Source organism: Tachypleus tridentatus, chromosome 7, assembly GCF_004210375.1.
Source record: "Tachypleus tridentatus isolate NWPU-2018 chromosome 7, ASM421037v1, whole genome shotgun sequence".
Lineage (NCBI taxonomy): Eukaryota > Metazoa > Arthropoda > Merostomata > Xiphosura > Limulidae > Tachypleus > Tachypleus tridentatus.
This window is the reverse complement of record NC_134831.1, coordinates 128,150,625-128,681,394: the sequence shown is the minus strand read 5'-3', so window position 1 is coordinate 128,681,394 and position 530,770 is coordinate 128,150,625. Positions and strand designations below refer to the sequence as shown.

At 33.6% G+C, this 530,770-nt stretch overlaps 11 protein-coding genes and 1 long non-coding RNA gene across 27 annotated transcripts; 7 read left to right on the top strand and 5 right to left on the bottom strand.

The window, feature by feature from the left end:
• The first annotated feature begins 90,777 nt into the window (after positions 1 to 90,777).
• Positions 90,778 to 108,439, top strand: LOC143256584 (tRNA (guanine(6)-N(2))-methyltransferase THUMP3-like). Its single transcript, XM_076513971.1, has 7 exons — positions 90,778 to 91,016; positions 92,496 to 93,031; positions 95,982 to 96,051; positions 101,915 to 102,030; positions 103,254 to 103,341; positions 104,783 to 104,920; positions 108,212 to 108,439. Exons 1-7 carry the CDS (start codon positions 90,837 to 90,839, stop codon positions 108,320 to 108,322), a joined length of 1,239 nt encoding a protein of 412 aa, XP_076370086.1. The 5' UTR covers positions 90,778 to 90,836; the 3' UTR covers positions 108,323 to 108,439.
• A 6,038-nt stretch (positions 108,440 to 114,477) lies between these two features.
• On the top strand, positions 114,478 to 126,896 carry LOC143256580 (transmembrane protein 53-like). 3 transcript variants are annotated; one of them, XM_076513960.1, is made up of 3 exons: positions 114,478 to 114,799; positions 116,814 to 116,960; positions 120,775 to 126,896. In XM_076513960.1, the coding sequence occupies exons 2-3, from the start codon at positions 116,844 to 116,846 to the stop codon at positions 121,573 to 121,575; spliced, it is 918 nt and encodes a 305-aa protein (XP_076370075.1). In that variant the 5' UTR covers positions 114,478 to 114,799; positions 116,814 to 116,843; the 3' UTR covers positions 121,576 to 126,896. The 3 variants fall into 3 exon arrangements, with proteins under 3 accessions (XP_076370075.1, XP_076370077.1, XP_076370078.1); XM_076513962.1 differs by lacking the exon at positions 114,478 to 114,799 and adding an exon at positions 114,816 to 115,006; XM_076513963.1 differs by lacking the exon at positions 114,478 to 114,799 and adding an exon at positions 115,252 to 115,501.
• Positions 126,897 to 132,418: 5,522 nt separating this feature from the next.
• Positions 132,419 to 167,830, top strand: LOC143256583 (nucleobindin-2-like). 5 transcript variants are annotated; one of them, XM_076513966.1, is made up of 15 exons: positions 132,612 to 132,714; positions 132,972 to 133,159; positions 141,016 to 141,144; positions 142,713 to 142,814; positions 144,120 to 144,339; positions 147,392 to 147,486; positions 147,913 to 148,098; positions 150,665 to 150,755; positions 151,231 to 151,289; positions 153,073 to 153,165; positions 159,560 to 159,649; positions 160,918 to 161,025; positions 163,188 to 163,370; positions 164,695 to 165,246; positions 165,800 to 167,830. In XM_076513966.1, the coding sequence occupies exons 3-15, from the start codon at positions 141,022 to 141,024 to the stop codon at positions 165,860 to 165,862; spliced, it is 1,965 nt and encodes a 654-aa protein (XP_076370081.1). In that variant the 5' UTR covers positions 132,612 to 132,714; positions 132,972 to 133,159; positions 141,016 to 141,021; the 3' UTR covers positions 165,863 to 167,830. The 5 variants fall into 5 exon arrangements, with proteins under 5 accessions (XP_076370083.1, XP_076370080.1, XP_076370082.1 ...); XM_076513968.1 differs by lacking the exon at positions 132,972 to 133,159 and having other exon boundaries at positions 132,419 to 132,714; positions 164,695 to 165,198; XM_076513965.1 differs by lacking the exon at positions 132,972 to 133,159 and having other exon boundaries at positions 132,419 to 132,714.
• A 4,330-nt stretch (positions 167,831 to 172,160) lies between these two features.
• On the top strand, positions 172,161 to 174,628 carry LOC143256582 (uncharacterized). The gene is made up of 2 exons (XR_013031417.1): positions 172,161 to 172,247; positions 174,397 to 174,628. It is a non-coding gene; the product is annotated as an uncharacterized LOC143256582 (long non-coding RNA).
• Positions 174,293 to 178,167, bottom strand: LOC143256581 (uncharacterized). Its single transcript, XM_076513964.1, has 4 exons — positions 178,009 to 178,167; positions 176,289 to 176,349; positions 175,900 to 176,038; positions 174,293 to 175,148 (listed from the first exon to the last, which is right to left on the bottom strand). The coding sequence occupies exons 1-4, from the start codon at positions 178,032 to 178,034 to the stop codon at positions 174,997 to 174,999; spliced, it is 378 nt and encodes a 125-aa protein (XP_076370079.1). The 5' UTR covers positions 178,035 to 178,167; the 3' UTR covers positions 174,293 to 174,996.
• Positions 178,168 to 185,765: 7,598 nt separating this feature from the next.
• Sf3b2 (splicing factor 3b subunit 2) lies at positions 185,766 to 237,495 on the top strand. Its single transcript, XM_076513958.1, is given in 23 exon segments — positions 185,766 to 186,049; positions 188,097 to 188,152; positions 189,264 to 189,350; positions 189,467 to 189,709; positions 193,628 to 193,748; positions 198,979 to 199,530; positions 212,861 to 213,008; positions 216,429 to 216,538; positions 217,178 to 217,243; positions 217,246 to 217,313; positions 221,122 to 221,179; positions 221,181 to 221,339; positions 222,593 to 222,673; positions 224,305 to 224,379; positions 224,513 to 224,665; positions 226,146 to 226,295; positions 227,586 to 227,675; positions 228,457 to 228,564; positions 230,299 to 230,406; positions 233,036 to 233,277; positions 235,751 to 235,850; positions 236,609 to 236,815; positions 237,050 to 237,495. Coding segments are annotated over 18 exon segments (2,433 nt in total). The 5' UTR covers positions 185,766 to 186,049; positions 188,097 to 188,152; positions 189,264 to 189,350; positions 189,467 to 189,709; positions 193,628 to 193,748; positions 198,979 to 199,089; the 3' UTR covers positions 237,119 to 237,495.
• Positions 237,496 to 238,580: 1,085 nt separating this feature from the next.
• Positions 238,581 to 289,090, bottom strand: LOC143256579 (acyl-CoA synthetase short-chain family member 3, mitochondrial). Its single transcript, XM_076513959.1, is given in 17 exon segments — positions 238,581 to 238,819; positions 240,917 to 241,092; positions 242,122 to 242,221; positions 242,671 to 242,793; positions 243,564 to 243,645; positions 244,588 to 244,654; positions 246,603 to 246,698; positions 247,301 to 247,404; positions 248,311 to 248,351; positions 256,039 to 256,149; positions 257,645 to 257,680; positions 257,682 to 257,822; positions 259,059 to 259,199; positions 266,400 to 266,534; positions 267,259 to 267,447; positions 270,688 to 270,832; positions 288,700 to 289,090. Coding segments are annotated over 17 exon segments (2,109 nt in total). The 5' UTR covers positions 289,035 to 289,090; the 3' UTR covers positions 238,581 to 238,732.
• Positions 289,091 to 295,736: 6,646 nt separating this feature from the next.
• On the top strand, positions 295,737 to 324,534 carry LOC143256574 (uncharacterized). 3 transcript variants are annotated; one of them, XR_013031415.1, is made up of 10 exons: positions 295,737 to 295,892; positions 303,299 to 303,373; positions 305,235 to 305,295; positions 305,767 to 306,183; positions 306,790 to 307,046; positions 311,711 to 311,812; positions 312,778 to 312,939; positions 316,001 to 316,105; positions 322,992 to 323,183; positions 323,964 to 324,534. XR_013031415.1 is itself a non-coding variant. In XM_076513956.1 (9 exons), the coding sequence occupies exons 1-9, from the start codon at positions 295,854 to 295,856 to the stop codon at positions 323,106 to 323,108; spliced, it is 1,335 nt and encodes a 444-aa protein (XP_076370071.1). In that variant the 5' UTR covers positions 295,737 to 295,853; the 3' UTR covers positions 323,109 to 324,143. The 3 variants fall into 3 exon arrangements, 1 of the variants encoding a protein (XP_076370071.1); XR_013031416.1 differs by having other exon boundaries at positions 324,054 to 324,143; XM_076513956.1 differs by having other exon boundaries at positions 322,992 to 324,143.
• Positions 324,535 to 329,277: 4,743 nt separating this feature from the next.
• Taf11 (TATA-box binding protein associated factor 11) lies at positions 329,278 to 342,072 on the bottom strand. The gene is made up of 4 exons (XM_076513957.1): positions 341,156 to 342,072; positions 340,800 to 340,887; positions 334,016 to 334,112; positions 329,278 to 330,707 (listed from the first exon to the last, which is right to left on the bottom strand). Exons 1-4 carry the CDS (start codon positions 341,527 to 341,529, stop codon positions 330,601 to 330,603), a joined length of 666 nt encoding a protein of 221 aa, XP_076370072.1. The 5' UTR covers positions 341,530 to 342,072; the 3' UTR covers positions 329,278 to 330,600.
• A 3,779-nt stretch (positions 342,073 to 345,851) lies between these two features.
• LOC143256573 (serine/threonine-protein kinase tricornered-like) lies at positions 345,852 to 408,454 on the top strand. Of its 6 annotated transcripts, XM_076513951.1 has the most exons (13): positions 345,852 to 345,893; positions 349,511 to 349,589; positions 375,530 to 375,675; positions 386,293 to 386,344; positions 387,905 to 388,111; positions 390,530 to 390,653; positions 394,370 to 394,524; positions 396,316 to 396,418; positions 398,266 to 398,327; positions 403,935 to 404,052; positions 404,944 to 405,166; positions 405,477 to 405,565; positions 405,924 to 408,454. In XM_076513951.1, exons 2-13 carry the CDS (start codon positions 349,581 to 349,583, stop codon positions 406,043 to 406,045), a joined length of 1,410 nt encoding a protein of 469 aa, XP_076370066.1. In that variant the 5' UTR covers positions 345,852 to 345,893; positions 349,511 to 349,580; the 3' UTR covers positions 406,046 to 408,454. The 6 variants fall into 6 exon arrangements, with proteins under 6 accessions (XP_076370066.1, XP_076370070.1, XP_076370065.1 ...); XM_076513955.1 differs by lacking the exon at positions 349,511 to 349,589 and having other exon boundaries at positions 345,873 to 345,893; XM_076513950.1 differs by lacking the exon at positions 345,852 to 345,893 and having other exon boundaries at positions 349,470 to 349,589.
• Positions 408,455 to 412,809: 4,355 nt separating this feature from the next.
• LOC143257808 (uncharacterized) lies at positions 412,810 to 426,881 on the bottom strand (the record flags this gene model as incomplete). The annotated part of the gene is made up of 7 exons (XM_076516837.1): positions 412,810 to 412,945; positions 415,168 to 415,307; positions 418,240 to 418,353; positions 421,586 to 421,654; positions 423,840 to 423,940; positions 426,208 to 426,259; positions 426,856 to 426,881. Coding segments are annotated over 6 exons (471 nt in total), but the record flags the coding sequence as incomplete, so codon positions are not given.
• Positions 426,882 to 433,366: 6,485 nt separating this feature from the next.
• LOC143256572 (myelin regulatory factor-like) lies at positions 433,367 to 468,913 on the bottom strand. 3 transcript variants are annotated; one of them, XM_076513947.1, is made up of 18 exons: positions 468,781 to 468,913; positions 468,205 to 468,363; positions 467,068 to 467,263; positions 462,617 to 462,693; positions 461,467 to 461,668; positions 454,099 to 454,179; positions 450,446 to 450,565; positions 449,947 to 450,171; positions 448,879 to 449,042; positions 446,204 to 446,338; positions 445,596 to 445,679; positions 442,016 to 442,098; positions 441,040 to 441,318; positions 440,090 to 440,482; positions 439,094 to 439,262; positions 438,077 to 438,182; positions 437,505 to 437,594; positions 433,367 to 434,504 (listed from the first exon to the last, which is right to left on the bottom strand). In XM_076513947.1, the coding sequence occupies exons 2-18, from the start codon at positions 468,294 to 468,296 to the stop codon at positions 434,424 to 434,426; spliced, it is 2,577 nt and encodes an 858-aa protein (XP_076370062.1). In that variant the 5' UTR covers positions 468,297 to 468,363; positions 468,781 to 468,913; the 3' UTR covers positions 433,367 to 434,423. The 3 variants fall into 3 exon arrangements, with proteins under 3 accessions (XP_076370062.1, XP_076370063.1, XP_076370064.1); XM_076513948.1 differs by having other exon boundaries at positions 439,094 to 439,259; XM_076513949.1 differs by having other exon boundaries at positions 433,866 to 434,504; positions 437,505 to 437,589.
• Positions 468,914 to 530,770: the final 61,857 nt, after the last annotated feature.

The window sequence follows — 530,770 nt, the reverse complement described above, 5'->3', positions numbered from 1 at the left end:
AGCTTCCCATAACTGATTGAATTTATATTGTCTGCGCCTCGTTGACCTTGTTACGGTTGGGTCTCCCGCTGATACATCGGTAAGGGGTTCGATTCCACTCGGTAGACTCAGCAGATAGCCCGATGTGGCTTTGCTATAAGGAAACACACACACATGAGTTATGGTTGGTTTGGTTCTTATTGAAGTATCAGTTAACGAAAATTGTAAGTCAACTTAGGGTGGCCCAAAATTATCTTTCCTACTTTAACATTTAATGATTAACTAGTTAAGGAAAGATAGCCATGCAATTTTCCACATCTTATAGCCTAATTCAAACAGTTTTTATTGACATGCCATTTGACATCTACGTGTGCACCATCATTGACTCTCAGCACCCCTAACCAATATTCGCTTTCAGTACACGTTAGCTGCAGCATGTTTACAGTTGCAGTGGTGATGGGGACCGTTATCTGTGATGTTTGCTGTGGGTGTCCGACACACGATATCCTTAACACACCCCCATACTTCTATCCAGCACTGGCATATGTACTTCCGCTGCACTACAGTCACTGATTTGGTCCATGCAAGCGACACGACGCATTTCAGAAAGTAACAGTAATTACTGGAGTGAAAGGAACACATGATAATAAAAATTGCTTGAGTTGGTCTACGAGATGTTAAGAACTGTATGGTTGTATTTCCTTATTAAATTAAATCTTCAAACAGGAAATATATACGCTCCAAAATTTAAATCTAATCTAAAGTCTGGAAAATAAATGTGGGAGAGCACTCTACGTATCATGATTATTAGGATCGAACGTGTATTATATTGATTTCTGTATTACAATTATTTTTTATCAATGTTTACCTTTTAGTAAAGATGATTTGACGAGATACTCTATTATATGTACTAGAAAAAACGCCACCCATAGGCGGCTGCTTGTACTGACCATAATATACCTCGCAATACCTCATTGAAAAAAATTTAGAAGAAGTGAGCATTTTCTGCTAAACTGATTTTTTTTTTCTGAAAAGTACTGCACAAGAAAACTGTTCGAATTCTACTCTTTAGTCATACATAACTCATTGCATCAAAATGGTTCAATATACAGAGTACAAAATATTAATAAAATTTAGTGTATAAACTATAATGTTTTATGTATTAAAAGTGGTACTGTTTATTGAAAAATGAATAGTTTTCAAAAGCTCCGTTTTCTTAGTACTACGTTTAAAAAATGGATCAATAAAGATGTAATCACACCGTCACGTGAAGTCCTAGTGAAAGCTGTGTTCTTGTTATAAAGAGAGTACCTATTATTTAAAACTGTCTTCTATTGTAAAGAAATGGTTGTTGCATATATCACAGTTATTTTTATAGTTGTCTGAATTGTGGATGCTCAAAGTCTGAATTTTATGACTTTTTGTGTCTGATATCATTCAATAGATGGCGCAGGTGTTTTGGTTGCATACATAGGTATTTACATACACACTATGTTCATTATAGTAAGATTACTACTTCTAAGAAATAGTATCATGGGTAATTTCTGCCATTTTTGACATTTCTTTTAATCTTACGTTTTGAGGAACTGTCGTGATTTTTGTTGTTGTTTTTATCACCTTTGTGACAAAATTATAAATACATTTTTCTCTTCAACGTGCTTTCATTTTTGTTGTTTTTTGCTTGTAATTATTCCTAAAGAAAATCTAATAGTTATCTTTATTCTTCAATTTCAAATGATGTAGTTGTATCGCAGTATCTTAAAATATTTATATTTTTACATTATTGTAATCTATTCCGGTGTAAGTTCAAAAATTGTGTCATTTCACTCTAAATTAGGCGACCTTTTGTTTTAATAAGTTTAATTTTTATATGCTTTCTATATATCTTCCCTAATAACAGACAAAATTTGAAGGTTTGTTTTGGATAGTTGCGCAAAGCTATCCAAGGGCTATCCGCGCTAGCTATTCTTAATTATGAACTGATAAATTGGATAGAAAGTAGTGTTCAACAGTACCCACTGTCACTACTCGGGCTGTGTGAGGGATTAGTTGGATTCAACCGGCACTCTTGTAGTGTTCCTACGATCTCAAAGTAAGGAATACAGTTTTGTGAAAACTGGGCAGCGCCGTGAGCCCTCTGGTTCACAACTCATCACGCTAACCACTAGGCCTACAGACAAATATGAAGGTATTCATACAAAAATAATCAATATGAGTGAAGCTGGTTGACACCATAAAACAAGACAAAGAATTCTCTAAATGAATTTTTACGATTTTTAAATTCATACAACCAAATGATTGTTGTTGTTGTTTTGAATGAAGCACAAAGCTACACAATGGGCTATCTGTATTCTGCCCACCACGGGTATCGAAACGCGTTTTTTAGCGTTGTAGGTCCGCAGACATACCGCTGAGCCACTGGGGGACACACCCAAATGAAAGGCAGCTTAAAATAACATATATTACATTTAAGTGCAGACACTAATTATTTGCCGTACGCAAAAAAAAACTTGTTTTTCCTCAAAGAAATAATTACAATCGCTTACCAATGTAAAGCAGTGCTTATGAAAGTTTAAATGTTTCATATTTCTTTAACGCCTTTCTTTGCGTATACACACCAGAAAGTTATTTAGATTTTTTTTTTTTAACTGATGTACTTTCCATTTGGAAACAAAATATACTGAACTTAGGAAATCATGATTAATACTTGTTATAGGCTGTCATCGATTCTTTATATAACAAAAAACAAAACAAATAAAGTTAGACTTTTCGTTGCACAATGTAATAAATGAAATATCAAATTCAACTTGGAATTCTTTGGTGATATTTTTATATATGCCTCCTAGTGGCTCAGCGGTATGTGTGCGGACTTACGACGCTAAAAACCGGGTTTCGATACCCGTGGTAGACAGAGCACAGGTAGCCCATTGTGCAGCTTTGTGCTTATTTCTAAACAACCAAACTACGACAATTTTTATATATTCTCGCAACACACACACGCACACAAAAAGTGGATCCTTACAATGGTCCTGGAAAAAAAAACAACCTGTAATAACCCCAATAAACCTGAACGTAACACTTCTTTGAATTTTAAATTCTAGTTCTGTATTTTGTTATTTATCTTGGATATTTTATTGACGTTGCGTATTTACTCCATGCGGCTCTTGAAGACCTGAAACAACCACATTCCATCAGGTCAAAAAGCCGAGACGACTTTCTCTCCCTGGGTGATGTTGTTATCAGTGCAAACATCCAGCGCTGTCAGAGTTATTGCTTAACTGAAACAGGTTCTTGAAAAGTTGATCAAGTAACCAAATGTTTGTTTAATCTTCTTGGGCTGAATTCTGTGTTTCTGAGTACGAGGCTACTTTGTCGATACACTTTTACACTGAACGAAGAACTTCAGAAGTGGGCGGAAAGAGGACTGAGATTTCTGTACGTTTGTAGAGGACCTTGGAAAATCTTTAATGTTGTTAATGTTGTTTGTTAGACACCCAAGGAAAGATAAATTATTGTATTGTGACATGTGGAGAACATTAACAGTGGACCTGCGATACGTATGTATTTATATACGAAACAACATGCAAGGTTTGGCCCAAAGCAGTGTTTTTTAAATACTGAATCTTGGGATTTCACGAAAGTAAAAACTGGAAGAATATTTACATGTAAATCGTAATTGTTTATCGCTGTATTCAAATTTTCGTGATTTGGGGAGAGCCTGGTATAAAACAAAATTGAGAAGTGCTGGCTTAAAGCATTTTTCCTTTTTTTGTTATAATCTCTTTATATGCAACATAGGCTATGAACTAGGGTTAGGGTTAACTTAATTTGTATAGACTGAGTAAAAAGTATACCTCTATTAAATTTTTCAGGCCTGGCATGGCCAAGTGTGTTAAGGCGTTCGACTCGTAATCCGAGGGTCACGGGTTTGAATCCCGGTCGCACCAAACATGCTTGCCCTTTCAGCCGTGGGGGCATTATAATGTGACGGTCAATCCCACTATACATTGGTAAAAGAGTAGCCCAAGAGTTGGCGGTGGGTGGCGATGACTAGCTGCCTTACCCCTAGTCTTACACTGCTAAATTAGGGACGGTTAGCGTAGATAGCTCTCGTGTAGCTTTGCACGAAAAAATAAAATAACTAACTTTTTGAAATTGACTTTCAAAAGGTGGTGTACTGAATTTTGAATTTTAAAATGAGTCAAAAACTGAAAAATTCTGTAAATTTTGCATTTAATATCATCATTAATTAAGTTATATATACTGATTTTTTTTCTTTTTTGCCCTTAAAACAAATCATTATTTTCTCTTTCTCTCCGTCTGTATATATATATATATATACATGCATATAAAATTTTTCCTCTTCAACAGCTGTATATTCTATATAACATTCTTTATTGCTCTTCATCTGCACCAAGTATCCTCAGACAAGCCCCACCCCTTCCAGTAGCACAGCGTTATGTCTGTGAACTCACAACGGTAGAATCCAGCTTTCATACCCGGACAGAGCACAGATAGCCTATGTGTAGCTTTGTGTTTAATTACAAACAAAATCTTCAGACAACTGCACAATTAACTTTGTCTTTGTATTAAGTAATATACATGAAGTATCATTATGTGTTTTTTTTAATTAATATGCTCAATTATCTGAGCCGAAAGCTTGTGCATCAATTTAAAAAAATGTTAATAATTCCAATAAACTACTTAATACAAATATGAGTATTCACGTTAACAGCCCGAGAAATTCCCTGTTTATTTAGCAATACCATCCACATACTGAAAACAGATGTTTACCACATACCACCCTGTATTTAAAATAACAGAATACCTTACAGCTCTTTATTTCTCAACAATAAATCAGTAGGCGTCTAACATAAAACCTAGCTTTACAGTTTCAACCACGGATACAGTAACAGTAAAGATCTGAGTCGGACGTTTCGGCTTCGCCTGTTTCACTGACAGTGGTTACGGAGAAACGAAGGATTTAGTTTTTGTCATTTAGTTTTGTCTGTGTTTATAACCCGTTGTGTATAATTAAAGTTTTAACCATATTTCACATAGTCAGTAGATTTTAATTAATAAACAAAATAAGCAGTTATTAAAGGCAACATCCCACAAACCTTTCTGCCGTTTATCATATGGTGTTTACTGTTTAAAATGTTTGTCCGTTACATTTAATCTTGTTTGTCCTTATAGCAAGGGTATTAGTAATAGCCATATATGAACTTCCCGCTCTGTATCTAATATAATGTATATGTCATAAAGTGTTTTAAATAGCTGCACACTGTCTTTCATCTTGTTTATTCCTATAGCATATCATGAGATATTAGTAACAACCATATATATCCACTCTTTAGCTGTTACCTAAAATTATATTCTGTATATATATTTACTTCGATTCATCGTGTTTTAAGGCAAATCACTTGCTTACATAAAGCGAGAGGTCTTAAATAAAAACCACACTATTTTTTAGATAGAAATCATTGGTCATGTGTGCTTGTGTTTTGTTTTTATAGCAAAGCCACGTCAGGCTATCTTCTGTGTCGAACACCTAATTTTATGTTGTAAATCTGAAGACTTACATTTGTCCCATCTGAGGGAACTTCAATAACATTTACAAAGTGATTAGAATAGACTGAGTGCGTATGATATGACCTACTAAATACAGAATGACTGAGTGTGTATGATATGACCTACTAAATACAGAATGACTGAGTGTGTATAATATGACCTACTAAATACAGAATGACTGAGTGTGTATAATATGACCTACTAAATACAGAATGACTGAGTGTGTATAATATGACCTACTAAATACAGAATGACTGAGTGTGTATAATATGACCTACTAAATACAGAATAGACTGAGTGTGTATAATATGACCTACTAAATACAGAATAGACTGAGTGTGTATAATATGACCTACTAAACACAGAATGACTGAGTGTGTATAATATGACCTACTAAATACAGAATGACTGAGTGTGTATAATATGACCTACTAAATACAAAATAGACTGAGTGTGTATAATATGACCTACTAAATACCGAATGACTGAGTGTGTATAATATGACCTACTAAATACAGAATGACTGAGTGTGTATAATATGACCTACTAAATACAGAATGACTGAGTGTGTATAATATGACCTACTAAATACAGAATGACTGAGTGTGTATAATATGACCTACTAAATACAGAATGACTGAGTGTGTATAATATGACCTACTAAATACAGAATAGACTGAGTGCATATGATATGACCTACTAACTACAGAATGACTGAGTGTGTATAATATGACCTACTAAATACAGAATAGACTGAGTGTGTATAATATGACCTACTAAATACAGAATAGACTGAGTGTGTATAATATGACCTACTAAATACAGAATAGACTGAGTGTGTATAATATGACCTACTAAATACAGAATAGACTGAGTGTGTATAATATGACCTACTAAATACAGAATAAAAGGTTCTTGTTTTTATACTAAACACAGACAGAAGGAAACGAATTAATTTTGTACAGCAACGACAGGAAGGAATTTCATTTTCTGATACATACTGTGATTTACTTTTGTGGCTTTTATCTCAATTTTGGTTTAACCATTTCGGTACTGTAATTGAATTTGAAACTTCTACAAATAAAAGTATCTAGGAAGATACATTGATCTTTACTAACAATTAACAGTTTTTGTTGTTACTTGTTCTATGTTTCTGATACCATTGTAGTGCAATCCTACTATTCGTTGGTAAAAGAATAGCCCAAGAGTTGGCGGTGGGTGGTGATGACTAGCTGCCTTTCCTGTAGTCTTACACTGCAAAATTAAGGACGGCTAGCGCAGATAGTCCTTGTGTAGCTTTGTGCGTAATTCAAAATAAATAAAAACCAAAACCAAACCATTGTGGTGACTATCTCTCTTTTCTTACTTTATGTTAGATTAAAGAAAGGGATTATATCTAGAAAGGAGTCAGAATAGAAGTCATATTCACTTCATTATTAATACTCTTCGAAGCTATACATTCTATATTTAGCTTTGGTTATCTCCACCTTCTAGAATCGGGCTCGGCATGGGCAGGTGGTTAACGCACTCGACTCGTAATCCGAGGGTCGTGGGTTTGAATTCCCGTCACACCAAACATGCTCGCCCTTTCAGCCGTGGGGTCAATCCCACTATTCGTTGGTAAAAAGTGGCCCAAGAGTTGGCGGTGGGTGGTGATGACTAGCTGTCTTCCTTCTAGTCTTACACTGCTAAATTAGGGGCGGCTAGCGCAGATAGCCCTCATGTAGCTTTGCGCGAGATTCAAAAACAAACCAAACCTTGTAGAATCACGATTACAGGTAGTCCCATATACATACTGTACTCGCACTCTTTGAATCTAACACTAAAATGTTTTGTTTTATTAAACTGACTAAACATTTGAATAAGTACTTGTCTATTGTTCTGCCTTCTTAAACAGTACTATTTCAGAAAATAATCTGTATTTTTTTCGCTTAGTCTCCAATGTGTAAATATGGGACATCACCTCTTGGCAAACTAATGGGCGTACTGCATGTGTCCATTTACGTGTTAACTCTACAGTTAGAAAAGCTGTCTTGAAGGAGGTTAGCTACGGAAACTGGCGTTTGTGAAAAATAGATCACACAGAGAAAGCTGTTCGGCTGACAAGTGACATAGAGTTCACTGCACTGTTGCCCGATCTATTTAATAACTGTTAAATTATGGGTTTTGAGATGGCGTTGATTATTATGGGTTAGAGGACCCGTACAATGTTTACTGCTCTTTCTGATAGTTTTGGAGAGCGCTTGTAAGTTTCGTAGGTTAGCTTCTCCTTTTCATTATTATAAGTGCGCCAGTCAGCCTCGTAGAAGGTTAGCTTTTGCTTCTGATGATTATAGAAAAGCGAATAACCATAAAACTCTAAGTGCTTACAACAATAGATCCAAGATGTCTCAAATAAAGTGTTATTCTATATAAGTGAGTCAGAAGGTTCTATTTAAAGACTACAGAAATTGTGCAACTGAATGATAAAGCTCAAACTATTTTTTAAATTAATACCGATGTCAGGAGCAACTTTACGTGAAGCATGATATTGCAAATGGAACATCAGTTTTCGTTGCACATTTATACATGAGGCTAATGCTTTAATTTTCACATAGTGACCTTGTTGTGCTCAATAAACCGGTTAGGTTACGACAAATATAGCAGTGGTCAAGGCGCTGCTTGTTTGTTTGTTTTGAATTTGGCGCAAAACTACACGAGGGCTATCTGCGCTAGCAGTCCCTAATTTAGCAGTGTAAGACTAGAGGGAAGGCAGCTAGTCATCACTACCCACCGCCGACTCTTGGGCTACTCTTTTACCAACGAATAGTGAGATTAACCGTCACATTATAACGACCCCATGGCGGAAAGGGCGAGCATGTTTGTTGAGATAGGGATTGAATACCGCGATGCCCAGACTGGGAGTCAAGTGCCTTAACCAACTGGCAATGGCATTATTTTGTATATTCGTGATAACAATACAGTAGCGTGAAATATCACATGAACACAATTCGTAAACGGAAAAAAAATTAATTAAAACTTAGTTTCATGTGAAACTCGGTTTTTCTTTACAATAGCTGACAGCGTTTTAAAAGCATCTTAAGCCTTTTTCGTGACACTATAAACCAATGTGACTATAAACAGACTGCAAACTTTCCAAACCCTGTGGGCCCGGCATGGCCAAGCGTGTTAAGGCGTTCGACTCGTAATCCGAGGGTAGCGGGTTCGAATCCCTATCGGACCAAACATGCTCGCCTTTTCAGCCGTGGTGACGCTATAAAGTGACGGTCAATCGCACTATTCGTTGGTAAAGGAGTAGCCCAAGAGTTGGCGGTTGGTGGTGATGACGAGCTGCCTTTCCTCTAGTTTTACACTGCTAAATTAGGGACGGCTAGCGCAGATATCCCTCGACTAGCTTTGCGCGAAATTCAAAACAAACATCCCGATACTGGATTTCTTACTTGTTTTTTTTTTAAAAATATTCTTCTTTTTCTACTTATCGCCGAAAGAGGGCTAGATCCAAACCGTTGATTTATGACATTAAAAATCTAAATATTGCGGAAACAGGGTTAAATACAAATCATTTATTAACAACATTAAATATAAATATATTTCATGACTGAAAAAGGTGAGTTTATTTTTGGAATTACCGGGTTTTTTTATTACAAAATAATAATAGCTAGAGAGCTCAGTTGTATTGAAACGTATTTTGCGTGACATACGTTTTACAAGCTAATAAAGTTGCCTACGTTCACATATTAAATCAGTAAGTGAGGCAATTGTGATATTCTCCGTAAAGAACGAATATCCACAAAGACGTTATACATACACGCATCCATTTTGAATAAAACATTCGTGACTAGTAATGTCTTGCCTCAATTTTGCTTGATTTGTTAACAATATAAAGCTCACGTGGACCTCGTTCCTGGCTCTTCTGGTTTAATTATAACCTTTTTCCTGTTCTCAGAGTCGAAACTTCGTGTTCGATAAAAAAGAACTTCGCGTGCTCGACGACTCCTGCTCTCGCAGTACATGGAGAAAAAAATAACAATATCCAACTACCGCTAATACGGTCCAACGGTCAATCAGTTCTTCACTACCTATTGATTTGTGTCCAGTCAATAATAAACGATCTTAGCTAACTGCCTTCAGTTAAAGGAAAGTAGTTTATCTTCGTAAGAAACACGGCCACCCTCGTGATTGGGTTATTTCTAAAAGAAATATATATATATATATAGAGATGTGGTATTTGGTGTAATTAAACGCAAGAAATTTACTAACAACAAATTGAAGAAGCATTTGACAGTTAATCATCCAGGAAATTCCGATTTCCGATTCCGTTCCTACCAACGTTTTGTAAAACTGTCAATGTTGATTGATGTTTAGAAACGTAAATAACTAAAATACATTAGATATTTGTTGTACAATCGATAAATGTATTTTTATTCAGTTATCTTTGATTTGTCGATCTTTGTTATATGTGATTCGAAACAAGGAGCATAGTTTAGTTGAGTTTCACGAACTGGAGACACAGGCAGGAATCAATAAAGGTTTGTTTGTTTTGAATTTCACACAAAGCTACACGAGGGCTATCTGCGCTAGCCGTCCCTAATTTAGCAGTGTAAGACCAGAGGGAAGGCAGCTAGTCATCACCACCCAACGCCAACTCTTGGGCTACTATTTTACCAACGAGTAGTGGGATTGACCGTAACGTTATAACGCCAACACGGCTGAAAGGGCGAGAATGTTTGGTGTGACGGGGATTCGAACCCGCGACCCTCAGGTTACGAGTCGAGTGCCTTATCCACCTGGCCATGCCGTGTCATATCTATAAAGGGGAGGAAAAGGGAAATGAGTGACAAAGACATACTGTGTGGGGGACATGACCCCTCGAAAAAAATGTTGTAATTATTACTGAAAAGTGTACATTTTGATGATGTTATACACCATTTAATTATGTTTTATAGATATATAGGTACAAATTAAATTAATGACAATTTTTTTTTAGTTTCTTTGTCATTCGGTAAAAACCATAACATCAAACTTTAGGGTTTATTGCTTTATGAAAACAGTATGCCCGCAACAGATAGAAACGTCTACGTTTTGACAAATAAAAATTCACCACTTTGTGAAAAAGGGAAATATTTGAAAATCTGCAACCAAAAACAAGGTATTTTATAATCGCTTAAAATATACGTGTTAACCCTAATTATGATACTGTTGTCGGAACTCAGTAACTGTACACATCTGAATTGAAAAGTAATTATAATAATATGTACATTGCTTTTAAAGCACCTAGGAATGATTATCAATTGATATTTATAATACCTAAAATAAAAATACGTGTATAAACAATCATAATTTTGCAATCGTGCACATCCAACTTCACAAATTTATGGGTGTTTACAAATATCGCTGAAATTCTTCTTACAAAGTAGATACAAAGTTTGCAAGGATCAGTCTTTAGTTGCGTAGTTATCGCTAGTTGTTGGTTGTCTCTTTGCTCGAGGGGCCGGTATTTTAACAAAGTGAGGAACGTAAGGTACTGCCGCCTGGCTAACAACCCCAGAAGACAACAGCAGCCCCGTTTAGTGGATAAAATAACAGTCTTGAAATGTTTATAATCCAGAACTGAACTTTATTCATGCAAACTATAACACAGATTTTGTTTAAAATTTGTATGTGGAGGTAAAGGGAATCCTTAAAGCTAGAAGTGCTCTGAACAAATGGAGTAGAATAATTAGAACTCTTTTTTTTCTTAATTACCAATCACACCTTATTTTAATTTGCCTGAATGTGTGCTACTTTCCCAGCCCGCTTGAGGGCGCAGTAGAGCAGTAATACTTTCCTTCTTTGTATATTATCTTCAGTGGCAAAAAATAAAATAATGTTTTTGTTCTTTTGTTGATGTTTTCGAACTTTTTATCGGGATCTGTATAAGCAAAAAATGAAGAAAAGAAACACACGTTTAGCTTGTAGACTGTCAATAATTTAATTAGTTTTATCAGTAAGCTGAAAGTATTTTCTTTATGGAAATAACCTAGAACAGTGGCCTGTAATTCGAAAATAAAATAAAAAGTATTTTGCTGTAAATGCTGCAAATGGCACTCGTGAGTTTTATATTACGAATCATATATTTTTCGAGAAGAAAACACAAACATTATATTGTTTAGTTGCAAACAAATGTGTCTCCTTCTTTCTTGGGCCTCGGGATGGCCAGGTGGTTAGGGGCGCTAGATTCGCAATCTGAGTGTCGCGGGTTCGAATCTCTGTCTCCTGAACATGCTTGTGAAGGTGTTATAATATGATAGACAATCTTACTATTCGTTGGTAAAAGAGTATCCCTAGAGTTGGCAGTGGGTGGTGATGACTAGCTACCCTTTCTCTAGTCTTACACTGATAAATTAGGAACGGCTCGCTCAGATAGCCCTCGTGTAGCTTTGTTCGAAATTTAAAAACAAACAAACAAATATAATTTCAGGACAATGGGAAAGCGTGATTCTTCTTATAAAGACAAAGCCTTCTGTTCCATAATAGTAAGAACAATACTGAGAGATTAAGTAAACAATATACGACAAGTTTTCCATTCGGAAGTCTGTGTAGAACAAGTAAAGCTTGTGTTTCACAGTGTTTAGACTTTACAAACGTAGTAACAATAATAATGCGATGTTTGATAACATTTAAAATATTCTTGTTTTATAAGTTTCTGAGGACACATAAGTATGTTTTTCATCAAACACCTCCTAAAGACAACATACGGTGTGCAGGTCCAGAAAGCAAATCGCTTGTTTGCGCATGTCATCTTGTTAACCGTGTTCAAGACTCGCAAGTGCTGTCCAAGTTATTTTTATTTCCCAGCCTCACTCTGTGCACAGCAGGGTGTTTCAGATTTACGAATCGCATTACATCATGTCATCCAGATAAAAGAAAAACTGGAATTCTCCAGACATCGTGCGAGTGTTCTCTTCTAGAAGGTCACTCGACAAGTGAATTAATCGAGTGTTAGGAAAGACTGGATACAGTTAAAGAAAGTTATTAACACGGTAAAAGACAGGTAAGATAATACCACGTGGTTTACATTTCTTTTAACTAAAGACGCTATAGAAATCATTTTAACCATCTTTTAGAAGGTTTTACATAAAGATTTGTTAGATAATGCATTATTAAGTCACAGTAATTCCTTATACATATATATAGTATATAATACAAAACAAGCCTTAAGAAAAACGTATCACAAACAAAACAAAGTAATGTGAGGTATGTATCCTTGTTTGTGGAGGTGACTGAAGAGGTAGAGCCCACATCAGTTTTAATCTACATTCGTAAAACCTCACATGGAAAAGAGAAAATATATTAAAATAATAAAAGAATAACATTAGAGATAAAGTTGAGGGTGCTCAAGCACATAACGGTTCACACATTCCTGTATAACCTTCACTGCTTTCGAACAGGGGTGGGAAAGTGACTGCTCTCAGAAGAAAAGAATTGAGAAAGAAAAAATGATACTATAGTAAGTGGTGGGTAAGAAGTCCTTACTTCCTGGATTTTACATTCCTGCCCCCATTATGGTAGTAAAAGCTCATAGTAACAAGCTAATATCAGTAGCAAAGAGAATATATGTGTGTGTATGTGTGCGCGCGCACGTGTTTCAGTTGGCATAGACGTTCGTCATCCAACAAGTTAAGTTATAACAAACTTCTAAAAAAAAAGAATAAAGATATATGATAGGCCAACTGAAGTGTTTGTTTAGCGTTTAATAAACCATATTTCTCAGCACACGTGTAGTCAGCGGGTTTATACAGCAAAGTTAACACATACAAAAAAACAACTTCCACTAGAATCTGTGATGTTACAAGAGATTCTTATCCACAGACAGAAAGCAGTGACATTCTTGACTTGAGGAGGAACAGTTGTCGAGAAATGATCATGCCAGAGAAAAGGTAATAATATAATTCTCCTGTCGACTTTTATTTATAATGAATGAGGTTAATTAATATACTAATAATGAAAAATTGTTGTTCAGATAAATAAATAAATTGATAAAGCACATATAATATTTGTATATCGAAGGGGATATACTGGCTATCACGTAAATGTAGTTCTTGAGTGGAGTTTATCTGCTAAAGTATACTTAGGGCCCGCCAAACGAGATACATTAACTATTCTATGTCTTCACCTTAGCTCATCTAACCGCAGAAGTGGAAAGCACACGTAGATTTAAACTGTCTGTTGTAGCGAATGGGAAAAACTGAGCACCACAGAAAAAACAAAATAAACAGGACTGCATGCCAAAAGGACGTATTTTCACCCAAGCTATTTCCATTTACCCCCTAGTGGCACAGCGGCATGTCTGCGGACTTATAACGCTACAAACCGGGTTTCGATACGAGTGGTGACTACAGCACATTATGTAGCTTTATGCTTAGCAACAACAACAAAAAAAACAAAACCAGATGTAAAACGTTGAAATCTTAGGTATGTTTAGCCTTTACAAATAATGAAATCGATTCTGTTATAACAAACCCGGCATCTCCAGGTAGTTAGGATGCTCGACTCGTAATCTGAGGGTCCCGGGTTCGAATCCCCGTCACACCAAACATGCCCGCCCTTTTATCCGGGGGGGGCATTATAATGTGATGGTCAATTCAACTATTTGTTGATAAAAGAGTAGCCCAAGAGTTGGTGGTGGGTGGTGATGACTAGCTGCCTTCCCTCTAGTTTTACACTGCTAAATTAGGGACGGCTAGCGCAGATATCCCTCGACTAGCTTTGCGCGAAATTCAAAACAAACATCCCGATACTGGATTTCTTACTTGTTTTGTTTTTTTTTAATATTCTTCTTTTTCTACTTATCGCCGAAAGAGGGCTAGATCCAAACCGTTGATTTATGACATTAAAAATCTAAATATTGCGGAAACAGGGTTAAATACAAATCATTTATTAACAACATTAAATATAAATATATTTCATGACTGAAAAAGGTGAGTTTATTTTTGGAATTACCGGGTTTTTTTTATTACAAAATAATAATAGCTAGAGAGCTCAGTTGTATTGAAACGTATTTTGCGTGACATACGTTTTACAAGCTAATAAAGTTGCCTACGTTCACATATTAAATCAGTAAGTGAGGCAATTGTGATATTCTCCGTAAAGAACGAATATCCACAAAGACGTTATACATACACGCATCCATTTTGAATAAAACATTCGTGACTAGTAATGTCTTGCCTCAATTTTGCTTGATTTGTTAACAATATAAAGCTCACGTGGACCTCGTTCCTGGCTCTTCTGGTTTAATTATAACCTTTTTCCTGTTCTCAGAGTCGAAACTTCGTGTTCGATAAAAAAGAACTTCGCGTGCTCGACGACTCGTGCTCTCGCAGTACATGGAGAAAAAAATAACAATATCCAACTACCGCTAATACGGTCCAACGGTCAATCAGTTCTTCACTACCTATTGATTTGTGTCCAGTCAATAATAAACGATCTTAGCTAACTGCCTTCAGTTAAAGGAAAGTAGTTTATCTTCGTAAGAAACACGGCCACTCTCGTGATTGGGTTATTTCTAAAAGAAATATATATATATATAGAGAGAGATGTGGTATTTGGTGTAATTAAACGCAAGAAATTTACTAACAACAAATTGAAGGAGCATTTGACAGTTAATCATCCAGGGAATTCCGATTTCCGATTCCGTTCCTACCAACGTTTTGTAAAACTGTCAATGTTGATTGATGTTTAGAAACGTAAATAACTAAAATACATTAGATATTTGTTGTACAATCGATAAATGTATTTTTATTCAGTTATCTTTGATTTGTCGATCTTTGTTATATGTGATTCGAAACAACGAGCATAGTTTAGTTGAGTTTCACGAAGTGGAGACACAGGCAGGAATCAATAAAGGTTTGTTTGTTTTGAATTTCACACAAAGCTACACGAGGGCTATCTGCGCTAGCCGTCCCTAATTTAGCAGTGTAAGACCAGAGGGAAGGCAGCTAGTCATCACCACCCACCGCCAACTCTTGGGCTACTATTTTACCAATGAGTAGTGGGATTGACTGTAACGTTATAACGCCAACACGGCTGAAAGGGCGAGAATGTTTGGTGTGACGGGGATTCGAACCTGCGACCCTCAGGTTACGAGTCGAGTACCTTATCCACCTGGCCATGCCGTGTTATATCTATAAAGGGGAGGAAAAGGGAAATGAGTGACAAAGACATACTGTGTGGGGGACATGACCCCTCGAAAAAATGTTGTAATTATTACTGAAAAGTGTACATTTTGATGATGTTATACACCATTTAATGTTTTATAGATATATAGGTACAAATTAAATTAATGACAATTTTTTTTAGTTTCTTTGTCATTCTGTAAAAACCATAACATTAAACTTTAGGGTTTATTGCTTTATGAAAACAGTATGCCCGCAACAGATAGAAACGTCTACGTTTTGACAAATAAAAATTCACCACTTTGTGAAAAATCGAAATATTTGAAAATCTGCAACCAAAAACAAGGTATTTTATAATCGCTTAAAATATACGTGTTAACCCTAATTATGATACTGTTGTCGGAACTCAGTAACTGTACACATCTGAATTGAAAAGTAATTATAATAATATGTACATTGCTTTTAAAGCACCTAGGAATGATTATCAATTGATATTTATAATACCTAAAATAAAAATACATGTATAAACAATCATAATTTTGCAATCGTGCACATCCAACTTCACAAATTTATGGGTGTTTACAAATATCGCTGAAATTCTTCTTACAAAGTAGGTACAAAGTTTGCAAGGATCAGTCTTTAGTTGCGTAGTTATCGCTAGTTGTTGGTTGTCTCTTTGCTCGAGGGGCCGGTATTTTAACAAAGTGAGGAACGTAAGGTACTGCCGCCTGGCTAACAACCCCAGAAGACAACAGCAGCCCCGTTTAGTGGATAAAATAACAGTCTTGAAATGTTTATAATCCAGAACTGAACTTTATTCATGCAAACTATAACACAGATTTTGTTTAAAATGCGTATGTGGAGGTAAAGGGAATCCTTAAAGCTAGAAGTGCTCTGAACAAATGGAGTAGAATAATTAGAACTCTTTTTTTTTTCTTAATTACCAATCACACCTTATTTTAATTTGCCTGAATGTGTGCTACTTTCCCAGCCCGCTTGAGGGCGCAGTAGAGCAGTAATACTTTCCTTCTTTGTATATTATCTTCAGTGGCAAAAAATAAAATAATGTTTTGTTCTTTGTTGATGTTTTCGAACTTTTTATCGGGATCTGTATAAGCAAAAAATGAAGAAAAGAAATACACGTTTAGCTTGTAGACTGTCAATAATTTAATTAGTTTTATCAGTAAGCTGAAAACATTTTTTTTATGGAAATAACTTAGAACAGTGGCCTGTAATTCGAAAATAAAAAAAAAAGTATTTTGCTGTAAATACTGCAAATGGCACTCGTGAGTTTTATATTACGAATCATATATTTTTCGAGAAGAAAACACAACCATTATATTCTTTAGTTGCAAACCAATGTGTCTTCTTCTTTCTTGGGCCTCGGGATGGCCAGGTGGTTAGAGCGCTAGATTCGCAATCTGAGTGTCGCGGGTTCGAATCTCTGTCTCCTGAACATGCTTGTGAAGACGTTATAATATGATGGACAATCTTACTATTCGTTGGCAAAAGAGTATCCCTAGAGTTGGCAGTGGGTGGTGATGACTAGCTACCCTTTCTCTAGTCTTACACTGATAAATTAGGAACGGCTCGCTCAGATAGCCCTCGTGTAGCTTTGTTCGAAATTTAAAAACAAACAAACAAATATAATTTCAGGACAATGGGAAAGCGTGATTCTTCTTATAAAGACAAAGCCTTCTGTTCCATAATAGTAAGAACAATACTGAGAGATTAAGTAAACAATATACGACAAGTTTTCCATTCGGAAGTCTGTGTAGAACGAGTAAAGCTTGTGTTTCACAGTGTTTAGACTTTACAAACGTAGTAACAATAATAATGCGATGTTTGATAACATTTAAAATATTCTTGTTTTATAAGTTTCTGAGGACACATAAGTATGTTTTCATCAAACACCTCCTAAAGACAACATACGGTGTGCAGGTCCAGAAAGCAAATCGCTTGTTTGCGCATGTCATCTTGTTAACCGTGTTCAAGACTCGCAAGTGCTGTCCAAGTTATTTTTATTTCCCAGCCTCACTCTGTGCACAGCAGGGTGTTTCAGATTTACGAATCGCATTACATCATGTCATCCAGATAAAAGAAAAACTGGAATTCTCCAGACATCGTGCGAGTGTTCTCTTCTAGAAGGTCACTCGACAAGTGAATTAATCGAGTGTTAGGAAAGACTGGATACAGTTAAAGAAAGTTATTAACACGGTAAAAGACAGGTAAGATAATACCACGTGGTTTACATTTCTTTTAACTAAAGACGCTATAGAAATCATTTTAACCATCTTTTAGAAGGTTTTACATAAAGATTTGTTAGATAATGCATTATTAAGTCACAGTAATTCCTTATACATATATATAGTATATAATACAAAACAAGCCTTAAGAAAAACGTATCACAAACAAAACAAAGTAATGTGAGGTATCTATCCTTGTTTGTGGAGGTGACTGAAGAGGTAGAGCCCACATCAGTTTTAATCTACATTCGTAAAACCTCACATGGAAGAGAGAAAATATATTAAAATAATAAAAGAATAACATTAGAGATAAAGTTGAGGGTGCTCAAGCACATAACGGTTCACACATTCCTGTATAACCTTCACTGCTTTCGAACAGGGGTGGGAAAATGACTGCTCTCAGAAGAAAAGAATTGAGAAAGAAAAAATGATACCATAGTAAGTGGTGGGTAAGAAGTCCTTACTTCCTGGATTTTACATTCCTGCCCCCATTATGGTAGTAAAAGCTCATAGTAACAAGCTAATATCAGTAGCAAAGAGAATATATGTGTGTGTATGTGTGCGCGCGCACGTGTTTCAGTTGGCATAGACGTTCGTCATCCAACAAGTTAAGTTATAACAAACTTCTAAAAAAAAAGAATAAAGATATATGATAGGCCAACTGAAGTGTTTGTTTAGCGTTTAATAAACCATATTTCTCAGCACACGTGTAGTCAGCGGGTTTATACAGCAAAGTTAACACATACAAAAAAACAACTTCCACTAGAATCTGTGATGTTACAAGAGATTCTTATCCACAGACAGAAAGCAGTGACATTCTTGACTTGAGGAGGAACAGTTGTCGAGAAATGATCATGCCAGAGAAAAGGTAATAATGTAATTTTCCTGTCGACTTTTATTTATAATGAATGAGGTTAATTAATATACTAATAATGAAAAATTGTTGTTCAGATAAATAAATAAATTGATAAAGCACATATAATATTTGTATATCGAAGGGGATATACTGGCTATCACGTAAATGTAGTTCTTGAGTGGAGTTTATCTGCTAAAGTATACTTAGGGCCCGCCAAACGAGATACATTAACTATTCTATGTCTTCACCTTAGCTCATCTAACCGCAGAAGTGGAAAGCACACGTAGATTTAAACTGTCTGTTGTAGCGAATGGGAAAAACTGAGCACCACAGAAAAAACAAAATAAACAGGACTGCATGCCAAAAGGACGTATTTTCACCCAAGCTATTTCCATTTACCCCCTAGTGGCACAGCGGCATGTCTGCGGACTTATAATGCTACAAACCGGGTTTCGATGCAAGTGGTGACTACAGCACATTATGTAGCTTTATGCTTAGCAACAACAACAAAAAAACAAAAACCAGATGTAAAACGTTGAAATCTTAGGTATGTTTAGCCTTTACAAATAATGAAATCGATTCTGTTATAACAAACCCGGCATCTCCAGGTAGTTAGGATGCTCGACTCGTAATCTGAGGGTCCCGGGTTCGAATCCCCGTCACACCAAACATGCCCGCCCTTTTATCCGGGGGGGGGGGGCATTATAATGTGATGGTCAATTCAACTATTTGTTGATAAAAGAGTAGCCCAAGAGTTGGTGGTGGGTGGTGATGACTAGCTGCCTTCCCTCTAGCCTTGCACTGCTAAATTAGGGATGGTTAGCGCAGATAACCATCGAGTAGCTTTGAGCGAAATTCAAACAAACGAAATTCTAGCTGTTTCTACAGAACAACACAAATAAATTTGAATTCTTTTGCGTTTAAGAACACATAAGTGATTACGTTAATGATATACTGCTATAAAGAAATGATCAGGTTTTTGTTGTTAATTTAACAACCAGTTTCATTTCCGAATAGGTTAAAATCTGTATTTTTTATGCTCTTCTTCAAATGATACTGTTAGAAACTTTTTTACAGTTATTTAAAACTAATTTTGGTCTACGAATTAACTGCCATTAGCTACACGGTTACGAAAATAATATTTATAAAACAATCCAAGAGAAAACAGAAATCAAATCAGACGTGCTTCCAAAAACTACGTCAATCAAAACTGTTTGTAAATACAGTAAAAAGGATCCATATAGGAAATTATACTTAAAATTATTAGCTAGAAAAACCTTGTCTTGACAGGAGAATATCCTCTTTTTACATACTTTAATGGACTGAGGAACGCAATAATCTATCACATAGTGTGTGTCCAAGAAACAAATATACTGTCGTATATCTACAATTTAATATCTTTCTTATATGTTTCCACATTTCTTGATTAATCAGTAACAAACTTGACACAGTGATGTAGGATGACGTGAGGAATGTGATGAAAAGGGTGGACGTTGGACCATCCATCTTATATATAAGTAAACCTCAATATGTGTGATACGTGATGACACGAGGAAGATAATCTGGGGCTTGATCCACCATCTAATTTGGTAACGACAGAATTAATGAAAGCGGTATATTTTTCTTTTCCACTATTGGTACCTTTATGTATTATTATTGTACTTTTAATGTTTATTGTGTGAAGAATAAAAATTAGAAACACAATTTCTTTTCTTTTATTACAATGAAGTTTTTATTTCACCCGTTCAACGCACGGGTACTCCAGCGAGTAAAGATATATATTCTTCTCAGTGTGTAATCCTTAACAATATAATATTCCTCTTTATATAGTAAACAAAAGTAGATACCACATCAAAGTATAATTTATTATTTCAACAATCAGTTGTTAACATTGTTATTAATGAAGTACAGATGTTGCATAACCTTATAATGCTCATTTAAACTGTTCGTTAAAATTTATTAAAATTCACCCAGAAAGTTTACCAACTCTTTCTACCAGTCTCTATAACCTCGCTAGTCTTTTCTGTTTCCAATTAATGTGTAATAAGAGCAAAAACTTACCTAATTAACTGTTTTTAATTTGGCTGTTCACTTAATTCACAATAACAAAGTACGGGGTTTTGATAGGGGCGATTCCTCTGTTTAAGAAGTGAAATTTATCTGAAGAAGTTGAATGAACCACGGTAACTTAATGATGATGTGGTCAGCTTCAAGTGAACCTTTATTGTATTGATTGTTTGGTTTTTGAATTTCGCGCAAAGCTACTCGAGGGCTATCTGCGCTAGTCACCCCTAATTTAACAGTGTAAGACTACAGGGAAAGCAGCTAGTCATCATCATCCACCGCTAACTCTTGGGCTACTTTTTTACCAACGAATAGTGGGATTGACCGTAACATTATAACGCCCCCACGGCTGAAAGGGCGAGCATGTTTGGCGCGACGTGGATGCGAACCCGCGACCCTCAGATTACGAGCCGCATGTCCTAACCCACCTGGCCATGCTGGGCCTTATTGTATTGAGTTCGATAAAGATTGCTTTAAAACGAATACATGGAGACGTTCATCGAACGTAGTGATGCTGCCAAAAATTAAAATTTGATAAGTAAATCAAATCATGTCTTTTATGTGAACTTTGTCTTGTAGAAAGCATTCTGGAAATCTGTACTGTAGGACCGGTAGAGAAAGATCCGTTAAAAATTAAAATGCGACCAAAACGTATGTAGCTACGAATTAAGAGCAAACTTCACGCAACTTTTCGTTGTGAGGTGGAGTTGATCCTTGCACGCACATCCGATCTGACAGTATTGTATTAGCGAATGAGAAACTACTGACGTGATCAAGTAACTAATAACAATGCTGCATTGAAAGTAACGGAAATGGTGCTTGGTTCTGGTGTGCAGAGACTTCAGACAGCATTATCTTGAACCTGACTGTTCAATTAAACATCTTAAGGAAGAATATAGCTAAGATTTTAAACTCTCTGTGTTTGCAGTTCAAGTTGAACTAACACTTACGTTTGATACACGTTTTGGAACTAAATAATACAACTTAATGGACAAAATTATGTGGATAGAATTCTTCTCCGCCATTGCTGGATAACTGAAAATGTATCTGAAAAAGCTATACTGAATATAAACCAGCCTTGAATTAATGTATTTAGTTATTCTAATACAGTGTTGTTGATTTTGAATTAAGCATAGATCTATACAAAGGACAATCTGTGCTCTGCCCACCACGGATATCGAGTCCCGGTTTCTTGTGTTGTAAGTTCGCAGACATACTGTAAGTTCGCAGACATACTGCTGTTCCACTGGGAGGCTTTAATACATGGTTTGTGTAAAATTCATCTATGTCTTCGAACATCAAATTAATACTATTCGTTATAGAACAATCGCTTTTTTGTGGATATATCATCCAAATTATGAGGACACAAATCAGTAGTTAAGGAGAATATGGCCGTCAGTTGGCGCTATCTGCTCAGTATAAGCACAGTTTGTGTCAACGATGACCTTTATCCTTGGGATAGTGTGATAGACAGCAGAACGAAGCTGTCCAATATTCAACATGACATAAAGCTGTCTGGTGGCCCTCTTGATTTATGACTATAAGAACATCTAAAGTCAGTTGTGTATCGTGGAACGCCTAGTACGTTAAAGGACTTGACAGGTGCTATCAGAAAGCATGTAATTAAAAGTGAAAAGCCACATTTGTCCCAACAAAGAGATCTCAGCAAGATAAAAAAAACAAACAGTCACCTTTGTGTTTCCTGGATGCCGTGTAAATATTACTGACGGGTATTTCGACGTGTTCTCATAAAGAAACTGCACGAGATTAAAAATGGTTTGTTTTCAGGATGTCGTGACAGAATGCAATAAAGTCCTAGATTAATACTCAGAACTCCACCGAATTATTAAGATATTTTTCTCGGAATAGGTGGCGCATCAGTTTAAATGTGCAAAGTATGCATTTTGCCACAATTTGTTGTATCAAGGGTGTCGAATTGCAGAGGTCGGAGGAAGACAAGTCCTGTAAGTCATTTAGTTTTGAACTGAGGAACAACACACTTGTCTGCCTATTATTTTAAAAGTTCAAACACTTTGGCAAAACTTCAACTTTTTATTAAACAGCACTGCTCATAAAAGAGCAAGAGTTTAAGCAGTCTTGGTTAGCTTGAACTTAAGACTCAAAGTGTAAACGGAAGTTAAAAACGTTTGGGAGGATAAAAGTACAAAGTTCATCGAAAGAACTTCATAGGTATGTGGTCTAATAATATTGATATGTGGTTCCAGTTTATTCGACCGTCTTTCTCTTAAAAACATCTACTGTTTATAACGTATAGCGGAAACTTGTGAACTTTGACTTGTGAGCCTTCGTGAACTTCAAGTCTTGTTAACTGTGCCAGAATTTGTTCGGAAGGTTCACTGTCGTAACATTAGTCTTAACTTAACAGATGAGGTCGTTATTATGGATTGATTTGAGACGTAGCTTCGGTGCCGTTTAACAATATACCAATCCGAATATTCTGCTCGTAAAGAACTGCATTAAACTCTTCAGTAACTTGCAGTGTTGCAGTATCGAACCATTGAGGAGTCGACTTAAACCAGATCTATAAGTGTTAAACCCACCTCTCGTGATACAACGGCTTGTATCTGCGGGAAATCACTATATAATAAACGGTTTGTCCAGTATATCAGAATGTATATAATAGATTCATCTAAAGTACAGCCACACATAATACACTTTTTTGTTATTTAAGATATTGTATTATATGTGTGATAAATGTATGGAATATCGCTGTTCGAAGGCAACCTGGGGGGTTCGCCTGTTTAACCATTCGCACCATTATACAGTAGTGTGTTGTATTTCGTGATGACAAGAAACCCTCTTCAAGTAAAAAATTATCTCAAGACGGCTGGTATGGGTATTAAATCTTTTATCAAAATAAAATAAAGAACAACATTCGACCTTCTTAGGTCATCTTTAGGTTAACAAAGAGAGTCTGTGTTGTCTGTAAGTCAGTCAGTGTACACTAAAATGGCGTCAGAAATGATGTCAGAAAATCGTTCGCATGCCATGGATCACGAGAAGAATTATGCACTCTGTAAGTTACAACGCAGCATGACATATGAAGTTCAAAAGCAAGAAATAAAACATTTATTACTCTTAATTTTGGTTTTACTTACTCTTGAAGTAGAACGCTTGCGGGGACTCTGAAGTAGTAGATACGTGTGTACTTTATATTACCGTCTATATAACACGTCTGTGTATCAGTGAAGTAACCACAGGGGAGTCTGAACGGCCAATGACTCGCTTGCGTAGGAATATTTCAGACGTAACCTTTTTTCTTTTTTTTAGCTTTCTGTAACTTGTCTCCAAGGGCTTATATACCTCCTGCCCATATTCCAGAGGTCTAGCGTGATCTGGTGGTTATGGAACTCGTTCAGCAACGTGATGGTCACAGGTTCAAAACTCGTCACCGAATACTCTCGCCCTTTTCAGCTGTGGGGTCGTTATAACTACGTGTTAGCAAAAGAGATAGCAGCTGGTGATGTTGACCAGTCTGGGCAGATAGACATCGGGCAGCTTTACAAATCGTTCAACGTAATTCCAGGCTCAATCAAACTTTCTTCTATGACCACATTACTGCTGTGTACAGAACATCGTTGTTTAATTTGCGTATTTGGACGTCCGGCATGACCTGGTGGTTAGGGCACTCGACTCGTAATCTGAGGCTCGTGAGTTCGAATCCCCGTTATACCAAACATACTCGCCCTATTAACCGTGGAGGCGTTGTAATGTGACGGTTAATCCTACTATTCGTTGGTAAAAGAGAAGCCCAAGAGTTGGCGATGGGTGGTGATGACTAATTGCCTTCCCTCTAGTCTTACACTGCTAAATTAGGGACTTTGCGCAAAATTCAAGAAAAACAACAAGCATATTTGAGCTTGATGGCAACTTCTAAGTAATACAGTTCGTTTCAATTTGTTTCCCGCTGGTACAGCGGTAAGTCTACGGATTTACAACGCTAAAACCAGGCGTTCGATTCCCCTCGTGGTCTCAGTCGATAGCCCGAATGGGCTTGGCTATAAAAAAACGCACGTATCAATTTGTTCACCTGTAAAATATTGTAAATGGTACCCAACAATGATGTTTCTTTCTATCATATCATAATATATGTATCTTGCCGTATTCATGAGAAAATCAAACAGTTTTGTGTTTCACCTGCCGTATCATGATAACACGCAAGTAAGGTGAACAAGTGACCAACTTCGAAATATGGAGTAACATATCAATATAAAACATCGTATATCATAGAATAATTTCAGATTACCAAACTGTTTGAGTGGATAAGTATGAATATTTTTTAAACAAGACTTTACTAATTGTATGTAAGGATGAAGACGCTTAAATAAACCCGTTTAAATCTTTTGCTGTTAGAAATTACGTAAGGTTATAGCTGGAGTTTTATTGGTTGAGCTACTGAAAACGTGATTTAGTTGATAAAACGTATATATTGTTTTTACTCTACAGTGTGGATTTGGTTTTCATATTTTCATTTCTAACTTAATTCGTCATTTTCTGAAACAGACAATTTCTTGGCATGCACGTTGTTTTTATTTTGGCCAGAATTATATAAAATCACTATATTAGATCTTCGTCTATATTTTCAAAATATGTTTAAATAGATATTAATTAATATTTTCATTCACATTTCAAGAATCTTAAAGCTTCTTGTTCCCAAGGTCTAAAAGATTACGAAAAAGAATTTTCTTTCATAAAAATTCCATGAAAAACAACGTTTAACTACACCATATATGGTTCTGCGTTCTGTGTTTTTTAGCCTGAAATCCTAATCCTAGTTGCTTACCTGTCATCTTGTACCTCCTACATTGACCAGTAATTAAGGAGAACAGCGGGAAACCGCACGTCTCCTGGTTTTCAATTTTCATGCAGTTCAGTCCCCCCCCCCTCTTAGTTGTGTTAAAACAAGAGGAAGTTGTTTTCTTCTGACAGGAACAAAAATGCTTGTTGTTTCTACAGATTAAATCATGCCTCGAATGGAGACTATTTGACAAGTCTCTTTCTTTCTCTGTTTTTCGTGTTTTTTTTCGAACAAAACACCCAGAAGACTGTGAGTAAAACATGAGTTGTGGTAAAACGTAGCCTTTAAATGGAAGCCCCCTTTTTTTTTTTTGTCAACATTAAATCAGCGTTTAACACGTGCAAGGTAAAGATTTTGATGCCACGTCTAGACGCTGGTTAATATTGCATATCGTTGTTTTTCTTAGTGTTAACTTTACGTGAGTAACGGTGCTCGTACCGCTGACCCAAGAAATAGATCAGTTCAACAAAGGTTGATATACAATTATCAGTCCAGACAAGGAGTGGCTAAACAGCTGTTTAATATGTACTAAAGGGACTTAACTGCATTTATAATGCAAAAGTAAGTTAGAACATTGAATAGTACAAATGAAAATCGACAACAACGATTTCAATAAAAATATATGAGTAAAAAAAATCATGAAAAACGTAACTCAATAAAAAGAAAATAAATCCTGTATGTCAGTGTACGCCATAATATATCATACAGGTTTATACGTCATAAATATTTCTTACTATCAATGCGTCGGTTAATAGATCAAGTCCTTCTTCATTCCTCCAGTTTGATCAAAATATATTTTTACTTTCAAATGTCGTTTATTTGAACATTTGTCCGATGCCTAACAGAGCTAGTTTGTTTTGTAATTTCTCGCAAAGCTACACGAGGATTAGCTGCTCTAAACCGTCCTAGTTTAGCAATGTAAGGCTATCGGGAAAGCAGCTAGTCATCACTACGCACTGCCAACTTTTGGGTCTACTCTTTTACCAACGAAGAGTAGGATTGACCGTCACATTATAACGCCACCACAGCCGTGGGCGAGCATGCTTGGTGTGACGGGGATTCGAACCCACAAAGTACGAGTGGAGTGCCTTATCCACCTGGTCATGCCGGGTCTACGTGTAATCGATTCATTGGTTGAGTCGTTCACTAGTAACTTGCTTGAGATTTGTACTGATCTGCATAGTTTTACGCATGATTCTTTTGATTTGCAATCGGATTCCACTCAATACATAATAAACATCAGTTGGTATACATTTATGTACGTTAAAGTGCTTCGTACTCACGAATGCGGGGCGACCTCTGATGTACAAGACTGCAACAACTTCAGATCGACATTCTCTGTGTAAATCTAATTCAGAATGTGTATACAGGTTTTACTGAGTAAGTAGTAAACAAGCTCTTTTTCGGCTGTGGTTTTTGTCATACGTTTAATCGTCTTTCTTAAAATATCTTTAAAAAAATCAAAGGTACAAAATAATATTCGTTCACTACAACTTCCAGAACTCGGTATCTTATACATCTATACTCCCCCCCCCTGATATCTCAATGATAAGTCTGAGAAGTTTGTAACACTCAAAACAGGGGTTCGATACCAGCACATATCCTATTACATAGCTTTACGCTTAAAAACAAATCAACAGATATAGAACTTAAACATTCTTCTTACTGTAACATAACATGCTTTTTTTAACCATGATAATTAATTTGATTACATTGTAACAAGGACATAAAATCTCAGACCAATCAACGCATCCGTGCGATGCAAGATGAGAATTTAATGAAAGATATATCTCAATAATATTTTATTCTTTATTTTAACTTTCCATTTCAAAAGGTAATAAGCAACACGTGATCTCATTTAACATAAGTGTATCTGTCTTCAAATTATGTATACATAATGTGTGAAAAGAAAGTCCACCAACTGATTGGTGAGATTTGAATACAAAATGGAATTGTAGAACTAACGTTCTTCTGGTTATTAATATAACCAGTGTTTCTGTTTTTATTCTAAGTATGTCACTACTGGTTGAAAGTTTTGACTGTGTGTATACCCCAAGTAATGAAAGAGGAAACCGGAGAGGTCCCATCTGTTCCCCTAGTGGTCACCCAACTAACTGAACTATATTTAACTAGTATTTTAGCCATAAAATCTGTTTATTTTAAAAGAAAAATAACTTCCTGACACATTCCGAATGATTCCCAGTTGATTAAACTATATTTGACAAGTTCAGATGCAAAAGTCCAGGAGGAGTTAGAAGACAGACGAACATCTGACAAGTTATAGTAGAATTTCTCATATTAAATCCGCTAGAGTATAAGCGCAAACTAAGGCACAATGCAGTCCTAATTTCCTGGTGGCAGCTGTAGAGTTGACAGTCTTACTAGTAGTACCTGATGATGACGAAATCCTCTAGACTTATTGCTTTTGGCTTCACGAGTAAAACTCAGTTTCTGTCTTCGTCAAGCAGAGAATGGTTGTGTGTGATTCGCTGAGTTGGATCTGTGTACTAGCACAGTCGGTTTATTTGTTTCTTTGTAATTAAACACAAAACTATACAGTGAACTGTCTGTGCTATGCCCAACACGAGTATCTAAACTCGGTTTCCAGCGTTGTAAATCCGCAGACGTACCGCTGAGCCAATGGGAGAAGCATAATCTGACTCAAACTAGATTCACAGTGGTCATTCTCTCTAATTAGACAGTTATAAGCAGAAACAATGGTTAGGTGGAATACCAAATAAGTAGAGTTATTTAAACTCCATCTGAGTAAGACTTCGACAGAACGTGTTGTATACTATTCTGGGACATTTATCAGGAAGATTATGACACGTATTTCTCGTTAGTTAATCAAAGTAATAATAACTTGGACATGTGTATCATCGTTAGCTGACTTTAGGCGAAAGGAAGTTTATCAGCACTTTATTGAAATGTTCTGATCATCCAAAGATATACAGAACAGACTGTGCCTACTCGCCATGCCTCTTAGAAAACTTCGAAATTAAAAATTAGCTATCTTTGTTCAAAATTTAATTATCCTATAACAGCGGTTCCTAAACTCTGGGTCGCAACTCTGTGTCGTATCACGATGTTAGCCGATGGAGTTACGAGAATAAGATTATATTTTTGCCCTAATTTAGTTCTGGAGAACTTCGAAAGTCGTCTTATGTTACTTGCAATGGTTCTTTTGTTCCTATGTTGTATTCGGTGCTGTCTCTTGTCTTGAAAAGGTTTGCCTAAAAATGAGATCATGTGTAGAAAAGGTTTGGGAAGCGCTGTGGTATAATATTATTTCTCTATTTCTTGCTTTCCGGTTCATTAACGAATTTTGTAGTTGATGGTGCCTAGTCCACCTTCACTTTAACCGCTAAACATAACTACCTTAATCACTAACACTATGCAGTCTCTTCATGAATAGTGCACTCTACCTTCACAAAAATCTTTAACAGTACAGTGGTGTCTCAGAAACATAGCGACGTGCTAAATAATATGTCTACGGGCATGGAGTCCACGTGGAAGGGGACACTTGCCTTCTTGAAAATGGGAAACATAATTGTTTTTGTATTCATTCAGCACATGTATATGATTTCTTATTTGATTCACAATGTTACACTACTTTGTCCTTTCCCTGGAAATATTTCTGAGGGCGCCCATGTCTACGGCATCATTTTAGAGGGATTTGTTTGTTTGTTTTTGGATTTCGCGTAAAGCTACACGAGGGATATCTGCGCTAGCCATCCCTGACTTAGCAGTGTAAGACTAGAGGGAAGGCAGCTAGTCATCACCACCCACTGCCAACTCCTGGGTTACTCTTTTACCAACGATTAATGGGATTGACCGTCACATTATGTCGCCTTCACGACTAAGAGGGCGAGCATGTTTGGTGTGACAAGGATTCGAATCCGCAACCCTCAGATTACGAGTTGAACTCCTTATCCACCTGACCATGCCGGGCCCTTTTCGGATGAATTGTGGTCCATGCGTCACCAGCTGTTATATTCATCATTTAGTAATTTCATCTCACCAATGCTATACATTAATTCTGGATTACAGGAATTAAAGCTTATACATTATAATATCCTGAATGAGAAAGAAACATTACTCAGAATATTTTTTTTATATTATATTACCTTTACATAAATCTATATTACTTCAGATATCCATACAATTTTTAGCGTTTTAAAATTTTATGATGATTCTGGAAACGTTTAAATTGCGTGAATATTATTTTTATTCCAGCACGAACTGTAATGTCAATTTTAAATTTTCGAAATAATACTTTTAAACGTATTTTCTCCACATCAAATAATTCGTTAAATCATACATGCTACTAAAGACATTTAAACGTTTCAAAAACGGACTAACGTGTTTCAAAAACCGTTATAAATTTTTAAAAAGAAGCATGTATCAGTTCCAGGCTGCACAGATCCATCAAGTGGGTTAAGGGGTACGACTCCTAATCTGAGGGTCGCGGGTTCGGATCCCCGTTGCACCATACGTGCTCGCCCTTTTAGCCGTAGGAGGATTTTATGTGACGGTCAATCCCGCTATTCGTTGGTAAAAGAGTAGCCCAAGAGTGGTTGGTTGGTAAGAATGACTAGCTGCCTTCCCTCTTGTCTTACAACACTAAATTAGGGACGGCTAGCGAAGATAGCCCTTGTGTAGCTTTGCGCGAAATTAAAACACAAACAAACAATCCAACTTAAAAAATAAATCTAGAATAATGGGAAGAAGATCGATAACAAAGGATAGAAATGCAATCAAGGGTTGAATTAACTTCTAACCAACTAAAAAACAAAAAGAAGTAGGCTTAACTCAGAATGTGAGCTAACAGAGTCAAGGGAACGGGGAAGAGGTTAGTGGGTGAGGTCAAGAACTCTGTTCAGTTATCCTTCTAAGGAGGATCGCAATTTTACTAATAGTTTCGTAATAATTCGTTTGAATTGTTTAAATAGCTATAGCAACTTTTATTCAATAATTTTACAGCGCCATCTCGTGATTATAAAAATAAATAAGATTTTTAGATGCTACGAAATGATGGAAATGGATCTCATTTATATTGCTGTTATTGTCGTTGTTGTCTCAATGCAAAGCTACAGAATGAATTAAGTTTTATCACACTTATCTACTCAGTTGCTTCTCAAATTTGACACCCGCTTTCCCGTAGTTGGCACTTTTATCACAATCGTGATGGAATAATCGATGCTACATATCTATATACCAGCTATCTCTGTATCACCCAAAATGAATTACAGAAACAATATTAGTAGATGAAATTACAGCATTTTGATTAATTTTTTCTAACAATAGCAACACAGATTTTTCCACTTGGGACTAGAAACATACTCATCTGTTAAACTTACATATCATGGAAATGCCAGATAATAATTTCTTTGTCAAATGGCAACAGTCTTACAAATCGGGTTATCTTTGAAGATAGTAATTAATGTCATTCGAAGCTCGTTTTCCATGGAGGAAAATAAGTTAATTAAAAGTTTAATTGAAATTACGACAATTAATGAAATATATTTATAAGTAATAAAATGCTAAATATATGTTTGGATATGAAATTAACTATTTAGTTTGGTTTTAAATCGACATGGAAACAATAAAGTGTAGTAAAAATATTTTGTCTCCTTACTGAAAATTTGTAAGTAACAAAAAAGAAAAAAATTCTTTTTTAAAAAGAAATAATCTATGAATGACGTAGAGGTCTAATCTAGTCTTTGATTCGTTGTTTCCAATTTGCACCAAACCCTCATATATTTTTATCTGCAAATCGTGGATTCGAATCACCGTCACTGAACATATTTTTTCTTACCTGCCGATATCTTAGAAACAGCTTGGTTTTCCTTATTATTCGTTGGCTCTCTGAGGCAAGCTGTGATTTCCTTATCTCTTGTTCGTCTGGAAAAGACTTCGTTTTCTTTATTTGTTGATTTTCCACAGCGAGCTGTGTCTTTTTTTTTATATATTTGTTGGTTCTCACGAGAAAGCCGTGAGTTCCTTACCTGTTGTTTTCTTAGAAAGACTTATTTTTATTATCTGATGGTTCGTTGAATCAAGCTGTGTTTTCTTTGTTTGTTGGTTCTTTAGGACAAGTTGTAGCTTCTTTATATGTTGGTTCTATAAATGAAGTTGTCTGTTGCTTTTCTAAGTTAAGCTGTGTTTTTTTATCTATTAATTCCTTGAACAAGTTGTATCTTCTTTATATGCTGTTTTTAGGACAGTATGTGAGTTTCTTATCCACTGGTTCTTTGAAAACAAAAAGTATCTTTTTGTCTGTTGGTTCTGTAAAACATGATTTCTAACATTTTTGTTTTGTGCTTCCCTAGCAGAAGCTGTGTGTACGGTATGCTGGGACAATTGTTGTCTTTTTCATTTGTTCGTTTGGTGAGATCGGCTAGGGAAAGATGCTTTATCTTTACGTGTTGATTTGCTAGTTTAAATTGAGCATTGTACACAATACATCTATTACACAAATCAAAGTGTGGGTCCGAGAAAAAACACATCGTCATGTGTCTATAATTTTATATCTGTTCCTTATATGTTTCCATATTTCTTGATTAATCAGTAACAAACTTGACGCAGTGATATAAGATGACATGAAGAAGGTCACGTTGGACCATCCATCTTCGATACAAATGAACGTCAGTGTGTGTAATACATGATTACATGAGGAAGGTAATCTGCGGCTGGAACTCCCCATCTAATTTGATACTAATAGAATTCTTGAAAACAGTGTATCTCTCTTTTTAGTACTAGTACCTTCATGTATTTGTATTGCACTTTTATGTTTATTATGTCAAGAAAGAAAATAAAAGCACAATTTACTGTCCTTTGTTAGAAACCTGTTTTTATTTCACCTGTCCAATGGAAGGGTACTTCTTTATTTCACCTGTCCAATGGAAGGGTACTCCTTTATTTCGTCTGTCCAATGGAAGGGTACTCCTTTATTTCACCTGTCCAATGGAAGGGTACTCCTTTATTTCGTCTGTCCAATGGAAGGGTACTACTTTATTTCACCTGTCCAATGAAAGGGTACTCCTTTATTCCACCTGTCCAATAGAAGGGTACGTCTTTATTTCACCTGTCCAATGGAAGTGTACTCATTTATTTCACCTGTCCAATGGAAGGGTACTCCTTTATTTCACCTGTCCAATGGAAGGGTACTCCTTTATTTCACCTGTCCAATGGAAGGGTACTTCTTTATTTCACCTGTCCAATGGAAGGGTACTCCTTTATTTCACCTGTCCAATGGAAGGGTACTCCTTTATTTCACCTGTCCAATGGAAGGGTACTCCTTTATTTTATCTGTCCAATGGAAGGGTACTCCTTTATTTCACCTGTCCAATGGAAGGATACTCCTTTATTTTATCTGTCCAATGGAAGGGTACTCCTTTATTTCACCTGTCCAATGGAAGGGTACTCCAGCTTGTATATTTATGTATATGTATTATTCATTAGTTCCATGGAAACTAAAACAAAATTCTTAGTTATTTCATTTTGTTTCATCACTTCAACTCAGTCGTTTTACCAATCGTTACCTTTCCAAGGACAAGGATATGTTGTTGTTGTTGTTGAATTAAGCACATAACTACACAATGGGCAATCGGTGCTTTGACCACCACGGGTATCGAAACCTGGTTTTAGCGTTGTAAGTCCGCAGACATACCGCTAAGACACTGGAGGGGGTCGACAAGGACATGCCTAGGACAACGTATATGAGCTTTCCTACTTTTCGATTTTCTTGGAAAGTCCGCACAATACATGTATTACTATCCACGTATTTCCTAGAATAAGCTAGGAAAAAATATGCCTTGTTTATAAACTGATTTTTACTGGTAGTATGACTCATGTCATAACCAATTTATTTCTTGATCTAAGTTACAATAAGTATTATTCTTCGGTAATCTTTTCTAAGATTTGTCTTCCTCACTTGTTAGTCTTTTAAGACAATTCAGGCTAGAATTAGCTTCGTATTGTTTACTTACTGTTTCACAAGGTAAGCTAATACAAGACGTCTCGTTCTTATCACTTGACTGTTCAAGATGAACTGGTTGTGCATTACCTTTCTGCTTATTCACTAGGGGTCGCCAACCTGCGGCTCTTTAAAAAGATTTGTTTGGCAATCAGACTTTTACTTGTACTTTGTTCTTAGGTTAGGCCATATTACGACGTTTTCGTTTTAAACTGTTCTTTTTTAAAGGGTTTCCGATCATAATACACAATGACTCGCTTAACATTAGACTTTCTAAGATAAACTGGCTATGCCTTACATATCTGTTTATTCGCCATGATATCTAATACAAAACGACTAATTCTTAACACTAGACTTTCTAAAATAAACTGGCTATCTTTTACATATCTATTTATTCATTATAATACCTAATATAAGATGACTATTAAAACTTGTCTTCTAAAATAAATTGGATATGCCTTACATATTTGTTGATAGGATAAGCTATGGTTAGGAGGCATGGTGATTTTATCGTAAATCTTGACAGTTATTATAAATATTATGGTTCGTTTTCCTTTTTTTTCTCTCATCAGTTCTTCTGCTTTACTGAATCAAAATTTTTGTCAGATGACGCTGAAAGCGACATAAAATGACCCTGTACGATTTTTGCCTTTAGTTAAGACAGCGACCTCTATAAAACTGCCTATATATATATATATATCCTACACACTTCATGCTCGAAATATTTGTGGTTGTTTTTAAATACGTTAAGAGTAATGTTTTAATCCTGAAAAATTATGGTAAAAATCAATCCTTGAAGAACTGTTATAAAATATAAAAGTACAAGTGATGTTTTTATATTAAAAACTTTTTGTAGAAATATTTAGCAGTTTCTCTTTTGCTTTTTAAAGATGAGTGGCTTTCGTTCAATGACGAATATTCGTAGTTGTTATTTTTAAAAATCAAACACATAAACTTTAACATATGCCTTTTATTTAAAATACATTGTCTCTTCGTTCGTAAATACAAAGTTGAGTTTAGAAGTTGAGTTCAACAAGTGCCTATAAGTTCGATCCAAACCTTTTCTATTTTTCACTGTTTTCAACCACACAAAAGTCAATAATGATGTTAAAAACATCACTAGGCAACATGTAATATCCTTTCTGTATACGTATATATACATGTTCATGTATATCGTTAACGTATTCTAGCACAAGGATGTACTGTGAGTGAGTTTGCGATTTTCCGCATTCATGTGCCTGTTCTGTTTCAACTCCGCCGTCGGAGTGAAGGTTACAGATACATGCAAATCTTTTTTAAAATTAACGTGAGGATGGCATGCAGTTTGAATTTTCCGCATTCATGTGCCTGTTCTGTTTCAACACCGCCGTCGGAGTGAAGGTTACAGATACATGCAAATCTTTTTTAAAATTAACGTGAGGATGGCATGCAGTTTGAATTTTCCGCATTCATGTGCCCGTTTTCTTTCAACAGCGCCGTCGGAGTGAAGGTTACAGATACATGCAAATCTTTTTTAAAATTAACATGAGGATGGCATGCAGTTTGAATTTTCCGCATTCATGTGCCCGTTCTGTTTCAACAGCGCCGTCGGAGTGAAGGTTACAGATACATGCAAATCTTTTTTAAAATTAACGTGAGGATGGCATGCAGTTTGAATTTTCCGCATTCATGTGCCCGTTCTGTTTCAACAGCGCCGTCGGAGTGAAGGTTACAGATACATGCAAATCTTTTTAAAATTAACGTGAGGATGGCATGCAGTTTGAATTTTCCGCATTCATGTGCCCGTTCTGTTTCAACAGCGCCGTCGGAGTGAAGGTTACAGATACATGCAAATCTTTTTTTAAATTAACGTGAGGATAATTAACAAGACTTGGGAATGTTCACAGTAAAACCGTTCACTCCGTTTTTATATTACCAACTCAGCATGCCCCTTTCTTCAGTTTTGCGAACTTATGACACTAGAAATTGAGTTTCGATACATGTGGTGGGAAGAGTACCACTGTATAACTTGAAAACTTATTAATCGCATAGGCCTCAGCATAGTCAAGTTGTTAAGGTCACTCACCTCGTAACACGAGCATGACAGGTTGGAATCCTCATTACACCAAACTTGCTCGTCCTTTTAGCCGTGGGAGCGTTGTAGCCCAAGAGTTGGCGGTGGTTAGGGATGACACGTTGTCTTCCCTCTAATCCTAAACTACTAAATTAGGGACAGCTAGCGCAGATAGCCCACGAGTAGCTTTGCGCCAAATTCTAAACAAACAATCGTATATAAGACGCTTACTGTCACTATTTCCTCTTTATATATTGTCTGTTGTATTTCTTTCTTGATTATTACACCATATGGGCTATTATCATTAATTTTAAGTGACATATGTTTCACAGGTAGATTGTTTACAAACTTTGCAAGATAAAGACTATCTACCTAGAGTCATTCTTGATTTGAACTGAGAATCCACGACAAGCATGTACAGCTTTTTAAAAGTGGCCCGGCATGGCCAAGCGTGTTAAGGCGTTTGACTCGTAATCCGAGGGTCGTGGGTTCGAATCCCGGACGCACCAAACATGCTCGCCTTTCCAGCCGTGAGGGTGTTATATGTGACGGTCAATCCCACTATTCGTTGGTAAAAGAGTAGCCCAAGAATTGGCGGTGGGTGGTGATGACTAGCTGCCTTCTCTCTAGTCTTACACTGCTAAATTAGAGACGGCTAGCGCAGATAGCCCTCGAGTAGCTTCGCGTGAAATTAAAAAAACAAAACAAACTTTTTAAAAGTACACGCGAGCCAGCTGTGTGAAGTAAATAGAAAATTTTAAAACGCTGATAATTCCTTAACGAAGAAGATAGCTCCAATCACAGCTGACAGGCCCCTCAGCGGTATGTCTGCGGACTCATACCGCTAAAAACTGAGTTTCGATACCCGTGTTTGATAGTGCATGGCTAGTCCATTGGGTAGCTTTGTGCTTCACTCTAAACAAGCAAACATAGCTGCCAGCGCTGCTGCTTATATGCGTTCACGACCAATTCCAGCGCGATCTCGACCTTTCTGTCAGCTGATCATTACACCACGGTCGTACAGGCACATGGGGCAGCGCCGATTAAGTATGCCGGACGTTACCATGTGTGACTAATGGAATAATTCAAATAAATATGAGTTTATTATTTATTAATTATAAATTTCACTTGTTAATTGTATGAGTAAGAAGGCACTCGTAGAATGATTTTTCTCTTTAATGAAAAATAAATGTATAAGTTCGAGAGCGTCTGGCGGGGTTGATTCATTCATAGTTGAGAAATCCTCATGAGTCTGATAAAACCAGATCGGATGTAAAATTCGCCTTGGGATATACACACATGTGCCTGGAATAGAGGAGAGGCACCTACTCATTAGCACCCACCGTTAACCCTTGTCAGACCCAATAGTACGATTAGCACACCGAGGGGAATCGAACCCTTGACTTTAGCGTTGTAAATCCGTAGACTTACCGCTGTACTAGCGGGGGACGATAACAAATGAATGGTCGAGAAAGAATAGGAAATTGGTTAGTTATCACTTCAGATGGTCCACTTTTGACATTTACGTTTAACACTCAGTTCTCAGAAACTTTATAATAAAAAATAATTTGCAATTTACATATATAGTTATATTTACTAGTGTATAGTACATCATAAACGACGGTGCAAGTAATATCACACCCTATTCATAATATACCCTAGCCTCATCTTTCAAAGCTAACTTTGTCGGTCAAACTTGAGCCAATCAAATGCCGATAATTTTTTGCTAGCCAATCAAAATTAAGATCGTTCATAGAATAATTATCGGTAAAAATCAGTTAGATTACCAACTTTCAATCTATAGTGATGCCAGTATGTTCAAACAATGGCTTTCATGTTACGTTGTTCAGCAACACAAAAATATAACCTAATACTGTTATTACTCTATTAACAAATATGCCCCTAGTGGCACATCGTTATGTTTACGGACTTATACTGCTAGAAACAGGGTTTCAACACTCGTGGGAGCAGAGCATAGATAGCACTTTGTGTGACTTTAGGCTTAATAATGAACAACAATAAATCACGAAAGAACATTCTAATATCAAACAGTTATGTATATTAACCCTGAAGAAGTAGCAAAGGCGAAATATTGGTTTAAATAAAAATATGTTTATCTGAAGGTATATTTTTTCTTAAATTTTATTCTATGTACTGAAAATATAAAATGAAATGGACAACAAAACTCGAAAAATATTTTCATTTTCAGTTTACTTTCTAATAAAGTATATTTTATTACAATTCACAGCTTCTAGAACACGATTTGTCTTAAGAACAGGTAAGACGTTTCTATCACTTGTACACTTGATAATGATCACCTAGTGATCGGAACGTCTTACCTCTTCTAAAAAAATAATCTTACTTACTGTAAAAGCTCTAAATTGTAATGGAAAGACATCTATTGATTTCTTAATTTAGAATCTCTTGTTGATTACAGAGGTTTATTGTTTTGTTGTAGCAGAAAACAGCTTAATTCAGAAACGGTTTAAGTTTTTACTTTTATGATAAATTTTAAGCACTTTGCTCTACGCTAAGTGATTCCACGCTACGTCTTTACTTCAGGTTCTTTATATCAATACTCGCAACACTTAAAAGGTTTCACGACCCCCTTGCGCCCTCCGTCACTCAATTCGTAATGAACAGACAGTAACCTAACTACTCTATTTAGATAAATGCAATTTACCTTTTGTGGCTCCCCCTATTTCGAGAAATTAAGCGTGATGTAACGTGGCACACACACTGGGTTTTAAAAAGGTTAGATTATATATAAACTCTTCGAAATCTTAAGAATCTAGACAAACGTAGAGCATAGATAGCTCATTGTGTAGCTCTGTGCTTAATTCTAAAACAAACAAGAGTTATATGAATTTGCTAGTTTCTATCGGTGAGTTCGTGAATTAGTAATTAGTCAATTTTGATGCGAAGAAAAAAATTGTTAACTTTATAAATGACGCATTTATTTGTTTAATATATACATAATATAGGTAAGAACTAGGTTTTTGTAGTCTTGAGTTGTGCAATAATTATTGTTCTTGTGCAAATTCTTGTTTGTTTTAGAAATTTTTAAAGGCAGTGAATATACTGAAGCTAAAGTACCGCTTAGGTTTTCAAATATACGAAAAACAAATAATTAAAAGGCATAGCTCGTAATAGTTATCAAAGGTTACCCCAGATAGAAATAATTTAGGCTTACGTTTTACTCTAAAATAATAACTTAAATTTATTCCTAAAGGTCACACACATGTATTACTACTAACCGTCGCCCCCCAGTGGCTCAGCATGGTGGGCAGAGCACAGATAGCCCATTGTGTAGCTTTGTGCTTTATTGAAAACAACAACAACTTACTGTAATAAAACGTCGTGCATCTTTTATCGAAGTCTTAAAATCAAATTTAAATTAGTTTAAATATGCAGAAACGAAAGAAGTTAATATCTGTGAAAAATGAAAAATAAGACCTAAAGGAAATTCATTTTAACCGTTAGAAATTCCAGAAATCCAAACATCCAGAGGAGTTAGAATTTATAAAGAAATACTGATTGCACAGATATATAAAGAAAGATGATATGAAAAAAAAAAACTCTTTTGTTGTTGTTATAACAAAATATATATTGTTTTTGTCACCAGAGGACGTCTTGACTAAGCTAATCAGGCTTGAGGTTTTAATTTAATACAACAACTTAAAATTCACATAAAACCACAAAACACGTAATATTTATACAAAGTTTATTAAACTAACCCTTTTAATACACACACTGCAGTTTTATTTTCTATACCTTTGTATTTCGTTCAACTTAAGTATTTATTCTATGCAACCACTGTTGACAAAAAACAAAGTATTTGAATATGATGTGAAAATAAAGAGATTGAAATGTAACAGCAGAATCTTTCACCCAATATTTGAAAATATGTTTACGCTTGTTACCCACGTGAAAATGTCGAAACGTAAACTTGGTGTCATTCTATTGTTTTAGACTCAAACCTTATTTTTGTTTTGGAACAACGTGTTTGGTAAACGATTGAAAACAACGGATAAAACTATTACGAAAAGTAATAATCCGGAAATCTGGAACACAAATTTCCCAAACATCTGCAGTTAACTGAATATAAACTTCATTCCCTGTGGTGTTCAAAGACCCTTTTCTGTCCAGGAGACGTGACGTGTTTTGAATTATTTTTTCATTGAGAGCTGCATACGCACTGATTGGACAACGGATACAATGCAACCCTGCACTTCATTTTAAAACATGGTTTCTGTATATGCCAGTATACGGCAGTTCAGTCAGTAGGGGATCTAAAATATGATCCGTGTTTTCATTGCGTGAAGCTGACAACAGTCAACCGCGTGAATTCAAGCTTTCCTCACGTTCATGTTGTGTTATAATGATTAGTAGCAGACGAGTCACGAAAAGAATAGTCCAATCAATAACCGCTAGTCGGTAAAATCTGTCTCCGTGTGTGTGTCTGTTTTAAACACACACACACATGTTTCTGTCTAAAACTGAATAATCAATACATTTCCGACAAAGTTATTTTAATACTAATTTAAATTATCGTTATCCAACGATACGAAAGTGTGTATCCACTAGTTGATAAAGTTTTATGTTGTGTGTAGCTAAGCACGAAACTACACTATGGACTATCTGTGCTGTGTTCATCACGAGTATTGAGACCCGGTTTTAGTCTTATAAGTCCGCCGAACCGCTAGAGGGCCTAGTTGATAAAGAACAACATATCTAATTTATTTATGTAACTTCTGCAGTTTTGGCTAGCTACAAAAATCATGCAAACGCAACTTATAACTTACGAAGTTGCTATGGGAACGGTAAATTGCAACTGAAAGGTTTAATGACACTATAAGATGTGTCACCACTCATTACATCACGTGACGTAGTTTACAGCTTCGGGATCACATGTGCAGATCATTTTATAATTATTAGCATAAAATATTCTTACCCGAGAACTCTCATTTATCGACGTGGTTTTACAGAAAATAAATAAATAAAAATAAATGACTATACATACCAGAAGTAGGACGCATAAAAATTAACGTAGATAGCTTTGTAGTTTATATTAAAACACAACCTGTTCACAATACACTTCTGATTAAATATATATAAGATGCCTTCTTCATCGCGATATCTCACATTGTTTTAGTTGTAGAATAATTACGGCCTAGTAGTGTAGTGATATGTCTGCAGACTTATACTGCTAGAACTTGGGTTTCGATTCCCATGATGGATAGAGCACAGACAGCCCTTTCTGTAGCTTTGTGCTTAACAATAACAATGGGCAAACGTTTGCTTTGATTAAAGAAATACTAAGTATTATGTTTGCCGTCTGAACAACACGTTACACAAGATGTAATAGTGACTAAAGATTCACTTAAGATGGCCAGTGATTACAATATGACCAGTACTTTGGGTTTTATCTGATGTATTTCCATGATTGCGTTGTCTGTTTTTCTGCTTGTTTTCTACAATTAATTTATCTTATCTTTCTCCATATTTTCTCGCTGCCTGTTTTTCATTTAGCGATCTCTGTCATGGTTTTAATGAGTTAAAAGACGATACCTGTAGTGGTAACGTGTATTTTATGTGAAGCTTCATGAAAAGTCTTTCTTTGATAAAGTAATTAAATAAAGGAAATCTTTTCTGTACCCGAAACGTCGGGGGAAGAGGATGGAGATATAGAAGTAATTTAATTTCAGAGTCAGTTATCCAATGACATGTTTTAACTCTTAGTTATCCCCCCGAGAGTTAAACACATAACATAAAAATATACAGTAAACGAACACAGCATGGAGGAAACGTGCCGTTAACTTATTCGACAGACTATAAGGGCGAGTTATCTCTGGTAAATGTTTAATGTGGTGGAAATATTACGGTGGAACGAAAGGAAGAAATATTTAAAGCAATCAGGGAATTATTTCTGCTCGTATTTGAAAAGCTAAACTCAGAGGAATGACAGTGTAATTTAATTATGTCATGGGAAGATTTAAAATCATAGGTTTCAAACGAAGGGTGTCAGTAAATTATCAAATGTTTGATTAGTTTTAATAATAATCAAAAATAAATAAATAACATACAGAGACATGAAAAGTAAGCTAGTGGATTTACTTGTAGTTAGTAACAGAATGAGCTGAGCCAAATAAATATATTAAAACTCACATTATTTGTAAGGATACAGAGACATGAAAAGTTAGTTAGTGGATTTACTTGTAGTTAGTAAAAGAATGAGCTGAGCCAAATAAATATATTAAAACTCACATTATTTGTAAGGATACAGAGACATGAAAAGTTAGTTAGTGGATTTACTTGTAGTTAGTAACAGAATGAGCTGAGCCAAATAAATATATTATAACTCTCATTGTTTGTAAGGATACAGAGACATGAAAAGTTAGTTAGTGGATTTACTTGTAGTTAGTAACAGAATGAGCTGAGCCAAATAAATATATTATAACTCTCATTGTTTGTAAGGATACAGAGACATGAAAAGTTAGTTAGTGGATTTACTTGTAGTTAGTAAAAGAATGAGCTGAGCCAAATAAATATATTATAACTCTCATTGTTTGTAAGGATACAGAGACATGAAAAGTTAGTTAGTGGATTTACTTGTAGTTAGTGACAGAATGAGCTGAGCCAAATAAATATATTATAACTCTCATTGTTTGTAAGGATACAGAGACATGAAAAGTTAGTTAGTGGATTTACTTGTAGTTAGTAACAGAATGAGCTGAGCCAAATAAATATATTATAACTCTCATTATTTGTAAGGATACAGAAACATGAAAAGTTAGCTAGTGGATTTACTTGTAGTTAGTGACAGAATGAGCTGAGCCAAATAAATATATTATAACTCTCATTGTTTGTAAGGATACAGAGACATGAAAAGTTAGTTAGTGGATTTACTTGTAGTTAGTGACAGAATGAGCTGAGCCAAATAAATATATTATAACTATCATTGTTTGTAAGGATACAGAGACATGAAAAGTTAGTTAGTGGATTTACTTGTAGTTAGTGACAGAATGAGCTGAGCCAAATAAATATATTAAAACTCTCATTGTTTGTAAGGATACAGAGACATGAAAAGTTAGTTAGTGGATTTACTTGTAGTTAGTGACAGAATGAGCTGAGCCAAATAAATATATTAAAACTCGCATTGTTTGTAAGGATACAGAGACATGAAAAGTTAGTTAGTGGATTTACTCGTAGTTAGTGACAGAATGAGCTGAGCCAAATAAATATATTATAACTATCATTATTTGTAAGGATACAGAGACATTAAAAGTTAGTTAGTGGATGTACTTGTAGTTAGTAACAGAATGAGCTGAGCCGAATAAATATATTATAACTATCATTATTTGTAAGGATACAGAGACATTAAAAGTTAGTTAGTGGATGTACTTGTAGTTAGTAACAGAATGAGCTGAGCCAAATAAATATATTATAACTATCATTATTTGTAAGGATACAGAGACATGAAAAGTTAGTTAGTGGATTTACTTGTAGTTAGTGACAGAATGAGCTGAGCCAAATAAATATATTATAACTCTCATTGTTTGTAAGGATACAGAGACATGAAAAGTTAGTTAGTGGATTTACTTGTAGTTAGTGACAGAATGAGCTGAGCCGAATAAATATATTATAACTATCATTATTTGTAAGGATACCGAGACATGAAAAATTAGTTAGTGGATTTACTTGTAGTTAGTGACAGAATGAGCTGAGCCAAATAAATATATTATAACTCTCATTATTTGTAAGGATACAGAGACATGAAAAGTTAGTTAGTGGATTTACTTGTAGTTAGTGACAGAATGAGCTGAGCCAAATAAATATATTAAAACTCGCATTGTTTGTAAGGATACAGAAACATGAAAAGTTAGCTGATGGATTTACTTGTAGTTAGTGACAGAATGAGCTGAGCCAAATAAATATATTATAACTATCATTATTTGTAAGGATACAGAGACATTAAAAGTTAGTTAGTGGATGTACTTGTAGTTAGTAACAGAATGAGCTGAGCCGAATAAATATATTATAACTATCATTATTTGTAAGGATACAGAGACATTAAAAGTTAGTTAGTGGATGTACTTGTAGTTAGTAACAGAATGAGCTGAGCCAAATAAATATATTATAACTCTCATTGTTTGTAAGGATACAGAGACATGAAAAGTTAGTTAGTGGATTTACTTGTAGTTAGTAACAGAATGAGCTGAGCCAAATAAATATATTAAAACTCACATTATTTGTAAGGATACAGAGACATGAAAAGTTAGTTAGTGGATTTACTTGTAGTTAGTGACAGAATCAGCTGAGCCGAATAAATATATTAAAACTCATATTATTTGTAAATAAATTGAAGACACTGCATCCAGCATCTTTCTTATACTTCCACATGTCCATCCTTCTATTTATTTGTTTACTATTTTTACATCTCTGTGTCTGTTTATATTAATTTCATGTTACCTGATACTAGATAAATATGTAGCCCCTACAGATGAGGGAAATGCTGGTTTGTTGTTAAGCGCAAAACTACACAATAAGCTTTCTGTGCTCCATTATCCACTGGTATCGAAACGTAATGTTTAGCGTTATAGGCACGCAGTTTTACCGTTGAAGTAATTGGAGGCTGATAACAGCAAGATATCCAATATTTTTATTATTTTATTTGCTTCTTTTAGCCACTAAAATTTTGAAAATTCAATTGACAAATTATGAACTTGCTATAGTAACTGGAGAGTGTTACAACTAAGATGTGAGTGATGTTGTGTAAGTGACAACAGCCTTCGTTACATCCCACAATGTAATTCACACTTGCTGTTTTAATAAAAGCATCCATTGTTGCTAAGTATATACGTATATACATACATGTTAGTGAAATTAAGTTATTTATATCTGAATGAAGCTAAATGAATAAACAAAATCATGAGTAAGGAATGCGTTAAAAACAGAAAATTCCAATCTCTGATTAATTATATTATAACCATAAAATATTCAAGCTATAAACCAGAACACATTAACATGAAATTTAATTTTTCATTAAATACGTTGCACTTTTTTTTAAGAAAAAAGGATCCTAGGGTACAAGCTACAACGTGGGATTATAAAATATATCCTAAGTTTTGGAGGTGACTGAAGAAGTAGGACCCACATTGTGGTGGGGATACACTGTGTGTCAGTGCTTGAAGACAGTAGCCACTGTTTATATGCTCCAGAAATAAGGTGTGTTAATTTTGAGCATTGGTTGTCATGTTTAGTATATTCAATGTCATTATATTTCATTTTGATTTGTATTATTATTATATTCTTTATTGTAGAGAGTGCTTTGCATTTTTGGCTTAATACATGTATAGCTACCCTAAATCTCTTTAGTCTATTTAGCCTCGTGAGGCGCTATTGGAATTGTTGAAGAAAAGTCGTTATCAGAGAGGGTACCCGAATTGTGAAATAATGCATTTCAATCTTTATAAGAACGTAAGAAAATTATAATTAATTAACTATACTCATTACCAGGTCGTTTTTTAGGTTCACACTAAGTAGGTAGTCTGCTCTGATCAGAACTTGGTATTAAGTGTATACAGTTGAACCCCTCTAAGCGGCCACCCCTCAGATTCGGTCACCCCTTGAAAGCGGTCATTCAATCACAGTCCCTTTTTTATGTTTACATAATATCTAATTATGTACAGTGGAACCCCTCTAATCAGGCCAGTTTGTCTCAGTTCCTAAGGTGGCTGCTTTAGAGGGGTTCCACTGTAATTGTTCGCCTAAGGTGTACCTCTTTCTTACTTCGAAAACTATTAGAAAATAGATTAGTACAAACATATTGCTTGTATTCAACGATTAAATATGTGATAAGCTGTTAGTTATGATTTTTACCTTTACAAAGTAACATTTGGCCTGGTTATCAGTTAACTATATCTCCGTTATCCATACTACCAATGTCCTTCCCCATTTTATCTTCGATATCATTAAGCGGCCCTTGGCAACAATAATGGGAGACCAGCGTTCTAAGTCGAGAAATTAATAAAAATAATTTTCCTAAGTAGCAAACGTACTCCCACTGACACTCCAATGGCTCAGAAGTGAGTGTGAGAGCTTATAATGCTAAATTCGAGATTTGACACCCGTGGTGGACGTAGCCAAGATATCCCATTGAGTTGTAGCTTTGTTCTTAACAACCAATAACCAAAACAAACATAATACTTCTTCAGAAATCAAAACGTAATTATTAGAGTAAAGAAGTGAGATTATGGAAATTCATAATTGTGTTGGGGTTTAAAATCTTTTATAGAAAGTTTATATGCAACTTATAAAAAAACGTGCTCAGCACATTAAAATAATGACAAGCTAAAGTGACAATTGTACTAGAAATCATTAAAATAATAACAAGCTAAAGTGACAATTGTACTAGAAATCATTAAAATAATGACAAGCTAAAGTGACAATTGTACTAGAAATCATTAAAATAATGACAAGTTAAAGTGACAATTGTACTAGAAATCATTAAAATAATGACAAGCTAAAGTGACAATTGTACTAGAAATCATTAAAATAATGACAAGCTAAAGTGACAATTGTACTAGAAATCATTAAAATAATGACAAGCTAAAGTGACAATTGTACTAGAAATCATTAAAATAATGACAAGCTAAAGTGACAATTGTACTAGAAATCATTAAAATAATGACAAGCTAAAGTGACAATTGTACTAGAAATCATTAAAATAATGACAAGCTAAAGTGACAATTATACTAGAAATCATTAAAATAATGACAAGCTAAAGTGACAATTGTACCAGAAATCATTAAAATAATGACAAGCTAAAGTGACAATTGTACCAGAAATCATTAAAATAATGACAAGCTAAAGTGACAATTGTACCAGAAATCATTAAAATAATGACAAGCTAAAGTGACAATTGTACTAGAAATCATTAAAATAATGACAAGCTAAAGTGACAATTGTACTAGAAATCATTAAAATAATGACAAGCTAAAGTGACAATTGTACTAGAAATCATTAAAATAATGACAAGCTAAAGTGACAATTGTACTAGAAATCATTAAAATAATGACAAGCTAAAGTGACAATTGTACTAGAAATCATTAAAATAATGACAAGCTAAAGTGACAATTGTACTAGAAATCATTAAAATAATGACAAGCTAAAGTGACAATTGTACCAGAAATCATTAAAATAATGACAAGCTAAAGTGACAATTGTACTAGAAATCATTAAAATAATGACAAGCTAAAGTGACAATTGTACTAGAAATCATTAAAATAATGACAAGCTAAAGTGACAATTGTACTAGAAATCATTAAAATAATGACAAGCTAAAGTGACAATTGTACTAGAAATCATTAAAATAATGACAAGCTAAAGTGACAATTGTACTAGAAATCATTAAAATAATGACAAGCTAAAGTGACAATTGTACTAGAAATCATTAAAATAATGACAAGCTAAAGTGACAATTATACTAGAAATCATTAAAATAATGACAAGCTAAAGTGACAATTGTACTAGAAATCATTAAAATAATGACAAGCTAAAGTGACAATTGTACCAGAAATCATTAAAATAATGACAAGCTAAAGTGACAATTATACTAGAAATTGACAGCGACACACTAGAAGGTGAGTGATGTATATAGATTTAAGAGCGTTCGTTAAACAAGAATTAATTAACGATTCTGTATAACATAGTGTAAGATAAACATGGAAAGGGTGTTCAAATTAATATTTTAAAGACCTCTCACTTATGTAAGTTTTACAAAGATTTATTATACTACTGGTATCTCAGTTTTGTCTGCTTAACATAAAGAGTACTTGGATTTATTAAAGTTTAAGTCCAATTTTCCACGACAGTGTTAACCTTTAAAAGACAACTACTACTAGAAGATAAACCGTTTCTGACACCAAAAGTTATCTTGTGGATAATTCCAAAGAGTGTACAGAATCAACACGACAATTATTATGAAACATTCAGAGACATCCGGGACACTAAGTAGGCAAGCAGGCGGATAGCTAGAAATTCTCTTCTTGCTTGGCACTAATTCAGTCTTTAAAGAAACGTTTTTTATATACCAACTGTTCTACCTACAAACTAAGAGGCAGAATGGCAAAATACATTACTTGCAATAACTTATGAGATAACATAAAATAAATAGCTGAAAACAGTGGTAAAGTCAGGTGAGGATGACGGATGGCGGGTACCACCTAAACATCTCTCCTCATCACTGACTCCCTCCCTCACATTTCAATTAAAAACTTCAACTCACAGAGTATCAGGTCGTCAGGAACTAAACAATTGTTAGCACTAAAATCTCTCTCACATACACACCTTCCAAAAAAAAACATTATCCAATCACTGATTAGTCTCGTTACCTGTACAACTAATCAGAGTGAGAAATGAGAATGCGTGAAAATTACATATTGTGAATAGCTTTGGTAATTTTAAATTTAGTAAAACTCAAAAAACAAATGAAACATTGTGCAGTGAGAATAAACCTATTTAGGGCTTCTTCTCAGAATCCTGTAGCTATCACAGTCTGAATATATACAGTAGTGTAAATAATTAAAGAAACACAGAAGTTATAAACATACATGAGTCACAAAAAACGGGTAGTTGCACTTAAACAGATAATTCATCATCAGTCCAACACATTATTATAAAAATATAGGAAACAAACGTAAGTTGTACGATTGTTTGTTTGTTTTTTGAATTTCGCGCAAAGCTACACGAGGGCTATCTGCGCTAGTCGTCCCTAATTTAACAGTGTTAAACTAGAGGGAAGGCAGTTAGTCATCACCACCCACCGCCAACTGTTGGGCTACTCTTTTACCAAAGAATAGTGAGATTGACCGTCACATTATAATGTCCCCACGGCTGAAAGGGCGAGCATGTTTGGTGCGACCGGGATTCAATCCCGCGACCTTCAGATCAGGAGTCGAACGCCTTAACACACCTTGCCATGCCGGGCAAGTTGTACGATGCACTATTTTGTGTATGGTTTAATCAGAACATTACACTTTGTCTTTTATACTATAGTAAGCTAATATACATTTATATAGTATTAGTATACACGTTTACACATTCTACTTAGTTCAACTATGAAAATATTCCATCAGTTCGATTGTTGCTGGTATTAGTGTTCAATAGAGACTTACTGCACATGTTAACACAACATCTACTAAAGAAACTATAGAGATTAAAATTCGTGGTCATATTATTTACTCGATCCTAAGAATATCTCGATTTTTGTGAGAGCAGACGCCGGCACTGCTTGGAGAAATTCGACACACATTGTTATATGAAGCAAAACTAAAGAACTGCAGAATTTTTATACGGTCACTCTCTGAGGTCTCAAATCTCTCCATGGTTATTACAGACAAGTCTGTCAAAACTTCACCTCTTTGTGTTTCAGTGAACATGTCCTAGTTTTATTTCTAAGCCTCTTTACTTATCAACTGGAATATCGTTTGGAGAATGTCAACCACAGACTCAAATGTATGGTCAAATACCAAAGCATCATTTGTAAAAGCCATTTCCTTCAATGTAAGCTCCATTAGCCCCTCAAAAGTGACAAGCATTTTACATAGGGCAATTAAGATAACACATAATTCATAAAAAGATTTCATATTCTAAATACAGTCTTAAGCATGATTTTCTTATCCAGCTCAACCTTTCAGTACAGTATCTGGATGCCATGCCAACGTTAATGTTGAACCAACGATAATCTTGTAATGAATCTAGACATTCGTCTGTTTATGATAAAATAAAATTGGAATCTAGGGCTTGACCAACCATACTAAATACACTGATTCCATGAGAGACATGATGTCTCTCAGACCTGCATGGTGCCACGTTCTTTGCTTAGTATCCCCTCATTGAATGTATCAATGAGGATATCAGCATTTGGTCACTGTTTTGATATGCTCAATCTTGTTACTCTTTTCATTTTTAATCAGAGAAAAGTATTGATAGTTATCCCAGCTACGGCATGTTTAAGATATATACTATAAACCTTCTTTTATAATCAAAGAGCTTACGTGTGTATCTGTGTAAAGAACTTCAATGAAACCTTTTAAATCGTACGTGTAAGCAGCCACATTTTCGTTATGCCATCGTCTTTGACCTTTGAACTTTACTGTGGGTTGTTCTGTTCTCTACCTAGTTTAGTCTTTCAAACTACTCATTGACAGCTTTGTCCTAGAGCTTAAATATTTCTTGTCTAACTGCTTTAAGTCATTAAATTCGAGGTCAGATTCTAAGCACAAGATGTCACACCACCGGTTCATGAATCCATCTGTTCCAAGTACTCTTTTATTGTTCTCTTAAACATTGATTATTCTCCCTATTTTACACCATCTCCATAATTAAATGGTGGAGCTGACAGGGACCTGCTACCAAATTCTCAACCATTGCATGGCTGAGAAGCTGTGGAAGATTGAGAAAGACCTCGTCTTTTCCTAAAAGTCTGAAAATGTGTACATTCTCAGAACTATGACATCTTTGAGCTACAATCATTATGGAATAGCACTGTCATCATCTTCGTCATATTTAAGAATTAATAACTACACCGCTTCGTCATATTTGAGTATTAATAACTACACTGCTTCGTCATATTTAAGTATTAATAACTACACTGCTTTGTCATATTTGAGTATTAATAACTACACTGCTTCGTCATATTTGAGTATTAATAACTACACTGCTTCGTCATATTTGAGTATTAATAAATACACTGCTTCGTCATATTTAAGTATTAATAACTACACTGCTTCGTCATATTTGAGTATTAATAACTACACTGCTTCGTCATATTTGAGTATTAATAACTACACTGCTTCGTCATATTTGAGTATTAATAACTACACTGCTTCGTCATATTTGAGTATTAATAAATACACTGCTTTGTCATATTTGAGTATTAATAACTACACTGCTTCGTCATATTTGAGTATTAATAACTACACTGCTTCGTCATATTTGAGTATTAATAACTACACTGCTTCGTCATATTTGAGTATTAATAACTACACTGCTTCGTCATATTTGAGTATTAATAACTACACTGCTTCGTCATATTTGAGTATTAATAACTACACTGCTTCGTCATATTTGAGTATTAATAACTACACTGCTTCGTCATATTTGAGTATTAATAACTACACTGCTTCGTCATATTTGAGTATTAATAACTACACTGCTTCGTCATATTTGAGTATTAATAACTACACTGCTTCGTCATATTTGAGTATTAATAACTACACTGCTTCGTCATATTTGAGTATTAATAACTACACTGCTTCGTCATATTTGAGTATTAATAACTACACTGCTTCGTCATATTTGAGTATTAATAACTACACTGCTTCGTCACTGCTTCGTCATATTTGAGTATTAATAACTACACTGCTTCGTCAGTATTTGAGTATTAATAACTACACTGCTTCGTCATATTTCGTCATATTTGAGTATTAATAACTACACTGCTTCGTCATATTTGAGTATTAATAACTACACTGCTTCGTCATATTTGAGTATTAATAACTACACTGCTTCGTCATATTTGAGTATTAATAACTACACTGCTTCGTCATATTTGAGTATTAATAACTACACTGCTTCGTCATATTTGAGTATTAATAACTACACTGCTTCGTCATATTTGAGTATTAATAACTACACTGCTTCGTCATATTTGAGTATTAATAACTACACTGCTTCGTCATATTTGAGTATTAATAACTACACTGCTTCGTCATATTTGAGTATTAATAACTACACTGCTTCGTCATATTTGAGTATTAATAACTACACTGCTTCGTCATATTTGAGTATTAATTACACTGCTTCGTCATATTTGAGTATTAATAACTACACTGCTTCGTCATACACTGCTTCGTCATAAGTATTAATAACTACACTGCTTCGTCATATTTGAGTATTAATAAATACACTGCTTTGTCATATTTGAGTATTAATAAATACACTGCTTCGTCATATTTAAGTATTAATAACTACACTGCTTCGTCATATTTGAGTATTAATAACTACACTGCTTCGTCATATTTGAGTATTAATAACTACACTGCTTCGTCATATTTGAGTATTAATAACTACACTGCTTCGTCATATTTGAGTATTAATAACTACACTGCTTCGTCATATTTGAGTATTAATAACTACACTGCTTCGTCATATTTGAGTACTGCTTCGTCATAATAAACTACACTGCTTCGTCATATTTGAGTATTAATAACTACACTGCTTCGTCATATTTGAGTATTAATAACTACACTGCTTCGTCATATTTGAGTATTAATAACTACACTGCTTCGTCATATTTGAGTATTAATAACTACACTGCTTCGTCATATTTGAGTATTAATAACTACACTGCTTCGTCATATTTGAGTATTAATAACTACACTGCTTCGTCATATTTGAGTATTAATAACTACACTGCTTCGTCATATTTGAGTATTAATAACTACACTGCTTCGTCATATTTGAGTATTAATAACTACACTGCTTCGTCATATTTGAGTATTAATAACTACACTGCTTCGTCATATTTGAGTATTAATAAACTACACTGCTTCGTCATATTTGAGTATTAATAACTACACTGCTTCGTCATATTTGAGTATTAATAACTACACTGCTTCGTCATATTTGAGTATTAATAACTACACTGCTTCGTCATTTGAGTATTAATAACTACACTGCTTCGTCATATTTGAGTATTAATAACTACACTGCTTCGTCATATTTGAGTATTAATAACTACACTGCTTCGTCATATTTGAGTATTAATAACTACACTGCTTCGTCATATTTGAGTATTAATAACTACACTGCTTCGTCATATTTGAGTATTAATAACTACACTGCTTCGTCATATTTGAGTATTATTAATAACTACACTGCTTCGTCATATTTGAGTATTAATAACTACACTGCTTCGTCATATTTGAGTATTAATAACTACACTGCTTCGTCATATTTGAGTATTAATAAATACACTGCTTCGTCATATTTGAGTATTAATAACTACACTGCTTCGTCATATTTGAGTATTAATAACTACACTGCTTCGTCATATTTGAGTATTAATAAATACACTGCTTTGTCATATTTGAGTATTAATAACTATTTCATAGTATTAATAACTACACTGCTTCGTCATATTTGAGTATTAATAACTACAGTCATATTAATAACTACACTGCTTCGTCATATTTGAGTATTAATAACTACACTGCTTCGTCATATTTGAGTATTAATAACTACACTGCTTCGTCATATTTGAGTATTAATAACTACACTGCTTCGTCATATTTGAGTATTAATAACTACACTGCTTCGTCATATTTGAGTATTAATAACTACACTGCTTCGTCATATTTGAGTATTAATAATACACTTTCGTCATAGTATTAATAATACACTGCTTCGTCTACACTGCTTCGTCATATTTGAGTATTAATAACTACACTGCTTCGTCATATTTAAGTATTAATAACTACACTGCTTCGTCATATTTGAGTATTAATAACTACACTGCTTCGTCATATTTGAGTATTAATAAATACACTGCTTCGTCATATTTGAGTATTAATAACTACACTGCTTCGTCATATTTGAGTATTAATAACTACACTGCTTCGTCATATTTGAGTATTAATAACTACACTGCTTCGTCATATTTAAGTATTAATAACTACACTGCTTCGTCATATTTGAGTATTAATAACTACACTGCTTCGTCATATTTGAGTATTAATAACTACACTGCTTCGTCATATTTGAGTATTAATAACTACACTGCTTCGTCATATTTGAGTATTAATAACTACACTGCTTCGTCATATTTGAGTATTAATAACTACACTGCTTCGTCATATTTGAGTATTAATAACTACACTGCTTCGTCATATTTGAGTATTAATAACTACACTGCTTCGTCATAACTATTTGAGTATTAATAACTACACTGCTTCGTCATATTTGAGTATTAATAACTACACTGCTTCGTCATTTATAATTACACTGCTTCGTATTAATAACTACACTGCTTCGTCATATTTGAGTATTAATAACTACACTGCTTCGTCATATTTGAGTATTAATAACTACACTGCTTCGTCATATTTGAGTATTAATAACTACACTGCTTCGTCATATTTGAGTATTAATAACTACACTGCTTCGTCATATTTGAGTATTAATAACTACACTGCTTCGTCATATTTGAGTATTAATAACTACACTGCTTCGTCATATTTAATAAGTATTAATAACTACACTGCTTCGTCATATTTGAGTATTAATAACTACACTGCTTCGTCTTCGTCATATTTGAGTATTAATAACTACACTGCTTCGTCATATTTGAGTATTAATAACTACACTACACTGCTTCGTCATATTTGAGTATTAATAACTACACTGCTTCGTCATATTTGAGTATTAATAACTACACTGCTTCGTCATATTTGAGTATTAATAACTACACTGCTTCGTCATATTTGAGTATTAATAACTACACTGCTTCGTCATATTTGAGTATTAATAACTACACTGCTTCGTCATATTTGAGTATTAATAACTACACTGCTTCGTCATATTTGAGTATTAATAACTACACTGCTTCGTCATATTTGAGTATTAATAACTACACTGCTTCGTCATATTTGAGTATTAATAACTACACTGCTTCGTCATATTTGAGTATTAATAACTACACTGCTTCGTCATATTTGAGTATTAATAACTACACTGCTTCGTCATATTTGAGTATTAATAAGTACATTAATAAATACACTGCTTCGTCATATTTGAGTATTAATAACTACACTGCTTCGTCATATTTGAGTATTAATAACTACACTGCTTCGTCATATTTGAGTATTAATAACTACACTGCTTCGTCATATTTGAGTATTAATAACTACACTGCTTCGTCATATTTGAGTATTAATAACTACACTGCTTCGTCATATTTGAGTATTAATAACTACACTGCTTCGTCATATTTGAGTATTAATAACTACACTGCTTCGTCATATTTGAGTATTAATAACTACACTGCTTCGTCATATTTGAGTATTAATAACTACACTGCTTCGTCATATTTGAGTATTAATAACTACACATATTTGCTTCGTCATATTTGAGTATTAATAACTACACTGCTTCGTCATATTTGAGTATTAATAACTACACTGCTTCGTCATATTTGAGTATTAATAATACACTGCTTCGTCATATTTGAGTATTAATAACTACACTGCTTCGTCATATTTGAGTATTAATAACTACACTGCTTCGTCATATTTGAGTATTAATAACTACACTGCTTCGTCATATTTGAGTATTAATAACTACACTGCTTCGTCAGTATTAATTACACTGCTTCGTCATATTTGAGTATTAATAACTACACTGCTTCGTCATATTTGAGTATTAATAACTACACTGCTTCGTCATATTTGAGTATTAATAACTACACTGCTTCGTCATATTTGAGTATTAATAACTACACTTCGCTTCGTCATATTTGAGTATTAATAACTACACTGCTTCGTCATATTTGAGTATTAATAACTACACTGCTTCGTATTTGAGTATTAATAACTACACTGCTTCGTCATATTTAAGTATTAATAACTACACTGCTTCGTCATATTTCATAGTATTAATAACTACACTGCTTCGTCATATTTGAGTATTAATAACTACACTGCTTCGTCAGTATTAATTCATATTTGAGTATTAATAACTACACTGCTTCGTCATATTTGAGTATTAATAACTACACTGCTTCGTCATATTTCATAGTATTAATAACTACACTGCTTCGTCATATTTACAGTATTAATAACTACACTGCTTCGTCATATTTGAGTATTAATAACTACACTGCTTCGTCATATTTGAGTATTAATAACTACACTGCTTCGTCATATTTGAGTATTAATAACTACACTGCTTCGTCATATTTGAGTATTAATAACTACACTGCTTCGTCATATTTACAGTATTTGAGTATTAATAACTACACTGCTTCGTCATATTTAAGTATTAATAACTACACTGCTTTCGTCATATTTGAGTATTAATAACTACACTGCTTCGTCATATTTGAGTATTAATAACTACACTGCTTCGTCATATTTGAGTATTAATAACTACACTGCTTCGTCATATTTGAGTATTAATAACTACACTGCTTCGTCATATTTGAGTATTAATAACTACACATATTTGCTTGCTTCGTCATATTTGAGTATTAATAACTACACTGCTTCGTCATATTTAAGTATTAATAACTACACTGCTTCGTCATATTTGAGTATTAATAACTACACTGCTTCGTCATATTTGAGTATTAATAACTACACTGCTTCGTCATATTTGAGTATTAATAACTACATATTTGCTTCGTCATATTTGAGTATTAATAACTACACTGCTTCGTCATATTTGAGTATTAATAACTACACTGCTTCGTCATATTTGAGTATTAATAACTACACACTGCTTCGTCATATTTGAGTATTAATAACTACACTGCTTCGTCATATTTGAGTATTAATAACTACACTGCTTCGTCATATTTGAGTATTAATAACTACACTGCTTCGTCATATTTGTATTAAGTATTAATAACTACACTGCTTCGTCATATTTGAGTATTAATAACTACACTGCTTCGTCATATTAATTACAGTATTAATAACTACACTGCTTCGTCATATTTGCTTCGTCATATTTATTAATAACTACACTGCTTCGTCATATTTGAGTATTAATAACTACACTGCTTCGTCATATTTGAGTATTAATAACTACACTGCTTCGTCATATTTGAGTATTAATAACTACACTGCTTCGTCATATTTGAGTATTAATAACTACACTGCTTCGTCATATTTGAGTATTAATAACTACACTGCTTCGTCATATTTGAGTATTAATAACTACACTGCTTCGTCATATTTGAGTATTAATAACTACACTGCTTCGTCATATTTGAGTATTAATAACTACATATTTGCTTCGTCATATTTGAGTATTAATAACTACACTGCTTCGTCATATTTAAGTATTAATAACTACACTGCTTCGTCATATTTGAGTATTAATAACTACACTGCTTCGTCATATTTGAGTATTAATAACTACACTGCTTCGTCATATTTATTTGAGTATTAAGTATTAATAACTACACTGCTTCGTCATATTTGAGTATTAATAACTACACTGCTTCGTCATATTTGAGTATTAATAACTACACTGCTTCGTCATATTTAAGTATTAATAACTACACTGCTTCGTCATATTTGAGTATTAATAACTACACTGCTTCGTCATATTTGAGTATTAATAACTACACTGCTTCGTCATATTTGAGTATTAATAACTACACTGCTTCGTCATATTTGAGTATTAATAACTACACACTGCTTCGTCATATTTGAGTATTAATAACTACACATATTTGAGTATTAATAACTACACTGCTTCGTCATATTTGCTGCTTCGTCATATTTACAGTAGTATAATAACTACACTGCTTCGTCATATTTAAGTATTAATAACTACACTGCTTCGTCATATTTGAGTATTAATAACTACACACTGCTTCGTCATATTCGTCATAAGTATTAATAACTACACTGCTTCGTCATATTTGAGTATTAATAACTACACTGCTTCGTCATATTTGAGTATTAATAACTACACTGCTTCGTCATATTTGAGTATTAATAACATATTTGAGTATTAATAACTACACTGCTTCGTCATATTTGAGTATTAATAACTACACTGCTTCGTCATATTTGAGTATTAATAACTACACTGCTTCGTCATATTTGAGTATTAATAACTACACTGCTTCGTCATATTTACAGTATTAATAACTACACTGCTTCGTCATATTTGAGTATTAATAACTACACTGCTTCGTCATATTTGAGTATTAGTATTAATAACTACACTGCTTCGTCGTCATATTTAAGTATTAATAACTACATATTTGAGTATTAATAACTACACTGCTTCGTCATATTTGAGTATTAATAACTACACTGCTTCGTCATATTTGAGTATTAATAACTACACTGCTTCGTCATATTTGAGTATTAATAACTACACTGCTTCGTCATATTTAAGTATTAATAACTACACTGCTTCGTCATATTTGAGTATTAATAACTACACTGCTTCGTCATATTTAAGTATTAATAACTACACTGCTTCGTCATATTTGAGTATTAATAACTACACTGCTTCGTCATATTTGAGTATTGAGATGGACCGTCACATCATAACGCCCCACGGCTGAAAGGGCGAGCATGCTTTGTCATATTTGGGGATTAAAAACTACACCCTCAGTCATATTTCGTACGCCTTAACACACTTGCTTCGTCATATTTATGTATTAATAACTACACTGCTTCGTCATATTTAAGATATTTATGTATCTGCGTAAAGAGCCTTACAGAAACCTCTTTTAAGTTAAAACAGAAAGCAATTCCGGTGTCATCTTTAACTGCGAAATCAGTATTTTTAAATACAAACATTGTTTTTATCAATAAAAAGTCGAAATTAACGTTTTAAATAAAGATGATTTAGAAATAGTTTACATGTACCTGTTAGAAAAACTAAAGAACTAGGAAAACTACACTTTGAGCTGAATTTAGCTAATTTTATATATAAACTGTTGTTTTGGTTTTCAGTCATGTTAACATCACCTGTTGATTTACAATATTTGGTGTTTTTGCACCTAACATGAAATCAGCTGTCCCTGTTGTTATACCTTCATCACTAGAGTGAAGTAATAACCAATTTTACTTGCAAGGTCATATTTATGTGTTCCTCTCTTCTTCTTGTATTGCTGTTTGTTCTGTTCATGTTTGGATACTGGTTCCTACATCATTTCTTGCGCTTTGTGAGTTCTCAGTCTTAAATTATTAATATGATATTCATTCATTTGTTTTGTAGCTTTGTATTTATTACTGTGACCTTCTTTCCCTAAAAAAGTCACATACAAATCATTTCCTTACCAGGGACACCTAGGTCATCTTCCCCAAGTTCTTGCAGCAGTACCATGTGTTACATGCTGGTCCTTTGGCACGCCACCTAACATTCGATGTCTGTGATTTTATTTTTAAATCATGTAACATTTGAATTTCTTTTCTTACATAATGTGGCACCTCGTCTTTCAGAACCCTAACCTACGTTATTATGTTTTCCAGCAATGCTAAGTTGCACTTGTATCATCTTTATTATCTTCCCAGCCTTACGGCCTATATTCTTTTTCTGGGCAGAACACACCCGTCCTAAGATCCTCAGAAGATCTAACTATTTCATTTTTTATTTAATACGATAATACTAGTTTGATTATAGTTTGGTTTTCTTATAAAATTATTGAATTTTAATTTCTGTGCCTCAGTGGTACTAACCATATATTTCTTTCCGCTGACAGTGTTATGTGTCCCATACTAACTCTTCACACCTCATGTAAGAATCTCATGTCTTTGATTAACATTATCTAGTGTATTTTGTTTGAGGACTTTACGTACATAGTTTGTCTTTCCGGTTACTGTTATTATATTACTAACTTTATGAACTTTATTCTTCAACAGAACTACAATTTTACCATTGGGAACATCTTCATTCATCTCACTCCTTTAATATCACGTCCTACATTCTTATCAGTTTCTATAATATCACTTCCTACATTCATCTCAGTTCCTATAATATCATTTCCTACATTCTTATCAGTTCCTATAATATCACGTCCTACATTCACCTCAGTTCCTATTATATCACTTCCTACATTCTTATCAGTTTCTATAATATCGTCTCCTTCATTCACTTCAGTTCCTATGATTTAATCTCCTACATTCTTATCAGTTTCTATAATATCGTCTCCTTCATTCACTTCAGTTCCTATGATTTAATCTCCTACAAGCTCACTCGTTAAAAATTCGTCTACCTCGTGATTCACTTTTTCAACAGAGTCGCCCCTTTTGTGTTTTATACTTCGTGAGTTTGAAGTACTTGCTCATTTCTAACAGCAGTGTTTAAGGTGTGAGTTTGAAGTACTTGTTCATTTCTAACAGCAGTGTTTAAGGTGTGAGTTTGAAGTACTTGTTCATTTCTAACAGCAGTGTTTAAGGTGTGAGTTTGAAGTACTTGCTCATTTCTAACAGCAGTGTTTAAGGTGTGAGTTTGAAGTACTTGCTCATTTCTAACAGCAGTGTTTAAGGTGTGAGTCTGAAGTACTTGTTCATTTCTAACAGCAGTGTTTAAGGTGTGAGTTTGAAGTACTTGCTCATTTCTAACAGCAGTGTTTAAGGTGTGAGTTTGAAGTACTTGCTCATTTCTAACAGCAGTGTTTAAGGTGTGAGTTTGAAGTACTTGCTCATTTCTAACAGCAGTGTTTAAGGTAAAATGTTTGTTTTTTTCACAACGCCATATAGAATATTATTTCTATAATTAACAGCGAATTGTTCCCGTCACGTTTTCCTTTAAATCATCTTTAAAGATGTTTGGTTTTGAATAATTCTACCCCAGAATGTTTTCATCTTTCTGATTACATAAACTATATGTTTTGTATCGTTTTCAGGGTCTTCTAGTTAATTCTATGACCACCTGATTCTTTTCTTCTGTAGCGTCTTCATGTTTTCCTTCTGTTACATGGCCCGTAATGGCTATGTGATTAGGGCGCTCGACTCGCAATGTGAAAGGGCGTGAATTCGAATCCAACCAAATTTGCTTACCCTTTAGCCGTGGGGCGTTAAAATGTTTCGGTCAATCCCATTATTCGTTAGAAACATATACTAGAGAAGTGGATGAATAATATCTATCCATCCTTCAAGAAATGGTATATACTTAGTGTGAAAGCCGTACCAATAATTGTTAGCTGTAAAAAAATATTAATAATAAGGTTTAGTTTGAATTTCGCGCAGAGCTACACGAGGGCTATCCGCGCTACCCGTCCCTAATATAGCAGTGTAAGACTAGAGGGAAGACACCTAGTCATCACCACCCACCATCAACTCTTGGGCTACCATTTTACCAACGAATAGTGGGATTGACCTTCACATTATAACGCCCCCACGGCTGACAAGGGCGGGCATGTTTGGTGTGACGGGATTCGAACCCACGGCCCTCAGATTGCGAGTTGAGTGTCTTAACCATCTGGCCATACCGGGCCGAAAAGTAAGGTATTGTAATTGAAATTATCTAAAGCTCAATGTATTTTGTCATTGAAACATGTATTAATCTTACTTGAACACAAGTTTCTAAAATACTTTATGTTTGTACCAAACAATCTGAAGAGAGAAAGAAATAATTACCACATTTGCCAGGATAAAACTACTTAAAACTTGTTGTGACGTCACGGGTGTCCACTGAAGTGACCGAAAAATATAAGTTTTCAAAAGCGCTTTGTTCTTCAGTCTGAGGTGAATATTGTTTATTTGCGGCTCGAATCCGTGGGATATATTTTTAAATGCCCTATCGTGCAGTTTTTGGATTTCGATATCCGTGGTGGACCTAGCACATATAGCCCACTGTACTGCTTTGTGCTTAACTTTAAAGAAACAAACCTTACAGTTTTATGTGTTATCTTGGAGTCACTTGCCGTTTTATAAATAATCGTCAGGTGTTTAAGAATTAAGGACTGTGAAAAGTCAGAGTACATAATAGTTCATTTTCTTATGTCGGGATGTGATCTCCGGTTTTCACTGGTACATCGGTAAGTTTACGGATTTACAACGCTAAAATCAGGGGTTCAATTCACCTCGTTGGACTCAGCAGATAGCCCGATGTGTCTTTGCTATACGAAAAATTACACAAAACACATGTGATCTCCGGATATACTTAGTATACTTGTTATCCAAAGTTTGAATTTGAATACATTGTTTTTAGGCATATCTTCCCCCATTGGCTCAGTCGTAAGTCTGAAGGGTTATAACGCAAAAAAATGGACGTTAAGAACTCGTGGTGGGCACGGCACCAACAGCTTACACATTGTGTTGTTTTGTGCTTAACAACAACAAACAAACATGTTAAAATCTGTAAATTGTACATAATATTCTAAAAAAATGTAATTTCTCAATATTTTTTACCCATGTTAACCCTAAAGAAAAAGTTCAGTCTTAAAGAAAACACTCATGCGTTGTAAGAATAAACGACAGAAAGAACGAAAGCAACATTTGATAATTGTCCCCAGTAATTTCTTCTTGACCTAAACACTGATGACGGAAGAACAAAACCATTATTAATATTTTAATAACAAAAACTCACCTCAACTCACAGAACTTCATAAACTCATTGAATAGCAGTGTGGTGTGTTTCGTGATACTTATTGCACAATCACATATTACAATCTTTAACGTAATTTCCTATGAATATCTCTGAATAAGTTTGTACGTTTAGAACCTTAAAAGAGACCGAAGTGATCAAAGATAAGAAAAATAGATTCGTAAGTACTGGGTATCACGTCATATCACAAATTAACTATATACGTTCAAATTTTGTTTATTTGTTTTTGAATTTCGCGCAAAGCTACTCCATGGCTATCTGCGCTAGCCGTCCCTAATTTAGCAATGTAAGACTAGAGGAAAGGCACTAGTCATCACCACCCACCGCCAACTCTTGGGTTGCTCTTTTACCAAGGAATAGTGGGATTGACTGTCACATTATAACGCCCCCCCCCCCCACGTGTGAAAAGGCGAACATGTTTGGTGCAAGAATCCGCGACCCTCAGACTACGAGTCGCACGCCATAACCCGCCTAGCCATGCCGGGTCTACGTTTAAATTAAAGGCAGAATTTGATTTCAGACACTTCAGAAATTACAAGAGAAATGAATAACACGAACTCAGTTTCACTGATACTAACTTTCTTGTTCATGCATTTACCGAAGATACAGAATTTACCAGTTTCATCCTCCCAGACAGTGACCTTTGACAGGTCCACTTACTTCCCTCCCTTCCTTTTTCCCTCACGTTCAGTTTTCTCTAGAAATGAATCAAAAGATGTGGTTTGCGTGTTTTCTTGTAGCAAAGCCATTTCGGATTCTCTGCTGGATCCACCGAGGGGAATCCAACCCCTGGTGACTTACCGCTGTTCAGAAGAAGAAAAGAAAGTGAATCTGTGTCGGATCTTCTTCTGAGTACGAGTCTTTGTGACGTGTTTTATCGGGTTTTTTTAAATAATGTTTATTACTGATATGAATTAATATTCTTAATAATATTAATTAATTATTAATATTAATAATCTTAAAAATGTTTTCTGTTGCATGATTTTTGAAAGCGGTATTTTATCATAACAAAGCCATTGGCACTCGTGTTTATGGAAAATGTAATTATACTTTCCCGAAAACAATATTTTGATAGCAAAATTTGTTTCTTTTAAAGTAAAACTATAGCCTCACAGTGGTACAACGGTATATCTGCCGACTCACACCGCTAGAAACTGGGTTTTGATACCCATGATGAACAGAGCACAAATAGGCCATTGTGTAGCTTTGTGCTTAATTCCAAACACGTAAGCAAAACTATACTGTGCTAACTGCTGTGTCCAATAATGGGAATCGAACCTCGAATTTTAACATTAGAATGGTAATGTATGAACAATGAAGAAACTCCCATTGAAAATGGTTAATCGTAGTAGTAACTACCCTTCGATAAAACAGCAGTAACTTTACGGAATTACAACTCTCAAATCTGGTGTTCAATTCCCGCAGTGGATACGGGAGATTGCCTAATGTTGACTTGCTCTAAAATAAATAAAGTTAACTACAAACATTTTCTCCTTCGGAAAGTATTCTTACATCTTTTCCGGGCATGAATGCCCAGGGCTTTGTCCAAAAGTGACGCCCATATCCTCATAGTTGGATGTGATTACGAAAGTAAATCCTCATATTTAACAATCCATTGCAGTGGAGCTTAATATATTTTGTCATGTTGTTTAAATAAGTACTTGGTCCAAACATCCACTGATGCACTATTGAAAACAAGGAATGAATGCGTCAACAAATAGGCTTTCTGTAATTCCTATTTCTTAGGCCTTTTTCCTCGTAAGAACATCAGTTTATTTTGAGCTGTTACATATTCTTGTTACAGTAGAAATTATAGTGTCGGGTAATGGTAAAATATTATAGCCACAAAACTAAGTACAATCGATGATTAGGGAAGTAATAATTCCGGGTACAATAGGTGTCATACAATTCATGTCATGCGATTTAATACATTTGCACTTGGTCATGTGGTTAGGGAACTCGACTCACAATCTGGGTTTCATGGGTTCGAATCCCCGTCACTCTGAACGTGTTCGCCCTTTCAACCGTGGGGGTATTATATAGTAATGGCCAATCGCACTATTCGTTAATGAAAAAAAATAGCCCAAGAGTTGGCGGTGCGTGGCGATGACTAGCTGCCTTCCTTCGGTTTCCATATAAAGAATAAGCCCGTGAGGCTTGTAACTTCTATAGAAAACAAAAGTTAGGGTTAGTGGCTTCCATATAAATCATAACTCATTAAGGCTTGGGTCTTCCACACAAAAAGGCCTGCTACTATTCATGTAACAAAAAGTGAACTGACACTAGTTTAAATTTGTTCATAAACTCTCTTACAACGACTATTTTGATAATACAAGTAATATACTTAGAACTAACCGAGTAAATAGATATCTACGCGCTGTTTACAGCTGTCTTTTAATCCAAAGGACCAGTCTTTTGAGGTTGATAACTTTATTTTTTGTTGATATAAGTACATTTTAAGATTCATCTATTGAACCATAAAGAGACTCGTTTTTACCACAAAACACTCCCTTCCTACGCGTTACCAGTTTTTGTTAAATATCCCCTGACAAGATCGCGCCTGGATTTCGTCAGAGCATTGACAGATACGGTGAAAAGATGATACATACCATCTCAAGAGGTTGAACTGTGTTTTTCAAACAGCTGAAAAGCAGCTCTCAGGAGAGAGAGAGCTATCAAATGAAACAGATCTATTTTGGCAAGACTCAATTTCGAATTTATTTAAAGAACTGGAGGAAGACAGAAAATGCTCTGTATTTAACATTACACATCCGAAGTTGTCATGGTGTTTTAAACGTTTGAAGTGTATTAAGTTAAAAGTTACACAGGCTCACTTTGTTCATCTAGTCTGTCTGTCTTTTTCTGTCTAAGAAATATTTATTCACTTTTTAGGTTTATTTGGTTGCTGAATTTGGCGTAGAGCTACACGAGGGCTATCTGTGCTAACCGTCACTAATTTAGCAGTGTAAGACTAAAGGGAAGGCAGTTGGTCATCACCATCCACCGCTAACTCTTGGGCTACTCTTTTACCAACGAATAGGAGGATTGACCGTAACATTATAACGCCCCCACACCTGAAAAGGCGAGCATATTTGGTGCGAACGGGATTCGAACCCGCGACCCTCGGATTACGAATCGAACGCCTTAACCCCCCTGGCCATTACTTTTTAGAAATATTTCTTCTAATGTGTAATTTATAATATACTCATTCTTACCATTGGTTCAGTTATTTATTATAAAATTTAATATTAAGATAGTTTTGAACCGTTAGCTTTGTATACGGACCTAGAATTACTGATATTACGGACAAGAGTATTTATAACAACGAGGGTAACAAAATAATAACTTGTTGGTTTTTAGTCATTTCAAGTTTACCAGTTCTACGACATTGTATTTTCGTAGTTAGATTGGTATATTAAATCAACTACGTTATTTAGTAGACTAAATTTAATTTTAGTTTTGATCTATGTAGACAACTTGTTGAATCTGCGAATCAAAATTGCATATAAGATATTAGATTTGTGGATCTTGCTCAGTGAAGTAAATCTATATCTTATCACATTTGTTCGAGAAATATCGTACGAACTCAGTTGTTAATCCACACCAATGGTTTAGCAAACAAGGAATTAATCAAATAAATAATTCATAACGTTTGTTTACCATCTGACAGACGAAGCAAGTGAATATTATCACGTCGATAATTTGACATACAGCGACTGCAGCAAATCAATGGCTTATCAGGCCTAGCGAATAAAGAAACGCTTATTTGAATAGATAAAAAAGTGAGGGAAGTATGGTTGGCTGCCTTTTCAAAATAGATATTTAAGATAATTAAGGTTTTACCCCATAAAATTAAAGTTTTCCCCCACGCATTTACTTCTACTCTGATGAATACATTAGAAAAGTTTTAGGCTTAACAGAGAGAGAGAGCCTATTATCACACGCGAAGGAAGCATCGTTACTGTTATGCACAGGGTTGTTTAAGTTTGTTTGCGTTATGTTAATAATAAAATCTGTTACTGGCTGGCAACCATTCTGCTTCTCAGGGGAGAGGAAACAGAGGTCGGACAAAAGACCTGAGGAAAAGTAAGTTAAAGAAATGAAACGTGTCGGACACGAGCGTTCTGTTAACTATGATGTATTCTGTTTTCTTAGGAAAAAGTTAATAACTTGATTGTAAGTACTGAATAAATATACCATCCTGGTAGTTTAAATTTAAAAAAAAGAAATAAATGAGTTGCGTAATTTTTCTTTAGGTTGGCTGAAGGAAGGACATACAAATATTCTGTAGGGACAGCTGAATGTCACGAACCTGAAACTTTATTGGAGCTCTCTCATAATTATAACTTTTACGAAAAAACAACATCCATGATATGTGTTTGTTTGTGTTTGTTTTATAGCAAAGCCACATCGGGCTATCTGCTGAACCCACCGAGGGGAATCGAACTACTGATTTTAGCCTTGTAAATTCGTAGACTCACCGCTGTACTAGCTGGGTATAACATTTATTAATGAAAAGACGTAGCAACAATCTTTCATACTTACAGCCGTTCATAGAGATACGTGGACGTATTTACTCTGTAATTAGTGCCTTTCAGATACTCATTGGTATCTTAATGGTACATTTTAAATGATGGTATTGTTGGTGCTTTTAGAGTAAAGCTGCACAGTGAGCTATGCGCGCTGTCTACCGCCGGGAAGTAAACTACAAATTTTTGTTTTGTAAGTTCGCAAAATAAACGCGGACCTATCTGAAAACTTTTTTGTTCTAATGATTGTTGGAAAGTTATCGAAAAATATAGTACGAATTTCTAGTGCCCACATTTTATCCCAACAACATATATTTAGTTACGTAAAAACAAATGTATTTTATCATTTATGTATTATTGAATGAAGTAAGTTTGGTACTGTTTTGGAACGAATTATGTACGATAATCACAGTATTGATAGTACACATATTTATATATATATTGGAGTTGGCAAACGAAACACAGTTTTACACTCTCATGTTATTGGTGTGGTATTTATGTGTGTGTATATAGCTAAAATATTAGAAATAAGTATGGAAACAGCAAAAAAAAACAACAGAAATATTGTGGGATTTCTCCCACACTAACGTATGAAAATAAGTTACACCAGAATACAGTTACGTGTTGGCATTTTACTCTGTGATTGGCTTTCATTCAATCAATCAGAATGTGCCACACCAGTATAATGCCTATAAATTACATCAGTCACACTTACGATCATCAGGACAGCAGGAATGTTACATAACAAATGTTTTGTATATATCAAAGCCTTTGGCTGGTAAGTGCTAGTCGATGCAGCAGATTGAGGGGGAGTTTTGTGTTTCAGTAAGAGTTATATGAAAGCTCTGAAGAGACTACATAAATCTAATACTTTTAATTAAAATAAACGACTAAAGTAAAGAATCTTCAAAAGTGATGTCAACCAATTAAGATTGTGCTCTTAGAGGGATAAGCAAGAATCCAAAGATATAATGTCAGCAGTTAGCTGTCAGTACAGGTGTGAATGTTACCTTCAGAACAGTAAGATACGTGTTTGTACATGAAGGCTTCAATGGCGGTGTATCTGTTAAAGACTTATTTAGGAGAGACAACCAAACCAAAAGAATGAAGTGGCCACCAGACTTTGAACTATGGGATGAGTTCAGCTGTAGTAATGTTACCATTAGAGATGAATCCAAATTCGAATTATTTAGAAACAACCAGTGAAATTTCTTTAGATGGTAGAAAGGTTAATGGTGTCACGGTTAACGTAAAACAAAGAAGTGGGGGGAATACAAATGTGGGCTGCATCTTTATTAGTGGGGGAAATACAAATGCGGGCTGCATCTTTATTAGTGGGGGGAATACAAATGCGGGCTGCATCTTTATTAGTGAGGGGAATACAAATGCGAGCTGCATCTTTACCAGTGGGGGAATACAAATGCGGGCTGTGTCTTTACCAGTGGGGGGAATACAAATGCGGGCTGCATCTTTACCAGTGGGGGAATACAAATGCGGGCTGCATCTTTACCAGTGGGGGAATACAAATGAGGGCTGCATAGCCCCACGGGTTGGCTAGTATTATTCTTGTAACAGATTTACTGCTATACATTTATTTTCATATCTGCGTTTGTTTCAGTTTAATGCATATAATGTATATTGTTAAATGTGTATTGTGCAAGTCCCGCCTGTTCTCCAAATTTGTAGAAGATTTTAGAGTGCAAGAACCAATAAAATATGTTTTACGAAAGCACTAGCCTGTATTCTCGAATATTGTTGAACTTTTGAGAATCTTGCCTGATGATTATAAAAGGTAGTCATTGCAATACTTGGGAGATAATAGAATATTATTGGCCAGCTACAGTCAGTATACTATAACCTCGGAAGCTATAACTGTGATTAACACTTATTAATCGAAAAACTACAGAATATGACCAGGAACACTTATAGATTTCAAACATTATAAGCCATTCAACTTTTCAAACATTATAAACCATTCAACTTCCAGTAAATGAACTACGAGTGCATTAGATATCTTCCTTGGTAAAAAGTGAGCTTATAAACCGCGAGAGGTCAACCAAGGATAGAGCTAGCTAGCTTTTCCATCAAGAGAAGTATAACAATATTAACTCAAAATTACTTCGCTCGTCGTGGACCTGGACCTTCGATAAATTATTTAGTTCCAGACCAAATAGAATACTGAATATTGTTTGCAAGTTTTTAAATTTTTTGTATATAAATTATTATAAATTGTATTGTTGTTTTTTTGTATATTAAACTATATTTGTGTTAAGAAAGAAAACTGTTTGCAAATATCATAAATTCCATAAATATTGATATTCAATTAACTTTTAAATTCAAATTCACGGCTATTTGAAATCGTAATACCTAATATATGTAACATTATAAATCAGAGACTCATCCAAGAGAAATTATAATACATAATATTTTAAAATACAGCTATTAGCGAGTTTAAGTTCATCTTGTTTGTTTGTTTGTTTTGAATTTCGCGCAAAGCTACACGAGGGCTATCTGTGCTAGCTGTCCCTAATTTAGCAGTGTAAGACTAGTGGGAAGGCAGTTGGTCATCACCACCCACCCACCGCCAACTCTTGGGCTACTCTTTTACCAATTAATAGTAGGATTGACCATCATATTATAACGCACCCACAGCTGAAAGGGCGAGCATGTTTGGTGCGACGGAGATTCGAACCCACGACCCTCGGAATACGAGTAGAGTCCCTTAACCACCTGGCCATGCTGGGCATTAAGTATTTGAAATTTATTCTATTCTTTTAGGTGTCAAATAGTTTTTGTTCGTAAATTTGGAAATTTGAAAGTGCTTGTTATTAGTATTCAAATATTTTATACACTAATACGTTTTAGACAAATTAAATTATGGATTTTAGTTGTCATAATAAGGAAGTTACTAAAAACGACATTTAGACTGCAAATAAATATATTTTTATTTAACCCAAAGTTTCGTCTTTACGGCTTCTTCGTGGTTAACATACACAACTGTTCAATATTTGAAAATTCTCTAAATTATGAAACTGCTTGTGATGTTCCATTTCTCGAATATCTCGTAACCTGCGTCTAACGATGTATAGATTATTATTCTTGTTTCATTATTTTTTTCAAATAGTCCTTAGTATCGGTTAAGTTGATGGAACTTATCTGAGATATGCTTAAACAGTTAATCAAGTAATTTGGATGTGGTTTCTGTTGCATAGCCATACGTTGAAATTAAGAGTCTTAAAGGTAAATTTTGTTTATGAACTCCTATAGTTCAGGTATACGGCTGTAGGAGGTTTTTAATTCTGTTACTATTTTTTACAACAAAATACTTTCTTCATTTAGATGTTTAGTATCTGTTTATGACTTCTTCTTCGACTTTATTTGCTGGATGTTTGTTTAACGTAGCATAAGTGGAAGTGTCTTGAAGATTTTCCTCTGTTTTGCCTTGGTAAATTTTTTTGGTTAAAACTACGAAACCTTTCCCTTTGTTTGTTTTATTTATGATTAGATTGTCGTTCGTCCGAACCTCTTTTATAGCTACATTTTATGCTAGTTAGATATTTTTATTGATGTGTTTCATGTGTAGTTAGGATACGTGTTATATGGTGCCGTAGGAAGAAGTTATTCTTGTTCTGTGGCTGTTGACGTTTTTGACTGTTAATACGTCTGTGAGTCAAATGGGTGATTAATAGGTGATTCTGATTATCTTCCAGGTGATTTGTATTTCCTACCGGGTGTTGGTTGGTAGAAGATAGACGAACGTCGCCTGGGGTATCGTCGGATATTTCACCTGTGTTTTTTATTATTTTTTGTGTCGAGTTTTTAAGCATGTTTAATTTTTCTTTAGTTTCATTATGTTTAAAGCAGTCATTATACATAGCTTTTTTATGTAATGTTAGAATCTCTAGACGGTTGTTGTCTGTAAGTTTCTACTTAAAGCAGAGTTTGGACCTTTTGCCCAAGTTTTGTACCATTTACTGTTATGACCGTTTTTTGGAACACTACTGCCTTCTTGTAATTGTGTTTTATGTTTTTAAGCGCAAGTAAAGTTGATGTGTATGTTTTTTTCCTATACCAAAGCCACATAGGATTATCTGCTGAGTCCACCGAGGGGAATCGATCCCCTAATTTTAGCATTGTAGATCCGTAGACTTACTGCTGTACCAGCGGGGGAAGATAGAGTTGATAGCTAACGTTTATAACGTGTTTTACAGGCGTCAATTTCCTTTAATTGGGTCTTTGACGAAACGGATTTATGCCAGTTTTGGAGCTGTAGGTTTGTTATTTGTTGAATAATAATATTACTTTTCTCATAGTAACAGTTACAGGAAGACAAACAAAAGTTCAGTTCTTGAAGCTGAAGAAGTGATTTACTAAAAGTAAGACATGAATATAAACACATTGTGTTATACACGAACTTATCTGAACTGTAATCGTATTATTCATAGGTCAGTGGGACCATCCCATAAACAGAACTTAAAACAGCATTAATCAAAAATGCGTTATCGAAAACACGCGCTGTCCTGACAAGTACATCGATAAAACAATCATTGTGACGACAACAAAGGATATAATCTGATGACATGGTAAGATATGGGAGTTGATTAATGCTGCTAAGTTATTGTATTCAGAAGGAAATTCTGTTTGTTTGTTTTTACCCGATGATTTTATTTTGGAAACTTTCATGATGTAGAAAATTAAAACAGATTCATAATGATGTGGATGTAATGTTAAAAAATATATATAAATCATAAGTGTATCGAGTACGAATGTTTGTCTGTTTTGAATTTCGCACAAAGCTATACGAGGACTATCTGCGCTAGCCGTCCCTAATTTAACAGTCTAAGACTAGAGGGAAAGCAGATAGTCATCACCACCCACCGCCAACTCTTGTTAAAAAAAACAAAGCACAAAGAGTAAAGAAAGCGACACTGAGCAAGAACAGTTTTTATAGCTGGAAAACAGATGTGGGAACACTAATCTACACGAATTGTTATCACTGGATATATGGAGATCCTCTTCTGAACTTCTGGCAAGAAAAGACTTATAATAATCGTGTATTCAGAACACACACATGTAAATATAACTGTGTAACATCAGTAAGAAAGATCAAAGGCGTACATGTAAGAACGTACGGATGTTCCAGTTATTCAAACATAAATTACATGCGTTAGACTACACATTAACATCATACTATATATAATACAATACAACGTTATAAACAAACATCATTATAGTTGTTAAAGGTGTGGTTTGTTTTGAATTTCGCGCAAAGCTACACGAGGGCTATCTGCGCCAACCATCCATAATTTAGCAGTAAAAGACTAAAGGGAAGACAGCTAGTCTTCACCACCGGCCGTCAACTTCTGAGTTACTTTTTCACCAAGGAATACTAGGATTGATCGTTACATTATAACGCCCCTACAGCATGTTTGGTAGGACAGGGACTCGAATCCGCGACCTTCAGATTGCGAGTCGAGCGTCATAATCACCTGGCTTTGCGGGGCCAGTTTTGTAGATCTGAAAATTCACTAAAGTAAGATATGTTTGTATTCTGGCAAAGATATATATTTCATAAACTACAATGTTTCCTCTTCATTAACGTGAAGCATAGAAATTCAGCAAATTTACCATGCTTATAAAATATTTTAAAACAAAACAAACTATCAGAGACCGTAAAGATATACTTCATAATATTGTTCCAGGTCTTGGTTGCCCTCTGTCGTTGATTAATCTTAGCCTGATGACCATAATTAACCACTTACGTCTGATATCACAGTTTCCACAATATTAAGCTTCTGCGAGAAACAGCAGCATCACTTTAAGAAAGCAAGTATTGATAAACTGTTTTTAGAAGTTGGCTTCCAAAACCATTCTGAGAAGAACAATGGGCACAAAAATTCACTGGAACCAAACAAAAACCGAATGGAACCAAACAGAAACCGAATGGAGCTGCTGTGGTTTCTCTTTATTCGGCCATCTTTTCTCTTAAAACGACCATTTGTTTTGTTTCTGAGCCTTTGTCTGCCTATAAACTACTTCTATATTCTTGTAAAGGGAATTAGGTGACACTTTCACCCTCAACTTAATAACTTTTTTGAATTATAGGGTTCTCTTTCGTAATCATACATAAAGGTGTTGCTCAAAACTGCTTGGGACGTGGTTTTGAAATCTATTTGTATCCGAAAAGCGAATTTTAAAATTTTGATAGAATATACTGGACGTTTCCTTTTTTCTGAATATTTTGACCCTTGGGTATAAATTACTTATCCTTATTTCTGTTCAAGTGATTATCTTTTTTCTGACATAATCTCCCAGTTAACCAGTAATGGTATTGCACTGTCAAGGGGTCTGGAATAGGCCACAAACGTGTGTGTATATATATAAACGCTACACAGGTTGTGCGTCGGATTATAACCCTTATCTTGGTCGACAAGCCACTGTATTAGCATGCACAAACCGTTTAACCTTTAAATTATTTTTGTAATTATATGCATTCATTAGTCGGTGTTCAAGGATCCAAAAAATCTGTGTTTTTATATATCCCAAGGCTACAACTATATATTTCATCTTCTATATAGTTTAGTTGTAACGATATATAAACATTACAGTCTTAATTTGAAGTTTGGTTTGAACTTCGCGCAAAGCTACATGAGGGCTATCTGCGCTAGCCGTTCCTAATTTAGCAGTGTAAGACTAGAAGGAAGGCAGCTGGTCATTACCACCCACCGCCAACTCTTGGGCTACTCTTTTACCAACGAATAGTTGGATTGACCATCACATTATAACGCCCCTGCAGCTGAAAGGGCGAGGATGTTTGGTGTGACCGGGATTCGAACCTACGACCCTCGGAATAAGAGGGTCCAGGCATGGCCAGGTCCTTAATTTAAAGATCAAGAAAGCAAGGTTCCAGGTAATCCGAGGTATTCGTCAACATTTAACTGTATTTAACATATTTACCTGTATTTAACATTTAACTGTAATTAACATATTTACCTGTATTTAACATTTAACTGTATTTAACATATTTACCTGTATTTAACATATTTAACTGTATTTAACATTTAGCTGTATTTAACATATTTAACTGTATTTAACATTTAGCTGTTTTTAACATACTTAACTGTATTTAACATTTAACTGTATTTAACATATTTAACTGTATTTAACATTTAACTGTATTTAACATATTTAACTGTATTTAACATATTTAACTGTATTTAACATATTTTTTGTACCAAGAAAGCAGACTATTTTTAAGTTTCTACGGATGTTTGTCAATGTTTAATTGTTTTACTTTAATTTTAATATAATTTGTAACACTAACAAATTCATTTTATTCAGAACATTGTCTAGAAACAAAAACACTTAAATATTGACGAATAAGATTAGAATTATGTAAAATAAAAAATAGTTTAATTTCCCAAAACAAAATTGTTTTTGTTTATTGCCCTATTACAACTATTTTGTTTCTAATAACGTGGTTAAAAATGTTTCATTTAATTTTCCAGAGTTTCACGGCTTTTAAAATCCACAACAGATTAATGAAATGTTTAGTGTAAACCTAACAACTTATGTAAACATTAGGAATAAATATTTTCCCTAGTCTCAGTAGGGCAGTTTTAACGTGGAATCATCAGAATCGACCACATCTAAGCCCATATGTCGTTTAACCATAAATCTACGCTGTCTTTGTTAACTTATTTCCCGTTTTAACGGGACCCTTCATTCTAATGACTCATTCAGATATTTCTCCAGACTGGTCTTTTTCAATGTACCCACACCGCTCAGTCCTTTTTCAGTCACCCCTCTCTCTAGTTTAATTGTGCACGACCCTTTAGCCTGATTTCCTTTGGTTTAAAGGTTTAACAAAACATTGAAGGGTGTGGCAAACAATGGTGTAAGTAAAACACACATGTTATCCACAAAGATCAAGAAATATATATTGAAAGTGTTTATTGTATAGAGTGGCGGGAGAAAAGAACGAACCAGCTAGCAGATGACGCTGACAACAGCTGAACTTAAAATCAAGAGGTAAATTAAATATACATAAGAAAAAATGAAATTAAAACAAATGTCATGTTTCGTCTTGAAGGTTTGTCAGTTTTTCTTTCTCGAACAAGATATTCTAATCAGGTATAATTATTCTGACAATATTTTTCTCATACTCGGAAAGATGTTAGGTAAGCATTAAAATCGTTACTACCAGTAATATGTATATATATATAAACAAAGTAAAGACCTTTCCGATGAAACAATAGTGTCAACCCCCTATTGGCAACTAATTCTTGGAACTTTTTAAAATATAAACGAAGTTTCTTTTGCAGTTTTCAGTTGTTACTATCCGAGACACGAAGTATTTTACGAACCTATAAAAAATGTTCAAATCAAATCTACGCACACACACACGGTACACAAACAACTGACATCATAATACACGTATAATTACTTTTTCGGGCACTTTCACACGTCACGCGCATGCTACACTTTGCATTGGTTGCTATAACTATGTCAAGATGTAGGTCAGAAAATATTAAGATGACCTGTGACTCCTGATATATGAAAGACGTGTGGGTGTGGCCCTGACGCTAGTGTGCTCGGACTGTGAATCCGAGCAAAAATTTGCTTCGTACATGGAAATCTCGTAACATCTCTCCATTAGACTCAGTGATGCATATATATTTCTCCATTAGACTGTTTGACTGGGCCCGGCATTGTAATCCGAGGATCGCGGGTTCGGCACAACATGCAGCCGCAATGTGAGCTATCTGTGCATCTGTGATCTAGCTGCCTTCCCACTACATGTATCGAACAGATAGCCCTGTTTTAAGCATTGTAAGTCCGCAAGAGCTACATAACCGCTCGAACAAGTCCGCAGGGAATAAGTGGGGGCTCAATTCGACAAAAGTTTTGAGTTGCTTAAAGTTTGCTGTAGGTACTGTTGACTAGCTGCTTTCTTTCTATCTATCAAGCCGATAGCCCTTCTATAGCTTTAAGCGGAATTCATAAACGAACTACTGTGGAATACAGGAAGATCTAAAGCCACATGATATTTACTTAGCATCTAAGGAACACCTCCATGGCCCGGCATGGCCAAGCGTGTTAAGGCGTGCGACTCGTAATCTGAGGGTCGTGGGTTCGCATCCCTGTCGCACCAAACATGCTTGCCCTTTCAGCCGTGGGGGCGTTATAATGTGACGGTCAATCCCACTATTCGTTGGTAAAATGGTAGCCTAAGCGTTGGCGGTAGGTGGTGATGACTGGCTGCCTTCCCTCTAGTCTTACACTGCTAAATTAGGGACGGCTAGCGCAGATAGCCCTCGAGTAGCTTTGTGCGAAATTCAAAACAAACAAACAAACACCTCCATTAGATATTTTCAAATACGAATTTTAAAAATATTGATTTTTTTTTCAAATACCTTTGCATTAAATACCTTCGATTCCCCTCGGTGGACTCAGCAGATAGCCCGATGTGACTTTGCTATAAGAAAAAAAACACACACGAGCATTAACTATCATATGAAATATAGTGTTCTAATGTTTGCACAAACTACTCAAACTAGAAATCCCTATATTGGCTCCGTACTGTTGCCTAGAATTACATTTGGTGGAGTCACAATAGGGATTTGTTATTGGAGTAAATAATAATTGTTCTAAGGTATCACCAGTCTTGTTTCCTTTTTCCAGATGTTTCCAGGTGTCTAAATTTCCAATGTTTTATATTTATCCAGTTTGCTGGATTTTTCTACGCTTAACTATGAGCAAAGGATTACGTGATATAATACCTAACGCTATGCAAAATAATGGTAATAAACGTTGCTAGTATATAGCTGATATAGTTCGTTATGATTTAATGTAGCTATTAACTATTTGATCACATTAGTTTGAATCTAAAGTGTTGAGCTGCAGCTGATGAAGATTGTCATGGAGATTTGTTTGAAAATATAGTAAACATTTAACGTTTCGGTGTAACTAAATTATCTAAATATAATGTATAGCAATGGGCAAACATATAACCGGGCTAACACACAACAGCCACTTTCAATAAATCATCCCACTGATTTCTTTTTTACTTCTTTATTTCATACATAATACAAAGGATGGCTTCTTATAGACGCCGATTGTATAGTGTACCAAACCTTGATTATCTACCTGTTACAGGTATTTGATATTCATCTGGATAGTAGTCCCTGTTTCACCTTGTACTTAAGCTTTTTAAAGGAACACTAGATGCTTTTAAAAAAGCTTACTTCAAGGAGTGGTGATAAAATCCTTTACATTAAATGTTTTTTATCTTATATAGGAGAAACAAATAAACTTTTCAATACCCCTACTGCTTTCGCACTTCTTTAGTTAGTGTTCTACAAAAGCTGTGGGTGCAAAATACCTAGTCCATTTTGTTTTAGATGCCCAGCATGGCCAAGTCATTAAGGCACTCGACTCATAATCTAAGGGTCGAGGAATCGAATCCTCGTCACACCAAACATGCTCGCCCTTTCAGCCGTGGGGGCATCATAAAGTTCGGTCAATCTTACCATTCGTTGGTAAAAGAGTAGGCCTAGAGTTGGCGATGGGTGGTGTAGCCGCCTTCCCTCTAGTTCTACACTTCTAAACTAGAAACGGTTAGAACAGATAGCCCTCGAGTAGCTTTGCGCGAAATTCAAAATAAACCAAACCAACATGTTGTAGGCTGGCAAGGAAATAATAAAAATAAGAATTATTTTTTGAGCGGATTTTCTTTTCTTTACGTTTTTGTTATTCCGCCACACTCTAAAAACGTGTCATTATATACCTTAACAACACAAGGGTTTCTCTCAGATGTGTTCAGCATTATCATTTCAAAATTGAGCATAAATACTTCACATAAAAAAGGGGACTTGTGAGCACCATTGCTAAATCTTTGATGTGTACAAGAGAATTATTTCCTACCTTAAAATAAGTACTTGACACACACTCGTAAGTAAGATTTAAAGTTTGTTTTTCCGGTAGCAGAGGAAACTTCTTATGCTGAACAACCTATTTTCCAAGCATTCCAAAAACTTCGGTAAAAACAAACACGAAAGATTTTTCGTTTTGAATTTGCAAAGCTACGCGAACATTTGAATATTCTTTTACCAACGAATAGTGGGATTGATCATCACATTATGATAAATTTCGATAAAGCTTTATAAATTAATTCTATGTTTATTCCCGAGATTTTGTTGACAAAACCACATGGTGTGGAGTTCAGCATGAAAACGATGTTTCAAAGTCACACCAAACATGCTCACCCTTTCATGTGACGGTCAATCCCACTATAAGTTGGCGGTGGGTAGTGATGATCTGCCTTCCCTCTATACACTTTTAATTCGATCGGGTTTACGAAAGTTTCTTTGAAACGAACATTTGCGACAAATAAATTTCGATAAAGCATATTTTTAGTGTGGAAGGAAAACGATGAGGCTTCATTATAATTAAAAGAATATTTTAATTCGATCGGGTTTACGTGAAAGATACAAAATTAAAGGTGAAGCTATATTTCTCATATGTGTCCGCCAAACGGGACAATAGACGACTCCCAACTTATGTTCATAGAAAATGTGTATGTTATGTTTTATTTTAGCAAAACCATATACGAACCATCTGCTGTACCAGCCGAAGGGAATCGAACCCCTAATTTTAACGTTATAAATCCGAAAACTTACAGCTGTCCCACCAGGGAACTTCATTGAAACACAACAGATCGTGTCACCCGTAGATACAAAAACTATTGCATCTACCTTTTGCACCTCAGGCCTTAAAAATATACAATAAAGTCTGTGATGTGAAAGCAAAGTTAAATTAGTTAAACATATAGCCAGAGATAGAAGATATACGCTCAAAATGATTGTCATGTTGCATCATAAACATAGCAAAAAATTAATAATGTTAATACGAACAAAGTTAGAGAGAAAATCTAAAAACAGACAACATCTAAGTGTGTTTACCATATGTCCAAGATCTCGCTAAAATAATATGAAATGTAACGAAAAAACTCTGGCATCGGACCTGTAGGTCCCAGCCTCATTCTGAAAAGAGCCGTTTATCCAGTCACAGGGTATCAAATCAATCATAGTAAATTTTAAAAATCAATTTGCCAGCTGCCAGTGTACTCCGTCCTCGAGCCAAGGTCTGGCTCACTTCACTTTCGCTGCTCTCGTCCAGTTCTCCCGTCCTTCCTCTCACTCACAAATACACCACTCCATTTTTTGAAATATTAAAAATAAAGTAAAAATTCCATGGATATTTTAAAAAATTTCTCATGTAAGGGGACGAAGAGGAACTACAACGTTCCTGAACACCCCAGTTGGAGAGAGAACTCTCCTGATTTCTCTCTCTCTAAACTAAACCCCTGCCACGTTAGTTTGCGTTTGCGTTTACCGTTACTTTTGAGGATGGTGTCAGAGGATACCAAAGTGTATTTAATTTTTTTCTCTTAAGGGGTAAGATTCTGTTTTTAATAACTATTTTTGTGAAATAATTTTAACGTTGTATTTCTTTTAATCGTAAATATCCTTTATTATTATTATTATTCTCGCTGACCTTCGGCTTGCGGTTCTTCAAGGATCTATGAACATGTTCTGTGACGTTCATCAAATATTGAAAAAGGCACAAGGCGAAACGTCGGGTTCAATAATACATTGAAATAAAAGAAAAATATTTATCGGAAGTTGTCTGTCGTCTTCACTACAAAATAATTAGATTTCTTGTATCTGATAAGACTTATTATCATATATCTGTCAGACATGTTGAAAAACGGAAGCCACCTTGGGACCAAACTCAGTAACTAAACTGTAGCATAGAGTTAACACGAATCAAATACAATGTTGGTTTAGTTACTTCCCGATACTTCCTTCTTGTGTGAGTGACATCCGGTTCATGGAAGTGCCAGACTGGTGTTCAGATTCACCGATTTCCAGACAAAAACTGGAATTAAACACAAAGCTACAGAGAGGACTATCTGTGCTCTGCCTACTACAGGTATCGAAACCCAGTTTCTAGTGGTGTGAGTGTCCAAACATACCGCTGTGCCAATGGGGAGCACCAGGGAACGTCAGGCAGCCTAGAATATGACAGATCGAGTAATACAGGTCCTACTTGTATAATTCAATCCATAAACAACAACTGTGATAGTATGAACTAGTTTACATAAGAGAACTATGAATATTATAAATTTTATTTTAATTATTTTAAATGCGAATTACGATAATGATTAATTACATAATATTATTTATTTATTTTTGAAACCAGAAATCTGTTTTACCTTAATTTAATATCATTCAGAACAAATAGTAACCAACAAATCGATATTCTTAGTAAGCAAAGTGGATCGTGCAACTTTCGAGAATATTAACATAATATTAACCTATAGATAATAACATATATCAACCACACTGAACCTAGTTGATAATATATATCAACCACACTGTGCATAAATAATGTATATCAACTACACTGAACCTAAATGATAATATATATCAACCACCCTGAGCATAGATGATAATATATATCAACCACACTGAACCTAGTTGATAATATATATCAACCACACTGAACCTAGTTGATAATATATATCAACCACACTGAACATAGACGATAATATATGTCAACCACATTGCGCATAAATGATAATAAAAAACATACTTATCAAAGCTTGGTTATTTAACTTTAAGGGCAAAGCTAGATTGTTCTTTCTGTTTTCTACACCGCGGGGAATCGAATCCTGGATTTTAGCATTATAAGTCCGTAAGCATACCGCTGTACCTCCAGGGAACTTCAAAAACATATTCAGATTTATATGAGTTATTCTTTTAGTTTTTATAGGTTTTAAATGCAGCATGCGTAAAGATAAACTCGTATTATATACAATACATGTGTGTCACTCGTTCATGAATAACTTATAATACATATACATTTACCAAAGTTAAGAAGTGGCATTTTCACCTGGAGATGAGTCACAGGTTTTTATTTGTTTGTAGCAAAGCACAAAGCTATACAATAGGCTAACTGTGCTGTGCCTATCACGGGTATCGAAACCCGATTTTTAAAGTTATAAGTCTGCAGACTTACCGTTGAACCACTGGATAACACTGAATCATGGGAAAAATTCGTGCACCAAAACTGAGGAAAATATAAGTAAGTGTTTCATTCTTCATTTCTATATTTATATCCAGTCAAGTTGTTGTTTTTTTTTCTTATTGTATTGGTTTTCATTGTTTGGTTCGAAAATGTTTACGAAACTCTGTGTTAAGAGAAAATTAAGCAGGTGTTTACGAACACTGGTTTGTCAGGTAATAAAGAAAAAGAAAAATATATTTAAGTCTGTATTCGAAATGAAAATGACGTATGGTAGGCAATGACCGAACCTCCCTCGCCCCTCTCGGTATTCCCTGAAATAAATTTTTAACATCAACAAATTAGTTTTCTTCCCGTGTCTCTCTGAATTGCTAAAACAGAAGAACATCCACTGTGCGATACTGAAAACTCGCGGCGTTATATACATCTGTTGTGGTTTGCGCCGGATGTCGCCTTTCGTGATTTTTTTTTTTTTTTTTTTTTTTAAGTGCCTTTGATGGTTGATAAAAATAATTAAATTATTATAGTTTGGAAGTATTTTAGGTAGAAATGTTTTGTTACGTGTTTCAAATTGAAAATCCACATTATTTTGCACGCAAAGACATTGAATTCCGCTCCGATGACACAACGGCACGTTTGAGGACTTACGGTATCAGCATTCAAGTTTTGATAACCGTGGTGGGGAGAGCACACATTGTGTATCTTTTTGCATAATTTCTAGCACACATTATATGCAAGATTTTGTTATGTATATATATATATTTATTTTTAACCATTGTTTTCAGCCACATTAATAACGATTATTGAAACGTTTACATATTAATACAATAAATGAATTACTTTTCTCCATCTGGTTAAGAAAATACAGCAAGTTCATCAATATCTCGATTTTTGTGCATTCGAAGCTTGAATTTACACACAAAGAATTCATAAAAACAAACACAGTTGTATCGATTCTAAGGATGTTACAGAGCATTAATAGCCCGGCATGGCCAGGTGGTTAAGATTTTCGACTCGTAATATGAGGGTCGCAGGTTCGAATCCCCGTCATACCAAAACATGCCCGCCCTTTCAACCATGGGGGCATTATAATGTGACGGTCACTCCTACTATTCGTTGGTAAAAGAGTAGCCCAAGAGTTGGCCGTGGGTGGTGATGACTAGCTGCCTTCCATCTAGTCTTACACTGCTAAATTAGGGACGACTAGTGCAGATAGCCCTCGTGCAGCTTTGCGCAAAATTCAAAAACAACCAACCAAATAAACAAAATTCGTTTTCAGAGTGAGTTGGGAGCTTCATGGAAAACGTAAAATAATTCGAATGAAATATTACAAGATTCTCAATAAGTTTCTCCTGTTTGTTCGGAAGACAAATGGATTTCAAATCTATGAGTAATTCACATTTCTCTCTCTTTCTCTTTTTGTTGGTAAAAGCAGTTTTATCGACAAACCGAAAAAAGAAGAAATTACGAGCACGGTTTGTTGCATAACTTTGTCCACACTCTTTATTTAAAAGAACGTTTAAAAGACGCTAAAAATATTGAACTGAATTGTCCATAAAGAGTGCCTATAAAGTGACTATCACAGTAAAATGGTCTGTAAAAAATATAGCTTAAACAATTTAAATAACTTGCACATGAATAAGCGACAATTTTAAAAATATTTCTTTCAACAGGTTATCGTAAAATAGAATGATTACACCTTTAAAATGTAAGTATAATATTACTCAAGGCTGCTAAAATCACACTCACACACTAAATACATAAAAGTTTGTTTATTTATTGTTGTTTTATTTTAATTTCGCGCAAAGCTACTCGAGGGCTATCTGCGCTAGCTGTCCCTAATTTGGCAGTGTGATACTAGAGGGAAGGCAGCTAGTCATCACCACCCAACTCTTGGACTAGTCTTTCACCAACGACTAAAGAAATTGACTGCACATTATAACGTCCCCACGGCTGAAAGGGTGAAAACGTTTGGTGTGACGGGGATTCGAATCCGCGACCCTCAAATTACGAGTAGAGAACCTTAACCGCCTGGCCGCTATGCCGAACCAAATACCTAAAAGATGTGGCTCAGATATCGAGACGATAATGTGATAAAATATGAAACTTTGTCCTCTATTTCGCATTTAATGTTAATTTAAGAAACGAACTTTGATTTATAAAATGAAAACAGGGAAAGTTAATTCTACTTAAATAACTATAACCTTAGATATAAACAATGACAAAAAAAGAACCAGTGAAGTCTGATATAATTACACAAGCTCACTCTGAAAAGGAAAGAGCTAATATGAGTAATCCACGACTTAAAATTGTTGTGTTTAAATTTGAGAAAGTAAGGTCACATTACTGAACTCTGATACAACACTGACGTATCTCAGTCTGAAAAGGTATTTATAAACAACTGAGTGAAATGCTACATAATCTACACGTGCTAGCACCACTCATATTTCACAAATGAAACAAGAATACAATATATAATTTGTTTTAATTTGCAATCCAACGTTTATTACATTCAGGGTTTGATTTAATCAGCATTAAAAAAGTCCACCAGCATCACGAATTTTCATTATGTCCCAATCCACCCCTGTATATGTTAATGAACTCTATTAAAAATTAAAAACCTTAACCTAAAAACAGAGTGAATATAAATACATGGCGTAAGAAAAAATGTGTAATATATCAGTACAAAAAAGAGAGAGAGAATAAGCCTATCAAATGTTTGAAAAACGTAAAGTTTTTAGATGTAAATAACTAAGCCTACATCAGTATCATTTGATAAAAATCAGAAAAAAAAAATTATCATAACTCTAAGGTGCATAAAAAATGTAAAACTTACATGCTGAACTTACCACAGTACAGCTCTCTACACATTGTTAATAAAGATATCAGAACACAATAACATATATTAATATAAAACTCTCAAAAACTTGTTTTGAAAAACAAGTATATATCACAGATATTTATTTTTCATTTAGTGTTGTTTTTTTGTTATTACCGTTATCGAAAAGAAACATTTATGAAAGACTTCTATATCTACTCATGTTTTATTTAATGGAGAAATTAAAAACGTTCTTAAAATAGAGAAAGCTGAAATAATAGCAGTAGAATTTAAAATAAAAATAGTGAGAAAAGAAAATGTAATGACATCTAAATTTTAATAAAATAACACACCTTAAGAAAGAACACGCGATGAATCGTGCATATACGAAAATGCTATTACAATCTTAAACGAATCCGGCACTGTAAAATTTGACTAAAGGTTTCAATGGAAAGAGATTATACCTTATAAACCTTATTATGAAAACATCACACAATAACAGTCAAGCTGATCTCATTTTAGTGCCATCTATTAGACAAATAAAAACTACATTTGACAGAATCGTTATCACCTTTATTTGTTTTGAACAATTTCAAGGATCAATAAAAAACACAAAGTTAAAAATGCAGTAAGTTTTATTTTAAGGCAAATATAATTTACCATAACCGCACTTTGCTAACTAGAAGTTTTCACACTGTAACTAAACTTATCCATTTTTAATAAACCATGGTGTTTATTAATTGTATCCAAAATGGACAAAAGTTGTTTCTCACAATCGTGTCTCTTGGGCGCACCAAACATGCTCACCCTTTCAGCCTTGGGAGCGTTATAATGTAATGGTCAATCCCACTATTCTTTGGTAAAAGAGTAGCCCAAGTGTTGGCGTTTGGTGGTGATGACTAGCTGCCTTCCCTCTAGTCTTACACTGCTAAATTAGGGACGGCTAGCGCAGATAGCCCTCGTGTGGCTTTGCAAAATTAAAAAACAAACAAACCTCTTGGGGGAGAGGCGGAATTGCTCTGAAATAGTAAATATTATGAATATATTTACCACCATCACTGATTTGATAATCTCTTGTACTGTATTTGTATTATTAAAAGACAAAGACCTAAAATTTAGTACTAAAATTATTTTAATAAAAGCTGAAAGGCAATTAAAAACATTGTAGGTTGTACTCGCCATCAAAACAAAAAATAATTATTTCAATCATAGAATGAATACTGTTATTTATCAAGTTACAAATTGACAAAATTATTTATTTATGTGCAAATAGTTTCGACGTCCTCAACAAAGAAGCAAGATGAGGAACAAAGGTCCGGCATGGCCAGGTGGTTAAGGCACTCGTCTCGTAATCCGACGAGTGCAGGCTCGAATCCCGATCACACCAAACATGCTCGCCCTTTCAGCCGTGGAGGCGTTATAATGTTATAGTCAATCTCACTATTCATTGGTAAAAGAGTAGCCGAAGAGTTGGCGGTGGGTGGTAATGATTGAATGCCTTCTCTATAGTCTTACACTGCTGAATTAGGGACGGCAATAAAAACAACAAACAAACAAACAGGAGGGACAACGCTTTAAGTTGAATTCTTCTTTAATAATACTACTATGGAAATATGGAAAATTGTCTTATCTGTTGGTGAGGTATTGATTTTCTTATTTTTCGTCTGTTTTTGTTTATCGTTTATATGATCTTCTTTCAGCTATATTATAACTGCAGTGAAAACGCTCCTTCACCAGCTAATTAGTGTATATTAAATCTACGCAATTAAAAGAAAAATATGCCTGTATGCGTGCTAGCTCACATGGGGACCCAATATTCCCACTAACTAATTTTAAAATGGCTTGTAAATAGCACAATAATATGACATCTTTATTTTAGGAATTTTATTCCAAATGTGTTAAATATACTTACTCTATTAATGGAAATTGACAGGCATGCGAGACCTGAGTCTTACGTTTAGCAGCGCCAGGTGGCAGCAGACAAGACAGCTGGTGGGTGATGCTAGAAGCGCCAATTTGTTCTAAGGAGAGATAGAATTGTTTCTAACTTAGTTTGCACTAACTAAGAATTTTTAAATTGTTCATTCTTAAGAAAACCCCTATCTAATATGGATAAATGACTGGAAAAATATGCATCCATCACACAAGAAAATCTCAAGTGATGTGCAAATGCAGCTTATTTCTAGTGAAACTGATGTTAGTGAAAATAATAGGCCTAATTATAAACGTTTAAGTGATGTGCAACTTGGTATCAAAGAAAAGAAAACAAAGACCTTTTGGACTCGACAGTACTGTGATGAATATTTGAATTATGTTTTTTAAGTGGTGGTAGTAATAGTGACTTGCCACTATGTGTTCTTTGTTGTTCAACATTATCAAATGAGAACATGAAACCATCGAAACTGAAACATCACTTGAGTACCAGACATCCAGAATACTCGAGTAATCCAATAAATTTTGTTTTCATATATAGTTTGTTGTTTTTGTGTTTTTTTCAAACAAATAATTTCACACACTTTTTGCATGAGGCCTTTCAATGAAGATTTGGTTATGGCCTCATATGAAATTTCAAAACTAATAGCAGAGACAGTTTATCTGCATACTATTGATGAAACATTAATACTTCCTGCAGTAAAAATAGTTACATTTCATGTTTATAAAAACAAGAAAATCAATTGAATTTACTGTCCCTATCTGATGATACAGTAAAGGGTAGAATTGTGGATATGGCGAAAATACTGAAAAAAAGAAACTCTTATACGTCGAGTTCACTGAAGTCAGTTTTTTTATTACAAATGGATGAAAGCACAGATATAACAGATAGTGCCACTTTAATGTACTTTGTAAAATATGATTATAAGAACACAATTCATAAAGATTTATTGTTTTATAAAACACTTTCAACAAGAACCATAGCTGACAAAATTTTTAATTTAATCAATAATTTTATAATTCAGAAAAAAAATGTGTTGGATTGAGTACAGATGGTGCTCGCTCAGTGGCATATTCCAAAATCGGAGTTTTCCAGAAGATCTGAGCAGTGACACCAGACTGTGAATGGATGTACTGTATCATTCACAGAGAGGCGTGAACTGTGAAGAAAGTGTCCTTACTTTTGAAACCAACTCTGCAAAGAATGTGTTAAATTCATAAACTATATAAAATCTCATTTGTTGAATTCCAGAATCTTTTCTCTTTGTGCAAAGAATTAGGAAGTGAACACGAACATCTCCTGTTACATTGTGAAGTTCGGTGATTACCAAAAGGAAATGTCTTTAAAAGGCTTATCAAAATGAAGAGCGACGTTATCTTGTTTTCAGAACAACATCTTTTATCAGCAAAGGATGCAATATTTGAACTTAGAGACAGGTTTCATAATTTGCGTTGGTTAATTAAGATGGCATATTTATGTAATATTTTTTTGGCTTCGTAAATGCGTTCAGTCCAAATTTACAAGGTGCTAGCATAAATATTTTTAAAGTCCAGGAAAAGATAGAAGCAGCTATAGAAAAATTTACTTACGGGTACATCGAATTGAGAAGAAAAATTATAAGTATTTCTCTACTTTAACAGAATTATAAAAACAAGATGAAGAAGGTAATATTCCAGATGAGATTTCCTCATCAATCAAAGAACATATTTTATGGTTAAAATCACACTTGAAGGAATATTTTCCTCCAACTGACAGCAGTAAAATGTTAATCAAAAATTCATTTACTTTTGATACGGAAAATGAGAAGGATTACAACTCACTAGCCCCCCGCTAGTACAGCGGTATGTCTCCGGATTTACAACGCTAAATTCAGGGGTTTGATTCCCCTCGGTGGGCTGAGCAGATAGCCCTTTGTGGCTTTGCTATACGAAAACACACACACACACACATACAACTCACTAAATCGGAAATTGATTCTATTATAGAACAGTCCTGTGACACTGCACTGAAAGACTGTTTTCGTCAATTTGGTTAATTAATTGTTGACTGAGCTGTCACGCTGAATATCTAAATTTATCAGAAAAAAAAAAAAACCAGTGAGATTTATCATGCCCTTTGTCACGACTTATTAATGCGAATCGGGCTTCTCAACGTTGGTTTTCTTAAAACACAAGTAGAGAACACATTAGATGTCGAGCCAGTTTTGAGGATCAAACTGACATCTTTTCGTCCTGATCTGGGCCCGGCATGGCCAAGCGTGTTAAGGCGTCCGACTCGTAATCTGAGGGTCGTGGGTTCGCATCCCCGTCGCGCCAAACATGCTCGCCCTTTCAGCCGTGGGGCGTTATATAGTGACGGTCAATCCCACTATTCGTTGGTAAAAGAGTAGCCCAAGAGTTGGCGGTGGGTGGTGATGACTAGCTGCCTTCCCTCTAGTTTTATACTGCTAAATTAGGGATGGCTAGCGCAGATAGCCCTCGAGTAGCTTTGTGCGAAATTAAAAAAAGCAAAAACAAAAACATCCTCCTGATCTGAAGTTGCTGTGTGATGAAAAACACCATCATCCTTTTCATTAAGTACGTTTATTACTTAAAAGAGCATTAATAAATATACAGTTTATGTAAAGATTAAATAGTTGGTTGATTGGTTTTTGGAATTTCGCACAAAGCTACTCGAGGGCTATCTGTGCTAGCCGTCCCTAATTTAGCAGTGTAAGACTAGAGGGAAGGCAGCTAGTCATCACCACCCACCGCCAACTCTTGGGCTACTCTTTTACCAACGAATAGTGGGATTGACCGTCACATTATAACGCCCCACGGCTGGGAGGGCGAGCATGTTTGGCGCGACTCGGGCGTGAACCCGCGACCCTCAGATTACGAAGAGCACGCCTTAACGCGCTAGGCCATGTAAAGATTAAATAACAATGACGTATAATTTATTTTTACACAATAGAACTATAAAACACCTGTATATTTTATAATCGTTGATGTATTGATAGAATTATTGCTTCTAGCATGATGTTAAGACCTAGCCATGTCTTAGCGGGTCATATAATTAGGTATTTCAGGAGACCACGCCTCATGAAAAATTACAAAAATAAACCGGTTCCTGGTTAGAAAAATTTGGGAATTGTTTGTTTGTTTTTGGAATTTTGCGAAAAACTACACGAGGGCTACCTGCGCTAGCCGTCCCTAATTTAACAGTGTAAGACTAGAGCGAAAGCAGCTAATTATCACCACTCACCGCCAACTCTTGGGCTACTCTTTTACCAACGAATAGTGGGATTGAACGTCACATTATAACGCTCCCACGGCTGAAAGGGCGAGCATGTTTGGTGTGACGGGGATTTGAACCCGCGCCCGTCAGATTATGAGTCGAACGCTTTAACCCACGTGGCCATGCCGGGCAGAAGTTTGGGAAATTATGTTATAAAGGAATGATTGTTACATGTGATGTACTTATTTTCCTAATTGTCTGAATCTTGTGCCCTAAGTGCCCTAAGTGTGAAATGTTTATGAATTTTTGTTTGTGGTGCCATTCCGTCGATAGCGCAGGAGTTTTGGTTACAAATATAGATACTGACGTACATGCTACGTCCATTATAATAAGATGTCTTTTATTTTCAAGACAGCTAGTATGGATATGAGCACTTTAAAATAAAGTACAGAACAACGTTTCGACCTTTTAATGTCATCTTCAGGTTAACAAAGCGAGTTTGCTCTTTTTGTTAACCTGACGATGACCTATGAAAGTCGAAACGTTGTTCTATACATTATTTTAATTAAACTTCCGATACCTATACCAGCCGTCTTGAGAATACATTTTTACTACAAGTGGGTTTCTCGTCATCACAAATAAGATACCTTGTACACGAAATGTTAAGTTCATACCCTCAAATTATGAAGTTTACACAATGTTCCCCTAGCGGTAACGTTCAGATATTGATTAATAGTATTTTCGATCAGAACAATTAGGTTATGAATATAAGAAATTAAAATTACTTTAATTGCCTTCTTCCTTTTAGAAATTAGAATGTGTTGTTTATAACTTGAGTACCTTCGTTGTTAACAATATTTTATTTCCTAAACCCTTGAATGATGAAGTAAAAAAACAACAACTAATCTGTTAGTCATGTTGAATATGCAATTGGGCCTGGCATGGCCTAGCGCGTTAAGGCGTGCGCTTCGTAATCTGAGGGTCGCGGGTTCGCGCCCGAGTCGCGACAAACATGCTCGCCCTCCCAGCCGTGGGAGCGTTATAATGTGACGGTCAATCCCACTATTCGTTGGTAAAAGAGTAGCCCAAGAGTTGGCGGTGGGTGGTGATGACTAGCTGCCTTCCCTCTAGTCTTACACTGCTAAATTAGGGACGGCTAGCACAGATAGCCCTCGAGTAGCTTTGTGCAAAATTCCAAAACAAGCAAGCAAGAATATGCAATTACATTTTTTGGCGCGGAAATAAAAATGTCATATGCTCTGAAAACAAGTGAGATTTGTGAAAACATGTGATTGTTAGTTGTTTTATAGAAAGGCTACATAATGAGCTATCTGCACTCTTCCCATGCGGGTAATCGAACTCCGTATTTTTACATTGTAAATATAGAAACCTAGCGAGAGATAGATGATACATGAGAGGTGTTTGTTGATAATTTAAAATTTTCGATAATAAAATTAGAAGAAATGTTTTTACTCATTCTCCGATTTTACTTAGACTGAGAAATTGATGTGGAGGAATGTGAAACATTATTTGATGTTGTTTAGAAATAAGCACAAAGCTACACAAGTAGCTAGCTCTGCTTTGCTTCACTACGGTTATCGAAGCCCGGTTTTTAGTGGTGTGAGTATGCAGACATACAGCTGTACCACTGGAGAGCTCTTTGAAGTTACAATACAAAATGACAAATTGACTTAACTCTTACTTTTGAGCTTACACAGTATCTAGATACTAAAACGACATCTGGCTACACGACTTATTTTGAATTCCGAATAAGTAATATTATTTTAACGATTGAATTTATTTTTCCAAGCGTATTCTTTGTCAATTTTCTGTAATATTTTAAATTAGACTAACATTATAAAGTTCCAGAAAAGTTTGGTTTAATCAGTTTCTGTTAACCGAAATACATTTTTTAAAGAAACCCACTGGCAAAACTTTTCACATGTACTAAGAAAACTATCCAAGTATTTTTGAACTACAAAATGGCAAACTATCTTTTTTTTATTTAAAAGGTTGTCACAGTAAAACATTTACTAAATTATTTTCCTTTCCTTTATAACAAATAAGATTGTTGTCTGGATTTTAATCATCAATTATAACTCCATTTTTTTATGTTGTATAATGCTCACATAGAACGCACGTGGTCAACACATGTTACAGGCTAAATGAAGAATAATAAAGAAATAAACGACGATGTTGGTAATTCATTTTGCACTGTTGAGGCAACAGTTGTAACAGGATTTGAACTAATTGCAAAGGAAGAGTGCGAAGAAAAGCTTGGAGTTAGTGCACGTACAGAAAGAGGTCGGATATTCTTTGATATAGAATGTAAGAGAGTGAAAGAGGTATGTCTATTTTGCTGTACTTCAACAACGAGCATGTTCGATAGGCCTAGTTAACTCTAGTAATATAGTAGTGGTAGCATTAACTAAGCCTACTAATAGTATTACTAGTACTTGTGTTAGTATAGTTTAATATAGTAGCACTAATACTGAAGGTAGAGGTTAGTGCAATAATGGTGCTGCCCGTAATCCGGTAGTCTGTAAAAATTACCACCCCCCCTTTAAAAGAACAACAAAAACTTCAGGAAACCTGTCTGTGCTACGTGGGCTCGTGTGACAAGTTTTGTCCCTCAGAAGAAAAAAATAATCCCCTAGAATTCCTCAGGTGATAGGAACACAAAATTCAGTGGCAAGATACGAGTTCAGCGGACCTATTCCTAAATCCTGTCATGTTTGGGTGACTTTCTGGACATGTTTTTAATTTTAGCCCCACTTGGTAACAGGACTTTACCTTATACCATAGGATGATGGTGTACTATAGATATACATTGAAGTTAAACATGCAAGTCCAGAGGCTCTTTCTAAACCTGTTTGGTTTAAACCTTTTTACCATGTGGAGTGACAAGATACCAATATTTCTGACTCTACTGGCCCCAGATCTTCTTTGAGGCTTGAAAGATGTCAAACCTAAATTACTGCCATGGATTGGATACTTTAGATATACAAGGGCATCCCAAGTGCACCTGCATATGTTTGGTTCTGCAAGTTTCAAAGCTGTGGAAGGAGTTTTTAAACAAATTGACAAACACACAAAATGAATTGTTATAGGATAATTTAAACATTTTTCTACCTATCTATATGTGTTACATTAATGATAGAACACATTGAGTTTAACACTTTTTACAGTTGTTTTTGTTAAAACATTTACACAGCTTTTGTTAAAATGTGTTGAAATAGAGAAACTAAATAGTGAAACTGACATTAGTTTGATTTGTTAAACCAATACGTTCTTAATTCTAATACCAGTTGTGCATGTAATCACTTTAATTGATTTAGTTGAGAGAGTAATTGTAGATACAGATACTTCTAGTGTGGTTACCAATGTTACAGTTGTGCCTTTTTAATGACATAAAGAAAAACAGTGGGCATTTTATAGTGAGGACATTGAAAAAAAATCTATTGCTATTTATAGGTTTAAGGACAGTGTTAAAATGTAATTTTAATTTTTTTAAAGTTTACAGACAGTTGGCAACCCTGACTCGTAGGTATAGATACAAGAAAACATAGACATACAAACCTATCAAGTCTACCTGAAAACTAGAGGAATTTTTTATTTTATGTGAATATGTGGTTTTCTTTCCTTCTTTTTGTGTTTCTGATATTTTTATATAAAAAAAATTGGTTGAGATAAGTTTCATTTTTTTCATTACCTTGTATCTTTAGATGAAAACTATTTGTACTTACTTAGATCATCTTCTATGCTCACATTTATGTACGTGTTTAGTAAAATATTTCATAATCCCATTTTCTCTTTCTTTGCAGGTTTCACATCTTCGTGGAATTGATCACATCTACTTGGTCGTGCACCGAGTAAATAATTTCGGTTTTCCTCAAGAAAAGGAAAATCTTAAAGATAAATTAGAAAAACTAGCAGAAGAAATTTATTGGACAAAAGGGCTCATAGTTTGGTCATATTTTACTGGGTTTGAAAAGTTGTCTGTGAAAGAACTGATAAATTATCACCCAGCTCCTAATGAATCTTCGGTATCTACAAATCACACGTCTGAACAGGAAGGATCTGGAGAGCATATCCCAAAATTTCGAGTCACCTGTTATCGGACAGGGCAAAACCATAATTTTACTTCAATGGATGCAGCAGCATATTTTGGGGGTGGTATTAATGATTGCTTTCACTGGAAAGTTGATATGAAAAACCATGACATTGAAATTATTCTAAACATAGAAAATGATCATCTTTATGTATGTATTGCTTTGACAAAGACTAGCTTACACAAAAGAAACCTTCAGCACTTTGGACCAACTTGTCTCAGAGCAACAGTTGCTCATAATATTTTATGGTATATTATTCTTGAATCTGATAGCTTAACCTAGTTAACTATAATATATTATCAAACCTTCATCAATACTGATCAGTATAGTTTGTTTATTTTTTGATTTGTGCTCAGAGTCAATTAAGTTTGGAAATTCTGTTTATAAATAGTTGGTAAGACAATAGGGGTAAAAACAGGGTACATGTATTTTATCAGTATGCATATTGGACAAGCTTGGTGATAAATTTTTGAACTCTTAAGGAGTATGTAAATATTTTATAATGTTGTGGTATATCTTTATTGAAAATGATATGAACCTGTAGGGCTATTTCGGATAGGCTAGATAACAGGAACTTTTTCTCAAGATATTAAATATGAAGTATTTTTGAATCTCTTACTAACTGGTAGAAGTAAAATGAAGTAAAAAGATTGGATACGAAAATGTTTTTTCAACACTTAACATGCAGCATGTGTACCTTCTGTTACTTAAATGGGATAATTGCTTTCACTAGACTACAGAACTGACTACTGAAGACATTTCAAATAACACTACTCACATGATGACCAGAATATCTAAATCAAAGTTTATCTCAGAACAGCTGGTATGGGTATTAACACTTTCATTGATTAGGAGAGAGCAAAGTTTCAACCCTCCTAGGTCACCTTCAGGTTATCCTTTTAATACCCATATCAGCTGTTCTGAGATATATTTTTATTTCAAATGGGTTTCTCCTCATCAAGAGTCCTTAATTTATAGAAATCTTGTATTTACCCAGGGCAACTTATGATACCCATGTGACTGGTCTTTCTCCTTATATTATTGGTAGGGCTATAACCTCAAGAAAACTTCTGAACAACTGTTTAAAAACATTGCTGTCAACAACATTCTGTATTATTATCCTTGGGTGGTAACAGGTTTTATTTCTGAGAACAACAAAGAAACGTGTGATACACTTTAATATCACAATAGAAGGATTGCAGTTCAAGGCTTTACAAACATCATATATTAATTTCCTATCTAGATTTGAAGTTGTGGGTTTCTGTTTTACTGGAAGTATCAGGACTTTATTTGTTGACAGTTTATTTTACAAGTGGCATTTATCAGTTGTGGACGAAACCTAGACAGAATCACCTATCAGTTGACCAAAGTATCTTTTGTGTGCTATTTTACTAAAAGCTTAAACTTGAAATGGTATTAATATTTGCCATTAGCTTCTACTGATTTTTATTAAAACTTCATTAATATTTAAACTTAAAAAATAATGAACACTAATAAATATGTTACTTTCTCTGAAGACAGAACTAAACTTTAGTTAATGTAAGTTTTCTGCTTGGTATGTATCATATCGACTTAAGACTCGTTATTGGGAGGTCTTAGATACAAAACATATACAGTAATATCTGATAAGTAAACATTCAGAATACTTATTACACCAGTCATCTGCAAATTAATTATTTTAAGTGCTTTTTATTTTATATATTGTATGTTGTTCAGTTTGTGACATTCTAGAATCCAAGAACCATATGTGGTGAAAGGCTTTTGTCACTTATGATTATTTTCACGTGTATTATGCCTAAACATTCATTGTTTATGAAGAATTACAAAAGAAGTAAACACACTTCTTTTAAAACATTAGCTTGTTCTTCCTGACAAATTTGATGGTTTATGTGCTGGATAACATTGTAGTTTTACTTGTAATGGAAATAACTGCAAGACAGTTTTAATATACGTAAAGTTTGGTTTAGCTTATGTTGAAGTTAAGCCTTTCACAGCAAATAGTCTAATGTTGTAAATCAATTATTACAATAAGAATATACGTTAATATCAAACTTTGATATTTTATTGTATTTTGGATTTTTTAAAATAGTTTTGTGGTTTATGAAACTGTTTGTCACTTCATTTAAACATTTCTGGAACTTGACTTCTTTGTAATATACTTAAATAAAGGCATTGAAATGAACTTGTATTACATTGTTAGATCAGATTGAGAAAACCAGTAACAATTAAATTAGCCAGTGATTTTTGGGAGAGTTGGGGAAACTTTAGGCACTTGTACTGGTGTTACTGTATCATAAAAAAAAAAATTCCCATAGTAATTGAGCCCATCAGCTAATATTTGTAAGTTTCCTAATTAATTATTTTTTTATTGGTAAATTGATGAACAGAAATAATTACTCTTTCATAACACCTAAGTTTGTTACTTTTTATTATTGTGCTTCCATTGTAGACATAGATTGTTTTTTGTTTTAGTTTAATATATGTATTTAAGACTAATCTAAATCCTTAAACTGGCCAAAGTGCATGAGAAGTTATTGAAGTTAGCTGAAAATGACATTATACCCTCTAGTTTTTATGAAAATGAACATAAGAAAAGGTAGTTAATTACCTGTAGTTATTACGGGGTTGGGTTTTAGTTTTGTTTCTAGTAGGTTACGTTTTCTTACCAGAATTTAATATTAAATAAATAAACTAAAACTCATTTCTTATTATTTCTTCCTCAATTTTTTATGTTTTAACCATAATTTTTATAACCCATTAAATGCTGATTCACCATACAGGGTATGGTTTGCCCCTGACAGTTGAACACAAGTGTGTTGTATACAGTGGATGACTCGCAAACATTCGTGTTTAAAGCGGCCACAGTTAAAGGGAGATATATAAATACATTTTGAATAATTTTCTGTTATTTGTTTCTTGTATTGCTAGCCTTACTCAAGATAATATTTTAACTCCATATAAAATCTGATTTTCTAACTAAATTTACTATTTAAAACACAATTTTTGTTATTTATAAGTAACCTGATATACAAAATACTAACAGTTCACTTTTTTTTGTTACTAGTATGAAATATTTTAACAAGGTATAGAAAAATAAACTGAAGAAACAAATAATTAAGTAAGTTTAAATTTATATGACCTCATTTATTTATATATTTCTGTTGTTTTTTTTTTCTCTTCTCCCTTATCTTTGCATAGGTTATGTGGAGTTAAGCCAGGTGATATTGTCTGTGATCCGATGTGTGGGGGAGGATCTTTACCTATTGAGGTATAGTTGGTTTGTTTACTGTTTTGAATGTTTACAAAATGTAATGAAAAACTCATAATAAATATTGTAAAAAATTGTTTATCCATTTAAAATATCTTACCACTTTCTACCTGTGAAACAAACATATATAGCCAGTTATTTGTCATATCCTTACATAGTCCTGTCTGTTCCCCTAGAAGTGGATTTCTGTACGTGGTGAGGGTACCTCTCAGGGAAGGCTCTGTATTTTCAGTTTACCTCCTCTGGGATCTAAACATCCACTCACGTTTTCCATGCATAGTGACCCATATAGGGGAGGAGAGGATCCTGGTGATTGAGGAGTCTAACCCCAGAACACCACTTTGGTCTTGAATTCCTGTAGACAGCCTGCCTTAGGATGACCCCCACAGGGTCAAGTGGCTGATTCACTTGGGCTAGGGTCAACCAAATACCAGTATTGCACGTTCTCGGTGGATGTTGTGAACATTGTGTCTGATGCTGGTGTTTGGATATAGTACTCACAAGTTTATATGCAAAAACGGCTCATTTGGGTTGAGAAAATATTTTACATAGAAGGTCGAAACGTTGTTCGCTCTTCTATGTAAAATATTTTCTCAACCCAAACGAGCCGTTTTTGCATATAAATTTCTCAACAAGTGGGTTTCTCGACATCACTCATTAGTGCTCACAAGACCCTGGTGTTGCTGCAGTGTCTTTGTTTGGCATTGTAGTGTGTCCCTCATGGGGCTCCATGGTGGGTAGGGTCAGTATTGCCTGTATTATGGATACTCCCATTCCTGAAGGAATAAATAAAAATTGAAGAAAAACAGATTATCAGAAAATGGCCACATATAGTTGACTGTTGTAAAGTCGTCATCACAGTCAAATTGTGTACCTCAATTTCTAATTATGCTTTCCTTATCAGAGAAATCCTCAGGGAAGATGTCTCTTCTTTTTTTTTTTTTTTAATTCTGAAGATATTTTGTTGGCTCTCCCAAGTCAGTGAAGAAGTTACACACTGGAGACATTTTGGTGGAAACATCTTTGCCACAACATACCAAACTCCTCTTGAAATCAAAGACCATTGGGTTACTCCCCATGCAACTTTGAATTCTTCCAGGGGAGTTATAGTTGAAAGATTTAAGAACATTCCTGAGTCAGGGATTTTAACTGGTTTCTCCAACCAAAGCATTTCTACGGTATGCCAAATCTCCACTCCCAAAGACGGAATTATGATGTCTACTAGTGTTATGATACTGATGCTTACATCACCACATCCTCCTGCTACAGTCAAAGCAGGTTATCTGAACTGTAAGGTACAGCCATACATTTCCAACCTTCTTGGATGTTTCCAGTATCAATGGTTTGGTCACTTGAAGACATCATGCTGTGGTTTTTTAACATGTGCTTGTTGTAATGGCAAAGACAATGATGCTTAAGAGTGCAAACTGGAACCACACTGTATTACCTGTAGTGGTTAACACCCCTCTCACTCTAGTTCTTGCCCTAAGTGGGTGGAGAGGAAAGAGGTGCAATGCTTGAAGACTGTAAACAATATCTCCTACCCTGAGGCTCGGAAGTTATTGTCCCTCACTCCATCTAAGACGTATGCTGCTGCACTTCATTCCACTGCCACAGTGAGAGTGCAGATAGATCTCTCTGTGTCTCTAGCAGAGTCATTTGCAAAACATCTGTAGAGTCTTTTGCTCTCCATGCTTGAAAGAGCTGATGAATCTACATCTACTTCCATCTCTATCCCTGCCACTCTTTCCAGTGGCTTCCTGGGTCCACTTCCTTTGGCTTTGGGTTCAGGTGTTTCCTTTGGTCTGTTCTTTTTTGCAGCCCTGAGATGCAAAATGATTATTTGTTCATGACTTCAGTCGTTGGAATCTTTGTCTACAAACAGAGACCTGCCTATTTGATCCAGGGCAGGGTCCATAGAGGTCAGTAGACCTCCATCCAATAAAGAAAAAAACATGAGCATAAACAGAAGGGATCCCCATTTCATTCTCCTCCACATAAATAAAAATGGCTACTTTGATACAGTGGAAATGTCGGGGTTTTCATTCAAATACAGATTACGTTAAAGATTTGATTGATTCTAACCATTCTGTGTGTCTCTCCTTGCAAGAAACATTTTTAAAACCTGCTGATGCAGTCACCCTTTGGTAGTTTTTCTTTGTACAGCAATGACAAGTTGTATGATGGATGAGTGCATGGAGGGGTGACACTGCTGGTGGATCAGCATGTGCCCACCATCTTTGCCACTCGATACACCCTTGGAGACTTTGGCTGTCCGTGTTTCCTTGGATTGTACCATCACTATTTGTTCTCCCTACCTGACTCCTGAAGAGGCCTATGATCAGTCAGACCTTGATACCCTTGTCGACCAGTTACCAAAGAGCATCTGGTCTCGGATCACAACCTTTCTCTCTTCAATACTGGTTCTTATACTTATTTTCATGCACCTAGTCAATCTTTTACTGCTACTGATCTCTCTGTTTGCTTCCTTTCACTTTTTCTTACTTTTCTTTTGAAGTTGACAATAACCTATAGGGCAGTGATCATTTTCCTATCATTTTGAGAAAGACTGGCCACCGTTAATGCCACCCACCCTACATGCTTTGATGGAAGCTGGGCCAAGCCAACTTGCCCTCTTTCACAGATTCCTTGAAACATGATCTTGCTTTGTCTGTACACCATCGATAGATGACTGTGTGGTAGCAGTGAGTGACTGTATTGTCCAGGCAGCTGCTCAGTGTATTCCCAAAAACCTCAACACAGTTTTCACAATATCCTTGTCTGTGGTGGAATCCTGATTACCAAATAGCACAGAAGGCTCAAAAATGGGCCTGGGACACCTACAAAAGATATCCCACACTTTTAAACTGCATTGCTTTTCAGCAGGTCAGATGTCAGAGCCAGAAGGAATCTTGAATTAAATACACATCTCTCATTTCTTCTACCACCAGTTTCAAAGTCATATGGGACAAGATTTGAAAGGTCAGTGGACAATATACTTCTGCCCCCCTTTTGATCTTGTTCTGTGATGGTCAGGAAGTTGCTGATTACCAGAGCATAGCCAATACTCTCAGTGAAAGCTTTTCTCATGCATCTAGCACTTCTGCTTCATCCCCACCTTCTCAGCCATCAAGACACTGGCAGAGTTATCACCTCTTTCCTTTCAGGCTGATCGTCTCTATGACTACAATCTCCCCTTTACCTTGGTAAAACTCGAGCTTGCTCTTCATTGGTCTAGCAATACATCAGTTGGACCCAATGATATTCATTACGAGATGCTGCACCATCTCTCTCCTGCCCATCTTTCTCTTGCTACTCTTCTTGTTTTTAACCAGATCTGACAGAAGAATGTTTTTCCTGATTCTTATTGCAATGCTATTGTCCTCCCTTTTTCTAAGCCTGGGAAGGATCCCAAGATTCCTTCAAACTACTATCCAATTGCTTTGACAAGCTGTCTCTGTAAGATCTTGGAGAGGATGGTTAATGCTAGTCTTGTTTGTTCCCTCAAATCAGACAACCTACTCTTGCATACCCAGTGTAGGTTCTGATGACAGCATACCACCATGGACCACCTGATTTGACTTGAAACATGAATGACGGAAGCCTGACTAGACTATGAGTTGGTTAGAGTTTTATAACTCATCATTTTCTTTTATCTGGGACTGATGCACCAATGTGTGGTCTGTATGACACTCAAGTCACAATAGTCCACATTTTACTGTTGTGCTATTGTTAGAACCATGAGTGACAACTCCATTTTAGATATATTTTTATCGTGGGTTCACCCTTGACATTGGACAGTGTCATTGGCAATAGTGGCACTGTCCACCTCAGTTGTGTTTTTAATTTTTAAGAGCCATTGGCTTTTTTTAACTCTATTTAAGTGTTTGATTAGAAAATTGGACTTTGTTTTGTTTTAACATGATTCCTTTTATGTATTTTAATAATTTTACTTTTATTTTTACTATTTGACTAGTTTGGCACAGGTAGTCTAGTTGCTTTGTGCCAATAAATGCCAAACAACCAACCACATCCTGTCTGTATATATGTAAACAAAGGTTCAGCTTTTGTATCTAGTACCATGTGTGTTATGTGCAGAATTGTATTTTAGCTTTTCACTGGTCTTAAGCCTATCACTCAATGCTGCTCAAAGTCAAGGTTAGAAAGAACTCATACCTGTGATTTTCATGAGTTTGCCTGATTTGACCAAAAAAGCTTTTTTTTTATAAAAGTGTCCATGAAGGGTTAAATATTGCCATCAGCAGAAAGTTATTAGTACGAGTGACTGAGAACTTTCATCAGCAGAAAGTTATTAGTAGCAGTGACTGAGAACTTTCATCAGCAGAATGTTATTAGTACGAGTGACTGAGAACTTTCAATTTTATTGTTCATCAGACGTGAGTACTGGAAAAGAGTACAAATCTTCTTTCTTTTATCTTAATTTCAAAATGTATGTAAAGAGTAAACATTTTCTGTAATCTTTGGGAAAGTAAAAATATTGTAACATTGAATAATTCCATGAGAAAGATACACTGTCAAGAATTTAATGAAAAAAACTTGTTATTAAAATGCACTTTGTTAAGCCTTACATCCAAAGGGTAATAGGAATTTCAAGTATTATGTTGATTTTGTTTTAATGAAATTAGCCTCCAAGCATATTGTCATAATATGCTAAAACATATCTGTCATATAATTTGTTATGATTGAAAAGCCCCATGACCTTTTCATTCAATATTCAAATTTTTTTTCATGTATTATATAGTAAAGTAAATATAAGGTTTTCTGCATAAAAACCAACATTATGTTAAATTTAAATTCACATAAATGTAATAATTTGTAGGGGGACAGTTAAAACATAAACTTGACAAATGAATTTTGCATTATTCAAATACAAAAAAAAGTTTAACATTTCTGTTGTTTACTGCTGATGAGATTCATTTTTGTATGCATTCTTAAAATATAAAAAAAAGTTACAAATTTCATTATAAAACCATTATTTTTCATGGTAATTAAAGAAGTCTCAATAGATCTAATTCAACATATTAACTAGAGACTGGTGATTAGTGATGGTTGCTCAGTTGTTGGGCTCGTTGACTGGTTTACATTCAGTTAGTTGATTATTCTCTTTTGAGACCAGTCTTCCTATTTTCAGCAACTTGTTTTGGGTTCTTTTAAGTAGTTTTTTCAGACTATTATGTTTGCTACAGACATCTTTAAATACAACATATTAGGACTAAGTTACTTTTTAACCCAAAACTGTTTGAAATGAAAATGTATATCATTCACATAATGTAGTACAAAAGCCAGTAATAAACTGAAAACATCTTTAGTACCATTCTGTGGATTTCTACTTACAATGTTACACAAGACTACTGAAACTAAATAAACTAATTATTTGTTAACAGTATTCATCCTTATATTTCATGTTATAAAACTAGCAGACAGTCTTGTCACAGCATGTAATAGGTAATATATATTTCAGGTAAAACAAATTCAGGCTAATCATAGAAAAACAGCGTGCAACATTTACTACTTGGCTTAAAAATTATAATAATAAATAAGTTTTTTCAGAGAATAAAATTATTCATCAGACGAAAATATATGTATAATAATTTAAAAAAAAACATATATCAGAATTGCTGTAATATGAAAAATAAACTTTAATTGCAGACAATCTTTGTTTTCTTGTAATTCCAGCTTCAGTGTTGAAATGTTTGAAAATAACTTGAACTGTAAAAAAATAAACAGTGCTTTTAAAAGTTCCTGATGTGGATAAGAATTTATAAAGCATTTATTAAAATCATTAATATGTTTATGATACAAGCAGAAGGAAGTAGTGCTTTTATTATTATTATTGTTTCAGGGTGTGTTGAGCTGGCCCGAGGCTCACCACATCTGTGGAGATAATCATGATTTGGCTACTCCAAGAACTAAACAAAATCTTGAGTCTGTGAATCAAGAAATGAAAGAAATGGGAAAGTAAGAAAAATCTATTTATTTTAAATAAAGTTTAGCAATGTTATTATTGATTTTCTTTGTGGTTCCTAGCAGTAGGACCTTTAGTTTTCTCTGATATTTGATCAGGCAGTGCATATGACTGATTTATCATCGTCCATTGTCTCTTTTCAAACATTACGCAATTCCACAGTCACTGATACAGATATTGACCTTCTGTATTTCTGTTGCTTTTGAAAACCTGTGGATAAGCTAAGCCAATGAACCTTTAGATGTAACATTAATGTGTAGAAGATTGTTAATTTTCTCACTGTTAAAAATACAACAGTCTTGGGACTTGTAAGAGTTGTCGCATTTTTCTTCAGACATTTGGATTGTTTTGTATCAAGTTGTTAGTTACTTAATTGTTTATTGGACTGTAACACATTTTATTTTTTTGATTATGTATATCATAATTTAATAAATATATTCTCACTTAACATTTTTTGAAAGCACCAAATATTTTGCTGAACATTTCTGTATCTGAGTCAGGTTAATCAAGGATGTGTTTTAGGCCTTCCAGTAGTTGAAAAACTCAAGTGTAACTGAAGAAATGAATTAGATACAGTTATCTTCAGAATTTACCATAGTTGTTAAATTTTCTCATGTTTCAATATATTTTATCATTTATGTATTCTTTATGAAAAGTTGAATTAGAAAAGTAAAATATTAAAGTCTAAAAGACGAGATGAAATTTGACAACTTTTAAAAACTAGCAGCTTCTAAAATATTGTGTTTATTAGGTGGCATTTTAGTAGTATGTATTAAGTTAACTTATTTTTTTTAATATAACACTGATTTATTTAATTAGGCCTAAACCCTTTCTTTTACTTTGTCAACTTTACAAAACCCAAAACTGTAGTTTTAATAGCAACAGAATTGTTTGTTCTTATGATAGTCTGTATCAGGCATTTTCTCCAGTGTTTACCTAAAGTCATCATTTGAGCTACAGCTAAGTAAATTTACTTTTAATTGTAAATTAAAATCAGACCTGTTTCATATCTTCTGTTTTTAATAATAATGTTTATTAGTATAAACATTCCAAGGTTTAGTTGTCTTTATTTTTCTGGTTTTCTCATTTGATATCTTAAAAATCATTCATCCATTCTCCACTAAAGTGTTTCGGATTTTTAATAACAAATATAGTTAATGTTTTCTTTCTTTAAGAAAGATTACTGATATTAAAATTTATTTTTGATTTCTTGTAGAGGAAGTCGGGTAGTTGATATCATGAAGTGGGATGCCACACAGCTTCCTATTAGAGACCATGTTGTTGATGTTTTTGTCACAGATTTGGCAAGTCTTATGCTGTTTTTCATTTTCTACAGAACATATTTTCTTTCAGGATAAAAACTGCTTCATTTAGTGATTGCTAAGAAGAAATACAATTGTGTAAAAATATATTTTCTTCAAGACACTGTTTTCATTTCAACTGTATGTATCCCTTTATTCCCTCCACATACTCTTCCTTGACTTGTTGAGTTCCTAAACCCTTCATTCAAATAGTACCCTTATAAAATTTCTTGGTACTAAGCCATATTTTTTCTGCACATTTTGTACTTCCAAACCTTTTGTATTGCAATAATAATAAGCTAACAAATTAAAGAACTTCTTATATAAAATTTATTTTTATCTGAAGCATAATAAAAGTGAATTACATTTAATAAACTTAATCTACAGAGACTTGACCTTATCACATCTGAAACAGATAATTTTTGTTGTTTATTGTTTTAATATTTCAACAGTTAACCTGATGATGGCTTTGATATAGGGTTTAAAGTTTGTTAATAAAACTTTGACCAAAAAGAATACTTCGTCTTTGCTGTATTGTGTATGAAGAGGTGAATTGGAAAGAAAAATTTTAATGTGTAAAAGCCAAGATAAAATTTTGGAACCTTTAAAGACTAGAACAGTTACAAAATGTTGTGTTAGTTAGGTGGTATATTATTTGTGTATGTGTATAGTGAAAGCTCTGTAAACAACATGTAAACATAAAGTATGTTTTATTTGTAAATATTTAATAGATGGATGCAGAAGCTACAACATATGTTTGTAAAATTATACATTGGAGTTTGATCAGTAATACATGTAATGTTGTGTCCATGTTTATTTTACACATATAATAATTAGAACAACATTGTATTTTCTAAAGATCTATTTTGTAAAGAAACTTTTAAACTATATTGAAACTGATAGCTTTAATTTATAAATTTTAATATCCTTAAACCATTATTATTATTTATTTTTTGCTTACAGAAATCTCTACCTCCATATAAATTCCCAGTTTATTCACTTTTAAGAAGATATATTGACAAGATAAACCAGTTACATCCATTAATAAACATACTATGAAATCATTTTCCAGTCTAGTATTATGAAGCTAGTGCATTATGATTGTGAAAAATTGAAATACAGTAGTGATGAAAGTATTTTGAAACTTTTATCAGGGTTTTTGTTGTTATTATGTTACAGCTTAATTTTCCTTCTTTGGTAAATAAATAAACTATAATATCTATAAATAACTTGGTTGAGAATCAAAAAATGCATTAGTGTTATTTTGTTAAAAAAAAAAGGCTTAAATGAGTCTTGCATCATGCAGACAAGTGCATGTAATAGAAAATAAAACCTAATAGTGGGAATGATATATAATAATGCCACACACAATTTTATCAAAATGTGAAAAAATATTAACATTAAGCTTTTGTTGTTTTCTGACTAGTTTAACTTTTCTGTATAGCCATTTGGGAAGAGGCTTGGCTCTAAAGCAGACAACAGAGTTTTATATCCAAGAATACTGGAACAAATGGCTCGAGCTTCTAAACTGGAAATGGGAAGGGCTGTTTTACTAACTCATGATAAAGTTTCTTTGACAAAGGTATGTTTTGACAAAGTTTGCAACCCAGTTTATTAGACTTGTTTGAATTAAGATTGAAGTTTATGTCTGTAATGCATGTACATTTGTGAAATATGCTGCTAAAAATTAAAGATTACTTCTTCCTTGTCAAAATTTTAAAATATCTCAATTGCTTACTGTAAAGTCAGTAATACAAAGCGCTGAGTGTATTATATCAAGACAAACTCAAATACACAATTATCAAGTTACATGTTAACCACAGCTGATGTAAAGCTGTAGTGGAATGACATACATTAGAATTATATTTTGAAATTCTTTAGCATTTCATGGGTAGTGTGATGCCACTTAAAAATTATTTCTTTTGGGAAATGATACATCTCAAATTATTTCATACACTGAGATAATAAAGATTAGTTCACGTCATGGACTTACTGTTTTTTTTTTTTTTATGGCATTTGAAAGAAATAGGAATGTGAATCAGTTCGTGGTACCAATAAATCACACCCCAACTATAGTAAGCAAAGTGCAGAATTTTGTAACAGGTGAGAATTCACAAATACAAGGGTCAATCACAAAAGCAGCCTTCATCACCCAGACAATGATACACAACGTGATCAAGAAGGACCTCCATCTCAGAAGGTGACATAAGTCACATGTATTGTTGCTTCCATGATGTGTCCATTGAACCATTGCATACCTTAAGTAGCTGGAGAACAAAATCAGTTATTTTGCTATTTTATTTAAAAACTAACTGGTCAAATCTTCAGATACACCACACCTTTGGTTTCAGTGTGATCAAAATATTGAAATGAGTACCATGAAACTATGGACAGATTGTGAAAAGCATACAGAGGTTAATAGTGTGCTTGGGCACGAAAACCTCGCATCAGAACCTTATGCTGTAGTGCAACCGTCAGGATTTTTGGTTGCTAGAAAAAGCATGGTGTGACATGTCCAGAAGGACTGTAATGACATTTTAATTCTCCAGTATCTTTCAACATTATCTACTCAACAACCTCTTTTCACATAAAAGTATCAAAACTAAAATAACAATACAAGGATAAACTGATAAATTAAACTAAATTACACATCTTTACTGAAGACTGAGTAAGAAATTTAATTCAATGATATTTGACTCTAAATATCCCAAGCTCTGGTATCAACTTTTCTCATACGGTTTAAAATTGCTCAATGTATAATTATGTTTTTAACACTTTCAACTTATGACTTTTCAGTAAATTATAGTAAATTTCTATCATGTTTAAAAAAGTATACAGGTTTAACATTGTCGCTACAGGTTCATTATAATATACACAAGTTCGACTACATATTTAGACATTAAGTATTTGTACTATAAGTTTTGAGACAGTATATGTATGTATCTCCACAAAATTTGATATACTTTTAGTAAATATTACAAATATTTTTTATGCAAATAATTAGATTTTTAATGATATAATTGTTCTAAATATTTGTTTGAAAATAGTCTTTTGTTACTAGTCTGAGGGCAAAGTGAGTTCATGTTATGATTAAAAAAAACTAATATTCATCTCAAAAATATCTTATATTACTTGTGTAATTTCTAGAACATACTAAATACATTAAAAACGTTTATTTTCTATACTCTAACGATGTGGAGTTTGTCACTTAACCAACCTCACAACCATTATAAAAAAATTGGGAAGCAAATATAAATTATGCTTTTTTTTTTTAAATCCTAGAATGACTATATATTATAACATGAAAATACAAATGTTTAGTCTAAGTAGCTTGAGTCTCATAATGCTATATATTTCTTATTTCTTAGTATATTGACCTTTCATTCATGCCCAGCTAACATTACATAACTTGCTTTCAAATGATGCACATGCACTCCTTGTGTATTCAGTAATATAAAATTAATCTTTTGTCTTCCATGTCTTGATTGTGTTTTAGTGGACTATTATTTTGTAATATACAGTCACATTTCAATTATTATACATTGTATATATCTATATAGATTATTAAACCTATTTTTCTTAAAATATAGAACAATAAATCTCGTTATGACCTTTGTACTCGGTTGCTGCTGGACACATATTGCTAAGCATTTTAAAATTTTGCATGTTGAGGATATCAAACAAAAATTTCTTTAAGGTTTACATATGCAGTTTAATAACCCAGAAAATCATAACTGTACTGACACCATAGAATGCTGCTATAATTTATTGAGCTCAGTAACTAAATGTATTTAGATTTTTTTAAAGATTAGACACTACAAGCAACCTAAAGACACACCTACCTCCTTGAAACTTTCCACTGTTATATGAAAGTAACTGATCTTTTTTTTATAATTGTCTGTGAAGCCTTTTGTTGAAATTTCAGAAATTGATCATTTTTTAGTAAATATAATGTTTCTAGAATATACTATTAATATGTTTAATCAATTTCATAGCTGTGTTACTTTATACTGTAAGATTAACTTTTCAAAATGGCAAGATATTTCTTGTGTGTTTTATAAAAGCTTTTTGTATTCTAAAGGTGGCTGGTATAAGTATTAGAACTTTAATTAAAATATAGAACAACGTTTTAACCTTCTTAAGTCATCTTCAGGTTAACAAAAAAGAGCTTTTTATTTCAGAAATTTCTTATGATAATATCTCTGTAGTTGCATAGTGCATTTTTCTAATGACCTGATTATTGAAAATACCATTCCAAATATAAAATTTGATGTTAAAATGCTTTTATATTTTTCTAACTTCTTAACAACTAATTTGAAAAATTATAGAAAATAAAATGATAAAATATTGACCTTTCTGGACAATCATAAATACTTTATTAATGAAAATCAATTCTGCTTCAAGTTGCTTGTAATAGCTCTATGTGGTGCCATTTAAAGTTGTTTTAAAAACTTTATTGTGAGGTCTAATCATTAGTTTAATTACAATAATTATTTTGTCTTTTACTTGACATCAATAAGTGTACTGACCAATTAAAAATGTTTTTACTAAAATGATCTCTTTCTCTCTCTCTCTTCTTCTTTCTTTCTTTCATATTTTTTACAGTGTTGAATATTCGAAACCTCTTAATACCATAATCATATTGTATGGAATAACAAAAAGAAATTAAAAAAATATTAGTTATTATAATGTTAAAATTTATCACAAACTACAGGAGTGATTTTTGTACGTGATTGTTGATATCTAGTACTTCCAGAACACAGTAGTTTTGTCTCATTTACTATTTAATCAAATTTAAAAAAAAAGAAATTAAATTTAAAGAAGTAACTTTAATGTTTTAACTGAAGACTAACAGAAGTCCATTTTCTGTCAGGCAATTTTTCGACATAGAAGACTTTGGCATCAGACAAGAGTCATTGGTGTGAACATTGGTGGCCTTGCAGCTGCTGTGTTTATCCTGAAACGTACATCAAACTTAATTTAATGGTTGATAGAAGTTCTTTATTTAAAAAAAAAGTATTTTTGTTTTATGAAGCATATCAAAAATTCATTTTGTTATTGTTTTCTCATGAAATAGGATATTAAAGTGTTGGATTCCTAAGTCTCAGTTCATAATTTGATCACACTTCCATGTGTATGTAAATTCATGTCACCTGAAAGATTAGTTAATGCTCAAACTACTTGTTAAGTTTCCCAATTTAGAAAGTGAAAAATTTAGATTGTACACACTGTCCTTAAGAGTATGAGTGCCTATGGTAAAGGAAAGCACAGCACTGAATTTTGTAATTGTTATATTATGTGCCTTGGAAGCTGTGGTCTATAGAATATCTACATATGATTCATATTGCTTATGAGATAATATTATGCAAAAATATGTATAGTACCCACAGTGGCCAGAATTTTTGCTTTTCATCTGTTTTCAGGTTTCAGCTATCCTAGAATTCAATCCATGGGACATTACTTTACAAGAATTTAGGAATCCAAAAATAATTGAGGATTTGGTGGCAGTGTTATAGCTGTTGTGTCTCTGTAAATATTCCTTTATTTTGGTGCATATAGTTCATTGTTGTTAAATAATGAAATTTATGTATTGTTGGAAAAGTGTTCATTGAGGTAAAGTGATAAGATTTCTGCATTTTGGGGATAAATAGTGTTAATCATTCAGGTACTACTAATAAAACAATTCTGAAAATTAAAGATAAAGTATAGTTTAATTTACATGTAACGTCTTATTAAGATGGTTCATTTTCTTACAAATTCTTTTGATAGACATTCAAAAAATAGACTTGTAGGATTATTTTATTTATAATTTTTTTAACTTGTGTAAATCCTAAAAGGTGAGGTGTGAAGATGAGTGAAAAGCTACATGAAGATAAACCAGTAAATGTGATTTGTAATAAATTTCCTATTTCATGACAAAAAAACTGCGATGTAAAATTATCTCAATATGTTTTCACTGTTTGAAGAAAATCTTACAGTTGAAGACAGTCAGATAAAATCTGTTATTGTTGTACAAGTATCCTTATTGGAAGCTTTGTGTGTATAGCAAAACAGATTATAAACTGTATTATTTAAACAAATCTTTGAAACATAGAATAAATATCACTGATGACGATGAGTTGTTCAGTAAAACATGTATCTATGTGCATACAAATTTAAAAAAAAAAAAAAACAATTTTGTTACAGATATACCTGTTTAGAGAATACCAGCTCCATTTGTGCCTAGCACACGATGGGAAGTTTGAAGTACCATGACAAAACAAGTCTTAATGTACTCAAGTGTAACTAAACAACCATCATTTAGCATATTAGAATTACACAATTATGAAATTAGAAAGTACTTTGATTCTTTATGCTAGTGTGAGATGTGATTTTACACCAAAATGATATTCACAAGGACTATGAGTTCTTGATAAGAAAAGAAACTAAAATCATACCCAAGTGTTGTTCATATTTTTCTTTTAAAAAATACTAAAATGTGTGTGTCCTTAAATGTGGATGACAGACCATTTTTAGCAGGACAATGTGGAATAATATTCTACACCAAGTTTCATCAAAATTTGATCATTTTTTGACAGAGTTATAGAGCAAAAATAGTGTGAAAAATCAGTCTCCATGTTAATAGATAACGGTTTTCTTTACCTTGACACTTTAAAAACCAATCTCTGCTAAGTTGAGCTATAGTCCAAATGTATACCAACTTTCATTAAAATTTATTCAGTCGTTTCAGAGAAATCTTACCGATAAACACAGGGGTGGAAATAACCTCCATCCACCTTTGATAGTGAAGGTAATAAAAGTGCTAGTCATCGTCATTTATCGAGAGGTCATGAACTCCAATTAACCCTCAATCAAGCTTCAAAAAACAGCTGAATATATGTTGGTATGACATAATGAGGTAAAGATTACCACCAAAAATAAGGAGGATAATGTAAATATGAATTTGCATTACGGCTGTTGGAGACGTTAAGATTATAATAACATGACTTCGACAAATGTGGTGGGATATGTAGAAGTCTGCCTGATACGAGGAACTGGAAACATATTCGATTTAGTTGTACGTCAAAATGAATAATATAATTAAGAAATTTTACAAGAGCCATTTATGTGGTTAAACAAGAAGACAATACTTGTGAGAAATAGATGGAGTGAATTACGAAATACAGGAAATTGAATATTGTACTTGTTTAATCTGAAAAATTCAAGAAATATTATTGAAAGACTCAAGAAACGTAAAAGTTTAATATATGAAAACGTATATGGCCAGGGGGGTTAAAGCGTTCGCGAGGGTTGCGGGCTCGAATCCCGGTCGCACCAAACATGCTCGCCCTTTCAGACGTGGGGGCGTTATAATGTGACGGTGAATCCCACTATTCGTTGGTAAAATAGTAGCCCAAGAGTTGGCGATGTGTGGTGATGACTAGCTGCCTTCCCTCTAGTTTTGCACTGCTAAATTAGGGACGGCTAGCACAGATAGTCTTCGTGTAGCTTTGTGTGAAATTCAAAACAAAAGAGGCTGCAGGAAATAAGTAACAGTGGTTCAGAAGTGATTGTTGAGGATGTATTGAAAATAACTTTTATGTATATGATCTCTGATCGAAACGAATAGTAAAGAATCTTAACCACGAAAGAGCCAGTCCAAAATAGACAATTTCAAACACGCGAATTTATTTCCTTTCAAAGTTCAATTTAGATGGTGTAATCTTTAGTACGACTGAAAATTAATTTGACAGTAAACAAACTAATCAAAAGCCGAGATTTCAGTATTCCCACTTTCAAATTCAACTATGCTAATTATATGTATAATTTTGAAAATATCTACAAAATATGAAATTTCCATAATTCACAAATACAAATAATAGGGATAATAATACACAAAATCCGTGTACAACGTTTGACAAAAGGCATCTTAGAGAGTAAAGATGCAGTCTGAACAATACTTAAAAACTTTTATTATTTATTGCTAAAGCTGTACGCATATAAAAAGCACGCGTGTTAAACATACAAGGAAAAGATACAAAAATTACTAGGCTATCTTGCATCTCCAATGACGCATGCAATCGGGAGATGTTGATCCCCCGCTAGTACAGCGGTAAGTCTACGGACTTACAACACTAAAATCAGGGGTTCGATTCCCCTTGGTGAGCTCAGAAGATAGCATGATGTGGCTTTGCTATCAGAAACACACACACTTGAGGTGGTGCCACTGTCGAAGTTAATTGAGATTGTATGACTGCTAACCTTTGATGTATGGGTAATAAATCTCTTAAATCATTATCTGTCAGCCTTACTAAATGAGCCTAAAAAAAAGACTTTGCGAATGGAATAGAGTAAATAGTATGCTTAGTGTGTAGCTTTGCTTTAAAACATACAATTATATATTGGAGAACAAATAATATTTGTTTTAGAAATGCAAAATTTTCGAATAATATGTTTTAGATTATTTAAATATTACACACTATTGTTGAAAATCATCCTTAAAGTAGAGTAATAAAACTCATATGCATCTAATCTTCAGACGTCAGTTAGGACTTGGGCCCGGCATGGCCAAGCGTGTTAAGGCGTTCGACTCGTAATCCGTGGGTTCGAATCCCCGTCACACCAAACATGCTCGCCCTCCCAGCCGTGGGGGCGTTATAATGTTACGGTCAATTCCACTATTCGTTGGTACAAGAGTTGGCGGTGGGTGGTGATGACTAGCTGTCTTCCCTCTAGTCTTACACTGCTAAATTAGGGACGGCTTGGTGCAGTGGGCGAACAACCAACTCACTTAAATACTTGTTGAAGAATCCGCAAGCGATTGCGGCCCTATGTTCCTAGATGGAATCTAATGGTGATAACTAACAGTTAGGACTTAAGTATCAAGTCAAAAGACCATTATATAGTGATATATATATTATTATGCAGAAAACAGTTTTTGGAACAATTAAATATGTCATATACCGAATTGTATAAATATTATCGAACGTAATATCACGTAAACAAAAACTTAGCAAGAAGTTTTATACATTTCAAAACTATTTTCTTTTTGGGCAAAACTTGTATTTAAAATAACATAATAGGTTTTTTATTATTTGTACCACAAAATGCCGTGTAATTCTAACTTCTCATTTGTTTTTGTTTTGCATATTCAAATGCGTATTATGTTGAATATTCGAAAGTATATAACAAATAAGCATGATTGATTTTGTAAAATACAATGTTTTTAACTTCTTTGTTTCGAATTTCGCGCAAAGCTACTCGAGGGATATCTGCGCTAGCCATCCCTAATTTAGCAGTGTAAGACTAGAGGGAAAGCAGCTAGTCATCATCCCCCACCACCAACTCTTGGGCTACTTATTTACCAACGAATAGTGGGATTGACCGTCACATTATAACGCCCCCACGATGGAAAGGACGAGCATGTTTGGCGTGACGGGGATTCGAACCCACGGATTACGAGTCGAACGTCTTAACACGCTTGGCCTTGCCGGGCCCATGTTTCTAACATTGTTAATGATTTATTAATGATATGCATATTGAGCAAAAAAAAATTCAGATATATTTAATTTTAATTCTCTTTTTAACATTTGTTGATAACTTATTTCATGCCTATACTCCAAAACTAATCATTTTTTAATAAATTGATTGTAAAATTTTACTTTTTTGTCAGTACGAACAAGTGTAATGTATATATGTCACTGTTAGATATAAACATTTATTTCATTCAAAGTTAATACAAGCGTTATGATTTAACAGTTAAAAAGCGCTAATGTTACATTCGGTATTTTTAGAAATGAAAATTTATCGCAGTTTCGCTTTACTGTGTAATTAATTCTATTGCTGTTAATTGACCTCACATTATTTGAGCCTTCGGAATTTTCTCATTGTTTTAACTGTGTATTGTATCTTAAAGTCTCGTAGTTTGTAAAATGTTCAAGGCTTCAGACAGGAAATATTTGCATATAGGCGAAAAGGTTAGTACAAGTTACCGAAAGTAAAAATGAAGTTTGACTGCGTGTGAGTTTAGCTGTAATGGGCAGTTTCTAAAATGAGTTTCACAGCTTGTATTGTGACAGAAGAAATAAAGAATAATCTGTCAGTCGAATTCCAAAGTAACTGAACCTGTCTCTGTGTATTTTGACGAAAGGGAGACAGTTATATAAAGGTCTGGATACAACTTTGTTAACCAACAATTATGACGGGAATTTTAAAGTGAGAATTACATCGTTGAACTGTGATAATAGAGTAGAGGAAAATAATTTGTCTTGTCAAAAGGTGTTCCAAAGTAATTTAATCCGCCTGTGTGGACTTTGATTTTAAAAAAAGTGACAATTATTAAACCTCTAAACACAACTGTGATAACCAACAGTGTAACGAAATTTTGTGCATACATTTTTTAATACGTTATTTTCAAACAACTGGATTATGTGTTTTGCGTTTACTGTTGAACTTTATCGGAACAGGTCACAGACCTCTACCGTAAAGAATCGCGGCCCTATAAAACCTGACAGCCAGGTTCTGACTGTTCCGTTTTGTCAATATGATACGAATTTTGTATGTAAGTCACGATGAATTCGTAGACTGGTAATATGGCAATAATTTTATATTTTGGTGTAGGAATTATGACTTGCCATTGTATTGACAAATTGGCTAAAACGTTATTGTTACTGTTTGGATTATTATTGTATAATAAAGTGACTTGGCTGACGGCTTTCCAAGGCGACACTCAATATTTCCAAGAAAGCGCGTGAGGATATAATGCGTTACGATGAGTACAAGTGAAAATAGTTGCCCAGCACACAAAAAATAGTTAATCAGTAGACAATATATCTAATGATAAATTCACTAACTACAAGGGAAAATATTGGAACAAAGTAAAAAATAATGGGTAAAGGAAATGTACAAATTAAAGGTATAAATAGTACAGTAAAGGTCATAGTTTAAAGCAATTCAACAGTTCGAAAGGATTTTCCGGTATTTTTCATTGTAGCAATGCAAAATATAATGATAATTAATAAATAGAACAAAAAATAAATACAAGACTAAAGAGGGACATATTCGTAACTGAAAAAAATACAAGATAAATCAATAGGAAGTCCAGCGTTATGTAAAAATAAAGTGTATTGTAATACGTATTAAAAAAGAATATATAAATTTTTAAATTTCATTAGCTTTTTTTCTGTTCATTGTTTCTAAATAATTTATGTTAAGCTTTAACTCAATATATGTAGAAGAGAAGTTATGATCAAAGTTATTTTTGAAGACAGACATATCACTATTTAATATAAGCAGAGAGACATGGCAGTTCTGGGGCGTTGGCAGCTCCGAAATGTCAACTTCATGGCATACTCTTGGACCACTTCTTGTATCAAGTCTTCATAGCATATCAGTCATGTTTGATTCATGTTTCTCTTAAAGTGTTTAAGCGACCTCTATTAGCAGACAACAGAGATTATTAAAGATATCAAATAAAGGGCATGTAAGTAATTAACTAGAATAAATGAAATGTTTCTTCATTTGAAATAACACATTAAATTACGGTTTAAATAATGTAGCTCCGATACAGGTACTATATTGGGGTTCGATGAATATTTGAAAAAAGTGCATGGTTATATCATACACAAAAGAGTGATTAAACGTGAATGCGATGATCTCTAAAGGAGGTTGAAAAAGAATCTAATTACAGGTATATTCCAAAGAGGTTTTTACGTTAAAATTGTTATTACGGGATTTCTAAAAGCTTTCACAAAATATATTGGTACGTTTCAGAAAACTTCAAAAGATTATATTATGAATGTAAATTATATATGTCGAGTTAACTTCGTATGACACATACTACATTATTGAACTCAAGTTTTATAAATTATTGGCTTAGTTATGTATACTACTAGTATTACTACGTATTTTTTTCTTTTAATTAGCCAAAGTACGCGTTGCAATATTTCAATTAACTTCGGCCATTGGTAACTATACTGAAGACTTTAAGTACAATATTTCATAAAGTAATATAATTTTGTGAAAGTCTCACTAATTAAGGTATTTTATATAGTCACTGAAACAGTTTAAAATTTATAAAATTAGCAAGCAGTATTAACGTTAATAATATAGTATATGCAATTATTATATTTTAACATGTTAATACACCTGTATCTGAGAGTGACATTTAATTAAAAGTTGAACAGTAAGTGGTGCACTGTTTGATACTCAATAGTAATACTGTATGGCTTATAAATAATTTATCAACATTCATATAGTATTAATGAACTCTTTACTGATAACTAAAACAAATATTTTCATTGACATTTAAAATTATAAGTTAATCTAATAATGTTAAAAGTTTGATTACATTATTAGCAACATTAACAAATATAAATAATGTTAGTAATCATTATATTATATAAATTTATGGCTAAGAATTTAAATTTGGAGAAGATAATGGTGCATGTTAATCTTGTTTCATTATATGTCTCCTCAATTCCTCAGAAATTTTAATAATCAAGTTTTCACATTACCCGAATATTATTTTTTTTTGTGTTATTGTAACTTGAGTTTGATTTATGGTGATATAGGTCAGTGATAATGTGATTAATTAGTTGCACACTTCAAAGGATATTTCAATTGTGAGTTACCAAACTAGTGGTAACATGAGATAAAAGGTAGCAGAGAAATTGCTTGGCATTTGTGGTTGTTGTTTTTTTCTCAATGTTATTGTATTTTCATTATGCCATGGCTTTTCACATTGTATACTCATTAACTTGGAGAGCTGTAGTGATAATATTTTAGTTACTTGAATTGCTGAAATAATAAACAATCTTGATAAACTGAAACTAATTTCAGATGATTGTTTTTTGTCAGTCATGACACTAAGCAATTAAGTTAAGCAAACTTGAATTAATTGAGAAAAGGAGAAATTGCAATGACGGTAATACTTCAGTTACTGGATAGTTTTTATGATTGAAAACAGTAAGAATCTGGAACACAAATTTCAAATAGTTTATAATTTTTATGGCATTAATTGATTTAATCTTAATTTCATTTACTACATAGTTAGAATAATCATAACCACTAACTTAATATTCTTGTTAAGTTAATCAGACATAAGTTGAATTAATAAATTACTTTATATGACACTAATTGATGTAATTGATGCTCATAAGTAATCGATAAGTCAACATAATGCCCATTTCCGTGAAAGTGATTTGAAGTTGTAAACTATTTTTGTATATGTAACATTTTTTTTAAGTTCAAAGATTTATAAAGTTCTCCTTATATTAATGAAAGTAAGTGAATATTTAGTAGCCTTATCAAAGAGAATGAGTAATTTATAATAATGTGTGAAATAATGTATTTTTTTAATAGTCTGTGTATATTTAGGTTTTCATTTTTAACATAAAACATAGTACTTATATAATCATTGTGAAAACAGTAATAAACTGTGTTGCATGGTTAATAAATGTCTTCTGAGAAATATTTTCGTTGTTTTCTGTTTATAGCAAACACCTAAACCATCCAAAGAAATAAGAATGAAGCTAATTCAGATTTATCGTCAAGCTTCAACTTTCTTTAACACATGCAAATCAGAAGGAAGAAAATGGAGTCAGAAATTTAATAGTATTGGTAGCAATCCACAAATGAGAAAAGTAAATTGTGCCTTTTATCTATTGCATAAATAATTTAATCATAATTAGTTTTTGTAATGCTTAATATATGATTATGGTTTCAAAACACTTATGAAGTTGGTACTTAATTTGTTGCTCTCAGCATATGAAATTCACTTCTTACAATTATCACAAAGTTGTTTTCAGCTTTTGGATAATAGTATTTGAGGTCTTTAATATTAGGAATTTGTTTTCAGGTAAACCATGAACGAAACATTACTATAATATATGAAAAAAAGCTTTGATTGCACCTTAAAATTCATTAATGTTAAAAACATTTTTAAGCACTACCTTCTGAATCTAGTCCTTTGGGTTTTTTCAAGAATTATAAGAGTGTATAATTATAGTGTTTTGATACAGTACTTACTACTGCAGGTCTGACATGGCCAAGTGTGTTAAGGCGTTCGACTCATAATTCGAGGGTCGCGGGTTTGAATCCCGGTCACACCAAATATGCTCACCCTTTCAGCCGTGGGGGCATTATAATGTGACAGTCAATTCCACTATTGGTTGGTAAAAGAGTAGCCCAAAAGATGGCAGTGGGTAGTATTGACTAGCTGCCTTTCCTCTAGTCTTACACTGCTAAATTAGGGAAGGCTAGCGCAGATTGCCCTTGAGTAGCTTTGCACGAAATTCAAAACAAAAAAACAAACATACTACTGCTCACAAGATTAGCTATTCTTGTTCAGTGCTGTCCTCTGTATGCAGACTTTTTCTTTACACATGAAACAAGCTTTTTGCACACTCACACACCCATTGGAATTGTTGTATTCCAACATGTTTCTTATGCAAATCATCATGTGTCAGTTCCTAACGAGTAGCTGCAGGATACACTCGCATGATGTGACTCTTTCTACATTTGGCAGTATTTTACTTTGGACATGTTATTTTGTTGACTTAATGCTTCATTTTTCTTCATAAAGTGGGGTTTTTTCTAGTCACTTTATTTCTGCACTTAAATTTGTGAACCTTTTCTGTTCAATGAATTTTGAAGTTAACATTACCACTCTGGGGGTTACAATAGAGACCATTCCTTCCCATTCCCAATCTGAGGTATCTTCTAGGCCTAATTCAGTCTTTTAGGATTTTGTGTCTCAGGTTTGTGATGTTTTATCCTTTTCATTTATTTCTTATTCACCTTTTCCTTCCTTATCACATGAACAATCTTTCCAAACCTTTTTGTTTTCCTCCCTCCCTTGATATCCAACTTAATGGTGATCAATTTGCCTCTCAATTGAGTGAGGGGTTTAGCATGCTAAATAAGTCCCAGAGGACTTATGATTAATTTCTCTTTCTTACATCAGGTGTACTATCCATTTTTAGATCAGCAGTTCTTAGGTTCCTTGTTACAGCCATGTTGACTCATGCCTTATTTTCCATGGTTTTGCACACTCACTGTGAAGATAAGGTGTTCCACAAGATTACTTGATGGTGAATAACTTGCTTCATAAACATGCCTATCCCAGACCATATCTGGGTACAGTTTCCATGAACTAGCCACTTTACATCCAGGTTCACATACTTATTTACCCACTTTTCACTTGTGGGATTAAGTTACAATATCTTTCTTTAGTTATGATCACATCCCTACCACATCATTTCCTGTTCGGATGTTCTTTTCTCATTTTTTGCCCTTATATCTTTCACATGTACTTTACCTGGCTTAAAAGTGGTGCAGTTCTCTTCTAAGATGCTTTTGGGAGGTGCTTCTGTCTTTCCCTTGCACTGGTCCTTCCTCTTTCTCAGTGTGGGATTCTAGCTAATCTTGTGAGTGCAAGTAAGTACCAAATTGAAAGTTATAATTTTCCTATAATAATATATACGTACCCTTTTCACACTTCCTGTTCTTCCTTCACACTTTTCTCCAGTGCTGACATCTGCTAAACTTTCAAAGTGATAGTTCAGTAGAGGAGTGTAGAAGGGTCACATACATCACATGAGAATATCATGATCTTATTAGTTAGGTGGTAACACATGATGATTTGCATGAGAGACATTTTGGAATATACCAAGTCCAACAGATAGGGAGAACAGAAGGCTTATGGTACACATAAATGAAAAAAAGTTTGCAAGTAGAGGATAGCAGTAAATGAGAACATCTAATCTTTTGAGGGAGGTAAGTACCTATCAGAAATGTATTTTAAGTATAGGAAAATTATATCTTCCAACCACACTATGTTAGTCATATCCATTTATGATGATACAAGAAATACTATAGTAGTCAGAACACTATATGTATAAGCTATTGTTACAACAACAGTTTTATGGTATGTATGCTTTTTACATGTCAGTGAAGAATGAATACAATTATACTTATCATAAGACATTAGTATTAGGTCTTTTAAAAACTGCATTCTCAATCCATTTTTTAGGTATTTTTAAGAATTAGAATATTGTATGAATTTTTTTCTGGCCTATTATGAATTAGAATATTGTATGAATTTTTTTCTGGCCTTTGAAGAAAAAAATGCAAAGAAAAATATATTACATTACCCATGGATCTGCCCATCCCTCAGCTGAATCTTTCTTTTTTTTTTATTCATATTGTGAACAAACCCCATCCCAACGAAATATAGTGATACTTCCTCTCTGCAGTAATATGTGAGTCTCCCTTGGATTTGTTATGAAAATCTTCACTTTTAAATTATAATACATTCACTCGGACATCAAGTTGACAGTTGATTTTGGAAAGGATGACGTTGGTTTAAGTATTTTTTTGTATTATGTTCTTTGGGATAGTCAACTTGCAGCTTTTTCCTGGCATGTCTCTTAATTTAATCCTGTCATTCATATTTAATAGCTTGATTTTGGTCGGTTCTTCATTTCTTGTAATTCTGGAAGATGACATGAATTATTTACTTGGGGGTTAATAAAGTTTCAGATGAAAGTCAGCTGAATAAGATAAATAGTGTGGTGTTTTCATTTCTGAACATTGAAAATAAGTGATGTCCATAAGTTTTCCCATGAAACTGGTATAATAAGTTTCATCAGACTTATTCTGTTTCTGAAAGTGGGCCTTTCCATTTCCTTATCATGTTTCAGTGCCTCTAAACTTTTATATGCAAATAAAAATTATAGGTACATGTACACCGATAATTGTTAACTCTTCATTTTTCAAGAGAAAACAATTTAAGATATTTCATCCTCTCCATGTATGACAGCCCCTCCATCTCAGGCACCATTCTAGTAATCCTTCTCTGAATCCTTTCCAATAGTTCAATGTATTTCCTATGAGAAGTAGCCCAAAATTGGACACAATATTCCAAATCTGGCCTATCCATTGACCTGTACCTGGAAATTATAACCTCTTTAGACTTATATTCAGTGTTTCTGTCGATATATCCTCAAATCTTTTTTTGCTCTGGCACTACCAAGAGCACACTGTTCCAATGGCTTTAGAGACTGATTGACTTTTATACCAAGATCTCTTTCCTTCATAACACTGTTAAGATTATTCCCATCCAAATTTTACTTGATGATGACCGAAAAAGGTCGAAACGTTGTTCGCTCCTCTATGTAAAAAATTTTCTCAACCCAAACGAGCCGTTTTTACATGTATATTTGACTGTACACAATCCTGTTTTGGGCATGGCTGATATATCAGATGGCATTTTACACATACATGCATATATGTAACAGTTATGGTTTTCTTGGTCATACAAAAGTGAAATGACTGATTTTTAATATGATATTCATATAGGGATTCAAGTTGAAACTTATGTATAGAGATTAAAATTTTGTATACAATTTTAACTAGTAGCTTGTTTACAGTTTGTCTTTTTTTTTTTTTTAACAGATGCTGTTGCCATGTTTTATATTTCACAATATGGCGCAAGTCCACACAGACACCGTCAGCAAACACATTAAGATTACAAGAAATGACCATTCAGATGAATCCAATCCACCATTAGTTGTGCTCATTGCCTGGATGTTGGCCAGGGATCACCACATTGAAAAATACAGCAATATTTACTTAGAGAGAGGGTTTGATATTCTCACAGTAAAAATTTCTCCATTCAATCTCTTATTCCCAGTCTATGGCTGTCACGTCGATGTTCAATCCCTGTTAGATTTTCTGGAAGAACAAGAACAATATCAGAAGATTGTGGTGCATGGTTTTTCTGTAGGAGCCTATATTTTTGGAGAGTTTCTACGAAAGTTGAAAGAAAAACGTGATTACCTAAGCCTGGTTCGTCGATTTAAAGGGCAAATATTTGATAGTGCTGTTGATTATGAAGGAATTCTGAAAGGTTTTCCTCGTGCTATTACAAATAATCCGCTACTAGTCAAGCTTGTAGAGTTTTATACTCTGAGTCACCTCAGTATATTTTACAATGTAGCAACTAAACATTACTTGGAATCATCCAGAGCATTTCATAACACATTGTTGAGGTGTCCTTCATTAATGTTAGTCTCAAAAGATGATCTGGTTGGAAACCCAGAGGCCAATGAAAAGGTGATGAACAGTTGGAAGTCTCTAGGATTGGACGTGTCATGGAAATGTTGGGACAAATCTGGACATGTCAGTCATTTGTACCACCACAAAAACCAGTATATTGATGAAGTTGATAAATTTCTTAAGAAAATTCAGCTTTAAGAGCATTTGGGAATCTCATATTATTTTGAAAGTTTAATATCTTGGTCTGGATTTCAATTTTCTTATTATTAAGAATTTTGGTAACTGATGGAAAAAACTGGAAATTTTATTTGATAAAAATAATTCATTTATTAAGAGTAAACATTTAATGTACTTTTAAAACTTAGTAAAAATGTATTGGATGTTCATATTAACTTCCTTTTTCTCAGATTTAAATAGGTGTAATTTTTGTTCATGGGTCAAATTAATTGTCTTATATCTTTTAAGTAATTTTGTGAATTTTTAATATGCTTAGTGTGTAAAAAAAAAAGCTTCATTTCGCCACCAAGTTACATTCAAATAATCCAATTCAAGGATTAATTTTGAAGACTGTGTCTTTAAGAATGTGACTAAAAGATTATTTTTTTACTTCATTACTTGGCAATACAGTTAGTAGCTTACATTCAAAGAATGTTAAACTAGTGAATATCTGAAACACCTTTGGTTTACCAATTTGACCCATATATGTGTATACACACGCATGCAATATATCATCAAATCTATCATTGTTTTTTTTTACCAGTATTTATGGACATTGATTACTAGAGTCTAGTTACATTATTGTCACATTTGATGATTTGTTGCAACATGAATGTTATAACGGTATTTATTATCGTACTTTATCATGTTAACACTCCTACAAAAAGACGTTTCTAGTCCTGATTTCTCCAAGCCCGTTCCCCTGGCTGTGATTTCGCTAGATAGTAGATAGGGACAGTGGGAATCTTGTTAATCCATTCATTAATGGATTTAAATGGCAATTTCATTTAAATACAAAATTATTAGCCTAATATTAATAACCTTTCAAGTTGCTCTGGGGCCTATTAGGCCCCACTTTTCGTAGGAGTGTTAATAAAGTACACTATATTGATTTCGAATTTTTCGAACCTTGCTCATAATTAACAACTTTTTCATTATATTGTCTTGAGATACACCAGTGGTGTCTTGTCATTACATGGACATGGAGAAGGCTCTTCTCTCTCTAATTAGTTTAAGGACCAATTTAGTATTAAACTATTGTAACAACTTATTTCCAAACCTTCCGTACAAGAGTAGGTAATACTTCATTAGATATTTAATTTAGTGGAAGCCCAAAGACTTTGTAAGTCTTTTTGTAATGTTATATATATCGCAAACTTTTTCCCAAACCATGATTTCATTAGCTACCAGTAAGTAAGTAATCATATTTTAATTATGTGTTCTAAAGATGGTTGGTTTGGGTGTTGAAACTTTAATTTGGAATAAAGTACAGAACAATCTTTCAACCTTCTCAGGTCATCTTCATGTTAACAAAAAGTTAAAAGTCAGGGGTGTGTGCAAATTACATTTTTTCTTTGTGAAAACAATGAATGACGTACAGGTTCAGAGAACTTAATGTTTGTAGTTAGTGTAGTTTCAAAATGATAATGGCATGTTCATACTGAGTTCAACATGTACATTGTTGGTGATTTCATTGTTAGCTGTTTTAGCTTTACTTCAGAATTAAGTTCTTTGAAATTCTTTCATAGGCTAGTATATTTTAATGTAAATATTTAGTTATTTGTTTTGTTATTTTATTCTATTTTTAATTTTTTTACATTGAGTGTCTTTGGTGTAAAATTATTTCTCTTATATTAATGACTGTCTCAAAAGTTTTGGTATTGTATCAGCCCATCAGATTTAAGAATAATTTGCTTAAGCATTTTATGCAAGGAAATGAAAATCTTGTGAACAAGGTATGTGAATTATTATGAAAGAGAAATGAAAAACCACTTGGTAAAGCAATTCATACAAATCAAAATGTTACACACGGTGTTATTAGTAAAATTATCATTTGTTGTACTCCATTATGTCAAACTAATTTCATTCCATCAGTCATGTTATGCTTTTACCTGTAATTTGATGTGTAAGATTTATATACAGACTCAAGTTTTTTAGAGAGTAGAGTGATCTGAAAAGCAAATCACAGAAAAGACACTTAAAGATAGTCACTGCAGCTAATGCATTCTACTTTTAGCTAATAGTGGTTATAAAATAACTGAATTTTCCAATTCCATTGTATGAGTGTTTTATTTTAGTAGTGTTATACAACTACTTATGTGTAGGATATCTCATGTATAGCTATGTTTACGAGTCATTCAGTATTAAGAGATGCATTTCACACAGTTTTCACATTCACTTTGATAAAAATGGTTACCAGCCTTTACACCACACTTCACAGTGTAGTATTACTTCCAATTAAATTTAGTGTTCCATGGGAGAGAAAAATGTCTTTCAACCTGGTATATTACGTTACGGAATGTTAGCAAGAAAATCTTTGTCTTGTTATCCTTCCCTCTACTCTTCTACATATTGTTAGTCTGACTTCTCTCCACCCCTCTACGTATTGTTAGTCTGACTTCCCTCCACCCATCTACGTATTGTTAGTCTGACTTCCCATTAGATTAGGTGCAAACAAAAATGTTGTACAGAATGATTAATTTCTGTTAAATAATTTTTTTTTTTTCATTTTATTAACCTTGATAGAAAAGCAAAAGAACAATCCAGTTATTTCTCACATATGATCTAAAATAATCTTTGTATGTTATTAACAGGTATTATTACTTACTTATTAAATAAGAAAAACAGTGAAGTTCTGATGTTTTTAAGAGCATAAAAACTGGTTAATCATGAACTGTCACAAAGTATTGTGAATTTTCGTTATTTTATTTCTATAAATATTTTATTTGTAAAACAATAGAAAAGTCTTTCAGAATAATACTAATGAAAATACTGACAGGTCATGGCTTGTTGAAGTTATAATTAGATAAGTAGTCATGAACCTTTGAAGTTAAAGTAATGATTGGCATTATAATGAGAATGTTCCTTGTTCTGGGCTAAGCTGGTTATGTTCAATGGTTGTGGGTTTGTTGGTTTTTTTTTTTAAAGAAATGTGTAATATTATGAAAATACTCAGCAGTATATTTATTGTTTTATGGTTATGTGATTGAGTAATTCAGTTGTTGTTATTATAAATGTCACTGAAAGCTTAACAAGTCTAAAGAGATTACAAAGTCATTGTTTAATCATTAATAAAGACACATTTGGAGTACTGTATTAAGTTTTCAGCTCCTTACATTATAAAGGACACTGAATTGTTGGAAATGGTTCAGAGAAGAGTTTCTTTCATACAGAGGTAGTCAAAACTTGTTCTTTCATGGATAAAGAAGAGCTGGAGGATCTCATTGAAGTGTTTAAGAGTGGTAAGAGAATTAATAATGTTGATGCATCATCCATTTAAGTATTTACTGGTGAGAACTCTAGGACTAGGAGATATGAGTGCAAATTTTGGCAAGGTAGAAATAATTTTTAGCTAACACAATTTTATTTTCTAACATGATGGTCTTTGGAATGGTTGCCTTTGCTTTTATTAGATACTGTTAGTGTAATAGAAAGGTTGGTAAATATTTGAATGATCAGTACCTTTGAGTTTGTTTTGTGTTTGGTTTAATATAGTGGATAAGATGGCCTAGATGGACCAAAAAGTTCCTTATTGTCCTTTAATGTTAAGATTATGTACATCAAAGAAAATAATATGGCATACCTAATTTCAGTTCTAATGTAACTTCAGTTATTGTAAAGTTTGTTAAGGTTAACAGAAAGATCATGAGAATGACACTAATGTAAATTCTTAAGTTATACAAAAACAGTTTAATTTTCACATTTTGTGCTAAATTTCTTTAAAAATGTTATTTTTTTTTATTTAGCTGTTGGTAATAATTTAATTTTTGGTTGTTATTGTTTTTATTGTGTTTAAACCTTAAAATATATGTTAGTATTTTTTTAAATGTTGGTTCTGTATTGTTTAGGTTTAATAATCTTTGTACAGAAGTGTATAATATTTCACTCATTTTAACCCTGTAAATGAAACGTTTTAGGACTGCTTGACAGCTTACAACATTTTTGTACTCTGATTGCAGAAGAAGTACTGTAGAAATAGTAATAATTTTGTTGTGATCCATAAAATGTGCTAATTTGTTTTGTTTTTTACCTTTATATTTAAAATTGTAAAACCTCCTCTTCAAAAGTATTCAATCACCTTATGCTAATGCATACATTATATGAAATATTACCTTGATGTAATAATTCTCAGAATATATAGAATACAACTGTCATACTATATAGTATTGTGATATATGCTGGAAATTTATATATTCACTTATCGCAGGAAACTTGTTAGAAAAGAACTATTGTTTGATCACAGATAATTGTTGCTTGTATTTCTAAGTAACTCAGTTGGTAAAGTTACATGTTTCTCACTAGTCGTTTGTATAATGGGGTTAGTGCTCCGAGATGCTGAATCTGAAAATAATACTTCAAAACCTGTTCCTGAAAAAGTACACGCCACAGTTTGTAGACATGAATGTACCAGTGGAGTGATATTCAAATCCCTCCATTCAGTTAAACAAGAGTTGGTGATTGGGTGCTGTTGGTTAGCTGTCTTCCATCTAGTCTATCAGCTCAAAGTTGGGGATGGATATATGCAGGTAGCCCTTTGTGTAGCTATGTGCTTAGATTATGAAACAATTCATTAAGAAATGGAGGTTACTTAACAGCAACAGATTTTTAGTAATTACTTTTCACTATAAAATTAGCTAGTATTGTTCGCTTAATTGGTTTGGAAACCAGTGATGATTTTACATAATTAATATGGTGGTTACATTTTTATTTTTATTTTTTTTTTAGAAATACCTAAATGTGTATTATTTTAAAATAATTTTCAGAGTTGTATTTTTTCAAGATGATTGTTTCAAAAAATATTTATCTCTGTATGTAATAATTTTGTGACAGATAACTTTATGTCCTCAGCAAAAACTGATATAACCAGGTGAAAACTTAGTGAGTCATGTTTTTACTTGACTGGGTTTTTACGTTTATAGCCAAATATATTCATCAAAGACAGTATAAATAATTTACATTCACAGTTATATGTTTAAATAAATATAATACAAAATATGCAATTTTTTTATATTGATTGCAAAATTTGTACCAAAGAAGCTTTAAAGTATTTATATTTCCAATTAGAATAATGTGATTTTGACCAATTCTGTTAGAGCAGTATTTAATGTATATTTGGTTTATAATTTCTGTGATTTGTTAAATTTACAAACTGTAAGTTAATTTTTATCGTTTTTTATAGTGTTTCTGGAATATCATTGTTGCATGGGTTGTGCTAATAAAACTGCCAATGTAATGGCAGCAAAACTGTTCATTTTAATAGCATTTACCATTTTTTCTTTCCATAAATGATTAAAATAGTATGTAATTTCAGTTGTTGTTGTTTGTTATTTTCAGTTTTAATTTCTCTGACTTTTAAAAAGAGATTTAAAACACATTTAATAAATTTTCAAGCATTTCCAAACATAATCATTCATATGCTAAAATACAAGACTTTCTAATTTTTCACTTTTTTGAATGTCTATTAACAGTTTTGTTTAAGGCCTAGCATGGCTAAGTGGATAAGGCACTCGAGACATAATCTGAGGGTCACGGGTTCGAATCCCTGTCACACTAAACATGGTTGCCCTTTCAGCTGTGGGGGCATTATAATGTGATAGTCAATCCCACTATTTGTTGGTAAAAGAGTATCCCGAGAATTAGTGGTGGGTGGTAATGACTAGCTGCCTTCCCCCTAGTTTTACACTGTAAAATTAGGGATGGCTAGCTTAGATAGCTCTCATGTAGCTTTGCATGAAATTCAAAAACAAACAAACAGTTTTGTTTAAGGAATAGGAGTTAAGGATTCTGTTAGAATTTCATAACCTGTGGTATTTATGATGTTTGACATTACTTGCATTCTCCATAGTTGGAAAATATCACATCTTTCACTGAGTGTATGTAATGTCTAATATCTTTCTAAATAATGCAGGTTTAGAAGAAAAAGAAGGATATGTATTTAAATCGCAGAAGACACTCTTGGCCTCTATTCTGTAAAGAAAATTGTAATTGGAGACATATAAAAAGAGAGCAATTAAAATTTTAATGTAAACACAGTACATTTACAAAGCAGTGTGAATTTTATTATTATAGAAGCAATGCTTGGAGAAAAACGTTGAAGAGTTCCTCAGCAGGATCCAAGAAAATTTAGAGAAAAATAATTTATCTGTATGGATCATTATTTTTTAATGTAGAAATCCTGAACCAAATATTGTTTTATTGCATTGTGAAAACTTCTCTTTTCAAAGGTTGTTTGTAAAAATAATCTTTCTTTAGTAAAATCAAAATTCTTTAATGAACTTGAAAATTGCTTTTTATATAAGGTGATAAAGACCATTATGGATTAGCTCTGTTATCATAATGTGGTTTCTATATATTTAAGTAATAGTAACTTTAATTAAAAGATTTCAAATATTGGAACAAGTTCTGTAGTTTAAAGCATTAAGAGAAGTCTTAGAGAAATTCTGTTGATGTATTTACCAAGAAGGAATCTCAAGTTTATTGATAAAATCGGGCACTTTGAGTGTTACCAAAGTTATAAATATGTTCAGTTAAAACATATCCTTGAAAAGAAGCATTTGAAAATTTATGGTTGAAAGAGCATCATAAGATATCAAGCTGATGAACAGTCAGTGGATGTTACTGAACTTCTTTTATTATATACATTGTTAAAATCTTTTTCCAAATCAGTAGATAACAATATAAAATATGATACAGACTTTATCTTTAAACTTCAAAGATAATTAATGTTTTATTAATAAACTTAGAGAGTCAAGATTGCTCATTTATTACTTTCCTTGTTTGCTATGTGATTGTATCTAAATGTAGTACTTGAAAAAAACAGTCTCAAACTTTCTCTTTTAACACGTCGGCTCCCACATGACCCACTGGTGAGTCGTGCTGTCTTATTGGCTGGGACACAACAACTACATCTACACTCTTCCTAATAAAATTAATTGTAAAATGATTAGTGGGACTCTGGAAAGTATCAGCAAAATAGCTTGGGAGCCAATGTGTTAAAAACCTAAAAGTTATAAAAAGTTTACCAAAATTTTCAAACTTTTTAGTTGTATATTTCCAGACTTACATTTGTAGAAAATCTAACTTGTGCAGCACCTGCATTATTTAATGTGTTAGTTACTCACTATCAATGTGTTCCACTTTGATATTTTTATACATTTCTCACAGACAGTGTTGGTGAAGATCTGTGATAAAATTACCAGATTTAAATTTTTATGAATGCCAAGAGGTTAATCTATCCTTACTTTCAGTTGGGACAATCAGTGGTGCAGTGTAGCATGGGTAACATTTGCATTCTGAAAGGAATGACACTGAGCACCCCTAAGTGAAGACTTTGACCCATTGTTTGAGGCAGCTTTCAGGAGTATAATTCAAAAACAGCTTGTGATATGTATGGTTGTGCAGGGTTGTATGAAAATCCACCTTGAGCAGCTCAACATCACAGACAAGGATTGATTGTATATTAGATTATAAAATCCCTGTCAGTAGCTTTCTTATAGAATTAAGGATAATGGAGGTATATTTTCCTGCCATCCACTGGGATTATAAAAAAAAAAATTGGTCCAGCACGTAGATTCATGCAAATTTAAGCAGATCATATTTAACAACAGCTTCACAAGCAATGATTTGGGCCATTTTCTAAAGTGTTTCAAACACCCTACTGCAAGGAACTGATGGACTCAAGAATAGGCTGTGCAATACCTAGTCCTGAGTTTTGATGGTACAACTCTCAGTGCTAATGAACATTTTGATAAGTGTATGAATTGCCTTGTTTATTTGACTGTGAGGGAAGGTTGGATAGTTTTATCCAGCCAAGTTAAACATTCAGAAGAGGATCAGTACAAAGGTTCAGGCCAACTTCATGGAGGATCTGTACTATTTTCATGAGAAAATATACATGGCATTAGCCTCTACAGATCAAGAGGTTATCCTAGTTAATAAACTCATTGAGGAACTTTTCAATAGAACTTTTATGACAACACGAGAGTGAGGATTTCCTTCACACTCACAGAAAAAATATCCGTAGCAAGACAATTTGAAGTATTTGTTTCATTCAAACTAGCCACTGGAGAGGAAGAACCTGTAGTGGCAATTCCACTAGATATTATGAGTTAGGTGACAAAACCACGTCAGGCTAGTTTCAACTGAATGGTCAACAAACATTCCCCACAACAAAAAAACAAAGCAATATAAGTGAGAGGGCAGGACTATGCAGATATTTCTATGGGATATACACTGCAGCAAGGTCATCCCATGAGAGCTGCACCACAGCCAATGCTGACACCTGGAAATCATCCATGGTAAGAAGAGGAGTGCATCTAGATCACTTTTTTGCCCATCTTTGGCACACAGCAAATACTGTAGAGCTATATGTATCAGCTGATGGCCCAGTAAACCCATAATTTTTATACTTTGATGAGCATCAAAGGCAAGAGTATTAATTTCAGTAATTGGACAAGTAAGTCTATTTAACTGATTAAAAATGGTTCAAAGGATGGTTTGGGAGATGAAAAGATTACATTTTATGAGGTTTCTTTCGAAAAGAAAGATAAATAGTGATCTTATTGAAGTTCACAATATTATCCAGGATAAAGGCCTTTTATTTATTTGTGCAATGTTTTGAACATAATAGAATGATGGAATACAAATTTAAGATTTAGAAAAGAAACACTAACTCTGTAAAATACATTTATTTTTCTGATAGGATGATTAATTTATAGAATGAGTTATCTTCAGCAGAAATGAAGCCCATAACTTACAAGAGTTTGTAAGTTGAAATGGTAACTTCTTGAAAACTAAATGGTGGATTTAAGTTTTACTTTTTTTGCAAGGATGAATGTGATGTGATAGCCTTAAAAAAACAAGTGATGTTTATTGCCTGTTTGTGTTCTAACCAAGACGCTATTAACATGGCCCCATACTCAATATCAGAGTTCACTAAGGAAGCTGGCTGAATTACAGCAAACAAGCTGTTAGTTGAAATGCTATTTATATCAAAAAACGAAAAGAGAAAAAGTCTGCAGTCAAATGCCATGACCTTAATTACTTCTACTGCATCTAAACATCCAGTTTAGAAGCATTTAATACATAACAGAATAAAAGAATGTAATTAAAATAATAATAATTATATTACTTATACTTCTCTGGCCAGGTGGGTTAGGGCGTTCAACCCATAATCTGAGGGTCGTAAGTTCGAATCCCCGTCACACCAAACATGCTCGCCCTTTCAACTGTGGGGGCGTTATAAAGGTACGGTCAATCCCACTATTCGTTGGTAAAAGAGTGGTCCAAGAGTTGGCGGTGGGTGGTGAGGACTAGCTGCCTTCCCTCTAGTCTTACACTGCTAAATTAGGGACGGCTAACGTTGATAGCCCTCGTGTAGCTTTGCGCGTGGGCCTGGCGTGGCCAAGCGCGTAAGGCGTGCGACTCGTAATCCAAGGGTCGTGGGTTCGCGCCAAACATGCTCGCCCTCCCAGCCGTGGGGGCGTTATAATGTAACGGTCAATCCCACTATTCGTTGGTAAAAGAGTAGCCCAAGAGTTGGCGGTGGGTGGTGATGACTAGCTGCCTTCCCTCTAGTCTTACACTGCTAAATTAGGGACGGCTAGCACAGATAGCCCTCGAGTAGCTTTGTGCGAAATTCCGAAAACAAAGCTTTGCGCGAAATTCAAAACAAAAACATATTTTTCTCTTTGTTGGATTTTGGATTTCGCGCAAACCCGATGGCTATTTGCGACACCCGTCCTTTATTTTGAAGTGATAGATCACCACTTCCAATTCTTGGACTGCTCTTTACCAACTAATAGTGAGATTGACTTTAAGATTATTTTACAACTATAGAAAGGGAAAGTATGTTTGGTAATTTGGTATTCTATTCCATTTCAACTGACTTTGTGTCGATCGTCCATGTCACCGGGTCATTATGTTACTAAACCTTAAACCAAAATATAAATTAAAATCAATCGCCACAAAAAAAAACGAAAAGGTACATTAAATTTAAATGATGAAATATTGTTGCACTAATAATGAATATACAATAAAGCCATTGGATACTAATCTAGTAGATAACCAACATGCTTAAATTACAAGACGTATTTTTAGCTATATTTATTATTTCATCCGCTAATATAACATCTAATTTATGTTTTATCTAAGCCGAGCAGGCCTGGCATGGCCGAGCGCGTAAGGCGTGCGACTCGTAATGCGAGGGTCGCGGGTTTGCGCCCACGTCGCGCTAAACATGCTCGCCCTCCCAGCCGTGGGGGTGTATAATGTGACGGTCAATCCCACTATTCGTTGGTAAAAGAGTAGCCCAAGAGTTGGCGGTGGGTGGTGATGACTAGCTGCCTTCCCTCTAGTCTTACACTGCTAAATTAGGGACGGCTAGCACAGACAGCTCTCGAGTAGCTTTGTGCGAAATTCCAAAAACAAACAATCTAAGCCGCTGTTTAATGTTTTAAATTGGGAGCGGGTTGGTCGTCACGTAAAATTCTGGATTTCGGAGCTGGCGAGCCAAATTTTAATCCATACGGTACCATAAAATATTTTTATCTCTTCAAGTTGTTGATGCATTATAAGAGTGACAGTCTATTCCATGGAGAGTGGGTGCTAAAATATTTTTGAGTGTTTGTCTTCACTTTGGTCATTAGTCCAAAAGTATGGACGACAGCAGATAACCCTCGTAACTTTGCCATGAACATAAATACAAGTATTTTTAATTCGAGCTATATTTGATTAATGACACTGAAATGCTAATTCCAGAATAATTATTTAATAACTTTCTTAATTAGCAGTAATTATGTGTGATTTCGAAAGACAAATGCATTGTAGACTGAAAACAAAATTGCGCTGTACCATATTCAACGAATCTTAATTATTTTAATAATTAATTTTTAATCTAATAAAATAATAATTTAAAAAAGTGTAGTGAAATATTGTGAAGTAGGCTGTACGGAAAAAAGCAGTAAAAATGTTGCAAAGGATTTTCTTTCGGAATTTTTGCTCGTTTGTTTAGATTACGTGGTTAAGAGCACCTTACTCAACGTGGTACAGTAGTTATAGGTGACGTGTGATAACAGTAGTAAGTTAAATAAGCTCTTTGATAGAAGAGGAATGATCGATAAGGTAAATTTGGGTTATAGTTTTAATTCAGTATACTGTATATTTGTAGAATAATAAATATTTTGTTTCAAACTAATAATAATAATAGCATTTATAAGTATTATACCAAGTTTGCGTCCACTGTACATCGTGCTGTGGCAGAGTTTTGTGATATCAAGCGATAATATTATTTCGAATTTAGCTTATGTCATTTTGATAATACACAAAAGCAATTGGTTGTTCTTATTGGTTTCAATATAAATTAAATTATATTTTTTCAGGTTTATTTTATCTTAGCAACAGGAACAACACTTTACCACCAGTATTACCAGTCGTTCTAACACTTCGTTACAGTAACATTGAACATTCTTCAAACCACCTGAACACTACCATTTACCGTAATTTGTAATAATAATACGAATCCAGAGAAACTGTTAGTCAGCATGGTTGTGAGGACCCAGAAAAATTAGTATGAACATAGTTATAAGTTCTGTTTTTGCAATTTTATATCGTTGTTAAACTGTGAAAAAGTTTGCTCGATATTTGCGCTACGAGTAAACATATGGTGCAGGTTTCGTACTTTATATATCTGCAGAGAAATTTGCTAAAAACTTTTAAGACATAGTCGTGTAATTTATATTAAGTTGTATTTCAGTTAAGCGAGCAAATGTTAATAATTTTACGCATGTTCTTTTGAACTTTAGTTAAAGTTTAACTATATATATATATATATATACTATTTTTAGTTCAACTTGGGTGGAATGGATGTTTGCTATATTTCTGGTTTTTTTTTAAAATCTAGCTGTATTATCATATAAATAAAAATAACGTTAAACAAAACTAGGGATTGATACGTGCTAAATGCATTTATTGTGTTTTTTAAAACTAGTGAACATTTTAATAGGCCTGATTATGTTATGATGTTTCTCAGTGAATTTTGAATAACAGAACTGGGAGTGTTGATATTATATGAGATTTTGACAAATGTGTAATTTAATATTTTGTACATTAAATTTGTTCTAGTGTGTATAATTAAGAATAGGACTAAATAAAGAAATTAGCAATTGCTTATTAACAAAGATTAGGCCTGAATAATTAAATAATTTTTTCTAATAATATGTTAATATTTCATTGATGAACATTTGAAAAAAAACAATTTTCTTGTGCTGTTTCAAGCTCCAACTGTCAACAGGTTTCAATCATTTTGTTGTATTATAAATTGTTTGTATACATATTCAGTGTATTATTTGTAAGAGACTGAATTATAATGGACATTTCTCTGGGAAAATTGATGTACACAATTTCAGCATAAGATAGTGTATACATTTGAATATTCTAATATTTAAATAATAACCTTCCCTTATATTATACTATCCATTTTTCCAAAATTGAATATGGCTGCATATTTAAAATTTGTATAAAGCAAAATGTAACTTTTTTTATTGTAACATAGCACATAAAAAGAGACAATATCCCATGAACGTAGTTATAAATAATTCTCTTGGGATTACATGTTGATGTGATGATAAATAAAATTTTGAAAGGGGTTGCAATACGCTTGTGAAGACTATTGTATTGTGATAAGATATTCTGATTTTCATTAACTTACTTAGAATTAGTAAGGAATTTCCACTGTTAAATAAGCAACTCTAGTAATTTCAAATTTAGTTCATATAAATTGCAGCAGTGTTAAATTAAAAAAGAAAAATTACTTTTAGTGATTTACAGAAAAATGAATAATTCCTAAGGAATCATTTTAAGAAAGCATATATCAAATATATGTAATCATCAATAAATTTTCTTACTAATAAAGATAAGAGGAGGATATTTGCTGAAACTGTTAAAGGTATACAAAAGTATTTACGTGTTAATGTACATAGTAGTACTCTTTTTATTTAACTGAAATCAGTTGTTAATAAAAAATCACTCCATATTAAAAAAATGAAATTGTAAAAAAATATAAAATTACAGATGAATTAAAAAAGTAAAGAAGGTTTATTTACTTATACCCCCAATTTTTTTAAAACAATTACTACCATTTGTAATTTTATGTGAAAGTTTAAAGGTTGTTAAAGTTTGTAAGTATCAGTGAGGCATCATTCAGCCTATTAGTATTATGTGATGTTTTGGTTCCTTTACTACTTAAAGGATGGCAGCACTAAAGAGAGTACATAAGTGGATTATTTGAATGGTGCTTGAGTTTAAATTTTGTTTATTTATAATTGGAATGAAGTACATGTAGTGTTGACATTAGTGTACAAAATATGTGACTTGTGTGTTTTGATAAGTTTAAATTTAGGTTGAAGTTACGGACAAAGATTTTATTTGCATAATGTCTACTAAATTTATGTGTATACCAAAATCTTTGTCTTCTGAAGATATTGCTTCTATCCACAAAAGTACAATTTATTAAATATTAGTTAGTGTGATTTCAAGATACCCTTTTATCCTTGTGTAGTTTTACTTTTCTTAATATTTCTTTAATTAAGAGTTTTCCTGTGAATGTTTTGTTTGAACTTACAGAAAAGTTTTTATAAGAAATCCTACAAAAACATTAGTGAGCTTCAGTTATAAAATTTGGTAATTCAAGTACTTGAGAAGCAATAGGATAATGTCTTGACTGTCAACCAGGAATGATCCTTGAAATATAAGATACCCAGCTGTCCATAAATTCATTATTATAAATATGAATAAGCTTCCAATATGATAAATTACATTGCACAACAAAGTTTTTGCTTCTTGAACACTGTTGGGTGTTCCTTATAGATTTTTGGCTGCTGATCACAAAAATCACATCCAGATTTGCCCATCATGTACCGTTACATCGAAATCTACAGTTTTAGTATGATGGAAAAACGATATCAGGGCAACTGGAATCCGTCAATGCTTGCTGATTACTGTTGGACACTGCAACGTGATGCACTGGACATTGAATTCAAACAAAAATCAGGAGCAAAACACTTTTAATTGTGTTGAACTTAATAGCATATTAGAAACATAAACGCAATTGCCGGTAAACAGTTAACTGTCTATTTCTCAGAGTTCCTACGTGATGAAGCAAAACCAAAACTATATTTGTGCATACCCACCAGGTACCTGTCACAATCAGCAAAAACTTTTCAGGAAGAAAAACTTATCAAACAAATTGTTGCACATTGTTATATATTTATATAATTTGTGATTTAATATAGTTTTATAATCATCATCATTATTATTTTTTGTTGTAGCTCATAAGTGTTTAGGTTTTTGGACTGCTAGGTGTTTAGTATTTGAAAGACTATTCCCAACTGTCAAGTATCTAACCTTTAATTTCTTTGGTATGTATTTGATAATAACAGGATGATAGGACACAAGTTTAGCATTTTGACTAATATGTTCATGGAATGAGTTACCATTAGCAGTAGTGTGTGCCAGCACTGTACAAGAGATTAATAGATTATATGATCTTGTGAAAAGCATAGGGTGGATTTAAGTTTATACTTTTTCTTGGTGACTTGCATGTAGTCTTAAAAGAACAAACTGTGTATCATCATTCACAGGTTTTGAAATAGTAAGGAAAAGGTGACTGACTATACTTGTAATGGTACAGTGCTGAAATTTAAGTGGATTGGAGAAGGATTGGGATAAACCGATGAGGTTACCTTGTCCCCACCCCAGCTGAAATAAAAAAACTTTAAAAAATCAGAAACTGAACATTTCATTTAAAAACAGATTGTGCATCTGTGTCACAATCATGATATTAATTTTAGTTGTTGCATTGACAATTATTATTTTTTCTAAACATGTTTTTGAAGCTTGTTCTTTTGTAGGTATTTGTGAGACATTTTATATAAAAAATGTTTGGTAATTCTGGAGGAAGAAAAGCTGTTGACACTTTCTCCGACATATCTGTTCACATCCCCACATGTTTAATGGTGTCTAAATGCAGTGTCAAGAGGTTGTTCAGTAAGATATTGATAAGCAAAGAAACAAAGGTCAATAATGACAGGTGAAAAATTGAGAGCTTTAGTTATGCTGTCAATTAAAAATATGTGTTGATGATTGATTTTGGATTGACAGTTGGAGATTTTGCTATCACCAAAGCCAGAAGGAAATTATAGATAGAGATATGTGTGTCTGTATGTTATGGTCAAACTGTATTTAATAATTAATATTGTATTTGATTAATTAATGGAGTTACATTCTAAGGTTGCTCCTTTCTCCCGTATAAAGTTTTCCCTGGGTTCTGCAAGACTTTAATATGTCACTAGGGATAATTGTGGCATGCTCCAGCCACATAGAATTTTTATCATTAAATTCTATGTTAGTTTTATAAATATGAAGTTTATTATGTTTTTAAATTTGCTTATGATTCGTAGATGTTGAGTAGGGATGAATCTGAAATAATGTATCAGTTCAGATTAGGAACATACAGACATAATTCTCAAAAAAAAAAAAAATCCATTTCTGATCTTAAACATATTGAAAAGTTGTTTTACGCTTGTGGAAAAATGAATTTCTCCTACCATGTTAAACAAATTTGTTAATTAATTGGTGCTTTTTGTACTTTTCTGGAGTCTTACATTTGACTTGTGCAGTATAGCTGCCCAAAAGAAGTGTAACATAACTGCCAGAAGTTTCTGTTGGTGTACTTATGAATGATTCAATTTTGTGTAAAACAAAGTAAAGTAAACATTCTAATGTCATTATTTGTTTATTATGACTATACTGGTGATTAAATTCTCAAACTTAATCCTGTGTTAAATTTTACTCTTTGGAATAATAAAATAATTAATAATTAGTTAAGTTGCACTTTATCCCAAAATGTTCCTGCTGTACTTTGTAAAAAAAATTAAAAATTACTCCCACTGACAGAATTCCTTATAGAAACAATAATCTGGAGCACTAATGTATTGTCGAATCAAGAACATTTGAATCAATTAATGTGGTTTTAACATTAAGAATGTATAGTAGAATGAAGCACTTTGAGTATAGGAATTCAAAAGTAACTTGATTAGGGAAATACTTTAGGTACATGTAGTAACAATTATTACCATCCTTCTTGAGTAAATTTCTTTATCTGGGACTAGATCTTGTGAAAGACTTAAAAAAAAATAAGGGAATTTATTACCTGTATAGCAAGTTCACATTATTACAAGTTATTCTTGTACATTCAGGTACTGTGTTACATATACATATTTGTAGTACTGAAGTAAGGCTGGTACCAAGTCATTAAACTGGAACATTGACTCTGTTGTCAGTGTGGGCTTGGTACGAAAGTCTCCTTACCTGTGTAGAAAAGGAAATAACTCATTTTGGTATAAAATGGTAAACAGTGTAATACTGATTAAGACATGAAAATATTATTTCTTAATAATTAGAACAGTTTTGATTGGTTGCATTACTTATTTAATAATAATATCTAAATAGCTTTAGGTAATAAAAGTTAGCTGTATGCTGCTAATACAGGGTGAGTCATAGTGAATTCTCACTCCAAAGTTAAAAATGAACTACAAGTAATTCACAGACTTTTTTTCCCTGATTACACTCTATTTAAATGTTATGTATTATAATTTGTATTGGATGATTCTCATTTATTACATTACGCATGTTATGATTTCAAATAAATGGAAATTTGAATTTAGAAGTTATTAAAGGTCAGCATGTATCAAATTCTTAACACATATATATTTTAATATACAATAATACAATTTATATAATACAACAATACAATTTATAATAATGGTCGTTACAATATAATTATTTGTATACAAAAGTTTTACAAACTCCCAAATGATATTCAGTCTTTTGTCTGTTATCGATGATCCAGGTTCACGACAAATGAATTAATTTTGATACACCTCACTTGATTGGAATACTAGTTATCTCTATTCTTGTTTGGCCTAATATGTTTTACAAGTTTACATTTCACAGAGGAAGACAGATGTCAAATGTTCTCATAGAAATACTAATGGTTAAAGTTAATTCTCTGAAGATTAAAAGTTTGAAATCTATAAGTGTTCCTGGTCAAATATCTGTAGTTTTCCAATTGATAAGCTTTTATTACAGGATTATGGTACACTGACTGTAGCAGACAAATAACATTCTACTATCTCTCAGCATATTGATTTATAAAATTTAAGGTGAGGTTCTAGAAAGTTCAGCTTGCAACCACTTACATATACCATATATTGTTGATTCTTACTCTCAAGAATTTTCTACAAATTTAAAGAACAGGTAGGACTTGTGCAACACACATTCAACAATATACTTTACATGCATTAAACTAAAGTGAACGTAGATATTAAAATAAATGCATAACAGTAAATACGTTACATGTGATCATCTTATAAATGTTCAAAGTGTAATATCTAATCATAAATGTTGCCCCTCCAGTGAAATGCATGTGAAATACACCAGAATTAATATTCCTTAGTATTTTTAAGAGGTTACTATGGATAACTGTGAAACATAGGTTGAAGAGTCTTTCAATTTATAAAAAATTGTTTGTTTCAAAATTTGCACCTTATCAACAAAGTCAGTCAATGTATTTTGTTTAATTTCATTGAAGAAAGGCAGAAGACTTTGAAAATGTTGTCCTCTACACTTGTGTCTCTGCAACAGGTTGCCATCCATTCTACAAAGTTTCATCATGAATACTCTGCCTAAACAATCTATCAAAGAATATTCATTGTATTTGTTTTGTATTTACATGTAAATAATTGAAAATTTGCATAATGTTCTGAAATAATTTTGAACTTTGATACTTAATATATAGAAAATAAAATTTGTATCAGTAATTAGTTATAATGATTCTCAAATATAAGCATTTTTTACAGGTATTATAAGAATACTGATTTTTCAAAATAGTTTGTGTGGATTAATTGAGTAATTTGTTAATTATGTAAACTTTTTCAAGGTTTTAAAATTAATAATTTAAAATTTAAAGATTTTGTTTTGATTTAAAAGTTTATAAATCATACAAGTAGAGCAGAATTTTGAAACTGTCTGTCCAAATCTTTTAAAGGATTAGTTGAAGGTGCCAAATGAGCACCACAGACACAATCTTACAAGAAGTATCTTTGTGTGTGCTTGAGTGTTAAATTATGTCTGTTTGAAAACTACAGAGATTTTGTTTGAGAAACATCTGGTAAGGTTTGTTAGGTTTATTGTGTAAAGTAGGTGATGGCAGATTTTTATGATGACTCGAATTCTTTTTTATTGAACATTAGTTTTAAATCTGTTGTATTCAGACAACACACCATCAATAATTTAGCTTGTAATTTATATAACAGAAGCTATATTTGTTAGCTCTAAATAATCTTAGCCACGAGTATTGTTATCTAGCCTGGAAAAGATGATGGTGATGACATTTTAAAAGGTGATGTCCAGGTTCACAAATCAATATTTTTTCTGTTTTGCCATGTTTTTAAACATTTATAGAAAGAAGTGGTGACTTCTATAATTGACATAAGAAGGGCAAAAGAAATGTGGTAATAAACATTGACTTAGTTGAAACTGAATTGATATATAAAATGGAATTTTCTTATCAATGTTAAAGAAATTGAAATTTTATGGCAAAAAAGAGGTAGTGTTAATATTCTCTTAAAACACAACCTAAAAAAACATATTTGTGTATCCTTTAAAGTCAAAACCAGATACTGTTTAGTTAGTCCTGAATCTTTATGCAAGTATCACCATCACAAAAAAAACAAAATCAGTGACATCTCATTGAACCAGAAAGGTTAAAATTTCTTGATTGAAAATTATGAATCCACTTTGAAATTACAGTTCTCTTAGTCAAGTTCAGAGCACCCTTTAATACCATGAACTTTAAAGTACTTATACTGAAAGTAGTGATTTATATTGATGCTTATAAGTAATACATGATGGACACCAGAAGGAATCTAATGCTTAATCAAGTGGTAAAGGACAAAGATGTTTTTTGTATTTTGGATAAACATCTTTATCTTAATTTATTTTTGGCCATCTTGAGAGACAAATGCTTATCAAAAAGACAGGTGGACAGATCATTGGCTGAGGAACAGTTTACTTAGAGTATTATTCTCAGTACTACTTGTCTTTTGATAGTGAAAAATATATGTATAGTCACTAAATGTTTGTTTTAAGTGGGTGATTTGAAACATCAAATTTGCCATTTAAAAAAAAACTTAAATCTGAGTATTTTGAGGATTATTTAAACTAGCGGTGACTATTTTTTATTAGTGTCTCATGATACAGGTATGTTTGATTATTAAAATGTCTAAATTTAATATATTGCTTTTTGTTTTCAGTTCACAATGAAACAGCTGTTAGTAATTTTGGTTGTATTCTGTGTGTTTTCAGTTCACAATGAAACAGCTGTTAGTAATTTTGGTTGTATTCTGTGTGTTTGAAGTCACATTTGCTGCTCCTCGTCCAGTAGACAAAAAGAAGGGAACTGAAGAAGAGACAGAAGAAGAACTGGATGATTTTGTAAGGATTATTTTGTTTCAAAACTGTAACTGAACATCATTGTTTATAAGTGAATTAATAGAATTATTTATTTTTGCTTACAGTGTTGTACCAATCAGTGATGTCGAGAAAACCCTGACAATGACCGAAGAAGATCGAAACGTTGTTCACTCCTCTACGTAATATATTTTCTCAATCCAAACGAGCCGTTTTTACATGTATATTTTACATGTATAGTGTTGTTCCAATTTCTGTAGTACTGGAGCTCTTTCAAAAATGTTCACACCTGTGAAATCACCATCAGATTAAACAACTTGTATCAGGGTTTTTCATACATCACTTTGCTTTGTGGCAAGTAGCACCCATATTAAATTCTTGTCTTTTAATCACTTTTATCATGGCTTTTTCTGTGGTTTATTTGTTATTTGTTTGTCAGTGGAATTTTTGCAGTATTTGCAGGTGAACCTGACAATGACCAAATAAGGTTGAAATGTTGTTCGCTTCTCTACGTAAAATATTTTCTCAGCCCAAACGAGCCACTTTTACACATATATTTTTCTCTACAAGTGGGTTTTCTCAACATCACTGATTACTTCTAATTATAGTTGAAGACAACATTGAGATAATTTTTTGTTTTTATGGAAAAAATATAGTTTGCTGCTTCCTTTTGACTCTTAAAGAAATTAAATGTATGTGTTTATGTGTTCTAATTCTACACATTTAGTACTAATTAATTTGTAATGTTAATCTAGACCATCCTTTCTGTACAGATAAATGTACAATAATTAGTTTACATGGTTGTGAAAAACCATTGATCTATTGGTAATAGAACAAAATAAAGCACCTAGAAAGTATGATATAATATTATCACCTCCAATGAAACTAAGCTCTCAACTTAAAATTTGCTAAAATCATAAACATGTTAATTATTTCTGTTACTGTTGATAAATCTCATCAGTTGTGAGTTGAAATTAAATTCCACACAGGTTTTGAATGATTACCAGTGTAAGTATTGTATTTAGGTATGAATCTTAAAAGTGAGTTTGTTTAAAACATTTTACATTGAGAAGGCTAATTAATTTAATCTAATTATTATATAAATTAATTAGGGAAGCTGAAGACTGCAGTAATACAAATATGAAGTTCTAACAACACAGAGTAAAATTAAAAAGAAAGAAAGAAGTCTTAGTGAATTGATAGCTAGAATGCTGTCTTTCAGTTAAACTAAAATTTTATAGTCCCAAAAAATTTAATTTATGTGCCAGTCATTTAGTCCCAACTATATTTACCTTTGGTCATGCTCTAGCTAAAGAAATGTAGAAATGATTAGGGAAAGTTTAAGATCATAAACTTGTTTTTTATTTCTTCTGTGTGCAGATAGACATTGTTATTGTTACAGGTATAGATTAAAGTAAATTAATTATAATTCATTAGTAATTTTGTGTGATTTTAATCATAAGAACCTGATAACAAAAGTTTGTATATGGGCTGTTTCAGTATAGTGGGGGAATGAAGTGATTAGTCAGTTTGGATAAAATTTAATTAGTACATCAGTGTTTCAATAGTAACTTTCCTTGTATTGTTTACAGGGTCTTGAATATGGAAGATACCTGCAGCAGATTGTTCAAGCTTTAGAAGAGGATAAGGACTTTGCCAGAAAGTTAGAGAATGTGTCTGCTGATCAGATAAAGGTATAAGAATCAGAAGGTTAAATCTAAGATTTAAACCTTTTGTGCTGAAGAATTACAATGATTTTGCATTAATTTGTTATTTCGTGGGCATTTAAAAACAAAATAACAAATCAAAATAGAGCTAGGAGGTTTGTTGAACTTGTTAATTGATAAGTCATTGGGCTCATTAATTAATTATATTAATTTAATCAGCTATTTTCACATAAAATTAATCTTCCAATTTCCAGCTTGATTTGGATTTTAACATACTGTTTAGGGGACAGAAAGGGACCTGTTGGTCCACCTTGGTCATCCCATCATCTAAGCCAAACTGGACAAAAAGTAAAAAAGATTAAAAAATAAAAAGGCCATCTCTTATAGTTCATACATCTATCAAACTTTCATTTAAACTCAGTCAAATTTACTGCCTCTACAACATTTGAAGACAATACATTTTGTAAATCAATCACCTTATTTGAAATATAGAACTGTCTTAAGATGGCTTCTATTTTGCCCAATTTATATTTGTGTCCCCTAGCTCTATAATTCTTGCTGTTAAGTAAGAAAAAATTTTGTTGTTTTTTAATGACATTGATTACAAATTAAAGAAATTCTAAGCATAACAGTGACTAGTGAGATTGCCAGGAAGTACAGAATCACTTAGGTCTTGTAATTGAGCTTACAACCCAACTGTATCAAGGTGGTTGATCATGTGATGTTGAGCAGATCATTTAGAGTATTGAGTACGTAAGCACAGTGCATCTTTGCTTTATGGAAGGACAAGGAACTTAGCAGCACATATCACTTTGTTTGTTACAGTAGCAGCACATTCTCACACCAACTATTAGAAGACAATAAGATTATCAGGGGTACAACATCAGTCAATAATTTATACATTCTAGTGGAAAGTTAGCCAACAACTTGTCATCTTAAACCAGCAGAATGATGATTCCACACTTCTCTGTCATTATTGGATGTTTAGTTGTCGTTGCACATTAGGCAGACAAAAGGAATTCTGTATTTATAGTGATGGCATTGCCAAAAAAGTTCAGAAAGATAGTTTAGATTTTCTTTTCAATTTTTTTGTTTTAATCATCATTTTAATGTGCTGTGGCTAATTATGTATACTGTTCTTGCATATCTGAATCTAAAGATTAAATGCATTGTTTTATCATTGTGGTATCCTCAATGTTAATAATATTTTAGCTCCTAAGTCCAATAACATATCATGAGGTTTTCCCATGAGGCTAATTTCTAATGTTGTGTCTCTGGTTGATAAGTCTAAAATTTTAATTCTGAGAAAAGTATGATGCTTAATTTCTCTAGACAGGTGAAATAGCCAGAGAACTGGAGTTTGTCAAACACAGTGTAAGGAGCAAACTCGACGAGTTGAAGCGAATGGAAGTGGAGCGACTCAGAAGATTGACGAGGGAGGAAATAGAACGCACTGAACTAGGTCTGTACAGAGATGAAGATGGTCACTTACTTCCGTCTCCTCCAGAAGGCCGAGAGTGGCGTACAATACCTCGTCCTCGTGGGGGAAAAGGTGATGGTGGTGGTGGTATTTACATAAAAATGTGTGTGGTTGAGGTTTTAGACTTAACTAGATCTGTACAGAGGTGAAGATAGCCTTTTCCATAAGACTGAGTGGCGTACAACACTTCATCCTTGTGGGGAAAGAAAAACGGTGGTGGTGGTAGTGTTTGCATGAAAGTGTTTGTGGTTTGACTTACTGACTAACTGGGATCTTAACAAATTAAAATTTCTGGAGCAAAATTAAGTAAAGTAGGAACTTTTTTATCCAGTTTTTCCTTGTAGTAGTAGGGGGTTACTTTTAATTTAAGAAAGTGACACAACAACTACATCTACACTCTTCCTAATAAAATTAATTGTAAAATGACTAGTGGGACTCTGGAAAGTATCAGCAAAATAGCTTGGGAGCCAACGTGTTAAAAACCTAAAAGTTATAAAAAGTTTACCAAAATTTTCAAACTTTTTAGTTGTATATTTCCAGACTTACATTTGTAGAAAATCTAACTTGTGCAGCACCTGCATTATTTAATGTTAGTTACTCACTATCAATGTGTTCCACTTTGATATTTTTAGACATTTCTCACAGACAGTGTTGGTGAAGATCTGTGATAAATTTAAATTTTTATGAATGCCAAGAGGTTAATCTATCCTTACTTTCAGTTGGGACAATCAGTGGTGCAGTGTAGCATGGGTAACATTTGCATTCTGAAAGGAATGACACTGAGCACCCCTAAGTGAAGACTTTGACCCATTGTTTGAGGCAGCTTTCATGAGTATAATTCAAAAGCAGCTTGTGATATGTATGGTTGTGCAGGGTTGTATGAAAAGCCACCTTGAGCAGCTCAACATCACAGACAAGGATTGATTGTATATTAGATTATAAAATCCCTGTCAGTAGCTTTCTTATAGAATTAAGGATAATGGAGGTATATTCTCCTGCCATCCACTGGGATTATAAAAAAAAAAAAAACACTGGTCCAGCACGTAGATTCATGCAAATTTAAGCAGATCATGTTTAACAACAGCTTCACAAGGAATGATCTGGGGCATTTTCTAAAGTGTTTCAAACACCCTACTGCAAGCACCTACTGTAAATTAACTGTTAAAAAATTTACCCAACTTTTAAGCAATGTTAAAATGATTATTCATGAACTAAATTAGTCCTAATACATCATTCAAAACATTTGAGAGGTATCAATTATCTGTGTTGTAGCAATGACAAGGCAAAAGTAATATTCAATAGTGCTGATGCTACCCATCATTTTGGTTCTGTATAAAATGTCCATGTGAACTGATGTGCAAGCATCTGTTGTTGTAGCCTGTACATACAAATACTGATGTGGTACTAAATATTTTGCAGTACAGTTAATAATCAGAAAAGTTTTCTTATTGAAGCATATGTTAACGTTTGACAATAATGCAGTTTCTGTTTGACTTAAAATGAGTGAATCGGTGAGCTGTTTCTTCTTCACAGCTACTTATATTTCATCAAAACTGCTTGGAAGTAAATCACTTGCAACCAAGTGTCGTCTCGGAGCATCGTACATTATTCAGTCAACTTTAGATCCAACGAGCTTCTGGCTAGTCTTCATGCTCAGTTCTCTCTTCTTCCAAGAAGCTGCTAACCCATTACAAACATTGGATGGCACGTGGTATTGTCCCGATAAAAGTCAATAATTGTTGTGATGTTGCATTCTTATAATGAACATCATTGTACTTTATAATGCAGTTTTGTTGCACATAAGCATTGCTGTAGCTAGCAGTTCTGATCCCTGCTCACACTAGTATGCCACCACTGCTATGTGCCTGTCTTTTCTCTGTAAAATAGAAGTCAAGTAGTCGTAACCATTCTCAGTACATGTACAGATCTCGTATTGTGTTACAGTGTGAAGTCTGATTTGCCTGTGAAAAAAGGCATTTGCCAACATGTCTTTGACACCACTGAAAGAACTGGCTTGTAATTATGAATATATAAATACATACTATTGATTATGTGGTATAAAGATCCATCTTAAATCCAATTTTTGACTATTTGTATGCTGTCTCTTTCTTCAGTGTACATTGCTGCTTTGAACTGTTGATTCACTTGGGGAACTAAGGCCTGCAGGTTGCATCGAGTCTGTGTTTTTCCGATAGCATTCATCTTCCAGGGTTGTTTAACAATAGTCAATCCTTTTGTGGTCTCTAATCAACTGGACTGGTGGCCTGAAAATGAGCATACATCCTTTTGACATCACTTTGTGAAGCTTGCTGTTTCTGACTAGCGTCTAGCCAATCTGTTTCTCTTGGAAACATCCAGTTGGATTTGCTGGCATTATTGCATGTTTCATTGTTAAGTTGGATCTTTTTATATATACACACTTGCTGTTTACAGTATTAAACTGGTATATACTGCTTCCTTCGTATGAAGTGGTGTGCATATCAGGCCACATAATTGATAATCTAACACTTAGTGAACTCAAGACATACCTAATAATGGAAGTTGTGTCTTGTCATATGTATAATACAGAAAATTTCATTTATTTCTTTATTTTTTGGGCAGTGTATATTTAATCGAAAAATGTAAGAGAGGACCATCCAACAGTTTAATTTTAATTTTTATTCAGCTTATATGGAATTTTAGACAAGAAAAAATTTATAGTATTGTTACCCTCTGGGGTCATACACTACTATACATCTGGTAAGAATTTCAAACCTACCTTTATTAAATGTTCTTTAAAGTTAGACTTTCGTGAAGAAGTTAAAATTTAAGATTGCTCCAGATGCTTGTCTCTGCTTACTGAGTCAATATTTTAGAGCTAAGATAATATATTTGTTGCATTCCGTAAGTCTCAGTACTCACATCTTTACAAAAACTATATTTTAAGTATTCCGTTTAAGGAAGATTCCGACTTTACCACTACAAGGATGTCATTGATTAAACTTATTTTTCATAACTGTAAAGAGTAATGCAGCAAGGATGGGAAAGAATTTAAATATAAAAAAATGAAACTTTAAATAATGTTAACTTCTGTTTTCCTTGCAAATCAAGTGTTAGAATTTTATTATAACTTCTGTTATTACAGGATTCAATAGAAAGAATATAAAGGTTCCTGTTCATCTTGACCCTACAAACCCTCACACATTTGAAGTGGAAGATTTGAAAAAACTGATTAAAACAGTAAGTAAGGTTGTTTAATAAAAAATGTGATACTCAATTTCAAGTACACATAAATGTAAATTATTTCTTTTTAGGTCATTGCTTCGATTAACCATTGATGTCACAGTCGCAAGTAAATTTATAAAAGTCAAATAAAAAAAAAAGACAATTATGTGAGCTGTACGTCCTTAGGCTAACCAACAGCACCATTAACATTTTAAATGATAATGTAATGTAAAGCTATATATGTACGAACTAAAGATAGGTAAATCAAATTGAAATTAAAAGTATTCTGTCAAAAAATATTTTCAATAAAGAGAATAGCTGCTTTGCTGGATAAGTGTAAATAGTGCTAAGTGAAACAACTGATGTTAATGGAATTTTACAACTTAATTATTGCACATTGTTATAAAACTTTGTTTTTAAAGCAGTACACTGTTATTTTAGGCTACAAAAGACTTGGAGGAACTGGATCGTAGGAGAAGAGAAGAATTTAAACAGTATGAAATGGAAAAGGAACATCAGTACAGAGAGTCTCTAAATAATTTAACACAAGAAGAAAGAAATGAAGTTATAAAGAAACATGAAGAAATGGAAAATAAACACAAAGATCACCCACGCATCCATCATCCTGTAACTTTACATATTTTACTCTTTCATTAGTCTGACAATTCCAAAATAAAAAATTCCAAATCTCTTGTAGAATTCCTCAACTAAATCTTCATATCTGTAAACTGGATGTAGCATATTATAATCCATAATATCCATTCCAAAATTATTTACCTAAATAACATAACTAATCCTTGTATATACCTGTTAACTATTCTGACTTTTACACCTCTATTTCTACCTCATAACTTCTAAATTTTAATAATTCATTTCCCATATTATTTTACAAAAATTGTTTGTTAAATTTTCAAATTTAACCCTTTGGGTACTACAATTGGATTTATTTGACTTGACAGTTATAGCCATTTAGTTCAATAAGTGAGTTTACCTCATGGTGCCACGAAAACTTTTCCTTGCAATGCAACAATTGGAATACTCGCATGTCTTTAAATTTCTCACTGTAATACCATGTCCATTCATCACCAAGCACATGTGCAATTAGTTGTACTTGTATAATTGAAAAACTACTAAAAAAGGGTCAAATTCCATTTGTTAGTGGACAGTTGACACTTTTCGAGAATCCACACAAAATGTAATTACGTGCTGAAAAGGTTAAAAGAAATTTGATGCTATGTATTTCTGTATAATATTTAACTTGAACCCACAATCATAGATGCAAGGATAAATGTAAACACCTGTAACGTGCATCACTGCTTACTAACACGTTATCTTTATTAAGATTTTTTTATTTAAAAAGTTAGAGTGTAATTGTAATTCATACGTGATATATTCCACTTGAATTTTTAAAAACTCATGGTTTATTTGTATAGTTTATTGTAATATTAAGATAGGTTGATAGCTTAGGTAAAATTAGCAGGAAAAAAGTCTTTCATAATTAAATTATATTTGCACTGCTAATGGTGGTTAATAGTTAAACATTCTTAACCTCATGTTGATCCAGTAATTTTGGAAATACAGCTGAAACCTGAAGAAAGATCCATTGTGTTACTTTTTTTCATTTATTGGAGGGTTTTCTGTGGCCTACTTTGAACATTATGGATATATAACATGACATTTCAGAGATACATCACACATTTTCTTCAGTGGTCTTATGTGGGTCCCCTTCACTCATTTGTATTTACTAAAGACTTGTACAGTTTAGTTTACTTAAAAATATTGTTATAGTTTTCTAGCAGTAAACACTATCTGACATTATTAACTTAACTAACTTATTACTATTATTATTCTGACACAGCTGTGGGAAACTTCAGAGACATGTAGATAGATGGTACTGTAGAAATTAAAAAACAATGGCTGATCTCACTGTAATCTGTCATTTGTATGTAATTCTTTCATCATTACTAGTTTTACAATAAAACTGCTATTTAAATAAGGTAACTACACACCACCTTATCCAAGTGGTACAAATATCCTAGTTGCTTTGCACCATAAAACACCAAGCCAACCTTATCCAAGCCAAACCATTACAACTTGTAGTTGATATCACATGGTACAGGGTGACTTTGTATATAGACTGCATTTTATGTTTCTTTCACTTCTGTTGTACAACGTTTGAACAACAACAAATTTGGGATCTATGATTTTTGAAGATTCAACACACTGCAAATGATGTGTAGTGCATCTTCTTTGCTGTGATGTGTAATTGTGCTGTAATATATATCTTTGAAAATTTCACCGACTTACCACATTGCTTCATCCTTAAGCACTTGTACAGCATGTAGGTTACTTTTAAATAAACCCAGTTGTTATATTTCAAATGCTTAACAAAGAAACTCCTGCACAGTGTTTGCTATTATTTACTGTGTTATATTCTACCAAATAAATCTTCTAAGTGCAACACATTTTTTCCAACTTTCATATTTTTATATATCTCAGAGTTATTATAAATACAAAATAGGGGAAGTGTAAAAAATCATCCTGTATATTTATGTTTCAATGTTTATGCATAGTGTGTATAGAGGTTTATGTACTGAATGTTGTCTCAAAAGAAAGAGAGAGACAAAAAGACGAATGATTTTTTTTTTTTTTTAAGTACCAGTGATGAGCACCTTGCTAGAATTCAAAACTTTAGTTATTTTGAAATATATGAAACTAGGAAGAAGTTTCAAGTAATTAGTGTCAATGTAACCATTATACATCTAGAGGACTCTGACAAAACAGGTAGTAACATGAACTGAACTTGGCTTTCACTGCCACTTCAAAATTAATGTCTTGGACATGATGTATTTTACTTGACTGCTAACCAAAATCTGAAATTTGTGTAACTTCAGTCTAAGAGATCCCAAATCTTATTATAACTCATAGTACTATTAATATTGATCTCATTGGTTGGTTGTTGTTTTCTTCTCTGATATAACTAAGTTAATCCATAATTAACATGTAGTTTCATGGAATACATTAAGTTATGCGAGTAATTAATATTTTTTTAACATATAGATAATTCAGTGTTATGAGATCAGTTGGAGTTAATTTATGGAATGTGGTTGTAAATAGTGAAACTGTATAGAATATATCTTCATGATTTTTGGTCATTGTTTTACAAATATATAAATTCTACCTATATTTATAGGGTAGTAAACCTCAGCTAGAAGAAGTGTGGGAAGAGAGAGATCACATGCCTAGAGAAGAATTTGATCCTAAGGTGTTTTTTTCCATGCATGGTAAGTTTTACAGTTCTCCTGAGTGAAAGCAGCTTTATCCAGTGTTTGTATTCTCTGACCTTAAATGACTCCTTGTCCAAAGATTCCATGAAACAGAAGTATTTTAAAGTTAATGTTTCAGTTTGATTTATAATTGAAACAATAAACTTTAACTTTTCAAGTGTCTAATACACACTTGCATATTAATTTCAAATTTAAAAAGAAACAGTAATTTAAAAATATTCTTAAATTGATACTATGCATTTTGTTACATTTGTATAATTGCTAATGAAAGAGAAAAAAATGGATCAGGCTTTAATTTCAGAGTTGTACCAACAAATTTCATCAGTAAACATGTCAATGTAGTTTTAGTTATCTTAATTGTATTAGAAATGTAACAGGTTAAAATAAAATCATGAGAAAGATCACGTTATGCTGCTGAAAGTGTCTTAATTTGTACCTGTAAAGCTGTTTTCATCATAATTTTCATCTGCAGATATCAATGGAGATGGATATTTAGATGAAGATGAAGTGGAAGCAATTTTAAGTTTAGAGGTACGTGTTCTTACAACTCTTTACATAAACCTGTGTGATCAGAATTGTCAAACTATGTTTTGAATTTTTATAAAATTTATTTCTGTAGACCTGTTTTAAAATTATATCAGCATCAAAATTGTGATAGAAATATGAAGAACTTGTGAGTGAAACCAAAGAAAAATATGTTATTTATATTAACCACAAACATTTGCCACATAAAGTACCGACAAGGTTTTTCACCATATGCTATAGTTCACTGGGCTGTCTGAATATGACAGATGTAGCAGCAGTCTGGGTGTTGTTTCAGCTTTCATGAACAATGAAAGTTGTGGTGTGAACTAGATTAAGTAAGTGAATTGTAATTATTGTCAATTTTATTTAAGTTAAAGCTTCTCAGTATCTTGTAAATGTTCCCAAGTAACTGGGCTGCAATTAATTTTCCAAATTCTGTGCGACATTGTTTGTTTGAACCATACTAATTGACCCTGAGGATGCATTGTACAGTTTTTTCTCAAGTAATTGTTTTTGGTAACTTATTTAAATTTAACAGGATGTAAGATTGTTTATAGTCAGGTCAGATCAGTTTTAATGATTAAAAGTTCCACATTTCACCTTGTTTCAATTTTTTTCTAATCTTGAGATATAAGTGATTTAAAAGTTAGTAGTTCTTGGTAAGAGTTTTCCTTCCATCACTAAATTATGATTAAGAAAAGTAAATAGTTACTGGGGGAAGCAATATTTTCAACTACTACTGCTGTTTCAACAGAAGCAGTTCTGGGAATTTACCATTATCCCTCTGGCACTGCAAAGAAAGAACTCAGTATTAGATTTTTTTGCCTTACTTCTCTGTTGTTGTATCATGTAACATTTATTTATTAACTTAAGTTCCATCTCTAATTTTTCTTTTTAAATTTGTTCTTAAATACTTACACATGAATGATGCATAGGTATGCAATATTTATTTTACTAACTGATTGATGGTTGGAAGTCCAACTCTTTTGATGTTGATATTCGAAAATCTTATTAAACTGTTTTTAACAACACTTCCATGGGCCAGGCACTCAGGATTTGGGTTGTATGGCAGACCTCAATGTATAATATAATTCTGGATTGAGTTAAAACTGTTTTTCAGCATTTTTAAGTTGAACTAAAATTCCACACGAAGTTTTGTGAACACACTTGCACATTTAGTGAAACAGTCAAGTTTTTGACTCCATAGTACATGATAATAAACTTAGATGTACATGTGGTGTCATGTTGATGATTTACCCACTTGGTCAAGTATATATGTTTATCTGTTTTGTGGCCAGCCATGGACCTAGTTTTACAAAAGGTGTGGCAGTCACCTACTGATTCTGAATGAAATAGGTTCTGCAAAATCCTGAGTTCTTGGTCCATGGATGCACTGTTAAAATTATGATTAATTTTTCTTGTTGATTGTAAGAGAATAGCAACTCTTAAAGCAGTAATAATACTTTAACTTGGTCTGTTACTACACTGTTGGAATAATAATGATAGTATTTGATAGTAATCAAATCTAATTTTATTCTTGGATACGAGAAAAATGTTATTGTTTGAAGTTCATCATGTATGTGAGACTGACAGGTGATGGCATCTAATCATGTGAGATATTTCTTACTTCTAGAAGAGAAGTCTACCATTAGAACTTCAATGTTTTGTTTTTTGAAATATTGGCACAGATTGATTCTTAAATTGAGAACTCTGCAATGTAATTTTAGAGTAAATAGCATAAACTTTGGTAGTTGTGTGATCCTAAATAATATTGAATTTAATATGTAAGGTAAGGAAGATGTATGATCCTAATAATCCAGAAGATGATCCTGTTGAAATGATGGAGGAATACAATAGGATGAGAGAACATATTTACAATGAGGTATTAATTTTTTCTACTTTCTAATTTTATAAAGTATATAGAGCAAAACATTCATTAACATAATCAAATGTTAAAATTGAAGTAAAAGTAATGATTTTAATATTGTTTACGACATTTGTAACACAAAAATATTTTACATTCCCAAACATAAATATCTCTGCTGGCAATATAGTTATTTCATGATCTCTGATCCAGGATTTCCACTTGTTGCCCATATAAGCATTGAATACACTTACTCCAGTCATTTTTACCTTACTTGAATACCCTTGCAAATTTCGAACTTGGACCATGAGAAACAGGTTTCTGTTAACAGGATTGTTGTGATTATTCAGAGTGTGCTTGGTGACCTTGAGTATGGTTGACGTTCTTATGATTATATCTTCATTTATACTCACAAGTTAATGGGCTTGGCACAGATCTTAGAATTTGGTTACATTATTTTTTGTTTCTGAAAATGTTTTTATGTCAAATTATCTTTTTGAAAGCTACAGAAATGTTCTCCATGAAAAGAAATCAGATAAGCTTTGTCATGTTTAATAACTGTGATATACAATAGCAAAATATTTTGATGACCCAAATACTTAGTTTTAAATATTATTTATAAGTTTATCATATTTAAACAATGCATAAAAGTCAATTTGTTGTTTATTGAGTAGAAACTAAGTTTCCTGTATTTAAATTGATTTCAAATAAGAACATGGTTAGCAAAAATCAGAACATCTAACTTCACAAAGGTGATGTTGATGCCAAAAAGAAAGGTCGTGTTCTAGGTCACCAATAATTCTTTTCAGTTTTTGTTGTTTTTTCACAATTTATAGATAGGATTAGTGACTACTGCAATCAGAAAAATACTGTGCAAAAAACTGGAACCTGACTGATTATGTAAACTGGAACATTGTGATAAGTGACAAATAAACATCACAAATAATTTCTTTTATCTTTTAAATGTTTTTGTCAAATCAGTGTCTGACAAAATTTTAGGAAATTCCCCAACTTGACATGATGAAATTACAAAATATTATTGTCAGTTTTAAGTGGAAACTGGATCTTATATAGTAAGTTTGTTCTAAGTTTTCTGCACTTTATGTATTTTCCACTGCAAAAATGAAAATGTTAAATAATATCTGTGGCATCCCTGTCTTATCTGGAAAGGGTAAAAAATATTGTACATAAATTATAAATCTGACATTGAGAAAATACTTTATATGAACATCAAATAAAGTAGAGCATGTGTGTGTGTGTGTGTGTGTGTGTGTGTGTGTGTTTGAAAAGAAAACAATGGAATTCAGAATATCTATAAAAAGAAATGTAGGAAGAACTTTGAAAAAAATGTTTAGAATCATATTAAAATTGAGATCAATGGGGTAAATGTGAGAATATACATGAAAAATACAAATTTATAATAGCTTAACACAACTGAAACAAGGACCCAATTGAACAGATTTTTATGAAAATGAACATCTTATTATTTATATATTATATAATATCCATGGCATCCCTATATATATAAACAAAAAAATCAATTTCTGAAATGAAAGTAATCCAAACAAAATAAGTTGGTATTACACACAAAAATGAAAATAATACAAATGAATTTTCAGACACATGATGTAATGCACATTTGAGTTGTATTCATTAATATTAAGAAAATAGTGTATGAAAATCAAAGTACACATCACAGAAAACCAAAGCAAAATATGAATGATATTACTGTTAAACAAAGATTACCCAAATCCAGATGGTATATAGTGATCACCTTATTTTCTTGTACACATTTCGTAGATCCTGAACGTTTAGAGATGAACTTGGATCTTTTCTATGAATCGATATCATGAACAGTTGAATTCAAATAAACTAGCAAATTCCAATAAGATACTTGTCTCCTTTCACAAAATTAGCTCTTCTCGTCCAGTGCTGCCCTCTATATGCAAACCTTTTCTTTATGCATCCACAAACCTCCCACTTCCCCTTATTTGAATCATATTATTCCATCATCTCTCATGCATCACTTCGCCACTAATAGGACCTTGAGAAACATGATTCAGGATTCCCTCTGTATGTCTCTACTGAACTATAACTTCTCATTTAGCAGCACTTGTGCCAAGACAAATTCCTTTCTTTAAAGTTTCGTGTTCAGGTTTAGTATACTCGTGAAGTATCAAAAAGTAGTTCTCATTTAAATTACTTCCATGTTTATTCAGACTGGTTAATTTAATTCTAGCTTATCAGAGCTGTATTATTATTATTTATAATTTTGATTTTTGGTGACTCCTGTTAATTATGAATTCTGAAGCTCATGTTGTCACTTGTTACAAGCCTCAGGTGCAGGCAACTTTGCAGTAGATTTATCAACACTTATTCTTAGGAAGAATGAACATTACCTAGGTCAGTTTTTATCTTTGCACCTCACCCCACTTTCTCCCAAACATGCTAAATCTGTTCAAACTGACAATGACTTGAATCACCCCTTATGGAGTCAGTTAGGCTTACTATGGTCTTTTTGGAATTTGTTACTCAGGTATGTGATGTTCTATCCTTTTCCCTATTTCCCATCCTTCCTTTTTATTTGACTTCACATCCTATTGTGTTTTCCCCAAATTTTCGAGTACATGTTGACCAGTTTGTTCACAGTTAAGTGATGGGATTAGCATGCCTCGCCTTCCATGGACTTTGAATCAGTTTCCACATGTGTATCATGTACACTATCCTTTTCTAAACCAACAGTTATTAGGTCTTGCTTTTACCTGTTTGGAAGGCAGTTCTCAAATTTCCTATAACTCTGACCCATGCCCAGTTACCTGCCCTTGTCTTATTCTCACAACTCTTCATGGTGTCTCTCTACAATGTTTTCTCTCCGAAACTCTTTGCCAAAATCTTGAGAGGTTTTCTGGTGACACATTAGCTCATTTGTCATCTTTGGCTCTGAGTTTCCATATGTGGTTTCTCTGTTGTTAGTAACTTCTAGGTCAAGATGCGACCTTAACCCCCATTTATTTACTGGCATCTTATCATTGGGACCTAAATATGGCCCCATTTTTGCAGTGTTTTGTAATTTGACACAATTCTTGAATCCTTGGAGTCTCAAGTTGCATCAATACAAAAACATTCTACTCTTCTAATATTGTTGCCCATTTATCTCAGTTGGAGACAAAAATGGGACCTGTTCCAGTTTTCCATCCTTTCCCTTCCCAACCCTAACCTGTCCTTCCTTCTCAGAATACATTCCTTTCAATTTCTTTGATAGAACATATCATGTTGCCACTAGTATGGGTAACTATCCAGTGGGTTCTGGTTCAGTGGGAGTTAAACTTGCCAGTTTTCTTCATCAGTTGCATCCTTTTGTCAAGGATCATTGGATTATTCAAATTTTATCAGGAATTGTCATCATGTTTCATTCCTTCCTTACTTCCAATACCCAATTCCTTTCTTCCATCTTGGGATTCAATCTCCAGCCAACATCTATCAAATGTGGTCCAGCATCTCCTATATCAGCAGACCATCAAACTTGTTCTAAATACGACACTGAGTTCTTCCTCCATCCAACCCAGTATCTTATTTATTTAGGTGTCTTTCTTTACACTCATTGCTGTTGAACCCAATTTTCTTCTCTGTGATTTCATTCCATGAAATTTTCAGTTTGCCACACTCTTTCAGCTCCCTTACCTTCTGCTCATGAGGGTCTATGACTTTTTGGGATGTGATCTTCAATGACATTACTGGTCCCCTTTGATTGTGCATATATGCAATCCCTTTCATGGGCTATTCACAACTAGGAATCCTTAGCAGCTCCCATTACACTTCTTCATAGCTTGATAAACAGTCTGCTTTGGGTGGACAAGACTCGTATGTTGGTGGGTACCCCACTTTCTCCTCCATATCCAGATTTATCTCTCTTAACAATTGCATTCCTTTAGGGCTCAGATGCCTGGGACAATGGCCAAGAGGCTTTTGGTTATTGGTCTCTCGACAAGAAGTTCTCTCATATCAACATTTTTGAGCTTCTCAGTCTGTCAGACTTTGAATCACTTCCTTTCTATCACCAGACATTGTTTGGATTTGATTCATTCTAATAGTTCTAAAGTGGTAGCACATACCAATCACCAAAAAATCTGGTCAAAATTACTCTGTTTTCTAACATTGGATCTCTTATATTGGACCCACACATACCACATTCATCTCATTGTGTGTCATGTTCCAAGTGCTTTCAGTCTAGTAGTAGGTTGTCTTTCCTGCTCCAACAACTTAAATTCCCTCATATTCTGGTGGCTTTATTCTCTGTGTGGTTTTTCTGTGTAGATGCATTTGCCACAGCAGTCAACTGCAAATACCCTTCTTTTGATTCCCAGTACCTCGTCCTCAGATTCTGGCTGTTAATGCCTTCAACTAGGCTTGGTCTTACAAATTCCTTTACGTGTAACCTTCTATACGATTACTTCATTTGGTAATCTCTATTATCCATACCACTCTATGTCTCACTTTCTTGTCATTTCTCATTAACCATCTCGACTGTGGTTTATACTATTACAATAACTGCATTTATTCCCTCCAGTTCATCTTCCTTTATCTTTATCCCTTCTTCAGCCTCAGTCACCAGTTCAACATCTGGTCATTCCTGTTCTTTGTCTTCAAGCCTGGATTTTATCCATTCCTGAATGACGAAATTGGGGTTCTCCCATTGTGTAGCTTTTCTTTCAGCTCACTCCATATGTCCTTCTTGAATAGAGGTTTATCAGAGCAAATGGAAGGTCTGTAACTTGGGGATTTCTCACTGACTAACCTACTGTGACTCATGGCTGACTTTCTCTGATGGCTTTTTCATTGGGAGACTTTGATCTATTCACTCCAGGGTTATTGGGTTGTTTTATTTCATACCTTTTGTTTTTTCCTAATACTCTTGAGTTTTTCCTTCCCTGTTTTAACCATATTAATGCATTCCTTCCATATTCATTATTCCTCCTCACAGATGGCCTAGTCTTCTGGACTGAGACCTTAATGTGGTCCTTCATTTCAGATACACCTTTTCACTTTATATTTCTTCTTTATCCATATCTTTCCTTCCTTCCAACTCCTTCTTTTTGCCTATATCCCTTCCATCTGTTTTTTGTCTCTACCCTCATCTCTATCTAGATAGACTTCTATACTCCAGTCTGTACCTTTCATTGTTATATTGCCTGCACAGTTTACTTCTGTTCGTTCCAGACTTTTTATCCCATAGCAGTCTTCTTCTTCTGTTTGATCTTTCCCGTTCTACTGTTCACCAATTGAGTTTAATGTTTAATTCAATTAAACTTTCATAAACAGGGAACAGTTTTCCAAAAATTGCTTCCAAAAATGAAATCATACCAATATCAGAGTAATTGCTTTATCTTAATTCTGGGACAACTATATTCACAGCCAACAGATGATGGAGAAACACATCTGTATATGAATAATTACCGATAAGACATCAAGTGCATGAGACTTTTTTTTTTTTTTTCAGAAACTTGAACAAAATTTAAATGTATATGCAAAAATGGCTTGTTTGGGTTGAGAAAATATTTTACGTAGAAGATCGAACAACATTTCGACCTTCTTCGGTCATCGTGAACCTGACAATGACTGAAGAAGGTCAAAACGTTGTTTGCTCCTCTACGTAAAATATTTTCTCAACCCAAACAAGCCATTTTTGCATATATATTTCTCTACAAGTGGATTTTCTCGACATCACTGAAAATTTAAATGTGTATGTCACGTGTTTACACATTTTAGTCACAGGTGATCTCAGAAGTATCAAAGTTGTTGTAAAACTAATTTTATAGTTTTTAAACTATTTCTGGGAGAGCAGCTTCAAGCATTCTTCTCTATATACTTAAAATAACTTGAACATGTACATTTTCAGAATTATCATTGAATAATGATGTTTCAGACCAGAAGAAAGCTGTAAGAAAAGAGGTTTCAACCATGTGCTCTTAGTCTTTTTATCACTGAAGGACTAATCAAAAGCCAGGTGATCAAAACTGTATTAACATGATACCCAAATTTCGTTTTGTATCAATAAAGTAAGTTAGCATATGATTAACATGCTGTTACAGCATAGGTAGTGTATTAAATCTGAAGTGACTAAGAGAAGTTCATGAAGTATTAATACCAAGTGTGACCACTAAAATAGTTCATTAGTTAATTGTGGGAGCAAGTTCTAATGTCATACAGTACTTGTTTAGGAAGTTCTTTTGTGAACCTATCATAATCAACACCTCGGCAACTGTATCAAGGTTGTATTGAGTGTAGAAAAATGGTAACTGTTTCATAGGCTCTAAGGTGAAACATACATTAGCTTGTCAAACAAAATATAGAAAATATTTACTGAATAATTGTGAATAAATATATGTATTTGATTTGTTTTTAATGTTTCTAGGCTGATAAGGACAAGGACAAACGTATAAGCCAGAAAGAATTTTTTGATTTAACACAAAGAGATGATTTTGAAAAAGATGAAGGCTGGAAGGTAATTTTTACTAGTGGTGTCTGTTCTCTTTTGATTAAATGTAAATGTTGTGATTTGATTATAAACTGTAATAAAAAAAATTAAAGGATTAAAAACAAATTATTGTGAGTGTGTGTGCTGTGTTTATGGCTTCCAAAAAAATATTGTTATTTATCCTCGTATGTGAACTGTCATATAACTCTTACTCTTAACGTGATGATAATTATTAAGTATTAGATAGATTGAGCATGCAAATAATTTTCTGTTACTACAGGTTTTGATTTTATTACAAGATCAAATTCTTTGGGTAAACTGTATTACCAAAACGTTCGTATTGAGCTATTTAAGAATAAACTAAAACATGATACTTTTAGTTATATAGCATAATCAAATATTTAAAAAAAAAATGTTGTGCCAAACCAGCACATTATGCCAATCATTTTAAAATGTTTTTAAAAAGGTATTCTAAAGCTTGGTGATGGATATGGTTAATGAAAGTGTTACAAATTATAAATAGACAACAGTTCAATGAGCTTTTCTGTTCATACCTGATGATGACAAGACGTTTTGAAGTGTAGTTTTGTTACTTGCAATAACATTTCTTTCATTGCCTATTTAAGCCTTCTTTAAACTTTATCATTTAAAAGTAGGTTATTTATCATCAAAAACTATTTTGTGTTTTGTAGTTTCTTTGTATTGTAGTATATAATTTGTGATAATTTTTGTTCTGACAGAAATCTTCCAAGTTTTGTATACCATCAGGGACTTTTCTGTTTGTTTCCAACATTTTCTAATAGACTATTCAAATTATCATAATATTTAGTACTTATGATAGGCTTTACTACAGGCTGGAACTATGCATGTTATTTTAAAATTGCAAGAAAGCAGACCAAACAAGATGTTTTTAACAAGGTAACATTAGATTTATAGTGTAAAAATAATTTTGCTAATGAGAATTTTTTTTACTAATCACAATGACCAAAAATTGATAGTTTTGAGTACTCATAGCCTTTTCAACATAATTTAAAAATCATTCTTATTAGAAGTTTTAACCCTTTATGTGAAAGTGAGCATTAGTTACTCAGTTCCTATCTTATTAATATATCTTATAAATAAAACATAAAATGTTTTAGATTAATATACATTTACTACAAACTATAAACTTGTGTATAAAAAGTATAAACTTGCCTTTGATACATTCTGAACACAACTCACAACAAGTGTATTTACCTAAAGTAATTCAATTATTTTTTTTACAAGAGTTTCTCATTTTTGGTAATGTTTTTCAGGGTATAGATGAGCAGCTTCTGTTCACAGAAGAGGAACTGAAGGAATACGAAAAACAAAGAGCTGCACAATTACAGAAACATTTTGAGGCTCAGAAACAAGCAGCTAATGTAATTAGGGTTTAGTTTGATTGCACTGCATTGTTTGTCAAATTTTTTTTATTGAAACTTTTAAGTCACATCTTGTACAAACTGCATTTTTATTTAATGTTATGAATTTGTCTTTCTTTTAGGTATTTAAATAAGATCTCATGGTATCTTTTGCTCTTTATCACAGATCTAATTGTTGTTATTACTTGGGTTGATAAACCTAAGAAATATTTAGGGTTGTTTTTTTAAGTGAAACACTAAAATTCAGAATTTTATATTTTTGTTATTTCAACTTTTAGTTTACTTGTAAAACATCCTACTTTTAAAAATTTGTTTTTATCTGCAACAAAACTTCTCTGAACTAGAATACTGTGATAGTATTGCAATGAAGTATTATATCTGAATAAACTTTGCTGTTAAATAACTTTTTTTATATTTGTAATTTGCATTTACAAAGAAAAATATATTTATTTTCAACTTAAAGAATGGGTTATTGAACGTGAGAGGTTTTTTGCAGTCACGAGTAACTTTCGTTAAAACACTCTTTTAAAATATTTTACTCAAATCAAGCTGTTACTTAAAGGAGTTATATTGAAGCTGATGGTATTTTAAATTTTATCAAAGCAACATTATGTGAAATTAAAACAGTATTTATTCTCAAGTCTTCCAACAAAATAAACTTTAAGATTAAGAAAAACAAAACAGATAACAAAATAAATTGACAAAGTATTGGCTCAGATGAGTTTGGATATAAAAAATAAACATGGAATTTAATAATAATAAACTTAATTCAAAAAAGTAAATTTAGTAAACAGTGATGAAGAAAAAAGGAGAAAAACAAAAAATATTTATTATTGTCCTTGATTTTCACCGTTTCAAATAGGCTTAACTAAATAGCATTATTTTTTTTTTCCCTTTTCTCTTAAACTTTATTTAGAAACAAATGATCTTGATGTGTATTTATTTAAATTTTAGAAGAGTTGTGATAGAAATTTGTGAACAGTATTTCTCATCCTTGTTAAAAAAAATATTATTTGTTCTATTTCAATAATTAATACATATCAAAATCTAAGATATAGAATTCAAAAGTTTTTTTTTTTAAGAATTGTTCATCAGGGGGGCTCAGTATTCTGCTACATGTATTGTCTTTCTCAATTAACATGGCAGTTTGCACCATGGATTACTGCAGATCCATTTAAAACATTCAACAACAGCTTCTCGTGTTGGCATTGATCATCTGTTGTGGTTTTTGTGGCTGAATTGTTAAGGTTAACCACCCCTCTGGTGGTTTCTTTTGACTGAGTTGTTTAACACCTTTAAAAGTTTCTTTAACTCTGTTTCTGTGGTGAATCTTTTTTACCAGTAACTATCTACTGTGATTTGGCCTTATCAAGAACAGTTAGTAACACAACTTTGCCATTCACATTGAGTAATATTAACTATCTCTGGTGGTGCTAATTAACACTGAATTTGCTGTACTAAGTCTGTTTTTTGTTTGAACAAGTCTCTTAAACCTGAGCTATTTAACTTCAGGATGTAATGTGAGATATATTATGGTCTGCTTTCTTTTATTGGAACCCAAAATAATCTGCTTATTTGAGGATTTTAAATAATAGAATTATAGAAGCAGGATATTGCATTTTAAATTAACAGCCTATTTTACAGTAAAATTAGAATAGATAATCATGTTATAAAACATCCTACTATACTCCCCTGATCAGAGAGATCTGAATATAAGTGATCAAATAATACTCATCAGATTTGATATAGATTAAGAGATACACTTGATTAACACTGACTGGGCTTATAAAAAAAACAACACATGCAGCATCTTATTAGCTATAAACTGGATAACAATCTACTAATCATAAAAACTTGGATCATTAAAATGAATAAAGAATGTGGTGACATCAATAAAAACGACCAAGTTTCCATTGTCATGACAACCGAGAGATTATGTAACAGTTATGTTAGAAGTAATGTTTATTTTTAATTAATGCTTTTGTTTAAAGAAATGTTTGCAAGGTACGTAAAAATGTGAAATTCTATCATATGTTTTTACAATTAAGTGATTTTATTTTATCATATTCATAAAATTAATGCTAGTGTCATACATTGTAATTGTGTGAAGTTTTTAAATTTGTGTAAATTGACTTGCATATATAAAATTATCCCCTTCACAGATTCAAGGAGTACCACCACAATATGTTCACTATCCTCCCCCACAATATGGTGTACCACCCCAATATGCAGGCCACCAAGGTATTCCACCAGAACTTCATGACTCACCATCACAGCATTTAGATTCTCCACAACATCCTGCCCACCAAAATATCCCACAAAAACAAAAGGAAATGCCACATCAGGTTAATGTATTCTTTTAATGTATTTATTAATTTGCATGGATATTGGAACATTAATTTTACCTGCAAGTACTTCAGTAAAAAAATGTGGTGACAAAAATTATCTTAGCTATTCCATGTTCTTGATTTATTTTGCTTTGTGGCCTCATCTGTGATCTTCTGTATGTCACATTTTCTTCTTCACATAATTCGTCAGTTTCTTCCATGCTGTAACTAATTCTTCCAGTTAAGTAAAACCTATAAGTTTATTACTATCTTCTACCCTTATGATTTTGTTGCTTTTGAAGAAGAGACCACTATTTAACAAGGCTTAAGTCAACTCATTTTTGGACTTTTGTAGTATCAATCTAGTGATCCTTGGTGTTAAATGTATTTGTTATTTCTGTATCAAAAACTTAAACTGTATTATGTGAAATTTCTATTGCAAATTATCTGAAAAATGTAAACATAAAGTCTCATTTTTTAAAAAACTGAAACATATATATTTTTACTGGAAGTTTCCTGTTTTGCTGTAGATTAATATTTTTCTCTATTTTAAAAAAATCATATCTAATATCGTATAAAAACTATTTCATGCTAGCTTTTTTGTATCAACTTGAAATTTCCTTGTCCCTTGGTAATCCACAAAAAGTGCCTCTTCCCAGATGTGTTACTGAACTGTAACTATCTCTTTCCCAACTATACGTGAACCACTCGTGTATCTCATAAATGTTTTTTACCTATTAAATTACTTCTGATGTTACACCTGAAAGGATCCTTATCCTTAATTTATCCCAAGCCATGCCTGATCTGTGATCATATCCACAAAGAAATGTTTCATTTTCAAAACAATAAATGCTGTATAACAAACCTATAAGTGACTAATACACCTCAACAGTGATGTGTAGTTTTTAAGCATACAGCCAAAAGATGCATCAAATTGCAAAAGGCAATGTTAGACATGTAAGGAAAAGACTTTCATGTTAAGTTCTTTGGTGGGATAGTAAATCATGTGACATGTTGAGATATAAAATAGTTCATAATACAGTGTAAAGTGTATGCATCTTCAAACTGCAAAGTTTTGTTGTGTGATATAGTATGAAAACTGATTATATGTAAAATGAAAACATACTGTTGTTTTAAGTGTTAAATAAAAATAATTGCTTAAAAGCAGAAAGAAAATGTATCAGAATGAAGCTTTAAAAAATTGTTGAGCAACGTGATTTGTATTTCAGGACATAAAAAATAAATATATCCTGTTTTTTTATTTATGTTGGACTACCTTTGTATTTTATCACTACAAACTGTACACAGTATTTACAGATTTTATAAAAACTGTGTTTAACAGGTTGAGAAAAATAACCAACATCATCAGGGTGTACCTCCACAAAACCAGTTCCAGCAACATCAAGGAGTCCCACAGCAACAACAGAAACAGGAAGTTCCACAACACCAGCAGTTCCAGCAACATCAAGGAGTCCCACATCAACAACAGTTTCAAGGAGTCCCACATCAACAACAGTTTCAAGGAGTCCCACATCAACAACAGTTTCAAGGAGTCCCACATCAACAACAGTTTCAAGGAGTCCCACAGCACCAACAGTTTCAAGGAGTCCCACAGCACCAACAGTTTCAAGGAGTCCCACAGCACCAACAGTTTCAAGGAGTCCCACAGCACCAACAGTACCAAGGAGTCCCACAGCACCAACAGTACCAAGGAGTCCCACAGCACCAACAGTACCAAGGAGTCCCACAGCACCAACAGTTCCAGGGAGTCCCACAGCAACACCATGTTCCAGCACAAGCAAAAAAAGAGCAGGTACAACAAGCTGCATTCCAACAGCCATCTCAGGTAGTACACCAGAAACAGAGTATACAGGGAGATGCTTCACAGCTAAAGGTATTTCAATTAATGAAAAGGGTTAATAAACATGTTTCTGTGGTAAACTTATAATTATTGCTGTTTATATCTCACTATCAAAAAGGTTTATTTTGCTGACAAATTAAAGTTGAGAAATATATATATATATGTTATGAGGAATACCTCACCACCAATTAAAATGAGATGTTAAAATTTTAACATCAAATAGTATTAATCTGCTTTGCGGAGAAAAATACAAATAAACCTTTTTTTTTTGAAATCTCACTTTTTGTGTTGTGTTAATTTGTGGTTCAAATATTTTTCGTTGTATCTCCAGTCAACATGTTTGACATACTGTGTAGACTTTGATATGGGCAGTTTCATTGCTAAAATAAAAATGCTTTATTTAGATAACGAAATAAGAAAATAGCCAAAAATTCTAATAATTCTTTAGATAGCAGATGTTTATTTCCACCAAATTTTAAAAGTTATATTTCTTTAATTTATCTCAATATAATTATATACACTTAAATACTTAAGGGAGTTGATTAAAAAAAATTGAATTGATGCATTAGTTTTGTTTTCTTTCCAGCCTGAAGCATCATTGAAGGAAAGAGCACCAGACTCACAACAAGATACCAAGCAGAAATCTTAATATAAAATACTATAGGCAAGACAGGAGTTGAAAGAAATGTCTGAAGTTTATTTTTTATATTAAAAAAAAGTGTTTGTGTGTAACTTGTGCTTCCATTTTTATGTTTTGGTTTTGCAAAGACTTTTTTTTTTTACATTAACAAAAGACCACAATGTATTTTTTTTTTTAATAATCTAATTTTCTTTAAAATAGGAACTTAAGTGCATTCAGCCTAGGAAGAACTGAATTCTCTGAGAGACATGCTAGCTTAGAGATTTCGGTGCTTTCTAAGGTTGGTGTCCACAACTAACTTCTTTTTAACATGAAAATACACCCTAAACTACATCCAAGACTTCACTTAGTCTTTGTACAATAAAATTTAATACTTTAAATTATTAGAAGTATCTGTATGTTTTTGTTATTCCAAAAGTATTTATAAGTTTACTTAAAGACTTAAGTAAAAAAAGAAAAACGTTGCACTAAACAGATTACCAAGGTTACTTGTTTTGGTTAAAGTAAATTATGCACTTTATGTAAAATGAATTTTTACTTAAACATTTAATAGTCAAATATTAAAGAAAAAATTTATCTAAATATGTAATTTAGAACCATAAGCTACTATACAGTTTTGTTACTTTGAAGTACTGCTTTTAGAAACATCGATCATATCTGTTTAACCGAAAAGTACTTTGAACTGTATGCGAGTCATATATATATATGTATGTATGTATATGTAACTTTTCTTACCACACAGATAAATATTTCAAGTTTATTCACTTAGTAAAAATTCTTGTTTGTTCTATGTGTATAATGAGACTTGAAAACTATTTTCATTACTGTTGAATAACAAAAGCTGTTTGTAGACTAATATACTTTTTAAACTTAACTTATTCCATTTAGGTATTTGGCAATTCATATAAACAACTACCAAGGCTGATTTAAGTTTATGAGAAAAATGATACGTTAGAACTGTATTTGTACGACGACATGTTCTGATAGGTAAATACGACCTAAATAAGGTTTTGATCCAAAAAGAACAATGGTAAATGAATATAAAAGATGCTGATAAGACCTTGATCAGTTCTGACTTATGAACCAGGAGCTAAGTGATATTTAATTTCATTTTATTACACATACATATGTGTGTTTGAATCATAAAGATGAGAAGTGAGAGACTACAGTTGTAAGAAAAAAAATCCAAGTTTTAAATTTCTAGTTCAACCTTCACAAAACATTTGAATGGAATTTTTTCTTTTCTCTTTAAAGATGAAAAATCTAACATATCAACATGTGAAAACTACAGTAATTATTGGTGTTTTTTCCTGTCTAAATATGGATTAACTGTTTAACATGTGTTCAGAATTCTAACAGTTTTTATTGATGAATGTATATTTTGAAAAAAATTTGTGTATATAATGTCAGAATTGTTTATTTCTTCAAAAAATATAAGTGTTTCTTGTATTACAAGGGGTGTTGTTAATAGACTATAGTGAAATGTTTTTTGTTGTTGTTTTAAGAAAAGTACTCCTTACTAAAATAAATTTTGTTATTGTTGTCTACATGCTACATAGGTGCTGTTTAGGTCTTGGCATTTTCCATTAGACTAGTTAGTTACGTGTAGTACTCCCTACTTAATTGTAAGTAAAGCAAAAAGAATTCAGCCGTTGTGACTATCATTGCACTAAATGTTCCTTCAGAACTTGGTGTTTCTCTCCTGAAACATACATAATTCTATAATTTTTTTCCCTACAGGTTACCTTACTGTTAAGTGTTCATTCAAGATAATATTTTCTCATAGTTATTTGACTTGTGTTTTTGCTATTAAATCATGTTTAAGGATAGTTTCTTTCCATAGATATCTCATTATGAAGCTAGGCTTCGGATGTTTTTCTCCTACAACAAACTGTAATAAGCCAAAAGATCGATTTGGATAAGAAAGCATTCTACAATGTATCTTGGAAACAATAAAGAGAAATAACTGTTCATGAATAACAGACTTTTAACTACAACCTGAAAGATATGATACCCAATATTAACAAAATTTGTCTTACAGTGAGGCCATTCGAACTTCCTGAAAGGATCGGTCTGTTTTATTTTGAATTAATTTTGCTTTTTCATAATTGTTTTCCAATTAAATTCCATACCACAAAAATTATAAAATCTTGGAACATTTACAATAAAAGCTTCCCTACAGTTTGACATTTCACTTGTAGAAAGGTTCACCTATGAAAAGAAAGTATAGATGGCTTTTAACTACCTTAAAATTGTACACTTTAACGTTTTCTTGTCATTGTATCAGTTCAAAAGAGTATTGTGTTTGTATTAAGTATTATTTAGTTTTCAGTTATTCTAAAGCTCTCAAATTCAGCCTCCAAAAGATATTTTTGAATGGAATTTTATTTCTCTTCCCTTTAAAGATGAAAAATCTAACTGATTTTCCATATATCAACATGTGAAAACTACAGTAATTACTTATTTGTTTTTCCATTAGTTACAAAGTTAAACATTCTCAGGAATGTTATACAATTTTACAGAAATTGAGTACTTTGGCTGCATAAAATGAAAATACTTATAAATAATTGGAGGTTTGAAAACACAGTACTAATGACGCTTACAACATTATTCCACACAATGACAAAAAACTTCAACTAAAAACATTTGTTTACCATCTGAGGATTCTTGGTTCACGTTACGTTGCTGAAAGGTTGTTCTTCACATTGTATAGGTTGTGAGTGCATATAAAAATACTGGTCAGTTTTAACTACTTGTTAACATAACCCAAGAGTTGGAAGTGAGTGCTATTGACCAGCTGCCTTTCCTTTAGCATATCAATTCAAAAGTATGGATGGTTAGTGCACTTCTTCTTTGTTTTCAGTTTTTTTTTCAGAAGCGACAGGTAATCCTGTATCACAAACATTAGTAAAGTATTCCACTCTTTTTAAATAAGTCAGTCAGGCTACAAAATTTGTAATCTTTTCATTTTTGGTTTTGCTTCCTGACCACTGTGATCTGACAAACTACTGAGAAAAAAAACACAATATTGCTAATAATTCTAGCTTCTGAATTCCAGAAATTTCTGGACATTTCATAAATGTCCCCTAGTGGCTCTGTAGTAAGTCTGCTAGCTCGCATCGCTGAAAACCATGTTTCGATATTCATGGTGGTAGTAATGCAAATCCATTGTATAGCTTCACGCTTAACAACAAACTCGCTAAGCATTCAAGCCGTTAATATGTTGAAACTTTCTGGATTGAGCTTTTCTGTTTCTTGAAATTGTATCATAATCAACTTAAAAGATAAGTATTTGTTAATGAAACTTATTAATGTAATCAGTTTTATTTTAACGCACTGCTGAAATCTCAGTTCTTATTAATTCTCGGTTTTATCTATGAGAGACCTTACGGAAGTACCTTTGAAGATGATGCCAAGAGACACAGTGTTTGTGATTGGATAAAATATCGCGTAACGTGGCAAAACAACACCTAACTGAGATAAGTTGAAAACCGAGATAGATTTGCTATACAATTTAGTATAAATGTTCAAGAAATATTCGGAAAATTTTACATTAGAGATCAAAGTAAATTTCCATTTGACCATTGTGAAAAACCGATGAAAACTGCTGGTTGTCTAGCCATGAAAGCTTTCTTGATGTCAACCTGTGCTCTCCGATATTTAGTTCTCTATGATCTACACTTTAACCCATTTAAAAACTCGTAAATCTTAATGAGAAACTAATAAAGCTGATTTTTTTTCTAAGCTACAATGCTGCTGAAGTTCTGAAACAGACCGAGGAAGAAATTGAAAAAACTATTACATGTTTTCAAAATTTCTAGTATTCGAAGAGTATAAGCCAAAAGAAAACTACTTCCCACATCGGTTTATTTCGCCATTATAACACAAGATTATGAATTTTAATACGATACACGTAAGTAGATTCATTTAAACTTGTATTGATTAAAACCTGGTGTAATTTTAAGACTTGAGCATATAATTAAAATATATTCTTCGTATTAACGCACATTCAGCTCTAGTTAATATTTCTACTATTTGTTCACGTTGATTTAACATCAGAAGAATGTATGGTAATTACCGAAATTTTTATTTGCCAAATTTAATGGCATAGTTTCCATAGACTACAGGTGGACAGGTCACATACAATTTAATAATTAAAAATCCATGTATAAAAATGTTATGTTGAAAATATTTGTAAGTATTATAAACCAGTAAATTAATAAAAGTAACAACGGAACTTTATTAATATGAGAACTAAAATGTTCCCTACTTATTGTTTGTATGATAACCCAGGTTTGCGATGGTTTCATTGCATTCAAATTTTTACATGTTCTACAGTATTTCCTGAAAGCTGAATTCGAAAATATCAATTTTTCTCTTTGTAGCTTTGCGCGAAATTTAAAAAAATAAAATAAAAATACAACTTTTCACCATCACATACAGATTTTTCACAAAACGTAATATGTATTATTACACATGTGAATCATCGTCATTGAAATCGGGTCATATTTTATGGTTAAAATGTTGACAAACGCTAGCTATAGATTTTTCTAGACTAATCGCGACGCGAGTCTAAATGATCATTCTGCGACCAGCCGCTAATACACTGCTGGCCAAAATCTTAAGGCCAATAAACATAAAGAAAAAACTATGCATTTTGCGTTGTTAGACTCAACCACTTATTTGAGTAGAGCTTCGAAAGATGAAAATAAGAAAAGGGAAAATAAAAACCTTTTAGCATTTAATAGGGAAAATGTGAACACTATGAAATTAGCCTAAATACAAGCGAGTAAAAATTTTAAGACCATACCAAAAAGAAGTCCTAAACAGGGTAGGAAATGCCCAACAAGAGGTCTCAGTAGTGAATTGCACGGCCGTCATTGCGAATAACTACAAACATTCGCTTTGGCATGATCGATATAAGCGTTTGCAGAAGGCTGGCTGGAATGTTATTCCAAGTGGTGAAGATGGCTTCACGAAGATCATGCACTGTTTTGAACTGACGTCCATTTCTACGGACTTTCCTTACCTTCCACCCACAAACATTTTCAATGGGGCTCAGTTCGGGCGAACACGCTGGATGGTCCAAAAGAATCATGTTATTCGCTATGAAACAGTCCTTTGTCCAGCGGGCACTGTGGATTGTTGAAAGATCAAGTCATATCCACACAAGCGAGGGCCTTCAGTAAAAAAGGATGCTCTCTCCAACATACCAATGTAGCCAGCCGCTGTTTGACACCCCTGTTTAACCTGAAGCTCCATTGTTCCATGGAAGGAAAAAGCACCCCAGATCATGATGGAACCTCCTCCACTGTGTCGTGTAGAAAATGTCTCCAGTGAGATATCCTGATCGTGCCAGTAATGTTGGAAGCCATCTGGACCATTCAGGTTAATTTTTTTTCTAATAAGAAAACAAAACCTTTGTCCACTTTTCTACATCCCGTGTTTGGTGCTTCTCAGCAAAGTTTAACCGAGCTCTTTCTTGGTGTGGAAGGAGGCGTGGCCTATGAAGACGTTTACAGTTTTCAAAGCCTTTCTCTCGTAGATGCCGTCTTATTGTTCTTGAACTGCATTCTGCGTCCATAAGGGCCTTAATCTGGTGTCTTGCCAGACAACCCGTCGAATCCTCCTGCTCATTACCAGCGAAATTTTCTTGGGCCGACCACTTGAAATTCTGGTTCCGTATCCTTTAGGGTCTTTTAAGAAATTTGCAACAGCAGTTTTACTACGTCCAATCTCACTAGCGATGGCACGTTGAGAGAGACCTTGCTTTTGCAGCTCGACAATTCTGCCACATTCAAACTCTTTCAACTGTTTAGCCTTTGCCATGTTTTTACCCTATGTAACACAGATGTTGACAACGCTAATGCTTGAACACAAGTGACTAAATTTCGTCACGTGTTTACCAATTAACACTTCGTTTCAGTATGGTCTTAAACTTTTGACCAACTAGTATTTAGGCTAATTTCAGTGTTCACATTTTCCCTATTAAATGCTAAAAAAGTTTTATTTTTATTTTCCCTTTTCTTACTTTCATCTTTCAAAGCTCTACTCAAATAAGTGGTTGAGTCTAACAACGCAAAATGCATATTTTTTCTTTATGTTCATTGGCCTTAAGATTTTGGCCAGCAGTGTATATAAACGACTGACAGGCACAATGACTTGTAATTTCTGGATACTATTTGCGCGCGCACTTTATCTTTTCAGCATTATTTATTTATTGCTATTACAAGAGTAATAGTACACGGACCAAACATATTCTTTTTATAGTAAATGTGATTGAAGTTTTCCTTCCCGATTTGTAAAAAAACCCTTAACTCTTTTATAACCATTATAGTATAGATTATACCTTTATTATTTGATGCACATTCAGGTAATGTTGCCGAGTTTCCAAGTAAGTTTCGTTTTTTTCTATTTTACGACAAATCAATTTCTACAATAAGGAAAATTTGCAAACAATTGTGGCGTCTTATCTGAGGTACTACTCTGGTAATGAGGTTAGGCCTACGTACGTGATGACGTGTAAACTATAACCTGCAATAATTTATCAGTAACAAGAACTCAACTTCTAACAATTATTGGAGTAGGTAATCACATTTGCCAGATGCGACACTACGATTCTGGTCTAACTGAAAAGCGGTATTCCAAAAGCTTTATTTCTAGCCAGTTGTAGTATTCAAACCAATAAAGTACCAAATAAACGACGTCTAATGTACATACGTATATGGCACAGTCCTGTTTTATTTGATTAATGCGCGCATTGTTAATTAGATCGCCAAAAAAAGTAACATCGTTCTTCTGAAGAAATTAATTACGCGAATATCATGAACCGTAATGATGAATCTTCATACCATACTCTCAAGAACGTGATAACTATTTGTGAATAAAACATTTCATAAAATGTATTTATGAATATTAGTTTCTTTGCTTACAGTTGAACTAATTACGATTAAACAAATGTTGTAGTTTGTAATCAGTCTTAAATAATATATATATTTTGTCACTAACCAGTCTATGCCCAACACTTTTTGCTATTGTGCCATCAGGAAATTGTGCAAAATTATTAGTTTTACCGCTTACTATTATAACGGTTAATATCTGACTTCTATAACCTTATCTTAAATAAATACGCTTTATGAGTTTTGATGGACATGTACTCTTTATACAATACACAAAATACACTCGAGCAACTTTTCAACTACATTTCATCACATATTCGTGTTTCCGATTTCATTTAATATAAAACCTCACACTTTATCACCAGTGTCATTACATTCGTTCAAAACGAGTGTTTTACTGAACCTTTGCTACACCTCAAGAATTATATAAAGCCGTAAAAAAAATACAATTTTTATGTCACTAGTATATTATTTTACACAACACTCAAACACCCGTCACAAAATAAACTACTACGGAACCCATACCAGGTTTGCGAACCTGTTTATACTGGCATCAATACCAACACATAACATAATTTATTTATTACCGGCTGTTCGTAAATCACGAAAGGTGGATAAACTGGCCATATTAAATAAACTTGCATTTTCATTCGCAGATTGGTTTTGGTTTGAATTTTGCGCAAAGCTACACGAGAACTATCTGCGCTAGCTGTCCCTGATTTAACAGCGTAAGACTAGAGGAAAAGCAGTTAGTCATCATCACCCACCGCTAACTCTTGGGCTGCTCTTTTACCAACGAATAAGGGGATTAACAGTAACTTTATAACGCCCCACGGCTGAAAGGGCGAGCATGTTTGGTGTGACGGGGATTCGAAACCATAACCCTCGGATTTGTTATTTTGAATTTCGCGCAAAGCTACTCAAGGGCTATTTGCGCTAGACATCTCTAATTTAGCAGTGTAAGACTAGAGGGAAGACAGCTAGTCATCATCCACCACCAGCTTTTGGGCTACTCTTTTACCAACGAATAGTGGGATTGACCGTCACATTTTAACACCCCCACAGCTGAAAGGGCGAGTATGTTTGGTGAGACCGGGATTCGAACTCGCGACCCTCGGATTACAGGTCGAGTGCTTTAACCACCTCACTACATCGGACCCTTCATTTACAGAACATGCCCACCAATGAAAACAGCGCACGAGATTTACATACTTAACCTAAAACGTAAACCAGATTTCTATAAATAACCCAGTTTATTTCATAATGTAGCCTTTTCGTGCTTGTTCCTGGAACAAAAATTAAGTTTTCCCGGAATTCCAAGGACACGAGCAAATCGTTTTCACATAAAACGATTGCTAAACAAGTTTTTAATTACCAACTATTTTTATAAAACTTCGCTATAATTAAATAAATAAATCAACTTGGAAATCATTGAACATACCTTCCATAATTGGTTTAAGCTTATTCAGTTTGAGGTCACGTTTGTCACTTTCGAATATTTTTAATTGTCTTACCAACTTCTCAATACAAAACAAATCTATACTGTGCACAATGAACGCCAAATTTATTTACATCCAAAATCATATACATATGTTGAACTTGAAAACCATTCATGTATTTACTTCATTTATATCCGTGTTTTAGGTTAAACGACAAAGATAGCTCCAAGTGGACCAGAAGGAAAACAACCCAAAAGCGATATTAGGCAACACAACTGCTTGAAAATCGCAGTCCGTCTTTCATCCAATACCCTAAAAAAAAACTAATTTAAACAAATATTTAGTTTAAAACATGCACATTATGTTAAAAGTATAAATTATATAAAAACTGAGGTTTGAATTTGTGTTCCAGAAAATAAAGAAATTTTACAACTCGACTGAAAGGTTAATCCTTTTAAAATATTTTTAACACGTTTAAAACTGATTATTTTAAGTTATAAATTCTCTGCTTACCAATATATGCCACACAATTTAGTGAATACCTTTGAACAAAACAGAGCTGACTTGTATGTAGAGTTTATTGTGATTTATAACTACAGATGCATACAAAATACTTGTCCATGTTGATGGTCGAGTGGTGGCACAGTTTTTTTTCTTCCAATATTTAAGTACCAAAAACTGTTTTAAATTAACCAAGTCATCTTGGACCAATATGAAAAATAACAAAAACCAAACATAACTTAAGATACAAAATTAATATGCAAGACATAAAATATAATATTTAAGCATTATATATCTGCAACATTTATGCGCTGGCTTCTACTGTTGCTGTTTCTGTTTCCTCTGTTTCAACTTTTGCCTTCTTTTCTTTGCTGCACTGTTCTGTTGAGTCACTTGTTCCATCTTCAGGTTTTCTCTTCACAGCATCCCCGTCTGTTGCCTCTGTTTCTGTTGATTCTTTTAAAAACAACAACACATTTATTATTCTTTTGGCCCGTCATGGCCAAGCGCGTAAGGCGTACGACTCGTAATCCGAGGGTCGCGGGTTCGCGCCCGCGTCGCGCCAAACATGCTCGCCCTCCCAGCCGTGGGGGTGTATAATGTGACGGTCAATCCCACTATTCGTTGGTAAAAGAGTAGCCCAAGAGTTGGCAGTGGGTGGTGATGACTAGCTACCTTCCCTCTAGTCTTACACTGCTAAATTAGGGACGGCTAGCACAGATAGCCCTCGAGTAGCTTTGTGCGAAATTCCCAAACAAAACAAACAATTATTCTTTCATTAGCTAATATCTGAGCACTTCTTATCATCCACAAAGTTATCACAAAACTAGCACTACCGTGGTAAATAGGTGTTTGTTTTGAATATCGCTCAAAGCTACTCACGAGATATCTGCGCTAGCCGTCCCTACTCTTTAGCAGTGGAAGACTAGAGGGAAGGTAGCTAGTCATCACCACCCACCGCCAACTCTTTTACCAACAAATAGTTGGATTGACCGTAACTTTATAACGCCCAACGACTGAAAGGGCGAGTATGTTTGGCGTGACGGGGATTCGAACCCGCGACCCTCAGATTACGAGTCGAGTGCCTTGACCACCTGGCCTGCAACTAGGTGTGAAAAGTATAAACACAATAATTAACACATGGTAGCACACAGATAGGTTGTGGCATATTTTAACTAATAAGATGTATTCTAATATTTTCACGTACCACCGTTTTCTTTAGCTGTTTCTTCATTATCTTCTTTTGCTTCTTCTGTCTTCTCTTCATTTTCAGTTTCTTCATCTTTCTTTTCACTTTCTTGTTTCTCTTCTTTATCTTCTTTCACAGTTTCAGTTTCTTCTGGTTTCTGTTAAGTGACATACATGTTTAACTTTGTTTAGAACTTGAATGGTAATGATTTTAATGAATTACACATCTGAATCAAGTCTCACACGTAAAACTTTTATCCTTGAATATTTCTCAGTGGCTTTAACTTACAGATCATAAGCCCGTATGTAGCTGTTAAAACATTTAGCTACATACACTGTGCATAAAACAATTTTCACGTAAAATGCCCACGACGTTCAATAATCAGAATTTACAAAACCCATTCGTACCTCTTCCACTTCTGGTGTCTGTTCTTTCAAATCTTCTGTAACAACCTCTGCCTGCTCAGAGCTATAACGAATATTAAGATAATTAACACTGTAATAAGAACTGTTACTATTGTTTAACTACCAATAAACTATAATACCTTTTGAAAATAACCTACACTAACCGTAACTTCTATATCCTCGCTGTTGCAATCTTTGATTATGATGCAAGCTTTCTCACGAAGTGTCTGCAATCACTATTTTACAATTATATGTACAGTACCATTTGTTTACGTAACATAAAACCTGTAAAAAATATTCTAGCATTAGACGTAGTGGACTTCCAATATAGCACCCACTCAACTATATGCGTGCGGCATAAAAAATGGATATGTGACTCCAATTGTCTTCATGAAAAAAAAAATTACGTTGGAAAAACTTGTGTCATAAAATTAATTTTACCTATTATTTAAATAAGATGCTATTCTCTACGGCAAAATCAAGTCGAAAAATAGAAATAGCCAGAGAAGACGTAAAACGGTATACAACCAATTGAGTGATGAAACCTACATTCTTTGTCAAAATCAATATAGCCAAACACGTTAAGTATAACTGAAAACAAGAAATAATAATACGCAAACACGAAATTAAAAAAAATAAAATAAAACACCAGTATCACATATTTGCAATTCATCCATACTGACCGAATGTTTTAGGGTCACAGCATTGGATTCTCACCGATTAACGGAATGCACACGATACGGTCTTGCGGGATGAAGCAAAACCGGTAATTATTCTTAAATGAATAACTTTTGCTTTTAGTTCATTATATATGACAATATAAGTTCAACGTTTTTAGTGTAAATACTCCGATTCCATAAGGACAATTATAGTCACACAACACTTTTTATTCCGCGTGTGTACACTGCATTAGTATGTAGTAATACTAATACTGTTATACAAGTTAGAATAAATAATTGAAAATAATTTTCTTTAAAAAATTGTATATTTGTTCTAAATATCTGATATCGTGTTCTCGTGAACCACTCAAGCTAATACTAATACGTGATAAAGTTCCATACTGAGCAACCTCGTTTTCATCTATTATTGAAATACGATATAAACTCCAAGATTTCAGTTTAGCTTTCCAAATCTTATTAAATTTAACTGCAAGAATGTATATATGATAAATATATATTATTGTCCATTGTATGATAACATACATTTTTTTAAGTAATGATAATACTGATATTAAACCCGTTTTAAATTTAGCATTACTCTTACTTTTATATTAAAGGTAGCATTAATAATTTAACTTCCAAATTAGTCTTTCTCATCCGTTTTATTAACACTAGAAATTTATCCGTCAGTCTAATAGTCGTTACTTTGTTTCTGCCACCTGGTGATAAAAATAGTATTACTAAATTAACATTATTCGTTTTTTGTCTAAGTTTAAATCAAATTTACTGATTTGCTACAGGTTGCAGCTTAAGCTGAAAGGTTACTGTAAGTTAACTTTAACATATCCTAATTCTTAAGCTTAATTTCAGCACTAAAACTTTTCAATTTCAAAATTCAGAATAGGATTAACGAAGTAATACTGGAATATGAGTGATACTAACAGTTAATGACGCTTCGGCTAAACTTACAATTTTTGTTAATTATTCTGAAAAGTAAAACAAGCCAAACATGAAATCACCGTATCACTAATGGTTAAAAATGTACGAGTTTCAGAGAAACTTGCCTTTGTCTTCCACGAGTGGCTGGCATTTTGGTTTGGAACTTGAACAAAGAAGTTAATATACGAACTCACAACTTGCAACTAAACACTCCAACGTTCGAACAATGAACAGAGCGGGAAACCAAACTCTTTCATGTAATTTATATAGAGTTAATCACGTGATAAACTTGTCCAATGATCATCGTGCAAACGATAAAAATCTCCCATAAAAGTTTTATAGTGATTAACCACGTGACAAACGTATCCAATGAGAATTGTGCAAACAATAACCTCATTCATTTTCTTCGCGCTCGAAACATGAAAGAGTATAACTAGCGTTTAAAGTATTTGCAATGGTGACGTCACAGGAAACCACCGCAAGGCCACCTAGATACGTATTGTACTCTTGCATAACGTACAATAAAGAAGTTTAGGCTACAAAGAAAACGTGAATAATACATACTATTAACTTATACGAAAAATATGTTTCAGATGAAAATTTCAATCAATTAGTTAATGGTTTTCTCTTTGTGTAAATAATGTATTGATGGCACTACTGAACCACATTTTTCTAATCAACCTAATTATGTTTAAATTGTTTCAAAATATTTTAGTTCAAAGTAATACTTTTTGGAGCTTATACTTAATACTTTATATAAATTCTAAGAGATAAGTAATAAACAATAAAACAAAACGAACTACAAGAATACAAGCTAAAATTTCAAGATACATATTTTACAAATAGTTTTTTCTAATATTTCTCAAGGAATGATATACTGTAATATCAAAGTAAATACTGTGAAAAATAAAGCAAGGATAATAAATAGTGGTAAAACCGAAAAGCAAAAAAAAATGTATATATATATATATACGTGTGTGTTCTAATATTATTTGCAAAACTTTATTAGCCTAGCTTGTAAGTTTAAATCTTTTAACGCTTTTTGTTGCATTATTCGGATGACTTCAGTGCAATGCGTTTGTTATGCTAGAAATTTGAAACAAACAACAACTAATTTTTACTGTAATTTGTTTGTTTAAGCACAACGCTATAAATTATCAATCTACGCTGTGGCTACTCTAATGTCGAGTTTCGAGTTGTTTTTCTCCTGTAGTTCAGGGGTAACATTTGGTAACCTAATATCCAAAGCAATGTCTATCAAAATAGTTATGTCTGGTAAATTTCACAGCTTTTCTTCTATTCAAACATAACAATAACGCTACTTTTTACGTTTAACTAGAAATTTTGAGCTTCATGTATAACCGTTTATAACTAAGGACTAATCTAATTTTTCTTTTTACAATTAAGTTTCTGCTTGCAGGTGAAGATTTTTCACGCATTCTTAACTTTTCTTTATTGCTTAGTACAATCAAAAGTACGATCAAAAGGATACAGATATAACATGAAAAAATAGATACCGTTAGTTTCTGAAATAAATATAATGTTTAAAATGAAAATATTGGGTTGTTTAGTTTCTTAATCTTGTACAAAATATTTTTTCTGGCAATATATTACTGGTATGTGCAACGCTTGTAAACTAGCAGTAATTCCTTTCTCGCTTAGACAAAGATTACTTACGACATCAGCTTTCTTCTTATAAGGCGGCCCGATTCGAATCCCTGTCACGTCAAACATGCTTGCCCTTTCAGCAGTGGGGGCGTTATAATGTGACGATCAGTCCCATTATTTGTTGATAAATGAGTAGCCCAAGAGTTGGCGGTGGGTGATGATGACTAGCTGCCTTCCCCCTTGTCTTACACTGTTAAATTAGGGACGTCTAGTGCAGATAGATCTCGTGTAGCTTTGGGCGAAATTCAAAGTCATTATGTAAAAGTTAGTTATAATACATTCTAGAATTTATAGTGCTTTGTTAACCTGAAGATGACCTAAGAAGATCGAAACGTTGTTATGTACTTTATTTTAATTAAAATGCTAATACTCATACCAACAGTCTTGAGAATAAATTTTTACTTCAAATGGGTTTCTCGTCATCACGAATATCGCCTCGTAGCTTCATATACTACTATTCAATAACCTATAATTAACAGTTAAGATTTTGATCTGTCATTTTCTAATGTTCACCCATATTCAACTGAATCTTGTATAAAACCTAAAACCCTTTGCATATTGTATGAAGATTCTGTTGAATATGAATGAATGTTTGAAAATGCCAGAACTAAGAAACAATAATGAGGTGTGTGATCAAATGAAAAATTACTATGACGATAAGACTGGATTCTGTCGAGGTGACATGATATAGCACAAGAAACAATTGACTCGAAAGTTAAGCAGTTTTGGCGAAGGATCATATATCATTTTAAAAAATATTAAGAAAATTATTTACATAATCTAGTGTAATGGGTGATCCAAATCAAAGGTCATCAACCACGATTGTCTTTCGAAGTCGCTGGGTGAAAGTTGAGTAACTCCAGAGAAGAATATGTCAGCCGAAGGCCAAAGGTACCCAGGGCTCTTGTTTTGACGAAAACTAGTGGATTAACTCGACCACATCCCCAAGTAGATCTCCCCATGTGACAGTACACCAAGGGAGAGGAGACCATTTCATCTGTATACCATAACTCTGAAAAGTTAAAATCAGCAAAAGACTTGGTGAATTAACAGTTTGTATTGTGTTTTATTTCGTATTAGTATTGTTTAAATATTTTCACAATTCAAGAAGAAGGCAGTTTTATATTATATACATTTTCTTTTTTTATTTAGATGTTTGCTAGATGCCGCATGTGGTTAAAATCTAGCAAATATCACTGTAATATAAATGGGTGCATTGATTATAAATACAAGAATGAGTGAAGCATAGAATTCAGTCCATTCAGAGATTAGGAAGTTTGTATTCAGTCATTCAATGTATTATCAGAGAAATTGTACAAGGCTATTTATTTGTCCATTAGTATATTTACCATCAGTGAGTAAATTTCTGTTGAAAGAGTAAACGTTACTTGTGAATGTAGACCTACAATTGTGTACAAGTGATAGTAACTTGTAGTTATCACCATAACTTCTCAATTATGTACAGAGCTCAAGCTTGGGGTTCGGTCTGTAACGCCCACTTATATTGTGTTTACGTGTGTGTGAATGAAGAAAGCAAAAAAAAAACCAACAAAAAACAAAATGAACACGAGGAACTTCACTATTTTTATAGCCTGTTAGGCCTTTACTTTTCGCAAACGTTAATATAGAAATCAACTATGTTGTTATTGCTACGTGGGGTGAACTTTATATATTTCTATCAAATGATTTAATTAAAATTTAAAAAAACGCACCCAACAAAATAACGTGCTACAACATCATGTTACTGTTACGTTATTTATTCACTGTCATAGTTTGAAGCCATTCTGTCCTGTCTTGTAATTATACTTTGGAAGTTTGGTCAATAAAAGTGATTTAGTGATACACTATTGCATTTGTTGAAAATATATTAATTATTTTGCTTTACAGAACTATTTCACACAAATATTGTATTTTACATGAGTTTATCAAATATAAATTTTCTATCAATATTGGATAACTGTTTGTTTATTGAATTTAATGCAAAGCTATCTGCGTTAGGCTTTTCTAATTTTGAAGTCACAGACTAAAGAGAAGGCAGCTAGATAACACCACTCAGCGTTAGCTCTTGGTCCTATCTGTACCAAGAAGCATGCTTACGAGGGCTGTTCAAAAATACGCGGACTGTTTGAATTGCGCGGCTCCAGTTGGTTCCAGGGGAATCCGCTTGGTGTCGCTAGGTTTACACAGATCAGCTGATTACGACGCCATTTTCCGATTGGAGATATCTTTATTTGTGTATTAGCTACGCGGTTTTAAGTGAAGTGCGATTTTTTGGTTTGGCGGATTTCAGAATGAATGGCCTGAAGGAGCAACAACTTGCTGTGAAATTGTGTGTTAAACTTGGAAAATGTGCGACTGAAACTTTTGCTGTGCTTAACACGGCTTACGGTGATGTTGCTATGAATCGTACGGCATGTTTCAAGTGGCATGAACGTTTTAAGGATGGTCGACAGTCCATTGAAAATGATGAGCGTCCTGGACGTCCTTCCACGTCAACTGACGATCCACACGTCGACAAAATCAACACCCTGGTGCGGGCAAATCGACGTCTGACTGTCAGGGGAGCTTGCTGAAGAGTGTGGGATATCAGTTGGATCTTGTTACGAGATTTTGACCGAAAAATTGAAGATGCACCTCGTTGCTGCGAAATTCAGCCCTCAGAACTCGTGAGTTTTTGGCCAAACACTCGATCACTGTTCTTCCCCACCCTCCCTACTCACCTGACCTTGCTCCTTGCAATTTTTTCTTGTTCCCCAAACTCAAAAGACCCTTGAAAGGAAGAAGATTTGAGACGATTCCCGAGATTAAGGCAAATGCGACGAAGGAGCTGGAGGACATTACAAAACAAGCGTACAAGGACTGTTTCAACAAGTGGAAACACCGTTGGGATAAGTGTGTGCGTTTGGGAGGAGAGTACTTTGAAGGGGTCCCAGACCTGTAACTTCTAAATGAAGTACATTTTGTTTTATGACGTCAGTCCGCGTATTTTTTTTGAACAGACCTCGTAATATAGATACAAATAGTTCAAGAAATAGTTTCTCAGTGGACTTACGGTTTGGTTTGTTTTGAATTTCGCGCAAAGCTACACGAGGGCAATCTGAGCTAGCCGTTCCTAATTTAGCAGTGTAAGACTAGAGGGAAAGCAGCTTGTCATCACCACCCACCGCTAACTCTTGGGCTACTCTTTTACCAACGAATAGTGGGATTGACCGATACGTTATAACGCCTCCACGGCTGAAAGAGCGAGCATATTTGGTGCGACGGGGATTCGAACCCAGGACCCTCAGATTACGAGTCGAACGCCTGGTCATGCCGGGCAACAAAATAAACAAAAAAAGTATACGTTTTTATCGCAAAGATACACATTGAGCTATCTGTGCTCTGTCTACCGAGAGAAATCAAAAATCCTGATTTAATATTAGAAGTTCATAAAATTACCACTGATCTTTCTAGAAACAATTAAATAGATAGCATAGTCAGTAATGTTAGGAGCAGTGTAAGATTATGGCCAAAATTAAAATCAGAATCTTTAAAATATGCCCAAGAAGTTATTTTAAGAATAAGCCAAGAAACGTGATTAGAAATTTGAAAGAATATGATAACAAATTGTAAGGAAGTAATTAAGAGAAAGTTTTTTTGTAGTTAATCACAAAGTTACACAAAGGGCTATCTATGCTCTGCTCATCACAGGCCTCGAAACTAGTTTCTACCGTTGTAAGTCCGCAGATATACAGCTGTGCCACTGGGAAGTTTAAAAGAAAGATACCAGCAAATTAAGATAAAATTAACAAAATGTTTTTTTGTGAAATGTTTGGGAATTTCGCGTAAGCTACACGAGGGCTATCTGCGCTAGCCATTAACAAAAATATACATATGTTCAGGTCAATCCAATTATTCGTTGGTATGTATTAGTCCAGTATTTAGTAGTTAGTGGTGTTGACTAGATGTATTTTATATAATTATATCAATTCGAAATTGTAGATGAATAACTCCGATTCTGTTCGAATATCCAGTTGGTGTCTTGAAAAATCAGAATAGAAAAGTATAATTGATATCATAATGAAATGGCTCGTGTTTCAAACGTTTTAAGCACCTAGTGACGCCTTTGGGCACAATAATACTTAAAAAATTCGGAGAGAAAAGTCTGATGACTGTAAATCAATTATTTGATTTAGAATATCTATTTATCGGTCGTCTGATGAAATTGTGCAGACTATTTTTTTATAACATTCCGATTTCAAATAGTTTTTATAGACATTTTCTAACAAAAATTAACAGTAAAATTGAAAAATAATTTATCTTTTGTATTCAAAACTTACCAAAAGTGAAGAATAATGAATGACCTCTGAACAAAAATAATTCATCTTTTGTGTTATTTTAAATATAAAAGTTAGTAATAAATATTACTCTTTCAGACAGTTATTAAAGTTTCTAAAGTTACTTTGCTTAAAATCTGAATTAATCTTTATTTTACTTTCCCAGGCTATGAAACAAAAAGTTCACGGTTTGTTGTCTTAAAAAAGCGATTCGCACTTTGGGTAGAAGATGCGCTGTAAGAGTGACTGTCCAATCCACAAAAACGGGTATGTGTGTTTTTCTCATAGCGAAGCCATATCGGGCTATCTGCTGAGCACACCGACGGGAATCGAACCCCTGATTTTAGTATTATAAATCCGTAGACTTACCGCTGTACTAGCGCGGGGCCGTTGATACGCTCACACAATAATAACTGTTGGCAGTGGATGATGTTAACCAGTTAACTTCCATCTGGTCCATCTTTTCAAAATTAGGAACAGTTCAGCACAGATAGCCATTGTGTAGCTTTGAATGAAAGTTATCTTTCTTTCTAACCTTTGTTGAGAAGATAGACTTGTCTTATAGAGAAAAGGATCTGCTACGTAAAGAGCTGAACCATAAATCTACTATTCGCAGAATCGAATCATGGTATTGAACATGACCAAGCTTTCAGTCGTGGGATAGTATGATCATCAGTTCCGTTATTAATGGTATTAACCAGCTGTCTTCCATCTTCAAAATTATGGAAATTACCGCAAATAGTCCCTGTGTAGCTTTGCGAAAATTCAATTAAAAAACAAACAAACTTGTGGGTAGTTGAAGTGTGTTGAAACAAAACCCACTTTTCTATGTACTACCCAGTATACTCGTGTGACAGTATCACCTATTTTCATAACAAAGAACTAATTAAGCCACAGATGATAAAAAGTAAAATATGTAATCGTCCATTTGGGATGTTAACCATTCTTAAATGGGAATTTATAAATAATTTAGTCTATTTCTGATATATAGGAGCAAAATAACTTTACTCTTTTTTTTTCTCTATTTTTAAAACGTTTTATCTCTCTCTTTTAAAACACAAAGCTACACAATGAATTATCTATACTGTATTCGACACGGGTATCAGAATTCGGTTTTTTGGTATTATAAGCCTTGTCACGAAGCTACTGAGGGAGGAGCGATAATTCTTTGTTTGTTTTTGAATTTCGCGCAAATCTACACGAGAGCTATCTGTGCTAGCTGTTCCTAATTTAGCAGTGTAAGACTAGAGGGGAAGGTAGCCAGTCATTACTACCCACAGCCAACTTTTGGACTACTCTTTTACCTACGAATAATTGAATTGACTGAAACATTATAACGCCCTCACAGCTGAAAGGGCGAGCATGTTTGATGTGAGCGGGATTCGAACCCACGACCCTCGAATTACGAGTCGAACGCCTTAACTCACTTGGCCATACCGAGTCATCAGGAGCGTTAAAAATGACATCTTCATACTTTATTTAAATGAATTTCCTGAAAAACCTGTATATAAATATTTACTTTTTGAAAAATACAAAGTCATAATATTATAGAAGAAAGATGTTTGAAAACATTAATGAACAGTTGAGGCAGTTGTGGTGTTATAATTCCGTAGTATAAAAAAAAGAAGAGAAAACTTGAACATTCAGTTAATAAATATAATTGAAAAATGTATTATTCCCCTTTTCTCACTTTTTATTCTCATAGGCCACAGTTTTTAGAGTTAACTTTGAATATATATAATATATACATACATATCAGAATTTTTGTAAACACAATTTTATAATCACAATTTTTTCATTATATCAATACACTCATTTTTTCTCATAATATCAAAGAAGATGGCTGAGAGATTAGACTTAGAAGAATTAAAGAAGTTGAGAGTAGTTGATTTGAAAGAGAAACTCTCAACGAGAGGTATTTCGACAGCAGGTATTTGACACGATTTTTAGATTTTAAGAAAGCTAAATTTTTGAACTATATGAATATACGTATGTATATATATATATATACACCCTCACATACGTAAACAGAAAGAAAGAATTTTATTTATGTATACAAATTAATTGTGAAGAAACTTTCGTACATAGCCATTCTCATGTAATAGCGTTACTTTCAATACTGAGCAGTTGGTGTTAAGCCTAATTTCACTGGGACGCTAACTTTATTACTCGCATTTGCAAAGTAAGTGAATTAAACATTTGAAAAACAGTTAATTAAGAGTTGTCTGAAATATTTATTTACGTCTAAAGAAACTGTATTTTATTACATAGATCTCTGGTTAGATTACATTTGAAATTAGAACATTGAATTTAGTCTTGATGTATTTATACTTTAGGAAGGATGTTGAAATATGAATTTTTGAAATGGGTTCATAAAAGGGCTACTAGAATGAGAGAGCAATTTGAGATACCTAGTATTATTTTCTCGTTAAGGACGTAAAGTTAACGAATTTGTATTATCAATGTTTAATCTTTTATTATATTTTTACTTTATAGTGAGAATGGTAGTGCTAGAGGACTCATATTTTGGCAAGGTTAAATAATTTTTAGCTAAGCCAGTTTTATTTTTCTAATACTGTGGTTGACCTTTAAAATAGGCTGTCTTCAGATGTAGAAGATGTGAATAAATTTTAAGGTTTGATAAATATATGAATGATAAGGGCTAGCTTTCCTTGATGATAAGAAAATCCACTTGTAGAGAAAAATATACATGTAAAAATGGCTGGTATAATGATGAATGAAGATGGTCGAAACGTTGTTTGCACCTATACTTATCTCTACCCATATCATCCGTGTTTACATATATGTAACGGCTAGCTTTAAATAAAAATTACTGACATACATAGAACTTAATAGCAAAATGCTGAGTTATAGGTTGTGAGTTTCAATTCTTCAATAATGAATGTGCTATTATTTTTTAAAATTTAACTGAGGTTTTTATTTTATGTTGCATTTTCATAAGTAGTATAAATTATTTTCAAATTTATTATATGCATAGAATTAAAGAATATAAATGAAAATTTTTTTCTTGAGCACTGTCAATATTAATGTGATATATGTCTTTCCACTTATAAGAATTGGTACTTTGCATAAACTAAAGGGCATGAACAAAAAAAGCTGTTTACAATGTAGTGTAGGTCATTAATGGTAAATACTTCATGTAGATAGGAATTATTTGTAATTAAAAATTTCAACTATTTCAGGGTGGCATGATTGTAAGGTACATTGAAAATTAATTTTTAGTGGTTACTAAATTTTTAACACTATAATTAGTTCCTTTTCATTATTTTATATCCATAAAACTCTCTAAGTTTAACAAGAAACTAATTCAAATTCAAAAGGATACAAGATATTATTTCCTAAAATCCTAGTCAGTCAGTTTGTTGTTTTGTTTTTTTGTAAATATTTCTATATTTCAATTTTAAAATTCTGTAACTGTAAACAGGTAGCCTAACATTTGTAAGTTTGTTTCATGTTAAATTGCATAATTTAATTTATGGCTAAACAGAGCTGTACTATATATTTTTTAGAAAAAGGAATTTCTGAGTGTGTTATTTCCATTTAGATTTTGATTTATAACAAAATACTTTTAACCTAGTCAATTAAGTTTTTATTTAAATAATTTTCAGTAAAATCTTGTAGCATGCCAAATAACTATCAAAGTACAATAAATTACATATTTATTGATACAAGTTTTATACATATTGTCAGTCAATAATTAAGTAGTGTCTGGTCAAGACTTTGTTACTACATGACAGTCTCTAAACTCAAACACGAGATTATCATAATATACATCTTGTAGCATAAAATTTAAGAACAAGAAAGAACCTGTTAGATTATGTATGTCATCCCTTGTACTAAATCAATTAAAAATCAAAACCAGATTCTCACAATCAGCTTTTATCATACATAAAATATTTATTGAACTTTTTTTTTTAAATCTCATAAATTTATTGCATATGCCATATATGAAGACAAGCAATCCCAAATACCAACCTTCTCCTTAACTAAAGATGTCTCCTATTCTGTGAAAATTTGTAAGGCAACAAATAAAACATCCAATAAACTACTAAAACATAATGTAAAAAATTGTCCAAGGTTGTTCAAGTTGTCATCTAATATGGTTTGCAGAATATGTGTTATTCCATATGAACAGGTACTGGACATATTACTTTCTCTTCATTTCAAATGTTCTTTGTGCAATAAGTAAAGTATTTCTGTTGCTCTAGGATTGAAAGCTGACTTAATGGAAAGACTTCATCAGGCGCTGATTGAAGAGGAGGAGGTAAAAGATTTCAAATACAGTTTATAGTTTTTGTTAAGTTTTTATTTTTTTGCAAACCATTTCAGTAATAACAAAATTATAAATGGTTTACAGATGTATGAGTATAGTGATGACAAATAGCTGAACTACTTTTTATTGTAATTTTGTTTTGCTATTCTTAAATGCTCACAGAAAAACTGATTAACAAATTCCACCTGCCATATAAATAAATAATAAACATAATTTTTATTATTCCAGCTTAGAAGAACTTGTTACCAGTTCATATTCGACTGAAGTGAGCTTTCTAGTATTTTTATTTTTCAAATTTTTTTGTTGTTGATAACTGTGACTATAAAACGTAAGTGTATGTACAATAGTCTTGTGTTAAATGACTTATACTTTGTTCTATCTTTTGTTTGCAAATTCCAGTTTTCTGTGAATGACATTCTGTTGAAAATTAATGACCACTTATCAGTGCTTGCTATTACACTGTAGGTTTCGTTAACGGCATTTGTAAAACCTTTAAATTTTCAGCCTGTAAATGAAATGGAAGTTTATAAAATAGCAGCAGACTAGTCCTTGGCAGATGTAAAAAGGAATAGTTATATAAAATAGTATAATGTTTAGAAAATTTGTAGTCATGTATGTGTTATAGGTTACATCTAACTGTAGAATCATGTACATTTTAGAAATCTTGCAAGTTTATGAATAATTATAATTAAATCAGTAAACAACTTATAGCTCATTGTGTTACCAAACTGAAATAAACGCAATACGTTTTACACAGTAGAAATGGTCTCTCCTTCTCACGGTAAGCTTTTACTAATTTTCAGTGTTATTCATATTATATAGTCTAAATTTTGAGGTGTATTACTCAAAATGTCTATTGTAGGTAATTATGTATTATTTTTTACTCTAAGTGATCACTTATAGGCATCCAGTTCATTATAAAATGCTACAATAAAAAATTGATTGGCGTAAGATGTGGACATTTTGTTGATTTTAATTTCTCTTGCAGGTTTAATACTTTGAGAGTGATAGATATTTAAAATTGATTGATAAAGCAATAAAACAATAAATTTTGTAGTGAAGATAAACATGTCTAAAGCAACAAACTATTTTTTTGATATAGGTTGAAATTCGTAAGGGATCAAACAGCAATGCAGAAGGTGGAGATTTCAAAGATGATGATGGAAATAATGATGAAAAAAAAGAAAGGGTATTGTGATTTATTTACTTTATAAATATTTAGTGTACAACATTTTAGAGACTTTCTAGTTTTCCCAATTAAATGTATGGTTGATTTTGTAATTTTTGTACAATACATTGTTACAGATATTGTTTGAACAACAAAAAGAAGCTTTAGGCTTAGAACAAATAAGATTATTGGAAGAAGAGAAAGTTCGTAAAGAGCATGAGCTCATTCAGAAAGCTCAACAGCAACAGGAATTGCTGACTGTTGAGAAGCAGAAGGAGCTGTTAGCTGAACAGCAACAGCGAATACTGGTTGAGCAACAGCAACGACTTCTTGCTGAACAAGAACAGCAGCAGAAGATTATGGGTGAACATCAACAGAAGGTTTGTGTGAACTGCTCATAAAATAATAATAATTCCACAGTTTTACTGAATAGGCTATAATTATCTCTAACAGGCAGAAACAAACTAATTATTTTGTGATCCAGTTGTGATTCAGGAATACATTAGGTTTCTGCTTGTTGTTTAAGGAATCTGTTATTTCCAAGATCATCAGTACTAAACCAAAAACCAACTACCGTGTTTCTCCGAAAATAAGACAGGGCTTATATTAATTTTCACTCCAAAATATGACACTAGGGCTTATTTTCGGGGGATGTCTTATTTTGATATATTAAAAAAATGAAGTTACAAAGTAAAAATTATAAGACCTCTAAATAAATATAAATTACAAAAAACATTTCTTTACAGAAAGCAGTAAGATTCTTGCCCTGTGATTCCTCCACTATGCTTCTTTTATACTCAATCGAATAACTTTTTCTTACATTCATCTTGTTCTGGAGTGAAAATGACTAAAAAAATTATATTCTATTTAATGTTGCAAACTATTAAACTAACCATTTAAAATAAACTATTATTAAACTATTAAACTAACTGATTAATACTTAAACAAACTAATTAACTAACTATTAAACTAATTAATAAATTAATTTTTTTTATTTCTTTCCTCTTCCTGCCACTCTTAACTAGGGCTTATTTTAAGGGTAGGGCTTATATTAAAACTATCCCCAAAAATCTCACTAGGTCTTATTTTATGGGTAGGTCTTATTATCGGAGAAACACAGTATGCTGTTTGTGTGGCCTTAACATAGTAGTAAATTGGGAAGTTCATATATATTTATTCATCTCTTAATGATTGCAATATCTGTTAATGTATTTATGGAAAAAAATGCTTTAATGTAGTAAAGATGTTTTTTAATTAAGCATCTGTTTGTGGGTTTGGCCATCTTAACTGATTTCTTGTCCATGAAGTTGTATGTACTAATGTTCATTATAATTTTGTGTTTGTTCTATGCACCTTTATCATATTTGGAAAGCTTTCATAAAACATTACAAGTCTGATTTATGTAAGAAATATGATTTTTTTAAAAATAAAGTGATGTTACTAGTGGTTTGTTTGTAATTTTAAAGAAGCTGTTACTAAGTCATTCTGAATGAAAATAATTTTCATTTTAAGAATGAAATTACTTCTGTTCATCTTAGTTTTATATTTCATTTGCATAACCTCTGAAATACTTAAGTGAATATTAAAAGTCTTGTCACATGGATATTTCCTTTTAATTTTATGTTGTACTGCTATATACTTTTTATTCATTGGAAAAAGTAATCCTTGGACAAAAAGCAATACGTCACTGCAGGAGCCATTTAGTTATCTTCCACAGAGTTAACATTAAAACCATGTTGTTGGTGAGTGTAATGGTTTAGAGAGAGCCAAGAGATCGTGAAATTTCACGTTTTATTTCACTGAATTTTTTTTTTCAATAAGTTGAGAAGCTTCTGATTTTTCATTTTATTTAATTTTTATATAAATTATATGACATTAAATAAACTGTGACAACAAAAATATTTGTAGTACTTGTGTCGATTGAGTAAAGATTTTAAAAATTCTTCCATAACTGTTGTTGATTCTCACATACTTGGATGTCTGAAAGACTCATGTAGTTATCAAATATTCATTTTAGAACCCAAAGAAATTAACAATCATTAGAATAGAATGTCCTCAAATCACTGTAATTTATCTGGCTTTCTAAGTCAGTTATAAATGGTTAAAAAAAATTCCTGTTGTGTTCGAATAACTAAAAATATGATTACCATATACCAATTAATTCTGCTGTCTGATGGTTTATGGTGTACTAACTAAACAACGACCTGCATGGTTCATGTAAAGGAAAATCTGCTCTTTATGTTAGTTATAACTGTGTTTGTTCATCATGTAAAGTTTACATTTCTAATTTGTTGGAAAGTACAGCAGTTTAGTTTTGATATAAAATTCATAAGTAGAGAAATGTGTGCTCAGACATGTCACAGGTCTAAAAAATGAAGCTTGAGAATTTTATGAATATTTCTTTCAGAAATTAAAACTGACTTTAATATACATACACTAAGATAGCTACCTTTTACAGAGGTTTTGCAGCCAATCAGAGGGTCTTTTGTCTCTGAAACAGTCTCTGATTGGTATTTCCAGTTAACTAATACACTTGTAACCATGTATAATTGGTAGTTTTGACTTCAGTTACAGAGGATTTTTTTAAGAATGTGTATTCATCAATATCACATATGTACAAAATTGTTTCATGAAAGTATATTTTTTTTCATACAATAAAAGTATTTGGTGATTATGCGGATGTACAGGTTAAAACTGTGTATGTGGTTTTATAGGGATACAAATCAGATGTGTTGGATAGAAGTTGTTTATTCTTTCATATTATACTGAATGAATGATTTTTAAAGTTTGTTTTTGTTGATATTGTTTATTTTGCTTGAGGTTTTGAATGTCGGTTGTCATCACGAAAATTTGTGTTTAGAATATTATTACAGTTATCTTTTCTGATGGGTAAATCTACAAACTTAGTGCATGTAGGGTAGAATTTCAAATTTGTTTTTTTTGTGTGTGTGCAAACAAATTGTCCAACCATCCATCATGAAAGTTATTTTAAGTAAAACCATTTTGTTTTTGTATTTAATGAGAATAAATGTTTGGATTATGTTTTGTGCCTTATTATGGTATTTGAAATTTACTGACCAAGTAGAGAAGGTCTTGACGGTGTTGGGGAAACTAATTGTGTTGTATGAAGAAATTGGTCTAAGCTTGTGACCTAATTAAATTGTGAGCAATTTCTCCATAAACCATCTTTAATAGCATAAAAATATTTGAGGTTTATATATCTTTTGTTATTGACATACAAAATGAGAAACTGTTGCCCAAATGATTGTGAACTGTTATTATTTTGAAGTCAGTTTCCATGTGGGCTAAGTTTTAGAGTAAGTGTGTGAGAGTGCATAAATTTTTAAATTATAAATGAGAGATGAAAACAAAGTTTTGCAGGCTTAGCTTTATGGATCAGTTTAGTGTATTAAACCTGTTTTGTGAAACGAAATGGCAAATTTCGAAGGAATAATAATAATTTAAGTATAAGTAATTAAGTCATGAGCTTTATTTGATTTTAGTTACTGACTGTGCTTGATTCTGAACTTTCTTGTTGTTCTGAAAATTAGTTATTTTTCTTAAAATATATTTAGAACCAACAACATCCCTTGCATAAACCTGAGAACTAGTGTAATTGTATTGATTTAGAAGCTTACATATCAGATTTTTCATTTTGGAATCTTTGAATTTTACAGTTTTTTGTGTATATTTGGAGAGGGGGGATGTTTTAAGTAAATTATAAAAGTGTTTATGGTTTATTTTTAACTTTTTTATTGGGCTGTGTGTGATCTAGTGGTGAGCATGCTACTGTGGATCCAAGGGTCCGTTTGTTATGTCCTGTTGCTGGAGAAAAACAAAAATCAGGATCCATAATTTGTAGCCAAAGTTGCATGATAAAGTAGTTTACCAAATCCCATTTGTTGAGTACCCTGGGTGCTGTCAGGTAGTACAGATAATTCTGGTGTAGCTTTGCAGAAATATCCAAATTGACTGTTTTTTTTATGTTTTAATTAACACCCCTGTTTTCTTTAGAACAGTGAATTTTGTATTTAAACTTCAATTTAAAATAAACTGTAATTTTTTAATCATCCAAATATCTCTAGGCCCATAATAGTGTAGATTTAACAAAAACTAAAAAAGGAAATAGTGAAAGAGAGTGATATGGAAATATGCTTTATCAATCTCGCTTTGGCTTTTCAGTTGCTGTTACTTTAACAAGTTCTCTGTTTAATTTTATTTACTGTACATCTAAAACTATCCAAAGTTATTTTCATGTTTCTCAGTCTAAGTCCCAGTTTATTTATTTATATTTTTAGATGTTGGAAGAACAACAAAGGTTGATGGAGGAGAAGAAGAAGGAAGAAGAATTGTTTCTCCTGCAGCAACAGGCACTCTTGGAAAAACGTCGGGGAAGAAGACAGCAAGCAACAGCAGCAGGTAACTGATTCTGAAATTTTTTTATAGTTTGGTATGTGTGACGTAAAATATAATGATATAGTTTTCTATTTTTTTGTGGTGTCTAGGTTTGTCCTTTACAGATATGAAAACCTGCTTTTTAATAAGAACATTTTTAGCTCTTTTCTCTGTTGTTATTTTGGATTTTTATATTGATTCACAAAGCAGCAGGTTTTTTTTTTTAAGTTGTAGTCATTTATGGTACAATAAACATGAATAATATTGATATGTAAGCAGCTGTAAATAGGATATTCTTGTAACTGTAAGACACAAAACATGTACGTTAGACAATGAAAGAAGAAATTCAAGACATTGTAAGTGACAGTGAATGTAGTCACAGATTATATGCTAGTTTGTAGTTTTCCAAAGGTGTAATCATATAAAAACAATCTGAAGATTGGACAATGAGACATGATATTTGTTAATGATTTTCTCCCATTCTGAAATTTAACCATTTATTAACCTGTTGACTGCCAAGTATTTCAGCTGCAACAATACAACTCTGATGCTTCTTCATTTTGTAACTTTTTTCGTGATACCATTTTGGATTGAAAGTGAAACAATTTGTAAGTAGGTCAAATGCATATATGGTGCTGACATCTAGCCTTAAAGTGAGGTATTATTGAGAACGAATTAACTCGTCCGTGGCACTGTGTTACTGATCGGTTTGGATGAGTTATTTCATCTACGGCACTGAACAGGTTAATCATTGTAAGATAACATCTTAATGTATTAAATTCAGTAGAGAAGTCAATTTATATAAAGTATTTCACATTTTAGGTTTTGTATACTTCCAACACAAGAAGAACATTCTTTAAATAATACTGAAAATAAAATAAAAGTTAGATGACTTAGTGAAATGAATTATCATTCTTGATTACTTCATGTTCTTTGAGGTAATGTGATATTGAAAGGTTTTCAGGCATATATATTTATTTAATTTTAAGTTTAATATGATGTATTTTATTTTGTAACTTTTGTTCAGTTATTCAACTATTGTTTCATATGTTTCACAACTGGTGTTTGAGGAGGATAAAAATAAATATTTTCCAAAAGAAATTATGAATTACTGTATTAATATTAGGTTGTCCAGAAATAAATGTTGGAATTCTCATGATGACATTTAGAAGCTGAATATTAAGTAACTTATCATTGATTGGTTGGTTTAATCCAACATTTGTCCCTTACAAGGTGTCTTAATTGTCTGCTGTTTCAACTCTACTCAGAGTAAGTTTTGCAATTCCCAAACAACTGAAACTACATAGAATATCAACCAGGAATTCAGCCATGGATGTGTTACTAAACAGTTCAGTATTTGTTTCGAAGGTTTTGACATGGAGATGAAAGTCTTGGAGACAATGAAGGTCATGGAAGAAAGCCATCTTTAGATGAAAACACATTAAGGGAAGCAGTTGAGACAGATTATCGCACAACAGTATGTGAGCTTGCAGAAAAGCTAGGCACAAGCAAATCAAGCATTGCTAGCCATCTGAGTGTGATCGGATAGACGAAAAACTTGGTTCCACCTTAGCTGACTGCAGATCAAGAATATTGATGTTATGAGACCTGTTAAGGATGATGCTCCAAACATTGTACAAATTGGGAAGCAAGGTTCTGCTTTATTCACCTTATTCCACAGACTTTCCCTTACAGATTTCCAAGCACTTTGACAACTTTTTGAACAATAAAAGCTTTAAAAACAGGGCAGATGCAGAAGAAGCTCTCAGGGAGTTCATTGACCAAAGAAACTCTGATTTATATGGCAGGGGCATAAACAACATTGTTACAGATTGGCAAAAGTGTGTTGAAGCAAATGGTGCTTACTTTGATTGAAGCATGTTTTACAACAGTGGTTTATACTTTTCCAAACTTTGCAGTTCAAAAATGATGTTTATTTCTGGACAACCTAATAAATTGGAATAGTAATTTTTTTAACTTTTAAAAAGAAAAATAATAGTTTGAAGTTAATACTTTTGATGATCTGTATGTTTTACACTTTTGTGCTTTGTTTTCACTTTTGTGCATTATTTATTTGTGTAGATATTAAACTTGCTGAGCAAAATATTTTGTAATTTTTTATGTTGTTTCAAAACTGTGTTCGTTACGTTCCAGAACATCTTCATTACATAATTTTGAAACAGTACTACCCCCACTAACCCAAAGCTATCTTGACTTAAATTTGCTCTCTAACTGTTGCTAAAATTTTGAGCAGTACATCATTCGATTATACCCCTTCATTTTAGTGCCATTGCATCAATGTATGCTAATTATATGACTACCCTCCACCAATCATAATGTGCCATCTATACCAGTGTCCCCCTCTTCTAATGTGGAACAATTCTCATTTTCTCAGTTGACATTCTAGTGTAGTGCTTTAATTCATTTTCCATGTGACTATAAAACTTGGATTGTGCTTGATTACAAATTAAACTTTATTTCAACTTTAAGTTTTGACTTGTTGTGTTTATTTCCATTGTTTCTACTCTGTTTTATGAATTTTTCTTTATTCATGTAAACTCAAGATTTAATATTGGAAAAGATAAAATTGCTGTTTTAAATTGGCAATAGTTTTGACAGGTCTCACGGTCAGTGATGTCTGCTTAGGGAAGTACAGGCTTTAGTTCATGGGAAGTTTGTGTCTGCTTAGGGAAGTACTGTTTAGGGTCTTATCTATCGAGTGTTGTGTAAGGTGCTCTTATTACTGTTTTTACTTTCTAGGATATTTTAGTATTTGGAGATTGTTTATTTTTTTATTTTTATATCAGTTTTTACTTGTTTCCACTGTTAATGTTATTTAATTTGTAAGTTCTTGTTTGTTACTCCTAGTCACATGGGGATTCGTTTTGAGTCAAACTTTGTTGTTGTTAACTGGGTGTCTTTTTATTTTCATCTTATTTAGTGTAGGTTTTATTTTTGTGTCCTTTATCTTATAGCTTTTTTGAGTGGGCTTATAAAGTTTGATATTTAAGAGTTGTTTATCTTGGTCCTTTTAATAGTTTTAGAGTATAGCTGTTACTTATTGTTTTGTGCTCTAGGCCGAATTTCAGAGTTTTGCAAGTTTTTTATTTTATATCCTTTGTAAACTCTACATGTTTCTACATTTGTTGGTTTGAAACAATAATCAGTGTTGATGAGAAAATCCACTTGTAGAGAAAAATATATATGTAAAAATGAGGAGCGAACAACGTTTCGACCTTCTTCTGTCATCATCAGGTTCTTTGTGAACAATGACCGAAGAAGGTTGAAACGTTGTTCGCTCCTCTACATAAAAATTTTCTCAACCCAAACCAGTCGTTTTTACATATATATTTTGTTGATTTGCTAGTAATGAGTACTAAGTTCATCACTTTATGTATCTTTTTGGCTACACTTCACAACAATTCCGTTGTTTATAAAGTTTACTCTGAGGGTTCCTTGGATTTTGTCTCACTCCCCCTCTGTCCACTTCCCAGAACTCCTGCTTTCTGGGATCATACCATGTCTAATCTTTTTACAGAGTCAATTCAAGTCCTTCTGCATGAAGGAGCTGTCGGAAGTAGTAGTGCCCACTCAGCTAGGACTTTCCTCCTGTCTTTGTTTTGTCTCCAATTACATGGGTTGTTTGGATTTCCATCATTGATCTTTCCTGACTGTATACTTGTATGGAGATGCTTCACTTCACAGTGAAGCCCTAGCTCTCACTCTAAAAACTTTTTTCTCTTTTTTTCGATACTCTGCAAAGGTTCTGCATTCTAGTTCTTTGGACTACCATTCTGTTTTTTCTTCAGCTTCATAGATATTTTGTCGAGTGGTATATACTTTTTCATGCCATCTTCATTAGCTTGTTGATCTCTCAATATCTTTCATACGAAATGTGAAACACTGTCTTATGCAAGGCACTTCCACTGGATGTTTTCTGTCTTGGATTGACTGCTCTTGTCATACTACCACTTATCACAAAGAACGTCCTCCAGATGTTTTTCATAAGTTGGGAGCACTTGATCTGTTATTCTGTTCCATTCATAATATACCTTGTTATCAACCTTATGCAGGGTGCATTCACTGGACCACACTTTTCATATTCCATATTATCTAAGTTGCTTTCCATGGATGTTTTTTGCCTGGGCCAATTGCACTTGTTGATCTTATAAATTTATGCAATGTACTTCCATTGTTTTTGCACATTTGTTTTTTGCTAGGACCACACTTAGCATAGTTCATTGTATCCCACTTGGCCTATTCATATATGGTCTTGTAGCCCTAGCCATGTATTTTTATATCAGCTTATAGGTACCTTGTTGAAATCCAACTATTTTGGGTCACATGTTCATGCTTGTGATGTATTTAGATGTCTTATGTACTCTGTGTTGTATGTTGACAGAATCTGTCGTATTTGATATGGCACTTGTCTACAAAGTTCTACCCAATGTATCTTAATTTCTTTATTACAGGGTGAAGAGCATACCTATTCCAGAAGTAGTGCTGTACCTCTCAGTAGTGCCTCCTTTTTTAATTATAGCACATCTGTTCTTTAATGGAGGTTGTTCTTCATTTGTTTGATTACTTTTGAGCTTTCACTATTCCCTCTACCTTTGCAATATGGGATTCTAGCTTTGGGTGACATGAGGTAGTACCGTCTTGATAGTTAATATTTTTTAACACTGAAAATATACTTCTGATAGCTACTTACCTTCTCCCTCCCACTTCCCATTGTGCTGGAATGGTAGAAGGAGCAACCTATGCTATATCATAGGTGACACAATTTGATTGGTGGGGGGAAATTACATGATCATCACGTGTTGCTGCAGTGGCACAAAAATGAGTCATAATAGACTAGTGTGCTATTTAAAAACTGGGTAAAAGGAGGTAAATACCGATCAGAAATAGATTTTCAGTGTTAGAACACATAAAATTTTAGTTTATATTTTTCTCCAAAAATACACAAGCATATTTTGCTGTCTGTATATATTTTTGAACTTAAAAAAACGTGTAGATTGAAGATGTTTTGATAGAAATGGAGAAAAACATGTAACCTGAGCATTTCTGAAAGGTGGATCTTATTTCTTTAGAGGCAAATTGGGAATTTCATTGGCAGTACTATTAACACAACTTGTCCTTTTTTTAAAAATTAAATACTATTCTATGTATGTGAATTTTAATGCTTTTTATACTTTTGTTTATCTGTTTATTATCTGTCTAAATGTTGCTGTGTTTTTTTTTTTTTTGTAAATAGGTCATCACAACAGTACATTTACCTCCAGGCCCACCACCTGTTGTGGCATCTACAGTACCAATACCATTACCCGGACCTCCACCTCCACCACATACTACTTTTGGTGTTGGTATGCCAGTGACAACCTCTACTGTTCATCACATTGTTCACACCAGCATGGCACATCCTCCTCCTTCTGTCCCTGCCCCCATGCCTCCTCCTGTCCCATCCATGAGTCAAGTAGCTCACATCCCTCCACCACAGCCAACTGGTACAAGTATTCCAGTCACTACAGCTCGGCCACACATGATGATGCCAACATCCCTTCCTCCAACCATGAGTATAGCTCCACCTGGAATACGTCCTCCGACATCTATGGGTGCTCCACCACCCATGATGGGGCAACAACCTCCTACCATTCATCCTCCACCTCCTGTTACACGTCCAGTTGCTCCACCTCCACCCAGCACAATGTCAAATTACCAAGGAGTGCAGAATAATATTCAAATAAGAGTCATTTCTAGGACACCACCACAGACAGAAAAAACACCTACTACCCAGTCTACAACCAGTGTAAGTATATTTAAAGGTAGCTAATGTTTTTATATATTTTTTAGATTTAATATATTAGTATGAAATTAAACAAGGAGATAGGCACTGTTTTATCAAGTATGATGCCCATCTGCTTTACAATGACAGACCTTTTAACATGACATTTATAGTTTTTCATACTTAGTACTCTCCACAATATTGATAGGAAAATGTAAAATTTTGTTAATTACACAAACCTGTGACTGTTTTATTGTCTTGAAGTCTGTACATGTTCTTCAATAATTCCTGTACACTGAATTTGAAAGCGATATCCATTTTTCTCCATCACATGCATGTTTTTTTTACAATTCGTCATATGTACTTTTACATAAGTAAATCAATTTTATTGAAATTGGTCACATTTTGTAATGCTTAAAATGTTGATCTCCACTGGTTATAGATTTCTCTACACCAATTGGAACGTGAGAGTCTTATAAATCATTTAGAACCCAAACGTAGCAAGCTTTATTATGAAAAATGATAATTGTGGTAAATGAAATAATTCAATCTTAGTAAGTATTTTTTCTTCCCAATTTGTAAAAAAAGTCTTGATGTGATAGAAAAAAATGAATGCTATTTTTGAAATTTGCATAGCTGAATTATGGAAATTCTGTTATTAAAATCAAAATAACTTTTACGAAGTTTAAATTCACAGGCCTGTGTTATTGCTATTAGAATATTATTATAAGAAATATCACAGTTATTAGTAAAGTGATTGTAAATTTTAGGATAACTTTTGTATTTAGTATCTGTACACAAGACTTTTGGATGGGTGGTTAATAAATTCAGCCATCTTTATCTAACTTCTCATGCATATGTTTGAACATTGGAATCTAGCCAGTTTAGGTTGAAATTCCAGATACATAAAACACTCTAAATGCAAGATATTTGGAACATATTGAAGTTGTAGATTATGGATATTCATCCAGTTTCATTTTAAATACCTGATAGTGATTTTCTAAGAAGTATGGATTTATTATAACTGCAACTTTGTTGGTTCTAGAAACTCAAAAGTGCTTTTGTTAGCATTTATATTTGATTATTGACGAATTCTTGAATGATTCCACATCAACAAGTAAGCTTAGGTATTGGTTGAGATGTTAATACCAGAAGTTAATAATTAGTAACAAAAGCAAAGAAAGTTATATGTACAAAATAGAGATGAACTACATGAAATAAATAAGAAATACAATTGTGTTTACTTAAAAGAAACATTAAGAGAAGCAGTAATATTGAGTCGAAATGTTAATAATAAAGAATTGGCTGAAGCAAACATCAGTTGCTGTTCATTTTGTTCCTGATTTCATGCATCCAGATCATCATCTTTCCAGGGATGGGATCACAAGTCAGTCACCAGGAAACTTCAAACTGTTGGTCTGAAAATGAAAACAATTTGCACATCACTGTTCTCAAACTTCTAGCTGTATGTTTGGCATTGCATCACTTCCTTTTTCTTGCCCCAAATTGTCTGGTGATGGTTCATTGAGACTATTCTACAGCAGTGGTACATATCAACCATCAAGGGGGCACCTAGTCCATAGATGCCTGTTTTTGGATAGCAGAACTCTTATTCTGGGCCCATGTATATCACGTTTGCCTTATTGTGTGTTATGTTACAGGTGCTTTCAATCTATTCAAGGATTGTCTTTCATTCCCCAAGCAAATGTATCCCATAGAGTGGGTATTAGATACCGTTTTCAGTGATCTTTGCCTTTAGTGAGGTTCTCCTCATTTTGAAGCATATGCTACGAGCCTAAACACAAAGTGTTCTACAAGGGTTGAATAATCTTGTGATATTTTGCTTCATAAGCATGTCCACTTGATGTGGATTTCAGTATGTGGTGAAGGGACCTCTCAGGGAAGGTTCTGTTCTTTCAGTTTACCTCCTCTGAGATCTAAACATCCACCCACGTGTTTACCATGTAAGGTGACCTGGGAAGGGGAGGAGAGGATCCTGATGGTTGAGAGGTCCAACTCTAACGCACCACTTTGGTCTGAATTTCTGTAGACAGGCAGCCTAGGGGTGGCCCCCTTAGGGTCAGTTGGTTGGTCCACTTGTGCTAGGGTCAACCAAGTACCAGTGTTGGATGTTCTCAACAGGTGTTGTGGACATTGCATCTAATGATGGTGTTCTTTTTTTTATTACAGATCCTCCAAATAAAAACTTAAATAAAATAGTGAAAGAACAGCCCATAGGTAAACGACCACATCTTGAATATTCTGAGCAGCAATCTTCAACCTCTGTAACACCTGTACCTCATTTTCTTATATTACATTCTCTTTTAGACAAACCTTTAGGGCATATGTCTCCCTTTTTTATTCAGAATGGACTTGCTGGCTCTCCAGAGTTAGTCAAAAAAGCTTTGCTCTGGTGTCATATTGGATTGAAACATCCACATTTAAACACAGTGAACTCCTCTTACATTCAAAGGCAATTGGGGATTTTCCAATTAAGGTTATGCCCCATGGTACTTTGAACTCATTATAAGGAGTTATTGTTGAGAGGGATTTGAAGAACATCCTTGAGTCAGAGATTCTCACTGGTTTCTCCACCCAAGGAGTTTCTGCAGTGAAGTGTATCTCCACTCACAAAGATGGAATTATAATGCTGACTGATGTCCTCATTTTACCATTTACGTCACCATGTCCACCTGGTACCATCATGACAGGTTATCTTAATTCCAAGGTATGGCCTCTCAGATGTTTCCATTGTCATCAGTTTGGTCACTCAAAGGCATTATGTCGTGGTTCCTTGACTTGTGCTCATTGTGGTGGCAAGGACCACAATCCCTATGAATGTGAAACAGACTGTCATTGCATTAATTGTAATGGCTCTCACCTATCCTACTTTCATTCTTGCCCTAAGTGGTTAGAAGAAAAAGAGGTGTAACATTTGTAAATGATTCAAAACATTACTTATCCTGAGGCTCAAAAGTTACTGTCTACCACTTCATTTCAGATGTATGCTGCTGCCCTTTATTCCATTACTACAGTGGGAGTGCAGATGGATCTCTCCATGCCTCCAAAGAATCATTCTCAAACCACACGAAAAGTCTGACCTCCATGGTTAAGAAAGTTGATGAATCAATATCAACACCCATCTCTGTCCCTAACATTTATTACAGCAAACCCCAAGATCCACTTCCTTTGGTTCTAGGTGTGGGCATTTCCTTGGGTACATCTTCTTCTGCTGTCCCAAGATGCAAAACAGTCAATCATTTATGCCCTCACTCACTGGAATCCTCTTCTAATGACAGAGACCTGCCAATTTGACCCAGGGCAGGATCCATGGAAGTCCATAGACCTCCCTTGAACAAAGAAAAAAGACATAGTCGAAAATAGAAGGGCTTTCTGCTCAATTCTTCTATACATAAATAAAAGTGGCAACTTTGATACAATGGAACTTTTGAGGTTTACATTTTAATCTGGATGACATCAAAGCACTGTTTGCTTCATACCATTCTGTATGTCTTTCCTTACAGGAAACATTTCTGAAACCCACCAATACAGTCACCTTTTGGCAGTTTTCTTTGTACAGAAATGACATGTTGTGTGGTGGACGAGTGCATGGGGAGGTGGCACTGTTGGTTGATTAGCTTGTGCACACTCTTGGAGGCTGTAGCTATCCATATTTCCTTGGGTTGCACCATTACTGTTTGTTCTCTCTACCTGTCTCCTGAAGAGATTTATGATCAGTCAGACCTTGATGCTCTCATTGAACAGTTGCCATCTCCCATTTCATCATGGGGGACTTTAATGAACATAATCCCCTCTGTGGAGGTACTGATATTGATTAGAGGGGTCACTCTGTAGAGCATATGCTTTCAGATCACAACCTTTCTCTTTTCAATACTGGTTCTTCTACTTATTTTCATGCACCTAGTCAGTCCTTTACTGCTATTGATCTCTCAGTATGCTCCCCTTCACTATTGCCCAACTTTTCATGGAGGATTGACATTAATCCACGAGGTAGTAATCATTTTTCTATAATTTTGAGAATGACTGGCTGTGGTAGATACTGACTTTTCTGTGTGCTTCAGTAGAACCTGGATCAAGTCAACTGGCCCTCTTTCACTGCTCTCACAGAACTTGATCTTTCCATCATCTGGAAACCATCAGTAGATGACTGTGTAGCAGCACTGACTGTATGTTTTATACAGGCAGTTTCTCAATGTATTCCTAAAATCTTGACACATTTTTCCATGATATCCTTGTCTGTGGTAAAATCTTGCCTGTCATGTGGCGCGGAAGACTCAAAAACAGGCCTGGTATACTTTTTGTAGGTATCCCACACTCTTGAACCTCATCACTTTCCAACGTACCCGTGAACATGCTCGGCAAGTAAGACATCAAAGCCAATATCTCTTCTACCATCAATTCCAAAGTCATATGGGACAAGATTCAAAAGGTCAGTGGGCTGTATAATTTTGTCTCATTTTCAATCTTGCTCTCTGATGGCCAAGAAGTAGCTGATATCTGGAGCATCGACAATACTCTCGGTGAAAGCTTTTGCCAGGTATCTTGTACTTCTTTTCCATCCTCCACCTTTTCAGCCATCAATACTTGGGCAGAGTGATCACCTCTTTCCTTTTGAGTTGATTGTCTCTAGACTATAATTTCCACTTTATGCTAGTGGAACTCACACTGGCCCTTCATCAGTCTGGAAGTACATCGGTTTGACCTGATGGTACACACTATGAGATGCTGTGCAATCTATCTCTTGCTTTACTTACTATTCTTCTGATTGTTTTTAACCAGATCTGGCAGGAGAATGTTTTCCTGATGCCTGGTGCCAGTCTATTGTCCTACCTTTCTCGAAGCCTGTGAAGGATCCCAAGATTCCTTCAAACTACCGTCCAGTTGGTTTCATGTGTGCCATTTTTCCACTGAAACGTGGATTTCCGCAGTTTTCAAACGGCAAACGATCACCCACGAGATTCGTGTAAATTCGAGGAGAAAATATGAGCGATTTTGGGGGCCGGGTAGGTGGTTTTTGAGGAGAAATCATATTTTTTCAATGTTTATTGCAGAAAAAAAAATCTGACCGCCATCTTGGAGGCAGTCTCGTTTCAGGTCTCATGGTCTGGTATCCTGTGCATACCAGACGATAAAATATTCTCTACGCTCCAAAGAAACAACAGCGATTGAAATGTTTAAAAGGAAAGATGTTCATTTTGATCCTGTAGACAAGAGAATGTGTAAGGACATTAGATCAGCAGCTTCAAAGTATACCTCAAAGCTGAGGGAGAATCAGAAGAAAAGGGCAGAAAGGCTTGAGGCCTATGGTTCTGTGAAATCTGGCCCAGCCACCTTGGCTAAAGAAAAAATCCAGAAAGCCGCAGAGGCACAGAGAGCTGCCCATTCAGAGAAGGAGAGAAAAAAGCTCGGAAGAGAGCACTGGAAACCCTTGTCTCAAAAAAAGAGGAAAGTAGCCAAGATTGATTAAAGGAAATTAAGTGATTTGAAATTTGACTGTAATTTATGCAGCAGAGCAGAAGTTGATATCAGTGACTGAAAAACATTTTATTATTATCTGCAGCATACAGTGCCAGTGGTTTATTTTAAAGGATATCATTAATTTTATTTTGAAGCAATGTCAAAGCTTTCCTTGATTTGCTGTTTCAGTTTGTATTGTGAAAGAATGAAAAATATAGTGATATTGAGGTACCAGTAATTTACTGACAAGATTGTATAGATGAACAAGTTTTACTGTAGGTAGTCATGTAGAGTAATTTTAAGTAATTTGAAATTTTAATGGAATACATGCAGCAGAGCAGTAGTTGTTGATGTCAGTGACTGTACAAAATTTAATTTCTGAGGCATATCACTGATATCAGTAGTTTAATATTGAACCATATCAGTAGTTGAATTTTAAGCAATGTCATAGCTTTCCTTCATATGCTGTTTTAGTTTGTATTGTCAATTTGTTAAAGAATGGAAAATTCACTGACATTAAGGTACCAGTAGTATAATGACAAGATTGCATAGATGAACAATTTGAACTGTAGGTAGTCATGATTAGTCAAAAGAGTAATTTTATGTGATTTGAAAATTGTATGGAATATATGCAGCAGAGAAGTAGTTATTGACAATGACTGTAAAACATTTAATTGGCAGCATACCAGTAGTTGATGATGATGATGCTATTGATGACAAAAAAGGATAATAATGAAATGATTTGTATTTGAAATATTTACTGAGTTATTTTGGCTTTATTAACTCATATTACTAATATAATTTGATTTAGAAAAAAATTAAACTGAATAAATAGCAAATAAACAATCTTAAATTTCATTTATTTACTTTTTATTTTATTTGTTAATTTTAGATATTTTGATATATCTTCTAAAAAATGAATGCAAATTAAAAGAATAAATCAATCTGCTAAAAACTGTAAATGAAAGTTATAGTTTTTATATGCCCCCGGACTCCCCTAGTCAAGCGCGGCTGTGCCGCGCTGTGGTGCCTCAGGCGCCAGGCTATATACCTTTTCCTCTTTTTTTCATAAATGTCATTGGCATGCCTGTGGTTTGACAAGCTGTCTCTGTAAGACCTCAGAGAGGATGGTTAATACATGTCTTGTTTAATTCCTCAAATCAAACAACCTTCTCTCACCCACCTGGTGAGGGTTATGACAATAGCACTTCACTGTGGACCACCAGATTTGACTTTGAAACATCAGTCAGAGAAGCCTTTCTCAAACATCTTGTATCAATATTCTTTGACAATGAGAAGGTTTATGACACTAAATGGAGGTATGGCATTTTGCAAGACTTCCACTTATATGGGTTATGTGGACATTTGCCCATTTTCTTTTAAATTTTTTTAATGGACAGGCAATTCCAAGTTCATGTGGGTTTGACACTTTCCAATTCTTTTGTACAGGAACTTGGAGTCCATCAGGGCTATGTTTTGAGTGTAACACATATAGGTATAAAGATTAATGCCATCACTAAACAACTCTGTCTTATTGTTGCAAACAGGCTCTATGTTGATGACTTCCACATCTCATGTCAGTCTTTGAACATGAGATATATTGAGCAGCAGCTACAGACTGCCTTCAATTGTTTACTGAAGTGGACCACAGCAAATGGCTTTAACTTCTTTCTCTCTAAAACCGTTTGCATGCACATTTTCCACCAACGGGGTATTCATTCTGATCCTGAATTCTGTATCTGTGAAGTTGGGCTGCTTGTGGTCCCTGAGACAAAGTTCTTAGGACTTACCTTTGACCATAAACTGACCTATTTACCACACATCAAGGAGCTACGAGTCAAATGTACAAGAGCACTCAACATCCTCCGTGCGCCCTCTCTTATACCACTTGGGAAGGGGATCAATGTTCTATGCTAAAGATGTATCATGGTCTTATTCGACCAAAAGTAGACTATGGGTCACTGGTCTATGGCTCTGCCAGGTCCTTGGCCTTAAAGATGCTGGACCCCGTTCTTCATCAAGGACTTTGTCTCTGCACAGGAGCTTTCTGCACTTCCACAATCCAGAACTTGTACACAGAATCTCATGAACCTCCTCTACACCTCTGCCATTTGCAACTGTCTTTACTATATGCTTCAAAACTTCATCCCTTACCAAAGCATCCTACCTGGGGTTGTGTTTTCCTTCCTCGGTGGACCATACTTTTTCAGAACAGATGGTCTGCCATTGCTCCTTTTGGCCTTCCTATCCAAGTGCAGTTGGTTGAATTTGGTCTGTCCTTGGATAACATTGCTGTATCCACTGTTCAGCCCATCATGGCTTCTTACAGTCCCCACTTGTGACCTTTCTTTAAGTCATCTGAGAAAAGATACCTCCATTTGGAAGTACCATCTTTTATTTGCTGAACATCTTTTGAACCATCCTTCTATCCCCATTTATATGGATGGTTTGAAATCAGGTGACTGTATGGGCTCTGCTATGGTTTGTTGTGGTTTGGTGGTTGTGCACAGAATCCCCTCTACAGTTTCTCTGCTGAACTGTATGCCATTTCTCTTGCCCTGGATCACATAGAAGCTAAGCAGTACACAAATTGTACCATTTATATTGACTCACTTTGTTCTCTATTTGCATTGGAAGCCCTTCAAGTTAGTTCTCATCCTGTTCTTGCTGATATTCAAAACCGATTGGCCCATTTCCCTTTAACATCTACTTCTATCCAGTTCTTCTGGATACCAGGTCATGTTTGTATTTGCTAGAACTAGTTCAATATGAAATTAGAAAATGGCCATAATGTCAAATAATTCGAAAGCAGGACTGGAAATGCTCACTTTAGGTGACTAATGCTGATGTTTGAACTTACCTGTTAGTCATCCTGGAGAGTTATAATAATTAAAATTATACTAGAGAAAGTATTTTAAAACCTTGTATTACTGTAATTTCTCTCTTACTCTTTTAAACTAGATATAAAAATTGGATTTAATGCTGTTTAAGTTTTTAATTCAAAAATTAAACTTTGTTTTACCTTGATTCCTTTTTATGAATTTTAATAATTTTACTTTTAACTTTTTACCAGATATTTAGTGCACACAGCCTAGTTGCTTTGCTTCATAAAATGCCAAACCTACCATAAGCACGTCTGTCTCTGGACTACACTGGTAAAGCAGAAGGGGATTACTGCCTATCTCTGTCACACCTGCAGTGAATAACTTGGTATGATTTGCCAATCATAAGATATTAATAATATCTTATCAATAAGATATTATAGTCACTGTCTGTGGTGATAATATACTTCTGGACTCTTTAATGCATTATCACCCTTTTTTTTTCTTTGAGTGGAGTATAGGAATTCTTGCCATTTTCCAAGTTGCTGGATTGGTTGATCATGGAGGCACCTGCTGAATGAGTTTCATGCAATAACCGTTCAGTTACAGAGTAGGGTGTTGTTGTTCTGTGGGTGTGTAGATGATCTAATATCCTTCTATTCCCATTGACCAGTACAAAGGAGTGAGGCATCAGAATGAAATTCTTACCTTCAATTTTTAGCTCTCATGTGGGTGTTGGTATCTTTCAGGCAGGTTTTTGAAGAAAACCAATCACTTTGATTCCTCTCACTGGTTTAGGGTTGTCTATCTTCCTCCCTTGATTTCCTGTTTCTGTGTTATGAGTCACATTGGTGGTATGTGTGGTTGTCACTGTCTGTCTTTTGTCCTCTTATTAAGATGATGGTATTGCTGTTTGTTTGGATGGCCTCAGCCTGTTCCACGTTTAGGAGAGCTGATTACATGCCAAAGACTTTATATTGATACCAAATGTCAAGTTCCTGGATTGATAGCTCAGAGGTAATCCAAGTGTGATACCCAGTGATTGGACTGGTTCTTCATTCCTGGTTCTTGGGTTTGAGGTAAAGGTGGTATGATTCTCATCCTATCATCATACAGATGTTGGTACCCCAAGATATTTTTGGATTTAATTGACTTACTTAGTACAATCAGTTGTGCCCTGGCTACTCTGTACCTAGGGGTGCATCCTTCTTTACCCACCTTTCACATTGTGGGATTCAGTTACAGTATGTTTCTATAGTTAGGTTTACTTTCCTGCCATATTCCCTCCCAGTGGGATGTGCTCCTCTCATTTTCTGCCCTTCTATTTTACACATTCCACAAGAGTACCTAGAGTATACCTGGCTAACAAGTGGTGTGGTTCCCCTCTTTTGGTCTCATGATCTGAATCTCTCATTTTCAAGGGTATTATTCAGACACTTTTGTGGGGTACTTCAGTTATTCCCTCACACTGGTATCTCCTCATATTTAAAGTGGGATTTTAGCTAATCTTGTAAGAGGAGCTAAATACCACATCAGTATTTGTAATTTTCCTATACTGAAGATGTTTCTGATAGGTATGTACCTCTGCTTATCTTCCCACCCTTCCTCCCCAATTTTTTATGGTACTCATCTTTTGACAAACTTTTGCAGTTATTATAATTCAGTATAAGAGTGTAGAGAGGGTCACGTATGTCATGTGAGTATGTCATGCTCCTATTGGTGAAGAGGTGACATATGATTTACAAGAGATACAGTAGAATCTTGCAGTTCTAATGGGTGGGATTTGTAATATGTGTAAAGAATAATGTTGCATACAGAGGGCAACACTGAATGGGAATTGTTAATTGTCTGAGTGGAAATAAGTGCCTATTAGAAATACATTTTCAATATGTGATAATTATGACTTTTTTTAAATAAAGTTTTAAGATTTTTAAGTAATGTATTTTTCATGTTTTTTTCCTTTTGAATGTTAACCATCCAACGTTCAAAGTAATTTTGATTTTAAAATTAGAAATACTATTACGTACCATAAAATGTTCAGGTTTTACAGGCAAAGTTTTTATAACTGCTAAATAATTATCAACATTTTTTTAAGATTAAACTTTTATATTTTATCTGTTATTTTTACTGTTGTATCTCTGTAGGGGTGTGATTGATTTGACAGGCTTCATAACTATCACAAAAAAATTAGGAAATTAATTATGTTGCTTTCATTCTAGAACAAATACATTATAACATGAAAATCACAAATGTTGAATCTAAATAGCTTAAGTCTCATATGTACACCTATATATATACAGTGTAACCCCTCTAACTGGCCACCCCTCAGATTTGGTCACCCCTTGAAAGTGATCATTCAATCACAGTTCCTTTTTTTTGTTTACATAATCCCTAATTATATACAGTGGAACCCCTCTAATCAGGCCAGTTTGTCTCAGTTCCAAAGGTGGCTGCTTTAGAGGGGTTCCAGTGTATTTTGTTTTTATTGTATTGACATTTCAACCATGCTTAGCTAACATAACAGAATTTTCAGTGACACAGTGCATGTGCACTTGTGTTACTGATTCAAGAATATAAAACTGGCTTTTACAAAGTAACCTTCTTGACTGTGTTTTAGTGGACTAGTATTTTTCAGCTCTGAACTTCGTACTTGTTTGATGCTTGTGGTAAGTGGCTAATCCTTATCAAATTTTTTTAGGTCTTATATAGACATTTTATAATCACCAAAAATCATGAATTACTTTATCAGTACTACAGAATTACACTATAATTTATCAAGATGTAACTCAAGCAGTATTTGGGTCTAAAGTGTATGAAGTTTTGAGCTCACTAATTTCTTGTTATACTGCTTGGAATCTTGCATTAAAAGAAAATGTTTACTGAGCAATTATTTCACAGAGGTTAAAAAAAAACAACCCAAAGGTGCATTCTGAGCTTTTGATTGGTTTTACACATTTTTGGGCAAAGTAGGTGTACATGAACAAGTATTTTCAAAAATTGAAGAGGTGGCCTGGGCCACTTTGATTGATTCAATAAATATATTAATATCTAAGAAAATAGAGAAGATAGGAGGTTTTTTCTTTATATTGTAGCTTGTCAATATTGATAAGTTATATATAATTTGTAAGGTACTATATACTTTGTTTTTGGACATCACAAACATCTAATTTGAATTAATGCTGTATTCAATATACCAACTGACACACAAAAACTTATATTTAGGGGTTGCTTTTAAATATTTACTTTTAAATTTAGAATTAATTAATGTATTAAAATCTGAATTATAATCTACACAATGATGAATTTATTGACATATACCTTCATAAAACAGTAGTTCAATAAAGTTTTGAATGTGAAGCAACAAATGCAAGGACATGGTCTTTGATCCATGACCCATGTATGTATGGTTCATGAGCAAAGATTGCAGTTATGATTTAAAGTTAATTGTAACATGAACAATTAGAATTTATGCTGTGATATAAATTGTTTTCGTGTAAAATGTGTAAATTTCTCATTTACAATTTTTCAGTGTGTAAACTTAACAAAGCAATTAACACTAAAACAAAAGATTTGTTTTGGAGATTATAAAATAATGAAGGTATGTGTTTTTTAATACTTTAGATAGTATTAAATCTTTTTTTTTTATATGAATATGCAATATTTGTGGTTTACCAATATTCCATGTTAAAGATATTGCAGCTTGTATGCTTCTGTTACATGTGGATAACTTTATATATGTACATAAATATGAATTATGTGAAAAAATCTATTGTAAAAGTTTTCATAGTAGAAGGGTCTAATATTTCACCAAAGCTGTCATAAAGTTTGTGAACTTTCTGCATGCTTTAAGTTTAGGGTTGATGACAGATCTAAAGGAAATAATGTGTGAACAAATTTTGAATTTAATAAAAATATAATAGAATGATAACAAAATGTTAGTAACATTTCATAATGGGAAGTTTCTCAATAGTCTGTCTTTACTTTGACCAGTATTTATCTATCTTTCTTTTCTTTTTTTTCTGTGCCATTCTCTGTTTCAAAGCTAAGGAAACTAATGTAGAACATGGTGACATCAGATGATGACCCCATTATTCCTATTACTCTCAAGGAACAATGGAAAGATGTTTTAAGTGTTTTATACAGCCAATATGGATGTAACCATAATTGGGATATCTATTGAAAGAAAGTGTTCAAAGAAAAGAAGACAAAAAGAGTTTCTAAACAGAAAATAATTCAAAGAAAACTAGAAGTAAAAAGGATAAAGCTTTCTCTGGTTTTGTTTATTCAAAATTAAAGGCTTATGTTGTATCTCAAAGATGATGTATTATGACATTAATAAAACTCGCACATTGTTCTCTTTGCTAGAAAAATTTTGTAAAGGTCATATTATGAATTTTGTTTATTGATGCTTTTATGATAGTGCTTTTGGTATTTGTTTCTGCTGAAACATCTAAGGTTTTGTTACGGTAACACCAAGAAATGTTATCAACCTTCATTACAACAGATTAGTTTAATCAATAAGTTTGGAAGTTGTATCAAAATCATTTTCAGTTCTTGTGCTGGTTTTGTGCTGCAGGGTTGTACACTAATCAAAAAAATTCAAAGATAGTACTGTTAAATTATAAACTTTATCTAATGTGTAATCTTAAATCATTTCCTTGACATGGTTGATCATTGATAGTAGAACATTTATTTGATATTAACATTTATAGGATTCTCAGACAAAACATTTTTGTCTAAATGTGTACAAAGGAAATTGGGAGTTATCTATTAGTTGTTGATTTTTTATATGCAAATGTAGCGTTTTCAATATGTGTTATTAATAGGCTTATTTTCTTATAAACAAGCAGAAAAGTGGAAAATAAAAATATTTCAGTGAGTTATAATTTGAACACTGTCATGTGAGTCTTGATGTTCAACATTAACTTTATGGACTTTTGAATACTCTTGAAAGTTTTGTGTGAAGATGTGGATCTTTAAAGTCTTTTGCAGCAATAAAATGTTTGAATTTAAAGAGAACAATCACATTTTGATCATAAAATTGTTATCTCTAGACTACTGTAGAAACAGTTGGACAGTTATCATCTCAAGATGATTCATCAAAAGAAATTAAGCTCCCACAAGCTCTGGAGAAAGTGTTGGCATTCAAAGAAGAGAGAGCCCAGCAGCTGGGCTTAGATCCTGATGCTGTGGTAGAGCCAGGTAAGTGTAGAAAATTTTTAATAAAAGTTACTACATTATTACAAATTTTCATTTTTTTCTTATTTTTCTCAGTAAACTTGATACAAGGTTCTTAGGAAATAAACAAGTAGAAAATACAGGCTATCTTGTACTTGGGCAATGTTGTAAAGAGTTTGTTTGTATACAAGTTTTTATCCACAGTACAGTGGCTCCTAGAATGACTTTCAGTTGTTTTTTTTCCCAAGTACAAACTTTCAGCTCATACTTTCATCACCTGAAGACTGATTTGAGGTCTAATTACAGTTTGAGACTTGGGAGCTCAAATCGTTTTGATGTATTTGATCACATACAGGGTCTCGTGGATTAATTGAATTTCAGTTTGAGGATAGGCTTAAATATTGTTTATTAGCATATTTTAATGTCTGAAATGAAAGCTATATTTTAGCACAGGGGTGAGCAACTTATTTTTCACAATGGCTGCAACTGTGGCTGATGAAAACAACATTGGCCACACTGTTAAAAAAAATTGAAAGATGTGAGTTTAATCAAAATAATTGCATTTCAACTAACCTTCAATGTGAAAATTGATGAGGGTTTTCATCAACAAGTTTCGTGAAATTTGGCTTAATATCTATGTTCATTGAGCATCTTAGCTCTGCCTCTAAATTTATGTCAGTCAGCTGAAATCTGTATCTAGAGTAGAAAATGTTGACTCACACACCCACGTGGATCCAAACATGGAAAATAATTTTGAAATTGCTATCTTTAAAATTCAAAGATGCTCATTTATCAGAATAGTGAGCCAAATCTCTCTGATAGGACATTTTGTTAACCTTTTATGTGTTCTTTGCATTTTTCAAGGTATGCATCTTGTCTTCAAATTCACATTTATCCAAAAACAAAAAAATATATAATTTTCTTACTAAATTTCCTAAGTCAAATTGAAATGGATCATGCAAAAATTCAAATATCAATTTCAAATTTTTAAATTTGGGAACGTGATTCGAACTTTTGAGACAGATTTTTGATCCAGTTTACCTAGAGATCATCTTTAGCATAAGAGAAATCATAGTTCTTATTATTTTCTAGAAAACTATTCAACTTTGCAAAATGTATTGAATTATTATTTTGTAATTGTCCTTGTAGAAGGTTTAACTTTAATTGAAATTTGTGAATAGACTGTGATTACTTGCTTATTATTTTACCTCTTTCCTGAAACTTCGTATTCAAATTATTCAAGTGAACCATCATGTAGCACAGAAAGTACAAATCACACTGCTATGACAAAGTTTCAGTTTCAGAGAAATTTTCAATCTTACCTTTTTCCATAAGATACTCTTTTATTTGAGGAAATAAGGAAGTAAATTGTTCCAATACTTTTCCTCTACTTAATCATCTTACATCAGTAAGATCATCAAAAGTACAGTCGCTGCTCTTCAAAGACTCAACAAACTGTCAATGGATGAGATGGATCACTGCAATTTTCAACTCCCAACTTTCATTAAATTCTCCTTTCACATTTTCCAGTCACGTGTCATTCTCTTTTCATCAGTAATGCAGAAGGAATTGAATTGTTTTATTTTCAGAGTGTTCACCATCATCTGGATTCTTTCATTTTTGAATTATCCACTTATCCATATTATAGGATTATAAACAAAATACATTTTAACACTTGAAAGTTGCACAATAAAAATATTTGCAAGCACATGCGAAACAACACACACTCGATAACAAACATCTAAACCAGACTGACGTTACAAAATGGGCGGAGTCTGTGGCAGTGATGAATCACTCGACGTAAGCGATGACATGAGACAGTGCAGTTACTGATTACCAAATCCACGATAGAAAAATAAATGACAGAAAAAGTTTATTCCTAAACTTGAACTGGCCACATGTTGCCCACCCCTGTTCTAGTAGGTTTGCCTTTTCATAGCTTCTGCTTAAATTTTAAAGCATTCTATTGTTAAAAGCTTGGAACATAAAATTAAAATATTGAAAGTTTTTAAAACCCATACTTAATGGCTTTGTAACAGCTTTGAAAAATTGAATTTCTCTATTATTATACTTATTTCTTGCATTCTTGCTGTCTTCACTGATATCTGAGATATTGTAAATTCTAAGTATATTAATTAAGCTTTGTTTGGCAACTTCAGTTTCAAAAATGTGTAAACCATGATTTTTCAAAAGGAAGAAAAACATACATTAGTTTACAAAATCATTTTGTTTTTTCGGTGAATACTTGACTCATACTATCAGTAATTTGTAATATGTAACTCTTGGCAACTTTTATTCACTTTTGATGAATGGATGTTGAAAGCTTTTCATCTTGTTTGCAACAATAATGCAATTTAGATATAATGGCTTCATTCTCTTTAGGTTAAGTTTCAAGGTAATTTTTTCTTAGGCTGTATTTTCACTCTTGCTTTGTTATGAACAATTCTTTTTTTTTTAATTTTTAAAAATATTATTTAGTAAAATGCTTGACTTAAAGTAAGGAAGCTTTGTTAATGTACACATGCAGTTTATTTACAACCCTTATTCAATTTTTTATAAACTTAAGTTCTGTTATTATTAATGGAAAGTTTTGTTTGTGGTAATGTTAGACTTCAATAATTGGTAAGGAACTATAAATTGAGCATTTCTTTATTTTCCATAGAATTCCATGTTTTTGTTAAACAGCTGTAGTTAATATATGGAATTTTAGACCCTTTTTAACAATATATATTATTACTGTTTAGTTTTCTTTTTTTCAGATGAAAATTATGGGCTCAGAAATAAGTTAGTTCTTTTGTAGAATAAAATGACAGATAATTTTGTAAGCTTGATTCACAAAGAAAAAAAAGGAAAAGTGAATCTGAGGTCAGCTAAGTGACTGTTCTCTTGGGACTTTTTGATTATAATAGTTGAAATAGATGAGAGGTAGCGCAAGGACCTTGGAAAAAGAAAGAAATATAGCATAATATTTGAAGTGGTTTTTCATTTTTCTTGAGACTTTTTCCCATCATATGGAAACTTTTAGGTTATTTATTATTATTATTATTTTTTTAGATCTTCAGTCAACTTGTGGGTTACCTATTCTGCATAAGGCTTACAGGTCAATTGTTGTTATCTGTATTGAAATCTTACTAATTGAGCACTGATTTGTTCTGTAAAAGTGTAGTATACTTTCATTTTTAAATGTATTCTTTTCTAAACTGTTTATACATGTAATTAGATTTTATTGTGTATGCTAACTGTAAGTTTAAGAATTGTGCAGAACTATCTTTTATTTATAAAAAATCATTTATAGTGTAAGTTTCTTTCAATTTAGTGCTGCTTGGATTTAGCAAGATTAATTTTAAAATATGACATTACATTTTTAGTTTTCATATTTTTTTACTTCAACACTGATTTGTATATTTAGTAGAAATAAATCAAAAAGTTTCTTTATTTTTCTAGAATCTTCTCCTCTTCCACCTCCCCCACTTCCTCCTCGACCTCTTGTAGCCATGGATGAAGATGAAGAAGGTGGGGAAGATGATGAAGAAATGCAGGTTCAATCTCGAGAGGTCTGTATGTTCTTTTGTACCCCTAGTTGACTGTAAGAACAAGTTTGATTGTTTTACAGACTCAGTACTAGTTGTTGAATATATTACAGAAACATGTAGTAACATGGATAACTTTAAGAATACAAAGGCATTGCTTTGTTCAGTTGTATTTAATGTTTTATACAGTCTATACATGTTTATTACTGACGTAATACATTGTTTTTAACTAAATAGAAATGGCCAGATGGATAAGGCATTCAACTTATAATCTGAGGGTTGAGAGTTCAAATCCCCATCACACCAAACATGCTTACCCTTTTAGGCATGGGGGGGTTATAAAGTGACAGTTAATCCCACTATTAGTTGGTAAAAGAGTAGTCTAAGAGTTGGCAGTGAGTGGTCATGACTAGTTTGACTAGTTGCCTCTCTGCAGTTTTACACTGCAAAATTAGGGATGGTTAGTGCAGATAGCCCTCATGTAAGCTTTGCTCGAAATTCAAACCAAACCAAAACTAAATAGAAAAATTTTTGCATTTAAAGTGTAATAAAAGTACATTTTACTTTTAGGAAAAATTAACAAAGGTTACATGTGATTTTGACATATTTTATCAGGATTGAATTATCAAACTGATTTATTTATTAAAAATGCGGTTTTTTTAGTCCAAAAATAAGAGGCGTAAAAAGAAAAAGAAAACTGCTCGACAGAAACGACAGCAACAACAGTTTGAGAGGAAAAAAATGAACAAAACCTGGAGAAGAAAAGCTATATGAAAGACGATATAGATGTTGATATAGAGTAAGTTTGTTCTTGAAGCAGTAGCAAAGTCTTAGATAATAGTGCTAATTTAGTTGTAATAAAAAATGTTCACATAGCATTAGATTACTTAAATTTGTTGAACAATTGACAAAACGAGAGAGAGAGAGATGGACACAACAATTGAAGTGATTTTTTACCATTTGAAATTCTAAATTTCCATTCATAAAAATTAATAAGTAATAAATGAAACTATTTGAAATACAGAAAGTTCAGACATAAATTAGAAAGGCCAACATTTGTGGGCAAATGTAATATATATGTCTCTGCTGTGTAGTCCCAACATGGCCAGAAAAATTGGCAAATCCAGCAGTTTTGTTTGTTAATATTTGTTGTGTGTAGAAGAGAATCTTTATACTATATTCCATATAACTTAATCAAAACAAGACTAAGTGACCAAGACCTCTAAAATTACAATGCAATAAACTTTCCTCTCTTATGAAACAGCTTTAGTTGATTTAAATTGCCCTTCATATGCAGAATTTTTTTGTCTGTCACTGGCCATTATGCTACAATTTTCATGCAATTTTCTGCATGGTATGGCTGTGTTGTAGCATGCAGATCATCCTGTGAAAACCCTTCATTCATATGAGTAAGACACCTTTCTCCTGCAACTGATACTCTTCATGTAGTAGAACCCAATTTTTATCTCTTAAATTTGCATGAGGGTGATCCAGTCATCTTACTTTCCACTTCATTAATTTTTTTAAAACTTTGGGATTCATTTTTGAGTCTTGTTGTGAGCCTACAGATGCATTTTGACATTCTTTGTTTTGGAGTTAATTTCCCAAATATTTTCTATTTGGTCTTTGTCTCCCATGTCTTCACCCTCTTCTCTGATGCGCCTACAACAGATTGTTTCATACTTCCTCTTTTGCCGACCATTGGGCATTTTGCCCAACAATTCTGCCTGTGAGTCTGCTTGTCATGTCTTCTGTGTGTGGGTGGGGATCGTGTGTGTGTTTACCTTTGTTTGGCTTCTTTTTTTTTATTTTTGTCATGCAGGAAGTGATTTCGATCAATTCCCTTTGGGGTTTGGACCCTCATATTTCTGTGTAGATTTCCTGTTTTTATCTGACTTTCACAGTTCTTCTTCATACCTTCTTTCTGTAATCTCTTCTGTGCTTGAGGATGCTTTTGTCTTCTTTTTTTTTCCAACTGTATTCTTGTACTTCTAATGACCATTTCTTGTGTCCAGTGGGTGTTTTGTTGTTTGCACAGCTCCCTTCTGTGGTTCTCGTTTAAGATTGTTTATAAAATGGAATAATTTCATTTTCTGTGAATTTCTCTTATGTTCATGCTTTGTTGTTTCAGAAAATTATGTATGACCTATTCCTCCTGACTTCTGTTACCATTATGTATCTTCTCAATAGGTCTTTAGCTACTCATTTTCATCATCTTTTGGAAAGATTGTTCAGGCCAGCATGTGACTACTATTCACATTGTCTTCTTTGTCTAGCAGTTTTTTTCTTGACTGTATATCGTCTACCTCTTATTGCCTTCCTGTGGAGATTAATGCCTGTTTAGATATGTAATCCACACCGTGTGACAACTAAAGTTGTTAATATTCAGTGTTCAGACGTGGTGTTCCACAGCAAGTTCATTCTTGATAAATGTGTTTGTCCTGGACGATACACTCGTAGATTAGCACAAGTAAAACAGAAGAGGAATACTGCTTGCTGTTCTTCCCTTGATAGTACTAATTAGTGTTTGGTCTGCTCTTGAATGTAAGGTCTCATGGTCACACATTAAAATTTCTGTACCACTTTATTCCTCTGAACTCTTCAATGCTCCTACCCTTTTATTTAGAAGAGTTCAGAAGTCTTTACCAGCTCAAAACCACTAGCTTTTTCCTGAATGTGTTAAATTCTACTCCTTTGAGAGCAGGGTTTTGGCATTTTGTGCTGTAGGTGGCTTGACTATCCTACTACTACACATCTAATGTATGGTGTGGACTGGATTTTCCTGTTGCATTTCTATATGCAATTCACTTTGATTGGAACCTCCTTCCTACTGCCACCTGGATGTGAGTGGGTTGAGATCCTTTTTGTACCATAGACTGCATGTTACATTATCAGTGCTTCATGGTTTTGAACTGGAGATGACATTTTTTTTTACTTTGCTGGGATGTTATTTCCCAGTTGTTGGTCATGTTGACTATGCACATGTGATGGCTTGGATTCTTGGAATGGAAAAACTTCTTCTCTTCTGTGTCCTGCATCTGAGGTAAATGGTAGACAACCCTCCTCTTACCATGAGCCAATTAATCCAAAGTCATTGTTGTTTGTTTTTGTCTGGAGTTGAGATCCTACTTATGGTCCATCATGTCATAGCCACTCTGTACCAGCAACACCTTTTTGTTATGCCTCATTTTTCTCCCATCTTGTGTGAAGAGTATACATGGTTCAGATGAGATTCAGTCCACATCAGATGTGTTTTTTTCTACTTTGAGATGTCACTCTCCTTGAGTCCTCTTTCTAATGGACTCCTCTAGGTCAATTCTACAGTGGTTTCTTTTATACAGGGGCACAAATTATACATGAATAGAATGTGGAATTATATGGGGGGTCTAATCACCCCTGCTGTCCTTCTTTATATCATCTTGTTTCACTGCACCATGTTGTGTTGGTTTGATAGTGTTTTTCTGAAATTTGTCAAGTTTGGTTTTGTATTCTAGCTTGTTAATATTGGTAATTTGAGTTCCTTATTTGTACAAAACTATAGACTCGGTATTTTGACATTTCAAACATCTAATTTTAAACAGTGTTGCATTCAACTTACCATGTGACTCACTGAAATCTATATTTAGATGTGTTCTTTTAATATTTACTTTTAAATTAAGAAAATAACTTGAATGACTAATGTTAAAGTTTGGATTATAATCTACAATTTGGTTCCAAACATATTGACATAAGTTCATAAAATAGTAGTTCAGTAAAATTTTGAATGCAGGTCAACAAACATGATGACCTATTGTGAAAGGGTTAATGCACTTCTATTAGGGTAGAGAAAATAACAGATAAAATATAACATTTTACTGGCAAAAAACATTTGAAATTTATTTAGCAGGTTTTAGGGATTATGCAAAGGAAATTCTGAGATTTTTAAGGTAGAGAAAAGTATTTTTAATTTTAACAATAAAATTAATTTGCACATAGACTAGTAACAAGAAATACTCGTTACATTCACTTACAAATATTTTAGTTTATTAAAATTACTTCATTAAAAATGTTTTTTCTTGAATAACTTATGTTAATTGAAAGATTGCCATATTTTATGAAGATACACACATTATATTGAAAGCTAGAAGTATTAAATCTATAAAGACTTTTAAATGAGCACAAAGAGGTCACATGGCAGGTCATATTGACTGAGCCCATGTTGAGGGAGCTGAGGTAAGGAAAACACTTTTCATTATGCATTTATGTACAAGTACTATAAACATGTTTCATTTATTTAGTTTTTAGGACTACTGAGTTCAGATTGTGTATATAATATTTTTTCTATAATCTCCAACATGTAATGCCAATCTACCAGTTGCAGTATAGGTGATAACTATGGGACATATCATCATTCAGGAACAAAATATTCCAAAGAAACTTCAAAAAAATATTTACTGGCCAAGTTATTGGTTGGATAAATGCCCTACAGGCTCTAGCACCACTGTCATGACACTTACTTGATGCTACTTATGTTAATAATAAAAAGCAAGAAATGTAAGAAACTTGTAATTATGTAAATTCAGTTACATTATTTTTAAAATATATTTTTCTGACTTTGTTTATTTAAGGTATATCCAAGAAGTCCTGGATCCTTCAGATGCTAATTATTCATTGTTTGTCAAGATTTTTTGAAAAGTTTCGATTAGGTGATCCAGAATCAGTGCAATTTCTGGCCAAGAATGAAGATGCCTCTGCAGCTGATACTACAAGTTCAGATGCAAGCCGACTGGCAGAACGCAAAAAAGCTGCTTATGTTGATGATGATAGAGATGAAGATGAAATGGATGTAAGTTTGTTTTTTAATATTTTTTAAGTGCCATTTAAAAGAAAAAAAGAGTTGGTAATGGTTACTTGCATTTCAGTTTAACAGAAATGTTTCTTAACTCACCATTGATTTTTATAATTCTTTATATTTTGATATGTGAATACAATGATAAGAGATGAAGAAATAACATTGTACCAGCTTCTGTACAATATGCTAATATGAAACTGCTTGTGAACTTAACTTTTTATGTTTCACTTATATTTAGAAGTATAAAAAAGTAAACAAAAGATGTATTTTTCAGTGATATGAATGTTTCTTTGAAGAATTAATCCTACATATTAAAAAGCCAAAGTCATGGTAGGCACTCATTTCTGACTAGGCTTGAACACATAACTTATAAATAAAAGGTACTAATGATATTATGCTTTAAATTAAAATATGTTCCCAACAAGTTACTGAGGTTTTAAATATTTTTTGAAGTTCTCTGCACAGTTTTTAATAACTATCTTTTTAGGACTACTGATAAAATCTTTTCTGATGTTTTCAGTAGCTAGACTTCAAGTTAAGCTTAACTGTAGACTTGCTACTTTTTTTGCGTACTTTTCTTATCAAACATAACTGTGAGAGGATTTCTAAATAATTTTATTTTTACGAGCTCTGCTAAACTAATTCTGTGAAACTAGATGTTTACTTCAAGTTTGCATATTTTCTTGGGCCCATCTTAGTTTTATAATATTTTCTTGGCTCCTCTGTACCAAGTTGTAGGATAATTGGCTATGAGGACAAGATTTTTACTTTCTTATTACTTCATTAAGTTATTTTAATATCTGAGGAAATGGTTAGTATGTACGAGAATGTAATTACACTTTATTAAAAAGGGTAAATGATTTAATCCCAAAGTTTTTAAGAAAACTTTGTTTCAGAATAACTTGCCTTTTCACCTTGCATGTCATCCTAAATTTGTGACATCGTGAGAAAAGACACATGACAAGAACTGGAACTGAATCACACCAAAAATAGCATTCTAATAAAATGATGATGTAATGTTATATCAGTAGCACTATTGTATAGTTGTAATTGTGTTTATCTTTTGGGATGAGCAAATAATTCAGCAGTGTGATAGAAGTTGTTGGAACAAAACATCAGTTACTAACAATTTAACATTTGCTCTAATTAACAACGTAAATGGTGTTTATAAGCCCTTTAGATTTTTTTTTCAGATGGATATTTTACTGTAGTAGATTTTGTTGTACAATACCTTCTTTTATTTGAAGAGGAAAGAAGAAGACAAGCCCAAGTTATCAAAACGAAAATTGAAGAAGCTAAACCGAATGAGCATAGCAGAACTGAAGCAGGTAGGGAAAGTTAAAAACATATTATGAATATGTAAGAGAAATGTCATTTTGCACAGTAACCAGCTAACTTCAGTTGATCTAATTAGGAATAATAAATATAGAAGTTAGGAGAGAATTAGGTGCATGGGTACATGATAAATGTTTTATTATGGTATTCTCCAAGATAAACCAAGGTACCTCAGTTTTGGACCATTAAATTCTCTAAGCTAGTTCATATAAGAATGGGTGAATAATTATTGTAGGCAAAATGAAAGAGATAAAATAACCACTTTAAAACTGAACAGTGATTTGTATACTGACTGACTGTTTAGTCTTAAAGGATTTTTAATTGAGTTGGTTAAAGGTGGAAGAAGTGAATTGTACACTGTATTAACATATAAATTAAATAGTGTTTTTGAATGGCACTAAATTTGTAATAAACTGAGAACTGAAAGTAATATTTTAATGGAAAAATAATTATATACAGTCACAACTTTAAAAAAAAATAAAACAAAGTTGAGACATTGCTATCAAGTATAAGCTCTTTGAAAGCAGGCTTAAACCTTTTTTGAAATGTTTATTTGCTTTCACACTTCACATTGTATCTGTAGCTGGCAATCATATTACCAGATCAGAAGTATCTGGAATCATTCACACACACACACACACTGACAATTATTAGTATAGATGTCTCTCTCTGTGTCTGTCTGTCATGTAACAGATGGGTACTCTAGCTAGTATAGGATAAAGTAAAACTGTTTCATGAGAAGTGAACAACATTTTGACCTTTGATGATCAAAGAAGGTCGAAACGTTGTTCACTTCTCGACAAAGTGCCTTCTCTATCCACACCAGCCATTTTTTACATATAATTTTCTTTACAAGTCGGTTTTTCTCGTCATCATGAAGAATATTAGAAGTTTTTCCTATGTATAATAAAACTGATTGAAAGTCTATTTAATGAGCATAAAACATAGATATGGTAGCTCAGGCTGTGAAGTGACTTGTTATAAACAAATTATAATAAGAGAAATTAAAACATTTAGTAATTTTAATGAGTGTTTCTTAACATCTTCTGTCTAAATTAAATTTAGAAGTGTAACAATAAGCTTTGGTTGATTTAAAAGTAAAGGTGTTTTTTTTTAAAGACTAGTAAAACAAAAGCCAAACTGTATTATTGAAATAGAAATTCACTGTTGAGAAATTAATGTAAAAACTCTAGTTTCCAGAATCTGTTTTTGATTACTAATAAAAATACAAACTTACATTGACACAGTGTAGTATTAAAGTTGAAAGTGTATTTTGTAAAGGGAAGTAAACTTTAAGCTTGCTGTATTTTTGTTAAGTATTAAGAAGTTGATATGAAAATATACAAAATATATAGTGAGGTGATATTGCTAGTACTGAACTCTGTCCAAGATAAAATAAAAAATAACTTAATTTGAGGTTTTTTTGTGATTTTGATTCATGGAAAATGACAAAATTAGTTTTGTAATGTAGAGTAAGATTTACTGGTTGATATATGTATTTAATTTATGATAAATGAGAACCTTTAATTTTGTTTTGTCGAATTATTACTAAATAAAAGGTACATTTAATCATGAGTTTAAAAGTTGCTGTACTTTTTGTCTTTTTCTCATTACATGCATATAGAAAGTTGGCAGGCCAGAGTTAGTAGAGATGCATGATGTTACTGCAAAAGACCCAGTGTTACTTCTACATTTGAAGGCAAGTTAATTTCTTCTACTTTTTGTCTATTTCTAGAATTTAAAAAGATGTTATGATTACAATAAATAAATGCTATTTTTATTCACATGTAGTTGGTTTATTTGCACTTGTTAAAAAAATACTCTTTTTAAAGGCTGCACGAAATTCTGTACCCGTTCCACGGCATTGGTGCTTTAAAAGAAAATACTTGCAAGGCAAGAGAGGAATAGAAAAACCACCTTTTGAACTGCCTGACTTCATAAAACGTACAGGAATTATGGAAATGAGACAAGCTTTACAAGAGAAGGTATGTAACATTATTACACATTATAACTTGAAATAACATATCACTGCCTACTAATGCATACCAATCAATATGTTTTTGATATAACCTCTTTCTGATATTTTCTTGTTTCTATAAATAACTCAGTTTAAATATATAGTAAAAGAAAAAGTGTGTGTTATTTGTTATCTTTAATGTTTTTATCAAGATTGTTTTTTTTCCTCTTATCATTTTAGTTAATACCACAGTTATTACTGTAACCAACTGGACAAGTTATTCACTATTGTCCCTTATTTCATGCATTGTAAGGTCATTCATTTCCTAATTCTCAGGACTTTCAGTGGTATTATGAAGGTGAATTGTTGTTCTTCAATTTTCACCTGCAGGTGTGATGAACAGTTTAATAATGTACTGCCTGCTTGAACTGTAATTATCTTTATGTATGCTTTGTTTAAAGTAGTAATACTCAGCAGAGTACACGTTTTGCAAATCAGGCTGTTAACAAATGCCAGTGAACACACTGATTTTAATTTTTAATGTGAGTTATTTAATGGAAAGTTAAAAATATAAAACAAGCTAGTACTTCCTTTTTTGTAATGCCTGAGAGACTTGCAGAATAATATAAATATTTAATGTGTTTTGTCAGAGAAAGGAGATATATAAAGTTAAAGAATATGGAAAAAGTAACTTTGCAGTGGAAGGTAAAGTACAACACATGAAACACAGAAATGTAGTTCTCTCACTGACCTATGTATTAATGCACCATATAAATAGTGTAATTAGCCCAGCTTACTTTTTACTGTTACTTGTAATTGTTTAAAACTTATATTTTATATTAGATTGTTTAATTTGAATCTTTAAGCTGACAGTAAAAACTTGTAGAAGCTCATGCTTAATACAACATACAAGTTGTAAAATGTACTGGATTTTCAGTGCTTTTCTGTATAATTTACATTTATGGGGAATATATATACATGCATATAAACACATGCACATGTATTGCAAGAGGTAACATAGAGGTCAAGAGAAGTGCTTATTGGAAAGAACATCACTAAAGTGCTAACATAAATAAATTTTGAAATGACAAATTTACATTTTTCCCCATGTTTATATTAAAAAATGTGTGCATTGTAACAGTCCATGTTGATTGTGTCATTGACAATGGAGTTTTGTTTTAACAGTGGCAACATAACAGATGTCCATCTTTGAAATGGTTTCAACCATATACTTACAACATTGGTTTTCCAATGCATGTGTAAAGATAGCCATTGAAGTTATTGAAAATGAAAGTAAATTTTTGAAAGTATGACTTAATTTTAAAATTTCTTTTTGACATTTTTCTTAAAAATTCATATTACATGTTGGAATTTTCACTCACATTTGTTCTGTTTTTGAAAAACCTTGAATATATGATGTGTAATAAAATGTTTTAGATTTATTGTAAATGTGGGTTTTTGAATAATTCAGAAGAGTTGGTAAATGTAGAACTATACAACTTGTGTAGGAGGACCAGAAAACTCTGAAAAACAAGATGAGAGAAAAAGTTCGACCAAAATTAGGGAAGATAGATATTGATTATCAGAAATTGCACGATGCCTTTTTCAAGTGGCAAACCAAGCCCAGGATGACTATACATGGAGATCTCTATTATGAGGTAATTTGAAGAATTACATCCCTAGAATGTTTTACTCCTTTGCAGGTTAACCAGTGGAGATCAACCCAAGCAACAGAGGCATAGGTTGTTTCGTGTCACACCTGTTGTGTAGATGTTGTTTATCTTTAGAAAGTTCTTGGATGTGTTTTATAATGCATAACAATATCTTCAAAGAAACATTTCTTAGTGACAGATTTGCTTACCAGTGGTAATATACAGATTTAATAGAAATGTGAACATTAATGTTGTTAGGTACAAATATTTATTTGGTACAATAGTAGGAATGTTGTTCATCTTTTGATGTGGAACTGTCATAAAATAGGACATACAAAATCATGATACTTGTCATAATGTAGAGCACTGCAACATCCTGTGATATGCCATAAATATAAGACAACATCATTTAATATACTATAACATAGGATACTGCGACATAATGTGACATGTCATAAATAAAGATACTACAACATCATTTAATGTATCATAATATAAAGTACTGCAACATTATGTGACGTAATGTAGGAGACTGAAATATGTGATATGTCATAAGTGTGAGACATTACAATTTCATTTAACACCATAGTATAGGAGACTGCAACTTCATTTAAGTTACCATAATGTAGGGAATTACAACATCATGTGATATGTCCTAATAAATATAGAACACTGCAACATTGTATGAATTGTAGGAATACAGAATAATGTAACACTGTGATAATGTTTGATAATGAATGTATGACAATGATTCTAAATCACAAGGTTATATAGTTGGTCATTTAGTGGCATTGTTTTTAGAATTATACACAACTCGTATATTAAACTGTTTTTAAAAAGCTGTTTCTACTTTTAAAATGGAAAGTGTTATGTATTATAACTTATTCAGACAAGTCTCCAATTTATTATGCTACGTATATTAGCGTATTACTACTTCAAATAACTAGAAATTTGAATGTAGGACAAATTTTAAACATCGGTATATATCAGATTTATGATATTTGCTAACAAGATCAACACATGCAATTTTCTTTTTAACAAATATATTTTAATGTACAAATAAATAATGATTTATAATAATGGTTATTACAAATGATGATTAATATTCAAGAGTTTCACAAACGTCCAGACAGCTACGAAAGAACTATGTTTAACTTGAATTATTTGTATATCTATAAACTGGTGTGAATGATGTTCATAAATGTACATGAACATTAATATACATTAAATAACATTTATTTCAAATAATTAATGATACAGTGATATGCTTTAAAATTTGTTTCTTAAAACATCAAGGGAAAAGAATTTGAGACAAAACTGAAAGAAAAGAAGCCGGGAGATTTCAGTGATGAACTACGAACAGCACTAGGGATGCCTGTTGGACCTGTAAGTTGGTTTAATTTTTATATTAGGCTACATTTTAATATTCCGGATCCACGTCAGTATTCAGATCAGTGATTTTCTATAACAGTTTTTGAAAACACTTGTACTGAATCTAAACATTGCTGAATACCTTATGATTTTCAGTGATATATTTGTTGTAAAATTTGATTTCCCCAAGAAGAGGTGCTCCTTGGATGGGAAATTAGTAATATACAATAAGCTTTTTTAAGGTTTTTTTTTTAGCCTCTCATAGTTATGGAATATTTGTGTTGAATGGTATTCTCATACCAGGATGTTTGACTAGAATGATACTTAATTTCTGTAGATTTTGAATTGTCTGGGGAGGCATATTGAGTGTTTAACAAAATGAATTTCCATATTGTGAAAAGTTTAAGCCCTTCCATAGAACAAATAATTTTTTAAAGTATAATAATTTTAATTATGGAATTTTCTTTATAATTATCCAATATATTACTTCAAATAATTGTGTTTTTACTTAATACAGTTAAGAATGTGCCCAAGTACTATGTTTTTTGGCCCAGCATGGCCAGGTGGATAGGGTGCTATATTCATAATCTGAGGGTCATGGATTAGAATCCAGTCATGCCAAACATGCTCACCCCTTCAACTGTGTGGATGTTATAATGTGACATTCAGCTCTGCTGTTCATTGGTAAAAGAGTAGCTCAAGAGTCTTACACTGCTAAATTAGGGGCATCTAGTGAAGATAGCCCTTATGTAGCTTTGCACAAATTTCCAAAAACAAACTATACTTTTGTTTCTAGAATGCAAACAAATGTCCACCTCCTTGGCTTATTGCCATGCAGAGATATGGACCTCCTCCCTCCTATCCAAACTTGAAGATTCCTGGGTTAAATGCTCCAATTCCAGAGGTAAGTTTGTTTGTTGCATGTCTATTAGTTTTTAAAAAAGACACGTAATTAAAATGGTAGTTAACAATGTTGAGTTTTTGAAAGAAAGCATTTTAGTATTTTTCTTATTTCTTGAAGATGTTTTAAATTATTTCCTTACACTGCTTCTTGTTGTTATATGAAATATCATCCTTAAATAAAAAGGGGAGAAGTGATCTAACTTTTTTATACAATAGAGCCCACTGATATTGTAGTAAATACTGATTGCTGATGAGCAGAAAATAAATAATATTAAAATAACGAACTTAAAAAAGTTTTGAAAACAAATATCATAAAAATTGTGTAAAAATATTTATTGGTATTGTAAAATCAAGCTTTGAGTAGCATTTTGTTTCTGCTTTAGGTACTAATGTAGTGTCACTAAAGTCAACTTAACTTGTTTGGACTGCTTTTTCTCTTGCCTAATGAGATTGAAAAAACATTTTAGATTTAGAAGCATGCTAATTACTCTCTAAAGCAGGATATTTCTTATAACATAGGCTTAATAAAGATAATTTAAGTGAAACTTTAATAGTTTTAAACATGTATCTTTCAATATGATTTAGTAGCATATTAATCTGATTGCCCTATAAAGGAGGACATCTTTTATAACATCAGCTTAATAAAGATAATTGAAGTGAAACTTAGATAGTTTGCCAATAGTTTTTAACAGGTTTTTCCAATCTACTACTAGAAATATTTTATACTTACTGAGGTGGAAAGGAATCATTAATTTATCAGCAGTACGTAAAGTTTTTAAAGGAATTCAAAGCTTTCAGTGGATAAATCAAAAGATGTTCATATTTTTTGCAATTTTATATCAGCTCTTAACAGTGGTAATTATTTTTTTCTGTATAATTTATCACTGCTACTTTATTATTACCAGCTGAACTTTATTAGTGTTATGCATCAGCTATACAGACAGGTGAGAAAAGAGAAATGGAATTTGCCGAACTTTGTAATGTTTTTTTTTTCTGGACAAGAAATATTTGTTGTCATGTTGTTCACAGTTTAGAAGAAATATACCACCATCCCCTCCTTAAATTTGATAAATTCTGCAGTTGTAACGTAAACTTTGATTTATAAAGGAAAGAAAACCTTTCAGCTTATATATTATGGTCATGTAAGAATATTATAATTAAACATACATAACCAAGATGAAGTACTGTGAGAAAAGATATTAGGATTTGTGGATCCCTTGTCTTAGCTTTGTAAAGTATTACAATTCTTTTGTAAACAAATATGTTTTTTGTGATTAAAAAAAGTGTGCTATTTCAGTTCAGGTTGTAAATTTCAACTCCTAAATCTAATATTTCATCAACCAGGAAGAATTTTTTTAGAAATATTTTTTTATATAAGCAATAGTGCATAGTTGTTAACAATCCCTAATATTTTCAGTTCCACTTGACCATTATTTTATTATTCAATTTTTGTCACACATTATTTTTTTACTATATGCTTGTGTGTATTGATTATCCATTTGTTGAAGTGTAAATTTTCCTGTGCATTATAGATTTATTTCTTAGGCCATCTCAGTGTTATTTTCTGTAAATTCTTTTCTCTATGGCATTCTATGCTTGCCTGACACTCAGTTCTTTTGCATCAAATATATATTAAAGTTTACTCAGAGTTTATTTATGGTGTAATATATTTTTATTCAGTAACCACTTTCTTTCAAGTTATTACTCCTGTTTAATTATTACTTCTGAATTTCAGGGATGTTCCTTTGGATATCATGCTGGAGGCTGGGGAAAACCACCTGTAGATGAAGCAGGAAAACCTCTGTATGGAGATGCATTTGGTACACTCTCAGGTGACCTACATGTAAGTTCTAAACTTCTTGAGTACCCAGGTAGTTGGAAAACGTTGATGTGAAACAGAAAATTCAAACACACATCATAAGAGATTTAAACCTTTTACAATATAAATTTAGTTTATTTGACCAGTTTATGATTTATAATATAATGGAACTCTTGCTTGAATGATACTAGAAAAACGTTTTTATTACATGATGTGCAACCCCCAACTTCATGAAATTTTTATCTTGTGTGCATGTAGATTTACTATATGGGGTCACCATTTTCCTGTTTTGCCTCCATTTCCTGTCATGGATAACTTTATTTTTCTCCATTCTCATGGTGCAGATATGATGTCATGAAACATCATATGCAGATCTAATGCACTGGTGCAATCTATATAAATATAATAATACTGTATGTTTTATTTCTATGTAAATACTTTGGTATAGAAATCATTAGGTCCATGGGGAAGTGCACTTAAATTTTCAATTTTTACAAGTTTTTTTTTTTTTTTTTTGGGGTCCACTACTTCACCCCTGTTGATGGATCATCACCAAATTTGGCATGAATAATTGTTGGGTCAATGTTTTGCTGTTTTTATGGGTATTTAGGTTTTTATTTAAAATTATGTATAAAGGAAACAACTTTTCATATTCTAAGATAACCTTTCATTAATCACAAGTTTACATAACCTTCATTCAGGGTATGGGTACCCTGCCTAGTGACTTGTAATACAATAAGAAAATTTAACATAGCTGTTCACTGTAGTGTTATGCATGACACACTCAAGTCTTGGCCTGAAGATCAGTTTTAAATATATATGCCAAAGTAGGCATAAAGATGTTATGCACTTGGCTACTTTGTTGAAAGAAATGTTCCAATAAAATTTTAATAATTGGTAACATTAAAATGTATATAAGTAGATAGTAGTATTCTTTCTCTGTTTTATAGACAAAATTTACCATTGTCCTTATAAGACATCCTTACACTAATATATATAAATATATTAAAAATTATAACAAATTCTTTCAACACAGGCTCAATCTATATGACCTATGATATGACCTCTTTGTACTTGTTTAGTCTTTTTAGATTTAGTACTTCTTACTTTCAATGTAGTGTGTATATCCTCACAAAATATGGTAGTATTTCAATTAATATTATAAGTCTTTAGCACACAAAAAATATATGTTTTAGAGAAGTATTTTTATTAAAATACAGATTTTTTCCATGAATAAATAGAGTACTTGTTTTAAATAGTCCTTTATGAAACATAATTTTCACGACAAAAATATTATCTCAAAAATCTCAAACTTTTGTGTAATTCCTAAGACCTCCTAAATACATATCAAACTTTTTTTTAGTAAACTTGATGGTTTTTCTGTTATTTTCTCAAAACAGTCAGTTTGATTGACCTCATTACCACAAAAAAAAATCAAAATAAATCTAAGTTGCCCTTTGTTTCTTTCTATAATGACTTCATATTGTAATGTGAAACCACATTCATATATCCTAACTAGCTCTTCTAAGTTTGTGACAGTATACATCTATTTATAATTAAATAATAATGTTTTATTGCCCTATGAATGATGAATAACTTCTATCCATGCCGTAAATCACTCTGGAGACATGCATCTTATTTTATAATATCAAATTACATGACCCACAAGCTACTACAACTAGTACAAACAGTTTGTGTATGTATCTCTGAAACATTTTTATTATTTAATTAATTTAATCTCAACTAACCTTAAAATATCCTTATATTTACATGTTATTATAATTACTTGTAAAGAATAAACATGAAAACAAGAAATAAGATATTTATCCAATCTTCTTTTTTCTTGTTTTTAGGTTTCAAAGAAAATTAACCCTAATTTTTATACTACTTGTAGTGTTGCAGGTATGATGGTTATTAGATTAAATAATGCTCTAAACAATATAGATAAATAACACAAAATTAGACAAATTTCTTTACCTCTTAAAAATTTTCTGGCTTTTCAACTCTGTGTCAAGAGTCGTTACAAATTCATCCAAGCTAGTCGTTAACTTTTTCATGGGAACGCTGTTCATACTCTTAGTGAAATTGACATTTAACAGCTCAGAATATAATATACAACAGATCATTTGATAGATGCAAACCTTGAGTTCCCATTGATTATAGTTAATATATAATTAATACATGGATTCAGATTTGAGTGGTACAGCCTATTTACACTTGACACATAATTTGGAACATCAGTTACTTAACAAATTAACTACAAGGTTAAAATTGAGTTTTGGTGAGATACATATGGCTTATTATTTGTAATTATACAGTTTATTTATTGTATTTGTTGGTAAAGAAAAAGTTTAAAATATGATTCTGTTACCAAGCTATTTGTTTAGTATGGATCAACTGGATTACCTACATTTGAGGACAAGAAGAAACAAGGATAAATAGCTAATAAATAAATATATGTGTAATTTGGAATATTCATTATGCCTCTTTTCTGTTTATAATAGGAAAAGTTCAATGTTATTTTACAAATATAGATTTTTTGTTTGTTTATGTACAGAGTCCTGAAGAATAACTTGAGTTTTAAGGGCTTTGAAAAGACAAAGGAAAAAGGAAACAAAAGTAATTTTAAAACTGAAATTATATTTTACTCCAGCCATCTTCTATAGAAGAAGAAATAGACAAAAGTTTATGGGGTGAACTAGAGTCTGAGTCTGAGGAAGAATCTGAAGAGGAATCTGAGGAAGAGGAAGCTGAACCAACTGCAGATGAGTCGGGTCTTGTGACTCCAGCTGAAGGTTTAGTGACTCCCAGCGGAATAAGCTCCATTCCTGCTGGCATGGAAACGCCAGACATGATAGAACTCAGAAAACGGAAGATTGAGGCAGAAATGGAAGGGTCTGTAACAAACTCTCTATTTAACTTTTGTTGGTTATTAATTTTATTTATCATGTTACTGTATTTAAGATTTACTGCAGTCAAAGCAGCAGAGGATTAGGTTAACAATTTGTCTGAATTTTGAAAATCATTCTTTAAACCCAAACAGAGAGTATGAAACTCTAGCAAAGTGTGATAGCATCCATTCTGAAAACCTTAGAAATAAATATAATATCAATGTATATATTGTAGAACAAACTTATTTAATTGTACTCTGTTCTCCACAAGAAAATACCATGTTGTATAATATTGTATATATTAAAATTGTGTTATAATTTACAGGAAATTGTTACATTTACATAACAGGTTACCGGGGAAGAAATGGTATAATAAATGTTTCTTCATAATGTTGCCATGTTTTTAATGCAAATGGTAGAAGGAACAAAAATGGTGATTTTTCAACAGCATGTTTGTTAAAAATGTTTCTGAATACACGATAGACCTTACATACAGTTTAACTTAACCATATACAGGCTATAATATTAACACTGAATACTAATAATACCTAAAACAAATTGTCTCAGTAATATTGCTATATTGTAAAATGTATACCAACTCTATAATTGTTTAATACACTCCTTCAAACAATGTATTCTGGTTGAATACTGTTGTAAGGAAAACATAAAGTAGAAAACATGCCTCGTTTTCATATAATCAAGATGAAGTTACTCTTTCTGTTAATAAGCCAAGGTGTGATACCTGAGGTATTACATGTTAACAATTGTCAACAAACTGTAGTTTCCTAATTTATTTCTACTGTCCAGTGTGATTTGCCAGTATGTGAGAGTCAGAGCTAAATATTTTTCCATGATATCTTTATCAGATGAAATTAACTACTAGTTAATTTGCTCACCTGACGTAATTCTACACAGAACCTTGATGTACCCTTCTCTTCCTATACAGTTACTACTGCACACAACCAAGCACTCTCTAAAGAGGTTCTATGATTCTGTCCTTGACTTTCTGCATTGTCGTAGTGTTGGTTTATCAGACATGCATAACATATCTATGAGACAATGAGTAACTGTTGTCTGATATCCACTGTCATCCTACAAACACATCAACATATTCAGCCACTGATTCTCTTTGTTTAAGTCATTTGAATCCAGGTTATTTGCAGAATAACCAAATGGTGATCTCAGATCTTTTGGCAGCTGTGCATTTAATTTTCAGGTATGTTACAACAGAAGTAACACTAACATTACAGCTAGTGCCAGTCTCTTCTGCTTCACCGATAATGCTAATGACAGTTCCAGCCAGAAACTAAGTATACAGATGTTGGTTATGTCTGATCAGCACTGAAACTATGTTACATTATAATATGTGTGTTGTTATTTTCATTACCCTGTTTTAAGGTGGATCCACTGACTCAGGAGGAGAAGATAAAAGTTGATAAAGTATTCTGAAGTTACACAGAACATTGGTTTTCATATCATTTTTTTCAATATTCAAATGTGTCTGTTTTGTTTTTACTCTCATATATCTATATTTAGTTCTTCTAGATTCTTGACCATGTCAGAATCTGAGGGAACAAGCTTGCATGACACTAAGTCCAAATTGGCCTCCACTGGTGATGTTTAATACTCTGGCTCTTCCTAATATATATTAGCAGTCTGTGAACAAAGCAAGTCTTTAAAGAATGCCAGTTGGCTAGTGATTTGGAGTGAACAACAACAAACAAGTTTTGTTAGTTAAAGCATATTAGGGAAAATGTGACGTATTGTTTCTATATGAGTTATGGGGAAGAAGTTGTCCTTGCAAGGCTCTGCACAGGCCATAAAATCAAAATGTTGTAGATCAAACCACAAAGAAGTTAATTACATATGTATATATTAACATAGACACATTTTGAGCAATGGCCTTCTTCAGGCGTCACTAATCCATATCCCAAAACGTGTCTATGTTAAAATATATATATATGTAATTAACTTCTTCATGGTTTGACCTACAACATTTTTCTTGTATCTCTTTCAAAAGCCACTACCTGTAATTTCCTTCACAGTCTGAATAGGCTATAGTTTTATTGGACATAATATTCTCTTACAAGGTAATTGTTCTCTAGCATTTAGGTTTTGTAACACTGAAACTACAATAGCTCACCCTTTATTTGCATGCTGTTGCTGTGACATTCAGCAATAACACTTTTGTTCTTCTTATCTCACTGACATTGGACAAATATTGTCCTACTTGACCATGTATTTATTTATTTATTAACTGGCCATTGGTCTTTTTTAATCTTATTCAATTATTTTAACCTTTTCTCACAGAAAGAATTAGTTATTGTTTTTAATTTATGCCCTAACAAAATATTATTTATTATGTGTAGTTGATACAAAAACAAAAGTTGGTTCAGATAGCCCAAAGTGCTTTATATTAATAAACCCTTGAAAACAAAACCTTTTAGCTCTTTTTAACATTGTATTTCTATTTCCAGAGGTGAAACCCCAGCTCTGTACACAGTCCTTCCAGAGAAGAAAGGAGAGAAATTGGGAGCAGCCATGATGGGTTCAACCCATGTGTATGATGTGGCTGCAGTAAGTGTGGGTTATGGCCTGTGTTTTGAAAAGTACCTTAAAATAAAGTCATGCTTCTTATTGTAGTAATTATTGAATGTATGTTGTGTTGTTTACCTGTGGGTATGTCAAGTAGCTTCACCTCAAAGCTACTTAACTATATATGTAACATTATATTTGTTGCTGAATAGAGTTGTTTTTGTCTTGGTGAGAAGGAATTTTCTTTTATGTTATTTAACATGATTAATCTTGTACCTGATGTGTAAATTTCTTGCAGTTGATACACACATGAACTTTCTTCTTACAGACAATACATGTTTAGGTCTGTGTTTAGTGGAAGCTTCAATTCTTAAACACTGTTGTGTAATCATGTTTTTTTCTTCTAAAACATTTTGTTCTGGTTTGTTTTATAAGTTCAGTTTCTTATCACAAAAGTTCTTCAGGGAGATTTGATTTTTTTTCTTCTTTTAATTAGTATGACTTTTTTCCCATTATCAATATGCTCAAATTCTTCTGCTAATGTTTTATATATTGAACTAATACCTACTAATTTCAAATTTCTCTTTATTGGAACAGAAAATAGTGTTCACTGATATTTTCTTTTAGGAATAGCATATGAAGTAAGATTAACTTTACATGTTTCACAAGTCATCTTACTGCTTAATGAGATTCATTTCTACAGAGTAATATCCCAAGAAACTTCCAAAACCTCATTCCATTTCTCACTTTACAAAGATGCTCCTGTAATTATTAATTGTGGATATTATTTCTTGTTAAAGGCAATACCAGCAGGAAAAGCAAAAGTTCCAGTTGCAGGTGGACCGATACCTCCAGAAGGAATAGAAGTTGCATTGGATCCGAGTGAGCTTGAGCTAGATACTGCAGCTATGGCTGCTCGATACGAACAGACTGTAAGGGAACAGCAGTCCCAACTGGAAAAGGAAGACCTTAGTGATATGGTTGCAGAACATGCAGCAAGACAGAAGGTATGTGCTGACCTCTTACAAACTTGTAACTTTTTCTTATGTCAGTATTTTACTATTTTTTGTATGCTTCCAGATGGTGTTTTATTGCAGCTAAACGCTTTTGTAATCTCTATCATAAGTGTTGCCTAATGTGAAAAAAACTGCATTATTTCAGGTTTTCCTTTTCATTCTTATTTTTAATAATTTTAATTCTTCTGATTTTGAGTAAACACCTCTTTCTCCTTCTGTCTCTAGAATAAACGTAAGAAGCAGCAACAAGACAGTGGAAAAACTGCCAAGAAGTATAAGGAATTCAAGTTTTGAGCCCTGTTTTGCTGACTTGTATAGGATACATTTTTATCAATCACAGCTCACAAATTCGTCAGTTTTCTTCAGGTAGATATCAAGAAACCAGTTCCATTGTGGGTTTTAATGGCTTGTAAAGATTAATTTGAACTAGAAAGCAATTTTTACTTTCTTCAGATGTCAGGAGTGGGATAATACACATCATTTTGGTAATTTATCAAAAACATTCAGTGTATTTCCACCGTGGATTGAAATGGCAATTCACCTTTTAACATTGATTTGTTTTGTTAAAACAAAAAAACAGTTGCTGTTTGTAACTTCCTCCTTTAGATGTTGGTGTAAAAAAAAGGTTTGACTGTGCTTATGACTATAAATAAAGAAAAAATAGAACAAAATGATTTCTACTCATTTCTTTAATAATGTGAAAAATAAATCATTAAGCCTAATCTTAGCTGTATATAAAAGTAGGATTACACTTTATTGGTAGGATCTGAAACATCAGCATCAGATTTCTTGTTCTTCTATGTTATAAAAGAAATTTATTCAATTCGGTTTAATAAGATCATGAAAAAAAAACACCCCCACAGGGTATGTTTATGAATAGCTTGTGCATTATGTCATATAGTACCTACCATAATGTGTTTACAGAATTTATTGTGAAATTATTAGTTATAGTTCAAAGGACAATAAAAGAAAATTAAAGAATCACATGTAGACTGTTATAAGCCTTTAAGCTAGTTAGGATAACAGTTGTAGTTTTTGGTGAGGAGGTATTCTCTCATATCTGTATTACACGTGTCAAATGTTTGTCATGGAAAAATTCATCTTAATACACATTGTTACATTTTTATAACCATTTTATGTACAAATTGTTTATTTAATAACAGTAAAAAAAACCACTCAGAAGGGAGATAACATCTTTAATTATCTAAAATAAAGGTTTTAATTCCACAGCCAATTCCTCACAACCATTAGAAAAAAAACTAAACCCTATACTATGTTAATATATTTAAAAATCTTAATTTTTGTATTTAGCCAAGAAGAAAAGAAATACAAGAAATGTAGTTCAGAGTTCAAACGTTTTTAAGATATGTACTATTTCTCATCCGGTTTGATGGACGTTATAAATACATCAAGAAATACCTGCTGCAGATTTGTACAATAACTATGAGCTTCACTGAATTATCAACTTTATATCTTTTTATTTTCTTGCTCTGACAGTTGTTTTCCTTTTTACCAAAAGCAAAAAGGTGGAATGCTATGAAAATATAAAATGTAAATTCTGAGAATTTAGTTTACTTTGTGAAATTAATTATTGACTATAAACATTTTCTATCATGTGCAGTAACAGGTTATCACAAAATGTTCACATGAAACATCTTTACATATACTTTTACACATTATGACTGATATTTTATTTATTACTACCTAAACTTTTATCACAGAAATAAATTCACTTTTTCTTTTGTCACTAACTGTATCTCTTTGTGGTATGATAACATTTATTGTACTTTACTGGTTTCTACTATTTAAAATTTTATTACTAAAACTGGATTCTGTGTGCTTATATATAAAAACACGTACACCCAAGATTAATTTTGACATTTGAGTTGAAGAAGCAAATACCACAAGTCAGCAACATCCAGAGCAAAAGCCCAACCCATTTAAGATTTCCTTTATGTTCTGGTATACAGATGGATCTTCTATGGTGGTTGGAATCTGAAAGATTATTAGATTACATGTATTTCACCATCTTTCTGTGTATCTTTAATTCTAATAAATATTAAAATAATATTCTTATTTTTAATTCAGGCAGAGTTTCTTGAACACCCAGATGGATAGAGCATTTTTCACATACAAGTTTTCTTTAATTTAGTTACTATTTACATATTAAATATTCACTCAGTGATATTTGAGGTTTTTTTTAATTGTCCTTCTAGTAATTCCTAAAATTACTATTCTTCAAAAATTGATAAAAGATACTGACACGTGTTATACTTTTGAATTCACAACCACCAGAATTTCCATAATACAACTTCTAATACGTTTTAAGTAAATATTTCAAGTATTTTGCATACATAAAATCAGATTTCGTAATGAAGTATCTTTACCAAATATTTGTCATTGAATACATGGAATCAGATTGATTGCTCTGAGTACAAAGTGATTTTCCTATTGAAATTAAAATACTTTTATCCATTTAAAAATTACCATATTTCATTTCAATAATCTCTAAAACCTAAATAAATATGAACATTTTTTTCAGCAAAATATTATATTTCATCTGTTATTTTTTCTACCCTAACTTCTTCTAAGTGACTGACTTTGTAAATATGAAATCTAAACCCCTTTTCTTTCTAAAATGACTAAATTGTAACTGGGTGCAACAATTGTTTATCCTCATTAGCATGTAGTTTTTAACATTTCTGCATCTGTTTATAATTTACTATTTTATTGACTTTTGACATATGTCTAACAAATAATCCTGCCACCCCAAGCTGTAAGTAACCATACTGAATTATGTAATGCAAGAGGTGATGCTAGCACACCTTGTGAAGAATTTTTATTTTTTTATTTGTACATTTCCTTGTTTTACCTAACCTGACTTAATAATTCTATAATTTCTACTTTTATTATAATAACTTAAAAATACAAAAAAGTACCACTTAGCAGTGACCTTTTTTTCCATTGAAATTTAAGCCTAATTTTTTTTTTAAATAAAGGTATCTAGTTTTACTGAGTAACTTTTGTTTGCTTGAATAATATACATAAGAACATAAAATAACACACAGAAAGCAAACTGTCTTGTAACTTAACTATCACAATTCTTTCAGTTTTCTATCTTTATTGTAAGAGCCTTTAAATATTACTTTAAGTATATCACTCTGCAGAATACAATGGAAATTTCCAAAATGAAGGCACTGGAAATGATGTAATATGCTATTTGATAGAACTGTTAGCAACTTGTGAAAGAGAGGATGTAACAGTTGGGTCTGATCTTCTAGTTTGATACAAATTCTACTTCAGTTGAGTAATATCTATACTATAATTTATATTAAGTTCTATACTAGAGGACTGGGAAGTGAATTAAAGTTGTCACATATTTAGGGAGATTGAAGATTTTACAAATATTTTATTATCAAATCCACAATTTAAAACTTATATTAAAATTTGATCTGTTAACTATGTTCTCATGTCAAGTTTATTCTTAATACAATGAGAATAAAGTAATTCAAGTAATCCATGATTGTAACTTTCTAAAAGATCATGACATGTTCGCTCTTAATCTGTCGTAACGAAAGACAATACTAAATCCACTCTTATCTTCTAATGGTAGATAGAGTAGTAAAAGCTGTTAGAAGTTTTCTGTTGAAAATAGTATACAAACCTTAATGATGTAGTGTAATGCAATGGGCATATGTAAGTAGAAATCTTGGTAGATAAGTGATTCTTAAAATGATAAGTTTTACGATCAGTTTCTTTAATTATGTAATGGAATTTTTAATAATATATTTAATTTTCAGTGATATGCTTTCCAAGTCTGAGAAAAAAAAATTTTTTGTGACATTTTTAAACTATTACTTTGGATATTTTATTAGTTACTTAAGCTGAACATTAAAACTTGTTCCATTGGGGTTTTTGAAATTTCGTTTGAAGTAAACATTTCTCTTATTAATAATTCAACAAATTTTAAACCTCTTCATATAACATCACCCTTACATTTTAAGCAATGTGAGAAAGGGTGATATTTGTGTATAACAGAGTTATTACAGTTCTCAATACAACTACCAATGACAGTACTTATTTTCAAAATACCTCGATTTCTTTGTTCTTGGCCATGTCTGAAATACTTTTTCGAGCAATTTTCCCAGAACGAGTTTTGGGAAGAAGTTTTACGGGAACAGCAAGTCTAAATGCTGCAACTGGACCAACAAGTTGTCGAACTAATGCAATCAGTTCTTTAGTAATGTCAGTAGAAGCCTTCTTTGTTCCTGAAAATATTACACTTGAAATATATTCATATTTCAAATAATCACTTTAAACTGTAGGTTACCCTTTCAAATTAGTTACCACATATGCATCTATCCTCTCTAAACCTTTTTTTGTTAACATTCATTGGAAACCTGACAGCTACAGTTAATGACATCTGTATAAAGCAGCATATTAACTTGTCCATAATACCTTGACAACCTCTTTGTCAAGCACAACAGAGCTTAAAGAGTCTCTGTCAAGTAAGAAACTTTTTCTTTTTTACCACCAAGAAATATTTTCAATTTCCTGTCCATGTAAATTCATTTTTCAAAAAAAATATTATTCTAAGACATCAGTACTCCCAAACCAACTTAGCTTGCATCTGTAGTAAAATCAAAATACAAGGATGTCATATCATAAGATACAGCAAATTGATCTGACTTTTCTAAAGAAAAGCAACTATAAATATTGATTTGCTGAAAACACCTTAGATAATTGCTTTTTAGGTCATAAAGTGGTTAAGCTATTATTCCAAAATTCTTGAAAAGTATTGGATACAAGTACACTACCATGAAAATTGTTAATCTTATTAATTAATTTTTTTAGATTATAAAGACTATTTAATTTCAAAGTACATTTGTAATGTTTTCCTCAAACATGAAAACAATTATCCAAGTACATCACAGTTTTTTAACCTATCCCACAAGTCCTGGAATTAGTTCATCTTGTTCATCAGTATGTACAAGTAAGAACAAAAATACATCTACCAAATGTGAAAACAATCTTCTCTCTATAATTTGAATACTAAAATTTATACTGGTCATTATTATATTAGGTCTTACATTTTCAGCTGATCTCTTTTATTAAAATATTGTAATAAGTACTGATCACCACCTCAGTGGATACTTATGACCTACATATCTTTGTCAAAACCATCTATCTTATCCAACTTAGCTTGTTTTGCATTTACCTGTGCATACATACAGACACGTGCACACACACAAATACAGATAAAAGCCTTTGCTTTTAAGAAATTATACCATATTTACCATTTTTCATTACATAGAGTCCCAACGGAATTTCTCCTTTCAATGCATCAGGGACTCCAACAACTGCACACTCCACTATATCAGGATGTGTCATGATTGCCTGAAAAATGTGAAATTTTTCCTTTCATTAGCTAATTTTACCGTATCTTACTGACAAAAGTGAAATTTTATACAGCCTACTAGTAGGTAGTTGGTTTACACTGGATACAATATGAATTTAAATCTGCTGAAATATAAATGGTCATTCTTAGAGCAGATTAATAAGAAAAGATATATGTTAAAAAATTCTACTACCATGTCACCGTCACCATTTTACAATTAGAAGTTTGTCACAAAATATCTAGCTTAAAGAAAACTATATCAAAATTTTGAATGTAAAAAGAAACCTAAAATAACCTGTACTGTTACTGACATACAGAGCATCTTACACAACTTTATCTCTACAAATGATGTTCTTCCTTATGTATATACTCTTACAATTGCTAGTATAAATGGTTAATATTCTATTTATATCAAATTCCATTTAAAGATGTAGAAAATTATTGTTACTTCTTCCAAGGCACTAGTAGAAAGACGATGTCCTGCTATGTTGATGACATCATCTTCTCGGGACAAGACACTAATATAACCATACTCATCTATCATCCCAGCATCCATGGTATCATAATAGCCCTGGAATATTGAGACTTATTTAAACAAAAGTTTTTGTGCACTTGCTCTCTTTGTAAAGATCACAAAGATATGCACATTAATAATGACAGACATCAACTGTTTGAGAACTTAGGTCGATTAAAATATGCAAACAATTATAAATTCAACAAGAATGTACCATCTGGAATATATAACATACAGTTAGTGTTTATATTTACATTAATAGATTCTGTTAGTGTTGTAAAACTTCCACTATATACACATACTAATTACTTTACATAATACAATAATGACAAAAAATAGTGCAATGAAGTCATAAGTTAATATTATTCTATACATTTATGAAAAACAAAATCTGAATAGATAAACAGTTATAATATTTGGTAATTTTTTACCAATCACCTCTTTGTTTTTCTCCAAAACTAATTATCCATTTCATCAGGCCTAATTTGAGGGCTATCTATATGACCCATGCTATGGAATGCATTAACCCCATGGGCAACATAAAAGTGCACAAGTTTTAAAAGTGCTTGGTTAGTATTGTTTCTTTAAAGCCACTTTTCTTCCAATGACTCTTCTTATAGTATTTGATGTACAGAAGGTGATAAAATTCTTAATGCTACTTAATATTCATTAGTAAGCCTGATAACACTTGACCGATTTTCAATTTAATTGCACTTTATTAGAAAAGCCAGGTAAAAAAAAACACCCGTATTTGTAGTTTCTAACAAATTACTAGTGCTTAAAGACCTTTAGAAAGTTAAGGTATAGTTACAAGTATCATAATTTACAGGATATTTTGTGAAGTAGAGCTCTTTGAACTTCTCTTCATTCTTGTACAAATTAGAAAATGATCCTGGAGGTAGGGGTAACCTGTACAAAAAATGTTTTTTTTACTAAAAGAAACAAAACACGTTAGTAGATATTACAGACTTAACTAAATATCACAGATGTATGATTCTGTTTATTTCTAAATATTGTACAAAAGTATGCCAGGCTACAAATACTGCCCTAAACAAACAAACCACAATGAAATATCTTAGGTTTTACATAGTATTGCAAATATTGTGGTACTAGTTTATATTGCATTGACATTTGAATAAAAACAAAAAGTTATTCTGGAATTTTTATGATATATATAAAAAAAATAGAATATCTATAGAAATAGTATGTTATATTTAACTAAATGAATCTTTACTAACAGTAGTGTGCCACTTTAAATACTATTAGGAAAGATAACTGGTACTACCATAAATCAGGGCATGGGCCACCCCTTCCACTATTTTGAGCTGTAGCACACTAAACATTCATTTGATACAAAGGTACCTGTGCTACACATAGTATTAAATGTCAGTTTCATTTTTCATTGGCTTCATGTATTTTGCTAAGTACTCACATAGCTGGTCCCTTATTTGGGGCAATATGGTGGTAAAAGTAAAATGAATGCTGTTTAAATTGAATTTTAGTGGGATTCATACAGGTTCCTAGATGAAATGTTATTGAAACTAGTTCAGTCATTTCTTATAGCAACTTCTGATAAATAGAAGTATATACGAAACCTGTTTAACAAACCATATCTTCCAGAGAAATTATCTTAACAATAAAGGGACTAATGTTCACTTAAAGATTGAAGTATCCCAGAAGAACTCAGTAGAGAGAATGATTTTGATAAAAAAGGTTAGAAAAAATTATCTTTAAACTCCAGATACTTATAAAAGAGGTTTTTATTTTAACTAACGATTTACCTTTGTGGATTCATCACATTTTAAAAACAGAATAACAAAATAGTTATTAGAAATTTACAGAACTGCTTACTTTACTAATATACGACCCAACTCTCCAGGTTTAGCAGGTGATTGCTTTTCCTCATGGACAACTTGTACTTTGAAAAAACAAAATATGTATATCTTTTGTATTAATAAATTATTAATAGAAGTATTAATAAATATATAATGGAATTCAATATACATTTCAAAATCTGTCAGGTATATTAACAAATGTATAAAAGATATAAACACATATATCATTAATTACTGATTGATACTAGAGATATTTACACGAGATATCCATACTCAAATGTAACCAATAACATATTAACACTAAATTTGAAACAAAACAACACATACATGTAACATTACGTGTGCATCTTTCATACCAACAATTACTATATTCATGCCAATAGTAACTAGGTATATAAACCTAATACCCTCCATCTTATACATTATTAAAAATTAATCAATTATCCTTTCAACTGAGTAGTGAATCCTCCTGCTGCCACTTGAAAGAGTACATTGTAATCGGTTAAATGTCAAAAAAAAACTTTTTTCCCATAATTTAAATTGTTAGACTTAGGTTAAAAGATTCAGATATATAAAATTTGTTTAATCCATCAATACAAAAGACAATGTGACTATATTTATGTCAGAATTTTTATCATAACTATCAAATTAGTTAAAATAATAACTTCCAACAGTAAAACAAAAATATTTTGGAAACATTATCTACCATAAAATGGTTCCAGATTTAAGTATCAAACCAACACACCAATGTTTGTAATTGCCAATGATGCAATGGTAAACAAAGAAGTACTTTAATCTATTGTAAGGTGGGAACCATTTGAAATAGTAGTATAAATAGTGGCTACAAAAATGTACAAGTACTTCACACTTGCACGTTCCCATTGCCACACACCTAGTAACTGTGTAAAGCATATAATACTAAAAACCTTGTTTTAATAGCTTTGTGCTTAAAAATAAAGCAAATTGAGTAAATAATCATGGTTAAACATATAAATGAATAACAAGGACATTTACATGGTATCAAGTATAATAACACACCACAGTAAGGCTCAAAATAGTTTTAATAACTGGCCCGGTATGAAAATAATATGTCTTTCTTGTGCTAAGACAACTTCAGCAAATACTTTCTTACTCATATCACGTGTCATTAAGCTAAAGATTAGAACAATCAGAATATTGAATGATATGCTATTGATAATGTTAATGTTGTAGGTAAGCATAACATTTTTTTAAATATTATGTTATTTTGTATAATGTTAGATGCCTGTTATCTAAGAAAAGGATAACCATTGACTTCAGTATTAAAAATATTATATAGTTAATTTTTTGTGTGATGACCCACATAATTAGTGTTTCAAATAAAACTGAAAAGTATCATGACCCTATCCAAAATGAGCTATATTTACCGAATAAAATCCCAAAGTAAAATGCTTTACAAAATGAATTCTGGTCGAGAGTGACTTGACCCTTTAACAGGCATAATTTAGTTGAGAATGTATTATGCACCAAGTTTATTAATAATACATCATGTAATAACTTTAGAAAACAGTTTAAAACATTTTACAAGTATTTCTAGCCTCATTGTAGTATTTTATCACATGTGATACCATAAAGTAAACCATAAGTTGTTAGCTTTTATGTCTTACATCATATAGTTTACTGGGTCATTTTATTACCATAAAACAGAACTCAAAATGAAAGTTGGATAAGCACATGTTTATAAGTTTTGCATTCAGATATTGTATCTGTTTAGTTTTGAATGATTCTGAGAAGTCAATTAAAAAGTTGCAAATGAAGAAACAGCTGGAAAAACTTTATAATATGTGATAAATATAGTCATTCTGTCAAGATAGATTTAAAAATGAAAATGTATAAAAATCCTCCATAATACACATATTTTCCAGGAAGCTATATCAAAGAGCATTGTTGTTCTACATGATGTGGAAATCTTTATTAGAATGGTAAAAACAGAAAGCAACAATTTCATAACACTTAAGAGACAAAAGTCCTATTGCTCTGTAATATACTCACCATCCCAGCCTGGCACTGGCATCCCGCTGACTTCTCGTGGTGGATATAGGTTGTTGCCAAGCCCTACACAGGTGGCTGTCATTGGAGATCCTGATTCTGAAGTGTAGACACTACAGATCATACATGGGTGCTATCTTAACAAACTTTTACTGTTCTCAGAGTAAACAATTCTTTAGATTCAGTTATATTTAAATTATAATGAACTTGTTTCCTTTATTTGCAATGACTGTGGCTGATATTCTTGTCTAGAACTAGAAAACAAAACTTAAATTTATTTAGAAAGTTTAACAAAAATATTCATATATGATTCAAAATTAATCTATTCTTTAAATACCATAATGGTTAAGAACAAAAACAGACTGTTGTATCTTTCTTCACAGATAGTCTTGATATCTGTAAGACAGGAAGATTTTGCCTAATAACCACATAAAGTTTATAAAAACATTTAAAATCACTGAAAACTAACTTGGTTGTGGTGGTATAAGTATTATTTTCATTCATACATATAAAACAGATCCCTAATACTAAGCCTAATAAACACAAAATATGCAAGAAATACAACAATACTCAACTTACTTTTTTTTTATAATTCTGGCAAAGCAAATTAAAAAGCAGAAAAACACAATAATCTAATGTACATTAAATTAAAAATTTCAATTGGCAGCCTTTTAAAAATTTCATTTCATTTTTTCCATTACCTGTCTGCCACCAATTATCCAAAACAGGAACTTTTAATCTATCTCTAGCCCATTCCAAGGTTTCATAATCACAGTGCTCTCCTGCTACAAATAGATACTGCAGACTAGAAAAGAACAATTATTATTTCTTAACCATCAAATTTAAAAAAAAAAACATAAACTTTCTATATTTTTTAAGTTAAAAATCTTAACCAACTACATACAAATTTTATATGGAACTAAGAACAAAATGAAGCATATCATAGTTATCAAATGACTATATACTAAGCAAAGAGGATATAACATTGCCTATTATTCAATGAATGAAAAATATTCAAACATCCATTAAGAATACACACTGTAATGTGAAAGGAAAAGACAGATTAAACAGTATTAATGTTTACTCTATGGCAAATTTTCATACATAATTTAATGCCAGTGACTTGGTATTAGCAATCCACATTACAATTATTAGGGTTTTAAATAATAGAAAGCTTCTATGTACAAATGTCAGTTTAAGCTTGTGTGCCTATACTTAAATATAGGGACCTGCTCATGCCTCATTTTGTCTTCCCAACTTTACATTAAGAATGAATTTTGGTTCACTTTTCCACCTATGCACTGTTTCATTGTTTTGGGGTTACAAGTACCTTTGGTGATTGTTTCTCTAACAGACATACAACACTGTACACATTCTAGCTGTCCTGTTGATAATTGATAAATAATAATAATATTCAAACAGACATCATAAAACTTGCAGTACCATATTCAAAGTTGTTTGATGTATGTTTTTTAATATACTCACATGTATCTTAACTATACCGAATATCACATGAGATGATGTATTATTAATGCACAAAATATTTCCCACAGCCTTAAGTTGTAAGTGTAATGATAGTATTACTTTGTCTTTCTTTCTCTCATGTGTACATCTATGCCCTAGTCCTAAACTAAAATTTACAGGCAAAGAAACTACCATTCCTTACACTGAAGGGAAAACAATATCAACTAATAAAACAATGCAACTGTACCAGGAAGTATTGTACAGTTTTCCCATGAAGACATCTGGATCCTAAAAGTAAAATAACATAAGTAATTAGCTAAGAATTCATACAAAATAAAAATATGTCTAAGAAATATTTTTATTTCTAATGTAAAATGGATGTAATTAAGCCATTTTAGATAGTTTTATCTCACAATTTAATAATTTTTCTAATTTTAAAACTGTAACTATTCATATCTTTGACCTGTAAAGAATGCCTTAAGTCTTTAATTCTGTTATACCTAATCAACAGTATTATTTTTTTTAAAGTCTTAATAAACTTTCCTTTTTGAATTAGTTATGAAAAAATCTACAAAGACCTCATTGTTAACCTAGGTAGGTCAAAACATTGTTCTCTGTTTTATTAGTAAAAATGTTAATATCTACACCAGCCGTTCTGAGATACATTTTTATTTCAAGTGGGTTTGTGATCATCATAGATATTTGGCTCTATGGTGGTCTCTATGCACGATGACTGGAACGATGTGTAGTTGAAAAATCTAGTTCAGAAGAATCCTGGGACCCACAGGGAGTTAAGTGACATTTCCTTAGATGGTCCAAATGTTGAGGAATGCCCCATCTCCAACTGAATTTTGAGTGATATAAGGTCTGTTTATTCCAATACTATCTCTAGCATCCAGAGATTCCTACATCCAAAATGTTTTGCATATAAAAAAATTTCCTAGTCATAAATTCCTGGATTTAACATGACTATTATGAATATCTTTTTGCCTCATTCAATTCTTCTGTACTTTATCAACTATATTCAGGTTCAACAAACCCAAACAGGATTTCCTATCAGCATTAATTTGAACTGGCACTTTCAGTGAGTTCTTTAACTGATGGATTAGATGGTGTCACGCATGTGTGTAACATCTCAATCCATTCTATAAAAATGTAAAAGTTGGTACTTGTTAAAAAAAAACACCACCAAGAAACTGCACCCACTACTCATCACTATAATTTCAGATAGACCATACGATGTCAAAAATATGCCTTAAATTTTCAGCTTTGATTAAAGATGTTGCCCTAGTAATGGATTGTACATTCATCCATTCTGAATGTGTATCAGTGATGATTAAAAATATCCCCCCCCATCTCCAAAAATTATATACGAGTCCAAGGGCAAGCTGACCATTAGCCAGGATGTAGTGGTGTTTCATTATGTAGCTTACAATAGTCAAGCTTACTTGTTCTTACCTTTATTTTAACACCAGAATCCATCTTTGGTTACTAGCCATAACTTTTCTATTAAAATGTTCACATGAGTGGGCATTATATAAAACTTCTGTTAACTATTTCTATCTTGGTGATGATATCACAATCCCCTGTATACCCTATAAAAATACATCCAACCTGCACACTAATTTCTTCTATCCTGACCAAAAAATAAATCTTTTTTTTCAACCTTCTTCAGACATCCTAGTAGCACAAATTTTCTCACTTGAGAAAGTACAGGATCTGTTCCAAGTCACCTCTTAATCTGAGTTACTTTTACTGAGGTTACCTAAAATAATCACATCAATTCTTATTTCATTTTCTACCTAAGTGCAAGAGGGACTGGTCCAAGTTTTAAAAACTGAGAAATACATCCACAAACATGTGGGCTAATATGCCCCATAAGGTCCGTATGGTGTCTATTGTCCTCAGGACAATAGGTTTGGTAAAAAATGTGTAACACAGACAATGGAAGATGACCAAGTGCATATGCATTAGAATGTTCTGCTCCTGGTTTATACACACTCGTCCACTAATATGCTCCTAGCATCAAAACCCAATGATATATTCATTCTGATATGATAAATTGTTTCATTAATAAGACTCACTAATGGCTTGTGATCTGTATAAGTGATATCCACAAGTTTATTGGTGGAATTTTATTATATCCATCACTTCTCCCAAACCCTCCTTATCTATTTCAGCATGTTACTTTTCTGCATACAATAAATATCTTGACAGAAAAGTAACAGCATGTTCTAAGTCTTCATCTTATTAATGTGACAGCACTACTCCTAATCCATTATTAATTTCTGAAGCATTACAGGTCATTACTAAATGCATTTTAGCATCATGGTGCATCAAAACCCAAGAAGAGTGCAAATTGTTTCTTACCTTCTTATATGTCTCTTTTAAGACACGTTCGTCTTTAAATGGTTATGTATTGGTGCAAGAACAAACTTCATTTTTCTGAATAAGACACTTTTATAGCTGTATGTGTGTATGTATATAGTTTGAGCTACTGGGTACAAGTCATCAACAATAATTTTATGATCCAGGTTAGTGATGTCAAGAAAACCCACTTGTAGAGAAAAATATATATGTAAAAATGGCTCGTTTGGGTTGAGAAAATATTTTACATAGAAAAGCAAACAACGTTTCGACCTTCTTCGGTCATCGTCAGATTCACAAAGAAAGAAAGAGGTAACTGATTGGAAGTTGACCACATGTTTGAAAGGGGTTGTGTAACTGAGTGTCAGAATGCAGAGGGCATGCTTAGATGTTTGAATATATAATTTTATATTATTTATTTTATTATTTATCATATTATTTTTAATATAGGTATAAAGGTGTTCCTTTGTATTGGTTTATTTTGGGCTTGAGTTGTTGTATAAGTAAGGCTTCTTTGATTTTGCGTTTGTTTATGTTTGTTTCTTTATTTAGTATTTGGGTGTTTTCTATGGTTATGTTGTGTTTATTTGACTTGCAGTGTTCAAAAACGTGTGAAGATGACTTTTTGTGTTCTTTGAATCTGGTTTCCATTCTTCTACTTGTTTCTCCATTATAGAAGTCGTGGTAGTTATCACATTGTATTTTATAAATAATGTCGGTGTGGTGTTTGTCAGTGTAGTTTTTACATAGTATAGACCTCAGTTTTGTGCCTGGTTTTTGAATAAATTTGGTGTTAACTGGAATGCCATATTTTGTTACTAGTTTTTGCCAAATGTTGGTTATTTTTCTGCTGATGTTGGGAATATATGGTATGCAGCAGTATATGGTTTTGTGAGTTTTTAATTCATGGGATATATATACTTTTGTTAGTTGATTTTGCTTTTTGTCTAGGTGTGTGCGTATAATGTTTTCTACTGTTTGTGGAGGAAACATATTAATGTTGATGAAGTATTGTTTTATTTTGTCTAATTCGTCGTTAATTTTATCTGGTGAGCATAGTTTTATGGCTGTGTTTATTTGATTTCTTAGTATGTTGAGTTTTTGTTTTGTTTCATGTGCTGAGTTCCAAGAAATGTATAGTCCAGTATGGGTGATTGTTTGGTGGATTTCTGTTTCAAATTGTGTATCGGTTCTTGTAATTTTGAGGTTAAGAAAAGATATTTGATTGCTTTCTTCCTGCTCACAGGTGAAGTTAATGTTGGGATGTATAGCGTTAATGTGATTGAAAAAATTAAGTGTGTGTTCTGTAGATCTGAATCCCACAACCGTGTCATCTACATATCTGTACCAGTATAGTGGTGGATGTAATGCTGTGTTAATTGCTTGTGTTTCAACTTGTGCCTTAAAAATATTGGCTAAAACTGGTGATACTGGGTTGCTTATGCTTAGGGCGTTTGTTTGTATATAGTTGTGGTTGTTGAACATGAAGTTTATCTTCATCATGGAGAATTTTATGAAAGCTGCTAATTGGTTGCTGGGAATGTCTGTTGATGGGTTAGGGTCTCGGATATAGAGTTCTAAGGCTATCTTGCTGGCTTCAGCAGTTGAGACTTCTGTAAAGAGGGATATGACATCGAAACTGGCCATTAAGGCTTTACAATTAAGTTGATTAAGGTTATATTTGAAATTAAAAGTGTTTGATGAATGCCCATGCTATGTATTTACCAAGATTGTAATTAAACGATTCATATGTGGACATTATTGGTCGTAATGGACAATCTGGTTTATGAGGTTTGGAAATGCTGTATATTTGTGGTGTGCGTGAGTCGGTCTTGCGTAGGTAGGAATAAAATGTTTTTGAAACTGTGTTGGTTTTTTTCATTTTTAGTAGTATTTTGTTTAGTTGCGTTTTGTGTATCTTTCTTGAATTTGTGTGTATTGGTTTAAATTTATTCGTGTCTGATAGGATGCTCTTCATTTTTTGGATGTATTCATTCGTGTTCATTATGACTATAGAGTTACCTTTATCTGCTTTTAGAATTTTTATGTTTTTGTCTTGTTTTAGGTTTTTAATGAAATTAATGTCTCTTTTTGTAAGATTGTTTTTTAGTTTTCTGTTTTGTGAAATCATGTTAATGGTTTTATGAGAAAATTATTTGAAAACATCGTTTAAGACGTTGTTTTTAGGTGTTTCTGGAAAATATAAATTTTAATTTTTCCTGGAAAGTTTGGCTGTTGGATGTCAATAAAATTGTCCATGTTGTCTTTTTTTTGTTGGTTGTTTCCGGTTGTTTCCTTGTTTTTTGTAGAAAGTATCACAAGTCTCCTGGCTAGATCTTCTAAACATGTTTTAATTTCTAAGGCTGGAATGTACCTAGGTGCTATTGCAAAGTTGAGTCCTGTGTTAAGTAGATGTATCTCGCTTGTGTTTAATTGTCGGTCAGATTTGTTAATTATGAGGTTAGTCAACAGTTTATCGTGGTGTCTTTTTTTGTTGTTTGCATCTTAGTTTTTCTAGTTTTTTGTTGTGACAGATCATTTTGTCTCTGTCATTCCTAGTGTTGATTTGGTTTATGTTTCGTTGTATAAGTCCATAAATCTCTGGTTTAATGCAGCATGCCAGTTGATGGTCTAAGTTCATTTTTTGTTTTTGTAAGTCATGTCGTTCTTTGCATATCGTGTTCAACATGGCTTTAAGTAGTTTTTTTCAGGTTAGTTACTCCTGCAACATGAAAGTGCACACCTGCTTCTAACAAACATTTATGAAATTCTTTCTAATTCTTAAGTGTTCTGGCTCTGGTTTTTATATAATTAGAATATTATGCAGCTATCTAACTACAGGTGGAATGAAGGAAAGTAAACTGTCTGCTATTTGTATAAAAATTATAGAGATGAGAAAACTCCAAATGGTAACGTTTTACAGAAATAGTTAGTCCCTGGTGCATGTTTATTACTAGATATTAGTTACTACATAGAGTTACCATCTAATGGCATCTACTGGAATGCATGTGTTATATTTAACTTTGTAAAAGTTTCCCTATGTAACAGTTATATAAAGATATTAAATCATAGGGATGGGATAACAGTCCAATCTGACTGCATAATTAACTGTCAGTTTGTAATTTCTACATATACAGACAAAACCATTCTAATTTATCAATGGCAGAACTGGCATGGCACATGGTAGAAACTAGAAAGATTCAATGACTGGCTAACTTAATGCTCCACAAAGTATTTAAACCAGGATAAAAAACATCATAATTAATCTGTGGGTTCCAGGATTTTCCTGAACTATATGTTTTAACCAAGGAAAGAGTTACACATTCAAGACCTGTTACTACCACTGAAAGCAACTCTTTAACTGCATTGTCTCCATACGTGTTACCTAAAGTTTCCAACACAATTATATACTCCTCCCTATATGTAAGAAGTAGCACCTTTATTTTCTGAAACACCAGAACTTGTCCATCTCTCGTCCAACTACTGCTCCAGAACTTGTCCATCTCTCGTCCAACTACTCCTCCAGAACTTGTCCATCTCTCGTCCAATTACTACTCCAGAACTTGTCCATCTCTTGTCCAACTACTGCTCCAGCATCCACTTGTACCTTTACAAGTTGGGTTTTATTCTCCACAGCTAGTTTCTTTCATGGTCTCTTTACATTGTATGGTAAATACTCACATGTTTTCTCTCCCTTTTCTACTGTTGCATCCATTTGTACATGTATAATTTCTTGTGGTTTGGATACTTTATTATAGTCCTGAGACACTCTTGTGATGTGAACAGTTTTCTTACACATAGTAACTCAAGGTTATAACTGCATAGAGCTATTTTGCATAGGTTTATTGATATAATGCCCAAAAAGAAATGTAAAGTGATTTGTGACAGGTGGAACGAAACAGACATGGCTCAGCACAGAAGTCAAAATAGAAATGAAATTGAGCACTTTATTTACTGTTGTAAAATAAAAAATGAAATGGGAATACAAATGGTCATCAAAGTTATTAGAAAGTAAAGAAAAACAGGTTTGTTAAAACATATACAATCAACACAGGAATAATGAAACAAGAATGGGAGTTTGCAAGTGAAGTTTGGTTCTCTTTAAACTAATGAAATGCTCTTCTCATAAAACTAATGGTTCCTGAAAATGCCAAAATTACGTATCACAAAGCATATTCTCCTTGCAACTGACCAATCAGTAAAGGTCACTAGCATACAAATACATCTCTGTTTGTTACAGCTGTATGGTATTCCCCACCACTACCACAAGGTCAAGAGAGGACACTCCACATCTCTCATGGAACAAAAAATAAGTTCTCTCACTGATCATAGCACAAAAGTAACATCTCAAGTTAAATTTATCACACAGCCTCATCATATTTAGATTTTCAAAAAAAAAAAATTTTAAATATGAAATACACAATATTGGAGAGTAAGATATGAAATATTTTTATATTATTTTGGAACAAGAGACCAATTATTTAAAACAATAAATGGCTGACTTATGTTTTCCTCCATGTCTAAAACATCCTGCTAAGGTCTCAGCCTTGGAACTCTATTGTTTATCTCATAGTGAAACAAGTAAAATATCCTATTTCACGCTAACATTCTTCGTAAAGTTTAAAAATATTTGGTGTGAATGATCAGTAGCTTTCTAGCAACAATCCTTAGTTTTAAGATAAGTAATTTTGTGCTTATCCTATAAGTTTTAATAACAGTTTTGATAAACTACAGTTAAACTGAACTTACTATGATCAAAGGTCACAGGCTTTATCTGATATTTGATTGTTCATTTAGATCTGCAGTACCAAATTATTTTTAAGCTATGATCACACTGGCATCATTAAAACTGACCCTTCATGTCAAATAGTCAAATCCAATCTGGGATTAAACACATTCTTTAATGTTTGTCTTAATTTTGAAATATGCTATTTATACCAGAATAATATATCATATCATAACATATCATATCATAATCATATCATATTATATTATATTATCTAGCATATTTTCCTAATATAAAAACACTGCTAAATTGCTGGTTTTCAGTGTTTCTACATACTTTGGTCTTGAAGATGTGGTTAACAACTGAAAGCATGGCTGTCACCATTGACAACTAATTAAGTATGATCATTGAATGTTTTTTTTAAATTTACACTAAAACATTTATTTATTTATTTTAAGTAATATATATGGGTGATTTTTCATTTTCATAATAACTTCTAATACAAGTTTTCACTTGTTTGGTTTTTGAATTATGCAAAAAGCTAAATGTCTCTAATCTTGAAATGATGGACTAGAAGTCAGGCAGCTAGTCAAAACCACCCACTGCCAACAGAGAATAGTTGAATTGACCTTTATATTATAATGTTACCATGGCTGAAAAGATGAGCATTTCCAGTGATAGGATCCAAACTTCCCACTTGAAGATTGTAAGTCAAGTGACACAACAACCAGACTGTGCCAGAAATTCACATTTCACAGACATGATTTGGACTTGATTTCAAGGAATATATGCAATAAGACATTACAATAAAAAGTATCTTATAAGTAATTGAAGTTTACAACTACAATCCATGAGGTGATACTTGAATGTTTGTTAGCTTACCTCTTTTCTTATTGCTCGCAGTGCAGTGGGTGCAGTAAACATACCTCTTACATGATGGTCACGGATAACTCTGAAATATGTGCCAGCATCTGGAGTGCCAACAGGTTTACCCTGTGGATCATCAGCAAAAATAAAAAAAATAACCTTAAATCAAAGATATGCTGCAAACATGGACGTATAAGTAACGTGAAAGCTATCATTTGACAAGTTTTTCAACAAAATACAATGAGTGAATCAAACAATGTGATTGGACTGTTTTTTCTCTGACCTCACTCCAGTTCCAATATATGAAACAAAATCTTAAATATTAACCATGGTGATTATATAATCATTTTGCCTAAGAGACACCTAGTGGTTGAATAAGTTGATATTACAATAACAAAGCAAACAAGTCTGAAAATTAAACTGCTACATTCATGAAAGAGGGGTAAGCTAAATGATCAAAATTATGAAGTAATTCCTAACAATACAGAAAAACAACTCACAGAAGCAACAATCTCACTTTGGTCAAATTACCTAAAAATGACTGATAAATGTTAGCTCTATGAAATATTTAGAAACACTCAGTGAGCTACTACAGTGTAGAGGATAAAAAGCACACTCTTGAAGAGAACACTGAAACTAATAATTATTATTATTCGTGACAAAATAAAGTTTTTTTCTGAAAGTACATCTGGAAGAGGCATAACTTCAACACAGTATTTTGGTTTATAATAAAAACCAACATATTCAAAATTGAAAGGATATGGCAAAACAATAACTAACAAGTTTGCTTGTTTTGGGGACATTTACATAAAGTTATCTGTGATAGCTATTCCTAATTTTGAACATAAAGATTTAATGGAAAGAAGCTTTATAAAACACCTGTTACCAGCTCTTGGGCTACAGCTCTCTGAGTGAATAGTGGAAGTTGACCATCAATCTCATTACGTCAACTTCCCAAAGTATGGAACACAATTTGTTTCAGTAATGCAATGTAATGGATCAGTAGATCCACAGTCTGGCACATGCTAACCAGTGAGCCTTACATAACCCTAGAGATTACTAACATGTAGCAGATTTAAAACAGTGCATGAAGACTAACATCTCCAGGATTTCATGGATTGGTTTGGTTGGTTTTGAATTTTGTGCAAAGCTACACAAGGGCTATCTGTGCTAGCCATCCCTAATTTTGCAGTGTAAGGCTAAAGGGAAGGCAGCAAGTCATCACCACCCACTGCCAACTCTTAGGCTACACTTTTACAAATGAATAGTGGAATTGACCCATCATATTATAATGCCCCCATGACTGAATGGGTGAGCATGTTTGGTGTGATGGGGACTCAAACCTGCAACCCTCGGATTACGAGTTGAGTGCCTTATCCACCTGGGCATGCCGTGCCAGATTTCATTGTAAAATCTAAATATTGTCATAGTGCAAAAAAAGTTATTTGCATAAAGTTTTATAATATAAAAACCAATTGACTGACACACCTTAATTTATTATTTTAAAATGTTTAGAAAAAAAATATTTGTGTCACTTATTATTTTTAACATCTAATTATTGAAGTAAAATGTATTCAAATAGAAATATTCACAAATGATATTTTGAATCACATTAAAATACCTCAAAAACTACTGTAGTGAGCCCTGATATCAGGGGGGCCATAGCATATATATGAATGTCCAACCACCCAACCTAGGTCTGAAGCAGCCCACCAGGTATCGCCACCATTCATTCCATAAACATACTTCAAGGTCCAATGCAAATTAACAGCATGACCTCCTGCAGGTCGAACCACTGCCTAGGAAACAAGAAATAAATATACATGAACATTAGTCCATTGTTAATGAATAAGGATGTAAACATTTTATTTCATCTTCTCCATGTTACATATATTCCTTTTAGAAATTGTATCTTAAAAACTTTAAAATATCAAATTGTTCCAATTTTATTTTTTTATGATATGATGTATAGATCCAACATATTCTACAATGTTATGAACTATAGATTTAATTACTTTTTTACGACAAGTTAACAACATTTCTACAATCATTTCTTAATTAAACGAACATAAAATAATGTCTAAATAATACAATTTTAGGGCCATTACACAAACATTAGTCTTTCAACTTGAGAACTTTGATATCATTGTCCACAAACAATAGGAAAATCTTGGATGTTATAAACCAAAAAATAAAAAGCTTTGCAGTATGAAAGTAATCCAAATAAATAAATACCAACAAATAAAACATGATAAAATGCTTTGAGCTTTCAATATAAACAAACAAACTATCCTGACATTCTTAATAACCTGGTGTCCTTCTGCTAAGGTAAACCAGGACATAAAGGGCACGTTTTTATTTTCCATTTTATTGCTGTATGTTCTTCTTCTTTCTCTATTATTTTATTTCTGCCAACTTATTTTGACAACTGACTGTTTTATTTATGTATCCGTCACAGACATCATTCTAGAAATTTTAAGATATTTTCATAAACTGGAATACATATGATAACACTTACTACATCACCATCAAGCACTGTCAATAATAAAGAATTATTTAAGTCATGCAGCAAATGCCACGACCAAGGAACATATAACTAAAACATGATGGGAGACTATATTTGGAGGCTCATACGTGAAAGTGATTTACATTACAGTCACAAGTATCAAAAAAATACTCACTTCTAAACATTTTTGTATAACTTTACTATAAATACATGTAAATCTTGATTTCTATGTTGTTTTATTCAGACCTTATTTAAACAAAAATGTGCAAATTTGTCCATTTTATGTAGAAAACAGGTTAGTTTCTAAATTTCATTATTCAGGTCACAAAAGCAAAGTTTGAAGGAAATAATGGCCATTTTCTGTACTTTTACAACATAAGCAAATAAGAAATAACACATACTATCCAGGGACAAAATTTGTGTCACATAGTGTTATGAATATTAGTAATATATAATGAGTAATATATTCTGTGCTATGCAGCAACAAAGATTTACTAACTCAGAACACTGTTGCATCCTAAAAACTAACCTTTGGAGTCCCCGTGGTTCCCGAAGTATACAAAATATATAGTGGAGCAGAAGCTTCAATGGGAATGCAGTCATGTGTCTTCCCACTGCTTATGGCATTAGTCCAACAAACATCTAACTCTGGTTTCAACGAGACAGGTTTCTACAAACGGTTATGATCAAAGTTTGGATATACTAAGGAATTTCAAGCCTATAAACTAAATATCATTTGAAAAAAAAAAAAACTTTAAGTACACGATATTACACTGATTCATCTTGGGCAAAACTTAACAGTTTTAACAAGTCTCTTTTAAAACACTAGAACAGACAGTGTTCTTAGTTGTTGTTAAACACAAAGTTATATAATGGGTTATCAGTGCTCTGCTCTCTACGCTCAAGTATCAAAATTCAGTTTCAAAAGTTATAACAAAAATATAAATCTTGTGTTTTGCTCACGCATTATTATAATTATTTTTTGTGGAGCGACAGATAAAGCATATTAGCTTGCTACAACGTCCATGATACATTGTAGCAATTCTCGAACTATTTCAAGTAACTGAAATATTCTCTGTAGTATAGGAATATATTCTATAAAACACAATTTAAGTTTCTTTATTTTAACGATTCGTTAATCAAACATATGACACCACTCAATCATTACGCTTCTATTCCGCTTTAGTGTACTAAACAGTTGTTGTTGTTGTTGTTTTTGAATTAAGCACAAAGCTACTCAATGGGCTATCTGTGCTCTGCCCACCACGGGTATCGAAACCCGGTTTTTAGCGTTGTAAGTCCGCAGACATACCGCTGAGCCACTGGGGGGCGTACTAAACAGTATAATCAAAATGGTCGAATAACTGTAAGATCTGAATTTTTAAATATTTATACAACGGTTTCTATTATTTGATGCGTTCTTTCAGATAATTTTGTAAGAAAAACGAACAAACAATTGGATTTCAGTCCTCTTAATTTTAACAAAATAATTATATTTATTCAAATTTTTCGTTCTATAAATTGCACGCATTGGTAATCTGTTACAAAGCGATTGGCTTAATTTCCAAATAATATTAAACGGTTACACACCTGCTAATTTCTCCTGTAACCATGAGTACCACTCCCTTTTCACAGCTATAGTTTTCAGAACTGAAGTAACTGACTAAATGCCTGATGTAACACTGGTGTGACTAACAAATTCGTTAACTTAGTGATATTAAGTCAGGGTAAATGTAATAGGGCTCCTTAAATTTATTTCCCTAGGATCAGAGATCATCCATTCTTTGCATCTTAAGTTAGGCCCGGCATGGCCAAGCGTGTTAAGGCGTGCGATTCGTAATCTGAGGGTCGCGGGTTCGCATCCCCGTCGCGCCAAACATGCTCGCCCTTTCAGACGTGGGGGCGTTATAATGTGACGGTCAATCCCACTATTCGTTGGTAAAAGAGTAGCCCAAGAGTTGGCGGTGGGGGGTGATGACTAGCTGCCTTCTCTCTAGCCTTACACTGCTAAATTAGGGACGGCTAGCACAGATAGCCCTCGAGTAGCTTTGTGCGAAATTCAAAAACAAACAATAAAATCAGTACATTAAATCACCAAGTATAATTAAATCACCATAGGTATAATTTAATTATTTTATTACTTATGAATATTAATCTCAGTTTTGTTATGAGTTACTTTATCATTAATTTTGGAAGTTTAAAGTTAACACTTATCTTTTGTGTGTGTGTGTAATGACAGTTTCATGGTCTTTTTTAAAAGACTTTTTGCTTCATTTTCTGTTAGAAGTTTTGAAATCTAATGTTACAGGCGTGGATTAGTGACAGGAATGTATTCTCAAGACGGCTGGTGTGGATATTAGTAGTGTAATGAAAACTAGGAAAATACATTTTTATTTCAAGTGGGTTTCTCGTCATCACGAATTACTGGAACTTACTTAAAGTTTTAGAAACCATTTGAGTAGTATAAAACTCTGGTTAGAGTCAATGGCAGATTTAGGACTGTGTGGGCCCTACATCTCATGTAATTTTAACACATAATAAAATTATTAATGAGCCTCCATTAAGACCATGGGCAATGCAACTGAGCCTCTTCTAGCCCTTATATAAATACGCCACCTGTTAGAGTAGAGTAGATAGTGGCGTATGTCCCCGTAAATGGAGTAGTGTGTGTGTGTGTGTGTAAAAGAGGTCCTGAAAGACCTGACCAAACAAAAAAAAATACCTTAAGAATTGTCAACAAGAGGAAAGACACAGTTAAAGTTGTTTGAACTAAAGGGGGTTTCACTTTTCTCTCAATAATGCCAGTTAGTGAGGTTGTAACTGCATTTATAGAGCTTGTTTTTTTTTGTTTTTTTTTTTTGCGCAAAGCTACACGAGAGCTATCTGCGCTAGCCGTCCCTAATTTAGCAGCGTAGGACTAGAGGGAAGGCAGCTAGTCATCACCACCCACCACCAACTCTTGGGCTACTCTTTTACCAACGAATAGTGGGATTGACCGTCACATTATAACGCCCCCACGTCTGAAAGGGCGAGCATGTTTGGCGCGACGGGGATGCGAACCCGTGACCCTCAGATTACGAGTCGCACGCTTTAACACACTTGGCCATGCCGGGCCTAGCCTAGCTTAAGATGCAAAGAATGGATGATCTCTGATCCTGTGGTCCGGCATGGCCAAGACACTCGAAAATATTAGAATACATCTTATTAGTTAAAATATTCCACAACCTATAGGTGTGCTACCATATGTTACTTATTGTTTTAACTTTTTACACCTAATTACAGGCCAGGTGGTCAAGGCACTCGATTCGTAATCCGAGGGTCGCGAGTTCGAATCCCCATCGCACCAAACATGCTCGCCCTTTCAGTCGTGGGGGCGTTATAAAGTGACGGTCAATCCCACTATTCGTTGGTAAAAGAGTAGCCCAAGGGTTGGATGTGAGTGGTGACGACTAGATGCCTTCTGTCTAGTCTTACATTACTAAATTAAAGACGGTTAACGCAGATAGTCCTCGTATAGCTTTGCGCGAAATTCAAAACAAACCAAACTCTGATCCTGTACCGTAACTTATCTTGTGATTGTGTAGGTGGGGGTAGTGGTGGTAGTTCTCTTCAGGTAGATGGTTGTGAGAATCTGCTGGTAGTTCTACCTTTGGTGCAATATTGAAAGCGATTTAGATAAGAACTTCATCAGGTGAAGTCTTCTTTCAAGAGCTAAGCAGTTGTCTATGTTCCCACCAACGTACACCTAAAGGAAATATTACTTAAGGAGCTTTGGTTTGAACTAGTTGTTTTTATGGATTCTGAATTGTTTTATTTTAAGTCATATATCTTCATTTTCTTGTGTTTCCATCCTTTTTCTCATTGGAAGTCTTGGAACCTCTGTTGATGTAATTTTTGTGAATTTTACAGGAACATCCTGTACATGGACTCAGAAATTGTTTAAATTAAGCTAGGCTAATATTACATCAGTATGTACATCGAAAGTTTATTTTATTTTTACCAAAATAATTCCATTCCTCACATATATCCTGTGTGTAAACTCTTTCTTGGCAAAAACCTTGTTGTTAACTTTTTTTTAACATATAAATATATATTTTGTCATTTCAGATTCAAATCTGAGACCTATAACACGCCAGTTAAATGTTCTACCAGCTGAGATGACGGTATAACCCATAGGATTCAGGTTGCTACAATTGCACGCTATCTTTAACAAAATATTGTAAATAAAACAATTAAAAATGCTCTTCAGTTAAAAGTTGTTGTTGTTTGTTATTACGTACAAAGCTACACAAAGGGTTATCTGCGCTCTACCTACTACAGGTATTGAAACCCAGTTTCTAGCAGTGTAAATCCAAAGATATACTACTCTGTCACAGGGGCTTCAATTGGAGAATAAAAAATACATTGAAGTGATGACAGGATAAATAAGGGCTGATCAAACACATATATTTTACAAATTAACGGTAAAAATGATCTCGTATAAACATAAAATATCCAGTTCTTACTGTCGAAAAACGTTTTAGCAGTATATATAGTAACGTAAATATATTGGTGTGTTGGGTTGAGGATTCTCCTACAGTAGGTGTCTGTGACTTGTTGGCGATAAATTCGACAATAAACGAACAGAACGATCTCCACTTATTTTTAAATTAATGTGTATATTCGAAACAAGTTAAACGTATATACTCATATCTTAAACACTATACAGTTCTCTTCTTCCTGTCAAAAGTCCAATTAAGCCAAATAAATTGTTTAAAATTCAAATGACAAGCCGAACTATTTTTCTCTATTTCGTAATCGCAATAGTATTTGAGTATAATTCACTTGTGCTGTCGTGTGAGTTACCGCAGTTGTATCCTGTACTTCCGACAATCCGCTTTTTGTCAAAGTCTACATAGGTGGGTTCGATTAATTTATAGCATCCTTTGGTGAGACAAATTATTTTCTTGTTTGTTTTGTTTTCGAATTTCGCGCAAAGCTACACGAGGGCTATCTGCGCTAGCCGTCCCTAATTTAGCAGTGTAAGACTAGAGAAAAGGCAGTTAGTCATCACCACCCACCGCCAACTCTTGGGCTACTCTTTTGCCAACCAATAGTGAGATTGACAATCACATTATAACTCCCAACAGCTGAAAGGACGAGCATGTTTGGTGTGACAGGAATTCGATCCCGCGACCCTGGGATTACGAGTCGAACGCCTTAACCCACATGGCCATGCCGAGACAGTTACTTTCTTTCAAACTGTTAATCTCACTCTAACATATCAATTATCAAGTAAGTTTGAGTTGTTTTGAATATCGCACAAAGCTATTCAAGGGCTATCTGCGCTAGCCGTCCCTAATTTAGCAGTGTAAGACTAGAGGGAAGGCAGCTAGTCATCACCACCCACCGCCAACTCTTGAGTTAGTACTCTTTTACCAACGAATAGTGGGATTGACCGTAACATTATAATGCCCCCACGGTTGAAAGGGCGAACGTGTTTGATATAACGGGGATTCGAATCCACGACCCTCAGATTACGAAACGAGTGCCTTAACCACCTGGACATTCCGGGGCCCCAGCAGTCGGTGAACTTAGATTATATAAGACTTAGGGATGACAGGTACTTAGGCATATCATGTTCATGTGTAATAGTTTTTCAACGTTCGTAATGATTCCTTTTTGTTAAGATTTTTGCGAAAGCAATCTACTGATCAATTTAGAAGTCTGTCTGGAAACGTGGAGATGTTTGCATGATTACGTAAGGATCTTGTGTTTCTCTTTCTAGGAGCTCTGTATGCTTTGGGTATTATTGAATTTTGCACTGTCTGTAGCTTGTTTACACGCGATTTGGCAACACTTAACCATGCTGGACAGGTATACATTGCCGCTAGACGTGTGATGGTTATATACCATACTGACCCTAATTAACATCCGTCTCTAATTATCAACATTTCAATATTTTAATAAAGCTTACCTTGCGTGCCGGCAATAGTAATCCAACATATAATTCACTTTATATAATCGTAATTTTGATTTGAAAAATCAACAAATCATATGTAAAAAAAAAAAAGTTCGGAATCGCACAGATACTATAATTAGAACTCCATTTTGCAGCTTACAATGCCTTCGAGGGCGTTAACTAGAGACAATACTCTTTATACTGTTGTTTGTTGTTTTTAAATTAAGCACAAAGCTACACAATAGGCTATCTGTGCTATGCCCACCACGGGTATCGAAAGCCGGATTTTATCGTTGTATTTTGTTTGTTTGTTTGTTTTGGAATTTCGCACAAAGCTACTCGAGGGCTATCTGTGCTAGCCGTCCCTAACTTAGCAGTGTAAGACTAGAGGGAAGGCAGCTAGTCATCACCACCCACCGCCAACTCTTAGGCTACTCTTTTACCAACGAATAGTGGGATTGAACGTCACATTATAACGCCCCCACGGCTGGGAGGGCGAGCATGTTTGGCGCGACTCGGGCGCAAACCCGCGACCCTCAGATTGCGAAGCGCACGCCTTAACCCGCTAGGCCATGCCAGGCCTTTATCGTTGTAAGTACATCTTCTGATGTACCTCTGAGTCACTGGGGGCCTACTGTTTATACAACCAAATACCTATTGGGATGTGAAATGGTGACGGGAAATCATAAAGCATCGTGAGACGCACGAATCAGTGAAAGGGTTAAATACACTGAATCATCGTTTTGGAGAACAGATTTCATGTCGATTTATTTGTTTACTATTTGGCGAAAAAAAATTAAATAAAGTGGATTTATTTTATTTCAACTAGTTAAGAAATTATATTTTTTTATTTTACTTTTTTAAAATGGGGAATTATCAGTAGTAGAAAACTGATAAGATGTGATCCGTTTTTGTGATACCCATAATGTTCATTGTAGTTATATGGAGTCAAGTAATAATTATTCTGAAATACGATATTTCTAATCAGAACTAATTTCTGATAACCACTGCACGTGTTTCAAGCACAACTCTTATTACCATTACAAACTGAAAAAACAACAACAACAACAACCTACAACTCGAGTGCTTGTGAAAGGTGTTTCTTTTTCCTTCAGGGTAAAACTGAGGATTCGAGTTTGTTCCAGAAGAATCAAGGACTACGTTTCGAAAGCGCTCAGGTTGTACTTATAGGAATTTTATCATTTTATATCAAGACTTCTTGAACTAACATGTTTTTCTGACATTGTGAATGTTAATATCATTAGATAGTCGCGTGCGATTATGTCTCAAGTCTATTTTCATTAAAACTAGATAGAGATGAGCAATATGCCAAAATTGCACTAAAAAACCGTGCACACGACACAGAGAGTCCATTTTTTGGCTTTGTAGTTAACAATGAACACACAAATTATACCAAAAAGTTATAAAAACAACACAGAAGTATGACACGTGTCTTGGACACATTTATATTTCTTATAAAAATGTATCTGAGACAGGTGTTTTTTTTACATAATAGATAAATGAGTATATGCAATTATTCAAATTATACACAATATTTTTGCACCAGTAACAAATATATAATATGATTTACTAAAAACTAAAGAAGTGGACAGTCTTTTTTATATATAGATGATTTTGGCTGTCTTTGTGATGAACAAACAAAGGTTAAATGAACAGTAACTGCTTAGTTAAGAGTAGCACTCGAGAAGAAAGTCTTAGCAGACTAATAGCTCAGGCTGATTGATTGTTTGTAGTTAAGCACAGAGCTACACATTGGGCTATCTGTACTCTGTCGAAACCCGGTTTTTAATAGTGCAAGTCTGCAGATAAACCGCTGTGCCTCTGGGAGGGGAGAGCAGGTGGAAAGGTCGCTGTTTGTTTTTCATCGATGGATAGCCACTGTTTTCAAGTTAAAAATCAGACACTCACCATTTCTGGCCTGTTGTATATAATACACTTTTGAGGTTTATGTTCACACAGGTGTATTGCTTCTTCCAAAATAGGCTTGTATTCTATTAATCTGTTTGGTTCAACACCGTACGAAGCCGAAATTACCAGTTTTGGCTGTAAATGAAATTTCAACAATTAGCTAAAACAATATTCAACAATTTATAAAACACACACACACACAGTACTTATTAATACAGCTCTTGGTGTTGTCTCCTTCAGAATTTTAATAACACTTTAGACGGATGTGGACTGTTTTACTGAAAAATGTGGCAGAGAAGCTGTATAAGAAACAGCCGTACATTGTAGCGACATACAAATACTTTGGTCATATATTTATGACGTAGCACCTTGATAAGAAAACCATTATATCAACAAGCTGTTTTTGAGTACAGTTATGTAGTAAAATAAAATAAAGTTAACTCATTATGTAGCGAATCATAGCACTTGAAAGAGGAAACATCAGAAAGAAATATTTAAAAAATAAAGAAAATATCATAAAAACATTTTACAGAAGAACATTGGAATTGTAACTGTTCCAACAATTGGTATATATATCACTCCTTGAATCGATTCATTAAAATTATACATAATCAATACATTAAAGTAGCACCTTACAAAATGTACAAGCTTAGTTTCTTTACTTATAGCGAGTGTTTGTAGCATAAACAGTGGAGACTTGTAATTCATGACTTCAAAGAAGTTCATGCAACCTAACCTGGATAAAAAAAAAACAACTTTTAAATTAATACTGTGTTCATAAAATACACGGTGAATACTTGTACTTCACAGATAGTTCGGAGGGAACACTATAAGAGTTATATGGTGACTTCGTACTCGCCTCAGTATGGTTCATTCGAAGAGCCAGTTCTCGAGCAGCGAATCCTCCAAACACCACAGAATGAATTGCTCCAATACGAGCACAAGCTAACATCGCAATAATTGCTTCTGGTATCATTGGCATATAGATCACAACTCTATCTCCTCTTCTGATGTTCCATTGTGCAAACGTACCTGCTAAACTAGAAACCTAAAAGAGTGGTAAAAGTCACGAAGAATAATTATTTTTATGAAGTTTTGTAATAAAAATGGAAAAACGTAAGACATGCACATGTAACTATGTGTGATAAAATCCCGTTTATAAACTAATTTGGTGTTTATAATAAATAAAAGTATACAAGTATACTCTATACGGAGCATGAATATAAATATTTATTTTAGCAAAGCCAATATTACAACCTGTAAAATGTCCAAAAAATAATGAATAATTAATCAGTAAATGAGAAATATAAAGTTATACTATTATATTTATACCTCAATCTATATTTTATTCAAGTAAATGTACAATAAGAAATACTCAGATGTAGTTCAAGGGGTGAATTATTGACAAGCAGAAACTTAAAAAGCCATAGGTCTGTTTATTCAAAATGGGAAGACATATGCAATCTAGTTTGTGTTAACGGTAAAAACGTCCAGAAAAAGGCTTTCCATTTATTATAATTACACACTGACAAGAAAAGCAAATATACAGAGATGTTTATGATCTATAGTAATGATACACGATGAATGCATAGGCCTAACAGCCTTTTCTATCACTAATGATAGCGTTCATCACGATGGCCCTACTTTCGGAGTATCGTTGTGTTGTACAGTTTCGTTGTAGTAGGCCTTTTCCCAACACACTGAATTCAGCCAATGTGTCCCCATCTTTAAAGGCTTGTTAAATATCACCGACTTTGCAATGGCGACAACCTTCGAAGGCCTTTTTGAACAACCAGAAAATATGGAAGTCTATATGAGATGCGTGAATATTGTGCAACATGAACTGAAATTTATATCCCATTGTTTAGCTTACTTTACCACTTCCAGTGTGCGATTCACAGTTGACTGTTGGCTAGTCTGATGAAATCACGTTTTTTCTTATGTTGTCGATACAGCACAGCATTTCAGATATTTCTTTTTTCGAAATGTTAAACGTTCGTGCTTTATCTGTTTTTCTCAAGTCAGGCGTCACCTTTCTCCAGGTTGGAGAAGAGGGAGCTAAGGTGGACAAGATGGGGGATATTGGGAGGCTTTGCAGTTAAGGTTTGTAGATCACCGGTTTGTTGGACTCACTGGTTAGGGAGGGGTCTGAAGAAAGACTAAGGCAAATGTTGGTGCCGCCCTTGGCTTTAGTAAAACCAAAATAGGAGATGTTCATATCAGAAAATCCTGCAACATAATCCTCTCAAAAGATGTCAACTTTAACATGAAATATTAAAAACAATAAATTATTTGTCAGTTCAAGGCTATCCCTAAATACCAAACGACAAATAAAATAAAACTATATTCTTAATGAAATTTTCGATTCACATTTTTAACCTCTTTAAATTGCCGATTTCCTGCTATCGATGGTTTAAATATCTTATCTACCCGGCACTAAATTCTATTTGTTCAGTTATTTTTAAATGCCTCCCTCAGAGGTACAGCGATATGTCTGCGGACTTACAACGCTAGGAACCGGGTTTCGATACTAGTGACGAGCAGAACACAGATAGCCAATCGTGTAGCTTTGTGTTTAATTCCAAACAATCAACCAATCATTTTTAAATTTTGGAAAATACGCTGCATTATACTAACAAGATACATCTATATTGGCAAATTTTAACAAACTTGCAGCGTAATACAAATTGTGATAGCTCTTATATCATGGTTAATGGTAACTTGCCAATTCCAACCAGTTATACAACTAACCAATTGGTCCTAGACATTCTCTAGTACTCCAACTCCAACATTCACAGTACAGCTTCAAATATCAAATAAATTATCACCATTTTCAAACTGTACTAATTTATTAAGGATCTCTTTATCAATATAATCTATACAAGCTGGAAAAGCATAAACTCGACGGCTAACTCCATCCCACAATCACCCCACAACCCAGTTTACTTGTCTCTCTTCAGATCACACCAGTGTAATTTTCTAACGATTTTTTTTGTGTGGCACTTTATCAAAATATTTTTTGATGTTTAAGCACACCAAATCTATACGCAACATTTTCAAAACAAGAAAATAAAAGAAATTAAAATATTTGTAAGGGAAGATTTCCTTTGGTTAATCTGTATTTGGCCCCCGCTTACAGCGGTAAGCCTACGGATTTACAACGCTAAAATCAGGGGTTCGATTCCCATCGGTGGTCTCAACAGATAGCCCAATGTGTCTTTGCTATAAGAAAAAAACAACAACACATAATCCGTATTTAGGCATCATCTACACTAGTAGGTAATCAAGACGGTTTCGAAAGGCTGAAAAAATCCACAGTAAAAACTTAGGGGGCGTAAAATTATAAAACGTTTAAAAAGTACTGACAAGCAAAGAGAAAAGGGATATTTGTGGTGTAAGTTTGCTTGCAGAACTTAAATTGATATCATATCGATACCGGAAAATTGAACTCCAGATAAGGATTATCACCATAAGAATTTTATTAGCTTTAGTCTGTTAAAGTGACAAGTGGCGGAAGATCGTTTTCTAGACCAAAGTTGATAAAACCATTTTTTTTTATTTTACAGTGAGACAAAATAGATTAAAAAGTCTCAGAAATAGTTCCTATATATATATATATAACGGACAGAGTAATTGATATGGACAGATTAAGGAAAGTTGTCCATGTTAAAAGTTAGTATAAAGTTCCATTTTTAACGGCATTAGTAAGGTACATTCAGGTATTTTTTGTAAAGGTGTTTAATGAATTCTTTTTGTAAATATGTATCTAAAGGTCTTAAATGTGTACTAATTCTTTTGATTACATACAGGTTACATATGGCAACAGCTATCTCGTGGAACTTTTACCAGTTTTATCCTTTGTCTATGTCTACTACCTTGCGAATGAAAGGCCTATCTCAAAATATGACACATACACTTATGCAAGCTTGGATAAGTTTAGGGTTTTCTCCTTTGCATACTTTATTTGAAATAGTCACAGAAAAAGCGTGATACCGCAATAAGGTCCCTGTTTGATTCGAAAGTGTAGTCTTGTGTTATCTTTATCGTGTCTTTGTCCTATTCAAACTAGTCTGCTAAATATAAGTTTGTCAGCTATGTTTGAGCATAGATACTATTACGAATTGGGACGTTTATAACGTGTATTCGTGTTTCCTTTGCTGTTTGTCTTCGAAATATACCCTGCATAGCGTTTTTCGAACTTCCTGCATTATGAGTACTCAGAACTATCTGTAGATTTATGCAAGTGTACCTGGACATCAAGTAAACGTATAAAATATTAAGAGATTACCTGATCTTGCAACTGTTTGTATGTAATGAATCTCACTGTATTCGTTACTGGGCTATCATGAATAATAGCTAGACGGTCTCCTAGACCTGCTTCCACGTGTCTATCTACAGCATTATGACACACGTTCAAAAGACCGCCTTGAAACCTGCAAGTACAAATACCAATACCATAATTATGACATGCGCACAAACGATCAAAGAATATTAGTAGGTGGATGTTATAATGATGTTCATCTCTTTATTAATAACAACAAATAATTATATAAATATGTTACAAATGAGTTAAAGATATACATAGCTAGTTTATTCACAATGGTCCCCTGAGTAGTTCTCATTTAAAATCTTAATTAGATCGTTAGGTGTAGTTCTTTAACGAAGTTTTCAAATCTTTGAGTGGCTTCAAGTTAAAATGTTCATTATATCATTAGTGTAGGCCTAATTATTTGCAGTAACGCTTCACATATGCTTTACAATCACTCACAGAGACTGAAACTAATAAAAATTATCCCACTGATGTCAAAAGTGCAAAATTTCCAATACTTACTGTAAGTCAAAATGTGCAGACTGCTTTGGCCTAAAAAGCGCCTGTTGTTAGTATTCCATCTATCAAGTTTTATATTATACAGTGACAAAATGAGAAGTGCTGTGGTGGGATATAGCAAAACTAGACAATTTATCGGCTTTCAAAGGCTGAGAGTAAACTGATAGTTCGATTTTTCAGACTATGAGTTAGAGGGTTCATGGTTCGCATCCTGTTCCTCTTAAAAAAGGAAAAACCTGCTCTATATGTTGGTAACGTAGGTACACAATGAGAGTGATGGTCAAATCTCACTGTTCAGTCAGACAAAAGCAGCCAAAGATCTTTAATAGGTGCAATTGAATAATTGCATTATCTCTGATCTGTTAGTTCAAAATTAAGCACCACTGCGCACAAATAACCTTTATATTTATTTGCGCGAAAATTAAAAAAAAACAAATAAACACTCAATCCTTCTTTTAACGATTTTTTTTCTTTTATAAGGGAGAGTAATTTACTGAAAGATTTGTCAACGAGAAGCGGTCACAATTTAAACATGTAGAAAATGTGATATTTCCTTAAGGTAACATATTCATAAGCCTTCCAATGGCGCAACAGTATGCCTGTGGACTTACAATGCTAGAATCCGGGTGTTGATATCCGTCGTGTGTAGAGAACAGATAGTCCATTGTGTGGCTTTATACTTAATTACAAATAGTTGTTTGTCTTCTTACAGCAAAGCCACATCGGGCTATCTGCTGAGTCCACCAAGGGGAATTGAACGCATGATTTTAGAGTTGTAAATCCGTAGACTTACCGTTGTACAAGCGGTGAACAATTACAAAAAACAAACATATTCACAAGAAAATATTTAAATTATTTTTTCTAACATTTAATTCATTTTCAATTATCGATAATTTCTTTACAATTCTTTCTTATTTATAATTTTCATGAGTCTTTCAGTGGGTCAGCAGTAAGTCTACGGACTTACAATGTTCAAATCCAGAGTTCGATTATCTGTGGCATAGGTAGCGCATATAACTCCATATTTTTAACACTTCTATGAGAAATTAGTCCACTTTTCTGATCAAAATTATTACGACATACGATACGCCAACAATGAATGTTTCGAAACTTTTCAGAACTTGATATAATTGTTCACTTATCTACACAGTTTCTATATCTTGCATGACATGGTATTTTAAATGTTGTAGTTACCCCTCTTGTTCTCTGACAGATAGTGTTTAACTTACGTCATGAGGGAACTGCTGAAACTTCGCACATTTTGTAGGACAAATCATGAACAGCAATGTCCATCAGTGGCAGAGTAGATGATATCTGAAGGTTACATTCTTTGTATGTCGAAGGAGAAAAAGTTACGCAAGTGGCGAAGGTATCGCTTATATGTAAAGTTGAAGTTTCCTGATTGCTCCCGAGCATTTGTTTTAGCGAGCATGGTCGGTGGAACGGGGATTCGAACCCACGACCCTAGAATTACGAGTCAAGTGCCTTAACTATCTGGCCATGCCGAGCCCGCGTACATTTACTCTTTTCATTTTTGTTTTACTTTTATTACCTTTATATGAACTTTGTTTTCAAACGGCCTGATTTCATTCTTCACGTTTTTATTGGGTATGTGGGCTGGATTATGATCTCTAATTGGATCTCGAAGTATGGATGTCACAAATCTCACCGAATAACACTTTCCTAAACTTAGACTATTGTTTACTACGTCAAGCCTTCTCACCTTCTTTAAACATTAAATATTCATAGTTGAAAATAATCACTCGCATATGTCAGAGAATGACATTTAGTTTTTGCAAGATAACATTTTATTCTTTTCTATAAGTTCTATTCTAATTCGACATGAAAACAATAGGTTTTAATAAAAAAATCAAATTAATACAAAATAAACTTTAGTTGTATTATTTGTTTTGTTATTTTTTTGAATTTCGCTCAAAGATTTTGTTTGTTTGTTTGCTTTGGAATTCAAATTACCCTCGGATTACGAGTCGCACGCCTTAACACGCTTGGCCATGTCGGGGCAACCGTTCTTATGTCCTCTTTAAACAAATGGTTTAATGCTAGCCTGTAACGCGTCTCGAATCTTAATAAAAATGATGCATCAAGCTTTGTGTTGTAAGCTGTTGTGCGATTATAATATCAAATACAAAAAAAATGACTACGCTTATAGTTTGTCACTTTGGTCCAACTAAGTCGCTCCTCCAGCGTAATAGACTTATAACGGTAAAATGCGGGTGAAGAAAGCAGATAGCCCAATGAGACGTTGCTTTAAAAAAATAAGATATTTGAATTATGTTATTTGTAAGTAAAGGTGGCTGTGGTTTGTAATTAAGCCCAAAACTACACAGTGAGCTATCTGCGCTCTGTCCACCACGAATATCGAAACCTGATTCCTAGCGTTGTAAGTCCGTAAAAATACCGCTGTGCCGTTGAGGGGCGTTGTAAATAAAGATGTTGTTAATGTAACTATTCGTTCTGTTTACAACTGAGGTAGGCCTGGCATGGCCAGGTGGGTTAAGGCGTTCGACTCGTAATCCGAGGGTCGCGGGTTCGCATCCCGATCGCGCCAAACATGCTCGCCCTTTCAGCCGTAGTGGCGTTATAATGTCACGGTCAATCCCACTATTCGTTGGTAAAAGAGTAGCCCAAGAGTTGGCGGTGGGTGGTAATGACTAGCTGCCTTCCCTCTAGTCTTACGCTGCTAAATTAGGGACGGCTAACACAGATAGCCCTCGAGTAGCTTTGTGCGAAAAACAAAACAAACAAACAAACAAACAAACAAACAGACAGACACAATAACGGACTGTGGTTGGTGATTCTACGTACGCTTGAAGAGGATGTGGTTTGTTTGCTTGTTTATCAGCTTCTGAAACATAATAGTTCATCCTGAGATAGAAATAATTGATACTTTTATTGTTTGGAATTTATAACAGAGCTACACAATGAGCAATATGTGTTCTGCCAACCACAAGTATTGAAACCCGGTTGCTAGGGGTGCGAGTCCACAGACATACCGCTGAAACAGTGGGGAGGAAGAGAAATAATTGAAAGAGCCTCCAGTTAACTCTTAAAATTGCGTGTTGAATCTAATGGCTGAATACTTCTGTCAAAACTGATTATAAGGAACTATGTCCCCCGCTTGTACAGCAGTAAGTCTGTGGAGTTACAACACCAAATTCCGGGGTTTGATTCCCCTCGATGGAGTCAGCATATGTTCCGACGTGGCTTTGTTATAATAAAACAGATTTAAGGATTTATACAGTATGAAACACTCTTCAAATATCATATTGGTTGTTCACTAAATATATACTTGTCTTAATAGGGTACAGCTATTTTCTTACTACAATATGATAAATATACACTTGTCTTAATAGGGTACAGCTATTTTCTTGCGACAATATAATAGTTTGAACTGAAGATTTTTGTTTGCCTATGAAGTATCGATATGTATATGGAAATGTGACATTCATTTCATGCTTGTCCAGTCTCTTGTGACTAACTACACTTGTTTGAAAAATAACAATCACGAAAATGATAAATTCGTTGAAATAAACTAATTTAAGCCTCTTTGAAATTTTAATCTAAAGGAGAAGATAAATAAAAATGAAAATTTTCCTTTGCAATAATAATTCTGAAAATATAAAATATTTGATAATCTCGTTCGAGAAAAACTGACCAACTCAAAAGTTCATCACGAGTAAGATGGTTAATAAAACATTTAAATAAAAAAAAATCAACCATTTCATCCATTTCTCGTGTTTAGCGCGACATTTCAGTTCTCCTGTTCGCGACGGGGATGCGAACCCGCGACCTTCGGATTACGAGTCGCACGCCTTAACGCTCTTGGCCATGCCGGGCCATCTAGAAAGGTCTGTAAGCGTGATCTTCCCGAAAATATTCGTTCCACATCACATGTGTTACCCCATTTCTTATTAGATTTGATAAATTAGAAAATGATGTTTGTGGCTATGAAATGTGCTTTTATGGTTGTTGTTTTTTTAATTTTACTCAATGCTACACGGGGGATATCTGATGGTCGCAGGTTCGAATCCCCATCACACCAAATATGCTCGCTCTTTCAGCCGTGGGGGCGTTATAACGTTACGGTCAATCCACTACGTTGGTATAAGAGTAGCCCAAGAGTCGGCGGTGGGTGATGATGGCTAGCTGCCTTCCCTCTAGTCTTACACTGCTAAATTAGGGACGGCTAGCACAGATAACCCTCAAGTAGCTTTGTGCGAAATTCAAAAACAAAAACAAAAAAAAAACCTTTCTAGATCTCATTCAAGACCACACTGAGGGCGCCACTGTTTAGATCCTGTTGCATGTTATTATTGTAGCTAGGAATAGTAGAATAGTTTACGTAGCTGGCGGAAAACTTACGAAAAAACAATTAACAAAAATAACTCAATTAAGAATAACATATCAAGTACAAATAACAAATAGAGTTCGTCAGAGGACTTCAACGTGAACATTAAAACCTTATATCGTATTTAATACTAAATGAAAGTCGGTAAACGTAAACAAAGGGAAAACTAGGTAGTGAATTAACAAGTAATCAAACACTCCAAACAAAACTAAATAAAAAGAATCGATCGTTTGCTCACACACAGACATCAATCAATCGTACAAGTGCATGCCTGAAGGATACATACAAAGGCTATAACCAGAGAAAATTATATCTACATCTTCTAAAGTCAAGTACAACTGTTCTCCTAGATGATCTACAGTAGTGGTTCCAATTATTCATGGACGTTAGATTAATAAAATCTATCACTTTCAATCAGGGGCGTAGATTTTTTACACCCGATGGGGGGAAGATGATTTTTGCAGCCACTTATGTGGACTGTTCAATTTGCAAATTGGTAATCTCTGATTACGTTAACCTGAAAGCTGTAAACATGCAGTCCCAGAGTAATCTTGTTGCCACAATACTTGCATGTATACTTAGGCCTACTGACTGATACTTACGAACTATCGCTTAGATCGAAAAGCTTAGAAGCACGCCTATATTAAAGATGTACATTTTGGCTACTGAAAAAGCCTACATCCAGGCCTAATTATGTAATTCGATTGGTAAGAACACGAGAATCACAAGAACAAACACACAATTTGTAGGCCTGTGATGCAATAAAACAATTCAACAGACAAAACTGTAGGGGGGATTATTGTATACACCATACCCCCCACCTAAAATGAAGTGGGGATGTATCCCCCATCCCCCAGGATCTACGCCCCTGCTTTCAATACACAGAATGACTTAGCCTTTTCCATCACTAAATCCCTTTGATAGAGAGAGGAAAAAATACAGCAAATTAAAGCATGGTAACAAGCAAATGCTTAACGAACTAAACAGTTATGTGGACCATATGACAAAATAAGTTAAATAATATAATAGTGTAATGTGTTATCATAGTTCGTTAAAGAAAATGTAATAATGTTTGATTTTTACGAATTTCACTCAAAGCTATACGAGGGTTATCTACGATAGCCGTCCCTAATTTAGCAGTGTTATACTAAACGGAAGGCAGCTAGTTATCACCACCTCTTAGGCTACACTGTTATCACCCAATTGGGCGATTGACCATAACATTATAACGTCCTCACGGCTGAAAAGGTGAGCATATTTGGTGGGACGGGGATTTGAACGCCCGATCCTCAGATTGCAATTTGAGCGTCCGAACCAACTGGCCATGCAATATATAATAGTGTAATGTGTTACCACAGTTCTTTAATAAATACAATAATATAGTTTGTTATCATAGTCCGTTAAAAATATAATAGAGCCTTAAACCAATCCAGGTAGTAGATAATTTGATTTAATCATATCCCAAACAAAGAATATCAAGGGATATTTTGGGTATGTCCATTTGAAACTTATAATAAAATTAGTTTTTCAATACATGATCTCTTTACAAACATATCTAGTGTAGGTACTAAAATTGTAATTTTGCTATATAGTTATACACAACATTCAAGCCATCTGTTGTTATCAAAAACTTATAAGGTAAGGGTAAATTTTCAGGTCATCCCTTAAGTAATGTCCGAAAATTTAATACAGAAAGTGCATCATCATTTCTATCTTTGTAGAAGGCTTTAATGACTATAATACGTAGTAGGGCGTGTATAAAAATGTTCAGACAAATAAGAGAAACTAACCCAACTCCACTTTTTCAGATCATTAATCAAAGAAACCCTTATGAAGATGGATATGTCTGAGGAACACATTAGGTATATAATGTTTTATGAGTTTAAAAAAGGCAATAGTGCAGCAGAAACTACATGAAATATTCAAGGTGTTTATGATCTGGGGTCTCTTAATGAAAGAAAATGTCGAAGGTAATTTCAGAAGTTCAGATCATGTGACTACAGCTTAAGTGATGCGCCACGTTCAGGTTGTCCTGTTGAGTTTAATGATAACTTGCTGCTTGCTGTACTTGATGAAGATTGTGCTATAACAGTTGCAGAACTAGCACAAAAGCTTAATTCAACCCATTCAACAGTTCACCGTCGTCTGCAACAGCTTGAAAAGGTGTCGAAACTTGGAAAATGGGTCCCTCATGATTTGACAGAAGTCAACCTTAGAGCAAAAGTGGACATTTGCACTTCTCTGCACTATTGTGAACGTAAATCACTTTATTTGAACAGGATAGTGAATGGAAATGAAAAATGGATATATTATAAAAAGTTTAACTGCTGCAGACCCTGGCTCATTGCAGGTAAACTGGCTAAAGCATAGCCCGAAATGGACCTCCACCCTATGAACGTCTTGTTAAATGTTTGATGGAATATTGTTGATGTGATGCACGTTGAATTGCTGCCATTCAATGTAACGGTTACATCAGACTTCTATTGTCAACAGTTAGAGTGCTTGAATGTTGCACTGAAAGAAAAGAGGCTTACTTTGATCAACCATAAAGGTGTTGTGTTACACCTGGATAATGCACGGCTCCATACAGCAAGGATCGCATCTGCAAAGATTGAAGAGCTAGACTGGGAAAAACTTCCACATCCTCCTTATTCTCCAGACCTTGGTCCATCTGATTATCATCTATTTCGAAGTTTGCAGAATTATCTTGATGGAAAAGAGCTTGGAACACAATAAAATGTTAAAAATACCCTCACTACACTCTTTTCCTCCAAACCCCAATAATTTTATATAAGTAGCATTCAGAAACTTGTGAATCGTTGACAGGAAGTAATTAATAATAATTGAACATACATAGTTGATTAAATAACATTAAAAGGGTTTGAAATCCTTTATCATTTTCTGAATCTAAAATCGGACGTCACTTGAGGGATAACCTGATACATTCTTCAATAAAAATCACTTAGCATGAAATTACATGAGCTCCTTCACGTGTTATCCTTTACTTCGGAGAGGAATATATAGATGGTGTAATGCATTTTCCACTTATTTAGTTTCCAGCAAGTGCAGACAATTATGGTACGGTGGATTTGAAATGTATTAGTCACAAACTAACTAATTTTCCTGCACGAAAAGTTCTTGAAAGTGGGATTACCTAACAGGTGTGTATCTCAACTGTTTCACTAACACTAAGATGGTGTGAGTGGTAATAGTTTCAGGTTGAAATGGCTGATAAATTGCAAAGCTAAATCTATGATCAATAATTAGGAGCAGTTTATAAAATCAGATAGTTTGAGATACATATAAAGAAGTTTACAGAATTAGACTTCTTATACATGCTTTTCTTTCCTTAGTATAATGACGTATTATAATAAAACCTTATATTTATGATCTGTGGAAGAAGTCCAGTACAACATAACTACTGTTATTAGTCTGCTATACCTGGATTTCCTGTAGAAATATAAAGGAGATCACATTAATTTCTTCGCCTGTCTTTGCTAATATACAGAGGTGGTATGCATTTTGATGATGGATTTCTTACTTGGATGGTAAAACAAAGTCGACAGCTAAAATTCTATCACTGAATAAAGGCAGCAGAAGGAAAACATTCTTACAGTTTATTTTTATGCCTTTTTGTTCTAAATACAATACAATCTGGTATAGAAGAACACGTGTAAAATAGTTGTCATCTTTATCAAGGTGGAAAAATATCACAGAATGTAGCCCGAGTGCCAGATGTTTTACGCCAGGTTTGTCAGTAGTTGTATTTTTCAGAACTGTATAAACCATACAAGATTTTTTCTCAACATTTTTCAGTTGAAAAATGGACAATTAAGAAAGTCTGTCCCTAATTCGTAAAAGTGGTTGTGTAATTCATCATCATAGTTTATTAAGATGATTCTGCAACAAATCATCATTGTTTGTTAACTAAAGGCGATTCTACAATCCATCATCATATTTTTGGCTCTCTGCACTTGATTCTCACTTTTTAGGACATTTTTTTTCATAAGAAATGCTTATAACATATGATACAGGCTAAAGTGTTTTCAGAGGTTTTAGTACACTATATTAAAAGGATTTTGAATACACAAGTCGGCAAGTTACGTAACAACCACAGCCAATATAAAGTTTCATAGGAAGGCATGTATCAGGACTATATTTTAACCTTGTTTGGCATCACGTACGTAGTATGATGTCACTGAAAACTGATCGCTTTCAGTAAGGATATGTAATATTCACACATTCAGATAATAAAAATTGCTCAGATCAGGGAATTAGAATTTTAAGACAGCAGTATTTTTTGTACTTAATGGTACTATAAAACAAATTAATATGGATCAACTTGGGGTAACTGAACCACCCAGAAAGAGACCTGCAACAAGTTATACTCTAGCCGTGGCAAGCAAAATATGATAGATGATAATCTATGAACACAGAGGGAAGTGACAGAAGTCACCCATGTACCTAAAGCAACAATAGTTAACATAGCCAAGAAGAATCTCCATACGGAAAAGTCACATGCACACAGAATACTTCCACAACATATCGAGGAAAAGAAGATCAGCTGTAGAAATCTGTATGAATAATATTAGTCGGGGAGAAAAGGCACTTCGTGATGATAACCAACGAAAAGCATTTGTACTTTGACAATCGTAACAAGTCTCCTGACACTTTCCACTAGTCAACAGGTGAAAAATAAATTTAAAAAGGTGTACACAACATGTAGTAAAACCTTTTCGAAGGGATTCATGATAATCACTAAGTAGTTTGAAATAGACAAGTTAGAGACCAGGAGAGTTCATATAAAAGTTAAAGTGAAATCTGCTCATTATCACACCACAAAGGAATACCTGTTGTGTAAGAAAACGAGACCGATCGGGTGCGGCTTTCAAAAAAATAAAGCTTTCATCTAAACTTCCTATTCAACTCTGTAGTGAAGTTTAGACACACATAAAAGTCTTACGACTAATGCTACGATCTATGGTCGTTACATAGAACATGACCAGACATGTCGACATGAACTCTAACGACGTGATGAGGCTCCAAAACCGTTGTAAGATAATGTCCTCAACTGTTTATACAATAGGTTTATTTGTTTGTAATGAAGCACAAAGCTACTGTTTAGCCCAAAACTGGTATCGAAGCCCGAATTCTAGCGTTTAAATCCAGAGACATACCACTGTGCCACTGGGGGATCTGTACAATAGGATTTTGTATTTATTAATCAATGCATATGCATACAAAAATACACACACACACACATATATATACTGAGAGTCCACTTCCTGTTTTACCAGTGTACGTTTATTTAGCGGTGGGATTGAATCTTAAAAACCAAGCAAAATTTACTGCATAAGTTTATTGGTATCTTTATCAGAGTTCATTTCAACATTTTCAAGAGTAGGTTTTGTCCTTGTGGTTAGCATGCAGGACAACCACAAAAATAAAAAAATAATCGTGTTGCGCACCTTGAGTGCGTTATAAGGGTGACGATTAATCCTACTATTCGGTCAGACAAGAGAAACATAACAGTTAACGGTGTGTGCTATTGACTTCGTACTTGTCTATCAGCTAAATGTTAGGTGCGGCTAGTGCAATATCCCTTGAGTGGTCTTGCGCAAAAATCCGAAAACAAACATTCACAAACCTATTAATTTTCACTGGTAGGCCTAAGTTAGTTTTATGTATAATTTTCTTATTAGTTGGCTTCTTATCAATGGTACCTTAGGAATTATAATGTTATTATCATTGTTCGTTATTAAGCACAAAGTTACACAAAGGGTTATCTGGGCTCTGCCTCCCAGTGGGGCAATTACTGTTATACTAATTTATTATAATATATAATTATTTTTGGGCCTGGCATGGCCTAGCGCGTTAAGGCGTGCGCTTCGTAATCTGAGGGTCGCAGGTTCGTGCCAAACATGCTCGCCCTCCCAGCCGTGGGGGCCTTATATAGTGACGATCAATCCCACTTTTCGTTGGTAAAAGAGTAGCCCAAGAGTTGGCGGTGGGTGGTGATGACTAGCTGCCTTCCCTCTAGTCTTACACTACTAAATTAGGGACGGCTCGGTGCAGTGGGCTAACAACCTACTCACTTAAATACCTGTTCATGAAACCGCAAGTGATTGCGGCCCTATGTTCCTTGACGGAATCGAGTGGTAGATGAATGAATATTATTATTTTTAATTCAGTTACTACACTGGTTAAACGATACATTAAATTAAACAAATCATGTACTTGAAAGTAAGATATTATGGTGAGTTACACTCTGAAAAAATAAAATTACACGCGCTATTTGTCGATAAGTACTGATCAACAAGTAGCGAACTCGATGCATGTCTGCAGAAAACGCTTGATGTATATATGGTGACACCCACACACACACACACAAAATGTCTAAATTACATTTTTATTATTAGATTCGATGAAGGTGTGACCACTGTGAACAACACGATACGCTTTATTCAACTTGAGAGTAACTTTGTATATAAAAAGTGATTTCGATAGATTACACTGGAATCTCCCGCATTTGTTATGTTTTCGTGTAATATCGAGAAATGGGACATAACTGGTCATAGGTACACATACCCTTGTGTAAGATTGAAAATTCACGACGCGGATTATACAACATACACGTCCTTTTATACGACAAATCTGATTATACCAGTTTATTTTTTACTAGAGGAAATTTTTTAATACATAGACCGTTCTGTTATAATTATTTGAGCTATAAGTTTATTTGTTTTTGAATTTCGCACAAAGCTACACGAGGACTAACTGCGCTAGCCGTCCCTAATTTTGCAGTGTAAGACTAAAGGGAAGGCAGCTAGTCATCATACCCACTGCCAACCTTTGAGCTACTCTTTTACCAATGAATAGTGGGATTAATTTTATCATTATAACGCCCCCATGGCTGAAAGGGCGAGCATGTTTGGTGTGACGGGAATTCGAATCCGTGACCCTCACATTACGAGTCCAGTGCCTTAACCATCTGGCCATGCCGGGCGGGAGAGTCGTAAAATTTCGAGAGGAAAAAAATTCCAGTGATCAAAATATTAAAGTTTCGCAGTACTTTTTATTTTCTGTATGTTTAATCGTTTATAGGCGTCAACAGAATGTTTAATTTGAGGCTTAAATGTTATAACTTTCTCTCTCAATTCCCGTCACACCAAACATGCTCGCCCTTTCAGCCGTGTTGTCGTTATAATTTTACGGTCAATCCCAATATTCGTTGGTAAAAGAGTAGCCCAATAGTTGGTGGTTGTTGGTGATGACTAGCTGCATTTCCCTCTAGTCTTACGCTGCTAAATTAGAGACGGCTAGCGCAGATGGCCCTGGTGTAGCTTTGCACGAAATTCAGAAACAAACAAACAAACCCTTCACCTGTGCCTAAGTCAAATTTACACCTAGCTTCGCTCCTGGAAAAGCTTATATAACTCGTAAAAACAAGTATGAAATCGTGCTTTTAGGCTAAGAAAATGTTTAATACACACGCAATTTATTATTGTATACTTACCTCGTCAATTATCACAGAATTTAAACGAATTATATAATGAGGATGTCCTCTTCATTCTGTAAACTCTATAGTGATGGATCATAAAGGAAATCATGCTGTACAAACAAATGTATTTTAACATTGTCAAATTGTCTGCATATTAATAGATGTTAATGTAGTATATCTAATCCTAATAAGGATATTTGCCAAAACTTTACGCGTCAATAACTGGTAAGGACACCTACGTAACAGTTAATTGATTTTGAATGTTTTTGTTTACTTTTATTATTTAATATATTTCAGTGTCAAACAAGCGTTCAAAGTATAAAGATGTATTACCACCGATGTGCTTTAGAATGTAGTTTACAATTTCAATAATGGTGGGGCCTGGCATGGCCTAGCGCGTAAGGCGTGCGACTCGTAGTCCGAGGGTCGCGGGTTCGCGCCCGCATCGCGCCAAACATGCTCGCCCTCCCAGCCGTGGGGGCGTTATAATGTTACGGTCAATCCCACTATTCGTTGGTAAAAGAGTAGCCCAAGAGTTGGCGGTGGGTGGTGATGACTAGCTGCCTTCCCTCTAGTCTTACACTGCTAAATTAGGGACGGCTAGCACAGATAGCCCTCGAGTAGCTTTGTGCGAAATTAAAAAAAACACACAAAAACAAATAAATAATGGTAAAAAGCTGCCTTAATTTGTTTACCACAACTGTTTTCTTAAAAAATTACTGACAGCCTTTTGGTTTTGTTTTGAATTTCGCGCAAAGCTACTCGAGGGCTATCTGTGCTAGCCGTCTTTAATTTAACAGTGTAAGACTAGAGGAAAGGCAGCTAGTAATCACCACCTACTGCCAACGCTTGGGATACTCTTTTACCAACGAATATTGGGATTGACAGTCACCTTATAACGCCCCCACGGCTGAAAGGGCGAGCACTTTTGGTGTGATTGGGATTCGAACCCGCGAATGATTTAACCACCTGGCCATGCCGGACCTTATTAATAGTTACGGTTTAGTAAGGTATTTTTTAATAATGTGACTTTTTACGTATATTCTGTTTTACACTAACGCAGCAATTGTTCACATGAACATAAATTTACTGTTAACCATAAGTATTCGTGATACAAAGGCGCACATAACAAACATACTGTTGGTGTGACCATGCTTGTAGCCTTGTCGCTATACATAAAATATAAGTCTCGGTTCGTGTTCTGACATCGTCAGCGACTCCTGGAATTACGTCTCAAATATTCGAATAATTAATTTATTTTCAAAGTAAGAAAATTCTCGTTCATTTTTTCTTTTAGATATTCGCTCAAAGTTACGCAAGAGCTATCAGCGCTATTTTATTCTAAGCATGAACAAAAATTCTTAATCTGTAGTTCGCAGCCTCCCTTCAGGTGGCGTAATTAGAGATAGAAAGCATCATTATAGTGTAGAAATCCCATTGTGGTCCATCGAGATCCAAACAAAAGAACAAATGTTGTTGTTTGAAAACAACAAAAATTAGAACTACCGACCTAGGGTGAAGTCGCTTTAGTTGTCAGTACCCCCCTTTAACTCTCGGACTTTCTCAATCTTCGCTTTCATAAAGCATCCACGGCTTCCATGTGTGAGGCGCAATTCTGAGCAACGGGACGTAATTTAAGACCTATAGGTCCACAGTGCAACATGCGAGCAGTAGGCCAAGCTCAGTCCAAATACTAAGAAACTCTTGGAATATAACTAATAACATCGATCAATTTAAGTAAAACTTCAAGTGCATACATTGTATTTTTATTTGTGATAACAAATACTATTTTACACTTCGTGTCCAGTATCTTTACATAAGACCCCTGCATGGCCAGGTGGTTAAGGCACTCGACTTATACTCTGAGGATCGCGAGTCTGAATCCCCATCCCACCAAACATGCTCGCCCTTTCAGCCATGGGGTGTTATAATGTGACGTTCAATTTCACTATTCGTTGGCGGTGGGTGGTGATGACTACCTGCTTTCCCTCTAGTGTTACACTGGTAAATTAGGGACGGTTAGTGCAGATAGCCCTCGTGTAGTTTTGCACGAAATTCAAAACAAATCAAACCAAAATCTTTACTTAATTTAAAATCGACTCGGTAAGTAAGAGATTTATTTGTTCTTCACACTAATTATTTTGATCAGATCTCCTGTTATCAAACAGACCTATTCCATGTAGCTTTAGAACTAATTCAATTTTATCTGGATATACCACCCGCACACGAACAACAAAGAGTTTCATTAACTGTAGATTGATACGTACTCTTCCTTCTTCAGTATTATATCACGTTAATCTTAAAAATTCAATAAAGTTAACACAATCTTATAACTTGGTTTTGGTTTGGTTGCTGTTAAGCACTCACAATGGGTTGCTATTGTTCTGACCACCTCTGGTATCGAAACCTGCATATTAGCGTCGTACGCCTGCAACCTTTTAGATAAGCAACTTGAGAGCATGTTATAAGTAAGGTCTATTTTATCTGATTTCAATTCTTTTCTTTTGGACTTTGTGTATATTATTAAATCACTGAGACCAGATCATCAGATCAAGAGCCAATTCTCTTATTGCAAGCTGAAAAAGTTCAGCACAAACGGGTCCGGCATGGCCAGGTAATTAAGGCACTCGACTCGTAATTTGAGGGTCGCGGGTTCAAATCCCCGTTCCACCAAACATGCTTGCCCTTTCATCCGTCAATCGCACTATTTGTTGGTAAAAAGAGTAGCTCAAGAGTTGACGGTGGGTGGTGATGACTAGCTGCCTTCCCTCTAGTCTTACACTGCTAAATTAGGGACGGCTAGCGCAAATAACCCTCTTGTAGCTTTGCGCGGGGGCCTGGCATGGCCTAGCGCGTAAGGCGTGCGACTCGTAATCCGAGGGTCGCGGGTTCGCGCCCGCATCGCGCCAAACATACTCGCCCTCCCAGCCGTGGGGGCGTTATAATGTGAAAATCCCACTATTCGTTGGTAAAAGAGTAGCTCAAGAGTTAACGGTGGGTGGTGATGACTAGCTGCCTTCCCTCTAGTCTTACACTGCTAAATTAGGGACGGCTAGCACAGATAGCCCTCGAGTAGCTTTGTGCGAAATTCCAAAACAAACAAACAAGCTTTGCGCGAAAATTCAAAACAAACAAACCATCACAAACGAGTTACACATGGTTTAACCAATTTAATCTACATTATACTGTTAGTTTTTAGTGTGGAGCTACATTATTAATGAGCTATCTGCTGTCTTTTGACCGTGAGTAAATAATCAACGAAAAACAAACATTGTAAGCTAAGAAAGTTACCTATGACCCACGGGGGGAACTTCTAAATCATGAGATTTCATAAAACAACGGTTGTTAAATAAACACAACATTGAATTCGTTGGTTCATTTGCTAGTGTTTTGCACGCGAACAATTCAAATTGAGCCTAAACATTAAATAATGAACAAGGTTTTCATCGATTTATCTGATGGTGAAGTTTCCAACGAAAACATGATCTGTGTTGATACTTTGCCAAAATTAAGCGTTGATAACTCGGTCCTATCGATTAATGAAGTCCTAATATTTGTGACTATTTCTGAAAATTAAATAAACATACTAGATTTACCTCCAAAAGTTATTAGCTGTTAGAATGTTATCAAATTCTGATTTATGCAAATTGTTTTTGTGCATCGCATTGACGAAATATTCAGAATATAAAATTCACAGTGACTATGTGAACTCCGAAGCATTTTCTACACACAGGTCGTGTTAAGCTCATCCCCTCACAACCCAGCCAATGACTCAGCGGCAAGCTTGAGAGGGTATAACCCCCAAAAAACGTTTGTTTGTTTTTTGAATTTCGCGCAAAGCTACACGAGGGTCATCTGCGCTAGCAGTCCATAATTTTGCAGTGTAAGACTAGAGGGAAGGCAGATAGTAATCACTACCCCCCGCCAACTCTTGGGCTACTTTTTACTAACGAATAGTGGGATTGACCGTAACATTATAACGCCCCCACGGCTAAAATGTTTGGTGTGACGAGTCAAACGCAGTAACCATCTGCGCATGCCGGGCCTCCCAAAAAACGTAAAAGCGTTTAGAACGTTCGACGAATTAACCCGTTTATAAATTAATTATCTAATTCTAAAACAGTTTCATTCGTTAGTGATAAGACCCTCAATAATGCCATCAGTTGTGTAGCTTATCATATTAATTAGTTTTTGGGTTTCTTGTGTATTTTACCTATAAAATTATTAACTATACTAAATGTTTTGATCAGTTCTTAACACTTAATATTGTAACAGGCAAAACATCACTGAAAATGATGTAGTAAGTGGACCTTCTGGTGTTGAATGGTATAAAAACAAATCCATAATTCGAAGATTATTCTCAATCTTCTCAACCAATAATTTCCAATCAAAACAAATTACTTACGTTGATCACAACTGAAATCAATTCATGAAACTAATATGGTTAATTTAACATACGGGTCTATATAGGATGCAACATATTATGAAACAAAATAATGTTGAGAGTGTGTGTGTTTTTCTTATAGCAAAGCCACATCGGGCTATATGCTCAGCCCACCGAGGGGAATCGAACCCCTGATTTTAGCGTTGTAAATCCGGAGACATACCGCTGTACTAGCGGGGGGGGGGCAATGTTGAGAGAATAGGACGCTCTCCCAGTGACTCAGCGTAAGCCTGAAGGCTTATAGCGCTAAAAATCCAATTTCGATACCCTTGGTGAATACAGTAGATAACCCAGTGAGTAGCTTTATGCTTGGGAACAAACAAACAAGGTTATTATGGGATGTATTGGTTCGTCAGTTGGATACCCTTGCTATTATTTATTGTTTTCGAATGGAACTTTTAGTACTGTCTCATAAGATTTTACCAGCTTACGAGGTATGGGGTAGCCCTAAGTTCATATACTAAGCTAAAAATGCAAAATAATCCTTATTAGAGCTCTTCTCGTGACACAGTAGCATGTCTGCTAACATACAACGCTATAAACCGACTTTCGATACCCGTGGTGGGTAGGGCACAGCTAATCCATTGTGTAGTTTTGTGCTTAGTTTCAAACAAACCAAATAAATTTTTTTTCTACTAGTAAAGTATGTCGGTAAACACTTCCCACAGGTGAACTGTTAGTTTTCTTGCCGTAGAAACTTAGTAAATTACAATTATTTTAAACCACAAAAAACTGGAATTAAAACATAAAAGTCTTTCAATTAATGATATCCGAAACATGTGAAATATTCTATTTCGAACATTCGCGAAAAGCTAAATAAAAATTTTCCGCAATAGTTAGCTATAATTTTGAAATGAAAGACTAAAGGCAAAGGAGCTATTCAATAGCACCTGCCCTACTTTTGAGCTACTCTTTTCATAATGAAAATCTCTTTATAACACACAAATTGCCCAACTATGGAGTGCAATTTTTTCATTTCGGGAAAGGTACAATATCCACAAGCCTTTGGATTCATAATCCACCATTTTTAACATTTATGTAAAACTTTAAACATAGTTAAATTTGCTTTGAAAAAAGAAACATTTCTTACCATTACTGTTATACTAATTTAACTATTTTAGAGTTTTCAGGTTTCAGTGAGGATTCAAGTTAACATACCACTTCGAAAAAGGCGGATTTTTGTTGTCTAAAACTCTATCCCATTGTTTGTACCAGCTAATTTCCTGAGCAGCCTTTGCCCAAAAGCTTTCGGGATAATCTCTGGCGCTTTCGAACTGTTGTTGATATTTCTGGGTGTAAAAAGGTTTAACTTTTGAAAGATGCTTGTCCTCTGTCTTTCGTATATCAAAGCTTGGCCTTTCTAACCGCGAAGTCGTCACATCAGCGGAAAAACATCTAAAAATCTTGCTTTGGTCGGATCTTGACCAAAAACAGGAAACTCTGAACGATAGTCCCGGCCATCGGCACACCGAAAGTACAAGATTTGAGATCATTGCTTTTGTTCCTTAGTGGTCACTTCTCAAAGCTCCAGAACACAAACACTGGCTGCAGACAAAACTAAAAAATAATGTCTCTGATGCTATTTCAACTCACCGTCAGCTGAACAATCACTCACGTGCCTTGTTCTCACTTAAACGACCAATCACATTGTAAATAGAAATTAGAACAGACAGACAACGCAAATTCTATGTTACATACATTTCTGCCCTTATCTGAACATAATAAAATTTTACCACCCAAATGAATGAAAAGAGTATGTTATTTTAAGAAAGGCGTGAACATCAAGAATACTTTATTTCTTTGAGGCATAATATCATATATATAACATAGCCACCTAAAGGCTGAAGATGAAGCGAACTGTACAATCGCATAACATCGAACAAGAAATTATTTCTTGATTTACTCAAAAAGTTATGTAAAAAAATTGCTCGACACGTGCGAGGAGGTGACAAAATGTAAAACGAATCACGTTACATTATGAAATCTTTGGTTGAATTTAGTTTCTTAATAAAAGTTTATTCAGAAAAAAATTCGGCAAACTCCGATAAAGATTAGAAATAAAACTATTTGGAAATTCTTATTTTTAATAATTTTTTTAATAATTGTGTCTCTTGATAGCTTCATTTGATGGTTTGCACTCCTCGTCGCACCAAACATGCTCACCCTTTCAGCCGTGGGGGCGCTATAACGTGACGGTCAATCCCACTATTCGTTGGTAAAAGAGTAGCCCAGGAGCTAACTAGGAGCGCCCTGAACACCTGGCCCTCTAACTGTTGTTTTTATTAGAAGAAACTTATCCCAAACGTGAAAACAAATGAATAATGATTTTCTGGATATGTTTTTTTAATTTCGCGAAAGCAGCTTGAGAATTATCTGTGCTAGTTAAGCCTAATTTAGAAGAAATACTCTAGAGAAACGGTAATTAGTTAGCATCAACTAAAAATGGGATAAACCAACATTTTATAACACATTTACGAGTTAAAGAACGAGCACGTTCCGTAACGACATTCGATCTCGCGATCCATATCTTGCGAGTTGAACATCCTTGGTACCAGATCATGTAAAACTTGATTTTATTTTGTTTTTAAATATTTTTATCACATAATGTAAGAGATCTAAGGTGAAACACATGCGAGACAAGATAACGAAATTGATAACAACAGTAGTTTTATGGTTTATTAGTGAACATTACCTTCGTCTTCTGAACAGATTTATTGTGTTCTAATATAGCATATTCTTTTGCTGTGAATATATTTTATCTTATAATTTTCATTTTTGATTTTGAAAACAATAACTGAAATACAGCCATCTGGTGGCCTTGCTGCAAGCTCGAGGGCTTGTAAATTTAAAACTGAAGTTCTATTTCTGCTGTGGGCATAGCACAACTAGTTAATAGTGTAGTTTTGTGTTTAAACACCAACAAAACCAAACTTTGATACTTTCCATGAATTTGTTTAAGAAACATTGTTAATTTTGTGAAAATTGGTACAAAATACGTAACAAAAATTAACTCTTTTTAATTTCTGAATTGTAATTACTTCAGTTGAAAAAGTTTCGATATTTCATTTGGCTGTATGCTAGAAATTCATAACTATATATATATAGATCATGTTTAACTCATTGCAGTTTAAAATGTATAGTGAGGTAAAAGAACAAACATTATTGTAAAGCTATATATAGAGACGTACGAATGATAGGTAATACACGATTAACCTCACAACATGCTGGTATTTGGTTTATTCTTCTAGAAGTATAAGGAATATATTTGAGAATCAATGTTATGAAACGCTGTTTAATTGAACACTTTTGTTGATCAAAGGTTAATTTCTTTATTAGCATATTAAGAAGTTAATTCGGGATTGGACACTTGTTTTTTGAAGACTTATGAAAGTCTATAAGCCAGCGTCTCTCCAAGACGTAGGCTTTATTTAATATCAACGTACATTCTCCAACTGTTGAATTAAAATGTCTTGCAGAGGTTTGGTTGCATGTACTACTGTACTAAGTGTTGGGTACTATTATTAAGTTTAATTCTGTTGTGAATCGAATACTGATCTATGAAGCGTCACGAAATAGGGAACTGTTGGTTGTTGAAAGCTTTTTCTTACAGAAAAATCGGTTTCAAAGTTATAATACACATTTATTAATATATTCTGTATTATCAAAATGTTCTTTGTTTGTTTTTGCTGTTTTGAAATAACATTTCCAAGTTTTTATGATTAAACCAGTTCATATCCCAATATGAATAACAATTTTTCAGAAGTTGTTCGATAACGTTATAGAATCACTTTAAACACATTAACACTTTAAATAAGTTTCAAATGTCCTTTACGTATATATACGAAATGGTTTAAAGTTATTCATTATTATAGCACATTTTCTATATTTTTACAACTTTGGGAATTTGAAGAGTTCATTCTGTTCTTTCGTTGAAAACGTAAAGAATTTTCTTTGAAATTACTACAAGTATAAATACAGGTAATTAACAAAAACCTGTTCATCTTTCAACAGTACGATCATCCTTGATTTAATTATTAATATTATCGGTTTATTATAACTATAATTAATTATTAATTTAACATTACTTCTATTGACAATAACTTATATGTAAAATTATCGTATCTTTACGGCCTAACATAGCCAAGTGCTTAGGAAGCTCGAGTTCGAATCCCGTCCTACCAAACATTCTGTTTCTATACGCAGAGGAAATAAAACAAATTCAAAATAGCTTTCACGATTTCCGTGTCTAGTATATCATTAACCTTTATCCAATATGATAAAGGACTTCTCCATAAGGCCACAAAAGATAACAATACGTGTGGTTAGAATTTCGCCCAAAGCAAAATGAGGACTATCTGTTTTAGCCGACCCTAATTGGGTTACTTCTTTACCAATGAATAGTGGGTCTGAAAATCACATTGTAACGTACCCACGATTGAAAGGTCGAGCATGTTTGAAAATCCTGATGCACGAAATTTACACCCTTACTTTCATTTACATAAACGCCAACCTTTTAAAGAATGTCAAAAAATCTGAAAGGCGAAGTTTCCCCTTAATGAAACGATGTTGACAATCCAAGAAAATTCTAAACTTTGTAAAATGGCTTTGTAAAGTATATTTTATAAGACTCTCCAATAACTGATAAGTCCAACATGGCCAGGTGGTTAGGGCGCTTGACTCGAAATCTGAGAGTTGCAAGGTCAAATCTGTCACTGAACATGCTCGTCTTTTCAGCCGTAAAGACATTATGATGTGACCGTCAATTCCATCATTCGTTGGTAAAAGAGCAGCACAAAAAGTTGGCTGTGAGCGGTGATAACTATCAACCTTCCCTCTAGTCTTTCACTGCTAAATTAGAGACAGCTAGCGCAGATACCCCTCTTATAGCTTTACGCGAAATTTAAAATTTAAACATTTTCTACATTAGCTTCCCAATTTACAACAGATTATTTTTGTCGCATCTTTTCAAAAAGTGTTTTTTTTTTTCAAATTTGTAACCAAAATATCATTAATCCTTATCTCCATATGCAGCAAAATGCTGAACCTAACAGAGCAATGATTACTTGCACTCACATGTTCCCCAATTTCTATCCTGTGTTATTTCTATGCTTAAAGTTAATAATAAATCTGAAATACCATTGTTTCTAGTATATTCTTTGGCAAATTAGGAGAAAAGCCAGCTTGAAAAGTTCCAAAATTGTTTTTCCCTCACCTTTTCCTAATCTATGTCTGAAATTAAAATCACCCATAATTATGACTTCATTAACAGTTGAAATCTTAATTTCATTGTAAAGTTTCTCTCTAACTTTATCAGTATCATCTAGTGGTCTGTAACGAATTCCTACTAAAAGCCTTTTCCTTCTATATCAGTAGCATAGCAGTATGTCAGCTGGTTTACAACTCTAGAAACCGGATTTCGATACCTATGGTGGGTAAAGCACAGATAGCCCTTTGTGTAATTTTGTGCTTAACTACAAATAGAAATCAAAATAAACTAAATTTCCTTGACAACATCATTGATATCCTCAACTTCAATAATGTAACTCACATTTTACAAAGTCACTCCCCTCTTTCTGTATTACTCTACTACTATTAAATAGCCTGTAATCCTGTATTTCATTGAAATTTCTGTCAGCAAAATCGTCTAAGACTGACCATATTTTGTTTGTTACCATTATATCAAAACCCTGTTTGCTACCACTACTCTAAAGCAATTTATTTTACTTCTTATACTTTTAGCGTCGTAATAGTAAAAATTAAGCCTACCTTCATATCTACCTCTATACTTAGTCCAATGTAACCTTTTCTCTGCCTCTTATTCTTTTTGTATTTAGTTTATCCTGGCCTTCACCACTCTCTAGACTCAGTTTAAAAGTTCCCTTACAGCTAAGTTAATAACCTCTACAAACAATCCCGCTCCCACCTATCTAAATGTAAACCGTCTATTACAAAATGCTCCATTCTTCCACCGAAGTAATTCCACATGTCTAACAAGCCAATTTGTTCATCCATACTATTAACCTAAACCAACCATTCGGCCTACTAAGGATTACTAAATCCACTTGTAACTTCATCCTTTCAATTAATTCTAGGCAGTGTTTCAGACAAAATTAAATTATGGATTTTTTTCTTTAAATGCCTTTATCAACCTCTTGTATTTATTAATTAGATTTTCTGGCCTACCTAACCCTAAATCATTAGCCCCTACGTGTAAAACAAACCTGCATCTCCGCTAGCCCCCTTTATTTTATCTCCTGCTATGTCAATTAAATATTCTATCTGTGGTCTTGAGTAACGTTACGTAATATAATTTATTTCGGACGAGTCTCCGATTTATTATGTTATGTACGTTATGCATTACTATTTGAAATAACTGGAAACTTGAATGTAATAATTAATAAAATGTCAAAATGTATAAAAGTTATGTAATTTGCCAGCAAGATTGATACATACAATTTCCTTTTTAAACACAAATATATGCTAATATACAAACTTAAAAGCAATTCTTAAAACATTTTTAAACCTGAAAGCAATACAAAATTATAGTAACGGTTATCACTAATAATTACTTCAAATATTTGTTTGTATACAAGAATTGTACAAACTTACAAACTATATTAAGTCTTATATTTGGTCTAGAACTTAATATTTTATTGATGGCCCAGGTCCACGACAAGAAAATTAATTGTTGGTTGATATTGTTGTACTTCGCTTAAGCTAGCGAGTTCGTTTGGCCTTGCACCGGTTACAAATTCACTTTTTACCGAGGAAGATATTTAATGTCCTCTTTGAAATAATAATGTCCGAAGTAATTCACTGAAGTTGAATTGTTTGTAATGTTCGAAGTCTATAATCATTCATGGTCACTTTCTGCTGTTTTCCGTTTAATTGTTTATTTGTTTGTTTTTTGGAATTTCGCACAAAGCTACTCGGGAGCTATCTGTGCTAGCCGTCCCTAATTTTGCAGTGTAAGACTAGAGGGAAGGCAGCTAGTCATTACCACTCACCGCCAACTCTTAGGCTACTCTTTTACCAACGAATAGTGGGATTGTAACATTATAATGCCCCCACGGCTGGGAGGGCGAGCATGTTTGGCGAGACGCGGATGCGAACCCGCGACCCTCAAATTACGAGTCGCACGCCTTAACGCGCTTGGCCATGCCGGGCCTTTCCGTTTAATATACATTAATCACAATTATAGCTTCCGAGGCCTATAGTACATCGACTGTAGCTGACCAACAAATTGCAACAATATTAATCCTCTGTCCCTCGACACATAGATTTTCATATACCAATTACGAAAGTTTCTAGAATTTTCACCAATATTCTAGCTCGCTTTCGTAAAACAAATATTGTTGATTGTCATATTCGAGAATTCTCTACAAGTTTCGAGAATAGGCGGGACATGTGCAATACACAATCAAGAATATACGTCACATGCAAAAAATGAAAACTATATAGAAACAAACGTATGCACTAAAATAAACGTACAACAGCAAATTGGTAACAGTAGCATAATATAATCTAACTTTTCATCCTATTTACCCCACAGACCATCCTATCTTCAATAGCTGTAACCTTCTTATCATCCACATCCTTCTCTGACATTTTGTTTTCCTTCCCTCTGATGGTTTCAATCTGCACAAGACAAGTTGCTCAGTAGAATAGGTTAATTACAATTAAATCCACTACTTTTAGCCATAGAATACTTTTTCAAACTTCCTGAAAGTCACTGTTAGCTGTTGCATCTCTTACATATAAAAGATTAACCTCCTCTTGAAATCCTGCTGTCATTTCTCACAGTTTACCTTTCACTTTAATTACGTAATTACGATAACCTCCAACTCACAAATCCAACATACATGTTGCACAACTTCATCACTAGCTATCTTAAAAATACCTCCAGTAAGTTCGCCTTAAGCTTCTAGACTTACCACACTGAAATTCTAGGTTCGTTACACGTGGTGAAAAGACCGTAAGTACTCGAGTAGCTTTGCGCTAGAAACGAAATAAATTAATTACCTGATATGAAAGCAAAGAAATGTGAAAAGATGTTGGGATGAAATAAAAATATATATGTGAATAATATATTGTTCATTAATATATATATATATATATATATTTGCCCCCCTCCTTTGTATGTGTGCCTCTTGGAGTTCGCATCTGTAAGTAACTCAATTATTACATCTCTACTTCCAGAGGGCGTAATTTGTAAAGTATGTATTATTGTTAGTGTCATACTGTAGTGGTAGGGTTATTTCTTCCCAATTAAAAGTATTTATAAAAGTTCGAAAATTTTATGTATTTTATAAATGTCTGGACAGATGAATAAAGGATCAGTAAGAAATACAGTATGTATTATTATATGCGTTCGAATTTATTATCTTTAGTAATTATAGCATTAAAATTATAACACAGTTACTTTACTCGAATTAAACTTGTAAATTGACAATTGTTTTAAGTTATAAATATAATTAAAGTATAAATTATAACTTACATATTTATAAGTTATACTTTAAAGCACAGACAACAATGCAAAATTTTTCTCATTTACTTGAATTAAATTGACGTAGGGTAGTGAATTGAATAAGTTAATTAGTGCTAGTTTTTAAAAGTAGATTTAGATTAGTGGAAGTTAGACTAACCCAGTAAGTTGTAACTACTAGTAAGGATTTTAACTATGATCTGTTAGTTACTGGTTCGTAGTCTGAAGTAATTGCTTAAGGCAGATTATTATGTGTGTTTTGTGTTGGGTAAAATGAACAGTTAATTACACCCACCTCAATTTTGAATCTCTTTACTACTCTTCTAATTAAATAACTTAGTTCCATATATATTTAAACAAAAGCTGAATTTGATTTTCACAGTTTTATTACTAACATTAATATGAAATAATGTACACATACACGTTGTACTCATGCATCCTTCTCATATATGGTTATGATTTTGTTCATTTTTATTATGAAACAAAACAGAGTAGCAAAAAAAAAACCAAACAGCCTGTCAACCAAAACATAAATGAAGCCTTTTACATTCAAATGTCTATCCAATAAAACATTAAAATAATTCAAACATATTGCACACACATCATTTATCAGACAAACCAGTCCTTAATGTGTATAACTGTCATATAAGCCTGTTGAAAAATATCTGTACATGTCTGTAAACTTTAAGACCATTTTCTCTTTGACAACAATTATCATTAATATTGAATTGCCTATCACCACCAAAAATACCTTAAAATCTTCTAGAGTAACATCTTCATTTAACCAAGAAATTATGAACAACTTACAAGTAAGTGCTAGTTATTTAAGACAAAGTAATCTATGTTTATTTTGAATTCCTTATTCCATATAACTAACTGATCTAGTAAACTTACTAAAATTCTTCATAATGTCCTCCAAGGTCTGTCTACATGCAGCATTGATCAGATTTTGCTAGTCAAAAATATGGAAATGTGTCCATTTGTATGTTATCAAGGAACACAGACCATTTTGGCCGATCAGTGAGGAATAATAATCTACGTATATCCACCAAGTATCATCATATTCTTATCAAAAATAGTGTTAAAAAGTCCCAATGTTAACAAATAGGGATTTAAAAAAAAATCATTATCTCAATTTATGGTTTTGACCCTGCAAAATTCATCATTTCTAAGTTGGTTCATATTCTAAATGTTTACCAACTTTTTTTCCAAATTCATTCAAATATTTTCAATAATTCTTGCTAAAAACACAAACAGGGGTAAAAACATAACTTTTGTCCACCTTTATTGGCAGAAGTAATAAAGATATATTTTTATTTGGTATAGACAAGGTAAACTCAACAGTCATCAGTGTGGCTAGTCATGTAACTACTGACCCATAGGTCACACCCTTCACTTGTATATAAACAGTGCATGTGTAACACCATGCATATTTCTACTAGTGGTAATAGTAATGGCTGTCATGTTATTTAATGGTCAACCCCAACAGTTAATGATGGATTCTGCTGGCTGGTTGCCCTTCCTCTGGTTGGCAGTAACAGCTTTGAAAGATATAAGTATGATTTTTCCAAGGCTGAAGGGACAAACATGATTGGTGGCAACAATAATGAAACTTGTGACCATAGAATTGTGTTAACCTAATTGTAAGGCTGGCATGGCTTAAATTTGAATAAACTTAAATTAATGGAAAATAGTAATAACAAATCATAATGACAATATTTGAGTCACTTGAATAATTGAAATGATCATAAATGGTTATGATTGGAAATGCTAATTTTGATTCAATTATTATTTTCATGGCATTAATCCAATTTAATTTTAATTGTGATTAACTCCCTGTATAGGGACTTACTCATTTTGAACAATTTAATCATGAAATGGTGTATACTCTAACTCATAATATACTAAGTACACCTTGACATAACTGGGAAAATTTTTAGTAAATGTTATAAGTCTGTTGTACATAAATAAAATTCTACTATTTATCTTTGAACTTTTGAAGCCTTTACTGAGTCAGTTTGAGTGATTAGTAATTTTTGCACTAAATATACTTTTCATCATACATTTTTTTTTGTATTTTATTTGTACAATTATAGAACTCCTAATGGTTATGAAAGTTTTCTCAGAAAACTTTGCACTTTCTCTCTTGTTTTCTCAACCATAACATTAACTTTAGCAAAATCATGAATGTACAATAAAACAAAAGGTTTAAAAATATGAAATAAAATTTAAAATACTTTTTTTTTCTAGAATAACAATAGATTGTAACATACAAGTATAATTATTTATCATTACAATGCCAATTGTCTAAACTTTTCACATTTGTTTACTTTTAATTTTATTACCTCAAATACCTTTTAGAGACCCTCTTTAAGAAAATTGCAAGCAATTAATCACAGTTGGAGAAATTAGTGTAAACAACAACTGTTCGAGTTACAATCACATGATGACATTAACTTGAGATGATATTGTGAGATTAAATTTTTGTCTTGTATCTAAACTAATAAATTTTGAATTCTTACATGTTACTACATTTTTTTAAAAATCTATACATAAACTCAAAAAATGTTTGTCTTATAAGAAAGTTTGGAACCTTTTTTGGGTATTTTATACTTGAAAGCTTACTTGGTTAACACTAATTTTTCCATCCCATATTGTTTTTCCATAAAATAATTATTCCTTTCAAATATGCATTTTAGAACACTAAAATATATCAGAAACTAGAATAGTATGCCTAAAAACTAATTTAATGACAGCAAGTTGGAATCTGAATGTAATTTATAATTCCAACTTGTATATTATCAAGTCTTTAATTTATTATTTCAAAAGAAAGTATTAAAATAAATTATCTGTCTGTTACTGTGAGTCACATGACACTGTGATACTATGGATTCTCACTTTTGAATTATTTTCTTCCATTATCAGGGCTTCAGGCTGTTTAACCAGTTAAAAATCCATATTATTGATACTGGCAAGCCAGAATATAAAATTTCAAATTATTGCTTCATTGAGATACCAATAAAGTTGTTCAACCTACGTAGACATGCCTGTTCCGTATTTTTTGTCTTTTAAGGAATTTTTGTAATTGTCTATGACATTACTGTTTGACCTATTCATAATCTATTTATAATGGGTCTCTGTTTTGTTTTGCACTCAAAGTTGATAGTCCTTAAGAAAAGGCTGACATATTTTGACCAAAATGTAATGTTTTAACCTATCTGTAGGTTAGCTGGAAAGCGAGATAAATTAAAGTAGTCTTGGAACAGTAATTCAGTGAATGATTTATTTTTAATGTTCTAAAATTTATATTTGGAAGCTACATCAATTATTTTTGGATTGTCAACATTTTAAGAAAAAAAATAGGCTTACTGAACCATGGATGGAAGTACAAAAGGTCTCATGGTGAAAGTAATTGGTAAACTTCAAATTACTGTTTTTATGTGTGTTTTTTTTACTTAATGTTATATAGTTTTTAACAAAAGTAAGTTAACTGAAAATTTTCATATGATCACTCCTAGATAAATGCATTAAATTTAAGGAGATAGGTATCTAATGATACTTTGTTTACCGTAATCTCTCTGCTGTCCTTCCATATGACATATTGGTTGTCATGGTATTAAAAATGGTTCAAATTACAGTAATAAAACAATAAATCTAATAAAAGTCATGTCAAAAGGTTAGAAGTCTAAAACTTTCAGAATAAATAATTGTAATTGTCTGTTACAACATGCAGTCATTTTAGAAAAAAATGTTGATTTTATTTCATACTTTAAAACATTTTCTTTCAATATAGACAGATGAATATGCTATAGTTAGAGAAAATAATAGATAGTGTACAGAATTTTACTGAAAAAAGACATCACTTAGTAGATTTTAGAGGTTATGCAAAAGAAATATGAAAACCATAGAATTGGAATAATTATTTTTATTCTTAACATACACACTCAGTAAAAACTCCATGAATTTAAAAACTAATCTTTAATAAAAAATACATTTTTAAAAACTTGTTTTTCTTTATGTACAGCAGATATGTGATGCTTGCTTAAAGCTTGCTAATTTTAATAAAGGTACACTTAGCACATTCAGAGTTATAATGCTCATGTGGTTACATATGCACTTTGACCCTTCAGTATGTGTAGAGTTAATTATTTTACAGGATCCTAAATGATGTAATTGATGCTCACAGGTAATCAATGTATTAAGTCAATTATGTTGCTCTATTTCTTACATCTTTCTAAAGATCTTTTGGACAATGCTTAAGAAGTGAAGAAACTTCAGAAAAAGACTCCGAAAATTCCTATTCCTAAAACTGATAAATTGCCCTTAGTTACTGGTTAATATGTGTAATTCTCCAGATCTGCTATTATTAAGATAGTAGAATGGATGGCTTGAAATTTCTGTTTAGGAAGTGACAACAAAAAATTAATGTTACAGTTTTAATCAAAGATATGCACTGTGTATGTGTGTGTGAAGTGTATATACACTGCATGATTAAAAGTACATGGACACACAACCATCACACCTATATGTGCTTGTTGAACATATCCTTCCAAAACCATGGGCATTAACATGGAGTTGCTATAACTTCAGGGAAGGCTTTTAACTAGATTTTGGAACATGGCTATGGTGATTCACTCCTATTCAGCCACAAGAGCAATAGTGAGGTCTGGCACTGATGTCAGGGCTTGACTCGCAGTCAGTGTTCCAATTAAACCCAAGGTTGTTCAATGGGGTTGAGGTCAGGGCTCTGTGCGGGCAAGTCAAGTTCTTCCACACCAACCTCAGCAAACCATGGACCTTGCTTTGTGCCCAGGGGCATTCTCATACTGAAACATAAAAGGGCCTTCCCCAAACTCTTGCCACAAAGTTGGAAGAAAATACAGTTCTCTAGAATGTTATTGCATGCTGTAGCATTAAGATTTCCCTTCACTGGAACTAAAATCATGAAAAACAGCCACAGACTATTATTCCTCCTCCACAAAACTTTACAATTGGCATTATGCATTCAGGCAGGTAGTGTTCTTGTGGCATCTGCCAAACCCATATTTGTCCATCAGACTGCCATATAGTGAAACGTGATATATCACTCCAGAAGATGTGTTTTCACTGCTATAGTGTCCAATGGTGGTATATTTTACACCACTCTACCTGATAAACAGTTTTTGTGCTGATGTTGCTTACAGAAGCAGTTTGGAACTCAGTAGTAAGTGTTGAAACTGTGGACAGACAAATTTTACTTTGGTGGTCCCATTCTGTGAGCTTGTGTGGCATACCTCTTCATGAATGAGTTGTTTTTGCTCCTACACATTTCTACTTCATAATAACACCACTTACAGTTGACCGGGGCAGCTCTAGCAGGGCAGAACTTTGATGAACTGACTTACTGGAAAGGTGGTGTCCTATGACAGTGCCATGTTGAAAGTCACTGAGCTCTTCAGTATGACCCATTTTACTGCCAGTGTTTGTCTATGGAGACTGCTTGGCTGTATGCTTGATTTTATGCACCTGTTGGCAATGAGTGTGGTTGAAATTAGAAGGGGTGTCCACATACTTTTGGCCATTTAGTGTATGTGTGTATATATATATACATATAGGTACTTAAGTTCACCTTCGTGCTAGTACGATACTAGCAACATGAAACAGGGACCACAGATTATTGTTAAAATTTTTTAATACCAAGTGAGTTATTAGAATATTTCTTTTTATTATTTGCTTTATTATTTTACTTGTTTGGGAACATCTGACTTTCTGATTAAGAACAATTAACACTTTATTAATGATAAAATAAGTATTACACAGTAATTTTTTTTATTGGAATGTGTAAATTGTTTCCAGATTCTAAACTTAAATTAAAATGTATTAATTTGTGAAATAATTCTCTCTGGAATTAGATTATTTAATTTGTTTCATTTCTGAAAATGTCCAACATTATTTGATGCCATATTAAGAATTAATATTAGGTTTAAAATGTTGTGTGAATGTAGCCTCCCTCAGAAGAAAAAAATAATATAAAAATAATTTTTGTGTTTTTCTGTGTTCTGTACATGTACAGAAAGTAATTGAAGTATTTATGTTCTAAGTATATCTTGTTTCCGTCACTCTTGTGGTGTAAGTTCTTAATAACATTTTTGTTTATCAAATTTTCGGGAAAGTGTTTTCCACTGTGTGAAGAGAACTTCCAAATAAATTCAAGATTTTGTAAAACAAAACAGTAATTTTTGATGTTAGGTATAAACTATAATATTTAAAGCTACAGTATATAAAATAAATATTTAATAGTAATAAAGATGTTGACAGTAACTAGTATTTATACCATACTTATCTAAGCAATGTTTGTAAGGTTTTCTGGCTTTTTTTTTTTGCCTTTTTTTTTACATGTAGCAAATTGCTATTGTAAGGAAATCAAAATTGTGGAAACATTTCTAAGTTAGCATAACAAGTGTTTTAGTTAACAGTGCTTTTACTTCAGAAACCAAAATATCTGTGTGTTTGTGAATAGATCCCAGTACCCAATTAAAATATTTTTACTGTTTCTGTACAATAAACTGCAAAACTCTGTAATGTTACCAGTTATCCACAAATTTGTTTTCTTCAACCCTAAGCCTCTTTCTACCCAAATTGAGTTCCCTGAAACTTAACCCTAATTTTTAATGATAAAAACATATTTTCTAAATTTATAAAACTCGTACAGATTTTTCTGAAATAAAGGATGATTATTTATAGTGTTGGTCTTTTTATCTTTTTTATACCATCAGTAAACTTGGACGTAATACACATTAGTGTAGAATTTTCAAAATTGCTAAGACATCACATACTGATCTTATAGGTGTGTTTGGCAAATGATAAAACTACTACAGGTCAATTAAGAAAATATGCCCTTATTCCATTTTAGAAACTACAACCAAGATATATTTAAGTATAAATTTATTTTATAGTAAAAGTTATTTTTAACCCGTTAAGAATTGACACAGTTTAAATTATGTTGTAGCTCACTTTATAATTTGTATAAGATTATTGATGTTCTCATTGTTTTTAACAGTAACAGTGTATCTGCCGTAGACTTGTAGTTACAACTTACAACCATATGATAAATATTAGCATTAGTATATTTGTTGTACTCTGATGTTTTTCTTTGAAGAAGTTTTTGTTTGCAGATTGGTTAGAAATGATAATTATATCTTTGTAATTATTTTCCTATTTTGGTGAAATGTAAAGACATTATTGTGAATAAATATGTTCAAACATATTATAATGTTAGAACAATTTTCATAGATGTCTGAAAATCAAGAAATAGCAGCTGAAGGTGTTGCAGATGATGTTGATTTTGGTGATTTTGAAGGTTTTGAGGTAATTGTTCTGGAGATCTGTTCTTGTATTATAATATTGATAAGTATCATAAGTGTAGAAAACTTTTACATTTGTTTTATGATATATTATCATGAAAACCTTTAATTTAGTATCCTGTCTTAAACTTTTTTTAATTAAATCTTCGAGAGGAGCATTTTCTTTCAACTCTGCCCACTTTTAATACTTTATGATTAAACAAAACAAAGTTGTTGATTATCACTGAGTCTGGAAGTTCTTGTGAAAATTGTAATTTTGTTATAATAATTATAATCTTTAGTTTTACCAAAACTAAATATATTAGTATCTTTTAAGTCCTGAAAATTAATCATAAATTGAAAGTAAACTTACAGTTTCTGTATCATTTTCTGTTGTTATGGATAGTTTATGAAAGTAATAATGCAACTTCAGCAATAAAAAATATTGAATGTAGTTATGTGAAGCAGTTATTAATAATAAGTAAACAAATACAAAAACATGGAGAAAATGAAAAGTATGTAACGTAAATGAAATAAATTATATTCAAATATTTCATTTGAACTTCAGACCAATAAGTTTCTCATGTTCTTTCTTAATTTAAATTGTTTACTATTATTTATTCCAGACTGTACCATATTTCTGATGTAATTACTATTATGTTTGTTTTGTATCTTTATCTTACCAGAGATAAAATTCTGAAAGATCTAATAACAATTACATTCATGTTTTTTAATTATGAAATTATGTTTTCCAAGAAATGAATTAATTATAACTTTTCTGCTTTCAATAGAGTATGTGCCTTATACATAGTAGCTGATTACCCGTGGTGCCAGTACTCACTTGGGGCGCCAGCAGTTTGTAGGGATGACAGTGCATGGTGGCTTTGAGTGATTTGCATCTTTGTGTAGTAATCTCTGTTGAACTTTTCTTTTTTCTTGTCCAAAGACAAAAACATAACAAATACTTCATAAACAGTGAATCTATATGTGACCTCTTCACCTTCATTTTGCTCCACTGGACAAAACAAATTCAGCTTCCCAATTGTTTTTGTACATCTGAATGGAAAAAATAGTTCTTCATGAGAGGAAACAAACAGAGGCAACATAGGAAAATTGTGACCCCTATTGCAAGTCTATGATAAAAATTTTGCAAAGTTGGGAGTTGCACATTGTGCAATAAAAAATTCTTCCAAAATTGTACATATAAACAAGAGTTTCATTATTGCATAATATACATATAAGTGATACATTTTTTGCTTATGGTAACCCCTGTTTTGCTCTCTTAATAGATGATTAAAAAAAGTAGAACTTTTTAAAATATAGGCTACTTTGCTTGTTGAATATTTTAATTGTGAGTTGTGTCAGAATTAGTAATACCTACTTGTATAAGGTACAAGTGAGCTTATAAACTTTTGAATGATTTTGATTACTTTTTAGTTCCTTTAGTGATTTATTGGTGTTAATATTCAGAGATTTAATATATTTAATCACATTTATATTTCAGTTACTTGCTGTATATTTTATACTATTAAAGATCTGTGAATTATACAGGGTGTCCAGAAAGTCACTGTGCACTTATATATTTATTAACAGACATGTTTCAATATAGAATACAGGAGGTAAATATGAATGACAATTATAAACAATGTTGAAAGTGACCCCGTTGACATCAATACAGGCTTGGATCCTTCTTATTTTGTTTCTAAACACTGCTATCAGTTGCTGGCTTCAAACAGACTGAATAAAATATGGTTACAAAACTGCACAGTGACTTTCCGAATACCCTGTATATGAGAATAAATGTCTTAAAAAGTAAATAAAACTACCATCGGTCTTTACTTGAGGAAGCATATGTGTATTAACTATTTATAATTCTTCCTTCTTAGGGAGCACCATTAGAGCCTGTGCAAGCTCAGCCAGCACCATCACCTTGGGCTACATTTCCAGGTAAACTACATTTTTGTAACTTTTATGACTTTTGTATATTATTTTTTATAATACAAGTTGTACCTGAAACAGGCCAGGGATTAAAAGATATAAAGCAGTAAGTTGATGCATACAGTATATAATGAATTTTATATTAAACTATGAAGTTTGAATATAATTTTAAAATATCAAAGTTATAAAACATCTTCAAGCTTCTTATATCATTGAATACCCTGTTATTATGCACAGGTAACACAAGTTAATACATATATATATATATATGTATTGTGTTTTTCGACATATTTCTATTGAATTGAAAAAGTGAATATGAAAGCAATATAATAAGCTAAATGTGTATGTATTATTGTATAAATTTACTGACTAAACAATTTAAAAACATTTCTCCATTCTCCAGCACCTAATCATTATCCATCCAGTATATAGTGACCCTAAAAAATAAAGTGACAAACATTATTCCTTTATTTTTTTCAGATCTGCTTCCTGTTCAAAACAGTTCTGCTACCTCAGTTGACGAGGATTCATCTTCTCCAATTCGGCCAACAGAGTCACTAGATGAGCCATGGTTAGTAGCATCAGCATCTAGTCCTCAGCGCTACCCTACTTTAAGTAGTGCTGCTGCTACCACTGTGTCATTTCCACAATCAAGAACTTCAAATCCACCAGATATTTCACTAGCAAATTGCCATGTTGGTAATGAGTTAGTAGGGGCATGTGGTATTGCTCAGTCGTCACGGCTGTCAAATCCTCCTGACATATCCTTGGCTGATGGTGACCTGAATAATGACAGAGAAAGTTCAGGCCCTTCATCCTGGTTATCTAATCCACCAGATGTTTCCATAGGTGCTAGACCTGTTCTGCCTGTTTCTGATTCACCTGATGAAATTCCAAGTAAGAGTACTTCACAATTAAAAATATATATACTTAAATTTATAATGAAATAATTGTTAGTATTGGAAATACAACAGTTTTTAGAAGTATTTATTTACATTAAATAATAAAGATTTAAGATAAGTTTAAAGCTTCTAATTTTTGGACTTGTTGAAGCCAGGTTTCAGATGGACAGTCAAATGGTTACTGAATCCTTTGTTACGTTTAAGCTTCAGTTACATTCACTGTTATAAACCTTTATGCTTTAACCCTATATGGTAAAGTATATTTAGTATATTTCAAGCATGTGTGTGTGCCTAAACAGTATGAAATCCTCATATAAAAAAAGAAGTGTTTATTTTCGGAGAAATTCTGTATTCATGAATTCAAAGAAAAAATCTCACTATAAAAACAGGACATAAAATGTATCTTTATGGATATTCTTTGAGAAAGATATAGATAGCTTCTTGTTGACTGATGTAGAATATTTTAGTATGTAAGGTGAAACACTCATATTAGTCCCTGGGAAACAGTGAACCTGATTGTTAGGTTAATAAACATTTAAAAAAATATATTTTATGGTTATTGATTCAATTTTGCACTGAGGAGAGTTACTTTCATTTGCAGGTGGTCCTGTACCTGTCCTGATGAATAATACATCTCAAGCTTCAGTATCTGAATCCAGTACCCTTCACAGGTTTCTACAAGATGTACCACCTGATCTTGGCTCACTTCAAGCTCAAGTGCATGATCTTCAGCAGGAAAGGACACACCAACAAGAACAAATTGAAGCACTACAACATACAAATATGCAGCTAGAACAACAACTTTCTGAAAGACACAGAGAAGTTCAAGATCTTAGGACACAGTTAGAAGAAACACAGGTATATTAGAACCAGTTGAAAGTTTTTCTTATTTAGTGAGTTGTTTTCATGAACTTGTAATGATATTCCTTGTTTCTTCACCTCTCAAGATGGGAAAGAAATTTTTACTTAAAACTATAAAAACAAAATGGACTAACTTTATCTTCCTCGAAAGTGTGAAACTATAGTTAGACTAGCCCTAAATTTGTTAATTGTGTTATCAAAAAATTTGGCAGATTTCTAATAGACATTAAAAGTCTTTTACATGCAAAAAGCAAATCTTTTTAGTAAAGCATGTCTAGTAAGGATGTATCTGTGAGTTTATAAAGCTTTCACTTAGACAGTTTGAATGAAACCTAATTTTTTGTGCTAAGGATTAAAATCCATTTTTGCTTGATATTTCAATTCCATAATCTCTCGAACTTCTTAATTGAATGTTTTTTTTCATATAAAACTTTATATTTTATCTGTTTTCTCTATCCTAACAATAACTGTATTAACCCTTTCGGCAAGGTTGGCGATCTTCGTCAATAAGATGTAAGCAACATACCCTTGTGGCTAATTATCTTAATCACACAGGCCTGTAGACCTACTTGAGGCTAGAACCACGTGTATTCATTGTTTACTTGGGATTCCCAGCAGGTATTTATACCGGAGTTCACGTGATTTCTTTGTTTTCTAGCCTGTGTAGATCATACTGTTCATTGTTTCAGAAGACACCTTCCTTGCATATTCTGTTGATACTTGTGATGTTGTTACAATGCTGAAAAGAAAAGCTTGTATCACTAAAGAAGTAATCGATATTATTTTTAACAATGAAGAGAGTGACAAAGAGTTTGAGCCAGATGATAATGAAAGCTTACGTGTAACAGACAAGAGTGATAATGAAGACATTCATGGCCTGGAATCTGCCCCCGCTTTAGGTAAGCACATGGTGTAATTAGGGTCATATAACTTATTGCTTAAACTGACTGACCAAGGCTAGTTCTTGTTAATGGATATATAATATATTGTGCAGACTGCAAGAGTAATGGTGAAAACCCGGTATCTCCAAGACTTTTCAGAGAGCAGATTATTCAAAATTTGCTGGAGGGATATGTCAGCAAAGCCAAATGAAAAGGAAGACCAAGTACTGATAAAGGTCAGCATTGGAAAGACATAATATTGAACAATATGAGGACAAAAAATACAAACCTGATTGTACTGTTTGCAGTGATAGATACACAGCTGGATGGAAAAGAAAGTGGACTAATTATTTCTGCAAACAGTGCAATCTCCCCATGTGCTTTTTACCATGCCTCATAGATATGTCATAACCACAAAGACTATCGACGGGCTGCTGCACAAATTGTATACAATTTATAACAAATTGTGCTTTACATGCCATTTCTTAATTGTGTATCAAGGTGTCTTCCTTTATTACTGTTATTCTTATGTATTGAATTAAACATATATAGTATTGGGTACAATCACTGAACATTTCAGGGACTTTTGTTGAATTATTGCTAAGATATCATGCTTTTAGTACTGATACTGTAATTAGTTGAAGTATCAAAAATATATATTCAGTGCCATGCCAAACATTATAAATTTTTATTCAGTGCCAAAAGGGTTAAAATGAAAAGTTGAAAACTTAAATACAATTAATAATACCTTTTTCCTTTTTTTTGTAAAGGCATTATTTGTCACCATGTATTCAATTTGATTATTTCATAGTTTTAACTGTTAAACTCTTTATATCTGTTTTCTTTTTAATTTTTATTCATTTATTGCTGGATTTTGTTCCTGCAAAACCATTTTTTACATCGTGAAAAACAGTGAGTCACAGTAAGAGCCCATTTTTAATTTCCCTACAGAGGAAGTAACAAACTGATCAAGTTGCACGTAGTTTGAAATTTTTGAGCTCAGTTTCTAAAGTTAATAAAACTTTATTTTATTTTTGCTACTAACTAACTTAACATGTAATTTTTACATTTCAATAATTTTTTACAAATAAATAATAATAAAAAATACACAAAACACAATAAATTGAGCACTTTAGGTGTTGAGGACTGTTTGCACTTCAATGCTATACTTCTATAGTCCTTTTAAATATACAATTAGGGCACAAAAATATATCAAGCACTAAAACGAATATTCAACAAATATTGTCATTTAACTGACTTTCTAACTAAACTGTATGTATGTTAAGAAAATTCTGTTACTGCTAAAAGCAATAACTTTACTCAATGAACATAAAGCTTTTTGTGCAAATTACAGTCTTAAAATTCATGTAAATGATAATATGCTTTTTCTATTGGTTATAAATGTATCTATCAGACAAGTAAACATGATGTTCATAATTAAGTTTGAATTCATGAAAAGATGGGAGAGGATTATTTAAATGTTCTGAAAAAGAAGATAAAACATTTTATAGTGTTTGAAAAAGTTGCTTTTAATATTATCGAAAATCAAATAAAGCGTGTTTTAACAAGTAACTAAGTTTGAAAGTTTAGCTTTAAAATATAATGAAAGTTATACTTAATATCAAAATAACTATGCATAACTTGTTATATACACAGAAAAAAAGTTGTATTTAAGTTTCTAAATTAGGATGCCAAACCATATTAAAAATACTGTGAACTATATCTGTTTCGGAGTGCTGTTCAACATGGTATTATGTATTTGATGTCAGAGTTATTAACTATTTGTTTTACCCTACATCACTGATTTAGTGACAGTTCATGGTACAAGAGAGTAAACAGCAGATACAAACTATAGGGATATTAAAGAAACTGTAGATATATATTCTGGAGGTTCAAGAGGTTTTATAAATACAATATGTAAACTGTACAATTGACAAAAGTATTGTTATTCTAATTAGCATCATCTTGTGCTTTGACTTGTTAGAATATAAGTCAGACTGGTGGTGTTAATTTGCAGACATATCTTGAACAGAAATACCTGTGTAGTACATCTGATTTTTTGTTCAGTACTTCATAGACTTTTGTGTTTTACTGAAAACTTGTAACATTTTTTCAACTTTCCTTATCTAGTACTTGGTCAGTCCAATAGGCTGAGCCTTCACACTTTTCATGTAAAAGCTCTATTGTAGCATATTTGCAACACATACATTGTTAGTCTCTTATGTCTATTTAATTAAATAGGACAAAGTCAAAAATTAGATTTCAGGCTACTTTCAAAGAACAATGGAAGGTAAATCACAGTTGAAACATCTGACTTTTATTAATCTTCACATTTAGTACAACATAAACTTAGTGGAAGTGCTTTAGTTTAGCAAACAGTTGATATTTTGTGGGTACCCCTTTTACTTTAATAACTGTAGACAGTCTTTTGGGCATTGTTGAAACATATTTAATTGAAATAACTTTTGATTTGCCATGTTTTTTGATATCTCAAATCCCAAATCTGCTCAATTGGGTTAAGATCATTGCATCCAGTAGCTTCTTTCTTAGCTCAGAAATTTATGCTTGAGTTGGATGAGTGTTTGGGGTCATTATTTTCTTGGTAGTAGAATTCTTTACCAATAATACACAAACCACTGGGTATACTATGAAGGATCAGTATCTGATGGCATTTGCACTAGTCCATTATTCCATTTATTTTGCAAATACCTCCTGTTGCCTCAGCAGAAACCTCTCTCTCCCAAACCATCACACTGTCTCCTTCGTGCTTTGTGATAGGTGCTATGCACTGAGGTGTCTTTCACCTTTCTTCTGCTGGATGTACAAACTACACTTTGAATCAAATATTTCAAACTTTGACTAATCTGTCTGTAACACCCTTTTCCAATTATCAACAGTCTAGTTTTTGTACTTTTGAGCAAATTTCAGTCTCTCGACAATATTTGGAGATCAAAGTAAAAGGTTTTTAACTGTTACATGACCAAATGTTCCATTCTCCTTGACTCTTCTTGATACTGTAGATCTGGACACATTTCTATCATTTGATACATGGTCATTTATCTCATGCTTGAGATCAATGGCAGTCCTCCTTCTGTCATGAAGGCTGCATAAATAAAGATACTTGACATCAGTATCATTAATTTTAGGTGTTCTGCCTATTCCTATCTTATTGTCAAATTTACCTGTTTCTGTATCACAGTCTAGAATGCGCTTGACAGTGTTTGGGTAGCATTTCAAGTCTGCAACAATTTATTTGGTAGTCAGACCAGCATCACGTAAAGCTTTTATGAGAATTCTCTGTTCTACTAACAATTCTGTATGTTTTTTTTTTGGCTGTTACATGACAACAAAACTTAATATATGGAGTTAAACACTGTTTCATAAAGGTTTATTTTTGGAATGTTATTAAAATGACTTCTTATAGCATATACTAATACTATATGCTTGTTCCTTGCTAGTTGCTTTGGGGTAACATGACAGTTACTTCAGACCCTAACTTTTATCAATATGTTCATTCAAGAAGAGTCATTATAATATGCTCTTGATAAAAGTATTTGGGAATTTTAAAGAGTAATAAGTATTCTCACCCTGACCCATTCAGTTGTCAACATGGGTCAGTGAAGCATTACCATAATGTTGAGATTTACATTCTATAATGGCATGTAAGAGTTAGCCCCATAAAATGGAAAAAATAACAAAATATCCTCTTTTCCTAATACTTTTCCACACTACTATATTTTTGTGTTATGTATTTAGGTGTTAAATATGATAATTTTTCAGGAGTCCTTGCAGATGATGGAAAGGAGGTTTGCATCAGAGAATAGCAGTGTTGGAACTTTACTACATAAAATAGAGCAGATCCAAGACTGGATGGATAAAGAGGTGAAATAAACTTTTTTAATTAGACTGAATTACCCAGTGTACGGTTGTAAATGTACAAAGTATTACGAACATTAGATATAGTGAGTCTTATATGTAAGTAGTTTAACACATAATATGATATCTCCAGCTTTTGATGTGTATTGAATGAATACAGTTACTTCAAAACTATATAATGTAAATATTTAGACACAAATTTTATTGATGGTCTCTATTAACATATTTTGTCATCTTTGCATGATAAATAAATTAAGAGGTTCCTAAAAGAGTAATTTTTTTAAAGATTTGAATTCCTGTTCCACCAGGCATGTTTGCCGTTTCAGCCAGGGAGCATTACAATGTGATGCTCAATTCTACTGTTCATTGCTAAAAGAGTAGCCCAAGATCTGGAAGTGGGTGGTGATGACTAGTTGTCTTCCCTCTAGTTTTACACTGCTAAATTAGAGATGGATAGTGGAGATAGCCCTTGTGTTACTTTTTGTAAAATTCAAAAACAAACTATCCTATTTCAGAAATTCTTTTAACTATTTTTAATTTTTGAAATGTCAAAGCTACAAATTTTACTGTAACCTTTTTTCTTTTTAATTAATGTTATTTCTTCTGTGTCTTCTGATCTGGTTTTTCACACATTACGACTAAGGTTTTATATGTTGGCATAATTTATTATGGTTTTGAGGAAAATGCTTTACTGGCAGTGGCATACAATAAACAAAAATGTAGTTGAAGTGCTGTAATATATTCTTATTACTGGAAAACTATTTATAAGTCTTATTATGGTGTAATATCACACCTTACAATAACTTTTAGCTAAAATGCTCTTAATTTTTACTGGAATTGTGCAGATAAGAAAACAATACAGAAATGTTTTTTTTTCCACTTTAATAAGAGTTAAATAGTAAAGTACATATTTATTTTACATATATAATATATAATTTTTTAACCTCTGACATTTTGTCATATTTTAATAGAAAGAAGTATTTTATGGGCAGCTACGAGAAGAAATTAAAACTTTAGATCAGAGGTTACAAGAACAGCGATGTGATGATATGGAAAGTTTACACAAATTTGTTGAGAAGTGTATACAGCGATGTTCTGAAGAGCTATGTAATAATGTAACATCACTGTTGAAGGTGAGAGCAGGCTGTTTCACTCAACCAGACATAGTTATTGTAACTGAATCACGTAAACTTTGTATAAATTTGTATGATATAGAGTACAATACTGAATTATCCTGTTATTTCTCTGATAGATGACCAAAGGCCGCATGTCTGTTTTAATCTCTTGTACCACTATACAGTAGTGCATTGTCCATCTGTCAGTCAGTCAGTAGACACTAAAGTTACGTTAGTAAAATGTATGCATGCTATGAGTCAAAGAAGAATTATGTACACTGTAGGTTACAGAGATGCCAACCATTACAATTTGAGCATATACATTACAACTTGTTGCAACTCCCAAATTATTATATAGGTCTATACAATAAAGTGATAAATTGTTCCCCAGGGCTTGAAAGGGGTGAAAAGGAAATTTCTAGTGAGATACAAATAAATTTTGATAATAAATAAAAGACATAGTCCAAATGGCTACTTGCGATAATCATGTTTGTGCTTGAAATAATAAAAAATATTTGTATCTCTGATGTTTACCAATAGTTTGAGTGCAGTGCTTCTTCATACTGGGTACGAGGGGGAATCCATAGTTATGTCATCAGCGCTTGTCAGCCAATCAGCCCTCGCGTAGATGGGTATTTCTTGTTTTCTAAGCGGCATAGAAACACCAATGCGATTGTTCACAAGTTGGAAAAAGAGGCCTCATTCACCAGATTGTCTTGTTTCTGGCAAATCTAAAAGGACTAAAACTGTGAATCAAAAATTTAGGAAAGAGTATAGTGCAAAATATCCAGTCATTGCATCAAAAGTCAGTGACAGTCATGCATTTTGTACAGTTTGTCACATCGATTTTTCTGTGGCGCATGGCAGGATAAACGATTGTTCCAGACATACAAAATCAGCGTCTCACCAACAAAAGGCTGAGGCAAAGACAAAAACAATGCAGATAACTCCCAACCATCCAGAGACATTCTTGTGAAAGCAAAGGCTGCAACAGCTGCAAAACTATTACAATAAGTGTCATAAAAATGATATAAACTAGTCCTTACACAAAGGCTTTTTCTGCTTACTGTTTGTGTATGTTCAATGTTGTATTACCAGTATGTTTGTTACTCTGAACTAAATAAAAGACATAATTTCAAAAGAATTTTTTAGATTTATTTATTAAATACACAAAACACAGTCATAAATGAGTAATCTATAGCAGTAATAAATAAAAATAGTTATAATAATAATATAATAATAAACAGCTTAGAGACGTTGGTCAGGCCTAGTAGCTGCAAATGATAATGGGCTCTGTCTGCAATCATTACGCTCAGTCATTTGAAATAGTTGGCATCTCTGAGGTTACAATACAGTGTGACATATAAACATGAAAACCAAGAAATAAAAATATCTGTTACTCTTAATTTTGGTTGTATTTACTCTTGAAACAGAACACTTTTGGGGACCCTGCAGAAGCATGTCTAGTATTTATTGTATCAATATTATTGATCTTAATTACATAGAATATTGAAAATAAAAAAACTGTAATATTAAATGTTTAATCCTTTACTTACGAGTTGTAAGTACTTCTATTACATTCATTAATATGACTTTCTTTTATACCATTCTTTCATGCCATGCTCGAATAAGCTGTATAGAAGCTAGTACATTAGCTGTTATTTTAAATTTGTATCAGAGTGTAGGTATTACTTCTCTTATTTTTCTTACAAGAGAATATTCTTGAAAGTTAACGTGATTTGATGAATTCATCATGAGTAACTGATCAGCCACAGAGGTTAGTTGAGTTTCAAATAAATACTCTCTTAGGCTAATGATGATGTCATATGATCACAGATGCCTTCGAAGAGGAAAGTTCTCTCTGCAGTTACGCTTTATCAAAAAAAAAAAGATTAGTTTATTTCAGTGGTTACATTTTAACCATAGTTTGAAAAATTAGAATAACATTTTTTGTACAAAGTTTTTTTTCATGTTCATATATGTATATTTTAAATAAAAAAGTACGAAATGAAACAAAAGCTTATTAACCTTGAAAGAATGGTGTGTTAAATATTTATTGTAATGAACCAAAGTAATATGCAAGTGTGTACATATACACACGTACACATACTTACCTAAAACATTATTTGACAAAAGTGTGTGTTGAATGGCTACATAAACTGATATGTATATACAATGAAGATCATTCAGTGAAAATGTGGAAAGAGCACTTGAGTTTTAGTAAATGATTTCAAACATTTTTATGAACTTTTGAACCTGTTTGTTTTTCTAGTATATTTCTGTATGACTTCCATGATATTCTTATTGTGGGTTTTTGTATAACATAAACTGTATTTAAAAATTAGAAAATCCATTTTATCTTAACTTTTTTAAAAACCTTTTTTCTTTTCGACAATCCAAAGACACCTGCTTTTCAGCTCTGTTTTGAACTATTCATACAGACTATAATCTATTAAATTTGAAATGGATAATTTGACATGATTTCTGATATAGGATTTTTGTACTTTTTTTTTTAAATTGATAACAAAGGTTAACTTTAGCATTTGAAACTGAACAGTGTACATTGTAACTTATAATTAAAAATTTTATATTATTTGAAAAGCTATCATATATGCTTCAAAAACCTATATTTCAAAATTATATTTTTCCACAAACCCATCAAGATGTTGGCCAAATTAAATGAACAATTTTAAGATATAAATCAAATATGTATGTACAACTTCTATCGTACTTAGACGTTAAAAATCCACTGATGACGTTTGAAACTGCCTTGTGAATGTATGGTGTGAGGTTTTTTTTAGAAATGTATGGTGCTAAATTTCTAGAACATTAAATCTGAATTACAGATATTGGTTAAATGTTAAACATCTTTTGTTAAATACTCTGAAAAAAACAACTGTACATATATTTTTGTGTGTTGTTCTACTGTTTGTAAATTGTTCATGTGAATTGCTAGTTTTAAACCAAATATTCTCTATATGAATCAAATTTCTCTGTTAATTGATTCTGTAAACAAATGTATGACCCCTTTTGTTGTGATAAACACGTGAGGATCTCAAACATTTATTGTGAATATTAGGATGCTGTTGGTAGCCATTCCAGTAACCATCAGAACCTGCATGTGGCTGAACTGGTGGAACAGTTTAAGAATGAACTCCATGTGCAATCAGCTGAGCAACGAAAGGCAGGTTTCAATAGAATTTTCTAAAGTGGAAGAACTTTTGGCTAATGATTATACTATAGCTGAATAAAGTGGTGTTATTCAAGGTTGCTAGTATGGTATATTTAACAAAATGCTGGTAGTCCGACCCATACATAAATCTTTTGTTTTCTGAATATGTATGACGTTGGGTGTAATTAATGCATTAAGTTTGATGTTCTTCATGTGAGTATGGACGTCGTGTTTGATGTGTAACCTTCACTTTCAGTTTATGAGAAAAAGTATAATTGGCAAATAACATGTTAAGAAAAACTGCAGTCATGATATTCAAAAAAATATGTTTTCCATTGTTCCCCTTTTTCTTAAATATATTTTTCTTATACATGATCATGCCTATTTTCTTTCCCAGAATATTCCTTAAATTTTTAAATATAAATATCCATTTTTCACCAATGTTCTGACCATCCCACCTTTATCAAGGCTAAAACTTTCCACCCCTGATATGTATATTTTGGATAAGTCATCAAGAAGTTACGTGTACTTTGACTATGTTTGATGACAAACTGTTTCCTGTGTTCCATGTCTGTGGTTTTTTGAAAAAGGTTTAAAAGGAGTGATTTCTGTAAAGCTCAACTTTCTTTGGTTAAGTTTGTTGTGAAGAAGATTATTATTGTTAGTTTTCTTACTTATCACATCAATTTGTAAGAGAAAGAACATTACAAGAAAAATTCTTTATTAAAAATACCATTAGTCCAAATGCAGTTTTTATGTATGTTTTATTTCTGCTGTGATGAATATCAGTGTAATGTAATGATAGGTTGTGACAATATTTTTTTTAAGACTAACGAGTGGAGAAGAAAAGGATAGATGTGTAATATTTGATATTTATTTGTAATGGAGTTTTATATTTAAGATTTTAGTAGTTATCTATTTTATTTTATTTTTAAACTTACCTGTTTAAAAAGAGTGTTAAGTTTATTTTTACAAATTATGACACCACTATAATTTCTTAAGAACATGTCATTCTCTATTGTAAATTGAAGGCATTTGGGGCATTAATAAATGAAGTACAAAGTTCGTGTGAACCAGTGAAGACTCAGTGCATACATTTTGGAGAAATCTTTGTATTCATAAGTCTTGCTTCTTATCTGAAATGTGGAGTGTGTGGCTAACTCACTGTTACATTTTGATGTAATGTGATGTTGGTTGATAATATTTTCACTTTAGATAACCCCTTATGGGTTTGCAGTAAGTTTGAGAATTTTATAATTTTAAAGTTTGAGGTTGACCTCTTCAGTGGCCTTAGTACAGATAACCATTGAGCAGTTTTGCACTTAAATATCGTTGAGTTAACGTAAAAAATGTACTTGGTACAAAGGCTAACTAATTATATAGATAAATTTTAAAATTCCAAACTCCATTTTTATCACTTTTTTGGCTATCTTACTTTTTCTTGTGCGACCCCTGCCATAACTGATGTATGCCTTTCTTCACTACACAAATAAAATCTTAATTCATTAAGCCTAATATTTGAACTTCATTATTTCAGTTTGTTGCTTAATCTGCTTTAGACACAATTCATCTTGCACTTTGCAATGTTGATGATGCTATGTTATTTGTTCTTCATGATAATTAATAAACACCAGGTTTAGGAAAGCAACTAACAGTTTAAACTTTATTTCATTACACTCATTGTAGAGGGAAAATATTTAATCCTATCCAAGCCATAAGGGCAACATTATGTAATCCATGTTTTTTATCTGCTCTGGTAAAGATTATATTTTTTAGTTAAGCTCTGTTTCTCTCTAATAATTATGGTACATATTCAGTAACTAAGGGTTCTTATGTGTGTTGTTTATTAAGTGGTAATAAATTTCCTTATATATTAAAATAAAAAAAATTTCTGTCATTGGAAGAGTATTCTTTTCAGAACTTTTAGCTTATCATGTCCATTAATCATGAATATTCCTGCTTTATGTGTTCTAATACAAAGGTATTTCTGTTGTTTTAAAACCTGCACAATAGTCTTATTCTTAATGTAACATTGTCAAAAGAAACAGGAAAAACAATACATGTTTGACTTTTCTAATTTTATTTTTTTAACTTCACTATAGAGTTCTTTGTTATCCACAATGAGAACTTCCACCAATTGCTTTTTTCAGAAATCCTACATTACTTCTCACACAAGTGATTTATTGTCAAATGACATAGATGTACAACAACCTTTTCCATTCAATCATGCTTAGCTATCAGTTCTGTCTTGTTTGGAGGCTAAGATGTATTAGTTAAACTTTCCAGTCAAATAATTGTGGTTTTTCATGTTATAAACATATTGCTGACATAAATTATATTAACCCTATTTTATAATTGTTTATTTGGCTTATCTGTTTTTAAGTCATCATAATAACACCATCTTGATTTTTTTGTAGATCATATTCAGAGATGTAAGAATATATAGTAAAAATCTGAAAAGGCTGAATAACTGGTGACATGGTCAAACTGTGACCTGAAGTAGGGCTGTTTTTGGCTAAATCATAAAAAGTTGCATGCAGCTAGTTTTTTACAGGAGATTTAATAGACTTTTAATTACAACAATTGCTGATTTATCAACTGATATGTTATAGGAAATTAAAAACAAAAATCAGCTTTGTATCATATTAAGTATTAGAGCTATGGCTTATTAAATAAACAAATATTTTTATGATTCTGGGTTTTCAGGTGATTTTACAGCCTCACCATGAAAATCCTAAGAGAGAGAAACTTGGTTTGAGACCATTTTTGAATTCTGTTAGATTAATTCAGTCAGTGTAGCAAATTTCAGCCTTCTACCACCATTACTCTTGCAGCGTTAAGCAGCCAAAGTTGCCTGAAAATGAATCTGTGAAAAATAACAAAAATTAACTAAATTTTACAGGGCTGTAAATCAGAAACTATTAGAGATATTGATCTAATCTTTGGCAATTTTTCATTATATGAGTAGATGAGCACATGTGAATTTTTTCAAGGCATTCTGAGGGGTCACCTGGAAAAGTTTCCAAAATCTGGATGATTTGACATGGAATGACCCTGTGTAAATATGGTGTATTGGTATTTTAAACCCTTCAGTAACTAAGGTTACAAGAACATTCCATTATTATTATTATTAGTTTACTACAAATTCCAGAGCGTTTTTTTGCCTGGAAAAAAAGTAATTTGATTTTGCCTAACTTTTTGTTTTAAAAATTTAAAATTATTACAGGAGCATAAAGAATTAGAAATCATTTATATTAATTGTTTTTAACATTTTTAATCACAGTTCAATACATGGAAAGTGCACAGTGTAACAAAGCATTGTATTTTAGACTCTGTCAATTTCCTTCAAATAAATGAAATAGAAAAGACAATATATAGTTTGTTCTTAATATAATATAATATTCAATTGGTAAATACTAGTTGAGAGTTTACCTAAAAAATGATGAATTAGCATGAAACTATATTTTGAGATGGTTTTCATTATCAGTGTTCGTTATTATACTAAAGACTAACTTCCTTTACAGTTGAATAGAGCTGAAATGATATTTTAACATCAGTTTATAAACATGTTTGACCTTAGGGCATTAAAATTGTATTCATGAGACAATATTGAACCATATTAATCACAAAATAGTTGACATAATTATATATATATAAAATAAAGTTTAAAAAAATTGTGTATTTGTCTGTCTGTGTTATCTAACTACAGTGGAACCATTCTAAAGCAGCCACCTTCGGGACTGAGACAAACTGGCCTGATTAGAGGGGTATCACTGTACATAATTAGGGATTATCTAAACAGAAAAGGGACTGTAATTGAATGACCGCTTTCAAGGGGTGACTGAATGTGAGGGGTGGCTGCTAAGAGGGGTTACACTGTACTACTAGGACACTGGGCCAATCTGAACTAAATTTTGTGTGATGGTAATTTGAAAAAGGTGCATGTTACTGGGGGGTTCACAACTCAGTCAAGCCTCCATTATTGTTATTATTGAGTATTTATTACCCTTGATATAAGTTAATGTCAACTACATTCATAAATGGCACCATGTACTCACACACACAGAAAAAAAATCTGAAAAACATTATTACATTTTCTATAATACAACATATACACAGCATGAGGGGAGGGCACAAAAACATCTTGTATATCTCAGAGTGTATGATAGCACTCTTGCAGTCGAAAAAAATAGCTGCCGTTATTACAATAATACATAAACGCAGCTGAAGTTTCTACCTCGACAGCCAGCATAAGGTTGATATAAAGAGCTGTTTCTTGAGTTACACCCACTTATGTAGCCAATGACTATCAATTAATTAATCATGTGAAATACTGTGGGAGGACATTAAGAGGAAAGTGTTGAAAGTGGGTAACAGAAAGGAACCGTACTGTCACGACTTTGGCTGCTACCTCTTCCTACAAAGTTACCCTGCACACCATGTTTTAATTATGTACATATTGAGTTATTAAAACTTATACAAAACATTTGGTGTGGTAATAATATATTGTAAATAAATTGTGTGAAAGTTAGGATGTTTGTATTATTTAGCATAGTCTCCACACAGACATACATTTTTTAAAGTTTTATAACCTATATAAAGGGTGGGAACCTCAGCTTGTATTTTATAAGTCACCATGAGATCAGTAAAGATTGCAAGTATCATTTACATAAGTGAGTCTTATACTTGGAATTCTGAAAACAGGAAGGGAAAAATATTTTCTTGTGTTGTGAATTAGTTTATTTACTGCTTTCAATTCTCTAAGAAATATTATATTTTTAACAGTTCTTTAAAATTTGCTATAACTGTAAAAGTAGTTAAACCTAGTTAATTTTGTTGCTATACAAACAGTAAAACTTACTGCTTTACATTATGACTCAATTCTGCTTTTTTTTAAATTTCCTAAAAGGACTTGTACAGCAAAGCCCATTTGACATTAATGGGTGATCAGAAATTAATTATAAAAGTTCCTGTTTATGTATATGTTATAAACAGTGATTGTCTCTCAAAAAAGTCTGCCCAGCATGGCCAGGTGGTTAGGGAGCTTGACTTGCAGTCTGAGGGTCGTAGCTTTGAACCTTCGTCCCACCAAACATGATCACCCTTTGCTTGGGGGCATTTTATTGTAATGGTCAATCCCATCACTTATTGGTAAAAGAGTAGCCCAAGAGTTGATGGTTGGTGGTGATGACTAGCTGCCTTCTCTTTAATCTTTCACAGCTAAATTAGGGTTTGCCAGTGCAGATAGCCTTCATATTAACTTTGTGCAAAATTTAAAACAAATAAGGGTCCTCTTTGAAAAATGCTACAAAAGAATATACTACATTTTTAGAACGTTTTCTCATGTTGTAGAAATGTTCATGTCAGAATCTTTCAGACACTTAAGAAATAAAAAAAAAAACAATTTCATGAAACTTTTTTTTTACTTTTGCTTCAACAACAACTTAGTTTGTGAATGATTTGTGAGCTTGAAAATACAGTATTTTCTTCTCTTTCTAGCAGCTGTAGGACAGTTGCTACAAACCACAATCATCTTCAGAACATACTGTATGTTGAAGTGGTCACACAAGTTTGTACTAAAGTAATTAGTTTTGTGTGTTTAATGCTATAAATTTGTGTAGGCTTAGTGGTTAAGGTGCTTGATTCATAACCTGTGGGTTGTAGGTTCAAAATACCCATAATTGAACATGCTAACCCTTTCAGCCTTGGAGGCATTATAATGTGTCATTCTTGCTAATTGTTGGTAAAAGAGTAACCCAAGAGTTGGCAGTGGGTGATGTTGACTAGGTGTCTTCCCTTCAGTCTGTCACTGCTAAATTAGCAACAGCTAGCACAAGTAGCCATGGAATAGTTTTTCATAAAATTAAAAACAAACAAATAAAACAAAGTTGTAGAAGAATTGTCCAGATAATATATGTATTCTATTTTGAAAATGAGCATTGAAAATATGTCTGTCTTAGAAGACTGAAATTCCTGCCACAAACATAACATTTTTCCATACTTTTCATAGAAGACTGAATATTTACACTTGTACAGAGGTTGAGTAGATAATATCAAAACGATTTTAGAATCTCATCACTTTGTTACAGTCATGCTCTTTATCACTGTGTCTGGTCATGTTTTGCCTGATGACTGTGCATCTTGACAATATGCCTTAGCATGATTTCCATAACAAAAGGTTCCACTGTAAGGCTGTCATGTCCAAAGTTGACTTTTCATAATTTATCTGTGTATCATGCCATTGATTATGTTTTTAGTTGTTTCTTGGGTTGTGGATGGCTTTTGCCACTGACCTTTGTATTCATAGGTAATCAGCTGTTATAAGATGCTACACTTTTCTTACCATAGCTGGAGTATGACTTGTTTCATTCTTTTTCTGTGTGGTCCTCATGCCCTTAGTGGATTAATATTTTTTTTGTTTTCCAGCACCATTAAGTAAAAGGGATACTCCCTTCTTGAAGGCTATTAATCTTTGACTTTAATGATCTGGGTGTATGAATACTTTACATTAGAAAGGGCTGTTACATACATTTTCCAAAAGTGATCAGTTTTGTGTCTCATTATACTACCTGTATAATGTCAAATAATCTCAAAATATAGTTCTGATACAAACTATTCCACTATAAGTATATGTCAGTTGTAGTTGTTAAGTGGCTTGCTTGGTTGCACATTTAAAATCATTCTATTCTAATACAGTGTATGCAATCCTCTATATATGGATATTTATTCTTCTGCATCAAATAATATTTTAAAAAACAGGAATGTATAATGAAAAAGTTTTGTAGTAAGAAGAATCTGTAGATGGTAAATACTGTTAAAACTTAATTAAAAAACACTTGAGAATAAAACGTACATTATATTGAATTTGTTAACAAGTTTCTGTTGTATGTTGATGCAGCTTCTACAACAGGAACGGAGACAGCAGTTTCTGATGCTTTCATCAGCTCTACAGTCTGTAGCCTTACAGTTGAAGACAGGGTGTGAGATTGATCAAAACGAAGAAACAGAATCATGACAGAAGAGGTGGAAACCTGAAACCAAGTATATCTTGTCATGACGTGCAAAAAAAAAAAGAACTGAACACAGTGTGGTGTGTGTGTTTATATATTTACAAGAAAGTTGTATGTACTTGTAGGTGAATAATGTTAATTCTGTTTCAAATCAGTCTTCTAGTAATAGTAGAATCTTTAAATAGATTCAAGAAATGCTTATGCCCCAAACCTAGAAGATGTGCAGTGTGGTTGAAAACTGATTAATTCCTTCTTGGCTTGTGAAGAGGTTTAAAAGATATAACAGTGTTGTTGTATGCTAATGTTTTTGTTTAAACAAATTTAAGTTGGAAAAAAGAAATTAAAAGTTCAAAAACTATGTTAAGTCCATACCGTTCCGTTTGTTCATAGCAATTAAAAGTTATAACTGTACAGTGTAAATCCTTATAAGATTTACTTTTATTGCTTTTTGTTATTAGAACAAAGTGCTTTAGAAATTTTTGTTACGCATTTTCATTTTCAATTTGTATTAATCATAAAAGCATAAAACGTATGATGAACTTTGTGGAACTCTCTCACATCTTTTAATCTGTATTTGTAAATAAGTAAAAATTATATGGAATTGATGACATGGCAAATGCTTCAAATGTTCTCTTATAATATAAATTTTCTTTTGAAAATATGACCTTGACACTTGTGTTGTTGATTGTTATGTCCATGCAGTTTTTTTTCGTAATTTCTAATTCTTTTCACATTTTCTCATAAATGCATTTCAGCATGTTGTGTCCTGTGTTCCATCAGTGATACAACAAATTATGTGTTTAAATAAAGTGAATGCATGAAATAAAAAACAGCTTTGACATTTTAAAATTACATTACAGTTTCAGCAGACCTTGTAATAACAGATGATGTTGGTTCCAGTTGAGAAATGAGTGAAACAGAGTTTAAGAAATATGCCATTCTTTTTCCAGATATCCAGGTGTTTCCACAGTGACAACAAAATGAAAGAACTGAAACTTGTATAATCTAAACTGTTCATGAAATAAACAGATAATATGGAAGTGATGGTTGTTTTATTTACCTTTAATGAAATATAGTTATTTGGCCAGAAAGTTAGACTTTCTGAATACTTGAAATTTTATGCATTTATCCTCACCAAATATTACTTATAAAGATAGTTTTCAATTCATATTTATATAATAAAATATAAAGAAATAACTTTTGCACAGTTTAATGTTTTGGTTAACTGCTGAGAAGACTGTAATCTTTATGTACAAGTCTCCTACATTGCACATAGTAAAGCTTTTGGGTGAGGTATCTAAAAAACAGGTTTTTTATAACTTTTTCTGTAGTGAGGTAATGTTTCATATTTTACAGCATATAGGTACATATTTTTGCTTATTTGAGGTATGTGTGCTTCAGTGATGTTCAGAAAATGTATTTTTGTCACTGATGTTTTTAGATTTTAAAATCAAGGTAAAAGTCCAACATTATTACTCAAGAACTTGATACATTTAAAAGTGATTCTCAGTCATGCTGTGTGTCTTTATAACTAAATTAGAAGAATGAGTAAGTGTACAAGAAGGTATCATATTGTCTCAAATAGAACAAGATATTCCATAACTGTTTTGTTTTTAATAGAATAATAATATTATAAAATGTCTGCCCATTGAATTAGTGATAGTTTTCAGTTGTATATTATGCTTTGCACTCAAAATAAAATTTTAACCTATGATTATTTAAAAATATTTTATTAGAATGACATACACATATAGTAATTTAAAAGCAGTTTGTTTGCAGTAAAACTTTTAAGTTTAATGGGCAATATTCTAACATCAGTATATAGTAAATTACTTTTTGAGATTTTTGTGAACGTGTCCTGTTCTCTGTACTTGATTCCAGTATGCAAAAGGGGAGTAAATTGAAGGAAGTGCAAATCATTGTCTTTCTTTTAACCTATTTTCAGTAACATAAGTTGTATTCGGTATTACAACTTGTGTTAGTTTCTTAAGTATAACATTAGCGTTATCTTTGGGTTGTGTGTAAAGGAAGTAAACAGCAAGTTATTTCTGCTATTTTCCTGTGAGATAACGGCTGTATGTAAATATTGAAACCTTCTTTTTTTTATATATATATATCATTATTCAGGAATTGCAAGAAAAGAATTCAAGATAAATATATTTTGAAATACGAACTTATCTGGAAGACACTTCAGTCCTGAGATTAATGTGTGTTCACAACTGGTTATGTTTACCCTTAGAAATTTTGTTCTCTTTAAATTAAAGGGTTAGATAAATGATAAATCATTCTGAAACAAGAAAACATAAACTTCTTTCTCTGAACTGTTCTTAAGTGTTTAATTGAAGTGTAGTTAACCAAAACGAAATATTAAACACTTCTTTATCTCTCTTAAGTAATTTTTATCAAAACCACAGTAAAGTTTTTTATATTCACTACAGTTTCTTTTTCAGTTTAAATTATTAATCTCCCCATAAAATAATTTATATATTTATGACAACTAAGATGAAATTATACATACATTTATCTTGGGATAATATGCAAGGCTTCTCAAAGATAAAGTTCACTTTATACTGTATAAAAAGTTAAAGGGACAATCTCAGTAGTTGCATATATGTGGAGTTTCATTATTCTTTATCGTAACTACATGATGTAAGATTACATTAGAAAGTTACCAGTAATTCTTGTAAAGTATTATTTATAGTATTACATAATGTTACTTGCCAGTGAATGTGATGTCTTTTAAGTGACGATAAATATTATTGATCGAAACCTTTTTGATTATCACAGTTACATGTGGATAACATAGTTTAACAAGATTAGAAAGAATATAATTGTGTGTTTTACTAATGTTCCTTCCTTTACGAAATGTTTCAAAGTCGCTTCACTTGATATTAATATTAAAGTATATTTAGCATTACTGATAAATATTACTGATTTAACTGTCCTAATTGAAATAAAAATGTTCCACATAACTAACATATATGGAGTTTTATTAATCCTTTAAACACACCTTACTTAATTCCAAATATATTTAGGTGTTTAAACAATACTTGGCACCCTACCTAATTTAATTATTCAGTGTTAAGAGATAGACAAGTTGTTTAATAACTATATCACACGTTTATTTTCATTTATTCTGGTGGTTACCAATTTTAAACATTTTGTCAGCTGTATGATACTAAATAATTAAACTTGGCTCTGAATCACAGATATTATTCAAACACTGTAAGGTGATGTAATATATTTTAAAAAATTAAAACTTTATAAATATTATATACATACAGTTTTGATGATGTAATAGATTTCAGGTGTTCTGATCCAAGTTGTGCTGATGAGCCCAAAATAGGGAAAATTGCAGATTACAACAGAGGGTAATGCAAATGAAAGAATGTATATATGTATATGAAATGTGGTAGTTTCTGTCTGACACTTCAATTATCCTTTTTTTCTTCAAAAACTTGAGAAACACACAATTTGTAAATAAATAGCTAATTAGAAGTATCTAGCTTGTCGTATGTTTTAGGCTGTGTTTTTTCCATATTTAAATTTACTTGTTACGTTTATCTCAAATTCAATAACTTATCACAGAAGTTTCTGGACTCTTCTCATCCTAAAATTTCACCATATGTATTTTGGTGTTTACATTCTTTAAAAAAAGTAGTGGAGTTTAATTTGTGAACAGAATGATACTATGATGAAGCCATGACATTGAAGAGTAATGCATGTTTTTATATGTATATATAATAGTAAATTTTCAAAGGTAAACTGTGACTATAAATTCCTTGTATCTTTTCAATAAAAAAAAAGTCAAACACTATCTTATATTTTCTTATTGGCTTATTAATTTATGTTACAACTGCAAGTCTTAAAGTGTATGCATAACTAGTTCATAATTTCATATTATTAGCATCAGTAAAAATAATTTACCTTACCTAGATATCCTTTTGACTATTATATTTGAAAATAGAGCTGGGTGATTAACTTGAATAATAAATATTATCAACTTCCTACGAGCATCACTTAGTCTCATAATAAAATAACTAACTGAAATTATTGTTTCCAATTATGCCATTCATTCAAGTCTCATGTTAGAATAACTGTTTAGTTGAATGTAATCTGTTAAACAAGCCATTAGTTAGTCAACTGGTAAATTACATTAATTTCCCTGCTCTAACCATTAATATTACTACATAGATGTAACTAACAGTTTGTTGCTTATAAATTACCTGCCCAGAAACTTTTGTAAGTGAATAAAATGGCTTCATGGTTCATCACATAATTAGAAATTGAACATCTGTTTATTAACATTCGACATGTAGAATAATCAATGGAAGTGTCTTTTTGGTACAATACAGATCCACGCTATCTTTGAAATGTATTTGATTTTGTAGTAAACTAATTTTCATCCATTTGAAATATGAGTACATTACTTCTGCTGCTATACATAAAACATATGTAAAATGAAGTTAAATGACCTACATCTTAACACTCTGTGTAAAGTTGCACAACAAACAATTCAAAGTAGTCATATAAAAGTAACAGTCCATTACTTGGTTCAGAGAACCACACAAACACCTTATGGCAGCAGGGTTTTCTAGGTAGTTTTCCATCTGATGATCATACTGAAACCTAATGACTTGGAATAGCAGCATTTTAGTGTGAATAGATGTCCAGTTTGTAACTGTCAGTAGTATAGTGATGGTTACTGAATGAAAAAATCAATTCTTCCTTGTGGTTTAAGATAATTACAACAGTGAAATGTTTCTTTTGTATCAAATTGTAGCTTTAAATATGGGTGATATACTGCTGTGGTAATTTTTGTCAGATACTTCATCGATTCATTCTTTTTTAATTTAACATTAATTATGCCAGTAGTTAATCTCAAGTATTTAGCTTATGTATTATTTTAAGCTATTTTATGATTCCAATTTTCTTTTGTAACATTAAATTTGAAAACTGTAGTGGAAGCTCCAAAATGACTTCCATCAATAGTTTAGATTTATTTTTATTAACTCCATTAAATATTCTTTGTCAGCCTACTTTCTTATAGTATGTAAAGATGAAACTCTTCCAGATTCCTTCTATCAAAGATACTGCTGGCAGTAAAAGTCCAAAACAGGAGTGTGAAGTGAATCATTCTAGTCTGGATTTTTATTATTTTCATAATTTAATAACCAGTCTCTGTCTCATTTTAATGTTTTTGTTACAATTTTAAAGCCTTAAAATTTTCTTAAATTTGCATTAATAGGTAAAAATAAAATGAATTTGTAATGCCATTTTAGTTAGCATTTTCGACTTACTGAGCTCTATCAATTTTGCTTTTGGATGAATGTCACGAAGGGAACTTTTACACATGCAAATATGTAAAGTAACAATAGCTGGCAACCTTTTTTTCTAAATAAGTAAAAATTATTTAAAACATAATAAAACACTAACCAAAAATTTAGCAATATTTAGTACTTGTATTATTTTTCAATCACACAAACAGTAGAGCTGAAATCAGAGTATATTTTAGGAGCATCAAACATTTGCTAGTTATAATTAACCTTAAAATTACTGGCAGAATCAGTATTTTTTTAATATTACTGATGGATCAAATTGCTGTTGAATTTGCTACTTTGTTGGTTGCAAGTTCCCTTACACAATAAGTCACATAACCTGAACTACAGTTAATCCCAATTCACTCATTTCTAAGTATCTTACACAGAAAATGAATGGTTTACCCCATTGTTTTCCTATATTTTTTATAATACATGCTGTAACAAGTAGTAATTTACTCTTTATAACTGAAATACATGGACTTCAGCAGTATATTAAAAAATGTATAATTTGAGGGTTAATGAATCATTTCTTTGATATTACTTGTTGAAACATAAATATCCTCAACTTCAAACTTGTTGGAGATGAAGGTCTTACCAAATTAACTTGTCTAAAGACAATATTTATATAAATTCTGGTAATTAGATTATTAATTAAAAAGTTCAATTTTCAAAGTAACATTTTCAAATGGTAGTTGAAGAATACAAGATTATTTTAGAACTTAATAATAAGGTGAATAATTATATTCTTTTTCCTTTTGTGTTTTTAATATCTTTTTTAAAAGCTAATCTGAAAGGAAATTCACTGATATTTTTTGAGAACCCGTGTTTACAAGATGACAGGCATGAATTAAAATTTATTTACACGATACGTTTTTATTTAAAAATACACATTCAAATATATATTTTCTATTTGTGAAATCCTTTAGGAAAAATCTTTATTTACCATGCTTTGTTTCTTTAATTGTCAAAACAATAGAATAAAAAAATTCCACAAGGAAAACTGTGCACCGTTAGTAGTTTTCAGGGTTACACTACAATAAAAAAGTAAACAGAAAATAACTCAAAGTTTACAATATTAGTAATTACCCAATATGGTATTGGTGTTATTTTAACATTATGCCAGACTCTCTTATGCATGTTCTGAAAATAATATACCCTCCCCTTGTTATTAACATTCCAAAGGTGCCTTCTTTAATCCCATAACCTTTAAGAAACTGAGTTAACCTTATATTTTTATACATGCTTGTAGTGCACTAAAAACTGTACAGCTGATTACAATATATGGTTAATAGGTATTACTGGTACACATAACATGAATACAAAAAGCATACAATTAGATATACATCTCAAATTAAAAAGCAGTGTACAGAGGTAATAATTTAAGTGCAAATCAAGCTAAGACTAAATTATTAGAAGCAAAATTCCTTTAGTACTTCCACCATTAGTACGTAATTTCTCTCATAAACTTTAGCACACCTGACTTTTATTAGTGGATTTACTGAATATGTATTTTTGTTTTAAATATACATTAAAGCAGTAAATTTCAACTGTATTAAGAAATACACATTTTAACCTGTGTACTTCCATGTATCTATATAAACTATTGCAAAATAATAAAACTTTTCAATCTATTAAGCTTGCAGGCAGTTGTTTTTTTTTTCACACTACAAAATACTTTGAAAGGAACATACAACTTCTTTTATAAATATTTCTCCCCAACTTAAATGGCTTGAAAAAGTGTGGGGTCCATCAATGCATGTACTTTAGGGTGAAAGAAAATTTCTATTCCTGCACACAGTATTGCATTTTTATTGTTGCTTAGTTTGAAAAGTTTTATATTTAGGCTTAACTTCAAACTAAAATAATGTGAAGCACATTTCAAACTTAACAAAAACATAAGTTGTTTTTTTAATATGATGGCATTAAAACATCTAAATTACAACATTTTCAAACAAATACTGTAATGTAGATTCAGGGACTCTTAATTTTTCCACAAGTATTTTATATTTGTGGAATATGTCATTCAAAATTTCATTATAACCAACCTAGTTTGAATCATGTCAAACTCATGTAAATGGAATATTAGGTTGTCACCTGGGCCAAAACCTCAGTCCATCTGACTCCTCAAATGGTGCTGCTATAGTTCTAAATTTTTCCATTGCTTAGAAAAAGGTTTTTACTTCCTTGGAATTGCTCCTCTGACCCTCAGTCTGCGGACACCTTCTCGTAGATGCTTAGGATGTAATGGTCCTGTTTCTCCATTTTTCTCCATTACATCTAAGGCTTTAATAAAATATACAACAATATTAAATAGATGTTAATTAAGCACAAATCAATGACATATCATAAGTAATCATTTTTGCCTGGTACCAAGTATTGTTTTTAAAAAATCAGAAAACAGCTAAAATGGGACAGAAAACAAAACAAATATAACCATTTTGCCACTGTTAACATAGCATCATCAGGTACTTAACTACTGAATACACTATAGGTGATGTCACAATCATAACCTTTAGCTTAGCATAATCATAAACTTACGACTTGTGTTATATTTATTATTGGTTTGCACTACTTTATTGAGATAACTTCCCTTATTTTACATTTGTTAACATTATGTGTTTGACTAATTTACTTTCACCACAGTGTTAAATATCTTTCAAATGTTGACAGACATGTGATGGAACATGTTCATGTTCCACTATTCTAGTACTTAACTTCCTACCAGTCAAACTAGAAATGTAGCAATTACAGTCTGTACATTCTACACTGTGAGCTACTTTCTTATCTGTAGTTGGTTCAGTTATATTTTTTAATTCTATTTTTTTTCTGGTAAAAAAGTAAATTTTCCTACAATTGGAGATTTATACATCTTCCCTATTTTCAGTCATATGATCATATTTGATAAGCCACGTGCATATATAAACCAAATCATATGACTGAATTTTCCTTTTTTCAATAAACCTATCAGTTCTCAAGTATTTTCCTACTACACTAACAGGATAATTATAGCCTTTCATCAATACCTTTTCCAAACAATATACTTCCTTATCCAATTCTGCTTTTGAACTGCAATTATTGTTGCAATAGCCAATAATTTTTATGATCACAAATATTTGGACTACTTATCTTTATTATATGTATTGTTTTCACAATGTTTGACCAGTGAATTCTCCAGTCATCATCAGGTGTTACACATATTTTATGTGCATTACAACCAGAAAGCCTTTTTGGGAGTTACCAGGATTCAAAACACTGCACCTATGATCCCAAGTAGGACACATTAACCACTTGACTCTCAGAAGAATACTTACTGAGATGTTTTGAAAGTACCTCTAGCATTATTTTATCCCAATTTTTTTGTAATACTGAGAGCCATATTGAGCTTAACCTTATATTTGGTATACTGAAGGGATTAGTAGTCAGTTCTATGTGTGCCATCTTCCTTATTTTCCATTGTAACTCCATGCCAATAATAGTGGCTTTTTCCCATACTGATCTATGTTCTCCATCACTCCTTGCATGATCTGCTATGCCAGACTTGTTTATCTAACACTGGATAGTTAGTTGTTTTCTTATACTCTTCCAGTCTCACAGACAGCAGACAACCTGTTTCTCCTTTCTATTATCTACCACAACTGCATGGAATGTCAAATATGCAATTCTTTGTTTGCTCCAGACATTAGTGGCCAGATTTGGAGTATTCTTTGGAGCATTGTATTACTTCTGAAGATAGTCCGGTGTTGTATTGTCCACATATTCTCCATATCTTCTCCAATAGACCTCTGGTGTGTGGAAGTGACACAAATGCTACTGGTTTCTCTTGGGCCTGTGACTGTTGTATTGTATGTCTTGGACCAATGGAAAGAGATATCCAAAAGGTTTCATAGAACAAAACACACAATATTCATTCATTAGTTAGCCAGACACTTTTTTTTCCAACTTACAGCATCATGGTTGGTAAAACAAAGTATTCAGCCTAACTAACTAATGAATATTTACTGTAAAATAATTACCAATGCTACAAGTATAGCCACCCATTAATTATTATTAATGCTACAAGTATAGCCACCCGTTAATTATTATTAATGCTACAAGTATAGCCACCCGTTAATTATTATTAATGCTACAAGTATAGCCACCCGTTAATTATTATTAATGCTACAAGTATAGCCACCCGTTAATTATTATTAATGCTACAAGTATAGCCACCAGTTAATTATTATTAATGCTATAAGTTTAGTCATCGGTTAATTATTATTAATGCTACAAGTATAGCAACCAGTTAATTATTATTAATGCTACAAGTATAGCTACCAATTAATTATTATTAATTCTATAAGTATAGCCACCAGTTAATTATTATTAATGCTACAAGTATAGCTACCAATTAATTATTATTAATTCTATAAGTATAGCCACCAGTTAATTATTATTAATGCTACAAGTATAGCTACCAATTAATTATTATTAATTCTATAAGTATAGTCACCAGTTTTGAGTTTATTCCTTTATTACTCAGTCATGTTTTCGCTGCACCTTTTTTTTACATGTGAGGTGTTTTTTGATTATATAGTGGGGAGAAGACATCTGCAGCTAACATGATTTTTTTTATTACGTATTTTAGGCCTAATGGTTTCTAACGATACCTTAGTTTACATTTTTTTTTGTATTCTGTATCCAACAAAGTCATGGACTTATGGGCAAGTTAGTACGTTTAAACAGATTATTATGTTTACAAAGTTGAATAGGTCTTTCTGGACCCCTGTTGGTAATATTATGAATCATGCTCAACAAGTGTTTTCAGAAGAATTAATCTAAGAAAAAAATTGTAATAAGTCAAACTCAAACATTACTGGAATACAAGAAGAGAAACCATTTGTTAAAAAAACATGGGATTGTGTAATAGACATAATAACAATAACATGGGGAAAATACTGCCAATGTAAATTTGCACATCATTCACAACATGATAAGGATATTAGCACATGATCTTAAACAACTTGTCATTATTTGTTATAAGCTGAAATACCTGTAAACTGATGTAGAATGTTTATACTTAATTAAAACAACACAAGTTTAACAGCAATCATGTAATAACTTGAACATAAACTTTATCTCAAAAATTTAAAAATTATAACAAGGCTTCTTTTAAAACAACATTTGCAGTTTACTTTCCATCTATCAATAAATAAAGATTCTGATGTGATCCTACATTTCACTGACCATGAGAAAAGCATGATTGTTTAAGAAACAGTCCAGCAACTTTCATACTTTGACCTTACATCTCTTTAGGATATTCAATATTGTCTAAAACATCAACTGCTAAGACCGAGACTGACTTAATACTCTGGGAGTTAACTAATCAACAGATTTTACAAAATAGAAACAGGATTAAGTTCAATTTTGAACCCCTAAGGGCATTCCCCATAGTCCATAGGGCTTATATACAAATTTTGATCAAGGTTCACCCAATAGGCTCGGAGGAATTACACTACAAATAAACACATTTCGTATTTAACCTGTGTATATGTATACATACAGCTTTCACAGCTACACACACTATACATAATTAAGTTTCAAAAACTTCTTACCTTCCTCGACAACCTCTCCTACAAAAACCTTAGCAATGCCAGACACAGCTATAACCACATTCTGGGAAACAGAGCATCCAGTGATTGACTGCATGAGCTACACAAATGAAGATACAACAGTTTCATTGAACATTTAAAACAAATTTATTACAATAAACAGAAAAACTGAGGATGTTTTCAAAATTAAATGTAAAATAACACAATTTTTTGAAAAAATACTTTCATAATAATGTTTTGTTACTTGAATTTTTCACAAAGATACTTGAAGTGTATCTGTGCTAGCTATTCTCAATTTAAAAATGGGAAAATAGAGGGAAGGCAGCTAAACAACACTACCAATTACCAACACCCAGGATTGACCACCTCATTATAAGCTCTCATGGCTAAAGGGACTAGCATATTCAATGAAGTGATTTGAACGTGTGACACAGATTACGAGCCAGTTTTTAACCACCAGGATATTCAGCAGCTGATAACACACAAAATTAGTTATACCAAAAATTAAAGTACATCTGAAATTTGAAAATATGATCAGAGTACAGGGGGATCCTTGTTATACATCACGATACATCCCTGGAAGTGGGATTTACATCTGAAATATTAAATAACACTATTCTTTACACATATTATGTAAAGATGCATTCTTCAAAAACTTTAGTCCACTTTACAATAACATTTTATAGAGTGCAACACAGAGCACTCTACAGTTATTGGTGAACACTTTGCTTAGTAAAAGTAGCCTGGCAATGTTTTAACTCTTTCTCACTACGTGGACTCAACTGAATTGACTGATCATGTGAGAACAAAGCCTGTAACCAAACGAGATTGAAAGCTAATAAAGTTATGTTTTGTCAGAGTGATAACAATATAATAGACTAATTTGTATTAAGTTTCACACTTACTGGAGGGGAGATAGATTAAGAGGGAATAACTACAGGGTGGCCCGTAAGTCCCTACCCATCCATATGTTATTATGCTACATTCAATTATGCATGTATTATAAACTTGGTTTTTTCAGAGAAATATGCCTGATGCAAACCCATTTACGCTTGAAGAACGTATTGTGACAAGTACATGGGTACACGAGTGCAAGAATACTGATGATACACTGGATACATAATAACATATGGATAAGACAGAAACCTGAACAAGCCAGAAATATCAAAATTTTGCAGCATTATCTTAAGATAAAAGGCCCTCGATATGGCAGAACCTGTGTAACTCGGACGGAAAACTATCTTTCACCTAACTCATCTATCAACGAGTAAGATTAGAACCTGAGTAAGGCAGAAAAAAAAATGTTTCTGATTAAATATTAAATTTATTTAATAATTTCTTTAAATATTAATAAATTGTTTAAATATTAGTAACTTCTCAGACATTTTGTTGCAGTAAGTATTGGTTAAATATATTCTGTTCTTTTTTCTGCCATCATTTTTGCAGTTAAATTAGATTCATGATTTGTAGAAATATATTTGTCTGTTAAGTGCAAAATTCTGCTCTTTAAATAATTTTCACAAAAACATAAATTCCTACCTTTCCTAATTTTAAAATTTAGGGAAACCTTACTGAATACCCTCATTTAAAAAAAAAAAAAAAGCTATTAGATATGCATATAATCTTTAGATGAATTTAAGATTAAGCAACAAGATAATAGGAATATTCTACTTTTCCTTGATGATGCAACTTTCGGTTGTAATCTGAAATTTCAACTTTCAAATGTTCATTTAGTCTTTCTACTTCCATGTACAACATCAGTTCTACAGCAACTAGATAATGAAATTATACAGTGTATAAAACTGATATACAGAAAATTGATGCTTCATCATATTATTGCAAACATGGACGACTGTAAGAGAGCATCTAAAATGACCATGAAAATTGGCGTGTTAGATGCAATTGCATTTTAAGTCATTCAATCAAATACGTAAAAGATGAATGTGTAATAAAGTGCTTTCAAAACTGTGGATTTATTCTTGATAATGGCAGAGATTATAGAGAAGTTGTTTGTTATGACAATTCTAGCAAAATCCAAACTCTGATTGAGAAGATTGATGCACATAATTTGTGAATGTTGACAAGAATGTTTTCACAGAAACTGATGAGATTGATTTAAAAATCTATAATAGAATTGCAAGATGGTAACAGTGTGAAAGATTCAGAAAATGAACAAAATGGAAAAGATAGTGAGAAAATAGAAATTCCTACTTTATTGCAAGTGTTAAGTTATATTAATGCTGTCAAATTGTATGCAAAAATGAAGAGATAAAATGAACTTCATGAAAAGGTTGTAGAATTGGTGTTCTCTTTTAACTGCATGAGAAAGCCCATTGAAAAAAAAAAAAAAAATAGTTGAAATTGGACACTTTCTTCAAATAAATCTGATTAAGATTTTGTGTACTTGTGTATATTTTGAATGTCTATTTTTGTTCTTATTCTAATAAATATAGCATAAACAGTAATACTAACTTTATTCACAAATATCTTACATCTCTTGAGTCAAGCAAGTATAACGTTCTGCTCAAAAATTATATATAATTAAGGAAATGCATGTTCACTGTCTAAGCCGGAAAACCTGCTTAAGCCAGAAATTTTAATCGGTCATATGCAATTCTGCCTTAGACAGGTTTTACTGTATTAAAATATTGATTATTAGCTACAAGTTTATGTTATACTAACTAGTATCACATAAAGTAGTACATTTCACTTTTGAATGTAACTCACTATAACTCTCATGAGATGGTGACATGAACAATTAAGAATGCCTTGGGCATTAAGGGTTAACAGCCAAGTGATGAAACAAAGCAACATTGTTTCATAACTAATGGTAATAACTGGTAAACATTAAATCTTGAAAAGTAGTCAACAATGTTAGAATGCTCCATAGAAACAATGCAGAGTAATGCAATGCATGACAGGAACTCATTGTTCTTAATGCCTTAACTGACAGAAAAGCATGCAATAATATTGTTTACAATACAGAACAATATAATCTTAATAGATAATAATATAAAGAGATACAGATGTAATACTGTATATCAAATGTTACAATATTATCTGTAGCAGAAGCATTTAAGAGTTGTACTTTAAAAATCATCTTCTGCTGAGAGTTAGTAAAATTCTGCAGTAATAATTACAATAAATAATAAACAGTCTTAATTTTGGGTGATAAGCAAACTATAGAAACCTTCTATGACCATTCTATCTTTAGTTACTCTTAACTTTAAAATACTAACAAAACCTTATGTTTTGCCCCGATCAGGAAGCACATAAAATGTAAACAAAGAAACACACAATTCAGTTTAATTAAAACTATGTAACTTTTTATGATAAATAGTTTAATATATCAATTTCTATGTCAAGCTATCATTTGTCTAAAAAATATCGTTTTTTCTATTTAACTTGGATATTAAAAAAATCACATTATTTACACTTACATCAACAGTGGTTCATTATTTATTCTCAAAATATAAATGGTTAAAATTATACTCCCACACAAAGTTAAAAGAAAAAAAACACCTTTTATTTAAAAATAAAATTGATTTTAAAATACTTTTATAGTTGTACAAGTATCACAAATGCACATTTTTCTAAGTATGACACTTTCAGGCCAGTTAAAACAAATAGCTTGTTTCTCCTCAGTATCACATCTGGAGACTACTGCTGACCCTTTTTTGTTCTTTAAAAATATTAAATTCATCTATTTTTAAGTGTTTGTTTGAAACGCCATCTACACAAAAACATGATTGATGATAATTTTGATATCCAAGTCATGTTCTTTAAAAACAAAAATTTTTCTTCTTCTTATATTTCTAAAAATATTTAATGAGAAACTAAGATACTTCTTTTAAATTTCACCTTAATCTATGAAACAAAATATTTATTCCATATACAAATAAACAGACACCTTTTAAACAATTTATTATAAATCATGTTTTTAAAACAAATGTAAATTTTCGTTGCTTAATCATGATTACCTGGTTAGGCACAGAAATGAGTTTTTTAACATGTTAATCAACCCTTGTATATTTGACAAAATATTCCTCATTTCATCTTAATTCGATTAGCATTTTACCTGCAGCGAATTGACATTTGAAACTCTGACTTGTTTCCATTTTCCACAAAGTAAAACTTATCACCTGAAATAACTCTTGATTCAGTTATTATGTATACTTAGTATACACAACCTAAAAACATTTTATGAAATGGAAAAAATGAAGAAATAAAATTTTGTCACTTAAAACAATGAACCAAAATACATATGTACAAAATTCTTGAAAGCCAACTAAATTCTTAATTATCCTGACCTCATGTTACAGAAGAGGGCTTGGATCAGTAGTTTTCAATTGTTATTTTATGTTTTGCAAACTTGTCTTCAATGTTTGAAGATAAATTGATAATAACATACATTCAGTGTTTTAGTAAAAATAAATCTATATGTGAACTAAATCTCATAATAAATATCTTACATTCTGAATCAGATTCCAAGATACTCTTTTACCGGAATTTATGAAACCGTACGAAAATCAAGAAACCTACAAAATTTTCCACACCATAAAATTAGAAAATTATACACTTACAGAGCCATCGAAGTCGTAGGTATTACTTATAGTGATGCTGTCTTAACAGTAGTGGTACGTGATATGTGAATGGATCTTGCTACATACTAACCATTTCTTAATGATCTGATATGAATCAAGAATCAACAGTCACAAATACATTTATATACAGAATCTGATTGGATATTTTCCTGTAAACAAAAGTAGTTGAAAATCATCTGGCACTCACATCTTATTCCAACTTAAATTATTATTATTATTATTATTATTATTATTAAGAAAAACAATGTACTGACCACAGTAAACAGGTTAATTGTACAGATAATTTTAATTGAAATTACAATTTATAAAACAAACTTAATGCATTTCTGCATTTTTGCTTGTGAAATTAACCATTTATCAATTACTTCATATTAGACATACAAAAGATTTGGAAATGATTAGGATATTATTGTTTTGAAGTATGAATATTTAAGGACTAGTTTAATGTTTTTAAACTATTTGTGTTTATTTTAAATTCTTAACATTCTTTCCAAGTAGTTTCCTTGACCCACATAACATATTTAAAGAAATTACATTAAAAGACAATTTTAAAGTAACATAATTCAAGTATTTGTATGTGTTGAATGAAACTTGTCATTATAACCTATGCTTAATAAGTAATGTACAGCACAGATTTTCTACATCTACAATTATTAAGGTAAAACATGAATTTTTAACTGTGAAGATGAGCAGATAACAAGTAATAATAATATATACATTTTTATTTAGATAGTTGAACTAGAGCTGGGTAATTACTACAATTTGCTTATCAATTAATAGACAAGATCATCGATCAATTACATTCTACTGACTGATTATTCTCATGATAAAAAAAGAGACAAACATCTTATAATATTACGAGTCATCATATTTTAATACCCATAAGACAAGAATAGCAAAGATTGCTTATTGTATAACAATGGGTAGTAAAAATAATCTGAAACAGTAATGATAAGAAACCCAAATTTAGCTTCAGAGTGAACACTGTGGTCTGATGCCAAATTAATATTAACCTCCAAATACTTTCTGTGAGAGACGACACTTTTTCATCAGTTTATTGTTTTGAGTTTAGGATGTTTTATTATTTCTGGCAAAATTTTTAAAAATATAAATTTTTTTTAATTGTCTCAAGTGACTCATATAACCTAGACTATCACTACAATAAATAATATTTTGAATTCAATGCAATGTTTGTCAACCAGCATTTAATATTTTTTGCATGTATTATAAAATAAGCATTACATATACTAGACTGTACCAAAATCAGTAATACTAAAGAAAACTGTCACGTTTTTGATGATGTGAAATGTAAGCAAAGTTAGAAGCAGAGCTTGCTATCACGTTTTTTATGTGATCATAAAAACTAGTGAAGTAAGCTGTTGTTAAACTACCTACACTTGCTTTTTAAAAGCAATACAGCACTTACCTCATTAAGGTATGGTAAATTTTTAACTTTAATTTTTTTATTCTTTGATAGGGATAAATGTTAACTGTGAGATGACTTGTAAATCATGCCAGATGACCATGAGAATACTTGAATGTATGCCTGCTGCTATAACCTGGACTAGAGAGAGAAATAAAAACATGTTCTAGGTTCTTATATGGTAGCTCAGAAACTGGTCTACTCAATTCTGTAAGGAGTAACAAGAATTTGGTTGAACATTTTAATACCCATGTCTCATATTATTTGAAATTGTGTTTTAAAACAGTTGTAGCATGTAACATAAACATAAAAATATGGGTATTCTGTAAGGCAAAGTAAAGAAACGATACACGTTTAGCATCTCCAATTTCTTACTCTTTTACAGCTACCTCCTCTCACTTTTTTTTGTCAATTATTTTTATTTTTTGAATTATAATTCTTCGATCATACAAGAACAAAAAAACTTCAAAGTATGAAAAAATGAGATACTATTCACTTTGACCCTTTTCTTTATTTGTTATAAATTCTGTATCATTTTAATGAAAAAATGAAACAAAATTTCAGCTTAATGTGGACCCTTTGAAAACATGCAACAATTTTGAACAAAAGAACCTTTGAACCTTTCTTTACAAGAGGTCACTAAAGAAAGGCTTCCTCCTTTAGTTCAAAATCTTTGGATACTAAATGTTTTTTTTGTTTTACTTGGCCTAAAGTTATATGTTCTTGAAATAGTTGTGCAGTAAAGACAGTCTTTCCTTACCCTCTTTATGGCAGCCTTTGGAAAAACAGATCTCCTGTACATTTCATACCTATTCAACTGGTCCTCTGAGAAATTTGACACAAGAACCCTTAAAAAAAAACAACAACAAAGAAAACACAGATGTATTGTTCTTGTTATAAGTTTTACTATAATTTAAGTAATAGATTCTAACAACAAACATTAATAAATTACTTTGGTATTGTTATAGCAATACAGTGTTTATGTGGTACTATCCCTCAACAATGTTTAACATTCTACATTTAAAGCACAATCTCTCCGTGTTTAAATTTTGAATTATTATAAATATTTGTTTAAATTACGCCACTACTGTTTTAGCAATAATAACAGTTACTAACTGCATCTTTTCCCTTTCTTCTTCCTCCAATTGCTCTTTGGTCTTTCCTGGAGTTTGCCCACTGTCAGCTTGATGCATAGAATCTTCAGTTTCAAAGTCATGATGTAAGTTGATGTTTTCTTCTGTTTTGGTTTTTATACGTTCTGGGGTTTGAATTGGCGAAACGTCTATGGAATCATCGTTTTCAGTATCACTAGCATTAAAATTAGGTTTAGAATCACGAGGAGATGTCACAGATATCGAAGCTTCTAGTGCTTCGCTACCTCCACCGCTACTATTTATACGACTCTCCTCACAGTTAACTGATGTATCGTTATAAACGTCTTTTTCTACGTCCTCCCTCATGTCTTCCTTTACCTCTAGGTCCTTTTCCATATATAATCTCAACTATAACTATTAGTTTAAAATAAAAAAGTAAATCCTAAGTAGTTCTACGTACACATAGGTTTAACCACTTCGAAATAAATGATCAGCAAACGCTTAAGAGTTAAACGGTGCTGAAGTTATCGTCTTTTTTAACCATTCAATAGTTAAAAAACAAAACCAGCAACAAAAAGAAAAGTAGAAGTTTTTAAACATACGACTGGTTCGGCACTTAGTAAAATAAATAAGTACCGATCCTGATATAAATGACTGAAAGGCATTTCATGTATTTGCTACAGAGTCTGAGGAAAGAAGGGATATATTCAATTACAAAAACAAACAAAAAACCCACTAAAGCTGAAGAATGTAATTTTAAATTTAACCTTAAAAGAAAAAGTTGAATTACAAAATCATTATAGAAAAAACTCAAATAAAACTTTTAAGACAAAATATAAAGAAAAATACAGAGAACTGAAATTTTTCAGCAAAAAATGAACTTAACCTCCGTAGTAACTGCAAATATTTAACTATCCTTGAAGACTATAATTTACTTTTAACATTAACACAGGCAAGCACCTACTTTTAAGGCTTAATTATCAAATAAAATTTAAATAGAATGATAGAAAAATCTCGTCTGTCAGCATAAGACAAAAACCAAAAATCCTGATGTTATAAGAACAAGATAAACAACCATGTGAACTTTCAATTCAATGAATCTCAAACCACAGCCCTTAATAAAGATCTTAACCACGCCGAAATTCCCTCCATCACCCCAACGTTAGACTTAAGGATTTTCATTGAAGATCTTTCCTGAAAAATAACAATGCAGTCAACAACAACTGATCTCAAGCCCAAAATCTCAAGAATCCGCGTCTAATTTATTGCAGGAAGACGAAGATTCACCGAAAATATTCAACATTCCAAAAAAAAAGAACAGGTTAGTGAGCAATTTTCCTCCCGAAAGCAGGATAATTTAAAAACCTTTCTGGATGAATTCAGTGAGAAATTTTCAAAAATATTAAACAATAAGAAGCCTATAAACCAATTCTTGGCATCAGCAGAAGGAAAAGACTTTATCATCCAAAGAGTTGATAGAGGAAACTCTATCATTATTATACCAATTACTAATCTATAGATGATAAAACACTCACTGACTCACTGTTTAGTTTAAATGATACTGAATTTATTAATTAAATGCGGGTTCGCGCCCGTGTCGCGCCAAACATGCTCGCCCTCCCAGCCGTGGGGGCGTTATAATGTGACGGTCAATCCCACTATTCGTTGGTAAAAGAGTAGCCCAAGAGTTGGCGGTGGGTGGTGATGACTAGCTGCCTTCCCTCTAGTCTTACACTGCTAAATTAGGGACGGCTAGCACAGATAGCCCTCGAGTAGCTTTGTGCGAAATTCCAAAACAAACAAACTCACAAAACTCTTTGGTATATTTTATTACTAGTTTTTACATACTACAGGAAGCTGAAACGTTACATCACACTGATGCCATGAGTAGTTCCCTCCAGCAAATAAACATCCAAATGAAAATATTAAAAATTCAATTTAACTCCTGGCTGAATTACGAAGTCCCTTAAACAAGCTTAATATCCATTTTAAATAGTACATTAAACTTTAAAGTCCATACTAAGTGATGAGGTCATTATAAATCATTAATAAAACAAAATCCCTGACATGTTATTTAACTATTGTTAAACTGTCCATTTTGATACTTTTACTTTCCAAAGCTCATGGTATGCAGATAAAATGATTTCTTTTACCTTATTATTATGTACTGCGGCAGTTTTTTCTTTCTGATAAACCTGTTATTTGCAATCCTCTTGAAGTAGTCTCGATAGGAACTCTACGCTCTTCAGTAGTTTGATATTCTGCTGCTCATTTCCTCCCTAAAGTTCCATGTATTTCCAAAAAACAATCACAGTGGGTAATCTTAAATTGGAGCAGTTAGAAAGATAGATAGTCAAGCCAAAGAGACAAGGGAACAACATTTATATCACATGTGACTTTTATCTGAAAAGAAAAAAGCAAATCAGCAAGTACAAGGAAAAGCCACTATGATATTGATGCTGAAAAGGCTAGATTTCTTCGAGATGATATTGTATAGCTGAACAATCCCTACTACAAGAAAAAAATTAGTGCAATATATGGTCATTTTCAACAACTGATTGCCTTTGAACTGATTTTCTCTTGTAGCAGGGATTGTTCAGCTATACAATGTCATGTTGATGAAATCTAGCCTTTTCAGCATTAATATCACAGTGGCTTTTCTTTTCACTTGCTGATTGGCTTTTCTTTCCCAGACAAAGTCACGTATTTCATGTCTAGTCTCTTTACATGTCTTACGTGAGACTGTTGAATGAATATCTTCACGGTGTGAATAAAGAAGGTTCAATAGCTCATTAAGATTTCTCTCTCTCTCTAATATGAATGACGATAATGTTGTTACATATTATAACTTATCTCGGACGAGTCTTCTATTTATTATATATATTTTGTTCCCTGGTCTCTCTACATGTCTTATGCGAGACTTTGTTGAATGAATATCTTCACGGTCACGGTGTGAATAAAGAAGGTTCAACAGCTCATTAAGATTTCTCTCTCTCTCTCTTATACGGGTCCCCCGCTAGTACAGCGGTATGTCTCCGGATTTACAACGCTAAAATCAGGGGTTCGATTCCCCTCGGTGGGCTGAGCAGATAGCCTTTATGGCTTTGCTAAAAGAAAAACACACAGACTCTAATATGAATGATGATAATATTGTTATGTATTATAACTTGTCCCGGACGAGTTTTCTATTTATTATATATATTATGTATTACAGTTTCAAATAGCCGGAAACTTTAAAGTTAATTAAATGTAAGTATGCATTAAATTTATAATATTTTCCAACAAGATTGATACATACAATTTTCTTTGTTAACACAAATATATTTAATGTACAAACAACAATACAATTTATAATGATAGTTATTACAAACAATAATTTATATATAAACATTTTACAAACTCATAATTAATATTCAGTCTTTTATCTGGTCCGGAACTAAATATTTTATCTACGGTTCAGGTCCAAGATGAGCAAATTAATTCTGAGTTGATATTGTTACACTTCCCTTCAAATTGCTACCTGTCTATTCTTGGCTGGCCTCACGCCGCTTACAAGCTGACTTTTTACAGACAAAGATATTTAATGTTATCGTAAAAATATTAACGTTAGAAATTAATTCACTGAAGTTGAACATCATAGAACATCAAGTTGGCATTCGGCTGTGGATCTGTTTCTAAACGTACAGTTCAGCAGCGTTTGTTCTAAAGATTTCGACATAGAGATGAAAGTCTTGAAGACCACAAAGGTCATGGAAGGGAGCCATCCTTAGATGAAAATACACTAAGGGAAGCAATTGAGACAGATTCTCGCACAACAGTACGTGAGTTTGTAGAAAAGCTAGGCACAAAAAAATCAAGCATTGCCAACCACCTGAGTGCGATTGGAAAAAGAAAAGGTTGGATAAGTGGGTTCTGCCTGAGCTGACTGAAGATTAACGAAATCGGCGTTATGAGGCCTGTCAAGGATGACGCTCCAAAAGTTGAACGAACTGGGAATCGAGGTTCTGCCTCATCCACCTTATTCCCCATACCTTTCCCCAAATATTTTCATTTTTTTCAAGCACTTTGATAACTTTTTGAGCAATAAACGCTTTTAAAACCAGGCAGCTGCAGAAAAAGCCTTCAACGATTTCACTGACCAGTGAAACTTTGATTTCTACAGAAGGGACATAAACAGCATCGTTACACGTTGGCAAAAGTGTGTTGAAGCAAATGGTGCTTGCTTTGATTAAAGCATGTTTTACAACACTGGTTTATACTTTTCCAAACTTCGCAGTTCAAAACCGATATTTATTTCTGGACAACCTAATATCTTTTGGTTAAATCGAAACTTTTTCTGCTCCACAACTTCGGTCAGAATGTTACAATTAATGTTAATATAATATATACTTTTTTGCGGATATTTCTATATAAAGGTAAAAATGAAAAAAGTTATAATAGAACATTTTAACGTCATTCTTGTATTCTGTGTTTGTTCTGTTTACTACCAATTTTTTATCATTCCTCTAAAATACAACTTCTCAAAACTGAACCCCATTAAAAAAAAGCTTTGGAAGATCCCGTGACCACCAAGTAAATTTTATGTATAATTTCAAATATATAGTCTATTCTAAAACTTACTTACACAAGATCTATACTGAGTTCATTCTGTCACGTGCAGACTGTAGGGACGTTTATGCTGAAAGGGTCTACAAAGTTGAAAATGATTGATAATCACTTCTATATCTTGCTGAGCTTATGATGTTTTCGTGTTGAAACAGGTACAGTAATTCGTTAATTTATACCTACATATATTTAAGTTACTTTTTCAGTTGCTTCTGGTGATATGTAAAGAAAATACAAAAAGGAAATATTTTACAACTTTCAAAGAGCACTGATGAACTGTTGTATTCGATTGCCAGGTTTCCTATTGTATGCTGGAACATTAGTTGTAAGTATTGTGGTCAAGATCTAGTGCTCCTTGAATACGTAAACACATACTGTTTGTGTCAGAATTACTGATAAATTATTAGACTTAACAAATCTTATGCAAAAGAAACTTTAACTGCAGAAACTTCGCATCACATTTCTTTTAATAATTTTACTGAAATTTCAGATTGGGCCTATGCAAAAATAACATAAAATACACCTTATGTTTTTGAGTTGAAGGCAGTTACATGTTATTGCAGTTAAACGCGGTATTTATTTTAGACGCTAAGTTTAGTGAGCGCTCTTTGCTTACCTGATTTGTGTAACATTTGAACAGAAAATGACTCACGAACCGTTAGAAAACCCACGTGATTTGCTTGCTACTTCCTTTATTTTACAGTTATACTCTTAACTGATAACATATCAAGATGAAACTATATCCTTATTACTTTCTGTTTGTAACTTACACGTAATAAAACTTTATGATGTTTGAGGATAAATAGAAAAATGTATAATTTAATAAATGCCGAAAGTTGGCGAAGGATTGGTAACCAGTAGGTGGTTTAAACCGCAACTTTCAAGGTATTTTACTGCATAAATAAATAGCGTTTTAGAAAATATTTTGTCTCTTAGTGCATTACAAACGACAAATTCTGGTATTAAATGAAAGGCCTGAAAAATGCTATTTTAGCCTCTGATTTGAATCGGAAATGGAGAAATTAAGAGGAATATGAAAAACAAAACAAAAAATATTAGCAGTTTACATGATTTTTATTACAACTTTAGGCCTATAAATTTATCAATGTTCTGATTTTCTGCCACGAATTTTAAGAAATTATTTAAGCTATCCAAGTCCAGTTTAAACAATTTAAAAATGTTCTTGAACATTAATATATTTAATCTTAGAGCCCATTTTATATGAGTAATTTATGTAAATATTTATTTACTTTGTTTTTCTTAACATTCAAAGTGTGACTAGACTTTAGCGTGTCCCTATATTCTGTCAAAGCAAGACAAAAAACATTTGTCAAAGTATTTTCGAATTTCAGAGTCTTGCGAAAAGTTAATGAGAACTGTACTGTGTATTGAGAAATCTAACAAATGTCTGTTACTGAGAGAACATAAGAACTTTATGGGAGCAACAAGCAAAGAGTTGCATCCTTACGATGGTACTTTTGTTGTGGAATTTAAGTAAAAACTAAACAAAAAAGAACATTAGAACAGTATGTTTTTAAAATCTCGAAAATAATTTTACATCAGTACTACGTGTGTTTTCAGTTTGGTGTAGCATGACACAAAGTCTATTTTTAAATGAAAGTTAGTGAAACAGGACTCACCTATTTGGTATTTATGTGTATTACGTGTATAGCATCTTTACTTTAAATGTAAGCAGCTGCAAGTTGAACACTGACGAACAATAATGATTCCTTGCCTGTCAAACAAAATGATAGTTTTAGAGAAAAAACAGAGGACGATTTGTCTGTAATTAAGCACAAAAGCTGCGCGATGGGCTATCTGTGCTCTGTCCACCACGACTGTCAAAACTCAGTTTCTAGTGTTGTAAGTTCGCAGTCACAGCGCTATACCACTGGGGGACAGAAAAAAATGAAAAGAAAAAACAAAAGTACTGCAGTCTTTTTACAGAATATTAAATAAGATATTAAATATATCTTATAATATATTAAATAGTTTACTCATAATGCATAACATATGTATGTTTGTTACTCTTCTCCAGAATTACAAACAGGAAATATTTATTCTTTATTCACAAAAGGCTTGTAGGTAAAAAAAGCTTACCTCCGATTCCCCCTCCTTCTATAATTCATTTATACTATGGTGTAATATGTGTATATTTGTTGTTAATCTGGCCTAACTTCATTGTCTTGCAGAAACTGTTATTTGACGTTCGCCCCTACTTCCATTCTCTAGATGGTGTCTTTGTCCTCTCTGGAAGAGGTCTTTAAATATTCTCGTGTTTGTGTATTCTTACAGCAAAGCCACATCGGACGATCTGCTGAGCCCACCGAGGGGAATCGAACCCCTGATTTTAGCGTTGTAAATTCGTAGACTTACCGCTGTATTAGCGGGGGGCTTTAAATATTCTCATATAAGTTCTGTTAACTTTTCATTCCAAACTCACGTAAAGATTTCCAGAAAATTTCAAAAATTTAAATCCCTTCATGTGTTGTAAAACCGAATTTACATTCACTTTGGCTCCTTAAGTCGTCTAGGAATCATTATTAGTTTACACTGAACGATATATAATGTGGTGAATTTGGAGATAGGTTGAACGCAAATTCAGTCTTATAGTACATGAGGCCCGGCATGGCTTGGTGGGTTAAGAGGTTCGACTCACAATCTAAAGGTCGCGGTTTCGAATCCACGTCCCATCAAATATGCTCGCCCTTTCAACAGTGGGGGCGTTATAATGTGTTGGTCAATCTCACTATTCATTGGTGAAAGAGTAGCCCAAGAGTGGACGGTGGGTGATGATGACTAGCTGCCTTCCATCCAGTCTTACACTGCTAAATTATGGACGGCTAGCGCAGATAGCCCTCGTGTAGCTTCATGCGAAATTCAAAACAAACAAACAAAACAGCACATGAATAAATTGTTGTACTATGAGGAACGGTAAGTTGTTTTATTTTATTGTGATTATGAGATATTCACCAACAGTTAAAGTTAAAGCAGAATTTTTGTTGTTGTTTATCGCTCAAGCGTTTTCAATTGACAAATTATCGTAAAACATTTATATTTAAGTAATATAGGAGCTCAGTATGTTAAATGTTTATTTTTCGGTATTGAGGAGGTAAAACTAATTATGACACTGATTCATCCATAGCTTGAAACTTGAAATATATTTCATAGGAGTATACATATCCTGCTTGAAGAATGAAAGTTCACACTTCTATCTCTATATAACAATAAAAACATTGACTAGACCAGGCTCAAACCGTTTGAAAAATGTTGATTTCACCCAGCCTTGCTTTCGAAACATCAGTTGTAAGAATTAATATAACAATGCAATGACAAGTTTTAGAACATTCACTCGCCGCGTAATTTATCTTGTCATAAAATTAATTAAAATGTATTGGAGCTAGACCTCTGACAACAACACGTGATATATTTCAAAACCTAAACTTTATTTGAAACAACTCCTACGCATGGAGTTCAATAGAATACGCTACTAATTTAGACGTACAGGATCAAGGAACCGATTATATTCTTTAAGAAAAAGCTAAATCAAAAATCACACTAACGAATTGTCTAATGGGAAATAGATAAATATTAAATATAAGAACCATCTCACTGTGATGCCTTATTTGAATGTTTTAACGAATTAAAATTAAAAGTTGTTAGTATATTATTTTTATTCCGTGATTAGTGAGGCTTAGAAATTACACTAAAGGTTATTGTGCATTGTGTTTATTCGTGCTTTCATTTCTTTATTTTCAAAACGACGTCGTAGTTTCTGCGTTCTGTCATCATTTGGTTGTGCTGCGTGCTGTACACTTCGTAAACTCTGCCATAATTTGTCGATGTTGAAGGTAAGTTTGTTCATCTAAAGAATCTGTCTGTGAATTAGGCCTAAAGGTGATCTAATTCTGATATTAAATATAAGCAAACGATACTGTACAGAAAATGCAACTTGGGAAATAATTATGCCGCCAAATAATAACCTTTGGATATCTATCAGCATAACACTCCTACGAAAAGACGTTTCTAGTCCTGATTTCTCCAAGCCCGTTTCCCTGGCTGTGGTTTCGCTAGATAGTAGATAGGGACAGTGGGAATCTCGTTAATCCATTCATTAATGGATTTAAATGGCAAGTTCATTTAAATACAAAATTATTAGCCTAATATTAATAACCTTTCAAGTTGCTCTGGGGCCTATTAGGCCCCACTTTTCGTAGAAGTGTTAACTGGTTTAATATAAATTAACCTCACATTGTGCTGAGTTTCTGCTACTTTGAGGTTCACGTGTTGTGCGATAACATATAATTTAATTTCATATGCTTACAGGTTTGTGTTGTTGGACATTTAAATAAGTTATTATAGAACTCTTTGATGAAGAACAACGAGTTCCGTTCCCAAGGGGCCTTTCTTCAAAATATCGACTTCATGAACTTCGTCTGTTTTGTTCTGTATGGGTATTTGGGTATTGGTGTTTTTATACCCAGGAAGGTCAGGTTTCGTTAACCTCTTCCTCCTTCCTTCAAATTTTGATTTTACAATGGTCAAGTGTATTTATATATGGTACACGAAGGCCAGAGTAACCCGCACTTACTCAGGCCCCTTTCAGGGCAATGTCCATGCACTATCTACACATACACTTGGTGCAAATAAAACATTTATCTTGTAGTTCCATAGATTATTTGCATTTTAATCAGTTAGGCATTAACTATAAAACGTTTAAATAAAAAACATTTCAATGTTTAGTAATTAATCCCTAAACTGCCCGGCATGGCCAGGTTGGTTAAGGCGTTCGACTCGTAATCCGAGGGTCGCGGGTTCGAATCACGGTCGCACCAAACATGCTCGCCCTTTCAGCCACGGGGGCGTTATAATGTTACAGTCAATCCCACTATTCGATGGTAAAAGAGTAGCCCAAGAGTTGGCGGTGGGTGGTGATGACTAGCTACCTTCCCCCTAGTCTTACACTGCTAAATTAGGGATGGCTAGCGCAGATAGCCCTCGAGTAGCTTTGCGCGAAAAACATAATGATTTGTCTTTCACTTACAGTCCTATCTTTATTACTTGTGAATAATTTTGATTAATTCTGATCACAAATAATAAGTATGTAGTGTTCTAAGTAAGTAAAGTTTAGAAAGGTATGAGAAAAGATTTGTTTGGAGCAAAGCCAGATTGCGCTATTTGCTGTGTCCACCACAGGGAATCGAGAACTGGATTTTAGCAGTGTAAATTTGTAAACTTACTGCTGCCCCTAGTGGACATGAGACAACGAAAAATACAGTTCATTGGTAGTTAAGCAGAAAGCTGCACAATGGACTGTCTGTGCTCTGCCCACTAAGGGTATCGAAACCGTTACTAGCTTTGTAAGCCTGCAGAAATAGTGCTGTGCCATTGGGGGACCGTTAAATATAGACTCTATGTTTTGTTAATTTCAAGCACCTGAATAGCATGGCGTGCATGGACACATCCAGAAATGTTTTCAAAAGGGGAAAAACTGGTACGTAGGGGGATCAGCTTTTACAATGTAAGTCTTTGTTTGTTTGTTTTGAATTTCGTGCAAAGCTATACAAGGGCTATCTGCGATAGCCGTCCCTAATTTAGAAGTGTAAGACCAGAGGGAAGGTATCAACGAATAGTGGGATTAACCGTTACTTATACGTCCCCAAGGCTGAAAGGGCGAACATATTTGGTGTGACAGGTATTCGAACCCGCGACCCTCAGATTAGGAGTAGAGCACCTTAACCACCTGGCCCTGCCGGGCTAGTGTAACTCAACACTCTAAAAGAATATGTGTTATATGTATTTAAACGCAAATACAAATTTACAGTTTTAATAAAAAGTACTAAACATAATTAGTTTATCTCCCCAGTGTCACAGCGCTATCTCTGTAGTCTCATACCGCTAAAAACCAGGCTTCTATACCTGTGGTTGGCAGAATACAATAACACATTGCGTAATTTTGTGCTTAACTTCAAAACAAACAAGTTTTTTGTGTGCTTACATTTTAAAAAAGTTCCTTTGAGCTGTGATATCTTTATCTGTACTGCAAAAGGCCTGGCATTGCTGGGTAGTTAGAAAGCACGACTCACAATCATGAGGGTCACGCTTTGGATCTCCCATCCCACCTAACATGCTCGTCCTCTCAGCTGTGGGAACGTTATAATGTTATGATCAATCACACTATCCAAAGATAAAAGAGTAGTCCTAGAGTTATCGGTCAGTGGTGATGACTAGCTGCGTTCCCTCTAGTCTTTCACTACTAAATTATGGACAGCTATGGCAGATAGCCGTCCCCTCGTGGGACAGTGTTGTCTTCATATTCACACTGTTAAAAGCAGAGGTTTTATTCTTCTCAGTGAACACAGCAAATAGTCTGATGTAGCTATGTTGTAAATAAACACACACACAGATAGCTTTGTTAACCTGAAGATAATAGGTCGAAACGTTGTTCTCTGCTTCATTTTGGTAAAAGTGTTAATACCCATACCAGCCGTTCTAAGATACATTTTTATTCTAGTGGGATTCTCTTCATCACAAAGGTACATTGATTCTATATAGTAATACGAATAAAAGCGCCTAAAATCGAATAATAAAGGGACAGTAACCTGTACCCTCTAAGTGTAACTGTTAAAAGAATTTTGTGAAAATAGAATGTAAATTTCCTCATGCTTACGTGCCGTCGTCTCATCTAACCAAAATAAAAGCCAATGTGTGTTACGTCACTTCTTGAAATAGGAGGAGTCGTAAAACCCAAAATGCATTTATTTAGATACAACAGTTTGATTACTGTGTGCTTATTGCAATTTTAGTGACGAGAATGCACGTGAATCTCGAGGGGTGTGTGTTAGTTAGTTAGTTTGTTTAGAATTTCGCGGAAAGCTACTCAAGGGCCATCTGCGTTAACCGTCCTTAATTGGTCTACTCTTTTACCAACGAACAGGGGGATTAACCGTACATTATAACGTCCCCACGGTTGAAAGGGCGATCGTGTTTGGTGCAACGGGTATTCGAACCCGCGACCCTCGAATTAGGAGTTGAACGCCTTAACTCACCTGGCCATGCCGGGCGTGTGTGTAACTGAAACCTTATAACTGTAGTGAGGGTTTTAAAAGTAAAGACGTTGTACTTGATCACCTAGCCTGGAGCCAAATGCATAAACACTTTCATGAAAGTAAAATTTAAATCGTTTCTGAATTAAGCTATTTTCTTTTATATCACCAACATTTTAAACAAAAGACAAACTTCTTTAATCTAAATTAAGAAATCAACAAATTTTTTTCTAGTTTTGTTGTCTGTACCTTTTATTTTATACTTTCAGTTTACAGACTAACAACAATATTAGGTTATATTTTTGTTGATAAGCAACATAACACAAAAGCTATTGTTGAAACGTGGTGTTGTTGTCAGTTGTTATGCTCGCCAATTGTCAATTAAAGTATTTTACTTATACATACATAGATATGTTAAGTATAAATATATACTGTGTTGTTGTTGTTGGGCTTAGGATTCTTCTAGAGTAGGTGTCTGTGACTTGTTGGCGATAAATTCAACGACAATTGAACAGTACGCAATCCACTTGTTCACAGAATAATACATATATTGGAAACAAGTTAAAAATATGTACAACAAATTGTTTACACCGTAGTGATCATAGGGATATCATAAACACTATATGGTTCTCTTATTGTTGTCAAAAGTATAGTCAGACCTATTTAATTACTTTAGAACTCCAATTGAAAAGCCAAACTACCTTTTCCTATTTCTATCGCACTAGCATTCTGTGTATAATTCACTTACAAGTATCACGTGAGTTACAGCAGTCGTACAATGCTCGTTCAATAACCGTTTAATATTCTTTCGGGGCCCGGCATGGCAAGGTGGGTTAAGGCGTTCGACTCGTAATCCGAGGGTCGCGTGTTCAAATCTCCGTCGCACCAAACATGCTCGTGTTTCAGCAGTGGGTGCGTTATAATGTGACGGTTAATATCACTATTCGTTGGAAAAAGAGTAGCCCAAGAGTTAGCAGTGGGTAGTGATGACTAGCTGCCTTCCCTCTAGTCTTACACTGCTAAATTAGGGTCGGCTAGCGCAGATAGCCCTTGTGTAGCTTTGCGCGAAATTCAAAATATTCTTTCTTCAAAATATCCCCTGTTCCTTTTGTCAAAGTGCACTGCGACTGATTCAATTATTTTGAAACCCGCTTTGACGGAATAAATTAATATTATTTTACTATTTTCTACTGTTTGTCTCACTCTAAAATATTAAGCGTTAGGGCTATCACATCTGTCGCCGTTAACTTTACACAGAACTTTTCCTTGTCCATAACTTTACTTTTATTTATATGTTGTTTCACGCTCATTTTATACATTTTATATGTCTATTACTAAATCATCTTCTCGCTGTGTTCTGGACTTCAATGAGTTATAAACACAACTTCCAATAATCTTCTGCTTTTATCTCTCTTATAATAAAAAAAAAAAATCTAAACAATCATAAAATATTCATTCACAAAATAAAGTGATTTATAATATATACACCAAACAGCCTTTTTATATCATGACAGTTACCTAAACGTTTCTGTATATTAGAAGTTGTTAATCTAACTGATTTTTATAAATAATTATTTAATAAATATGCCACGAATTTATTTCGCGAATGATTTTAATTTCCATTGGCTCACAAAAGAATTTTCCGACATTTGATTGACTCGACTGCACTTTTGTGCCTCTTTGTTGTTCAAGCTTGATTTCCAAAATTTGTATATTTCAGTTAGAGATGAAAATTCAATACAGTGTTTACTGTGCGCTGTGTTTGGTAGTTCTTGCCACGTCAGTTTTGTCGGACTATACGCTAGTGACATTAATAACTGCTTCGAAGTTTTAATGTCACCATATGGATATTATGTTAGTAATATACTTGTCTTTTGTTTTGTAAATCATAAACATTTTTTATTTGATGCATACTATGAAGTTGCACTGTTTTCGGCAATATTAGTTTGTACCTAAGCACAAAGCTACACAATGGGCTATCTGTGCTGTGTCCTTCAGAGGTATGGAAACCCGAGTTAGAAGCCTTCAAACTTACCGTTGTGCCACTGGGGGCATGCAGTGATAGAAGCGAAAACTTGCACTTTGTATTAATGGGAGCTTTCTTCAGACACAACTGTCTTACCTTACATATCTACAATACGTAATATACATGCGTGTGTTTTGCTACTCGTTAATGGGAAAACCTCATAAGTGGCATATTTAGGGAGCTTTGTGTGTTTGTGTTTTTCCTTGAAGCAAAGCCATATTGGGCTATCCCCTGAGTCCACCGAGGGGAGTCGAACCCCTAATTTTAGTATTGTAAATCCGCAGATTTACCTCTGAACTAGGAGGGGGCTTAGGAAGCTTTATTAAAAAAGTATAATTTGGATTATGTATAGATATGTCTCAGGACGGCTGGTATTGGTACTAACTTTTACTAATTTTTCGACTTTCAGTGGATCACCTCATTTTTTTAGTTTAAGACATAGCGAAGTGCGTAGTCTCAGAACAAGTTTAGACAACAGGGGAGAGACGTACAGAAACCTTGTGGATTAACAGCTAAGTCTGAGCTAACTAGATTATTTCACTCGATGTCATCCAGTGAGGTACAAGGCTGTGGGAGTAGCTGGCATAGCCCCCCTCGAATTGTTTTTGTAATGATACAGCATATACGTAGAAGTAATTGACAACGCTGTTGAGATTTGCTTAAACATTCCATATTAATAGAATACATTCCAAATACTTTTTCTCCCCTCTCATAGGCCCTCTGGTACCGGTGGGATCCTTTGGGGACAAACCTCAGTCTTCCTGTCCCTTTGTTGGGTTTGGTCAGGTATATTCTGTTTGCATTTCAGTTGTTCCCCGCTGGGACAGCAGTAAGAACTCGAATTTACAAAGCTAAAATCAACGGTTTGATTTCCCACGGTGGACACAGCAGAAAGTCCGAAGTGGCTTTGCTATAAGAAAACAAACATACACCTACATTTCAGTCATTTTCAGAAATTAGTTTAATTTGTCTTCAAAACCAGTTTCGTCGGGAACGAGCTCGAATAACACATCTTCTATCACAGTTGTTACTGATTGTTAAGTCCAAAGCTACATTGTGGGTTATATATATTCTGTGCCCACCGCAGATATCGAAATCCGGTTTTGAGCGTTATAAGCCTTCGGATGCTCGTGGTGGGAAAAGCAGAGATAACTTATTATGTAGGTTTATACTAATCTAGAAACAAGCAAACATAATCGCAACAAAGTTACTGGGTGCAGGCGCATTGAATCTGATTTGATTTCGAAATATTTTTCCTTTGCCCCTTTTAGGAAATTCCTTTATTGTCTATCTAAATGTAGATCCCCAGGAGTTGGACTTCCCGTGATGGACAGAACACACACACACACAAACAAGAATTCATTATTACGGCAGAAAAAAAAAGGCTTGTCGGTATTGGTGGCAGTTGGTGTTTATCACTTCGAAGTATACGGTGTTATTAACTGTTCATGGACGTATATGAACCCAGGGGCGTAGCCAACGGTGGTTAACCCGCAGATAATTTCACACACAACAAATGATCAAATGCAAATTTCTAATTGAACACTTTTAATACAGCAAGTTTTGTCAGAACTAGAGAAATACAATCTAATATCTATGAAAGGCTCAAACACCTGTTCGTTCTTGTCAGAACATCTACAACACAGTTTGGTTCAACTTTAATATCACGGTGAATGTATAATAAGGCCAGGCCATTCAGTCGATATTCAGTGGTGGTATTTCTCAAATACGTTTTGAGTCTTCTGAGAGTTGAAAACGAACGCTCTACTGAGCTCGTTGACACAGGCAGCGTAGCAAATACTTTCAACAGTCTAGAAATGACTGGGAACATTTCTACATTGCACATTGCATAAGCATCTATGACATTTTTTGGTCTGTTGTTCGCAAGTGATTTGTACCAAACCCTAAGTTCACCTACTGCAGCTAGTGAAGTGCTGTCAATATTAGCACTGTATATATTGACCAACTCTTTAATTTGGTCACATTGTTGTGCTGTTGGTTCTGACCGTTCTGTGGTAGATCCTGATGGTAGTAGACACATGAAGTTTGTAAGGAGAGTTTTGTGACTGGACAGACGGTCACATATTTGTGAAAGAAAGTGATCAACAAATGGTACAAATACAACAATACAAAAGTACTCCTCAGGACTAGTGATTTGTGGGTTAGCACGGTACATCTGTCTTTTAGCCTGCCTTGGCATTATGATGTCAATTTGAAGCTCACTACACAAAGTTTGAGCCTCACAGAAAATGTTAAATTCATTCACAGTATTATTTCTGAGTGAATAGATTAAATCTTCCACTATTTCTGCGTGATGCATCGCAGCACCTAAATCAATGTTCTGTTGCTGCAGTAAGTTGCACAGAGGTGAACTAAAGGAAAACAATTTAGCAATGGTAAGTAGAGTGATGATGAATTCTGGCTGTGTTATAGAACACAACAATTGATCGGCTTGCGTGGCAGAATCTCTGTCTTGTGAACCTGATAAGGTCTCAAGGGCATCTGCAACTGCATGGATTAATTCTAGAAAGACAATGACTGAGTCATGCCTCTCAACCCATCGGGTGGGGCTGAAATCTTTCAAACTTTTTTTTTTTTCGATTTAGGTGCTTTATTCTCCACCAAAAGAGCCAAAACATGCTTTCGTTTGGGTGCATTGAGAAAGTTTTCAATGCTAGAAATTACTCCCATGCAATTTCGCACAGGAACTTATTTACAAGCATCAGAAATAGTCAAGTTTAGGGAATGGGCACTGCAGTGTACATAGGGTGCAAGTTGGAATTTATCAGTTATGTGTCTCTGGACACCATTGAATTTCCCACTCATAGAGGCAGCACTGTCGTACCCTTGTCCTCGCAGGTAAGCCATATCAGTACCATATTTTGTTAGATTGGTTATGATAACATCAGCCAAGTTTCTGCCTGTCACATCATAAACGGGTATAAATTGCAAAAAATCTTCTCTCATTGCAACAGAGTTGTCATTGGCATGCAAATATCTAACACAGCGAAAACTGTTCAATGCCTGAAATATCTGTTGTTTCATCAGCTAATATTGAGAAACACTTTGCAGCATTAATCCTGTTGACCAAAGAATCAAGAACATGAGTATTACAGGCATTGATGACTTTATTTTTAATTTGAGGACTCAGATACATAGCATTCCTCTTTGTACTCTTAAGGCTTGCTGAAAGCTTGACATCACCCTTTGCCCTGTAGCGCAAAATTGCCCGAAAATTCCCATCATTATTGATGGGCTCCTCATCAGTTTCACTAACAAACATTAGACCAGAATCATATTTTCCCCTCAAAGCTAAACCTTGTCTCTCACACAGCAATACAGTGTGAATAATATGCATTAAATATTGCCGGTTCTGTTCAATTTCTTGCTTGTAAGTTGCATCAAGCTGCAAGTGCACAGATGAATTTGTGTTTACGACCTGTAGAAAATTGTTAGCTTTTTCTTTGCTGTTTTGGTGATACTGTTTAAATTCATGTGCCTTGAAGTCTTCAACAGCCTTCTTCCAGTTTATGAATGGAAATTTCACTATTTGTCCCAATTTCTGGCTTCCAACACCAGTACCATTAGGAGCAGAAAGACAGCAGTACTTGCAGAAAGCACCCTTTGCATGTTGACTGTAGAGTAGCCATCTCCACTGTGAAAGCCAACGATGCTGAAAACGCAGCTTTCTTGGACCGCACTGGGGGGACAACATAATCACTCCCTGGCTTCAAGGCATTCTCAAGGAGGCATTTTTTGGTTTCAGCGTTTATCTAAAAGAGACAGAAAGACATAGTTCTAGTTAAGTGATTTTGCACATAGGAAAGTTTATTATGAAAGTACAATAATTTCGAAGAGAAAGGCTTAGAGCTGTATTTCACAGAGCAGGCTTAACATCTTGTGGCTGTAGGCCAACAATTACTAGCAGCAATGAATATTCAGTCTAAAACTCATCAGAATGTTTGCTTGATTTTTAATACAAAATTAATATAATGAGGAGTCGACTTACCTGTTTACCAATGCTGAGATAATCAGAAATGTAATTTCCAATGCACTCAAACTAAAAATAAACAAACCCCAATGGCCATTTCTGGCTACATCCCTGTCTGAATCATATTTCAGATTTTGTTATAATTCATGGTTTGAGAAACGTGCAGAATACTTTTCTGTTATGTAATGAAAATATATCACAGTAGTAAAGGTATGTTGTAAACCTCAAAATTAAAATTTAGCCTTTACTAATACGAATTATGTGTGAACAATGACCTGAATGCAGAATAAGATGAAATATTTGAAATGTATTACTAAGCTAATAATAGACAAACTAACCATAATTCTCTTAGTTGTTTGTATCTTTTAACCTTCGCTTAACTGGTGGCGTTTGTGATGATTATACACATTTTAAATATTCCAATAAAACTGTAAAACAGGAGCAAACAACTGGCTTACTTATTTACTGGAAATATCTTTATGTTTTCTAACATATTAAAGTAAGACTGGTTATATATAAATATATATCTTTCCTAAGAGTTTTAAAGCCTGGCATGGTCTATATGTTAAATTACTGTGACTGTGAATATGTGAATTATTATCTCTGCGCGAAAAGACGTTCTTCAAACTTTGGAGCCATGGATGCGCTAAAAGATAAAATGGTAAAATCCATGTCTCATTAAACAAGAGTGCCTCAACAGTTGGCGATGTGCGCAATTGTCTAGCTGCCCTAATTCCATCTAGTATATCAGTTTCAAATTATGGTCATTTAGTGTGGATGATCATTGTGTGATATTTTTTCGCGAAATATTGAAACAAACAAAGTAACAAAATCCAAACATTCTTCTCGGAAGCAGTGTTTGTGTTTTTTTTATAACAAAGCCACATCGGGCTATCTGCTCAGCCCACCGCGGGGGAATCGACCCCCTGATTTTAGCGTTGTAAATCCGGAGACATACTGCTGTACTAGTAGGGGGCTATCGAAAGCACACTAACATATGTAACAATTAATTTTTAATTTTTTTTCTTAGAGTTCTCATTGGGAGTTTTCAGATGTCTTACAGCAGCATTGAATGAGAGAATTCCTAATGTAATTTTTGATTTTTGTCGAGGAGAAACCCACTTGAAATAAAAATGTATCTCAGAACGGCTGGTATGGGTATTAATACTTTTATTGATAAGTAGAGAACAACGTTTTGACCTTCCTAGGTCATCTTCAGGTCAAAAAAGTGAGAGTTTGCAACTGACCGTTGCCGAACACTTGTCTTAGGGACGAGAGTATAAACGGGTATGAATTTGTAGGCGGCGTTGCAGTTGGATGTTAGGTCATTTTAGTTTTAGTTGTTGTATAAGTAGGGCTTCTTTGATTTTGCATTTGTTTATTTGACTTACAGTGTTCAAAAACGTGTGAAGGTGTATTTTTATGTGTTTGTTCTTTAAAACTAGATTCAGTTTCAAACTCTCCCCTTAGTAACCTGAAGATGACCTAGGAAGGTCGAAACGTTGTTTTCTACGTATTAATAAATGTTAATACCCATACCAGTCGTTCTGAGTTTTGTTTTTGTTTGTTTTTTGAAATTTCGCACAAAGCTACTCGAGGGCTATCTGTGCTAGCCGTCCCTAATTTAGCAGTATAAGACTAGAGGGAAGGCAGCTAGTCATCACCACCCACCGCCAACTCTTGGGCTTCTCTTTTACCAACGAATAGTGGGATTGACCGTCACATTATACGCCCCCACGGGGGGGGGGGCGAGCATATTTAGCGCAACGCGGGCGTGAACCCGCGACCCTCGGATTACGAGTCACACGCCTTACGCGCTTGGCCATGCCAGGCCCAGTCGTTCTGTTCGTGAAACTGTTTGTTATTGGTGAATCATTTTTGCTTTTAGCAAATGTTCTGGCATGCAGCGCGTGTGTGAAATGAGGACACTTTGATAACTGTGCAGGAAGTTGATATCCGGAGAAAAACCGCAATAACACAACATCTTCAGTGATGTACGGTCAGAGCTGAAGTTCGTCCCACTTACACTGGGGTTTGTATGTGTGTGTGAGGGGGGGGTGAATTAGTTATGTTTTGGACATATGTAGATAAATATGTGACCAACGCAACAAGTACAGGGACACGTCCAGCACTGTTAGGCCCAAACAGTGCGAGATATGTGTCTTATAGTTCACTAGACTTCAATCCAAATATAGGGATCGAATAGCAACTCAGCAAGCTATCAAGTGGTAAGTGTTTGAGGGAACACCATGCGCAACATAACCCAGTGTTATTAAACATAGATTTGTTAAAAACTATATGATGTCTATTGTAACACAGTTCAGTTTTCTCAAACCTGAATTGTTCTGAATTATCATTGTTGTAGTTCATATGTAACACAATCCTAGGTTATGAACTCGTAATTACGAAAACTCTATTTGCGAAATTTGGAGTGAGACGGTTTTGTAGATATATAAGGTAGATGTAGATTAGATCTAATTTTAATCAAGATATTTAACCTAATAAATAACCATTTTCATATCTGAATTTCTACACCTATACAAAATAAATTTAATGTTAAATGTTGGCGTGTAAAACCATAATTATGTAGTAGCTCGTTGCTGGTCGCTAAAAATGTTTGTTTGTTTTTTGAATTTCGCGCTAAGCTACTCGAGGGCAATCTGCGCTAGCCGTCCATAATTTAGCAGTGTACGGCAGGTAATTATCACGACCCACCGCCAACTCTTGGGCTACTATTTTACCAATGTGGTTCAGATCACTCTTTGAATCTCCGTGAAATTTAGTTTATCTCTGTTTTTATGCCATAAGTCAGTCATTGTTACTGCCGTAGAGTCACGACCTTTGTACTTGTTAGAAATAATTGCAATCGCAACATTCAAAAGTATCACGCCTACTGAACGAATCTCCTCCGTGTTCGCCGAACTTCAGCATTGTTTTAAACTGCGCATACTCACGAAAGAATTGGAACATAAACTTCATGAGTGAACAGAAAACTAGAATATTGTAGTTATTTTTTTATAAAGGTATATCATTGTCTTCTTAACAAAGAAAATAAAATAGAATAAGGATTTTCAAGTTATTAATATTTTACTGGAAGTTGTGGTTATGTTCCCTTCTTTTATACAAATATTTTACTTGGATAGTCCTGTTAGGCCTATAAAATATTAAGAAACTAGCCAAAGTACCCTATCAGGCGTAGCTCGAGTTATTATATTGATATTTTACTGGTCGACTTTGCGTGTGTGTGTATTTTGAATTTATTTTAGATATGAGACAGAGTCAAAAATCTTTTCAAAGACCTGTTTTCCCAGAAACCTGTAGGAGTAATCAATTTGATCGTATAAGAATAATAAAAAAAATTGTTTTTTCTTTGGAATTTCGCACAAAGCAACTCGAGGGCTATTTGTGCTAGCCGTCCCTAATTTAGCAGTGTAAGACTAGAGGGAAGGCAGCTAGTCATCACCACCCACCGCCAACTCTTGGGCTACTCTTTTACCAACGAAAAGTGGGATTGACCGTAACTTTATAACGCCCCCACGGCTGGGAGAGCGAGCATGTTTGGCGCGACTCGGGCGCGAACCCGCGACCCTCAGATTACGAAGCGCACGCCTTAACGCGCTAGGCCATGCCAGGTCCAATAAAAAAAAAAAAGTCTTTGCCGTAACTAAGAATTATGTTTTTACATTTCAATACTTTACCATTGGACCAAAAAATTCACATCACATTTTGTTTTTTTTTTTTTAATTTCGCGCAAAGTTACATGAGGGCTATCTGCGCTAGCCGGTCCCTAATTTAGCAGTGTAATACTAGAGAGAAAGCAGCTAGTCATCACCACCCACCACCAAATCTTGGGCTACTCTTTTACCAATGAATAGTGGGATTGACCGTCACATTATAATTCCCCCACGACGAGCATGTTTGGTGTGGCGGGGATTCGAACCCGCGACCTTCAGATTACGAGTCGAACGCCTTAACCCACCTGGCCATGCCGGGCCACATTTTATCACAATCTTTTGTGAATTTCTTTATCCTTACAATTGGTTGTTTTCCTATCTGGTGTCATAACCAAACCTGAATCAACCAACATAAAGTTGGCATGAGAAAGACATGGGCTTTGCAGCTTGAAATCAATGACCTTGAATTACAGCCTTTGCGCCAACTCTTGGGCTACTAATTTACCAACGAATAGTGGGATTAACTATAACATTATAATGCCTCCACGGCTGAAAGGGCAAGCAAGTTTAGTGTGACGGGATTCGAACCCGCGACCCTCATATCACGAGTCGAGGCAGCATGATGCTTCTTGAGAAGACGGAAAAGACGTGGCCAGTTATAACCCATGCTCTAACGTATTAAGAAATGATAACCTGAAACATCCACGTGAAAAGACAAACAGAAGCCCACATAAGCATAGATTGTCGGATCTAGTTACCCAAGTCGTAAGTTATAAGTCTTCGCTGTCTAAAATGTCAAAAGGAATTTGGAAAGTCATGTGGAGGACAACGTGCTTTGTTTACTAGTAAATCATCATTACTCTGATTGGGTTAAGGGCTATTGACAACATACAGCTGTGTACTGACTCGTCTAATGGTGGCCGAGTGTTAACAGCGTTTTGACGCGCATATGTGCACGTTTTTATTAGATTTGAATATTACCAAAATTATTATATATATAACACATATAAAAAGTGAATATAATCTTATGACGTATGAACATCCAAAACGTGCCACATAATAAAGCTCGTTTTTATTATGTGAGAGTGACGTCAGAAAAGTATAGTATCGTAACTGTGCTGCATTAGATTTAAAATATCGGAGTAGTGTTTTCAGGATCTCACGAGACTTTCGAGGTTTTATGTCTTTTTAGACACTGAACCATTCAAATAAGGTGTAGTACTGATTTGTAATTGTGCAGAGAAATATGTCACCGGTTACAAAATCGTGCCTGATTGCACTTCAAAACATTCACAGATCGAGGCAATGTGTTTCCAGACACAAACCCGATAGCTTGGTAAGCACTGTGACAGAAATTCCTGAAATGTTTTCATTTTATAATACATTTATAATTAGGATAATGAGGAAGAGGTAAAACTAATTGATCTTTGCGGCATACAATGAATATACACACTGAACAGATGGATGATTATTATGTCGTTTAGTTCTAACTTGTACAGGTTATATGTACTAACACTATTTAAACATTAGTAACAGGACCGTGTCATTGTTTTTGGACTGAAATATTGTATTTTTATGTGCAATTTAGTTCGATGTTGTACTCAACGTTGTATTACCCTATAGCCAATGTATGTTACCAAACATATAAGGCCCCGCATGGCCAGGTGGTTGAGGTACTAGACTCGTAATCTGATAGTCGCGGGTTCAAAGCCCCGTCACACCAAACCTGCTCGCCCTTTCAGCCCTGTGGGCGCTACAATGTGACCGTAAGTCACACTATTCGTTGGTAAAAGAGTAGCCCAAGAATTGGCGGTGGGTGGTGACTTGCTATCTTCCCTATAGTCTTACGCTGCTAAATTAGGGACGGCTAGCACAGGTAGCCCTCCTGTAGCTTTGCGCGAAATTCAAAACAAACCAAACAAACTACGTAATTTATGATATTAAACTCTGGGAACCAAGATACAAGTTGAAAGATTATTGAAACTTCATGTTGATATCAGCTGGTACTGAATGGCTTCTAACATTACTTGCAAAACATATATAATTATGTCATATACACAGCAAAAAGACCAGATAATTAGACCTGCACGATTGCTTACATGTGATTTTAAACCAACATACAGATCTGTGGCGTCAAGGTGTATGACCTGTACAACTTCTCCCTAAATGAAAAATAAACGCGTTTTTTTGTTTGTTTGTTTTTTCACATTTTGAAAATTTTAATTGTTGTTTTATATCTGCAAGGTGAGAGGACACAAATGTTACAATAACAACATCTGAAGTTTAATAATTAGTTTCAGAACTTGAAAGCATGTGAACTGAGGAACCTTTGATCAGCATTTTGTAGGTCCTGAAATGACAAGATATGGCATTCTTCTTACTTACTCCGAAAGTCGCGTTAGAAAGGTTTCCTGAACCCTTGCTTCACATTTCAAAATTCGAGTTATTAACTAGCAACGATCATCATCTAGCCACGTTATTTTGAGACACTTTAGATTCAATGTTGGACGTTCTTGGATATTCACTGATTGTTTAATGTTTCCAAATCGAGAGAAAATTCTTTCTTTGCAAACCATGAACGTGCGCTACACACATACACACACACACATATATATATATATATACACATAAAGGAGAATTTGAACTGTGAACTTCTGGCTTATGAATACAAGTTGTTTAATCAATAACTTACAGAAGCCGTCCAGCTTCTTAAACTGAAAGTAATTCATCAGATGTAACTGATATGGTAAAAAATGGGTTTAGAGAAACGTATCCTAATTCGTATCATTCATTGCTCGATTCTAACACTGCCAATCATACTTTGTTCTCGCGAGTGTTCTTTCACCGTTTTGAACAAGTGATGTCGACCGAGTTATGATAACAGAGAAGAGTCAAAATTACCTGATAGTGCTATCAGTTGAGACAAAACAAGTGAAGTCGACCGAGTTAGGATAACAGAGAAGTCAAAATTACCTGACGGTGCTATCAGTTGAGTCAAAACAAGTGAAGTCGACCGAGTTAGGATAACAGAGAAGTCAAAATTATTACCTGATGGTGCTGTAAGTTGAGTCAAAACAAGTGAAGTCCACCGAGTTAGGATAATAGAAAAGAGTCACAGTGACCTGATGGCGCTGTCAATTGAGTCAGAACAAGTGAAATCGACCAAGTTAGGATAATAGAGAAGAGTCAAAGTGACCTGATGGCGCTGTCAGTTGAGTCACAACAAGTGAAATCGACCAAGTTAGGATAATAGAAAAGAGTCACAGTGACCTGATGGCGCTGTCAGTTGAATCACAACAAGTGAAGTCGACCAAGTTAGGATAATAGAGAAGAGTCAAAGTGACCTGATGGCACTGTCAGTTGAGTCAGAACAAGTGAAATCGACCAAGTTAGGATAATAGAGAAGAGTCAAAGTGACCTGATGGCGCTGTCAGTTGAGTCACAACAAGTGAAATCGACCAAGTTAGGATAATAGAAAAGAGTCACAGTGACCTGATGGCGCTGTCAGTTGAATCACAACAAGTGAAGTCGACCAAGTTAGGATAATAGAGAAGAGTCACAGTGACCTGATGGCGCTGTCAATTGAGTCAGAACAAGTGAAATCGACCAAGTTAGGATAATAGAGAAGAGTCAAAGTGACCTGATGGCGCTGTCAGTTGGGTCAGATCAGGTTAGTTGTTACCCATGACAGTTTGCGGTATCAGTTTTTGCTGGTTGTTCGTGGAGTTTGTTGAGGATTTTTTTCCTTTTATAACGTTTTCCTTGCGCATTTCGTTTGCACAAGTTGTATGTACTTTTACTGTGTACATTGTGTTACATGTACTATACGTATTGTTCTATGTACTGTAGAAAGAAACATAAATGGAATGATATTTCGGACTAAATTATAACACTTACACTTATTAGTAGTACAAAAGTTAGTTTGTACAAAAACACGAAACTGTTAAACATATGTAGCTGCGTATAATCAAAGAAATACATACTTCATACAATGGTAGCAATATTAACAATGAACACAACTGGGGACTTAGCTGCCCAGTGGTATTGGAACATTGGATATTGGAACATAATATCTCTGAGGTCCGGCATGGTCAAGCGCGTTAAGGCGTTCGACTCCCCGTCGCACCAAATATGCTCGCCATTATGGGGGCATTATAATGTGACAGTCAATCTCACTATTCGTTGGTAAAAGAGTAGCTCAAGAGTTGGCGGTGAGTGGTGATGCTGCCTTCCTTCTAGTCTGCTAAATTAGTGACGAGTAGCTTTCGCAAAATTAAAAAAACCAACAAAAACACACCAAACCCACATCAGCGGTTTTTATTTTTGTTTGGGTTTGTCTTTGTTTATTAGAAAATATCATATATCATTAGTTAGAAATTTGTATTTGCTTTTCTTAACGCAGTCCTTCCTTTTGATTTAGTTTTATTTTACTTGACTACATCACACAATATATTTCCGAATTTCTGTTACAACAACACCTTTTCTCTCCTTTCAAGATATTTGTTAAAACGTAAATGAAATTGAAAAGCGAAGAAAAATATGACATTGATAATTTCATTTAAAAACAAACACAAAAAACAGTAATGAGTTGCTCTAGCAGAACTGATATATGGGTGCGATACCAAAAGTTTAAATTATAAACATGTATACATCATCTAGGCAAATAACTGTCGCTATATTAATTATTCCATCAATTTCAGTTGAAGAACTGTAGTCCACTCAATGTGAAAGGGTTGTTTACTGTTGCCTAGCAATATTATTGCCCAACAACATCAAACGATCATAAATTCTTTGCCATCTAGGGGTGTTCAAACGAACTAAATTTAAACATCTTTTTTTTTTGTGCCATTTTGTAGATAGAATAAGGTAAAATAAAAAGCTATTTAATTTGATTTTGACTCTAGTAGTTAAATATAGACAGAGTTTAAGTAAATAACCTTTAAAATTTAAGCTCACTTATACATGTTTTTGTTTTCATAATATTACAAATTTCGAAGAAAAAATGTAAAAATATTACATTATGATTACAAAATCAAAAACGATTAACCGTTTAGGATACAAAAAATAAAAATATCTTTAGTCGTTTAGTTTTACTGTTGTAATGAAATTTTATTTTTAAAATGTTACTTTCCAAATTTGTTTGATAAATAACATGAAATTAACTAAAAAAATTTATTGTTCTTAATAACTCGTTGCTGTATTTGTATCGCTAAACATGAAAATTTTAGAATAGCTTCTTAGTTTATTTATTTGTAATTAAGTTACACAATAGGCTATTTGAGCTGTGCCTATCATGAATATCGAAACCTAATTTTAGTGTTATAAGCCTTCAGTCTTAAAGGCAGTGACACCATTTCAGCAAAATGTTGTGAGGGGGCCCGGCATAGCCAGGTGGGTTAAGGCATTCGACTCGTAATCTGAGGGTCGCGGGTTCGAATCCCCGTCGCACCAAACGTGCTCGTCCTTTCAGCCGTATGGGCGTTATAAAGTTACGGTCAATCCCACTATTCGTTGATAAAAGAGTAGCCCAAGAGTTGGCGGTGATGATGTGCTGCCTTCCTTCTAGTCTTACACTGCTAAGTTAGGGACGGCTAGCTTTGCGCAAAATTCAAAAACAATCAAACAAACAAACAATTTTGTGAGGGGAGCTGAGTTAAACACAAATTTATATAAACTAGGTGAAGTGGTTAAGGCCCTCGAGTCGTACTCCGAGGGTCACGGGTTCGAATCCCCGTCACACCAAACATGCTCGCCTTTTCAGCCGTTGGAGCATTATAATGTGACAGTCAATCCGACTATTCGTTGGTAAAACAGTAGCCGAAGAGTTAGCGGTGGATGGTGATGACTAGCTGCCTTCCATCTAATCTTACACTGCTAAATTTGGGGCCGGCTAGCTCAGATAGCCCTCTTGTAATTTTACTCGAAATTCAAACCAAACTACATAAGAGCTAGAGGGGTATAAAGCACAAGAACTAAACACGTAAATTTCGACTTTGTACTTTGTATGTATTGATATATCACTAATTTACCATTAACATTGCCCACTAATCATATATTTTACTTTCAAAAAGTATTAAAGCTTCGGTTCTGATATTTGTGGTAAGCATGTCAGAGACAGCCCATTGTGTAGTTTTGCGCTTAACAACAAAGAAACATAAAAATAACATTGTACTTTGTCAACAATTTGGAATTCTGTTTTCTTAGATGTTATTTCAAATTCGGATTCGATACCTGCAGTGAACAAAACACAAACATCTCATTGTGGAGCTTTGTGTTAATCCAAAAAATAGCATTCTGTTAGTATAGCTTTACCTTTGTAACATCTTTAGTAAAGAACAAAGCATACATCACTTATTGTGGAGCTTTGTGTTAATCCAAAAAATAGCATTCTGTTAGTATAGCTTTACCTTTGTAACATCTTTAGTAAAGAACAAAGCATACATCACTCATTGTGGAGTTTTGTGTTAATCCAAAAAATAGCGTTCTGTTAGTATAGCTTTACCTTTGTAACATCTTTAGTAAAGAACAAAGCATATATCACTGTAACATCTTTAGTAAAGAACAAAGCATACATCACTCATGAAAATTTTTGTGGCCTGAGCACTGTCTTGTGATCAGGATCCTGTACTCTGAATTCCAAAGTCAGTGGTTCGTGTACTGTTGCAGTAAAATCGTGTGGAGAAAAGTACGTATGTTTTAAACTTAATGAACAAATCCAACTATTTGATTAGAGTTGTTAGGAAGTAGTATTAGCTGGCTGCCTTTACGTTGTAGTGTGTCAGTGCGAAATATAGGACTGAAAGCTATACAGTTCTTGTATAACTTTGCGTAAATGTCCAGAATACAACAACAATTTATTGTATAGTCTTTCAATTCACCAACAGTAACCTAAAATACTTTAGAAGTTTAAATAGTACCATTCAACTATAAAATGAATCTTTCCAAGCCTTTTTCATGACAAAGTTTTTAATGGTTTCTGAAAAGTCACGAGCTTTTGTATGGATTCCGTGATGGCCCTAGGCCCAGGGGGTGATCTCCCGTTATCCCCTTATTGGCGGTCCTGTTTGGTAATTTTGCGCAATATTGCCTGCAGTATTTTCATTTGAGATTCATGTTCTCCCCCAAATTAGTGGAAGAGTTTGACAGGACCTCTATTAAATCTTGACAGAAGGGAAAAAGTGCTGCCTCTACAGGTCAAACATCAAAAATATACTAGGTCACCGGAGGGAGTATTATACCGATGTGGAAACATTCCTCAGTGCCATTGGAAAGTATTAGACTTAGTTAAATTCCTTGAGTTAACATCTAGTACAGTAAATTCATGCAGAAGTCTCTAAAAATATTTATTTACTTGTCTGTCTTGCAATACCAGAAAGTGTGGTAATGGTTGACTTTAGTAGATTCCAAATTGTTCCAAATCAAGAGAAAGCAGACACTGAGATGATTCTACATGTTATGTATAGAGACAAATATTTCTCAGATGCTGGCATAAGAGGACGAGCCATCATTAGGTGTGTAGATATTGTAGATATAGCTGGTTCTTCACTGCTTTCTGCAGATGACTAGCACAAAGTAGCCACAACGGCAATCATGGACCTGCGTCAATACATCCAGGTACATGAAACCTGCAATAAAGAAAAAAAACATATTCTTTATAGAATTTTTCCAGGTGTATATGCATTATTTGAGAATGATATTACATATTCATTGTATCACATTGGGAAGAAAACCGTATACATAGATACTGAAATACCTCAACCATTGTAAGCGAGCCTTAGAAATGATAATAAGCCAAGAACCACTACAGTAACAAGAAAATTAATAAGTAAATTGTACGATGTGAAAGGCAAGGAAAATGTGTACATAAGAACTCACGGCCCCTGAACTGTAGCAATACGTGATCTGTGCTTGTGCTGCATGGAACTTATACCAGAAAAAATTCACTTGAGTTTGTTTGTTTTTGAATTTCGCACAAAGCTACTCGAGGGTTATCTGTGCTAGCCGTCCCTAATTTAGCAGTGTAAGACTAGAGGGAAGGCCGCTAGTCATCACCACTCACCGCCAACTCTTGGGCTACTCTTTTACAAACGAATAGTGGGATTGACCGTTACATTATAACGCCCCCACGGCTGAAAGGGCGAGCATGTTTGGCGCGACCGGGATGCGAACCCGCGACCCTCAGATTACGAGTCGCACGCCTCAACACGCTTGGCCATGCCTGGCCAAATTCCCGTGAGACAATCAGAACTTACCTTCCACTGAAATATATGAAGGCTATATTTCTGTAGCATAAACACACACTATAATAAATAATCGACTAGAGAATAACCATTTAACTGTATATAGAATAATGTCTCACTTTAGCATTGTAGCAGTGAAATTGAAACATTCCTTCTTTTCTTTCTTAAATATTTTTGAAAAAACAGATAGTTACAACTGAGATAGTTTTGGCATTGGTTTTTTTCTTTAGTATTTCTCATTAACTTATTTAACTGATAAATTTTGCAGCACGTGTCTTTGAGTGGTATAAAGTATTTCTTAAAATACAAGGTGTGTTGTAATTGTGACACCGATTTGTCAGCATTCCTCACGGAAGTGTTTAAAACGATAAATATATAGTTAAACAAGGTCGATTTTTTAGATTTTGAATATGTGGCTTATTTTTAAGATAGGATATGTCGTGAGTGCAAAGCTCTAGGGTTAACCGCATTTCATCAGCTGAATTACACAAGGTTAGTTCTCGTTATGTGATTGATGACAAAGTTTTCATTAATAACATATTCTTCACTCTTTTCTACAAAATTAATTTGTTTACTTGTCGTAACTTGAACTAAGCCTTTCTGTATATGCCACCTTATCAAAATATTTACGCTTTTAGGCAGTAGGTAGCACATTTTTTCAGTGTATTTCACTGCTGGACCACTTATTTTGGATTATCTAGTAAAACTAATTCCAAGTTCAATCCACATAAGATAGCAAATTATTTTATTTCTTTTCTTAAATTTCGACAGGCTACATTAACTTTTATAGGCCTAAGTTCACATGCAAACAACAGAAATTCCGAGATTAATGGAGATATGCCTAACTTACAAATAACTTACAGATTTTTATTGATAATAATCGATTAACTGAACAAACACAATAATTATCATTGAAACACTCTTTGATATTAATTTACTTTTCATGTATGGCCCGGCTATGATCAGGTGGGTTAAGGCGTTCAATTTGTAATTTTAGGGTCGCAGGTTCGAATTCCCGTCACACCAAACATGCTCTCCCTTTCAGCCGTGTGGGCGTTATAATGTGACGGTCAATCCCACTCTTTGTTGATAAAATAGTAGCCCAAGAGTTGGCGGAGGGTGGTGATGACTAGCTGCGTTCCCTCTAGTCCTACACTAATAAATTAAGGACGGCTAGCGCAGATAGCTCTCGAGTAACTTTGCGTGAAATTCAAAAAACAAACAAACAAACATACTTTTCATGCACGACCAACCCATTAACTCACTGCTTCACTGATTCTCGAATTTATAATATACTCGTTTTTTAAACATTATGAATTTTCTCCATTATACTTTCGTCATGAAGTTTTAAAATACCATGCCATCATTACAGTTAACTCGCTCAAACAAACATCTAAATTAAAACAATGAAAATATAGTTTACAGATATATGAAACTGATAATAATTAATTAATTAATTTCTTCAATACTTTTTCAAAATAGTGTGCTATTTCATTAATGTTGGTTATTTCCTAATCTGCGTTGAAAGTTTGCCTTACAAGTATTTTACAACTGAATTAGGATTATGGATCCGGCATGGCTAGGTGATTAGGGCTCTCTACTCTTTATCTGCGCTAGCCATCCCTAATTTAGCAGTATAAGACTAAAGGGAAGGCAGTTATTCATCATCCCCCACTGCCGACTCTTGGGCTACTCTTTTACCAACGAATAGTGGGATTGACCGTTACATTATAACGCACCCACGGCTGAAAGGGCGAGCATATTTGGTGTGACCGGGATTCGAACCCGGGGCCCTCGGATTACGACTCGAACGCCTTAACGCACCTGGCCATGCCAGGACAATTGTGTAGGAAAGCTGCTATAATAATTTTGTCTTGAAAAATACACGCGCACCTTACTATCTAAATGCGCAAAAAGCTAATATGAATATATTGTAGGAGAGTTTTGAATATAAGTTTTTTTTAAATAGGTTTAAAGTTAAGTCTAAAAATAACAGTAGTAATTTATTCACAAAATTCACGCACGGTAAAGTACAGTCCTCACTAAATTAAAGCAAAAAACACACAAAAGTTTCAGTGTTAATTTATCTCTATCAAATATAGAACATGATAAAGGCTTAATTAATGTTAGGCCTGAGACAAAAGTTTCAGTGTTTATTACGATTCTTTTGTATTATTTTGAATTTAAAAGTTTTCACATACCAGCTTAATATTTGTCATTCCTTTGCTTCCTGTAAGGTTAGCTTTGAGTTTGTTAAAGTCTTTGGTGAAAGATTAACCAGAAATTTCATTAATTGATTTCTTTATTAAACATAGGCCGTACTTGATAAATACTCTAATTTTGTCCGACGCCAAGTGAACTTATAGATTCCAGTGTCTGCGTTTAGAAATATTTTGTATTATTCTAGAAATCCTATGTTTAAAGAATGTTTGCATTAAAGATGCTAATTTGACCGCAAATGTTTTGTGGGTCTGTGCTGGTCTATGTTATAAAAACTTAAGACTATTATTCAGCTAAATTTCGTTAAATTCAGGTAGGCCGTTAAAAAAATCTAACAAATGTATATAATGCTCTATTTAGCGCTCAAACTATGTCAGTGTCTACAAGTCACTAGTTGCCCTAGTTTGAAATCGTAGTTGTGCTGAAACAGAATGATTATGTGTTTTAATATAGAACTTAGATTTATGAATTGTTAAGCAGATGAGTGTACAGCATATGAATTATGACACATTTCTCTTATAAATATTTTTCTTCTTCTAAACTCTTATGAGTCAACTGTGAAGTACAGAACAGTTCGAGTTGCGCATGATATTATGTTAAATCGCTTATCTTTCGAAATGTGAACAACAGAAAGGACTAAAGTCAGCATAGCTGTTATCGGTGTGCACTGTAGTTTATACTTATCAAATAATGATAGTACAATATTGTACGTGTTCCTTTTAATGCATAAACTGGATAATGAAGTTTAAAAATAGTATCTTCACGAAATAAAGGTTATATTTATCTTCTCGGGCTGGTTTGATTCCAATATTCTCTCCGAGTTCAAAGTTTCAACTTTGTTTTTTAAATGTTTGAGTCAATCTTTTCCATCAGTAATTTCTAATACATCACCATATAAAAATACTGATTTTATTTTCGGATATAACTTTTTAAAATATTTTCAGAACCAAAAATAGAATCTGAATCTCTCTGAGAAACATCGCTTGTGTTTATTGTTTATCATTTTTGTGTGTTACGTTTTACAAATTAACGCCATGTAAGTTGCAGTGATGTTTGATAAGCGTAAAAAAAAACAAACTTGGATGTATTATTTCTTCTAATACAGCGTCATAGAGATATTGTTATTGCACGTGCTGCGTGCAATATTTGGCAAACTACCAATATCTAACAGATGAGGTTTGTTTAATGGCGCATGTAGTGTATTATACTCAGCCAGAATATATGTTGATTATTGTAAGTGTCACAACAGCATAACCAACCTATTCTAACTTTGTTGTTTCTAAATTATTTCTTTTAACATTTGTTTGTGTGTAACTAAGTGCAGAACTACACAATGGGTTATATGTGCTCTGCCAATCACGGGTTTCGAAACCAGGTTTATAGCGTTGTAAGTCTGAAGACATACCGCTGTACCACTGCGCAGGGGGGGGGAGCTTCTATTACTGTATGCATGCACGTTCTCCTGAGATTAGTTTAGGTATATATACATTTGTACACATTTTCAGTGCATCATTAAAACATAGTACGTTAGGTTATGACAGAAATGCTTCACAACTAAATTCGTCATTATTATTTGCTTATGTTCTATTCTACTGTTCTGTATGCAATTATATGTATCAAATTATGAATTTTTAAATACAAAAATATATAACTACGTTTCTAATTCACTTTAAAGCGAAAACAAAGTGGGTTTTGTCTGTCTCTCTTTCTTTGTTCGATGAGTCACAAATCTAAAGGTCGACAGTAAACTCCTTGATTTTTATTTTACACAGTACGAAAAAAATAACGGACAAAGAATTTCAAGTATATTTTCACGGCTGGTAAAATCAGGTCTATTAAAACACTTAGTGGGGCTAGGTCAAGTTAGGTACACTGATGGATAATACTGGTTGAGACGCTTGGGCTAGGTAAGTGTAGAGATGGCGTCACAATATATGTCAACCGGACTCTTCCTCGTTCTGGTTATCTATACGGGCCTTGTAGCGGCGAGAGTTGCACAATTTGATAAACCTTCGCTCAGCTTGTCTTTCATTATCGTGCTGTTTTACCTCAACGTTTTTAGAAGCAGGGCTTGACGCTGCGTATTATGTGACATTTGAGAGTTCGCGTATGTGACTGAGTCATCCTTCTGTAGCTTGCCTCGTCTGGTTTTTGCCTAGGTGCGTTGTCATCGTACTTTATCTTGAACTTGTATTATTTTAAAAAGGAATATATATTATGCGATACTATAATCGTATAGTAGACTTTCAGTTGTTATTTTTTTGGGGGGTGGTGAAGATATTTTGCTGCAGATGTGTTAGAATTAATGATATGTGTTAATAACTTTTGTTTACATTAAAGGCGAAGTTTATTTCACGTAACTGCAATTTTGAAAACATTCAGGTAGGAGAAGTTATGTGAGATTTTTTGGTTATTTAACTCATCAGTGATAGATGTGACTGGCTAGTATAACTGATTTTGTTTGGTAAAAAATAACAACAACAACTGACTTTACACACAGAAGTTATTTATTTTTATTCTGTTGTGCCTTGTGACGTATTGAAATTTAGTAATTTCTTTCTTGCTAAAAACATTAAAAGTGTTTCTTCATTTAGAGAATCTTTCGTGGTAAAATGGCGACTACAGAGGGAGAACAGATCAGGTTCAGTGGACACACGTTGGACAAAGCTACAAAGGCCAAAGTTCACTTGGAAAATTATTACTCAAATCTCATTTCTCAGCATCTTGAAAGGAAAAGCAGGTAAGAAAGGGCAAACCTTACCGTTAATTGATTTCTATTTGTTTAGGTTATTGTTGCCAGTTATCTAATGCCAGTAAAACAAGGAAATTAAAAAGTCACAAGTAACTTTATTAACTTGTTGATCAAATATCGCTTCTAAACACGGTAGCAACTCCAAAGATTCCAGTTTGGGGTAAAGCCTGCTGTAAGTAACATATCTATTAGTATTTATTAGGCTTTTTTTTTTAATATAAAACGCTGTGCTTCGTGCAAGATAAAAGGATTTCTCTTAATACAATAAAACCGGAGATTACATAATAAAAGAGGCTATTAAACTTGTGCATTTTATTAAAAACTGTCCATATAAAGCAACGTCCATAAAGTAAGATATGGAAACCCTTATTATTACAAGCCTTCAATATTCTATCTTTTTAGACCACTAAGTGTCACTTATATACAAATAAATGGTAGACAGATAATCTGTACTGGACTAATCGTATATGTCATAACAAAAAGAAGACAGTGTTATTGTCAGCACTTTTAATTGGTAGTAACAGAGCTAAGGGTTTCTTGTTCAACTAAATTATCTATTTGTGTATAAGTTAGTAAGTGGTTAACAAGTAACCACGATTGGACTAATCATAGATGTTTGATATAATAAAAAATAAGACAGTTTTACTGACAGTACTGTCAATTAACAGTTACGTAGCTAGGGGTTCTTTGTTCAGCTGAATTCTGTAGATGTGGTGTTAATAGTCAAGTTTGCTATAACAAAAATAAAATTGCAGCTGTTGTTAGTGTTGTTAAGTGCTAGTGTAGCTCACAGCTCTTGGTTCGCTTAAATTATCTAGTGATAAGATGTAGTTAAAATAATTTATATATATTCAAGGTCAGATAATTCAAGAAAGGTAAAAAACATTGTCCTTTATTCGTCACACAAAACCTTTCATAAGAATTCGCTCAATAGTTTAATTTAGTTGAATACTCTCGTTTGAATAAACGGCAGACATGTAACCATTCTTATTATTTTATGATAATAGACAATAGAAATGTGACCACTCTTAATTTAGTTTTATTATTTTATGAGAATGAACAACATAAACGTAACCGCTCTTAGCTAAGTTTGATTCTTTCTCGATAACAGGTATCAGAATTCTTACAATCACTTTATGCACTCGCATGTTGAACCTTTTGTAAATCAGTTTAGTTTCTAGTACTCTCTTTCCATTATGGCTGTAAGTCCCTAAATTGTCGAATTAACACTGTAAACTTAAACGGCCAAACATTTATGTTGTATGCATGACATTTCTCACAGAGTAGTAACAGTCAAACAGTTGTGAACTTTACAATTTAACTCCACTAGTTTTTCTGTGATGGTGTACATGCACACACACTGATACTAAGGCAGAAAACACTGAATTATTCATCTTTTGGATTTTAATGGTTTATACTGTACTATGTGTGAGAGGATTTTGCATATTTTAATACCACAAATCAAATACTTAGTTTCACAGCGTATTTTCTGTATTTGAATACAAATAGTAAATCTTTAATATTTTTAATGAACCTTCACGCTTATGAACTAAGTTTAATGACACATCTAAATAGGGCCCGGCATGTCCAAGCGTGTTCAGGCGTTCGACTCGTAATCCGAGGGTCACGGATTCGAATCCCGGTCGCACCAAACATGCTCGCCCTATCAGCCGTGGGGGCGTTGTAATGTGACGGTCAATCCCACTATTCGTTGATAAAAGAGTAACCCAAGAGTCAGCGGTGGGTGATGACTAGCTGCCTTCCCTCTAGTCTTACACTGCTAAACTAGGGACGGCTAGCGCAGATAGCCCTCGTGTAGCTTTGCGCGAAATTAAGAAACAAACAAACACATCTAAATTTTATTTCTCGTCTTATATTTGATATTACCGCTGTAGGTACGGCGCATTCATGATCTACATTATTGTTATTCAGTCTGTAGTGATACATACGATATTAGCCTAGCATGGCCAGGTGGTTAGTGTGCTCGGCTTCTGCTCTAAGGGTCGCGGGTTCTAATCTTCGTCACACTAAACATGCTCGCCTTTTCAGCCGTAGGGGCGTTAAAAAGTAACAGTAAAACCCAGTTGTCGTTGGTAAAAGTGTAGCCCAAGAGCTGGCAGTGGTGGTGATGACTAGCTGTCTTCCCTCTAGTCTTACACTGCTGAATTAAGGACGGCTAACGCAAATAACCCTCGTGTAGCCTTGCGCGAAATTTAAAAACAAATAAACCCACGATGTAGCAAGTGGTACTATACGGTTAGCACAGTTTGCATTATACGGTTGGTACCAAATTAAGTGGCCCGGCATGGCCAAGCGTGTTAAGGCGTTCGACTCGTCATCTGAGGCTCGAGGGCTTAAATCCCCTTTGCATCAAACATACTCGCCCTTTCAGCCGTGTGAGCGTTATGATGTAACGGTCAATCCCATTATTCGTTGGTAAAAGAATAGCCCAAGAGTTGGCGGTGGGTTGTGATGACTAGCTGCCTTCCCTCTAGTCTTACACTACTAAATTAGGGACGGCTAGCGCAGATAGCCCTCGAGTAGCTTTGCTTGAAATTCAAAAACCACCCAGCCAACTAAATTAAGTATAAAGAATACTACTGGAACCCACTAAATTATTATTTGTTTTATAGTAAGATTTCAGAATTTACAGAATGTTCTAAACAAAGCAGCTGTACAGTCCGCTATGTATATGTAGTAATACTAGCAGAAAAGAACGTTGTACATTATGGTGGGAATTCCTGGTTTGTTTTGTTTAGTGACTTTCCACACACGTTTGAAATCTTCAAATATACAAAATGAATGTTTTTACTCACTGAAGAAAGAATATTAGTAACTAAAACAATCTTTTTTTTTGAAAATTTGAAAATTCACACAGTAAAATGCACGGCCAACAAAACCTTCAGTTTGTAATGAGTTCTGAAATGATTTAATTAGTGCGAAAATCCAAACGAACCAAAACATAATCGCTGTTGTTGTTGTTTTTCGAGGTTCATTCAAATTGGGTCCGGCGTGGCCAGGTGGGTTAAGTTGTTCGACTCGTCATCTGAGGGTCGGGGTTCGAATCCCGGTCGCACCAAACATGCTCGCCCTTTTCAGCCGTGGGGGCATCAATTCCACTATTTGTTGGTAAAAGAGTAGCCCAAGAGTTGGCGGTGGGTGGTGATGACTAGCTACCTTCCTTCTGGTCTTACACTGCTAAATTAGGGACGGCTAGCGGAGATAGCCCTGTTGTAGCTTTGCGCGTAATTCAAAACAAACAAATCATTCAAATTTGATGTGCATTGCAAAAAACTTCAACCTCATGACTAAAACAGTTGCCTTAACCTCTGAGTCAAGTAGGGAAAGTCTCCTGCTGGGACAGTAATAAGTCTATAGGTTCATAATACTAAAATCAGGGATTCGATTCCTCTTGGTGGACATAGCAGATAGCCCCATATGGCTCTGCTATGAGAAAACACACATACAAGTATGGTTAAATTCTTACGTATTTTATTATAATGATTGGCAAAATGTAGCAAACATGTAGCTTTGTATTTCTTAGCCACGTCTTCGCGCATGTCCGGTTGTCATTCCTATAACTTATACGCATTTAAACTGGAGTTTCGTAAACAGAGGTTTCCGTGTGCATAATTTTGTTGATCAAAAAGGTTTTATTTTTCGTAAAACATTCAAAAGAATACAAACTTCCACTAATCGCGATATTTGCTTCTGTGTCACTGCTTATGATTCGCTTTCATTGTAAATTAATGTCAACTAGCGTCTACTACGGTTGCGTGAATTTCCTGCAATGTGTAAGAAACAGTCCCAGTAATTAAAAGTTAATAGTAAGAGCAAATAGCTAAAATTGAATAAAATATTTAATATATGATGTTGATAAACAAGTTTAAGAAAAAATATATTGTTTACAACGTATTTTTTTTTTTAAATTACATATTTATTTAACAGAAACAGTGATTTGAAACGCAACTAAAAATAATCTTGGTGAATTAACTTGCATTTTGAAGGTCCCACAACCTTCTTCTATATAATTGCTTCAGTAACGAGGTAAACCAGCATTTACGATTTTTCTCGGGATTTATTTTTTTGAGTCAGAATACCAGACAAAACTTGACAGTTAGTAACACTGATTTCTCTCTCTTGGGGTTGAAACTATTCTCAGTACGTTTCACTCGCATGCATTTAAGTTAATAGTGGTGCTATATGGTTTGTATGTTGTTTTTTTATAAGCACAGAGCTTTAGAAAGAGCTATTTGTGCTTTTCTCGCAGATGGGTATCGAAACCATATTTTTAGCGTTATAAGACCACAGACTTATAACTGAGACATTAAAGAGCCCTACTGTTAGATGTGGTTTGTTTGCTTGTAGTTAAGCTCTGCCCACCACGGGTATCAAAACTCAGTTTCCAGCGTTGTAAATCGGCAAACATACCACTGTGCCACTGGGGTAAAACTGGGCATGCTCTAAAACTCTTTAAATTGTAAGTTAGTCTAAATAAGGTGAATGTGTGAGAAAATGGAACTACCCCTTGTCAAGCTCTATTCAGTAGCGCCCCTTTCCACTGTTACCTATAATAATAATTTATTTCGGATGAGTCTCCAATTTATTATGTCACCTACGATTCGTATTACGATTTCATACAACAAGAAATATGAATCTGAATTTATAAGTTAATTAAATGTCAATGTGTATTAAATTTAAGATAATTGCCAACAAGATTGATACACACAATTTTCTTTCTTAACACATGTCCCCTACTGGGACAGCAGTAAGTCTTCGAATTAACCACGCTAAAATCAGGGATTCGATTCTCCTCGGTGGACACAGCAGATAGCCTGATGTGGCTTTACTGTAAGAAAACACACACGCTTTCTTAACACAAATATATTTTAACATATCAATAATAATACAATTTACAATAACGGTTATTACAAACAGTTATAAAAATATTGGTTTACATACAAGAGTTTTACAAACTTGCAAACTATACTGAGTCTTCTAATTGGTCTAGAACTGAATATTTCATCGACGGTCTGGGTATACGACGAGCGAAATAATTTTGAGTTGATATTGTTACTCTTCGCTTAAGCTAGCTGGCTGTCTAAACTTGACTGGCTTCACACCGCTTACAAGCTGACTTTTTACCGACGAAGATATTTAATGTTTTTTTAGAAGTACTAACTTCCATAGTTAATTCTTTGAAGTTAAACAGCTCGTAGTGTTCGAAATCTGTAAATGTTTCTGGTCAAATATCTGTAGTTTTTCCGATTAATAAGCGTTTATCACAATTATAGCTTCCGAGGTTTACAGTGTACTAAATGCAGCCAACCAACAACAATATTCTATTTCCGTCTTTTGGCGCGTCGATTTATAAACGTTTAGGCGAAGTTCTAGAAAGTTCAGTTGGCAACAATACTGAAATAATGTTGTTGATTCTTAGGCTCAAGAATCTTCTACAAATTTAGAGAACAGGAGGTACTTGCGTAATACGTATTTAATAATATACGTTACATGGATCAAACTGAAACAAACGCAGATATTAAAATAAATGCATAACAGTAGATTCATCACATCACTGACTTAAATAATTTAAATAATGAAATACTTACTTAGCAAAATCTTACTGTTCTCGGGTAGTTGAATATGTTTTTGTCTTATATATGATTTATACAATAAATAGTAAATATTTCAAAAAGTTAAAAGGTTAAAGCTAGATGGCTGTACATTATAAAAATCAAACTTTTACCACCTTAAAATGCCTGAGGTTTTATTTCACTGTATTTCCTACTATCGACTTCCCTGGGTGTTGAAAGTTGTTGCTCAATCAGTAGTCTAACGTTAATGATTTTATGAGTTTTGTTACGTAGTATTTTCCAGTTCCTATTGACTCAGGTGTTCTAAACTTAAAAACTCTTTGGTTTACATTTTTCTCATGGCTTCTTATGTAGTTTTTTATATTTATAAAAAGTTCGGTATACAATCTTTCTGAACTGGTTATTCTCGGTATTTAAAATTACGAAGGGTGTTTCTTTTATATCCTATAGATCACTCATATCAAAATTCAAACGTATACCAACAGTGTTAAAGATGTGGGCAACTAGACTCCACTTCTCAACAGTTCACGATTAATATGATGCATTTCTTTTATCACGACACTTTGATGAAATGTAACAAATCGATTCACTTACGTACAGTTGTATTGAGTTTGTTTGTTTTTTTAATTTCGCACAAAGCTACACGAGGGCTATCTGCGCTAGCTATCCCTAATTTAGCAGTGTAAGACTAGAGGGAAGGCAACTAGTCATCACCACTCACCGGCAACTCTTGGGCTACTCTTTTACCAACGAATAGTGGGATTGACTGTCACATTAGAATGCCTCAACGGCTGAAAGGGGGGAACATGTTTGGTGCGATGGCGATTTGAACCCGCGACCCTCAGATTGCGAGCGGAACGCTCTAACCACCTGGTCATGCTGGGTCAGCGCAGATAGTCCTTAAGAAATCACAGGATGCGAAAACAGGTTATGGGTGTGGAAACGCTGGAGGTTTAAAACACTCATTTCCAGTACAGCTCTTTTCAACACAAAAACCTTATTACCTTAGTTTCCTGACAGCTATGTGGGAACCTGGCATTGTAATGTTGCGGAAATGCATCCTTTGTTTTGATAGGACACGTGATACAAACAATGTAATCATGAGAACAGTAAATTATTCGAAACCAACGTTTTTCACGTTTGACGTTTTATAAATTTACCCTGCCTTTCGTAGTAACAATAAACACATGTAACTTCTCCTACATAGGTGTAGGAGGAAGATGAGCTAGTTCTCTCCCCCATGTCGAATACAGGGGGAAGCATCCACTTTTGTCCTCCACCTAATTTTCAATAGCCCCCCCCCAGCTTGTGGTTTTAGATCCAAAATAATGGCTTAGAGTAAATATATTTTAAAACGTACTTGGTAGTTGGGTGATAAGGAGTCGAGAATATAAGATAAAGAGATCAAAGTGAAACAAAAGTAACGTAAGCTTGTCACTCAAATTCTTATCACCACATCAGTTCAGTTTGCTCCCTCTTTCAATTTTCATTATATTCTGACTCTCACTGTATCAAAATAGGCCCAAATTGCTGAGCTAATTTAAAAATGTTTTAGTTGTGAGAGTTATTCACTTCCAGCGTTGTTTAACCCCTCTCCATTCACATCTAACAACGGAAGATATTAACACAAAAAGCTGTGTGATAAATATGTATTTACATTTCAACGATAAACCAGTGGGTGAATTAGTTACGTATAATTCTGAATCTTGCTTCTGAATTAATAACGTGTTTTTAGTGCATAAAATTTCTCGCTGTTGCATTTAACCAAGGTCACAAGTGCGTAAGATCCCAAGAATATTTTACTATATATGCCATAGTATCATATGGTACAGATTTTCTTTTCTTTTTTTTTTTGCACGAGCATTTGTAGCCCTCTGGCGGTAGACCCAGTATATGTAGAATGGTGCCTATAACATTTAAATTCATAAACCACTTTTGATTTTATTAGAGATGAAATTTCGTCCTTAAACTGAAGGTATTTTGCAATGTACATTTCGTTCTAAATATTACTTAAATCTTGTGTAGTTGTTTCTTCACTAACATTGCAGAAAAACCAAAAACTGTCTATAACACTACCTTGGAACTGCACGATGGTATTTTTATACCAAATCGCATGTATGTTGGATGACATGCACATGAATAGTTCACGAAAATCCCAAATTGTGCTTTCCTCGCTTCAAAATTGAGCAAACGATAAAAAGTCCAAAATTGTTTATATTTTGGTTTTGGACCTGTAAAAGTATCTTTGTACGAAATTTCATAGAAATTGTTTGAAATATGGCGAAGAAAGTGTCAAACAAAAACTCTAAAAATCGTGTTTTTAGTGGCATCTTTACTCCATATAATTACTAAAAACGGACAAGTCAAGCATTTTCGTTTTTCAATGCGTGAAACTAGTTGAAAAATATCTTTTCTGTCAAATTTCATGTTAGTTGGTTAAAATACAGCCAAATAATCGACAAAAACGCCAAAAATTAAGTTTTTGTGAGCTCTGACCCCCCAATACTCAAAATGGATAAATCCTACTTTATTTTGTTTGACCACTTGTTGGGCACATGAAATCTGTATTTGTGCCAGTTTTAATCTTGATTGCTGTAAATATGACCGCATATGAGCCCAAAAATATACATTTTGGTTGTTTGGCCTTTCAACCCATTACATTTTTAAATAGACCTAAATCTGGGGTTATTGAATCAAGATATAATCATTCTATGTTTCAAGTGAAACCGCCGATAAATGAAGGAATAATTGTTGATTAAAAAGTGTTTCTAAGAAGAAAAGTAACAATAAAAAACATTGGAAGATATAAAATAAAAATGATTGGTTAGAGAAGATGCTAATCTCGAACCCATCTCAACACCGTCAGTCTAACCATAAATGATCCTATAAAAGGAAAAACGGCCCTGCAGGGCCAGGTGCTTAGGCACTCGACTCGTAATCCGAGGGTCGCAGATTCGAATCTTTGTCACACCAAACATGTTTGTCCTCTTAGTCGTGGGGGCGTCATAATGTGACGGTCAATCCAACTATTCGTTGGTAAAAGAGTAGCCCAAGAGTTGGCGGTGGGTGATGATGACTAGCTGCCTTTCCTCTGGTCTTACACTGCTAAATTAGGGACGGCTAGCGCAGATAACCATCGTGTAGCTTTGCGCGAAATTCAAAACAAACCAAACCAAAAGAGGAAACGTGAGCTTGAACACAAGCTTGGATATTCGACTCGTTAGATGTGATCAACTGTTCGTGTGTTTTTAAGTCAGTAGTTTAAATGTATAAATATCACATTTATCGTGTGTTTTAAAGCCAGTAGTTTAAATGTATAAATATCACATATATCGTGTGTTTTAAGCCAGTAGCTTAATTTACAAGATATACCCTTTTAATGAAGTAAAAAGCGTTTATATTAACACTTTTTTTAATACCAGAACTTTTCATTATCTGTGCTTATTAAGAAATCATTGTCAAAACATAAAAAATGTTATTTAAATGTTTCAGACCTCTGGTACAGGCCTGGTGGTTAAGACACTCGAGTCGTAATATGCGGGCCACTCTTGCAATTTCAGCCTATGAAAGTTTTTAAGTGTATGTCAATACTACTGTTCGGTTGTAAAAGAGTAGCTCAACCAGGTGGTGAGGAAGCTTATTAATTATCTATCCTTCTGCTTATCACTTCAAAATTAGAGGCGATTAGCTTAGATAACCCTCCAGTAGATATGCGCGAAATTCAGCAAAAATAACAAACCTTTGCCACTTTCTGGAGGACTGTTCTAACATAATTTTCTGTACTTGTTAAAAGTAACTTGTGGTCAACATTTTTAACGAGACAAGCTCAACCAGTCCATTCTCTCAAAGCTGGCCTTTGAGCCTACACAATGGGTTATCTTAGCTGTGGTCATCAAGGATATCGAAACACGATTCTCAGCGTATGTCATCATACTTACCGCAGCGCCACTATGATGGGGCGAGGCATATGTATATATCATTACCATTCTTTATTATGTTGCATACTGTTGCCTGGGGCACGTATACAGCTTTCGTCAATGAACTTTGTGTTCTTGGATCCTTATATGTTACAAGCTGTCATAATTTACTAACCATGACTGGGTTACGATTTGGATGGTCCTAGTTTTCAAGTTGATTCATATACACCTTCCTGTACCATTACGAACGACGGTTATCCTTGTTCTGAAAATTCCAAATCCTAGATATCAACAAAAGTTTGTGACCTGATTGCATGATTATTGGATCTGAAAGAGATAATACACACCTTTTACAAAAGCGATCACGCTACCTAGAAAACGTCAACCAATATCAAAATGTTTTGGACTTGCATTTTTTTAATTTGCGCAAAGTTGCACGAGGGCTATCTGCGCTAGCTGTCTCTAATTTAGCAGTGTAAGACTAGAGGGAAGGCACCTAGTTATTACCATCCACTGCCAACTCTTGGATTACTCTTTTACCAACGAACAGTGAGGTTAACTGTAACATTATAACACCTCTATGGCTGAAAGGGCGAGCATGTTTGGTGTGAGAGGGATTCGAACCCGCGACCCTCAGATTACGAGTGGAGTGCCTTAATTGTATGGCCATGCTGGGCCTTTCTTTAATTGGACATTCAACGTTTTGCTTTACAAAAGCACCAGGAGCGTTTCTCTAAACTACAAACAGTAACTGACAGTACGAAAAATTGAAACAACATTCAACATCCCCCAATTTAAAAAAAATCTTATATTTTAGTGAACGCTTCTGAAAAAGTTTTAAAGCAAAACGTTGGGTGTCTAATTAAACTTTAAAACAACAGTTGGATATTATAAGGTCGTTTATATCTAGTATTAATGCATCTTCTATACATCAGCATGCACTACAGAAATTAAATGTTGAGTATTATTCATTACAAAGGAAAAAAATACTTGAGAAATGGATCTCGCACTCCTCAGAGCTCCATTACAGAGGTTTTGAGCAATGGAAACCAGGCCTAAGATAATTATACATATTTTATTGTTTTCAAACTTAGATATGAAAAATTAGAAGAGTCAATGAAAGATGAGGGACTATCTGAGCAACAGGTAAGGATTTAAGTTACTTTGTGGAATGGAACCTGTGTGTAAGATTGGTTAAGAGAGGTGACTAGACTTATACCTAAATTTGAAAATATGAGTTATGAAAACAAACAGACTTAAAGGAACTAGGTTAAAAATATCAAAAACGTTGTAGTACTGCTGTTATGGTTTAAATAAACTTTAATGTTATTTGTTACCCAGAGAGTTTATGTTTTGAATCCTAAAATTTAGCCTTTTATTTGTTCTCTCTGAAGTGTAGAAGGATTATGGGTAATATTATTCAAATTTATTAATGTTTTTGTTTCAGCATCATGTGGAAACCTTTTATATTTTCAAACGGTTCATTTAAAAGACTGATGTACATTGGATATTAATTTTTTTCAAAAAATAAACTTTGGATGCTAACGTATGTATGTCACACACCTCATTTTGTCTTCTTATAATGTCATGTCTGATAAAGTAATTTCAACTGAAGGTGTGGATCTGTTTAAGTTTTTGTGAGATATATTTTGTTGGGAGGATTTAATTAGCCTTGAATGAATATCATAAGCTCATAATAGGTGACCTTCAAGTGTTGTAGGGCAAAAAATTGTATTAAAGATATATTCAAAATTAAAAGAATTAAACAATTGAGACATATTTTTTGTATCAGGTATATGATTATTTAAGGGTTAAATGTTGTCAGTGACTTTAGTATGCCCCTGCAATTGTGGGAGTGGTGTGGGGATTGAAAAAGGGTGAAGGGGAGAGACACAACTAAAGTTGTTTGAACTAGATGGTGGTCACACTACTGTGTTATATTGATGATATCAACCAGTAAGAATCATAACTACAGTTATGGGACATCTTTTGTAATTACACGATTGGAGTTTCTTTGTTCCTTTATAACACCCTAGAAATATATGATTTTGTGTTTTTTTTCTAGATATATGTAACATTGTTAGTTTGTAATGTGAGAAAATATTTGAGGTTTTTAATTTTCTGTTGAAACATATATAACTAATGAGTTCTTGCATACTTAATGGAATATGTGTGTAAAACTGAGGAAACTAGTGTTTATTTGAGGCATTATGCAAAGCCTTTAGATAGTTGCTCTGTTGAGGTCATTGACCTTTATATTGATAACTGTCCAGTGGTGGAGATTAGTGAGCATTTAAAATACTTTTGATACTGACCTTGTTTAATGATATCAACCACATCAGAAGATTTGTACCCAATGGTTTAACTAGCACTGAAGCTAAGGTCTTGTTTGTAATTAATACTTAATGTGGTGAACTTATATCCTTTGATATAAAATAGATCTTGTTGAAAGCTTTAATGAAGCAATATTCTATAATATAGATTCTATTAAATATAAATTTCTTGTAACAAGATATGGTATGTACTCTTAGTTATAATCTTTCTTTTTTTGAGCCTTTATATACTGTTTATACCTTCCCAAGATAGCATGGTATCTTTTACTCGCAGATATTGTGATGTAATTTCTCCATATGATTGTGAAAAGCAGAAATGTAAATCAATGTTTTTAAAAAAAGATAAAACACTGTACTATTTTTTTTATGGAAGAAAATAGAAAAGAGAAATCAACATGCTATCAAAGAAACTGAGTTTCTAAGGTTGAAACGATCAAGATTGGGAGTAGAGGATTTTGAACCATTAAAAGTGATTGGACGAGGGGCTTTTGGAGAAGTTCGCCTCGTCCAGAAGAAAGATACTGGACATGTTTATGCAATGAAAATTCTTCGGAAGGCAGATATGCTGAAAAGAGAACAGGTGTGTTTTCTTTGTTTCTCATGCATCAGTGATACTAAAGACAGAAACTTAATTTAATAAATAATCTCAATGACTTATATTTCTAAGGAATGTTTTGTCATTTATATATAATTCTTTTTTAAAACTGCTGTGTAAACTATATTGTCTATCTTACATCTAAAGTTTACAATTTAAGACCTGTTTTTTTGCTTGATTATTAAGGAATGTTTGGTAATTATTCAAAACCTGATTATTAAAAAATTTGATTTCGTTATTCTTATTTTGATAAAAATATAGTGTGCTTAAAGACTCTGAAAATCATTCTTAAAAACTGTAGATTTTACCCAAAATGGCAAAATTGTAAAAGCTGAATGTGGACTTTGTTTTGTACAACTTTTAGATCCAAGAAATTGATTTTAGTTACTGTGATCAAGTATGTTATTTCTCACTGTTAAAATGTATCGTTGTAAGGCGAGGCTTAATTGAGGATTCCTTCATCCAATCTGTTTCTTCCTGATAAAATATCAATACTCTTGGAATTTTATTAACAACAAATCTGTACAAAATTTATTTTTATTTTGTTATACCATGAATAGTTTAACTGTATTTGTACTTGCTTTGTAAAGCCTTACATTCTCAAGATATAATAGAATTGATACAAAATTAAAAGAAAAGAAAAAATATGCTCAGTAATGATGTATGATTTGAACTGAACCTGTTTGGTAACTGTTTTTTTTGTTGTTTTCAAATTAATTTTGGTTTTCAACTACTGTTATTGAACATTGAACCTTTTGACTGTCTTAACCTGAATGTTTGAGACAATGACAACAGTTTTCTTCTGTCCCTTGAGAATGATAAGCTTGGACTTTTGAAACCAATTAAACATATAATAAACTTGTGTTGTAGAAACCAATTAAACATATAATAAACTTGTGTTGTAGAAACCAATTAAACATATAATAAACTTGTGTTGTAGCATTTAATAAAAAATAAATAAAACTTCTCTAAACGCTGTTATATGAGAATTATTTTAATGATTATTTTATTAAAAATTTAGATAAATTTTAGCTTTTTTAATTTATTGTCCCCCCTACAGGAACTCTGGGAAATACTTATCTTTTTCAGTGTATTATACAGATTATAGCTTTTTCTCTATCCAGGGTCAAACTTATATTTTATTTACAGAATTTTATTGTTAAAAACATAGAAGCAAGGCTGAGAAAAATATTGCTCATTTGAGGCATCATGATAAACCCCTTGCATTTTTAAAGCAGTATAGGGTAATACTATGGAATCTTCAAGTACTAGAGAATTGAGATTGTTGTATTAGTTCTTAATTGTTTAATCATATTGGTAGGCTTGCAGCTCTGGCTTTAAAGTGGAAGTTAAGTAGAACTCTGGCCATACATAATTATTTCCATCCTCCTTTGTCCGGTAGTTGTCATAAATTTACAGAATTAAATTAATGTACGAGTGACATTTCACAGCAAACATTTTGATGTAGAGAATTGGGAACCAAACGTTTGCAATATTGTCTCTATAGGAAGCTTATGAGCTTCCAATATGGTACTTCCCTCCCTTCAAGATTAACTATTCTTGTCCAGTGCTGCTCTCTTTATTTAAACATGTTTATTTACATGTGCCTTAACCCCTCTTGGGATCAAATTATTTCAACATGTCTCTCATTCAAATTATTATGCATCACTCTTCCACCAATAGGAGTGTGACATACTCGTATAACATCCTCTGTACACCTCTACTGAACTATTTGATAAAAGTTAAGAATGAATTACCTATAAGCTCCAGATAGATATAAACAAATATATTTTGATTTAAACCAACATTTTTGGAATGTTCTAATATCAAACAGTTAATGTATATTAACCCTAAAAAAATCTGTAAAGATGAAATATTGGTTTAAGTCAAAATATATTCTTTTATATTTATCTGGAGTATAAAGTTCTTTTTTCTTATCTTTTTTTAGAATGTGTACATCCTTCTACTGTGCATTACAAATTGTGAAAGACAGCTGATTCATTTTGACAGTTACAGGTTGGTAACGTGTGCCAATCACCAAGAGAGCACCCAGCCAAGATGTCCCTGTTTTTGTACATTGGATCTCCTGTATTGGTCACATATACACACATTCATCTCATTGTTTGTCACATTACAGATTATTTCAACCTTATTACAACAGTATTTTGGAATCTTAAAGAGTTTTTTTGATCATTTAAATTTAAATGACATTTATTTTTAATTCTAAAAATGCATATACCAGTTTTTATTATATTTACTAGGTTTATATGAAATCTAGGAACTAAATATAATTTAGACATTTGATGTTGTAAGTGATTTCTTTTATGCTTACAATCATTTCATTTCGTTAATGATATATTTCTGTAATATTTAATTTTGTTCTCTGTCTTTATAATTATATAGGTGGCTCATGTGAGAGCAGAGCGGGATATTCTAGTAGAGGCTGACCATCAATGGGTTGTGAAGATGTATTATAGTTTTCAGGATTCTATAAATTTATATCTTATCATGGAGTTCCTTCCTGGAGGTAAATATTGTTCTGTCCATGAACTCTATATGTGGCTTATACAACTTAGCTTTTATTGAATGAAATTTGTTCCTTTAGCTGTGTAACAACTCATTGTTCTTCATGCAGTATTAAAGAGGAACATCCTTGTCTGATATATCTTTAATTTATATGAAAGTATTATGTCTGGTTATCTAAATGTGTTGTTTAAGGAATGTAATTATTTAATAATAACTATAAAATAAGAGAATAAATGTGGGACTATTAACTGTCACATGTTTCATGAGTAACATCACATGTCAGATTGCACTCTGGTTTGTGATCTACATACATTGATAGCCTGCTTGTCCATTCCTCCCCATAATGATTTAGAAGCAGAAAAAAAAGGTGGTGTTGAAGAACAGTCTGAAATACCTTCTTTTTTCTCCTGTTCTTCTATTATACTTAGAAGTTTGACTGGGAACTAATGAGGCCTGTACAAGGACAAATTTGTAGTTTAAGGCAGTTCAAACCTGTGGACAACAGAATTCTCTAAAATTTATAGAATTTACAGACTTCCAAGAGAAGCAGTTAGAGAGACACATTTCTCAGATACTGATGTTTATTGGTATTTCAAGCAATATTTCTCAAATACAAACTTTTATGTAAAGCATTTCAGTGTTTTCCTTTTGATGGTTAGGATTTTTCATTTTCGGTGTTTGTTTTTTTTTCCTTCCCAGAAAGGTTATAATGGACAGGTTTGGTTTCAATTTTGCACAAAGTTACATGAGGGATATGTTTCAATTTAGTAGTGTAAGACAAGAGGGAAGGCAGCTGGTTATCACCACCCACTGCCAACTCGTGTGCTATTCTTTTACCATTGAATAGTGGGATTGATCGTAACATTATAATGCCTCTACACCTGGAGGAATGAGCATGTTTAGTATGGCAGGGATTCAAACCTGTGACCCTCAGATTGTGAGTTGGGCTCCCTAACCACCTGGCCATGCAGGACCATAATGGACAGTAATTGAATTCTTTACAATTGTTATCTAATGTAATGATGCTCAATAATAACCAAATTAGTTGCAGTATTTTTGCTTCATAGCTTAAACAAAATTTGTTTTACTGTTTAAGTGAAACCTGTTTGATAAAAGATAAACAGTTTGTGCAGATATTCCAATTTGTTGAAACTGATAAAAATAAATAAAAAATTAAATTAAAAAGTAGGAGGAAGAGAATTTCATTTAAAGTTAACTTGTTAACACCTGATTTGATGCTCTTTTTGTGTGTTGAATCAAGAGTTCATTCAAACAAATGAGTTAAAACAGTTGAATTTATCTACAGTTAATAGCTTTCACAAAATTTTAATTAAAAATGTTAATCAGCCTAAATTATATTAAAAGTAAGGTTGATTAACAAAAAAAATAAAAAATGAAGAACCTTAAAGAAAATTAGCTTTACTGTTCATTTATTTTTCTTAATTACTTCAGTAGATTATACGTACACACACACAGTTGAGTACATTACATTAAATGAGTTTTGAAAATGCAAATTACCAAGTCATATGACAGTCATATCTGGTATAAAGTCGTGATGGAACAGAATGTATCACAACTACATTATTTTGGCATTTCTTAAATAATGTTATGCTACAAAATGTAGTTGGTAATGTAAAATATTAACACATTAGCATCATATATATGTTCAAATTTATTTGGGGATTTAGTTACCAAGACTGGGATATCCCTTGCATTTCACGGCATTAGAAAACAATATGGATCATTCACAAAGAGACTTGAAAGATGTCGTACCCAGTCTTTGTACGCAAAGTGTAGCATATTGTAGTAGGTGAGAATCCATGAACCTAAAGATCAGTAACTAAAGATGCTCATGTGTTTCATCAGTGATGTCGAGAAACCCACTTGTTGTTGAGAAATTTATATGCAAAAACGGCTCGTTTGGGTTGAGAAAATATTTTACATAGAAGAGTGAATAACGTTTCGACCTTCTATGTAAAATATTTTCTCAACCCAAACGAGCCGTTTTTGCATATAAATTTATCATGTGTTTCATGTTAAAAAGATGCAACATAATCAACAGATTATGGATGCTTCAAAGTAAGGCCTTCAATCATACCACCTGTTCAATCTCAGGAACCTGGAGAATGAAATAGATATTTGTGCTGTTGCATACAAAGAAATTGTGGTCAAGCCGCTAGACATGCCACTAATGGATTGGACAGTTTGGACAGACACTGGGAATCCTTTTTTCTTGTACACCAGTTTGATTATTTAAGCCATTCAGTGAAGTGTGATGTACTTTGTGCTGGAGAACCTTGTTATGGAGGCCTTATGAATGAAAACTACAATGCAGGGTAGTTATTAAGACAGACCATGATCATATATGGCAACACTGACTGTGCTGACATGGTGAAGCTTCAGAGTAAACAAGTTAAATATTATTCACTGAGGTGGAGAAAAAAAAATCTTATTCCAGGTAATTGGATGAATTGTTTGATATAATGTGTCTACCTGATGTAAAAAATGTATACAAAGCCGATTATTACTGTAGATATTAAACACAGGAAATGCCTTGTATAATCATGCAGAATTTTAAATTGTTCTGCAGATGTCTCTTTAAAATGTCTGTGTATCTTTTAAACATGTTTCTGCAACATGTAGTATAACATGAATACATGAGATGTGTCTCATGAAGTCAGTTATATACATATGTCATTTTCTGTCTGCTTTTATGATCCTAGCAGAGAGAAAATGAACAGAAAATAACAACCTCAGGTATCCAGTATTATGTAAAGGAATAATGTAATTACATTAAGATTGAAAGCACAATGTTGTAAGTTCTCATATTTGTTTGACGGTTTAATTTGATTATTTTCTGTGATGATACTTAACCACCAATTTCAACTGATCCGTTTTATCTTATTATTTTATGTTAGCTCTTGAAACTGATTTTGAAATTCTCTTTGCTTCTGGTGATCTTTTGAACTGATGTTTTATGATTTATGTTTTGATAATTTAGACTGTTTTGAACAGATTTATTTTTTAATTAAATATTTCTTATAAGAGTATAAATATACTGTTAGTTGATACTATTTTTGATTAATTAAATTAATGTCTTAACAATTTCATTTGAAGTGATATTGAGTTTTTTAAGCTAGAGTTCCTATATAACTGCTTTTTGCACTAACACCTGAAGCTGCATTTTATATAAATGTTGTTTTTATTATGCAAAATATTATGACATTTAAGCTGGAAATGTGTTTTTTAATTTAAGTAATATTATTTCTATGGATGCTGGTAGTTGAGGTGATTTTGAAAGGTAATTTTTATTATACACTACCATTATGATATCTGAATTGGAAGGATATTTTGTGACTGAGGAAACTTTTGCTGAAGTGTTATAATGCATTGGTCTAACTGATTCAGAATCAGTCATTCTCTAACATATCTTCAGTAGCGATGCTTTGTGTTTTCAAATCTCATCACTGTGTCTTGCATTTCATTCCATTACTATGAATTACTACACGTTCTTCCACAACTTGGTACTTGAATCTCTAGCTATTGTAGTGATCAGGTAACTGTGTGTCTGATTCACCTTCTAATTGGTTAAGATGTTTATGACATAAAGTTTCATAGACCATAGTATTTTATTGTTTTTATTAATAGAGTAATTTACTGTATTGGATATCAAAGTGAAATCGTTGTTCCTAACAAACATGTGATATTTTATGACAGGAGACATGATGACCCTTCTGATGAAAAAGGACACTCTATCAGAAGAAGCAACTCAATTTTATATAGCAGAGACAGCATTGGCCATTAATTCCATCCACACACTGGGCTTTATCCATAGAGATATAAAGCCTGATAATTTGTTGCTTGATGCTAGAGTAAGTTTGTTGATCCAGTTATTAAATCCATTTTGTGAGTAAAACCAAGGTTATCAAACAAGAGAATTATGGATGTCTTTTGACTGATGCTCATGACAAACATTTATATCACTAATTTTTTAGCCAAGGTTTCTTGTTATTTCTTTATGTTTTCAAGAAATTGAGATGATAGTCTATAGCTGTGACAAAACTTTCATAAATCTAGTAGAAACTTTAAATATAAAAATTTCAGGCTTAGATACACAATTACTTTCTTTAAATCATTCACATGATAAGTTTGTTGTGACTGTACTTTTCACACAGGATTGTTAAATATATGTGGATGATTAGGGTTATTTGAAATGGTTTTTGTAACATACAGTGTTTGCTGAATCAGCCATCATTTGTCTGTGAACATAAAATGGTGACCACTTGTTATAAACCCACCATCACTATATGGGATTGTGCAAGTGAAAGTAACATTACAGTTGAATATTTGTAATTGAAAATTTTCTGTGTATTCTTTGTCATGTGACCGTAATTCCATCTAGCTATGGCATCGCCCGTTTGGGTAGTCCTTCTCTAATGATTTCTGTCTTCCACATCCTCGTGTGTTTGCCCATCTCTCTCATGTCTTGATCTGTTCTCTATTCCATTCATCTTTGACAGACATTCCAAATATTTTTCTCGCTGGTTGATTTCATCCCTTCTTTTCCTGTGTTCATATAACCCCAGTCTAACTTCATAACTTGCATACCCTGTGTCATACCACCCCCAGTCTAACTTCACATTTTGTTATCTTACATACCCTGTGTCATACCACCCCCAGTCTAACTTCACATTTTGTTATCTTACATACCCTGTGTCATACCACCCCAGTCTAACTTCACATTTTGTTATCTTATATACCCTGTGTCATATCACCCCAGTCTAACTTCATAACTTACATACCCTGTAGTTTATAAACATTAAATCACCAAATTAATAGCTTTAGTTTGCACCATTATTAGGCAAGACACAGTATAACTAATATTGAATTTAGTACACTGTTATAAAAATGCCCATGAATTTCTCCTGTTCCTGTGTTTTAACCGTTATTTATTCAATTAATCAGTTGTATAATGTTTTTAAAAATTAATCTTTTATATATAAAATTAGTTCGCTACCTAAAGGTAGTAATACACGTATATTTAAACAAATTAATAAGGTGTGGTGTTTTCTTTAGTTCTGACTGCTAAAAAGTACAAATGTGAATTTATATACAAACTACAGAAGTGAAAATCCTCCACATATAAAAATATTATAATTGAATTGAGTTTTATATCACCAACCCTGCTAGAGTAATGGAACATTTTATTGGCTGTAATTGTTTTTTGTGTTTAATATAAACAACTGTTTCTTTGAGAGCAAAGCCACATTAAGCTACCTGCTGTATCCACTGGGGGAATTGAGCCCCAGATTTTAGCATTGTAGGTCTGTAGACTTACTGTTGTTCCACCCAGGGTTGAACAAATTTTGATAAAACAACAGTGTACATCTCATAATATTGGGTGTGTTAAGCTTTTGAAAGGAAACAAATTATAATGAATTTCAGTTAGTACCAAGGCATTTTGGACTACCATTTTATTCAATTAGAAAATTAGACATACCTGTATTATTTTCATTAAATTGTTGCTTATAATGCATCTTTAAAAATAGTATTCGTTATTTCTTACAAAGTATTTATCAGGTAGACTTTTGAAATTTCTGATACAGGTTGTAGTTTAACCAGTTTATTGTGATGACTATTATAATAAAGTTTCATCTTTCTAGGGTCATATAAAATTATCAGACTTTGGTCTGTGTACAGGACTGAAAAAGTCTCATAGAACAGAATTCTATAGAAATCTGTCTGAAGCAAAGCCAAGTGATTTCAGTAAGTATTTTGTCATTGAGTTGTGACCAATTCTTCAAGTATCACATGTATAAAAAAGGTAGAGATTGATAAATGTACTTTAATGATTAAAGTTACTTGGATTGATAAAGCATTATTCACAGGGCTTAAATGTTGAAACCTAGTAGTACAGCTGATAAATTATTCATTATCCACAAAGCTTAAATTTTGAGTCCTAATAGTTCAGTTTGTAATTACAGCATTAATTAAATGTTATAGTAGTAGGTAAATGTAGTACTATTTATATACTGTTATAATCAGTAGTAGGTACATGTGTTATAATCAGTAGTAGGTACATGTGTTATAATCAGTAGTAGGTACATGTATTATAATCAGTAGTATGTACATGTGTTATAATCAGTAGTAGGTGCATGTATTATAAGCTGTAGTATGTACATGTGTTATAAGCAGTAGTATGTACATGTGTTATAATCAGTAGTATGTACATGTGTTATAATCAGTAGTATGTACATGTGTAATAATCAGTAGTAGGTACATGTGTAATAATCAGTAGTAGGTACATGTGTTATAATCAGTAGTAGGTACATGTGTATAATAATAGTACCAGTAGTAGTATGTACATCAGTGTTATAATGTGTCAGTAGTAGGTACATACGTAATAATCAGTAGTAGGTACATGTGTAATAATCAGTAGTAGGTACATGTGTTATGATCAGTAGTAGGTACATGTGTAATAATCAGTAGTAGGTACATGTGTTATAATCAGTAGTAGGTACATGAGTAATAATCAGTAGTAGGTACATGTGTAATAATCAGTAGTAGGTACATGTGTTATGATCAGTAGTAGGCAGGTACATGTAGTAATAGTCAGTAGTAGGTACATGTGTTATAATCAGTAGTAGGTACATGAGTTATAATCAGTAGTAGGTACATGAGTAATAATCAGTAGTAGGTACATGTGTAATAATCAGTAGTAGGTACATGTGTAATAATCAGTAGTAGGTACATGTGTTATGATCAGTAGTAGGTACATGTGTAATAATCAGTAGTAGGTACATGTGTTATAATCAGTAGTATGTACATGTGTTATAATCAGTAGTATGTACATGTGTTATAATCAGTAGTATGTACATGTGTAATAATCAGTAGTAGGTACATGTGTTATAATCAGTAGTAGGTACATGTGTTATAATCAGTAGTAGGTACAAGAATTATAAGCTGTAATAGGTACATGTATTATTTTGAGTCCTAATAGTTCAGTTTGTAATTTCAGCATTAACTGTAGATGTTAAACAGTTAATCCTGATAGTTCAATTGATAAATAAAACAGTAAATACAAAGCTTAAATGTTGAATCTTACTAGTCCGTTTGATAAATAAAGCATTAGCCAAAGAACTTAAAATGTTGAGTTTTTGTTAGTATATTAGTTTATAAAGCATTAACTTCAGTGCAGTAGCATGGTTTCGTGGTCCCATCTCAAGTTCACGTCAGGTGTAGTTTTCTTGGCATCCTGATTCATAAGAACATGCTCACACATCTAATTCATTATATTATGCTTACACATGTTCTTCAAAACAGTGTATCACCCAAAGTATGCCGAAAGCTAAATAAATGGGCTTCTTAAACATTTTTAAGATCCATAAATCTGATATAAAGAAAACCAAAGTTATAGAAGATGATTATTTTGTTTGTTACAACTTTAAAATTTTTTAGTGGTTCTGTGCAAATCCTGTGCTTGTAGTTAGATTTAAATTGAAAATTAGCTAGTGTTATATTGTACAGAAAAATGTTAAGAACGAATGTGTTGTTCTTTCTTATAAAACTTATAGAAATATTTAATTTTTACTTCACTTACAACTTACAACTAGCATCCAATCCTATGAATTCTAAAAGAAAAGCAGAAAGTTGGAAGAAGAACAGACGACAGTTGGTGAGTGTGGATAATGTGGTACATGTGTTATAATCAGTAGTAGGTACATGTGTTATAATCAGTAGTAGGTACATGTGTTATAATCAGTAGTAGGTACATGTGTTATAATCAGTAGTAGGTACATGTGTTATAATCAGTAGTAGGTACATGTTATAATCAGTAGTAGGTACATGTTATAATCAGCAGTAGGTACATGTGTTATAATCAGTAGTAGGTGCATGCATTATAAGCAGTAGTAGGTACATGCATTATAAGCTGTAGTAAGTACATGCATTATAATCAGTAGTAGGTGCATGTGTTATAATCAGTAGTAGGTGCATGCATTATAATCAGTAGTAGGTGCATGTGTTATAAGCTGTAGTAGGTGCATGTGTTATAAGCTGTAGTAGGTACATGTATTATAATCAGTAGTAGGTGCATGTATTATAATCAGTAGTAGGTACATGCATTATAAGCTGTAGTAGGTACATGTATTATAATCAGTAGTAGGTACATGCATTATAAGCTGTAGTAGGTACATGCATTATAAGCTGTAGTAGGTGCATGTGTTATAAGCAGTAGTAGGTACATGCATTATAAGCTGTAGTAGGTACATGTGTTATAAGCAGTAGTAGGTACATGTGTTATAAGCAGTAGTAGGTACATGCATTATAAGCAGTAGTAGGTGCATGCATTATAAGCAGTAGTAGGTGCATGCATTATAAGCAGTAGTAGGTGCATGCATTATAAGCAGTAGTAGGTGCATGCATTATAAGCAGTAGTAGGTGCATGCATTATAAGCTGTAGTAGGTACATGTGTTATAAGCAGTAGTAGGTACAAGCCTGCATAACAATTTACTGATAGTAATGCAAGAAACATATTCAAACTTTCTTTGATTTATATATAGTACAGACCAATTTAAGATAACTTTGATAGATCTGAACCAGTATTAGCTTGATTAATCCTGTTTGTATGGGTGGGGTTTAAAATGAACCTACTGTGATCTCTTACAGGGTGCTATTCAACATAGTATTATGAATTTGATTTTGGAATTATGAACTATCTATTTTACTCTAGACTGCTGATTTAATGACTGTTCTTGATAAGAAAAGAGTAAATATCAAATACAAGATATAGGAATGCATAAAAAACTGTAGATATACATTTCAGAGACACTAGAGGGTGTGCAAATGATAGACACAAAATGTCTGAACGTAAGTACTTTTATTTTTCACATGAATATTGTCTTGCACTCTGACTTATCAGAATCTGAGTTCAGACTGAGTTTGTCAATTCACAGATGTGTCTTTTGTACAAATATGTTAGTAACACATCTAATTTATTATGTATAGCAGACTTGTACATTTTATTAAAAGTTTGCCATATTTTGTGTAGATACACTCAGTAAATTCAGAATTATGGTAAACATTTCTTCTTCAGTATGAAGTTGGTTAACTAATAAGGTTAATGATCACTTATTTGTTAGAAGTGTCTTGTGATTAGCTACCAAAACAAGAACTGGTAATTGTTGTGTTGTTTTAATCTCTTAAAATTCACATGTTAAAAAAAACGAAACTTTTTATGGTTAAGAACTTGGTTTCATTAATTTGATTTTGAAGAACCACAGCTGTACAGTCAATCACTAGGTGGAAAACTGTCTACCATTAACTTCAAGCCTCAGTAGTTTATGTGATAGATATTGGTCTCAGAGCCAGGCATGAATTTGAAATCTGAACAGGGCAGAGTTTATGGGCTTCAGGTTATTACAGTTTGTGATAAGTTTAGTTTTTTTAGGGACATTTAAGTTTTATCTGTAAACTAACAGCTGTCTCTACAATTACCTTCTGTGGTAAGCACTAGTTTTTACACCCTATATGGGGAAGATTTTTGCAACCACTTATATGGACTGTTCAATTTGCAAATTGGTAATCTCTGATTATGTGAACCTGAAAGCTGTAAACATGCAATCACAGAGTAATCTTGTTGCCACGAAACTTGCATGTATACTTAGGCCTACTGTCTGATACTTACGAACTATCACTTAGATTGAAAAGCTTAGAAGCATGCCTAGATTAAAGATGTACATTTCGGCTACTGAAAAAGCCTACATCTAGGCCTAATTACGTAATTCGATTGTTAAGAACACGAGAATCACAAGAACAAACACACAATTTGTAGGCCTGTGTTGCAATAAAACAATTCAATGATTGTATTCACCATACCCCCACCTAAAATGAAGGGGGGAGTTTGTTTTCTGGTTGATGGTTCTGCATGACTGAAAGTGTGTTTTTTGGTTGATGGTTCTGTATGACTGAAAGTGTGTTTTTGGTTGATGGTTCTGTATGACTGAAAGTGTGTTTTTGGTTGACAGTTCTGTATGACTGAAAGTGTGTTTTTGGTTGACAGTTCTGTATGACTGAAAGTGTGTTTTTGGTTGATGGTTCTGTATGACTGAAAGTGTGTTTTTGGTTGATGGTTCTGTATGACTGAAAGTGTGTTTTTTGGTTGACAGTTCTGTATGACTGAAAGTGTGTTTTTGGTTGATGGTTCTGTATGACTGAAAGTGTGTTTTTGGTTGATGGTTCTATATGACTGAAAGTGTGTTTTTCGGTTGATGGTTATGTATGACTGAAAGTGTTTTTTTGGTTGATGGTTATGTATGACTGAAAGTGTGGTTTTTGGTTGATGGTTCTGTATGACTGAAAGTGTGGTTTTGGTTGATGGTTCTGTATGACTGAAAGTGTGTTTTTGGTTGACAGTTCTGTATGACTGAAAGTGTGTTTTTGGTTGACAGTTCTGTATGACTGAAAGTGTGTTTTTGGTTGATGGTTCTGTATGACTGAAAGTGTGTTTTTGGTTGATGGTTCTGTATGACTGAAAGTGTGTTTTTGGTTGATGGTTCTGTATGACTGAAAGTGTGTTTTTGGTTGATGGTTCTGTATGACTGAAAGTGTGTTTTTGGTTGATGGTTCTGTATGACTGAAAGTGTGTTTTTTGGTTGATGGTTCTATATGACTGAAAGTGTGTTTTTTGGTTGATGGTTCTATATGACTGAAAGTGTGTTTTTTGGTTGATGGTTATGTATGACTGAAAGTGTTTTTTTGGTTGATGGTTCTGTATGACTGAAAGTGTGTTTTTTGGTTGACGGTTCTGTATGACTGAAAGTGTGTTTTTGGTTGACAGTTTTGTATGACTGAAAGTGTGTTTTTGGTTGATGGTTCAGTATGACTGAAAGTGTGTTTTTGGTTGATGGTTCCGTATGACTGAAAGTGTGTTTTTGGTTGGTGGTTCCGTATGACTGAAAGTGTGTTTTTGGTTGGTGGTTCCGTATGACTGAAAGTGTGTTTTTTGGTTGACGGTTCTGTATGACTGAAAGTGTGTTTTTGGTTGACAGTTTTGTATGACTGAAAGTGTGTTTTTGGTTGACAGTTTTGTATGACTGAAAGTGTGTTTTTGGTTGATGGTTCAGTATGACTGAAAGTGTGTTTTTGGTTGGTGGTTTCGTATGACTGAAAGTGTGTTTTGGTTGGTGGTTCCGTATGACTGAAAGTGTGTTTTTGGTTGGTGGTTCCGTATGACTGAAAGTGTGTTTTTGGTTGGTGGTTCCATATGACTGAAAGTGTGTTTTTTGGCTGATGGTTCTGTATGACTGAAAGTGTGGTTTTTGGTTGATGGTTCTGTATGACTGAAAGTGTGTTTTTGGTTGATGGTTCTGTATGACTGAAAGTGTGTTTTCTGATTAAGTAATGTGTCCTTTGATTCATTCAGGAGTTTAATTTTCATTTTGGTAAATGGAGTACTTTATTGTTTTGCCTTGTTAACATGAAGGTAGAGTCTGTGAACTGGAATTTTAGACTGTGTACATTTTTTGAGATTGCATAACAGAAATGTTTAATCACTAACTTCTTATTAATGAAAACAATTTTCTAAAGTAAGGCAGGAACTTTCATGCCAGTCAAATTAAGAATAATATAAATGTAGATGTTTATATTAACTAGAACATAGTTTCAGTTAACGTAAATCATTTCACAGAATAGTAAACTTTTCTTGTTGTTATTTCACAGTATTATAGAAGTATTGAAGTATTTTTTTATACCTTATCTGTCTTATATATGTAATTCAATATAATTCATTTGTTATAAATTCAGTAATGTATGACTTCTAGGATATATTAACTGGCAGAAATGTCACCCTGTTGTTGGCTGTTTGGTCAAAATCTTGGTGAGCTAAATGGTGTTTCTCTGTCACAAAATTGTTCCTAACTTCTTATGACTGCATGTAGGTGAACAGTTTTATGTGCTTCTATATTACAGGTTTCTTCCTGGCTTATTTTCTCACTGAATCTTTCCTCATAACTTGGTGAGCAAGGCCATCTCTTGTTTTCTTCCATAACTTACAACTCCACATCTCATTTTCTTTGTCAAAGTGTCAAACTTTCTTTGTGATAAGTCACTTTTCTGTTTGGCACTTTTTGGCATAGTGGTTTCCAATGTTCTCGATAGCTTTATACTTACACTGAGGTGAAAAAATACTTGTGTAGCTTAAAAAGATTGAGTTACTACAGAATTACTATAAACGTTTAAGCAACGAACTCTGTACAGAAGACATGCAGTTCCTTCAGTCACAAAACAAATCAATTGATAGTATAAACTTGGGTTCTATAGAAGAAAATGTAACTTTTCTCCAGAAATATAACAATGAGTTTTCACTAGAAAGACTTACCTTAAAATTATGCATTAAACTCACCTTACCAGAAGTTTAGAAGTTTTATTTAAGAGAAATTAAGTTTATTATTAATAATAAATGTACAAATTTAAAAAAAAGAAAACAAATATTATTTCTTCATTAAGAATGTGATTTGGGGAAGATGTTATAAAATAACATTGTGTTACTGTTTCAATTTTAGCAAGGGTCTGTTTTATAATATTTATTATTTTGGTGCAATATAAAGCTGTTATTGACTTATTTCTTTTAAACGAAGTGAACATATGCATTAAATAAACTTTCTATAGTAGACCAAATTGTAATGAAACTTTGGTAGGAACTTCCTCTTATTATATCAATACATGGTGAGAATTTTCATTCAAATTGGTCTTAAATTGTGGGAGGTGTTTTGTAGACAGTTGGACATTCACCTCTGTGTGTGTGTGTGTATATATATGTATATAAACAAGGCGTTTCTAACTTTGTTGGAAAGAGGAGTAAGGTGTGGAAGGAGCTAAAAGTATGCTGTCAACTTTATATTATGCTATGGTTTAGAATTTTATATAATAGAAGGAAATTTTTCAGTGTTATATCACAAAGAACAATAGGAATTACTTTGTAAAAGTAACAGCACTTTAAAATACTTTAAAACATTGGTATTAGAATCCAGTGGCAATTATCAAATTGTGGACTTGATCATTTGGTCAGTAGAACATATTAATATTGCCACCAGGAAACAAAATAAACTTACCAACATAGCTGGTTTTGAATAATAATGTACTACACCAAGGGAAAAACTGGACGTGGTTTATAATCAAAGTGGGACGCATGTCCCTTTTGTCTCATGTTAAAGAACCTGTGTATTATTTCTTTCTGTGTGAAAGCATTTTTGATTTCAGATGTGTATGTTTTCTTTATAACAGGCATACTCAACTGTGGGAACACCCGATTATATAGCACCTGAAGTTTTTATTAAAACTGGATATACTAGTGCTTGTGATTGGTGGTCCTTAGGTGTCATCACGTATGAGATGCTAATAGGTACACAGAACTTTAGCAGTTTTACTCAGTGCTATTAAGTGCATCTTTGTTTAATGGCCAGAGAAAGACATTTTTATTTCATTATTTAAATGCTTTGCATATGAACTTTGTAGACGTTTTCTAATATCTTCATAAATGTTCTAGTTTCTTAATGACTCTAACCAATAGCCTCTTAAAGTTTTGTGAAGAACTGGCCAACACTATCCTTAATTTAAACTTACAGATTGTGTATTTAAAGACTTGTACATATCTTATGTTATTGTACTAATCCTCACTTGTTGTACATTACTTTTCACAAAAATTTACTTTGCTAATTAATATCATTAAAGATAGAAGCTGTTTTATCTTTTCAGTATTTCTCATTTGTTTAAACCAATTATCTGTAAATATGTCTGCTTTTCATCACTGTTTGTTTGAGTAATTTCAGAGTTTAAGATTTTTTTGGTTTTTTTTTTAAATTAGCTGGTTCACAAACCAATTAAACATTTATTCCAAACTAGCTGTATGCTCTTTATTCAGTAACATGTGTGACATTATCCCATAATTTAAGGCTACTAATAATTTTAAACACACCATATTTTCAGTTAGAAGTTTGTCTGAAATGCATTTTACTCAATACCAAAATTTGTATCCATTGCAAAACATTTTATATATTTCATTCATCATTTATGAGATATCAAGCCTTATGGTGCATTATGTATAAACTAGAGAGGTATGATCCTTTAATACACAGAAGGTATAATGTCACATCTCAACAAAACTGGTAATAATTTTGACTGTTAATTAGTTATTTATGTTCTATGTTTATGTGATACATTTAATTTTCGACACCTTTTTTCTGAAACAGATTAATGTAGTGAATAACGTATATATATATTTCAACTTTCCAAGGCTATCCACCTTTTTGTTCTGAAACACCCCAGGAAACGTACAGAAAAGTGATCAGCTGGAAAGAGACTCTAGTATTTCCTCCTGAGGTGCCAATCTCAAGTGAAGCACATGACTTGATCCAGAAGTTTTGTAGAGAAATGGAGACGAGGATTGGTTTTATAGGAGGGATTAAAGAAATACAACAACATTCGTTTTTTAGAGGTGTTGACTGGGAACACATTCGGTATGTTAAATTTAAACAAATAGAAATACTGTTCTCTTTACACTGAAAAGTTATGTATGCATGGGTTTCTTTACCCTATTTTTTTCTGCTATCAACCATAAATTGGTATAAAAGTTGTTATTGGTTGCAGTGATAATGTAATTGGCTATCAGTAAGTAGACTTAAGGTTATTTTTTTTTATGACTTACAATCATTCAAAACTGCATAAAATTCTTCAATTCAAGTTGCTGAACATTATAGGAAAACATAAACATGGGTTCTAGAAAAGTATGTTCTAAAGCAAGTGTTATGAATCTTTTAATAATTCTAGAGAAAGACCAGCTGTTATACCTGTTCAAGTCACGAGTATTGATGATACTTCTAATTTTGATGATTTTCCGGATGTTGATTTGAAGATACGTAAGTATCTACTGAAAGAAACTTTTGTTTTTACTGGTTTATTTATTTGCATAAATTAGTAAAGGTGTGACAGTTCGATGTCACACTGGAACTGTGTGAATTGTTAGTAACATTTAAACTAGGCCTTTGAAGTTGTCCACTCATGACAGTAATGACACTGACAGTAAACTGTACCTTATTGTAGTGACGTTTTCGACTACAACAGTAGTGTCAAAACGAAACCTCATTTTGTGTCTCAAATCATTTTTCTTTTTATAGACTTTTGTCCTATTCAAAAAATAAAAATTCTACTGCTACAATGCAGTAATGTAATTGGATGTTGTAAACTGAAATAATAAATAATGTTGTTCCACTCCAGCTGCAGCTCCATCTACCGACACAGATGAACAGTCAGGGTACAAGGACTGGGTGTTTATCAACTACACCTTTAGGAGGTTTGAAGGCCTAACACAAAGAGGAAAAGGAACAAAGAAGACTTAAAAGTGGATTTTGAGTTAATATTTAATTCTAAAGACACTATCCCACCATTGTTCAGACGAAGAATTACTTGTGTACTGATTATTCTGAAGCAGTGTGTCCAGAGGATCGCACTCATTAGGTCTTTATTTTTGCTTGTGCATGAATTTGTCTTACCTTTATGTTTTATTTATTCTTTGCTCTGTTTGTAGGTAAAATAGACAAACAATTTCCTTAAAAAATACATAGATTCTTAAGTGTAATTTAAATATTTGACATAAAATGGTTAAGAACGGAATAACAAGAGAAATATGAAACTTAAGTGGTAGCAGAACATGCCACAGTGAGGACGTAAACAGCAATCTACGCACAAAAAACAACACAGTTTTTATTTTTAAATGTATAGGAGTGGTACACTTCTGGTATGGTATGCTTGTGGTCCAAGCATGTATTTTTTTTTGCATACTAATTAAAATGTTTTGTAATTCACCATGTTATAGTATCTGTAAAGTTGGAAAGTCATATCTGTTTTTATCGTTTCAGTTAAGTGAAGCATTCGGAGATTTTTTTCTGGTCCCTAAAGTTCTATGTATTACCGAATTATTTTAATTAAATCAGTTGGATGTTCCTCAGTAACTTATATTAACTAATCCCTTCTCTAAGGTTTAAGGCCTGGCATGGCCTATCGCGTTAAGGCGTGCGCTTCGTAATCTCAGGGTTGCGGGTTCGCGCCCGAGTCGCGCCAAACATGCTCGCCCTCCCAGCCGTGGGGGCGTTATAATGTTACGGTTAATCCCACTCTTCGTTGGTAAAAGAGTAGCCTAAGAGTTGGCGGTGGGTGGTGATGACTAGCTGCCTTCCCTCTAGTCTTACACTTCAAAATTAGGGACGGCTAGCACAGATAGCCCTCGAGTAGCTTTGTGCGAATTTCAAAAAAACAAACAAAAATCTAAGGTTTAATGTGTTGATGATTTAAGCCCTCCTCGCGAGCAGCTGGAAGTTGTTCTGCGTTTTCTCCAGAATTCATTAACGTAATTGGAAATTAAACTTCCCTCCACTTTGAAGGAGAATTTGTTTGTCAGATAAAAGTTTCTGAGGTGACTAGTTTTGTATTATGATAGATAGAAAAACGATTTATTCAGTAAGCGTAGAAGAAAATGTGTCGTTTGGTAAAAACCAAGAGCACGTGCCAAATCGCGTTTTAAGTGAATTGTGTGATCCCATAAAGAAACAAACAAAAAACTCCTCGAATGAAGCGTTTCGTTCAGTGAAGATAAACTGAGGAGAACCGAATTTACGTTTTCATTGAGTGTGTTGTCTGATAAATATAAGCTGCAAGCGCTACCCATGTTTATGGCTGTCGTCCTGGAAGCAAAGCAACGAGGGTCAGCAGAATGAAGTAAACTGGTTTGTTATAAATAGGGCGCACATGTGACCGCCCCGTCGTAGTCGCTAAGTTTTAGCTTTAGCTCTGTCGGTAAATATTGGTTAAAATATTATACTTGGTTGGAAACTAATCTTAAAAGTAAACGTACTTTAAGAATATTGCTTATGATGTTTTATTGTTTTCTCCTCTCTGATGGCGAAACCAACTAGTCCAACAGGTAATTCTTATAAGACGATGTCATTGTGTCGTTTTTCGTGTCATGTGATCGACATGTTTTGCTCTGATGGTAAAAATTCGAAGATATTTCACCAGCTTCGTGTGCATTTATCAAGTGACTCCATCTAAAATAATTTAGTCACTGTGTTAATAAATTTAGACAAATATTTTACTTGTTTTTGGCATGTAAATAAAACTGCAAATATAGGTAAAGAAAATAAAGTGTCGAGTTTTGTGTTTGTGGTAAATTTATACCAAGATAGTCTAGTCAGCCTCCTATGAATGGTTTTATCAACTGTTCTACTAAATGTAAAATATTTTTTTATTTATACCCTTGGAAAAATTAAAACAAGGGAATAGTAATAAATATATATATATATATAAATCTAGTTTAACTTACACACATACAGTAAAAAATCTCACGAGCAGTAAGTAAACTTCAATTTTGTCATCACTGTATCTTTAAATGTGCCTTACGAGATCAGCGGTATGTTAAAGATATTAAAGCAAATAGTTTTTTTTTCTTTTAATTAGAATAAACACAGTTTTAGAAAGATATACATGTATAAAGTGTTCCAGTGCTGATTTTTAGTTTTTGTAAGGGCCAGTAACATTTGGATAACGGTGAAATATTATAAAAGCTGACAAAGACTTCAGAATTTACAGTGTACATGAAAGGGGGCCTCAGAACACCTGGTGTCTAAACTTATAACTTTCAAACTTAATCATTTCATCTTGTGAACATGCAAGTAGGGGTTAAAATAAGGATTTGTTGATATATTTTTTAAAGCTGTGTACAAATAAAATTTTCTTTCTCACCAAACATAAAATGTGCGTTAATGATTTGTAGTTGATAATACATAAAAGTACTTTCAAAGCCATAGATTAATATAATTTAACCCTGGTTAAACTCCTTTAGCGCCATCTGTTGAAAACATTAAATACCACAGTTTTAAACACTGAATGTTGGGCCTGGCAGGACCAGGTGGTTAAGGCACTTGACTCATTTCTGAGGGTCACAGGTTCGAATCCCCATCGCACCAAACATGCTCGCTCTTTCAGCCGTTATAAAATCACAGTCAATCCCACTATTCGTTGGTAAAAAATTAGCCCAAGAGTTGGCGGTGGGTGGTGATGACTAGCTGCCTTCCCTCTAGTCTTACTCTGCTAAATTAGGGACGGCTAGTGCAGATAACCCTCGAGTATCTTTGAGCTAAATACAAAAACAAACCAACGAATAGTGGGATTGACGATAACTTTATAATGTTCCGACAACTGAAAGGGCGAACAAGTTCGGTAATGAGATTCACGAACCGCATATTATGAGTCTATCGTCTTAACCGCTAGAGGGATTCATGTAAAATATTCTTATGAATGTTTTTTAATCAGTTATGTAGCTTTGTGTGTGTGTGTGCATATATATATATATATTAAACAAATCACTGATTTTATAGATTAAATTGGAGATAAGGATGATAAAGCAATTGAAAAATAGACGTAATTTGATGAATGGAGCTTATTTAAGATTAAGTTAACCACATTGATATTAATACAAATAGTACTAGATTGCGTGCGTGAGTGCATTGTATTGATTAAAACCTTTTAAAAAATCCAGCATAATTCTCGTCATGTAGTATGAAGTTTATGCAACATTTTCACTCGTTTATTATCGAGAGTATACACTAAAGTACTTTTTTCCTGAGAGACGTTTTCTGTGTTTTGACTTTGTTTTAACGCTAATATATCGTGTGAAGTTGGAAATCGCAACTCCTCCGGCGACATCTGTTGGATATTATCGAGTAAATATGGTAAGCTACAGTAATAGCGCGGTTGTCACTCTTTAAATTTTAGTTTATCTTTAATTCAGGTCAGTTCTTGAAATTACTTGTAAATAAGTATGTTATCTTTGGATATGAAAAATAATAAAAATAGTATTTTTGAATCTATTTAAAATAAATTAATGAGCTGAGAAAACCGTAAATGAAACCCCACCTTCATAGATAAAATTACCAAAAACTATTTTAAATACTACGATGCCTACGTTGATTACTTTCTGTATGTGACTTTTCATCTAAAAATCAATCGCCTGAAATGATTTTTATATCTAAAATAAGATTGAATGATAATTAAAAAAAAACAGTTATAACAGAACTAACAACAAAAATATATTTACATTAAACTTCAAGGTTCTAAGCTAAAAGACTATGTACTGCTCGGACTCGTAATCTGAGGGTCGCGGGTTCGAATCCCGGTCGCACCAAACATCTTTGCCCTTTCAGTTGTGGGGGCGTTACAATGTGACGGTCAATCCCACTATTAGTTGGTAAAAGATTAGCCCAAAAGTTGGCGGTAGGTTGTGATGACTAGCTGCCTTCCCTCTAGTCTTACACTGCTAAATTAGGGACGGCTAGCGCAGATAGCCCTTGAGTAGCTTTACGTGAAATTCAAAAACAAACATATGTGTTAATACATGTATAATGCCATAAGAAGAAACACTCGGCATAAAACAGCATTTTTTTCAGTGTAAACTTCTGTCTCGGCGCCATATTTGAAGACATATATATGTATGTACGTACGTGTGTGTACATATATATATATATATATATATGTAACTAATGTATCATTGCGAAGTTATACATTTTAACACACTTTACTATGTATGGTAAATACAAGTAAACATCGATATAAAACGCATCGAAAAAGCGCGATAATCAGTTGGGCGCGATGGGGTCTTAGGCCCCAAATTTTTGGGTTTCTACAGAGGCCGCCGCTTAATATTACCACTGCTTAATGTAATCAGCCGGTTAATGTGATCAAAAATCAAAAACCAAATCCACTTCAATCTTTTTGTATGGTTTTCACGCCGCATATTGTGATCAAACCCCGGCCTGCATGTAATAATTCCTGGTGCTGTCAACTGCAGTAAAGTACATAATCTGCCAGTCATAGGATAGCTCTCAGTGCGTAGGCAAGAAGTATCAAAACTTTATTTTCATTAAAACCACAAGTCATCCTTGATCGACCGATGGATGACGAAGGATGAGTCATATACACTCATACACCAGTGACAGTGGCATGAAGTGCTGCAAACGATAGCGTCAATGTTGAAACCATATAAATTTTTGAGAAACAGCTCGCTCCCCAGAAGCTTTCAGACGAAATAGTTTCTTGGAAATCTCTGACGTCAGCTATTCCCTTTTATTCTAATATCGCCGAATAACTGAAAGGTCTTATAACACCAGCTCGTAGGCAGAATTTCGTCGACCGAATCAGTTTTGTCGTGAGTGAATGGGATAGTGACCATCCGGTGGCGACAGACTGCGATTTTCATATTTTTTCAACATACAGCGTATTTATACCCATGGAGAAGAGAGGCACCAAAAGGAATGCTTACACAGTACAAGAGAAGATACAGATTGTGCAGCGAATCCGGAACGGGGAAGCAAGGACCAAGATTATGAAAGAAATAGGAGTTCCAGAGTCTACACTTCGAGGTTGGCTGAAGAATGAAGATCAACTGAGAGAATTCTGCAACCAGGTAGACAGAATGACAGGACTACAGAGGAAGAAAGCCAAGACAGCAGCAGACCCAGCAGTGGACATGGAAGTTTATGATTGGTTTGTGAGACTTCGAGCAGACAACATTCCCATCTCAGGACCCATGGTCCTTGCAAAGGCAGAGAAGACCTACCAGCAACTATACCAGAAAGAAGATTGGTAGCCCACCCATGGATGGCTGCAGAGATTCAAGGAGCGTCACGGCATCAACCAGATCAAGATTTGTGGAGAGGCAAAGTCAGCAGATATAGCAGCAGCAGTGGAATTCATCCCTCAACTACAGGATTACATCAAGGAGAATAACTTGGAACTGAACCAGATCTACAATTGTGATGAGAAAGCAATAGAGAACCCAGCGGCAGCACCCACAGATTTTACCACTCCAGATGAAGAAGAAGAAGATGACCCCATTCCAGAAGAACTCAGGAATTGCATCACCTCAACTCAAGCAGTACAGTACACAGAACAACTTCTATATTGGGCAGAACACCACAATCTAGGAATTTGCAAGATACTACAGATCCAGGACCTCATGAGAACTGCGAAGAGGATGCGGAACCAAGGAGGAAGACAACAGACACTTTTGGAGGCTTTTGAAAGAAAGAAGACTACTGAGTAATTATAAATTTGTGCATTTCAACTTGTTTTATGTGCTTACTATATTTTATTGTTATTAAATTTTTTGAAAAATCCGTTTTTGTTTCAGTACTGAATTCGTATTTTAAACTTTGCCATGACATTTTTTTATCTGGTAATTATTTGACTTCAGTTTGTACTTAGATTTTAATAATTAGTAAATAAATTATCAAAATTAATTACTATATGTATTAACTTTTAAAATTGAACTAATTTTAATCAGCGTCTAATCGTAAAAACGATCACATGATTGCTCTGACGGAACTACTTTTAGAATATCATCCCCCATCAAAGTAATGAATTCGATAAATTTCTTTAGAATTCTGCTTTTTACATTTAATTTCAGTCTTAAAATTGAGTTTAATAAATAAAAAAAAATAAAAAAAGCTATATCATTGGTGTAAGTAGTTTTGTTTGTTTTTCTTTATTTCACTACAAAACGCGTAAATTTTGCATTATCGCTCACCCCGAGGGTCAAAAAAATATATAATCAAATCGGTATAAGGCGCAATCAGATACAACGCGGTCGAATTTTTTGGACCCCAACTAGCGCCTTATATCGATGTTTGACTGTACATGCCCACCGACATTACAATAATAATTTCTATATTTCACTTTTATTAAGTGAATAACCTGAAGAAAACAAAAACAAAACCTCTTCATACTTTTGATTAGTCTTGAAGTATTTATTCATGCAATACACGTATAAATAAAAATGAATCATTATCTGTTTTGATTGTATGAAACTGGAACAGGTACATATTGTTTGTTTGTTGTTTTAAATTTATTTTTGTCAAATTTAACATACAGTGCTAGTGCCCTTGATATAGAATTACTTTGTTCCATATTAACTTAAATGTTTGTTTGTTTGTTTTTTTACACTGTAGATTATTTGGTAGATTATTCAACAATAAAAGTTTCATAACTTAACTGAATATGTACAAGGGATTTTACCATCAAGGTAAAGATAATACATATTTATGTTACTTGTATCGCATCAGTGTAAAGAGGGTATTAGTATATTTTTGGACAACAACGGGCACAATAATTTATCAAAATAATTACATAAATTATCCAGGATTTGTCTTCCAGTCATTCAATACCTTGAAAACGATTATGTTGATAATCTGAAAGAATAAATCACGAATTAATTAATTAGTAAATAAGGTGCCAAATCAACTAATTATCTTCATAATTACTCCATATTTACAAGAATCGAGCGAGAAATTCACTTTTTTTTTTCTTTCAACAGTTTCACAGAAACGAGCCATTCTTAAAATCATTGATAGAAAATTATTTTAAACAAACTTTATTAATGTGGTGTAAATCCGTTATTAAAACGTCTTTATTTTTTTTTTTATTTATCACCCACGGATGAATCTTAAAGATTCAATATTTATCGTATTGATTAATAATCATAAATGAAAAAATAAAAGTTATTTTTATTATAACAGTTTTACAATTAAAACTTTAGGTAATGAGATATGTAAGACTGTACGACCAATCAATGTTCAAAATTATGTACATTAATATTTTAATATTAACATTACTGTTGACTAACTTTGCCATTTGGAAAAAAAATACTTCTGTTTATTTTTAAATGGATAAATTAAAAATTAATTTAGAAACTACAGGATCTATTTTATTGCAAAGATCAAATTCACTAAATATATATATTACGGTTTCAGAATTATATATACCTAAATTATTTAATGAGTACTTGGGTTTATTTTTAAACTTTAAATGCCATATCAGTATAAAATAATTACTTAATATATTTTATATTTATTTATTCTCTCCTTAATAATATTTGGGTTTCGTACAGTGTTTACTATTTAAAATTTATCACTCAGTGAGTTTATTTTTGTATTTTATTATAACTCTATAATTTATTAACTGTAGTACTTGAGTATCTCTATATATCTTGTTTTAAAAGTTTATGTAGAAATCTGTATTCTTTTTTATACGAACGACATAAAAAAGCGAAATAGACCAAGTATGCAATCTTTTGCTGTTGAAAACTCATTAAAAACTGAATTTTCTATTTCGTTTTTTTTATTCTTGTCGAAATAAATGAAAACATTTTGTTTATCAACAGACACTCAGTTTTTAAAAAGTTTTAATAGCTAGGAATTATGATTAAGTTCATCTAACTTTGACCCTAATCTTTCATTAATCGGTGCACAAGGTAGAAGACGGATGACAGTTATTTACATTCCAGATTCAATGTTTTCTATCATGCTTCGATAGATAAGTGAAAACAAAAAATAAATTGTCATCAAGAAATATCATTTTGTTCTCTCTACCTCTTCATGGTTTGGAGAAAACATTTTTTTTTAAAGAGCTATGAAAGAAATAAATACCAACACGTTTTAAAATATTGTAAAAACAATAACATCAAAAGGAAACTACTTCACTAATTTTAAAATTTTACAGTTTCGTTTCGCTAAAAAGAAAACAATACAAACTTTAGAATGAGCAAAGTATAATTGTTATTGTTGATTTTAGTTTATCAATGGGTCACTGAATTATCTGCGTCGCTACACAGTAAAATAAAGTTAAATCGGTTAAATAAAAAGATCCATCTGGTTATATGTTACTGTGGTCGGGTGAATCTCAAGACACAATTCAATAAAACAAGCTACAAGGACTTACCAGTTGTATTTATACCTTACAGTAAATGTTCAAAACATAAAAGAAAATAATGAGGTAAAACTTTACAAATCACTTACCCATTAATCTTTATAAAAGATGATTCAGTAAACGAGGAAACTTAACAGAAAGATAAATTAGGACAACAAGCGTTTACTCCGTTACTACTAATAATATTCAGAAACTTCAGACCGATTTCTAAATAAATTAAAAATACCAATAAAGCATTTTTGTTGACTATTTTTATGATTCAATAGGTAGCTTGCGATAAAACAGATGTTTCTCATTCTGTGTCCTTAGAAGAAGTGAATGAGACAGTAAGTTATAATTTACTCTGTCTTCAGATTGCTATCACAAAAAGTTTATTTTTGCTATTTTGTATGTGTGTGTTTGTAGTTTACAAACGATTCGAGAAGAAATTTGAGTATTATTCACTGAGGCAAGTAATAAAAAATATAAGAGATTTGTAAAGTTAAAATGTGATCACGTTATGTAAACATTATTATGTTAGCAATTAACGACATATCTTGAAAAGGAAACCTGGAAATGAAATTCATGCAAGATTTAATGAAAAATATCTCATCTGAGAATTAAATCTTTACATTTAACGTAATTAACTGGAGAAATATATGTAGTTTTGTAATTACTCTAAATGGTTGTATGTACATACACTCTTTATTTAGCCACTTATCAATACCTGTTAAGCCTTAGCAGTATTTTGGAATATATCAAATTGGATGGGCTGATTTCGTAATAATCCACACATAAACGATGTCATCAGCACTGACTTCTGCAGGTTCCGGAAATGATGTGATTTGACGGAAACGTCTTTTCCCGCTAAAATTAAACACTTATAATTGAGAGTATAATCTTGGGATTACCAGCAATAGCAGCCACAAACATATAATCACAATTAAATAGAATAAGTGAATGTTGTCGAAAATATAGAATCAAAATAAACACAACTAGTAGTATTCACTAAGTTAACTAAATATAAAAAAGCACAACAACAGATATATATGAATGGAGAGCTACTCCAGACTACTGCAACAGCAAAATTTCTAGGACTAACATTCGACTGAACACTAACGTGGATAAACCACATAAATATTATTAGAACACAAATTTGGCGAAGAACAAACTATGCTAGGAGTCTAACTGGCAAAAATAGTGGAGCTACGGCAGACAACATTATGAAAATATATAAAACACACATTAGACCCGTCATTGACTATGCAGCCCCTGTATAGATAAACGTAAGCAAAAAACTACTACAAACAATACAAAATACATTACTCACAAAAGCTTATAAAGTACCCAGAACAACATCATCTGAATTCATACATAAATACGCACACATGGAAACAATAGCAGATAGACTCCTACATAGTACAATAAATTATTTTGACAAAGATTGAAGAAAATATGAATTAGTAAGCGAATTTTACAGTTACTATTTACATGATGATGATAGACCTAAACACCTTTCACCAGTGAATATATATTTTCTAAATAAATAAAAAGCCACCTATAAACTGGATTCCACATTAGATTAGGAATTAATTACTAAACATTGAAAGGTTTTTTATGTAAATGTTTTATAGTTAATATCTAACTGATGAAAGTGCAAATAATCTATGGAAGTATAAGAGAAACAATATATTTGCACAAAGTGTATGTATAAATCGTGCATGGACATTGCCCTGAAGGGGGCCTGAGTAAGTGCGGGTTACTCTGGTCCTTGTGTACAATATATAAATGCACTTGACAGTTGTAAAACCAAAATTTGAAGGAAGGAGGAAGAGGTTAACGAAACCCAATACCCAAATACCCATACAGAGAGACAGCGATCTTGAGATTATGAGAATAGCTGACAAGTGTAAAAGAAATTCTAGAATTGTGTAAGAATGAGTTTGATAAATGTTGTTTAAAGAAAAACTCTTTTTAAGTGATACATAATTAAACTCGTTTCTGAATTATGTGCGATGTTTTACAGAATTATCTTCGAAAGATCTTGACTACAGGTTAAAGTAAATATTTTATGTGTAACTTCAACAAATGACAGCTATTTACATATATGATAAATTGTGGCGTTTATTAACCGTCGTCACGAACTCTTTAACAGTGTGAGAAAACGTACCACATGAGGGCGCAATAAATTACTGTTATAAATCTCATTGATATATTTCAAGTTTCTGTGTCAGATGAATGTTTAATACAAAGTAGACGGTAACCAGCATATGGAAACGCAGTGTTGGTATAGAGAATATTATGCTTGTTTCTTTTTTAATATCAACACACTGAAATAAATACTAAAAAATTATAAACGTTAGATTTCAGCAGGAAATGTAACTATAACTCATATTAAGTGAGTACAGTTAGATGAATCTAATTTTTAATGCAATGGCTATCGCGGATACTGTTAGAAAAAAAAAAAAAGCATTTTTAATTAAAGTTTTCAGTATACATTTACGGCCCGGCATGGCCAAGCGTGTTAAGGCGTTCGACTCGTAATCCGAGAGTCGCGGATTCGAATCCCCGTCACACCAAACATGCTCGCCCTTTCAGCCGTGGGGGCGTTATAATGTGACAGTCCATCCCACTGTTAGTTGGTAAAAGAGAAGCCCAAGAGTTGGTGGTGGGTGGTGATGACTAGCTGCCTTCCCTCTATTTTACATTGCTAAATTAGGGACGGCTAGCGCAGATAACCCTCGAGTAGCTTTACGCGAAATTCAAAAAAACAAACAAACAAAACAGTATACATTTATTTATATTACAGATACAACGGATAACCAAGCTTTATATCTCACTTTATTTTAGCGTGATGTTTAAATAAATATTCTGGTGATATGGGTTAAAAAAAATCATATATTGGACTTTTCTAAATCCTTTATAAAACTGTGGTGTTTAAGCCATATGCAGGCTTTAAATAATTAATTTTTTTCTGTTTAATCATTTACTTCCAATATTAATTTATATGTATAATAAATGACTTTACATCGATTATTTTATGTAAATAACTAATTGTTTTTTCAGACTATTTATTTATTCATTTTCTCTTTTGAACAGGTATTTTTGACCAAAAATGAACATATATATGTATTCAATTCAAAATTATATAAAAATGTAAGTTGCTATTAAAGCAATATAATTATTTTATAACATTTAAATATTAAACAAATATTTATCTAACGTATAATTTGTGTTATTTTATTGATATTATTGTACAGCAATATGATTGGTTTGGTTTTTTTGGAATATCGCACAAAGCTACTCGAGGACTATATGTGCTAGTCGTCCCTAATTTAGCAGTGTAAGACTAGAGGGAATGCAGCTAGTCATCACCACCCACCGCCAAGTCTTGGGCTACTCTTTTACCAACGAATAGTGGGATTGACCGTCACATTATAACGCCCCCACTGCTGGGAGGGCGAGCATGTTTGGCGCGACTCGGGCGCGAACCCGCGACTTTAGATTGTGAATCGAACCTCATAACCCACCAAGCCATGCCGGGCCCAGCAATATGCATTAATATATGTACATTTTCTTTTAATGTTCTCAATTTTTCCAACGTTTTATTTAAATACAAAACCTATATAAGAGAGGTTGCACTTTTTAATTAAATTAATTTTAACTATTATTTATATATATATATATATCATATTTAAAATATATAAAACAACACTTGGCCATCTGTCACAGTTTTCTTACTCGCAGCATGTTGTGTTATAACGTGAATGTATGTTTAAATTTTTTCTACAAAACTTACATTTTTGCTGGGTCGAAAATACCATGAGCCACTGGTTCTGATCTCATTTTGTTTAGTGATAGCTGAGTTTCTAGTTCGGCTAACCTAATGTCCGAAATCCCGCTCTTTCTTTGTCTGTTGAATAAAGACAACGGTAAGCCTTGAAAAACTTTGTTTCAACACTTTAATGTTAACTTTTTTTTAGTAGGTGCATACTGACAGTTAAAATAACGCTTTGACTGTTGCAGGCTATGTCGACAAGGTAGTTAGGCTTACCTTATTAGTAAGAACAACGCTGTCTGATGTCGTATAATATTGATAATTGAGCTGTGTTGTCGTTTCATAAACAGTATTTATTGTTCACTTTGTTTCATATTGTGTTTGGTCTTTTTCTTCAAAGCAGTCAAAGTCAGGAAATTCGTATTTATTTCTGAATAACACCCCCTAACGTTCCACTATCTACTACTGTTATTACTATTGCCAGAATGGGAAAATAATATATCTAGAGGTGGAACTCTGTAACTAACAGGTCGGATGTACAGCATCACAAGTAGCTCTAAGTTTAACAACAGTATTATAAGTAATAAAAATTAGTAAACATTAAGTACGATGTAGGGATAGCTATACCAAAAGTCCAGATACAAGGAAGAGATGAATACACAAATCCATACAAAATCCTACGTACGTTGTCAATAACTATCGGGTCAAACTTACAAAGTTATGGTTTTTCGTCACTGTAAGACTGTATAGCACTGTTCAGTTTAACTGGTTTTATTCAAACATGAATTCACGCGTCTCACAGAAATTCAACATTAGCTGTAGATAAAAGTTATTCTTGGAAAGATATGGCTACCTATATTGTGATTTTTTAATGATTTTGTGTATTTAGACTTATTTGATTTCTGTATCTCTTGACATTGACCCCTACATCATGTCCTCTGCTGGTACAGTAGTAAGTCTTCGAATTTACAACACTAAAATCAGGCGTTCGATTCCCCTTGGTTGAGTTAGCAGATAGCCCAATGTGGCTTTGCTATAAGAAAACACATGCGCCACCTACATCATTCCCGATTTTCACAAATTTGTTTTTATCACTTGCTTCCATTCTTTCTTTTTAAATAATTTCATAAAAGTAGGTTGATTAAACATTTCTTTTATATTTATAATTCGATGGTAATATATACTCTTCAAAAAAAGAAACGCAAAAGGCAAAATATGAGACAAATTGTTAACAAGTTTATTTCGGGTAGTTCTGTATGACATGTGTGAAACTTTGCACATTTACTGCTGAACATCCAAAGTCTGCAAAGGCGAAGTCCACGCTCACTAGGTGAAGTTTAACGTCACTCAACGTCAATAACAAGTATGCCCCCCCATGAGCATCAATAACTACTTGGCATCTCATGCCCATGGAAGAGATGAGATGACGAATCACATCCTGTGGAATGGCTGTCCACTCAGCCTGCAAAGCTGCTGGAAGCTGAGGTAGAGTCTGCGGTTGAGGTTGTCGCCGTCGCAGACGTCGGTCCAACTCGTCCCATAGATGTTCAATGGGGTTTAAATCTGGTGATCTGGAGGGCCAGGGAAGAACGTTGATGTTGTGGTGTCTCAAGAAGACAGTGGTGAGTTGGGCTGTGTGAGGACGGGCGTTGTCATGTTGAAAAACGTCGTTGACGTTCACCATGATGGGTTGCACATGGGGCCTAAGAATCTCGTCGACGGTTGCGTACGGTCTGATCAGAAATCCTACGCAGCCCTGGTATGGTTGAGGCAGTAGACGTCTCAGTGGTGGTCTTATCTCGAAGGTGACGTAACCGGATGTTGCGATCTTGTGCGGGCGTGGTCACACGAGGTCTGCCAGATCGTGGACGGTCACGAGTTGATCCATGTTGTTGGTGACAATTCCATAGCCCTGTGATGGTGCTTGGGTGGACATTCACAGCTCTGGCAACATCTGATCGAGATTCGCCTGCTTCCAAGCGACCAATGGCGTTGTTGCGTTGTGCTTTAGTCAGTCTTGGCGTAACTGTATTGTGTGTCGGTGGCTTAACACTGAGCTATGGAAACCGAAAACCCGTCACTTTTATAGGGATTTTGCACACGTTGCACTTGCAGAACATGCAGATCTCTCAAACAAATTTATTGGACACGCATGCGTTTTGGCGAAAAGTCCGATGCTTTCCTCCGTTTTCAAAGTGCACAACTTTTATTGCCATTTTGGTCTGACAATCACGTGTAACATCACATACTCTGAGCTTGTAACGTTATTACATATATTTCTCTTCAAAATAACAAAAATATCCCTTTTGCGTTTCTTGTTTTGAAGAGTATATATATTTAATATCATATCAATTTTATCAGTTTCTTTATTGCAAACCGAAATTTTATACCTAATCAAGAAATGATTTGGATTAAATTTTTATCAGGTGACTATGGCACGAAAACAAAATTGCAATCAATCGAAAACACGTAAAAGAAGGGAGCATATTTCATATAGCAGGCCTTCAAGATTCTTCAATCTTTAAAAATAATAATAAATATTTAGGACCACGTGTTTTTAGCTCTTTCCTACTGTGAACCCAAGATATCACAATTCGTGCTCTTTGCCACACACACACACACGAAAAAATGCGCTCCATGCTTTGGGGCTTTGATTGCTTTATTGTGGCGATGGCTTAAGAGTTGACAGTTGCTGCTGTTGATTTGCGGCCTTTCTTCTATTCTACACTATTAGTAGTGTAAGACTAGAGGGAAGGCAGCTAGTCATCACTACCAACCGCCAACTCTTGGACTACTCTTTTACCAACGAATAGTGGAATTTACCGTAACGTTATAACGCCCTCAAGACTTAAAAGGCGTGCATGTTTGGTGTGACGGAGATTCCATCCCGCGACCCTCAGATTACGAGTCGCACACCTTAACACGCATGGCCATGCCGGGCCTATGTAGAAGTGAACCGTGTGTGAAGAGTTTATTATGAAAAGTCTATAACCATTAATAAAAACACAAAGCTACACAACGGTGTATTTGCACTTTGCTAACAAGGGGTATCGAATCCTGATTTTAGGGTTTTTGTTTCTTAGTCGAGTTTATTTATGTAATAAAAAAACGGGTGTCTTTCGGGTAACTGGCTAACACGAAAATATCAAAATATAAAACGTTAAAACCAAAACAGTAACTTCCATTTATGAAGAACTGTACATTTGATGTTGTACTATATTCATCTAACACAAAGTTTCTCGAATAACTTCTATTTTAAATTATCTAAGGACAATACACGTAACAAGACATTTTTTGAGTAATTTTTCTTTTGTTTTCAGAATGCTTACTTAGAAATGATTTTAATTTCGACGTAAGTCGTTCTTACCTGGCATGCGGGCGTGCCATAGAAACGTTCACTATAAACAGTAGAACAATCGTTAATGTGACTCGTCTCCTGGAACCAGCATTCATTATACAGATCTTTGTTTTTTATGAATTATCAAAGTTTTTTTTTTGTTTCTTGTTATTGTTTTAAAACCACTGAATGATGATTAGTAATGTTTTGCAGATGGCTTTGTCTGCAGTCACAGATTACAGAATGCTGGTTGTCAGCCGAATAATTGCTTTTAAGTATCAATTATATTCGACAGAGGAAAAACAAGATTATCATCTGCCTACATTATTTACACTTGCCAATAAGAATCCAGAAGGTTATGACGTCAGAACTTCTCTAAACTACGTAGACCCTTTCCAAATCTCATTGGTCAATATATATAAGCTGGACAGTAAGAGTGAGCACTTTTAAAGACAAAAATTAGGAATAAATCTAAACACTAACATCACCGTATTTTGCATAAGAATGGTATCAACACAAATAAATCTAAACACCAACATTACCGTGTTTTGTATGAGAATTATATCAACAAATCTAAACACCATTACTGTACTTTATATAAGAATGGTATCAACACAAACAAATCTAAACTCCAACATTACCGTATTTTGTATAAGAATGGTATCAACACAAATAAATCTAAACTCCAACATTACCGTATTTTGTATAAGAATGGTATCAACACAAATAAATCTAAACACCAACATTACCGTGTTGTGTATGAGAATGATATCAACACAAATCTAAACACCATTACTGTACTCTGTATAAGAATGGTATCAAGACAAACAAATCTAAACACCAACATCACCGTATTTTGTACAAAAATGGTATCAACATAAATAAATCTAAACTCCAACATTATCGTATTTTGTACAAAAATGGTATCAACATAAATAAATCTAAACTCCAACATTACCGTATTTTGTATAAGAATGGTATCAACACAAATAAATCTAAACTCCAACATTACCGTATTTTGTATAAGAATGGTATCAACACAAATAAATCTAAACACCAACATTACCGTGTTTTGTATGAGAATGATATCAACACAAATCTAAACACCATTACTGTACTTTGTATAAGAATGGTATCAACACAAATAAATCTAAACACCAACATTATCGTATTTTGTACAAAAATGGTATCAACATAAATAAATCTAAACTCCAACATTACCGTATTTTGTATAAGAATGCTATCAACACAAATAAATCTAAACTCCAACATTACCGTATTTTGTATAAGAATGGTATCAACACAAATAAATCTAAACACCAACATTACCGTGTTGTGTATGAGAATGATATCAACACAAATCTAAACACCATTACTGTACTCTGTATAAGAATGGTATCAAGACAAACAAATCTAAACACCAACATCACCGTATTTTGCATAAGAATGGTATCAACACAAATAAATTTAAACACCAACATTACCGTATTTTGTACAAAAATGGTATCAACACAAATAAATCTAAACACTAACATTACTGTATTTTGTATAAGAAAGGTATCAACAGACATTGCTTGTTTGTTTTGAATTTCGCACAAAGCTACTCGAGGGTTATCTGCGCTAGCCGTCCCTAATTTAGCAGTGTAAGACTAGAGGGAAGGCAGCTTGTTATCACCACCAACCGCCAACTCTTGGGCTTCTCTTTTACCAACAAATAGTGGGATTGACCGTCACATTATATCGCCTCCACGGCTGAAAGGGCAAGCATGTTTGGCGTGACGGGGATGCGAACCCGCGAGCCTCAGATTACGAGTCGAACGCCTTAACACACTTGGCCATGTCGGGCCATCAACATACATTTTCAGATATATTTGATACTGTTACATAACGTTATTCAAAGTTTATTTTCATTTATATAGCCAGTTGTTTGTTGGTTTTCCAATATTCACCAAGGCTACTGTGCTAGTCGTCCTTAATTTTGAACTGTTACCGTAGAGTGAAAGCAGATAGTCAACAGAAACCGTCGCCAATTCTTCTCTGACCAAATAGTGGATTTGTTGTGTTTTTTTGTTTTTTTCAATTCTGCGAAAAGCTACACGAGGGCTATCTGCACTAGCCATCCCTGATTTAGCAGTGTAAGATTAGTGGGAAGGCAATTAGTCATCACCACCCATCGACAACTCTTGGGCTACTTTTTTACCAACGAATAGTTGGATTGACTGTAACATTATAACGCCCTAACGCCTGAAAGGGCAAGTATGTTTGGTGTAACGGGGATTCTAACCCTAGACACTCATATTGCGGGTGCAGTGCCCTTACCACCTGACCTTGCCGAGCCTCCGAATTGTGAGATCGGACCATCACCCTGATAACCTGCTGTTGACCCTAAAGTGCAAACAGCGCTATTTATTTTTCTTTCACGGTACCAAAACGCGAACATATAAACAACAGTTCCATAGTCCGGCACTGGACTACGCTAAGCTCTTAACCATTGTTATAATACAATAAAACTCAAACCAGTAAAGTTACAAATATTACATGCACTAAAGTGCAGAGCCAAGTTAATACAGTAATTAGATGGAAGGAGCTCGAAGTTCAAAGGGTAATGATGGTACAGTTTAACGTTCTGTTAGATTTGTTGTATAAAATCACGTTTAATAGAAGTGGAGATATTTACAGAAGCATGGACATAAGGTTTCCATCACGATGGACACAAACATTTTGTAATGGTCACTAAATCATTGTTTTTATTATTATCAGTTAAGCAAGAATTACGACAAAGTTTATCTGATAAATCCACTGTGTAAGCACTTTGAACGTAGAAAGCGTTTAAATAATTTATTAGGGTTCTTGCTCATTGGTCGATTAGTTTATGCACAGAAAGTCAGTATGGTGTTTGCGTAGAAATAAAATATGCAGAATTGGTTTGTTTGTTTGTTTTGAACTTCGTGCGAAGCTACACTAGGGCTATCTGCGCTAGCCGTTTCTAATTTAATAGTGTAAGGCTAGTGGGAAGACAGTCATCACCATCCACCGCCAACGTTTGGGCTAATCTTTTGCCAACTAGTAGTGGGATTTACTGTTACATTATAACGGCTGAAAGGACCAACATGTTTGGTGTGACGGGGATTCGAACAATATTCAAAACTAATCAAAACCTTGTAAAGTAAACATAATTCTTTAGAGAAAAACTCTTTAAGTGCTTTATCTTTCTAGGGCATCAAGAGGTAGGAAAATACGACATAAAGTGAGCTAATTGGGAGCCCGGAAAGTTCATTAGTGAAAGCCAAAGACAAGCGAAACAGTTCCAACACATTCCCTATAGTTGTCGACGTTTACTGAGTTCTTCTGTTTTTAGGGTAAAGAAAATCATGAGGGCAGAATCAGGAAATTGGGCACCACTCAGGAGATCTGAAAGAGCACGAATGTAAATACGATAGTAACGTATGTTCTAAGTCCATGTAACCATGTCACAGGATGTAGATGGATCTTTACCAAAATTGGTATTGAGGTTCACTGGGTCCATAAAAAAATTTAATTTTGCGTTTTGCGGTTTATATGGTCGTGTTTTTGCGTTTTCGCATTCTTTACCACTACTCTGCACTCTGTTGTTGATGGTTCCTCACCAAATTTAGCGTGAAGGTTTGTTGGGTTTAGGCGAAAATGCATGTAAAACTTGCGGTTTCGTTTTTTTGTTTTCCAATTTTTAATGAGTTTATTATTATTATTTTTTTTTCAATTGGGCCTGGCATGGCCAAGCGCGTAAGGCGTGCGACTCGTAATCCGAGGGTTGCGGGTTCGGGCCCACATCGCGCCAAACATGCCCGCCCTCCCAGCCGTGGGGGCGTCATAATGTGACGGTCAATCCCACTATTCGTTGGTAAAAGAGTAGCCCAAGAGTTGGCGGTGGGTGGTGATGACTAGCTGCCTTCCCTCTGGTCTTACACTGCTAAATAGCCCTTGAGTAGCTTTGTGCGAAATTCAAAAAACAAACAAACAAAACAAATTTTTTTCAATTACTTATAAGGGAAGCGATTTTTCGAGTCCTAAGATAATCTTTTATTAACCGTGAATTTACATAACTTCTGTCCAGGGGGCGGGTACTACATCAAGTTGTAGAATAAATTAAAGTTTGTAGAGAACTGCAACGAGTATTATATGAAAAAGCTGGTCTTCACTGGTCATAACTGAAACTGAGGATAAATCGCCACAGTAGGATAGGTGGATCTGGCAGAAATGGGCGGGGCAAATTTCTACACGATTGAGAAAATTCGTACGACTGTGGTTACCGACACAGTGGACAGCGACTTAAAATTCAGTTTCCAGAAAAAAGAAAACATCATATGATTACAATGTTAATTGCAAAAATATCCTAACTAAGAAAGAAGGACTGCACTATCTAACAGGGCCATAAAGAAGGACTGCACTATATAACAGGACCATAAAGAAGGACTGCACTATCTAACTGGACAATTAAGAAGGACTGTACTATATAACAGGACCGTAAAGGAGGATTGCGCTATCTATCAGGGCCATAAAGATAGACTACAGTATCTAACATGATAAAAAAGAAGGACTATACTATATAACAGGTCCTTAAAGAAGGACTGCACTATCTAACAGGACTGTAAAGAAGGACTGTGCTATCTAACTAGATCGTAAAGGACTGCACTCTGACTGGACAATAAAGATAGACTACAGTATCTAACATGGCAAAAGAGAAGGACTATACTTTATAACAGGTTCGTAAAGACGGACTGCTCTATCCAATAGGATAATAAAGAAGGATTGCACTATCTAACAGGGCCATAAATTATGACTGTACTACTTAACAGGACCGTAAAGAAGGACAGCACTATCTAACAGGATCATAAAGAAGGACTGCTCTATCAAACAGGACTATAAAGAAAGACCACTATTTAACAAGACCGTAACACAAGTAGTGCGAGAAGTGTGTCTCTACCGAGCAACCCGAAAATGAAGGGGGGGGGGGTTAGTGGTGAGGATAGATAGATAGATTAAATGTTTCGGTATGGTCCGAGAGATGCCAAAGGCGCCAGGAAAGAATTATTATACGCGCCCTTCTCTTCTTCGGACCCAGATACGCTTGTACAAACTGACTGTCAGCAAGCTGAAATTTGTGATTTCGTAATAGAAATAATTCATCCAATCTTGGATTAAAAGCCTGCTATTACATACCGTCTTGAAAGATTTAAAATATCATAAGTAACCTACTAACCTACTGTGCTTTTGTTAAATATTTTACCGTTGGATATTATATTTTGAAGATTTGTGGGAGCAGTATTAGTGTAGACATTTTAGTCGTCAGTTAGCGGTAATTAAATAGAGCAATTTATGAACAATATTGAAGTTTTAGGCTTATTTTATAACACAAGAAAGTTTAATCAGTGTTGTATCATGTACATTTGTCATTCGTTGTTTACGTAACAACCAAATTGAATATATGTCCAAATTACTATCATCTTAACATTTAATATGAATTAATTAACATTTCAACAAATTAATCAAATAAGAATAGGTTAAGTTTTTAAGAAATCAATGATTAATTCTATCATCATAAAATTGATAAATACACCAACACAGACAAACAAATTCCTACCTCAGAGGAAATCACAAAGTGTCATTAATTAAGTTTGGTTTGAATTTCGTGCAAAGCTACTCGAGGGCTACCTGCGCTAGCCGTTCCTAATTTAGCAGTGTATTCATAAATACACTTAGATATTTCATAAATAAATATTCTAGTTATAATGTGACTAGAGGGAAAGCAGCTAGTCATCACCATCCACCGCCAACTCTTGGGCTACTCTTTTACCAACGAATAGTGGGACTGACCGTCACATTATAACGCCCCCAAGGGCAAGCACGTTTGGTGTGACAGGGATTCGAACCCACGACCCTCGGATTACGTGTCGAGTATCTTAACCACCTGGCCATGCCGGGCCTTGTGGACACATAAGAACAATACTTAATTGCACACATACACTGGTTAAATAGAAATCAGGTTTATAATTTTATTCTATTTTAATATTTAAGTGGGTTTATCATCATTAGTCCAAGTAAATATTTGCTGTCTGATTTTGATTATTGGAAGTGTACTTTCCTTGCCTGGAAAGGTGATAAGTATTACCGCTGATATCCAAAGTGAGGGCTAAATGGTTTTCAATTTCAAGGGTTCCCAGATGTGTAAGCTGATTTTGGGCAATAGTGGAACGCAGATGTTTTTTATTAGTTTCAGTTTGTTACAGAAACGTTTGGGAAAAGTCGATGTAGCTTTAATTTGTGCAGTTTGGTTAGAAGATGTAAAGGTCTTAATGCAGTATCACCGAAGTTAGCTTTGTGGATGGCCTTTAGATGTTTTGTTACTTCAAGTCTTCTGACACATTAGATTTATACCTTCCAACAAACTTCCTAGTTTTCAAATACAGATCATTGTTTCTGGTGTTCGAGATATGGTTTTCGTGCAATCATGCTATGCTTATATTGTTGAGACATTCCTCAGCTGTAAAGGGATTAGCTGAAAAAAGAAAGAAATATTGATGTATTTAAGTCACCAATATATATTAAAACATGGAACTGAATTTTAGGTTTATATATTTAGAAACACTCACTATTCATGACAAGTTTGAAAGTGGACGTTCGCAATAAATGTAACTAAGATTCAAGCATTTTTACTCCACAAATATGCTCGATCTTTCAGCTGTAGGGGCGTTATAATGTGACAGTCAGTCTCACTATTCCATGTGGTAAAATATTATCCCAAGAGTTAGCGGTGTGCGGCTGTTTTCCCTCTAATTTTAGACTAGTAAATTAGAGACGGCTAGTGCAGTTAGTCCGTGTGTAGCTGTACGCAAAATTCAAAAACAAACTAACACAACAGAAATTATTAGAACACACCTACATAATAAAGCGAGGAATAGTTTGGGGTATCGTACGGATTCAAACCCGGTTCACCAGCTCCCAAAGTCAGGGCTCTGTCACAAAGCCAACTTCCGCTCATTCGTTTACACTAAAGTACCTTTTCATTTCAGTCGTAGATTAAATCTGTCGTCAATTTATGCAAGAGAGCGAGCGAGATTAATATATAAATATGAAAGGAAGTATTACCATATAATAGGATTATTATTTCCTCTATAAGTCAAATGAAAATAAGTCTGTTTAAAACATCTTATAGTTACTATAGTTACAGGAAAAAATGCAGTATTCATATCAAACTACCCACATGCTATTGATTGTGACATCAAAAATAAAACTTTAAGCTCCCTCGATACGTATATGACAATATAATCTTCAAGAAATAAGCTTGCTATGTCGATATAATATGCTTTCTCTTGAATATGAAGTATTTCCAGGTAGTTCGTACATAAATATTTTGTGACAGCAATCTCAGTTCTAACTCTACAGTGATCGATAGGAGGCGCTAGACATATTTGTGTGCATTTTTGAAACAAATTCTTTCTTCCCACATGAATACAAAACTTTAAAAAATTAATAACTTTCGTTTCCAGAAAATAAAAAAAGCAACATATATATATAAACTAATACAATGTATCATCGTGTTGTTTTTGGTTGTTTGTTAACTCGTTAGTACAGTTTTCTGTAAGCACCCTATTTAATCGTTGGCCACTACAATGTATTTGGTTGTCCCTACACATTTTTTTTTCTTTTTTGTAAGCTACACCATTCTGTCAATTAAAACCTAAAACTGAATAATTTGGAATAAAGGTAAATCATTTATTGTATCTCTATTATCCAGGCATGTTTTTTTTGTTTTCATTCTTTTCAATAACAAAAATAAAACACCGATAAAAACAAACAAACTACAAAGCCAAGGTACCTGCGTAGTTTGTTTGTGGTAACTGTAATAGAGATGCGTTCGAGACGAAAGCCAGAACCGTAAAGTTGGAGTACATTCAAATTTGAACTTCAGTTGTTAATATGCCATTATCTCTTTCTGGTTATACAACCTCATTCTGCCAAGTACACGTAAGCCTAGAACTTCTTCTGTAGTTAACTATTTTAAAAGAAAACATTCTGTAAAGAAAGGGAGAACAGCTACTTAGAGAACAGTATATCTGTGGTAACCATGGATATCATAATTACCAGCATTTCTATAATATTGAACATTTATATAAATTCTTACAAACTTAAGATGCTTCTGTAACAGTTCAGTTTGCGGGTTCGAATCCCCGTCACACCAAATATGCTCGCCCTTTTAACCGTGGTGGCGTTATAATGTGATGGTCAATCCCATTATTCGTTAGTAAAAGATTAGCCCAGGAGTTGGCGGTGGGTGGTGATGACTAGCTGCCTTCCCTCTAGTCTTACACTGCTAAATTAGGGACGGCTAGCGCAGATAGCCCTCGTGTAGCTTTGCGCGAAATTAAAAAAACAAAACAGTTCAGTTTTGACTACTCTAAATCAGTGCCTAAAGATTGCGGTGTTTCTCCATAGGACACCAAAGTTTGCACTATCTCTTTGTTCTTACGGTACTGTGGGCCCGTTATTTGTGGGAGGCGACCCTCAAGTGATGACAGCTCAATTTTAGAATAAGAATATAAACTGGTTATTTTACAATCTTGTAAGTATTTTATTAGTTAATGTTCCAGAAGCGTAACTTATTTGTTCTTTCATTGGATATGTTCGTATATTTGAATTATGGTGATTGGAACAGTCTTGTCTTACCTGTCAGACCATTCATTTTCATGAATAAAAACCGAGATGAAAACTTACTGCCCTTTCATTTAATGACTGGAAAAAATAATTACTTTATATACATGAAGATCTTTGAATATACACAAATGAAAAGAGACTAAAATTTAAAATACGTTGGTTCTTTTAAGAAATATTGAATATGACAGTAAATTAACAAAGATAACCCTCACCAGAGGGACACGTATTTGAAATTCGTGGTATAAATAGCCCACGAATTTATCGATTTCTTTTTTTTTCCTTGAATACCCCCACTGCTAGGAATATATTAGACATCTTGCTTGCTGCGAGCTATTAGAAACATGAGGGAATTCTCAGTAGCCACTGCTGTAATTAGATCTCAAAACGTTTTTCTTTTTAATTTCGCGCAAAGCTACAAGAGGGCTACATTCCATAGCCATCCCCAATTTAGCAACAACAATGTTAATCTTTGGGTGGTAGCTAAAATAATTGAGAAATTAATAAATAGATAAGTCACCCGAAGCACACAATGACTTTATATAAATGGGGGCTACTCTTTTACCAACGAATAGTGAGATTGACCGTCACATTATAATACCCCTGCAACTGAAAACGCAAACATGTTTGGTGTGACGGAGATTCGAATCCGTGACCGTCAGATGACGAGTCGAGTGTTATAACCACCTGGCCATACCGGGCCTGTTGCAAAGGGTTCGGTGTAGTGATACAACTACTAAGATTATTTGTTTGTTTAGAATTCAGCACAAAGCTACACAATGGGCTATCTGTGCTCTCCCCACCACGGGTATCAAAACCCAGTTTTTAGTGGTGTGAGTCCACAGACATGCCACTTGGAGGCGTTTAGGGATGAAAGGGTTATTTTATAGGATTATATTAATTTTTATTTTTTTCCTGGGTAAAGGTGAGTGAGAGGTGATCATGTTGAAGCTTGCGAGGCAATTTTAGGAAATTTCTTTTTTGCAGTATCTTAAAGACAATAAAAAGACAGGCTAGGCTCCAATAAGGTGGTTTTATTCTTTTAACATGGCGACTTTACAAGGACAGCCTTGAAGGACCAAATGTTTGTTTGTTTTTTGAAATTCACACAAAGCTACACGAGAGCTCTCTACGCTAGCCGTCCCTAATTTAGCAGTGTAAGACTAGAGGGAAGGCAGCTAGTCATCACCACCCACCGCCAACTCTCGGGCTACTCTTTTACCAACGAATAGTGGGATTGACCGTAACATTATAACGCCTCCACCGCTGAAAAGGCGAGCATGTTTGGTGCGACGGGGATGCGAACCCGCGACCTTCAGATTACGAGTCGTATGTCTTAACACGCTTGACCATGCCGGACTTAGGACGAAAAGGTCCTTTGTTGTTTATGTGTTACGTGTCAGATCTCACATTATGATAAAAAGAAAGAGATTTAGGAAGTTGTTTTAATTTATGTATTTATTTATCAATACTCTCAATTTCAATTTTCAAATAACTTCTGTGTAATAATGTGTCAGTCTTTCATACTTACATCACAGTATAACAAAATTTTAACAAATATTCACATTAACAACCATATAATTATAGATACCTCTTATCGAATATATTATTTTTGAAAAGAATACAGTCATCTTCATTCTTAGAAAATCTCGCTATTATAATTTCAACACGTCAGATATATGTAAAAATATAGTTGATATATCTTCATTTATAAACTTTTTCATAATTTTTTACATCTTATAGCAATATAACATAAGTAATAAAATTGAACAGAACAAATTAAACTCTTTCAAATCAAACTCAAGCAAATATTACACCAGTTAGTAGCTTGTTTGTTGAATTTCGCGCAAATCTACTCGAGGGCTATCTGCACTCGCCGTTCCTAATTTAGCAGTGTAAGACTAGAGGGAAGGCAGCTAGTCATCACCACCCACCGCTAACTCTTTTACCAACGAATAGTGGGATTGATCGTAACATTATAACTCCCTCACGGTTGAAAAACGAGCACGTTTGGTACGATGGGGATGCGAACCCGCAACCCTTAGATTACGAGTCGCACGCATTAACCCACCTGGCCATGCCGGACCACCAGTCTGTGGCTGTATGCTGCATAGAAAAGCAGAGTAGAATATTTTATGACGTATCAACCACATGACATCTGTTGTAGACAAACGTTTACTCCATGCTTACAAACTTATATAAAAAAATAAACTATTGAAGGAGTTTTATTCAGTTAATAGTAACATACTTTAATTCCAATTAATAAAAATTAACTGAATAAGTCCAACATTAACAAATTATAGAAATAATTTATTTTTTCTGGATGGTTTCATTCAGTACTCTATTAGAATCACTCAAATTAGACAACTACATCAGTTTGAAACACGTTTTAGTTACTTTTAGATGTAAGAAACAATAACTTTCAAAATACGTAAATTCTAAATATGTTTGAAAATGATTCGAAGTTCAACATGTCAGTTTTTTCACACACACGTGTTACATTCTTCTAACTGATGACCACAAACGTGGACTGTTGCGTAAACTCACCATAAAAGGAAAATAAATCAGAGAGCATAATTAAGATGTTCGCAATCACAATGAAGGTAACTGTATTGAAATTAAAGGGCTTAATACACATCACGTAGACCTCTATTATGAAACTTAGGAACTATCTCTCTCTAGAATTCTGGGTTGTGAATTTGAAATATCATTCTTTGTTTTTTTGTGTCAATTAAATTTCATTCTTTTATATAATAGTAGCAGAAGTTCAAAAGTCACTGAAGAAATAACCTAGCCTCTGTTTTCTGAACTTTCACCTCTTGTACAGTAGTCGTAGTAACATTATATCTAGTTTGAACTTTTGAAAACGTATTTACCAAGCTATTCACATATTATTTCCTGTTTTGTAAGGGTTGAAGTGTTTTTATAATCAAGGTGATAAGTACGTTACAAGCCAATCATAACGTACTAAACTAAAACCTTTTGTTACCAGTTTATTAATTAAAGATACCTGACTTAATCTGAGATACAACTATGATTTTCATACTGTATCAAACATATTGGTGTTCCTAAGTAACAAACAATAATGTGACACTGTATGTTAATAAAGGAGACACACACACATTGCCTCTGTGGCATTTTCCCTTTTATTTACACATTTTTTGTGTTGTATTCTTTCTTTTCTCAGATTTGAGTCTCAGATCTATTTCATGCATGCTCTACTAACTGAGCTAACCCTTAAAATGCTGGAATGTTGTAGGTAGCTAGCAAGACATTTTTTAAATACTCAAACTAGTTATTAATTAATTAGTTATTAATCAGTCGTAGGAAATTGTCTGTGTATACTTGTTTACTAAATCCTAGAGGGACTGAACAAACACTAATAATTTTATTACTCTGAGGTAATTAGAATGTTTTTATAGAAAATCTTAAAAACTTTAAAAGTAAACATATTTGGGATAAGAAGGGAGAAATATTATTTTGTATTGATATTTTGAGATCATGTTTTATAAAAAGGAATAAAAATACAAGCAGGATATCAGAATTTGACAGAAAACCACATTTAACATGCCCAAAATGTTTTTGTTACTCTATATTGAAAGATGACTATAAATAAAATATATTTTTTTAAAGATAAACTTACACATTTATTCAACAATAACTTCAACAAAAATTTGGTCCCATTAAAATTTATAATAATATTAAACATGTTGTACAAAATACATGCTGCTATCTGAAGCACAATTAACACATTGAGCTCTTATATAAGTTTGGTGGCAAGTTGTCATGGTTGAGGGTTGATTTTTTTTTTCTTCATAATTCGTGCACTTCTAGAATTTGATTGCAGAACTATAATGGTATGTATATGCAGCACACATTGTTTTTCTTCTATTCTGTGCTAATTTTGCACATATGTTATACCTATTATCTCCATCAGGGAGTAATTCTGTTGGAATCGTATTTACTGTAATTTTCCAGTGCAAATGGACAGGAAGTACTCCTAAATGAAGACAATATACCATCACGATGAGGAGTCTTTTAACCCCTGCATATGCTGCTTGACATGTATTATCATTCATTTCAGGAGTTCCAGCACCATGAAATACAAGTTGCTGTCAAATAAAAAGGGGTTAAACTGTTGTCTGAAGGAACACTTTGGAAATGCACACTAGAGGGCGTATCATTTTCCACAATCTCTTTCAAATGTGAACTTGTACTCCAGAAAGAGAAAGCCAGCATCACTGCTCTGTAAGAGGCAGGGCTACAAAAATATGAAGGAATTTAAGTAAACGTAATAAGCATATGGCACAGAAACACTTAAACATAATCACACTATTTGTCAATGTTATTTCAAGTTTCTCTTACATCTTCCACATATTTGTATAAACATAATATTAATATTCAGAAGAAAGGGAAAACAAATTGAAAAACTATATCTGATAACTGTTGTATAAACAACACTTGACAATTCCACTGTGTGTTAGAAAAGTACCTAATTTTAAAACATGCTTCCATTATAAGAAGTATAATAGTTAGGTGAATATTTTTGGCATTAAAAAATGGATGCAATCTTTCTGTAAACTTTGGACACCGATGTTGAATTTAGTGAACCTAATGTAACAAAAGTAGCAGCCATATAGAATTTTCTAGGTGAAGAACTAGAAAATGGGCTATATGCTACACCTGACGAGTCAAAAATATTTAGTGAACAAAGATCATTTTTAACATTTTTTATAGTGTAGGGTTAAAAAATGGGCTATATGCTACACTTGACGAGTCAAACAATATTTAGTGAACAAAGATCATTTTTAACATTTTTTATAGTGTAGAGTTAAAAAATGGGCTATATGCTACACTTGACGAGTCAAACAATATTTAGTGAACAAAGATCATTTTAACATTTTTTATAGTGTAGGGTTAAAAAATGGGCTATATGCTACACTTGACGAGTCAAACAATATTTAGTGAACAAAGATCATTTTTAACAGTTTTTATAGTTTAGAGTTAAAAAATGGGCTATATGCTAAACCTGACGAGTCAAACAATATTTAGTGAACAAAGATCATTTTTAACATTTTTTATAGTGTAGAGTTAAAAAATGGGCTATATGCTACACTTGACGAGTCAAACAATATTTAGTGAACAAAGATCATTTTTAACATTTTTTATAGTGTAGAGTTAAAAAATGGGCTATATGCTACACTTGACGAGTCAAACAATATTTAGTGAACAAAGATCATTTTTAACAGTTTTTATAGTGTAGAGTTAAAAAATGGGCTATATGCTAAACCTGACGAGTCAAACAATATTTAGTGAACAAAGATCATTTTTAACATTTTTATAGTTTATAGTTAAAAAATGGGCTATATGCTACACCTGACGAGTCAAACAATATTTAGTGAACAAAGATCTTTTATAACATTTTTTATAGTGTAGAGTTAAAAAATGGGCTATATGCTACACTTGATGAGTCAAACAATATTTAGTGAACAAAGATCATTTTTAACATTTTTATAGTGTAGAGTTAAAAAATGGGCTATATGCTACACTTGACGAGTCAAACAATATTTAGTGAACAAAGATCATTTTTAACATTTTTTATAGTGTAGAGTTAAAAAATGGGCTATATGTTACACTTGACGAGTCAAACAATATTTAGTGAACAAAGATCATTTTTAACATTTTTTATAGTGTGGAGTTAAAAAATGGGCTATATGCTACACTTGATGAGTCAAACAATATTTAGTGAACAAAGATCATTTTTAACATTTTTTATAGTGTAGAGTTAAAAAATGGGCTATATGCTACACTTGACGAGTCAAACAATATTTAGTGAACAAAGATCATTTTTAACATTTTTTTATAGTGTAGAGTTAAAAATGGGCTATATGCTACACTTGACGAGTCAAACAATATTTAGTGAACAAAGATCATTTTTAACATTTTTATAGTGTAGAGTTAAAAAATGGGCTATATGCTACATTTGACGAGTCAAACAATATTTAGTGAACAAAGATCATTTATAACATTCTTTATAGTGTAGAGTTAAAGAAATGGGCTATCTGCTTACTTGATAGGTCAAACAATATTTAGTGGTCAAAGATCATTTATAACATTCTTTATAGTGTAGAGTTAAAAAATGGGCTATATGCTACACTTGACGAGTCAAACAATATTTAGTGAACAAAGATAATTTATAACATTCTTTATAACACAGAGTTAAAAAATGGGCTATCTGCTTACTTGATAGGTCAAACAATATTTAGTGGTCAAAGATCATTTATAACATTCTTTATAACACAGAGTTAAAAATGGGCTATCTGCTTACTTGATAGGTCAAACAATATTTAGTGGTCAAAGATCATTTATAACATTCTTTATAGTGTAGAGTTAAAAAAATGGGCTATATGCTATACTTGATGAGTCAAACAATATTTAGTGGTCAAAGATAATTTATAACATGACCTAAAGGTCCTGATTTATGGCTCTTTTAGTTATACCTTGCATAACAAGAACCCAAGTGAGTTAAAACAAATAGATTCACATCATTTTTGTTATTTGTGAAGAAACAAATAAGTAGGACAAGGAAAGTAAATATTTTTTAGAAGAATACATCTGGTGTTATGGGTATCTTTCTTTATAAATCTTACCTTTAAGAAATTCAAATCTTAAGAATCTTCTCGTATATAAAATAACAAACATTAGTGTTTAATATTAATATGGTGACCCACAAAAAAGAACATTAGGTCTTAGTAAAAACACTTAAAAATTTACTGATTTCAATATTCAATAACTTTGACTACACTTTGACTAAGTCATAGAAATATTACCTTCTTTTATAGCATACTCTCATAAAATCCTTTGCTTATCAGAAATGTAAAGATTACAACTTTAAACATCACAGAAAAGTGTAGTCTAACATAAAGTATTGTTGAAGACACGTTGGAATTGTTTTATTAAAATCTAAAGTGTATCAACTGGAAGGTCATTGATGATTACATAACAATAAGTTAAGAGAGTGTTTAATGTTCTACTATAATAACATAAGGGTTAAAAGTTTGTGAAAATATTTACGTCTATCTTAAATCAAAACAAAATTAGTTTATGGCTAATGAGTGGTAAGGTTCCCTGAATAAGTCTTATTTTTTTCCCATTTACAAAATTAAGATTTATAATTAACTTGAGCTTATATGTTATTAACGGTGGTTAGCGTGTTGCTAAAAACAGGATTTATTAAAAGTTAATTTAGTAGATCACACACCCTTGTACTCACTCCACTTGTGAGAATACGAAATCTGTAAGTGCTTCTGAAATACACACCAAGTGGTAGAGTCCACGAGGGGGTGCTGTTCTAGAAGTAAATGAAATAATTAGTTTTGATTTTGAATTACTGTTCTGAATGCTATTAATCAGGTTATATTCAAAGTCATATTAAATTCGCCTAGTTTGATTTTATGATTTTAGGAATGCAGAGAAAATGCTGCTTAACAAGAATTCATTTTAAGACTTTATATTTTCTCCCAATACTTGTACTATTAGCTCTTCATTTCTATCTAATGTAAGTCTAAACAGCTTCCTGAAGTTTTAATTCTAACTCAAATAACACAATTTTCTGTAAGTGTTTACAAACAGTTAATAAAGAGTGAAACTTCAAAACTGTACATTTTAATTTATATTTTATGGAAGGATTTAAGTCATTTAATGTAGATTAAACTTCATGTTTTACAGGTATATTAAACAATAATTTACAATACTAGGTTAGGCACATAATTTGTTTTATCATCTATAATTCAGTGAAAGATGAATGTAGTCTGAATGGAGAGTAAGGATTACCAAAGATGTGAGGTTCTCTTTGTAAACAATATCAGACTGTGCAGTTGAACAATGAACCAGTGCTGTATCAGATGTGCACATCTCCATGAAAAACGTTTGTGTCAAACTATTAAAAAAAAAGGAAAGGTTAAGTAATAAAACAGCCTAACTTAAGTATAAAATTAACAAAACAACCTAACTTAAGTATAAAATTAACAAAACAACCTAACTTAAGTATAAAATTAACAAAACAACCTAACTTAAGTATAAAATTAACAAAACAACCTAACTTAAGTATAAAATTAACAAAACAACCTAACTTAAGTAGAAAATTAATAAAACAACCTAACTTAAGTATAAAATTAACAAAACAACCTAACTTAGGTATAAAATTAACAAAACAACCTAACTTAAGTATAAAATTAACAAAACAACCTAACTTAAGTATAAAATTAACAAAACAACCTATCTTAAGTATAAAATTAATAAAACAACCTAACTTAAGTATAAAATTAACAAAACAACCTAACTTAAGTATAAAATTACTAAAACAATCTAACTAGGTATAAAATTAATAAAACAACCTAACTTAAGTATAAAATTAATAAAACAATTTAACTTAAACGTAAAATTACTAAAACAATCTAACTAGGTATAAAATTAATAAAACAACCTAACTTAAGTATAAAATTACTAAAACAATCTAACTAGGTATAAAATTAATAAAACAACCTAACTTAAGTATAAAATTAATAAAACAATTTAACTTAAACGTAAAATTACTAAAACAATCTAACTAGGTATAAAATTAATAAAACAACCTAACTTAAGTATAAAATTAATAAAACAATTTAACTTAAACGTAAAATTAATAAAACTTACAGGTAAAAATGAGTTACTAAATAAATCTTTGATAATGTAGGTTATAGCATGTTTCTGACTTGACACTATGTACTTTGGCTATTATTTTGTCCCATATGAAAAAATTAGATAATTCACATACATGCACACAGACATACAAAGAGCAATAAAACTAACTTGAACTGCAGGGTTACATAGTCCAAGTCCATATACCGGGACACAGGAATATCATACGTATACCAGGGACCACTGGTACACTGATGGACACAGTAATCAACTCCAATTGTGGTATTCAATTCCTTGAGTCTAAGAGATTCTACAACGCTTGTAAGTTTTGATGACTCTACTAAGAAATACCATAGAAAAATATTGAAATATATGTATTCTAGGACATGCATAAATAGATTTACTAGCAATAAACAAATACAGTTAAAGTATGATAAGGTCTGAAAATACAAAAAAATACAACTGAAATCTCTGCAAGGAGGGAGAAAAACAAACAAAAAATATTAAGTGGCTGATGTTTGTGCCAAGCAACCTCATGTTTGGCCAAAATGCATGACCTCTTAAATTCTTTTCTCCTAGTTTACAATAATTATAGAAATATTTCATTTCCTGACACGTTTTGTTTCATTGTTCTCAGTAGAGAGTACATTTAAAGATGTTTGTAAAATAATTCATGGATTTAAATATTTCTGTTTTTACCAGCATTTTATCTAAATCTTAATACATAAAAATCTTTCAGACAACCAATCAAATGTGGAAGAACATACATATAAAATGCTACATGACGTTTTCTGAACATGTGGATAGTATTCTACTCTACTTAGAACTGTCATGGTGAATATACCTTAATCTCATTTTGGTCATGATTACTGCAGTTGTTTCTTGTTAAAGATCATATATAAAAGAATATTTTTTATCTTTTTCTTCTAATAAAAATGTATAAATTTTCATACATGCATATGAAAGTATGTATGTATTTCTGATATACAATGTAATGAATAATTTAATCTTATTTTTGTCTTGTGAAGCTATTCTTTCAATGTGTTTAAAAAATAATAGATTATTATTCTATACTACACCATGAATGTTTTTATGTAGTTGAGTCACTCAAAAAAACTAGTTTAACTTTATAGCCACATATTTGAAGCATACCACAAAACTACTCACTCTGATGACCAAGTTGTTTAGAGTTCATTTTCATTGTTTCAGTAGTTTTTTCCTGTTTAAAATGTTGGTTAGAGTAATCAGAAAAAACAGGACGAATTTTAAATTTTCTTCCTTTTGTCACTCTTTGCTCAGTATTTAGTCTTATTGGACTTGTAGACAGTTCACGAGGGCTGTAATTACGGTTTGAGGTTTCTTGAAGATACCTAATGCCTGATCTAACACTAGTATTTCCAAGAGATCTTACAATATCATAGTTTGGAAGACTTGCAATATCACTGGTCACTTTTCCCTGATAGGTTTGATCAAAATGTCTAAATGATGCATTTATCTTTCCTCTGCTAGGCATTGTTACATGGTCATTTGTTCTAGATGACACTGAAATGTTGCTAAAATCTAGAAATAAATAATAAAATTTTAATGTGTTTATTATTTACACCTGTGCTGTGATATAAGAAGATATAACTATATTTATATATATTAAACAAATATTTCTTATAAAGTGGCAACTATAAAATAAACAAAAAATTGAATATTTTTGGTACTTTATTATTATTTTTTATTATAATTTTAATTATCCAAATAATTTTATACTAAATATAGGTAATGTTTTAACAAACAATCTTAAGAAAAATATATTTATTAAAGAATTTGTTAAAATCCTTAATTATAACTAATAAAATCTTTGTAATGAATACCAGGATGTCACATGAGAAAACATTTTCCATTTTACATAACTGTTTATGCACGTATCGAAAACTATTACATATTGAAGTGCCAGCTATACCATAAGTGTAAAAATATGGGATGTGTGGAAAATAGCTAACAAATTGGAGTATAGTATTAGTCACGACTTACAAATGTCTTTGAATTAAAAGAGCACCAAACACACAATTTTATACTATAAACTATCTTTGCTGATGTTTTACATCTATAGACTATAAAGAACTCACTCATGGAATGTGGCTCTTGAAGTTGTATTCTATGCTCAACATCTGTGGTTTTATTTGACCTTAAGAAGGTAAAGCCATAGCTTCCCTTCTCTAACCAAGCTTCACAACAGACCACTGGACAGTTCGCTGGAATAAAACTATTTTTGACACAGCTTGATGGAAGACCTACTGGAAGGTGATTTGTTTTGTTAGGTTCTCCAGTTTGCAAAGAAGTTGAACTTTGTACAAGACTGTTTTGTGGTGCAAGAGAGTTACTTTCTGAATAATGTCGTATGCCATCTATAAAGAAGGTAGAACATTACTGAAAGATACTCATTTCATTTGAATAAACTAACAAGTCTAGATTTTGTAGAATTCAGTTAACACTAAAAATAAACTTTTCAGTGTAATAAAAAGTAAATATTATAATGATAGTAATACTATAATAATCAAAATAATCTTTAATCTTATGAAAAATATCAAACATAAATTTGGTCATTAGGTTTTATCTAAGTAAATTTATTGAATAAAACAAAACTGCAAAAAATATATCAAAATACAAGAGCTACAAGAAATCGTCCATCTTTAAGATAAACCAAGCACTTTTACTAGATATAAACGTTAAAGTTTTCAATTTTCATCCTCACAAATTATGCAACTAGATTTTCTATAGAATATTGGCAGAGATAATAAAATTTAATGATTTTTATAACTTTTTTGTTTTAAGGCAAGCAGGACTGGAGGTGTGTTACGTTTATATGCACGGGGCAGTAAGTTCTTGAGAAGATACTTGCATAGAGTTCCTATAATGGCAGAAGAGCTTGGACAGAAGGGGGGGGGAGTAGCACAGTCAGCATTTGTACAAGAGGTAAAACACATCACACCATGAATGGTTTCTTCTTGAAACCATTGAAAACTTTCATAATACATTTAAGTATAATTTTTTTTCAACTCTTTAAGTACTAAAACGACAAAAAAACAGAATAAATATAATCACCATTAGATGGAGGAAGTAATGTGGAGGAAAGAAAAGCTTCTGCTTCTCCAGAATAGTTGTTTTGTGTAATACCAGGTCTGTACCTAAAACAGTAAGTAGTGGTATTCAGACAATGGTATTTGAGATAATTGGTACTATAAAATTGTATTAAACATAACATAAATGACAAATCACTGGCAGTCAACTAGCATATGTAGTTCTTTCTCTGTAGTTATTCATTTTATTATAACAAAGTATTTTAATATTTATACAATAAGCTTTAATATAAACAGATGTAATTATTTGTTTCTATTTTTTTAGTTACGTGCAAAGCTACTCAAGGGCTATCTGGTCTAGCTGTCCCTAATTTAGCAGTGTAAGACTAGAGGGAAGGCAGCTAGTCATCATGACTCACCTCCGACTCTCAGGCTACTCCTTGACCAATGAAAAGTGGGATTGACCGTCACATTATAAAGCCCCTTGTGGCTAAAAGGGCAAGCATGTTTGGTGTGACAGGGATTCGAACCCACAATTCTTGGATTACGAGTCAAGTGCATTAATTTAAAAACCTTAAATATGGTATCATTACAATAAAACCATAAATGTGGTATTATTAATTTAAAATCAGTTTAGTTTAGTTTGAATTTTGTGCAAACCTACATGAGGGCTATCTGTGCTAGCCATCCCTATTTTAGCAGTGTAAGACTAGAGGGAAGGCAGCTAGTCATCATCACCCACCATCGACTCTCAAGCTATTCTTTTACCGATGAATAGTGGGATCGACCATCACATTATAATGCCCCACAGCTAAAAGGGCGAGCATGTTTGGTGTGATGAGGATTCGAACCCGCAACCCTTGGATTATAAGTAGAGTGTATTAATTTAAAAACCTTAAATATGTTGTCATTACAATAAAACCCTAAATATGGTATTATTAATTAAAAACCTTAAATATGATATCATTTACAATAAGAGCATACATGTAGTATCATTACAGTAAAATCTTAAATTGGAGAAACAGTAACTTTTACAGATTGTGTTTATACACATGATACACTATTAAGTAAATATTAATTCATAAAACAGTTATTGCTGTGAAAACAACTAGATAATATCTTTCTGAGCTACTTACTATACGGTAAAAATGTTTTAAACGTGTACCTGTTAAATTTTATCCCTTTTCAAACCTTCAATTGTCATTTTGATACTTAAATCTCTGTCATATTTTAACTTATTTAAAAGAAATCTGAAATAATATTACATCGTAAAGATGTCGTGAACAGCTTTGTATTTTCCATGAATATTCATTTTTGTCAATTTCAGTTATAAAAAGAAATATGTTACATATATAATAATGTTGCACTGATTTTAGTTTTCTTGTATTCAGTTCCACTATGAAAAATAAAAGGATATAAAGAAGTTTTGATTGTCTTTCATCAGCATTAGTCTGTGTTATGTAATTTCACTCTATAGTAACTATACAGTACTGAGCAAAAATGTTAGGAAAAGAGAAAATTTTGTCATTCATTCCATTTTATGGGGCTAACTCTTACATCACATTACAAAATGTAAATTTCAACACTACAGAATGCTTTACTGATCCATGTTGATAACTAAATGAGGTAGGATGAGAATACATGTTCCTTAGAAGTCCCAAATACTTGGACCAAGGGCATGTCATAAGGGTTCTGCTTGAATGAACATACTGATCACGTTTAGGGTCTGAAATAACTGTCATAGTACTCTATGTAGCGTCTTAACTATATATATAGAGAAGCTAGAAAGGAGCTAGCATATAGTACTGGTATATGCCAGATGAAACCACTTTAGTAGCAGTCCACAAATAAACCTAGATAAAGACAATGTTTAACACTATGTATTGAACTTTGTTATTTCACAGCCAAACAAGCAAACAGAACTGTCAGTAGAACAGAAAGTTTGCACAAAAGCTACACATGATTGCACACTCTGACAAATTGCTGCAGACTTAAAATGCTACCCAAACACTGTCAAGTACACCATAGATCATGAAGCCAAGACAGGTAAACTTGAAAATGGGAAAAAGGCAGGACATCTAAAATTAATTACACTGATGTTAAGTATCTTTATTTATGCAGCCTTCAGGACAGAAAGAAGACTGCTACTGATCTCAAGTATGAGTTAAATGACCATGTATGATATATGACAGAAAAGTGTCCAGATCTACAGTTTCGAGAAAACTCAATAAGAATGGAAAATTTGGTCGTGTAGCAGTTAAAACACCATTTACTTTGACTCCAAATATTGTCAAGAGACTGAAATTTGTTAAAATGTACAAAAACTGGACTGCTGATAAGGGTGTTCTGGACAGAAGAGTCCAAGCTTGTTGTGTAGGTTGTTATGTCTCGCAACAGAAAGGTGAAAGACACTTACCTCAATGCATAGCACTTACCATGAAGCATGAGGGAAGTAGTGTGATGTTTTGAGATTGTTATTCTGCTGAGGTGATCAGAGATATTTGCAAAACAGATGAAATAATGGACCAGCACAACTACCATCAGATACTGATGCATCATTGTATATTCAGTGGTTTGCATATTATTGGTAAAGGATTCTACTACTAAATAGATAATGATCCCAAACACTGATCTGATCTATGCAGGAATTACATAGCTAAGAGAAAAGCTAGTGGTGTCTTTCAAATGGTCCAACGGCCCCCACAGAGCTCCAGTCTCAACCCAATTGAGCAGATCTGGGATTTGGCAGATCAAAAACTTAACAAATCAAAAGTTATTTTGAAATAAACTTTATGGGAGTGTATTAGAGACAGGTGGAGTAAAATACTAAAGAACTTGATCAAGTATATTAAAACAAGACTCTGCAGTTATTAAAACAAAAGGGGGACACAGAAAATATGAACTGTTTACTAAACTCAAACATTTCTACTGAGTTTATGTTGTACTAAATGTGAAGATTAATAACATTTGATGTTTCAACTGTAATTTAACTTCTATTGTTCTTTGACAGTAGCCTGAAATCTAATGTTTGACTTTGTCCTAAGATTTTTGCATATTGTTGTACATGAAAGAAAAACGATAATTTATCAAATTCATGTTATGATTACTGAAAAATGGTTCTATGTGATCTTTGAGAAATGTTTTCAGTAGCAAAGAACTGTTCATATTTTTAAAATTCCTAGTCTCCAGTTAAATGGCATTAAAGCATTTAGTATTATGTGTCCCCTTGAGTGGCACAGTACTGAGTCTTAAGACTTATAATGCTAAAAATTGAATTTCAAAACCAGTGATGGAAACGGCACGGATGGTCCATTGTGTAACTACATACTGAAGTACACGAATAAGTAAGCATTGGATAATTATTTTTATTTCTCCCTCTCTGTTTGTGTTTATACAACATAAACAGTTAAAGTGTAATGTATTTTTAATTGTATCATACTATGTGTAAGACACATTTTCTCGAACATGATCCGTACTTTCATCAACCCAAGTATTTGTCAAACAGGAGTACCTCTTTCTCAATTAGCAACAAAAGAAAGACGTTAATACAGTGCTTCATCCATTGTTCACAATGTGACCTTAAAAGCTAATAATCTTTCACTTACACTGAGATGTTCATCAGAATCGTCTCTTCAGTGTTATGTTTCTTTTGCCATTCAATGGTATAAAGAGCTGCCATAGCAACAAAACTGTAAAACATATTAAAAAAACAACAACAAAGAACTTGTTCAATAAGTTCAAACAATATTTCATGTTTATAATGCACATTTGTTGTTTATATTAGAAAAGGAAAATTAAACACGATGGTATTACTATTGGGCAGAGTTGCTTGAGAAGATGTTGCTTGAGGACTTAATATCAAATTACAAAAGTTCTTCTTAAATGAAACTATTGAAATTATGAAAATGCCATTATAAAAAACACATTAGTTATTCATTTAAAATATTCTCAACCTCCAGGGAGTCTGGAAATGTTATCTATACAAAAAAATTAATGTATTTACACAGATATGAGTAAAATACGTTTTTAAGTATTAATTACTGCTGTAATAATAGAAGGCTACCTCTGTATCTTATATTTTTATATATAACAATAAATATGTACCTTAAGAAGCCTAATGGTAAGCATTATTTATATGTAGTTTTTAAAGAAAAGCTGTATATATATTTTTGCAGGATTTTTTCAGTCAGAAGATCGGAAACCAACAACCTACCAAAAAGTCATAATCAAAAGCACAGTGATGACGGATCCTTGAAGAAAACTGTTCACGCACGAGGCCTGATCATCTCGTTTTCTAAGAGGCCGATGATGACGTGCTTTCTGCAATCTAGAAGGAATGCTTGTCTGACTGAAAAATTAGGAAGTTCAAAGTGTAAACAGGTCTTAATAAACTCTATTAAAAACTCTCACAATAGAAATAATTGCTTTGTTTCACCTGTTTCATAAACAGAAGAATTACGTCTCATGTCATGTGAATATAATACTGATGTAATTTACCCTTACTGTGTGTGGAAACAATTGATTGAGGTGATTTTTGAATTTAGTCCAGTTTACTATATTGAAACCTGGAAGCTTAGGGCTATAATCCTAATTAGGGGAGTTTATACTAGTGTGGTTGTTATTTAATGAGAAATATTCAGATCAATTTTTGTAAATTATCACACTACCACAACTGACTGGTTGAAGTTAAGCAAAAAGCTACACAATGGGCTATCTATGTTCTGCCCACCATGAGTATCAAACCACAGTTTGTAGCAGTGCGAGTCTGCAGACATACCACTGTGCCACTGGGTGTTGGATTACCACAAGAACATTCCTTATTATTGGATATAACAACTTTTTTCAATTATTTTAAAATAAAAAGGGAATTATCTGAAGCTTTATCAAACATTCATGATTTCCAACATTTTGAAAAAAAGCAAGTTATCAATTTTGACTTATGTATACTTAGCAGACAATAATTTATAATAAAAACAAACTTGTTCTTACTATGGTCTTTCTTTAAACTCAGTTATTACCATACAAGTTTACACGGTTTTAGATGTACAATCCCTCACTGTTAGATAAAACAAAAACAAACAAACAATACTTCAGTGTTAATAGTGATAGAACACAATCACAGTTGAATCCAATTGGAATGTATTACTGTTTGTTTTATAAAAATCAAATCTGAAGCTATATAATAGTTAACACAAACTTAGTAAAACAACTTTTAGACCTATTGAAAGCACTTTTTGAATCACGTTTACAAATGCTATGAAGAAATTGTTATGCAAGTACTATAGCAATGTTTTCTGACTTAGCTATAATCTGTTATGTGATCTATGTTAAGCCTTGTTAAATTCCATCAAGAAATTCAGCTTTATTTTAATACTTCAGAACTGTTATTATAAACTAGTAATGAACGGTTTTTTTTGTTATACTGCAAGTTTGAAAATCAACTCATATATTATTGTTGTTTTCTTAGTGAAAAGCTACACAAGATATCTGCACTTTGATCACAATGTGGAATGGACTTTAGTATTGTAAGTCCATATACACTCAGTGAGAGATCAATCTTTTTGTATAAAGATGTTGAGAATATATAATAAAATTAAAATTATTTGCAAAACAAACCTAATTTCAAAATAAGATAAAGACTTGATTCATCATACTGTTGTCACAATTTGGTGGTTTCACTTTGAACATTCAATCATAATTTGTTTCGTCTTTAATTATTTAACACAGTTTAAAAATGTTTCACTTCAATGATTTGTCATATTTCATAGTTTTCTAGTTTAACCATTCAATAGTATAAAGGGCATTTCAAGTATTCATCATAGTTTAAATGTTTTTCACTTTAACCATCAATCACATGTCACATTTAATTTTTTTTTTCAACTACTCATCTGTGCTAACTGACAAATGAGCATAATATTTTGGGACAGCATGGGACCTATTGGTCTCTCTTGGCTGTTCCATCTTATAAACTTAACTAGTATAGTTAAGAAAAAAATCTTAAAGCCAACCCTTATCATTCATATACTAATCAAGCTTTCTTTTAAACTCATTTAACTTTACTTCCTCTGGAGCATTTGAAAGCAACCAATTCCAAAGACCAACCACCCTGTCAGAAAAATGAAATTGTCTTAATTGAAGATGACTCTTACTCTGCCAAAACTTGTGTGTGTCCTCTAGTTCTACTATTCTCACTGTTAAATATGAAAACATATGATGCATCAACACATAACACTGTCAATTCCTTTTATAATCTTAAACACCTCAATTAGATCCCCCAACTCTTTTTTGTTTTTAAAGAGAAAACAATCTGAGAGATTTCAGACTACTTATATGACAACCACTGAATTCTGGACACAATTCTACTAGTCCTTCTTTGAACCTTTTCAAGCAATTCAACGTCCTTCATAAGGTAAGAAGCCCAAGACTGAACACAATATTCAAAAATGTGGCCTAACCAGTGATCTGAACAATGAAATTATAATTTATTTGGACTTGTATTCAATGTTTCTGTAAATACAACCTAAAATCATATTTGCCATACCACTAACAACAGTACACTGCTTGGATGGGTTAAGAGACTGATCAACCATTACACCAAGATCCCTTTCCTTTGTAATACTGTATTTATTTATTTATTTATATATACAATGGAACCCCTCTAAGTGGCCACCCCTCTAATCAGGCCAGTTTGTCTCAGTTCCGAGGGTGGCTGCTTCAGACTGGTTCTCCTGTATATATATTCTTTTTTTTGGTTTTTACTGATGTTATGTGCAAATATAGACTGGCTACACATACTAATTTTTTTTAAACATTTGTAGTAATAAAGAATGACTTGATAAGAATTTTTGGCCAACTATCTGTTCAGAACCAAATAACAGTTAGGCTAACCTGATAATTGTACTTCCACTCGATGTGGACTTAAAGCTATCTAATCTTTTAAGTCTTTTTAACTTGCAGTTGATTCGTTCCAATTCACCAATCCTGGCTTCTAAGTTGTCTGTAACTCTACAAAGCTCCTTCACAGCCCCAACATTCTCCATAAAGATTCGTTCCTAGGATTTAAAACTCTAAATCAATCATTATCATTGACAAAAGAGACCAGAAATACATACATCTACTTGGTAAAACTAAATAAAAAAGTGTTACAATAATATACACACAAACATATAAACATCAATTTTATGAAATTAAGGCTTCACAATGAAGTAACTTCATACAATAAAATGTATTCTTTTTCCATTACTGAGAAATAATATGACGAATGTTGTCTTTTTTTTTGTATTATTAGTTTATTTTACATGTAAATGGTATTTACAGTTAAGGTATGCAAGACAAACGTTTAAGATAACGTTTTTAATACACTTATGACATACCTTACTTATTTTTATTTAATTATCTTTCTTTCCATATTTATAAAATATAACATTGGTATCAAATCAAGATAGCTCTGTGATTCATGATGATGAGAAAACCCACTTGTAGAGAAAAATATATGTAAAACGACTGGTATGGATCAAGAAAAGCTTTTATGTAGAGGAACAAACAACGTTTTGACCTTCTTCGGTCATCATCAGGTTCACAAAAACAAACAAACCTGACAATGACCGAGGAAGGTCGAAACGTTGTTTGCTCCTCTACATAGAGTTTTTTCTACCCATACCAGCTGTTTTTACTTATATATATAAGATAGCTCTGACTATTTCATTTTCTTTAAATACATACTGTGTACATATCAGTACAAAAAATTAAAATTAGCTACCATTCAAATATGATTGTGTTTTTGTTTTGTTTTGTCCTGTTTTAAGAATGTAGAAGACGTGAAATTTAGAAAGAGCAGATTTAAGAAATCTTTAAAGCTACAATGACAGTTATTTTATTACAGCTTACAATCGATTCTTGTTAGCATTTATAACATTAACAAAAAATTAATATTTTCTATTTCTGAAAGACCAGTACCTTGTTTACAACAAGAAAGTTTTCAATTCTTTCTCCATTTGGAAGAACAATGTCACCTGTTTCTTTCACAGCATCTGGAAGAATAGAACTAATTTCTTGAGCTATGACTCCTGTGTCTGACATTTCACTGCTTGATAAACCTGCTTGTTGAGCAAACTCTGGTGTATAACAAAACTTCATAATTCTCATGTTTGACACATTCTGCAGTTGCTTCCGTGAATCCAGCTGTTGCAAGATGAATGTTAAATCATGTTTAAAAACTATTACAAAATAAATTGGAATAAGCAAACATAAGATAATGTTATAATTTATCATCAGTTTGTCAAAAATAATGCAATGTTAAGAACTACATATTTAAATATAAAACAAACTGCCAATTGACTATGAAACTTACAGAAGTTGTTGACAGTCTTAGTTCAAATATTTTTTTACCATGAAGCTTCAGTTTAATTTTCATAACATTGTGTAGTTCCTAAATACAAGAACGATTTATTCTTACCTCAGTCGTATTTATCTTCACTCTGAAATCTGAAGGTTGAATGATGTGACCAGTGATTTTTATGTTTCCATGGACAACAAGAGGATCATCTGGTCTGTCAGTATTTATTCCTACCCGGCCCTAAGATTCAAGAAGCTGCACTGTTATTATGAATTGCTTTTAGATAGAGCCAAAAAAACATAAACAAGTGAACCTTTTTATATTAGTTTCTGTTGAAGTAAAAAAAATATTTTGAACAAAATATATATAAATAAAATCTTGAGTAAATATAACAAAAATGAAGAATAATTCATCTTCTTACAGAACCCAATTATCTATGAATACAGGCATATATATATATATATTACAACTGGCTGGATATTCTGAATAAAATAACATTTTTTGATACATTAATTATTACATTTTGAAGTTAAAATGTTAGCATAAAAACCTGTAGGTTTCCAAGTATAACAATATTATAGTTTTAAATATTTGACACACCAATCAGCTTTCTGAGTTTGTTAATTACTATCCATAGGTATTTAGAAACCTAACAGTTTCTAAGATTATTTTTTGTTCATCTTAAGACAGTAATTTTCTCATACATCTAATAACATACAAGGACTTTGAGAAATCTTTTATAAATCAAGTTTGAAAATGGATGCTTACTTTTCTTAACAATTATTTCTTCCACTAATGATTGTTTATTGTACAGAATTATAATTGTAAACATGGTTACAGGTATATTTATCCATACCTATATTATCAAGTGTACTTCCTAATAAACATTTCACATGTTAAAGAAATCAGAACATCTGATAACAAGACTAAAGTTTGAAACAACAAATCCCAGTAACTCCATTAAATGAATGTACATAGAATCAGTTAAGTAAGTGTATCCATTAAATGAATGTACATAGAATCAGTTAAGTAAGTGTATCCATTAAATGAATGTACATAGAATCAGTTAAATAAGTGTATCCATTAAATGAATGTACACAGAATCAGTTAAATAAGTGTATCCATTAAATGAATGTACACAGAATCAGTTAAATAAGTGTATCCATTAAACGAATGTACATAGAATCAGTTAAATAAGTGTATCCTTAAATGAATGTACATAAAATCAGTTAAATAAGTGTATCCATTAAATGAATGTACATAGAATCAGTTAAATAAGTGTATCCATTAAATGAGTACAGGTCTGTTGTACACAAAAAAGTCAGATGTGTTACTGAAGTTTTGTACTAAAGATATGTCTATGCAGTGTCAGAGTTAGTCTGGGTCAGCCTCTGACAAGGTGATATTTATGTGAAGGATACAAATTCTGTCCATTGCACAATTTGTAGATCGTACTTGCATAACCTCCACAGCTTATTTAATGTATATCTAAAGTTTTTCAGGATCTGCTTTTACTTTATTTGGTATTTTCTGTACTCTAACATGAACTGTAGTAATCAGCAATGTAGGGTATCATGAAATATTAACAACTCTCTCATCAAATGCATAATACCATGTTGAATGGCACACTGTACAAAGTTGGTGAATGTATACTTTAATCTCCAACTGTGCACACAGGGATAAGTATGAACGTCACAGTCAACTGTTAATTTTGTTCCACCATAACTAGTCTTAGTGATATTCAAATAATTCTTCTAAAATTTCACACATGTGTTCAGCATCTAGTTGTGATGTCTTTGCAAATAGGATGTACAGATGTTGTAAAAGGCTCTAATACTTTTGCATACAAGTAAAATTAACATACTTCAATGATTATCCAACAAAACCAATTTAATCCTATTTCTGGGTCTACTTTCTGGGATGGGGTAAGCCAATTTTCAGAGATGACACGTATTTGTACACAGTGCCTACCTTAGCCGCTGCAGAGTCTTGGGCAAGACAAAAAGTGTTTTGGGCCTTTCACAGTATTCTATAATTAAAAAAAAATTAAAAAATGGTGAAAGAAATCCTATAAAAGAAAGATGTGGTATGTTCATCAGTAAGTCAACTATATGTTTTTTTGGGTTTTCAGCTGCACTAAGAGGTGGGGTTCTCTCTCTTGTACACTTTATTTGGAATAGTCAATGAGCTAAGTATTTCAAGGATTATGGGATACTGCAGAGTTCTTGATCTGACATTCTTCATCTTGTGGAATCCTCTTCCTAGCCTCAGTAACCACAACAAGAGTCAGTAAGTGTAGTATCAGACAAAAATATTTTGTATAATGTGTTTAGTTATGTCATTTGTCTTCCTATGTTGTTCATATTCACAATATTACTCTGAATAACATCACCAAAACCTGACTTTTACACGTGCTTGTAACTATGTTTCAGATATCAGCGTACCAGAATACCATGTATGCCTTATGTAATTACAAGCTTGAAAATGTTACCAAGTTCTCATATTCATCTTTCCACATGTGCAATCAAAACAAAAACGTTTTTTACCATAACACACTCTATAGTAATGACTCTTAAAGCTACCATGGCTCTAAAATACTACACAGCCTTTTTATTTCAAACTATTTTGTCACTTATGCAATGACAGAGTATCTTTGTTCGTTTTGAATTTTGTGCAAAGCTACATTAAGGCTATCTGCATTAGCAGTCCCTAATTTAGCAGCGTAAGACTACAGTGAAGGCATTTAGTCATAACCACCAACTCTTGGGCTACTCTTTTACCAAAGAATAGTGGATTAACCATCATATTATAACATCCCCATAGCTGAAAGGAAGGGCATGTTATTAAATTTCTATCTTGTCCCAGCATGAACCTCCAACCAAATTAACAAAAGCCTATGGACTGTGTGTTCTTGTTCAGAACTCAGTATAAGAAAAAATAAAATATTGTACACTTTTTGTCATGCATGTGTATGAATACTTTTATATATACTGATGTATTCCTACACATGTGTATGGACACTTTTATATATACTGACGTATTACTACATGTGTATAGGTACTTTTACATATACCGATGTATTCCTACATGTATATGGATATTTTTGTGTGTTTTCTTATAGCAAAGCCACATCAGGCTATCCGCTGAAGCCACTGAGGGGAATTGAACCCCTGATTTTAGTGTTCTAAATCCATAGACTTACCACTGTACCAGAACATGTGTACCATACACTGATGTATTCCTACATGTGTATAATACTTGTTATCAGTCTTATGCACCACAGAAATAACAAAATACTTGTGTGTTTGTATTTTGGCAAGCTTCTAAACAGAACCGACTGTTTTATGTGTGAATAAATCACATATTTGACTGAAAACAATCTAGAAGATGAAAAGTTTTGTTTTTTTCCCATTAATGTGATAAAACAAAATGTTATGCATTTGAAAATATAAACAACATCAAATTTGAATGTTATTCAATAAATAAAACGATTCAGTGCAAAAGAAGGACATTAAAAACTAATTTGCAAAAGTTCTAATTCGATAGTGAATATGTCCCCACATTTCTTTTAATGTATATGATTTATGGATCTGAATTAGTACACACATATAACTTATAGATCTATACATACATTTTAAATCTGTATTATTTATTCTGGTTTATCATGTTTTGGCTTGTCTCCTCTACACTATATTAGCAAACAAAGCCCCTGAATTTAAGTACAGTGAGTGGATATCAATAAATGTCATTAGTCAGTAAAGAATAAAACTTACTGCATGAAATATAGAATCTGGTGTTTGGCCTTTCTGCCAAGAGAGTTCTGCATCACTTTCAAACTGTCCAGGATTTGATGCCTAGAGAAAAAAAAAAAATTATTATTTTGAAAATATATGCTTAAAACTGTGAGTCATTGTGATAGGTTTCTTTTATATTGGGCATGATTAATCTTTTAAAGTACAGCTTAGTATTACAGATCGTAAAGATAATAGTAATGATTTGCAAGCTAAACATTCACTTAAGCTACAGTTTCATGAAACAGAATAGTTCAATGACTGAAAACACCAGATAAAATATAATTTTATTTTGATTAATCATGATGAGATATATAATATCCTTATTCACCAGACAACACTAGATAAAATATAGTTTTATTTTGATTAATCAAGAAGAGATATACAATGATATCCTTATTCACCAGACAACACTAGATAAAATATAATTTTATTTTGATTAATCAAGAAGAGATATACAATGATATCCTTATACACCGGACAACACTAGATAAAATATAATTTTATTTTGATTAATCAAGAAGAGATATACAATGATATCCTTATTCACCAGACAACACTAGATAAAATATAATTTTATTTTGATTAATCAAGAAGAGATATACAATGATATCCTTATACACCGGACAACACTAGATAAAATATAATTTTATTTTGATTAATCAAGAAGAGATATACAATGATATCCTTATTCACCAGACAACACTAGATAAAATATAATTTTATTTTGATTAATCAAGAAGAGATATACAATGATATCCTTATACACCGGACAACACTAGATAAAATATAATTTTACTTTGATCATTAGATATAGTTGGTTGGTTGATTTAGTGTTTTATGGCACAAAACAGCTAGGCTATCTGCCCAAATATCCGGTAAAAAGTTAAGAGGAAATTTAGTAAAATTCATAAAAGGAAATTAAGGTAAAACAAAACAAAGTTAAAAAACACATAAATAGAATAAAACCAATGTTTACATCTAGTCTGCAACGTTAAGAGAAAAACTACAGTAATTCAAGTTGTAAAGGACTTTCTGTAGTGTAACTGTAATTATCATAACTCGCCAATGAGACTAACAGGTAAGTACAAAAACCACCGTCAGTCACCTGAAGTTGGCCTTTCCATCCTGGTTCCGAGTTATTTGACATTATGGCCATTTTCAAAAGGGAAAGTAATAAAAATGTTTTAAAAGACGTGTATCAAAAGTATAATAATAACTCGCCAGGATGACAAACTGATAGTTCAAACAGAAGCGTTAGTCATCTGAAGTTGGTCTTTGCAGCCCCGGTTTCGAGTTATTTAATGTTACGTCCAGTTTCTAATTTCAAATTGAACAAGATAAACTGTGATTTTTAAAAGAGCACCACATTAAAAAAGGTTTAATGTATAAAATAAAATAAAACTTAAATGGCATTAAAAAGATTAATGGCCTTTAAAAACTAAAAAACATTACCAAGGTAGATAGTGTCACCATCACCAATAACACTGTCTCACGTTATGGACAAACTTTGGGACACAACATGTTTAAAATGGTGTCGCCGTTGTGAGCAGTAACGACGGCAAGACAGTAAAATGCGACTTATTGTGTGACCTTAGTGTTACACAGACAACACATTGGTGCATCAGTCCCAGATAAAAGAAAACGATGAGAAAAACTGTGACCAATGCATAGTCTAGTCAGAACAACTTCCTCTTTCCGATCCTTACAGAAACAAGATGGCCAAAGACCAATATGAAGTTTTATTTGGGAAAGCTTATTTTCGCGTTGATCACTCCAAGTCGATTGCCAGTTGGCACGGAGCCGAGCCTTGAATACAGGACCATAGTCCACGTATGGAATAGGCACAGCGGTGACAGTGCCAGAGCAGATAGATTTAGATGCCGTGTCTGCAAGCTCGTTCCCGTGAATACCAACTTGGTCCGGCATCCAGAAGAACTGGATAGAAGTAGATGTTAAAGAGAAATGGGCCAGTTGGTTTTGAATATCAGCGAGAACAGGGTGTGAACCAACGTGAAGCGATTCCAGGGCTAGTAGAGAACTAAGCGAGTCAGTATAAATCGTGCAGTTCGAGTACTGCTTAGCTTCTATGTGATCCAGGGCAAGAGAAATGGAGTAGAGTTCAGCAGTGAACATATAAGCTGTAGAGGGGATGCTGCATGCAACCATTGAACCACAACAAACCATGGCAGAGCCCACACAGTCACCTGATTTTGAACCATCTGTATAAATAGGAATGGAAGGATGATTCAAAAAATGTTCAGCAAATAACAGACAGTATTTCCAATCAGCAGTGTCTACTTTTCTCAGATGACTTAAAGATAGATCACAATAGGGGACTGTAAGAAGCTATGGTGGGATGAGCTGAACAGTGAATACAGCAATGTTATCCAAGAACAGACCCAATTCATCCAACTGCGCCTGGATACAAAGGCCAAAAGGAGCAATGGCAGAAGATCTGTTCTGAAAAGTATGGCTCACTGAGGAAGGAAAACACAACCCCAGGTGGGATGCTTTGGTAAGGGATGAAGTTTTGAAGCATATAGTAAAGACAGCTGCAAACAGCAAAGGTGCAAAGAAGGTTCATGAGACTATGTATAAGGTCTGAACTGAGGAAGTGCAGAAAGCCCCAGTGTAGAGCCAAAGTCCTTGATGATGAATAGGGTCCAGCATCTTTAAGGCCAATGGTCTGGCAGAGCCATAGACCAGTGATCCATAGTCGAGTTTTGATCGAATAAGAGCACGATATATCTTTAGCAAAGAACGTTGATCTGCTCCCCAAGTGGTGGAAGAGAGGACACAGAGGATGTTCAGTACTCATGTACATTTGACCCATAGCTGCTTGATGTGTGGTATAAAGGCCAGCTTACGGTCAAAGATAAGCCCCAAGAACTTTGTCTCAGGGACCACAGGCAGCACAACTTCACCGATATGGAGTTCAGGATCAGAATGAATATCCCATTGGCAACAAAAGTGCATGCAAATGGTTTTAAAGAGAGAGAAGTTAAAGCCATTTGCTGTGGTCCACTTCAGTAAACAAATAAGGGCAGTCTGTAGCTGCCACTCAATATACCTCATGTTCAACGACTGACATGAGATATGAAAGTCGTCGACATACAGCTCATTTTTTGCAACAGTGAGAAGGAATTGTTCACTGATGGCATTAATTTTTATACTGAAAAGTGTGACACTCATAACACAGCCATAAGGGACACCAAGTTCCTGTAGAAAAGAATGGGAAAGCGTCGAACCTACACGAACTTGCAATCTCCTGTCCACTAAAAACTTTTTAATAAAAACGAGCAAATGGCCACGTAACCCATATACATGGAGGTCTCGCAAAATGCCATACCTCCATGTTGTATCGTAAGCCTTCCCAATGTCAAAGAATATTGATACAAGATGTTGTCGTTTCAGATAGGCTTCTCTGATTGACGTTTCAAGTCGAATCAGGTGGTCCATGGTGGAGCACTGTCGTCAGAACCAACACTGGGTGGGCGAGAGAAGGTTGTTTGATCCAAGGAACCAAACAAGACGAGCATTAACCATCCTCTGTAAGGTCTTACAGAGACAGCTCGTCAAAGCAACTGGGTGGCAGTTTGAAGGAATCTTGGGATCCTTCCCAGGCTTAGAAAAAAGTAGGACAATAGCCTGGCGCCAGGAATCAGGAAAAACATTTTCCTGCCAGATCCAGTTAAAAACAATCAGAAGAATAGCAAGAGAAGTAGGAGATAGATGGCGCAGCATGTCATAGTGTACATCATCAGGTCCAACCGATGCACTGCCAGTCCAATGAAGGGCCAGTTTGAGTTCAACAAGTGTAAAGGGACAATTATGGTCATAGAGACAATCAGCTCGAAAGGAAAGAGGTGATCATTCTGCCCGAGTCTTGATGGCCAAGAAAGTGGAAAAAAGAAGCAGAAGTGCTACATACTCAACAAAAGCTTTTACCGAGAGTATTGGCAATGCTCCAGGTATCAGCTACTTCCTAGCCATCAGAAAGGGGAAAGAATTATTTTGCCCAACTGACCTTTTGAATCTTGTCTCACATGACTTTGGTACTGGTGGTAGAAGATATGCTGGTTGTGAACTTAATCCAAGATTCCTTCTGGCTTTCACGTCTTACTCACCAAACATGTGCATGGGCCCACTGGAAAGCGATGCAGTTTGAGAGTGTGGGATATCTATAGAAAGTATCCCAGGCCTATTTTTGAGCCTTCTGTGCCATGTGACAGGCAGGATTTCACCATGGACGAGGATATAGTGGAAAACGTGTCGAGGTTTTATGAATACATTGAGCAATTATGAATACATTGCTTATATAATACAGTCAGTTACTGCTGCCACACAATCGTCTATTGATGGCTTACAGATGATGGCAGGATCAAGTTCTGCAAGAGCAGTGAAAAAGGGCCAGTTTGCCTGATCCAGCTTCCACCGGGCCATGCGAGTCAGGTGGCATCGACCACGGCCAGTCTCTCTCAAAATTATAGGAAAATGATCATTGCCTCGCAGATTATTGTCAATCCTCCATGAAAAATGGGAGAATAATGAAGGAGAACAAATTGAGAGATCAATAGCAGTAAAGGACTGACTAGGTGCATGAAAATAAGTAGAAAAAATAAGTTTGAAAAGTACTTTTCAAACCAGTATTGAAAAGAAAAAGGTTGTGATCAGAGAGCATATGCTTTACAGAGCGACCCCTCCTATCAATATCAGTACTTCCCCAGAGGGGATGATGTCCATTAAAGTCCCCCAGGATGAAAAAGGGAGACGGCAATTGTTCAATGCGAGCATCAAGGTCTGATTGATCATATGCCTCTCCAGATGACAGCTAGAGAGAACAAACAGTGATGGTATGTCCCAAGGAAATACGGATGGCTATGGCCTCCAAGAGTGTGTTGAGTGACAAAGACAGGGTGGGCATATGCTGATCAACCAACAGTGCCACCCCTCCATGCATTCGTCAACCACACAGCCTATCATTTCTGTACAGAGAAATCTGCCAAAAGGTGACTGTATCGGCAGGTTTCAGAAATGTTTCCTGTAAGGAAAGACATACAGGATGGTAGGAAGCAATCAATGTTTTGATGTCATCCAGATTAGAACATAAATCTCGACAGTTCCATTGTATCAGGGTGGCCATTTTAATTTATATGCAGGCGAATTGGGTGGAGAATCCTTGTGTGTACCACCACGTCTTTTTTCCTTACTGTCCTTATTCGAGGGAAGTCTATGGATTTCCGTGAATCCTGCAGTGGGTCGATTGGGCAGATCTTTGCTGTTGGAAGGGGATTCCAGTGAATGAATGATTGTTTTGCATCTTGGGGTTGGAGAAGAAGATGTACCCGAGGAAATGCCTGTACCCAGAACCAAAGGATGTGGATTTTAGGGTTTGTTGAAATGTATGTTAGGGACAGAGATGGGTGTTGAAGTTGTTTGGAGAACGATTCTTTTGGAGGCACAGAGAGATCCGTCTGCACTCCCACTGTAGTTGTGGAATGAAGTGCAGCAGCATTTGTCTGAGATGAGGTGGTGGACAGCAATTTTCGAGCCTCAGGATAAGTAATGTTATGAATCGTTTTCAAATGCTGCACCTCTTTTTCTTCCAACCATTTAGGACAAGAACGAAATTAGAATGGGGAGAGCCATTGCAATTGATGCAATGAAGGTCCGTTTCACACTCGTAGGCATCATGATCCTTGCTTTCGCGATGAGCACACGTCAAGGAACCACGACATGACGTCTTTGAGTGACCGAACCACTAACACTGGAAACATCAGAGAGGGTTTGAAATGTACGGCCGTACTCTGCAATTAAGATAACCTGCCTTGATGGTGGCAGACGGACGCGGTGACGTAAATGTGAGAATAGGGGCATTGGCTGGCATCATAATTCCATCTTTGTGAGTGGATATATACCTCACTGCAGAAACTCCTTGGGTGGAGAAACCAGCAAGAATCTCTGACTCTGGGATGTTCTTCAAGTCCCTCTCAACAATAACTCCTCGTGATGAATTCAAAGTAGCATGAGGTGTAACCTCAACAGGTACACCTCCAATTGCCTTTGAATGCAAGAGGAGTTCACTGTGCTGAGATTTGGATGTTTCCACCAATATGTCACCAGATCAAAGCTTCTTTACTGACTTTGGAGAGCCAGCAAGTCCCTTTTGTCCCTTATGAATGAAAAAAGGAGACATTTGGCCTAAAGGCTTGTCTCAAAGTGAATGCAATATAAGAAAATGAGGTACAACAGGTGGTACAGATGGTGAGGATTGCTGCTCAGAATCTTCAAGATGTGGTCGTTTACCTATAGACTGTTTTTACACTATTTTATTAATATTTTTATTTGGAGTATCCATAATAAAGAAAGGGAAATTTCGGAGCCCAGTGACCCCATCCACCATGAAGTCATACGAGGGGACGCACTACAATGTCAAACGAGGACACTGCAGCAATGCCAGGGTTTCATGAGCACTATACTCAAACACCAGCATCAGATACAATGTCCACAACACCTGTTGAGAACATCCAACTTAGTTGATCCTAGCCCGAGTGGACCAGCCGATTGACCCAAGAGGGGCCACCCCAAGGCCGCCCGTCTACAGGAATTCAAGGCCAAAGTGGTGTGTTAGGGTTGGACCCCTCAATCGCCAGGATCCTCTCCTCCTCTTGCCGTGCGTGGCAACACACACGGCAAACACGTGGGTGGGTGTTTAAATCCCAGAGGAGGTAAACTGTAATAATAGAACCTTCCCTGGGAGGTCCCCTCACCACGTACAGGAATCCACACCGAGGGGAGATAAAGATATAGTGTTACTTGTTTTTATAAGTTTTACTGATAAATCTCAGACTGTGATACCTCAGTATTTTAAATATTAGATTCAAAGGGTAAAGCTCTTAAAAAAACACAATCTTAGACAAAGTTCATGTAAGTTTATTAAAGATCTGAATGAACAACAATTCAGTCAACATGTTTTGTCTTACTATAGTATACATGTCTTGAACGTTGCTTATTTTAAGAATTTAATATGGTTTTATCATTCCCAAAGACAAATTAAATTTTATTTAAAATTAATATTCCTAGTAAGCTAAATGGATTGTAGTTTTCATTATAAATATAAAACAAAACATTTCATAAACATTTTGAATATTGTATTCAGTGCTTTAAAATAATAAAAAATCACTAATTTAGAATGACTTTGATTTTTCAAGATTTGTTTACAATAATAAAAAGGTTACACCTAAAGTGACTCTTTCCTTAGTTAATAAAAAAATGTCCTAAATTTTCATTATGATTCTTGTCTTCTTACTTTCCTTAAATGTTTTATTAATAGAAATGTTGTCTTACCCTAACAATAATTTTGTCAGAAGAGTATGCTACCACAGGATAAGCTTGTTCTCCAACATGTGCACAAATACTGACAACAAGATTGAAGAAACGCTGGTCAGGATTGGGTTTCCCCTTTTTACGCATGTTGTTGGTTGTGGTTTCACTGAAGTGAAGCCTTCCAATAGTGATTTTTGTAACATGATCATGCATGAGATCAAGTCTAGAAAATATCCATAAATAACTTTGTAAAGTTCAACATATTAAACTGTAAACGAACTAACAATCTGATTTATTTTTAACTTATTTTTAGTGAAACAGCTTATTGAGCTCGAAACCTAAAATATTCCCAGGAAAGAAGCAACTTCTACGTTTCACATTAAAAGCGTATGTTACAGAGAAGACACTATTCTTGATGACGAGAAACCCACTTGAAGTAAAAACGTATTTTTAAGAACTAAGAATATCGAAAAGTTGTTCTGTAGTTTATTTTAATTAAAGTTTTAATAGCCATGACAGTCGTCTTGAAAAGAAACTATTCTGTTGTTATTGGTCAAATAAAAAATAATTTTTCTCAGAATCGAGGATAGGTGTATACAGTAATTCAGGAGGCCACTACCGTTAAACATGAGAAATAATAGTTGATATGATTTTCTGTTAATTGTGGCAACAGAAGACACCATGAACTCTTGAATTCACAGTTTGAAACTACAGCCATTACGTCACTGATAACCTGAGTATACTACAACATATATCAAAATACCAGTCTACGATAAATATATTTTACAGATAATCTGAGATACATAGACATGGTGACTGTACCCGTGAAGCTTAAAGTTATGTTTTATTCTCACCCACTTGCTCTTGTCCAGAGTTATCGACGAGAGATGAAATTCCTCAGTATTGGTATAACTTAGTAGTAAATGGCTAATCAAGTGATAGATTAAGCGTCATATTTATTTCTACATGTGCTTTGGTTTTTTGTCATTATTGTACTGATTTTGATCTAAAGTTGTAACTAAAATATTACCTATGTTAATGTTCTAAATGTAAAATTCATATTTAGTGTACGTATAAAAAATGCAATGAATTTATAACACTGTTCATCAAAAACAAATATTTTTCCTCACTCACTACACTCTGAAGCAACTTTAAAAAACAACCAACTTACACAGCTGGCCGGAATAACTGCTTGCTCCGATCAGACTGAGACTGCTCAATTTTGATTGTCTGAGATGGTAGCTCTACCTATACGTATCAAAGAGAACTATTAATAAATATTACACATAAATTTATAATTTATGTATATATCATAATGAGATTATTTACTAGGACCCATGTTCGAGGTCTTGTAATTCCAAAGATCAAAGTTCAACCCTTATGGTAGGCACAACCTATTGCGCAGTCTTGTGCTTAACAGTAAAGTTTCAACACTGCATAAATTAACTTTAATAAAGTCCAGAGATGTTTTCTATTTACTGAAGACAGGTCAAAGTGATTTGGTCTCTTTGAAATCATTCAGTTGAGAGCTTACATGGACCCTGTAGAAGGATTGGTATATGGGCCCATCCAGAACTAAATAAAGGACTTCGAAGATCTGGACATAAGTGAGTTAAATATAGTTCACTACTATTTATTAATGCGTGTGTTTGTGTGTGTTTTCTTATAGCAAAGCCACGTCGAGCCATCTGCTGAGCCCACCGAGGGGAATCGAATCCCTGATTTTGCTGTACTAGCGGGGGGCTATTTATTAATTACAGTTTAAGTAATACACAAACTCAAGCGATGGCTAACTCTAATATTTATAATAAATATACAGTAATGATAACGGGTTTTTTATTAAGCAGTCGAGCAAATATTTATGAAAGAACAAACTGTAAAAATGTGTTAAATAAACAATTATAAAGTAATAGGTTTATATGAAACGACTAAAACTGCCCTTATTGTAATTACACAGTTATAAACACATATATTTCAGTGAAACATCCAGTTTACGATATTTGTCTCTTAGTCTGGAAAAGCAAAGGTGCCAAAGCAATTGCACCTATTTCTTACCCTGTTCCCGCCACCCATTCACGCCAGATTACAATATTTATTTACAGCTACATACAATCTTATTACATATTTATGCCTATGTAGCCTGCTAGTATTGTTTTGAAATTAAATTGCAATTGGATATCCACTATATTTCAAGGGTCCCCCAGTGACTCAGCGGTATGTTTGCGGACTTACAATGCTAAAATCCGGGTTTCGATACCCGTGGTAGGCAGAGCACAGATAGCCCATTGTGTAGCTTTGTGCTTAATTCAAAACAATAAACAATAACATTTCAAGGCTATTTAGAAGTACATATATTCACAACTGACATTAGTTTTATAAGTATTTGCTTTGTTAAGATTGCGAAGTCCAGAACTTTATTCTCAGATTTTATTACCTACAATTACTCATATTGTTGCCCATATCCCATTTAATACCAAGAAAAGTCTTGCTGGTACCATACTCGTGACGTTAGAATATTAAAATCCATAGAATCGTTTTTTTTTAGTTGAAAACAAGACTACAACATAAACCCACTGCAAGTAAAATAAGTGTATTGGGTAGAACTGAAAATATAAGAATTAACAAACTTGATTTTTAGAAATGATTTAAGAAAGATTGTACAAACAAATCTATCCCACGCATATTAAGAAAATCTTAAGCTTCAACAGACGCGTCAAAAAACATTGGTTGACTAATTTTCGAAACACTTAAAATTTCAACGTGTTTGTGATTCAATAATTATACGAACTTATAAAGTTGCTAAACGCAACCAACGTCTTTGGATTTTTGTCCAAATGGACTGTTGAAACAGATGCTGCAAAACCTTCGTCTTTGTACACTTGATATATTATGGAAACCATGTAGGGATGAGTGGTGCGCTTTGAACGTAACAGCCTTACGCCGGAATATTTTGCATTGAAAACTACGCTGAAAAGCTGTAGTCAATATTCACGATCATCGCGCAGAACGTGGACTAAACGATGTTGCGAGGCTCCAAAATTATGTTAATATAACATATTCAACAATCTATAGATGTAAACGAACTTTGTTTTAAATTTTAAATTCATCTCTATGTTTTTGTCAGTTACGCCACCCATACATTAAGTTAAATGATATTAATTAGTTGTTCGATTTAAAAGTTCACGCCTTCTGGGTTCAAAAGTGGTAAATGTCAAAGTCCACAATAAGAGCTGAAGGACTTTATATTAACATTGTTTTCAGATATATCAGCCGAGCTTCACTCATCTTCAACTTGTTAAATGATCCTTCCATGATGGTACCTGGGATTGTACTGGAAATGCAGAAAGTACACCAGAGTTTCGAAAGAGCGCCTGAATAAGGCGGGTGAGTCAACAGTAATGACAGTCTAAATGAACTGTCACACTACTGTGATTGAGCACAACACGTTGTTTTGTTATTAATTACAACGCTATACAAAGGGCTATCTCTGCTCTGCTTACCATGGGTATCGAAACTCGGATTTTAGAATTGCAAGTCCGTAGACATGTCGCTGTGCCACTGGAGGGTGAGAACAACACGTTGGTCGAACTGAACAGAAAAACTGAACTGTATTTGTCAGCACAATTATAGTTGGGAAGTCTATATTATAACACTATACAACACGAATTTTGTTCCTGGATAGTATGTGTTATTTCTTAATTGCTTATTTTGTAAAAGTACAGAAAATGGCCATTATTCCCATCAAACTTTGCTTTTGTGACCTGGATAATGAAATTTGGAAATTAACCTATTTTCTATGTAAAAATGGGCAAATTTGCACATTTTCATTTACAAAAGGTCTGAATAAAACAACATATGAATCAAGATTTACATGTATTTATGCTAAAGTTATACAAAAATGTTTAAAAGTGAGTAGTTTTTCGAGATTTGCGACTGTAATGTAAATCGCTTTCACGTGTCAACCCCCAAATATAATCTCCCATCATGTTTTCGGTATACGCTCCCAGGTCACAAAAGCAAAGTTTGAAGAGAAAAATAGGACTTTTCCTTTTACTTTAGGCATAAGCAATTGGGAAATAACACTTTCTGTCCAGGAACAAGAAAAAGTAAAAAATTTGTTACATAGTGTTATTTGTTTGTTGACGATGGTAACTTTGATTTACGAAACTGTTGATACAATTTCATCCTACTTGAAAACTTGACACCTAATTCTGTTGACTATGGGTTAACCTTTGAAATCAGGTCACGTTGCTTTCAAATATTTGGAATGTAAGGACACGAAAGTTGAGACAACAAGATCTCAAGTTCAAGTGTCAATTTAAGAACTTGAAAGTAAGATAAATGAGGAAAATTTTGATATAACGTTTTGAAACAGCTGGAAAAAATAAAACCCAACAAAACAGATGCGAGTTACTGAAAATCTTACCCTGGAAATGTTTTCTGTATACGGGATCCACACTTTATAATTTAGGTAATATTAACTGATAAAGGTTGTTTCCTTTTATGAAGTATTAGTTTTGATGCTAAGTTCTCTCAGAATTTGATTTTCTAAAAAATTATTTTTGACGTTTATTGGTTGTTTAATGTTTCCAAATCCAGAGGAAATCTTTGTGCTACAACCATGGCTGCGAACTACACATAAAGAAAAGAAATCAACTGTGAACTTCTGGCTTATGAATACAAGTTGTTTACTCGATAACTTACAGAAGCCGTCCAGCTTCTTAAACTGAAAGTAATTCATCAGATGTAACTGATATGGTAAAAAATGGGTTTAGAGAAACGTATCCTAATTCGTATCATTCGTTGCTCGATTCTAACACTGCCAATCATATTTTGTTCTCGCGAGTGTTCTTTCACCGTTTTGTTTGTTTTTTAATTTCGCGCAAAGCTGCACGAGGGCTATCTGCGCTAGCCGTCCCTAATTGAGCAGTGTAATATTAGAGGGAGGGCCTGGCATGGTCTAGCGCGTAAGGCGTGCGACTCGTAATCCGAGGGTCGCGGGTTCGCGCCCGCGTCGCGCCAAACATGCTCGCCCTCCCAGCATAGGGGAGTTACAATGTGACGGTCAATCCCACTATTCGTTGGTAAAAGAGTAGCCCGAGAGTTGGCGGTGGGTGGTGATGACTAGCTGCCTTCCCTCTAGTCTTACACTGCTAAATTAGGGACGGCTCAGTGCAGTGGGCTAACAACCTACTCACTTAAATACTTGTTGAAGAATCCGCAAGCGATGGAATCTAATGGTGATAACTAACTAACTAATATTAAAGGGAACTCCTGAAAGTGCAAGCATATTTGGTGCGACGGGGATTCGAACCTGCGACCCTCAGATTACGAATGGAGTGGCTTAACCACCTGACCATGCCGGGCCTAATCGTTTCGAAGCTCGTCGAAAGCTTCATAATGTTAAAATCTCGGGTTCGATACTCTACACTGAACATAGTACATATAATCTATTGTGCATCTTTACGACAAAACAGTAACAACGACAAAATCTCTTGATACAGTGTGTATCAAGGTGAATAAAGGTTAATTAATTAAGTTGGAGAAGTTATTTTAAAGCATTAAAAATATATATAATAAACAAAGGTTATTCAATGCTCCTGTGGCTGTTTAATGTTTTACCTTTACTCCGTAAAAGTGTACGTAAAAATTGTCTATCTTTCTGAGGCCTTCTGGGGTTTTGACAAACTGAGGACTTCCAGTTGGATGGACTTGAACTGTAACTTGAAAATGATTTTTCTTCTGACAGACAAAACATTCATCTGTGTTACTGTAATTAAAACCTTTGTCGGCATCAACTCTACAGCTAAAAGGTGGTCTAAAAAGAAGATGAAAAATAATATCAACCAGTTTGAAAAAACAACAACAACGAAAAACAAAAAACGAGCGCTGGATGGCCCTGTGGTTAAACTCTGGATTTCCAAGATGGTGATCCACGTTTGAATTAATGTGCAATCACAATATACCCCCACCCCAATTTAAGCTGTAGGTGCGTTATAAGTGTAACAATAAAATACGTGCCACAGATGATGGGTGGTAGAGTACGTCTAACTAGCTGTCCTCCTACTGGTCAGTAGTTCAGAGTTAGGAACGCCAGTCCATAGTCTCAGTAGCTTTGTCAGATGATGGGTAGTAAAGTACGTCTAACTAGCTGTCCTCCTACTGGTCAGTAGTTCAGAGTTAGGAACGCCAGTCCATAGTCTCAGTAGCTTTGTCAGTTGATGGGTAGTAAAGTACGTCTAACTAGCTGTCCTCCTACTGGTCAGTAGTTCAGAGTTAGGAACGCCAGTTCATAGTCTTAGTAGCTTTATCATAAAGACAAAATATAAATTCCGTGAAAAAAAGGTAATGTTTCGAAATATAACCGACTCACTATATTTTAGTTTTAATATAACTACTTGAATTAATAATTCTAATACTGTTTTGGGTACTATGTATGGTATACTATGACGAGTATAGATATATTATCTATACTTTTTAGGTATACGCTAGTTTAACTAACATTACAAAAATACATCACTTTTAAAACGTGTAATAAATATTCATTCCCATTATGCACAGCTGTGCAATATTAAAACAAACCTATAGATTAATCAATAAAAATATAAAAATACTAATAAGTAACGGGAATTAATATCAAAATATGAAAGAATTATTGATATAATAATTTAACTGATGGGTTATTATACTACGTATCATAACCTGGTGGATTTTATACAGAAGTTAAGAGCACAGATGATTTAGATAAGAGTGACTTACAGTTCTTTCAGAGAAGCATCACAGATGACATGCCATGAAGTTTGTTGGAAAGGTTGAAATCGTATACACTGGAAAGTTGTGTCCAACAACATCCCCCCTGTCTCAGACTTACTAAAGCTAACGGATACTCATCTTCAGGTTGTGAAAGAACATTCATTGCTGAAATATTAGGGGGGAAGAAATAGTTAATAATGCAATTTCTCAACTTCAACAACCAAAAAATACGTTCGAAATACAATTGAACAAAGTTTGTTTGTTTTTGATTTTCGCGCAAAGCTACATGAGGTAAAAACCCGGCTTTTAGTGTTATAAGTCTGCAGACATACCGCTGTGCCACTGGGGGGCATGCTAGGTTCTGTGTGGTCTGTCCTAGTGACACTTTTGGGTTTAGACATAGCGATATAAGATTTTTGTGCAAACTACACCTGGCTCTCCTAAACTTTTAATCTTATCCAGATGTGCTAATTATAGATAATACTGTAATTAAAAGTAATGGTGATAGGTGGAGTAGCCGTGATGTATTATCATGTCTAACTTACAACTAGCATGTTAAGATCAAAGCTACATTAAACTCACCAGGCTCTTGTTTAATGGAAACAACTCCATTGTGTAAACTACTGCTGAGAGAAGCTTTAGTGGACTCAGGAAACTTTATCTTCTTTCTTAGATTTCCATCATCATTATTAGTTAAACCTTCTTGCAACATGTTCTCACTGTAAGTATACAAACAAATATGAAAACATAATAAAGATAGGATGATATTTTCGACTCCTTTTGAAGATGTCAAGTTAATGTCGGGAAATAATCAAACACTGCTAAAGATTTATTTTCATTGTGAAAAACACAAACAGCACCTTTCTTTTTACAATTTCTAATAATAGAAACACAAGAGATATAATATTACATACTTTTCTGGTGAATATGTATACTAATCAGCCCGAATTTAGGGTTGTTCTAGGGTAGAATAATCTTTTTAGATATATTATTTTATCTCATCAGTGGTTTACTTTATAATATGGAATGAGGTGGTGAAACTGATTTGATAATGTTTTAAGAACACTTCATTATTTGTCAATGATAACTGTTATGAGCCGATAAGAAAACTGAATCTATTTTATAAAGAATGAAGTATATTGAAGGTTAAAACTTTATAAGTTTGATGTCACCCTGATTCCTATGGTGGAAATCTTGCGCAAGAAGTGAGTACACTTTTATGGACCACATATCTTGAAAAATTGAACGTGAACGTTAGTGTCAAAGGCCAAGTTTTATCACATCGAATGTGCCAAAGTCCAATGGCGGGAATAAGCAAGTCTTGTAGTCGAACAAGATTATTGTAATCTGAGTTTATCAGGATTATTGTAATCTGAGTTTATTAGGATTATTGTAATCTGAATTTATTCTGCCATTTTTATCATGTAGACAGTTATTCATTTTGAAATGGTCTGAAAAACTGTGAACGTTTTGGTTATGAACCTCTATCCTTTTAAAGTATCACTTTATTAAGAGTGCCAGAAGGCGCTCCCAGTTTTGATACAATGATTTGGGGTAGAAGGATTCTCTTTCAGAGACATCGTTTTATCTTTATCATCGAAGGTCTTTGCTTTGGATTTGTTTAGAGCATGGTTTCAGAGTCAGTTTCTGTTCTAATCGTCTGCTATGCGAGGCTTCTTCTTTGAAACATTGGGCTGTACATTGCTTAGCTGTCTGGCTGTACAAACAGCAATGTGATAGTTTTACCTCTGATAACCTTGCATTGTTGAATGATTGAAAACTCGACATGTCGCCCGTGGCACAAGATGCGATGACACACCGTTGTATTAGTATTTAAAAACTATTGATATAAAGTGTCATTAACCCCCTCTATGATCTTTTATTAAAATAAGAACAACAGAATTTTCAACAGCACAATAAAATGTATAAAATAACTTTAATATGATTAATAGTTTCGTTCTGAGTTAATTTACTGATTAAGTGTTATTTTATTACAATCTTTACTGTAAGAAAGATTGTTATAGAACAATTACAACGCTTCGATTACTAGCGTGACCATCTTGAAGTACACGAAAACAAATCTTCGTTACTGTAACAGTTATTACTTGTAATAAAACTATACTTATTATCATTAATTTAATAACATTTTATCTGTTTTCTAACTTTTTAAATCGTTTTCAACATATTATTTGTACGATAAAACATATTTTCGCTCACTGTTTTCACGTCTCCCAGTTTGTGGACAACAGTATCATTTGTCCAGAATTTCACTTTTAACTTCTGAGACACTTTGGCACTCCGTCACACCAAACATGTTCGTCCTTTCAGCCGTGGTGGAGTTATAATGTGATTCTCAATCCCACTATTGTTTGGCAAAAGAGTAGCCCAAGAGTTGGCGGTGAGTGGTGATGACTAGCTGCCTTCCCTCTAGCCTTACACTGTTAAATTAGGGATGGCTAGCGCAGATAGCTCTAATGTAGCTTTGCGCGAAATAAAAAAAGACAAACACTTTTGTAGTTTTCTGAATGATCTTTTTCTTGATTTGTGGTTATTGTACAGTTTTAACCTTCTGAAAACACCAACAAACAAACTGCTGTTATGCAGAAAACCGGAGAAAGGTTACATTACTGAAATGAGTCTGGTGTTGTTACATTTAATATTTTATCGGGTCTAAATGTTCAAGTTCATATTGACGTTTATTTAATTTGTGGTTTCCACAATAAAAAATATTAGTGTTAAGTTACTAAAAAGATGATCGTAAATCCCACTGTAAACATTCATACCGAAATGTCGTATTATTACTCATATTTTCTGTTATTACTTTTTAACATTTTGTTTTCTCTATTCGATTAGTGTTGTGCATCTGATCTGAAAATGTATATAATAAATATAATATCCTTAGAAAATGTTTCCTTACGTCTTCCAGTTGTTTTAAATGTGCACAAATAGTACAGAATGCTGTCATAATTAATGTAATAATGCGATTGTTCTCCATTTATACTTAATAGGCCTGGCATAGCGTGGTGATTAGGAATCCCCAGAGGGAATCGCGGGTTCAGATCCCGTCACCGAACATGCTCGATCTTTCAGCAGTGGAGGCATTATTATGTGACCACTATTTATTGGTAAAGAGTAACGCAAGAGTTGATGGCGGATGGTGTTGACTAATCGTTTTCCCTCTGGTCTGTTACTTCAAAATTCGGTACAGCTAGCGCAGATGGCCCTCGAGTAACTTTGCACGAAATTCAATCAACAAACGAACAAATAATCTTTTACAATAGTGCATCAAAATATCAAATAAAGTACGATTTACACAAGATAGTTAAATAGAATATAGAATGATTCTTTATGAATTGCTTTACTGTATTTTTACGAACTTAAGTGTGCCTTCCTCAAAACTTCCTCGTGATCTCTCTCCAAATTTTGACTGGAATCAAAGAAAGCACTTCGCGATGACGAGACACCCTCTTGAAGTTAGAATGTATCTTTGTTAACCTGAAGATGACCTGAGATGGTCGAAACGTTATTCTCTGCTTTACTACTAAAAGTGTTAATACCCATACTAGCCGTCCTGAGATACAATGGAAGCACCTGATGTGTCTCGCAATAATTCAGCACAGATAGTTATTTTTATTGTAAGAAATAAGTCTGAGGAACAATAAACACCAATAATTATTATAAGTGGCTTTTCACACAAAGTGCATATGACATTTTTTCAACCACACATTCACAGCTTTGTTTGTCAATTAACAGTGTCACCGATTGAGAGAATCGAGTGATGTTGAACATCGTGGACAAATTCCCAGTTTATATGTTTTTTTCTTATCTTAATCTGTAGTATTTTGAATTAAAACAAAGCGCTTATTAGTAAATACTAATGGATTATCCTCTAGCTTAGTTAAAAGAACATTTATTTGAAGTGTCCCGGGTTTGTGTTCTGTCCGCGGGAAAGGCAGAAATGGGATTGCCAAAGAAAAATTGAAGCTAAATGTGAAGTCTTCCTAAAATGTATTAGAGAGAAAGAACATGACAGTTTGTTATTACAAACCTCACTAGTATTTCTATGTAAGTAACCCATCAGCCCAATTAGTTAAGCAATGGCTTATAATACGAGAAGTCGTGCGTTGGAATCCTGCAGACTGGAGACAAACTTTGAAAACTATTGTTCACAAAGCCTGGATGATACAATGGCAGCATTCCAACAGCACAGCATACATAGTGTGTATTATAATAGCGAAGTACTTGTACTGGGCCAGTGAGTACTATAGTGTATTACAAAGATAATATTAAAACCTGTTATAGCCCATATCTTCATGTTTTGTTTGACGACAATGCTTATTTCCATTAGCCCTGCAGCACAAATTCAATTGCACAAAACTCCCTCATAAGGCTATTATGCCTAAGACACATCCCTTCTTCCTCAATACTTTTCATAATTCATCTAGTATACAAGAACGACAGTTTTCTAGCGTCTATTACAACATTCTAATCGCACAGAAATCCATAGAGACGAAGCTTCCAGCATCTTATTACAAGATGTTGCAGTTTAATTACCAGAGCCGGGGTAGTCTTAGCAGGTCTTTTTCTGGATGGTCCTGGTACCCCGCACTGATCCATATTCCCTTGTGAAAAGGATATTCACATCTTAGAAATACTAAATCCGCGATTTGAACAGATCTTTATTATTTGAGTGCATAAAAAATTTGCGCCGGAAATGGCTGTTACATACCCTTCATAAAAGCATTCAGTTTTCGGTGGTGTGACATTTACGGAACATCGAACAATTTCAAAGTGGAATTCTGACAGATGTCGTTCCAACGCGATTTTATATTGGCTATGGTTGTCATCTGATTTGTTGGATTGCATATTCAAAATTTTTTGAATATAACATAATTACCCTCTGTAACGACAGCATTATACCTGTGATATTTTACAGGTTTAGGCTTCACAATATAATAGTACTTCATTAAATTTCATTTATTTCAAATGCTAAAGGACTTTTGTCAGGATTTGTAATCAGTGATTAACTAATAATCTACAAATTTTAACTGTAAATGAAATTATGGGGAAGTGAACAAAAATGAAGACTGGCAACAAGAAATGAAAACAAAGACATTAATAAAAATAAAACAAAGTGTAATCCGTGAACTGTAACTTGGTTAGGTTGACTTCACACGAGTATGAACCTTTACTCTACAGGGTGGCCCGTAAGTCCCTACCCATCCATATATTATTATGTTATATTCAATTATGCATGTATTATAAAGTTGTTTGTTTTTTCTCACAGAAATATGGCTGTTCTAAGCCCATTTACACTTGAAAGGCGTATTGTGACAAGTACGTGGGTACATGAGCGCAAGCATACTGGTGACAGCACAGAGATACACGGGATACATAAGATATATGGATGGGTAGAGACTGACGGGCCACCCTGTATATTATAAGTCCCCGAGTGGATCAGCGGTAAGTTTACGAACGTATAACTTAAAATTCCGGGGTTCCATTCCCTTTGGTGGACAAAGCGATAAAACAAGCCATTCATTACACACTTCAAGAGTATAGGTAACAAAACGGAACGTAAGATACTTTATTTTTTTCTTACGACAATAAGATGATGGATAAAGCCATTAATATGGACCCTACCAATTTGACTCTGGCTTATTCGGAAAGTCTCACTGAACGGCCAAGGATTTTGTATATCTATTTAAGTAACATGATATGAAAGTTAGTACGCCTATACAATAAGATTGTTTATTTGTGTTGAATTTCGCGCAAAGCTACAAGAGGGCTATCTGCGCCAGCCGTCCCTAGTTTAGCGGTGTACGCAGACATACAACTGTACCACTGGGGAGGGGGCTCTGAAAATGTTTGCTTATAACTACAGAGAGACATGAAATACAGATGGTCTACATCTGTCGTTTCCCAGCTGGCCTGAACTGTTCTGGTACTTAACGAAAAGTCTCGTCGGTACTGGATTTAGCAGATATAACGTTGTCGACATATTATTATATTTTCTTTACTTTCACTTTATCGTAATCTGCGGGTCACGGGTTCGAATTCCCCTCACACCAAACATGCTCGCTCTTTCAGGCGTGGGGGCGTTATAACGTGATGGTCAATCCCACTATTCCTTGGTAAAAGAGTGGATGGTGGGTGGTGATGACTAGCTGCCTTCCTTCTAGTTTTACGCTGCTAAATTAGGGACGGTTAACACAGATAGCCTTCGTGTATCTTTGCGCGAAATTTAAAAACAAACTTTCACTTTAATGCATAACGTGACATATGGCGTTAATAAACATTTATTCTACTACATTACAAGTTAGTTACGTTACACTGTGGTTCAGCAGATCATGTTACAATATTTTACCTGTCGTATAAAGTTGGTACTACATTACTTGCTCTCGTCGACTGATAAGGTGATATACCAAGAGTTGCAGCAAGACAATCAGTGATAGACTGTGATAGGGGCGACACCTGATGACCACATTCCAAACTTGTTTGGGTAAGGAGATGTGGAACTCGATTTTCGTCGTGGACTGAAAGTAGATCTTGTCTCAGTTGTTGAGGCTTCACCCGATTTGAAACATAAAGAAAATATCTTGGTCACAATTCAGTAAATATTTAATGGTAATACAGTGTACTTCTTATAAGATACACTGTCAGTTACCGTAGAAGACTGATATACAGTACTATATGTTTAGGACACACTGTCTATTACCATAAAAGAGTAGCATATAATACTATATTTTTAGGACACACTGTCTATTACCATAAAAGAGTGATATACAATATTATATTTTTAGGACACACTGTCTATGACCATAGACGACTGATATATAGTACTATATGTTTAGGACACACTGTCATTTACCATAAAAGAGTAGCATACAATATTATATTTTTAGGACACACTGTCATTTACCATAAAAGAGTAACATACAATATTATATTTTTAGGACACATTGTCTATTACCATAGACGACTGATATACAGTACTATATATTTAGGATACACTGTCTATTACCATAGAATGATGTAGAATACTGTTGTTTTTTTTCACAAAATCTCCTAAAACACATACAAAAGATGAACAACGAAAGCAAATATTTGATTATTACACAATGTTTTAAAATCTCCAGTTCCAAAAATTGTAAAACAGACACTTTTATATTCATGTTACATCCTAAGTATGAAAAGGCAAAAACGGCAGTACATTATCACAAACAAACAAGTCAATTACAACTATTATTGTGTTAAGGCTCAAACTGTCTATCCTGGATACGCTACTAAAATCAAGAAAATATTTCTAAAAACTTCGTCTTCTATTCTGTTAAGCTACGAACATCGTAAGGTGAAATGACTAAAATGTTTCCATGTTCTCTTAACATGATATATCTGTTTCTGATTATATTTTATTGTCAAACATAGTGACAAACCATTGGTAAAACTTTTGTATCTAGATATGTATCGTACCAGCCTTAATATACATACATGCTTTACTGAAAAATGGTCATATCTGTTGTTTCATCTCTTATCTTTATGTTTCCGTCGTATAACTCTAACTGACCACACACAATTTAAATAAAAAGTGAGTTACAAGATAACTGATGAGTAGGTATTAATTTAACTGTCAAAGGTCAATACTGTTATTATTTATTTCTAAATCTATCACTTACCAATAATTATTCGTTTGGTCAGCTGCTTGATGCAAGGCTTTAAAATTCAAAACTATATCTTGTAAATCATTATAAGGAAGTTCCATTTCGCAAAGTAAATCAACTCGTGTTATCAGAAGATCTTCTCTTTGATTTATCTGTGTCATAGTTATCCAAATTCGAGTCCAGTATTTAAGAGATGTAGTAGTGACACCTGTTTAGGTTTAATGATGACCAGAAAGTATAAAATAATGTTGTTGTTTTTTAAATTTCGCCCAAAGCTATACGAGGATTATCTGCGCTAGCCGTCCATAATTCAGCAATGTAAGACTAGAGGGAAAGCAGCTAGTCATCACAACCCACTGCCAACTCTTGGGCGACTCTTTTACCAACGAATAGTAGGATTACCCATAACATTATAATGCCTCCACGGCCGAAAGGGTGAGCATGTTTGGTGTGATGGGGATTCGAAACCGCAACCCTCAGATTACGAGTCGAGCGTCCTAACCACCTGGCCATGCCCGGCCCATAAGAATAATTCACAGTTACTTACCACTAATTCCAAATTGCAGTCGAATCAGACTGTCGTCTGTAATATCTTAAAATTATTTTTAAATCTTCATTTCGAGTTCATGACACGGTGGCAGGTTAAGTGATGTACAATTAGTTTCAGTTGTTACATTATCACTTGTGGCTTTTACTTGAAAAATTTTATCGCAACCATAAGATTTTCAGTATTAAAAAGCAACATAAGTGATACTCAGGTAAACTGTATGCTATTGCCGAAGCGACCTATCTTGTTATAATTTAGTTGCTTGATACAAAATTTACCATTTTGTTTGACAACCTTTCAGCAGATGAATAGAAAATTTATGGATTGTGCGAGTCATTTATAATCTTGCGTTTGATGTTAACTGGCCAATTAATGCGTAATTTTGAACATGATATTATGTAGGTATTCAAAACTTGAAAACCTTAAAATATTGATACAAAGATCATGTACCAGTAACATACAATGTAACACAAAGACCCAGAAGTGTAATCGAATGCATTACTTTCTGTGTAGGGAGAAAGTTAGATGTTACTGGACGTTATATAATGGGGTGGCCATTAAGTTGAGGCTAGATCTTACTGGCTGTTATATGAACAAGTGACCCTTAAGTTGAAACTAGAACTCACCGAATGTTGTATTGGTAAGTGACCGTTAAGCTGAGATTATAACTCACCAAGATGTTATATGATGTAGTGACTATTAAGTTGAAAGCGGTGCTCACGAACGGGCCCGGCATGGCCAGGTAGTTAAAGCGCTCAACTCGTAATCCGAGAGTCGCGGGTTTGAATCTCCGTCGCACCAAACATGCTCGCCCTTTCAGTTGTGGGGGCGTTATAATGTTACGGTCAGTCCAACTATTCGTTGGTAAAAGAGTAGCCCAAGAGTTGGCGGTGGGTGGTGATGACTAGCTGCCTTCCTTCTAGTTTTACTCTGCTAAATTAGGGACGGCTAGCGCAGATAGCCCTCACGTAGCTTTGTGCGAAATTCAAAACAAACCAAACCAAACTCACCGAATGTTCCTGAGTAGAGTGACCGTTAAGTTGAATGCAAAAATCATCAATGTTGTATAGATGGACTGGACTGACCATTATGTTCAAAGTAGTACTCAACAAGTGTTGTATGGGTGGAACAGACTCACCGTTACGACCAAAGTAGTACTCACCGAATGTTGTATGGGTGGACTGGACTGACCGTTACGACCAAAGTAGTACTCACCGAATGTTGTACGGTTGGACTGAACTGACCGTTACGACCAAAGTAGTACTCACCGAATGTTGTATGGGTGGACTGGACTGACCGTTACGACCAAAGTAGTACTCACCGAATGTTGTACGGTTGGAATGGACTGACCGTTACGACCAAAGTAGTACTCACCGAATGCTGTACGGTTGGACTGGACTGACCGTTACGACCAAAGTAGTACTCACCGAATGTTGGCCGGATGGGGTAACCGTGAAGCTGGATTCAAATAGAGCGTGTTTCAGAGGTTGAGTACTGTTATAGCCAGTAAAGTACTCAGGTGGCGGCTGCATCGTTAAAAAGTGTTGATTTCTACTGCTGGGGTTCACTTTGGATTCTGAAATAATAAGAACAGTAACGATCATTTAACACAACCAAATTAACGAATCATAAAATAATTAAATCTTTTATAATAAACAAAATTGACCTGGTATGGTTTGATACTCAGGGCGATTGACTCGTAACATGCAGGTAGCGAGATCAAAACCTGTCACCAAATAAGCTTGACCATTCAGCTGATAGAGCGTTATAAAGTGACGGTCGTTGGTAAGAAGCGACTCAAGAGTTGTCTGTGGGGTGTGTTAACTAGTTCCCTTCCATCACTTCAAAATTAAGGACAGTTTAAAAAAATACAGATCTACTAACTCTGCGCGAAAAACAAACAAAACAAACGAACAAAGTTCTCAGACAAGTCTCAGTAAAAAACAAAAACTCTGTCGGTTCAGTACAAACAAACGGTTTGTTTGTTTTGAATTTCGCGCAAAGCTACCTGAGGGCTATCTGCGCTAGCCGTCCCTAATTTAGCAGTGTAAGACTAGAGGAAAGTCTTACTAGTCATCAACACCCACCGCCAACTCTTGGGCTACTCTTTTACCAATGAATAGTGGGATTGACCGTCACATTATAACGCCCCCACGGCTAAAAGGGCGAGCATGTTTGGCGCGACGTGGATGCGAACCCGCGCCCCTCAGATTACGAGTCGCACGTCTTTACTCACCTTGCCATGGCGGGCACAAACAAACGGACCTTATTTATTAGGTCAGAATGAGCTTATCTATAGGTTGATGGAAGTTAATTATTTAACAACGTTTTAGTGTACGACTTTTAACGAGTAATTTAAAAGACTGATCCCTAGGCATAACTTATAACTCAGACTAACCTAACTTATAACTCAGACTAACCTGACTTATAACTCAGACTAACATAACTTATAACTCAGACTAACCTGACTTATAACTCAGACTAACCTAACTTATAACTCAGACTAACCTGAGGTAAGCCTTCTTTATAACTCGTCATGGAATATCTATGTATAATCACGAAACTTTAATGGTCTTTGCCCTCAATACTGTTTTAGACATTTCATGTGATTTTATCATTTTTGTAGCTAAAACAATCAGTTAAACATCTTTTCAGCATGAAATTTTAGAAACCGCGACTATATGATTTTCACTTCAAATATTTCTAAATGTGGGCTGGCAACAATTTGCTTTTCATGTCAAATGTTTGTAAATTTGGCAGCTGGCAACAACTATTTTGTTTATAATGACATATGGACATTAACTAAGTGATAAAGCTACGATGATATATCTATTCTTTCATTTTAAAATATATACATTACGTTTAGTTTCTAAATATACGGCTCTTTCATTGCAGGGTTCAGGGAGTTTAATCGCTTGAGGCGCGGGTTGCTACGAATTTTAAATTTGGCGCACCCGGTCCGAACTCTTGCGACACCTCAAAATTTTTTTTATTTAAGCTGTAGGTGCGTTATAAGGGTGAGAACCAACCTCTTAACGTTGATGGTGAGTGCTACTGGGTAGCCACTTTCCCTCTGGTCAGTAGTTCACATTTAGAGACGGCAACAGAGAGTTTTAGTTGCCACTTTTCCTCTGGTCAGTAGTTCACATTTAGGGACGATAGCAGAGAGCTTTAGTAGCCACTTTTCCTCAGGTCAGTAGTTCACATTTAGGGACGGTAGTAGAGAGTTTTATTAGCCACTTTTCCTCTGATCAGTAGTTCACATTTAGAGACGATAGCAGAGAGCTTTAGTAGCCACTTTTCCTCTGGTCAGTAGTTCACATTTAGGGACGGTAGTAGAGAGTTTTATTAGCCACTTTTCCTCTGGTCAGTAGTTCACATTTAGGGACGGTAGTAGAGAGTTTTATTAGCCACTTTTCCTCTGGTCAGTAGTTCACATTTAGAGATGGCAGCAGAGAGCTTTAGTAGCCACTTTTCCTCTGGTCAGTAGTTCACACTTAGGGACGGTAGTAGAGAGTTTTATTAGCCACTTTTCCTCTGGTCAGTAGTTCACATTTTAGTAGAGAGTTTTATTAGCCACTTTTCCTCTGGTCAGTAGTTCACATTTAGGGACGGTAGTAGAGAGTTTTATTAGCCACTTTTCCTCTGGTCAGTAGTTCACATTTAGAGATGGCAGCAGAGAGTTTTAGTAGCCACTTTTCCTCTGGTCAGTAGTTCACATTTAGAGACGATAGCAGAGAGCTTTAGTAGCCACTTTTCCTCTGGTCAGTAGTTCACACTTAGGGACGGTAGTAGAGAGTTTTAGTAGCTTTCTTATAAATACGAAAGATCTATTTACTTTATTTTCTAAGCACATTGTTCCTTAATTAAATCTCTAATCGATCTTTAACAAGTAATAGGTTTTACCCTGTAAAGAGGAACTGTAAAAGCAGCAAAAGTTGAAGAATTCTTTAGTGTAACAATAATTTTATTTTGTACTTTCTTGTTTACCACCGTATATTTTTTCTAACTTCAGTGATTGGTCGCATTTGTGGTACATTTTATTGGCTTAAAAGTAGACAGCATGTAGATAAAAACTATACACGGACTTGACCTTCAATGTTTATGGCCAGGTGACTGGACACCCAAACCACTTCCTGTAAATGACAAGCCTGTACAGTGAACATACAGATTTCATATTACCTCACTGTTTGTAAAGTTGCAAAATTCATATGCTTATTAGAATTATTTGATGCAGCATTTCCATGGTCAGGTGGTTACAGTGCTCAACTCATAATCTCAGGATTGTGGGTTCGAATCCCCTTCACATCAAACATGCTCGCCCTTTCAGCCGTGGAGGAGTTATAATCAGTCAATCCCACTATTTGTTGGTAAAAGAGTAACCCAAGAGTTGGCAGTGATGACTATCTGCATTCCATCTAGTCTGGCTCGGCATGGCCAGAAAGTTAAGACACTTGACTCTTAATCCGAGAGTCGCAGGTTCGAATCCCGGTCGCACCAAATATGCTCGCCCTTCCAGCCGTGGGGGCGTTATAAGGTGTGGTCAATCCAACTATTCGTTAGTATAAGAGTAGACTAAGAGGTAGCAGTGGGTGGTGATGACTAGCTGCCTTCCTTCTAGTCTTACACTGCTAAATTAGGGACGGCGAGCGCAGATAGGCCTCGTGTAGCTTTGCGCGAATTTCAAAATAAACCAAACCAAACCCATCAGTGTTACACTTCTAAATTAGGGATGGATAGCGCAGATAGCCCTCGTCTGGATTTGAGTGAAATTAAAAAACAAACAATATTTTTGATGAACTCTTAAAATGTAAAAGTCTTAAAGTTAATCGCCTGTTTTCAGAGAAATGGTGTGCTTATTATTAGAGGAAGGGAGCTAAGTTGGTTTGCTTGTGAGATTTAATAAATTTCTGGTTGACCGTTAACTGTATCATAACATTCGTTTATTTGGAAGCCTTCTATTGATAATACGTATTAAGATTTAAACAGAAGTGAAGTTTACACGTCGTGCATGCAATAGCGCCCTATATTGGCACAATAACAATATATATAACCTACTTATTGAACGTTTCCGAATGCACACATTCTCTCTTCTGTGAGCGTGCGCGAAGTTAACGAGTATGAACGGGCTGTGTTACGTTATTTTAAAATTTGGCGCCCCCATCCCGAGAGTTACACTGATGTTTTGCTCTAAAACAACCAAGTTTAAGAAAATATGAAAATGTTCTATGTATTATTTGATATCAATTATTATTTATATTTAATTATATATAATTATTAAATATATTTGGTCAGTTTTTTTTTTTTTTACTTAAACGGAACACAGCTCGTTTGACAACTTCCTATGTTCACCTGCGAATGCAATATCCATTTTAAAGTTGTGGTTGAATTAATATTAATTTTCGATTAATATTTTCATAATAATAATAATTTTCCACATAAATTTCTTCTCCTCGATGGACTCAGCAAATAGCCCGATGTGGTTTTGTTTACGAAAACACACACTCACATACAAATGTCACGTACGGATGAAATCCAAGATTAAGTAGTTGGTTATATCGAAATAAAATACATAACTATAAATTTCTGAATATGAGGCTCGTAGCAAATATTTATTTATAAATATTTCAAGAATATCAGACTTTATTTGACTTTAAAAACGTTAATAGATAAATTAACGCCTATAGTTTAAAATAACAAAATGTTTTAGGTTGAGAACTCTAGTAAGTTTATAACTGTGTTTTTCACTTGTCACGCATCTTTTCTGTGTTATTAAATTTGTTTATTGTTAAGCCTAATGCTACACAATGAGCTACCTGTACTGTGTCCACTGCTCGTATCAAAATCATACTTAACGTGATCTACCGGAGAGCATTTTACTAAATCAAACCTAAAAATATTACGTAAAACTTTACGACACAATGTAAAAGTCAAGCAACATTAATTTATTTGAAATTTAATCTTGTCTTGAAGTGATTTTTATACAATTTCATTTGGATGGAAAGAAACGAGTAAAACAAATAATTATTCTGAACGGAACTAACCTTCGCGAGAAGATGGAAAGGAGAGGCCTGAAATGGATACTGTTGTCCTGTTAAGTAATTTCAGTCTGTAAATGTCAAGAAATGATTTTTGTTATTATTTTCTTTTATTACCAGAAACAACAAAAAAACAAACGATATTTGGACATCTGACTATTTTCAAACAAATCTAAAATATTTTTTATGATGTGTATTTTGTAAGCCAGCGAAGAATGATCAGAAGAATATTTGTGATGAAACATTGAATAGCTCTGGATTGAGCAAAAATGCGTCGACGGCAAAAATTAAGGCCAATATAGTGGGTTGGAAATACTATTATCACACTCTTCATATTTTGTAAATCCCTAAGGAACGATATTAAGCAAGTTGTGTTTAAAAACGTAATAGGCCTAACAGTCCAATACCTTTTGTTTATATCCCTCTGGGATTCTTATATATCAAAAGTTTAACAGATACCGAGAAACAGATTTATTTTATTTCTAAACAACAGTTTTAATACTGATGAATTGAAGTTAAACATATTTTAACATGATAAATTAAGTTTAAAACTGTTGATTTATTAAGTTATGATATTGTAAGTTCAAAGCAAATAACAATACAACATCATTTCAAAGTTTTCTATTATAAATTAACTTTTTCTATGCCCGCCATGACCAGGTGGTTAAGGCCCTCGACTCGTAATCCGAGGGTCGCGGGTTCGAATCCTCGTCACACCAAACATGCTCGCCCTTTCAGCCGTGGGTGGTTATAATGTCACGGTCAATCCCACTATTCATTGGTAAAAGAGTAGCCAATGAGTAGTTATAGTAAATTAATCTATAACACCTTTGGCATGATCAAATACACCATTTGAAAGGGTTTGATCTTCTAAGTCCAAAACTTCAAACAGATCTCAAATCGGTCAACATATGACGGAGATAAGACCTAAAGGTGTGTATTTGAAGAAAACTTAAAGCCATTCTATGAGTCTTTATGCCGCGGCTAAAAATATCAATTGGACAATCGTCAATATTTTATGTGACAGAGGTTATATAAACACTGAACTTTACTAAAGTTGTGTGTGACAGAGGCTATATAAACATTGAACTTTACTGAAGTTTGTGTGTGACAGAGGTTATATAAACATTGAACTTTACTGAAGTTTGTGTGTGACAGAGGTTATATAAACATTGAACTTTACTGAAGTTTGTGTGTGACAGAGGTTATATAAACATTGAACTTTACTGAAGTTTGTGTGTGACAGAGGTTATATAAACACTGAAATTTACTGAAATCTGTGTGTGATAGAGTTAGGATAAACACTAAACTTAATTAAAGATAATATTTGTGTTGATGCACTTTCACGTGGTATGCAATTTTATTTGTATTGAATGTATTACAGACTGCCATGATTGTCATTATTACCTTATTATTATATTCAATATATTTTTATCAATGTATATTTATATAATATCTTTGTTAAAAATTGACGTTAGACAATTTTTAATTCTTTAAGAAGGGAAGTGTAACGGATTTACTACTATTATATATTTATTTTGATAGTGATGCTTGTTTTAGTTAAATATATATATTTATACATGCATGTAACTTTTACTGTTAAATGTGTATTGCGAAATTCTTTCCTATACACTTAAAGTTGTAGAAGATTCTCGAGTGTAAGAATCAACAATAGATGTTTTACGAAAGTAATAGCGTATTGTTGGGCGAAATGAAATTTCTATAACCTCGCCTTAACGTTTATAAACCGACGTGCCAAGAGACACTGTTAATTTGTTACAGTCGGTATAATATATACCTCTGAAGTTGTAATTGTGATTAACGCTTATGAATCGGGAAACTATACATATTTGACGAAGAACGTTTACAGATTTCGAACGTTACAGAACATTCAACTTTAGTGAATTTACATTCGACATCAATATTTTTTTGATGTTCAGTGAAGTATATCTATTTTAAGATCCTAGTGGCGCAGTTGGTTAGCGCACGGTACTTATTAGAGAGTACTTGTGGCAGATACCGGGGTTGTGAGTTGGAGCCTCACCTAGGGAGTGGATATTTTATTCTCTACTTTAACACGTATGCAAACAAACAAACTCGAAATTAATTCACTCATCGTGAACCTTCAGTAAGATATGAAGAACCTTTTAGACTGGAAAGAAGACTTTATTATTATTCGAAACTTTGTAAACCCATTGTATGTAAATCATTATTTGTATAAATTATTTATAACAACTGTTATAGAAAACTGTATTATTCTTCGTATATTAAAATATATTTGTATTAAGTTTGTTTTTGAATTTCGTGCAACACTACAATAGGGCTATCTGCGCTAGTCATCCCTAATTTAGGAGTACAAGTCAATTAGTCATCACCATCGACACCCAACTCTTGGGCTACTCTTTCACCAATGGATAGTGAATTATAACGCCCCTACAACTGAAAACATGAGCATGTTTGATGTGACAGAGATTCGAAACCGCGACCCCTTAGGAGTCGAGCGCCTTAACCACCTGGCCATGCTGGGCTACGTGTATTAAGAAAGAAACTGTGCGTATCAGTGTTGTCAAACATCATACATTTGACACATCTCTAAATATAATTCACTTTTAAATTAAATTTTAATTCAGTTTCAGACTGTTTAATACGTAGCGTAATACGTTGGAGGCTAGTCCGAAATAAATTATAACACATAACAGATCTGATTACAGTCTTGGACCAATGGGATAAAACCCTTTCCACTGATATAATTGATCATATCCAAGGTCTCACAAGAGAGTATACTCTAAGCCTGCCTATAATAATTTCAATTTGAAGGTAGGCTGGTAGAGATCTTCATGTGTAATAAAATCGAATCAGGTATACGTGCATTCCACAACTGGCTCACATTTGGCTCACAAAAATATAGTTAATGAAGATCTCATAAATTACTTTAATCCTTCCTAAAAGAATTTGAAGTGCCGGTTTTACTGAGGGCTATCTCTTCATTTTCATGTACAAGTTTTCAATTCATAGCTCCGTCATCTCTCGACCGATTCGAGATCTAATTACAGTTTCGAACTCTGAAGGTCAAACTTTTTCGACTGACATATTTCGCTATACCCAAGGTCTCGTAGATTAATTTACCATAATCCTGCCTAAAACAAAAAAAAATTAGGTGCCACATCTATCGAGATTCCTTTTTGTTTAGTTTAATAAAGCTATTCGTTAGTACAGAACAATTCGGTTTGATTTGAATTTCGCGCAAAGCTACACGAGGGCTATCTGCGCTATCCGTCCCTAATTTAGAAAAAGCATATCCTTTGTAATGCATTGAAAAGATTTCTTGTTTGTTCGTTTCAGGAGTTTTTCGCAAAGTTGCACAAGTTTCAGCTTTATCTAAGCAAAGCCGTGCCTAATCGTGACGTGGTATTGAAGGTAACCAATCGGCAACATCCACTGCCTCTGGTCTCACTAAATAATAATATTTTAACGTCACTCCTATAACGTACCCAAGGTATAAAAGCGCTTGCGGCAACGGGAAGCGAACAGCGGAACCCTAGGATTCACAATATTGGTACGTCAACTTCTAACGTTGGCCAAAAATGAAGACCGTATTTTAGCCTGTGGAAGGTAGCTGTTGTTAATATTACTCACTGAACTGGTAAAGTTAGATACTTGAAGTTAAATGAAAATAAAATGTTACAATTCTGTTATTTGAGAGTAATATTAATTACATAACAAGAATTACAACATTAATAATATATGTCTTTCAAACACGTACAGCTGACATTAACTACATAACATGTACAACATTAATAATTTGAGTCTTTCAAACACGTACAGCTGACATTAACTACATAACAAGTAGAACATTAATAATATATCTCTTTCAAACAAGTTCAGTTGACATTAACTACATAAATACAACATTAATAACATGTCTTTCAAACATGTACATCTGACATTAACTACATAAATACAACATTAATAACATGTCTTTCAAACAAGTTCAGTTGACATTAACTACATAAATACAACATAATATATGTTGTATGTTAATAATATATGTCTTTCAAACACGTTCAGCTCGCATTAACTACACAACAAGTACAACATTAATAATATATGTCTTTCAAACAAGTTCAGTTGAAATTAATTACATAACAAGTACAACATTAATAATATGTGTCTTTCAAACAAGTTCAGTTCGCATTAACTACATAACAAGTACAACATTAATAATATATGTCTTTCAAACAAGTTCAGCTGACATTAACTACATAACAATTGCAACATTAATATATCTTTCAAACAAGTTCAGTTGAAATTAATTACATAACAAGTACAACGTTAATAATGTGTCTTTCAAACAAGTTCAGCTGGCATTAACTAGATAACAAGAAATACAAAATAATCCTGGTGTCGAACACCAAGCACTATGTCCTAGTTAATACTTAAATTTTTACTTTAAATGATAGCTAAGGGTTACTCTACTTGGCTTTATCAATTGCGAACAAGTTCTACTTGCGTTTGTTAAAGTTTAAAATGTTTTTCTTTGAACTCTTAGAAGTCTAATGAGACGTAATGTAAGATGTTAATATCCGTAATTCGAATATTAAGTAGGATTATATAAATAAGCTTAAAATATATTTACCAATCTTTTAATTTTAATATCTAGTCTGTCTATAATCCAGAGCATGTCAGAAACTGTAGTCAGGCTATTATATCCTATAATGGAGGATTGTCATCCGTATTCTATATCACAGAACAGGTTTTTTAACTGGGAGTACAATGATTTGATACGATATGTTGCCGCTATTTTTATAATTGTCCAATAAAACGGGTAATTTTCTTCCTTTTTCCTTCTCGAACTCCAACGACTTTTTGAACACCAGGTGTCATATAAAAGTATAAAGAAGTGATATTCGAAGATCTGGTGTGCGTATAAAACAAAGAAAGCAAGATCTCAGAACAACACAACTTCCCGAAGTCTCACTTTATGATAAAGAACGCGTTTAAAGTCCAAACAATATTGTCATGTTTTCCAACTTAAGCTTATTGGTATAAAGAAAGAAAGACGACGTAATTCATGGATCAAAAATGTTTAGTTGTTTCAAAAGTCAAACCGAATCCTCAGAAGTCGAGCTTTGTTGTTTTGCTGGTTTTCAACACCATGGGTAACGAACGAATTGTCGTAAACATGTGACATCCTGCTTCAACGTGTTTGGTCAATGTTTTTATTTGGGTCACCGTTAAAGTTGAGCAACTAAACTACGATACAGTGACTAAAGTATCTATCTATATGTGTATTAATAGGTTCGTGATTTCATCAATAATAATAATGCATATAAGAAGCTGTTAATTCGGTCTAAATAAAAACATGAAAATAAAAGAAACTCATTAACCGGTATATTTTCTAAGGTCAGTTACCTTACATGATAAATAAAAGCTTAAAAGCAAAAACTTTACTCGGTTATTTGTTATCTCAGTAAGACTATCTCTTTAGCTATTTGTTTGTCTTCTGTCTGTTTTTCTGTGTTATTTTCTGTATATCTGTACCATACATTATCAGAAATAAGAGGACAAGTGCGTGTAGTATTTTTATTTCCGTAAAGGAATAAAATATAATACATTAAGCACATGCTTTCTAAACATGCTAATGTTAAAGCCCTAAACTGAACTTTGGTTTAGAGTATGTTTGTTAAAAAGAAATACCTCTGCTAAGCCCTACACTTTCTACTTACGGTTTAAACACCGAAAGCAGGCGAAACATTAGAAACACATAGGCCTAAAATTTGTGATAATAATTGTGGAAACTGCAGATGTATTTTTTTTTTTTGGTTTTTACAAGTTCTTAATTTGTCCACTTCGGATTTAAAACCTGAAGCGTGTAAAAAGAGTATTTTAAAAATGAGATTAAAGAATTTTACTGAACTTTAGTTTTGGTGTTATAAAAAAAGATAAACATGTTACTTTGTTGTTAGTTAATAATCCCCAAACACAAACAATATCTTAAACATTGTTACCGGAGATAATCATGTTACTTTGTTATTAGTTAACAATCCCCAAACACAAACAATATCTTAAACATTGTTACCGGAGATAATCATGTTACTTTGTTATTAGTTAACAATCCCCAAACACAAACAATATCTTAAACATTGTTACCGGAGATAATCATGTTACTTTGTTATTAGTTAACAATCCCCAGACACAAACAATATCTTAAACATTGTTACCGGAGATAATCATGTTACTTTGTTATTAGTTAACAATCCCCAAACACAAACAATATCTTAAACATTGTTACCGGAGATAAACATGTTTCTTTGTTATTAGTTAACAATCCCCAGACACAAACAATATCTTAAACATTGTTACCGGAGATAATCATGTTACTTTGTTATTAGTTAACAATCCCCAAACACAAACAATATCTTAAACATTGTTACCGGAGATAATCATGTTACTTTGTTATTAGTTAACAATCCCCAAACACAAACAATATCTTAAACATTGTTACCGGAGATAATCATGTTACTTTGTTATTAGTTAACAATCCCCAAACACAAACAATATCTTAAACATTGTTATCGGAGATATTCATGTTACTTTGTTATTAGTTAACAATCCTCAAACACAAACAATATCTTAAACATTGTTTATTCAACATTAGTTACTCAAACACAAACAATATCTTAAACATTGTTCGGAGATGTTACTTTGTTATTAGTTAACAATCCCCAAACACAAACAATATCTTAAACATTGTTACCGGAGATAATCATGCTACTTTGTTATTAGCTAACAATCACCGAACGATATATTTAACATTGTGGCTGAAGTAACTACACTACTTCGCTTTTTAATGTAAAGATGACACATTTTGTGACTCAGAGTTGGCTGGCTTGATTACCATAATGTTTTGTATGGTAACTGGAAAATGCCCAACAATGTAAAATGGCTATTTTGGTTTAGGATATTTCTTCCCGAGATATAAGGAATTTTCCACATTTTTATAGGTTTTCTGGTTTCCATCACCCACATTTCGTTGGTTCGATTGCCGTAACTTAGCTGGGTTTGTAAAGCAGAAATTTTCTCTCTCTTATTTTACTGCATGTTTTTGTGTAACATAATTACAACATTGTAGTCATTATTGTTTGACTAGACCGTTAAAGAAAAAACTCGTATAGGTGAGTAATATGCAGATAAGAGTACTGCTAATATCATATACATTATAAGGTAGATTACGTGGGATTGGAAAGTGCGTTACCTTTAAGTGTGTTACATTTGTTAGGGATTTATCTTAAACATGAACAAAATTAACTATGCGAATAAAAGTGACCAGACGAAGTGTAGGAGGGTATTTTTTTATTTTTATCATTCGATGTCCTTTGCCACTGTTATTGTAGCATGCTTTCAAGAATATAAATATGTGTTTACAACTAAAATGAATCTGTTTCAGCTAAGACTGAATCTAATGACTCTTGTCAGTAGCACTAAGATTAGAATACATAAAAAAAAACAGAGGAGAGATAAAGTTTGTTTGTTTGTTTTGAATTTCGCACAAAGCTACTCGAGGGCTATCTGTGCTAGCCGTCCCTAATTTAGCAGTGTAAGACTAGAGGGAAGGCAGCTAGTCATCACCACCCACCGCCAACTCTTGGGCTACTCTTTTACCAACGAATAGTGGGATTGACCATCACATTATAACGCCCCACGGCTGGAAGGGCGAGCATGTTTGGCGCGACGGGGATGCGAACCCGCGACCCTCAGATTACGAGTCGCACGCCTTAACACGCTTGGCCATGCCGGGCCAGAGAGATAAAGCCTGGATTCGTTGGTGGTTAAGTGTTCCCATTGAAAACCCTCAATCCAGCGTTCGCTATTGTACTTAGTGTCTGTCATTTTGTGGTGTTGCTTTTTTTATAGCGACCTATAATGGTGATGTGCATATTATTTTGAAATATACATTAAGGTATATTCTAATTTCTGATAATTGTTTGATGCGAAAATGCGCACACTAAGCTTTCCATTTCATATTCGTACCAATAAGAGGAAAATTGAAGGCACTGAAAATTTTGAAATTTTCTCTAGGATTTGCCTGTATTTTGTTTTGTACCACCTATCTTCCCTCAGTTTTGACAAGCTTCCCAGTTCCTGCTGATGAGGATCATTCCCATAATATCATACTGCCATCACTATGCTTGACAGTTGGGATGGTGTTGACTGGGGGTGTACTGTGTGGAGCTTACTCCAGATGTAACACTTTGAATTTACACCAAAAAACTCAATTTTTGTCTCTTCTGACAACAAAACCTTCTGTCACATGTCTACAGTGTCATTTACTTGCTTTGTCGCAAACTTCATACATGTTAATTGTTTCTTTTTAACTAATGGCTTCTTTCTTGCAACTTGCTCATACAGGCCAGGTTTCTGTAGAGACTAGGATACTGTCGATGTATAACACTGACTCTCATTCCCAAACATGGAACTTTGTAAGTCTTTCAAAGTCATTGTTGGATTAACAGTAGCATCCCTAATCAGTTTTCTGCTTGTCTGGCTGCTTAGTTTAAAAGGGTGGCTGATCTGGGTAGTGACTTCGTGGTATGAACAACATTCCACTTTTTAATGGTGGACTTCATCGTACTCAAAGGGATAATCAGTGACTTGCAAATTACCTTGTAACCTTCTGTTCATTTCTGACTAGTTTGAAAAGCGTGTTGGTCTTCATGGTTGATTTTTCACATTAATGTGTGAGTTATGGCTTGAACAAATGTATTTACTCTGAAGCCATGTTAAATCACTTTTATTACACATATACCAACTTGTGACCTTTCAAACTAATCTTTTGCACTTGAACTGACTTAAGGTTTTCGTAGGAATTGGCTTGTTTTGAATTTCGCGCAAAGCTATCTGCCTTTTTGGGATACTGAAAGGACGAGCATGTTTGGTGCGACGGGGACCCAAACCTGGTTTTCTTAGGAAAGAGGTTTAATACTAATGCAATTAAAAATATTCTTTCTTTGAAAATCTAACTTATTTATACAATCTCAGCGTTTTTGTTAGATCTAACAGTTTGAAGTACTTTGTACACATTCTAGATATAAAGTTCCATTTGAAAGTTTCATGACTGCAAGTTCAAACGGCACAAAATGGAGAAATGTTGCAAGGGTTGAATACTTATGCAAGGGAATGTGCTTATAATGGATCGTATATGTGTGTGTGTGTATAAGGTTTCACTTAGTACCGAATATTCCTGCATAATACGAACCATATACATCAGCATAGGAGATTAATGAGAGAAAAGTTGTTATAACATGAAACATGGTTAATATTTTTCATGTGGTACGTTTTTACCACTTTTACTGTGTTCGATTTCATCATACTTTAGCGATTTTTAAGCTTATTTTAACAACTGATGATGCTTTTACATTAAACCTTAAGTGGTTGTCAGAAGATGGAGATGGTTGTCCTATCTTAATCAACATAAAAACTTTGTCTGGCTGTCGGATAATGTAGACAACTACCCTATCTTAATAAATAAGGCCCGGCATGGCCTAGCACGTTAAGGCGTGCGTTTCGTAATCTGAGTGTCAGGTCGCGGGGTCGCGCCAAACATGCTCGCCCTCCCAGCCGTGGGGGCGTTATAATGTGACGGTCAATCCCACTATTCGTTGGTAAAAGAGTAGCCCAAGAGTTGGCGGTGGGTGGTGATGACTAGCTGCCTTCCCTCTAGTCTTACACTGCAAAATTAGGGACGGCTAGCACAGATAGCCCTCGAGTAGCTTTGTGCGAAATTCCAAAACAAACAAACAAACAATCTTAATAAATGTACAAACTTTGTTTGGTTGTCGGAGAATGTATATAACTACCCTATCTTCATCAACATATAAACCTTTGATAAGTATAAACACACACACACATTAAATAAAAATGATTTTTTTGCCTCAAACTTAACTTGTGATGGTGAATTCTTCTTTTCTACACTTTATCTTTCAAACATATTTTAATATCTAAAAAAACAACAACAACAAACTACGTACAGGGTGTTCGGAAAGTCACTGTGCAGTTTTGTCTGTTAATAAATATATAAGTGCACAGTGACTTTCCGAACACCGTGTATTTAATAGGTATGCAGATCAAAGTAAAAAGTACTCGAACAATGCTTCTTGAAAATAATTCCTATATTACATTATGAAATATAATAAGAGTCAATATTATATATACTACACACTATAGACATACCGGAATGTTAACGGTACACTGACCGGCCTTAAATTAGTTCTAATGTGACTGATCTGAGAATTCCCTTAACGCCAAACATGTTCGCCCTCCCAGCCAAGGGGACGTTATAATGTTATGATCAATCCCACTATTCGTTGTTGATAAAAGAGTAGTCCAAGGGTTGGCGGTGGGTGGTGAGAACTAGCTGCCTTCCCTCCAGTCTTTTACTGCTAAATTAGGAACGGCTAGCGCAGATAGCCCTCGTGTAGCTTTGCGCGAAATTTCGAAACAAACAAACAAATGATCTGAGAATGTTGAATAAAAGTTAATATTCCAAAAACCCAAGCAATATTATTCAGCAGATTAAATAAATTGAAAAAAAGATCCACCCAAGTTATACATGAATGGATCACATTTACTGATTGCTACTTCTGCAAAATGTCTAGGAATAACTTTTGACACCAAATTAACGCGGATACAGCATACAAACAATATCCTGATAAGAATCTGGAAAAGAGCAAATTATGCAAGAAGTCTTTCAGGTAAAAATCAAGGAACATCACCTGATAATATAATAAAAATCTACAAAACTACAAAGAATACAAAATTCAATTTTAACTTCAGCCCATAAAGTACCACGTAACACTTCATCCACATTCATGTACAAGTATACAAACATAGAGACAATATCTGTAAGATTCTTACATAATGCACTAAATTATTTTAATAAGAATTGGCATAAAATGACTTAATGAGTGATCTCGACAGACACTACATACATGATAAACCTAAGTACCTCTCTCCTATGAATATATATTTAAGAAATATAAAACAAGGTGGCCACCATGCACCAGACGCTTAAAACTAGTTTTATTTTATTTTATCTTACTTTATTTTATTATTAGTATTTCATCGATAAATATATATGAAAAAAAACACTTAAATAATAATAAAAAAGGGGCAAATCAAAAAAACAATACATGGACATTGCCCTGAAAAGGGCCTGAGTACTGGGAAATGCTCTGGCCCAAAGTCTACCCAACAACACACTCAACGAGTAGACGACATGAAAGTTAGGAATGGAGGAAGAGGTCTCGTGCACCTGACCCTCCTGGGTATTCCCAACATCTTAATAACCCGTTTACTGTTGTTCGTTCCTAGATTAACAGTCCTAGCTATGTCTAGCGCAAGGATTCACAACCAGGATTGTTGATACCCTCTTGAGAATTCGAAATGAAGGTACTGGGCGTACGCAGAACAGGCCTATATAAGGCCCTTTTTGTCCCAGATGTTGCCAAGAGGAAATGTCTAACGTACACTTTTTAAGGAAAGGGTGCGAAAGCCACAAAAGGCTGGGAACCACTGGTCTAAGGGTATCTGATTCATCATTAATATTGACAGTAATGCCGTTATCTTTAAAATAACATAATCTGGGTCACATACTCTGTTTATTTCAGTTAGAGTCACATAACTGTACTTGATAATAATCATGCTATTGTAAACATTAGTTGAATTGCGATTATTTTATTTCGACAGTAATTATGTATAATTTTATATCGCTTAAACACCGTTTGTCCAGAAAGGAAATATTTTCCCTGTCTTAACGAGTAAACAATTATTTTTAGATTAAATAGTTCATTGGTCTGTACGAACTGAGAAGTTTTTTTTTTTCTATTGTGATCGTGTCTTATCAATATCATTCTATTTCCTATTTACTCTGGGGCGAACGTGTCTTCCACATACTCGTGGGCTTTGAAATGGAAAGCTTTACAGGGAAGCCTAACATTCGTAGTTTGTTAGCTTCATTAGGTTGTTGTATATTTTGTGTAAAACCTCTCATAACTGCGCTAGCCGTCCCTAATTTAACAGCGTAAGACTAGCGGGAGAGCAGCTAATAATCACCACCATCCACCGCCAACTCTTGGGCTACTCTTTTACCAACGAATAGTGGGATTGACCGTCATATTATAACGCTTCCACGGCTGAAAGGGCGAGCATGTTTGGTGTGATGAGGATTCAAACCCGCGACCCTCGAAGTACGAGTCGAACGCCTTAACACACTTGGCCAAGTTGCAAACTCTCTTTGTTAACCTGATGATGACCTAGGAAGGTCAAAACATTGATCTCTGTTTATCAATAAAAGTGTTAATACCCATATCAGCCGTTTTGAGATATATTTTTATTTCAAGTCGAGTGCCTTAACACACTTGGCCATGCCGGGTCAGAAAGAAAATGTATGGCCTAATTAACTTTTTAAAGTATGACCCCTGATTGGCATTACATTTTAATGATAAATTACGTTAATTTATTGAACTAATGAATACAATTTTGTACTGGATTTCGTTTTGTTAGAGAATATATTGATAATCTGACGTTTCTTCATTCTCAGCAATACATCTGCGGACTCACCCCGCTAGAATCTGAGTTTCGATACTCACGGTGGGCAGTACACAGATAGCTCTTTGTGTAGCTGTGTGCTTAATTCCAAAACAATCAATCTATCAATCTTACTTCTCGGTTATAAAACGCGGATGTGCGCAATAAAATGTATGAGAATAAGAAGCTATAACAGTCTTCAGAATATGATGAAGTATCAATAACAGTCTTCAGAATATGATGAAGTATCAATAACAGTCTTCAGAATATGATGAAGTATCAATAACAGTCTTCAGAATATGATGAAGTATCAATAACAATCTTCAGAATATGATGAAGTATCAATAACAGTCTTCAGAATGTGATGAAACATCAATAACAGTCTTCAGAATATGATGAAGTATCAATAACAGTCTTCAGAATATGATGAAGTATCAATAACAATCTTCAGAATATGATGAAGTATCAATAACAGTCTTCAGAATATGATGAAGTATCAATAACAGTCTTCAGAATATGATGAAGTATCAATAACAGTCTTCAGAATATGATGAAGTATCAATAACAGTCTTCAGAATATGATGAAGTATCAATAACAGTCTTCAGAATATGATGAAGTATCAATAACAGTCTTCAGAATATGATGAAGTATCAATAACAGTCTTCAGAATATGATGAAGTATCAATAACAGTCTTCAGAATATGATGAAGTATCAATAACAGTCTTCAGAATATGATGAAGTATCAATAGTCTTCAGAATATGATGAAGTATCAACAGTCTTCAGAATATGATGAAGTATCAATAACAGTCTTCAGAATATGATGAAGTATCAATAACAGTCTTCAGAAATATGAGTCTTCAGAATGATGAATCAATAACAGTCTTCAGAATATGATGAAGTATCAATAACAGTCTTCAGAATATGATGAAGTATCAATAACAGTCTTCAGAATATGATGAAGTATCAATAACAGTCTTCAGAATATGATGAAGTATCAATAACAATCTTCAGAATATGATGAAGTATCAATAACAGTCTTCAGAATATGATGAAGTATCAATAACAGTCTTCAGAATATGATGAAGTATCAATAACAGTCTTCAGAATATGATGAAGTATCAATAACAGTCTTCAGAATATGATGAAGTATCAATAACAGTCTTCAGAATATGATGAAGTATCAATAACAGTCTTCAGAATATGATGAAGTATCAATAACAGTCTTCAGAATATGATGAAGTATCAATAACAGTCTTCAGAATATGATGAAGTATCAATAACAGTCTTCAGAATATGATGAAGTATCAATAACAGTCTTCAGAATATGATGAAGTATCAATAAGTCTTCAGAATATGATGAAGTATCAATAACAGTCTTCAGAATATGATGAAGTATCAATAACAGTCTTCAGAATATGATGAAGTATCAATAACAGTCTTCAGAATATGATGAAGTATCAATAACAGTCTTCAGAATATGATGAAGTATCAATAACAGTCTTCAGAATATGATGAAGTATCAATAACAGTCTTCAGAATATGATGAAGTATCAATAACAGTCTTCAGAATATGATGAAGTATCAATAACAGTCTTCAGAATATGATGAAACATCAATAACAGTCTTCAGAATGTGATGAAACATCAATAACAGTCTTCAGAATATGATGAAACATCAATAACAGTCTTCAGAATGTGATGAAACATCAATAACAGTCTTCAGAATATGATGAAATATCAATAACAGTCTTCAGAATGTGATGAAACATCAATAACAGTCTTCAGAATGTGATGAAACATCAATAACATCAGAATGTGATGATGATCAATAGTCTTCAATAACAGTCTTCAGAATGTGATGAAGTATCAATAACAGTCTTCAGAATATGATGAAGTATCAATAACAGTCTTCAGAATGTGATGAAACATCAATAACAGTCTTCAGAATGTGATGAAACATCAATAACAGTCTTCAGAATGTGATGAAACATCAATAACAGTCTTCAGAATGTGGTGAAATATCAATAACAGTCTTCAGAATGTGATGAAATATCAATAACAGTCTTCAGAATATGATGAAATATCCATTTTTGTGCAATATTTTGACAGTGTATTGCTTTTAAGTTTAAATAAGATTTTCGTTTATCTGTTTGTTTTCGGATATTTGTACACTGCTACACAACGGCTCACCGAGTTTGAAGCCCCTAATTTTAAAGAACGAGATTGGAGGAAAGGCAGCTAGTCATCACCACCCACCGTCAACTGTTGTTACGTAACCTTCATTTTTATAGAAAACCAACAACCCCAGATTATGGAACGCAATGTTGCGATATTGGGTTCTGACCATAACTTCACGATCCTGCACTCAGGGCTACGCTTGGCCCTCTATAACACCATTAGACACTTGATACAACGTTTATAATTTTTTAATAATATTTAAATATTCTGGTTATACCTATTGTATTACATTATCTTATTTTATTTCATAGTTCATTGTTCTTTGTTTTATTAATTTGTTTGTTTCTTTACTACCGAGTGGCAAGGTTTACTTGAACCGGTCTAAACATAAATGTTAAGTAAAACGTACGATAGATTCATTAAACCTATTATTATTATTTGGTTTTTCTCCAGTAGACAGCGAATGAGTCAAGTGGAACATTTTCTGCTACGATCATTTGTCTCCCGCACATATCTGTTTCATATCAGAGTTTTAGTTCTTTAAAATGTCAGATTAAAGATAATTTTTGATCTATAGTATGCATGCATACAACACTTTACTATACAGCATACGATTTATATTTCCAAATTGTACTACAACTCAGATAGAGAGAGCGTGTATTGTAAAATGAGAACAGTCATTTTTGGCCTTAATTTGTTTCTTTGTGAGCACGATAGCTCTAAAATGCTCGAAAACGAACACGTCCTTGCATCTTCAATTGGAAGTTCCAAAGCTCAATCCGGGAATTTGGTGTTCAATGTGGGCGTCCCCCATTTCTATTTTTAATTTTTAAAAGTGCTTTATATTGTAAATGTGCGTGGTAGAAGACGTAACAGGTGATCCATCACTGGAAAACTAAAGGTGGTGCGTTACATGTGAACATTTGAACATTTCCTTTAAAAATATATAAAAAATTCCAGTTTTGGTCAGATCATATTCACAACAAGTATGGATACATATATGCCCGTAACAACTATTTGTTTGTTGTGTTTGAATTTCGTGCAAAGCTACAAGAGAGCTATCTGCGCTAGGCGTCCCTAATTTCGAACCCGCGACCCTCAGATTACGAGTCGAACGCCTTAACCCACCTGACCATGCCGGGCCAACAACTATTTAAAAAAACACACTCCAATTAAAACTTAGGTAGCATGATTATTTTGCTCAAATAAACAACAATACAATCATGAGTTAATTCGTTTGCAATAAAGTATAAAGCTACACAATGGGCTATCTGTGCTCTGTCTATAGTGGGTATTGAAACTCGTTTTCCTGCAGAAATATTGCTATGCCGCTGGGTGGAGCACATGTTTGAGAATAAAGTACACTGGACAGTTGGAACTTCACAAAATGCTCAGGTCAAATCCTACTATGACCATGTGAATGACATTGGAGCTTCACAAAATGCTTACTACCACGTGAATGACAAAAGTATTTTACCGGGAAAAATTGTCTTTTGTGTGGAAAAACACTCCATGAGTTGACCTGGGGCACACCGATTGGCTCCAGAAGACACAAAAAATTGCCACTTGAAGTAACAATTCAATTAAAAAATAACACAATGAGTTTCTTTGCTCTTAATTTATCTTAAAAGCTTTGGAAAAGTAATTCATACACCCCGGAAATCTTGCAAGAAATAGTAAGTGAACTTCAAAGGTACTTATGATTTATCTTCTAGTACACCATTTAAAAAGGTTTTTTAATAAATACGATTGTGGCTGTAAGCATATAAACCGACAGACGTGAATCTATCATGTGTGAGTAAGCTATAAGTAAGTATAAAATGCTTGAACTGACACAGGAAAATATTCAGTGACATTAAACACCACATCACATATTTATTCACAAAATTCAACTGCATTCAAAATGTTGAGCTACTTGGTTGTAGAATGACATCACACTTGAGTGACTTCGTTTAGCACAATTAATATCTTCCACATGAAAAATATCGCATTAAATACAAAAAAATATACATATTATTATTAATCTATATACCGGTCGTAGATACAGATTAGCCTACATATCGTATTCATTAACAGGTTTGTCTTTTCGTGTCATTACTGTGTTTACGTTTAAAGTCAAGCCGGCCCACCTAATTCGCCGACTTGTAATTATGCGGTTTTTTATATATATACTTATCTTCAGTGAATCGTTCTAATAATTAGTAATGTGACAAAACAGAAATAATTTCATCAAAATTTCAATATGAAAATGTTCTGATATATTACCCAAAAAACAAAACGAAGGTTTTTGTGAAGAGTGAATAGAATTACAAAAGCAATAGAAGTCTACCAGTTCACACTTTCTTATGATGTGTGAAAAATTAATACAGTTATATAAGAAGAAGGCAACAGAAGTCCATCAGTTCACACTTTCTTATGATGTGTGAAGAATTAATACAGTTACATAAGAAAAATTCAACAAAAGTCTATCAGTTCACACTTTCTTATGATCTGTGAAGAATTAAATACAGTTATATAAGAAGGCAACAGAAGTCTATCAGTTCACACTTTCTTATGATATGTGAAGAATTAATACAATTATATAAGAAGGCAACAAAAATCTATCAGTTCACACTTTCTTATGATGTGTGAAGAAATAATACAGTTACATAAGAAAAATACAACAGAAGTCTATCAGTTCACACTTTCTTATGATGTGTGAAGAATTAATACAGTTATCTAAGAGGAAGGCAACAGAAGTCTATAAGTTCACTCTTTCTTATGATGTATAATTACAAAGGTTTAGATGTTCGAATAGTGAACAAATACAGGGTTTCAAGAACAAAAAGAATTAGCAGAATGATGACTGTTCGCAGGCGTTACCAATGGAACTGTAAAGTATAAAAACAAACATGCACGATGACGGGTTTGTGACATATATGTTTTTCATTATTTGGTTGGTAATTGGTGGATTTAGGGCGAAACGTAACACGTGTGATGCATCGTAAATCATCACTTATAACCAGAACAGGATACGTATGAGATTAAAGGTTCATGGACTTATTTTACAAAACTAACAAAACGGGTTAATGAACCCTCTATTATGATTTAATGTCTGTAAAAGCAACAAAAAATCCTTATCTTATGCTCAAACTAATGGATTGAAACTTGCAGTAAGAGTCTCATTTTTTTTTATCTTTGTGTGACGTTTGATATTCAAAATTATAATAAATCTTTATATGGATTAACAAAAGATCACAAAACCTACTGAAGCAGACATGATATAATTAGGCTTTAAATAATGTTTCGTGAAAACTTGCAACTGGAAAAAAAAGTTCCAAAACATCTCTTATTTTGAATAACATTTCTGTGTGAATTACTTGATTCACAAACTGTTAAGGAAACACTAAACGTTTCATCACATCTTAGTAAACTTCCAGAAAATTCCTTAATTTGGAGCGTCAGTGGTTACCTAACGATTATCATCCGTGACTGTAAATCCAAGGTTAAATCAATCGCATACTGTTGCTCCGAAAACTCGTTCCGAGCTTTTGTTTGTTTTTGAATTTCGCGCAAAGCTACATGAGGGTTATCTGCGTTAGCCGTCCCTAATTTAGCAGGGAAGGCAGCTAGTCATCACCACCCACCGCCAACTCTTGGGCTACTCTTTTACCAACGAATAGTGGGATTGACCGGCACATTATAATGCCCTCATGGCTGAAAGGGCGAGCATGTTTGGTGTGACGAGAATTCGAACCCGCGACCCTCACATTACGAGTCAAGTACCTTAACCACCTGGCCATGCCGGGCCTCGCGCTTTGAGAACTTGGATGGATTAGAAGAGGGGCGGCCAAATGATACTATTTGATTAGAGTTGTCAAGAGTTGGCGGAGGGTACTTTTGGCTACATGTATTCACTTAAGTTTATCAGTTCAAAATTAGAGACGGCTAATGCAGGCAATCATTTTGTACTTTTACACAAGTTTCGAAAACAAACAAAGTGTTATTATGAAGTTCATTTGTATGTATTTTTGTTTTTGAACTTCGCACAAAGCTACACGAGGGCTATCTGGGCTAGCCGTCCCTAATTTAGCAGTGTAAGACTAGAGGGAAGGTAGCTAGTCAACTTCACCCAACGACAACTCTTGGGCTACTCTTTTATTAGTGAATAGTGGGATAGACTGTACCATTATAATGCTGAAACGGCTGAAAGGATGAGCCTCTTTAGTGCGACGGGGATTCGAACCAGAAATATTCAGATTACGAGTCGATCGCTTGGACCACCTGGTTATGCTGAGTCTCATTTGTGTGTAATAAATTGTCATAAAGTACTTTAATATATTATAATTTTGAAATACATTTGTATGTAACAAATTATTATAAAGTAAATTAATACACACTAATTATAAAACACATTTGTGTTTAATAAATTATTATAAAGTACACTAATCCATTATAATTATGAAGTACATTGTGTACATTCTTCTGTGTGAAATATTATTATTATTTATCAGGATGTTTGTCTGTTTGTACAGTAATCACTATTATAGATATGTTAGTCAAACCTTTACAACAATTTCTTCAAGTTTCAGTTTCTTTTTTGTTATTGTGAGTGAATAGCACAGAAAGCGACTGATAGGTCTCTCTTACTTTGTTTGTTTTCAGCCTCGTCGCACCAAACATGCTCGCCCTTTCAGCTGTGGGGGCGTTATAATGTGACGGTCATTCCTACTATTCTTTGGCGGTGGGTAGTGATAACTAGCTGCCTTCCCTCTAGTCTTACACTGCTCTTTAGGGACGGCTAGCGCAGATCGCCCTCGTGTAGCTTTGCGCGGAATTCAAAAACAAACAAACTGAAGTATACTCATATTTGAAGGAGAAGAATACAAATTGTTAATCACGTTGTTATTTATAAACACTTATTTTTGTACGACCAATAAATTAAATAACAAGTTTAATAAACGTAGGTATAGCTGACCTGAAATATGAGACTATAAATAAAACAGAAAAGATTTGCATTTATAATTGATCAGACTAAAAGGACAAAAAAGTACATCTGAACATACTCTAATATGATTAAATATACTTACAAAATATTATTATATATTTACGAGTAACTTCATAACGTTTAATATTAATCTAAGAGCGATGAAATGTTCTTATATCTCAACATTATGTATCCGAATGTTGATATATTCGCAGTTTTAGATAAATCTGCAATATAGATGTATTATTTTAAACACTCATTGACAAACTAATAACTTTTAGATTTTAGCACTCGACAACTATATTAATAACGGTTGGTGTACACCTGCTTTATTTATATTGTGATTATAATTAGCATCGATACATCAGAACTTGACGGCTTACCAGTTAAGCTTTTTACAAAACATAATTATCCAAGTGAATTATCTTAAAATAGTTGTTTAGTAGTGTGTCTAAAATGTCAATTACAACTGACAAGCAGTTAGTCAAGTTTTCCAAAGTACAGTGGTACCTCGGTTCTCGAACTTAATCCGTTCCAGAAGGCTGTTCGAAAACCGAATCAATTTTATCCATAAGAAATACTGTAAATTAAATTAATCCGTTACAGACCTCCAAAAATTACGCATCATGAAGCATTTTAAGTAAACATATTGCTTATTTATACCTGTATAATAATACTTACATGCCAACCACAAAAACTATAAACACAATAAAAAAACAAATGAAAATTTAACTGCACTTTACCTGTGCTGAGGAGAGATGATGACGTAAGTGAAAGGTGGTGAGGAACGTGGAGAGTAGGAGGATTATTATAGTTTTGAAGGGGAGTCACCTTCCATAAAAACGTCAGGTAACTCTCCTTCTGGGATTCTTTCTCTTTTCTGTCTCTTTGCACCGCTACAACCTGCTTGAGACTCACTGGGCCTATTTCTCACTAAAAACTTGTCTAATGAGGTTTGTTTTTGCCTGCATTTTAAAAACTTTCTGAAGTAAGACATGACATTTTCATTGAAAACGTTTATGCTGTGGTTTGCTACAGCTTTGTCAGGGTGAAATTTTTTCCACAAAACTTTGTAACTCTCCCCATTATCCACACATTTCCTTGATTAGTGAACTAGGAACATCCTCCTCCTTATCTGAAGACACTTCTTCAGTTGCCTTCTGTTGCTGCTCCTTCTGAAGGTCTTGGAGTTCTTCCGTGGTGAGCTCAGTGTTGTGGTCTTCCACCAACTCCTCCACATCATCACCACTCACTTTCAAGCCCATACACTTGCCTAGTGAGACAATATCCTCGATTACAGGCTCAGCCTCAAAGCCTCTATCTGCTACTGAGTCTGGCTACAATGTCTTCCAGGCTGAGTTCATGGTTCTCAAAGACACTTCCCTCCAGGCTTTGTCTATGATCCTCAAGCAATGGAGGATATTAAAGTAATTTTTTCAGAACTCTCTGAGGGTTAACTCTGTGTCAGAGGTCACTTCAAAGCACCTTTGAAACAGTGCTTTGGTATAGAGTTTCTTAAAGTTCGATATGACCTGCTGGTCCATGGGCTTAATGAGAGGAGTCGTGTTAGGGGGCAAGAACTTCACCGTAATGAAACTGTATTCCTCCACCAACCCGTCCTCCAAGCCTGGTGGGTAAGCAGGTGCATTGTCCATCACAAGAAGGGCCTTGAGTGTCAACTGTTTTTCCGTGAGGTAATTCTTTACACTTGGGGCAAACACTTCATGGACCCACTACATAAAAAATTGCCTGGTTTCCCATGCTTTACTAATGGCCCTCCACATGACATTTAATTTACTTTTCAGAACATTATTTTTCTTTAAAACCCTCGGGTTCTCAGAATGGTACACAAGCAAAGGCTTAAGTTTTAAGTTCCCACTTGCATTACTACATAACAATAGAGTTACTCTGTCCTTCATTGGCTTGTGTCCTAGCAGTGACTTCTCCTCCTTGGTGATGTAGGTCTTCTTTGGTAATTTCTTCCAAAAGAGGCCTGTTTCATTATAGTTGAACACTTGTTGGGGAATAAAACCCTCAACTTCTACATAGTCCTTAAATTCCCTAACAAATGTATCAGCAGCACCTTTGTTAGAACTGGCACCCTCCCCATGTCTCAACATACTATGTATGTCACTTCTCTTCCTAAATTTTTCAAACCACCCCCTACTAGCCTTAAAGGCATCACTTGTATCAGCACTCGTTCCAGGGGTGTTTATCAGGAGGTCAGCATGCAACTGCTTTGCTTTCTCACAAATGATGGTCACAGAAATGCTATCACCAGCTAACTGTTTTCGTTTACCCAAATCAACAACATTTTTTCTACCTCTTCCATTGTTTGTGATCTTTGTTTCGTAAGCACTGTCACTCCTTTTGCAACATCAGCTCCTTTGATGACCTCTTTATTTTTCAGTATGGTGCAGACTGTAGACTTCCCCATACCAAACTGTGTAGCAAGGTCAGACACGCGAACACCACTCTTATACTTCGCTATGAGATCTTTTTTCACCTCTATTGTGACTCTAACAACTTTTCTTTTTGGTTTGCTGCTTTCATTATCCTTCTTTGACCCCATGATGGCTTATTTAATCAAAATATTTATAAAAACAACAATAAAAAAACAAAAAGGAAAACGAGAACGTTCACAGCAGATTTTAGCGAGGGTGTGGACTGAACGACAGGTGCAGGTAAAATGTTTTGGGCAAGCTTGGCGTAAGCCGAAAATGGTCGAAGGGTCGTTCGGGTCATCAGTCGGGTTATTTCGGGGGTTCGGGCCACGACAGCTTGGTTCGGGAACCGAGTTTATGTTCGACAACCGAGACGATTTTTCTCAAACGATATGTTCGAAAACCGAATTGTTCGAGAAGGGAGTCGTTCGAGAACCGAGGTACCACTGTATTTTGTGATAATTAATGCCAGTTTAAAACATAGTCAACTACTTATATCTTCTTACGTAAAAATCATAAATCAGCGGTTATTATACTATTTTGTGATAAAAAACATTAAACTAATTTCTAATAATTTTAAAATATCCTTTTATAAGCTTGCTATAAGGTCAGAAATTCTTCTGTACTATAATACTTTATATTTTAGTATTTTTGTTTTAATTTTACTTTCGTGGAAACTTACATTAAACAAAATTATTTCATTATTTGACCTGTTCCATCGTATTCTATAGCTCCTATAACATTCTACGCGTTGTTTTTAGATTCATTGCATATGCGTTCGTTTTTCTTATAGCAAAGCCACATCGGGCCATTTGTTGAGTCCACCGAGGGTAATCGAACTCCCGATTTTAGCGTTGTAAGTCCGTCGACTTACCGTTGTACTAGCGGGGGCAGATTCATTGCAATAATACGTTGTTACGACTACACTCAACCCTTCACCAAACAAGCATGATTTAACCAAATATAGCTGTTTTGCGATTTGTGAAAGGTTATTTATACTAGTCTGAAACTCGAAGTAGCTACCTTTATTTCTTCAATTATCTATGTACGTATTTCACGGCTAGAGAGACTTCGCTGCGATTTATCGTGGTTTTTGAAGAGCAAAGTTTAATTCAAAATTACGGAATTTAACGATAACCGCTTAAGGATTCAGCCAGTTACGTTCAAAAACGATGTCACGAGTTCGTTATCGATTCTCTTCTCTAAAATAATCATAGCTCTCGTCTGTTTAAAGGTATCTGTATGTTTGTTTGTTTTGAATTTCGCGCAAAGCTACACGAGGACTATCTGCGCTAGCCGTCCCTAATTTAGCAGTGTAAGACTAGAGGGAAGGCAGCTAGTCATCACCACCCACAGCCAACTCTTGGGCTACTCTTTTACCAACGAATTGTGGGATTGATCGAACATTATAACGCCCCCACGGCTTAAAGGGCGAGGATGTTTGGTGCGACAGGGATTCGAACCTGTGACCCTCGGATTACGAGTCCAGCGCCTTATCCACCTGGCCATGTCTGTGTAGGAGAAAGGAACAGGAGTGAATGTTGGTTAGTACTTTGACAATGTGTGAGAAAATGCTTAAAACAATACATTGTAATAATGCTGAAAAAAACGAATTTAAACTATTAGTGATTGATTAATCTGAGATAATTGAGTGACAAAAACAACTGTATAAAGCACAGTACGCACGACAAAATTACAAACTTTATATATATATATAAGAAAAATGGAGCCATCTGGTGAATAAAAGCTTTCGGATCTTTAAACTCTTGTTGAGGGCAAGAACCGCCTTCAGATATTGCCTTGAAGACAAATCTGTTTGTCTCACATGAGAAATCGTACTTAAGACTATTTTTCTTTTATGCTTGCTTAGATATAACGGATTTATTTATGGTCGTTGGTTTTGTACAAAATTAATCGTTCAATGTGTTTACACCTATCACAGCTAGTTATTGCCTCTGGAGATAACAACAATAAGTGGAAGACAAATTAAGTATCTTACTCCAAATAAAAAAGAAAATACTTATAAATAAAGTCGTGTCATGTTAAGTTTTCCTTGTTCTATATCGTTTTTGAGCTTGAATAAAGGAGATTTAAAATCATATTACCGTACATTTTCTGGTGTAACTGCTATGCCGAATATTATTGGAAAGTTAAAGTCCATAAATTATAATAAAAGACTGCATTTTTTTTTCTAAATGAAACCAATTCTTTATATAAGACTTATAATTGCCTATATATTCACGTAATAAAAACCCATTGAAAAGTATATAATTCTAACGTCAAATAGATATTACGCAGGTGAATGTATTTTACTGTATTACACTATGTAACAAAATGTTTACTTTTTCTTGTCCCTGGGCTGAAAGTGTTATTTCCCAATTGCTTGTGTCTAAAGTAAATAGAAAAGACCTATTTTTCTCTTTAAACTTTGCTTTTGTGACCTGGGTAAATTTGAAAAAATTACCTATTTTCCGGAACATTCCAGGTAGATTCAGTGCTAAGTAGCTAATACAGAATTTTCTAGAACTTATAAGACTTTTCAAGTACTTTCTAGAACGTTGTTGAACGTACGAGAAATTTCTAGTATTTTCTATAATAATATATACACAGGAGCTCTCCACTCATCACTTCAATTTGGTTCTAGCTGTCTAATTGAACACATAAACCTATCTGATTTTATCAGACATGGCATCAAGAAGCTGCAAGCATTCTCCAGACACATTTTGCTATGTATGTGGCCAATTTATCAAGGCAACAGCAAAAAGATACTCCGTGACAGCATCTGTTAAAATGTGTGAAGCCTACAAGATATATTTCAGCATGCCTGTTGGGATCAAGACAAACCTTGGGGACCTCATCTTACCTGCGAACACTTTAAAAAAACTAGAAGGTAAGACGGACAATTTTTATTGCTTGAATAGTAAGATGTTGTATTATACAAATTTTAGACCTTTTAAAATTTAAATATCTTTTAATCTTTTTTTAAATTTCCAATAGTATAGAAAAATATCACATATAAAATATTTTGCATGAACCTCTTACACATGAGTTGTAGACGAAATTTATTCTTCATAATAACAATTTTATTTTGCTCTTTTGCAGGATGGTACAGAGGGGGGTTCCCCAGTGGCTCAGACTTACAGCGCTAAAAACCGGGTTTCGATACCCGTGGTGGGCAGAGCACAGATAGCCCATTGTGTAGCTTTGTGCTTAATTCAAAACAACAACAACTACAGAGGGCCATGAAGTTTTCTATTCAAATTACAGTGACAAATCCTGGAGTTAATACAACTGTGTACTAGTTCCCGATCTCATATTAATTTTATCACAAATTAAACACTGCTTTCGTGAAAAACACTTTATAAAGACATTCCACTTAATGACGAGACGAGAAGTTTTAAGCCTAAGGAAGACAAATGATATCAGTATTAACTACAAATGTATTTTTTGGTTTTCACATTCCAACGAGTTGGATCAACATGAATCTTTACTCAAAATATTTAAGAAAAACATTGTTGTGCTATCGTTTGTCTGCCACAACTAACTTTCATCAGCAACTGTTTGAGTGATACTCTTGTGAAACTGAGGTTCAAAGTCTGCTAGTTGATACTTGTTTCTAATTCATACAATGTCAGTTATTCTCTTTCTGTTTCGACTATAACTAGTTTCTATTATAAATAGTTGATCTACTTAGTAAAACTATATTAATTTTTTGGGGCATTCTTCTGATTGTTTATATTATTTCAAAGACTAGTAATTAAACTTGTATAGTCTAAATAAATCCAGTTTTCAGATGTTATCTTGTTTGTCACAAAGTTTTCCAACAGCACAAACCTTTGCTTATATTAACAAGTTTAATCATTCACGAAATTCTAAGATACGTACAAGTTGCTCACACATTTATAAATATACACACACACACACACATATTTCGTGCTAATATTTCGCTTAATATATCTATGGCATATTTTCCACTAATATTTCTTTAAATACATCTATAACATGCTCCCAGTGGCATAGCCGAACGCATGAGGACTTACAACGCTGGAAAATGGGTTTCAATGTTCGTGTTGGGCAGAGCACAAACAGCCCATTGTGTAACTTTGTGCTTAACTACAAAGAAAAAAATCTATAACATATTTCCTACTAATCTTCATTAATATATATATATATATACAGCGTATTTACCACTAATGTTTCAGTAAATACATCCATTGCGTATTTCCCACTAACATTTCAATAAATATATTTATAGCATATTTTCAACTCCATTTTATTAAATAATATATAGCGTACTTTTCATTAATATTCCAAAAAATAGTAAGAGTAATTTCATATACACATTTATATTTAAAACAATCATTTATTACATTCTTATTTCAAACGTCGTCAGTCTTTTTAACTTCACATCGTTTCTTACCTGTTTGTACGTGTCTGTTTTTTAATACCGAAGCCACAGCGGGTTATCTGTTGAACCCACTGAGGGGAATCGAACCCCTGATTATAGAGTTGTAAATCACTAGGCTTATCGCTGTACTAGCGGGGGTCAACTGGTTGTGTTCAAAACATTTATGTGTGATTTAGAAATTTCACGTTTGTGTTGCAACGTTCTAATAAAACGATTAGAACGGATTTCCGACAAAAGTACAAACCTTGTAGCAGAATCAGATGCTCTAGTGGCATAGCTGTAAGTTATAAGACTTATAGCACTAAAATCCGGATTTAGATACCTGTGAGGGGCGCAGCATAGATGCCCCAATGTGCATTTTTGCGCTTAACAATAAAGCAACACGAATGAAATGCAGTTGGAGACTCTTTTGTAAAACGTTTAATCCAAACGACTGAACCTAAAGTTTTTGTAAAGAATTTTGCACTGTAATTGGAAATAAGGATTTTCTTTCAAACTGTTAATAATCACTAAATTCTGGTCAAGTCAAATCACCTACATAGACTTCAACTAAAAATTTAGTATGTTAATTGATATAACCAATTTAATATACAGGTTTAATTAAGAGTATACAATGTCTTAAAATAAAAGCATAATGACTAAAACCAACGAGTTGGCATAAGTGCTGCAAGCAACCTTTTCGGCCGTAATACCAATAGTTATACAGAACTCGATATCACGGACTTGAATTTATAACCTGACTTTAAATATTCTTGTGAAACGGACAACTTATATTATATTTAAGGATATTTCTAATTTGTAACGCCATCCATTTTTTCACAACTCTGTGTATCACACACCGTTCTTGAGACACCTTAGATTACAACCTGAAATTAATAATGTGGAAAATGAAAACTTATTTTCATAATATTGGAGTACATGCCATAAACCCATGTGCTCCCTCATACTATTAAAGGTTACTTGCACGTAATCTACTGTCATACTACTCCTTAATGTTTCCTCTTGTTCGACATTACTGTTAGTCAAGTTATGTATCCATGTGTTTATCATCCATTGTCTGTCTTATTAAAACTTCAAAGTAGAATAAAATAATAATTTCAAAACATGTCAAAATTTACTTCGGTAAACGTAGAATATATTTGTTTCTGTTTTCTTGAATTTCGCGCAAAGCTACACGAGGGCTATCTGCGCTAGCCGTCCCTAATTTAGCAGTGTAAGACTAGAGGGAAGGCAGCTAGTCATCACCATCAACCGCCAACTCTTGGGCTACTCTTTTACCAACGAATAGTGGGATTGACCGTCACATTATAACGCCCCCACGGCTGAAAGGGCGAGCATGTGTGGCGCGACGGGGATGCGAACCTGCGACCCTCAGATTACCAGTCGCACGCCTTAACCCACCTGGCCATGCCCGGCCTGAATATATTGGTAAATATATAAGAACAACAAAATAGTCTTGGGCAAGGCAGAAATAGAATCGTATTAGATATGGTTGGATACTGCAGAATCGTATACTTTCAGGTGTTTTTCGTTTCAATTGCTACATATTGTTGAGAAAGTCAATTTATTATATTCTCAGATGTGAGTATAATATTTCCCGCACGACTGTAAAAAGATATATCAAGATTGTGTACATGAACCACTTTTGTAAAAGCTAATTGTTTCTAGCGTTTTCGTTAATAACTTTCGTTTTGTTATTCGACGTATTTTACCGTTATTCGAGAAGATAGCATCACGGGTATAACACGTTGTTACTTTTACGTTAAACTTCCTTTTTAACTGCGCCATTAAAGACTTCTAAAACAAATGATATAAGGAGCTGAATGAATATAAAACGTGAACTAGTTTTTATAACAGGGAAAAAAAAGGTAAATAAACCGTTTCAAGGTTTTACGTGACAAATCAACAATTTAATATGTTTTTACAAATAATAAAAGACACTTTATACTGTAAAGCACGTGAAACTTAGGTCGAATATATTGAAGTCCTATATAATTTAACTGTTTTACATGCAATGAAGTAGGTAAAACATTCATCACGTTTTTATCAGGTTCTTTTCCATGAGCTTCTGAAAAGCCTGAAAATTCCACTGAGCAAACGAAAAATTACAAGAACATAAAGACGTCGTGACTCAGGGACGTGGCACATCACACCCCACAACACTAACTACTCACATAGCTCAGTTCGAACAAAGTGCACGTGATAATTGGGGAACAATTAAGATTTACTGGATCTTTAAAATGCCGTCAAGGACAATGCGATTATATTCAACAAAAGAGTTGCACTTCACTTTAGCAATTCGTGAATAGATTTTTATCGAAATTTCAAATATCTGTATTACCACCAGGGCCTATCTGCTCGATTTGCTAAGTATTATCGTAGTTTATCAAATATTCTTTTTTTTTATATAATTCTGAAAATTCTGGAATGCGCCATCTGAGAAATAAAGGCTATAAACACGAGTTCCAGGGGATAAACAAGGTCTCTATTAAAGTTTCGAGAACCTTCTTATTCAAGGAAAATCGTGTACTGATAAGTTTCGTTTCTGTATTTTAATCTTAAAATAATTTAGAGAGAAACTGGTTTTTACTTAAAGAAAAGATTAAATATTTCATGGAAATTAATTGAAAAATGTCAAATTTCAGCCATATAATAAAGATTCGATTTAAATGTGCGTAACAAAATACGAATATTTTTACAAATTCTGAAAATTTTAATATTCAGTCAACTTAAAAGATACAGATTTTTTTTTACATACAAGGTTAAGTAACCACAATGTATTGTATTCAACAATACATAAGTGATAAGTACGAATGGCACAAATCAATCCACGTTCAGTATACAGAAGGTTTTGTAAGTTGTATTTAAACAATACTGAATAAATAAATCAGCATGCTACACGACAAATATAGCTGATATAATTCTCTGGTGGTATATTTTGACATTGTTTAAAGTTAGTAGGCTGTATGATGTCACAAAACATTCATACAATCAGATAATAAAGGTGTTTTCAGATAGGGAATTTAGAATTTCCAAGACGAGGATATCCCTTAAGCCTAATGTCACTGGAAATCAAAGGAATATGGATCAACTAAGGTAGGAGAACCATCCAGAAAGAGAACCTGCAAAAGGTCGTACCCCAGCCGAGGTAAGCAAAGTGCAGCAACTTAAAATAGATGATTGTTTGTTTGGTATCTTTTGAATTTCGCGCAAAGGCACACGAAGGCTATCTGCGTTAGCTGTCCTTAATTTAGCAGTGAAAGGCAGCTAGTCATCACCACCCATCGCCAACTCTTAGGCTACTATTTTACCATCTAATAATGGGATTGAACATCACATTATAACGCCCGCACGACTGAAATAGAGAGCATGTTTTGTGGAACGAGGATTCTAATCCAAGACCTCCAGGTTGCGAGTCAAGTGCCCTAACCACCTGACCATGTTATAAAAGATGCGAATCCTCTGACCAAAACCTTCCACATGCTCCATTCAACACTGTTAAGAAGGATCTCCATTTGGAAAAGAAGCTAGACTGATAGGGCGCTCGACTCACAGTCTGCTCGTCATTTCAATCACGAAGGCGTTATATGTCGCGATCAATTTCACTATTCATTGATAAAGAGTAACCCAGAGTTAACAGTGGATGGTTTAGACTAGTTGCCTTCCCTCTGGTCTATCACTTCGAAAATTAGGGACGGTCACCCTTGAATAATTTTTCGTGAAGATTCAACAACAGCAAAACGAATAAAAAAAAAACCTTTGGAAAGCAACTCACATTACGCGTACATTTGGAAAAGCAACTCACATTACGTGTACATTGGAATAGCAACTCACATTACGTGTACATTGGAATAGCAACTCACATTACGTGTACATTGGAAAAGCAACTCACATTACGTGTACTTTGGAAAAGCAACTCACATTACGTGTACATTGGAAAAGCAACTCACATTACGTGTACATTGGAATAGCAACTCACATTACGTGTACATTGGAATAGCAACTCACATTACGTGTACATTGGAATAGCAACTCACATTACGTGTACATTGGAATAGCAACTCACATTACGTGTACATTAGTTGTTTACTCGACATATAAGCTCAACCATCACTCACCTCAAGCAACAAGAGAATGAAACAGAAATTCAATACTAAGAGAAATTAGCACATACCTGTCTCCAGAAGCAACGCCCATGGATTTCTGTGCAATTGGATAGTTGAAACGGGTGCTGGAAATGCCGCTCTTCTTTTACAATAGATGGAAAACGTCCGTTTATAATTTATATCCATTGATTATGAAACCCTTAAGACAGAATCGTTTGCAATGGAAACTATTTTGCATGACTATTAAGTAGATGCACAGTCGTCAGGTAGAGTACGACTGGACGTGATGACAAGAAAACTGTCCCACAGCTAATGAAACCATGTTATTAGATAATATGCGATCTGTTCTTAATCACGTTAATAAAATTGTTAAAATGTAGATTGTGGGAAGACAAAAACACATTAAAATACATATTTTGATCTATAAGTACTTGGTTTCTTGGGCAGTATTAAATGTGTTCTCTTAAAGATTGGGTTGTCTCACTCTCTGAGGTCATCCAAAAAAACAACAGACGTAAAATCTTTAAGTAATTTAGAAAGATCTGAAAGCTCTTTATTACTTTGTTAGAAGCAAAGCTACACAGTGGACTACTAAACTCTGATAAGCCCTCAGGTTTACTACTGAGCCACCAGGGACTAAACAAATTCAGATTATTGGTATGAAGCGACTAAATAAAATTCAACAGTTCAAAGGTTGTGCTACTAAGTTTATTCAAGAACGAATTAAACACTTTTGGTCACATTTCAAATACGAGTACTTCAGTATATTCGTTAAAGAGAAAAATAGTATTCAATACAGCTCAAAGCATTCAAGAAGTCTTTTAGGTGTGCAGCGTTGAATTGTATAGAATTAACAAGTTCGTATAAGCGCTCAATGGTGCTCAATAGTAAGTTTGAATGTTTATAACCTGATTACCCGCAATGTGAATAGCGCAGACAGCTTATTATGCAGCTTTGTCATTAAAGAAAACAAACTAATTATTTTGAAATATCAAATCTTTGTTAATTATTATCAGTTAAATCGGATCTGTTGACATTTGCTGCAGTTTAAAGCACATCTGTTACAATTAGACTCCATCCTGATCGCCTGAGATATGCCACAATTTTATGCACCGTTGTTAAAGCCCGACTCCTGATTAGCTGACATGCGCTGCAGTTTTCAGCACTTCTGTAGTTTTACTTATTTTCGTTTAAGTTACACACGAAGCTTGTCATGAAGATGAATCTTAAACATTTATAAACTTAATGAACACTTCTCTGTAAAAAACTACGGAAATTATTCTTTCTGTTTTTCATCTCTTCATATGTTAAAGAGCTGAACTTCATGATTAAGGCAACAAATTCTAGCTAATTGATCTAGTTAAATGGCTTTATTAAATTAATCAAACGTTTCTAATAGTATTACGACAATTTAAGGATAGACTAACAGACGTTACGAGAAACAAGCTATTTCGCAGATATAATTAAGTGTAAGTATTAAAGCTTATGAGGGCCTGGCATGGCCAAGCGCGTAAGGCGTGCGACTCGTAATCTGAGGGTCGCGGGTTCGCGCCGGCGTCGCGCTAAACATGCTCGCCCTCCCAGCCGTGGGGGCGTATAATGTGACGGTCAATCCCACTATTCGTTGGTAAAAGAGTAGCCCAAGAGTTGGCGGTGGGTGGTGATGACTAGCTGCCTTCCCTCTAGTCTTACGCTGCAAAATTAGGGACGGCTAGCACAGATAGCCCTCGAGTAGCTTTGTGCGAAATTCCAAAAACAAACAAACAGCTTATGATTTTGTTTAAAGCACAAAAAGAAATAAAATAAACAGTCGTCAGATTGTTGTTGCTGTTGTTTAATCAAGCACAAAGCTACACAATGGACCTACCACGGGTATCGAAACCCGGTATTTAGCGTTGCCAGTCGTCAGAATTAAATATTGTAAAGTTACTGATTCAATATATTTGACTCGAACAAAACTGTCGAATGCGAAGGAGATATAAACTGACAGATACTTACCTTACAGGAACAGGATTAGAACGTACCACAGCACGGTGAACCAAGTTTTATAAATGACATCACTTAGATAATATCTGACAGTTGTATAATCCTGTGTGCTGTATCGCATGTTTAAGGCATTCCGTCACACCTCTAAGCTTGGAAAAATAATGGTTATGATGGTTTCTTGTTTTGTGCACAATTCGACAGAACAAACTTCAGTTCCTCGACCTCATTCGATAAAGTTCGATATATGTAATGATTGAAAAATAAGAGTACCCGACTAGACTACTGTGTTTCCGTCTCACTGACCTTAATACGAACTGTCAATTGCAAGATACCTCGTGCATTAATATCAGAAGTGACGTCTAAAAAGTAATAAGGTATTTTAAAAGATAACTGTATCTAATTGTTCTTCCTACTTTAGTGTTGTTGTCCTATGGTATTGTTTTGTTTTTAACTGTAATCTTGTGGCATTGTCTTCCAAGCGTTTGCTGCACTAGTTGGTTTATTTGTCAGATTACATTAACTGATCAGTGTGTTTTATTTAGCCTGTCTCTTGCTCTTAATGACTCCTTATGGAACCGCCAAATGGTTATGCGAAACATCTCACAAGTCGGTAAAGAACTCGTTACCTCAATTCTCAAGCGTTCTCTCGGTTGCTGGCAAAAACAATGATTTTGTTTTACCTTCTTTCGTTGGTGTTTTTCGTAAATAGTCTTTCGAAAAGGTTAAAACGATATTGTATTGTATTCTGATTTAAAAATAGCTGTGGTTATTATTTGTAATTACAGCAATGAAGAAGTGTTTTGAAGACGAAAACGTTGATAACGCTGGACTATAATACAGGGTGTTAGGAAAGTCACTGTGCAGTTTTTTCTGTTAATAAATAAGTGCACAGTGACTTTCCGAACACTCTGTAGATAGAGATATAGACTGTCCAAGTACGTTGTTGCGTTGGAAAATGTAAATGCATTGGTGTTAGAAGAGAGGAGACTATTACAGTAATGAGTGCAGACAGCAGGACAGGGAGACTGTTACAGTAATGAGTACAGACAGCAGGACAGGGAGACTGTTACAGTAATGAGTACAGACAGCAGGACAGGGAGACTGCGCCCCTACTCACAGCAGAAGTTGTTTATCCTTAATGCTGGGTGTGACGGAGAATATGAGTGGAAAATAATTAAGTTATTATCAATCAGAAATAAAAGAAAGTAGTAATTATTTGTTGATGCATTACTACAGTTAACTGTTTACACATTCTTTATTCTCAGTGCACAAGTATTAGTTTTGTTTGTTACGGATATTTGCGCAAAGCTACACAAGGACTACTTGCACCGGCAAATAAGTGGTTGAGTCTAACAACGCAAAATGCATATCTTTTCTTTATGTTCCTTCACTGGCCTTAAGATTTTGGCCAGCAGTGTATATACTGTTTCCCATCAGAGGCTGTTCGACAGTTCAAGCATTACCAGGCTGTTTTTTAAAATCATAGTTGAACAGAGTAAGAATAATAAGGCTTAAATAAAACTTTCAGATATTTATCCTGAGAAAGTGAAAAATGTTAAAGAGATTTGGAAGAGTTTTGTATCCTAAGGACTTATTGTTCGGGTCAGTCTACTTACTATCACCACGAACTTGGTTCGTTTGTACTGAAGCAAATATTTGTTATAATACTATTTCCAAAGGAAAATTTTAATTTGATGATTTACTAACTCTATTAAAAGACAAAACTACCAAGTTACAAATCAAGTTAAGGGATAGTAAGTGCGTCTGTTGTTCAGAATACCTTTTTAAATAGACAAAAATTGCGTCCTATATTGTCATCCTTTACTGATTGATTTCTGAACTTATTTTCTCTCAGGTTATCAGCTTTAGCTGTCCTGTCTTTTACATATAACTCTTCGAGGAAAGTATTTTTCTAAGTACCACTTATACTGTGTGTGAATTACAGCAAACTTAAGTGTGCACTTGACTGTACAAAATCTATTTTATTGTTATTAATATACCTTCAAGGAGTGAATTTGAATGAGACGGCTGTGACTCAACATGAAGTTACGTTGAACTACGTGAAAATTTCATTTGAAGATTAACTCACAACAAGTAACAAGTAATGGCTGAACAAGAAGTTTATTGTTGTTATTTATAGAGGGCCCGGCATGTCCAATCGTTCCACTCGTAATCCGAGGGTCGCGGGTTCGAATCCCGGTCGCACCAAACATGTCCGCCCTTTCAGCCATGGGGGCGTTATAATGTGACGGCCAGTCCCACTATTCGTTGGTAAGAGTAGCCCAAAAATTGACGGTGGGTGGTGATGTCTAGCTGCCTTCCCTCTAGCCTTACACTGCTAAATTAGGCACGGCTAGCGCAGATAGCCCTTGTGTAGCTTTGCGCGAAATTCAAAACAAACAAACAAGTTATTTATATATAATCAATACGACAGAAATGAATTACCATTATTATGATTGTTGTATATCTCCTAAGTACTCAGTATTATAAGATGGCTAATAAATGAGTGAAACAGTTGGAGTTTATTTTGGACTTCCCGCTTTGAAAGGAGGGAAAACATCAACAGTAAAAGCAAAACAGGGTCAAAACTTAATTTTCCTGTTTATGGCTTATCTACAAGGAGACTCCAAAGAAGGTAGATCAGACAGGAAATTTCAACAGTAGTAAGTTATATAAAAATGGTTTTGATATTATAGAAACCTGAGAAATAACATTCTGTTCCTATAATAATATCACGTGCATGGATTTTATTACCTAGAACACCCAGTGATTTAGCAAAGTAGTTATATAAATCAGTTACAGAAATTAAACATTGTTTAAGACACATAGTTTGCAAGGCAGTGTTATATAGTGGTTTTTATGCTTTTATTGCTGTTTTTTCATTAACAAACTATTAAGAACTCAGAACCAAGAAAACAAATATTTAAGAATTACATTCTATGACGAGCAGATAGTAATTAACAGATTAAAACCTGAATCTCAAACAGTAAGTTATTGCATTATTCGACATTAATATTAATAAAGCTTTACAATTATAACGTACCATCTCTTTAAATGAACGTTATAGACTTATACCAGATGCCTAGTTCTTCACCGAAATTCGATATTAGAATAATGTATTTTATTAGTTTACTTTTTAAAAAGAAACAACGACACAACAAAAACACAAACAAGAGCACATAGAAGAAAGAAAATGTTATGGAAGAAAAATGCGACAACTAACACGAAGCCTAATATATCATTCGATTTTCCCACTCGGAAATTCCATACCATGATCAGTAACTTTGGACCAGATCAAATCCGGGGGGAGAACCCTTAAGTTACTGGTAAAGAATTTGATTATATTTTAATTTGAATTATTCTAGAATACTACGTCTATTATCAGAAAAAACAAAATATCAGAAAAATGAAGAAAATGAATCATATTTTAAGAACAGCTCTTTCACAAATCAAGTTCTTATTTTCTGTTCTGCACATATAACCTTCCATCAAGCTTCTTAAATGATTTCTACGTTACAACCGTTTTTTGTTGTTTTTTCAGACTAGGTAAATGGATATCCTTGACGTATAAATAGCATTACGCGTTTGGGAGAGGTAACTAAGTATATAAACAATTAAATATTATTATTGGTTAGTTCTATCTTTTTGTAACCAATAATCACATGACGGTGCAGAAGACCAGGATAATTACAGATGTCCTAATAACTGATTCGATAAAAACAAAAATAGAAGTACACATGCGATTTAAAGACACTTTCCTAAACTGTGAATGATTTTATGAATGGTTCTATTTCAGTCAAGGATGTTACTACAATTCATTTCACTCTTCGATCATTTGCCTTTGGAACTAATCATTGCACCTCTCAGATAATAGTCGTTTCTTTGTCTCTTATTGTGCACAATTACAACATATAGAGCACAACGAACTACTGAATTAAGCACTTCATAAATTCACTTCTTTTACTGAGAAGCTGCACACTTTTTTGCAGAAACACTATAATTTATTGTGGTATTCCAATTTTTTAACCTCCCAGGTTCGAACCAGGGATCTCCTGCTAGCATTCTACTAACCGAGTCAAAGAGATAACCCCGTAGCTACTTCTAATAAGGAAATTTTCTAACAATTCAAAGTACTTGGTTACCGTATTATTTATTTATTTATAACGCTGAAAACAGAGTTTTAATATTTTTAGTGAGCACAACACAAAAAGCTCATTACTTGTTTGTTTGTTTTTGAAATTCGCACAAAGCTACAAGAAAGCTATCTGCGCTAACCGTCCCTAATTTAGCAGTATAAGTTTACAGGGAAGGCAGCTAGTCATCACCACCCACCGCCAACTCTTGGGCTACTCTTTTACCAACGAAGAGTAGATTGGGCGTCACATTATAACTTCCCCACGTCTGAAAGGTCGAGCATGTTTGATGCGACGGGGATTCGAATCCGCGCTCATCGGATTACGAGTCGAGCCCACCGCTCATTTTACAGTACTGTACTTAACAAAAACTAAACATTACTTATTCAAGACAGTTCCAACATGCTAATTGTTATTTCTTTATTTTTTGTTGCATATAAACCAACAAAGTAATTTTGATGTTGCTGGTTATGTACTTCATTCTCATATTTCATCCACATGTCGTGAAAACTACCCAAACTACATGAGGAACGTTTCACGATGAGTCATCCTATTCTTTACATCCTGACCATTTTTAATAATGTCGTGAAGTTCGAAACGTTGAGGAAAATCTTCGAGTTAGTTTAAACTCCATACTTGTATAAATAGAAAAATAACAATTTTGTTGATTTTTGGGAATCTAAATAACACTTATTTTCAGATATTATATAAATTTGTCATTTATACTTAAGTTACTCTTATTCTCGCCACCGTGTCGCTTCACCCATGAACATTGTTTTTTGTTTTGTTTTGAATTTTCGCGCAAAGCTACTCGAGGGCTATCTGCGTTAGCTGTCCCTAATTTTGCAGTGTAAGACTAGAGGGAAGGCAGCTAGTCATCACCACCCACCGCCAACGTTTGGGCTACTCTTTTACCAACGAATAGTGGGATTGACCGTCACATTATAACGTCCCCAAGGCCGAATGGGCGAGCATGATTGGTGCGACCATGATTCGAACCCGCGACCTTCGGATTACGAGTCGAACGCCTTATCCTGAGAGCTATATTTTATAGTCATGTTAAAACAGAAAAACCAATAAAAGTTTCTGTTTCGTCACTATCTTAACCTTATTTGCTCATTTGTTTCAGAGCAAACCCACACAATGGATTCTCTGCGCTAAGAACCAGGCAGAGATCAAACCCCAAATTTTAGTGTTATGCACTCTCTAGCTTAATGTGGAACCAATATTGACTCATAATAAAAATAACAACCATATTCATATGTAATTATTTTTGCATCGTTAACTAGCATGTAAGTATTGAAAGTGAGGAAAATTATAGTAAAATAAGCCAAAATTATTCATTTAATCGCGTGATTAGTGCCAATTCGAAAATGTCAACTTTAAATGCATGAACATAGCATAATGTAAAAAGTTAAAAACAGATTTTGGTGTCGTGCACAAAGCTACAAAAGTGGCTATCTGTGTTCTGCCCACCACGGGTATGAAAACCCAGTTTCTAGCAGTACAGGGCAGTAGACATACCACTGTGCCATTGAGGGGGGAAGGTAGTATTAATTTCATGTGCACGTGCAACGAGTATTGTGATTAAACCAAGAATTAAAATTTAGTTAATCTGAACCAAATCCATTTATGTCTCATGACCTTTAAAACCCGCTGACCTCCACAATGATTTTTATCGACAAGACACCGGACATGTTCCCTCCCAGTCATGAGTTTTAGGTGAGGGTGGTAGGACAGAGAAGTGAGTATGCAGCTGAAACACTTTCCCTTACCGACACGTCTTTGTTAAGTTCAATTTTGACAATATTCATCTACCAACGCCCTTGGTTGGTTGTGCACGATTTAAGGCACACCCGACACACCCCCAGCTTTGTTCTCCTACCTTCGTTGACTGGGAAGGCTGTTAAAAAAAAAACTCCAGTTAGTACACTCTATCTTGTTTGATTAGAGCATTCTGCACGTTTCTCGTGGATTTCAAGTGGGAGGCTTGTCTCTGTTCTATTTATTTATTAACTATCAGATCTGTTATTAATATTTCTTAAATTTCCCTACTCTGCTGGTCCTGAACTCTTCAGGGAATCAAACCTTAACAACTGTACCTCTGGCAAGCACGTCTTCTACATGCTTGCTAGTAAAAACACTAGTTTCTTGAAAGAAAATGCGTAATTTTTTGAAAGGATATTTTTTTAAAACCACGATGTTACTTTGATATGTTTACACACACATAAAGACAGTTTACAAATGTAGGACAGTGAAGCTGGAATGCCGAGTGAAAATGCGCTTTAGACGACAATAACCAATAAAAATATATATGTAGAAACGGCTCGTTTGGGCGAACAACGTTTCGACCTTCTTCGGTCATCGTCAGGTTCAAAAAGAAAGAAAAAGGTAACTGGCCGGAAGCTGAGCACATGTTTGAAAGGGGTTGTGTAACACATGGTCAGCTTCCGGTCAGTTACCTCTTTCTTTTTTTGTGAACCTAATGATGACCGAAGAAGGTCGAAACGTTGTTCGCTCCTTTACGTAAAAAAAAATTCTCAACCGAAACGAGCCGTTTCTACATATATATTTTTCTCTACAAGTGATTTTTTTCTCGACATCACTGATTAATAACTAACAATCCCTCACACACTATACAAACAAAAAACAAATGAAAATAAGTTAATATTTTCAATTAGTTCTTTTCTTAATAAGTGACTAATTCTACAGTATACTGTTAACATCTGCGGACTTTGGAACAAGATGGTTTGGATGTCTTACTGATTTTTTTGTTTTGCTTCCAATAACGTTTAATTTAACTAATTCTGAGCTTGAGACAAAATCTGATGGCAAGAAGTTTACGTAAGATTTCACAAATATTCGATATAATCAGGACCTAAGATAAATAACAAACGGATTTGATTCATAAAAGAAAAATATGTAAACAACCTAAAAGCTTATGTAATTACAAAAAATTCTGTGGCTTATATGTTGTTTTTTTATGGTCTTCATAGGATAGTGTGTACTGATAGTGTCATAGCAAAAGACAGTATACGTTGTGGTCTTTATAGGTCATTTCATGTAAATTTCTCCACAATTTTTCTTAAATTTGATGAGCTCTTCTGTCCTTGCCTTAATGCTGAATATTATCTTAAAGAAATAAAAAACACACACAGAAAGTTTAATTACAGATTATGCTTGAAGTGATGACATTAATGTGTTTCCTTTCCTCAACCGAAAACTAAAATCAATCACGTTTTCAAAATTGTGTTTTTTAATGAAACTGTTCGATTTTCTTGTGTATGTGTTCTCTGTCACATACTCATGAAACACGTGTGTGTCTTAAAAGTAATCTTAAGGGTGACATAGAGAAAATTTTAAATGGTGCTTTGACTTTTCTTAACATTTTAGTAAAACAACAAAAACATTAACATACAAGTCCGTGTTATATTCTTCATTAATGAATTCCTGTAGTTGGCAGAAGTCAAAAGCTTCGTTGCTGAGATACCGCTTCGTTCTACACATTAAAAAAAATTAAGTACAAGAAAGGTGTTCAAACCTACTCTTAATGATATAGTAAACAAAATAATAAAACTACTTAATATAATAAGAACACTATTAAACCGCTTTTGATAGATGGAAGATTAAACACTAATCACCCTGTAGTTTATTATGTTCGAGGTTTTAATAATCGTTTAAATTAATATATACCAGCAACATCTAGTTCTTTCAATGTTGCTTAACAGATCGTTTTGCCAAAGTTACACCAGGAAAACTCAATGAATAGGTTACAATGCTTTTGTAGCGAATCACTGCGCCTTAGAAGGCAGTAATGAAATAAATGAAGATGCTAATATCATGTTACCAACTGAAGCTTGCAGCAAATGAGTTGTTTTAATTATTGTCAACTGGCTATTTATTGCATCACTGATAAAGACGCCATCTGACGTCAAAATGCCAAAAAGCGCCACTAACGGAAAAGAAAAACACTAGCTGACACCTAACTGATTCAAACATTTCTAACAGCTGATGCTCAGGTGTGGGTCCTATCACATTCAGGAAGTGTTGTCATCCTTTTCTTCACCCTAAAGATGGAGACAAGTTAGCGTGATGATGATTATATGTTGTTGATGAATGAAAAGTTAAAGTTCACAACTCGGTATTTAAGGAGATTGGCGGGAAGGTTAAGAAAAATGTAGTTCAGTTGAAGCATCATAACGTAACAGTCTCTAGTACCTCAAATATAACATTTCAATCTCTCTTACCTTAAAAAGTAAAGTTTCAACGTCTAGTACTTTAAACACAATGTTTCCATTTCTAAACTTTTAAAACATTGCACTTCAATCTCTAGTACATTACTCGTTATTTTTATAACTAATCTATTTAACATAATGTTTCTGTCTCTAGTAACTTAACCAACTCTTTCAATCTCAACTACTTTATTCGTATTGTTCTAATCTGTAATCAAGCTGTAACCTGGAACAGCAAAAAATATGAGACATGTAAAGTAAGAGAACACACAAACTCGCTTCCAAGGTTAGAAAATAAATGATTTATCTGTAGAGTTTGAATGGTTTACGTTATAACAAATCCGCCCACAGATTTAAAAGAATAAATATTAATTATACGTTCCTAAATGTCTAGTTGCTGAAGTGTTTGTGGAAACAAACTACAAAAAACACGTAAGTAGCAGGAACATTTTCAAAATATATCACGTCATCGAATGCACGTTTTGTATTTTCATTGTCACGTAGGGTTGAGCTCTCAACCAATCAGGTAAGAAAAATCTAAATATCAAAGAACTCATGGTTTCACTATTTATTTCATTATGATTGATCTCAATAATTGAAAACTAAAACTAATTTTAAATAAACTAAAAAGTTGTTATTTGATAAAGGTTATTTCTTTGTTGTTTATCATAAATCCACATAATGGGCTTATCCATACTCTGCCTGGAAGCTGAAAAAAGTTAAAATAACATCTAATCCAAGTAATTTAAGACGTAAGGTTAATATTTGACATTTACTTTTTTTTTTCCTTTTTTTTTTACTTTAGCGCGAAGCCACCCAGCGGTCTATGCACAATGTTTCTTTATCGGAGAAAATTAAGTGGTATCAGCACTGCCACCTATAGCTCTGTGAACAGGCACTAACACTTTTTGCAGTGACGTATATCTGACATTTTAAGAGTATACTAGTCATTTGACCATTCTCAGTCCGTTAACAAACAGACTTTTATTCACCTGGAAATTGACTTTAACTGAGATCTTACAAAGCAGGCCGAACGCAAAACCTTCAGTTCTTCTATATTTGATAATAATATTTTTTTAATGTTGACAACAACCAGGATGAAAAACATTTATTTATTGTACAGTATGCTTTGGATAACTACCGCTTAAGATAATTTTATTATCGTAAAATACACGACCAAATTTGCCACTTCATGTCACTGTATCTAGTAAAATACATTGACTTTTATCTTGAAGTACATATGATGTTGCATTGTTTACTTTGGAGATAACGGAAATTCCGAGACATTGAAGAACTCCAACATTTGCGCGAAGAGACTGGCTGTCACTTTTAATAAGATACCCACATTTCAAGCGCAGGGAATACATTGTGGTATTGCACTGACTGGAACCAAGGTGCCAGCTTTGAAATCCAGAGCTCTATCGTAGGGGAAACTCGCATTCCATCTTAATCAGTACTAGAAAATGATACAGCCTTTGTTTGTTAAACACAAAGCTACACAATGAGCAATACGTGTTTCGTCCACCGCTGGGAATAAAACCCCGGACGGTACAGGTATACGTCATACTCATGATGGTATAACTTAGGATATCCTGTTAACCACGTTTAAAACAACAAATAAATAAACTGGTTTTACAAGAGTTTATTTTTTAAAAAACGCAAAATACCACAGACATTAAAATTCTTCCATTTACTTTATTTTTGGTCAGATCAAGATGTTTTTTCTTATTATTTATTTTTGAATTGGACGGTTCTTGGATGTTTTTTTGTTTATTCAAGCACAAACGTTTATCTTATAGTTCCGTATCTCTTGACCGATTTAAAATTTAATTAAAGTTTGATTCAGAATGTCAAACACTTTCAACTGAAGTATATGACAACGCCCAAGGTTTTATACAAAAATTCACTTTAATACTGCCTAAAATAATTTCAATTTGAGAGTAGGGTGGTAGACATCTCGATAAGTAATAAAATCGAATCGGGTATACGCGCGCCCCACGCTTGGTGTTGTTGGCGTACAAAAACGTAGCTAATAAAAAAGAAAACAATGTTTTCATAGATGAATTTACGGTCCGGCATGGCCAGGTGGGTTAAGGCGTTCGACTCGTAATCTGAGAGTCGCGGGTTCGAATCCCCGTTACGCCAAGTATGATCGCCCTTTCAGCCGTGGGGGCGTATAATGTTACGGTTAATCCCACTATTCGTTAGTAAAAAAGTAGCCCAAGAGTTGGCAGTGGGTAGCGATGACTAGCTATCTTCCCTCTAGTCTTAGGGACGGCTAGCGCAGATAGCTCTCGTGTAGCTCTGCGCGAAATTCCAAAACAAACAATAATAGTTGAATTTACTCTAATCCTGCCTAAAATACTTTCAAGTGTCGCGGCTACTGAGGATTCACTCGTGTTTAATAAATAATAGAAACTTTAAAATGTTGAAATAAGGTACAGTTACAGAAACATACAATTATAGAAGAGATAAAATATCAGATTCTTACAGAATTTAAAATTCAGTTGTATCTGCTTTTCTGAATTAAATTACATTTATTACATTGTATTGTTGGCGACTTTTATTTGAGGTAAATCAAAATTCACGTAATTACTGCAGTGATGTGGGACGTTACATTTGACATGGAAATTGGGAAAAAATAATAGAATAATTTGGAAATTTTGAAATGTTTCAGAACGCCATAACACAAGAACAAAGCTCCACTTAGGACTTTGCTTACAATCTTCTAAACAGACGGCCTGGCATGGCCAAGCGCGTAAGGCGTGCGACTCGTAATCTGAGGGTCGCGGGTTCGTGCCCACGTCGCGCTAAACCTGCTCGCCCTCCCAGCCGTAGGGGCGTTATAATGTGACGGTTAATCCCACTATTCGTTGGTATAAGAGTAGCCTAATAGTTGGCGGTGGGTGGTGATGACTAGCTGCCTTCCCTCTAGTCTTACACTGCTAAATTAGGGACGGCTAGCACAGATTGCCCTCGAGTAGCTTTGTGCGAAATTCCAAAAAACAAACAAACTTCTAAACAGTTTTTGTTATCTGGTTTGTTGTGAATATCGTGCAAAGCTATACGAGGGCTATCTGCGCTAGCCGTCCCTAATTTATCAGTATGAGACTAGAGAGAAGCAAGCTAGTCATTACCACCCTCCACCAACTCTTAGACTATTCTTTTACCAACGAATAGTGAGATTGACCGTTACTTTTAACGCCCCCACGGCTGAAAGGGCGAGCATGTTTTGTGTGACGGGGATTCGAACCCGCTACCTTCAGATTATGAGTCGAGTGCCTTAACCACCTGGCCATGCCGGGCCAAAAATAAAATAAACATTTATATATATAATAAAAACACGTTTGCAACGCATAGTAACGTGTGAAATTCATTGGCTATTACACTGCCTGGCACCTTTTTTAGGGCCCACACATATGTTTATAGTACACATATATATATTCTTACGTGATTAACAGACCGATAATGTGATGTGTCAGGTCCCCGAAGTTCTGAGAATGCGGAGATGTTTCAGGTTAAAATCAAACAGTAAAATAATTCATAATAATAAAAATCACTTCGCGTTTCAAAGGAGCAGAATAATTAATGTTTACCGGAAGGGAAAATGGACTAGCCAAGGCCTGGGGTTAAAGCAATCTACTTGTAATCTGCGGGCCATGGATTCAGGCGTGAAGACGTTATAATGTTCGGTCTATCCCACTATTCGTTAGTAAAAGAGTAGCCCAAGCGTTGGCGGTCGGGGTGATGAGTAGCTGCTTTCCCTCTATTCTTACACTGCTAAATTAGGTGCAGTTAGTGCAGACAGACCTCGTGTAGCTTTACGCGAAATTCATAAAACAAACAAACAGTCAGTGATAGACTGAGATGAAAGTCTAGGTTTGGATAGGCTTGTAAGATTGAACATCAATCGTATAACCTTTTGAATAACTCCTTCAAATTGCTAGGTGAATAAATTACAAAACTTTTACACTTCAACTAAGAACCAGTCCCAAAATTACTTATCTTAGATTCCAGTAGAAGAGTATTTGGAAGAACCGATGTACAAAAATCGAAGTTTCTATAGCAAATCAACGAAATGTATGAATACTTTGCGTTTCACTATTTGGTCTACTGTCAATATAAAGTTAAAATGTGGAGGAAACCGCATGAGGTATTTAGCTTATAGCGCTCGTTCGAATAATGCAAGATGCTGGAAATTGTACAATTTGATCCAGAGGACGTAGCGTAAACTCAATTCTTTTATATTGTTAGACGGTCATATAACATTTAGAGTATGTCTGGTTTTGCCGATCATGTCCATCTTGTGGAGAAGAGCTTTGATGAGTGAATAATGAACTCACACTGTCCGAAGGTTAGTTTTCAATAAATCTGCTTTACTTACAGTACATTTATTTGTTTAAATTTAAAGATTATGACGTCTTTTATGTTTCTAAATTTAAATGCTATGATGTCTTTCAAGTTTTTAAATTTAAAGGTTACGATGTCTTTCATGTTTAAATCCTTAAGAAGCACAGTCATGTTCAATCAAAAAATATTTTGAGGTAACAGATCTAATACAGAAATATAAGGATAAAAGAGCTAATATATATATAACAGATCTAATACAGAAATATAAGGATAAAAGAGCTAATATATATATAACAGATCTAATACAGAAATATAAGGATAAAAGAGCTAATATATATATAACAGATCTAATACACAAACATAAGGATAACAGAGTTAATATAAAGATAGATTAAATACAGAGGTACAGCAGCAATTCTCACGTGGTATTTGTTGCCTAATTACTGAACGTTTATTGAAATAACTGTAAAGTGAGAAATTTGGTGAGTTTCAAATTTCTCACCATTTTTACGTGTGTGTGTGTTGTTTGTTACCAAGCACAAAGATACACAAAAGCTGTCTGTACTCTGCCCACCACGGGTATTGAAATCCGGTTTCTCGGAGTATAAATCTACAAACATACCGCTGAGTCACTGGGAGGCTTGTGTACGTTTGTAATTACATTAGTTGTCATTATTCGATCTACGTTTCTGATGTTGTCGGAAACGGACATGTCTACAACATGTTCCACTTCTTTGCCAAAATACATCCTGAGCTTCTGATTGTTGAGGAAAAGCAAACACAATGTTTTCAATAGTTATTAAAATGAGATTGTATGTATATGTGAGTATATACAGCATCACCGTTACATGTCCAGGCTGACAACGTATTGCCATAGCAGATATGTGTGCAGCAATAGTACTCAAGTACACTGAGGATATCCCATCTATCAGAATAAATCCAAACACTGATGTTATCTAGTCAGACGTTATGGTAAATCAATTCCTTGTTTTTAAATTTCGCACAAAGCTACTCGAGGGCTATCTGCGTTAGCCGTCCCTAATTTATCAGAGTAAGACTAGATGAAAGGCAGCTAGTCATCACGACCCACCGCCAACTCTTGGGCTACTATTTTACCAACGAATAGTGGGATTGACCGTCACATTATAACGCCCCCACGGCTGAAATGGCGAGCATGTTTGGCGCGACGGGGATGCGAACCCACAACCCTCAGATTAGGAGTCGCACGCCTTAACACGCTTGCCCATGCCGGGCCGTATCAATTTCTTAAGAGCTGAAATGTGTATATTAAACTATATATATATATATATATATAAATGTGTTTGCATAGATGAATAGCAAAGTAGACAAACAGGTAGAAGGTGAAGCAAAGCAATCACTTACTGATTTCGGAAAAACAAGATATTTGGACTGATAACGATATACAAAAGGTATGACTTTAAAAGAATGCTCCAAAGAGCCAGTTGGTATAAAATGGAATATCAGTTTGTACTGATTATTTGTCTCTCTCATTTTTTTTTTCTCGTGGCGGTGTAAATTATTTAAGAGGAACATAATATAGTATTATGTTGTCTAGCGTACAATCGCTGAATAATTCATTTAACAAAATGAAAAACTAGCATTTCTATTTGTAACACATTCAAAGTCAATTGCAGTTTATGTCGTATTGTCGGTTCCGCTAGGAGCGCTAAGATAGCAAAAAAAAATCATATTATTCTCTGTTTATTAACATTGTGCTTGTCGGGTCCTCTAAGGTAATATGTTCACTAGATGATTTTCTTAGTCCAAACCATCCATCAATTTGATGTAAAATAAGTGCTTATAAAGCACACTTATATTACGTATATTACAATTCCCAGAAATGATTGTGCAGTCGGTAACATCAAAAAGCGACACACTTCTGCATTAAGTCTATCTGTTTGTCTATTTCTCGAACTATGAGAATACGAATTATAAAAAAATTAAAATATGATTAATGCGCAAAGGAAAGGAGATTTGAAATGTATTAAAACGTAATCATGTCAAAACATGAAAAACACATTTCCAGAAGTTCCAATGAGAGGACCGACCTTTGAATACTTGTGTCTGTTTTTTTTGGTAATCGAAGTAACAAAATAATGAAATAGCTTAATTATTACAAAACCTGTACTATCATTAAAGTTAACTTAGTTCTATTAGTAGATCCCATTAACGTCCTCGTAATGACATTTAAGAAAAGATATAATATGCAATTGAAATTTATTTATTTAAAACTGTAAAGCTAAAAAATCATTTCCAAACATCACTTAAAATCAGTCACAACGCTTTTGTATAATATAATTAATTATTATGAAGCAAATGTTTTTAAAACTAGCTTGTACTGATTAAGAACTATTTGTGGAGTGTTTATAAAGTGATCATTTGACATGAAGAAGTAAACCTAACAAATTCAGTCGCAAACTAATATTACACTCCACTTATTATAAAACAAGACGTGTGTACGTGTCATCTTGATAAACTTAACCTGTTCAGTGCCGTAGACGAAATAACTCGTCCAAGCCGATCGGTAACACAGTGCCACGGACGAGTTAATTCGTTCTCAATAATACCTAACTTCAACGTTAGATGTCAGCACCATACATGCATTTGACCTACTTACAAATTGTTTCAATTTCGATCCAAAATGGCGTCACGAAAAGGCTACAAAATGAAGAAACATTAGAGTTGTATTGTAGCAACTGAAATACTTGGCAGTCAACAGGTTAATGACAATGGCTTCAAACGAACTTAGAGCGTTTGAAATCTTTATATTGTTCGAAAAATAAATAAATTCAAAAAGAGAAGCGTGTTAGATAAAATATTATTGATTGTAAGTAATAATTATATATATACAAAAAATTACATGAAATATTGTTCAATAATACATTAGCAGATGCATTCTTTCACTTAATGTTTAA

Bases quoted from the DNA above. Each gene is read 5' to 3' on its own strand.
- LOC143256584 (XM_076513971.1), top strand. From the start codon at position 90,837: ATGAAGAATAATAAAGAAATAAACGACGATGTTGGTAATTCATTTTGC. The intron at 91,017-92,495 runs GTATGTCTATTT...CTTTCTTTGCAG, and splicing joins AATGTAAGAGAGTGAAAGAG to GTTTCACATCTTCGTGGAAT. The intron at 104,921-108,211 runs GTATGTTTTGAC...ATTTTCTGTCAG, and splicing joins ATAAAGTTTCTTTGACAAAG to GCAATTTTTCGACATAGAAG.
- LOC143256580 (XM_076513960.1), top strand. From the start codon at position 116,844: ATGAAGCTAATTCAGATTTATCGTCAAGCTTCAACTTTCTTTAACACA. The intron at 116,961-120,774 runs GTAAATTGTGCC...TTTTTTTAACAG, and splicing joins GCAATCCACAAATGAGAAAA to ATGCTGTTGCCATGTTTTAT.
- LOC143256583 (XM_076513965.1), top strand. The intron at 144,340-147,391 runs GTGATGGTGGTG...CTGTTATTACAG, and splicing joins TCGTCCTCGTGGGGGAAAAG to GATTCAATAGAAAGAATATA. The intron at 147,487-147,912 runs GTAAGTAAGGTT...CTGTTATTTTAG, and splicing joins TGAAAAAACTGATTAAAACA to GCTACAAAAGACTTGGAGGA.
- LOC143256581 (XM_076513964.1), bottom strand. From the start codon at position 178,034: ATGCCAGCCACTCGTGGAAGACAAAG. The intron at 176,350-178,008 runs GCAAGTTTCTCT...TATTCGTTATAG, and splicing joins GCCACTCGTGGAAGACAAAG to CTCTGAGCAGGCAGAGGTTG. The intron at 175,149-175,899 runs GTACGTGAAAAT...TGTTTTTAAAAG, and splicing joins AACAGCTAAAGAAAACGGTG to AATCAACAGAAACAGAGGCA.
- LOC143256574 (XM_076513956.1), top strand. From the start codon at position 295,854: ATGTCTGGACAGATGAATAAAGGATCAGTAAGAAATACA. The intron at 295,893-303,298 runs GTATGTATTATT...CAATTTTCATAG, and splicing joins AAGGATCAGTAAGAAATACA to ATGTCTGAAAATCAAGAAAT. The intron at 307,047-311,710 runs GTATATTAGAAC...ATAATTTTTCAG, and splicing joins CACAGTTAGAAGAAACACAG to GAGTCCTTGCAGATGATGGA.
- Taf11 (XM_076513957.1), bottom strand. From the start codon at position 341,529: ATGGAAAAGGACCTAGAGGTAAAGGAAGACATGAGGGAGGACGTAGAA. The intron at 340,888-341,155 runs GTTAGTAACTGT...TTTTTTTTTAAG, and splicing joins GAAGAAAGGGAAAAGATGCA to GGTTCTTGTGTCAAATTTCT. The intron at 330,708-334,015 runs GTAAGAAGTTTT...ATTTTATTAAAG, and splicing joins AGGAGAGGTTGTCGAGGAAG to CCTTAGATGTAATGGAGAAA.
- LOC143256573 (XM_076513951.1), top strand. The intron at 390,654-394,369 runs GTAAATATTGTT...ATTTTATGACAG, and splicing joins CATGGAGTTCCTTCCTGGAG to GAGACATGATGACCCTTCTG. The intron at 396,419-398,265 runs GTAAGTATTTTG...ACTTACAACTAG, and splicing joins AGCAAAGCCAAGTGATTTCA to CATCCAATCCTATGAATTCT.
- LOC143256572 (XM_076513947.1), bottom strand. From the start codon at position 468,296: ATGTTGTTGGACACAACTTTCCAGTGTATACGATTTCAACCTTTCCAA. The intron at 467,264-468,204 runs GTAAGTCACTCT...TCTTCTTTTTAG, and splicing joins GATGCTTCTCTGAAAGAACT to ACCACCTTTTAGCTGTAGAG. The intron at 441,319-442,015 runs GTGATTATATTT...CCTTCTTTATAG, and splicing joins ATTACTTCCTCCATCTAATG to ATGGCATACGACATTATTCA.